General features: G+C 44.3%; 1 protein-coding gene across 1 annotated transcript; it reads right to left on the bottom strand.

Moving 5' to 3' along the window:
* Positions 1-1,264: 1,264 nt before the first annotated feature.
* Positions 1,265-371,538, bottom strand: IL1RL1 (interleukin 1 receptor like 1). The gene is made up of 10 exons (XM_086933380.1): positions 371,464-371,538; positions 282,559-282,796; positions 218,157-218,337; positions 204,916-205,078; positions 141,084-141,149; positions 104,249-104,381; positions 104,022-104,158; positions 70,093-70,236; positions 13,476-13,643; positions 1,265-3,002 (listed from the first exon to the last, which is right to left on the bottom strand). The coding sequence occupies exons 1-10, from the start codon at positions 371,528-371,530 to the stop codon at positions 2,659-2,661; spliced, it is 1,641 nt and encodes a 546-aa protein (XP_086789506.1). The 5' UTR covers positions 371,531-371,538; the 3' UTR covers positions 1,265-2,658.
* Between the last annotated feature and the right edge of the window lie 116,049 nt (positions 371,539-487,587).

The following is a 487,587-nucleotide window of genomic DNA, read 5'->3' as shown; positions in this document are numbered from 1 at the left end:
TGACTGTACGGATGGATGGGGTGAAAGGGTGGGTAGATGAATAATGGATGGATGAGTGAAAGGGTGGATGGAGGGATGGATGGGTGAAATGATGGATGGAAGGATATATGGTGGATAGGTTTGCAAATGGTTGATTATGTTTGGATATAGATGGGCACACAGATGCAATGACAGAATGAATGGTGAAAGACTGAATGATGGATGAAAGAATGATTACACCTTGTAGAACCCATTATCTTATGTAACATTTCCTATACATTGACTTTCATGTTAATATGAGTCATTGTCTCTATATAATGTGTGTGTGATGTAACAAACTCCGACACCCTGCGCTACATACTTGGGATGAGTAACACTATAAAAGAAATTAAATACACATGAGAGATGGTCTAAGTGAAGATGAGGGGCACCATTGGAGGGTGGTAGCAAGGCCGGACTGGCTGGACGAGGCATCGGATGTTTCCCTGGGAGGCTGGAAAGGGGGGGGGATTGTTACTGGGAGCTGGCACTGCACAGTTCCTTGTATAGCCAGTTGTTTTCAATCATCAATAAAAGCGGCCTCACATATATTCAGGTGCGGTTCACCATTGTCTGGTGACTAATGTACCTGCTGGAGGGAGGTGCGAATTTTGAATCGTCTAACGTAGCAAGCTGCGGCCATACTGAAAAACCATGAAGTGCATGATTGTCTCAACCTAATATAAACTTATTTAGACTTGTACTTAGGTGGTTGTTAATTTACTTACTTATATACTATTGCACAACCACCTCTGACGTGTCTGTAAAACGTATCTTTTGTCCCAAAGTTTTGTCTTGAATTTTAACCCCTTGTCCTGAATTTTTGTCCTGAATTTAGTCCCTTTGTCCTGAATTTTTACTCTCGCCGTCCTGAATTTACACCTATGCCAGTTGGTCACCCTAACTCCATCTGGTGCAGAGCACCCAAGTGTTCTTTATATACCTCCTTGGGAAGGTCGTTTGGGTGTTGACTATTGGCCAATACCCACACTTAAAAACCACGAGTAAAATTGTGATGTTAAGTAATACACTATTTCACATGTTGCATTTTAGGATAATTTAATGTTCCACCTCTATCTCTTACTTCATTTAAAAGAAATCATTTCACACTGCCATGTAGTTTATCTCATTATTTAGTCATAATTCCTGTGGCTTTATATAAACTGATGCAAGCGAGAATATTTTGGAATAGTGTACATTTTTGAGTCATTAACAGATATGCATGAAAAGTCCTACGCAGAACCAGTTTTTTAGATGTATTTATTTACTGCATTCTAAATATCCTTGACATTAAAACGTGTTTGCGCAATGTAATTTTTCTGTATATTTCTCGACATTGTATGACAGATCTTCAAATCCATTTCTTTTTTCAGTAATCCAAGGAGAAAGTTTCTATTGAGAGATTGTCAAACAAGCAGTCTTCGTTTCTGGATTGCAAATCATGAATGCCCAGGAGTCTGCAGGCATTACTTGTCAGGTTTTGATTTAATTTTGTTATGTGAGGTTTTGTAGACACAAACAATTGACAATCATCAGATCCTTGTAATCCTCCGTGCATCTATTGTAAGCATTAAACAATCTGCATACCTAATGTTAAGAAACAAATTAAATGTCAACAAAGATTTCTTTGTACATAGTCCCTCGCATAGAAAGCATTTTTGCATTGTAAAACCATTAACTTCACATCCCAAATGGTGTAAGATTAGAAGTGCAGCTAAATTTAGCTAAGGTTTTTCAAACGTGTGTAACCGCCAGGACTGCTGCCATTTTGTAGATGCTCACTTCATTTGCATGTTATTTCTCTCTTAACCACCCTGACAGCCCCATTGTCACCTTTCAGTGTAAAGTGTTAGCACAATTTAGGGATGGGGAAAGTCTCGACTAATAATTTGACGTATGCCCATGCAAATCCATACAGACCCATACTTTGTAGACCAGGAAAATGTTTTACTTGTAGAGTTTGAAACTTTTTTTTGTGTGACAGTATGACTTATTCTTGGACCAACTTTGTGACTCTTGCCCCACCATTCTGTGGGGCATCTTAGCAACTAAATGTGATAAATATCGCAATCCTTGCTTTGCGAAGTTTTTATTATCGCTGTCTATCGCTGGATTACATCGCCCTATTAGCGGCGTATTATCAACACTCCGCTAACAGGTGATGTAAAATCCAGCGATAGAGGTGAAAACCTGTGATAGCAGGAGAAATCTTACGATAAAAATTTAACAACATGAAAAAGCTTGCTCATACGCAAGTGTAGACTTAACCCATCAATGCACCTCCCATCGGAAAGATGGTTAAGTCATATTTTTTTCTGGTGTTAAATACATAAGAAAAACGGGGCTTAGCATGTCTTTTATTATCGCTCTGCAGGTCCGGGGCTGCATTGATGATAGTGCGAAGTTGTGTTAATGACCATTTACATGGAGTTCAGGTAAGGAACGCCTTCCTTGCATGTCACTAGCGATGACTATCGCTGACATGCAAGGCAATGGAGAAAATGACAACTATCGCCTGAAAGCTTGAGCTAACGCATGTTAGTGCAGGCTTGCTAATAGGCGTTAAACATATCACCGCTTTTTCAGCAAAAAGTGCTGCAAAAGCGGCGATTATTCACTTGATAATATGCCCCTGTGTTTTTAAACAACTGTGCCACGTGCAAGGCTTTTTCTTCCTGGCATCTGGTATCTCACATGCTTCCAGAATGTTGATTTGGTAGACTTCACAGTGGCTTCGTTGCCTGACTCCCATTTGATGGTGCCTCTCTTTTTTATGATGTGTTTAAGGGATTCTTGCAACTTACTATCATCCTCAATTTCCTCCATTTCAATAATAATTACTTTTAGGTTATTGCTAACTAATGCGCTGTAGAAACCAATCTGCTGTTCAATTGCAAATTCTTCACTCTCAACAAGGTCGGAAGTTAAAATAAGGATGATCCTCCTGCTCTTGCTTATGCTCCAGTCAGCTGCTGTTGATATTTCTAAAAAAACAAAATAAGTGGAACACATTTATAATTAACTGCAACTCATTTCCATCTTCACAGATTTACAATGTGTTCACTTCTTGTCAGACCTTTTGAAGTCACAATATACGCAGTATATGTGCCAATTCCTAAACAACTTTTGGAACACTTAACGAAAACATTGTGTACATTAGAAGCATTAATGATACAAAACACGGAAATGTCAACAATTAAAATGGACTATTTTGTCAAACTCTATTTTTCAAAGTTCAAATGCTTAAAAAGTTCACTGAAAGTGAAAGAATTTTTTTCCAGGTGTAATGAATGTAGGAAACCATTGCTTATCCATCTGAGATTTGAATCTGATATGCCCAGGGGTAAAAATTGCTTAAAATCATATTTTTAACGTGGCATATGATTGACTTGTTCCCTGTGATTATTCTTATGTCGTCAACCCTTTGTCCAAGTTGTCCTGCAAGATGCCTCACATCTACAATTGCCTTAAATGCCTAAAGGTATTGGCTTCCTAATCTTATTAGATGTAACACAGCACTTTGCCATTTGGTGAGAAATTGTCTCTATGCCGGTTGTTTGTCACTCTCTTGAAGATATTGACTTCTTCCACCTACAGTTCCACTAGCCAAAGTGCCCTCATGATGCCTGATGATGGTTTGCACTACTTTACAAAAAAAAAGAACATTTAAGTAAAGAGAGTGTGAAGGAGAAGAAAAGGGGAATACAGGGAAAGGGTGGCAAATTAGTTAAAGCAAGCTTGCACTTTCCTTTGCTTATGTAACACAACACAGAAAGTATTTATGTGCAGTGTGAAGTTTAATAGCTATCCATTTTATTGGAAAGAGCCAGGTTCCTTCTTCAGCCAGTTTGGTGACAATGCTCTAGCTGACAATTCAAAGATTAGGCAATATATGACAAGTTACTTAGTGTTCTTGGGCTTCCATCTGCCCATTGTTCATAATCCAATTCATTTGCTTGAGAGTACTTTGTGTCTACTTAAAAATAGTCATTGTAGCTTGGTTATTACAGTCTTAATGATAGATGGTCCTTTTTAATTTTCTTAATTTCCAAAAGAAAGGAGTCCACCTGTCACATTGGGGAATTGATCGGCCAGCAGATTTGAAATTTTGTCTTGTACATTATCATTCTTGTAAAACATTAAGGGCCTGATTGTGAGTTTGGTGATCTTACTGCGGGCCGCCATGGCAGTGAGCACAGGAAGACTGCCAAACTTGTAGTCAGACCGCCTGGCATCCACAATGTGCGACCACACTCAGAGTCTGGATCCAGATGTGAGCTCTATGAAATTCTTCATGGATGGTGGCCTCTAGAACTGACCTGTTGGCCCGACCAGACTGCTGATGACATTATATGATTCATAGATTACTGTCACCCATTCTTCTTTCTTGTTAGCTTTCTTTATTCTTGTATTGTATTGATTATAATTATGCATGTGCTAACCTCCCTAATACTAAAGCTAGAAGTAGCCCAGTCCTCAGAGGCGTCCCGACAATTTTAGCATGCAGGTAGTCCATGCACTATGATACACTGATGTTATACGTACACTCATCACTATAGTTGGCATCTATGCATCCTGTAAAATGGGGGGCTGAAACTATGGTTTTCACACTGTCCCCCTGTGCTTCCTATATCCAGTCTGTAAGGCTGGAACTTGCCGCTAATAGTTAGGCAATTTGGGCAGATAACTGTTGTTCCTCCACTCTGATGATGTTACACCCTTCTTTACCCAGTTTTGATTGATTGACTGGGAGTACCCAGCCCCCCTTTTCACCCTCATCCATCAGTACCATGCATTCTAGTTGCATGCAGAGCTTTAACACATTTCCCGCATAACCCACACTGCCATTATCACCTGGAATATGAGGGGCATGCATATGCCCATGTGCCGTTATGCTGCATATTCCTGCGTTGAACGCAGATCCATTCACATTGCGCTATTTCCAGAGACACACTTGACACTAGTTGAAGCCCCAAAACTTCAGCAGCGGTGACAAGGCCAAGTATTTACTACTAACTTTTCCTCTTACGACAGAGGAGTACTGGTCTCGGTGAAGCCAGGGATACCTTTCAATGCGTATGAGGTTGTGGAAGATGTTGATGGTCGGTATGTGTTAATACATGGTCGCCTAGATGACTGTCACCTTTTGTTGGGGGCAGTATATACCCCAACACTGACCACACCTTGTTCCTGAAAACATTGTCTAGCAAAATGCCCTGTTGGAGCTGGATGCTGTGGCTCCCAGGAGGCTACTTCAACTCTGTCCTCAATACCGCTCTAGACCATTCTTTCCCTCCCCTACCATGCAGGTTAGCCACATCCCAAGCCCAGGTGCTAGGTTACTGCCTCCTGCACTGGCATCTTGTAGACATATGGTTTACCTGCAACTCTAACATGCTCTTGTCCTCCCTTTACTTCTCATCAGATAACTTGCATGCTAGACTCAACTGAATTGTAGGGTCGGCCAGCTTCTCTAAAACTTTCTAGCAAATGAATTACTAAGGGCGCACACACTCGGAACAAACCCCTCAATTCATTCAATTTCCATCCGAAGATAGCATACCTACCATACCCACTTGGTGCCTACAACCTACAGCACTAGAGAGCCTACCCTTCTGCACATCTCTAGGCACTGACACAGTGGCCTACTTCAAATTTAACAATTCTGCCACTGATGGGTTGAGATGAGTTCTTTGCCTCGCTGAGAGCTGGCCGGTACACCCTAGGGGACTTCTATCAAGATGGTGCACCAGCACGTTCTGACACATTAGTGGAAGAGAAGGGACCACCTCCGGGCCAATTCCTTTTACACACTTCGACATGTTGAAGGAACCTCCAACACACCTTGCTGTCCAGTATCTGCAATTTGTGGACACAGGTAGGCATCTCACAAGATGGTTTGCAGCTTCATTACACCAGCACCCAGCAGCACCACTCATATCTCTGAAGCAACACTGAGAGGAAGATTTGGCCCATCCATGTACGGATGAAGAGTGGGTTGCCATATTAGAGAGCCCAGTCTGTGCCCCTTGAAATGCTCACCTTTACCTGATCCAATACTACATCATCCAAAGAGCTTACCTAACCCATACTAAGGTAAACAGATACTTTCTTCATGTTGAATCCCATTGCCCCTGATGTCACCTACTAGATGCCGACGACCTTCAAATATTATGCGCTTGTCCACTTCTCATTACTTACTGGCGACTCATTACAACCCAATTGACCTCGTGCCTAGGACATACAGTGCTATACATGTCAGAGAAGTGCATCTTGGGTCTCTTTCACAGCAGTAAGAGACAAAAGGTCGCTTCCCGCGTTCTTGATTTGGGATTATTGGCAGCTAAGCAATTAATCACAAGGTGCTGGAAATCACCTGATAATTGCTTCTGGTGTGGGCCCAGGCTGAGAGTACGACATTACACAAAGAAGAAACGTTAAGGTTACGTTAAATCCCTATAGCCGCTAACTGGGACACTATAATATGTGACTTGCAAAGCGAGCAGCCCCAGACTGAGATGACTCAGTCACTATAGTGAAAGTAGGAGAAGCAGATGTGGAGTCCCAACCTAACCCTTCACAAATGTCAAGCGAGATGATAGCACCATGCTCGCCCCTCCTACAAACTAAGATCTGATGAGTTTGTTGCTGGGAAATGTGTACACTGTTGCTTTATTAGGGGGAATGATGGATGGGGAGGCCTGGGAAGACCCAAGAAGGGCTGATTTGTCCCGTGGTTGTGTATCACCCCCTTTTTTTCTTCCCCTTGATGTCTCCGTTTGGTGAGGATCTTGTAACAGATTTACACCTATGCCAATACCACATGTTGTAGGCTCTGCATCAGTGCTCAGGAATGAACCCCGTGCATTGAGAGGTTCATGCCTTAAGCCTTTAAATGCAACTCTATTCCTGTTCATTGGTGCATGTGACTCTTTTGTGTAAGACAAGCTCTGTGCACTTGTGCTGCCACCATATGTTTTCTATGTTGTGTTGATGTAGTCTTGGTACTGTAACTGATCCTGAAATTTCAACCCCTTAACCCTGTTTATGCTTTTTTTAAATAATATAACAGATGCAAACTTAAAGTGTGCCTAGAGTGAGGAGGGCCAGAACTGGTGGGTGTTCTGCCTCCTTTGTAGGCCCCTCTGTATGGAATACACCCCCCCCCCGCATTTGAGGCACAAAATATCAATTTATCCTGCGCACATAATTGCCCGATGTCTCCCCTATCTGAACAATTATCTTCTTTAGTTCTTTATTACAATCACATCTGTGACAGTCTCCTTCATAACATGCAATACAGAACCATTTAAAATCCCGGATGGGGGGATTTCTTACAGTTTCCGAGGTTATAAGAGGGCTATATAGATTCATACAAACTATCTCAGGAATGATGTTGCTATTAGACACACTGCAATCCTTAGATCCAACATGACCTTGTTCATTATCCTGTGTTGCACTAGCAGGCTGTTATCCTCTTCTTGCCATCAATACCATCAGTATCTTGGCAACTCCCAATGTCTGATTTTTTTCAGTCGGCTTGCTTAATGGCACAGTTTTATGCCCCTTTTTAAAAATGTCTGTGATTCTTAGGCCTGAATCTTAGGCCTGAATCTGGACGTTCCATTATTTTTCCCTTGTTTAAAATTGATTTCACCTCTTCAATAGGATTGTCTATTTCATCTATTGCACAGTTCCCTGCGGTGTACCGGACCAACAATTTTATTGTTTACCATTCTTTGGGCACTTCCCTGGCCTTTTTACTATTACACATTGTATGCACATTGTATGCAACTTTACCCATCTCATCAAGATTTTTTTTAAACAATGTTACTTATTTGCAAGATAATTAGTTGCTCACTAAGGGCCCTTTTCCCAAAGATAAAGTTAAATCAAAAGGCGGTGTTCACTATGGTAAGTTACTTGCAGTATCATTACGACTGCGGAGGCTCCAAACTCGGGGCAGAGGTACTGCACTCAGGGTGTAATCTCCACACTCATGTTGAAATATGCCTTTGTGAATCAGGTCCTAAGTATTAAAAAAATAGATGATTAGAGCCGTTATCATTTTTTTGACACTGTTAAACCCTCCTACTGAGCATCATGTAGTTTCAGGTATCATAAACAATGAGCGTCAGGTGGTGGCCCTGACCTGCCTCTTACTGGCTGTGACGGGCTAAGACAGGCCTGGTCTTGGCCCAATCTTTGCCCTGGCACAAACAGGTGCATCCCGCGCTGCGGGGAATATTACCATGCTTTATATGTGCTCTGTCGTCTCCTCCTCCTGCTGGCAAGGCAGCATGGGAGTTGTGGTCCCCACTGGGCAGCAGCGCACACATTGTGGACAGTGAAGCAGGGGATATTGCCAAACTTTAAGCGATCCATTGTCTCATCCTCCTGGTGGCAAGACTGCACTGGAGTTGTAGTCCACACAGGACAGCAGCGCACAATAAGCGTCTAATCATCTTGTCTGTAGAATGCATAATGATATAAGCTGATCTTGAAGAAGTGCATCAATTCAAAATTGGCTGACTAAAAATCAACAACATTTGGTATTCTGAAGACACAACAAAAATCAAGCAAACCTAGAAACCTATATAAAAAAGTCAAGTAGCATAATGATGGAATTCGGTGAGTAAATGTAAAATACCCAAATTGATAACAAAAGGTGCAGAAACATATTTTAAAGTTGATAGTAAACACTTAGCAGTGAAGCACAACCTCTGTCTTCTGGGATCAACCACCAAAGAAAAAGGTTTATAAATCAAGTCGAACACGACAGATTTGCACTAAAAGTAGCTGCAGCAAAACAACTTGGAAAATACACTGATATGTCCAAAGGAACAAAAGCTTTAATTGTACCAATTATAGTATTCCCCACAAAACGGAATAAATGTGAACTTTGGACAGTGAAGAAGCAGGACTAGAAAAGCTTATATGCCTTTGAAAAGTGGTGCCAGAGGAGACTTATAAGAATATCATGAATAGTCAGCCAAAGCAACAGATGTATCATTGACCAAATCAAGCTATAACTCCCGCTGAAAGCTCAGATACCCAGATTGAAGCACTCATAATTGATTCAGATAAAGGGAAGGCCAAATTCCCTGGTCAAAGGAAAAGAGGAACAGGATGTTTATCAGCAAGATAGGTGGAATTAACCATGACAGCAACGCTCATGCTATTGAAAATTCTGAAGAACTAAATAGAAGAAAGTTTAATATGGAGACAGACTTTCTATATTGTCATCAGGAGTATACAACAGCGTGATGGCATATTACTTAAAAAACAAAGTAATAGAAATCCGTAAGTGACTAGTGGTATAACCTAGTATAATACAAAAACAGTATTAATTCGAAATAGGGAAAACAAAAAATACAATGTTCCTTATTTTCTGCTTTCCATGTTGTTTTATAAAGTTGGTACCATACACAAAATGTAGAACCTGATTTAGGACAACACCTTTTCCAAGTAATAAAACCTAAAGTGGACGTTTTTCCTTAATTACTGAATGAAAACAACACACTGGAAACAAATTACCAATTGAAACCACTACAAACGTGTCGAAATAATTGCCAGATTATATTTACTTCTAGAAAGAATGACCAAACCACTCTCTGGGGGGAAAAGGAATACAGAAACGACCTTGGGTGGGGTCCAAGATCCTTTATAGAACACCACATTGACTTATCATCAGAGGTAATTTTCACAGAAAAAGGTGTTCGGGGAGGTGCGGTGGGAGGAAATCACTAACCATTGTTGGGATTTGGGTTACTGGTTGATGTGGGTGGAACCATACTCAAACAGCAACCACAATCTCAGTCAAGGTGATACCCAAGCAAACCCCAAATAAACCTGTTCTTAACTCTCTGACCAGTCAGGCTTAACTTAGAGGCAATGTGTAAAGAATTTATGCAGCTTGTCAAACGAGAATAAAGTGAAAACACAACACAGCAAAAATTCCACACCAATTTAGAAAAATAAAGTAAAATGTAATAAATCAATTGACTCCAAAATGACAACAATTGGTAGAACCGGAGATATGCAATTTGAATTATTTGAGTGAATATAATGACTAGCAGCACCAAGCACCACCTGTGGTTATCTGGTTGTGCCAGACCAGGAAAAAATCACAAGTTCAGGTCGAAAGGTAAGGGGCTCAGGGGCAAAGTTAAGTCCACTGAACAAGAGTACCTTAGAACCTGGCTGCATTGCGTAGTGAGATCCCACATTGAGGATATGTCATACAGCAGGAGTTCCAAAAGAGCTGCTGTGTGGTGATGGAAAATCCTCTGATGTTATCTAGGATGCCATTGATGAGGAGCTTGAGATACAAAGTCCTGCACTGAAGATGTGTTGCGCACCGGAGGTTCAACAACACACATTCCTCGCCGGAAGAATCCAGAGAGTCCGCCTCCCCCCGTTCAGATCCGAAGCCACCAAAGTCATCTGCTGCGTACCACAAGGATCATCACTCAGCCCAACCCTCTTCAATGTCTACATGAGCCCCCTCGCAGACATCGCACGCCACCACAACCTCAACATCATCTCCTACGCCGACGATACCCGGCTGATCCTCTCCGTCACCAACGACCCCGCCACCGCCAGAGCTAGTCTACACGAGGGGATGAAAGACGTCGCCAAGTGGATGAAGAACAGCCGCCTGAAACTGAACTCCTGGGATCATCGCCCTCCGCCTGGGACGATTCCTGGTGGACCCCTGCCCTGGGCACCACTCCCAAACCAACGGACCATGCATGCAACCTCGGCTTCATCCTGGACTCCTCCCTCTCGATGACCAGACAAGTCAATGCCGTCTCCTCATCATGCTTCAACACCCTGCGCATGCTCCGCAAAATCTTCCGATGGATCCCCACCGAAACCAGGAAGACCGTCACCCAGGCACTCGTCACCAGCCGACTGGACTACGGGAACACCCTCTACACCGGAACCACAGCCAAACTTCAAAAAAGACTTCAACGCATCCAGAACGCCTCGGCACGACTCATCATGGACATCCCACGACACAGCCACATCTCCGGCCACCTGAGAGACCTGCACTGACTCCCCATCAGCAAGAGAATCACGTTCAGGCTCCTCACCCACGCACATAAGGCTCTCCACGACCTGGGCCCAAAGTACCTCAACGACCGCCTGACCTTCTACACGCCCACCCGCCAGCTACGCTCAACCAGCCACGCCCTCGCCTCCGTACCACGCATCCGCCGAGCCACCGCCGGAGGAAGATCATTCTCCTACCTTGAAGCCAAGACTTGGAACTCCCTCCCTATCCACCTTCGGCTGACCCAGGACCACCTCTCCTTCAGGAAGCAGCTCAAGACCTGGCTGTTCGAGCAGTGACGTAACCCTCTCCCCTAGCGCCTTGAGACCCTCCCGGGTGAGTAGCGCGCTATACAAATGCCGTGATTGATTGATTGAGGTTCCAAAGAAGCTGCAGGGTTCTGAAGCAGAGTCCTGCATCATCATTGAGGATGCTGTCAATGGAGGCTTGTGATATGGAGTTTTTTGTCAAGGATGTATCACACAGCAGCGATTCTGAGGATACTATGGGCTGCAATGCGCAGTCTGGCTCAGGAATGTGTCGTTCTGCTGCAGTTCTGAAGTGGCTGCCGGGAGATGCATTGCGCTGCACCACTTCTGCACACAGGACCACAGCTGGGCCAGCAGAGCACTTTCAGGTCCACTTCCGAGCTTCAAGGACGGGGGTGGTACCACTTAGGGGCCAGCTTCATAGCAGGCTGAGTCTGCTGGGTTCAAAGTGCATATAATCTGTTATGTCACTGAGGCTCCTGATTAAGGGGTCAGCCACATGGCCCTTAGAGTCACCCTGGTGTTCCTGAGACCAAGCTGCAGGACCAGTTCTTTTCCTAATGCAGCAGTAAGCAGTAGACAGCAGGGCAGCAGAGTGGCAGCCGTTCTTGAAGAGCAGCACAGAAGTCCTTCTAAGTCTTCCACAGGTCTATAGGTGTATTGAAAAGTTGAGTTTGAGGGTTCACTATTTATACCTGGTGGGCACTTTGAATTAGGAGAAGGAACCAAATGTTTTCACCTCCAGAGGTGTTTGGAGTTTCCTACTTCCCTGCCTTGTCCCCAGCTTAGCTGGGGTCACAAAAGACAAATATCAAACCCTTTGTGAGCGTGCTAAGGCAGAGCCCTTGAGATGTGCAAGTGTCATATGTGACAGCTCCCCCCTCTCATCAAGTCAGAGCTTGCCCATCCTGCCAACACCTACTGCCCTTTGTCTCACTGTCTTATAGAATGAAACTAAGAGGAACTGCTAGCTACATGTAGTCATGCGACCCAGGATACAGGTTACACACCAAATGGTTGAGACAAGAAAATGGTAACTTTATAAAAGTGGCATTTTCAGAATTGTGACTTCAAATCTGACTTCACCATTAAAAATGGCTTTAAATTACAATTCTTTAGAAACCAAGCTTAACATTCCTAACAGCTCCCATTTGAAAGTTGTCACTTATTTAATGTATTAAATTAACCCAATGTTATTCTATGCGAGACGCAGGCCTTGCAGTCATGAAATACAAATGTAAGAGGTTTTCACTACGAGGACATGTAAAAGTTAAAATTAAATTTCTAACTTTTTTGATACATTGCACCCCGACATATATGTCTTTAATAGGCCTGGCAAAAGGTTTATTTTTACAGGTCGAAATGGCAGTTTAAAACTGCACACACACCTGCAGAGCAGGACTGAAACATGTTAAAGGACTACTTAAGAGGGTGACACAATAGGTGCTGCAGGTCTGCTAGTGGCATTTAGTGTAGAGGTCCTGAGTACATGTCGTAACTCTTTACTAGAGACTTCTCAGTACATTGATTGTACCAATTGGGGGTAAGTCAATTACACTAAGGTTTGAGGACAAAGCGCACACACACTCTAGCATTGGTTAGCAGTGGTAAAGTGAACAGAGCCTACGGCCATCAAAAACGAGATCTGTAAAAATGGAGGTGTAATTCAGAAAGTTTAGGGAAAGACCACCTTAAGGCTGACAGGTCTAGCAACCATATATAGTACATTCTACAGTTCATCCAGGACACTAAGACAGCACTGTGGAATGCCACCTCAACCTCTAATCCTGACTGAGGGAAGGTAGGTGAAAACAACAAAGGAGAGTCCTGCATAAAATATAATTTTTCCACTGTTTCACACACTCTTAGAAGCATTAATTGTGAGTGTTGTTTCAAATGTGTTGCTTCCACCAAGAAAATATGGGAGGACGGCCACTATAGGTTACACCATTTGTAAAAGGTGCTGTCCTGTTTTCTGCTTTTGGTACGATATGAAATATTGAGGGTGACCCTAAATTTTCAATCTCTCTGACATATGTTTTTTAAGGATGGAAATGATACTCAAAACTCTGTGACCCTTTGAATTAGTACTCACGACAATCAATACATGGAAATCATCAATACTGTACCTTCCCCAGGCTGCGGGTTTCTCCCGTGAACATATAGTTTATATCCACATTTGTTTTCAAGGACATCTAGCAGTATGCTATACACAAAATATTCAACTGGATCCGTTTCATTTTCACCAGTTTGGCTTTTTCTTGCATAGATAACATATGCATCGTAAATCTTCCCATCTTAAAAAAAAACATAAAGATTCTTTATTACAGTCAGCATACAAAACCACTTTCCAAAACGCTATCTTAAAACATTATCCTTTTAATGACCTTTTCTACACAAACTGTGGGTAAACACATTAAATCTTGAGTTAATTCTCAAAATATTAGCAGCTTCTTTTATGAACAGTTTGTCATGGTTTTACAAAAGGCAAATTCACACTGTAGGCCCAATTGACAAATTTAAACTTAGACCTGAAGTCTAAGCTTAGACTTGAAGTCTAAATTTAAACTTCAGGTCTGAACTTAGACTTCAGGTCTAAGTTTACATTTGTGAATCGAGTCCATAGTTCATTTCTCAGTAATAGCATGTACATATTTGAAGTATGGACTATTTTCACTATGATTCGAAATGAGCTCAAAATGGTATAGTCAAAAGGAATATTATCCCGGTGCACTCTTTATTTAATCTGTTTTGACACAGTTCATGAACTTTTGAGGCGGTGCTCAAGTCGTCGCCCGTAGTCTAAACATGCCTTTCAAATATCAACAATTGTTGAGGCTAGAACCCACTATCCTCAAGGCTGAGCACTCTTTTTTACGAAGAAAACAAGTTTCTACTCCAATTTTTTCGTTTTTAAGTTCATCAGTTTTATTTGCATGATTCAGATTGTAATTGTAAGATGTTTATAAGCAAAAATTCATAGCGAACATAATTCCATTCTTATGTCGTCATAAATTGATTTTCAAGGAAATTTCCATTCACCCAATGCATTTCGGGTCCACAGCAACATGACCCTTCGTCAGGGGTCTGAAAATTAAGCTCAAACAGGACCAAATTAGTCACTCTTACAGTATACTACAGACATTAAACTGAACACTTTCTCACAACGTGATAACGAAAACTCATCAAGTGATAACAAGTGATAACTCCATCACGATTAAACAAACCTTAAGAGTTTAACTAGCGGTTACATTTAACTCTAACGAAAACTAAAAAGTTGCATTTTAAAATTCTAAATCAAATACTTTGTCACTTACGAGTAGCGAGACGCGGCAGCGTCTTCACGGTTGGGATTCAAATTCCGTGTGTATGAACGGAAGTTCTGATCACAAGATTTAAATCACCTGATCGGGCCCACGGCCAATGACGGCCCAGTGACTCCGATCATGTGAGAAACCTTTTCCGTTTTATCAGCCATGAGAAAAAAAGGTTCAGAAGTTGAATCTCAAAACTTTAACCACATTGTGTTGTACTGAATAATAACTGGAATGCTAGTTGTAATAAACAGACAATTCAATCATCAAGATACTTAGGAAAATATGCGGGAATCAGCAAATGTCACAAGTCAACGCTGAAGTTCCAAATCATAAAAAACATGCATGTTCAATCCGGTCATTTAGCCCGAAGGGCTGGGTTGAGTTCAGTTTTTTTTATCCAATAGAATTCTGCCCTTAGTCTCTGTTTCACAGGATCCATGTCTGGGCGTTGCTGGATGCTCTCGATCACCATGAATTTCAATTGAGAGATTTGGTGACCCATTTCTTTCCAATGGCTTGCCAGTGCTGATTTCACGTTGCTCAGTCTGATGTTACTTTTGTGCTCTGTGATGCAGACTTTAATCTTAAGTTCTGTCTGGCCAATGTAAATTTTTCCACAAGGACATTTGATTAGGTAAATACAGTTAGCGGTATCACATGTACTAGAGTGATGCAAATTGATTGGAAAACCTTTTGTCGGATGACTGATTGTTCTTCCCGTGATCACATTGTTGCAATGAATGCAGTTAAAGCATTTGGACATACCTTTCCAATCTGTTTTAGGTTTGGTCGGAGTGTTCAATAGTTCTTTCAGGTTTTTTGACCTTTGGAAGGCAAACGTGATTTTCTTGTCAAACAAGGTATTCAGATCCGGTTCAGTTTGAATCAAATGCCAATGTTTATTGAGAATGTTTTTAATTTTGCGAGAATTTGAAGCGTATTTTAGTACACAAATGGTTTTCCGTTGTTGTTGTTTGACCTTGGTAGCCAATAGATCACTTCTTTTCATTTTCTCAACTTTACTCGATGCTTTTTCCAAAATGTCAGCAGGATAACCTCTCAACTTGTACTTTTCTGTCTGTTTCTGTATTGCTATCTTTGATTCCTGTTCATCTGAATTGATTCTTTTCAATCTGAAATATTGAGAGGTAGGCAGATGTTTCTTTAAAGGTTCAGGATGGAAGCTCGTAAATAGCAAACTGGCGTTTCTGTCTGTAGATTTGTGAAAAACTTTAGTGCTGATAACATTGTTATTCAAAATAATTTGAACATCAAGAAATGCTATGGTTGTATTTGAAATAGTGTGGGTGAATTTAATCCTTTCATTGTGAGTGTTGAGTTTGCTGATGTTTGACTCTAGACATTCTTTGGACCCATGCCATATTAACAAAAATATCATCGATGAAGCGCTTGAATAAAATCAAGCCATCTGTCCAGGTTTGATTGCTCAGAATGTGATCTTTCTCAAATTTTTGCATAAAAATATTTGCGTAGGAGGGTGCTCCTCCAAAACCCATTGAGGTTCCGTTTGATTGATTGAAAAACTGACCATTCCACTCAAAATAGCTGTGATATAATGCGAATTGCATCAGTTGTAAGATCAGGATTTGTTGGTGCTCTTCTAGATCGCTGTTAAGCAAACTCCACTCTAAGGCTTCAATGCCATCTTTATGTGGGATGGAAGTGTATAACGCAACCACATCAATGGTGCATAGCAAATAAGTTTCCTCCTGGTTTAATTTGACTTGATTCAGCATGTTTAAGAAAGCCGTTGTGTCTTTGATGTATGTCTCGCCCTGTTGAACTTGCGGTTGCAGAAATTTATCTACGAATCTACCTAAAGGTTCCGAGATTGACCCGCAGGCCGAGACAATGGGTCTAAATGGTGGTTTAACAGGATCCTTATGTATCTTGGGCAACATATATAGTTTTGGCCTTCTGGGGTGTTGCACTTGGAAAAACGCATATGTTTTTTGAGTGATCCATTTCATGGTGAGTGCATGTTCCAAAATTTGTTGTAACACTTTTTGATACTCTTGAGTTGGATCTCCTGTTAGTGGTAAATAAATGTCTTGGTTGTGAACATGGTTGTCCAAACTCATTTGGTAAAATTCTCTGTCCATCACGATGAGGGCGCCGCCCTTATCAGCTTTTTGGAAAACGAGGCTTTTGTCTTGGGTGAGGTTTTTCAGTGTGTTCCATTCTTTGGTGGTTAAGTTGTTTTTCTTGGGTTTGGCAAAAGCAAGTTTCTGTATATCAGATGATACAGCCCTTTCGAACGCTTCAATGGTTTTGTGAGCTGTTGGCGCACAAAATACACTGGGCTGTTTAAAGTCATGATCCCATGGTTCAGGTGTTTGAATCGGTTCCATATCCTTGAAAAAATATATCGCAGTTTCAAGTTACGGCAAAATTTGAAAAGTGATATTTCTGTTTCACCTGCATTTGTTCTATATGTTGGTACAAACGTGGTTCCTTTGTTCAACACTGATACTTGCATTTTAGTTAACCGTTTAGATGATATATTGATTACTAGGTTGCTTTCTGTAATTGACTCCGTGTCCTCCTGGCCACTTCCTCCTCTGTTTCTTTTTCTTTTTGACCTTCTTGTACGTGGCTTGTTGTCGGAGGTGCGTTTGCTGCCGGACTTGTGTCTAAAAAAGACTGTTGTTGAACATTAGTTGAGCTAGTTGAAGGTTTGGCTGCTTGTTTTGCAGTCTTAGTGATTGGTGGTCGGTTTTGTGAGATATCTGAATCTGAAACAACACTTTCCTGCGACGATGCCGTGTCAGACTTTTTTTGAGGTTTTGAGGAGCACCACACAATAAAGCCAAATGGATGAAATCGCACTTTCAACCGCCAATAGAGCAGAGACCTTAGTATTCACGGAGGAAGCCGCTAAAGGAATATATGGTCTCATACAGGAGACCAGACGCATCACTCCTCAAAAAAAGACCACTGCTCAAATTCTCAGACAATTCGAATATATCAGCAAAAAGGAAATAAACCAACGGTTGCATGCAACCACATTGATACACTACCACAAAAATCAAAGGATTCCTCGGGGACTCAGAATAGCCCTCAAGCCAATGCTATGCAAAAACAGTAAAAAATTCCTTGAGAAATGGTACCAGATTTTAAACAAATGTTCTTTGGATCTCATTTTATTAATTGTGGAAGAACTCTCAAAAGTCCTAGTGGAGCTCGAGGAAGAAATAAAAACGATCAAAGACGAACTCAACAAAATTCCCGATTTAGAAAAAACTCTTGAAGAGGTCAATCAGAAACTAGACCGTTACGCAAAAGAAGTCAATGAGAGAAAAATCTGAAAGTACCGACTTGATACGTTAGATTACAAGCTCGAAGAAGTATACACGTGGGCTGAAATATATAACCAAAAGAAATGGCAGTCTCAACCTCAAAAAAAGTCTGACACGGCATCGTCGCAGGAAAGTGTTGTTTCAGATTCAGATATCTCACAAAACCGACCACCAATCACTAAGACTGCAAAACAAGCAGCCAAACCTTCAACTAGCTCAACTAATGTTCAACAACAGTCTTTTTTAGACACAAGTCCGGCAGCAAATGCACCTCCGACAACAAGCCACGTACAAGAAGGTCAAAAAGAAAAAGAAACAGAGGAGGAAGTGGCCAGGAGGACACGGAGTCAATTACAGAAAGCAACCTAGTAATCAATATATCATCTAAACAGTTAACTAAAATGCAAGTATCAGTGTTGAACAAAGGAACCACGTTTGTACCAACATATAGAACAAATGCAGGTGAAACAGAAATATCACTTTTCAAATTTTTCCGTAACTTGAAACTGCGATATTTTTTCAAGGATATGGAACCGATTCAAACACCTGAACCATGGGATCATGACTTTAAACCGCCCAGTGTATTTTGTGCGCCAACAACTCACAAAACCATTGAAGCGTTCGAAAGGGCTGTATCATCTGATATACAGAAACTTGCTTTTGCCAAACCCAAGAAAAACAACTTAACCACCAAAGAATGGAACACACTGAAAAACCTCACCCAAGACAAAAGCCTTGTTTTCCAAAAAGCTGATAAGGGCGGCGCCCTCATCGTGATGGACAGAGAATTTTACCAAATGAGTGTGGACAACCATGTTCACAACCAAGACATTTATTTACCACTAACAGGAGATCCAACTCAAGAGTATCAAAAAGTGTTACAACAAATTTTGGAACATGCACTCACCATGAAATGGATCACTCAAAAAACATATGCGTTTTTCCAAGTGCAACACCCCAGAAGGCCAAAACTATATATGTTGCCCAAGATACATAAGGATCCTGTTAAACCACCATTTAGACCCATTGTCTCGGCCTGCGGGTCAATCTCGGAACCTTTAGGTAGATTCGTAGATACATTTCTGCAACCGCAAGTTCAACAGGGCGAGACATACATCAAAGACACAACGGCTTTCTTAAACATGCTGAATCAAGTCAAATTAAACCAGGAGGAAACTTATTTGCTATGCACCATTGACGTGGTTGCGTTATACACTTCCATCCCACATAAAGATGGCATTGAAGCCTTAGAGTGGAGTTTGCTTAACAGCGATCTAGAAGAGAACCAACAAATCCTGATCTTACAACTGATGCAATTTGCATTATATCACAGCTATTTTGAGTGGAATGGTCAGTTTTTCAATCAATCAAACGGAACCTCGATGGGTTTTGGAGGAGCACCCTCCTACACAAATATTTTTATGCAAAAATTTGAGAAAGATCACATTCTGAGCAATCAAACCTGGACAGATGGCTTGATTTTATTCAAGCGCTTCATCGATGATATCTTTTTAATATGGCATGGGTCCAAAGAATGTCTAGAGTCAAACATCAGCAGACTCAACACTCACAATGAAAGGATTAAATTCATCCACACTATTTCAAATACAACCATAGCATTTCTTGATGTTCAAATTATTTTGAATAACAATGTTATCAGCACTAAAGTTTTTCACAAATCTACAGACAGAAACGCCAGTTTGCTATTTACGAGCTTCCATCCTAAACCTTTAAAGAAACATCTGCCTACCTCTCAATATATCAGATTGAAAAGAATCAATTCAGATGAACAGGAATCAAAGATAGCAATACAGAAACAGACAGAAAAGTACAAGTTGAGAGGTTATCCTGCTGACATTTTGGAAAAAGCATCGAGTAAAGTTGAGAAAATGAAAAGAAGTGATCTATTGGCTACCACGGTCAAACAACAACAACCGAAAACCATTTGTGTACTAAAATATGCTTCAGATTCTCGCAAAATTCAAAACATTCTCAATAAACATTGGCTTTTGATTCAAACTGAACCGGATCTGAATACCTTGTTTGACAAGAAAATGACGTTTGCCTTCCAAAGGTCAAAAAACCTGAAAGAACTATTGAACACTCCGACCAAACGTAAAACAGATTGGAAAGGTATGTCCAAATGCTTTAACTGCATTCATTGCAACAATGTGATCACGGGAAGAACAATCAGTCATCCGACAAAAGGTTTTCCAATCAATTTGCATCACTCTAGTACATGTGATACCGCTAACTGTATTTACCTAATCAAATGTCCTTGCGGAAAAATTTACATTGGCCAGACAGAACGTAAGATTAAAGTCCGCATCACGGAGCACAAAAGTAACATCAGACTGAGCAACGTGAAATCAGCACTGGCAAGCCATTGGAAAGAAATGGGTCACCAAATCTCTCAATTGAAATTCATGGAGATCGAGAGCATCCAGCAACGCCCAGACATGGATCCTGTGAAACAGAGACTAAGGGCAGAATTCTATTGGATAAAAAAACTGAACTCAACCCAGCCCTTCAGGCTAAATGACCGGATTGAACATGCATGTTTTTTATGATTTGGAACTTCAGCGTTGACTTGTGACATTTGCTGATCCCCGCATATTTTCCTAAGTATCTTGATGATTGAATTGTCTGTTTATTACAACTAGCATTCCAGTTATTATTCAGTACAACACAATGTGGTTAAAGTTTTAAGATTCAACTTCTGAACCTTTTTTTCTCATGGCTGATAAAACGGAAAAGGTTTCTCACATGATCGGAGTCACTGGGCCGTCATTGGCCGTGGGCCCGATCAGGTGATTTAAATCTCGTGATCAGAACTTCCGTTCATACACGCGGAATTTGAATCCCAACCGTGAAGACGCTGCCGCGTCTCGCTACTCGTAAGTGATAAAGTATTTGATTTAGAATTTTAAAATGCAACTTTTGAGTTTTCGTTAGAGTTAAATGTAACCGCTAGTTAAACTCTTAAGGTTTGTTTAATCGTGATGGAGTTATCACTTGTTATCACTTGATGAGTTTTCGTTATCACGTTGTGAGAAAGAGTTCAGTTTAATGTCTGTAGTATACTGTAAGAGTGACTAATTTGGTCCTGTTTGCGCTTAATTTTCAGACCCCTGACGAAGGGTCATGTTGTTGTGGACCCGAAATGCATTGGGTGAATGGAAATTTCCTTGAAAATCAATTTATGACGACATAAGAATGGAATTATGTTCGCTATGAATTTTTGCTTATAAAAATCTTACGATTACGATCTGAATCATGCAAATAAAACTGATGAACTTAAAAATGAAAAAATTGGAGTAGAAACTTGTTTTCTTCGTAAAAAAGAGTGCTCAGCCTTGAGGATAGTGGGTTCTAGCCTCAACAATTGTTGATACTCAAAATGGTATAGCTCTCAATCATCTCCCTTTACCCAGAATTGTGTTTTTATGGATACAAAAACAGAGTCAGAAAATAAATAGCAATTATGGTGAAAGACAAAGCACATTGTAAACTAATGGTGGGCTGAAGGTACCAGCAATTTAAAACAATATGTAGAAAATAGCAGGTGGATTGAAGACCTTAGTGGTGCGATATGTGCAGCAGCTATGCTGCCTAATTGAAGAGGATCCCGGACGTAGCTCTTGCAGTGTGCTTGCTCTCTGCCACGTCAGCTGTGTCCCTGGCTTCCATTGCAGGATGTGGCCAGAGTGGACGGCACCACCCCCTGGGTCGACCCTTCTACTGTGGAGAGGGCTGCCGAGAGACCTGCCGGTGCCCTGCCTTCACAGTCAGACTGGCGGTGATGGTTGCGCGTGTAGTGATATCTATAATAGATTGTAGAATGTATTTACAGTGTTCCATGTGTTCCACATTCTGCATACGTGTATGTCTATATTAGAATGTCATTGAGAAAGTTGCTGTATAGCCGTTTCTGTGTGAGACCTATCTATGAAGCAGTTCCAAGGTTTTCTGTCAATAAATCACTCACTTTTTAAGCATCAAATCACCCATAGTGAAAGCTCCTACTTTAAAAGGATTCAATCCTTCTGCTCCAACCTTTATAACCTCTGATGCCAGTGGAAAGGGTTTGGGGCGGTACTAACCCAGAGCAATGAGAAAGATTCTGAAGTGGTAATAGCTTTTGCTTCTAGATCCTTGTCTCCAACTGAGGAGAAATACTCTATAGAAAGGGAGACCCTGGCATGTGTTTGGACTCTAGAGCATCTTAGAAAGTTTATTTGGGGCAAGGAGTTCACAGTTAGAACAGACCATAAACCTTTGGCAAAGGTGTTAACTACTGAAGGGTTATCTGGAGCTTCAGCAAGGATTTCCAGACTTTCTTTGCGATTACAAGATTTTATTTATAAAGTGGAGTACGTTCCAGGAAGAATTAATGTTACTGCAGATTTTGTAAGTAGGTTGTCATTACCCCTTACAGAAATTGATTCCAGTCCCTGGAATGATGTTTGTGTTGCTGGCATTTTTGTGGAGGAAAATAGTCAAGGTTTACAAGAAAAAGAATGGATTGAAACACAATTGAATGATTTCAATCTAGACAAAGTGAAAGTTTGTGTTGAACAAGTTTCGGAAGGTTGTAATAAACATGATCTTTTGGGTGAACTAAAAGAATTTTGGGAGGTGAGAAATTAACTTGGCATCGAAGGAATGTTTTCAGTAAGAGGTGATAAAATTGTTCCACCTTCTATTTTGAGAAACAAGATTATTACTCTTTGTCATGAAGGTCATTAAGGTATTGCACGTACTAAAAGGAGTATCAAATCGCTTTATTTGGGTCCTACAATTGACATTGAAATGGAACGTTTTGTTAGGTCATGTGGGGATTGTATTATAGCTGATAAATCTCAGAAAACATTGAATCCTCCATTATTTCCTTTAATGTGTCCGAGTTTACCATGGGAAGATGTAGCCCTTGACATAATGGGACCAGTTTAATGGAATGATGCTACACAAACATGTATCATTGTAATAATGGATTTGATATCGAAATGGCTTGAAATGGAAATTGTTACTAAAGTAGATACTTGTTCCGTTATTCCTTTCTTGGAAAACACATTCTTAAGGGAAGGTTTTCCGAAAACTTTACTCACTGACAATGGAGTTCAGTTTAAATTTTTGGAGATGAAAAGGTTCATGGATTGTGCTGGTATCGAACAAAAGTTCACTGACTTATATCACCCTAGGGGAAATGCGGTTGTTGAGAGAATGAATAGGGTAATAGAAGGAACTATTCAGCTGGCCATGAATAATAAAAAAAGACTTGAAAACTGAATTTATCTTTACAACAAATTTGAGGTTAAAGATGCTAACATCCATGTTGGTCAATGGGGGAGAGTAAACTCCAGCAGAAAAAATTGTTAAGGGTGAAAATAGATTTAGTGAACCACAAAAAATTTGTTCAAGTGAATAGAAACACTGTTCAACTTGGGAATGGTTCTATCTATCATATGAGCAAATTAGCTTTGGCCAAAAAATATGTCCCTAAAGAAAAAAGGTTTGTACAAAATATGGTTCAAATATTGACAAGTACTGGTGAATCACCACTGACCAAAATAACGAAACTGGTGTACCTGTTCCCACTGAGGAAATACTTATTCCTACTGATGTGGAATCAAATGATATTTTGGATTCAAGGGAAGATAATGTGATTTCCAATTTACCAAATAACCAAAATAGGTTTTTCATAAGTTTAGTGGTTTTGGTAGAAAGATCACAAAACCTAAGAAGCTTGATGATTATGTCTTAACCTGGAAAATCGTAGGCCTGGCAACACCTATGAGATTATATAGAATTTAAGCTTATCTTAGATGCAGGAATATTCACATAGCATGTCATAAAGAAACACATGGGGGAACTTGAAAAGTTTGGTTGACTCTGGAGTGGACAAGTCTATGGCACTACATACCCATCATTCACCTGCAGGGTACTGATTTGGATAGCCCCTGGGGTGCCGTTTATGACACAGAAGGTATTAACTGATTTAGAAAGTAGAGACTTTCTACTGGAGGGCTCCATAGATGGACACCCCCTCTCTCTACTCTCTATATATGTACCTATGTACATCAAGGCAAATTTCTACACACACTCTGTCTCCATTCCGCCTCCTAAATTCCCAGGCCCCTGGGTTGTGGTGTGGGGATTTTTATTGAATGCATGACACTGTGCTGGACTGCTCAGTACTTTCGCTCCTTGGGACGCAGGGAGTTCAGGTGACTTAACACTTACAGCACTGGACCAAGATGTTACACTTGCATCATATTTGGGGCTTAGGCTACCTCAAAGACACTGAATATTCCTACTATGGCCCTGGTCATCAGATTCACACCACACTTGATCATATATCTTTTGTGCCTCTGATTTTTGGCCTCTGGTGCAGACCTCGGAATATCTAGGAGGGGCACCCACGCAAAGTCACGTTTCTCTAGGGAGTGGTCCGTTCTGCCATCCCAATGTAGAGTTTGAAAACAGAGGCACTAAATGATGCACCTTACAGGGAGGCCATGGGCCTTGGTGCTCCCGGCTATTGCTAAAATTGCTTTTCCTTTTCACATCCATTACATTATTTGGGCTACTATCCTGGTTTTGCCCTCTAGAGCCTTTTTCAAGGAACTAAGAGGGTTGGTGACTGACCTGATATGGGTTCCCTCCCGAAAGTGTGTCTTGATCCTGACACTGCAGTGCCCTATGTTAGAGGGTGCCTGGTCTAGAACTATATTTTGCAGTGGGTCAGTTACAGTGGCCCATGAGATGTTTAGCAAGAGGTAAAATGGGAGAGTACAAGTTTGTGATAGCTGACCTCGAAGGTAAAAGGCTGTTACAGTGGTTGTTTGAAACTGAGGGTCCAGTGATGGAGTTGAGTAGGTTACCAAATTTAGCTTAAGTGGTTTAGAATAGATATATTCACCCCAGACGGAAAGCGACCCCTGTGCACCGCAGCTTCCTCTTTGGGACATACCATCCACAAGAGCGTTATTGGATGTCCATGACCCAGCACGATGGCAAGAAGCTGGGGTCACTCTATGGCACACATGTACTATGAGGGAGTCCTGACATAATTCCAAGGTCTCTAAGACATATACAGACTTGGAGGAGGATCCTTTCTCACCTACCATGCAATTGTACAAGTTATTAGAGGCAAATGGACAGCAGGTAGTAACGAACCAAAACTGCATCAGGGGTTACAATGCTTTGTTACCCACGGAGTAGGGTGCAAAGCAGTAGCTTTTCTTTGCACAGCACTTCTAGCAATAGGTGTTGACCATACATCAGAGGGTAAACCTCATGGGGAAGAGGCCCTTGAAATCAAACTCTCAACTAAGCAATGGTTGATGGCACTGGAACATGTGAAATGGGTGTCTTGAAATGCTCACCTCAAATCCACGCAGTTCAATTTTCTCCATCAAACATACCATACTCTGCACCGGCTCCCTGTGATGTTCTACGGGATACCGCCCACATGCCATGATTTGTTAAGCTGCACAACCCCTCACATACTTAACTGGCTTCAAGTTACACATAAAAAGGCAATAGCTGAAGTGGATGCAATGGTGTCTGTTCAGCTCCGATGGGGTGGCAAAGGTGCAGCCGCTCTTTGGGATACCTATGTCCTCAGATAGTTTGACAAAATAAACTCACTGACCTTAATTCATTTCCACAAATGGGATAGCCCTGTCGATCGGCACACTACTTGGTCATGATGGGCCTGCTATGGTACAGTGGGGCCACCTAAATTGGAAATTACACTTACAGGTCCTTTACAATTTATTTTTAGAACTCCCTCCCTCCTTTGCTCCCTGTGGATCATAGATATTGCATCATATGTTCCCTTTCCATACCCACCGCCCCCTCCACACTTTATTGGGAGGTGGCCTCCAGCCTGAAATTTCCATAAATGATCACATGGTTTTTGCTTTATTAATACATTTGTATTTATTCTTTGGACAAACTATACACAAACACTATCAGACAATGTTAACTGACTTTTAAGCTGGGTTAATTTGTCCTTTATTCTTAGCCTCAAATCTCACTTCTCCATTTGCTCAGATATCACACCTGACGATGTACGTTTTACTGTTCAATTTCTCTACTATGTTTGCATCTTGAATATACCAACAAAGATATTTCTAAAAATTGGAAAATGGCAGACTTCATTATAAATGGCCCATGGTACTCCCAATATTACAGGGATATTATGGCCTAAGAGTAGTTTCATGGCCATGTAGTGGTAAATTACCAAATCAAGTTTGCTTATTATCCCTATTTTTTCCAGTGTTACCGTGGAGAAATATCATTTTTGACTTGCCTGCTGCGCTTGACACTGTCGGTTTGGCTGGTTGATATTTTCCAGTTAGTCACTTATGATAACATAGCAGCGATGTTTTCAGATTGCCTATGTGTGAAATTTTCATGGTTTCAGTGTGCCTATGAGGGACATTCGATGACCAAAGGTGTGACACTTAGAGTGACACATTCTTGAGAGTTAAACCAAGGAACGACATGCATGGAGAGAGATAAATATGAGCAAGCACACCTTTTTGAGCAATGAGAAGCTCTAAAAATATTTAAGAACTTCGACAAAACACCTGAAATAGAAGTTCATAACCTACTGCCCCTTTCTAAGAATATCATCAAATTTCAACACATGAACAACAATGACCAGTGTGCTTGCTTGGCAAATGTGTCATCCCAAATGTGGTGATGGTCTCTGATGTTGAGGTGACTTGACTCTTCCTGGTGGTGACAACAAAAATATTTTTTAGAGGTAATGTAAGGAAGTGGTACAAGCCGGGTTCTAGAGTTGCTTCTTTTCATAGACACTTATTATAAAGGTTTGTTATAGTTACTGTCTGATTTTGTATTCTGTATTACTAAATATATATATATATATATTTTCAAAGCACTTAGTTTATATTAAACTCCACCTGTGCACATTTGTTTGTCAACCTATCTTATACTGTGTGCGATACAGTTTTAAAATATTGACTTTAATATTCACAATGGTTTGGGTCAGACCTTGGGATCTCATAGCTGTGTAAATACACAATTCACTATTTTCCTTGAGTCAACCGAAATTCAGTTCATTTTGTTCCTGCTGGTTATTCACACAGACATCTGCAGTGATTGTGTCAACCAGTGAGTTTTCAGAGTTAATTTTCTCACAAACCCAATCATCATCAATGTGAGACTTGCACTAAAGCTCCTCAAACTCCAGTAGTGAAGGAAACAGCCCCCTATGATCACAAGTCCTGTGTTTGTTTAACCAGGTGTTCTTTGCACCCTGAGATTTGTATGCCTATACCGCATAACAAAAGAGAAAAATACAAGTCCCAGCATGCAAAGTGATTAGGGTAAAGTCAAGCCTCACAGTGCTGCAAATCGTGTGAAGCAGACAGTAGGTGGGGATTGCTCGCATTGCAATCTGTGGTGTCATCTGACAATAAGAGCCTCAGCCGCCCTCTGCCACAAATGTCACCTCAAGAGGAACTTGAGGCCTCCGCCCCGACATAATGATAACAACCTCCAGAACTGGACTGGCCACACTATAAACTGGGCTAGCCAAGTGCTCTGCACTTATAACAACTGCTCCTCCACACCAAAATAATAAGAAGCTCCAGATAAGGCCTGTCACTGGCCACCAACTGGATGAGCCAAATGCTGGTCAGTCTGCGCTTACAATCCTCCCTCCTCACAATAATATTAAGGAAAGGCCAGGGCTGGACTCGCCGCTTTGGATTATAGCCTTCTGCACAACAGCTAGTTCACGGACTGGCCACTTACTACTGGAAATGCTGGAGCTGCCAGAGTGGTCTCTCTAGCTGTGCGACTTACTCATCAACTGGGACTGCTCTGCTTTCTCTGCTAATTAAATTGCCTCATTGCTGCTCCTTGTTGCTGACATCACTCTGGTAGTAGGCAGGCAGAGGCTTTGTCTTCAGGGGCTCAGCCCTGACTGCTGCAAGTCAATGTGGCTGCACACACTTCATAATTGTTTTGCTGAGCCCTCTAATTGTGGTCTCAAGGCCGGTGCTCAATCATGCTGTTGGTGTCCTGTTGTAGTAGATAGCCCAAAAGCTCTCCTAGGGCTCTGTGCACTGCTGCGGAGCTGAGTCCGCATTGCCACCCGCATCGAGTCCATTCAGCTCTGGCTGGTCAGTATCTCAAGAATCTGCCTTTTAAAAACAGTGCAGCACTCTCCAGGGACACAGGTCTCTGTGGGCCTCCCACTTCCCAAATATAATGAAGAGCAGGTGACTATATATTCCTCCAAGGGGGGTACTGGGTCCAGGCCTCAGCAGGGAGAATGGCTGCCTGGGGCTGCTGAGGTAGGTAGGGTAAGTCAGAACTTTTGAAAACAGCCTGCCTCAGTGTAGTGAGCTCGACCTCCCGGATGGTCTTGTGTTGATGAGGTACCAATCTTGCAGCTTGGGCAGCGGGCGCAGCAAATACAACAAAACTACTACTCACTCATGCCTCAGTGATTTCCCTGTCATTCAATGAGATTCTGCATGGTCACAGTGTGGAAGGCACCTAGCTGGAAAATAACAACAGACAAGGCACCGCCCCCTGATCCACATGAAGGAACTGACAGTTGGTGGGTCCAGATTGAATGTATTCATGAGCACGTGGAACACTCACTCTCGCGTAGAGCCAGGCAGGGCGGGTCAGCTTCATTAACCACATTTTCTTGCTTGTGATAATGAATTCCCTGGCCCTCAACACATCACCTAACTGAGTGTTCAGTTCTGTTCATATGAATACATAAAACAAGTCAAAGACACATGCAGTGTTGGTACAACAGAGCACACAGCTTCACAGCACAGCGTACTCGCTGCTTAAATGCATTGTAGCACTACGTGCTATGCTGTGCCTAGGATGACTCCTTGGGAGCTATAAGGAGTGACTGATGCATTTTAGTGGGGTAATGCAGACACAAGCACTAAAAGGCTTTAGACTAACACCTGATGTATGCCACTTGGCAGAGCTGTGATGAGACGGCATACAGCATGGCCAAAAGATTTTTAAGCTCTATCAACATGCCAACTGCTTCTTCTATGAGTGTGTGAGAAAATGGGAGATAGAGCATTCAGGTGCCAGTGTGTGTGGCCAGCTAACTCTGATCAAAGTGAGCCAGCTGCACATGTCAGCACACACCCAACCTTCCTCCCACTGCATCTGCAAGGAGCAGGAGAGTCTTCAGATAGGCCTATGTAGCTGAAAAGAAGAGTTTTTGTTCAGACAATAATACATATGATAAATTCTATGCAAAAAGAGCAATTGATGGACAGAATGCAGAACAATGTCATACATTCACCCCAGTAAAGAGATCTGGGCCTAAATCCATAGTTTTTTTGCTCACCATGTCATTCCAGTTCGGACCCAGCCATATGCAAATCAGTCTTAACCCTGCGCCCAATGGGAACAGTCCAGCCAAACTGCCAGGCCAGGTCCTCCCTTGACTGGAAACAAGCATCCAAGGACCGGTTTCGGCTTTTCAGCCTTCATCAGCCAGGATAGCTTGACTCCAGTGGCATGGAGAGCATGGGACCCACATCTTGGCATACCTGTCCCACTCGGGGTGACAAATTGAAAAAGAACAATTGATAGACAGAATGCAGAACATTGTCATACATTAACCCCAGTACAGAGATCCGAGCCTAAATCCATAGTTTTTTTGCTCACCATGCCGTTCCATAGCTTGGCAGTTCCGGCTGGACTGTTCCCATGAGGCACAGGGTCAAGATTGCTTTGCATATAGCCAGTTTTAAACTGGGGTGGCATGGTGAACAAAATATTGATGGATTTACTCCAGATCTCTTGACAGAGGGAGAATGCTTTGAGTTGTTCTGCATTCCGTCCATCAATTGTGTGTCTTTTGCTATGATAACTTCTAGGCCTATTTACACAATTTTCTCCGGAGGGGACACGCCTTTCTAGTAGAGGGAGTGGTGAAAGGAATAAAATCACAGGTTATTATTTCAATACAGTGCAAATAATGTGGCTACACATTAATCCACTCAAATCCTTTATTTCAGTTTAGTAGGCTTAATTATGAATTCAGAAACAAATCAATATAGATTAGTCTCAGTATAATCATATAAAATTATAAGAACATCAAAGTAAGTCCAAATCTGCTTAAGAGATGCACCCTATATAGTACAAAGCAAATAGCTAACTCTAAAATAATGACACAGGTAATCAGAAAATAGAAATTAAGGTTAAATTGCATAGAGGGTGTGGCTACGCTGTGTACAGGAGGGCCACACGGAGCTGAAGCTCTCCCGGCCGTAGCACCTAATCACTACTGTCCCGGACTTCCATGAGGCCACAGAATCCAAAAAATTTAAGCGCAATCCTTCAGGCAGCACAGATGACCACAGCAGTGCACCGAAAACCCTGGCGGCGGTGAGCAAACAACGGACTGCGTCAATCATGTCCGGAGCATCTGGGCAAAATGGCAGCTGCCTGGATCCTGACGGGGGAGGCGGCTGCGGCGGAGTGAAGAAACAGCTCACCAGCGACCGGAGGATGGTGCTGTAGGTTTGGGCATCCAGCGGTGCACCCGGGGCTCAGCGACCTCCGCCGGCAGTATACACAAGGTGCAGGAGGCCCTTTTCCAACACGGGGCCTGTCAGTGCAAGAGAGGCCACCAGACCGCATTGTGACCTACTTGACCCCCTGGAACTGCAATTGAGTGGACGCTCCCTTTGCAGCCTGCACAGTCGTGAAGCATAAGACACGATCCACCTGGGGCCCAGCTGGTGGGGTGCTCTGACTGGTTGCGGCTAGAATGTGCCTCTAACGGCGGTGGAGAGATCCCAGGCTTTGCACCATTTGCAGAGGGCGCCCCCGGCATCACATCACATCACTTATCGACCTAAACGCCCACTTGCCTTCACAAGTGCACCCGCCAGAGTAGCTGCGGCATGGGCCGCAAGGACCCTAAACAATGCGTCCTTTCCTTTTAGAAACTAGCAGAACCTTCTAGAGACCAACCATGCGACATGTCGGACGGTGGGCATCCTACTTCTACCTCGACAGATGACTCAAACCAATTGCACTCATTGCTGTTGGAAATAAGAGCAGGATTCAAGGCGCTAGATGTCTGCTTTGACTCTCTAGACAAGCACATAGCAGATCTTGGTGCGAAGATCCAAGTGCACGATTGACAACTGGATGTTGTTGAGTCCCGCACATTGGACCTAGAAGATGGAATGGCAAAAGCAGTGAAGAAGATAGATCGCATGGAACGGATCCTAAAAGAAGTCACAACGAAAAATGAGGATTTGGAGGCGTGAAGTCATCATAATAACGTTTGCCTGGTGGGTGTGACAGAGTCCACTACTTCAGGACGCGTGGATAACTTAGTGGAGACGATCCTCACTGACCTGTTTGTGAAAGAAACTTTTACTCCTGGCTTTGTGGTGGAATTCGCCCACAGGTCTCTTGGCCCACGCCCCAACCAGGGCTGCGCACCCAGGCCCATTATTGCGCAAATAATTAACTTTCACGACAGGGACACTGCACTGCGACTGGCTTGTGAGCATGGCAAACTCTCTTGGCAGGGCTCCAGACTGTTGCTATATTCGTATTTCATGACCATGGTCCAACACGCAAGGAGGAAATACCTAGGGGTAAAGGCAACACTAACGAATTTAGGGTTGAAGTATGGCATGCTCTATCCAGCCAGGTTGAGGGTTGAGGTGAATGGACATGTTCGAATTTTTTGAAAATCCTACAGAAGTGCAGGAATTTTGCCGCAATTATAAACTTAACAACAAGAGCCCCACAGAAACAGACACTGCTTCACCCCCGCACAGTGGCTCTGCTGTCAATGTGGATTTGTTCTCGATCTCTGGGCATGGCTGACTGCTGGTCACTAGCTACCTGTTACTACGCCATGCATTTGAAATAATAATGATGACAGCCAGGAATTCATACATTGAGTATACTATTTGTTGAGGCTGCTACACCGAGGAAAGCGATACACCCCCCACTTTGGTAAACACCTAAGAGATCGTATTGGTGATGTTTGACAGTACCACATTTGCTTCCTTGCTGGTTATTTTTGAAATGCCATTGGTACTATTGCATGTTATTGTAACGTTGGTATTGCCTCTCCGGATGGGCAGGAAGACTGGGTGGGGGGATGGGGAAGGGGTATTGTTCATATTGCATTACACTGTTGCTATGATTCCTTTATTTGTGTCTACAATCACTGGGTACTGCGCTTGGTTTCTCTCTGCTCATACGTTTTTTTCTTTCTTGGATGGCACAATTAGGTAATAATTCAGGCCCATCGAATGTCACATTAGCGACGTGGAATGTCCGAGGCTTAATTGATACACGCAAAAAATGTCAGATTGTCCATTATTTACTCAGGCACTGGATAGATGTGGCTTTTTTGCAGGAGACACGCCTTCCCACCAGTGATCAAGCCAGGTTCGCCTCCTCCTGGGGCCCGAACAGATTTTTTGCTAACTATAACAAATATACTAGGGGCACAGCCATCCTTATTCACAAGCGACTCCCTTTTAAGTGTCACTCTGTTACTTATGACCCTGACGGCAGGTATGTGATAGTGGTGGGCACGTTGCTAAGTCACAAGATAGTGTTGGTATGTATATATGGCCCAAATAACGATTCCCCTGATTTTTATTATGCGTTACTATCTAAATTGCTGCAACTCATCCCCATGCCCCTTTTTTTGGGGGGACGATTTCAATATCGCCTGTCACCTGCCCACTGCCAGTACCTCTACTGCCCTGGACCCCAAGCCTCGAGCTCGTAAAGCTCTGCACTCTATAAATGAACACTTCTCGCTCCTAGACATCGGCCGGGCATGAGACCTGAGTCACACCACCTACACCCATTATACCAGTTCCCATGACACTCGGACCAAACTGGATTATTGGTTGGCTACACCGGACATTTCTAGATGGTTCCATAAAATTCAAACGCTATCCAGAACATATTCAGATCACTCCCCCATACTGCTCTCCCTGATGATCCCATGCCCAGAGGGCTTTGAAAGGCAGTGGAGGTTCCCCCACTGGGCTCTGGAGGATGAGGTTTTAGGCAGGAGATGAAGGACGCAATTGAAGAATATTTTACACTTAACAATGGGTCGGTAGATACAGAAGCAGTGCTATGGGAGGGCTTTAAGACTTACATTAGGGGTATGTGCATGGCCAAATGCTCCGGAGTGCTACGTGATATTCATGGTACTCTGACCCGTTTGGAGGGTGAGATTGTTGCCCTAGATGCTGCACAAACAGTGTCAACAGACCCGGCCAACAGTGCAAAGAGGGCAGCTTTACTCCTGGAATATAGGGAGACGGCGGAGAGGGAAATTCTATATATGGGGAAATACCACACTGCTAGGGTGTACGGGGAAGGGGACCGCCCTGGTAAGATTCTGGCACAAATGGTTAGACCCCCTTACACGAAAGCCTACATCACAGAGCTGCAGTCACAGGCGGGACAGCACATTACTGACCCTGCGGGCATACATCAAGAATTTCTCACCTATTTTAAAACACTATACTCCACTAGGCTGGGGCAAGACCACACTGCTCAAGAGGCCTATTTAGCAGAAGTGGAGCTTGTATATCTTGAGAAATGTATGCAGGACTTTTTAGCTACACCCATCACTGTGGAAAGCATAGACAAAGCCATCTCCTCCTTGAACTCTTCCACTGCTCCCGGGCTGGATGGGTTCACTGGGGAACTTTGCAAGGCATACAAGGAGCTCTTGATCCCCCTCTGTTGGATATGTATGCTGAAGTATTGGAGAAGCAGGTCCTCCCACCTACTCTCTGCGAGGCAGTTATTATATTACTTCCCAAACCCGGGAAGGACCCGTTACTGTGCAGCTCCTATCGTCCGCTGTCCCTCCTCAACTTAGACTATAAAATACTTGCTAAGGCATTAGCATGCCGCCTCTCGCTCCTGATGGAATCCATAATCTCTCCGTCTTAGTCGGGATTTATACCCCATCGTTCCACGGCGTTCAACCTCCGTACACTGTTTAACACCCTACATAGAATAGATCCGGACACCCCCACAGCAGCGATCCTACTAGACACCAAAAAGGCCTTCGACTCCATGGAATGGCCCTTTTTTCTCTCTATAATGCAACGAATGGGTATGCCACAGGGCTTCATAGCTACCACAGCACTATTATATAGTCAGCCCACTGCTCGACTCCGACTTAATGGCATTCTATCTACACCCTTTTCCCTATCTCACGTTACTAGGCAAGGTTGCCCGTTGTCTTCCCTGTTATTCATATTGGCGATGGGCCCACTAGTGACGAGGCACTTCCAGGAGAAACATCTGCACAGAGGCCTGCGATTCCGTACAGGTCCGCTGCTGGTCTCCCTTTATGCGGACAATACGATCCTTTACGTCCGTGACCCCCAGACTAATTTGGATCCCCTTATATGAGAAATTCTGCTTTTTGGCACATATTCCAGTCTGGGGATCAACAGGTATAAATCCGTTATCTTTCCTCTCACGAAGAGCACGACCCAATGGACATTGGAATTTCCACTGGAGTGGTGCTCGGACTCAGTAAAGTACCTGGGGGTGCACATACACCTTGATAAGAAACAAATTCTTCACCGCAATTATGGCGTGGCTATCTTTAAACTTGAGGCACAAATAGATAAATGACAATCCTCCCAAAGATCTTATATTTATTTCTTAGTATCCTGATTCCCCTTACAAATAAATGTTTTAACACACTTCGTACCCAGTTGATCAGACGGGTCTGGGGCGTTAGGACACCCAGAGTTAGGTGGCAGGTCATGATGCTTCCTTGCGCCAGGGGAGGGTACAGCGTTCCTCACCTGCAGCTGTACTGTCTGGTGGCCCAATGCAGTTTTGCGCAGGCGTGGTATCATCCGGACACCAGGATTACTTTTCTGAGACTGGAATCAGATTTTGTCCTTCCAGACACGCTGGCCGCAGTTCTGCCAGTCGGTATCCCGCGAGACCGCACTGATATTCAGCCGGTCTACACAACTAGCTGGGCATGGGCCAAGCTGGGGCATCTCACGAACACCCAGATCGTGTATTCCTCTGACATGCCACTCCCCAACACTAAACTACTGCCGATAACGGGGAAAAGCTTGTACAGAAGACCTGCATGAAGTTCAGTATTGCCAAACTGGGAGATTTTTTCCCAGTGGGCCATGTATTTGACACAGAGGACGCGTCCATTTTTCCAGACGCTACATTCATGGATAGGTTTGTGCTTGCCAGGCTTCGGTCAGCTCTACGAGCCAGGTTCCCCGACTTCCCACTGGAGCCTCCGTCATTTCTGCCGTTTACAATGGTTATAGGTAGTAACAGGGGGGTCCACTTGATTTCGCAACTTTACAAAACCTGTGCTGATCTAATCACGCTCGATGATAGTAGAGTACAGAGTGCATGGGAGGCAGATCTAGGCAATCAGATATCTGATGGACAATGGACAGCATGCTGCCTGAAGACAAAAACAGTATCCATAAACAACAGAGACAAGCTGATCCACTTCAAGTTTTTACGACAAATGTATGTCACTCCAGTCATAGAACACACAATAGACCCCAACAGACCTCACCACTGCCGGAGATGTCAATCCCCCAAGCCGATTTTGCACATCTAGCCAGGACGTGCCCACGTATACACACATATTGGGTGGAGGTTCACCACACATACAGCAAGATTATTCAGGTTCAGGTAAACCCTGTGCCCGAGATCGCACTCCTGGGATATGTTGTGCAGCTTCCTCTCAAGGTTAGACATTTGGCTGCTATCGCCTTGTTATTGGCCAAAGGAGAAGTAGTGATACACTGGGGAGGTAGGAGAGCACCCACAAGACAGGGCTGGCTCCAAAGCTTGGCATCCAGTTCTATTAGGAGCGAGCAGTACGCGGACACTGCCAAATAAAGTTTTTTGAAAAAGGTTAAAGTGCATCAGATGATTCACTTTCACAAGCATGAGTGACCTAATCTTCTCTACACTTCATTAATAAGGGCAACCCTAAACTAAAGCATGTGAGTATGGACATAATCAAATAAGGAAAGAACAAAGGTGTCAGCCATCAGAGTCTTCAAAAGAAAAACACTGACAAAGAGTCAAGTAGCTTAAAACCACTCAAGCAGTAGCATAGCTACTCACAGCGCCTGTCCCCCATGTTCCCCCCGCACCCAACCCACTAGAGTCACTTATGATGCCGCAACTCTCCTCGCCCTCAACCCCGGACGCACACCACAATGCTGTGATGCCACCCCAGGTCGTACCCACGGCCCATTCGCCTGCCTCTCCTGCAAGTTCAACTGCTTCAGGACCCTCACCAAATCCACTTCCTCCACACACAGCTCCGACTCCAACCGCCTGAAGTGCATCCTGCTCAACACCCGCTAGGTCCACAGACACGCAACTGAACTCTGGGACTTACTCGACACTGCGTCACCGGACATCGCCTTCCTCACAGAAACATGGATGAATGCATCATCAGCAACTGACATCGCCATAGCCATACCGGACGCTTACAAGATTATCCGAAAAGACCGCACCAAGCAAACAGCAGGAGGCATCGCCATCATCCATAGGAACACCATCAAAATCACAACCAGCTCTGACGATAATCTTGCAACCGCCGAACATCTCCACTTTCAGATCCACACCGACCCTAGGACCACACTCAGAGGCACCCTCATTTACAGGCCACCAGGTACCCGCACTCAATTCAGCGATGACATCACGGACTTCATCAGCCCACATGCCCTCGCCTCCGAGAACTACATTCTACTAGGAGACCTCAACTACCACCTTGAAAACAAACACGACAGCAACACCACCACCCTTCTGGACAACCTGGCCAACCTCGGTCTCAAACAACTTGTTGACACCCCCACCCATATAGCCGGACACACGCTCGACCCTATCTTCACCTCCAGCAAGCACATCTCCTTCGACCGCACCACAGCTCTCCACTGGACGGACCACAGCTGTGTTCACTTCAGCTACAAAACCACCCTGACCCACAACCGCCCACAACCTATTCCTCGGAGAAACTGGAACAAAATCACCTCCGACCAACTCCTCACTTCACTCAACCAAAACCCTCCCACCCTCTCATTGGACCCAAACCAAGCGGCCACCAATCTCAAACAATGGATCACCCACAGTGCTGACGAATTAGCACCCCTGAAAAAGCACCAGATCAAATCAACCAGCAAAAAGGCTCCCTGGTTCAATGATGACCTAAAACAATCCAAGAAGCTATGCCGCACCCTGGAGAAAACACGAAGAAAAAACCCAACCACCGACAACATGGCCACCCTCAAGGCAGCCACCCGCAAACACCACTAACTGATTCGATCCACCAAGAAATCAGCATTCAAGGATCGTCTCGACAACAACACTCACAACAGCAAGGAACTCTTCAACATCGTCAAAGAATTCACCAACCCCACGGCAGCATCTAACGACATCACTCCCTCTCAAGACCTCTACGATGCGTTATCCTCCTTCTTCTACAACAAAATTGCCAACATCCACAACAGTTTCGAGAATACTCCCAACGATCAACCCTCCCCACCCCCCTTAGATCCTACTCCGCCAACTAACATCCTTAGCGCCTGGAACCCAATCACCACTGAAGACACCATCCGCCTAATGAACTCAATTCACTCTGGCTCGCCAACCGATCCCTGCCCCCACCACATCTTCAACAAAGCCGTCTCCATCATCGCACCCCTTCTCTGTGATGTCATCAACTGCTCCTTCAACTCTGCCACCTTCCCAGAAAGCTGGAAACATGCCGAACTCAGCGCCCTTTTGAAGGAACCCACAGCAGACCCCTCTGAACCTAAAAACTACCGACCCATATCCCTCCTCCCATTCCCGGCCAAAGTCACTGAGAAAGCCGTCAACTGCCAGCTCACCGCCTTCCTTGAATCCAACAACTCCCTCGACCCCTCTCAGTCCGGATTTCGAGCCAAACACAGCACCGAAACTGCCCTCATTGCAGCAACAGACGACATCTGAACACTACTGGACAACGGAGAAACAGTGGCCCTCATTCTACTTGACCTCTCCGCCGCTTTTGACACAGTCTGCCAAAGCACCCTCATACAACGTCTCAGCAACATCGGCATACAAGGAAAAGCCTTGGACTGGATCATCTCCTTCCTAGCTGGGAGAACTCAGAGAGTCCGACTTCCCCCATTCAACTCAGAGGCCACTGAACTCATCTGTGGAGTTCCACAAGGATCATCACTCAGTCCCACCCTCTTCAACGTTTACATGAGCCCACTCGCATCCATCGCGCGCCAACACAACCTCAACATCATCTCTTACGCCGACGACACCCAATTAATCCTTTCCCTCACCAAAGACCCCAACACCGCCAAAACCAATCTGCAAGAAGGCATGAAAGAAGTAGCCGAATGGATGAAACATAGCCGCTTAAAACTCAACTCAGACAAACCGGAGGTGCTCATCCTAGGATCTTCCCCCTCTGCCTGGGACGACTCTTGGTGGCCTTCCGCTCTGGGCACAGCACCCACACCCACCGACCATGCACGTAACCTTGGCTTCATCCTAGACTCCTCTCTCTCGATGTCCAGACAAGTCAACGCAGTCTCATCCTCCTGCTTCAACGTACTTCGCATTCTCAAAAAGATCTTCCACTGGATCCCCCTCGAAACAACAAAGACTGTCACCCACGCACTGGTCACAAGTCGACTGGATTATGGTAACACACTATACACCGGAATCACAGCAAAATTACAAAAAAAACTCCAACGCATCCAAAACGCATCAGCGCGACTCATATTGGACATCCCTCGCCAAGATCACATCACCGGACACCTAAAAGACCTCCACTGGCTTCCCATCAACAAAAGAATTACATTCCGTCTTCTCACCCACGCACACAAGGCCCTCTACAATCTAGGACCCGAATGCCTCAACACTCGACTGTCCTTCTACAAACCCACCCGCCAACTAAGATCGTCCAGTCAATCCCTCGCCACAGTCCCGCGCATCCGAAAATCCACCATGGGAGGAAGATCCTTCTCCTTCCTGGCGGCCAAGACCTGGAACTCACTCCCCACTCGCCCCTCCGCCTTACTCAAAACCACATCTCCTTCAGAAAAGAACTTAAAACCTGGCTATTCGACAAATAATGAACCCCTTCCCAAGCGCCTTGAGACCCTCTGGGTGAGTAGTGTGCTATATAAATGCCAGAACTTGAACTTGAACTCCCTAAGGAAACCCAAAATGGACCCTCTCCCTAACCATACACAACACATAATATTGTTGTCATTAACGTGACACTCTCATGTGGCTGCTCCTTGTAAAATTTTCAAAGCTCTGGCACAACTGGATTCTTTTGACACCTTTCTCAGCCAGATAGCACATTATCTCTTCTCATCCTTTGCCATTCCTCTCCCATGAGAAATCCTCCCCTCGCTGGTTACCGCGATTCCCTCAGCCGATTTCTCCTTCTTATGCTTTGCTATCTCTTTGCACAAAAACTCTATTATTCTAAATAATGAGGTTTATCCACACCTGAATGAATGAATGAAGGCATTTTTATACCGCGCAAAACTTAGCCCCAAGGGGCATCAAGGCGCAATACAGACAAACATAGAAGTCCAAACTACCAAGTAGCCAGAATAAAACGCCATTGGAAAGGCATAGTCTAATATGCTTGAGAGAAAAACCAGGTCTTCAAAAGTTTTTTAAAAATTACCAGGGAAGATTGACTGGTGAGTTCGAGGGGGAGGGAGTTCCACGGTTTAGGAGCCACGACGGAAAAGGCTCTACCTCCCCATTTTACTTTTGCAAACCTGGGGGCCACAAGCCTATTCTTTGAAGATGAACGAAGAGTTCTGGCGAGAGTATAGGCACACAGAAGCGATCTAATGCCTTCAGATCCTGATCCATGGATGGCACCATGGGCCAGACATAGAATTTTAAAAGAAATTCTAGATGGGATCAGCAGCCAGTGAAGATCTCTTCTGGCCGTTGTTGCAGAAGCTCTCCTAGGAAGACTTAATACCAGCCTGGCAGCCGCATTTTGCACCATTTGGAGGCGATGGATTGCCCCTTTATTGATGCCACCATAGAGGGCATTACAATAATCCAGCCTCGATAGTACTAAGCCAGCTGTTACTTGTTTACGAGCTGCCAGAGACAGGTAAGGGGCAATTTTCTTTAAAATTCTAATAATGCCACAACAAGTTGACACTGTCCTATTTACCTTGCGATCGAAAGAGAGGGCCAAATCAATTTGTACACCCAGATTTTTGGCAGTAGCAGTAGGGGTAGGACAGTCTCCCAAGGACAAGGGCCACCAGTCCCTAGACCAGAGATCCTGACTCCCTCCAAAAACCATTACCTCGGTTTTTTCGCCATTTAGTTTTAAAAAATTACGCGCCATCCACTGCGAGACTGCCTCCATACAAGCTCTAAACTTGGATGCAATCTCGCAGGCTGGCTGGGTGATGGATACCAATATCTGTGTGTCATCTGCATACGATAGCACATCCAGGCCAAAGGATCTAACAACTTTTGCAAGTGGGGTAACATAGATGTTAAATAGTAAAGGTCTCAACGAGGAGCCCTGAGGGACCCCACATTGCACCCTTTGAGGGTCAGAAAGGAAGTTGCCCATTTTCACTCTCTGCTCCCTATGATGGAGAAAGGAGGAGAGTAAACTAAAGGCAGAGCCTCCTAATCCGATGTCCTTGAGCCTGGAGATCAGTATTGACAGGGACAAGGTGTCAAATGTTGCTGTGAGATCTAATAACACAAGCAGCGAAGGGTGTCCCTTGTCAACCTCAGATCGAATTTTATTTGTCACAACAGTGAGCGCAGACTCAGTGCTGTGGGCCGATCGAAAGCCATGTTGGGAGCTGTCAAGTATGTTGGAATTTTCGATGAAAGCAGACAGATTTTGATTTATATAAGATTCCAAGATTTTGGCTGGAGCCGGGAGCAAGGAGATGGGGCGATAGTTCTTCAGGATTGCTGGGTCCAGGGAGGATTTTTTAAGTAGGGGCCTGACAATAGAAACAACTCAGAAACATAGATTCCATAATGAAGGCTAAACATGAATGACACCCAGTTTGCTAAGTTAACATGTGCATGGGTTACAGAATATGTGCAACTTTCTACAAAAAAAGCAATGCAAATACTTAAAGCATTAATAAATCAAATGAATTTTAAACGTTTCAGTGTAAATGCATCTGTACATCATTAATTCAAACTATGCGTATAAACATTAAACATTAGTTCCACACATACTCATTTAAGTATCTCACAATGCGACATTTCATGTTATTTTCTCCTGTTGCGTTAGTACATAACTTGTCAAGTAACTTTATTAATCACATTCTAAATATATGTATTTTAAACAAAACACCTTTGGCATATAATATTCTCCTCCCTTTAGTACAATAGTTACAACAGAGTATAATTGAGCGCCAACTATAGGGTTCATTGCGATGTTGTTCAGAAAGACTCCAAACTGCATCCGATTCGTCCAAATCCGATTAGGAACCTGCTTTTCCGACCAACTCAGACACTTTTCCCAACGAGCAATTACGATGGCTGGAAAGCATTTGGACTCTCCGACTCGGTTTCGAAGTGCATTGGGAGTAACCGTGTAGGTCAGAACCGAAGTGTAGTGGTCTACAGACCGCATTTCCATCCAAGTCATTAGGATGTCAGATTCGGACACCCTTTCCGAATCGGTTGTTCCGGCATGAATCAGCTGTCGGAATCTGACTTTGGGGTCCCGTAGCAGGCCCCCTTCACCTGGGCCCCTCAAAATCGGGCCTTGGGGTTACCCATGGGGTATGCATGCACAGTGTGGCAGGCACCATGGGGTGCCAACCACTGGGTGCAAGGTTTTCCCCAACCACCCCTTTTTTCAATAGGAGCCTGTGTTCTCGTTCGGAACAGAGACACAGACGAATTCTGTCAGCATAGAAATGAGGCAAAGTTAGAAGCCAGAATGAAGAATGAAGTCAGAGAACTCAAAAGTAACTCATCATGTCTTTTGAATGTATAGTAGGGTGTATTTTATTTCTCATAAAACATGGTTAAATTGGCCCTTCCTTAAACCTTAAGCTTGTTTTTTGTTCCTTCTTATGGAAGAGACAGTATGGTTAAAGTCTGCAGAATAAATGTGGATGGCGTCCTTTAGGAATAAGTGCACCGAAGTGCAGCATGCAATTGGTTGCAAACTATATTTGAAGTTATTAAAATCTCTCTTTCGAGAATGGCTGTAATTAAATGTATGTGGAAATATGTAGCTAGGTTTCTGCTTTGTTATAAATAACTATTTATGTACTTGTTAATATTTGCATAGCGCTACGCACAACTCAAGAAGAGCAATAAATAAGCACACTACCACAAATATCTGGCTGAATGTTAAGGTAAAATACTTCTAGTCCATTGTTCTGAGTTTGTTCAGTTGCTGCTGAATCCCTATGTGTCCGGCTTTTCCACATTGTCTGCTGGCTCTGGCACTAATAACTCGCTCAATCCAATCCCCTCGTTTCACTCCTTTAAAATAAAATTCAGCTAAATTCTTCACTTCTTAGCATTCTGGGATTTCTTCAAGTTCCTAGAGGCCTGCCTGTTCTGGGTCAATTGCTGCCTTCCAATTTAGTATCCTTTAACCCCCTATAATATATTGCTTACTCCAAACTCTGTCACAATCATCTGGAAATTCTCTCTCACATGTTCTTTCTGTCCTTCCAATCGTAACTCTCACCCTACTGTCCTCCCACACCAAACTCAACTACATTATTCGAACACAAAATATACTGGGTCTGATTCACAAAGATAAGTTACAATTTTGGGTAAGTTTACATTTTTAATAAGCTTACTACTTTTAGCATCCTCAAACTCTGAGGATCTGATTCACAAATGTAAACTCACACTTTTGTGTTTTTTTATACACTCCGAAGTCGGGGTGGAGAACTCAGCACTTATAGTTCGTAAATACAATAAAAATGTAAATGTACGGCAGGGTTCATTCAGAAGAAATGAAGTTGCGACTAGGGGCAAGATGGCCGCTATGCTGATGTAGAGTGCAGTCGCACCTACTCCTTCTCCTGCCATACGGAATATGCAGCTGAGAACTGGATAAGGATATGCTGATTCTACAAGCAACATCCAAGATCAGTGATTCAAGGAATAACGGGGTGGTACAGAAGGCTCTGGCTGCTTTATTTTGCTATCTCGAAGAGTACTGGAAAAAAGCCTATATCCGAGGTATTAGTACAATCGTAGAGATGGCACATCGCACTGGAGCGATACCAAAATCGTCAAGCATCGCTATACATAAGCGAGTTACTGCGGCAAATACTGCGGCCCCAAAGAATCCGCCCAAGAAAGGCGAGAAGCCCGACAAAGTAGCCAAAGAAAAAGAAAAACTGGAAGCCAAAGCATCGATCCAAGCGGGAACCCCCGCTACGAAAGGACAGCAACAGCAGAGGCAGAAGCGCCCGCAGTCATATAGCGGGACGCCGAAACAAGCAATCACTGTACCTGTACCCGGCAAGGATTTGAGGCAATTGACGGTCAAGGAGGCCTTTGCGGGCAAAACTCAGCCGGTAATCCTGATCTCCGGGACCCCAGACACATGCACGGAGACAAACACGGCGATTAACGCGGAAGGAGCCCTCGAGGACGCAAGCACGGCGGTTGCCCAGCAACGGGAGTCTCAGCCAGGCGTGTCTCACGTTGGAGCCGCGCTGGGAGTGGAGGACTCCGAGAATGCAGGAAAGGACACAGATGCAGGTTCTGTGTCGAGCGGTATTGACATACTGGATAATGGGCAGCCGGTGGAGACAGAAGACCCGGTGAACTTCAACAACGCCCAAATGTTAGAGGCTTTGATGCAGGTAAACCTCGATCTCACCCCTGGGGACAGCAACATATTAACTCAATCTAACTGGGGGAGTATCAGAAGTATTGAGAGCTGCACATTGAGAGGGGTTAAGGGGGATAAAGGAAGGAGAGTGCGCTCCCCGGAAGCGGAAAAATTCTACTCTGTGACTGAAGGGTCTGAGTCCTCCATATTGGGCTCAGAAGAGGAGGGCATTACGACAGATCCTTCGCTAGGGTCAGGGTCAGGTTCAGGATCAGAGGGATCCCTCTCTATTGAACCCAGAGACAAAGAAACACAGAGGAAGAAAAGGAGAACTATGATAAGGCGAGACAGAGATATAGATAGATCAGCCTCAAGCACGAATAGGAAGCTGCTTTGGGATTACGGCAGCACCTCTAAAATATACCCGGAACATGGACTAGGCCTAGACAGAGCACCTGTTAATCAGCCAGACAACGCCCTCCAAGATACCACTGAGTCATCGTCTCAAGCAACTTTAGATGGAATGTTTGCTATGCTAAAGCAAATGCACTCAAAAGCTAGATTAGAAAGTAGGAGAGCCAGACAAGACACTAAAAAAATACAAGCAAGTATTAGTAAAATGAATAAAAAATACGAAGAGGTGGAAGAAAGGGTGGTACAAGTTGAAGAGAGAACTGGGAGATTGGAGGATGAAGTCACGGACTGGCAGGCTTCTAGACTGGAGCAAGGAAAGGTGATCGAGGACCTGCAGTGGAAGCTGGAGGATTTCGAGAATCGCCAGAGGCGGAACAACCTGAGATTTTTGGGTCTAGAGGAAGGAATTGAAGGGAAGGACCCTAGGGGATTTATGATTAAACTATTGAAAGGCGCCTATCCGGAGGCAGAGTGGCAGTGGGAACTAGAAATTCAGAGAGCGCATAGATTCCCATTGACGCAGAAGAAAGGAAGAGGCACTAGCCAGAATGTTCTACCTAGGGCAATGTTAGTCTTCTTTGGAAACTTTCTGGCCAGACAGGAAGTCATGGAAACTGCCAGACCAGATAAAAAAAAGTCATTTGATGGGGTCACATTCTTTACTAGGCCAGACTTCTGCCATACGACCGTAGAAAGGAGATGGAAACTCAGGCAGTTAATTACGCCATTCCAACGCCAGGGTTCTGAAGCATACCTGATGTACCCATCAAAGTTAAAAGTTGTTACAGGGGGCCGTATCAGAATGTTCTTCTCAGAAATTAAGGCAGGCGAGTACCTCGCAGAAATTACAGAGAACCAAAAAGGCAAAAAGTGTAGGGACCCTGAATAAGCATAGGTTCCATATTGCAATGCTTGAGAAAGTAATGAATATGGCAATATATGGGTGATATGGGTAGGAGAAGGAGGCAACACTACGTCAGTGAGTAGCCACACATAGGTCAGGATTGACCTATTTGCCTGTAACGGGGGGGGGGTAGCAAGGGGTGGGGGGGCAAAGGGGGGTTGGGGGAGGGGGGTGGGTGGGAAAGGGGCAGTGTAGAAGTAAGGTTATGTACAGCACAAACTAAGAAGATGTGTAGGTATAAACAGGTGACAGTAAACACTTTGAGGAGGTTGACTGCGGGCTCAACTTTGAAGTTCAGATGGCGTTAAGAGTAGCTACCATTAATATTTGCGGTTTGAATGACAGTGGGAAAAGACAGAAAGTTGCGGCTATGTGTAGACTATTAAAATTAGATGTTATTTGTTTTCAGGAGACACATGTGAGAGGAAAGGACAGATATCTGATGGACCAGCTAGGGTATGAAGTTTTAGCACATACACAGCAAGATTTAAGAACAAAAGGGGTGGCTATTCTTGCAAAAAAAGGGATTATGGTAGTAAAGAGAAAGAAGGAAGATGTTGAAGGTAGATGGGTGATGGTAGAAGGGGAGACCGCTGGAGGTCGATACACGATTGTTTTTGTATACGGCTCTAATGAAGATGAGCCTGATCTCTTTGACCTATTAGATGCCGAGTTGGCATTATGGACAGAGCCAATAATATTTTGTGGGGACTTTAACATTAACGGATTATCAGGGCTGGGTATGACGGGAGGGGGGATGAAGGGTGACCGCAAGAAGAAAACGCGAAGAGCTATTGCTAATTTAATGGGTAATAATGCACTAGTTGATGTTTGGTCAGCACACAATCCCACGGGAACAGGCAGCACCTTTTACTCTGCTCCCCATAAAGTCATTGCTAGACTGGACTACTTTTTAGTCTCTAGTCCCCTAGTTCCAGATCTAAAAATAGAAAAGTTACCCCGGGTTTTCTCAGACCATAATCCTCTGGTATTGACTATCCCTCAGTATTGTAATGTTACCCAGAAAGAATATAATTGGACCTTTGAAAGAGGGTTACTTAAAGAGGAAAATTATGTTAACAGAATGAAGGTGTGGATCAGACAATTCTGGGAGGCAAAGAGAGGTACGGCACCCACAGGAGTGGTCTGGGATATATTTAAAGCAGGGATAAGAGGGGAAACATTGGCTTATACTCTTAATAGGAGCAAAAAAGAAAAACTAGAATTAACTAATAGACTACAGGACCTAACGGAGCTAGAACAACGGCTTATCCAGACAGCTATCAACCAAGAACCTCTTGAGGAGATCCTATTAGAGATAGAGCTGAAGAGAGCAGAGACTAGCGAAAAACTGGCAAATAAAGCAGCAAGCAACTATTTAACAAAAAAAGAAAAATGTTACGAATTTAATGAGCGGGTAGGTCATATGCTAGCAATTCGTATTAGACAAGATTTGGCAGCAGGAGAAATTAAAGAAATTAAGGACAAAGGGGGAAATGTTGTGACTAAGGTAGAAGACGTGAGGGAGGTGTTTAGAGAGTTCTACTCTGATTTATATGATCAAGATTTGGGAGCCATGGAAGATGAGATAGAGGATTACTTAACGGGCATTCCCCATAAGGAATTGAGTGAGGAGGATAAGGAGACACTGGATTTACCATTAGCATTGGGAGAAATACACAAGGCAGTAACTAATCTCCCCTCAGGGAAGGCTGCGGGTCCCGACCAAATCCCGGCGGAATTTTATAGAACTTTCTGGGACATCCTGGGGATTGATATGCTGGAAATTTTAAGGCACGCACAGAGGGGGGAAAATGTACCACAATCTTGGGCTGGGGCAAATATTATTGTCATTTTGAAAAAAAACAAATCGCACTTGGATCCTGGTTCATATAGGCCGATAACGCTTATGAACGCTGATGCAAAAATTTACTCCAAAGCACTCTCACAAAGACTAAGTAGGGTAATTGAGGGGTTGGTATACACAACACAGCACGGATTTATACCTGGCAAGGGAACCACTCAGCATACAAAGCAGATGGTTACAATATTAGATGCTGCGGGCGCCACAGGAGATCCTGCCTCGGCCATCTTCTTGGATGCAGAGAAGGCCTTTGACAGGGTCTCCTGGGGGTACCTGTGGAAGGTCTTGGAGTGGTTCGGGATAGGAGCAGGTTATATAAAGGCTATAAAGGCATTATACTTAGAACCCACAGCCAAGGTAAGGATAAACAGAGGGTTCACTGAGGGTATACGTATAAGACGCTGTACAAGACAGGGCTGCCCGGCTTCACCACTGCTATTTGCCCTATAACTCGACCCTCTTCTACGTAGGTTGGAAGGGAACCCCAACATTATTCCGATCAAATTGCATTCTCACGAGCATAAAACATTGGCCTACGCAGATGACGTGGCGGTGGTCACCCCAGAACCAGGGTCGGCTATCTTAGAAATCGAGCAAGTGGCTGTACTTTTTGGCACTACTCACTGAATAAAGGAAAAACACAAATTATTCAAAACAGTTGGGTGAACTTTCAAGATATAAGAGTAGCTCCTGAAGTCACATACCTAGGTGTGAAGATTACAGCTGACTTGGACAGGTTAGTCGAAATTAATATGAGCCCGTTACTGACAAAAATAAAAACAAATACAGAAAGAATGAATAATTTACATCTGACCTTAATGGGTCGCATTAATGTAATTAAAATGGTAACATTCCCAAAAGTTTTATATTTGTTTAGATCTATTCCGTTATTTTTTGATAATATATGGTTTAACAAGCTGGAAGTTATTTTGAATAAATTTATTTGGGCCAAAGGGAAGACAAGGAGAGCCTATAGACACCTAATAGTAGATAGAGGAAAAGGCGGTTGGGGGGCGCCGGATTTCAGGCTCTATTATTGGGCCGCTGTAATGCAGTACTGTCGGGGGTTAATAGGTGGGGGTGGTACAGAATATAGGACGGAAACCGAGTTAGGGTCAACTAATGTCTATACTACACTAATGGGTGAGGAGGCTGAGAATGGGTTTTTAAACACAACCGATTTCAATTATTTTAAACATACACGGTTTAAGACTTTGAAGGCAGCATATAGGGTGTGGAAAGGAGTGGCAAAAAAATTTGGTTTGGGTAGATTTAATAACTATACGCGGCTGTACACAAACTGTTCACTACCGAGGGAGATTTTCAGGGATGGCACTATGAGAGATTGGAATAATAAGGGTATAGTGAAAATTGGGAATCTGCTGGATAGCCAGGGAAATATTCTAGAGTTTGGGGTCTTAAAATCGAAATTTGGGTTAGAACATAATAGTTTTTATAAATATCTCCAAATCAGAAGTTTTCTAATGAAAAAACAAGGTGGACCTGCAGGATTGGGAAAATGTAAAATTATGGAATATATAGAAATAGCTAATAAGTGCACAATCAGACAACTCTACGCAGAACTGAAAGACAGTAAAACAGACGAAAGGGTAAAATACTCACAAAAATGGACAGAAAAAGTGGGGTCAGGGGGAGAAACCTTTCAGCTATCTTTGGATTTGGGTAGAACAGTGTTATGCTCTGCAACTCTTCAATCACAGCATTTTAAGACAATATTTTCACTTTATCACACCCCGGCCAGAATCGCCCAGTGGGGTGGCACCTCGGGAATAACATGCCCTCGGTGCAACTCAAATGAAGCAGATATTGTACATATGTTTTCACAGTGCCCACAATTGTTTACTCTGAAAATGGCCATTGAAGAATTTTTTGTTAAATCACTTAGGATCAAGTTTAAACTCACCGATGAATTAATCATACTGGGGGCGACTGATACGGCAGAAGATATGCCAGTAGAGTTTATTTTCGTTTCACTTGCAGTGTATCGAATATGTATAGCAAGAAACTGGTTGAATAAGGCCCCCCCCCCATTCCAGGAATGGATTGCAAGCCTTCTTTCTATATACAACTTGGAAAAGGCAATTTATGAGAGGAAAGGCAGGAGGGCTAAGGTACTAGGGAATAGAATATGGCAACCTATTACAAATTGGAAAAATAATAGGCTAAACACAGGTCAGTGAAAGAAAGATCGCCATAGAATTTTTTTTGTTGTTTTTTTTTTTTTCTTTGTTTTTGTTTTTGGTATTTTGGTCAGGGTATAGGAATTGGTAGTTTATATTACACATATGTTGGTTTAATGAATTTTTTATGTCATAATGTATTGCAATGTATTTAATCACCTGTAAAATTGGGAAACTGGTATGTGCTGTAAATATATGCAGGAATATGTGGAAAAATTCTTGGAAATGTTTAATAAAAATATTTAAAAAAAAAATGTAAATGTATACAAAAGTGTAAGTTTACATTTGTAAATCATGCCCCAAGTTTATACTCACTACAAAAGTGTAAGTTGCATATGTCCATACCCAGAGTAATACAACTGACTTCCTCTTGTGTGAGTGGGCGAATTCCATCCCTAAGCCCCTCCTTGCCTCTCCCTTAACCCCTAAACCCCTCTTAGACCACACTAAACTCATCCCTTTAAGCATTAAGTCTGCCCCTTTTCCCTTCTACTCCTCTGTTTCTCTTGCATATTTACTTCTAAAATCTATACTTACACGTGCAAAGAACACATGTAAGTATAGGCAAAAACATACACTTTGTGGTACATTTTGTAGTACGACAAAACGTACTACCAGGTACAGTTTTTGAACCAGGCACTCAGTCTATTACTAGCCCCAACCATACACAATCATGCCTCAACACACTAGCCATTTAAATACCATATCCACGCAACAAACCAGTTTGATACCACCCACAGTAATGAACCCTTAACGTGTTCCATTCAATAAAATCCAGGCCCTTAAGGATAATCATCTTACTTGTGCCTTTCCACACTATCAATGTCATAAACTGTCACCAGGACTTACCAAATCCTATTTTCTCCTGAATCACTGTCATATCCTGAGACAACCTTCTTATCTGCAGCAGTCCAGTGGAATAAGCCAATTAAGCCAATTTGCTAATTCCCCTGTGAACCATCTTTACACCTGGTTCAAGCCCTGTGTCCTCTATCCCATATATTTCTGGCTGTAATTGACCTCCAACCTGCTCCTCTTTGCTGTACTAGTTTTATACCTCCTCTGATCTGGCCCATTTCTCCTACTCAAATGTGCAAAAGTGGAGTGGTGTGGCTCACTGGTTAAAGGTGGCAGACCCGGGAGCAGAGGACGGCCCGGGACAAGGGTTCAATTCCCGACGCGGCAGGGTCATTGACCAGGGTCAGCGGACTCGATAATTCTCACCTCGGTGCCTACTCTAACCAGAGATCACACTCGGCAACACTGGGCATTAGCTTGCCTCATCTCCACAACGGCCCCCCACATACGCCGGGGATGCCTGGTTTCACCTTGGAGATACCCAGTAGGGAACATCTCACAGGGAAAGCGAGGACGGGTTCCCCAGCGGTCTATTGCGCAGAGATACTCCTTTGGGAGTCAATTCAAGCGCGTTAGAAACCCGCAAATTAAAATGTAAAAGGCTGCCAGTAATAGCCTGTATATACCTCCGCTATAAGCATCCATATGCTTTATGCCCCAAAACATACATGCTCCTAATTACCTTAAAGACATAAGAAAAAACACTACCTTAAAGAACATGTAGAAACGGGTCGATGCTCACATAGATGCAGCCATTTAAACAATCTCCTTCATAATACCATTATGACATTCCTTCCAATATCTGCATACCACCCAGGGTCTTACCCTGCATCCAATACCAGTTTTCTATGTTGATGCCTTTTCAATCAATTTCCTCCTATATGGTGTCTGTAGAGCAGGTGGTTATTTTTTTGCATCGTTATGTATGGCTCTCACTGAAATCCCATAGCGTGAATGTCAGTTCTAGTCACTAAGGTGACAAAGCAATGGTAGGTTATAGATCATGTAGATCACTGTTGCTACGTGATAAAGGTATTCCAGGCTGCTATGGCCAGGCTTTGTGAGAGCTTCTCACAGCAGAGCTGGAATGCAGGGATCACACAGCTTCTGAAGGAGAGGGAAGGGAAGGCACAAAGAGTGGTGGGGGTGGGTGAAAGGAAGTCAAGCTACTTTAAAAACATTTTGGGACAGGGAAGAGAGGACATTTTATCTATGGTCTGCCCTCTTACTTCTCTGCTCCCGTGTAACAGTTGAAACCAAGGGTAGATGATTTGGGGGGCATACATAACAACATTTTGTAGATGAACATATAGCAAAATGCAGGGATTCTTCTCATCTTGGAATTCTGAGTTACATCATAGACAACTCAAGCATTGCTCTCGATGTATTTTTCATGTCACCCTTACCTATCTATAATTCTATATGTCGCACATGTCAAATTTAATCCAATAGAACCCGAAAACAGATCCTAAAGTACATGTTCCCTCAATCTGTCTTTGTAGAGAACCCCATGCAAACTCAGGCTCTGTGAACCAAACAGTATACAGACTCCTGAATCACTGTCATATCCTGAGACAACCTTCTTATCTGCACCAGTCCAATGGAATAAGCCAATTAAGCCAATTTGCTAATTCCCCAGTGAACCATCTTTACATCTGGTTCAAGCCCTGTGTCCTCTATCCCATATATTTCTGGCAGTAATTGACCTCCAACCTGCTCCTCTTTAGTGTACTAGTTTTATACCTCCTCTGATCTGGCCCATTTCTCCTACTCAAATGTGCAAAAGGCTGCCAGTAATAGCCTGCATATACCTCCGCTATAAGCATCCATATGCGTTATGCCCCAAAACATACATGCTCCTAATTACCTTAAAGACATAAGAAAAAACACTACCTTAAAGACCATGTAGAAACGGGCTGATGCTCACATAGATGCAGCCATTCACACAATCTCCTTCATAATACCATTATGACATTTGTTCCAATATCTGCATACCACCCAGGGTCTTACCCTGCATCCAATACCAGTTTTCTATGTTGATGCCTTTTCAATCAATTTCCTCCTATATGGTGTCTGTAGAATAGTTGGTTATTTTTTTGCGTCGTTATGTATGGCTCTCACTGAAAGCCCTTAGCGTGAATGTCAGTTCTAGTCACTAAGGTGACATAGCAATGGTAGGTTATAGATCATGTAAATCACTGTTGCTAAGTGATAAAGGTATTCCAGGCTGCTATGGCCAGGCTTTGTGAGAGCTTCTCACAGCGGAGCTGGTCTGGTGGCTCAGTGGACTAATGCATCCACTGCAAGGCCCTGTGTTTGACCTCATGGTCATAGATTCAAATCCCGGTGGGTCCACTCAGCCTTTCATCCATCTGAGGTCGATAAAATGAGTACCATTGAGTTGAGTAACAGTAAACATATGTTATTCAGGGCCAAGATACCCCATTTGGGGTGAACATGCACTTTACAAATACACGTTATGTTATTATGTTATGTTATATCAGTCGCCTTGCCCACCAAACCTGCTTTATTCCTTACCCGGAGCACACGTCCCTGGCAAGAATGCCAAAACACTAACTCCAGCATCAGGTTAGTAATGCTAATCACTTGCACCTACTACATATAACTATGTAAAGGGGCCTTCGGGTCACACAGATACTCACCTAGAAAACTCAATAACAGGGCAGGGTGACAGGTAAGGAATTCCAGAAATGAGATACCATGGCATTATGCGTTCGGCCATGGGCATCATTTAACTCATCAGTGACACTACAAGCTATGTAATGACCCTGTATAGACCCCTCCACTCATCCCAGCACTTCTGAAAAAAGTAAAACTATCAATAATTTGGGGAATTGTCATAACTCTAGTCTCCCACCTAAAGTCCTCCATGCACTTAAGCCCAACTCGACATGCCCTTGTGCACTTTCACCATCACTTCAGTACTATAGCAAAGCTACCCACCGTCTACCTGGCCCACCCCAATACCCACAGCCACTAGAATTAACCAGTTGCCAAATAACGTTAAAATGCCAAAATTCTTAACTCAGACTCACAGGTAGATTCACCTTTCTCCTCTTGATTGCAACCAGACTGTTAATGCCCACAAGAACCTGATTCAGTTTATATGGCCTGGCAAGCAAATACGTCTGAAATGGAAAATCAGGACACTGCCCATTAACAAGAGAGAATGAGCAGTCGTGGAACCCTAAAGTCATTCCTTTGTAGCCCAAGCTCATTTTGCAGTATACTGCCCTATCCAGCTGCTCCTTGTGCCCCACATAATTGCAGAAATTGATTTGCTAGACAAAGATTTACTCACAACTTTAGTATCCTCATGCTTAACTTATCCCAAACACAACTTTAACACAGTTTAGCTACTAACAGAGATTCATATACTATGGGTAAACAATCAGTATATCCTCCGCCTTACTCTTCTTAAAACCCATTTTTAGATAGCCCTGCATTTCTGCTTACACAGGAATGAGTGGTTGTGGAAACGCTAATATTGCAGAATGTATGCCATGATGGGTTATGCAGCGACTATCCCCATGCAAGGAAGGAGATTGGAGCTATACTGCTACTATTAGCAAAGGATACAATCCACTTGATTGACCTCTTTACTACTGAGGTTCCTAATTTGTTTTGAACCTTTTGGCTAACCAACAAAAGGATTAAACTGTTATATTGATCTGAATCTTCCAGTTGCATGGATTTATAGAGTTGATTGGATTTTCAAAAACTGTGATGCCCAGAGAGGTCGAACTAGTTGCTGCTTATAATGGTTTTTCCTTGGGTACCCACCATGCCTTAATTTATAAGAAAAAATCTTACGAATGAAAAATGTGTATGAAAGAAAGCTATGGAGTTTTGAAACGTGCCCGAGATTTTGATTTTGGAATCATAGTTATTTGTTTGACTCTGAATTTGGGGTTACCCATAATTTCATGTCATTGAGGGGGTGTTTTTCAAAATGTGCTCTTTCTTGCATACTGTCACACATTTGAAAACTCATTGGAAAGAAATTCTCCAAATAACACCAAATGTTGTACTATTCCTTGCTCCCACACTTCTCTCGCTAAAAACAATACCCATTTTTGTGGGTGGGCATGCCAAAAAAGGCATTAAAATATAACTTAGAGACATCAAGATTTTCCTTCAAATTTAGCTTTGGCATTGGACCAAGGGGCGTCCGGCACTTAAGGCGACCTACCAACCCCATACGTTTACGAAAACTAGACACCTGGGAGAGTCAAGGGTGATATGGCTTCCATGCGTTCCACTACTGTTTTCTATACAGAATGTCAAATACATATTAAACCACAGAATTGTTTTACATTTCTGTAAATGAAAGTTCTGGAATCTTTGAAGAATGACAAAAGTTCTATCACCCTGTATGCTCACACTTCTGCCTATGAAAACAGTACATAATTGTGCGACAACCACATCAGGAAAGGCCCTAAAGTTCAACATGGAAACATCAGAAATGTTCCACTGAATTTCCATGCTTCTGAAGATGTGGGTAGCTGGGTGTTTGGGCCCAAGATTGTTTAAAGTCCAAGGAAACCTAGCAATCCCAGACATTTTTAAAAACTAGACATTTAGGACAATCCAGGGTGATATGGATTGCATAGATCTGACTATTTTGTCTTACCAAGAATGCCCTGCGAGCATCAAAATGTGGCTAAAATCACAGAATGTTCTCATGATTCTGTGAGAGAAAGTTCCGGAATCTGGAAATTGACAAAAGTCCCTCTACCTCGAGTTTCCACACTTCTTCCAATAAACACAGTACCCCACTTCTGAGGGTGAACCTATTACCTGCAGCAGGAATTGGTCAAACCTTAGACAGTGTGAAGTAAACATAATTTCAATGTGGTGTTTACATGGTTACCGTTTTGGTCAATTTTTAATACATGTGATAGGTCCATCCACACATGGCGAGGGAGGGCCTTATTTATGAGGCCTTGCGTCAGTTTTGCGCCTCCGGTGCGTCACTTTTTGTGACGCACCAGCGGCGTTAAATATGCGCCTTGTTGCGCCATATTTAAAAAGTGACGCATCTAGGTAGATGCGTCACTTTTTAAACCCCTGCGCCACATTATACCTGCGTCAGGTATAATGTATGCAGAGGGGGCGTTCCCCTGCAAAAAGCCTCGTAATAGTGACGCAGTGAAATCTATGAGATTTCACAGCGTCACTTTTAGGATGCTGTTGCGTCAAAATCTTGCGCCCGCCTCACGGCAGGCGTAAGACTGATGCAAGCCCTTTCACATGGGGCTTTCCCCATGTGAAAGGACGCATTGCTGGAGTTGCGTCACTTTTGTGACACACTCCAGCAATGCGTCACTTTTGCACTTACAGATACGTCAGAAATACTGATGTATCTGTAAGTCCTTGCAACATGATGCGTCATACATTAAATATGACGCATCATTGGTGTCGCAAGGAGTGCGCAGTGAAAAGTGACGCATCGCTGTTTTCACGCAGCGATGCGTCACTTTTCATAAATGAGGCCCCGGGATTTTAAGAGGAGAAGTGTGGGAATACAGTTTAAATCAAAGTCATTTAAAAGTTGGAAAATATTATTTGCAGGGCATGTTGGGTATAACAACTTGCTGGAGCTCAAACAAACCACATTATCCTAAATTCTCTTTGGTGCCCAGGTTTCAGAAATACTTATGGTTGATATGGTTTTCTGAGTTCCAGTCTACCCCGGGCCAAAATGCTGCAGCGAGAGGACATTCAGTGTTTAAAACAAATTGTTAATATTTGCAAGGAATTCATAGTACAAAACCATGCTGGGATCCATGCAGGTCACAATGTGCTGGATTTCCCAGGGTCTGCAAATTTCAGAAATGCTCAGAAATAAATAGATTTCTCTGGGTTGCCACCTAACCCAGAGCCACATGTTTACAGCCTTCTCCCTAAAAAAGGGAGGAGCAATTGAGTAGATTAGACATATGTCCTACATTTTCAAAATATTCTGAGCAAGAAATTCAGGGACTTGTGATTCAGGCATGCCCTACCACCCTGGAGTCTGGATTCCTCTAGTCTCTAGTTTTTAGATGTAGCCAGGGTTGGTAGAGGTCTTGTTGTGCTTACTGACTCAGACCCCGAATACTGCAGCCATTCCCCATGGCAAATAAGAGGAAACTGGAATTTCTTTGGGCATATTTTGAAATTGGGTTTGCAAAGATGAACAAACCCCCCATTCTGCCACCCCATCGTTGCTGAAATACTGACTGGTGCCAAGGGGAGTGCAGTGCCAAAATAGGCGAGCTACCTACCCCATTTCTCTTATCATTTCTTTTTTTTGTAGTCTGGTGAGCTTTAAGTTTTCCTTAGTGACAGATTGGGGTGTATACCACCAATCTACCTATCTAATTGGGGCTCAGAATGCCTATGCGTAAGTGAAAAAAATTAAAAACATTATGGAATGCAAGGCTTGCCCATTGTCCCTTACCTTTGGACTGAGAAGAAATGTCAAAGAAAAATGTTCTGAGAAGGTCAACTTCAGTGGGACAAGGCTGCAGGCATGTTCTTAGGATGGAGTACTGTCATCAGGAGGCTGCTGGATGAAGTAGTCATGAAGATTTCTTAATTCGGACTTAGTCCATTTTTTGGAAGTCAAAAATCTCCAGCTGGATGAGGTGGGAGGCTGAAGCCGATGAACGTTCTGTGAGGCCGGAAGCCCCTAAGACAAAAGACAGATTAACAGGATTTCCTGCTGCCCAGAAGAACATACTGGAAGCTGCCTCCAAGTCAGGCTGACCAGCGATTCACTTTGGGTGGATAGATCAGAAGGTTGGTCCTGGTCTTACCTCAGTTCTCATAGCAGTTTTTAGACAAAACTTTTTTTAAGTCCTACGTTTTGGATTTTGGCCATCTAGGCATCTTTAGCACCACCACCAAGGGTACAGGACTGGAGAGGCACCACTTGGAGGATTAGGACTTACTCAGGCTGGGGCAAGGTGAGGGTGCAAGATTCTTGAACACTTTTCTGTCCCTGAGGCTTTGATCAGGAAGCTAACCATCTAAACCTTGCCTTGGAGACACTTTGGTAGTTCTGGGTTCAGAAGTAGAACAGGGCTCAAATAGCAGGGCAGGCCTCTATGGGTTCAAGCCGGACTTCAGGCAGAAAAGCAGTCCCTCCAGGTACAGCAAGGAAGCCTTAGGAAGTGCACAGCAAGCTGCAGCTGACAGTCCTTTAAGAGTACTTCCACAGGTCCAGAAAGTGAACTGAAGAGTAGGTCTTAGGGCTTCATTTTTATATCTGACGTTTCCTTTGAAGTAGGAGATGTTTCTAGAGAATTTCCTTAGACGTTCTTAAGGTTTCCTGGCGCCCCTGCCCTGGCTTCAAGCAGAACAATGCAGTGGTAACAAGTCCTTTGTGTGACTGCAGAGCACAACTTACTCAGTTGTGTTAGGGCTGTGCTTAGCTCTACCCCGATCCCGCTAGTTGATGGCTAATCCAGGCACTCCTAATCCCTCTATTGTGAGGATGTCAGGGAGGAATGAATAAAGTCCAACTACACCCAGTCTTGTGACCCAGTAGCAGGCTGCAGGCTCCAAGTATTTAGGGCAGGAAAATGTAAACTTTCTAAATGTGTCATTTTTTAAATTTTACTTTAAAATCCAAGTTTACCATTAAAGAGGGTTTTAAATTACAATTTCGCAGACATCAAACATGAATAGTTACCTGTTTCTAATCAAAAGTTAATGCTTATTCAATATAATAAGGCAACCCAATATCATCATGTGGGAGAGGTAGGCCTCACAGTAGTGAAAAGCTAATTCAGGAGTTTTTCACTTTCCAGACATGTAAAAGATTAAAGTACATATCCAACCTTTAAATTACAATGCACCCTGCCCTATGGGCTAGCGAGGGCCTACTTTAGGGGTGACTTCTATGAATTAAAAGAGGATTTAAAGGCTTTGAAAGGGAGTTGTATTGCCAGGTTGTATTGGCAGTTTAAACTGCATTCAGGTTGCAGTGGCAGACTTGGGACATGTTTTAAGGGGCTACTTAGGTGGGTATCACAATAAATGCTGCAAGTCCACTAGTTGCATTTAACTTACATTCCATGGGTAAATGGCATACCACTTTACTAGAGGCTTATAGGTAAATTAAGTATGCCAATCAGGTGTAAACCAATGTTACCGCATTTTAGGGAGCGAGCACAAGCATGTTAGCACTGGTTAGCAGTGGTAAAGTGTGTGTGAGAGAGAGAAAGAATGTGTTTGGGTGTGTGTTTATTATAGTGCTCTTTTTGTGACCCTTTCCATATGAACAACCTTTTCATCCCTCTATAACCTTAATGCAAAAAGACCCACATTCTGTAGTAATTGTTTGGACCAATTCCATAAATAATTGGGTGAAAGCAAATAACAGGCTGTAACATCACAAACTATTAAACAATATGACACAACCTTTCAGAATATAACCACATGATATTATGCAAGGCATAGCTCTACAAAAAACTCCTAATGCACAACATAAAGCAACAATGCTCACTGAAACACAACTCCACTCATGGCACATAGGCATCAAGTTACTGATAATGCCATTTGAGATACATATGTGATGTGATTGATAATGTGGTGAAATGATGGAAACAATATAATGAACTTGACCAGTATTGCTGAAGTAAAAATTATTAAGATGTCCAAGATTACATTCTCCTTTGAAGCAACACATCCATACATCTAGATCTAATTCCATATGCTTAGATTCAAAATCACCAAGACTTTTATGGAAGAAAAGCATGAGTATATCAAGAAGAGGAGAGGGTGACATTGCTAGTTTTCTAACTCAATTATGGAAAGGTCCCCCCGAACGTATGGCGGAGTACCACGATCCCCCCGGGAAGCCATCTTGGGCGGGAGGCGAGTCCCGGCTGGTATGCCCGAAGCGGCGTAGCCGGGGCACGCTTTTTCCCGCCCTAGAGTGGGCTGGCCTAGACACTGACGCGGACGGCCACGCCCCGCCCTGAAGACGGATAAAAGAAGCAACAAGCCAAGGAAGCATCCTCTTGTTCCTGTGCTCTGAAGCTGCACCACCTCGCTGCACGTGAGCTCGAGACGGAACGAAGAGCCAAATTTTGAGCGTTGTAATCTTTCTTGTTTGTTTTGCAGATACTCTGTTGGAGAATGCCCAAGAAAGCGGGAAAGCGAATGACTACCGACCAGATGCTGCGGGTCCTTATGAAAGAGGTGACCGACCTAAAAAAGCGAATGGCGGATAAAGATGAGGAAGGGGGACCGAAACGTCCTTTGGCTGGAGCAGCTCCAGGAGGAAAAGGCAAGAGGTCCAGAAGGGGAGCAGCGGGGGGAGACATCCCGGTTCCCTGTACCCCACTCGAAGCCGTGCCGGAGGGGGGGAATCCGATTCCCGTGGTGGTCACCCCCGTGTCCGGGGAAGATATGCCGCCCGAGCTGGCAGCACAATTAGCAGCGTGGTTGGGAAAAGGCAGCAAGGGCGCCACGGCTGACGATGCGCAAGTGTTGGTAAAGCAGCTGCGGGAAACAAGGGAAGCGTCGAAGGCTTCATCGCCGGCTGCGGCAGTAGAGAAACCGCCTGGGGCAGGTCCAGTCGCGGATACAGCTTCCGGTTCAGGTAAGCGGCCAGTGCCGATTGCGAGAGATGAGTCTGCACCCTCTCGAAGGGAAAAGTTGGGTCAACATGTCCCTCTGGCTATCAAAGAGAAGATATGGGCAGAGGAGTATATAAACATCTTCTCGTTGCTTACCGATCAGTATGAGATGGAGCATGTTAAGAGCCAGAAGGAGCTCATGCATCCGAGTGTTTGGCGCGCAAAGATGGCCGCCTTTAAGGTAAATGAAAACATTGCTAATTGGGGCAAAGCTTGGGGGATTCTTACATCCATCATGGGTGAACGTAGGCCCGAATTGCTGTCTGAATTGCCGATTTATCAGTCACGGATCATGGGGTATTCTGTGTCGCACGAGGGCAATCAATGGTTCTGTTACGATAATATTTTCAGAAAAGCGAAAGAACATGATAAAAGCTTAACTTGGGATTGTTACGATTCTGTGTCTTGGTCAAAAATGGAAGACACTGGTATGTTGAAGTTGCCATTGTTAGGGAGTAGCGTGGGTGAATCCTCCCGCCAATATGCGGGGATGCCCTTTCGATCAAGTACGGGTAACGACAACCACTCGAGGCCAATCGGCAACACAGGAAAGAGGGGGATTTGTTGGAACTTTAACAAGGGAAAATGTACCAGGCCCCAGGGGTCATGCAAATTTAGGCACGACTGTGGTGGGTGTGGGCAATCATCCCATCCTGAGTCCATGTGCAGAGCCAAAATGGGTGATAACGGGGGTAGAGGAGGCGCCAAACAGGTCTGATGTAGTCCGAGGGGCGCCTTTACCTACCCCGATTGATACCATGGCAATGATTCCCTGGCTCAGCGAATACCCGGATCACGCTTCCGCTGGGGTGTTGCGGAACGGGTTTTCATATGGTTTCCGCATCCCAGTGGGGGAGTTTCAGGGTGAAGCGAAATGTAAAAACCAGATATCGGTCTTGCAACATACGACCGTGGTACAAGAAAAGATCAGGAAAGAGGTTACTCGAGGTCGAGTCGCCGGTCCATTTAATGTGCCACCAGTTGCTAACTTTGTTTGTTCCCCTTTAGGGGTGGTCCCCAAGAAGGACCCGGGTGAGTTTCGGCTGATACATAATTTATCAGCCCCACGTGGTCTTTCCGTAAACGATGCGATAGACCCGGAAGTGTGTTCGGTGCGGTACGCATCATTCGATGAGGCCGTGGCCATATTGAATCGCCTGGGGCCCGGTGCGCTGATGGCAAAATCTGATATCGAGTCAGCGTTCCGGTTGCTCCCGGTACATCCAGACGATCAGCGTCTCCTTGGTTTCAGGTTTCAGGGTCACTATTACATGGATAGGTGTATGCCAATGGGGTGCTCTATATCTTGTGCCTATTTTGAAAAGTTCAGTTGTTTCTTGCAATGGGTCTTCACAAGGAAGACGGGGTTTCAACATGTGATGCATTACCTCGATGACTTTTTGTTTATGGGGGCAGCCGGGGACCCGGAATGTGGACAGGCTTTGACTGAATTTTGTGTCCTGATGAATCAGTTTGGCGTGCCATTGGCACCGGGTAAGACTGTGGGTCCCTCGACTTGCATCGAGTTTCTGGGGATCGAGCTCGACTCAGAAGAAGGTTGTTTTCGTTTACCAGCAGACAAAGTGTTAAGATTCAGGGCATGCCTGCAAACATGTATTAGTAAGTCTAAGGTTAAGCTACATCAGTTACAACAATTGGTGGGGCGGTTGAATTTTGCCCTACGAGTAATACCGATGGCCCGCCCCTTTTCCCGCTCGATCGCTCAAGCCATGGTCGGCCTGAAGGAGGGTCATCATCGCACAAGGCTCTCGGCAGAGGTTCGCCAGGACATGCGCATCTGGTTGGCATTTCTGGCGGATTTCAATGGTCGAATTGTCTGGAACAAACCAACGGTGTCCTCCGAGGAGCTGGGGCTGTGGACAGATTCGGCAGGGAGTATTGGTTTTGGTGCCATATTCGGCACGCAATGGTCGGCTCAAAAATGGCCGTCATGGTGGCACGAGTGCGGACTGACAAGTAACATTGCTTTTCTTGAACTTTTCCCTATTCTGGTGGCCCTGAAAACTTGGCCTGAGGGGTTCAAAGATCACTCTGTGGTGTTCTGGTCTGATAACATGACCGTGGTCGAGTGTATCAATAGTCAGGCAGCACGTTGCACATGGATTCTGAGACTACTCAAGGAAATTGTGTTATTGTGTATGCAATTGAATGTGCTATTTAGGGCGAGACATGTGCCGGGGGTGCTGAACCAAGCGGCTGATGCGCTTTCTCGTTTCCGTATGCAGGCCTTCTGGGGTTTTCTGCCCACAGCGGACCCGGTGGCGGCTCCCTTTCCCGAAGCTCTCTGGTCTCTCGGTGCCCCGAATTACGAAACCTCGTGGGAGAGAGTCTAGCACCCAGGACGAGGAAGGCATATGAAGGGGCGTTCCGTTCTTATTGGTCCTTTTTGGGTTCTGCTAGGGAGGAGCTTTGGGGACAGGAAGAGCTTGTCGTAAAATATTTGCTGTCTTTACATCAGGCAGGCAAATCTGTAGCTTCGGCCCAGAGGCATCGGGCCGCCATTTCCTTTGTGGCAAGGGCTCATGGGATCCAGGACCCGACAGCGTCTTTCGTTGTACAAAAAGCGCTACGTGGGTGGCAATGCCTTGAGGGTCGCAGAGTAGATGTAAGGCACCCGATAGGTCTGGATAGATTGGCCCTGTTATTATCCGTACTCCCTGCGACATGTTCATCCCAGTATGAAACAGTGTTATTCCGGGCCGCTTTTGTGTTAGCATTCCACGGGGCAATGCGGGTAAGCGAGCTGGTGGCAAAGAATAAGCAGGATACGGTGGGGGGGACTGTGCCGAGAGCACATCCAGGTCAAGGGGGAGACGATGTCTGTCTCGTTTGTCAGGTCCAAAACCGATCAGGGTGCGATTGGGGACTGCATAATCATACAAAGGATTCCCGGGTCCTCCATGTGCCCGGTGGTTTGTGTAGAGGAATATTTAGCACAAAGGGTGGCATCATGGGGGGGGACCTTGTTGAGACACGCTGACGCCACCCCACTGACGAGGTTTCAGTTTCAGCGGGTGCTTGCGATGTCGATTGCCGCTGCGGGCTTGAACCCCGGCGAGTTTGGGACCCATTCCTTTCGGATAGGGGCTGCTACAGAGGCTACAGCCAGGGGTCTGAATGTTGAACAAGTTAAACGTGTGGGGCGTTGGTCCTCGAATTGTTATAAAAGGTATGTGCGGTTGCACATGTTGTGAAGCGGTAATGATGTACTCACGCTTCTTGTTTTGTTTGGTTTCAGTTACGCAAGCCTACGAGGCGGGGCGGACTATGCAGTCGACTCATCACCGGGCCAGCGGTCAGACATCACCGGCTGTGAAAAAGGAGGTGTGGGTCGTGGGCCACTCATACGTGAGGCGTGCCGCGGACGTATTCAAAGCAGGTGACATGATTCACGTGGCTGGGGAATACGGGTACAGTGTCTCCTTCTACGGAAGGGGCGGACTCTGTATTGACCAGTTTCAATCATTTTTCGAGGATTTGCTAGGGCGGATGAGGTCACCGCCGTCTGTAGTCATAGTACATCTGGGAGGCAATGATTTGGTCACCACTGGTAGACGACTTCTTCTAGAGGCGATGCTTTCCACTGTAAGTTGGTTAGCGAGAAGAGTTCCAGGGTGTACGATTGCATGGTCCCATATGATCCCGCGAAAAGTATGGCGGGGGGCTATTTCTGTTTCTGCTCTGAATCATTCAGTGAGAAAAATTAATAACAAAGTGAGTAGATTGTTCCGTTCCAATACTCTGCACTCTATTCCGCATGGTTGTATTACTGGCGACAGTATGTATCTGGGGGATGGTGTTCATTTGTCCCGGGTGGGGAACGAGTTACTCATAGGAGACTTGGTAGCTTGGCTAAAGACTTTAAGCATGACCTTTAGCTAGGAGTTGTGGGGGGTCCGGATAGCCGGTCAACTATCCGGCCTGTGGCGGTAAGGTCATGATCGGTGAGCACTAATTGGAAGATCCCTAGGAGTGGGCGTCACCCATTACGGATGGGAGCGCTCGAGGGAGGTGGCCATTGGCCCCTCAACGGGGAGGCGGGCCCTTCTAAGGATGGGCCGCCGAAAGGAAAGGAAAGGCGGTCAAGGCCCCTTCCTGGGTAGGAGGGGCTACAGCCCCCTCCTGGAGAATTTCCTGGGGCCAGGACATCTGCGACGGCAGATGTGGTAAGTTGTGTGGGGTTTGGGGGGGGGTCTACGCTACCTTCTAGATACCTCACACGAGTCCTCGGACGACCTTTAAGTGGCGTCGAGTTTTATTGGGGCCCCCGTCAAGTCAAGGGAAATTGGTAGTTGCACTTGAGGTACACCTCTGTGCGGTCGCCCCTCACAAGTGAGGGGGATATTTCTGGTTTAGGGATCTTGACACCGGTTACGACCTTGCCGTTGGCCCTTAAACGTTAGGATGTACAATTTCAAAATTTCAAGTTAAATGTTTTGTAGGATGTTAGTTCGGCTAGGAGAACCTTTGTATTAGAGAATATGTTAAGGTTAGCCAAACATCGCAATATGGTAATGAAATTGTACATAATATGAAACTGTTATTTTAATGTTTTAATTTTGTTTCATATTTTAATAAATACGGCCGGGAGGGTCACTCCCTCCCGTCTTCCAAAAGTTCAGAACTGTTTCCGGTTTTCCCATCCTTGGGGATTGTGTTGAGAGGGGGTGGCGGGTATCTCAGCCATATGGAAAGGGGCGACCATTCGGTCCCCCCGAACGTATGGCGGAGTACCACGATCCCCCCGGGAAGCCATCTTGGGCGGGAGGCGAGTCCCGGCTGGTATGCCCGAAGCGGCGTAGCCGGGGCACGCTTTTTCCCGCCCTAGAGTGGGCTGGCCTAGACACTGACGCGGACGGCCACGCCCCCGGGGCAGGCAGGGGCGGGTTTACGCCCGCCCTGAAGACGGATAAAAGAAGCAACAAGCCAAGGAAGCATCCTCTTGTTCCTGTGCTCTGAAGCTGCACCACCTCGCTGCACGTGAGCTCGAGACGGAACGAAGAGCCAAATTTTGACCCACCCACCAGCCCCTGAGGACAGCAAGTGGTTTTTGAATATAGTTTGATGTGATAACTCTAACTTGGTTTGCAGGTTCGGATTATTATCGTGTGACTTTGAATATGCAATAAAGAATGGTCAATTTGTGGTAATTTTGCAGATAAAGAAATCCTGCTTTAAGTGTAGATCAGTAAGCATGCTTTTAATAAAGTGGTTGTGCTACTGTCTTTTGAGTAAATTAGTCATTTAGTTTAGAATTGTCGTATTTATTTTGGTCGGGCGGTAAGGTCATGATCGGTGAGCACTAATTGGAAGATCCCTAGGAGTGGGCGTCACCCATTACGGATGGGAGCGCTCGAGGGAGGTGGCCATTGGCCCCTCAACGGGGAGGCGGGCCCTTCTAAGGATGGGCCGCCGAAAGGAAAGGAAAGGCGGTCAAGGCCCCTTCCTTGGTAGGAGGGGCTACAGCCCCCTCCTGGAGAATTTCCTGGGGCCAGGACATCTGCGACGGCAGATGTGGTAAGTTGTGTGGGGTTTGAGGGGGGGTCTACGCTACCTTCTAGATACCTCACACGAGTCCTCGGACGACCTTTAAGTGGCGTCGAGTTTTATTGGGGCCCCCGTCAAGTCAAGGGAAATTGGTAGTTGCACTTGAGGTACACCTCTGTGCGGTCGCCCCTCACAAGTGAGGGGGATATTTCTGGTTTAGGGATCTTGACACCGGTTACGACCTTGCCGTTGGCCCTTAAACGTTAGGATGTACAATTTCAAAATTTCAAGTTAAATGTTTTGTAGGATGTTAGTTCGGCTAGGAGAACCTTTGTATTAGAGAATATGTTAAGGTTAGCCAAACATCGCAATATGGTAATGAAATTGTACATAATATGAAACTGTTATTTTAATGTTTTAATTTTGTTTCATATTTTAATAAATACGGCCGGGAGGGTCACTCCCTCCCGTCTTCCAAAAGTTCAGAACTGTTTCCGGTTTTCCCATCCTTGGGGATTGTGTTGAGAGGGGGTGGCGGGTATCTCAGCCATATGAGACACTTAACTTAAAATATGTGATAAAAGTATGAGATATAACTTTATTTATGAAATGGTAGTGGACACTGCTCATACAAGAGATTTGTAGAGATTTATTTTTAAAGTTACAAAATGAAAACAAATCTAACTTATGCAGTTGTATATAAAACATTGGTAGGGTATACAGTTCAGGGTAGAAACACGTTCTTTTTGCATGTTGCAATCAGTTTGGAAATCCCCTTTGCACACCTCCTGCTTGAAAGACACATTATATGAATCATTAATGAGTAACCGTTTAATATTTTTAATGAATATTAGGGCAAGGGCAGAAGGTCTTTTGGCCCTTAACACCCGTCATATACTAACATTTTGAACTGTTCAACTTTAAACAGTCAACAACCTGGTTGCAAACCACTAGTCCAAACATGAACATCTTTAATGGAGTGATAACTCTACAAGCTGGATGGGTTGAAGGAAGCATTACAACTATGACTAATTAGTACCAATCTCTTCACAAGACTCAATAATTGTAACAACATGGAAGACAAGCTAAAGAGGCTTGCCAGTGATGAAGTTACAAAACGTATGGTAGATATCTTAAAACCTTACTTATTCATGTTTAAATTCTATTCCTTTAAGTACAAACTATTTATTTTATAATTCCTCAACTGGATTGGTCCTTGCCCACACATTACTGACTCCTGCAGAAAAAGAAAAATCCACAACAAGAATCTAAGACGTTCCAGAGATTCCACCACCTCAACCTAAATCACCAACCTTTTCATGATGTGCCAAGAAATTATCCAAATACTAGGAATATGTTAATAATGTCCTGTGCTATGGAATGGATGCCAATTTGATGTGTACTTCATTAAAGTTTCCAATATTCTGCACAAAAATGATATGGTGCTTTGTAAGAACTGGATACTCTTTTCTACCAATAGAAGGCCTTTAGATCACTATATTTATTATATGTGTAAGACGTACAAAATTGGTCCACAAAAGTCATGACCGAAATAGAGCCGTATGTTTTTTTTCCAAACATACAATAACTAAAATGCCAAAGGACACCAATAAAAACTCGATTTCGCTTGGTCCAAAAATTATTCCACTATTAGAAATGAAAGTTAGAGAATGTTACCTAAAAACTTTTTCAATGGTCGTTATTATATAGCGTGCAACTTACCCATATATCAAAAGTGTAATTATGAGGACAAATAAAATTGATAGTCTTTCACTGAATCTCGTAGTTTGGATATATGGGTGGTGCCACACATTGTGCCCTTTGTGTACACCTCAAATGCACAGCATGTGTATGGACTCATGAGATACAGCTGCAGGTCATGAATTACTTGTATCCCTCAGAGCCACTACACATGCAACACAGCATTTGATTTTGACCTGTGCTTTGTGCAACCCTATGCAACACTATGAGTGTATAAAAAGAGTACTTCTTTGATGCTTTCACATAAGAGTGGTCCATACTTAATGCTTTCACCTAGTACATATAGTCTGCGTCCTGTGTCTACCAGTAATCTTAACCAAACCTGAGTTGAAGTTGATGCGAGAAGCTGATGTTTACTAATTGAATAGGGTACACACAGTTCCTGACCTACACCCCTGCACTGGTTTAAACTAACAGTTGAACTAGACTAGAAATACAGCTGATGCGTTGGGCATTGTTAAGACCATATAAATGGCCCACACCATGTATGATCAGTTGTATCCATTCCATTTTAAACACTGCCTCCAACCATCAGCTGAGAACTATGTGTACTACACCCAAAAGCGCCGGGACACTCCTACTGGAGTAGCCGTTGCGCTATAGAAGAACCCTAATAACATAACATAACATAACATAACAATATGTACACACAATGCTTTAAAATGCATCACCTCTGGCTGAAAACTGTGGCGACCTAACCTACCTAATACCTGGAATATAAAGGTTGGGATCCTCACTTATGGCAGGAGATATAATTATGTGAGTCATGAACACCTTTTCTGGAACGTCAGACAGACTGGCCAGTGAAGATAACTGATGTTCCATTAATAATAGTAATAGTAATAGGGGCATTTATATAGCGCTGGGTTTTTACGCGCACCGGCGTGTCCCCGCGCTTCGACCGCTGCGAAACCCTTCCTGGCTTCCCTGAGAGATGGTCCCTTAATGGGTATCTCCAGGGTGAGACCAGGCATCCCCGGCGGTCTGATGGGGCCGTTAGTGAAGATGAGGCAAGCTAGTGCCCAGAGTTGCCGAGTGTGATCGCTGATCAGAGTGGGCACCGAGGCGAGAGAATTATCAAGTCCGCAGACCCTGGTCCAGAAACCTGCCGCGTCGGGAATCGAACCCTGGTCCCGGGCCGTACTCTGCTCTCGGGTCTGCCGCCTCCAACCAGTGAGCCACACTACTTCACATTAAAGGAGTGGCAATAGTACTAGGACAATGGCTGAAGGTGACTAGGGCTCAGTTTGGGATGATCATAGAAGATGGACAATTGGCAAGGGAGAAATCATGAACAACCCTTATACTGTATGGAGGCAGCAATTGTGGTCGTATTTAACCCCATGCATGCTCATGATGGAGCGGCTCCGTCATGAGCCGCGGTTGCGCTGTGCTCATGACGGAGCGGTTCCGTTATGGGGCCTGCCGCCGCGTCTGCACGGCGCGGATTTTGCGCCTGCGCGGCGCGTTCTATTGAGCGGGCGGGGCCATGACGGAACCGCTCTGTCATGAGCACAGCGCAACCGCGGCTCGTGACGGAGCGGTTCTGTCACGAGCATGCGAGCGCCGCTCGCCCCCCCCCCCCCCTAGCGCTGAGGCGGAATTGCCGCCGCAGCGAAGGGGTTAAAGACTTTTTTCTGCTCCTCACTGTGTTTAGACTGGTATTTGAACATTTTAGAAATCGCAACATGTTAGAGGTGAAATAAAAGTGAAAAATGTGGTATGAGGGTCAAAGGAAATTATAAGCATCAGGAACACCATTGATGCACTCATGAGGATTGTGCTGAAATGTATTAATGTGGATGTTAATGGGTTAAGAAGTAGTGGGAAAAAAGAAAATATGTAACAAAGACTGTGTTTCAAGACTTAGATACCATGCTAATTCAAGAAGATACTAAAAATCAGAGTTGCAAATATGGCTTTAAGGTTTATAACATGGCCAACTGTTTACCACCATGCCACAAGTCTGTTACTAAACGATTGGTAACTGATAGGTCTGACATGGCCAAGCTCTACTTCAGAAGAATAAGTCAGTAGTAAAAAATGTTATGCAGAGCACAAGGCAGGACTTATCTTGTGCAGTGTCCCAACAATTGCTAGCAAACTCATTTTGGAATCTAAGGGGCATATTATTTCAATAAACTGGCGGAGCGCAGTGTAGCTTTAAAATTGATAACACCGCGCTCTGTAAGTTTAAAAACACATGTAGGCGCTGTATTCACCAGAATGCAGTGCACCCCTGTGTTTCTCTTAGCGCTGGCGCTAAACCTAGCCGCCTAGCGCCAACTCAGGCACTCTTTAAACCACAGTGCAAGGGGGCCCGTGTTGCAGGGAATGATTGTTCAAGTGCAGGAAGGTGTCTCTTCCTGCACATAAACAATCACTAATGGCGATTTGTAACTTCTATGTGTTAAATAATAATTTCTCCTCACATCGCCAGGTTAAGAACAGGCTTTCCCTGGTCTTATTTTTGCTGAAGCCCCATATTTACGCCACCCTTATAAATAGGGGGCAACGTCAAATTCAATAGGTGTTGCTGCGGAGCACCAACTCGAACACCTGTTGCCTGCTCCTTTCATGCTATGTGCTGCGTGAATAGGGGCCTTATTTACTAGGCAGCGTTAAGCTTAACGCCGCCTTGTAAATAAGATGAAGGGCTTACCGCCACCATAACACCATAAAAAGTTACATTCTGGTGGAGATAAGCCCTTTTATATGGGTCCCCAAGACTCTTCACTTGGACTTGTTAACAAAAATGTTGGCACTAAGGGTCAATCACCTGCGGGTGGGAGACTGTTAACTAACATGCCTCTCTCTTTGTATTTAGAGTGATTGTTTTCCAGCACCGGGGTGACCATGCTTGGAAAACTGTAACAAAGCACTTATAATCAGTGTAATGTATAGAAAAAAACGAGAACAAATATCGCAGTAGTTTGCCATAAAGTGGTGTTTTTGTAAAGGTGGTGATGACTACATGCAAATAACACACTTAATCACGAATAAAGAATTAGTTTTTTTAAAGTAAATGTTTACTCACCATCCTTAGATCTCAATGGTTGAAACATATCCCGATACACCAGGATCGCATCTACTCTATAAAACTTCCACAGTAAAATCATCAGGAATATTATTAATTTGAAAATGACAAAGCACATCCATATATATTTCTGGAAATCTTTAACTGAAGGAAGAAAAGGAGATACAGAAGAGATAATAAGACAAGATCAAAAATTGCAAAAACATGTATAAAATATTGTATTCTTGTTTTAGTGTTTAGCCTCCTTACTTTGTGTTTCTACCATCCACCTAGATTATGACTACTTGAATTAAGGGCAAAAAAACTGAAGGAGGGCCTGAAGGGATACATTTAAAGACTTCCGGACTAAATCCCCTATTTCAATTAATCAACCACAAAAAGTAGTCCGAAGTCTGACAACAAGGGCGTGTTCTATAGTGTCTGAACCACCCAAATCTCAAGAACTCATTACTAAAGTACAAAAGATAAACAAAAAGAGTTTTTCAGATTGAAAAGAGAAATATAGAAAAGGCGGCCCACTTTTGGGTCGCTACAGAGAACAAAGAAACAAGAAAAACTCTGACAGGGATCATTGGTGTCCCATCATTACACAATGTGTGTCCAGTGTCATCATCTGGGCTACCAAATAACTATACTTCACAAAATATTGTTTTGTGAGCCAGTATTAGGAAGGGGCATTCCCTTTCTAATAGCAACCGCAAAACTCTGTACCAAATTACCACCTACTTCAAGAAGGTGGTAATGCATTCGCAAATGGGAAGGGGTCCCCAGGGGACCCCTTCCCCTTTGCAATTGCATGCAAAAATATTTTTTAAGGGCAAGCAGTGGTCCCAGGTGTAGTAACGTAAGACACGGTCTAGTGTCTCAGTTCTTTCTGTAACTGCACACCTAACACCCACCCACCACCAGGCGTCACAGGTCATGTGACACTGGCCAATAAAGGGGCCGAGCGCTCGTGCTCTAGAGCCCATTCACCCATCCGTTACCACTGTGTCAGTGTCTGCCTCATTGTGTGCTCGCTGCGTCATGAGGGCCTAGCGCCCCTCACCTCAGGATCACGACAATGGCGACGAGGCGGAGCTGTGCCCAGCGTGCCACAGCTAATTGAAACCATCGTGGGGGAAGAGGAGAGAGCTGTGAGGCGACGTCGCGCCCCCCCCCCCCTTCCCCCCACAGGATCGGCGCCTGCCTTCCGTGAGGCCCGCGGGGCGTGAGCCAAGCCCCGGGCCGACAAGACCGAGGAGGTGACCGGGAGCCGACCACGCACCTCATGAGCACATCGTGATCTGCTCCCCCTGCGTGGGATAAATAGAGGGCATCCCCTGTGGTGAGGCGCGACGCGCCGTGAAGCCGGTAGGCACGTCGGCGCCCCACAGCAAGCCGACCGGAGCCTACCCGCGTCGACCGCCACCAAGTAACTGCGGACCGCCCAGAGCCCACCTGCGACGGCCGCGAGGCTGAAAACCCCCATCGGAGAGGTACACGGGCCGGGCGGAGCCCACCCGCCGCGACCGCGACGGAGCATCTGGCCCGCCGGCCGAAGGTGAGCCCCACGGGCGAAGTGCCCGCCATAAACTGTGGTGATCAATAAGCAGCGCCAGCGGAGCCTACCCGCGGCCTGCCCGAGTCGTCCCCCGCCCCCGCCGCGTGTGTGCCTAGAAGCGGCGGGGCACAGAGACTAATGGCTGCGTGAGGAAGCGCGGCCGGACCCGCAACACCCGTCAACAACGAGGGGAAGAGAGCGGAGTAGCTAACCGCCTCCCGACCCCCCCTCGCGACGTGATCAAGACCAAGCGGAGCCCACACGCGGCCTGCCGGTGACATCCCCACCGAAGAAAGACTCTGCAGCGCCAGCGGAGCTCACCCGCGGCCTGCGACGTCCGTGACAGGTCTCCGCCGCGCAGCGTGTGGAATGTGAAGCTGCTGCGGCGGGAGACCGGAGCCTAATCAGCATTGGAAAGGCAGAGCCGGCGGAGCCTACCCGCGGCCTGCCTCAAGCACTCCCCGCCCAAGGAAGTGTGACCGGAGCGACGCGCTCCCCGCCTGAGGAAGCATCAACCCCCCCCCCCCTCGCAAAGAGAGTAAAAGTTGAACTAAAAGCGGAGCCCACCCGCTGTGGGCTGAAGGGAGAGAGTAGCGGCCGCCAACCCGTGCCGCCGTGAAGGAGAGAAGTGAAGTCCTCCGGCCCGGGAGACTGCCTACGTGTGCCCTGAGAAGTTGCCATCGGCGCAGAGGTAGGAGAGAGCAGCCTCCGGCGCAAGTGTCCCGCACAACCCAGCCCGAGGAAAGGAGGTGAATTCCTCAGCGCGACCCTCCCCCACCAACAGCGTGAAAGGCACTCACCCCAGCAATCCGGGGAAGTTCTCCTGCAAGGTCCGGCTGCACACGAGTGCTCCCACGAACCTCCGGACATCTCTGCAGCTCTGGGGAGGGCCTCGAAGACGGCCTCATCCCAAACAGCTATCCATTCCGGTGACCCAGGGACGCCCAGGCAGGCAGCGCGGTCCCCAAACGAGAGGACTCGCCATAAGGAAGAGGCTGGAACTGAAAGCACAGTACGAGTGCAGGCAACACTGCCATCTAGCGGTCAAAGGAGGAAATCGCGCCCACACAATAAAAGACTATAGCTGCAACAATTACACAGTGACACGAGCTAGCAAGCAGCTGTGTGCCAGAATCAAAATAATGCAGCACCTGACTTAAGGACAAAAGCACCCAACGAACTGCAGCAAGGGACAAAAGACACACACATGCACAAATGCAACCCAGCTCCCTGCTACCAGCAGCTCTAGCCCCCCTGTGCACCGAGAGAGCACAGACAATAGAGTGCTCAATCAGCGAAGAAGGTATCAAGCAAGGCAGGCTGCTGACACAGTGAACACTGCCACCCAGTGGCCAAAGTCAAAGCGCACCTACATCCACAAGAACCAAAACAAGCATTGCACAACGCAAGCTCAGTCAACAGCATCAAGGGGCATCAGACTGAGTAGCGCCCCCAAGGAAAGCATCTAAACTCCCGCAGCAAGCAAGCATCCAACCTCACGCAACAGGTAACTGCGCAACAGCGCAAATGACACCCACCCACACCAGCAAGGAGTCGGCGGCTGCCACTTCCAACGCGACGTGGGAAAAAGGCACCAACGCCTCACAAAGCATCCAAGCCCTGACGTCTGGAGGAAACGACTGCCAAGCACCAGAAGAACGTCCGGGGAAACGACTGCCGCGATCAAAGGACGGAGAGAGCAGCGACGCCTGGTGGCCACAGGCGCTCACCGCAGCATCAACTACTCCCGCCAATGGTCCAAAGCATCAAGTACCTGACGACAGCCAAAGCAGCAAGTACCCAACGTCCTGCAACAGGCGTCCCAGAACCCTGAACAGTAAGTGCGCAAACAACGCGCCACGTGGCGACGCACAGCCACCGCAAGCAGAAAGAAGAATGCATGCAGCGCCATCGCGCAGAACAATCTTCGCGAACGATCGCCCATCAAGTGCCGACCCGCGACAGATCCATGGCGCCTCCCAGGGGCCAATCCGCAGGATGATCGCCCATCAAGTGCTGACCCACAACGGGTCCCCCAGGAACTGTTGTAGCGCAAAGTCCGAGAGGACGACCGAAAGCAACCTGCCAGCATCGGCAGAGTGGACCGGCCAGAGGTCCAAGAAGTTCAAACACCAAGACACAGTCCACGATCAGCGACTAACGAACTTCGACAACCACAATTCAACATGTAACATCTAAAGAGAGAGAGAAGATCGCAACGCCCGGTCCAGTCACAAACTGACGAGAGAAGACAGTGTCCGTGAACCAAGACAGGACCGGATGGAAGCAGGTGGAGTGCACGCTGCCTGGAGAAGTCTGGTTAGGAAGATGTAACAGCAAGGTGACCAGACCGCGTTGCGAAGAAAATGGAGAAAGGAGAAGAAGTCTGAGTGGCATGACGTCACCAAAGAAGGAGAAAGGAGAAGAGGTCTGAGTGGCACGTTTGCCACCACCGAAGAGAAGAAAAGGAAAAGAGGTCAGAAGCACGACGACAGGACGACAAAGAGAATGGACGATAACTAAGAGGAGTGTGAACCAAGACACCACGACACTCAAAAGGGGAAACACCGAGGAGGACGTGAGAGGTGCACAACAGTCCACACGCACGACCAAGTTACAAGTAACACCACTGGAAGGAAGCGTCCACATGCGAACTCGACAGTCATCCATGGAAGGACAGAAGAGAGCACGCCAGTCTGTTGGCAACACCCACCTCTGGGATGGAACGGACGAAAGGGCCGCGGAAATCCAGGGGCAGAGGCCTCAGGGACACCGGTGGCAGCGGGTCCCACACGAGAGACGGACTGTTGAAGCTCACGCTGAAGATCCTGGAAGACCGAAGGTCGCACACGACTGAACCAGTGCCAACAACACCCTTTCAGGTGGAACTCGGACACGGAGAAGATGACCCGTAGCGACGACCTTCAACATGTTTGAAGAGGCAAGGCGGCATGCACACCGGTCCAGTGGAAACCTGGCAGAAAGGCCTCCGGGTCGTCCAGTGAGAGGGGACACCCACGAGAGAGGGGTATCCGTGAGAGGGATAACCTGCAGCTGAAAGTCCAGTCAGGAACAGACACCAGTTTCAACCAAGCACTTTGAACAGGACGGTCCAGCGAAAAGTAACACACTTGGGACTCAATGTATATTTATACTTCTGCACGTTCACAGGATGTGAAACAGAGCGAGAGAGACTGTAAAGCCCACTTACAAGCTGCAAGTCTGCCAAGGCAAAAGAAAAGACATTGCCAGCAATCAACTGAATCAGCAGTAAAGACCACCACGTGGGAATCGTCGTGTAAATCATAAGTTTTGTTTGAACTGTTATGTTTTTCCCCGCAGGTTGAACTCTAGTTAGGGTAATTTGCTTAACTAAGGTTGGGAGGGATGTAGTAACGTAAGACACGGTCTAGTGTCTCAGTTCTTTCTGTAACTGCACACCTAACACCCACCCACCACCAGGCGTCACAGGTCATGTGACACTGGCCAATAAAGGGGCCGAGCGCTCGTGCTCTAGAGCCCATTCACCCATCCGTTACCACTGTGTCAGTGTCTGCCTCATTGTGTGCTCGCTGCGTCATGAGGGCCTAGCGCCCCTCACCTCAGGATCACGACACCAGGGACCACTGCCTGCCCTTAAAAAATGAATCGAAAACGTTTCATTATTTTTTCATAAATGCATCCCATTTTCCTTCAAGGGAAACGGGCAGCATTGAAAAACAAAATGCTGCTTTATTTAAAAGCAGTCCCAGACATGGTGGTCTGCTGATCAGAGCAGGCCACTATCCCTGGGAGGGCCTGTAAGTTCCAATGGGCTCGCAAATTGGAATCCCAAACATTGTTACCCACACTGTTGTACATGCCAAATAGTGCCTCGCAAATTGCGGGTTGCAAAAGCTACGCAAATTGCAAGCCGCTATTTGGCAGGTAGTACATCTGGCCCTATGCCATTTGCTATACACAAACTACACTTTTGAAGTTACTCCACACCAAAATGTAACAAAACTGCAGTACATGTGCTCCAGCACAGCCTTGAAGTAAGCCAATCACCACACATGGCCACTCACAGGTACTGCAACGTACACCCATAAAAAAGGAAACTAAAATAGCACCCCATCGGAAATATTGTTAACTTAAATTATTTTGTATTTTCAAATATTTGTATGCATTTCATTTCATGGCAAAAAATACATTTTAAAGAATTGTTTTGTTATTTTAAAAGGAATAAAATACTTAAGAAAAGTAAATCAAAGTAAAACTATAAAGAATTTATTTAAATTAGTTCAACACAAATTTCAACAAAATTTAGTATATATAAATACATTAAAAACACAAATGCTACTGTGGGGGGATTTTTTATTATTTTTTAAGATGTATTATTAATTAAATAAATGTTTTAAAATTGATCAATTGTTCAATACAGTTTCGATTTATTGTGTTAATTGGCTGTAATATGTTATTTTATTCGCTCTCTTTTGATAATAAAAATGCCCCCGAATTAAGCGCCAAGATTCTTTCCAATATTTTTAATGCCACAAGAGATTTTGTCTTTCCTAGTAGCTGGTCAAAGTCCACCATAATACCTATTTTTAAAAAGGGACAAAGAACAGACCCAGCCTGTTATAGGCCAATCTCCCTAATCGACTCAAGCGTCAAGATTCTGGGAAGAGTTCTCTTAGGCAGATTGACCTTGCTTCTAGAAGAAAAGGGCATTTTATCGAATGCACAATACGGCTTCAGAGCAAAAAGGGGAACCCTGGATCAGTGTCCGAATTTAGAATTGATTATTAGTAAGTATGTGGCAGCCAAGGGGGGCTCCTTGTACATGGCCTTTATGGACCTCTCCTCAGCTTTTGACCTGGTCAACAGGGCTAAGCTGTGGGGGGTCCTTTTGACCATGGGCTTTGATGCCCCTTTAGTGGGTTACTTGGCAGAGTTACATAGAGATCTCAAGACGTCTGTCAGAGTGACCAGAGAAGGGAGATGTACCTGTCACTTTGATTCAGGGAGAGGGGTTAGGCAGGGATGCATCCTTGCACCCCTTCTTTTTACACTCTATATAAATGGTCTAGAGGCAGTTTTGGCAGCGTCCCACATGGACATTCCGCGCGCTGGAGAAATAAAGATTCCTGTTCTCCTGTACGCGGATGACGCCGTCCTTTTAGCTCGATCAGGAGTGGCACTAAGCAAATTACTGTCAGCTTTTGGGGATTTTATGTCCTCACTGGACATGAAAACCAATGTAGAAAAATCCCACGTAATGTTAGTAGGAGCAGGAAAAAAAGGTCTAAAACTTTCTTTTGCTCAGGGAAGGAGGTCAGGAGAGTTCCATCTTTCCCCTACCTGGGTGTGATCTTTGACGAAAAAGGCAAGTGGGGCCCCCAGCTTTTGGCCAAAAGCAACGCAGTAGCAAGAGCGGCTGCTGGGCTGCTTGGATTTGCTAAAATGCTGGGTGCTCGCCCCATGGAGAGCATTATAAAGGTCTACAAATCTAAATGTATATCGGTTGCCCAATACGGCTCTGTCATCTGGGGGCACACCAATCATGAGCATGATAAAATTCAAAAAGTTGAAAATAAATTCTTGAGAACTCTGCTCTCAGTCCCCCAGTCAACTTCTACTTATATAATACATACAGAGCTCGGCCTGGGCTACATTACTGACACCCTGAAGGTAGCCCCAGTTATTGGTTGGTTGAAAGTGTGGCTCAATCAGGAGCTCACTCTAAACCATCATATTTTTAAAGATTGCTTAGCCTTGGATAATGTTCATAGCATTCCTTGGTTAAAATACGTCAAGACACAGTTAACTCTAGTTGGCCGATCTGTACTTTTTTCCTCCCCTCATCTGATAAATCTAGAAGACATAAAGACAGTCAAAAATCTTTTGACTGACCTTTATGTCTTGGAGAGGGAAGCCACAGAGTTGAACAAACATATGGTTAGGAAACACTGTATGATAACAACAGTCCCAGGTATGGAACCATATCTCTGTTTGGTACATAAACCTTACCATCGTTTCCTCCTAACAAGATTCCGCCTTGATTTAATTCCTTTTATACTGGGCAATTTTAAAAAGTGGTCTAGACCCGAATATGCCGATCCTTGTGATTGTGATCAATTTTCTATCCAAGACACAACACGCTTTATCCTGTTCTGTGGTCATTACAAAGAGTGCAGAAAAAAATTCCTGCTGCCTATATTGTGCAATATGGGTTTTACTCAAGTTAAACCTGCTATGTTGTTTCTGCAATTCTTATCCAGTTTAAAAGTGGCATTTCATGTTGCTAGTTTTTTGGTTGCTGGCGCACGCATAAATAAGCATCGCTTCAATGCCAGGCACTGTGTCCTTGATCAATGATTTCCATCTATACTTAAATGAATTTTTTAGATTATGGTACAATTTTACTCTTGTATAATGTGTTTTTAGGGTTTTTTAAAAAACTTTTTAAAAAATTTTTTTTGTAAATTTATAAATTTTTGTGTATGTATTACTATGTGTCATGATGAAATGTTACCGTGTATCGCTCGTTCTTCTTTTATGATTTTAATTAATCGAATAAAGAAATTTTGACTGACTGATAATAAATATCCAAAATTATTTTACATTATTTTCTTTATAATAAAATATGTTTTATATTTTTTTTAAGAAAAATAAAATGTAATCATTTACCCCATACTTTCCCAATAGGAGGTCTCTGCCATGGCGGCAGAGAACTCCAACTACATAGGTAAATGTTGTACTAGTAACTTAACACTTTACACTAATAAATTCAATCTTAGATGTCGCCACCCTCTGAAATGAAAGGGTGGAAACATGTAAGGCTACAATGAGGTTTAATGCAACACTTGCAAATGTTGGTGTTATTATGGTTTATAACTAACCGTTAGCACTTAACCCATTTCAACACCTAACTAGAACAACACATTAACCTTTATTTTTTTCAGTCAACATAAATATATTTACATGTAATATGAAAGGAAAAGTTTGTCCCAAGTTGAGCCGCACTCCCACAAGGTAAGTAAAGATTAGGGGAAGCCAAGTTAGGCCCATTGCGTCCAACAGTCCCGACGCGTTTCGAGCATCCGCTCTTAATCAAAGGATACCTGCAAATAACCACCAGCATATATTATTCCAATATCTTCCTTTTCTCTCAAATTACAAACACGATCAGGTGTGCATATCGCTAGGTATTTTGGGACTGGAAGTCCATTCGAGTATTGACCCCAGTGGGCTGCTGGCAGGTTGCAGTTGTGCCGAAAACAATCCGGTGCACACACAAGCACTGCCCCAGTACTAACAATAACCTTCTGCTCCGTTTAGCACTGTACACATTCACAGCACGGATCCACCTTCTCAGGAGCGGTGTCTGCTCGTGACCAGGCGGGCCGCAAATATGAAAGGAAAAGGTTGCCCCAAGTTGAGGTAAGTAAACATTAGGGGAGGTCAAGTTGTTCCCATTGCGCCTAACAGACCTGACGCGTTTCGAGCATGCGCTCTTCACCAAAGGACACCTGCAAAGAACTACCAGCATACGCTATTCCAGTATCTTCCCTTTATTTCAAATTACAAACACGCTCAGGTGTGCATATCCCTAGGTATTTTGGGACTGAAAGTCCATTCAATTATTCACCCCAGTGGGCTGCTGACAGGTTGCAGTTGTGGCGAAAACAATCCGGTGCACACACAAGCACTGCTCCCAGTGCTAACAATCACCTTCTGCTTCATTTAGCATTGTACAAAATCACAGAACAATTCTAGGTAACTGGAAAAACACGAGTAAAGCCACGTTCAAACGTTGGTTCAACGGGGTAACATTTCTACAAGGGGCCGACAACATTACCGCCAATCACCACCCAGCGAATCACCTGGCCAGAGGGGACATGTGGGCGGCCCTGGATGCCCACCTGGAACGATAACCCCCCCCCCCTTTCGCTCTCTCTATTTTCTTTCTCTCTCGTGCTCCACCACAAGCCAGACATTATATTTTGGTCTAAGCGGTCAAGAATTGTAACAAACTGTTTGTATATGTCAAATTTATTTTCAATAAAAATATTTTGAGATTAAAAAAAACAAACACACTCAGGTGTGCATATCACTAGGTATTTTGGGTTAAGCCTCCTCCCATCATGAGAAATGAAAATAATTACAAGAATGTCTTTCAGACCATTGCAAGGAGGCATCTCAATGAAATCAAGTTGCATCCTGGTAAACGGTCTTCCAGATCTTCCTACATGACTCATTGTAACTGGTGTCTTTTAACTCGCATTTTGTTGTTGACACACCATGCACCGATGACGCAATGCTTCTGTTACAGCTCTGAATTGAGGATTAAACCATGTCTGACAAAAGAGAAGCATCATGGCATCTCTCCCAACTTGTGCAGGTCCATGATATTGGCTTGCCATGGGTGACAGCAAACTATCTGGAACACTCTTCCCCCATCTGTGTATACCCAGATCTCATCTTCTTGTCTCTTGATACAACCTGCTATTACCCATCTCTGTCTTTCTACAACTGATACTTCATCATGCAATTCCTTCACTTCCTTCCAGGTCTCTATAGTTGACAACAACAGTCTACAATCAGTGATAACAGAATTCTCTTGAAGGGGATCTCCATTGAAGGTGTAAGAATTTTCGGACACATGCATCAAAGCCTTTTTCGATCGCAAACAGTGCGATTTGCAAAAATCGGCCGTTTGCGATCGCAAAATTAGCTTTTGCAATGCATCAAGGGTCAAGGCCCTTGCAATTTGAGAATTTGCAATAATTGCGAGTTCTCAAATTGCGATTGCATTTAAGGAATCACATTTTGCGATTTCTTAAATGCAATCATTAAAGTAAAAAAATCAGCGATTTCGCTACTAGGGGGCGCAAATTACCATGAAGTTGTACTTCATGGTAATTTGCAAAAACTTAAAAAAAATGCACTTTTGAGCATTTTTCAAAGTTTCATGTTGTGCACACACATGCCCTTAGTGCACGTGTGTGCGCAACATATGTGAACAGGTCAATTTCAGGGTTGCAACAGGGTGTCCTATTGACACCCTGGCACCCTTGAAATTGCATTCTCAATTTGTGATTCTCTAATTGAGATTCGCAAATTGATAATGTCTTCCCATTCATTCCTATGGGCCTTTAGGCCCATAGGAATGAATGGGGAGGTATTCCTTAGTTGCGACTCGAAATTAAGGAATGTTTTGAAATCGCTATTTTTGAAGTGATTTCTACATGCATAGGCTTTTGCAATTCCTTAATTGTGATTCCTTAAAAATTGCAATTAAGGCATTGCAAAAGCCAACATTGATGCATGTGCCTGTTAGAGCGCAATAATGAGCTGTCTCCTTTGCAAAGCAGTTGCCGGCTGTGACATAGGCATTGCCCTGCCAATGGGCAGCACATTCCACCACAGCAATTTGAGCAAGCAGCTGTAAAGACAGCAGATGGTTCCTCACCCATTACCGATTACAAATGGGTGATCCTGATGAGGTCATGAACCCACGCTGTGATCACAACTGCCCGAAGTCATGTACAACTCAATATTCGCACTGACTAGCTGTGAAGATGGTAACTCCCAATTTGTTAGATAAATTACAGACTTGTGACAAAGCTACCAACTCGGAAACCTGGGCTGAGTATACACCCTGCAACTAAGAAGCTTCAACAACACCTGCAACCGTACACACAGCATACGCAGCTTTAACATTTTCCTCTACATCACGCAACCAAGAAGCGCCCACAAACAACACATGATGAACCCCAGGCAACGTAGTATCTAAGATATCCAGCCTGGACTTGGTACACAAGCAACCATGATCTGCTTCATCAACCAGAACCTACTTTCTAGGCAAAGGCATCAAAACTGCAGGATTCAAACTCGTACATCTCATCAGAGTTACTTTCTCCACTCCCCAAATAACCTGTTCATAACTAGTGACACAGCTGCAAATGAGTTATTGCATTCAAGTACAAGTAATCAATATCTCAACTGAATGTGGCACATGCTCTTTCAATGGATGTCCCATCACAATGCTCTCTCTCTGTTTCCCAGCTCACACATGTTGAAGCAACAACTTTAAGTCACCCAGGTAAAGTGGCAGCTACAGGATCAAGAGTAGTTCAGAAGTATTATTATTATTATTATTATTATTATTATTATTATTATACAGACATTTATTGAGCGCACAGCTACCCCCAATGGGGGTGTCCCGGCGCTGAGGAATACAGGGCAAGGGGGCAGGACTTAGTGGCCTGAAAATAGGAAGGTTTTCAATTTGCCCCTGAACTGAGATTCAGTGTCAATAGTCCTAAGACTGATGGGCAGAGAGTTCCACAGCTTGGATACTGCCACTGTGAAGGCTCTGCCTCCCTTTCTCGCATAACCAAATCGGGGGGTTGACAGAAGGTGAAGGTGCTTCGATCTGAGATTGAGAGAGGAGTGGACTGGTTTTAGTCTGTGACTCAGGTATTTAGGGCCTTTTCCATTGAGAGCTCTAAAAGCTAGTACCAGGGCCTTAAATTTAAGTATGCCACAACTCTACGCGCAATACCATGCATTTGAGCTAGTACTGACAATGCAGCACCTTCTCATTGCAAATCAGATTACAACTTTTGTTGTAGTCAGGCATTCCCAGAGCTGGAGGGTTGCCAGAGAGGACAAGATAGTCGCACCTTAGGGAGGCTCTGTCAGCCCGGAGCACCATCCTTCATTATCCTGCGTGCATGGGGCCCTACTAGTTCCTCAGCAACAAAAACTTACATGTGAACCCAGCAGCGCTCGAAATACATACTTTGGAACCCCTGTGGAGTTGTCTCTGATGATCTTTCAGCCCGCTCCCTAACTCAACCGAAGCACACGAGGCGACCTGTAAAATGGCAGCGTCCGCAAACTAACGAGGTGAGGCCTGGATCCCTAAGTGGTCTTGCCCTGTGGCTGGGGGATGCGATCTGTGGCTTCATTATCGGATCACAAACCGGTGCCCATTACAGCTTGGTGTGGTGACTAGCGTGTTCGCACCAACTTGCAGGAAATGGTCGGGGGTGCTGACTGGTGAAAAGCACTACTCCCACAGATTGATCCCTGCGGCCTGGCATGCGTCTTGGGATCTGAAGCCTGCATGCCTGGCCCCTTACTCTAACAATTTGCCACGGATGTCCGCATCCCATGCCCCCATGAGGTCTCACCTGTGAAGCCGGCAACTCTGTTTCTGCTGTGAAGGGTGTGACTGCCTGTCCGGCTGGAGGCCTGCAGCAGGCTGCTTATGTGCGCATTGCTCCAACTAAAGAACGGCCCTGTGCCCCTGCTGGGAGGGCTGCGGCTGCCTGTGAATGCGGTGACCGGCGGTGAGCAATGGAAATTGCCTGTCGGGTGAAGGCTGCTATTGCCACAAGGGGAGGAGGAGGAGGCACCACATATTATTATACTGTGGGCGGTTTGGCAGATAGATCTGGGAACTGCGGACCGCGGCGGCCGGAGGCATGATTATGTGTACAGAGCATGTGTTAACCCATTCCTGCATGACTCTGCAATATTCCCCTCTCCTGCATTGTTGCCTCTGGCCTGAAACATAAGGCTGCGCTGATGCCATGCCGCGCTGGGCCCTCGGTGATGCTGCAGTGGTAACTTCCGACGAGGGTGAGGCATGGTGAGGACTGCCCCCTCTCAGGTCTAAAAAGTGACTTCCTCAGGCATGACACCCCACAGACCTGGAGTTGGAAACAGGGACGGACCCATTCAACCAACTGGGGCTTGCCACCGCTGGAGGTCATCTCTGTGTGCTAAGTAAGGACTGAAAAGACCCCAGAGGGGGAGGAGTGCACAATGGGCCACACTGAGGGAAAGCAAGTGAAACTACAGTTCACGGCGCAAGAGCAGGCACCTGATGGAGATGCAGACTCGCTCAAAGATTATGGTGACCAGCCCCCCCGCCCAAACACGGGATGCAGACTTTCATGCTATCCTCCTTCCAATTTACCAAGGCTTAATCTCCATCAAATCCAAGATGGACTCCACAAACTTGCGCATGGACCTCCTGGCGCAGAAGCTGGAGAAACACGATGGTCGAATCATTGAAGCAGAGCAACGCATTTCCACTCTTGAGGACATCACCAAAGTTAATAGCATGAAACTTTAGGGCATGGAGAAACTCTTGCAGGTTATAACGGTCAAGAATGAGCACTTGGAGGCGCGCTCGTGCAGGAAAAACTTGCAAATTGTGAAAGTGCTTGAGTCCATGGCTACTGGCCACACAGAGTACTTTGGGGAGCGCCTGCAGCTGGGCCCCTCTGGCGCTGAAGCCTTTTTTGAGGTGCTGATCATTGAAAGGGCCCATAGATTGCTTATAGCGAGGCCGCCTCCTGGTGCACCACCACACACCATCCTGGAGCGTATCCTGAATTACAGGGATCGGGATACAGCTCTCAGACTTGCACGAGAGAAACAGGACCTGACCTATGAAGGGATGAACATTGCACTGTACCAAGATTTCCCCGTTGAGGAGTAGGCAGCGTAAAAAAAGTTCCTCCCAGCAAAGAAGAGGCTCCGACAGCCGGGCATCCCCTACGCCATGCTCTACCCAGTGAGGCTAAATGGTCAGCTCCGGGGAAAAACTCACATCTTTTCCAGCCCGCAACACATCCAATACTTCCTGAAAACCTGCTCGTGGAGGTCCCCTACTCCACTGGCTGATGCCTCTGGCTCTGGCCGGACCACACCTAAACATGAGGAGCAGTAAAGTTGGCCTCGGACAGCCCAAGGGCATTGCCACAAATGGGTAAGACTGTTCCTTTGACACCCCAAAAAAAAGAAAACATTATGTGCTGTCCCAGAAACTCTGACTCTCTCGCTACGCTGCCAGAACATAATTACGTGGGGCTCAACCCTGGGGTGCCCACTAAGACACTGATCATCCGGGCTCTCTCGCATATTTGAGGTGCGCTGACGGCCTCTCTGGCATGTACCCCAAGAGGGAGATCCCCCATGAGAATGGTATGCAAGTTGGCAGTATTGTTTGGTTTGGTATTTTTGACGTAGCTAGGACAGGGACTACTAGTGTGTGCCCCCTTAATGTTTTGTTATCTCCTTAAGATAGGCATTGCATTGTGGGGGTGATACTTCTACAGGCTGTTACACCAAATGTCCTTGCCATTGGTTTTCGGGGTTGGGATGCAGTTGTGGGAGGGGAGGGTGTTACTTAATCAACATATCATACTGTTTTGCTTGCATGGTACCATTAATAATTGTCTACGGAACAGCCACATGCATTATGTTGGAGCATACCATGCATGGCGATCGCTGCTTTACCCGGGTCATCTCCATAGTTACCTCACACTGAATGGCTAGCTCACCACCACCTCGCAACCCCACCATTAATTGTTTGATGTGGAATGTGCGAGGCCTTCGTGACCTTCGCAAGTGCAGGCAGATATTCCACTACTTAGACAGACATCATGTCCAGATAGCGATGCTGCCAGAGATGCACATAGCCCCTGGGGCCCAACCCACATTTGGCAGGAAATGGGCTGCGCACAGCTGCTTCTCTACCTTCTCTACATACACCATAGGTACCACTATTTCGATCAAAAAAGGACTGGGCTACTGCCAAATATGCTCCGCACAAGATCCCCTGGGCAGATTCAGCATTATGTGGGGTAGACTAGCAGAACATACAATAACCATGGTAAGCTGTTATGCACCCAACACTGATGATGCGCACTACTTCACTCAGCTATGGGGCCACATATTGGAAGTAGGCTCTACATATATTCTGTGGGGGGGTGATTTCAATCTGGCGTTAGCGCCGGAACTTGACCGCCCCCACCCACGCACGATATCCCACCCACAGGCTACTTAAAAACACCTTTGGATCATAATGACGGATCACCGGCTTGCGACGCATGGCGCTCCATGCACCCAATGCAGAGGGAGGGTACCTATTTATCAACTGTGCACAATAGCTGGTCACACCTAGATTACTGGCTCCTATCTGCAGGATTTCATACATGGCTTAAAGAGGCCACAAAGCTTGCTCGCACCCTTTCAGACCACTCCCCTGTCCTTATAAACCTAGAATCTCTGGTCTGGGAATATCCCTATAAACCCTGGCGAATCATACCCACTACCTTACTAGACTGCGCCTTCCTGGAAGAATTGCGGCAGGAAATAGCTGATTTCTTTCCACAGAATATTGACAGCGTCCCTACTTTGGCAGGTGTCTGGGAAAGCTTTAAGGTCACTGTTAGGGGTTTATGCATCGCAAATAGCGGGGGGTCCTGGGATCAATTAAAAACATGCTACATAAATTAGAACTAGACATAAAAAAAACGAGTTGCAAATTGCGTCCTTGCCTGATTCTTCTTTATGCGCTCACCTTAAAGAGCTCCTGGTGCACTACTCAGTGGAGGTTGACCGTGAGGCCTAATTCTGGTCGAAATATCACATGGCTTGCTCTTATGGCGACTGAGAATGCCCTGGCAGAGCCCTGGTAGAGGTTAGCAGAATTCCCAGGTTCGCAAAACACATCCTAGAAATAGTGGACGAAGAGGGACACTGACACTTAGACTCCCCAAAAATACTACACACCTTCACAAACGATTTCGCCATGCTCTACCATACCGTTGGGCGTTCTCCCCACTGGGTTTACTGCTGTCCAAGCAAAAAGTGGCCTGCAGATGGGGTGGGGGGAGGGCCCTCAAGTTCAAAGACTGGCTGCACGATTTTATTTACAGTAAAGACCAATTAACAACTTATGCAGAACTGTTGCTGGTTACGTAGTGCCCCAAGGATATTTGGAAGCCACTACTGTCCTACCTTGGGGAGCACTGTGAACGTGACCAGGAACCTTCGTCGCAAGATACCCAGGAGGATACCACTTGAGTACAGCATGGCAGTTTGTAACATTAACTACCTGGAGTGCGAACTTTGTATACAGCTGAGCTGGAGGGGCGCCGTGTGGTTCACTGAACTCCCTCTGCTCCATGTCAAGGCTAGACACTGGAAGGTAGGACCGGGTTATTTCGCAACACACTAAGCAATATTATTTCCACCCTGATAGGTCCATATGTGATGATCACTATGTATGTGCAAGATTAATAATGCTGCTCTGTGTATGTACCATGCATTGACTACTTTATGTAAAACTGTATACCCATTTCAATGTTTGATGACACATGATAAATTTACAACAACAAAAAAGGTATTCCCAGACCTGGAGCGCGACAAAGACTCTCTCGCAGTTCAGTAACAGATTGCATGCAGTTCAGTAAAATAGCGCATGCATTTATCATACCAAGGCACTGGGTCTGACATGTATTTATGAGTAAGCCTTTGAAGAGCACTTGATTCTTTGATAAAGCCTGACTGTGTGAAGTCACAGTTATCCAGCGTTGAGCTAAGGTTTTACAAACGAGCCTGACTGCACAGGTTTGTGACTTTCCCCCAGATGCATCAAGGCCAGATTCTGCGAATTCTAAATTGTGAAAAATACCGAATTGCAATTTAGAATTCGCAGAATGGGATGCATCAAGAAAAGCGATTAAAAAAAGCAAATCGCATTCGGCCGCAATTGGCGATTGCGATTTTCGCTAAATCGTACCAAAAATCGCAGAATCGCCCGTTTCCCATGTTGAAATTGCGATTTCGCAATTCCTGAAATCGCAAATTGTGATCTCGCTAACTGCGAGATCGCAAAAACGGGAAGTCGCATTTCGAGCACAATGATGACAGCACAACCAGGAATTAGGCAGTTTGCTCACTCATTCTGAACACAGAGCCTGAGAGTGGAAGAAGCACAGCACAGAGCTCCACCAGACACATACTGCAGCACCACAACAGGACACACTCACCAAACCAGAATGTCCCAGGGAGCAGCAGGAAGCAGTGAACCTGGCAGAAAACGCAAAATAAAATTTCCTGAGCAGGAGTTGGATATCCTCATCGAGGGTGTAAGCAGGGACCATGACAGACTGTTTGGCAAGGAATCACGGAAGGTGCATGAAGCCGACAAGAGGCGCATTTGGCAGCGCATCCGGTCCAAGATGAACTCTGTTGGAGTGACCCAGCGCTCCATTGATGACCTGAAGAAGAGGTGGTACGACCTCAGAGGTCGTGCCAAAGAGCGCATTGCTGAGAGGCTGGGGGAGCAACATGCCACGGGAGGAGGAGACCCCACAGTTGCTCCCAACACTCTACTTGAAGACCTGGTGGAGGACAAACTCAACCCTGCAGCCCGCTTGGGGGTCACATGGCTGGACACCTCCCGGCCCACCCAACAATTGCAAGGTAAGTGCCATGCAACTGCGACCCCATCCCCTAACAATTCCCATGTCTCCAGAGATAGCCATTTGATAACCCCAGTAATGCAGGCCATGCACATCTGAAAAGCCATATTGCATTGTGGGACATGTAGTGTGACAATAGTTCCTGGATAGCCAAACACAGCCAGACCAGTCAAGTGAAACATATCCCTAAAGCCAGTCAGGGAATGCAAGCCTGCATGCATGTTGCAACGTCCCATGCGCAAGATACATATCATTAATCATGCTGTGCTGTAGAACAACCCAGCACAGACAGCGAGGCACTCCAGATTGAGGAGTACCCTGAGGACACCGAGGTAGAGGGCCATCCTGCCCAACGACCTGAACCATCACAACCACCAGCACCAGTACCACTACCTCCCCATGTGGACAGGGCTACCCCTTCAGCCACAGGAGGACAGCAACCACCCCATGTGACACCCATGGCAGTGGTACAGGCCACACCACCACCCAGGAGGCAGACACGGCGCACAGCCACTGTGCGTTCGCAGTCCTTCGGACTGTTGAGGCATCAGCGCAACATGTCAACACACGCTGGCAGGGGGGAACATGTCCAGATCCTGAGCTGGGCATAGAACGGTGTTTGCTAGCTGTCCACCAAAAGCAGGCACGGCACATGACAGCCATGCAGCTGCAGCTTTATAAGACAGCGCACAACGCACAACGTGAGCCAGCTCACAAAAAGCGTGCAGGTGCTGACGGCTGCTGTCAGGGAGAACAGCCAAATCATGGTGTCACAGCAGGACATCACCCGCCGCCGCCACCGTCATCTGCTGACCTAGCTGTCAGCATACACCAGATCAAACCATCTGATTAGTAATGCGACCTCCCAACTTTCGCGCCGGTCCCTGGCGATGCAAATTCAGATGGTGCAATGCTGCCAGCATGTCGCCAGGGCGTTGGAACAGGTCACAACAGCTGTCCAGAATCAGCAGGCATGTGGCCATGGCCATGCAAGGGGGGGGATGATGCCAGTGAGGGCACATCAAGTCTCAGCAGCCTGTCCGCGCAGTTGGAAACCGTACGCCGCCGCAGCACCAGGCCCAGTGCAGCATCACGGGCCAATACTGGCGAGGAGGATGTGGAGAGGCGACTGGGTGCGTCCAGCCGGAGGCGCCAGTGATTCAATGTACTCTAGCAGCAGTGCCATGCTGATGAGACAAGCACGCCTGCTTCGCTATCATGGGGCTGGATGAGGAAATACAGTTGTCATGTATTGTGAAAAAAAAATTTAAAGAAATATTATTGTTTAAAAAACAATAAGAATTTATTTCAAACGTAAATCCGCCTCATGTCATTATTTCATTTGGCATGCATGAGTGCAGTGTTGTGTAAGGTATCCCCAGAAAGCTTCCAGAGGCCAGGAGGTACAGGCAGCACAGGACCTGGACATGGGTGGGCACGGCATTTGTCCTCCGTGTTGGGTGCTGAATCAGGGGGTCAAGGCCATCGATGAGCTTCTTAATCATTGCCACATTCAGCCTGTATTTGGAGTAGATCTCCTCATCAGTCTGGCCCAGGAGTGTTATCCGCAGCCGGAAGATGCGCTCCTGAATCGTGCGTTGGTTCCGGGCTGCACGCTGGAGCCTCAGCCGCCTTGCCACGATGTATAGACCTGGCATTGTGAATGTCCTCATGCTCCTACTGTGTCTCCTTAAGTGTGTTTGTTTTCCCCGCCCATTTTTCCAGTTTAAATGATTTCATTTTTTTTTATTCCAATTGAACTTTATAGTTACCACCTGGTTTGACTTCTCCTTAAATAGCGCCTCGCTAATAGCGATTTTGGGGTTATTCGCTAATTGCGATTTTTTAGATGAATTGGATTTGCGAATATTTTGGGAGTTCGCCAATTATTTCGCAGAATCAGTGGAACATCGCTATTACAGAATCGCAAAGGGGGTTCCACGTTGATTCTGCGAATTTAATTGCGATCTCACAAAATATTTGTTGTGAATTCTCAATTTTGTTGGTTTTTCAATCATGAATTGCGGGAACAGAAATTGCGATTGCAATAGCTGTTTCGCAACTATGCGATCGCAATTTTGGTTGATGATTCTATCCCTATATTACATGGTGAGTTCGTACAATCACCATATAATAATAAACCACATTTACTTAAAGTCAAACAAAATATTTCTGCCTCAGATTTCTAGATGTACTATTGGGAATGTATGTGAATTCCACATGGTAGTACATCTGTATTGTTCATAGGAATATTATTAAGGTTGTATATTTAACATTCTTTGCGAACTTGCTCCTCTGTGTTTTACTGCATACGATTTGTTCGACGACTTTTTAAAAATAGAGCTCCAGTTAGTTATTGTCACTGCGGTACCTTCCTCAGTACTTTTATTAGGGGTTCGTTTTTAAGGGTCAGCTAAATGCTATGTTCAAAAACGAAACAGTCCCACATCTATTATGAAAATTGTTAGTGAGTGGAACCTTTTGGGTAAGACAGAACATACCAGCCACTAATGGTGATTGGCAAATATTTATCCCAAATATGTTTTATATGTATTTTGGTTTGTCACTATGAGGTGATTTTTTTACATTTATTTTTAAACGATTACCAAGGATACATATGTCCCCCATAAAACTACAGCAGAGTAAAGCTTGTATGCAGCACTTTATATTATGGATGAGTGTGTAAAGAGGGTGAGGAGTTCATATAGGTTAAATCTGTTTATGTCCTAGATGAGGCAATAACAGCTAAAAATTCGACTTCCTCAGCCCTTCCCAATTTCTTAGTTCATCGTCACCCATATATATTCCTGATTGTATCCTAGAATAGATTTAAACTGTAATCAGACACAGATTCACTAGTAGATCGAGTGTGGAGTGAAGCTAGGTAAGGGTGGTGTAATTGCGACATCCTTTGCATAATATCTCCACCTTGTCTCTTTTTTAATTTCATCTTATTTTGCAGGTATAAGTGAAAGCAATCAGACAGAACGAACATATTAAAGGGGCCATCCCATAACATAAGAAATACAAAGAGTATGTTCACACAAAGCACTTTGGATTTTCTATCAGATTTAGGGGCCGATTTATAACCTTGCACACTGGTATGATTCTGAATTATGCCTATTGAACCCAGTAAACCTTTACGCTCCCCCTCCCCACACTTTCCTCCAAGCAGCATCTCACCTAAATCTCTTGTAAATCTATTACATCTTGAGCCTACCTACACATGTGATTTTTTTCAGTGAACATCAGAAGTCCCACAGGTGTTCATAACCTCACTCTTGATATGATAGATATATTTTTACAAATGTTTCTTAGACGATGTAACATAACAAACTACCTGTAACATTATAAAAGAGAGAGATAACTACAAATGCAGCATTATTTATTGGTCTCGGTGTTGTTAATTAATTTAATTGTGCGTTTAGGTACTGTTATTTAATGGCTTAAATTTTGTGAGGTATTAAATATTGTATTTGGTGTTCATAGGATTGGTTTGCATAGCCATTGTGTGAATCATGAATTGTGGTCTTAACCATAACTTAATATTTTTTTTTCCATTGTAGAAATTTGACAGAAAGGAAATATCCGAACAAGGGGATCAAACAAGCTAACAAAAGAGCATGTAATAATCATCGTGCAGCTCTGCTAGATACCATACCTAAACCAGAAGGGGACATGATGACGTGTGTGACGACCTTTACTGCCCACTCCAATAAAATCAAGAACATTGTCTTGAAACACTGGAAAACCATCAATGCAGGTAACCTGGACCTTAAGCGCCCACATTTTGCATGCAAACGGACACAAAATATCTGAGATTTTGTGGTTCACACTAGACCACGACCTTGTTCAAGAACCCATCAAGCGACATTATGGAACCTGCTCGCGGTGAGAGGACACTACCCGTGTGGCTGGTGCAACATATGTACCTCAACCCACAATATGAAAACCCTAAATATAAGAAACTTCAAATGGACTCAAAAACAGCATACCAATGGCAACACAAGGAAATGCACATATCCAATTGTGTGTCCATGCAACCTCCATTATGTAGGCATGACCACTAAACCTATCAAGGTCAGGATTAGTGAATAAAAAAACACTATACGACGTGTATGTAGTGCCACTAAAATGTGCAATCATTTCTTGGAATTTAAGCACTCAGCAGATGACATAACCTGAACTGTCCTGAAAACAAACCCTTTGTGGAACACACTCACATTATTTAGAAGAGCTCAACAATAGTAAGTAAGTAAAATCTCTTTATTCGATTGTTTACATGTAACAATCATAAAAGTACATATCAAAAACATTTATCACAAAGTACAGTTTATGAGAAAAGACAAAGTATGTTACCACATAAACACGAGCACAAGCAAAAGTAACAAGTTTATAAAAGGCAGTAAAGATACAATGTTAAAAAATGAGATACATATCAGGAACAAAGCTAGTTAGCCCTCCATGCTTTTCCTGTGTTTAAGTGCAAGTTTTAAAAAGCTACATAAAAACAGAGTGCTGTCGCTATTTAGCATTTGAAGATAATAAAGTGCTGGTCTGTATTGTGCAAAGTGGAGCCGTTGTAGTAAAGGTTTTAAAAACAATTTGCGAGGGACTGTATAATATGAGCAGAAGAATAAAACGTGTGCCAGATCTTGTGGAGACTTATTGTCGCAGCCACAAGCTGGCAACACTTGACCCCTGTGTGCCCCGCTTGGTACGGCTAGCAAAAGGTGAAACATATCAAATCGGAACCTTGTAAGCAGAAATCGTTCATAACCTGACAAGGGCCAGACAAGGTAGGGTTCTATGTGGAGGGTCGTTTTGGTGAGAACATGCAATCTCACACTTTTTTTCTCGTACTCTCTCTCCTCCCTTGCTAGGTACCTAGTTGTCATGAAGGTGTTCTTTACGTAAATAACGTCAGACTTAGTTATTTTCGCAGGGTCTAGGAAAAGATCAGGCCGGCCTAATTCGGAGAGACATCTACTAATATATTTTAACCACGGGATCTTATACTTCCCTTCCCACTCTAATGCCTCTTGCAGGATGTTTCTAGTGAGGGGTATATCTGGGTTTAGCCAACTGTTTAGCCAGGATAGCAAGGGGTTAACAGCAATCCTGTCGCTTAGATGGGACATACCTAATTCTATGTGGACAGAAAAGTTTGCTGAACCCCTGGGGAGCCTTAGGACTTGCTTTAAAAAGTTGTTTTCAGTGGTCTCAAGGGTGTCTGAGGGTTCAGATCCCCATAATTCACTCCCATAGCATGCAACTGCAATGCTTTTAGCTTGATATAACTTTAGAACAGCGGCCACTGGGCTATTACCCATTTTCTTTGCAAAATCCATTATACCTGCGTTTACGCGCACTACCTCACCCTTTTTCTTTTGTATTGCAGGTGCCCAGGTTAGTTTATGGTCAAAAAGGACACCAAGATACGAAAAGGTCTTAGTTGTCGGTATTTTTTCGTTGTTTACAGAGTGGGGATATCTTTTTTTTGGACCTGAGCCAGTCATCATGATGAAAGATTTCGAATTATTAATGCTCAGTCCGCGGGAATTCATAAATACAAAAAAAGAATCAAGCAGGGTTTGAAGGCCGATCGCCGTTCTGGAGATTAGGACGGCGTCGTCCGCGTATAGCAAGACGGGCACGCCCTTCCTCCCTATGTATGGGTAATCTGCACCGGTTTTTAGTAGGTGTTCCTCCAAATCATTAATATAAAGATTAAAAAGAAACGGGGCTAGGATGCACCCTTGTCTAACCCCCCGGTTTATCCTGAAGTCCCTAGTTACTTTCATGTCCTGTGTAAAGCGAACATTTGCTCTGGTGTCCGAGTGTAGATCTGCTAAAAAGTTAATTAGATTTTGCTCCACACCCATTTTTTGCATGACCTCCCAAAGCCTACCTCTGTCAACGCAGTCGAAAGCGGATGATAAATCCATAAAGGCCATATGGATGGACCCTTTTCTGGCCATGGTGTATTTGCCATTTATTAGATACAGGTTCAGACATTGAGCTATCGTGGAATGACCTGGTCTGAACCCGTATTGGATGGGTGACAGAATGTTTTTTTCCTTGGCCCAAAGTACTAGCCTATTTAGAATAATGCCCCCCACCATCTTGGCGATTGAGTTGATCAGTGATATTGGCCTGTAACATGTTACACTTCTGCGATCCCCTTTCTTGAATACAGGCACTATGGTCGAAGACCCCCATGATTTTGGACAACCTTTAGAGATCCCGGCATTTATTACTGCGGTAAGGACTGGTGCCCATAGTTGAATGTCTGATTTAAAGAGGTCGGGGGGAAGACCATCGGGGCCCGGAGCTTTATTGCTGGTCAGGCCCTGGATCCCCTTTACTACCTCCCCCACTGTAAAGCACAACAGATCTTCATCAGGGGTGTTAAAATCATTTTCCGCTTGTGCATCGTCACTTTGAAAAATTGTTCTAAAATGAGTTAACCACTCATCCTCGGGTATATTTGACCCAATCACAGAGTTACTGGAGTCGTCGAACAGGGGCTGGTTTATAATGTTCCAGAACTTGGAGCTATTACCCAGAATTGCTGGGTCACTCAGGGATTCCCAGATGCTTGCCTTCACTTCTTTTTTCCGGGCTGCTAAGGATGTCTTATAGATGTTTCTCAGTTCTTTTACAAGGGTGGAATCTCTGGGATTAGTCTTTAGTGCTTTTTTTAAGTTACGTCCAGCCTTTGAGCAGGTTTGGTCGAACCATTTCGGGTGGGGTTCATGATGACCCTTCACTGGTATAGTTAACAGTTCGCCCACTCTATCTACCACAACTGAAAAGGCGGTTAAAATCACTTCAGGTAAGGTGGTAGGAGAGGCACAAAGTGCGAGTTCTTTGCCACAACTATTATTGATTGAATTATACAGAGTAACACTGTTGACTTTTGACCACTTCAAACGCCGGTTTCCGTTTATTGGCTTTAAGCTGCCGCAGTCTTTCCTGGGCTTTCGAAGTTCGAAGAAACCTCCTCTGATTTTAATAGAGATGGGATTGTGATCACTGAACAAACTTATTTGAATTTCAAAGTCAGTTACTAGATCGACCAGGTCTCTTGAAAGAAGAATGTGATCTATATAGGTGCCATTTCCGGGTCCTTTATACGTGGGGATGTCAAAGATGTGGGAATCCTCTGATATAGACATTGCAACTGTCAGGTTCCTGTCATCAGTTAGGTTATTTACATGGGTACCACGTGGGGAATGATCAAAGTGGAAGCCAGATCTATTATTGCAACCTAAAAGTCCAATTGGTGTATCTACAGGGTTACCGCATGGATGCGTGTTAAAATCTCCAGCAATGATGGTGCTGCGGGGCAGACTTAAAGCTTTAGTTTTAAGGAAGTCATGTAGATGGATAATGTTACACTCCCTATTTGATAATACGGCATTATAAAAGTTAATAACGGTCAATGCCCTTTTGCCCTTCCTGAGTACCAGGGTTTGAATATGTCTGTTGTTGGATTCCCTGTTTGAAACCTGGCAATTGAGTGCAAGGCTAACGTAAACTACCAAGCCCCCCTTTGATCTTCCGCTATTCGATGGAGTTGCCGGTAGGAAGAAGCTTTGGAAGCCCTCAATATGTGCGTTTACGTCTTCCATCCATGTTTCTTGGAAACACAAAATGGTATAGTCTTTTATGTAAGATACCCATGTTGGATCCTTTACCTTGGAGGCCAGGCCAGCAACGTTCCAGGACAAAAGTTTTATAGTACTTGTTGATGTGTCATTTGGGCCTACTTCCTGGGCGTTGGTTGTAGCTGGAGGTGTCGCTTGATTCCCTTGGACAGTTATTATATCCGCTTGTATTCCAGTACTGGGTAGAGAGTTTACAGCGCCGGCGGTGTCGCAAAGAACTTGATTCAGAGGATGTGGGGGACTGGGTTCATATAGGGGCAATATGCTCTCTGACTGGATTACTAGAGGAGCTGCCTCGGGGGTTACACCTAACCCTTGGGTAGGATTATTCGTACACTCTAGTGTAGTACTCACTAGATTGTTCGAAACTGCTTCCATGCAAAAAGACTCGGAGTGAGTAGGAGGGGGGGTTAACAATAGGTTTTTCACCTCCGTACAGATGTCCAGGTATTGAATGATGTTATCCCCATGGGTAGAATTGCACTGAAATCCACTCCAAAGTACTCCTGGGTTACATTAGATATCTGGATGACTGCTTGCACAAACGCTCTTTTTTTCTAAGTCACCTCTAAGTCAGTGGCGATTGGGGTATACTCCATACCTTTCACACCTTGTTGAGGATACCGTCCATTTACGGTAGCTTTTGTCATCTCAAAACTATTACCTACACAAAAGGTCAGTGTTAGAAATGGGGGTCTCTAGTTGGCAATTGCTTGCACCTTTGTCCAAGTAGGGACCCTTGCTTCTAGTCAGGGTAAGGGAGTTACATCCTTAGACAACCCCTGGTCACTCCCTTGGTAGATTGGTACGAGCAGGCAGGCTTATCTCAGAGGCAGTGTGTAAAGCATTTGTGCACAAAAACAGTAACACAGTGAAAGCACTACAAATGGACATCACACTAGTTTACAAAAATATATAATCTTTATCTAAATCAAACAAGACCAAAACAACAAAAATCCAACATACAATAATTAAAATATGAACTTTGCAAGAATAACCTTAAAAATACGACTCCTCTGTCCGGTGCTACAGCGGTGCTGAAAACAACCAAATCAAACAGTTTTAGTCGACCGAGTCGGTGTGGACCAGCATCGGTGTCAGAAACCTTTTAAAGAGTACCTTTGGTTCTGGCCAACCACATTGGTGTGGGCAGTTGTTGTAACCATTGCGGTTGTGGTGTGAACTGGAGTGGTGCAGCGTGCGGTGCCCTCAGGTCCTGGTGCAGGCAGCAGCTCGGTGAGGGCGACCAGTGGCGTCGGAAAGACCAGGACGGGGGTGAGAAGTGGGGCTTTGTTAGTGTGGTACTGGCAGGTCAAGCTGCAGGTGGCGGTGCCAGTCAATGGGAACAGGTGTCAGTGGTCCACTGCTGCAGTGAAGGACACAGTGGTGCTTTGTGTAGTTTATGCACAGTGCCCCCTGACCATGGTGCAGACCATGGTGGCAATGTCAACTGGCAACTGCATCATCAGTGAGACCAGGGCAGCAGAGTGGAGCAACGTGGTGAGGAGTGCAGTACCCACAGGACGCAGTGCAAGCAGCAGCTTGGTGACAGCAGCGGTCATTGTCGTCCATGAGACCAGGGTTGCTGTTAGTAGTGCGGTGGTGCCTTCTGCAGTGCCTTCAGGTCAGGGAACTGCTGGCAGCCTTGATGGTGGCGTCTGGTTGCAGTTTCTCTCTGTGGCAACTGAGACATGCAGTCCCAGAAGCAGTACTCAGATGAAGGTGAAGTCTTTGCTGAGACGAAGACTTCTTGGACAAGGGGGCAAGCTCTACTTCAAGCCCTTGGAGAAACTCAAACAAAGAATTTGCAGAAAGTTCAGCCCAGTCCTTTCTCTGCCCAAGACAGAAGAAGCTACTACAGGCCAACACAGCAAAACACAATGCAAAGTGGTAGTCTCTCCTCACAGCTACCCCAGCTCATCTTCTTGGCAGGTTCCTTGATCCAAGCGAGTTCTAAAGTCCTGGGGTCCGGGCCCCAATATTTATACCACATTTCTCTTTGTTCTCTTTTGGCAGAGAGTGACTGTGCTCAGTCCAAGCCAGCTCTGTCCTCTCTGGCCCAGCTTCCCAGCAGGAGGCGGATACAGCATTGTCCAAGGTAGACCAGGACTATTCAGGTGCAAGGAGATCTCCTCCCCACTACTCTCAATGCAGCGAAGGTCTATTCAGCCCAACCCCTACTCATCCAGGAAAGGCAGGACACACCTCTACCCCCCAGTTGCTGTCGGAAGAGAATGCACATCTCCAGTCCCTGGCACAACAAAGCCAGACAGTCACTCCACCAACAAGCAGAGGCACATAGGATGGCTAAGCAAGAAAATAGCCACTTTCTAAAAGTGATATTTTCAAATACACAATATAAAATTCAGCTTTACTGAAAGATGCAAGTGTATATTCTGTGTTCATACTAAACTCCATCATTCTTTCATGTCCCCATGGGAAGTTATACTTGTAAGATGTAACAAAGTATTCCCCATTCTATCCTATGGGACAGATAGCCTTTCCATACTGAAAAACGAAATACACATCTGTCAGGACATGTCACACACACCAGTACATGTCCTACCTTTCACATCCACTGCACCCTGCCCCTGGGGGTACCTTGGGCCTACCTTAGGGGTGACTCACATGTAAATAAGGGAAGGTTAGGGCCTGGCAAGTTGTTGTACTTGCCAGGTCAACATGGCAGTAAAAACTGTGTGCAGACACTTCAGTGGCAGGTCTGAAAACCCTTTAAAAGGCTTCTTGTGTGGGTGGCTCAATTAGTGCTGTAGGCCCACTAGCAGCATTTGATTTACAGGCCCCGGGCACACACAGTGCACCGTACTAGGTACTTAAGTAAATCACATAGGTCAATCATGGAAACACCAATCCATAAACACAATTCACAGGGAGAGCATATGCCGTTTAGCACTGATCAGCATTGGTAAAGTGACCAGAGTCATAAAACCAACAAACCAGACCAGGAACAGGAGACCAAAAAGCAAAACATCTGGGGATAAACTTGCTGAGAAAGCCACGTCTAAAAGTCAAGTACCACACTCTTTTTTTGAAATACTTTTATTTGGTACAAGGATTATCAACATGGTACCCCTTCCTTCTCTCCATATACTTTGATATCTTTGGATGTCATCCGGGATAGATTGTAAACATCTGACACCTAGATATAATACTTGTGTATGCTGTAGATTGACTTCATTAAGTAGCAAACCCTCGTAGGACACACTTGCAGCTCCATATGGGGGCAATCCATACACGCTGTTACGTAGTAGGCCCACATCTTTTTCAGAGTAACACCTCATACCATAAAAAGAAACCATTCACATGAGATTTCCTTAACTTATACACCTTTGACAATGGACATCCACTTCTGTAAGATATGCCGTCATGAATGTGCCATGGAACAATGAACCCTCTTGGAACATCTGTGCCGTTCCAAGATGGTGGCTGTCTATATATGCCACCACACCTTGGTACAACACATTTTATAGAGGGTACCTCTTTTTACTCTAGAGTCCATCCACATTAGAGTTCTCTTTAACTTACACACCCTCAGTAATGAATATCCTTTTCGGTTAGATATGTCCTTCGATATACACTTTCCAAGTCATAGACTTTGTATGTAGTATCTTTACCGCTCCAAGATGGCAGCCACAAGGACTAGCGAGCACACTTCCAGTACAGATCCCGGAAGCAGTGAAGCCTGCCATTACACCACCAATATAGCTACAGAGTTTCTCGAGCCCCTTCACATTCGGGCAGACAAAATGACGGGTAGGTGCCACCAAGTGACGCAACTGACTGAAACGTGAGAAACTTCATTGAGCAAAAGCAGTCTGTGACGGTACTGCACACTTTCATCATGCCCCAGGGGAAACTTACCCTATACGGAAGAGGTAAGAGGATAAGCCCATGCATCATCAGATGAACACCTTGATAGCCAGATCATGAGCACCCTGGTTTGCCATAATTTACTGGGCATGTGTAGATGCTGGCACTCTATCCCCTTTCTTCTTTCCTGTCTTCTGTTTTGTGCAGCACACAATCAATTTAATTGTACCTTACGTTTTGTTCTGATCTAACCATGCTGTTCACAAGGATGTCTTGATATTTTTACCTGAAATGTGTAAATTTGATGAGCTGTAACATTTTCATATCTATAATCACAGTGCAGAATTGTAATAAGAATTTTAGCATGTTACATCTCAATAATGGGTGAATTCAATGCATTACTCGCCATACTACACTGCAATGTCTGGTGGCCAGTTCAGTGGCAGATGTACACAGTGGTACACTTTTTGGGACATTCTTGCTGTTAAGGAGGTCTTACGCCAGAAACATTATAACAATGTTGTACCTTTTTCTCTCCCCTCTTTTTTTATATAACTTCTTTGTTCCAGGTTGGATTACTCAAGATACGATCCAATAGGTAGCACCACCCTACTATAGGGAGGTCCCCTGCACACTTCCACTCTCATATTACTCTTTTTTCTGGTCCTGAAGAAGTGCCAAGGACCTCTGTCCAAGCCAACAGGGGGGGTGAAACATGTGGACCCGATAAATATAAAACAGTTTCTACATATATCCACACCTGACTACCTAGGGCCATTATAACCCTCTAGTAGCACCAGCCATCTGTTTTTTTAATTTTGACAGAGAAATCCACCCATTATATTGACATAGCATGGAGATCCTCTAGTCGTTTTCATATTTAATCACTTCCATGTGAGCAGTTCCTCATACACATCATAAGGCAAGAACTTTTAAAAGTTCTCCGCTAAAGGGACCCTTTGGGGGACCCGTGGGGCATTGCAGCACCGGTCTGATGAGGAGCAGCCACCCTATGATGAAGCATGATTTCCCTTGGGATCTGTGAGGGAAACAAGTACAAGTCTCGCTGACTCACCTATCTACCCCTAGACCATATTCCCCTTCTGTTCTTTAGGAGCAGTGACCCCTCTTTTTGGAGAAAATGTTGTGTTGGAGGATGGACACTGGACCTTTTATTAGCTCCCAGTCCCCCCATACTCTTTTGTCATAGTTAAATTTGTCAATTAATCACCACAATAAATTATCAATAACTTTAATCCAATGTATTCCTATGTACCTGGCGACTGATAAAAATAATGACTGTCCCAAAAATATTTTTAATTAAATATGTTTATTCAAAACAACTATAAACCTATATTGCTTCTTTTTAACACTCTTCAGGCCACAAAATGAAGCCATAGGACCAACGACAAGTGGCAACAGTTCAGAATTAAAAATATGGTAAGCTGTGCTGGGGTTCATGTACACAATGACCCAGGAGGCTTACTGCAACTTTTTTAAAATGTTGCCAGGGGGCTGCTTAGTGTCCTTGCCACTTTTAGGGGCACCACAAGGATGCATCAATATGTATCCGTCCATCTGTCTCAAGGCATTATGTGGCTTTCTCCGGATGGACTGGTGAATGTGAAATGAGAAGCTATTCCTCTCATTTCATATCCGTAACAGATTTTTTCGATGTATTTTTTAGAGTGTCCTGCTCCCATCTGGGGTGCCAAAGAACTGTAGCAAACATTAGAGGGCCAGGGGGGAGGCTTGTAGCCCCAGCTGCTCCGCACACTCCCCTGCAGGCACCCATTCTGGGTGTCAGCAAGTGCCAGCAATTCATTTCCTTTTAATTTGTTTTTACATTGAGAAGTAGAGGTTCGCAGCCACCTCCCCAAGGCAGTACTGTCCTGGGGACCCTATCCCCAGGGCTGAAATGTCTTTAAAGGGGAAGGTGTGTGCTATGCCCCTCCTCTAGCTAATACTGGCCCCTGGGACCCCATTCCCCAGCACTGAAATTCATTTAAATGGGAATGGGGTGGGTGGCCCCCCCTCCCTGAGCCAACAGTGCCCCAGGGACCCCATCCACCACGGCCTAAGATGGGCCATTCCCACCTGGGGCACTCACAAAAATATTACATTGAGGACTGGTTGGGGAGACCTACAGCTCCTGCAGTGCATTCTAGGTGCGGGGAAGCCAGCTTCACTCTTGCCCGGCAGGAGGAGCTTTTTTCTCAGCTTCTGCCTGCTAGAATCAAACACTTCAGGAGTGCACGCAGGGAAGAAATGTGCGATCCCACCAGTTGGTAGCATTTCTGCAGCTCCCGCTAGGTGAGGGCATACAAGACTTCCCTGACTGTGCTCTTGCAGGCAGAGAAACAGTGTGCCGGATGGGCTCCCTGGGATGCAGCAACTGAGCCAGCCCTGGCAATGGACTTACCAGGGATCTTTTGAGGCTCGGGGAGGGGAGCCGCATGCCTCCTCTCCTTTTAAGCTAGTGGCCCTGCGGAATGGGGTCCATGGCACGTATAGAGGCTGGGGAAGTGGGGGGCCCTTAAGTAATCTACTCTTAAGTATTTTGTGTCGCAGGGGAATGGGGTCTCCAAGCCTGTTGGAGGCTCAGAGAGGTGGAGCTGCAAACCCCCCTCTTTTATTTAAAATCTGCGCCAAAGGATGTGGTCGCCAAGGAAGAGGGAGGCTCGGAGAGGGGATTGCACCATTCCATGTCCTTTGATTAATCGTTGGCCCAAAGGAAGGTGTCACCGAGGCCTCAGGGAGGCTCGTAGAAGGAGGTTGCATGCCCCGTTTCCCTAAAAATGTATTGTGCCGCCTCCTCAGACCTTGGACCACCCTGGGAGGTGTTTTGTTTTTGAAACAAGTGATAGCCCAATTGTAAACATTTTTTACAGCAGATTTGTAGATCCGCAGTGAATGAGCAATAAAATAAAAAAAATATATTTGGCCCCAGGGAGTATGGCTGTGGGATCCCGCTATCAGGCTTAGGGAAGCAGGGTACACCTAACCTGCCCCTTTTATCTTTTTTTATCATATTTTCAGGAGTCCTTGATCCCTCAGACCGCTGCTGCCACATCTGTGTTGATGTGGGAGTAGCCATGTGGTGGTATCCAATCAGATGTCATATTGAGATCTGCCAGTCCTGCGGATCCTCTGTGGGAAAAATTTACACTATTTTAGCCTTAATATATGAGAAACCACTCAACGGATTTATGCCAAATTTTAAAATGCATGCTTACCGGACCAAGATTTAGCTTTCTTCCAAATTTGGTGTAATTCCGTTCAACAGTTTTTGTTCAATTTTCCTCTAGAATAAATGGGGAAAATCCTCCGTTTTTGCCAGCTGTATTTGATGGATCACCCGGAAACTTTCCATGAATGAGTTGTGGTGAATGAGACTTTTTTGTGAAAGTTTGGTGAAGATTCGTTAAACGGGACCAAAGTTAGACTTGATTTGGGGATGCAGCCAGAAGCATGTGAGATTAGCAGAACTAAAGTTGCATTCTGATAGTAGCAGTATGGGAGCATCAGATTTCAAGTCATACTGCCTCGGAGGTCAATTGCAGTGGCTCACATACTGGTTATTCCCTAAGAAAGTCTCACGTAACTCCCGGTTCAAATTCATACAATATATGGTGCTGCACAGGGCCTATCACAGACTGCATGCCATTTTTCCAAGAATCTCCGCGGCATGCTCCATATTCCAGGATCAAGATACATGTTATGGGCCTGTCCTACTCTATCATCCTATTGGGCTCAAATCCTTACAACATTAGAGGAGATAACAGGACGGACTAACTGGTGCACAGCCGAAAGTTGTTCGATAGGGCTATTACCCCACCCAAAAAACTACAGGGTACAGGTGAAATCCGCAGACCTGGCACTTCTCCTGTCAAAGTGTCTGAAAACCAAAAGTTGGAAGTGGGCATCCCCTCCTAGCATTTTAACTTGGAGGGAAGCAATGGGGATGGCAGAAAGTGGCGCGCTCATCAGGGGCTTACGGAAAAAAAACAATAGCCATGGAATGGGGTACGTTGCTGGAATCCTTTAAAACCCTAGACATACCGAGTACCTGAACGCTGCAGACAATGACCACGTCCCAGTTGGAATTGTGCAGACATCTGTGGGGTACTGTCTGATGACTTAACGCCCAGAAATAGGAAATTGATGTAATATATGGCCTGGATATTTTCACATACCATACTGTGTTAATATTAAGGCCTATTTTTGACTCTTAGGAGAAAGAACTTGACAATGCAGCAAATCCCACTCGAGTCTTAACACCTAGGGGTCCATTAGGATGGTGGGCGGATCGCCCCCGCAGGACGGCGGTAGCCACCGCCGGCCTGGTGGGGCGATCCACCCGCCATCCTTGCAGGAATGACCCCCGCCATATTATCATGGCTGGGGTGTCCACGGTGGACGGAAAGACCGTCTGCCGTATTTCCGCCCCAGCCGCCTTGCGACCAGGGTGGAAAAGGCTGCAATATGGTGGCGGTGTCAGTTTGACACCGCCACCCATATTACAATGTGTGCTGGGGAATGCCTTTCCGTGGCGGGTACAACAACATGCTGAAAAGTAAACTATGTGAGAGCTATATTTACCTTTCATACTTAAAGTAACACTTGATTCGGTCCATCCTTTGGAGTTCATTGCTGAGCATGTAAAATTTGAAATGAAATCTTCTTTCCATATTTCCGTAATAGTTAAAACCGCAGTTGTGTAGCTCTCGTTGAGAGACCTGTGTACAAATAAACTAGTCCCGTTAACTGCTATTGAAATCACGGAAGGCCTGTATGATGACAGACGCAATCACAGTTGTGAACTGTACCTTTCAGTGTTGACAGAAAATCGTGATGAATTTAGCTGTTTCACTGTGGTTCCATTCACCTCCCACCAGACAAAGTCTGCAATTTGCTTGAAATACCCATGAAATGCTGAACATGTGATATTTATAGAAGAACCTAAAAGAGAATGGAAGTTAAAGTTGAAAATATTGTCATTTACAGTAGGAAACCAGTGGACAATGTAAATAATTGGATAGTGTCTCCCCGCTTTTTAAAGAGAGGGTGGCGGCTGTATAACAATATATCAGAGTTGGTTATATTGAACAATTAAAACATTACAGTTACTACATCACCTACTACTTCATTGTTAATCCCACATCTACTGATACTATACTTAAATTGCAATGTAGTGTTTGTGATATGTTGTCATGCAATAACATGCGGTATGGTGAAGGAGTATAGATGAAGGCTGTGCCTTCTACCCCGAGGCTGAGGGAGGTTGCCCCCAGCATGGTCAGCTGTGCACTGTTACCACATGATGCCTCCACACTAAGGATTATTACCAGGTACATCAGTTATGATTAGGTATGGCAGCAGATGCTGCTCCTGGCTTATCCTTTGATACTTATGGAGCTGCCTCTGCAACTGGGAATCAAATTGATCATTAAGCCAGTTTCCGGATAGAGAGTAAAATGGACTTGGATGGCCTGATTACAATTACCCTGAATCAGTTTGTGGCAAAATTTTATACCCTAGGGTCATAATTTATCAGGTGTATTTAATAGGACCTTTTCATAGTTGTTCTCCGGTAATGCAGAATCCTTGTGGTTTTTAGTGCTTACCACTCTTTCTCCTAATAAAATTCCATCAGGATTGACCAACCAAAATTTAACAGGGTGCACTCTTTATCTCACTTGTCAGTTGCAGTGTACAATAAAGAGTGCCAAATCAGAAACAAGAGTTTTCATAGTGGTCAGACTTTTCAGGTGAAGTTGTACCTCCACAGCCATTCTCAGCCCTGGGGGAGTTCTGTGAGTGAGGAGCAACAGGAGAGCCTATATCCTTTCCTTCTAGCTGGGGGTGGGTCTGACCCCCCGCCCAACAAACGCCCATCTGATGTACAAGGGCATGTAATGGATGGGTACAGAAGGTCCCTGCAGCCCCAGCAACTACTTACACACCCCACCACACCTATCCCTTATTTGTGTCAAAAGAGAAGTTTTCTCATTATTTTCCTATATCAATAGGAATCTCACTGGCAGATTTGTACATTGGCATAATCTTGTACCCTTATGTCGCAGATGGGTAAATGACAAAATATGTGTGATTTTAACTCAGTGGCTAGGCTCATGGGCATGCTGTTTCAGCTGTGGCATATTTTGCTGCACTGCAATCCTAAATCGTGGTCTTAGTACAACGAGAGAAACGGAATGCACTTGAACATATTGGTAGCACTTAATCTTGATGGCATGATGTTGACCGCTCCCAGAAAGATTGTGCATGCCGTAGACATTGCTGTTGTATCTTTTTCATTCCACATCACTGATGATCAGGGCTATGTAGCACTGCTGACCAATGACAACTCCTTGCTAATGGAGCTGCCTACTGCCCCTCTCTGCTGTGTCGCCCTAATCAGCAGCCTCTCATAGAAGAGCTTGATCGTATCTTGTGGCAGCTGGAAGCCCAGAGAGAACCAGCGTGAGGTTGGGTGGATTCAAGGTTCCAGCAGCTAGCAGCACGTTTGGTAGTTTCAAAATTCTTTTCTAGATTATGGCAGTGTTCTTCATATAGGAAGTTCACACCTGCTCTTGTCTTCTTTTAGGATACAGATCAGAAGCCTTTGACACTGCCATAACTTAGCATTATTTATTATTGTGTCAATTTCTGTCTTCTACTGGAAGCCCATGACGCAAAACCCATAGGTGGGGGAGAAGAAGGAGCAGGTGCGCTAACATCATATTCAGGAAATACCTCTCAAAAAAAGAGAATAGTTAATGTGATGAAGGCTGCTAATCCCTTCTTTTAGAGTACTGAAATATGATTTTCACATCAGCTATGATTCTGTTCTTCTTCATGCAGTAGTTACCTTCCACTTTGAAAAAGTATTAGGTGAAAGGTTAAACAGGAGGGTGGGAGACAGATATTGAAAATTATCTGATGCAAATGTGTAAACAATATAGGGCCTCATTATGTGTGCTTCTTTAATTCCAATGGGGTTGGAAACCAGCCGCTGCAGGTAAGAGCGAGCTGGGGGGGGGGGATTTTGAGAGACAACCATAAGGGAAACTCCTGTTACTAGCCCACTGGATTTACACAGTCCAAATATTTTTTTGGGGGGGTGAAAATCTTTTTATTAACATTGCTCATCTCATCATACAGTGCAGGACAATTATCATAATGCATGTGATAAAGTTGCAGACTACAATACAGCACCAAAGCTCCGAAGACACTGGTGAGGCAAACAACCGTCGACATCACAGCCCCAACCCTCCCCTCATTTCCCTGTACTTCCACCAAGGCTTTTATAAATAGTTTCCTAAGCCCTTTGACACCAATCCAAGTCATGCACCCACTGGTTCCACCGTGGCGGTGACCGTGAACCCCAGCCACTCGCTATGTTCCTTTTGGCCACCCCTGCCGCCAATGCCAGCCCTGATGTCCTTATGTCTAGTCCAGCCTGAATCCTGCTTGATTATTAGAAGCAACCAACTGGGATCTAGTCAGATAGGGAGCCCACCACGGCCGACATCGTGTCAACTGCCTTGGACCAAAAAGGCACTATCTCTGGGCATTCCCATAAGATATGGTAGAAGGTGCCCTCCTCCCGGCATCCCCGTGCACAAAGGGCCGACCGACTTCTCCCCCAGGCGTATAGGTGAGTGTGGGGGTAGTATATGCGATGCAGGATTTTGAGCTGCACTAAATGGAACCTACAACGGATTGCTATCTCTCGTGGGCTTTGTAGGGTTTCCTGCCAGTCATCGTCCTCTAAATCGCCAATGTCCCCCACCAACCGTGCCCGCAATGACATCAGTGAGTCCGGCATATTGTTTATGAGTTTGCGGTATATTGTGGAGGTGGGTTTCTCAGTTATCAGAACCAGGAGCAGCCTATTCTCCATAGGGGAATACTCCAGGGTTGACGTGCCACTTTTTATGTGGGCATGCAGGGCATGAGAGAGGCATATGTAGTGGTAGTGTTGTGAGTCTTGAAGGTTGTATTCTCTTTTAAGATAGGCAAAGGATCAAAGGGGATCACCCCTCCAGACATCGCCCAAGTATTCAATACCTATGAGCTTCCATCCGTGGAACCCCCTCAAACCAGTCACTTCCGTTAATTGGTCTCCATGCCATAAGGGGGTCCTACCATACAGGGAGCCCGACCATCCCAGAAATCTATTCACCTCCCTCCAGCATTGGACCACCACTCCTGTATGGAACAGCCAATCTTTTCCAGGCCTCCGAGGATAGAGCAGGGGCTTGCAAATCCCAGCAGGCATGATTAGTCTGGCCACTCTGTAGGCCGGTTCCAACTGATCCGCGTACACCCAATCGTTTACCACCTGCACCTGTGAAGCCCAATAATATAACCGGACGTCCGGGAGGGCCAGCCCCCCGTCGTACACTCCACTCGTCAGCTTATGCAATGCTATTCTAGGGTTGCCCCCATCCCAGAGGTGTATCCCCTTTTGGCAAGCGTTATCCGTGCAAATACCCCATTTGGGATTGGATTTGGCGTGTTTTGCAGAATGTGGAGCAAACACTGTAATTCAAGCATCTTGAACATTGCTGCTCTGCCCATGAGGGAGAGAGGCAGCGATCTCCAATGAACCACGTTGGTCTTGATGCGCGCTAGTTGGGGTTCTAGGTTCCTGTCTAGGAACTCCGTCCTATCTCTCGTGATGTGGACCCCCAGGTATTTAAATCTGTTTAAGGCGATGGAAGAGGGATACCCAGTTGGAATCTGTGGGGGAGGACCGGAAAGCAGGAAAATCACTAACTTCGCCCAATTAATGGTGTAGCCTGAATAGCTACCGAACAGTTCAAAAAGGTGTATAGCCTGTGCTATCGAATGGTACAGTCCGGCCATATATAGCACAATATCATCAGCGTATAGGGAAATACGATCTGTCCCTCCTTATCCAGTGAGCCAGTGGCTCCAAAACCAGTGCACGTAGGAGGGGGGACAGAGGGCACCCCTGTCTTGTGCCCCTCCGCAGAGGGAAGACCCTGGATACAGCGCTGTTAACTCTCACCCTCGCCACCGGCTGCTCGTATAAGAGCTGCACCCAACTGCAGAATTTTGGACCGAAACCCAGTCACTGGAGCACCATGAACAGAAAGGGTCATTCGATACTATCGAATGTAATTGAGGCGTCTAGCGCATCAATGCTGTCTGAGTGGTCCCCACATCCTCTGTCATGTATAACACTCCATATAGGTGGCGTAGATTATGGCAGGTGCTTCTGCGCGGCATAAACCCGGACTGGTCTATGCACCAAATCCGGAAGTACCAATAACAGTCTATCCACCAGGGCCTTAGCCAAGACCTTCCCCTCCATGTTGATTAGTGAGATTGGGCGATAGGACAAGCATTGATCAGCCGGCTTTCCTGTTTTGTGGATCACGGTGATCGTGGCCTCTCTTTCATCCAGCTTAAGACATCTCACCTCTCGTGCTTCAATATACATCTGGAGGAGGGGTTCAGTGTCAATATTGGCCTGCCACTTGTAAAGTTCCACCGGGAGCCCATTCGGCCCCTGCGCCTTCCCAGATTAGAGGGAGTTGAGGGCCCCAACTATTTCCTCCTTGGTAAGGTCTTCTTCTAGTCGATCTCTTTGCTCTTGGGATAGGGTGGGCAGCGCAAAATCGTGTAGGAACTCCGCACAATCTTGCTCAGACCGGGTGCAGACCGGGGTGTAGACCCCTTCATAATAAGATGCAAAGGCTTCTGCTATGTCTGCACTATTTGAGGTTAAAGAGCCGGTCTGCTCACATACCTCTGCCACCCATGAGCGCTCCCTGTGCCGCTGCTCAAGCCATGCCAGCAGCTTGAGGGCCTTGTCCCCGATATCATATAAATGGTGCTGGGTGGCAATAGAGTAAGCACGCGCTTCGCTCTCAGCCAGAGCCCTGAGCTGCTTCTGCTTAAGAGCCAGGGTATGACGGAGACAATCTGACGGCGCCACGCCTCCTTCTCGTTCCATCCTCTCAATCTGACCCTCTAGCTGACTGACCCATCGTGACTCCTATTTCTTTTGGGCTCCAATCAGGGCCTGGGCCTGCCCCCTCAGAACGGGTTTGAATGCCTCCCAGAGAGTGCTACTAGACTCCACTGAACCCGCTATTCTCTCCAAAATACAACTGAGAGCTCTCCCCGAGCTTAACACTTATGGTATCATCCCGAATGCACCACGGATCAATTCTCGGGAAGGAGGCTCTGTTTATCACAGGGTCCTTGAGTGTGACCCCAACCGGGGAGTGGTCTGAATTCCCCCGGGCAAGGATGTGAGGCTCCATAAAGTCGCCCAATTGATCAGCGCGCGCAAAAGAGTGATCTAGTTGGTAGAAGGACCCGCGTCTAGCCGAGTAGAATGTGTATTGTCGTTGTGCGGCGTGATTTGTGCGCCAGATGTCTCCAAGCCCCATCGCTGTAACGAAATCTTGTAGCACATTTTCCTCCCTTGATCATTGCCCTCCACCTGATCGGTCCCAGTCTGCGTCCATCACGGTATTTACGTCCCCGCTTAATAGGATGGTACCCCATGGGAGATCAGTAAGGAAGGAGCCCAGACGTGTGTATGTTGAAGAGTGGAGACCAGGCAGGATGTAGCAGGAGCTAAAGACCATGGTCCGCCCCTTCCATCTACCAGCTGCTGCAACCACAAAGCCGGTGTTGTCTGTCCAAGTGCTGCAGACTACTATTGGCAAGGTGTTAAGAATTAGAATGCCCACCCTTCTTGATCCCGACCTAAACCTGGAGTGGGCTACCATTTTGTACCTAAATCTATCGAGGGCTCTACATCTGTTTCCCCGTAAATGTGTCTCCTGGAGCAGGACAACATCTGGGGAATGTCTTTTCAGCTATTGTAACACCAGTATGTGCTTGATCTTGTTCCTCAACCCATTTACGTTCCACGTCCATATTTTAATGCATGTCTGGTCTCCAATTCTGAGCATCGGACCTCCCCCTCCTCCGGTAGTCTGTGTCCCAGTCTACCCCGTTCGAGCAAACCCCACAAGCAACAGTACTCTAGAAATAATTAGCAGAACATACCCCCTTCACAAAAACAACCCCGCTTAAACCCCTTTTCCATGACATGGGCAAATGTTCTATCCTTGATATAGTTAACCTTCGTCTCCTGCTGTTTTGGGTGCGCCTGAGGAGGACCCCAGAACTAGCAAACTATGCTCTAGTTATGGATGAACTTATTGTTTTGAATAGTGCGAATAAAATACAGTGGGTTATTAAACTGAGACAATTGGTTATAAAATTGGGACTGGCTGAATATTGGATCTCTCAGAAGCCCCCGCCTAAACAAGTAATTAAGAAGATCTATTGGGATTGGGTAGACGTGATGGAGCAGAAGATCCAGAAATGGGGATCACTGACCACCCAGTTCTTGGATCATAAACCCACTAGGAAGTTGGAACCGTTTTTGGATTTCATTAGAATACCACGAGATAGATCGGTCTTCCTAAAAATGAGGTACGGGATATTACCCCTCAACCAATTTACAGAAAGATGGAAAGGATCAAGGGCCACAAATAGAACTTGCCCCTGTTGCCCCTGCAAATCAGAATCGTTACCCCATTTCTTGTTTGGCTGTATGGCTTATAAGAGGGCTAGGATGAGATGGCTGAAACCAGTGTGTATAGAATTGGGGGTCAGAGATTTCCGGGTTGCCCTACGTATCTTTACAACTGATACAACATCCCTTCTTACTGTATGTGGAGTGGCAACATTTTTATCATGTGCCTGGCTTATCCGCACCAGGATCCTAAATACCAACAAAGCATAGATTTCACATATATTGTTATTAATTCATATCTATTTTTATACTGTTGTACTTTAGTATTGTCATCAAATTCTTTTTATAATTGTAAATAATATTTTATTCTTTTTTAATGTATGAATTACACACTCTTATTAATATGCTTTTATGATATGACAGTATCGAATAAAGTATTACAACAACAACAAAAAACAACCCCCTCTCCCAGCCAACTCCCCCCACCCTGCCTCCCTGCGCGGTGGGTCCCTAACCTCCCACCTTCCAAACATGCAGAGTGCATGTCGTCCTATCCGCCCCAGATCAAACCTGAAAAGGAAACATGAGCTTGCATTCAGCAAAAGATGCTATACATAACTGACGGAAGTCTTACCCATTATGATGGAAATAATCGAATAATCGAACAGTCTGTAAGCAATACCCCCTTTCCCACAAACTGTAACAATTCGACCATAGGAAGGCCGTGGCCGATAGTTGAAAACAGATCTGAACAGAGACCCCCGAGTCCAATGTCCTGTGACATCCGAGGGCACCCACATGTAGCCGCCAGGCTCAGGGACCCCTGCTGGTCATTCCGTCACACAGGACAAAAGTCACCACCAATCACTCTGCCGTTCCTCGTTACCTGGACCCATTCTGGACACTTTCTTGACTATCTGCAGTGTGTCTGTTCACCTCCCCCACCTCTCACCCCGGTGGGCGCTATTCGGATCTGCACGGGCCTCCAGTCCTGTCCACTGTCCACCATTCCTCCAGCCAGTCGCTGGATTCCTCCGGTGACTCAACGAAGTAAGACTTGCTGCCATCCAGGATCTTTAGACTGGCTGGAAAGAGCATCATATACTTCACTCCTTGATCTTGAAGAGCCCTCTTTACCCCTTCAAAGGACTTTCGCTGCCGTTGGATGTGAAAAGTAAAGTCCGGGAAGAATCGGATGGTAGCATTGTCGAGCTTGAGATCCCTGGCTACCCTCGACGCCTGTAGTATAGCATCACGATCTCTATAGTTCAATATCAGAGCATTGATATGTTATGTTATGTTATGTTAAAGGTATTTAGTACCGCGCAAATACACCAATTGGTTTCTTGGCGCTCAGAGACCAGTGGGGAAAAGGAAACAGGGAAATAGAAGCGGCTAGTCGTGAGCAAGACAGAACAGATACGTTTTCAAGGATTTGCGGAAGGTAAAATAGTCAGGTGTAAGCCGGATTGAGAGGGGAAAGGAGTTCCAGGTGGCCGGGGCGAGAAAGGAGAAACAGGCAACACCGTGCTTCTTACGTTTAAACCTAGGAGTGATCAAGAGGTTGTGGGCAGAAGATCTGAGGTGTCGAGGGGGGACGTGGGGGTGCAGACAGAGAGAAATAAAGGTGGGAGCAGAGGTAGATAGAGATTTGAAAATGGTGCATCCCATTTTAAAGATGCAACGTTGCGCAACTGGGAGCCAGTGTAGGGTTTTCAGCATCGGCGTAACATGTTGGGATTTGGGCTGCTGAAAAATTAGTCTGGCTGCCTGGTTTTGCACCAGTTGGAGACGGTGAAGATGATATGTGGGAATCCCCACGTATAGACAGTTGGCGTAGTCTAAACGTGAGGTGACCAGGGCCATGATGACAAGGGTAAGAGCCTCTGGTGAAATGAACCTTCGAATCTTCCCGATTCTGCGAAGATGGTAAAAGCAGGCTGAGGTGACAGCGTTGATGTGCGGCCGCATCGAAAGGTCACTAGAGATGGTGACTCCTAGGCTCTTCACAGAGTTAACTGGACAGGGAGGGGGACCAAGGGCAGGGGGCCAGAAGTTGGGAGTCCAAGGATGCGGAAGCCCACCGATCAGAACCAGCTCTGTCTTGCTAGGGTTGAGCTTCAGCTGGCTGAAGTTCATCCACTCGTAGATGGTAAGCATAGTGGTTTGGAAATTGGAGCAAGAGAGAGGGGAGGGGTCGATGGGAAAGATGAGTTACCGCCCGCCTGGCCCTGCTTCTAAATTTATAGAAGCTCTTCTTGAGACAGCTACCTTTCTAATCACAAAAAACTCAAATTTTACTATTCTAGGCGATCTCAACCTTCACTTTGACCTGCTAAACGACGTTACAATCAAAAATCTCCTCGCGGATCTCTCTGCACTGCAACTCAATTCTCTTATTCTAACTCCAACACACCTAGCTGGCCACATTCTAGATCCAGTTTTTACTAACATGGAGAAACTTACATCAGAGACACCCTTACCGATGGCATGGACTGATCATTACCTTATCAAACTGGCCATACCGATCAACAAAAGCAGGCACAAAACCGCATCGACCCGTCATCTAAAAAGACCATGGCACAAGCTGTCACGCAATGATCTCCACACCACCCTTGGGGAATTTCCCAATGACACCAATTCTGACATCAACGCCAATTACAGCGCGTTTCATGATTGGATTACGAGAGGGCTAGATGTCCTCATCCCAGCAAAATGGTCGAAAGGACGTAACTCTCCTTCCAACCCTTGGTACAATGATACCCTCAAAATCTTACGCAAAGACTGTAAAAGGGCGGAGCGCCTTTGGCGAAGGGATTATTACAGCGAAGAAAAATTCAACTATCTACTACTACAAAAAAGGGTACCATAAAGCCATCCGTGCTGCGCGAACTGCCTTTTATGCTGACAAAATCGATTCCAGTCCCACCCCTGCCAAAGAAGTCTTTAAACTCGTTCAAGAACTTCAGAGCAGCAAATCCCCCCTTCCCAGTATGTCCTCCGCGCAACAATGCGAGGATCTTGCGAAGTTCTTTGTCGACAAGGTACAGAAAATGTACACTTCCTTTCCTCAGCACTCCCCCAGCCCTTCCAACAGCCCTTCTCCTCCCTCCAACTATTCTACCTTGACCCACATTCCGGAAATTTCCGGCGATAACCTCATCAAACTATGCCAAAAAGTTAAAACTGGCTCACCGGCTGACCCCATGCGCCCGGCACAATTTCTAGAGTCACTCAACTTCTTTCTTCCTTCACTCACCTCTATTTTGAACCTCTCCTTCACCTCAGCGAGTGTGCCATCTGCCTGGAAGCAAGCATGGGTTTCACCTATCATCAAGAAGCCCACTCTAGACCCATCTAAACCGGAGAACTATCGACCTATCTCCTTGCTCCCATGGCTTTCCAAACTCGCTGAAGCACACGTGAACACTACTCTAACCCAGCACATGGTCAATATTAACATCCTGGACCCATCTCAAAATGGGTTCAGACCAGGCCATAGTACTGAGTCTGCTCTCTTGGCCACCACAGAGCATCTCAGAACGATTTTAGATGCCGGTCAAAGTGCTGCGCTGATTCTTCTTGACCTCAGCGCGGCCTTTGATACGGTATCCCATGACATCCTTCTTAATCGTTTAGAGACATTTGGAGTATCTGGTCATGCTTTGGACTGGTTCCAATTAAGCATGAGCGGATTTTGCGGATTGGCAATCCGCGAATTTGCGGATTTGCAAACTCGCAATCCGCAAAATCCGCGAATTCCCGCGAATTTGCGGATTTTTATTTTTTTTTGTGTTCGCCCGTGTTTCTGCCAGTTCGCGAGGGTTTTTACAATTTCGCAATTTGCGAACTTACCTGTCGGGTCGCAAGTTTTGCGAACTTGTTGTTTCTACATGTCCAGCCTGTTTGGGACACTCTTCTTCATCACTGCCACTCTCTGTCACCACTGCCACTCTCTGACTACTCATGCCACCCTCTGGCCCACCCATGCCACCCTCTGTTTCATCACCACACCCTCTGGTTGTCCAGTGTACATTATTTTCGGCAAAGCAAAGCACACCTTCCCTGCCTCAAGTGACCTGAATTAATTTGGGGCTGATTAATGTGTCACAGAATATTTTTTTAGCTGGCACCTGCTTCCTTAGTGCGCGCTGATTAGTGATCTTTTGCACTTGCTAAGTGCTTTCATTGTTGCAAAATTAGTTACAACACCTGCCCTGCCCCAACTGACAATAATGAATTAGGGGCTAATTAATGTGTCACTGAAAGAATTTAAAGTTCCAGCCTGGCACCTGCTTGTCTGCTCCTTTAGCTGTAAATCAGGACCTTTGTGGCATACAGTTAAGGTCAGAGCAGGGTCACACAATAGTTGCAAGCAGGCAACCGAATTCTGGAGGGCCCCCTCAGGAAGCAATACAAAGAATCGTTACAAATCATGAGGTTGACCTTTTGCACCTGCTCATTGCTTTTGCTTTTGCTGAAATCGTTTTGCGGTTTTTTTCGCGCTATTCGCGGGGCGCGGCGTCGTGCGAAACCGACCGCGGAAGCCGCCAATTCGTGCGAATGAGCATTTTATTTGTTTGCGGCTTGTTGTTTCGCGAGTTTTTTTGCAGTATTCGCGAGCCGCTTGCAGCGCAACACGCGAATTTACCCCAAGGTCGAGTACGGGCGCGGCCATTTTGTTTGCGTGACGTATTTCCGTTTCCGCCCGCTATGTATAATCTCGCGCAGTAAGCGCATTGCGAGTAGAGGTTCGCACGAGATCGCGCGGGAAATCTAGAGGTTCGCACGAGATCGCGAGGAAAATCTCGCGCGAACTGACTTTCGCGCTCGGAAACGGGCGCCGGCCATCTTGTTTTTCATTCATTTCCTGTGTCTGGGCATGGTGTTTAATCCTCTTGATATCTTTCCCATCCTTTGCTTGTTTTCAGTTTTTTTTTTACGATTTTGCTTCTTATCTATCCCTCTCTTTTCCTAGCTGTATATTTTTGTCTTTTCTGCTATTTTTCTTTACTTTTAAACTACTTTTGTAAACTCTTTTCTTTTCTTCTTCCCTATCCTATTCTTTCTTAATTTTCTACTTCTTCCTACCTTACCTGCCCAGACCATGGTCAAGCCAGGCGCCGTGAAGCTGCCCAGGCACTTGAGGGCCGCAGCGGCGGCGGGGAGTAGTGCTGGACCCAGTGGCAGGACAGCAGGCGTGAGATCGAGGGGGGAGCAGGTGACGCGCCGGGAGATATTCAGCCCGGAGGAAGTGGGCGCGCTGGTCTACTTCGTCCAGCGCCGCCTGCCCAGGACCATCGCGGGAGGCGGCAGGATCGCGGCCGGCGGCTACAACATGCGGGAGCGCCGGAAGCGGTGGGAGAAGGTGTGCTGGGCCATATCCCACCTCTACGGGGTCCAGCGCACCTACAGCCAGGTCACCCATCGCTGGACGGACCTCCTGGACCGCGAGCGCGACCTGCTGGACCAGCTCGGCTTGGAGATCCCCGGGCTTGGTGAGTAGTAGTAGCCATTGGCATTTAATCACTCACTACTATGATGTTTTCTCCTGCTCTGTGTTGTTGTATTGCAAATATTTGTTTTTTACATGGAGCAAGCCAATAATGCCGCTGATGACGATTACATTGTAGTTAAATTATATTTCAAAATCTTCTGTGCATTTCAGGTGCACTGCTCTCCTTCTCAGTGGGGTTGCTACTATGCTTATTTGTTTTCTATTTTGCGGTCTCATTGGCCTGAGTAACTATTATGTATGAGTGTACTTAACAGAACTGCGTAATGCTAGACACTAGGGGGCAGATTACATTTACAAGCCCCTTGCGCCACGTTTACGTTGCCTTGCGTGACGCAACAGCGGCGTAAACGTGCCGCATCCCTGCAAGTCATTTACAGCATGACGCATCTAGGGAGATGCGTGACGTTATAAAGCCATGGGCCTGCACCACAATGGGTGCGTTCCTAGTACGCAGGGTGGGCGGTCCAGCGGCTGTGCGCCTCGCAAAATTGCCTGCGTGAAATCTACAAGATTTAACGCAGGCACTTCTGCGACGCTGCTACGTCAATTCAATTCCTTATGTCTGCTCGAAGCAGGCGAAAGGACTGACACAGCATGTAAAGTATTGGGTGGCCCTGAGCATTACTGGAGTTGCATTGCGTTGGCGACGTGACTCCAGCGATGCGCCGCTCTTACGTGACGAGATGCGTCACGCAAGTGCCTACCCTTGCGCCAGGGCGCGCCGCATTGTAAATGAGGCACATCTGCCGTGTCGCAAGGGTAGTTTTGCGTGACGCATTTGATCTGGCGCATCTCTGGAGATGCGCCAGAACGCGTAAGTAAGTATGCCCCTAAGGGGCAGAATTGCAATTACCGTCGCATCCCTGCAAAGTAGCAGGGATGCGCCATTAATTGTGCGGCCCGCTACCACCACCAAACATGGTGCGCCGTATTTGCAATGCGGCGCCCCATGGGCCCAAAACGTCACCGAAGCTTTACTGCTGGAGTTGCGTCGCAACGATGGCGCAGCTCCATCAATGCTCTGGGGTACCCTATCTCCCCAATGCTGGGTCAAGCCGTACGTCTGCTTCAAGCAGGTGCAGGGTTTGTGTGACGCATCATTGTCCTAAAGGTGACTGATTGATATTTTGTAGATTTCCCTCAGCCACTATTAGGATGTGTTCCAGCGCAGGAATGCCCTCCCTTGCGCCGGAACGCCCCCTGATGGCGCAGGGCTTTATAACGGGATGCATCTCCCAAATGCGTCACGTTGTTATAATATTATACGCCGCACCATGGCGCCCTTTTTTGTTTAGCTGCTGCGTCACAAAAGTCACGCAAGAACGGCGCAAAAGAGCCGCAAGGGCTTAAATCTGCCCCTTCCTTTGTAACCCTGACAATAAGAAAAATAGTGGCGGTGGATTGATAGTTTGACTATTTAAATGACTGGTAATGTAGCAGGCAACTGTTAGTGTTGTCACTGATCTGACTGAAATCACAATGGAGTTTGTCTGTCACTTTGCGTCTTGCCTGCGGACTGCTGCCTGCCAGTCCTAGGTGAACGTTTCAGTACTTTGTTTAGTGAGTTACGTGACTTTCGAAGTCACAGGTCCGCAAATAAATAAAAAGTAACCATAATCAATATAATTTCGCGGAAATATTTTGTTATTGTTCTTTTGAAATGTTTGATTTGGTTGACATTGACAAGCAACAATCATCCATGTTTTCTGTTCTTTCTTTCATGTTGTACGTCAGCTCCCCCCAGGGGCGAGAGGAGGACACAGGAGCAGCAGGCGGCGGATGCTGTTCAACAGGGCCAGGATCGGGCAGGCGAGGGCTCCTCTGCTGGCCCCAGTAAGTTTTCATTTTAGACTAGTACCTATTTTTCCTAGCGTTCCTCATTTGAATTTTTTCAAAATTGTCTTTGCTCTTCTTGTAGACTGTATCTAAATTCTTATCCTGCCTCTACTATGACTCCCTGTGGTATTACTAGATTATTCTTATTAGTCTGTCTGTGTAGCTAACTAAGATTGCACGGTTGGCGAAACTCCCATGATTCTAGTCAGCAATAGCTCTATCAACTTAGTGCAGTCCTCTGGGATTGTCCATAATGTCTTTTGAAGTGTTCTATCTGGACTCATGCTTGCAAAAATTGCAAAACCTTTCGCTCAGTCACTCTAGTCTGGAGGACCAAAAAACACAGATTGTATTTAAATTTAAAAGCTTTATTAAAAGTAAACACATTTATTAAAATGAAGTCATAATAAAACTAAACGTTTAACTGATAATGGAAAAGTGGTTAGTGCTGACGATTAATTGAAGACATTTCTTGTGGTCGAGCCGAGCTCTCACCTGGTTTCAACTTGATCTTGTTGTTAGAAGTCCATCTTCTGTCTGTGTGGAGAAAAATGGTGCGTGTTAAAAAATCAGCCTTCATCAGTTGTGCCAAAAGTGCAGCAAGACAACCTTCCCTGGAAAAAGGGACATTTTTTTTAACTTTAACGTAGACAGTCACAAATTACATTGTTTTCACATGTCTTCATTCCTAGACCAAATACTAGTGACTAGTGAGTGCTTTATTCTAAGATTCTTAAATGTACTTTGTAGGTGGAACATCTGGTGGCGGGGCCAGTGTGGTGGTGGTGCTCGACACGGAGGCGGAGGGCAGTTCATCAGGGGAGGAGGCGGCGGCGGCGGCTGTGAGAGTTGAGACGGTGGTGGCGGCCAGAGGTAAGCTCTTATATATTCCTTACTTATTGAGATTGAAGACTAGCTGGGAAGGCAAGAATATGAGATGCATGGCTGGGTGAATGATGAAGCAATGATGGGTGGAAGGACAACAGCCTGGGTGGGTGACACAGAAACTGTATGTGTCCATATACCTGGATCATGCTACTATCTGACTCTTAGATAGCATATGTGTATCTAGAGCAGGGGTACTCATAGTACGGCCCGCGGGCCGGTGGTGGCCCGGCAAGCCTTCCTTGGCGGTGCGCAGACCTTGCAGACAATCACTGCTCCCCCGGCCCCCACAGAGCAGAGGCTTTTTTGTATTTCACCTGTTAGCGCCCCTGCATCTCCACTCTGACAATCACTGCTCCCCCGGCCCCCACAGAGCAGAGTGGAGATGCAAGGCCACAAAGAGGTGAAATAGAACAAAGCCTCTGCTCTGTGGGGCCGGGCAAGCAGTGATTGTCAGGGTGGAGAAGCAGGGGCGCTAAAACAAACAAAGCCTCAATAATATGTTAATGGTCTTTTAAAGACCTGTTAAGTACTTTGGTGTTGTTGTCTGTGTGTGCGCGTTGAGGAAGCGGTCTCAACCCGGGCTGAAGGCTGACACAGATAGACACACACACAGTGAGATGACAGAGGGAGAGGGAGGGCAGGAGGGAGAGAGAGATGGAGGGAGGGCAGGAGGGACAGCAGGAGGGAGAGAGATGTATGTAAATGCTGGGTCTGGTGGCTCAGTGGATGAGGGCATCTGCTGCAGGGACCTGTGTGCAACCTCATGGTCACAAGTTATCGTTTTGCTTTAGCCCCGCCCCCTCTGACTCCGCCCCCACCAGTGCGGCCCTCGGCCCCAAACTACACTGTAAATGTAGCCCCTGAGAGAAAGTTTGTGAGTACCCATGATCTAGAGAGAGTAGATGGTCAGTGGATGAACTAAGTGTAACTTTGAAGAGCATGTAACACTGCACCCGCACGTCCGTTCCAGTGTAGGAAAGGCAAGGAAAAGAACTTTTAATTTTGTCCAAATACTACCATAAATAGTAGCAGTAGTTTGTATTGCAAGCACTGCATAGATCCGGTTATTATGGTGGCCACTCCCTACCTCTCTTAATAAGTTTAGTAGTACTCAGTCATTCATGTGTGGATGTATCACTGCCTGTCACTCAATAAAAAGCAAAGCACCTAAAGTCATCCCATATATAAGCAAAAACATCCCATGTGAAGTGATAGATAATCAGATTATTTATCTTCTTCAATTTTCCATTTCTAGTACTCATTTCCACTGTAGGGTGAAAGTTAAATTAATTAAGCAGTAGCCCTTGAGTTGTAACAGAGTATTCTCAGTGCCACCCGTAATAGAAAAGTAAGAGATTCACCACCTGCATGTACTGGACGGGTACAGTAACGCAACGGCAACGCAAGTCTAGGTCACTCATCATGGCGTGCGTCTCTTTTTCTCGGGTGCAAGTTTACCGCGCTGGCATTATGCCGGCTTGCAGAAAATAACGTACCAATTTTCCAAAACAAGAGACAAGAAGAAGAATAAGACTGGTGTACTTTCATAGTCGACTCCAATGGAAGTCCACAGTGCTCATAGAATTTGTTCCTTAAACTCCCACTAATGTTAGAGCAAGGATGAAGAAGTGTGAGGTTAGATAGATACTGGCCTCAATAGTTATGTAATGCGCTTGCAAGTTGCTAGTTGTACTGCAGCACACATTTCTGCTGAATGATTGAGTTAATCTTAAAGAGCATTGGTTACAGACTATGTCTTTCTTTCTTCATATAGGTTCTCCTTCCAAACGAACAAGGAGGAAGGAGCTGGCTAGAGCGGCCCGGCAACGGAGAATCGAGGCCACTGTTGCGGAATATCGGCGGCTGGTGGCCCTGGAGGACGAGGAAAGTGTGCGGTCGACAACAACGACAACGTCGTCTGCATCGGCCTCCGTGGCCCCACCGGCTGCCACCCAGCACAGTGGTCCACCGAGACTGAGCCGGGCTGCCAAAGGCAAACGCCACCGCCGAGCAGCAAGGCCAACAGCTGCTTCTCACAGGCCTTGCACCTGCAAGGCAGTGAAGGCACGCCTGCGCCGCACTACCCTGATGGTGTCCCGCCTTCAGCAGGAGCTCGCCTTGCTCCGCGAGGAGCATGATGCCCTGGCCCAAAAAGTTAACAGCATCCACCCATAGTGTCCCTTGCCCCTTTTTTAGAGACTTTTGGGGGGTGGGAATTGGGAGTTGGGTTTTTGGGGACTTTTGAAGGACAATCGTTGGGGTTAGGGAGGGTCTTGCGGGAGATTATTTTGTTAGGGATATAAATATACTTTTTCAAACTTTATCTGAGCATACCTGTTTTTTACTGCTTGCCTGGTGGGTGGGGGTTTAACGTTGACTGTTTTCCTGAAAGTTTAGTTCCATTTTCTTCCTTTAAGTGTAAATGCCCAAATGTTTTCAACACTAAGTGCCTCTCACAGACTAAGTGAAGTGAATCCAAGAGTCCTAGGACTTTAGTAGTACTACCTTCAGTCTCTCGTCTCTCGTACTAATACTCCATTATACCCCCAAACCACCAAACGCTTATCTTACCTGTAATTTGTGTTTGAAAGTAGGGCTAGGCCCAGGGCTGGCTCCACGGGAAACACCGAATAACGTTGGCAATCTTGGTCGGATAAAATTTCCTCATAGCGGTGGTACTAGTGGTGTGACACAGTGGCAGTTGCATGCCTATGAAAAAAAAGAAAATGAAATCTGGTTTGTCCTCCTGAGCAATTCAACGGTACAACTGAGAATATAGCAGGTGACAGAAGTACAGTAGAGCAGTGCCACATTGTAGCCTAACAAATGGTAAAGTATAACTACTAATTCGGTTGAAGTTCTTTCACATTAGCAATGGTTCTTTGTCAAGCAGAGTAAGAATATATCATCGACAACTGTGGAAAGAAAGAATGCGACAGTACAGGGCCTGTGTGGAATTATTGATAACTATATTCAACATAAGGTCTCTGTAGCCAGATACCCGAGAGCCTTGCTGGTCACTATAAATCCATTCACAACAACACTCAATGGGGTTGGTCTGGAAGGTGTCACGTTTACTCCCCGTGATCCAGTCGATGCAAATATGGTTCCACCTCCAAATGTCACCAACACCCAGAAGTGTAAACACAGGGTGTTCGAGGCATTAGGCGAGGGAGAAAAATAACAAACTAAAATAAAAAATGTGGGATGGGTAAAGGTAGGGTCAGCAGGGAAAGGATACCTGTAAGAGAAGACAAGACAGGCATCAGTGAAGTGATGTCCTAACATACAAGGGTACTCTCATATAGTCTCACTAAATAGTCTGCAAGTCTCCCGCCTACTCATGGGAAATGTAGTTTCATAGTACGGTAGGCGCTTAGGGGCTGCGTAACCTGACAGAAGGTATAGTAGATAGAAAAGGAGAAATTGCTTTTTTTCTAGGTGTCCCCTCACTCACCAGGGTTGCCCCTTGGTGACATGCTTCATCATTGGGGCCATCCCAGTCCTCTACGGCCTGGGGCGTGCTGTGACTTGCGAATTACGTAGGAGCACTTACAAATGACTATGTGTGGTGCAGATAGTGGAGTGGACTAAGTGATGTGTTAAGGGATCAATGTAGAAGCCGAGAGAGAGCAAAGAAATGCAGTCACAGTCAGAGAAAAAGGCAAGGGATACTGTATCTATGTGGTTGTAGTGGTCCTGTTGGAAGTGGTAAGTAAGTTGCCCGCAGAAAAAAAATCCTCCTATTAGCGGCACTCCTCCATTGCAGCCGACGCTTCGTCCACCGATGTTGGTCACCAGAAGACACCCTGTCCACTGCCTGCCTGATGCTGAATTGTGGCTCGCTACTGTGAAGCCTGACTCCATCCTTTTTTCCCCATTGCAGAGACTGAAACCCGGCCTGTAATTATTCAATGAAAAACAGGAAGTGATATAATATTACAACACCACTGATAAATAAATATAAGGTATGTAGGCTGTGGAGTGCAAAAAGTCACAATTTGTTTTTCCTAGTAGACAGACAGTACAATGTTTTTGAAAGTGCGTACTCTGAGTCACCTTTTCAAGGATAAATAAGTATGGGCAAATTAATGTAGCGGATCTTGCCCCTCAAGCTAGGTGTACTGTAAACTGTGTTTTAGAACAAAAATAGATCTTCCTAGCAGTGCTCCCACCCAAAAAACGAGGCCTAGCAGAAAACTGGAGACAAAACTTACTTTGAAAGTAAAAGTAGGCCGAAGTACCCTAATTACCCATTACCCCCCGTGGATTGCATTCAAACCACTTGCAAGCAACCAAGCAAAAGTAGCCATAGCCAGCATCGCTCCAAGACTCGAAATCCCCCCCACTCAAACACATGCAATAGAAATACTGCTAACCCTAACGAACCCTAAGTTAAGAATAGTGGCAAAGGCTTTCTTTAACTATGCCAAATCCCCCCTTTCCCACCATGGATTTTCTTCAAATGACTTGCAACCAAAATTACACATTCTCACGAGTGCTCTAAGACCCCAGAACTCAGTTTGAAAAATCTAGAACACCCCGATACACATGCAATCCTGCTGCTAGGGCTAACCCTAACGAACCCTAAGTTACAAAAAGTGCCAAAACTAAAGGCTTTTCCGCGCGGATTTTGTCCCAACCACTTCTACCCGGTATTAGACCTTCCCAGGAATGCCCCAAGACCCGGCAACCCACCCGCCAAGAAGCATAACACCCCCAAACAGGCCAAAAGCAAAATCTCATACTTGCAATATTTCTGGTCCTTCGGTCCAAACGCGCTGCGTAGCTAGGCCATAAGTCGGGGTTGGCACGACGGATTTCCTGAAAAGCAAATGCAATCAAGATTAGAGTGTCCCAGCAGTGCTCCCAGACCACGAAACTCACCCAGAAACACCAGGAAGCCCCCCAAACAGGCCCCCGAAAACGCTACATAGAGCAAAATGTCAGAAATAGCCCAAAAAAAAATCGGCCTGGATTTAGTCCCAACCACTTCTACCCGGTATTAGACCTTCCCAGGAATGCCCCAAGACCCGGCAACCCACCCGCCAAGAAGCATAACACCCCCAAACAGGCCAAAAGCAAAATCTCATACTTGCAATATTTCTGGGCCTTCGGTCCAAACGCGCTGCGTAGCTAGGCCATAAGTCGGGGTTGGCACGACGGATTTCCTGAAAAGCAAATGCAATCAAGATTAGAGTGTCCCAGCAGTGCTCCCAGACCACGAAACTCACCCAGAAACACCAGGAAGCCCCCCAAACAGGCCCCCGAAAACGCTACATAGAGCAAAATGTCAGAAATAGCCCAAAAAAAAATCGGCCTGGATTTAGTCCCAACCACTTCTACCCGGTATTAGACCTTCCCAGGAATGCCCCAAGACCCGGCAACCCACCCGCCAAGAAGTATAACACCCCCAAACAGGCCAAAAGCAAACTCTCATACTTGCAATATTTCTGGGCCTTCGGTCCAAACGCGCTGCGTAGCTGGGCCATAAGTCGGGGTTGGCACGACGGATTTCCTGAAAAGCAAATGCAATCAAGATTAGAGTGTCCCAGCAGTGCTCCCAGACCACGAAACTCACCCAGAAACACCAGGAAGCCCCCCAAACAGGCCCCCGAAAACGCTACATAGAGCAAAATGTCAGAAATAGCCCAAAAAAAAATCGGCCTGGATTTAGTCCCAACCACTTCTACCCGGTATTAGACCTTCCCAGGAATGCCCCAAGACCCGGCAACCCACCCGCCAAGAAGTATAACACCCCCAAACAGGCCAAAAGCAAACTCTCATACTTGCAATATTTCTGGGCCTTCGGTCCAAACGCGCTGCGTAGCTGGGCCATAAGTCGGGGTTGGCACGACGGATTTCCTGAAAAGCAAATGCAATCAAGATTAGAGTGTCCCAGCAATGCTCCCAGACCACGAAACTCACCCACAAACAGACGGAACCCCCCCTAAGAGCACCTCAAAGGCAAGCAAGTCATCAAAAACACAAAAAATTTTCCGCCTGGGATTTGGTCCAAAACACTTTTATCCGGTATTAGAGCTTCCCAGCAATGGCCCCAGAGCCGTCAACCCAGGAGAAAACGAGTAGAAGACCCCCAAACAGCCAAAGAGCAAAAGTACAAAAATGGGGACTTAGTCAATTTTTCACAAATTTCCCAAATCACTCCGCGCGCTCTCTGCAGCTAGGCCCTAAGTCCCCTCTGCCACCATGGATTTGCTTCAAACCTCTTGCAAAGTAAAGTAGATATAGCCAGCAGTGCTCCCAGACCACGAAACTCACCCAGAAACACCAGGAAGCCCCCCAAACAGGCCCCCGAAAACGCTACATAGAGCAAAATGTCAGAAATAGCCCAAAAAAAAATCGGCCTGGATTTAGTCCCAACCACTTCTACCCGGTATTAGACCTTCCCAGGAATGCCCCAAGACCCGGCAACCCACCCGCCAAGAAGCATAACACCCCCAAACAGGCCAAAAGCAAAATCTCATACTTGCAATATTTCTGGGCCTTCGGTCCAAACGCGCTGCGTAGCTAGGCCATAAGTCGGGGTTGGCACGACGGATTTCCTGAAAAGCAAATGCAATCAAGATTAGAGTGTCCCAGCAGTGCTCCCAGACCACGAAACTCACCCAGAAACACCAGGAAGCCCCCCAAACAGGCCCCCGAAAACGCTACATAGAGCAAAATGTCAGAAATAGCCCAAAAAAAAATCGGCCTGGATTTAGTCCCAACCACTTCTACCCGGTATTAGACCTTCCCAGGAATGCCCCAAGACCCGGCAACCCACCCGCCAAGAAGTATAACACCCCCAAACAGGCCAAAAGCAAACTCTCATACTTGCAATATTTCTGGGCCTTCGGTCCAAACGCGCTGCGTAGCTGGGCCATAAGTCGGGGTTGGCACGACGGATTTCCTGAAAAGCAAATGCAATCAAGATTAGAGTGTCCCAGCAGTGCTCCCAGACCACGAAACTCACCCAGAAACACCAGGAAGCCCCCCAAACAGGCCCCCGAAAACGCTACATAGAGCAAAATGTCAGAAATAGCCCAAAAAAAAATCGGCCTGGATTTAGTCCCAACCACTTCTACCCGGTATTAGACCTTCCCAGGAATGCCCCAAGACCCGGCAACCCACCCGCCAAGAAGTATAACACCCCCAAACAGGCCAAAAGCAAACTCTCATACTTGCAATATTTCTGGGCCTTCGGTCCAAACGCGCTGCGTAGCTGGGCCATAAGTCGGGGTTGGCACGACGGATTTCCTGAAAAGCAAATGCAATCAAGATTAGAGTGTCCCAGCAGTGCTCCCAGACCACGAAACTCACCCAGAAACACCAGGAAGCCCCCCAAACAGGCCCCCGAAAACGCTACATAGAGCAAAATGTCAGAAATAGCCCAAAAAAAAATCGGCCTGGATTTAGTCCCAACCACTTCTACCCGGTATTAGACCTTCCCAGGAATGCCCCAAGACCCGGCAACCCACCCGCCAAGAAGTATAACACCCCCAAACAGGCCAAAAGCAAACTCTCATACTTGCAATATTTCTGGGCCTTCGGTCCAAACGCGCTGCGTAGCTGGGCCATAAGTCGGGGTTGGCACGACGGATTTCCTGAAAAGCAAATGCAATCAAGATTAGAGTGTCCCAGCAATGCTCTCAGACCATGAAACTCACCCACAAACAGACGGAAGTGGAACCCCCCCTAAGAGCACCTCAAAGGCAAGCAAGTCATCAAAAACACAAAAAAATTTCCGCCTCGGATTTGGCACAAACCACTTTTAGTGCTTCCCAGCAATGGCCCCAGACCCGTCAACTCACCTGCAAAGAGGTAGAACAACACCCCCACAAGTGCTGAGTCTTTCTTCATTGGGCGTAAACCAGCCCTCTGCTTTGATGGAAATAGGAGTCTGGAGGAGGAGGATAGAGGAGCATGTTCTTCTGAACTTGTGAACCTGAGGAATGCAGACTGCGGCACCTTCAAATAAATTAGCAAACAAGTGAAGACAGTTCTGCTGATGGGCTTGTCTTTGTGATTATCTGATTAAAGTTTGAATTATATTAACTGTGCACAACAAAGAAAGACAGACACACAGGAATAAAAGTGAATAAGGATGAAAAAGAAAGTTATTGATTCGTTGTCTCATTTTCAGGGCTCGAAGTCGGAATCACGGTCCAGGAATAAGAATAAGGCTTCGTCATCATACTCTGCGAATTCAGCCCGGGTGAGGTCAGTGCCACCTGACAGAGTAGAAATTCCCTCATCTATGGTGCTGGCCACCTCCTCTTCATCCGGCACGCTCTCTCGTACTCTTATATCTGGTGGTATGAGGTGCTGATTCATCTTGATCATTGTTAACCTCTCCACATTTTTGGGCGAGAGGCGGCTCCGTTTGGGAGTTACAATCCCACCAGCCGCACTGAAAACCCGTTCAGAAGACACACTTGCGAGTGGGCAAGACAAGTAGTTTAAAGCCAGGTTGGTGAGCTGTGGCCACAATTCTTTTTTCCCATGCCAATACGCCAATGGGTCAGAATTAACATAGACCTCTGTGAAGTCATTCAGATAGTCCTTCACCATCGACTCAAGGTCCTCCTCCAAGGTTCCTCCACTTTGCGTAGCTCTTGCTGTGCCTCTGGCCTTTTGAGAACCAAACCCACGCAGAGCTAGCCAATCCTCTTCAGCCTCCAATGTTTCTGCTGTCTTTCGTGCAGATGATGCGGTTGCCGGTGTCTTTAACGGCTGAGAGGTCACTTGTGCCACAGCCACAGGTGCAGAAGTGGATTGTTTTGACTGGGGATGGCCTGCTGATGTACTGCCATTTCCTTCAATTTCCAGCCGTTCTGTTTCAAACTTCTTGGCTGACAAGGCTAGCCAACGTTTGTACTTTGTAACATCTTCATCAGCAAAAGGAAAGAATGCTCTGCCTGCCAGCGCCTTTTTGTAGCGTGGATCCAGAATAGTAGCACAAATGTAATGCTGTTCTGAGTGGATCTTTTGAAGACGTTCATCACCTTGTAGGAGCTCTAATAATTTCTCAGCCAGAAGCAAAGAGTCTTTCTTTTTGTCATCTTTTCGAAACACAGAACACACCTCCTTCAGTTGGTCCTCCAGCATGTACAACAATGGGATAGCTTTTCCCAAATTAGAGTCCTCCTTGCTGACTGCACGTGTGAAGACCTCAAAAGGACGAAGCATGCGTGTTAGGCTTTCAACTATGTTCCATTGCGGCCCACCCATCCTCAGCTCCTCTATACCCTCTTTCAAGAAATATTGATCGAGTTGCGTATACTGCTCATACAGACGCTCAAGCATGTAGAAGGTTGAGTTCCAACGTGTTACCACCTCCTGGATGAGTGCTTTCACTGGCATTTGACTTTGATATAGCATGCTCCTCAGCTGCTTGCGGGCCTTAAAAGAATGCCTGAAATGCTTGCAAATTTTTCGGCAGTTCTCCAATACACTGTACGCTGCACTGCGTTTATTACCCAAGAATTTTTGGACAACCAGGTTTATACAGTGCGCCAAACACGGCACTCTGAAATAGTAACCGTCCCTCATGGCCTTAACTATATTGGAGCCATTGTCTGTGGAAACATAACCAACCTTGCGTTTTAGTGGGGACAGACAGTTAAGGACCTTTGTGTTAAAGACATCCAAAATGTTTTCTGCTGTGTGACGTTTCTCCAAACCAAACATGGCTAGTGTTGCATGTTTCCGAGCACCTTTAAAAACAATGTTAGTGTCAACACCTGAGTTTAGCTTTGCTTTAGCCCCTGAAAAAGAGACCCAGTGTGCAGTGATGCACATGTAATCAGCGCCTGCGCCACTGGTCCACATGTCTGTTGTCAGATGTATAGTGTGAACAGCACTCTTCTGCAAAGCTGCCCCAATCACCTTCAGAACATCTTCATGTAGTGCTGGAACCGCAACTCGGGCAAAATAGAACCGGCTAGGAACCTTCCATTTAGGGCAGAGCGCTGTCACTAATTCTAGAAAACCAACCCCTTCTACAAAAGAAAAAGGGAGAAGGTCCAGAGCTAGCATTTTAGCCAGCTTAGTGTTATACAGACGGGTCATTGGGTGGTTGCGTTCATATTGCGCTTCTGTAAACAACATCTTTTTAATGTTGCCCTGGACCAATGATTTACGGGATGATGATGATCTCTTCGACCCAGTTACGCTCGCTGATGAACTTTTCCGCATTGATGTCTCACTCTCTCCCACACTCTTAGTGTGGCTCCCATGGGGTGTGCTGCTGACATGGGAACTGGGTGTAAGTGAAGTGTTTGAATCGTCTTCTACCTCCTCGTCATCAGCAGATGACAAATCAACGTTTTCATTACGTGCAATTCCGGCTTTCTTGACCGCCTCTAGGTGCGGAAACCATTCGACAGGGTGCCTTCTCTCAAGATGACCTCTCTGGCCTCCGGTACCATAGTTAGAACCAAGCTTACCACGACTAAATCGAAGCTTACAAAGGCTACAAATGGCTACGTTTTCCTTTTTTGGGCAAACACTAAAGAAGTCCCAAACTGGAGACTTGAAATGTCTTCGGGGGCCGGAGGAGGCGGCGATACTGGTGGTGGTGGTCCTGCTGCTAATGACAGATGAAGTGGAGGATGTGGATTGCCGAACTTCAGTACGTTTTGCACTTTCACCACCACGAATTGAGGTCGAGGACGAGGTGGGTACCTTCTTGCGAGGAAGAAATATGGAAGCGGTAGGTTTTGGTGTACTACTTAACTCCAAATCTAATGATTCCATTTCCATTGCCTCCTCGCCGACATCATCATCACGCTCAGCAGCTTCTCGGGATAGGGTCAAAATGTCTCTTTGCTGCATGCCCGGTGGGGCTGCAGTGACCTTTGTGATGACTGGATCGTCGTCATCGTGAGAGGCTTCATCACCAGCAGTATCTGTCTCTTCTTGTTGAGCCTCATCACACTCCATAGGTTTGAGTTTTTGGACGACCTTCCTTTTACGCTTAGGTACCGGTGGCAGATCATGGTGTGCCTCTGCCTCACTGTCAGACCGCAGTTGTCGTGGTTCCCAAGACAGATCACTTGCACCAGAACGAGGTGGGCTTGAAGAAGATGTAGACACCCCCCTTGATCTTTTCCTTGCTAGGGATGTGGAAGACAATGAATGATCATCAGGAGGAGTGGCTTCCAATGATACCTCAGCTTCATTGTCGATTTCCAAATGTGCCCCTACTTCGGGAGGAACAACTATTGTGGGCACTTGTGAACGTCCATGCACCTTTGCTTGCGCATCTCCTTTTGCTGCCTCTCCTTCCACATGTACTTGGGCGTGTACTTGCACATGGTGTTGTTGTTGCGGCTGTGGTTGTTCAACACTTGTCAGATGAGTTACAACAACCTGTGTTGATTCAGGGACATTGCTGCTACTTTCTTGCGATGAGCCAACATCACTGGTCGATGGTGATTGGAGAAGTACACTGACTGCCTCTGAAGCACTCAAGGGCTTTGACTTAAGTTGGCGTGGTGGTGGAGGCACTGAACCCAATGGAGCAGGGGTGCTGCTCTCAGGTTGGTCCCCAGCAGATCCTGCTGCTGCAGGCGTACTTTTTTTTTTGCTCCCAAAAAAAGTGGCGGGTGGCACACCAGCCTCCTTGGTAACTTGCTTCTTCTGCTCCTTACTAGCAACTTTCTTGCTAGAGGAGCTACGGAGAACTTTCTTTGGGGCCATCTTCTTCAGAGCAGGTCAGACAGCAGGCCGCAGTTGCACGAATTGTAGAGTTGTCTGAGGCCAGACGTGACGTCGCGTGACGTTATGCTGCACACACACACCGCTGCAGGACTTCTTCCTGGCACTGGTGGTTCTCTTGAGTCTTGTGCACCTAAAAAAAATGGAAGACAGAGGAACATCAGTTCAGTTATAGAGCACAAAAAAATCGAAAAACACTGCAAAATCAGCACAATCCCAATTCATCTATGGCCTCCATGATGTTTAAATTCAAGACAACCCACAGAAATACTAGGCCCATGCAAGACTCACTACCCCTGGCATAAATAAAGGTTGAAAAGTAGGCAAAATGGTTGGAGGCCTAACAACAAAGCCTGCATTCAAAATGGCCACTTGCCTGCCAGCACATGGCCAGTGCCTGTAGCTGCACTCAAAATGGCCACCAGCCACATGGCATGTCCCTCCCCATGAACACCCCCAAAAATCGAAAAACACTGCAAAATCAGCACAATCCTATTCCATCCATGGCCTCCATGATGTTTAAATTCAAGACAGCCCACAGAAAGACTAGGCCCATGCTAGACTCAAATACCCCTGGTGAAAAGGCCCCAACAACAGGTCAAAAATCGAAAAACACAAAATTTTACAAAAAAAAAAAATCGAAAAACACAGAAAAATCAGCACAATCCCAATTCATCTATGGCCTCCATGATGTTTAAATTCAAGACAACCCACAGAAATACTAGGCCCATGCAAGACTCACTACCCCTGGCATAAATAAAGGTTGAAAAGTAGGCAAAATGGTTGGAGGCCTAACAACAAAGCCTGCATTCAAAATGGCCACTTGCCTGCCAGCACATGGCAAGTGCCTGTAGCTGCACTCAAAATGGCCACCAGCCACATGGCATGTCCCTCCCCATGAACACCCCCAAAAATCGAAAAACACTGCAAAATCAGCACAATCCCATTCCATCCATGGCCTCCATGATGTTTAAATTCAAGACAACCCACAGAAATACTAGGCCCATGCAAGACTCACTACCCCTGGCATAAATAAAGGTTGAAAAGTAGGCAAAATGGTTGGAGGCCTAACAACAAAGCCTGCATTCAAAATGGCCACTTGCCTGCCAGCACATGGCCAGTGCCTGTAGCTGCACTCAAAATGGCCACCAGCCACATGGCATGTCCCTCCCCATGAACACCCCCAAAAATCGAAAAACACTGCAAAATCAGCACAATCCCATTCCATCCATGATGTTTAAATTCAAGACAGCCCACAGAAAGACTAGGCCCCATGCACCACTCACTACCCCTGGTCAAGGCCCCAACAACAGGTCAAAAATCGAAAAACACAAAATTTTACAAAAAAAAAAAATCGAAAAACACAGAAAAATCAGCACAATCCCAATTCATCTATGGCCTCCATGATGTTTAAATTCAAGACAACCCACAGAAATACTAGGCCCATGCAAGACTCACTACCCCTGGCATAAATAAAGGTTGAAAAGTAGGCAAAATGGTTGGAGGCCTAACAACAAAGCCTGCATTCAAAATGGCCACTTGCCTGCCAGCACATGGCCAGTGCCTGTAGCTGCACTCAAAATGGCCACCAGCCACATGGCATGTCCCTCCCCATGAACACCCCCAAAAATCGAAAAACACTGCAAAATCAGCACAATCCTATTCCATCCATGGCCTCCATGATGTTTAAATTCAAGACAGCCCACAGAAAGACTAGGCCCATGCTAGACTCAAATACCCCTGGTGAAAAGGCCCCAACAACAGGTCAAAAATCGAAAAACACAAAATTTTACAAAAAAAAAAAATCGAAAAACACAGAAAAATCAGCACAATCCCAATTCATCTATGGCCTCCATGATGTTTAAATTCAAGACAACCCACAGAAATACTAGGCCCATGCAAGACTCACTACCCCTGGCATAAATAAAGGTTGAAAAGTAGGCAAAATGGTTGGAGGCCTAACAACAAAGCCTGCATTCAAAATGGCCACTTGCCTGCCAGCACATGGCCAGTGCCTGTAGCTGCACTCAAAATGGCCACCAGCCACATGGCATGTCCCTCCCCATGAACACCCCCAAAAATCGAAAAACACTGCAAAATCAGCACAATCCCATTCCATCCATGATGTTTAAATTCAAGACAGCCCACAGAAAGACTAGGCCCCATGCACCACTCACTACCCCTGGTCAAGGCCCCAACAACAGGTCAAAAATCGAAAAACACAAAATTTTACAAAAAAAAAAAATCGAAAAACACAGAAAAATCAGCACAATCCCAATTCATCTATGGCCTCCATGATGTTTAAATTCAAGACAACCCACAGAAAGAATCAGTCCACCCACCACTGAGTACCCCTGGGAAAAGGCCCCAAAACAGCCCAAAAATCGAAAATCCCAAAATTTTAGTTGCAGCAACTGTAATGCCCCAAACAAACTTACTTGTAAAATTTCTAATCCAACAGTGATCCAAAGAAAGTCAAAAAGGCCTCAAATCCAAAGATCCAGCAGCATCCACAAAAGGTAATCCTTCCAGGTCCACATCCGAATGAAAAGTGACCAGGAGATGGACAAAGCACTGGGAGGAGCCTGCTGAACAGGAACAGGAAGTTGAAGACTATGGGGCACTTCCTTCCTCCCACCCCCCTGCCCCCCTCCCCAAAATGGACTCCTCGCTAAAAAAGTGCAGGCAAATGTCAAACTAAGGAGTTATTCACATAAAAATCATCATTTCTAGAAGGTTTATGCTGCTTGCTGGTGGATTTCTTGTGCAGAATTGCAAATTTATATTTTCGCGCGCCGCATCTCAAATCTCGCAATTGCGAAGTACCGCGAGACGTGATCTCGTCGTACTCGCGTTGACAAACTATCGCTGGCAAGCCGCGATGACGTAATCGCGCTCGCCAATTCCCGCGGGATCACACAGCAAGATCCAAAATGGCGCAGCACTCGCAAACTATCGAAAAAAACAACTCGGCAAACGATGATAAACGCCGCGCGCCGCAAAAATTGTATCACCAACGCCGCGCGCCGCCCAAAAAATCCGCTGCGTGCGAATTTGCGGATTTTGCGGGAAATCCGCAAATCTCGCGGATTGCGGATTTCCCGAAAATCCGCAAAATCCGCGAGCGGAACGGATTTTCCGCCCACGCTTAGTTCCAATCCTTTCTCAAAGAAAGATCCTTTCGGGTCTCTGCCCCCCCTTTTCTATCCAAATCCCACCCCATTGCACAGGGAGTTCCGCAGGGCTCTGCGTTGAGCCCATCCCTTTTTAATCTTTACGTTCAGCCCCTGGCGGCGTTGGCCAAAGAGTGGGGCCTGACATTAGTATCGTACGCCGACGATACACAGCTGGCCATCGCTCTTACAGACGGTCCTTCCATTGCATCCTCCAGTTTTAAAAACGGTCTATCCGCGCTTGCCCAATGGATGACAACAAACTGTCTACAGCTCAATGCTGGTAAAACAGAGGTGCTACTTCTTGGCAAAAACACCTGCCTATGGAATGAGCATTGGTGGCCGGCCTCCCTAGGCACCACCCCATCTCCCAAATCCCTAGTGAAAAATCTAGGAGTTTGGATGGATGCCTCACTTAACTTTCAGGCCCACACTAAAAAAGTGGCTGGCACTTGCATCGGCCTGCTGAGGAGTCTTAGCCACATACTAGGCTTCTTCAATGCCAAAACTCGCCAACTTATTATTCAAGCCACCATTCTCTCGCGTCTTGACTACGCCAATGTACTCCTTCTTGGCGCTAACAAAAGTGAGGTGTCACGACTCCAACGTGTGCAAAATTCCGCGGCTAGAACTCTAGTCGGCCTCCCCCGCAGATGTTCAGCTAGAGCGACCATCCAAAAACTACACTGGCTACCCGTCGACTCCAGAATCAAATTTAAGACCCTCATCATGACCTTCAAAATATGAAACTCGATACCCCTCCACTGCTTCGACCTCTTCTTACCCCCTATGTGCCGTTACGTAACCTGCGATCTTCCAACCAAAACCTACTATGCGTCCCACGCATAAAACTTTGCCGCATGGGCGGCCGCTCCTTTAGGTTTCTTGGAGCCAAACTTTGGAACGATCTGCCGCAACATATTCGCACCATAGAAAGCCTATCAGCGTTCCGGAAGGCAATAAAAACGTACCTATTCCCATAACTCCCTTCCCTTCCGCCCAGGCCTAGGTCTTGGTTCTTAGCGCCGGGACGCCTCATTGCTGAGGCAGCTGTTTGCGCTCTACCAAAACTATAGAATAGAATAGAATAGATCATCTGCGTAGTTAAAGATGGTAACAGAGGAGTGACGAAAAGAAGCTAGGAGGGGCTGCATATAAAGATTAAACAAAAGAGGGGACAGAGCGGAACCCTGGGGAACACCACAGGAAAGTGAGATTTGAGGAGCAGAGAAGGTGGACAGTTGTACCGATTGGGAGCGGCGTTGGAGGAAGGATACAATCCAAGACAGGGCCGGGCCCGAGATGCCCGCTTTTCTGACACGGCCGACCAAAATGTCATGGTCGACCGTGTCAAAAGCAGCCGAGAGATCTAATAGCACCAGGGCCTGGGCCAAGTTCTTGTCAGCCCCCCACCTCAGGGCATCCATAACCGCCACCACCACTGCCTCCGTAGAGTGGGCCGGTCTAAAACCTGCCTGTTGATCGTCAAGGAAGTGAGTTTCCTCGATGAAGGTACTCAGGCAGCGAGTGACATAAGTCTCCAAGACCTTCCCCAGATAGGGGAGGAGGGAGATGGGTCGGTAGTTACCTAGGACCGCAGGATCAGAACCGGGTTTTTTTAAAATTGGTACTACCACAGCTCTTTTGAAAGCATCGGGGACAGAGCCTGTAGAGAGTGAACGATTTAGAAGGTCAAGAGGAGGGCCGGGACAGGCCATAAAAGCATCTCTTAGGATTTGGTGAGGGCAGCAGTCGTTGGGGGAGCCTAAGCTGACAGCCTGAAGTAACGAAAGAAAAATATCCAGGGATATAGGGGGAAATTCAAGCAGGGAATGAGGATTCGGAGAAGGGAGGACACTAACCTGGGACAAGGTGGTGGGGGGGATGTTATTTTTAATCGTGGAGATTTTGTCGATAAAGAATGAGTTTAGGGAATCGCACAAAGCCTGCGAGGGTTGAGGCTGAGGCGTAACACGATCAGGTAGGGAAAGTTCAGCCACGATGGAGAAGATTTCCTCTGTTTTAGATGCAGAGCTAATGACTTTCTGGGAATAATGGGAGGATTTGGCGACAATAATAGAATTTTTGTAGGATTTTAACAGATCAGTGTAAATGGATTTTAATAAGGGATCATAATTTCGCCTCCAACGGCGCTCAGCCTGTCTGAGAAGAAGTTTATCAGCCTTCAGTTGGTCAGTAAACCAACGCTGGGCATCGTGTAGGCGTTTAGATTTAATGGTTTTAACAGGGGCGACCAAGTCGCTGGCTTGGGACAGCCATTGGTCCAATGTGGCTGTTTGAGAATTCAGATCAGAGTGGTCAGGGGGGAGTGTGGAGGCAAGGGTCGAATGAAAGAGGGAGATGTCAGCATGCTTCCAATTACGTACCGAAAAATTGGAAGCTAAAGGGGGGCGGGTAGGTACTGAAAGTTTTAGAGAGAAAGAAATAAAGAAATGATCGGACCAGGAACAGGGATAAACCAAGGGGGGGGAAATATCAAGGTTGGTAGTCCATATTTGGTCCAAGATATGGCCCTTATTATGGGTTGCAACAGAGATATGTTGTGAGAAATTAAGACCGAGTAACAGGCCGGTGAATTCAAGTGAAGAAGTGGATTCATGGGGGTCTAGTGGCCAGTAGTTGAAATCGCCAATGATCTAGACCCTGGCGGAATTAATGGCCATCTGAGAGATGAAATCACCAAACAGGGATGGGAAGGAGGGCATATTAACGGGGGGGCGGTACACTAAAATACAAATGAAAGAGTGTTTAGGAGAAGTGAGTTTCAGCGTAAGAATGTCAGAGTTTAATAAAGGAGTGGTAGTTAGGGAAGTGAATTGGAGATTGGAACGGATGATGGCAGCAACTCCACCGCCAGGTCTACCCAAAATCCTGTTAGAATGAAGGATATAGTAACCCGAAAGGATAGCGGCCAGAATATCGGGACAAGAGTCCGCATGGAGCCAGGTTTCTGCGAGGAGCAAGATGTCAATATTGCCACCATCCAGGAGTTGAAATACATCAAGTTGGTGTTTCGGGAGGGAGCGGGTGTTAAGATAAACTATTGAAATAGGACGAGTACCAGAGGAGCTGGTCCTGGTAGATGTGGGAGCGGCATAGTTAAGGGAGGAGGTAACAGGGAAGGGAGCCTGGGGGATGTTAGAAGGAAGGGAAGACAGTATGCCATATTTCTGGGCGATAGCAACTATGTGAGGAGCAAGGGGGGCGCAGGGATGTAAGGAACGGAGTTCATGTGAGGAATAAGTTATGCGACGGGCAGCATGCATGGCCCCAGGCCTCGGTCGGCCGCGGACGGGCGCAGATGGGCTTGACTTATGCGCGAAGTCGGCGCTCCCGCTGCGCTCGTCCGCTGCGCTTCCTCCAGGTCGCCATTTATACTGAGAGACGTGAACCACTAGACCGCTCACCTGCACGGTGGAGAGGCAGGGCGGAAGTGGTGCAGAAACGGAAGTGGCGCTCGTGCAGGGACCCTCCGTGCAAACGGCACACTGCCGGGGCGGACCGGGGTCGAGAGCGAAGAGGATGAGGTAAGTAAGTTGCCTAGTCAATGAGTGGAGCGGGCGCAGAATAACACAACACAAAGTAAAACAAAAATAAATTGTTTAAAAACAATCAGCTAGTAGTCAGCTGAAATGAAGATTAAAACCTCATCGACAGCGCTGGTGCACGCCCGCGACCTTAAGCCACGTAAGTACGTGGAGGGGCCCCTGGCTTGGGTTTCCCCCCCCAATGCGTGATGGGCTCTTTCGACCAAGAAGAAATTGGACAGATGCTTCGGCTTCAGATGGTTGAGAATCAAGTCCTCTACAAACCAGTCCGTGGACAGCCCCTCCAGACCTTCTGGGACCCCCACTATGCGAATGTTGTTCCACCTAGGCCGTCTATCCTGGTCCTCCAGCCGGGCATAGATATCCATTTGGTTCTTCGTTAGGGCGGCTACTTGCTCTTCCAGTCCCTTCATTTTGGATTGGAGACTACCAATCCCTGTCTCCGCCACAGCCACCTTCTCGGACGTCTTCCGTACGTCGGCACGTAGAAGGTTGGCCTCTTCAGTCACTGAGTCCAGTTTGGGTTCCAGGTTGCATCGTAACTCCCTGAAGGCCCCATGATGTCCCTGAGCGACGGGTCTGGGTCATTGTTGACCAGCTATCCCTGTTGGCTACCACCCGGATGTTCATCATCCCTCCCCATGGCCACTGTGTACTTGTCAATGTGGTTCGACTGACCTTGTCCCAGCGGCCTGGTGTACCCCATATCTGGAAGGGCAGGCCTCTCTCTTCTGGTGTGAGGAGTGCCTGTGACTCTGTCTCCGGGCCCCTTTCTCCAGTGGGTCGTGTCCACCACTGGCAGGAGAAAGGTTGAGTGTCTGTTTTAGCCGCTCGGTTCTGACCTTTTTGGCTCCTTTGTTGGTCAGCACTGCCTCTCCAAGCACTTTGCGCCCCTGTCACTGCACAGACACGATGAAATGCCCTTGTCGGGGTTCTCCCAAGGGGCACACTTTGGCCACCGGACTGGGACTACGCTGTCTCACTCTCGGACCCCTGCCCCTACACTTAGCCTCACAGGGTACAGGCTATGCGTGGTCCCGTGAGGCGAGATGCAGTGCTTCCACGGTTTGCCCCGCCTTCCTTGCCAATCTGCAGAGCACCCGCTACCGGGTGCACGGCAGACACCAGCGGCCCACTTCAGTCTTGGCCCATTGTGCATCAGATTCAGACCTTTCCGGTCCCGCCTGCCGGCCGCCAAAGAAAACACCTGTTCACCTCCACTCCCGACTTGAAATCCTTACCGGGGGGGAGCCCGCCACCCGGAAGCCACACAGGCGAGGACAATCCTCGGAACACACCTCTCCGGCCGCCTTTTGTCTTCGGCCTGGTGTATAGATGATCGCGGAGCTACAGGAAGCACTCGATCCGCGGCTCCCCTCTCCACCTGTACTTCCACCATCAGCACACGTGGGGGCCGACTGGAGATGCAAAACACACAAGAGCAGACCAGGTCAAGAAATGGTGTGTAACTACCACAGCCACTGTGAAACAAAATAGGTGGATGCGTCAAACAAGTGGTTGAAAACAGCGACTGTTAATAACAGAAGGCTAAAGCGATTTCCATCAGACCCCCCTCAGGTGGAGTATTACATCACGTGGAAATTGCTGATCATACCATACCGAATCCGACCGTAAAGTGCCGGTCCGGGGAAGACGTCAAAAGTGTGCTGATAATGTACATCCTAGAGTGGTATGAATTCAAAAGGTGCAGTGCTTGGATAGTGATAGTGAATTAAAAAATGGCTACTCCAGATAGCGTTTGGACAAGAGTCTAAGTGTCAATGATTAAAAACACGCCAAGTAGTAGAGTTATCTTATGGCGCTGTGCAGTACGGTCGACATGTTTCAGCCTGATGGACATTTAGCCCGGCTTTCTTCAGGACCTTAAATTAAAATAGCTACTGCAACCCCATATAGTATATTGCATAACAAGTAACAAGAGTGTGCTACTAGAGAGATACATCTATATCATAAACGTAGATACTTAGATACTTAAGTGTCCACTGAGAGGGAAGATATGCGTCTTCTTCCCAGCTTTATGTGGGTGATGTCCTCACCTCACCCGGCGACCGCTCGGGAGTATGAGGCCCCGCTCTGTCCGTCGGTGCCCTAAATCCGGAAACTAGCGGAAGTGGAGGCCGACTGGAGATGCCTCCTGCACACCTCGCAGCCTCCTTGGGTCTCAGGCCCTGCTCCTGCCAACCTCTCAGTTGGCGGGTTCCATTTTGCCGAGTTCGGCTTAACGAATCAGACCTCCAGAGACAAGCGTTGGGGAGCTCCGGGGGGGTCGCCTCAGGGCTCTGACAAGTCCCACCGTCACCCTACGTCTTCAGACGGCGTTGGCTGTCTTGGATGCTCAGGATTCTGCTGGATTTGGGTGAGTAGAAGCCGACTGCTAGCGCAGCTCACCTAACGTGCGGCCATCTTCTGTGGCTGCAAGCCACGCCCCCCCACAGTCCAAATATTTAATGTAAACCTTGGGCCTGATGCACTGCACTTTTGAGTAAGTTTACACTTTTTTCTACTTTTCAGTATTCACAAACTGCAATTTTGTAATAAGGTACACTTTTGTAGTAAGCCCAACACTACACATGGCCAACCACTGATACATCAACACCCTCTCATAGAAATTAATAAAGTAGTCACTTGAAATAAAACCCCAAAGGAAATATTGTAAAATTAAATTAAATTATTTAAAATAGTTAAATATATAAATAAATACACATTCATGCTAAACTATATTTCTATATATAAATAGTACATATGTTTGATTTAGTATAAACCTGTAAGATACTACAAAAGTGCAGTTTGTGAATACTGTAAAGTAGTAAACCTATGCACAAGTGTAAACATACACAAAAGTGTAAGTTACCTTTGTGAATCCTACCTCTTGTGTTTTTCTGCCATAGATTTCATCTGCTTCTAACAGGCATCCCAACTGAAAAAAGATTTTTAGAAAATGATTTACCCTGAGAATTAGATGTGGAATTACCAATTACCCTGGACCATTTTCATTTTTTAGGGGAACATAAGGGTCCCATTCGTACTTTGTGTTAACTTTGGAAGCTACTGATGAAACTGATATCAATTCGTCCAGGAGGCATGAACTTAACATGGGATTTAACAGAGCATCGATAATTAGACCACTGAGGAGTATGTAGAGGACACCAAAGAGGCAACCAAAAATGTTAGGCACAACCATCCCCTACCAAAACATGAGTGTAATATGTAGGCGTGTAAAAACTACAATACATCGTAATGTTCATTTAAATGCACACAAAAAACAAATCAAGTTTATTTTAATTTCAACTATTAAAATATATCAATAAAAAAGATTACCCGTTATGGAAGCAATGATTTGTTGAAGGCATAGTGTAAAATCAGATATGTTTTTTTGATTCTATGAATATATGTACTTACCAAGCTCCACTTCAATAGTACGATTTCTAGGGGTGGCAAAGACTGGAAATGTTGTCGTAGAAGGTGCTAAGAAATGAAGAATGAAAAAAGAGAAATATGTCAAGAAAGTGTCAATGTTGTGGATCAACCTCTAAAGTGCTAAAAAGTAAATTTAAGTGTGAAGATGGTTTATTTTGAACATTCAAAACGAACTTTTAAAATAATGTTGATGAATGAAACATATGCAGGGACTCAAAGGAACTTATGACATAGACCCACTCAATTAATATTAGAAATGTAGTCTGAAGATAAAATGCCTCAAATTCATTTTAATCAAATTTAATTTCTTTAAATAAAAAAAGAGAACAACGTCAAAATTACTGTCAATAAACGGTACAGCAATTCATGCTTCAGTAAGTTCATCTTTTCAAGACTGATCCAAAACTATCCTGCACAGAAGAAATGTCTTAAGCACACAGTAAAAGGACTGCTCAAAGGACAATTGATATATGGAAGGGAAATTATTAGTTGGATTTTTTCTTTCTATCTGAACATTGTTTTTATATTACATCTGTAAAGAAAAAATCTGATAATGTGGGATTCTCAATGGATGATGGCTGGTGCGAACGGAACACGTTGGTGGTAGTGGCCATGTTTATTGCTAGAGAAATACTGTTCCAAAAGGTAATATGTGTTGCCTAAAAGATTGGCCCAAGGTAATTCAATGGAACCTAAAGAAGAAAGACAAGCCCTCAATACAATGGAACACATTCGTGGTAAGAATTGGGTCCATTCAAAGTTGTTATAATGCAAGAAAAATCTCAAAGAGCTCACATTTATTTGCATACTCTTTGTTAATAGAATTTGCTATTTTCCCCACATGTTTGTTCTCACATAGAGCCTTATTACGATATCAGGCGGAAGTCCATCCAGCAGCTCGTCGGTGACGGTCCGCCCGACATCTGTAGCATCAGACCGACCACCTTATTATAATACAGGAGGCCCGAAAGATGCCTGCTGGGGGAATCCGCTCTCTCTCTGACAGGTTCAAGGAGCCGATCGAGACGGTATGTGTATGGTCATCCCCAAAATGGAGGCTGTACCTGTTTTGGCACAGTCATGGGGATTACGATACGCCTTTCTGACGGCCTTTTCATGTCTGTTCTTCCACCATGAAAAGGCTGTTGGAAAGGGTATTTTGGGGCCCTTAAGAACGCCCCTGTCCACCGTGGCTCTCTGCCAAGGGCCCTGGGGGCACGACACCCATGTATAGCGTGACAGGCACCGTATGGTGCCTGTCACATGGTGCAGGTGCCTGTCACGCGGTGCATGGATGTATAAAAAGTGTCTTATTCCTATTGCGGCTTTTGTTGGTAGCACAAGTCACAACAGGAGAAATACAATTTCCGACAGCAGTGAAAGCAGTTGCATCGTAATTTGGGAAGCTGGACTGCCAACTCCTTGTCAGGCGGTTCAGTTTCCGACAAAATGATCGTTTTGTTCATAATAAACTATCAATATGGTCCCTGCTTGCAAGGAAGAGCTGAAAATTAATGCCACCTCTTCTTGCTAGTAACCTCTTAAGCCATTTTCCTTACAATACCTGGATGGATGTTGCCAATAGTTTTCTCTTCAGCAACTAAAAAGAGGAGCAAATGTTTGGGATATAGTGTGAAATCCATAGCCAGAATATCTCATGAACGGAGTAGTAAACATAGTTTTCATGTGAATTATGGGAAATTTGCAACAAAAAAACCTTTGTAACTTCACAGATTCTTATACAAAAACACCCCTTCCCCACACTAAGGAATGAAACATATCTTCAAGGCAAAAAACTGTAAACATCATAAAAAAGCTGCTTAAAAACAGTGAAACAAGTGTTTGATCTACAAATATTATTTTCAACAGTCCCAATGCAAGTTGTGAGAACCTTTCCCACATTTCTGAGGAAAAGGTGAAAAAGATGGCTCTCTTTCTCCGTGTGTGACAAAATGCCCCTTTTGGCCTGGCCACCGTCATTATTTACTGAATTGTATTGCTTGTTTTTACATGTGCACACTAGGGTATAGCTGTCCAGTGTCCAGCTTATGTACTCTAACCCCTAAAACATGTCAAAATTGACTAGTCCCTCATTGGCATATTTAAATATCCCCTAAGGCCATAGCATATGGTAGCGTCACTATGACTTTGTGGCAAAGGTGCCTGATTTAAATACTATGATGGATATATCATCGTGCTTTCCCTGCTGAAGGATGTGGAGCTTTAAAACAAGCTAAGAGGTCAATTTATTTATGGACAGATGGGCCGTCCTCCACTAGGTCGATAGAGGTTATTACTCCATCTCCCTGGTGGAGGTCCCGACTGCCAAAGCTATAAGTGTCCAGTGGCGTACGGACAGTTAAAGTATTCAGAGGAACTGCTGTCAAGGAGGTTCCTATCAATACATTGTAATCTTCAAACATGACGGCAAAGTAAAAAAAAAAAAAAAATCAAAATCAAAATCCGAAAACAGGATTTAAAAAAAAAAAGAAGAAAACAATGCCCCACTTGCAATGAGAGGTATCCCTCATGACAAAACCATGGGAGTTATCTCCCATAACATGTAGGAATTTTGCAGTTTTTCCTGCTCCTTACTGCCTGCGTTTTCCTGGAGGTGATGGGTAGTGAAAACTGGCCAGTGTGTCCACCCATCTAAATTGGTTGGGTAGACATACAGGTCTTACTTTGCCCAGCCGTCAGTGGGGTCTAACCATGGCAGAGACAGAATAGTTTGTCTTTGTTACACCAAAGGTCTGCCTACTTTTAAATCTGCTGGGCAGACCATTAATTTGAAGGGAAGGATACTACATCACCATTGAGGTGGAGTAATCTTTTCAGCCAACTTATAAATCAGGCCTTTGCTGTGAAGGTTGAAAATTTGGCCAGGCATAGGTACAAAAGGTATCTTGACCATACAAGGACTTTGCTAACTGTGTAATTTAAATGTATGCACTTGGAGCTTTTCTTGCTAAATCCACCAGCATCAGTGAGACCTTATAGAGTGGCTTTCCAGCTTCAAGAGGACTTCAGAAAAAACAGCCTGTAGCCTCCCCTGGATAAGTTTTCCTGGAGGTGATGGGTAGTGAAAACTGGCCAGTGTGCCCACCCATCTAAATTGGTTGGGTAGACATACAGGTCTTACTTTGCCCAGCCGTCGGTGGGGTCTAACCATGGCAGAGACAAAATAGTTTGTCTTTATTACACCAAAGGTCTGCCTACTTTTAAATCTGCTGGGCAGACCATTAATTTGAAGAGAAGGATACTACATTACCATTGAGGTGGAGTAATCTTTTCAGCCAACTTATAAATCAGGCCTTTGGTGTGAAGGTTGAAAATTTGGCCAGGCATAGGTACAAAAAGTATCTTGTCCATACAAGGACTTTAATTGCTGTGTAATTTAAATGTATGCACTTGGAGCTTTTCTTGCTAAATCCACCAGCATCAGTGAGACCTTATAGAGTGGCTATCCAGCTTCAAGAGGACTTCAGCAGAAACAGCCTGTAGCCTCCCCCTGGATAAATTTGGACTTCCATTTTAGAAACAAAATCCCAAGGTAAAATCTCAGACCAGTAAGAACCTGCTGGGTGTATCTAACTCTCCTCCTTTGTGGTCAGCGGAAACCACACCTAGGTCCCTTTCACTGGCGAGCAGCACTCCTCATTGCTGTTTCACTTCTTTTTAATGAATCACTGACAGAATATCGAGGAGCTAAATATCGACGTACAAAAATATTGATGACAAAATATTGACTACCAGAATATCGAAATCCTATCTACAAACAGGTACGTGCAAAAATAGCGAATCCAAAATATCGTTGTAAATACTATAGTTTGTTAAAATATTAAATGTTTTAAATGTCTTAAAAGTATTGTAAAATTAATTAAATAATAAATATAATTAAGTAAATATACTTAAAAATACTTAATAATTAATGTACTTAAAAAAAAATAAACATGCATTTTTATTTTTGAATACATATATATATATATATATATATATATTAACTTGATAATATTAAAATATTCAATATTTTTGGTGTAGAATAGCGGAAGGGTAAAATTTACTTTTCCCACTAGAGTGAGTGCAACAGTAGGGAAAGTGTTGGATAGTGTAGGGGTAAGTATAACTATTCCCACTCCAGTGATTGTAACAGTAGGGAAAGCGTTGGATCGCGTAGGTGTAAAAATTACTATTCCCACTCCAGTGAGTGCAACAGTACGGAAAGCGTTGGATAGCGGGAGGGTAAAAATTAGTATTCCCACTCCAGTGAGTGCAACAGTAGGGTAAGCGTTGGATAGCATAGGGGTAAACATTACTATTCCCACTCCAGTGAGTGCAACAGTAGGGAAAGCATTGGATAGCGTGAGGGTACAAATTGAGGGTAAAAATTACTATTCCCACTCCAGTGAGTGCAACAGTAGGGAAAGTGTTGGATAGTGTGAGGGTAAAAATTACTATTCCCACTCCAGTAAGTGCAACAGCAGGGAAAGTGTTGGATAGCGTAGGGGTATAAATTACTATTTCTACTCTGGTGAGTGCAACAGTAGAGAAAGTGTTGGATAGCATAGGGGTAAAAATTACTATTCCCACTCTAGAGAGTGCAACAGTAGGGAAAGTGTTGGATAGCATAGGGGTAACAATTACTATTCTCACTCCAGTGAGTACAACAGTGGGGAAAGTAATGATTTAATATTTAAAAAAAAAGAAATTATCAATACCAATAAAAAAATAATCACACTTAATTACCAATGACAAAATATTTAATAATTCATTAATTATGAATACCAATAAATATTATGTATACAAAAAGAATTACTTATTAATAAATAATTAACAAATTAATTTTCAATACAAAAAAGGAATAAGTAATATTTTTTACCAATTAATATTTAATTAACAGTAAATTAATTATCAATACACAAATATAATTTCAGTAATAATACATTACAATTAAAATACTTCCCACCCTATTCCCCTATAAATTCACAACCCGCTCCGAATTATAAATCAGTACAATTAATATAATTATCAATTAATATAAAATAATTACCAACAATACAAATTAATTACCAATTAATAATTAATTAAACAATCAATAAAAATGAATCACCAATTAATAATAAATGTATTACCAATTAATAATTAATTAGCAATACATTAATTATCAATATCAATGAATATAAATACATATTTACTTCATTACAATTAAATTACTTCCCACCCTATTCCCGATAAACCCACAACCTGCTACAGAACTAAAACACAACATTAAATTCAAAATAATTATTAGTTCCTAAAAATTTATATTTCATTTACTAAAATAAATTACTTTCCATCCTATCCCCCTCTAAACCCACAACCCGATACGGAATTAAATGAAGCAAAAATTAAATAACATAAAATGAATTACTTAAAAAAAATTCAAACAGACATTACACAAATATTACATACTTTTAACACATACACTAACACTTAAAACACTATCAAAAAATCGATATTTTTAACAACTTTATTAAGACTGTCGATATTACTAACTTCTATATTATAAACATTGATATTTCCCAAATGAATTTCAATATTCTGCACCACTATATTTATGCAATTTGATATTCTGTCCATTCTATACATAAAAAAATTTATATTCTGTCCTGTCGATACTTTTTTTTCAATATTGTGACTTGTCACCCTTTTTAAAGTACCTCACTCATAACTTAAACACAATCATATCTCTGATTCCGATTATTGGGTTTAAACTTTTTTTTACCATTTCGTTCATGGCCTTTTTCTCACTTTTTATAAGTTAGAGTGAGATTTTTATTATGTTGTGTTTTTGACTTTGTAACTGTTTTGGTAGTTCTTTTTTTTTGATAAGCCAATAGATAACATACTTATACAAAATAGAATATTTGAGATAAAAGCATATAAATAGTGCAGAGAAAATACATTAGGATAGTTTACAACCATTTATGCCAACAAATCGTGCATCACATTATTCATACAAGCAAGCTAAATAAAAACGTAGATATCTATATATTCAATAATACCAAAGGGAGTTTCATATTATGGTAAGTGCCAAATGATCTACCATGCCCCCCAAATCTTTATACCAAGTCTACGCTTTTAGGGCCCTTTAAGTGCATACAGACTATGCTCAAAATGATATATGGCATATAGCTTTTCTCTCCTCATTTCAAATGACTGAGGTTCTTTCTACCGCCAGAATGAGGTTATGTTTAGCCCAGCCACAGCTACTGCTATAAAAATGGAACACCTAGATTGATATATCTTGCGGTTAATCGTGGACTCATCCAGAACTCCCAAGAGCATGACTGTTAGATTTATAGAGGTTTGTGCCCCAATTATTTCAGTCAAAAGGGCCTTTATCCCACCAATGAACTGTCACAGCTCTGGGCATGTATGGAACATGTGAAGACTGTCTGCCTGATCAGCCCCACAGCGTGTACATTTACCATCATTTGACCCGCCCTATTGAGAAATTTTAGCATGTGTGTAGTATAAAATGAAGATAGTCTTATAATGCTGTGCTTTGAGATTGGAGGATATCAGAATCTTCTCACCTAAAGCAATGGAGTCTCATAGAATGTCACCTCCCTGAAACAATTTAGTGTTCCACTTTTGATCTTGTACCTCCAAATCATCAGGTTGTTTCAAGACGGGATTGATACAAAATACCAACCCTCCTGTGCCCCCTAACTGCCTTGATGAGATTATTATTTGGCTAACAATTCTTCTGTTCTCTAACAATTGGCTAAAACAGTTTTAGACAGAGTATATTCCGTCGCCATGTGCGAGTAGAGCAGAACATCACTGCTATGAAAAAGTTCTCCCAAAGTGATTATACCCTGTCGTCTCCACCTAACCATAGTGTAATCCTAGAAAATAGATGATAATAATAGTGTTGCTGATGTAGGTGTATAGTGGCAGATCCTATTGATCTGCAAGCATCTCTGAACCTGCTGCCATACCTTACAAGCAGCTTGAATTACCTTAAATCGAGTTTGCTTGTAGTAGCTAGGTTCTAGAAGTTGGAAAAAGCCTTTCTCAGCCTCCGGACCCAGTAACATTTTGAAAATCGGCAGTGCCTCAGAGACATTCTTTGAGTAGAATGCGCATATGTTGGAGAAGACAGGCCCAATAGTAGAACGTAAAATTTTGTACCGCCCAGCCCCCACGAAATCGGGGTAGATTCATGAACTGCATTGCCAGGCGTGGTTTGCCCTGTGCCCACATAAAGCTGCTGCAGGTGGACTGTAATTTGTGGACTTTGCTTCTACTGAGCTCCAAGGGCACAGATCTAAAATACTAAAGTATCATTGGCAGAAAATTCATTTTTAAGACATTGCATCTTCCCACTATTGAAAGGTGCAAGCATTCCATCCTATCTAACTCACTTTTCATTTTACGAAGCATAGGATCCCAGCTGGCTAGTACCATTTTATCCAAACATCCATTAATTCGAACACCAAGATACATTGCCTCCGCTGTAACCCTAGGATCCTTCAAAGAAGCATTTTTGTACATATAATTTGCGTCTTTCCTATATTTAATTTATAGCCGGACTCTTGCCCAAAGTGCTAGCTGTTCAATCTCAAATAATGCTGAGGCTGGTTAAGGGGAGACAATGGTTATGTCATTGGCGGATCACTGAAATAATATCGAGGGACAAAATATCGACTTGCCAAAATATCGTGGTCAAAATATCGACAGTCAAAATATCGAGTTTGTATCTACAAACAGGTAAGTACAAAATATCGTTTACAATAATATAGATGTAAAATATCGACTTTATTAAAAACAGTGTTAAATTAAATTAATATTACATTTTAATTACTAAAATATACTTAAAAATACTTAAATTAAATTATAATAATTAAATAATAAATGAAAATAATAAAAATAATTTTTTACAATCTTATTTGTTAAAACATATATATATAGTAACATAATATAATTAAATAAGATACTATTATATTACCGTACAATACCAGAAGTGTAAAAAATACTATTCCCACTCCAAAGAGTATCGACGGTCACATTATCGATTAGCAAAAATATCGTTTAAAAACTGAAAACTGACCCTGAACCCTAAAATATACCCCTTTACCCAAAAACCCAAAACTGACCCTGAACCCTAAAAATACCCCTTTACCCAAAAACTAAAAACTGACCCTGAACCCTAAAAATACACCTTTACCCAAAAACCCAAAACTGACCCTGAACCCTAAAAATACCCCTTTACCCTAAAACTGAAAACTGACCCTGAACCCTAAAAATGCCCCTTTACCCAGAAACTGAAAACTGACCCAGAACCCTAAAAATGCCCCTTTACCCAAAAACTGAAAACTGACCCTGAACCCTAAAAATACCCCTTTACCCAAAAACTGAAAACTGACCCTGAACCCTAAAAATGCCCCTTTACCCAAAAACTAAAAACTGACCCTGAACCCTAAAAATACCCCTTTACCCTAAAACTGAAAACTGACCCAAAACCCTAAAAATGCCCCTTTACCCAAAAACTGAAAACTGACCCTGAACCCTAAAAATACTCCTTTACCCAAAATTTATCAATATTATTTAATTACCAAATAATTATTAATTAACAATAACAATAAAGTAAATATATTAGCACATTAGCTGTAATTATTTTAATAATTAATATTATTTTTTCCCAATTAATTACTTAACAATAACACAAAATTATATATATTAAAATGTACTCTAATTAATGTAATTAACTAATTACAATTAATTAATTACCAATTAATTACTAATACAAAAGATGTACAAAATTATATTAATTATTTAACTAATTATTATTAATTAATTATCAATTAATTATTAATTACAAATATTTACAAACATATATTAATTAATTAATTATTATTAAATTACTTCCCACCCTATTCCCCTATAAACCCACAACCCGCTACAGAATTACATTACGCAATTATTATAAAAACAAAATTCATTTAATAAAATATTTTATAACATTAATACACACTTTTCACACATATTATTACATAAAAATACACTATAAAATATTATATATTATTAAAAATTCGATATTTTTGCTACCTATATTTTATACAGTCGATATTACTTCACTTACCTGAAAAACGATATTTTTGTAGTCGATATTATGTCCAGTCGATATTTTGTCCAGTCTATATTTAAAACTCGATATTATGTCCAGTCGATATTTTGGAGTCGATATTTTGTCTGTGCACCGTCATGGGCGTAAGCTAGGACTTTAAACTGTTCCAGTCCAAGTTGCAGCGGCTTAATATTTTGGCTGTTATCCAGCAGGTTCATAAATGGATTAATATATAAGGAAAATAGCAAAGGAGAGCATGGACAGCCTAGTCTGGTCCCTCTAGATATTACAACTTGATAAGATTCTCGATCAAGCGAACTCAGACAAGACGGAAGTCCTCATCCTTGGACCATCACCCTCCGCCTGGGACGACTCCTGGTGGCCCCCAGCCCTGGGCACCGCCCCAAAGCCGACAGACCATGCGCGCAACCTGGGCTTCCTCCTGGACTCCTCCCTCTCGATGACCAGACAAGTCAACGCCGTCTCCTCTTCATGCTTTCACACCCTCCGTATGCTCCGCAAGATCTTCCGATGGATCCTGATCAAAACCAGGAAGACGGTCACCCAGGCCCTCGTCACCAGCCGGCTGGACTATGGAAACACCATCTACGCCGGAACCACAGCCAAGCTACAGAAAAGACTTCAACGCATCCAGAACGCCTCCGCCCGACTCATCCTGGACATCCCTCGATGCAGCCACATCTCCGGCCACCTGAGGAACCTGCACTGGCTCCCCGTCAACAAGAGAATCACGTTCAGGCTCCTCACCCACGCACACAAGTCTCTCCACAACTTGGGCCCCTAGTACCTCAACGACCGCCTGACCTTCCACACGCCCACCCGCCAGCTACGGTACGCCAGCCTCACCCTCGCCCTCGCCGCCGTACCACGCATCCGAAGAGCCACCGCCGGAGGCAGATCCTTCTCCTACCTGGCGGCCAAGACATGGAACTCCCTCCCCATCCACCTTCGACTGACCCAGGATCACCTCGCCTTCAGGAGACAACTCAAGACCTGGCTGTTCGAGCAGTAGCGGCCCCCCCTCCCCCAAGCGCCTTGAGACCCTTCCGGGTGAGTAGCGCGCTATACAAGTGTTATGATTGATTGATTGATTGAAGCCACAGGAGATCTATACATGGGTCTGATTGCACTAATGAAGCCGGGTCCAAAACCTTGCCAGCGCATGGTTGCCCATAAAAATTCCCAGGAGACATGCTCAAACACCTTTTCGGCATCTAGGAACTTGATGAACATTAGCCAAATCCAGCAGGCTGACCACCCTGTTGATGTGAATGACCGTGCCTTTTCCTTGTATAAAACCATGCTGATCGACAGAAACTAAGAAGCTAATCGCGTGGCCAAGATCTTTGCATACATTTTCCTGTCGCAGTTTAATTGCGAGATCGGTCTATATGACCCGGGTAATATAGGAGATTTGTCCTTTTTAAAAATTATTATATTGGCAGAATCCCAGGATGCTTGGGCTTGCACTTTTTGTGCATCCAGAAAGGTTGTGATCATGTCTGATTTTAGCTCTGGTAAAAAAAGTTTTATAAAATTCTAGAGCTTTTTCTGCTGTTAAAGACCTAACAGCCTCCACAAGCTCTTCTAATGTAAAGGGCTCCTCCAGTTGTTCCCTGTCTTCTAGGCTGAGAATCCTTTTATGATGCAGTCCGAACAGGAATTCAGAAAGGCCTTGAAGACTTGGCTCTTCAGTCGTAAAGACTAGATATGTACTCTCCTCTACCTAGGGTACTCCCTGCATAAGCACCGGGACACCCCATTTGGGGTAGCTGCGTGCTTTATAAATGTCTTTTATCAATATTATTATTAAGTCGTTAAAGTAAGACTCATGCCTCAGATTCCCATTCTGTGTCCCAGTATACAGATCTTCATAGAATGCCCTGAATACTTTAAGAACCTAAGCCGGAGTTTCAACCAGCCTCCAAGCAGAGTTTTCAATAGCAGTAAAGATCACTTGGCCTCCATACTCCTAATATTTTTTGCCAAACATTTACCAGATGCTTCCCCAAATTCATAACATTGCGTTTTAAAGAGATAATATTTATTAGCATTATCCTTAGACCAGTGCACGTTTATCCTGGCCTTACAGTGAGCAACATCAGTTTGCGCCTGAGTAATGTCTTGATTCCCTTGAAGAGATTGTATGAGATTCTGCTCTGCCTTCTGGAGATCCGCGTACAGACTTTGAATTAACTCCCTTTGCTGTTTCTGAATATATAAATCAAAACTGAGGATTTACCCCTGGAGCCCTGCTTTCAAGGCATTCAAGACTACTGTAAGGGCGGCAGAGTTCCGATTAATAGCAAAAAATTGATTCAGCCAGTGTCGTATATGGCTAACAAAAGACTTGTTGAGTAATAGTTTCCTGTCCAATGAAAAAGACTGACAGGGCTGTCCCTTGCCAAGTATTGCAAGATTCAGTAACAGAGGATTATGATCTGATGTAGAATTCTGGTAGTAAGGCCCTGGAAGTTGTCCGACAAAAAAATTAAATATCAGGAAATTTTCATAACAAAAAAAGATTGCTTATTGTATGAGGCTAACTACCCGTGCCCGTTCAAAGCTATCACCACTGACCTTCACAAGTGGTGCAATCTGTTCCTCTCACTACTAGGAAGAATGGCAGTAATCAAACAGAATATTGCCTAGACTGGTCTAACTTTCTCAAGCACTTTCTTTGGTTCTCCCTGAATCTGACATTACAACTTCGCAAAAAGCGCTTGATGCCTTCATATGGGTGGCCAGAAAAGTAAGGATCTCAAGGATAACATTGAAAGCACACAAAAGTTCAATGGGCTGGGGCTGCTGGAAATTAGGAAATACTATCAGGTTGCCCAGCTCCACATCTTTTTTGTGTTTTCTCTGTATGAAACTAAATGCCATTGGATCCATATGGATGCTGCAGAAATTAACCACATCGCTGCTGTGGTTATTTTTCCCCTGTGCTGGAACTTGCCATTTTGCTGGTGTCATGACGAGCCCAGCTCGTCATCAGCACAGCTCAACTGTGCCTCATGACGAGCTGAGCTCGTCATGAGCATGGAAGGGGTTAATCTCGTTCCATTGGCTACTCTATGGCTGTCCAAAAAAGCAAGGCCCCCAGTGTGTTATTACTCTGATCCCTTAACACCAGCAATGGCAGTGTGGGACGCCCTCACGAGAAAGGTGGTGCTGATCTCCTTTCTCTCCCCATATTCCACTTTGGTGAGTAACATAGAATTTATTCCAGGTCGCACTAGGGAGGAATTTCAGCACTGATCGGAGGGGAGGCGTATTATGCCATGTGACTTGTTTCAAGTAGATTGCATTAAGCTGTTTCATCAATACAAACATTATTTCAGCCTGAAGAGGTGGATCGCATAAGCTATTTTCAGTTGAGATATTGGGCCCTACGCCCTCATAATTGACTCACAACAGTTAGATCTCTGACACCATGAGAAAAACTGTTTACCTCAATCATGGGACCTAAAGGTCTTATTTCTAACATGTACGCTGACCTAATAGATAGGAGTATCTCACCGGAATGGCCATACACAAAGTACTAGCAAAAGGCCCCTGGCACACAAATCTCACCAGCGCAATGGCAAAAACTGTGGCCAGCTGTCCCTTCGCTATGTATTTATTTATTTTATTTATTTATTTAAAGAGTTTTATATAGCGTTGGCTAGACCCGGAGGTATCAGAGCGCTTTACATGAGAATCAATCAAACACAGTGGTATTGTAGAAACCTATGCTGTGCTAGCATGTTAAAAACACAGTTGATGGACAGAATGTAGAGCAAGGTCATACATTCACCCCAGTACAAGGATCTGGGCCTAAATCCATCGTTTTTTTGCACTCCACACCACCCTGGGTTAGACACTGGCTATATGCAAATCAGCCTCGACCCTGTGCCTCATGGGAACAGTCCAGTTCGAACTACCAAGCCATGTCTTTCCCAGACCGGAATAAAGCATCCAAGGACCGGTTTCTGGCTATCAGCCTTCATTCAGCCTGGATAACTTGACTCCTGTGGTGTGGAGAGCCTGGGACTCACGTCTGAGTATACCCAGCACACTCGGGGTGAAAATTGCAAAAAACACAGTTGATGGACAGAATGTAGAGCAAGGTCATACATTCACCCCAGTACAAGGATCTGGGCCTAAATCCATCGTTTTTTTGCACTCCACACCACCCTGGGTTAGACACTGGCTATATGCAAATCAGCTCTGACCCTGTGCCTCATGGGAACAGTCGAGTCCGAACTACCAAGCCATGTCTTTCCCAGACCGGAATAAAGCATCCAAGGACCGGTTTCTGGCTATCAGCCTTCATTCAGCCTGGATAACTTGACTCCAGTGGTGTGGAGAGCCTGGGACTCACGTCTGAGTATACCCAGCACACTCGGGGTGAAAATTGCAAAAAACACAGTTGATGGACAGAATGTAGAGCAAGGTCATACATACACCCCAGTACAAGGATCTGGGCCTAAATCCATCGTTTTTTTGCACTCCACACCACCCTGGGTTAGACACTGGCTATATGCAAATCAGCTCTGACCCTGTGCCTCATGGGAACAGTCCAGTCCGAACTACCAAGCCATGTCTTTCCCAGACCGGAATCAAGCATCCAAGGACCGGTTTCTGGCTATCAGCCTTCATTCAGCCTGGATAGCTTGACTCCAGTGGTGTGGAGAGCCTGGGACTCACGTCTGAGTATACCCAGCACACTCGGGGTGAAAATTGCAAAAAACACAGTTGATGGACAGAATGTAGAGCAAGGTCATACATTCACCCCAGTACAAGGATCTGGGCCTAAATCCATCTTTTTTTTGCACTCCACACCACCCTGGGTTAGACACTGGCTATATGCAAATCAGCTCTGACCCTGTGCCTCATGGGAACAGTCCAGTCCGAACTACCAAGCCATGTCTTTCCCAGACCGGAATCAAGCATCCAAGGACCGGTTTCTGGCTATCAGCCTTCATTCAGCCTGGATAGCTTGACTCCAGTGGTGTGGAGAGCCTGGGACTCACGTCTGAGTATACCCAGCACACTCGGGGTGAAAATTGCAAAAAACACAGTTGATGGACAGAATGTAGAGCAAGGTCATACATTCACCCCAGTACAAGGATCTGGGCCTAAATCCATCGTTTTTTTGCACTCCACACCACCCTGGGTTAGACACTGGCTATATGCAAATCAGCCTCGACCCTGTGCCTCATGGGAACAGTCCAGTCCGAACTACCAAGCCATGTCTTTCCCAGACCGGAATAAAGCATCCAAGGACCGGTTTCTGGCTATCAGCCTTCATTCAGCCTGGATAACTTGACTCCTGTGGTGTGGAGAGCCTGGGACTCACGTCTGAGTATACCCAGCACACTCGGGGTGAAAATTGCAAAAAACACAGTTGATGGACAGAATGTAGAGCAAGGTCATACATTCACCCCAGTACAAGGATCTGGGCCTAAATCCATCGTTTTTTTGCACTCCACACCACCCTGGGTTAGACACTGGCTATATGCAAATCAGCTCTGACCCTGTGCCTCATGGGAACAGTCGAGTCCGAACTACCAAGCCATGTCTTTCCCAGACCGGAATAAAGCATCCAAGGACCGGTTTCTGGCTATCAGCCTTCATTCAGCCTGGATAACTTGACTCCAGTGGTGTGGAGAGCCTGGGACTCACGTCTGAGTATACCCAGCACACTCGGGGTGAAAATTGCAAAAAACACAGTTGATGGACAGAATGTAGAGCAAGGTCATACATACACCCCAGTACAAGGATCTGGGCCTAAATCCATCGTTTTTTTGCACTCCACACCACCCTGGGTTAGACACTGGCTATATGCAAATCAGCTCTGACCCTGTGCCTCATGGGAACAGTCCAGTCCGAACTACCAAGCCATGTCTTTCCCAGACCGGAATCAAGCATCCAAGGACCGGTTTCTGGCTATCAGCCTTCATTCAGCCTGGATAGCTTGACTCCAGTGGTGTGGAGAGCCTGGGACTCACGTCTGAGTATACCCAGCACACTCGGGGTGAAAATTGCAAAAAACACAGTTGATGGACAGAATGTAGAGCAAGGTCATACATTCACCCCAGTACAAGGATCTGGGCCTAAATCCATCGTTTTTTTGCACTCCACACCACCCTGGGTTAGACACTGGCTATATGCAAATCAGCTCTGACCCTGTGCCTCATGGGAACAGTCCAGTCCGAACTACCAAGCCATGTCTTTCCCAGACCGGAATCAAGCATCCAAGGACCGGTTTCTGGCTATCAGCCTTCATTCAGCCTGGATAGCTTGACTCCAGTGGTGTGGAGAGCCTGGGACTCACGTCTGAGTATACCCAGCACACTCGGGGTGAAAATTGCAAAAAACACAGTTGATGGACAGAATGTAGAGCAAGGTCATACATTCACCCCAGTACAAGGATCTGGGCCTAAATCCATCGTTTTTTTGCACTCCACACCACCCTGGGTTAGACACTGGCTATATGCAAATCAGCTCTGACCCTGTGCCTCATGGGAACAGTCCAGTCCGAACTACCAAGCCATGTCTTTCCCAGACCGGAATCAAGCATCCAAGGACCGGTTTCTGGCTATCAACCTTCATTCAGCCTGGATAGCTTGACTCCAGTGGTGTGGAGAGCCTGGGACTCACGTCTGAGTATACCCAGCACACTCGGGGTGAAAATTGCAAAAAACACAGTTGATGGACAGAATGTAGAGCAAGGTCATACATTCACCCCAGTACAAGGATCTGGGCCTAAATCCATCGTTTTTTTGCACTCCACACCACCCTGGGTTAGACACTGGCTATATGCAAATCAGCTCTGACCCTGTGCCTCATGGGAACAGTCCAGTCCGAACTACCAAGCCATGTCTTTCCCAGACCGCAATCAAGCATCCAAGGACCGGTTTCTGGCTATCAGCCTTCATTCAGCCTGGATAGCTTGACTCCAGTGGTGTGGAGAGCCTGGGACTCACGTCTGAGTATACCCAGCACACTCGGGGTTAAAATTGCAAAAAACACAGTTGATGGACAGAATGTAGAGCAAGGTCATACATTCACCCCAGTACAAGGATCTGGGCCTAAATCCATCGTTTTTTTGCACTCCACACCACCCTGGGTTAGACACTGGCTATATGCAAATCAGCTCTGACCCTGTGCCTCATGGGAACAGTCCAGTCCGAACTACCAAGCCATGTCTTTCCCAGACCGGAATCAAGGGTGGTGTGGAGTGCAAAAGAATGATGGATTTGGGCCCAGATCTTTGGACTCGGGTGAGTGTGTGACATTGATCCACATTCGATCCATCACCTGTTGTTTTTGCATATTCCGCCCTAAGTGCGCTGGGGATGCCCAGACGTGGGTCCCAGGCACTCCACACCACTGGAGTCAAGCTAGCCGGGCTGATGAGAGGTGTTACCTCGAAACCGGTCCGGTCCTCGGATGCTTGATTCCATTCTGGGAAGGACATGGCTTTTGTAGTTCGGACTGGACTGTTCGCATGGGGCACAGGGTCAGAGCTGATTTGCATATCGCCATTGTCTAACCCAGGGTGGTGTGGAGTGCAAAAGAACGATGGATTTGGGCCCAGATCTTTGGACTCGGGTGAGTGTGTGACATTGATCCACATTCGATCCATCACCTGTTGTTTGTGCTAGCATGTTAAGCCAGTGAATTGAAAAGTTTGTATGATAATGCCAATGGTCTATGCTGGTAGGGACATGGACAGATGAGGATATACGACACATATGGTAGCCATGACCCAGATCGGCGTATTGAAGGGAAACCCCCAACCACATTAAGGGCTTGATAGGATACCCCCAGCAGTCCAGTCCAGCAATAACGTTACTCAACCTGAATGAATGAATGAATGAATGTTGGATTTATAGAGCGCATGGTTACCCTGGAGCGTCCCAGCGCTTACCACTGGGGAACCCGTCCTGGCTTTCCCTGTGGGATGGTCCCTTTACTGGGCATCCCCAAGGTGCAGCCAGGCATCCCCGGTGGTGATGGGGCCAGAGTGAAGATTAAGTAAGCTATTGCCCAGAGTTGCAGCGTGGGACCCCATGGTTAGAGTGGCACCGAGGCGAGATTTATAGGGCCCGCTGACATTGGTCCTGCACCCGGCCGCGTCAGGAATTGAACCCTGGTCCCGGGCCGACCTCTGCCTCTGGGTCTGCCACCTCTAACTGTTGAGCAACACTTCTCCACAGAGACCGCCACAAATTAAATGAACAGGATTGGGAACTGATTTCAAACATGATTTTGCAAGTGAAGCAAATATAGTGCAAGTGGAAGTCCCCTTCTATTACTACAATGCAAGAATGGGCGGAGAAATTGTGGATGTTGCGAACAATGGAGAAACTGACTAGGGTCCTCCTTGAAATTAGCACAACTATGATGAGGTATGCCCCCCTTGGTGCACTACCTCCAAGAAATGAAATTTGTGTATGGCTGTTTTAAGTCACTGAAACCTTTCCGTCCCACCAATTGAATCAGTAAACAATGCATTGCAAGTGATTTAAGTTACTAAGTGCAAAATGAAGTGGAAAACATTTGGGGGCATTTGTACAAAAAGTGGCAAGTGAGGCACTAACCGTCACGGCTTAACGCCTCACTCCGCCACTTCAGAAACGCAAGGCTGCACCATATTTACAAGAATATGCACGGGCGCTACGCTTAGCAGCCTAGTGCCAAAGCAGCTTGCAGGGGAAGAATGTTTATGTTCAGGAAGGTGTCCCTTCCCGCAAAGAGACAATCTTTAAATGCTGTTTGGTCATGTCTATGTGTGCTGCTTAATGCAGCACACATGGAAGTTACAAAAAGTATTTCTTTTGTTGAAGATTGTTTATGTGCAGGAAGGATCACCTTCATAAACATAACAATTTAAGGCGTTTTGCTTTATCCATGTGTACTGTACAAGGCAGCACACATGGGAAAAGCAAAAATGAGGAGAAATAAAGCATTTCTCCTTGTTTCACCAAGTTAAGATCAGGTTTTCCCTGGTCTTAATTTTGGCGCCGCCTCCTATTTTCACCACCCTTGTAAATAGAGGGCAGCATCAAAATCAAATGGTGTTGTGGTGGAATGCCCACTGCAACACCTATTGCCCATCCCCTTTCACGGTAAGCATAGCATGAAAGGGGGTCTTATTTACAAGGTAGCTTAAGCCATGTTAAGTGGCTTAAAGCTGCCTTGTAAATAAGGCAAGGCCCTATCGCCACTGCAACGTCAGAAAAAGTGACGTTTCGGTAGCAATAGGGGCGTGTACATATGCCCCTTAGTTTTGTAAAATGTGAGATGCCATGGCCATATATGTTTTGAGCTAACTGGAGAAGGGAGGAAAGAGTTGGGGGATATGGAGGCATTGTGACCTTAATTAGAAATGGAAGTGAGTTATATGTGCCACATGGGGGAATGCACTATTTCCCATATTTGGGAAAACAATACATTTAATTGGCAAAAAAGCTCTGGCCTCTTGCTAATCTGTGAAGGAAATGATATGTATAAATGGTGATGGTAATGGACTTATTCAGTTCCTCCTAGCTTAAATACAGAGTTCACTGAATAAAGAAGGTAAAGTCTATTTCTAACAGGGCTCTACTACTTCAAGGTGTCCTAAGATTCCATCCTCTCTCACACACTTTTCAACCTGCACACCAAACCTCTTTTTTCCATTCTCAAAAAATATTACCATTCTAGACCTGGAGCCATTCTTATGAGAAAATATTGTCACACCTTTTATGATCCCACCAAAATGGCTCCATATAGGAGCAAGAAGGAGGTTAACACATCTGCATCACCTCCGTGTCCCATGCTCGAATTCTGAATGATTTAGCCAGCAAACAAACAATATCTGATGGTCAGTAATTTCTGCAGGGTAAGGCACACTTACAGTAGGATCTCCAGCATGAATATGTGATGTAACAACGCGATCAAATGATTGCGGTATGTTACATCGCAGTTTTTACACCGCAAGTCGTTACGACGACTTGCGCTGGACTTAGGAATAGTAAGAATTACTATTTCAACACCAGTCTACGTAAGTAGGGAAGGTGTTGGATAGTAAATCTTCCTATTTCTTAGGTTATAGCCCATCCAGCGCAAGTCGATGTAACGACTTGCGTTGTAATGGCTGTGTTGCAACTGCATCGCGGTGTACTCACCGCGATGTAAAGGATGTTTCCCCCCAGCATTAAAGAAAGAAAAAACACTGAAACAATCTTTCTTAGGAAGTGCACCCAAGGTCCAGAGCTTTTCTATCTGTCATCAGGACAACTCATGCTACAAATCCTTTAAAAAGAATTAAGGGGCTTACAGATACACAAGTTTAAATTGCTGAATATTTGTGAGCAGTAGCTGGTAGCCATATTTAAACTGAAAACTACAGCCATTATTTTAAGTGGGAGAAATTTAAAGTGCATAAAAATGTTCCATATTATGAACTTTTTTGCAGAATATTTCTCTAAAGTTTAAATTTCTTCCATTAAAAAAATTGTTGTATGTTTGTATCATACATGTAACTGTGCCACATGTGGCAAATAGTATGTCCTGTGCCTCAAGTAAATATAGCAAAGGCTCTCAGTTACCCTTTGACATATATCCCATTACTAAGCACAAGTTTTTCTATATCCCCAAAGACCTAGCTCTCACTAACACATATGTGCTATATAATGTCATAATGTCCTTTCAGGAAGTATCACCTGTAGTCTTCATCCCCCTTTCCAAAGTTACTGCAGTAGTTTTGCGTATTTGTTGTACTGTTCTCAATACATGTTCAACCAGTAACAGTGTCACAGTATCACTCCTGAGAGGTGCTTTTTAATGCCTTGATGTATTCAAGCACATGTGTAAACATTTATGCAAGCACCTGTGTAAATTATTTCTCATCGAAATGTGCTGTTAAGGCTTTAATAGAACTGTTCTCACTTCATGCTCATCAAACAGCAGCACAGCCATAAGAAAATAGCAATTTAACAGAAATGTAATAGCAGCACTGCTCAAGAAAACAGTACCTGTTTTACCCTAATGGCCAGGGCATCACATGCAAAGAGAGGGCCTGATTTAGGTTTTGGCAGAATGTACCGTTTTATAGTGGCGGTGGACACTACAGAATGTGAGAGGCAGTGAGGACGCGGTCACAGTGGGAGTTGATTTAGTAGGCTAGATAGATGCATGTAAAACAGAGAGAAACTCTTCTCAGAACTGCCGACCCGAAATCCATTGCACACAGTATGCGGTGCATATTCTACAGTTTTCTTATTTACATAAAATGCGTATGTCATACATATGCTACAATAAAAGCAACAGGTTTTCTACTGAAAAGAACATATTTTTCCAGAGGTGGCCAGTGACTTTTGAAAGTGTTGGGGCAGGGCGTAAAAGCCATATTCAACTGTTGCTGAGTGAGTAAAGCCAACGACAGCCATTGATCCAAAGGGATATCAGCCTCAACGACTTGTCTCCACATTCACTAGACAGGCAATTGTATGCAGACGGGCTTTTCCATAGCGTAATCCCAAAATTTAACTCTGAAGTAGTAGTAGGACAAATTGCAATCACTATAATGAATAACTTAAGTAATTGATGAATAACATAGAGGCTTTTGTCATAATTTACCCAGTTACTACATGCATAGAGTACTGATTTTTCACTTGTTATTAATTGCATAAAAGGGATGGCTGCTGTAAATATGTTCAGCGGAGGCTCTCCCACTGAGGCGGAGGAGCGTCTCCCCGCAGGAAAAATAAAATGACATTAACTCCACAATATTATCATTTTATTATTCAGAAGTCTCTGAAGGTGTGGGGGGCGGGGGCTGCCCATAGAGCAGGCTGAGGAGTGGTGAGCACTTTCCAAGTGTGCATGACGGATTGGCTGGCCATCTTGGATAGGCCAAAAAGTCATGCGCACTTGGCATATTCTCCACCAGGCTGTAATGCACAGCCTGGATGAAGAAAATGCACATGCTCCCACTGCCTGTCTGAGCACCGAACCACGGCACTCAGACCAATCACGAAGGTGCTGTCATGGTGACAGATGCAACCTTATTGACTAGGTAGTCTGCTTCCTGCTGGATCGAAGAGGACAAACGAGAAGCTGCGGCCGGGAGCGCTGGTAAGTCAAGTTTTTCCTTTTTTTCCGAACACCCCTCTCCGCGTGTATCCCCCCTGCCCCAACACTACTGCCCCGTAACAGCCGCTACTGAATATGCTGCACATTTCTAGAGACAGTACAAGCGTCTTTCAGTCGTGGCTTCAGAAGCCTGCAGGTGCCTACTGACAACTGTGGCAAAAGGCCTATGATTTATCAATAGAAAAATAACAGTGTATTGCTTCTGGACAAAAGTGCTTCAGAAAATCTAAAAAAAGAAAAGAGCATGGTCTTGGCATTAATCAAACTGGCAAATGTATGCAGTGGGGCTTTACACGCCAATACCAAGGCAATATTGTGATGTTTATTTTCATTTTGCTATTTGGCTACAACCAGTGCTTTAAATGGGCCGGTACTCGCTGGTACTGAGTACCGGCACTTCCGAATTTTCTTGCCGTCAGTACCGGCACTTCTCTTTAGCCAGAGATCAACGCCACGGCAGGCTCGGGTTAGGCATCTCCTCCATGGCAGGGCAGGGCTCCTGTGGAGCTTGTAAGTCGCTGAGCCCCTCAGTGGCCTTTTGCAGAGTCGCTGCTAAAGATTCCAGAGGCGCCCACCTGAATGTCCCAGACTGCAGGGGTTGAGAGGGTTCACAGCACGCTGTTATTAACAGGACAGGGTCTAGACAGACCTTGCACTGCGGATCAGATGTGCAAAAAGTGTTCGGCTGCAAGTGATTTCGCCCCCACCCCTCCCCTTCTACATTAGGTGACTGAAATGGGCTGGGACTGCCAGACAGTCATTCAGTCCCATTTACTGTATTGCACTGGCCCTACTAAAGTGTGTGGCAGGGCAATACAATATTCGACCTTCATAAAAGGTGCTTTATGTTTAGCACAGGAGCTGCTTCCCTTTGTGTGCCCTGCAAACACTAATTGCTGCATTTACAAGATAACAGGGACTGACCAGGGTACTGGTACAAAGGGTGTGAATTTAGCCCTGCCCATAGGGCAATGCAAAGCAGGAAACGTTGGAACACTCCAGGAATTAGCTCTCATGACAACTGGTCATGCATTTGGTTGGGAGAAAGATGACACGAGCATCGAAGGTCAAGGGCGGGAGGAATGTAAAGTGAGGTGACAGGTGAAGTGGGGAGGTCATTTGGATGCAAAGGCACGGAACCAGAAAGAGACATGATGAGCCTCGTGGTAGAGAAAAGGGCAGTAGCAGTGCTTTAAATGGATCAGTACTCACAGGTACATAAACGCATTTCATGTTTTTGATTTGTGCTGCAACTGGTACAGAAGCCAATATGTACCATCATATCTTGCCCTTAGCCCCGCCCCTAGCTCCGCCTACTTGCCACACCACTACCTTATGTTAACGAGCACCTGCACTTATTTTTTTCATTTTAAAGCACTTGCTATAACACTACAGTATTGCTTCAAAAAAAATCTTTTTGAGTATAAAATAATGGCTTTAAGAATGATATTGGACTGTGGTGCTGTGTCCCTGGCCATAGAGACCAGTGACACGGACTTTCAAATGAAATGATTGTGTGTGCGCTGTTATGATGCAATCGCTTTACAAGCATTGTGGGAGCAGTTTGTCCCATCTGTTATATCCCAAATGCTGCTGTACTGATAAAAAGCAGTGCATTTCAAATCACCTGGATTAATTCCATCTGTAATCAGAAAATATTGCTGCGTGTTTATGATTCAAGATGCACACGACCCCCGATTGAAATGAAGAGGCCTCTAAACTAAATTAAGAAATCCTAAATTTAAGTCAGCCAAAAATGTGGTTCTGAAAGTTACTCGTTATTATTGCTTCATTTGTTTCGCCCAATCCATAACATTCCCAATTCTAAACCTGATTGGGCTTTGATTTATTAATTGGTGAGGAAGCCACTGGTTAAAAAATATGAACATGCTGTTGATTTAAAATGCGTTTCCTAAGATGTCTGTTTCGCACGTGTTTTTTAAATGAAATTAGGGCAGTCCGACTCAGCTCATGTCTTATTAATAACTGCCCACAGTCTACCAATCTCACAATGCCGGGCCCCGGGGAAAGCAGAGTCGCAGACTAGTCTTTCCCCGAGGTCTTTTGCGCAGGGGAGAGGCCAGGTAGGGGAAGGGGAGGAGTTAGGGGGTGGGTACTTAAGCGCGGGGGAGGAAGGGATCTTCCTCTTTTCTGCGCCTGGCACCATCGGGAGGGAGCTCGAAAGGAGTTAGTTAGCGGTTAGTTTGAGGCCTAGTGCTACTTTTGGGGGATCCTTGGCGCGGAGCTGTTCCACTGCAGCTGGGGTTTCTAGTTTTCCCTGTTTATTCTCTTGCTTGGGTAGGATGTCTGGTGTGCCTGCGGAACAGGTCCGTGAGGCCTTGTTGCTGCTAGCTAGGGCCGGCCGCGGGGACCTGATTAGGCCTGGGGTCATGGATCAAGCCTGGGTGGGGGCCACCAGGGGCACGAGGGCTGCCTCGGCCGGGGTCCGGGCGGCGGTTTTCGCCTGTTTGGAGGATGAGTCGGACCAAGAGGGGGGCCAGGGGTGGGGAGGGGGGAGGTGTGCCCAAGGACGCGGCGCGGGCGGGAAGCGCAGGACAACCTCCGCGCGGCCCTTCCCCCAGCTGGAATTTTTGCCTGGGGCCTCGGGTGCTGCCGTGATGGCCGCGCCTTCCACGCTTCCGCCCCGCGGGCCCCTGTCGGTGCCGGCCGGCGCCGTGCAGGGGGAGGGGCAGGCGGGCGATCCGGCCGGGCCTGCCATGGTCATGGTGGGGTCGCCGGGTGGCGGTAGGGCCTCTGGGCCTTTGGTCCGCCTGGAAGATGGCTCTGTGCAGGTGGGTGGGCCTGGGCTTGTGCTTCGGGGGCCGGGCGAGGTGTCGGGGGAGGCCCCTATTGATTTGTCCCGGGGTTCCAGGGCGGCCACCCCGGCCGCTGTGAGGCCGTTGGCGCCTGGATTTTCGGCGGGCCGGAGCGCTTCGCCCGCTCTGGTCCCCATAGGCGGCCCGGGTTGGGTGCAGGGTTTCCAGCAGGTGGGGTTTTTTCCCCGGGGGAGTGATTTCTTTGGCTACTGCCCGCCCCCCCAACCGCCGATCTGGGGTTCCGTTTCCTGGGAGGAGAGGTCGCGTGGAGAGCGGATCCTGGAGCAAATTCAGCAGGTTAGATGGGCTGAGGAGACGAGGGCAAGAGTGGGTGCAGTTTGGGGCCCTGAGATTGAGGGTCCTCCCACCCCCACCTCTGAGGAGGAGAGGGAAGCAGAGAGGCAGGAGGAGGAGGCCAGGAGAGCCAGATCGCGGAAGTCAGGTCCGGCCGCCCACTCTACAGGGGGCGCGGCCGGGGCAGGGACGGCCAGCACGGCTTTGAGGCCCGATGGTGCCGGGGCCCCACCAGGTTCGAGCGACCTGGGGGGCGGGAGGGGTTCCAAGTCGGCGGCTGTCGACAGAACAAAGGGGGGCCTAGCGGGGCGCACCACGGCTCCGAGACGCAGGCCGGAAGTAGTAGGGCAGTCCGCGGCGGCTGTCCCTCCTCCGCGGGATCGGGCAACTTCAACACGTGGCGCCACCGGAATGGGTGGCCGCGGATGTGTGCAGAAAGGTGTGAAGCGTGCTGTGAAAGATGTGGCCTGCGATGACATGAATCTGGAACCGGTGCATGAGCTGGACTACAGTGCTGAGAGTGAAGAATTGGAAGAGGGGGAGGTGCGGGATGACCTGGAAGGCGTAGGCCGCGCAGCGGGCGACAACGACCTTGGTGTGTTGCAGGTCGAGCCCAGGACGAGGAGGAAGACGGGTTCCATGGCGGTCCGTGGCAAGGAGTCTAGAGGAAGGCCCCGGGAGAGGACGGAGGCACTGACAGGTGAGGGTGCTTGGTGTGCGGTTTGGGATGACGCTCCTCGGGGTGGGGAGGGCCGTAAGCGCTCATGCAGGTCTGTGGGTGTGGGGGACGGGTCTGTGAGGGAGGGGGGGGCGCCTTCGGGCGGTCCACCTGAGGATGGTAAGAAGGTGGATGGTAAGTCGGTGACTTTGGAGGTACAGACGGATAAAGGTGATGGCAAAGAGGAGAAAGGGGTGAAGGTCCCTAAGAAGCTGCCTTACATGGGGTTGGCGATGCCTTTGGGGTCGCATTTGTCGGAAAAGATGAGGGATAAGATATGGAAACACGAATTTGTGGATGTTTTTAAATTGCTGCATTGGGAGGTGCAGGCGAAGGAGGGCTCCAAGGAGGAGGAGTGGGAGTTGACGAGGCGGCCTAGGGTGCCTATAACTATGGAGAACTGGACGTCGGCCTTTTTGATTTTTGCCAGTGTGTATTGCCAGAAGTATCTGGACCGGGCGATTGCGCTGTTCAAGTATATGGATATCATTCGCAAGGCCCAGATGCAGTTTGGCGGGTTTGCATGGTTGAGTTACGACGAGGAGTTCCGCGCCCGGGTTAGCGCCGATCCGGAGAAGAGTTGGGGGGAGGTGGACCAGGAGCTTTGGATGCAGTGGATGGCGTCATCGCACTCGTCGGCCTCTACTCACACGGCCAGTGGTTTGCCGGTTTTATATCGGTCTTTTCCGACGCGTCCCGCCCAGGGCGGGGCGGGGGGCGGAACAGTGCCCAACACCATTGTGTCCGGTCAGCCGGCCAAACCCGGAGGACCCGCTACGGGGGTGTGTTGGAGCTACAGTCGGGGTTTCTGCTCTCGGTACCCATGTAAATTCAAGCACGAGTGCTCGAAGTGCGGCGGGAAACACCCCCTTCCGCAGTGCCTCTCTCTCACCACCCCCTCCGAGCAGTGGCGGAACGCGAGAAGTCGGGGCCAGCCTGGCCCGAAGGGCGCCTACTCCGGTTAGGGTGGAGGCGATGGCCCCGTGGCTCGCGCGCTATCCGGATCGCGAGGCCGCGGCGCGGCTCTTCTGGGGTTTCACTGAGGGCTTTAGGGTTGGCTACCAGGGTCCCAGGGAGCGTCGTTGGGCAGAGAACTTGAGGTCGGCTAAGGAGTTGCCGGGGGTGGTGGCTGCTAAGTTGGACAAGGAAGTGGCGGAGGGGAGAGTGGCGGGCCCGTTTACTGACTGGCCTTTGCCGGATCTGATCGTTTCTCCTTTGGGGGTGGTGCCCAAGAAAGAGGAAGGGGAGTTCAGGATGATTCACCACTTGTCGTGGCCGGAGGGGCGGTCTGTGAATGACTTCATTGCGGAAGAAGATTCGAGGGTGCTGTATGCGTCGGTGGACGATGCGGTTCGGATGGTACGGTTGTGTGGTCCCGGTACGGAGTTGGCGAAGTGTGATATCAAGTCGGCTTTCCGGCTCCTGCCGATTCACCCGGCTGATTTTGCGCTCTTGGGAATGCAGTTCGGGGGTGCCATCTATGTGGATAAGGTCCTGCCCATGGGGTGTGCCATCTCCTGTGCGTTGTTTGAGCTTTTCAGTACTTTTCTGCAGTGGGTCATGGTGCGGGTGAGTGGGTGCCGTGACGATTTCCTCTTCTTGGGCAGGGCGGGGTCGGGGGACTGCGGCAGGGCCCTGTCGCGTTTCCAGGCCTTGGCAGTCCAGTTTGGGGTCCCTTTAGCGCCCGAGAAGACGGCTGGTCCCAGCTGTTGCCTCACGTTTCTGGGGATCGAACTAGACTCGGTGAAATGGTTGGCGCGCCTGCCTGCGTCCAAGGTGAAGGAAATTCTTGCATGTCTGGAGTGGGCTGTGGGGGAACGGCAGATCCCTTCGCGGGCGGTGCAGAAGCTCCTGGGTTTCCTTAACTTTGCGTGCAGGGTGGTGCGGGCGGGGCGGACGTTCTGCAGACGGCTCGGCATGGCCATGTCGGGGGCAGTGCTTCCGCATCACAGAGTGAGGGTTTCCCTGGGGGTGAGGGCAGATTTGAGGACGTGGATTACGTTCCTGCAGGGTTTCAACGGGGTGCCTTTGGATTTTGATGAGGAGAGGACGGTCTGGCAATGCCAAATTTTCTCTGACGCGGCTGGGTCAGCGGGGTTTGGTGTTTTCTGGGATGGTCGGTGGTGTGCGGAGAGCTGGCCGGCCTCCTGGATCAAGCGGGGCAGGAGCATTGCCTTTTTGGAGTTCTTCCCGTTGCTGGTGGCCCTGGAGGTGTGGGGGGAGGACTTTCGGAACAGGGCTGTGCTCTTTCACGTTGACAACATGACGGTGGTGGACCTTGTTAATAACCAGAGGGCGAGGGACCTGCGAGTGCTGCGGCTGTTGCACAGATTCATGTTGGCGTGCCTGCAGTTGAATGTGGTGTTTCGGGCCAAGCATGTCCCTGGGGCGAATAATGACATTGCGGATGCTTTGTCTCGTTCGCAGTGGCAGCGGTTTCGACACCTGGCGCCGGGAGCGGACGCCTGCAAGACCGAGCTGCCGGCCGGCATCTGGGCCTTGGGGGAGTGAGGATGATTGGTCTGGTGGAGGGTTCGTTGGCTCCGTCCACGAGGAAGACTTATCGGCTGGCATGGTCTGACTTTAGTACTTTTATGGGCTGGACGGTGGATGGTGTCGTGAGTGAGGAGTCGGCTGTGCTGGAGGGTTTGAGGGGCTATGTGTTGTCCTGTATGGACCAGGGGCTGACTGCTGCTACGATCTCTGGGAAGTTGGCTGGAATGTCTTTCTACTGTGTTTTGTTTTTGGGTTTTGACCCCACCAGGGATGTGGTGCTGGCTCGCATGTTGTGAGGGTGGGGCCGGGAGAAGGGGGCCGGGGGGGGTCATCTGCGGGAGGCGGTGACGTTTGATTTGTTGGTTCGGCTGGTTGGGGTGTTGCCGGAGTGCTGTTATGACCGTTTTGAGGTGGGCCTTTTTAGGTTGTGCATGGTGTGGATGTTCTTTGGGGCGTTTCCGGTGTCTGAACTGTTGGGCACGAGACGGGGGGCGGGAAGGTTGTTAGAGGATGTGCGTTTGGATGCGGGGCGTCTGGGTATTTGGCTGGGTCACTCGAAGACGGATCAGGTCGGCAGGGGCAAGTGGGTGTGGTTGAATGAGTCCGGTGGGGCGGTTTGCCCGGTTCTGGAGTGGAGATCTTTCTGTGGGTCGACTGGGGCCCGGGACGGTGAGATTTTCTGTCATGCCTCGGGTGCGAGAGTTTCGGCTGGCCAGTTGTTGGCGGTGTTGCGTATGGCGTTGGGACGATTGGGGATTGATGGAGCTGGTTTTGGTACCCATTCCTTTCGCATTGGGGCTGCGACGGCGGCGGCTCGCCTGGGTTGGTCCTGGGACAGGATCAAGGGGATTGGGCGTTGGAAGTCACGCTGTTGTGAGAGGTATGTGAGGAAGTAGTAGGGTCCCAGGCAGGTTGTTGGTTGCACTGTTTTGTTTGCCTGTTCTAACTTCTTTTTCTTCGTAGGTTGCGTGGGTGGCCCGGGCGGTAGGACGGTGACTTGGATCTTTGGGCACTCATTCGTGCACTGGGCTTCCAAATATGCTGACCAGCAGGTTTACGGCCGTAACCTGGGACTGAAAGGACAATTGCACGAGGTGAAATGGTGGGGAAAGAGCGGAATGCGATGGGGGGCACTACTGCCCTGGCTCGCGAAGATGGTCCCACAAAGGGGATGCCCGGATTTGTTGATCATTCATTTGGGAGAGAACGACCTGGTGCAACTGTCTGGATTGGCATTGTTACAACTTATGCAAAGGGACTTGGGAGTGTTGAAATCGAGGATGGCGGGGGCCTGCATTGCCTGGACGGAGCTGGTCCCCAGGAAAGTATGGAGGGGTGCTATGAAACATGGGGCCATTGAGAAGGCCCGGAGGAAACTGAACCGGGCGATGAGACTGTACTGTGCGGATAGGGACGTAAAGGTCATTTCACATCCTGGGATTCGTCTGGAGGATCCTTTAGCTTTTAGGGAGGACGGTGTGCACCTGTCTCGGCTGGGTAATGCGTGGTACATGATGGAGTTGCGGGATGTGGTGAGCAAGTTGTGGAACGAGTCTATATGGTGTCGGCGGGAGTGACTGTGCAGTGACGGACGGACAGCCCTGGGGGGGTGGGGCAGTGAACCGCCCTACAGGGGGTCCACTGGTTGGCAGGATTCGAAGGGACAGGGGGTCAAGAGCGGGCATACCCATCCCTTGGGGGGGGAGTTAGCACAGGACGGACCGAAGTTTGACTGGAAGTTTGCAATATCTGGGGGCCGGAAGACGGTGATTGACGGCCGAGAGAAGGGTGTTTGGTGCCACTAGGGCTTAGTGATGACGTGGGTGAATGGAACGAATGGGGGGGGGAGTGTGATTGGGGGTTTGCTGTTTACTGTTATTGTTGATTTATTGTTATGTACAGATTCGCAGTTCTGGTCTAATAAATGGCCTTTTACGCTTACACTGCGTGGTCTGTTTATTGCGCGATGCCGGGCCCCGGGGAAAGCAGAGTCGCAGACTAGTCTTTCCCCGGGGTCTTTCGCGCAGGGGAGAGGCCAGGTAGGGGAAGGGGAGGAGTTAGGGGGTGGGTACTTAAGCGCGGGGGAGGAAGGGATCTTCCTCTTTTCTGCGCCTGGCACCATCGGGTGGGAGCTCGAAAGGCCGCCCACCCACCCGGCAGCTAGAGGTGGTTTCTGGGTTGGTCGATAGCGTTGCCAGTTTAGGCCAGAGCTGCGGTAGGCAGGATTCGAAGGGACAGGGGGTCAAGAGCGGGCATACCCATCCCTTGGGGGGGGAGTTAGCACAGGACGGACCGAAGTTTGACTGGAAGTTTGCAATATCTGGGGGCCGGAAGACGGTGATTGACGGCCGAGAGAAGGGTGTTTGGTGCCACTAGGGCTTAGTGATGATGTGGGTGAATGGAACGAATGGGGGGGGGAAGTGTGAGTGGGGGTTTGCTGTTTACTGTTATTGTTGATTTATTGTTATGTACAGATTCGCAGTTCTGGTCTAATAAATGGCCTTTTTTACGCTTACACTGCGTGGTCTGTTTATTGCGCGACAGCTGTTTCTGTCTGACATAATAACACATCTAAGCCCTGATAAGTAACAATACCACCAGAGCAGGACTGGGATCGGCAGGCAGCCCTGTCAGATTGCTTCTCGCCCAGCCCTGGAAGGGGGCGGGGGGAGGTGCTTGTAAGAAGCACAGCTCCCGCTTTTGTAATAGGGGGGCCGGCTGGCCCCCAGTGACAAAACCGGCCCACCGCTATAGTATCGTTATTTATTGGGTGCGATAAATAACACCTATTATGAGTTTCTTGGGAATAACATGCAGCTTTTGATGTTTTGTGTAACACACAAAATCCGCATGATACAGTGAATACTGTATGATTTTTTCCTGTTAAATTTCTGCAGGTTGGAAGCTGGAGGCATCTAATGTAAGGATAGTTATCAATGCGTTAATAACAATGGACTTGTAATTTGGACCTGTGCGAAAACAGGTCAGGAAAACATGACATTCTAATCAGACCCCTATGCGCTTGTTTGGTATGAGCAGGTGCCTTGTTTTTTTCTTCAGTGTGTGTCACCTTGAATAAGCATTCAGGGGAAGGCAATCAAAGGCTGGACACGTTCTTGAGATGAATGGCAGGTCACAGTGGTGGGAAACTGGGTTTTTGATGCAGTACCCCCCACTTTTTTCCTGGTTTGTGATGCAACTTTGACTGCAGAGTACTGCGTCCCTGCTAACCAGGTTCCCACCACTAGCGTTCCTTCCCTATAACTGTACCATGATTGACACAACTTCTGCAACTCCTGTAAGTCCCTAGTAAATGGAACACCTGGTATCTAGGGCTTTGGGGCTGAAGAGGGTTCACTAGGGCTGCTGCACAAATTGTGCCTCCCTGTGGACCCCTCACCATGACCATGCAAACTGTAATTGCAGGCTGTGTGTCTTGGTGCAGATAAAACTGAGGAGTCAACATGGCACACATCCCTGCCATAGAGGAGGAAAGGTGGGAAAATTAGCTAGATTAGGAAGTGTGTGCCCTCAAACAGCCAGCACCACTCCTAAGGTGCGACAGGTGATGTGGACTCCACTTTTCCAATTCCTCCATCTTGTATTGGAGAGAAGTAGCCAACCAGGATCAGGGTTATGCCCACTTCCTAAAGGAAATGGTCATATGGGGGTATAGTCACCCTAAAGATAGGTAGCCAATTGGCAACAACCTGGTACTCCCGTTAACCAGTCCCCTGCACGTCGCAGCCGAAGTCCAAAGCAGCATCAAAGAACTCGCCGCTGGGTCCCATAGTGAAGTGACAAAAGGACTCAAAGAATGGTAGCTGACTCTCACTGATGTTCTGAACCCCTACCACACTCCCAACAACCTCCAGCCTGTGAGTTCCCTTTCAATTTCACTTGCCACAGCCAAAGTTTGTTGGTAGCCAATCAAGTCACCGACCCCTTTAGTCTTTACTCCAACAAAATATCAATCCACTAAAACCTGCGACCAACATCGGAAACTACCCTGCTCCTGGGATTTTGCATCTCCTGTTTGGTGGCATTGACTCTGTGACAGAAACCGTCTTGGTACCAGCGCCGTTCACAGATGGACTGACAGAGGCACATCTTTGGCGCACCCGCCCAAGGTGACAGACATTTCCAAGTGTCCCTGAATCCAGCATCCTTGAGCAAGGTATTCGAGAACTGCCTGTTGCACTTGGGTCCTAGGACCACAAAGACCTTATTGCAGGAATTCTGTAAAGTCACAAAACTATGCTTGGGATCATAGAACATTAGTAGGCAGGGACTGAGTCATCCTGCCACCTGAGTATCCATCAGTCATGAACCGACTAGCTATAGTGTCTTAATTGCCGTTCTATTCATTCACAGAGGAACAAGTGATTAGACACCACAGAATACAACACTCCCAATCCTCTCAGGAATCCCGGTTGCAGGACACACCCTTTCGCTCCCTCACTAGTACTAGTCCAAAATAAGATCTGACAGAGATGCAAGAAAAGTTTAAAATGTTTATTTTAACTATTCTGCTCTAGTATGCAGCATACATGCCACACTAAGAAACAACAATGCATAACAAAAATACGGTCAGCATAATAAGAAGTCCATGAATCATAAAAGGAGCTGTTATTATAGGAGACAGAGTAACCTAACCACACTCTCCTTTTACAGAAGCTAAATGATTATATATCAGAAGATATCCGGGTGTTGGCAGCAGACCCCGTACCTTAGCATGCACAGATGACAGTTCTACATCTCAGGTGCTGTCACGATCTCTTGTCTGGAAAGATCCCTCACCAAGTGTGGGTTACCTATCTGTGCATACCTATATGACAAAAGTAAGTGTTCCCAAACAACAGCTGCATTTGCGTGTTTTGTCTAGGTACTAGGGCCTGATCAGAACAAAATAACAAGGGAAATTGTTGTTCGATGTTGTCCACGGTGTTCAGTCTAAATCACAGAAAAGAACAGAACACGAAAACAACAGCAGGTTCAGTGTGGCAGAAAGCAAAATACATTTGTATAGTAACATGCGCAAAACAGAGGGTAGTCTGCAATGTGCTCATGCACACATAGGGAAAACAACAATGGGCCTGCACAGGACGAATATCTTTCCATTCCGCAAAAAAAAATCCCGCATACCATCACTCCGCATTTTTAAGTCCGCAAAAACCATTACTCCTCAAGCCATAATTCTGCAAATTTTCACAACGCATATGACTTCACTCCGCATGCAATTATAAAGCAAATGCATGTGTGGTGAAGTCATATACATTGTAAAAGTACTTTATCTTTAAAGATATATATATAAATATTTATATATATATATATAAATAAATATATATATATATATATATATACATATATATATATATACACACATATATATATATATTTAAATAAAATGAAGAATTATGTCTTTAAAATTACATTATATTTAGAACTATATTAATAATACACACACACACACATATATATATATATATATATATATATATAAAAAACCCTAAAAACTAATTCCACCCTAGTCCCTAAAAATACCCCTGTACCCCAAAACCCAAAACAACCCCTGAACCCTAAAAATACCCCTGTACCCCAAAACCCAAAACAACCCCTGAACCCTAAAAATACCCCTGTACCCCAAAACCCAAAACAACCCCTTAACCCCAAAAATACCCCTGTACCCCAAAACCCAAAACAATCCCTGAACCCTAAAAATACCCCTGTACCCCAAAACCCAAACCTACCCCTGAACCCTAAAAATACCCCTGTACCCCAAAACCCAAAACAACCCCTGAACCCTAAAAATACCCCTGTACCCCAAAACCCAAAACAACCCCTGAACCCTAAAAATACCCCTGTACCCCAAAACCCAAACCTACCCCTGAACCCTAAAAATACCCCTGTATCCCAAAACCCAAAACAACCCCTGAACTCTAAAAATACCCCTGTACCCCAAAACCCAAACCTACCCCTGAACCCTAAAAATACCCCTGTACCCCAAAACCCAAAACAACCCCTGAACCCTAAAAATACCCCTGTACCGCAAAACCCAAAACAACCCCTGAACCCTAAAAATACCCCTGTACCCCAAAACCCAAAACAACCTCTGAACCCTAAAAATACCCCTGTACCCCAAAACCCAAAACAACCCCTGAACCCTAAAAATACCCCTGTACCCCAAAACCCAAAACAACCTCTGAACCCTAAAAATACCCCTGTACCCCAAAACCCAAAACAACCGCTGAACCCTAAAAATAACCCTGTACCCCAAAACCCAAAACAACCCCTGAACCCTAAAAATACCCCTGTACCCCAAAACCCAAAAAAACCCTGAACCCTAAAAATACCCCTGTACCCCAAAACGCAAACCTACCCCTGAACCCTAAAAATACCCCTGTACCCCAAAACGCAAACCTACCCCTGAACCCTAAAAATACCCCTGTACCCCTTAACCCTTAAATACCCCTGCACCCCATAACCCAAACCCACCCTTAAAATACCCCTGAACCCAAAAAAAAACCATATACCTACCTTACAACTTACCTTAAAACATATACTTTTACCAATCATGCTTTTACAATGATTTTCGTCATAAAAGCATGCGAGATAAAAGCATATAATATATAAAGGCATGCGGAATGAAAAAATGCGGAGTAAAGGTACCTGCGTACTAATGGTATGAGGAGTGAAAGTATGCGGAGTAAAAAATGCGGAGTGATGGTATTTTACCGCACAGGACATATGACAACCTCTGCTCTGAAAGACTAGAAACCAAATCCAACCCCAAGGGCCAATTGGCACAAGACTTGCAAAAGCCTTATGCTTTTACCCCCAACCACAATGGTCTTTGATTGACGGTCCTGCCCGTCACCCGATTTCCCCCATTGCTTACAAAACTAAAACGTTTGACAGTGATGCGAGTTACTGCCGTGTATTCTACATCGACCATCACGATATATACTTGATGGCGTTTAAGCATTTTCTACTGCAACTGTTTTCTACTGCATTGTCGAAATACACTTGTCTTATCATACTGATTTTGGTTTCTAAAACACATATAAAGATACTTGTTATTTTTGCAAATTATTCTCAGATTTATTCTTGAGATGTGTCTTATTTATTGCCTCTGTGGGTACAACAAATGCTTAACTCTACCCACTGATAAGCCTAACTGCTCGCCCACACTACCACAAATACAGTGTTAGTATTACCTACTTTTACCTCTGTATACAAATCTGTGTTTCACCGGACTCTCTGCACAGTGTAGTTCATTTTAGGATGCTATATAGAGAGCCAGCTTCCTACACCAGCTTAGCTTCAGCATGGACTTCTTCAGTTCGTATCTTCACGTACATTGTCTGATGGAAGGGAGCCCAGCAGAGGACAATACACACAAGCTTAAGCTAAGCCAATAGGTCTACCCTAAACATGAAAGTCCTTCTTTGTTGATTGGGCAGTTTTTGTGTCTAATGAGTGGGCTAGATTCTGTGCGCAAAGATTTGTTTTAAGTTGCATGAGCATACGTTGCATTCTACAACAGTTTAGTGTTCAAGCCATCCGCAGCAGAGATCTAATGAACATGAAACACTTTTTCTGGAAAGTTACCTCAGATGGATAATGTACTTTTTGGAGAAATCGTTGAGCAATCTGCGGCCACTGAGTTGAAAAATGAAATATAGCTTAGAGGGTTAATATGCCTCTTATAAAGCATAGCATATAGTGTTTAGGTCACAGGTTTGTACTTAATGTAGAGTGAATAAATGCTGTCATTGCTGACATCCTTGCTTTAAATGCAGGTGTTAAGAAACAAGCTTATAATCACTGCAGTTATTTGCATTCATCCAAAGCTCAGAATTTCTTCGTAAATGAAAAAAGCATGAAGCAAGAACAGTGGCACCTGGCGGTTTTTCCACAGTGGTGGGGCACATAAACCTGTTCTATGAATGACAGATATGCCTAAATTTGTATTGCAGAGGTGATCAGGGCACCTTCTAATTATAGGCACTTTCGATTTAAATAGAATGTGCCCTGATCACCTCTACAAACAAATTAATTTAATAATGCAACATATTGGGAGCACTGGTATAAAATTAATAAACATAACAGTAGAATCCTTACCTTGATAATATCTGTTCCTCCTGCCTCATGCAGCCTGGCAAAGAGGTGCATTCTGGGCAATAGCATTCCAGCCAATCCAAGCATTGCTGTCATGTCACTTTTCATACCAAACAGCATAAAAGTAGTGCCAGGATTTGCTGTGTCAGGAAAGCTCAACGCTCACACAGAGACCAATGGAGCTGTGTCTCTGCTCCTCTAGCTCCCAAGTAGTTTCCATTATGTCAGGCTGGTCACAGCGAAAACACCTGCCAATCTGACATGGAGAGTTCACTAAACACAGCCTGCCATGCAATCGTCGCCAGAAGAGAGAGACCCTCAGCCACACCCTACTCCAAAGGAACTGAAGGGTTGGGTATGAGGAGTCTCTCTGGGGTGTAGCGGCTTGAAGTAGGGGGCCACTGCCCTCAGGCTGCTAGGAATGAGCGCCCCTGAGAAAGGTTACTTTATTGAAAAAGGGAGAAAGTGGGGCAAGAATCATAAGCCACTGTAGAGAATCATGTCACTAAGGCTGAACAGTGTGACCCACAAGAGAACAACATTATTGGAAAGAAGAATTTGTGGAAGCAATGGCTGGGGGTTGCACTGGGTGAAAGGTGTGCAGTATGGGGGAGGCTTTAGAAGAAAGGGGGTAGGAGCCTTCAATTCCCAGTGTGATAGTTCCCCTAAGCATGTGTGAGAAATACATGTATTTGCTTCGCTTGTACTGTTTTCAGATATGCACTACAGAGAACAAGAATCGGGCATGCTAACATTTATATTGCATTACTTTTACAAGAGTTAGGATTCTACTTGGGACTGGATCACAGGCAAAGGTGGACGCTCACACTTGAGAACACACACTGAAGGATGTACTCTACAGGAGAGTGATGCACAAGCTAAACAGAAGAATGCACTCTACAGGTTGAGAATAAAACTGAGCAAAACTGCATAAATGAGAGAACTTTCCCTACAGGAAAGTGGGGTTCATGTACCCTGCTGGGCAGATACATCCCAAAGATGGAGAATGTGTGAAACTAGAGAATGCTTACATAAGCAGGATAAGAAATGTATGCTACATGTCACTGCAGAATGTACACTTTATGAGACCAGGAAGATGAGATGAGGTACATGCAGCAGTGATAAAAGCACGCAAATAATAAAGCATGCAATTTGAGAATCCACTTTCACTGATGGTACTCTAAATAAGGAACACATGCAACAGGACACTGAGTACACTAGAAGATAAAGAACACACATCACCTTTGCAGTACAGAGTAAGAGGTACACGCACAACAAGATCAACGAGGAAGCGTGCACTATTAGTGGGATTTAAAATGCTTATCACTGAGCTGTGCACAGGTTTAGGATGATAGGTATATTTTATTGGCAGTTGTGAGAAATTGTGTTGTAAGTTGACTGGGGTGTGAACCCTGGTCACACAACAGCCACATTCCCTTGCAGGGTGAACCACAAAAAGCAACTAAATTAACCTGTGCTTAACCTTGGGTACCTTGGCACAAAAAAACAGCTGGGCTATATTTAGAGGCAATATGTATAGTAGTTATACAGTACACTAACAGTAATAAAGTAAAAACAAAACATAAGAAAAATCTCACGCCAATTAAAAATAATTGTTGGCATTTAAGGAAATTGACACCAAAATGTAAAGAACTAATCAGTATACCCAAAGTTATGAATGTGCACAGTTGCACAGTTTTTAGTAAAAACTAATGCCTAAAAGATCAGAGTGCCAACCGTGGGCATCTAGTCACACAGACCAGGTCAAAGTAGAAAAATGTGGCTGACCTCGATGGAGTGCGGTTAGGATACAAGAAGTAGATTAGGCTCGGTCGGATGTTTGGCCTGATAAGGTAAGATTCAGCTAGGCAGGAGGTGTTCGAGGATGGCGCGTTGTCGTCCGATTGCCTTGTGTCGGAGCCACAGTGAAGGTTTCCACGTTGTAACTTAGCCTCTGAAATGTAAGTCAAGAATTTCCAGCAGGACGAGGCATAGGTATCTAGCCAAAGATAGTTCCATGCAGCCAGATAACCCTTTGGCGAAGAACAGCTGAAAAGGATTTGATGCTGTGAAGAAGAGCGCAATGGGAGAAGCTGCAATGTAGATCCGACCATGATGCACCTTGGGGGGATAGGCAAGCAGGTTGGTCCCCGTCTCCTCCTGGTTCTCAGAACAGTTTTTAGCCAAAAGTGTTTGAAATGTCCGCTTTTCGATTTTGGAATTTGGCTATCTGATCACCCTCAGCACCCCTTCCAAGGGTCCAGGAAAGGTGGGGCTCCTCAAGGAGGGTCAGGAATCACTATGGATGGGTTCAGGTATGGGTCCAAGGTGAAGGGTACCTTTTGTGTCCCTGAGGCCCAGATCAGGAGGCCAGCAAACTACCCCTTTGGAGTCACTCTGGTGGTCCTGGGTTCAAGTTCCAAGTCCAGTCCTTCTTTCCCAGGCAAGAGTGCAGCACGTCAGAAAGGTAGCAATTCAGTAAGACAGCAGCAGGTCAGCAGTGCAGCAGAGAGGCAGTTCTTTCAGTAGTACAGCAGTACATCTTCCTGGCAGAGTATTCACAGGTCCAGAAGTGCACAGAAGAGTTGGTATCTGGGGTCCTGTTTTTGATATCCCGGTGCTCTGCTACTTGAAGTTGGGAGAATTTTCTAGTCAGTGGCTTTAAGTGCATGGAATTTCCTGACTCCCCTGCTCTGGCTCCAAGCTGGATGCAGTGTCATTTTGGAGTTTTTAGATCCTTTGTGTGAAGGCAGAAAACACTCTATTCAGTTGCAAGTGGGCCTGTGCTCAAAACCATCCCTAATCCTGTCAGCAAATGGGCTATTGAGGCACACCTAATCGCCCTTGTGTCTGACTATCTGGAGGAATTCACAAACATTAATTGTCAGTTCCACCCAGTCATTGACCTAAGACAGACTGCAGGCACAAAATAGCAGAAAAAGGTGACTTTTTAAAAGCACTTTAATAGTTATAATCAAAATCCTGATTTTACCATCAAATAGTGTTTTACAATTTCAAAGATACCAAACATGACATAGCTGCCTATTCCCAAGTGAGAATAATGGTTATTTAAATCTAATAATGAATCCTATGGGAGGGCTAGGCTTCACAATTGTGAAAAACACAGTTTTTCACTACCAGGACAAGTATAACTAAAAAGTACATGTCCAACTTTGCAATTACAAGGCAACTTGCCCCGTGGGCTACTGCCTTAGGGTGTGACTTGTTTGTAATAAAAGGGGAGTTTAAGGCAGGCCTTGGACATGTTTAAAGTTCCTACTTAGGAGGGTGGCATAATAAGTGCTGCAGGTTCACTGGCATAAAGAACAGCAGAAATGCCAGAACTGATGCCTCTTCACTCATACTTATTAACAGGGACCCATATTGAAATCAAACAACATGTTCCACAGACCTCTTTTCCCGTCTGAATAATTCCAATGTTTCTTTTATTTATTTATAAAATCTCATTTTTCACATTACATGATACAAATACTCAAAAAATCTTTTAAAAAGTACACATCACGCCACTCTCATCATCCAATTCAAATAAACATCTTACTACCATTCATCGTCATTTAAAACCCATTGCACACTCTTCATACACATCCATATATTCTCATTCTCCCCCGTTTTCAGTCACCACAACATCCAGCCACCAAACTCCCAACACCACTAAATACAAAAGGACAATTTTTTAGGATCTTAGATTATTTCAATGCAGGCCATAGAAAACGGTTTAAACAATATGTACATCAAATCAAACATTTGAATAGGTTCACAATTCTTATGGCCCGAGGCCAGCCGGACAGGAATCTCTTTAATATAGCAAGTTTGAGAACAAACAATAAAGTGGGAATGAAATCTTGCATCAAGAAAACCAAAGGCTGAGGCCAAATGTGGTGCTTAAATTTACCAAAATTGGAAAAGTACAAATGAACATGGACACCTTTACACAGTGAAATAATGATTATAGTTGTGTTAGGGTGTTGGACAGTCGACGACATTTGGATCCATACAAGGATAGAGGATCATAATCAGGACATTAGGTTACATGCCTGAGGATTTGCCTAATGCATAAACCAATGGCCTAATTAGGCTTGTTGGATAGTGTGTCCAATCAAGCTGGAACACCATGAATTCCAATGATGATGGGTGATCCACAATGAAGAAAAAAGTATCAATATCCAAACAGAAGCGTAGGGTGGTAATAAGGTGGCATCCAATTAATGGTGGACCCATGAACAGTAAAGAAGCAAGTTCACTTGTCCCCGCAATCGCGTGGGTGATGCATGTCCATGTCTGGATGGAAGCCGTGTGGTGGCGGGCGATTAGAACTGGCATTTCATTTATATTTTCATTCACAATTACATTCATTCCATTTTTTTGGGTTAGAACATTTATTATAATATTTAAAACATAAATCATACATTATGATGGTATTCGTATTTTATTATAAAATATAACATATTTGTAAGATTCATTTTTCATGTATAAATGTTAAAGAAATAATACATTTTTATATATACATTTTTTTACAGTTTTGAAAAGTAGTACTTTTTTTGTAGCATAGTCATGTAATGGTAAAGCCAAATATTTTTTCATTTTTTATTTACAAACGGTTTCATGTTTATGGTTTATTATTTTTTAGTATCAAAAAGAAAACTTTTGTATACTTTAAAAAAAAAAAAATATAATACATTTGATATAATTGTATTATTCTTGAAAAATTGTATATTATGAACTTGACAAAGTTATATTTTATTCATTAGTATATTCAATATTATTTTTAATAAAATAATATATAATACGGTAAACAGAAATATTTTGTGCAACGTACATTTTTAATCATATTTTTATATTTTTTGTACATTTGCAGCATATGTAATAAACATATATTTTAATATACATTAAACATTAAGCTTTTGGGGGATAATATAACAGATAATGTATATTTTAAATATTTTTTAATTTATTTTCAGCATTTGGAAAACACATTGCAAAACATAAAGTTATACATATTATTTTAAAGATTTTTTCCTATATTTTCCATTGTTTTCTATAGGGAGTTAGTCTTTTTTCATTTTGATTATGCAGCCATTTATTTTCTTTTTTTTCAAACTTTTCTTTTTATTGGTTTAGTTTTTAGGTCTTTTTGGAAAACGGAACCTCACAGTTGGGAGCTGCTTTTTGTCTGTTCAGGTAAGTTTAATTTTATATACTTTTAAATTAGTTTTAGGGTAGAGGTAAGGTAGCAGTAGTTTAAATAGAATTGTTAGGGGGTTATTTCATCATTTTTGGTGTTGTTAGGAGTTGTTTTGGAAAATTAGTGTTTTATCTGTTTGCCGTAGTGTTGGGTATAATTAGAATTTTATGTATTGTTAGTTATGTATCATTGTATATTTAATGTTAATTTTAGTGCTTGTGAGTTTGTATTTGTGTTGTGGGCGGGTATTTTTTTTTATAGGGTGTGTCTTTGGTGAACAGATGGATTTGACAACACTTTTTTTTTCAGTGAAGGAAAATGTTATTTCTTGTGTGATAACAAATTACTTTACATTTCCTTTTTTTCCCAGTTTGTTGGAGAGTTTTTTAAAAACTATTTTCGGATTTTTGTGGGGTTTTGTCATTAAGAGGATTGCATTGCTGGATTTCTTTTTTGTACAGTTGTATTTTTGCATTTTTTGGGGGGGCTTTGTTGTCCAATGGATTTGTATTAAATTGGCTTGCTTTGGATTTTATCGTTTTCGAGGATATTCTACTGTTATATAACTGTATTATTAAGTAATGTAAGTATGTAAGTATTATTGTTTTTTTTACAATGGGTGGGAAATGTATTTTCTTTTTTTGTTCTTTTATTAATATTTATATTATGTCATTCAATGTTGTGCTAAATTAAAAATTTTATGACATAATTATATTTATTAATGTGTTGTTTATATGCTTTATAGATGTAAGATTTAAATGATTTTTACTATTTTGTTTAGTTTAAAGAATTGATTAGCAATTATGTCTAGGTATTCTAGACCTTGGGTATTTGGATACTACCCAGTTTTATGTTGCAGGTATTCGTACATAGTTATAGTTTGTTTACTTAGTTTAGGGCCTATTTTTCTTAGTGATTGTTCTAGTCTGAGTTCTCGGTAGCTCCGTTTATTTTTAATTGCTTCAATGAGTTTGTGAAGTGGTGGTTGTCCCCTTTCTATTGTGGCTTGGAAGGCATTATGCCATCCTTCCACTGCGTTGTTTGTTTTGGCTTTGTTTTCTTTATGCATATTTTATTTGTCAAAAAGCATATAGAGCGGAGCTCTGTAACCCAGAGACTTCCATAGCATCAATATACATTATCATGACTTTGACACTTTCATCATATATAAAAGAGAATATTGAAAGGACTTGCAATTAAATCAAAACAGAAGTAAACAAAGGAATACATTGTTTTGGCTTTTTGAGCCACATTACTGACGTATACATTCCACCAGGGGATCTGAAATTTAGGTTGTCTACAGTGCCCTGACCTACGTAACCTTACCACCCAGGTGTCTTCGAAGTAGTCTAGGAAGTGACTTAATTTTGATTTATTAGCTTGATAGAAAAGGACTTTGTAGTGATTTGCTACTTCAATAGTTAGAACAAAGGCCAGGGTAATTACGTTTGTAATTTGATAGGCAAAGTTGCTATTTATGTGTAGGAATAGTTTGAGGATGGATTGAATCATTGACTGCTCAAAGTCTATTATGAATCTTTGGGGACAGTCATTTTCTGTGAATTGTTTGACTATAGTTAGTAGTTCTACATAAGTGGTGTTCTGTTTATTAGGCAGTAATGCATAAATAAATGGGATATTTGTCTCTTCATATTCTCCATGGATGGTATTCAGCTGATAGAATGGTGTGGGGCAAACTTTAAACGTGCCACCCATCATCCACATTTAAAGGTTTTAACGTTTTTGTAAATCTTATTAAAAGCAAGCATAATAATTATTTTTTCATTACTTTAGTTGTCATAAACAAGGAATTTTTCCTCTTTGGTGGTGATGGTATACTCACATATTATTTGAACTTCTCCAAAAGTTTGGGGGATAGGTGTTTGCTATTAGTCTTTTCTGGGGATAGAATGTAGTTGTCCTGTGACATGTTTTGGCACTCTTGTCAAAACATTCTTTAGAATTTGGGTGTTTGTTTGTTGGGAACTAGTGCTTGCTTCCCTTATTGTGTCTAGGGCATCTCTTACTTCAACTTCAGTTACATTGGTGGGATGGTTGTGTTCTGTAACTTTTACTACATTGGTATCTATTGTAGTGGCTCTCCCATAACAGGCATTGGAATAATATGTGCTTCATTTCTAAAAGGTTTTATTTTCTATAACATTTTCCTAGGTATAGGTGTAACCCATGTAGCAAAGCAGTAGTTTCCCCTTTTGTGATGAGATGAACTTTTCTCCTTCTGCCATTTTTGGGGTATATCTGTGCATTTTTTCTTTTCCCAATACCTTTGGTGCCGGTTGACAAATCTTCGTGAAATTTTCAAAACTCGTGGGGAGCTCCGGTCAGCTCCTATCTTGCAAGTTTCGGGGTGATTCGGAAAGTGGGGGCCGAGAAAAAAGGGGTTCCCAAAACATTTTTTCTCCATGATAATTCCCATAGGAAACTTTAGACACGGCTGCAGCCGGAACTGCTGAACGGAATAACCCCGAATTTGGCAAAAAGGTAGCCCTTGGTTCAAAAAGAGACCTCTTTTTAAATGGTGTAAAACCGTTCAGTAGTTGCTGAGAAAATTAAAAAATAAAAGTTTTAATATTTAGAAGTACAGAGGATACCTGGGCCCTCCTGACAACGACCTTTATGCTAATTGGCTGGCAACACTCCAAACCAGGAAGTGTTGGTAGCCATCTTGTGCCTCAGTAACCGAGGCACAAGAAAATAGGGAAACAAACGCAAAAAACAAGGAAAGGGGGCAGGGTAGAAATACCCTGACCCCCTATGCCTGCTCAGTGTGACCCACAAGGACCCAAAAAAGCGATATCTTTTTTTAATCGGCCAAATTCACGCTGGTTGCGCGAATCCGGCTGAAAATTTTAAAAAACGAAGCGTGGGCTCCCACGCTTTGTTTAATTAAGCCCCCGGGTGGGCGAGGTCCCGGGGGCATACAGAAATAAAAATGCGGGGGCCCAGGGGGACCCCCACAGCCCCGGGGACAGCCACACACGGGGCTTTGATAAAATATTTGAGGGGGCTCACGGCCCCCCTGCAGCCCCGGGGACCACCACCCCAGGGCTTTCATTAATTATTTGCGGGGGCACACTTCTTTATTTTTAAATAAATATACCTGTGTGGCTAGAGACCCCACATGCCCCGGGGACCGCCACCTCCCCTAGGCACTATTAAGCAAATATGGGGGTCCGTTATGGACCCCGAGCCCAGGGGACCACCACCTCCCTGGGGCTGTGCATTGGTTGGGAGGGGGGCAACACGGCCCCCCTCCTGGAGCCCTTCATGGCCCTGGGGACCACCTCCCCCCAGGGCCAGCTACAGAAGTGTGTTGGGGGGACACCCCCAGTACACTGCAGTTTGCTATGGCAGGGCGGGAGCCTCGCGGCTCCTGCCTTGCGTTAGCAAGCTGTGGTTTGGATTTTGGAAGAGAGAGCAGGAAACCTGCTCTCTCTTCCAAAATCCAAACCAGATTGCTTTTCCACACGGGGAGCTGCATGTTAGCAGCTCCTCATGTAGTAGATCAATGCAAGCTCCCACAGGAAGTGGGGTCCCGGAAGGGACTGTGGGGGCATTGGGGCGCCCTCACAGTCCCCAACAAAGTGGCCAGGCCCCGGGGGTTGGGTTCCCCGGGGCCAGAAGTTGCCCAGGGGGGCCACGTGGCACCCTCCCCCATAATAACATTATTTAAAAAAAAAATTTTTTAAAGCAAAGCCTGGCCCCTGGGGATGGGGCCCCAGGGCCACAAATGGCCTGAGGAGGGGAGCCACGCATCCCCCTCCAAATAAATAATTAAAAAGAAAAACACTGGCAATGCCACAGGGGATGGGGTACCCGGGGCCGAATATGGCCTCAGGAGGAGGCCACATGGCCCCCTTCCATTAAAAAAAAAAAGGGGTCAAGTCCTGGGGGATGGGTTCCCAGGGGCCATAAAATAAGTAAGGAAGGGGGCCACACAGCCCCCTTCTTAAAAAAAAATAAAACGTTATCGCCCCCTCCTTGCAACACTTCAATTTCCAACGCGTTTTAAGTTGGGAGTTGAATTAATTCCCCTTCAATACTGGGGATCCCTGGGGGCCAACTAGGCCGCCAGGTACCTCCAGGAAGCACCACAGGGCTGCGTTGCAGAGAGGTGGTCCAGGCCACACCACATTTTACACCTTTCTGCAACGCAGCTCTGTGGTGCTTACTGGAGGTACTTGGTAGGATATTTGGACCCCAGGGACCCTCAGGATTCAAGGGGACATTTTCCCCCAACTTAAAACATGCCACGGGGCACATTTGCGCAGTGGTGAAAGGAGGGGGTCGGGCCTGAGGTGACATGTGCGCAAACACGCCCTGTGGTACGTTTTAAGTTGGGGAATTAATTCCCCTTCTATACTGAGGGCACCTGGGGTCAAACTAGCCCACCAGGTACCTCCAGTAAGTGCCACAGGCCTGCGTTGCAGAGAGGTGGTCCAGGCCATGCCCCTTTTTACACCTCTCTGCAAATCGGCTTTGTGTCGCTTACTGGAGGTACCTAGTGGGCTAGTTGGACCCTAGGGACCAACAGGATTCAAGGGCACGTAATCTTACAACATGCCAGGAGGGCGCATTTGCAGAGTGGTAGAGAAAGGGGGCATGGCCCTTGTCTACCTCTAACAAATACCACTGCGTGGGGCTTACTGGAGGTAAAAGGTAGGCTAGTTGGCCCTTAAAGGACCCCCAACAGTGAAGGGGACTTCAATCTCCATCGAAGAGTGTGCCAGGGAGCGCATTTGTAGAGTGGTGGGCAAAGTGGGCATGGCCTGGTGCGAGTACTTACCAGTACTGCTGTGTGGGACTGACTGGAGGTAATAGTTTGGGAAGTTGGACCCTAAGGATGTCCTTGGGGGCCAACCACCCCTCTTGTTTCCTCCAGTAAGTCCCACAAAGTAGGATTGCTAAGACGTCTTCGGAGTCCATGGCCCCCTTTCTCTGCCACTCTGAAAACGTGCCTCGTGGCAGACTACGGGATGGGGGATGAAGTCCAATTTATTCCTGAGGGGACCAAGAATCCCTGCTGGTACCTCCTGTAAGTCTTACACAGTGGAATTCCTGAGCATTGCTTGGACGTCCAGCATCCTTTCTCCACCACTCTGCAAACACGACTACTAGTTAAAGTAGCATATTTCTGCGCCTCTGACTTAGAGGTAGTTTTAATACCCCTACCCTTTTGTGTACTAAGGCCTTACAGAGGAGGTCATGCTAATCACAGGGGTGCCCCAACACATAGTTTTCCCTAGTGTATGTAGGTGTTTTCACTGTATTTTATGGGGCAGATTTATGAGTTCTGGTGCATCTCTGCAAATCAGCAGGGATGCGCCAGAACTGATGTATCACCCAATTCCCTCCTTGCGGCACCACAGATGCACCGCATTTACAATGCGGCGCACCATAGTGCAAGGAAGGGCAAATGCGTGACGCATCTTGTGGTGTACGGGCTGCGCATTTCTGGAGGAGCGTCGCAAGTGTGACGCAACTCCTGCAATGTACAGAGGCCACCCGTACATAATGTGGTGCGTCACTCCTTACGCCTGCTTTAAGCAGGCGTAAGGATTTGACCCAGCAGCATCGTAAAACTGACTCAGTGAAATCTTGTAGATTTCACTGCGTCAGTTTTACAGGGCTTTCCTACGATGGACGCCCACCCTGCGACAGAACGCCCACATGAAACCTGACGCAGGTTTCATGTGGCGCAGGGCTTTACAACGTGACGCATCTGCCTAGATGCCTCACGTTGTAAATAGGTTGCAGGGATGCGCCAAGTTTCCGTGCCGTTGCGTGACGCAACGGCGGCGTAAACGTGGCACAAGTCCGACAAATCTGCCCCTAAGTGTCTTTTAGCAAAGCACTGGCTCTAGGCCTGGTTAGTCAGAGTCAGTTACCACCAGTACCCGTCTGAAAAAGTTGTGGGCACAGGATTGATTTTCCAACAAGGCCTCTTTCTGCTCCTCTGTTGGTTCTTTCTGCACGTCTTGCTTCTTCCTGGAATTGTCTTCGTCTTTGTGGACTTCTGTTGCCTCCTTGTGCATTTCATTTACTTCTTTCTATGCGTTTTTTCTTCTTTCTTCACATGTCCTACCTCTGTAGGCATAGTTAGAAACTAGCATTTAAAAAACCTTTGAAATTCACTTAAAAAAACCATATGTTTCAGGCACGTTATAGTTAGAAATCAGCATTTAAAAAAACTTTGAAATTCACTGAAAAAACCATAGGTTTCAGGCACGTTATAGTTAGAAATTAGCATTTAAAAAAACTTAGAAACTCACTGAAAAAAACATAGGTCTTAGGGAAAGTTATAGTTAGTTGGACATTTCACTCAAAACCAGAGAAATTCCCCCATTATAGTTAGTTCAGCTAACTATAACTCGCGCCCCCGTAAGCACTGCTGATGACGTCACATATTACATTACTCATGACATGGTCAGTGGCATTACTGATGACAACACTGATGACAACTCAAATGACATCACTGTAAAAAAAAAAAAATTTAAAAAAACAGCAGCAAATCTGATCCATGAATATGCATTATTTGCAGGATATATGAACCTACAGACTACATGTAGAGTTTAGACAAGCGTGTATTGGACAGCCCTTGTATGACTGGATGATAGTACCAGTTTATTAAAATATCCGATTTATTTTTGTACTTTTTCTTTTGATATATACTTTTCTAATTCACCACTACTTCTCTTTCTCCTTCTTACCTTCTTGGCAACCATTTTACATGCTCTAAAATGTGTATAAATTTGTGTAAATAAACTAAGTAAAAGTATTGCAATCAATTGCCTTGGCGCTTTTTCTATTGTGGTCACTTTCTATGTTTGTACTCCGTAAATTGTGAATTGAGTACAGAAGCTCTTTAAGAACTGTTACTGAATTATCAGTATTGTAGTGTATTCACAATACCGAATCTTTGCCCTTATAATTAATGTATTTCTTTAAACTATTGGTTACGGACCGTCTTTTAACCTGTTCTCCATTATCAGTTTACCCCATGATTAATTTTGTAATTCCTTATTCCTATTCCCTAGGACTGCCATATATATTGCATATTGCCACTTTGAGTTTTAAGTATATCCCTGGGTGACTCTTTTAAGTAGACCTGGGCAGAGTTTGTGGACAAGTGACCAAAAAACTCCACTGAGTCATGCGGAGGTCCGCAAACGGCGGAGTGCATTACATCACAGCATTCACTCAGATTTTGTAGCGCTGGGTGTTTGTCCCACACTGTAAAATCAGTGCGAACAGCACCATGCTCTGCGCAAGAAGGTGCTGCTTCTTTCTGCTGCTCGAGTAAATATTCTACTCAAGCAGCAGCTTCCTCAATGTGAATGGAATGTTTCTCAATTCGAGCGGTAGTGACCATCCGCGATCACCCGCATTGAGAAATCCTGCCTGGAGGTGGTCTGGAGTAAGATTTTCCCCACTTGTGCTTGGCAGCTTAAGGATGGCGAGCGAAGGAAAAACTCCACAGAGTTTTTCAGAACTCCGAGTGCTACACAGAGCGCAGAATGGGAAAAACTCTGCAAGCTCTGTGAGCTGTATGGAATTTCATGCCCAGGCCTACTTTTAAGGCCTTGTGAAGTAATTTAGAGGCCTTTCTACAGGACAGGTCAAACCACTTAGTTACCGAAGACCACAGTTTGCTGAACTTCAGTAACAGCCTGTTGACCTGTAAGCTCAACTGAACAAAAGAACTAGCACTCTAGCTATATGTGCTTGCTGGAATAAGGCAGTTAAACACCATGGGCAGATGCAATGAACATAAGTTACCCAAAGGGGTATTCATATCCGTAATTCACCAGGCCAGGCACAGACCCTGGGACTTAACTGTTTATGATTCTGAGGCCCGCTCCTGACTCCCCCTACTTTGGTAAACAAAAGTGTAGGCAGAAGGGATTATGATCGCTATAAATACTGGGAACAATTGATGCCCCGTCTACCTTGCCCAGCCATTTGCTTGTTACAAAAACATAATCTTTGATGGAGGAATAATTGCCCCTCTCAAAGATGGCACAGTTAGCCTTGCAGAATATGCCATTTGGATCCCTACGACTAACTGCTGGTAGTAGCATTAACCCATCTATGTCGTCCTCAAAAGTGTCTAAGCAAATTTCCTTATTTAAAGGCCCCCAATGCAAGAAAACCTCCAAAACTTCGAAAGAGCCTAATGCCTGAGAATATGCTGTAAACCAAAATGAAAGAGATCTCACCATAGGACTGAAAATAGGCATGCAGAATTCAAAGGCATGGTAATGGAAGTCAAATCCATGACATCTCACTTTGAGACCATGCAACACCAACTACATTCAATGGAGCAGCACACAGCAGAAGTGGGAAAGCCACGTTGACTTCCAACACAACTACAGAACAGTGGATTCTAAGGTGTAAAGTAACAGACCTAAAAGACTATACAGAGAGAGGCAATATCTGCATCTATGGCATTCCTGAATCCTTAGGAAAATGTATGATTAATTTCCTGAAAGACTGCATTCCAAAACTAATCGGGACACCATTCAACAAGCCCTTGGAATTCCAGAGACTATGCACAAGAAACCCATGAGGGCCAAAAAACAAAGGCCAGTGATAGCATGTCTACTTCGGCTTCAGCAGGCTGTGAGACAAATGAAAGGCCAATTCAACTACCGAGAACACCAAACACGTTGCACAGCTATTGATATGAGACTTCAAATGAGGGGAAAGGATTCCTTGCCCTACACCCTAAAGTGAAACTCAAAACATTAAATAGGGCATGCTTGACCTTGCTCTAAAGATAAGTACTGTAGACTGCAGCGCTTCAGAATTCTCCGACCTCAGTTCTGGACCTGGGTGCGGTCGAGGCGTGGGCGGGCACTGATGGGCTTGCCTCTGGCGCACCTCCGGCGTGCCAGGGTGCGGCCACGCAGCGGCCTTTATTTAAGGTGGGGAGGGAGGGAGGAGCAGCTGGGAGGCGGGATAGGGGCGACGAATGGACGGTGAGAGGGCGGGCCGCAGGGGAGCAGAAGCTAGAAAAGGGGGATCTGAAGAGAGAAAGTGGGGAAGGGGATACGGGACAGAAGAAAAAACGAGGGAAGAGCGAGTCAGAAACAGAACAGTAAACCACAGAAACACAGAACAAAGGCACAAAAAAACGAAGACACTATATCACTGGGGCAACAGAAGGGATCAAACTCATGGCGGAGCGGCAGATCCGGGGGGAGAGTCACAGGCAGACAGGTGGAGCTGTGCGGTAGGTGGGGAGCGACCTGGCACGCAAGCCACCAAGAGAGAAAGAGAGAATGCCACCTTGTAGTAGTGTCATTTAACGTTTTGATAATGTGGTCAAAATTTTATTTTAAAGTTTCAGAGTCGAGGAGAACCATAGACCTAATTATTTTTACTTGGAAGGTTGCCAAGAAAATCCAGTATGGATGAAATTGTGCTTAGAGCATAAAACATTGAGAGGCAAGACTTCACAATTATCCAGATTAAGGCAGTAACCTGATAACAGAGAAAAAATGTCAACCTGGTGGAGAAAAGGAGGAAGAGAAGTAGCCGGGTTAGACCAATATAAAAGGATATCATCCGCGTTTACAGACATTTTAACTTGATGTGGACCTAGTTGGAAACCAGTAATCTGAGCATCTAGTTAAAAATGGCTCTAATGACACTACAAATAATAAAGGTGATAGGGGACATCCCTGTCTTACCCCTCTAGGGAGAGAAAAGTAATGTGAAATGTTACCAATAGCAAAAATAGAAGCTTTAGGGCCTGAATATAGTAAGGAAATGAAAGAGATCAATTTGGGAGGAAAACCTATCCATTTTAAAGCATAAAACATGAAAACCCAGCCAATCCTATCAAATGCTTTTTCAGCATCTAAAGCTATAGCTGCAATAGGATACTCTAAAGATGAGGCCTTGCTAAGGACGTTAAAAAAGATTCTAGAATTATCAGAGGATAGCTGGCCCTTTACGAAGCCGGATTGCTCTGGTCCAATGAGATCAGGTAGGATAGGGTCAATGCATAGTGCCAAGTAATCCAGTGTTTTATATGGGGCAGGTAATCTTGCCACAGTGAAAAGGTCTTTTGTAGCCTTTTGACTGACATTTGCAACATTACTTTCTGCAGATCCTGCTTTTAAATGCTCTGCACTCTTCCTTATTGAGCATTGTAACCTATCTTGGGGTGACATAATTGTTTTAAAAGGAAGGATTAGGGCGATTTGGGAAGGCCTAATTTGCAGTTTATAAACTGCACAATTAATCTGCACTGTGAGGCCAGGAGAGAGATCTATAGTGCTACTGTAGTGGGTGGCAAAATGGGTGCTACAGCCCACTAGTAGCATTTAATTTACAAGCCCTCAGTACATATAGAAGCATATAGTACGGACTTATAATTAAATGAAATGTGCTGCTCAGGTGTATGACAGCTCATTTTAATGCAGAGCACAGTATTTTACTTTACTTTATTCCTAAAGCTAATAAAAACAGCTAAGGCAAAAATATGGGGAATACCACACAAAAGATGGTAGTTTCCAACAGTTGCTGAAAGGAACACTGTACAGAAAAAAAAATATTTATTAAGACATTTGTCCATAAAACAATCGAACCACACTACTAAAACTAATTTTACCTCAATCCATTACATACACTTTAATAACTTTCTATGTTTTTCAGACCTCTTAAAAATCGGTCTAGACTGATAGTAATATCAAAGAAATGCATAGTAGATAAAAGCTCTGCACCACTGTGTCTTGAAAGTATTCTATTTTTTCAAAATCCCATACGCGAAAATGTAAGACCAGTGGGAAGTCAATTAAAACATGAGAAATAGCCATTAAAAGGATATATACAACCCCCCCCTCTATCCTTAAATCTGAGAAATATGCCAGGGATCCCTATAATCAGGTTACAACCTAACGGTGATTTCAAAATGTCTTGATGAAAAGATGGATCCAGTAAATAGTGGATGTATGGGAAAAAACTGGGTTACCCAAGGTTTGTCCAGTTAATCTGATGGGAGGTTTGTGAGACAAAATATCTTTATCATGAAAAATAGACACAGGTAACATTTCATTGCACAGTAATCTGTACAAGAGAAAAGGGTCCCTGCATACAATAGCCCGGGAAAAATAAATAATACTAATTAACTGTATTGCTATATTTCAAGAGAGCCTTGCCCTACATGCGTTCACTATGTTGCACTTCAAGCCAGAAGACTTCAGATATTTTGCACAGGTTGTCAAGTGAGAAGAGCTTATGTAGACATTTTAAAAAGCAAATCCCTGACAAATGCCACCATGACAGCAAATTTAATTTGAAAAAGATACTTTGGCCCTCATTACAATGAAAGTCGGAATGCCTCAGACCACAGGTCAGAGGCTTTCCAAGTCTCATCGTGGTTTCAGTTTCGACAGTCGCATTCGGACGCAGGCAGTCAAAAGTGAAACTGGACGGTCAGTCCATCTGGATTCCGACTGGCTCAAGGAGCTCATCGGCCAGTCAGAGACCAGCACGTAATCCCTATGGACGGTGTTTCTGATATAGGGATTACGATGTTGGTTTCCAATAGGCTTTCCTTTTTGGGCTTTCCGATATATAAAGCCTGTCAGAAAGCGACATTGGGAGACCCTAGCAGAGCCCCCTTCACCCTGCAGCCTCTAGTTGGAGTGGATGGGTCACCTATGGTGCGCCCCTGTTAATCCATGCACCGGTTTGCAGGCACACCATTCTCCCATTTGTCTATAGGAACTTGTGCTACTGCCGGTTTATGGCCAAAGCGCAAGTTCCCATAGATAAATGGGAGTAAGTGACAGCACCATGTGCGGTCACATTATAATTGTGGTGTCGGGCCCGCCGACTGGAGGTCAGTTGGTCCCAAGACTGCAACGGTTTCGTCCGCCCAACATCGTAATTAGGCTCTTTGTGTCATTGACCCTCTTGGGAGGTGAAGTATTCACTTTAAGTACTGAATGTTAAATATTATTATTTCCCCAACAAAATATTTCTGATTTGTAATTTGTCATCACTATAATCCTACATAAAAGGGCCTTTAGAAACAGGGCAAGTGACAACTCACATAAATGTGATTACATTTTACCAAGGAACTTGTTTGTAAAAGTGCTTTAGATTTTATGGTGTGTACATGATATGCCAATGCAAATTTGAGGAAAAATGCAACCCCAGATATTTATAAGATTTAACATCCTCCATCCTGATCAAAGAACCAAAAATAATTCTACTTTCAATAGCCAGACACTGCATTAAGCTTCTCCTGAACCCTACTTGCAGTGTATTCTAACATTACAATGTGGTCTGCATAAATGATACAAGCAATATTTTTTGATCCAATATTAGGAGGAAAAGGGTTTAAATTGTTCATGGCCTGCATATCCTACACGTATAGACCAAAAAGGGGAGGTTCAAAAGCACACCCTTGATGTAAACCATTATGTATATTAGTATTTTGTTTTAAAAAGACAGCCAGGGGAATGTAATTCACTCAAACTAAATAGGTTGTATGTAAAGCTTGAATTAACTTAAAAAAAGACCCACTGTGCACTTCATATTGACCATTTATTCCATAGCAGCCCCTTGTTAACATGATAAAAGGGCATGCAAAAGTCAGCCTTACAACAGCACAGCATCTGATTTGTATCTAAAGACTTCTTGTGAGTCCATACGAGCAAAGCACTGGCTAGTTATAGAATGGCCTGCCTGAAAGCCCTCCTGCTCTGATGGTAATACCTTATTATAAACAATCCATTCCTCTAGGGAAATTAACAAAATGTCAGAAATATATTAAAGACTAAACCTGTAATGTGCGGGGATGCTCCCAGGAATGGTTACATTATAGAGTCCCTCCATGATTTGGAGATAATGCAAGTCTTGGCTCTCTATTAAAAAAGATAGCTGGAAATTTCCTGCCCACCAATCAATATTTGATTTCTTGAATATTATCTGGGTCGACAGTGCTACTTAATTTAAATGATGTTATGGTATCCTTTATCCCTTTTGCTAAATATAAATCTATTTTTTTACTGTCTGCAATGTGCTGGTTTTCGATCGCTTTTCGGAAGAGGAGGCGGGATAAATAAATAGTTTACACGAGGGACTCATTCTTCTTCATCAATCACATATGGTAGAGTTAAAGCATTTGTATGAAACATTTTATTCACCAAAACGCACAATTGTTTTGATTTTCCAGCTGAATTACTTACACCATTTTATTTCAGCATTTATTACAAAAAGTATCTTTTTTTAATATTAATGACACTATTATACTTCCTTTAGCATATTTGTACTTTTTTAAGTTAACATCTCTAGCACCTCTTCTACATAAATATTGCACTTTAAAAATGTACTTTTTTGTTCTCGACATTCATAATCAAACCAGTGCTGGGACTTGGCACGCCGTTGATAATTGTCTGGCTCAGTGGTCGCATTTGTTGTTCTTTGTAACCATGTATCTGTTAAAGAGGCCAAGCATAATAATGTATCTAAAAATACAGATACATCTGAGCATAAATTGGTTGTCGATTGAAACTCAGCAAGTAATTGTAATTGCCTTGGGTTCAGGCAAATTTTTTGTCTTCTGGGATGATCCATATTGAACAGCAATAACTTATCTTTTGACAATGCTCCCTTTGGTAATACCCAATGATTACTTTGCTTGTATCTCAAAACAATGAAATCACAAATATAACTGAAATCACCAAAAGGAACAAAAACATAATCAATTGTGCAGTGATGGGAGCCAAAACGAAATGTTTGTAGTACTGGGAAATTCAAAGGAAAATGACAATTTAAGCTAACAAGACAGTTCCTTGCTAGCCAGTTACACATATAGGCTGATTTCGTAGAAGAGTGCACAGCCGGAAACGTTGCAGGGGATATTGTGACAGTTAAGGTGATCATTTAAGAGGTCTTTTGATTTTGTAGGAATAATTTCTATATTGAACTCTTCAGTTGTAATCAAGGAAGAGTCAGAACATTCTAATCATAGATTAGTAATTATAACTTCAAAATTGTCCAAAAAAGTCAATGAAGTTGGATTTCATCTCCTTATTTAAATAGTTATTCACTAAAATGTAAGTTGCAGTTCGCTCTGTATCTGCAACTTTAATTTTAGCAGTTACTTGAATTCAATCGGCCGCCCTATATGGGGGAGAACTATGGCGACACGTAGTCAGAGACTCCTTTTCAATTCAGGACAATAGCTTTGTTAGGCAACTCCTAGCAGTTCCAGGCTGTACTCCCCTTATTCCTCTTTTTTGGGACCTAAATCTACGACGCTCCGATGACCATGCTTACCTACGCCCGCTACTTTTTTGGGTCCGTCTTTGGTCCACTGAGGAACTAGTGGACCACAGATTAGCTCTCAAAGAAATTTTACAAATAAAAAATACTGTGAGAATAAGTTGGTTATTGCACATTGAAAAATGGCTCCTAAAACAAGGTTTAAACAGCTTTTGGACAGACCCCGATTCTTTGAACTCTAGTTCAAAAAAGCTACTAAAGGCACGATATTGGGAACATATTCTCAGTTACCCACTCCATAACTCTAAAATTGGGAAACTGACCCTCAAATTCTTTGATGTCAAAAGCGAATGTAAATTTGAATGTTTTATGGATGAAATTTTACCTTCAATGGCAAAATCAGTGTATTTAAAGTACCGCTACGGGATTTTACAATTAAAATCCAGAACTTCTAAATGGGCGAGTAGATCAGAGTCAACGAACAATAATAATTCTGACCACTTTGAACTTTGTGATATGAGCATTAGAGAAGACGAGGCTCACGTGATATTTATATGCCCGGCGTACCTGGAAGCTAGGAAAAAGTGGATCAAACCCATCTGCCTTCTCCTAGGCTTTAGGAAAATTACAGATGGCGAAAGAGTATTTTAAGGTGATACTTCTCAGACTATAGTATTTAGTTTGAGTAGGTTCCTTCTTGCAGTTGCGATAGTGAGGAAGAAAAACGGACTCAAAATGTAATAACATTTAGTTTTGTGACAACTGTGAGCTCAATGAAATAAAATGCATGTGTATTATAGTACCCCACCTAATCTAGCCTGAACCCTCCTTTGTAACATGTTCCCTGATGCTTCCATAACTATTTTTAGTGTTTTTACATATACAATGTATTAACCTTTACTTTCATGTAAATATAAATTCTTCTTTTTGATGTCTTGAATTTTAATCGAGTGCAAACCTGGTCCCCTGGGCTATCCCTTTGTTTTGGCATATTCTAACGGCCCAGTAATACTGTGTATTTCAATTATCCTTGCTCAGATTTCTAGCACCTGATGTACTAGCACTTGATGTATATATTAATACTTTTAATGAATTGTATTCTTTTATGGTTATTTTAACCGAAATAAAGATTTAATGAAAGAATTCACTCTGTGGCCAGATCTACTTTCTTAAGTAACCAAATATATTTTTGTATAGCAGATTAAGCAAACCTCCAGATAGTCTCCTCCTCTAGTCTGCCCTTGCTTGCACAAGAACACAAAGCCATCCATATTCGGTTTCTGTCGCAACCTAGTCATTTGCAAGAATATGATGTGTTGGTCCATAAGTAGACCACTAATTCAGGGGTTTGTTTAAACAAACAGAGAAGGCTTGATCTATTTAGTCTTCAACGTTTATTCCTTTGTTTTGCCTTTGCAATTAATATCAAAATAAAGTGTATTTTTTAAAATATTGAGGCTTTATCTCTTTGTCCAATATGGATTTAGTAGGCTATTTGCTTTAGCAGAGGGCATCAACTTTGTGACTGACGTACTTTGCACAGCAAGGACCTTTCAGACTTTTTTTAACTGAGTTTTTTATATAGCGCAAACTTGACCCAGTATCGGGTATCAGAGAGCTTTACATAGCACCAGTTGAGTTACATGAGGACACATTAATTTTTGTTAGGCACGTGGAGATTAAGTAATTTGCCCAGAATCACAGGATGTTCAGTGTCATTGTCGTGATTCAAACCCGGTTCCCCCGATTCGAGGTCACCCGCCCTAGTCGTTAGGCCAACTCCTCTCCCTTTTCAGATTCTATAAGAATTATTAGATTATCTTCCATCGTTCTTTACCCCACTTGGAGATGTTTGATTGTGCCTATTGACATATATATTTTTTGTACAAATAATTCACATTTTTCACTCTTTTCCAGTGCACATTTAATTTATTCTTCTTGTCTTAAGTGCTAACAAAAGCTGCTTCCTATTCTCTCTTTAAATTGATTGCACTGCGAAAACAGTTTTATACAGCCAATATTTTGGCGTGTTGGGACAAAATATTGAATAAAGAATAAGAATATCGGAATGCCAAAAATATCGTGGACAGGATTATTGAAGAAAAGAATATTGTTTTAAGAATTGTTTTGAATATTTTTGTAAAAAAATATTGTTTTAGAAAATATCATTGTACATAATATCATTTGTAAGAATTATTTCATGTGATTTATTTTTTTGTCATTTGTTTGATTTTTCGGACCTAATTACAATAGTGGTCTGACCGCACCAATCTGCTGGATTCGACTCAGCATGGTTTTCAATCATACCACTCTACAGAATCTGCATTGATTGTAGTGGCTGGGGAGATCCGAGGAATAGTGGACAGAGGGGCAAAGCAGTCCTCATACTATTAGGCCTGGCAGCAGCTTTTGACACCTTGAACCACATGGTGTTAGTGCAGCGGCTGCAGGAGGTAGGGATCCAGAGTTCAGCTTTATCCTTCCTCTCATCGGGGGTTCCTCAGGGATCTGCTCTATCACCAACGATGTTCAACATCTATGTTATTCCCCTGGCCAGACTTATTAGGAAGCATGGTTTTGCCCTTGTGTCTTATGCAGATGATTCCCAATGTATAATCTTGATAGCTAAACAGCCTGAAGACACAGCTATCATGTTTCATGCGTGCCTTGCTGAGTTTATGACCTGGATGCACCATAGCTTCCTAAAATTAAATACTGACAAGACGGAGGTCATTGAATTTGGTCAGGGGTGATCCCTGTGGAATGACTCCTGGTGGCCAGTGGGAGCAGGAGAGTGCCCCAGCCATGTATCCAAGGTCAGAAACCTTGGGAGATGTTGGAAAAAAGGCAGATTGATGAGGGGAGAGGGACACTGCTTGCTGTCTATCCAATAGAAAGGACTGGAGCCACCTCAAAGCACAACCCGCCACCCCTACCTCTCTCAGCCTTCTCAACAGGGTTCCATGGTTGACGGTATCAAAGGCAGCAGACAGGTCAAGCAGAATAAGCACAGCTGCCTGACCCCTGTCTGCCCACATCGGAAGCTTGTCCATCATGGTCACCAAGGCCGTCTCGGTGCCAAAGGCAGGCCGAAAGCCAAACTGAACCTCCTCCAGTACTTTATGCTGTTCCAAATGCTTAAAAAAAAGAGTGCTGCTACCCACTCGTTCCACAATTTTGGCCGGGAAAGGCGGAAGAGAGATGGGCCTATAGTTCTTAGGGCACGCAGGGTCAGGAGAGGGCATCTTAGCAGAGGTGTCACCAGTGCTTGTTTCCATTGGGACGGAACCATCACGTTAGAAAGAGATTGATTACAGGCCAAGTGGAGTGTGGAAAACAACTCAGCCTCAAACCAGCCGCGGCCCGTGGAGGGAGTTGCGGTGGGGCGAAAGGTGGGGTGGGGTAGGGGTAGAGTCGGGGATGCTAAAAACCGGAGTATGGATAATTGGAGGTAAGTAAACAATTCAATTAATAAAATGAATTTCGTAGCGCGGGCTGCATCGCATTTGGCGATGCAGGGCACGCTACGAAATTGGTTTTATTAATTAAATTCCGCCTTTCGACCCAGCGCAACTCCCTCCACGGGCAGCAGCTGCCTCAAACTCTATGTATTGTATGTATGTATGTGTATATATCTATACTACTATTATAAAGGAATAACTTTGAACCTTTGAGGCGGGTAAACTCGGGAACCACAGCGCCAATCCACACACCCGATACATCGTTGTAATCGTCAGGGTGTGCAGATGGACATAGGCTATATAAAGTTACAAAATATACGTTATATAAAAAATTTAGTGAAAAAAAGTAGTCCCATGGAAGAAGCGCCGTCCGCGACCTGCGTGCTGACTTCAGGAGCGCGGGGAGGAGCGGCGTCCAGGAGCGCGAGGAGGAGCGGCAGACATGGCGCAGGAAGGAGCAGCGGACAAGCGGTGAGGAGCGGTGAGGAGCGGCGGACAGGCGGTGAGGAGCGGCGTACAGGCGGGGAGGAGCGGTGACGAGCGACGAGGAGGGGCGGAGCGGTGAACTGAGGAGCGTGGTGAACTGAGGAGCATGGGGGAGGAGCGGCGGCTGAGGTAAGGCTCCGGGGGACCCACGGACAATGTCGGGGCTGGCGGGTGTCGGGGCAGGCGGGGGACGGGGCAGGCTGGGGACGGGGCGGGCGGGGGCCCTAAACACTCATGGCGGGGGACGGGGCAGGTGGGGGCCGGGGCGGGCGCGGGCCCTGAACACTCATTTGGGGACGTCTGCTATGTCAGGGCAGACGGGGGTCGGGGAAGCCTGATTGCTCCCGGACAAGGCTGCTAATATATATATATATGTATGTATGTCTGTATATATATTTTTTTTTTCCATATGTGTCATTCCCACTTGCAGACCATGGATGCCCAATTTGCACACTGTGGTACAAAAGTTGGTGGTAATGGACGGAGCACCTGAACCAATCAATCACTCACACCCAGTCAAAAGATCTGGGTTTAATCCATCACCGTTCTTTAGCCCACTCTGCCACCCAGTTCAGACATGGCTATATGCAAATCAGTCTGATCCTGTGCCTCATGGGAACAGTCCAGCCCGAACTGCCAAGCCATGCCTTCCCTGGACCGGAAACAAGCTTCCGAGGACCGGTTTCTGGCATTCCAGCTGCCTTCAGCCCGGCTTGCTTGAATCCAGTGGCAAAGTGAGCAAGGGGCTCACGTCTGAGCATACCCTGCCACACTTATGGCGGCCAAAAGCGGTACAAAAGGAGGTGGTAATGGACAGAGCATTTGAACCAATCAAACACTCACACCCAGTCAAAAGATGTGGGTTTAATCCATCACCGTTCTCTAGCCCAGTCTGCCACCCCAGTTCAGACATGGCTATATGCAAATCAGTCTGACCCTGTACCTCATGGGAACAGTCCAGCCCGAACTGCCAAGCCATGCCTTCCCTGGACCGGAAACAAGCTTCCGAGGACCGGTTTCTGGCATTCCAGCTGTCTTCAGCCCGCCTTACTTGAATCCAGTGGCAAAGTGAGCAAGGGACTCACTTCTGAGCATACCCTGCCACACTTATGGCGGCCAAAAGTGGTAGAAAAGGGGGTGGTAATGGACGGAGCATCTGAACCAATCAAACACTCACACCCAGTCAAAAGATCTGGGTTTAATCCATCACCGTTCTTTAGCCCACTCTGCCACCCCAGTTCAGACATGGCTATATGCAAATCAGTCTGACCATGTGCCTCATGGGAACAGTCCAGCCCGAACTGCCAAGCCATGCCTTCCCTGGACCGGAAACAAGCTTCCGCGGACCGGTTTCAGGCATTCCAGCTGTCTTCAGCCCAGCTTGCTTGAATCCAGTGGCAAAGTGAGCAAGGGACTCAAGTCTGAGCATACCCTGCCACACTTATGGCGGCCAAAAGCGGTACAAAAGGGGGTGGTAATGGACGGAGCATCTGAACCAATCAAACACTCACACCCAGTCAAAAGATCTGGGTTTAATCCATCACCGTTCTTTAGCCCACTCTGCCACCCCAGTTCAGACATGGCTATATGCAAATCAGTCTGACCCTGTACCTCATGGGAACAGTCCAGCCCGAACTGCCAAGCCATGCCTTCCCGGACCGGAAACAAGCTTACGAGGACCGGTTTCTGGCATTCCAGCCGTCTTCAGCCCGGCTTACTTGATTCCAGTGGCAAAGTGAGCAAGGGACTCACTTCTGAGCATACCCTGCCACACTTATGGCGGCCAAAAGCGGTAGAAAAGGGGGTAGTAATGGACGGAGCATCTGAACCAATCAAACACTCACACCCAGTCAAAAGATCTGGGTTTAATCCATCACCGTTCTTTAGCCCACTCTGCCACCCCAGTTCAGACATGGCTATATGCAAATCAGTCTGACCATGTGCCTCATGGGAACAGTCCAGCCCCAACTGCCAAGCCATGCCTTCCCTGGACCGGAAACAAGCTTCCGAGGACCGATTTCTGGCATTCCAGCTGTCTTCAGCCCGGCTTGCTTGAATCCAGTGGCAAAGTGAGCAAGGGACTCACGTCTGAGCATACCCTGCCACACTTATGGCGGCCAAAAGCGGTACAAAAGGGGGTGGTAATGGATGGAGCATCTGAACCAATCAAACACTCACACCCTGTCAAAAGATCTGGGTTTAATTCATCACCGTTCTTTAGCCCACTCTGCCACCCCAGTTCAGACATGGCTATATGCAAATCAGTCTGACCCTGTGCCTCATGGGAACAGTCCAGCCTGAACTGCCAAGCCATGCCTTCCCTGGACCGGAAACAAGCTTCCGAGGACCAGTTTCTGGCATTCCAGCCGTCTTCAGCCCGGCTTGCTTGAATCCAGTGGCAAAGTGAGCAAGGGACTCACGTCTGAGCATACCCTGCCACACTTGTCAATTTGCACACTGACACCCCGCCCCAACTAGGACACTAACATAAATCCCAAAGGGGAAGATGTCCCATGGAATCAGCTTATCCTTTGGAAATCAAGACCTATTCTTTGGGATCACAATTAGGTCACAAACCATTGATACATACATTTCAGACTTTTGAAGAGGAAAGGGATGCCTATTTCACACCAACTCATATTTACTATACAGAATGGGTTGCACGTGCCCTTTTATGAGCCTGAAAGACTTTTCTGAGTCTTACAAAAGGAGGTTGTACATTGTTCAAAGCGCTTCTGTGGGTGTAAAACCCTATGGTTTTTTCAAAAGGGCTCCAAAATGGTTTTGTACAACTGGTCTGGGTGCTTTGTTAAATTAGTAACACTTTTGTAGGTTGACTTATTCCCCCTCCCATGATTGGTGTATCGCTAGTGTTAGTTTAATCACTTCTTACACTTCCACAAAAGAAATGTCGGTCTGGTATTTATTTTAATTATTTTTTGGAATAATCTTTACATTCATGTGTAAAAACTGTCCTTGCTGATCCCTCATTTTTTTTTACATATTTCACACCTTGACTAGCTTTGGTTTTATAGGCCACAAACATGCTTGCTGTGTCTCCAAGCTCATATTATACATGTTATTCATGCTGCACCCCACCTAATGGCTGTTTAGTTAGTATAGCTTTTCACCTGCTTTTGCATTTCTCAAGGGCTCAGTTGGAGGACTTCAAAGTGTTTTTCAGTGTCTCTTGACTAACCTTATTCTACTTTGTATTTCATTCAAGCACTTTAGCAATCCTACGCACGGTGTGTAGCGAAATTCTGTCATGAGTTTTTTAAACAATAGTACTCTATTAATTTGCTAAACTTATTTCTTATAATGTATCCCTAAATGCTAGTTCATCTTATTTCCATAGTCTATAAGGTCTATCCATCTAAGTAATAGCTGTGTTGATAAAATTGATGTGGCATAATCCAATTAAATTTGGAATACATTGCCATGCTGTCAGTAGTTATGGGCACACTTAATGTTGTCTGAACTAGAATAGTCTATGAACACAATAGCGTAAAAAGTTAAAATATATTTCCCTTGAGAGACTGCCTTCCAGATATTGTCAACATCAAGATCTGATATTGCCTTGTGAAACAATTATTTAGATGGGTGAGCTATTGTAGGGAGCATAGTACTTCTGTTTGACTTGTCAACCTTTGAGCTCCTTTGTTACATTGAGGTCCCTGCACTTTCCACCTGCCACCAAAACAGTATTCATCTTAGAAAAGCTGGCTTGAAGGAAGCAAGAATTCTCAAATAATTGTATATATTGCATAAGGCACAACCTGAAATATATAGTTAGTTCTGTCCCATTTATAGTCTCCCTGATCCCATGCACCAGGTCTTGTTTAAATCTAATGATCTAGATCAAAGCAAAACCTACTCAGGGGCTCAGAAAGATCAAGACCCATATCAATATGGGTATGAAGAGCTGAAACAGTAAGATTTTGAACTGAAGAGGATTCATCCCCTTGTGAAAAGATGGGTCTTTTGTAGCAGGGGACGTCTACTAACGCTGACCTGGCCATGAAAGCCTGACACCAAATACCAACAGTGATGTCCTGCTCCTTTCCAGGGATCTGAGAATGACATGTGTCACTATAGCATAATTTGTCAAATCATTTATATAAGGCCTTTATAATCTTTTCCAGGGTTCAAATCAAGGGTATTAAAACCTTAATTATTTAGCAACGGAGCACACACACTGTTGCAGGAAGTAGCTAAGAGTGCTAACGCTCTTGACAAGCACTTACAACACATTGTTGACAATCCCAATGCCAATGAAAATACATCAAGGGTAAAATACAAATGTTTTCTTGTTATTAACCCTAGTATGCCATACAAGCATGCCAATTAGGGATAAGCCAATGTTACCATATTTTAAGGAGTGAGCCCTCACACTTCAGCACTGTTTAAAAGCTGTGAAGTACACAGATTCCTAAGACCAACAAAAACAGGATTAGAAAAATTTAAGAGGAGTAAGGCAAAACATTCGGGGGGAAACCACCCTAAGGCTGAGAGGTCTAACAAGAGTTTATTTTAGTTGCATGATCCCTCACACTGATGAGCAGCTACTCAGATTTTCAAAAAATATAAGTATGTACATAATGTTTCAAGGAAAAGGAATGGCTGAGTGAGAAGGAGACATAAAAGTAAAGACCTGGGCAGTTTTTGATCTACAATATTTACCTTCAACCTGTAGACGTCTGGACTGTGTTACATTGAATTCTCTTCCGTCATGGTCATGAGTAAATTGACAAGTATAGATGCCTTTGTCCTGCTTGGTGAGGTCTTTTACAACAAGGTCTGTCCTTTTCATGAAATATTTGTGCCCTTGGATAGGATGGCAGTCCTGGAAGACAAAGGAGGAATTGTTGTCTGCTTACAGGATTTTGTGTTGCTTCCTTTGGATGACATCAATGCCTAATTAGAAAATGTGGAAACATACAAATAAAGACAAGAGACTAAAGTTTTTCTTTGGCGCCTCCGGGTCGTACTGCCAAATCCCATGGACGCCTTATAGCAAATTTGTCTACTTTATTCAAACTCATGCCTCTTTCTCCCACCCTACAATTCCTGTCTTTTTATCTCAATTTTGAAGGTTGTTTGTCTTCCCTGCTCTTCTCCATTTGCCACTATTTTCCTGCCTTTCTCTTTCGTCCTTCTCTGTCTTTCTCACTTTTGCTCTATGTGGTAAAAGAGAAATGATGAGAAATGAGTCCTGATCTTAACAAATTAATACTGGCACTACCTCCAACCATGGGTTCAAATTGAGCACAGCACATCTTTCGGTCTATGCAGATGATCTACATAAGCTCTCACATACATATCAGCTCTCTATAGCTGTCATATGACATGGAGTGGTGTTCATGAAGGGATACCGTCACTCTGGGACCAAAATAATGGGGTCTGCAAACTCCAGCCCTGATAACTTCAAGATCAGAGACATCAGGCCTGAAGCCTTGTATGGAGCTGAGGATGGTGTAGTGATATCGACTAGAATAAAAGATTCTGGCACTGCAGAATGTGGAACTCATAATGAGGCCCTTTTTACTGTAGTGAAGCTTTTATCCACGTTGGTCTCACTGCCTAACTGTGGAGAAGAAACTGTTTTTGCTGCCCTGGTTATTTATGTGAAAAATAGGCAGATGTTTTACACTTGTGGTAATGTAAGCGTGTATCATATCTCAAATAGTGCTGCATTTTGAATATTGCATCACAAATTACAATCTCCATTGGTTTAAGGAGTGATTTGACTGAAGGATAGCAGTAAGAATAAAACAAGTAAATTCAAAAGCCAAAACAGATATATATTCTTGCACGTATGCCGGCTGCACACAGAGATAGGGATTGAGTAAGTCAAGTACTGAATAAGATGTCACTGCCTGTGCTATCAAGTGAAGAGACCTACTGTGTTGGTGCCACGACAGCAGGTAATTTCGTCCCTTCATACTTTTGTTCAAGATTCCTGGCGTCCAGTAAACTTAATATTGCACATTATGATGTCAGTCAGTCAGTCATAATAACTTTATTTCGGCACTACATGTGGCATAAAAAGTATTTTAAAACCATCAATCAATTACATTTCTAAATCATTTAAAAATACTAAGACACTTACAAAGATATTAAAATCGTACAAAAATTAAATCTCTCCAATAAGATATTAATTCATTTACATTACTCCTCTCTCTGTATGCGCATGCTCTCCTCCATATAAAAATAATGTCCACCTTCTGAAGGCAGGCAGAAAAAGAGGATGCACAGTGGCAGACAAAAGGGTATGACAATAGTTGAAGATAATACAGCACTGAATGACATTGACTAAGATGTAATTGTATCTTAAATCAGGCAATAAATCATCCGGTAACCGCACGCTATTGCTACTTTGTCAGTCATTGATTCCTGGTGCTTGCTGTCTCCCATTGTCAATTTAACCTTTAGAAAAGCGTACATCTTTTTACAGTACCAGTAGTAGATAGATAACATGTATTGTAAAATATTGACAATTATTGATTCATTCAATAATAAAACACAAATAAGATAATAAAATCAGCGTGCTTAAAATCGTAAAAATGTTGATTCATCCAGTGAAAAAGTAATAATTTAAAATAAGCAAATAAGCCACGCTTGGGAACAATTCATCATTGCGCAGCTTCCAATTTTCAGAACGTTTTGCATTGTTGGTCAAGAGGAACAGCCTACTATGTTTGGATCAGTTATAACTATTAGAGGGTCGTTGGCAAGATAAATACGACAAGCTATTGAAAGGGCCTCAGTATTACTGACGTATCTGTCGGAAGCGTGACGCAACTCCAGCAATGTTCTTATCCATGTGAAAGGGCCTGTGTCACCCTTATTCCTGCCTTGAGGCAGGCATAAGGTTTGACACATTGGTGTCTTAGAAGTGGCGCAACGGAAACTCATAGATTTCACTGCGCCACTCCGACAACCCTTTCTTGCAGGGGAGCAAATAAGAACTTAACGATATGTACCAACTTTTAGCTGATTGAGTGAGTATCCAATCAACTTTTTCTTTTCATCATACAGGAGAAATGCAGAATATGTGCCACTTGGACTCAATTATAGTTGTGAAGTCTCCATTTGATGTTATGAAACGGATCAATTCATGGCGGTATGGCAGTAAAAGGGATCCTTCTAGTGACTTTTTGTGGTTCATGATGATATTTTGTTTTCATTTAGTTTTGTCTCACCTGATATAGTCCGTCATCTGGCATTCGGAGAATGCAATTTGAAATACAGTCACACCATCGAAAACTCGTTTATTAAAAGTTAATTTACATAGCTGTGCATTCCAGATGAAGACCAGCCATCTAAAACACGTGCAACACGTTTCAAACTATTGTTCTGCCAGGTAAGTGGTACACATTTTTCTGGTAGTTGTTTAAAGAGTGTAGGTTAGTTATCTTCATCATTCCACTGCCTCTGTTTTTGTCTGGTTATATTTGTGAATAATACCAGTTTTTCAGTTGTGATACAATCTTCAACAGACCAACTGTCATTGTATGTCTGGTTGTGATAAAATGGCAGCAGGTTGTGTGTGTAGTAGTTATTGCTTTGTAGCGCCTTGAGACCCTCACGGGTGAGTAGCACGCTACATAAATCCCCAATTGATTTGATTGATTGCTGTGAAAGGCATAACGTTTATGCTAGTGGGATATAGTGATAGCCCTCTACTAGGTATACAAATTCTCACACAGTAATTCATACCTTAGGAAAACAAGGGTGGAAAGACCTGTGAATTCGAGAATATCAGATGTGTAGGCCTATGTGGGTTTACTGTATATTTTGTGGGGGGGAAGTGGGAATAGAATGGCTTAAGGATGTGGCATTTCTTATTACGCAAAGAGCCTCATTTAGTTATTTGAAATGAAACGATAATCCTCAATTTATTTATGCAAACTCCAAATACACTAGTTATTTTTTTTCTCACAATACTGCCAATATGGTGAAGAAATGTTGCTCCCTCCAGAAGCTGGACGGTTTGAGTTCCCTTCAAAAGGCAAATGAGATTCTAAGCCTTCTCTTTCTCATTCTAGAGCTTAACATTGATGTCTGTCATTCTTAACACAGAACAGTTGGTTCATTCGGTTGTGCATGGGGTATTAATATCTACTATTTCTGCTCTCTACTGATGAAGTAATTAACCAAGAAACACATGTCTAGAGAGAACAACACTGTCTGCACCACTTTTGGTGAAAAAATCAAAGCAATTTTGAAGTAAGCGGACTGCATGTACCGGAATGCTATGAGGCGAACTGTGCATGGGATGAGAGGCAGTGTGCTCCCTCCCCCCTTGTGTTTAAAAGGCTCCCTTGAGCCAAGAAGCTAACTAGTTCACCTGGGATGCACCTGTGTGCCTGTGGAGTGGTGCTGTGACCTGTGAAGACTTGGGCAGTTTTTCAGCAATCCCCGGTAACTTTCTCTGCTCTCAACTACTTCTGCTCTCTACTGGTGAAGGGTGAAACCCAGAAACACATGTCTAGAGGTAACAGCACTAACTGCACCAACTTTGGTGAAAAACTACAGCATTTTTTAAGTAAGCGTACTGCATTCACCAGAATGCAATGGGGTGAATGTTGATGAGACAAGAGGCAGTGTGCTCCCTCTTCCCTTGTGATGCGGTTGCCAGTAGGTACTTATAGTTATGGCTTAGTTTTTGTAGGAAGCACATTTTTTGTTTTGCAAATAACTTTGGCACCCTGTGACAAATCTTCACAAATTCTTCAAAATTAGTACAATGCTCAGTTCAGCCATTGTTTTCAAAGTTTTCAGGTGAATAATTAAGAGGGGGCCAAGAAAAAGTGGTGGTCCCCAAACACGTTTTTCCCTTGCAATTTCCCATAGGTGTTTTGAATACAGCTACAACCCGAGCCGCTGGACGGAATTACACCACGTTTGGTAGAAAATAAGCTTTTAGTCCAGAAAGAGCCAGGTCCCAGGGGCTTATTAATATATAATATGGGGAGGTGGCACGTGTGCCCCCCCCCCTTCCTGTGGCCAATCTTGGGCGCAGGGACTGCCACATCCCCAGGGCAGGCAAATTGTTATGTTTAGTGGAGGGGCTGTGCGATCCCCATCTGAAGGCTCTTAAGAGCCTTAAGCACCAACAACTTCTCAGGGACTTGTTAAGAAACTGAAGGGTGTCTGTGCGGAACCCTGTCAATTGCCCTTGTAGACCCCGGGGACCATCACCTCTCTGGCGCCACACATGCAATTTAAAGGGAAGGAGGTCGCACACCCCTCTCCTGGGCCATTTTTGCCTCAGGGGACAACCACCTCCCTGGGTCTGGCCCGAATATGACAAATGAGTGGGGCACTCAGCCCCCTCCTGGAGCCATTAATGGCCCTAGGAACCGCCACACTCCAGGGCTGGCCCCTGTGTCTTGGGTTGCCTACAGAAACTCACTCTACAATACAGCCACTCACAAACCAACTCAGTTAACCAAGCACCCACTCAAACAGCCACTCACTCACCCATACAGCGACTGATACACCCAGTTACTCAAGCATACAGCCACTCACTCACCCATACATCTACTCACAAGCCCACTTATTCACCCAAACAACTACTCACACACCCACTCACAGGACCTTTATAGCCGCCCAAATCAGACTGCCACTAACACACAGAGACGCACAGTCACACAACCACTCACATAAATTATGTTAGAAATGGTATCACTCATTAACAGTACACAAGGGATAGCAATTTAGCTTATGCAGTAGCTTAATATATATCTTTAACTCTAGGAAACGTTTACAGAACACTGACACTCACTGGATGATGTCATCACAAACCATGCCATGAATGAGGTAGCATGTGAGGTCATAAGCAGTGTATTGTGGGGCGTAAGTTATAGTTATCTCAGGTAGCTTTAACTGCTATATTTCACTGGTTTTGTTCGAGTGAAATGTGAGCCTAACTGTAGCATCCCTATATGTGTGTGTGTGTGTTTGTGTGTGTGTATATAAATAAGTCTTGTTGAGGTATGTAGATGTGGAGGAAAGAACAGTCATTTGTCATGGTAAGTATATAGAGGTAACAATAGATGTATTATTCTAAAGTACCATATATATCATCATGGTATAGAGAAGGTATATCAATGGATAGAGGTAGCCAATATTCTGCTGTTTATAGTTTTGTAGATGAATATTTGTCACCTCAATAGTCTAACATCCAACCCTCATGATAGGGGACGCCTGGAGTAGTAGGGCTGGATTGGAAGAAAGAAGCTAGAAATATGGGAATAGAAATGTCTTTTAGGTTTAACAGACTTCGGAGGTAAGCTTCATAATGAGAAATAGACAAGGCAGTAATTTACTATTGTTGTAATAGATCTATTTTATAGCAGACAATAAAAAATGTTTGCATCTTAAAGTTCTATACTATTTATATTCATCCATGTATGAGTGGTTGTTCTTGTTCACCTGATAAGTTTTTGACATTACTATGATCTGTGTGTCTAGCACTTATTTATAGATGAAGTTGCTCCCAATTAACAGATATTAATTTAGTGTCCTCCCTATCTTAAACCAATCCTCTTGGAAAATAATGCAAAAGTTCACCATCTGTTGGACCTGGCGTCCTCTGCAATGTCTCCCCTAAACTTTAGCTTTCCTCCTCCTATTTTTGCTGAATTATTTTTTTGCTGACCTTAGCACTCTGTGCACTTTACCACTCCTAAACTGGGCTAAAGTGCGTGTGCTCTCTCCTCTAAACATGGTAACATTGGCTTGTACCCAATTGTCTTATTTAAAGTGGCACTGCACATGCCCATGGCCTGGAAATTAAATGCCACTAGTTGGTCTGCAGCACTGATGGGGCCACCCACTTAAATAGTTGTTTTAAATATGTTTCAGACCTGCAAATGCATCCTGTGTGTGCAGTTTCTAACTGCCATATCAGCCTGGCAAAATAAACCTTTTGCCAGGATCACAAATTCCCTTTTTATACATATAAGTCACCCCTAGGGTAGGCTCTGGACAGCCCAGAGGGCAGGGTTCAGTGTATTTAAAAGGTAACTTTACGTTTTACAAAACTCCAGGTAGTGAAAAACTCTTTAATTCATTTTTCACTACTGCATGGCCTACCTCTCCCATAGGATAACATTGGAGTTACCTAATTACATTTTATAAGTGTAAACACCAAATGGGAACAGCTGACCCTTCATGTTTGATATGTCTGGAATCAATTCAAAATCCGAACCTATCGAGAAGTTGGGTTATAAATTGCTATTCTGAAAATGGCACTTTTAGAAAGTTGACATTTTCTTGCCTTAGCCATTTAGAGCCTGAAGCCTGTCGCTGGTCACATGACTGGTGTAGCTGACAATTGAGCTTCATGTATTTCTCCTAGACAGCCACACACAATAGGGAGCTTAGGTGTGCCTCACTGGGCAATCACTGGCAAGATGGGAGTGAAGAGATGGGCACAGTCCCCCATTCACCTGAATAGTCTGTGTACCGCCTCCACACAATGGGCTGCATACTCTCCGGTAGTTAGTCTGGAACCAGGGCAGTGGATGCAGGATGCCTTGGAACTGCAAATTGAAATCTCTAAAAGCTTCTCCCCCAGTTCAAAGGCACAACTGGGTATAAATACTGTACCTCAGAGACCACCACTTCAGTACACTTCTAGACCTCTGGATACTCTGCCAGGAATAAGGACTGATGTGCTGCTGAAGGACTGCTACTCTGCTGGATTCTCGCTTTGCTGTGCTGGTCTGCTGCCGCTTGCATAGGTGAGAAGGATAGGGCCTGCATCTCTTGAACCCAGAACCCAGAATGACTCTAAGGGCTAGTAGAAACCTCAGGGAAATTAACAGGCTTCCAACAATCTTGCATCTGCACCTAGACTTTGACATCTGAGTGTCTACTCTGCCAAGTAATCCACCCCACTCCTGGACCTTTGGAAATGAGTTTCACCAGCCTCTGTTGATGCAGTGGAACCGATGCTTCTACTTTGCTGAGCAGCGCAACCTCGAGCAGAACCGACACATCTCAGCTGCTGGGTGGATTAGACCCTTTGCAAATATCTGCATCACAAATGCAACCTGTGATGCCTTCAAAACCACTACTGTGCAATGCACCCTCGGTACAGGCCCTCGAATCTTTTATCGACAGCAGGTTCGACGATGATGCCAGACTGTGCAACGCAGCCTCGCAGCTCATCGGATGAGATGCATTGCCCCAATTGAGCTCCGCATCCTCAATGTCTGACTTCACATTGCAAACCTTATCAACGGGACCCTCAACAACAATGCAGGCCCTCACATGCGGCCTCACCACATCTGAAACACACATTGCTTGGGCTATGCAAACACATCTTTGATGCAGATTCACTCAATGCTTTGCAAACTAGGATTAATTGATGCCTTCAAAACCACCACTGTGCGATGCATCCTCGGTACAGACCCTCGAATCTCCAATCGACAGCACTCGACGATGATGCCAGACTGTGCTTTGCAGCCTAGAAGCTCATTGGATCAGATGCATCGCCCCAATTGCGCTTCACATCCTCAATGTGTGACATCACATTGCAAAGCTCATTAACAGGACCCTCAACAACAATACAGGCCCTCACACTGCAGCCTCACCGCAGCTTGAAACACACACCGCTTGGGATACGCAAACACATCTTTAACGCAGATTCACTCAATGCTCTGGAAACCAGGATTGAATGTATTTTTGTTCAGCAGGCCTCATTGAATCCTTGTGGTCGGCCCGCACTCCATCGTGGTTAGACTGAACATGTTCTTTTACAACAACAAGGGACCCCAATAGTATCAGCGAAGGACCCTGGGGAGCTTATTATACAAAAACAACAACGGTCCCAAGCAAGGAGACAGAAAATAGTAGGAAATAAATATAGACCCAGTCAGTTCTATATTGGTGAAGACATGCCCAGCCGGACCGAGGTCTTCAAAGTTTATACTAAATTAGGAGTTATAACACAAAGTAATACCTTCAACATTTCACTGGTGTGGGGCACAAGCCTGTACCCAACCACATCAATACATAGACACAGACACAACATGAAAAGGGCTTGCAAGGTAAGAGCAGCAGTTTCTGTAGAAATCCAGTCATACAGAAAAAAATTTGTAGGTACCATTACATAGCATTGCATAGAAATTCATTACACAAGTATATGGTACTTTAGGTCGACGGCGTTTCTGACCCACTACTAAATAATGGGGTCCATCATCAGGACAAAATAATAATTGCCTTTAAATATAAGCCTCTTTTGCCTATGGAAGGAAGGAAAGGGGGAACAGAAGTACATTTAGTTTTAACAGAAATACATATTATTATCCAATCATTTGGTGACAGTTGTGTAGTGATTATAACCACTGATTTACTGATAACCCTGATTTACGAAGTGGTCTGCTAATCAACATTAGCCTATATATTGAGGTGAAGGTTCACAAAAACGCGAGTGATATTCATAGTGAAGGGTTCACATGCGTGTGGCCAAGTGACAAGAACCACAGTTTCTAGTGATACTTGGTAGCAGGCATACAACTATAATGCCCGATTTGTGAAGTGAGTTGGTGGATTGTTTACATTGCACAGCATTTAGTTCGAGAGAGCAGTGAGCAATTGTACCAGTGCCACACTTTAGCCGGCGCAGTGAGAAAGGTGAAATTCAGAATTATCTATTTCAAGAAATTGCGCAAGCTCACCGCAGGGCGTATTGGTGAGAAGCTCACAGTGGAGCATGAAGCAATTTGGGGCCAGCGGAGCCAGGGTCTGGAAGGAATTGCCAGGGACTTGGGTAACTAGACAAAGGAAAAAATATAGCATGGTTCAGCCTGGGCTGAGAAGGACAGATGGCTGCTGTGACCGGAACCCAAATAATTTCGGGGGGTGGATACGTCATGATGCTTAGAGAAGGGCTCAGGGGGGGAGAAGAGCATGGTGGGCTCGCTTACCGAGATAGAATTGGATTTTCTTATGGTCTCGGGACCATGGGGCGGAGCAACCGTGGTGCCTTAGTTCCGCTTGGTACCTGTATTAATCAAGGTACAGTGTTAGAATCCATGAAGTTTTGCAATTGGAAAGTTCAGCCCGAAGTCAGGAGTTATGCTTACCGCAATCTGGATGGTGCCGGTAAGCGCCGAGTCGCGCTGGGATCATGGAGCCAGGAGTGGCCTGTGAAAAATTAAGTCCGTTAGAACAACCGGGCTTATGCTGGGGAATCAAGGCGGCGCGGGCATAGAGCAAGGTGCGGTCTTACCGGGTCAGTCGGCTGGAATCGAGTTCCTGGCTGGAGGTGTCATGTGACCGACACCATTATAACGAGATTGGCCATTGGAGCTGGATGGAGGCATAAAAATAGAAGAGGGACTACGGGACAATATCCATATTAGGAGTAATCCGAGTTGGTGGTTTTCATGAGACCGGCAACTCGTTTATGGAAATAAACGAGGGGCTGAGTTAAAATAGCCATATTAGGAGGCTAAGGAAATTGAATAGTGGCCATGGACATGGAATCAGAAATAAAGGACAAACATAGAGTGCAGGAAGTGCAACCATGTGACAATTGTGACAGTTAAAACAATTTGCAGAGTACATAAAATCAGGAAGGGGCATTTTAGTATCATTTTAAGTAGACAGATATTTATCCAGGTGAGTTTCTTCGAGAGGATTCATAAGGGTACAGAGCAAAGTTCAAATTAAAGTGGCCCAGTCCTCTTGCTGGTTAAGTCCAGAGTTGAGACTGTCAGTCCTTATTATCCATTTTAGCTCTTCCTTGTTGAGCATTAGATTAAGGTCACCTCCTCGGGATGGTATTGTCACTTGGTTTATCACTGTCCACCGGATATCATTTTCTGTGTGTTGTTTGGTGATGAAATGCTCGACCAAGGGAGCATTAAGAGTCCCGCAGCGTATTCTGCTTCTGTGTTGAGATATTCGGAGCTTGATTTTTTGTTTGGTCTGTCCCACGTAAATGAGATTGCAGGGGCATAGGATAGCATATATAACATTGCAGCTGTTACAGTTGGTGAATGTTTTCAATAAATTTTTAATCTCATTAAATACAAATTCTTTACCCTCAATAGTAAAGTCACACACCACACATGTACCACACTTAGAATGGCCCCTAAGAGGTGTTGTGGCCCAGTGGTCATCAATCGTTCTTTTTAGGGGGGTAGTGGATGGGAGAGCAGCTCATTCACCAACTGTAACAGCTGCAATGTTATATATGCTATCCTGTGCCCCTGCAATCTCATTTACGTGGGATAGACCAAACAAAAAATCAAGCTCTGAATATCTCAACACAGAAGCAGAATACGCTGCAGGACTCTTAATGCTCCCTTGGTCGAGCATTTCATCACCAAACAACACACAGAAAATGATATCCGGTGGACAGTGATAAACCAAGTGACAATACCACCCCGAGGAGGTGACCTTAATCTAATGCTCAACAAGGAAGAGCTAAAATGGATAATAAGGATTGACAGTCTCAACTCTGGACTTAACCAGCAAGAGGACTGGACCACTTTAATTTGAACTTTGCTTTGTACCCTTATGAACTCCTCTCTAAGAAACTCAACTGGATAAATATCTGTCTACTTAAAATGATACTAAAATGCCCCTTCCTGATTTTATGTACTCTGCAAATTGTTTTAATTGTCACAATTGTCACATGGTTGCACTTCCTGCACTCTATGTTTGTCCTTTATTTCTGATTCCATGTCCATGGCCACTATTCAATTTCCTTAGCCTCCTAATATGGATATTTTAACTCAGCCCCTCGTTTATTTCCATAAACGAGTTGCCGGTCTCATGACCACCACCAACTCGGATTACTCCTAATATGGATATTGTCCCGTAGTCCCTCTTCTATTTTTATGCCCCCATCCAGCTCCAATGGCCAATCTCGTTATAATGGTGTCGGTCACATGACACCTCCAGCCAGGAACTCGATTCCAGCCGACTGACCCGGTAAGACCGCACCTTGCTCTATGCCCGCGCCGCCTTGATTCCCCAGCATAAGCCCGGTTGTTCTAACGGACTTAATTTTTCACAGGCCACTCCTGGCTCCATGATCCCAGCGCGACTCGGCGCTTACCGGCACCATCCAGATTGCGGTAAGCATAACTCCTGACTTCGGGCTGAACTTTCCAATTGCAAAACTTCATGGATTCTAAAACTGTACCTTGATTAATACAGGTACCAAGCAGAACTAAGGCACCACGGTTGCTCTGCCCCATGGTCCCGAGACCATAAGGAAATCCAATTCTATCTCGGTAAGCGAGCCCACCATGCTCTTCTCCCCCCCGAGCCCTTCTCTAAGCATCATGACGTGTCCACCCCCCGAAATTATTTGGGTTCCGGTCACAGCAGCCATCTGTCCTTCTCAGCCCAGGCTGAACCATGCTATATTTTTTCCTTTGTCTAGTTACCCAAGTCCCTGGCAATTCATTCCAGACCCTGGCTCCGCTGGCCCCAAATTGCTTCATGCTCCACTGTGAGCTTCTCACCAATACGCCCTGCGGTGCGCTTGCGCAATTTCTTGAAATAGATAATTCTGAATTTCACCTTTCTCACTGCGCCGGCTAAAGTGTGGCACTGGTACAATTGCTCACTGCTCTCTCGAACTAAATGCTGTGCAATGTAAACAATCCACCAACTCACTTCACAAATCGGGCATTATAGTTGTATGCCTGCTACCAAGTATCACTAGAAACTGTGGTTCTTGTCACTTGGCCACACGCATGTGAACCCTTCACTATGAATATCACTCGCGTTTTTGTGAACCTTCACCTCAATATATAGGCTAATGTTGATTAGCAGACCACTTCGTAAATCACGGTTATCAGTAAATCAGTGGTTATAATCACTACACAACTGTCACCAAATGATTGGATAATAATATGTATTTCTGTTAAAACTAAATGTACTTCTGTTCCCCCTTTCCTTCCTTCCATAGGCAAAAGAGGCTTATATTTAAAGGCAATTATTATTTTGTCCTGATGATGGACCCCATTATTTAGTAGTGGGTCAGAAACGCCGTCGACCTAAAGTACCATATACTTGTGTATGGAATTTCTATGCAATGCTATGTAATGGTACCTACAAAATTTTTTCTGTATGACTGGATTTCTACAGAAACTGCTGCTCTTGCCTTGCAAGCCCTTTTCATGTTGTGTCTGTGTCTATGTATTGATGTGGTTGGGTACAGGCTTGTGCCCCACACCAGTGAAATGTTGAAGGTATTACGTTGTGTTATAACTCCTAATTTAGTATAAACTTGGAAGACCTCGGTCCGGCTGGGCATGTCTTCACCAATATAGAACTGACTGGGTCTATATTTATTTCCTACTATTTTCTGTCTCCTTGCTTGGGACTGTTGTTGTTTTTGTATAATATAGACTGAACATGTGACTTTGTCCCAGTTCGATGCACCCAGTTATCCATAGTTGCTGCTTACGCCCTTTGGTAATATTTTCTAAACACTTTAAAATGTAATTTCTCTGGTTCTTTAAATTTGACTTTTGTTATTTTGGCATTGTTCTATTCATTAAGAATTATTCTTTTGCTCTAACTCTGCAGAGGGCCCCTTTTGTGGTGTGTTTTCACTGTGTTGCACAAATACTTTAACCAATGCCTCTGAGTTAAGCCTGGCTGCTCTGTGCCAAACTACCTGAGGGTTGAGCACAGGGTAATTTAGGGTTTGCTTATGAATTCACCCTGAGAAGAATTGTGGGTGCTGCTTGAGAAGGGTTTCATCCCAGAGATCATCCCTTGGTTAGATCTTTACTTAATCATTACTAGAAATATTTACTTTCAGTGGCTTATCACATTTATTTGACCGTATTTGTTGGATGTACAAAAGGTAAACAATGTGGCTGTAATGCTAAAGGTACAAGCAAATGAATATATATTGGTTTCCTTTTGCTTACTTTGTACCACTTGACAGGTCCTTTAACTCTGTAGTTTTCGGCGATGGTGCAGGGAATTTCAGCAGTAGCTTTGTTCTCTTCTTTATGCTTGTAAAGCGTCTTTTGGTTGTAACAAAGACCCGTAGAGAGCTCATGGACATACAAGTGATATCCCTGCCGCCATAGCTCAGAAGTGTTGTCCCTAATAAAGAATAGGAAAAATACAAGTCAGTTACATTAGTGCTAATGGATATTGTTATGTAGATTTGTGAAGCAGGAGCTTTACGAAAAAGGCACCTGTTCCAGTCAAGTAAAAACGATTCCATTGGCTGATAATACAGTTTCCACTCTGGTCCTACAGCTATGGAGCATCCCCATTGGTCCATGTAACACATATCAACTTCCTCCCTGTTCTAGACAAGTAAAAACGTTTCCATTGGCTGATAATGCAGTTTCCATTTCCTGTTTTAGTAAAAACGATTCCATTGGCTGATACTGCAGTTTCCACTCTGGTCCTACAGCTATGGAGCATCCTCATTGGCCCATGTAACACTTATTAACTTCCTCCCTGTTCCAGTCAAGTAAAAACAATTCTATTGGCTGACAATACAGTTTCCACTCTGGTCCTACAGCTATGGAGCATCCCCATTGGCCAATGTAACATATATTAACTTCCTCCCCGATTCAGTCGGTACCTCCCCCTCGGCTCAGGATCAGTCCAGGGGCACCAACGGACAGGTGAGGAAGCGACGCCAGCCAAGCTCATGCAGCTCTCTAAAGCGAAGTGGTTTCCTACTTGTAAATGTGGCGTATTTGTATAGCGCGAACAGTGACCCGGAGGCATCCCGGCGCTTGTACTCCTACCACAAGGGAACCCCTCCTGGCTTTTCCTTGTGGGATGTCCACTCCTGGGCATCCCATGGTGAAACCAGGCATCCCTTGTGTATCAGGGGGTCTTTGTGGAGACTAAGCAAGCTATTGCCCAGAGTTGCAGCGTGGGACCCATGCTTAGAATCGGCACTGAGGCGAGAATATCCGGTCAGAGGAATTTAAGCCCGATACCTGCCGAGGCGGGAATCGAACCCTGGTCCCTGTCCAGCGTTCTGCATCAAGGTCTGCCGCTCTAAGCATTGAGCCACACTCCTCCACATACTTAGGAGAGCGTTCATTTTCCAGCTTTACACAGCGAAGCGTTTCTCTATTTCCATTCTTAGGAGAGTGCTCTGGATATCAGCACATAGGCTGTTGGATTACAATTACAAAGCGGAGTTTGATGAGCTCCTTATGTATTATTGATACTAAATGAACTAGGTTCGCTATCAGCCAGCCTTAAAGAGCTTTTTTCACTGCTCTTACATTGATATATTGTTAGAATCAGAGATTTGTTACTAACTGTGTCTCACTCACACCGCAGCCCTTGCAGTTGCAGTCTGTCATGTACTCAGAAACAATGCCTAGGTTTTTAGCACTTTTTGCCAGTGAATCATTAGTATGGATGTGATCTAACCAGACACCCACTATTCTATTTCACGAATTAGAGCGGGCCTCCAACCCTGAGCAGTGGCCAGGAAGAGGTGAGGCTTTCTCCCAAGCATTTTTGGGTGAGTAAAAATAAATAAAAAAACATATTTCTATCGTTTTGGAGAATGACCTATTGGCATAAAGAAACATATGACGCAAAAATAATAGAAATGTGTGTCTGTGTTCTACCTATTTGTTGTCCCTTGTTGTGTATCTTCCTTTCTAGGAAAGAATCCTAAATACCTTATGAAACAGACATCCCCCCATCTGGAAAATCCAATGTACGGTAGGATGTTTTGTATCATTAATTTGTGTTATTTTTGCTTTTCTCACTAAGCTTAGGTCAAGCTTAATTGCAGTAGTGTTCAAGAGGTCCTGACGAAAGCTGGGTACACTTTCCTACAATGGCTGAAACATGTTGACCAAATACCATCCTTAATAGACAGTTATTGTGTCAAACTGTCTCACACTCATTTTAATCTTGACACCATGATTTTTCCTAATGAGGTTTTCCTTAAATCATGGTAGCCAATTTTACATCTCACTTTTTGATTCTTTTTGCACACTTTTTTCTCACTGCAATTTAACATCCCACACCATTCCAAACAGATTTGACTTTTGGTACGATCCATCACTGGTGGTTCCTTGGGTTTGGAGAAGCACATAATTCCAACAGGTGTGTGGCTCCTTAACCGGACCATCTTTGGTTCTATCCCAGATGATGAAGCTCTGCCATATGGGTGGGCTGATGGGATTCATTTCCTTTTTGTTGTACACACCTTATAGGTAGACACAGAGTCCGTCACATTTTTCTTTGCCCCCATTAGTTGTACAGACCATTGACAGTCCTTTTGTATTGTTACCACAAACGACTAGCCAAAAATGGTAATTCTAGAATATAGACACTTGCCTTGGTATTTTTTAGTGCAAAAGGTGCAGTGGTACCCAGCCCTGGGTACTGAGTGATCAACTGCACCTCAATTATAGCTGTCCTTTATCACCAAATTAATGGGAAAAAAAGGGTCCATTCTTGATTTGCTACTGTATGTAGAAGCCTCCTACATTACTGTCTTTTTTGTGAGAACAGTGGCACAAAACTAACAACAGAATAACCAACACCTTCGAAGCACACGAATCAAATGCTCTTATCTGAGGTAAATTATTGTTGACTGACCAGTGTAGTTGACGTGAGCCTTCACAAAGTTCCTTCAAGTTGATCACCGCAGCCCACCGCACCCCACCCCCTCCCTGCCAGAGTGAGATATATATTTTACATATTGAGAGCAAACAAAAGCAAAAAGGCTAAAAACAGGAATGCAAGTTTGGCGCTACAATGTTACCTTGCGAGTGAGATGGTATAAAAAAACAGAAAAGTGTATAAATGCGTAAATCAGTGTGTCATAGCAAGCTCTAAATTCTTTTTCTAGTTGCTTAAACTAAAGCTTTGGGGCCTGAAAACGAGGCTCTGTCCTGCAATGATTAATACTGGACACACAACAAGGGATTTTCAAGAGAACAGTTGTTGAATTGGAAGTCACGTAGGGTAACAGTGAGTACCACAGGGCTCTCTGTGCCCTCAAAAGCATTGTTGATTCTTTCAAAGATGTAGATTCAGAATTGGATGAGGTGACCCAATGCACTCTGAATAACATGAAGAAGACACATATGTGCTCCCATATCAATTTACCCTGCATTCGCAAAGGCATCAATGAGCAATAAGCCTGTATTTGTGAATGTAAAGACCCAATCTTTACTGCATAAAAGTACATTGTGTTTCACAGTTGTCCATGAGAGTCACAATATACACCCTGCAAATCCTTCTGAGTGGCTATTTTTCGAAGCACATATTCCATTCACTTTGAGTGCTCAGTTTACGAGCTCTATGAGGAGGAGGGAAAGGTCCCATAGTTTGCAATTTACAACCCCAACTCCCTGTTTACAGTGTGTGCCTTTGCTGCGTCTGTGACGGAACAGATATCCCAATTAATAGCAACTCATCTGATATCGAATGATGAGATGGAGGTCTTTTGTCCTTGCGGGCCTCCATCCATCCATTGACCACCGGGTGCTCTCATGGGCACTATTAATTCCTACCACATTAGTATTTATGAAGCAGGCTGCATGTGCTTATTTGACCGCAGCCACGTTGTTAGTGCATGGCTCCAAAGGCTAACAACTTACCTGCTTGCGCTGCTGCAAAATGTAGGAAAGTTCTACGAGAAGACAAACTGATACATATGGTCCGTGGCTGTGAAAGTGCATGAGGTGCCAGATAACGCATTACTGAATCTGAGAGACAGTTGATGCTGATGTCTGCTGTGGATGGGATCTTGTATTACCCTCATCTCATTAAAGAAGTTAACCTAATGTGTATGAGCACCTTCTTCTTCACAAGAGGACCACCAGCAAGTATTAGGATTCTAGCTGCAGATACATGACATGATACAGAATTGGTATGAGGCTTTCAACAGGGCATGTTACTGTGTTGAGCACCCGAGCAGACCGGGGTACAAGACGAGGACACTAGGACAACACAACAAATTAGACTGGTCAGGCGCTTAAACGGATCACTGAAAAAATATAGAATACAAAAATATAGACAAAAAAATATCGAAGTAAAAATATAGCAAGACAAAATATCGAAATCCTATCTACAAACAGGTAAGTACAAAAATATTGAATCAAAAATATCGAAAAAATACATGTACTTAGTAAAAATATCGAATTTATTAAAATATCTTTAAAATAATTTAAAATTAATGAAATAATACCTATAATTAATGAAAACATACTTAAACATACTTAAATAACTTAAAAATGGATGTATGACCTTACAACGCATGCTTTTACCACGCATGCCGTTACAACACAGTTTTTACAATGCATACCATTACAACGCATAGCGTTTTGGGGTGCTGGATAGTGAATAGTTTAATTTACTATTCCAACTCCAGTCCCCGTGAATAGTAGGGAAGGTGTTGGATAGTAAATTAAATCTATTCCCTATCCTAGAGCCTCCCCCAGCGCAATGCATTGTAATGGTTTGCGTTGTAATAGTTGCGTCGTAATGGTAGTGCGTTGTAAAAGTTTCGTTGTAAAGGTTGTTTACCCTTAAAAATTATTAAATAATTAATTTAAGTTAAATAAAATAAAAATACAACTTGATTTTTTAACACATATATATATATATAATAACATAATATTAATTAAAAATATACAATATTTTTACTGTAGCATAGCAAGAGGTTAAAATTTACTATTACCACTCCAGCAACTGCAACAGTAGGGTAACATTGGATAGCGTAGGGGTAAAAATTACTATTCCCACTCCAGAGAGTGCAACAATAGGGAAAGCGTTGGATAGCGTAGGGGTAAAAATTACTATTCCCACTCCAGATAGTGCAACAGTAGGGAAAGCGTTGGATAGCGTAGGGGTAAAAATTACTATTCCCACTCCAGAGGGTGCAACAGTAGGGAAAGCATTGGATAGCGTAGGGGTAAAAAATACTATTCCCACTCCAGAGGGTGCAACAGTAGGGAAAGCGTTGGATAGCGTAGGGGTAAAAATTACTATTCCCACTCCAGAGAGTGCAACAGTAGGGAAAGCGTTGGATAGCCTAGGGGTACAAATTACTATTCCCACTCCAGAGGGTGCAACAGTAGGGAAAGCATTGGATAGCGTAGGGGTAAAAATTACTATTCCCACTCCAGAGGGTGCAACTTTAGGGAAAGCGTTGGATAGCATAGGGGTAAAAATTACTATTCCCACTCCAGAGGGTGCAACAGTAGGGAAAGCGTTGGATAGCGTAGGGGTAAAAATTACTATTTCCACTCCTGAGAGTGCAACAGTAGGGAAAGTGTTGGATAGCGTAGGGCTAAAAATTACTATTCCTACTCCAGAGGGTGCAACAGTAGGGAAAGCGTTGGATAGCATAGGGGTAAAAATTACTATTCCCACTCCAGAGAATGCAATAGTAGGGAAAGCGTTGGATAGCGTAGGGGTAAAAATACAAATTATTTACCAATAAACAATTAATTAAAAATAAATTAAAAATCGATACCAATAAATAAATAAAAATGATTAATTTAATAACAATTAAATTACTTCCCATCCTATTCCCCAATAAACACACAACCCACTACAGATTTTTTTAAAATCAAAATTAACATAATTATCAATTAACCAATTAATACAAATTCATTACCATTAAAAATTAATTAATTACCATTTAAAAATTAATTAACAATTAATTCTAAAAGAATACCAATAAATAAATTAACATATTTAATTAATTACAATTACATTACTTCCCACCCTATTCCCCTATTATCCCACAACCCGCTACGGAAAATAAATTAATAAAATTAACATAATTATCAATTAATCAATTAAGGAAAATTAATTAACAATTAAAAATTAATTACCAATTAATAATTAATTAATCACAAATGAATAATTAACAATTAAATTGAAATAAATACCAATAATTAAATTAACATATTTAATTAATTACAATTAAATTACTTCCCACCCTATTCCCCTCTAAACCCACAACCCGCTACAGAATTAATTTACACAAAAATTAAATAACATAAAGAAATACACTTTAAAAAAACGTTATTAAAAATTCAATATATCTTAATTACTATATTATATACTTCGATATTTTAACTTTCTCTATGTTAAAAATCGATATTAAATTACTTACCTTCAAAACGATATTTTTCACCACTATATTCTGTCCATTCGATATTTTGTCCATTCTATATTTTTACTTCGATATTTGTGCCATTCTATATTTTTGAGTCGATATTATGTCTGTATACCGCTTAGACAGTAAGCAAGAAATGGCTACCCAAAGTCATTGAGCACAACCAAGCAGGATATTGGAAATGAAACATAAAAGGCAAACTAAGGCAAAGGCCCAAGAAGAAGAAAAACAAGCATTGGAAATGCAATACGTCTCGCCTTTGATTAAGTTAAACCCATTTGCTTTGCTAATGGTATTGTATAGCAAAGAAAATGGCTTTAACTTACTGAAAGGCGAGACGTATTGCATTTTTAATGCCAACCTTTTGTCCTGAATTTTGACCTCTTGTCCTGAATTTTTGTCCTGAATTTTAACCCTTTGTCCTGAATTTTACACTCACCGTCCTGAATCTGCACCCATGCCAGTTGGTCACCCTACAGGGGGAATGGCTGCTTTAAGAATTGCTGCTCCTCTTCTACAATGGCACAGATGAGCAAAAGAATGATGGAGTGAAATGCTACGCTGAAGCAACCAGTGATTCAATATAATTCGAGCATTCTCTCCCTCTCAGTGAGCCAGCCTGAACCATATGCCAGGAAGTGGACACCGTAGCTTGCTGTGCTATGAGAACTCAAGCTGTCTTCATTGGTGATGTCCAAGAAAGCCAAAACACGTCCAGGGACTTGTTCCCCCTGTAGAAAGAGGTTCAATCCAGGCTGCTCCTCTCGGAGGCAGGCCATGATGGTTCATTGGTATACGGTTGGTCAGTGCTTTAAATGGGCCAGTACTCACTGGTACTGAGTACCAGCACTTCTGAAATTTCTGGCCCTCAGTACTGGCTTTTTTTTTAGGTCAGGGAAAGTACCGGTACCCTGATTGAGAGCAGAGCAGGCTCAGGTTACTTATCTCCTCCAGCTCGGGGCAGATGCCGCTCTGCTTCCGACTGAGCCCTTCAGTGGCTTTTTGCACAATCACTGCTGGCGATTACAGCAGCTCTCACTTGAATGGGCCCTGACTGCAGGGGTCTGAGAGGTCTTGCTTTGCGTCATGCTGTGATCAACAGTACAGGGTCTAGACAGACCCTGCATTGTCGATCGGGTGCACAATGGCTATTATGCTTAAAGTGTTAAGGCCGGTGGGAGGGGAGGGGGGGCAGGAGCGCCCTTCCTTTATCAAGTGTGTGAAATGGGCTGGGGCTGCTAGTCTGTAATCCTGTACCATTTAGGGAAATGCACTGGCCAAACTAAAGTGTGGGGCAGTGTCACAGAATCCTCTACCTTCGCCAAAGCTGGGTTTTTCATCACTAATTGCTGTCCCCTATAACTGCCAAACTGAAGAAGATCGATACATTTATCAAAATAGCTCCAAACAGTGCTCTAGCAAGGCTTTGATGCCTACAAATTCAGCAGCCACGTCTCAGGGACCCATGGCTGATTGGACGTCCTTGCAGGTTGGGCAGAAGGAGCAAGGGAACCGTACAACCAATAAAAACTTCGGTCCATATTACAATTTCCCAATTGAAAATTAATGGTCAGGAGACTAAAGTTCTGCCAAGTACGAATCTAATCTCATCACAGGGAATCTCAGCCGCCATAGGAGTCCAAGAAAACGGGGAGGGAGGCACCACAAAAAAGAAGCTAAAACCCTTCTCATAATTCATTCACCACCAGTAGCCTGCCCACATGTGGCGATGGCAGGAGTTCCACCATTGAGAGATGGACAGATAGGGTCTCATGGGGATCTGAAGAATGCGTGTCTAAATATGGGTGGGAAAGTTCTGGGGCTATCAAATATCAAAAGCCCACGACATTCTTCTTACCTGTCGAGTAAGGAGGATTGGTAGGGGAACGAAAGACCGCCCAGGTGGCTGCGTAATCATCAACTTCAGGAACCCTGCTGTGGCCCACAAATTGTCATTCAGTTTTCATTTTCATCAGGCAAGGGAGCACTGACTTAGTACTCCATTAGCTGGGGTAGTTTTATAACCCCCTATCGGCCTTAGAGAGAGCAAAGGTTCAATCCTGAATGACAATTATTCACTCCCCACTGCACTTTGCACCTTCAGCCTTCATTGGGTGGTCTACAGTTTAATGTGCCAGTAAACAACAGGTTTGGACCATTGGACCATGTCGACTGAATTAATGATGTAGAGTACACTGCAGTGGTGAGGAATGCTCTGTCTTTGCTGGATCAGATGGCAGCCCCAGCAGGAGCAGAAGGGTCCCACCCCCAGTGTTGGTGTCTGAAAAGGATACTCTGTGTACAGCTATCTCTTAACCATCACCAGGGGCCGACACCACCAAGTCTACAACCTGAGAATCAGGAATTGTCCTGTGGCATAAATGGGGAGGGGGCAGAGGGTGATCCCAAGACACCCCTAGAGGCGTCATATCATCATGTAACCTTTCCAAGGAACTGTGCCCGGACACCTTTCTCCCCCCTGCTACTGATTGTGTCCAAGCGAGTGAAATGAGGCGTGTGAGATGGGCTGGGGCTGCCAGTCAGTAATCCTGTCCCATTTAGGGAAATGCACTGGCTGTACTAAAGTGTGTGGCAGCGTCACACAATCCTCTACCTTCCCCGAAGCCGATTTCTTTTATCACTAATCTCTGCCTTTGTATGATAACATGACTGACCTGAATACTGGCTCCATGGGTGTAAAGTTAACCCTTCCCATAGAGAAATGAACAGCAGGGAACGCTGCAGCACTCCAGGAATAAGCTCTTGGACAACTGGCAAATGGATTTGGTTGAGGGTAAGTTAAGATGAATACAGAAGGAAGGGGGAGGGATGACTGTATAGAAGTTAGGTGACATGTGAAGTTAGTATTGCAACTTTTTTCACATAAAAATACCAGATATTTGTTGAGTTCTGAAATCATGAATGGGGTTTGAAATTGCATTTTAATACAAATTTGTGTACAGTAAAAAATCCTGTGCATTTCTTGGTAACTTTAATAATCGTTTATAAATACATATATATATGTCTGTGTGCTTGCCGACCTGTGAGTGCCTATTTGTCTGTGAGAGAAAGAGGGAGAGAATCAGGCCACTCTCAGGAGATATTTTAAAGGGAATGGGTGGAATACTTTTGTGTTCATCTCAGCTTGTTTCGCTCTCAGTGTGTGTGCCCGATCGAGTATATATAGTATGGTGCCAAACAACAACAAATAACATATGGCATTAAGAAGCGGCAAATATGTCAAAACAAGGAGACAGGTTGGCAATAAGCAGCAATTGACATGCCTTGCATGCAATCACTGCACTGCTTTCAGCATAATTTGTGACGCCAAACGACGCGTACGAATCAAAGCTGAAGATCGAGCTAGGACAAGGCTTCTGGAATCATATAGATTCCAAGAAGCCTCATTAAACTAGAGCAGCGTATGCGCTGCTTACATCACAAGACCTGACAATTAACATGATGAACGGATAATAGCTGTGAACTGGTACGAAGCAACTTACTACAACACCTCAGAACATGTTGCCCGGTAAAGGTTGCTTATCAGAAATGGTCTTAAACATTGTCTCTACATACATTGCCCCAGAACTTTACTGAAACTCTGTTATGAAACAGTCTCTGTTAAAAAAAAACAGTACTCATATTTTCTTCACATTGCATTGGACTAACAATACTGTTAATATCTATAGGTACACCCTCAAATATTACTTCTAGGTCTGGGAGAAAGGGGAAAAACCAAAGCACATCAAAAGTACGAAACACTCCCCAACGACCTATTTTGCTTTACAAAGGCTAATTAGAGTTCTTTGGGGCTATCCTTTCTATCCATTCAACATTCTGAAACCTTTGTTCATTATGTCATTTATCTTTTTATTATTTTAATACATTATTATTAGCTTTTTTTCTCCTTTTTCCAATTCAGCCTTTTCCAAATGTACTTTGTTGCTTGACATATTGCATCAGGGGACTTGCAACTGATGTGGCCAAAGCTTTTTCCTACTCCATTAAAGCAACTAACAAGGTGCGAGACACAGTCAGCATTCTCATCTGTGGACATCAGGCAGGGAAATTTTAGAAACCACTACGGAAATGTAACACAAAATGAATTCTATGTTGGATATTGTGCATTACATAAAGAAGATATAATACAAGGTTGTAAAAGACATGATGGGGATACTCTCAAGGACCGGCGATACCTCCCACAAATGCTAGTTAGCTGCAGTTTTTGTATCGCCGCCTAACCCTGAAAACTATTGCCATGTTAGCGATGTATTACCAAGCCTTCGCAACATGGCAATAGTATCAGGGAAGGGCAGTGAAAACTGCTGCTACCAGCCACTCACTGCCGGATACTCACGGGACCTTTGTGCAGTCTGCTGTTACTGCTGCTGGGGCATTACACGGAGTTCACTAAGTGCGGCCCCCGCTCCACGGGCGTGCCGCTGATTCCACCAGCACCGCTGCGGGACTGCAAGGCATTGGACACACCTGCAGCCTCTTCCCGCAGCGGCCACGCCCTCTTGCCTGACTCGAGGATAACCTTTCGCGGCACCCGCTTCGAGGGTGCCACTCACTGCCGGATACTCACGGGACCTTTGTGCAGTCTGCTGTTACTGCTGCTGGGGCATTACACGGAGTTCACTAAGCGCAGCCCCCGCTCCACGGGCGTGCCGCTGATTCCACCAGCACCACTGCGGGACTGCGAGGCATTGGACACATCTGCAGCCTCTTCCCGCAGCGGCCACCCCTCTTGCCTGACTCGAGGATAACCTTTCGCGGCACCCGCTTCGCGGGTGCCACTCACTGCCGGATACTCACGGGACCTTTGTGCAGTCTGCTGTTACTACCACTGGGGCATTACACTGAGTTCACTAAGCGCAGGCCCCCACTCCGCGGGCGTGCCTCTGATTCCACCAGCACCGCTGCGGGACTGCGAGGGATTGGACACACATGCAGCCACTTCCCGCAGTGGCCACACCAAGTTGCCTTGGGGGCTACAAAAGTAGCCTACGCACTCCGCGACGCGGGACGTGCGCGGGACGGAGCACGGGGCGAAGCCCGGGCAAAGGGTGGGCCGTTTGAGGCCGTTAGAGGACGGGAGAGACTGGGACTGGGCCACCCCCTTGCTTTGGCTCTATTGTGCAACTGGCTCACCTTCCTGCAAAGATTGGACCAAACTCCGCATCAAGATGACCACAAGACAAACACGGAGTAAAAGCAGCTTGGCAGCAGCGGGTGCTGCTAAAGGTACGCTGGAAAACTATTTTGCTACGGCTGGCTCACAATTGATCGATGAAATCACGGTCCTAGAGAGGCGTATTTCACAAGAATTGGATTGGGCAAGGAGATCTTCCATGGGCCCTCTGGCACATGCCAAGTCCCCTGCCAACAGAGCCGATCATACACCAAACATTGAAAACATTGAGCATAACAATGAGACATCAGGTGTTGTCAATTCTCCTGTGAACCCAGACACATTAACCTCGACCTCATTTAGTATTGCAAAGGACCTCAGTGAATATGTTGACATGAGCATGTTAAACTTGCCACTGATTCAACCACACTCCATCCCACCTACCACTGTAGCCCTCGTTCCAGATGTAATGATTGACAAAGGCACAGTTAACAACCCATTGCAGGGGGCAAGGGAAGGAGCTATTCCTAAAAGGAAAACAGAAGTCCAAAATAAAGGGAAAAGGAAGACAAAAACTACCAAGCTAAATTCTATCCCTGAGGCTAATAGACCTGGCTCAATCAGTACAAATAAGAGACCCACTGATGCAACCGAGATAATATCTCCTGAGGTAATGCTTGAGGAGGCAATAGAACACAACAACACGCACCTCCTCGATACCTCTAGTGAGGATATTACACTAGCAGACATAGGTGCTCTCATGAGATCCCTACTAAGCCCTCTAGAAGCCCAGTTAATCAAGATGGAAGCTAGGCTAGTATCCATAAAAAAATTGACTGTCCAGTTAGCTGACTGTCTAAAAGCAGACAGTGGGGGTGGCAGAGGGGGCACAGAGACAAAGAATAAAAGGGATCTCCTAACAAACTCAAAAAAAGACAATAAGGTAGTCCCTCTGGTGCAAAAGGCCAAATCATTCCCCCCCCAAGCACGACCAATCAACCCAAGGCCAAGGCAGACAATCCGAATCCACCAATAATTACTGCATCCCCCCCCAGACTAACCCTAACTATACCCAGGATAATACCCAAGCTCAAAATGAGTCGCACAAATCACACAAATCAACACCACCAACAGTTGAGGCACCCGGGAACACCAAGAAGTTTAGAGCTGTGTACTTACCTCCGGAGACGAGCCCCTATACAGTGATTTTAGCAGGGGTTCCTGAGCTGAAAACCACCTTCAAGGAATCAACAGCTTCCCTGAAAAATAAGGTGGTTAGTTGGCTATCCATGTATAGACCTTTACCGTAAGGTATAACTAGTGAAGTCCTAATGGTCAGAAGGGTTCCATGAGTAGGCAGCTCAAAGAAAACCATCCATGGAGATTGTGTCCTGATTAATTTTAGAGATCCCAGGACCGCCTCCTATATCTGTGGATGGCACCCGGACGACCAAGGGAGCAACATCAAGTCACTACCCCTCTCCTTCTTCTATCCCCCATCGAACTACGAAAGGGATGCGGAGAGATGGGGTAGTTTCCCAGAGAGGGGGGGCGGGTGGGACTGCAGTAGGAGAGCAAATTTCAACTACCCCAGAATTCAACAGCAAGCGATCTTCACACCGATCTTGGAGGAGGAGGGTTGAGAAACTTATCATGGCAGGGGAGGTGGCTGGGGTGGAAGAAACAGAGGAGAATATTGTCCTAGAGTCCACCACCCGACATATTTTCCCACATTCAATAGATAAAGCGAACTAGAAATGGTGGATTGACAGGTAAGGCCCCATGGCAAGGAGTACCACCATTGCCATAGAGAGGGTCTCGAGGGAACCACCACACCCTGTAGTTCTATAAATGAAGTAATGACAGAGACCAAGCAGAATGAAGAAATGAACTATAGCAGGGAGGCAAATAAAACCACTATTAAGCACCCCAATAGTAACAGGGATCCAGGAGAAGCACGAGGACTTTTGACCACAGCAACAACGCTCACGGGTAATTTAAACGACCACGCTCCCTCTCCAACATCATCCGCAAACCCTAGGCCGCCCTTCCTGGAAATTATTTCATGGAATGTGGCACGCCTGGGAAATAAATGGGATCAACTGGAATGGATATCCTTCATTGACTCTAAAGACATATGTCTTTTCCAAGAAACCTGGGAGAGGAAAGAGTACTCTCACCTTGGTTTTGCAACATTTTATATTTCTGCGAAATGGGGGGGTAGGGGACGTCCTTCTGGTGGTCTTGCAGTATGGGTGGCAACTCACTTGGGATGCCAGGCCACACAACTCCCGCTGAACACACAAGACATATTAGCTGTGCAGCTCGATTGGACAAATTCCCGTAGACTCGTCTTGATAAATGTTTACTCTAGACCAGTAAACATAGCACGAGAATTGACTACCTTTGAGGAACTCTCAGCTTTCCTTAAAGAACTACCACGGGGATCCCAATCGTGGTGGGAGGGGATTTCAACTCACACTTCGAGCCCCTTGCTGGCCTCCTGGATGGGTCCTCACTAGAAGAGGATGCTAGATGGTTAGTTCCCCCAACGGTAGCTCCTCCCCCTAGAGCATGGACCCCACTTGCTCTACAGATTACCGCCCTAACCCTCAAACATGGACTCAGGGCATGCAACGGCCGCACTAAATCTGACAACCCCAGCAAATATACTTTTAACAGAGCGGGCAGGGAGTCAAGAATAGACTACGTCCTAGTCCAACTGTCCTCGTGGCAGGATATCATTGATTTTAGGGTGCTAGTCAGAACAGACAGTGACCATAACGCCCTAGAATTGGACTACGCCGTCCCTGGCAAGGAGGGTAGGGACCATGCTATGGTGGCGGTAAATCCAAATCCAGGTCTCCTTCTCGAGAACAATAGAAAGAGAGTAAGGTGGGAAAAATTGGCTACCAGTAGGGAAAAACTATCCAACCTTTACACAAGAATAATTCCAATACTAGAAAAAGTCGGTCTCCTCAGTGTGGAACCAAGCTCCCGGGAAACCCACAAACTACTGTGGCTGGTAAATGAGGAACTTGTTAGGACCTTGGCGATAGATCTCTTTTCCAAGGTTCATAGCAGAGGTGCTGGCTACCACCGCTCCACATGGTACAATGCCACATGTCACAAGGCAAAGGGGGATCTTCTCTCTTCTATTAAAGAGGGCAAAAGTAGATTAGAGATACAGACTAGAAGACGGGCATATAAGAAAATGGTCAATAGTGCTAAGATGGAGTGGGACCAGAACAAATGGGAGGAACTTTCTAGTTCCTTAACCGCTAGGGACTCCCGGAAGTTCTGGCGTATCGTTAACACGGGGTCTGAAGACCTAGCACCAGCAAAAGAACCCAATATCGCACCAAGCGTATGGCAGGAACACTTTCAGTCCCTCTACACAGAGGAAAATGGGGCCAAATCTTATCCATCCCCATCTGTCACAAATCAGTTAGAGGGGGACCTCTTCACAGAAAAGGAGGTCAGATCAGCGATTGCGGGCCTACCACTGGGCAAAGCCCCAGGGTTGGATGGTCTTCCAGGCGACCTATTTAAACAGGAGCCTGATGTATGGGCCCCCTACCTATTGGTAATATTCAATGCAGTTCTGAGGGGCATGGATGTGCCTTGCACTTGGCTGGGAGCAGAGGTTGTTCCGATATTTAAGAAGGGCTCGCCTCTGCTCCCAGCCAATTACAGGCCCATCAGCCTCATAGACGTGTCCCAGAAGCTCTTTGGGAGGCTTATATTAGATCGGCTCCAGAGCTGGCTGGAGGAATGCGATATTCTGAGCCCATACCAGGCAGGTTTTAGAAGGGGGCTATCTGCAACTGACCAGATATTCCGTCTGAACCTCATTTATTGGAGGACTGCACTAATCGAGGGCGGCAGCCTGTACACTGTGTTTGTGGACTTGCGAGCCGCCTTCGACTTGGTGCCAAGATCAAAATTATGGGGCGTCTTGGCAGATATGGGTGTTCCAGCAGAAATCCTATCCATCCTAATTAAATTGCATCAGAACAACTTTGCACGCGTGAGGTGTGGCAGGAATGGGGACCTTACAGACAGATTCGGCAAATATGTCAAAACAAGGAGACAGGTTGGCAATAAGCAGCAATTGACATGCCTTGCATGCAATCACTGCACTGCTTTCGGCATAATTTGTGACGCCAAACGACGCGTACGAATCAAAGCTGAAGATCGAGCTAGGACAAGGCTTCTGGAATCATATAGATTCCAAGAAGCCTCATTAAACGAGAGCAGCGTATGCGCTGCTTACATCACAAGACCTGACAATTAACATGATGAACGGATAATAGCTGTGAACTGGTACGAAGCAACTTACTACAACACCTCAGAACATGTTGCCCGGTAAAGGTTGCTTATCAGAAATGGTCTTAAACATTGTCTCTACATACATTGCCCCAGAACTTTACTGAATCTCTGTTATGAAACAGTCTCTGTTAAAAAAAAACAGTACTCATATTTTCTTCACATTGCATTGGACTAACAATACTGTTAATATCAATAGGTACACCCTCAAATATTACTTCTAGGTCTGGGAGAAAGGGGAAAAACCAAAGCACATCAAAAGTACGAAACACTCCCCAACAACCTATTTCGCTTTACAAAGGCTAATTAGAGTTCTTTGGGGCTATCCTTTCTATCCATTCAACATTCTGAAACCTTTGTTCATTATGTCATTTATCTTTTTATTATTTTAATACATTATTATTAGCTTTTTTTCTCCTTTTTCCAATTCAGCCTTTTCCAAATGTACTTTGTTGCTTGACATATTGCATCAGGGGACTTGCAACTGATGTGGCCAAAGCTTTTTCCTACTCCATTAAAGCAACTAACAAGGTGCGAGCGAGACACAGTCAGCATTCTCATCTGTGGACATCAGGCAGGGAAATTTTAGAAACCACTACGGAAATGTAACACAAAATGAATTCTATGTTGGATATTGTGCATTACATAAAGAAGATATAATACAAGGTTGTAAAAGACATGATGGGGATACTCTCAAGGACCGGCGATACCTCCCACAAATGCTAATTAGCTGCAGTTTTTGTATCGCCGCCTAACCCTGAAAACTATTGCCATGTTAGCAATGTATTACCAAGCCTTCGCAACATGGCAATAGTATCAGGGAAGGGCAGTGAAAACTGCTGCTACCAGCCACTCACTGCCGGATACTCACGGGACCTTTGTGCAGTCTGCTGTTACTGCTGCTGGGGCATTACACGGAGTTCACTAAGTGCGGCCCCCGCTCCACGGGCGTGCCGCTGATTCCACCAGCACCGCTGCGGGACTGCAAGGCATTGGACACACCTGCAGCCTCTTCCCGCAGCGGCCACGCCCTCTTGCCTGACTCGAGGATAACCTTTCGCGGCACCCGCTTCGAGGGTGCCACTCACTGCCGGATACTCATGGGACCTTTGTGCAGTCTGCTGTTACTGCTGCTGGGGCATTACACGGAGTTCACTAAGCGCAGCCCCCGCTCCACGGGCGTGCCGCTGATTCCACCAGCACCACTGCGGGACTGCGAGGCATTGGACACACCTGCAGCCTCTTCCCGCAGCGGCCACCCCTCTTGCCTGACTCGAGGATAACCTTTCGCGGCACCCGCTTCGCGGGTGCCACTCACTGCCGGATACTCACGGGACCTTTGTGCAGTCTGCTGTTACTACTACTGGGGCATTACACTGAGTTCACTAAGCGCAGGCCCCCACTCCGCGGGCGTGCCTCTGATTCCACCAGCAACGCTGCGGGACTGCGAGGGATTGGACACACATGCAGCCACTTCCCGTAGTGGCCACGCCAAGTTGCCTTGGGGGCTACAAAAGTAGCCTACGCACTCCGCAACGCGGGACGTGCGCGGGACGGAGCGCGGGGCGAAGCCCGGGCAAAGGGTGGGCCGTTTGAGGCCGTTAGAGGACGGGAGAGACTGGGACTGGGCCACCCCCCTTGCTTTGGCTCTATTGTGCAACTGGCTCACCTTCCTGCAAAGATTGGACCAAACTCCGCATCAAGATGACCACAAGACAAACACGGAGTAAAAGCAGCTTGGCAGCAGCGGGTGCTGCTAAAGGTACGCTGGAAAACTATTTTGCTAAGGCTGGCTCACAATTGATCGATGAAATCACGGTCCTAGAGAGGCGTATTTCACAAGAATTGGATTGGGCAAGGAGATCTTCCATGGGCCCTCTGGCACATGCCAAGTCCCCTGCCAACAGAGCCGATCATACACCAAACATTGAAAACATTGAGCATAACAATGAGACATCAAGTGTTGTCAATTCTCCTGTGAACCCAGACACATTAAACTCGACCTCATTTAGTATTGCAAAGGACCTCAGTGAATATGTTGACATGAGCATGTTAAACTTGCCACTGATTCAACCACACTCCATCCCACCTACCACTGTAGCCCTCGTTCCAGATGTAATCATTGACAAAGGCACAGTTAACAACCCATTGCAGGGGGCAAGGGAAGGAGCTATTCCTAAAAGGAAAACAGAAGTCCAAAATAAAGGGAAAAGGAAGACAAAAACTACCAAGCTAAATTCTATCCCTGAGGCTAATAGACCTGGCTCAATCAGTACAAATAAGAGACCCACTGATGCAACCGAGATAATATCTCCTGAGGTAATGCTTGAGGAGGCAATAGAACACAACAACACGCACCTCCTCGATACCTCTAGTGAGGATATTACACTAGCAGACATAGGTGCTCTCATGAGATCCCTACTAAGCCCTCTAGAAGCACAGTTAATCAAGATGGAAGCTAGGCTGGTATCCATAAAAAAATTGACTGTCCAGTTAGCTGACTGTCTAAAAGCAGACAGTGGGGGTGGCAGAGGGGGCACAGAGACAAAGAATAAAAGGGATCTCCTAACAAACTCAAAAAAAGACAATAAGGTAGTCCCTCTGGTGCAAAAGGCCAAATCATTCCCCCCCCCCAAGCACGACCAATCAACCCAAGGCCAAGGCAGACAATCCGAATCCACCAACAATTACTGCATCCCCCCCCCCAGACTAACCCTAACTATACCCAGGATAATACCCAAGCTCAAAATGAGTCGCACAAATCACACAAATCAACACCACCAACAGTTGAGGCACCCGGGAACACCAAGAAGTTTAGAGCTGTGTACTTACCTCCGGAGGCGAGCCCCTATACAGTGATTTTAGCAGGGGTTCCTGAGCTGAAAACCACCTTCAAGGAATCAACAGCTTCCCTGAAGAATAAGGTGGTTAGTTGGCTATCCATGTATAGACCTTTACCGTAAGGTATAACTAGTGAAGTCCTAATGGTCAGAAGGGTTCCATGAGTAGGCAGCTCAAAGAAAACCATCCATGGAGATTGTGTCCTGATTAATTTTAGAGATCCCAGGACCGCCTCCTATATCTGTGGATGGCACCCGGACGACCAAGGGAGCAACATCAAGTCACTACCCCTCTCCTTCTTCTATCCCCCATCGAACTACGAAAGGGATGCAGAGAGATGGGGTAGTTTCCCAGAGAAGGGGGGCGGGTGGGACTGCAGTAGGAGAGCAAATTTCAACTACCCCAGAATTCAACAGCAAGCGATCTTCACACCGATCTTGGAGGAGGAGGGTTGAGAAACTTATCATGGCAGGGGAGGTGGCTGGGGTGGAAGAAACAGAGGAGAATATTGTCCTAGAGTCCACCACCCGACATATTTTCCCACATTCAATAGATAAAGCGAACTAGAAATGGTGGATTGACAGGTAAGGCCCCATGGCAAGGAGTACCACCATTGCCATAGAGAGGGTCTCGAGGGAACCACCACACCCTGTAGTTCTATAAATGAAGTAATGACAGAGACCAGGCAGAATGAAGAAATGAACTATAGCAGGGAGGCAAATAAAACCACTGTTAAGCACCCCAATAGTAACAGGGAACCAGGAGAAGCACGAGGACTTTTGACCACAGCAACAACGCTCACGGGTAATTTAAACGACCACGCTCCCTCTCCAACATCATCCGCAAACCCTAGGCCGCCCTTCCTGGAAATTATTTCATGGAATGTGGCACGCCTGGGAAATAAATGGGATCAACTGGAATGGATATCCTTCATTGACTCTAAAGACATATGTCTTTTCCAAGAAACCTGGGAGAGGAAAGAGTACTCTCACCTTGGTTTTGGAACATTTTATATTTCTGCGAAATGGGAAATGGGGGGGTAGGGGACGTCCTTCTGGTGGCCTTGCAGTATGGGTGGCAACTCACTTGGGATGCCAGGCCACACAACTCCCGCTGAACACACAAGACATATTAGCTGTGCAGCTCGATTGGACAAATTCCCGTAGACTCGTCTTGATAAATGTTTACTCTAGACCAGTAAACATAGCACGAGAATTGACTACCTTTGAGGAACTCTCAGCTTTCCTTAAAGAACTACCACGGGGATCCCAATCGTGGTGGGAGGGGATTTCAACTCACACTTCGAGCCCCTTGCTGGCCTCCTGGATGGGTCCTCACTAGAAGAGGATGCTAGATGGTTAGTTCCCCCAACAGTAGCTTCTCCCCCTAGAGCATGGACCCCACTTGCTCTACAGATTACCGCCCTAACCCTCAAACATGGACTCAGGGCATGCAACGGCCGCACTAAATCTGACAACCCCAGCAAATATACTTTTAACAGAGCGGGCAGGGAGTCAAGAATAGACTACGTCCTAGTCCAACTGTCCTCGTGGCAGGATATCATTGATTTTAGGGTGCTAGTCAGAACAGACAGTGACCATAACGCCCTAGAATTGGACTACGCCGTCCCTGGCAAGGAGGGTAGGGAGCATGTTATGGTGGCGGTAAATCCAAATCCAGGTCTCCTTCTCGAGAACAATAGAAAGAGAGTAAGGTGGGAAAAATTGGCTACCAGTAGGGAAAAACTATCCAGCCTTTACACAAGAATAATTCCAATACTAGAAAAAGTCGGTCTCCTCAGTGTGGAACCAAGCTCCCGGGAAACCCACAAACTACTGTGGCTGCTAAATGAGGAACTTGTTAGGACCTTGGCGATAGATCTCTTTTCCAAGGTTCATAGCAGAGGTGCTGGCTACCACCGCTCCACATGGTACAATGCCACATGTCGCAAGGCAAAGAGGGATCTTCTCTCTTCTATTAAAGAGGGCAAAAGTAGATTAGAGATACAGACTAGAAGACGGGCATATAAGAAAATGGTCAATAGTGCGAAGATGGAGTGGGACCAGAACAAATGGGAGGAACTTTCTAGTTCCTTAGCCGCTAGGGACTACCGGAAGTTCTGGCGTATCGTTAACACGGGGTCTGAAGACCTAGCACCAGCAAAAGAACCCAATATCGCACCAAGCGTATGGCAGGAACACTTTCAGTCCCTCTACACAGAGGAAAATGGGGCCAAATCGTATCCATCCCCATCTGTCACAAATCAGTTAGAGGGGGACCTCTTCACAGAAAAGGAGGTCAGATCAGCGATTGCGGGCCTACCACTGGGCAAAGCCCCAGGGTTGGATGGTCTTCCAGGCGACCTGTTTAAACAGGAGCCTGATGTATGGGCCCCCTACCTATTGGTAATATTCAATGCAGTTCTGAGGGGCATGGATGTGCCTTGCACTTGGCTGGGAGCAGAGGTTGTTCCGATATTTAAGAAGGGCTCGCCTCTGCTCCCAGCCAATTACAGGCCCATCAGCCTCATAGACGTGTCCCAGAAGCTCTTTGGGAGGCTTATATTAGATCGGCTCCAGAGCTGGCTGGAGGAATGCGATATTCTGAGCCCATACCAGGCAGGTTTTAGAAGGGGGCTATCTGCAACTGACCAGATATTCCGTCTGAACCTCATTTATTGGAGGACTGCACTAATCGAGGGCGGCAGCCTGTACACTGTGTTTGTGGACTTGCGAGCCGCCTTCGACTTGGTGCCAAGATCAAAATTATGGAGCGTCTTGGCAGATATGGGTGTTCCAGCAGAAATCCTATCCATCCTAATTAAATTGCATCAGAACAACTTTGCACGCGTGAGGTGTGGCAGGAATGGGGACCTTACAGACAGATTCCCCGTTGACAGAGGGGTGAGACAGGGCTGCGTGCTTGCACCGACCCTGTTCTGCCTCTTTGTGAACGGGGTAATCGCCCACCTGTCCAGGATTGGTGACATTGACGCCCCTAAACTGGATGGCAACAGGGTGCCCGCCATTATGTTTGCGGATGACACCCTGCTGCTGTCGAAATCCCCCATGGGAATCCAAAGGGTACTGGATGGTTTTCTCGAATTCTGTACGGAAAGGGGACTCGAGATCAACGCCTTAAAAACAAAATATATGATCTTAAACCCTACTCCGTCAACACGCCCTACCCCCATGCTTGGCACAGTCCGCTTAGAGAGGGTCTTCGCGTTTGAGTACCTGGGGGTACCTCTAAACGAGAAAATGACCTGGGAAACACATAAAACTAAAGCCAACATGAAACTTATGCAGCTAGTGGGTGGTATTTCAAGGATGGTGAAGAACTCTACATACCGCCCAGTGGGTCCAGTTATTCAAATTTATAAATCACAGGCCCGGGGGGCAGTCACATACGGGGACGAACTGTGGGGTCACACCACTGCTCAAAAACTGATGTGTACAGAAAACAAATTTATCAGGCAGATGGTAGCTCTCCCCTCAAGTACGCTGCTGCTTCCTTTGAGACTCGATCTGGATATCAGGCCAATCGCAGACGAATTGGGACTCAAGCCTTTAACCTTCTGACGACGACTCTGGAGCAGCAATGAACTCATTAAATACAGGACTGAGCTTCAGGAGTTCTTAAATGTACCAAATGCAAGTCTTATCCCATGGCTAACCTATATAAAAAGGTCACTTGAGACCCTTGGCTTATCAGAACTTTGGACTGATCCGATATATGCAAGTACCAGGAACTCACGGAAAGAACTATCAAAAGCTTATTACGACCTAAAGCTTACTGCTGCCGTGAATGAGATGCAGGTGGGCTCTTTGACAAACTTATTCATCCAAAACAAAGTCTGCTATTCTTTCGAATCTGTTTTGGATGGTATGACTCCCGCCTTAACCAGGAAGCTCTTCCTGCAGTGGCGGTATGGTACTCTACCTCTAAGGTCATTTACAAGTTCTTGATCTTCGCCCGACCACTGAGCGCTGCCCGGCATGCGCGCATCCCCAAGAAAATGACTCACATGTGGTATTTTTTTGCGAACCCTACCAAAAAATCAGGAAATACTGGCTTATCCCCCTCCTTAAAAACATGGGTTTTAGAAATGTTCTACCTGCGTACAGAATCCTAACAACTGATCTTTCCCCACAGATAGTGTTTGCAATGGCGAAGTATCTAACGGCAATGTGGCACGCACGTTCACGCTTCCTCAAGCTGGACGCGGACTTTTAATTCCGTTTCAAATAATTTTAGTTGGTAATTGGTTTTAGCTGTCATTTAGGAAAAATCTGGTTTATATCGTAAAGACCAATTTTGATAAATTATTATTGATGTATTGTATAAATTTCATTTGATTGTGATGTGTGTATATCTTTTATGATCTTATTGGTCAAAATAAAGATTTCAAACAGAAACTTTGTTGCTTGACTTATTGCATCAGGGGACTTGCAACTGATGTGCCCAAAGCTTTTTCTTACTCCATTAAAGCAACTAACAAGGTGCGAAACACAGTCAGCATTCTCGTCTGTGGACATCAGGCAGGGAACTTTTAGAAACCACTACGGAAAAGTAACACAAAATGAATTCTATGTTGGATATTGTGCATTACATAAAGAAGACATAATACAAGGTTGTAAAAGACATGATGGGGATACTCTCAAGGACTGGCGATACCTCCCACAAATGCTAGTTAGCTGCAGGTTTTGTATCGCCGCCTAACCCTGAAAACTATTGCCATGTTAGCGATGTATTACCAAGCCTTCGCAACATGGCAATAGTATCAGGGAAGGGCAGTGAAAACTGCTGCTAACATCAGCATGAAGGCGATAGGAAATCCGGTCTCTAATGCAAAAAGTAGCCTATCCCTCTACCTTCAGTGTAAAATATGCATAAAAACCCATAAACTGCAGAATGGAGAAACCAGGGCCAAGTGCAGCACACACCAACAACCCTCTCAAGCCACCCAACATCCAGGATGACCAGGATGAGAGCCAAGATGCCTCGCTGGACCTGCGTCTGGAGCCTGAATGCCCCACTGGACATTCACCTGGAGCCTGGATGCCTCACTGGACCTGCGTTTGGAGACTGGATACCTCGCTGGACCTGTGTCTGGAGCCTGGATGCCTTGCTGGACCTGCATCTGGAGGCTGGATTGGTATATGGAGGAGCAGTGGAGTTGAGGAACCGTGGCAGTGGACATTGATGCAAGACGATCGCCCGTACCTGGTGGTGAAGTTTGGCAGGTCGCATGGAGACACGTTGCTGACCTGTCTGAGAAGACGGCCTTGCGCACTTGGAGCTGTCAATAGTAGAGGCGCACCTGTGCCCCAACATAGGAAGGTCTGCACCACATACTACAATCCACCACTACACAGGGGTGCACGGAGGGGATTACCAATGGTGGGTGCCACCCCTCTGCATCACAGGCCGGATGATGTTGGGCTGGCCGGATGCTGTGGAAGGTGAGGCCCCTGAGCTGTCCTGTGTGGCGAGAGAGCGGCAACTTCAGGCCTAAAAGGGGCCTTGCTGCATCAACTGCTTTGGGAGGTTCACCAGCGGAATTTGGGGCGACTACTGTACCCAGGCTTGTGAAATACCTCCTGGCTGAGGCTCCTGCTAGGTGAGTCACAGATTTGGAGAGAGGGCAGCAGATTGTGTCACTGTATCAATCTCCAGGTAAGGAGAAGGGGGGGACGAGTAGCGGAGGAGGCCTGGGGGTCGAGTGCCCCAGACCTAGCACACATAGATGACACACCCCCAGTGTCGGCTCATCTGCCATGGTGGAAGAGCGTCACCCCACTGCTTCCAAGCAGTGCAGAGGAGGAACAATCATAACATGATGATAACTTACTGATGTAACTGTGCTATGTTTCTCTTGGGGGTGGGAGGGCGGGTAGGACTGCTCCAAGCACGGGTCAAGGCATGGACAGATTGGCATGTCCACTCAAGCGCGCAAATAATGTTTGCTCAGCCCACTCAGGCCACCCAAACCAATCATGCACACTTCCCTGGTTGTATTGAAGGCAACATTACAGCCTTCATGGAGAACATGCCCACCCCTCCAGCCCCTGACTGCATGTCTTGTCCCGTTGCCAAATACCAATCCCACCGCTGCATCGCGGTTGCGACGCATGCCATAACATTGCATTCCATTCTCATGCATGCTAATACTAGGCACATTGCAACAGTAGAGAAGGTGGTGCATAGTGGAGACATCAATATCTCTAGTCCCACATCAGCTAGTGCAACCCAAAAGTAACCTTTGCACCCCAAACCCAACCATGAACCCTGGAATTCCTTTTAGAGCCCCCTTGACACACCTAAAATCAAATTTGACCCACATGCACACCCCAAATTCCATATTTTACCCCAAAACACACCCCAAATTCCATATTTTACCCCAAATTACATATTGTACACCAAAACACACCCCTAATTCCACATTTTACCCCCAACACACACCCCAATTTTCATATTTTACATCCAAAAACCATACTCACCCGAAAAACTTTAAATTACCCCATTAATGACCTGGGTTTTTCAGAGTAGCATTGTTGACGATGTACTGCCTGTGTTGTAATGGTCTTCTTCCATGCCAAAGGCAACCCATAGACTACGCCCTTTGCGTCTGTCTACTCCTAGATGGCGCTCTGCACCAAGGAGCCTTCCTCTTGGACACTCCACCGCTTTGACGCCAGCACCCTCCTCGCCATCCAGCCTGGACACCACCTTGCCCGCCAGGACCAACCTCTGTTCTGGCCCGGACATCGTCACCGCCATCACTGACGGCTGCAGTATCGTCCGCAAAGAGCACCCCGACCACCAAGGAGGAGGCATTGGCATCACCTACAGAAGCACACTCCGACTGACCACACTCTCTAATGACCCAAGGGTGATCATGGACCACCTCAACTCTTTGTTCCGGACCAAGCCCAAGCACGTCCACTGCAGCACCCTCATGTGCAGGCTCCCAGACCTTGGACACCCATTCTCAAATACCATTGTTCACCTCATTGCACCCCAGGGTCTACCATCCACTGACAACATCCTACTAGGTGATCTCAAGTGCCACCTGGACACCCCCAGTGACCAGGACACCACCGTTTTCTGGGAAAGGTCCCCAACATCATATTTCAATATTTGCATTTACTTTTCCAGTCAAACATAGAAGTACCATTACACTCCAGTGAAAAAAACATTTACCAGGGGGAAATGTAGCTATGTACCATGACACCAGCACCTTAACCTTTCAGGAAACCAATCAGTCCAAACCATGACAAGGACAATGCCTTAAACTGGCACTTCCCACAATTATTTTATGAGATCTGGGCCAGCCTAACTGTGATAATTGCTAACATATCTGAAAGTCTATATGATCATTTATATATTCACTGGGTGACCTGTATTGCAGGTACAGACACAGAAAACATCAAGTCACTAGGACACAAGCAAAGGGAAAAAAGTAGTAGGTGGGGTTAAACATTTAAGTCTACAGATATACGCAAAACGTGAGGAGTTTCACGATTGATCAATGTTTTCTGTTAGAGAAATGCAGAGGCAAGTTGCAGGGTCCAAGTTTCATTGGCTCCCAGGTGAATGCAGTGTAAACTCAAACGTCTGGTAAAGATGTGGCATAATGATTTAGAATGCAGTTGATAGGTTAATAGGCCATTTTGGCTTCATGTGTGCTGGTCCATAGCCACAGATCAGTTTGCATATTAGATTGTCTATATTTATTTTATTAAGAGTTAATAGATTTACTGTCAGGCTATGTATGGTCATGCATGGGCTAGTTTAGTCTGATAGTGGATGAATAGGTGTGAATAACATGGATGTGATTGATGACATAATTGTGGAGACTTGGATGCAATGCACTACAGTAGTCTACAGCACGATGTAACCTAGATAGTGTCAAAGATTATCCTTAATATATTAATTTTAAATACTTGCAATGGATATTACCTAAGAGAGCCTTCCTTGGCTGACCGGGATAACTTGACAATTGACTTTGGATATTTTCTTATTTCCTTTCAAAACTCTTGTTTTTCTTATCCACCTTTCCTTTTCCTCTCATTGATTTACTTCTTACTACACTTACCGACGTTACTAGGGTCTTTGGTGTTTGAGAATAGTCCTTTGATCTATTGACACCACTGTTTAGTCAATTTTTAAACTACCACACCTCTGTAATTTACGAACTAAGGCCCAGATGTAGGTAAATCACATTTACCGATTTTGAAATACCGAATTTTACCGATTCGGTATTTCAAAATCGGTAAATGGGATGTAGGTACCAACATCTGGATATGTTACCGATTCCTTAAAAATTCGGTCTTTACCGATTCGGTAAATACCGAATCGGTATTTGCTATTGAATCCTATGGGCCTTGAAGCCCATAGGATTCAATTCAAATACCGATTCGGTATTTACTGAATCGGTGAATACCGAATTTGTCAAGGGTGCAGGGGGTGTCACTTTGACACCCTCTAGCACCCCCAAAACGGGCATGTGTGCAATGTGGCACACAGACATGCCCTAAGGGCACGTCTGTCTGTCACATGGCACATGTGTACATGCACAGATGTGCATGTACACAGGAATCGGTATTTTACCATGGATTTGTATTCCATGGTAAAATACCGATTCTGAAAGCCATGTGCCAATGGAAAATTGGCTACCCACATATCATTTTCGGTAATTTTACCGAATCGGTAAATATTACCGATTCGGTAAAATTACCGATTCGGTAATAATACCGAATTGGTAAAATTACCGAATATGTGCACCTACATCTCCATAGCCCTTTACCGATCGAAAACGGCCGAAAATCGGTATTTTCGGCCGATTCCGATCGGTAAAGGGCTACCTACATCTGGCCCCTAAGACTACAATGTAATCCATAACATATGTATGAATTTATGTAGTATCAATGTAATATGCATCATACGTCTACTACTGTAATCAAGTGAAACATGTTCTATAGAATATAGCTGCTCTGATTGTATTGTATCTCAAATGTGACATTCTTTGCACGTAAAATAATTAGACCTTAACCGAGGATGTAATATAATGCATTTATAAAACTGTATAATAATACAATATTACAGTTTATGACATGTTTTCCTTTATATGTTTTTCAGTTTTATGTATTTCTTTGTCCTATTGCAAATGACGGACTCCTGAAGAAGGCAACAGCCGAAACGCGCGTAGAATCTCCATCCACCGCTTTGCTTACTCCACTAGCCCCATTTATAACTTAGTCATTTGTGACCCCCCCTTTTTCGTTTCTCTATGTTGTTCTTTACTTGTCTTTACATTGTCTTAGTTGAAACATAAATTATACGGCACTGTACTTTACATTGTTTATATGTATTTTTATAAAAGAAATTCCAAACAAAAATCAAGAAAATAATATAAATAAACTATAAATACTATTTTGTATACAAACAACATGTTTGGTTTTCATTAATACTGTCTACATGTCATGACATTTAATGTATTAGTTTGTGTATGTTTCCTGGGTTTTAGGCTTTGCAATTGCGTTCACTACTGTGTTTTTTCTAAAATTAGTTTACCTCAGTCCCTACTAGTAGTGAATTCATTAGGAGTAGGGGTCCCCGATTTTTCCAAAATGGGATCACATGGCACACACACAGCCCATTCTGTCACCAGGCCAAAACCATTGTGCTGCTCTCCGAGCAGATTTCACACCTCGTTAGGGTCAAGCTCTGGCTAAGCAGCTGTCAGCAGGCTAATGCAAATTAGCTTTCAGGAACTTCAAGAAGGGAAAAGGTAACTGTCTAAAAGCTATGTTTCCTAAATATTTCTTAAAAATTTAGATTCACGAATTAATTGGATTTTATAAAATAAAAAATAGAAAATAGACTTTGGATGACTATTCTAGTCATTTCCCGTTAAAATGTATTGATTACATTTATCCAGCTACTGCCCTGCCACCGAAAATAGCTTTACCGACCTAATCTCTGAAAAAAATATGCCAAACTCATGTTGCTCAAGTTCCACTCCTAAATATCAGGCTGCCTACTTTGTGGGCGGTACAAAAGGGGGTGGTGATGGACGGAGCATCTGAATCAATCAAACACTCACACCCAGTCAAAAGATCTGGGTTTAATCCATCACCGTTCTTTAGCCCACTCTGCCACCCCAGTTCAGACATGGCTATATGCAAATCAGTCTGACCCTGTGCCTCATGGGAACAGTCCAGCCCGAACTGCCAAGCCATGTCTTCCCTGGACCGGAAACAAGCATCCGAGGACTGGTTTCTGGCATTCCAGCCGTATTCAGCCCGGCTTGCTTGAATCCAGTGGCAAAGTGAGCAAGGGACTCACCATAAGTGTGGCAGGGTATGCTCAGACGTGAGTCCCTTGCTCACTTTGCCACTGGATTCAAGCAAGCCGGGCTGAAGACGGGTGGAATGCCAGAAACCGGTCCTCGGAAGCTTGTTTCCGGTCCAGGGAAGACATGGCTTGGCAGTTCGGGCTGGACTGTTCCCATGAGGCACAGGGTCAGTCTGATTTGCTTATAGCCATGTCTGAACTGGGGTGGCAGAGTGGGCTAAAGAACGGTGATGGATTAAACCCAGATCTTTTGACTGGGTGTGAGTGTTTGATTGGTTCGGATGCTCCGTCCATCACCACCCCCTTCTGTACCGCCTACTTTGTGGGTAGCAAGGTTTATTTAGGAGTGACTTATTACTTTTTAAAAACAGGGCCTCCCATTTGTCAGATAAGATTATTTTGACACGTTTGACAGCAGATGATTTTCAGATTTTCAGGCTGCTACAGTCAGGCTACACATGATAGGCCCACTCTATGGATGGTGCAATAGGTGCTACAGTTCACAGGTGGTATTTAACTTCCAGGCCTTGGGTGCATTTTTTACACCAGTAACTAGAGAGTTGTTGGCAAGTTAAATATATGTGTCAGGGTTACGCCAATATAACCACGTTTGAAGGGGGAGCCCAGGCGCATTATCTCTATTTAGTAGGGGTAAAGTGCACAGAATTCTAATACTAGCAAAAATAAGTTATAGAAAAAGGGGAAAAATGAGCAAAATCAGAGGTGCCCATGTAGAAAAGGGGATTTGTCATATAGATATTTTATTGCTCCTTACATATGTTAAAACTAAATTGGCAGACTTTGCTTTTACTGCAGGTATAAAAAGCTAGGCCTCGACAGAATTTCGATTATGCCAGAGTAATCATAGTAATTTTGGCAATTCTGGCTTATAGTATTACCAGAAATTACACTCTTAATCCTGCCTGCTTAATTAGGAGTATTTTGGGGGAATAATCCTACCACAAGAGAATATTTGGTGAGCATGAGTGCCCGTTTGCACTCTCCATTCATGTTCTGTTTCATTTAGCTCTTTTTCTTTGTGCAAAATGCACCCCTGTGTCCATTTTGGATGCTAGGGGGCATTTATATGCTAAGAAACAGGGCTAAATGCAGAATTACTCTTCTAACGTAATTCAAGCATAATCTTGCTGAATTCTTAGATGATTATTGTACACAGAAGTACAAGAGTTATGCCCACCTCTAATTGAAGCCCACCCCCCAATTTTGATAGCTATTTTTTTCTTGGAAAAATGGCTTCTCAGGATTAAATCACACACTGATTTTTTAAAATGAATTAATGCATGAGTACCTATACACTCATTTTTTTAAATATATATTTTTATTGAGATCCAGAAATTGCGAAAAAATGCATCAATTTATGAGATTCATACTGAAATAAATGTGTAAAACACATTTCATCACAAAGTTAATCCAGGATCCAAAAAAGAAAAAAGAAGCAACAATGAAACACTCCATATGGCATAAATACAAAGAGCGATTCTAGACAGCTTTCTTTCAACTTTAGGCCGCCAAAAATGAATAAAGTACTGAATATGCAAAGAAGAAATAAGGTGCTATCCAGACGTTTAAACCTACCCCTGGGCTTCGTCCATAAAACGCCCCCAAAGTTTGTTGCATTTCTTTATTCCCCTGTTATGCATTGCCTTTTTTAAAGTAATAAGTATCTGGCCACTGCCATTGCCACATATACAGTTTCACAAATGTAACGGTTAACCCAGAAGCAGGATCATACCCCAGAACTTTCCACCAGTTTGTGGGAGTTAGTTTAACCCGTGAATCTCTCTCCAAATACTGAAATATTCCATTCCAAAATTCCTGATAGGGGTACGCAAACCTATTACATGTGCCCAATTTGCAGCAGCACATCGAAAGCAATGACTCGACCAACTGGAGTTGATGTGTGAAAGAAATTGCGGAGAACTATATAACGGTCATTTACTAAAATATAGCATTCTGCACCAATTGTCTCCTCTTAGAACACTAAAATTGTTTGACAAAGTTCGGGGCCCTTCATGGAGACAAACAGTCTTTTCCATTCCCCGGGGCGTTTATGGTCAGAAGCTTCAACTAACGCGGTTACAACTTTTAATTCACTGCAAATCTGGCTTGCATCTAAATTGATAAATACTTTTTTCAACTTTCTGAAAGAGCTGAGCAAGAGAAATTCACCTTAAGCTAATTCACGGACTTCAAACATGTATAACAACCTCACACTAGATAAAAAGTCTTCTAACATTTTGAACCCCACTTTTGCACTATATCGGGTTCAAAATTAGCACCTGAGTTCATAACTAATTTTGGCAAAGGTGTAACTGCATCAATATAGGGAATGGCACATCTCCCATAGAGATCCATGTGCTTCCAAAGGAACCACCTAAGACTTTTGTAGCTGACTTTTTTGGCTGACTTTTATCATTTTAACACATCATGTGTATCATATTCTTTAAAGATCAGCTACATTTAATCAAGGCGAACCTCCCTAAGATAGTTAAAGGAAGCGAGTTACATCTTGCAAATAAATATTGTATTTGTATTTTTAAAAGCAGAGGGGGAAATTAAGATTGTGTAAATCCTCTATCCGTGAAGAGTACCTAATGCCCAAATATCTTTTCGGCTGCACATTGACACAGGAGACATGTCTGGATGTTTTATATTAGGATTACACCTGCATAATATGATTTATCTTTTCTTCCCATTGATTTTATAGCCTACCAATTTCTCGTACTGTGCAAACATCTCAAATGCTTTCTCCTGTGAGCCTGTATTAATATCAAGAATTCACATAATATCATCAGCATATAGTTTTATTTTCCCCATCTGTGCCAGAGGAGGACGGATGTCGGCTTTCTCCCTAATTACAATTACCAATGGCTCAATAAAGAAAGCAAAAAGAATCGGCAATAGGGGACATCTCTGCTGGGTCCCCCGGAAAACATGTAATTTCCCCAACTCTAATTACTTTTTTCCTGGAAAAATGGCTTCTCATGGCTAAATCACACTCTGATTAAGATTTATTTAAATACATTAATGCATGATTACCTATACACTCATGTAGATGGGTATCTAATTAAATACCTTTCCAATATTTTGGTAGCAAGGTGACCCTAAGCCTTTGCGTAGCACTGAGTATCCCTTTAATATACATCCAGGTGTGCATGTCTATTGTGTTTTTCTACTCTAGTTCAAGCTCTAGAGTTTATGGGGCATATTACCAAGCAATAGCGATAATTATCGCTATTGCTTGGTTAGAGACAAAAATTTACCGCAGCGCTGCGGCGATTTTTACCGCAAATAAACCTTGGTATTACCAAGGTTTAACGCAAATGCGGTAAAAATCGCCGCAAAGCATGAATATCGCTGAAAAGTCAGCGATATTCATGCATTAGCGAGCTAAGGCTCTTAGCCATGTTATCCACCTCCCATTGGATAACATGGCTAAGAACTGCTCAGGGCAGGTGTTAGCTTTTGGAGATATTCCCGCTTAGCGCGAATATCTCCAAAAGTTGGTAATAGGAGATAGCGATGTTAGCGACTGTTTTCAGTCGCTAACATCTTGGCACGCCCACTTTGCATCTCATTAGTGATAAATATCACTGACATGCAAAGTGGGGCCCAAGATGGTCGCTATCTCCTACTAGCTGTCGCTAACTGGTGTTAGCGGCAGCTAGGTAATAGGGAGATAATTTTATCTCCGCTTTCTTTGCTTTTAAAGCCAAAAAAGCGGAGATAAACCCCCTTGATAATATGCCCCTATGTTCTTGAGAATAATCTCTCTCCTTGAAAATCTTGCATTGAAACTGCTTTAGCATTACATGTCTCTTTCTTCCTACCCTTAGATGGTGTGGTTCATAAGGTGGAAGGTCATTGACTGTTGACTTGCAAGTGTTTCTTATCAAAAGTCCAGCAATATCACTGGAAGGAGCCTTCTTTTGAGGGTGGATAAATTGGTACGTCCTTGTATTATCAGATGTAAATTGCTTAATCTAGGCCACATGGGTCATTTGGGCATGAAGGGCAAGATCTATGAAGGCCCTGTTTTTGATTTCCTAATTGCGAATCTTTGCGATTCGTAATTAGGAAATCGCAAAATGGAATTCATGGAAGGGTGTTTAACACTTTCTGTGATTCCTAGGGGATTACAAATGACCTACTTCATGAATATTAATGCCTAGGAATCGAAAAAAACAGAGTGATGGTGGCCTGCTGGGCTCAGCAGACCACTATGACTGTGATTGCTTTTAAATAAAGCAATTCTTTTTTTTTTTAATGCAGCTCATTTTCCTTAAAGGGAAATGGAATGATTTTCCCAAAAATAAATGACAAATTTCCTTTTCATTTTTTAAGAGCAGGCAGTGGTCCAAGATTTTGTATTTGTGCACCATTTCTACATATTAATATAGCAAAGTCAATTATGTTGGCTCTTTTCAGTGTTCTGTATGTTTACTTGGCTGGATGGTCAAACCTAAACCTTGCATTACTCTCCTAAATACCACCTTCAACCGTCATTTTGAATTACTGGCAGCTAATATCCAAGAGTTTTTGTAAGAATATGCTGTAATACCTTCCGTAAGATCCCAAAGTTCATATTTTTTATCAGTTTCCATATAATGATGGCACAGATTATGCAGGTGGTGGTGAAGTCCCAAACCAGGAAAACATTAGATCAAGCTTCCTTATTCATCTACCATTAAAAAGATCCAGCAATTTAGCTTGATGGCTCTAGACCTTTCCTACTTGCTGAACCATATACATTAAATATAATTAAAAAATTATGGAGAGTAAAATCATCCCCATTGCTTTCAATGATTGACACTTTTACCCTTAATTTTTTTAACTCCAGTGTACTAATTTCTGTGGCCGCCAAGGGGGATTTTTGTTACCTCAGCTCGGAATGTGGCATACTATATCAAAACTACTGTGTTTAGGTATCATGTCTCTTGGATACAACAATTGGATGGGGCCATCATATTGTTTAACCAGTTTAGATTTTCCCTTTTGGAAGGTACACATGCCACAATCAAGGAAAAAACAGTTAGATGTTCTAAAGCATCATCTCCACAGGCAGGAATTTCCTTAGAAATGACCGGAATTAATTCCAAAGCATCAAGACCTATGGTCATGTTAGTACCATTGTCGGGCTTTATTTGGAAAAAGAAGAATTGTTCTCAGAGTTCTCATGAGATTTACAGCTCCTTGTTTAGTATAAAAAGAAACAGTTTGATTGCTGAGTAAATCTGTTGACATACAGATTGCATGTGCTTTTGGTTCTTACCAGGTTTTGAAATACAAATTAGTATTGCTTTTGATCCGATTTCAATTAAATTTTGTTTGCCTATAGAGTAAAAGAATTAAGGTCAACTGCAATGAGGCAAGGTGTCATTTCATCTGGTACATGGATAAGCTTCAAAATGTCAATTGTTTCTTTGGATGATTAGAGATATATAATCTATACTATATAATCCCTTATTATACAGTATCATACCATAACTCTTACCCTTTCCAAACATTCTAATCAAATGACTCACTTGAAGCTCTGCGAGTCGCGTTACTGCCGGCTGCGCCCTGCGTTGTGTGTTGCTCTTTTCACTTTTAAAATCTTTAGTTTCATTTTGAATATTGTTTTAAAAACTACCTGACACTCGTGTTAGAAGCTGCCTCAGCTCACTTCTTCGCCGCACGCCTCCCGCTCCGACCCCTGTCCACCGCAGCTGATTGCTGTTTGTGTGGAGGGCAGACCGGTAGAGCGAGACACGCCCCCTCCGGCCATGCCTCCCTCAGCCACGCCCCCTTCTGCCTGACTGGGGTAAACATTCAGCTCATACCCAGAACGTGCAGCGGACGTACGCAGCGGGTGCACCGGCGGCGGGCCGAAGGCAAGCCCGTCTGCGCCCGTCCGCGCCGGGCCGTGCCAGGCCCAGGGGCCACGGATTATGGCCAAATTGTTAGCTACACCTCTGAAACGCTAAAATCACCTACCCCCCTACCACCCACGGCCAAATCACAATGAACGGCATCTCAACACCCTACACAGACTGCAATATTGCCACCGTGCCTACCTTACCCCCCTGCAGCTACGAATATCACTGATATCAAGCAAACCACCCTCCGTTTTATTTATCTCACCACACGTTCCCTGGAAAGACATCAACTAGACATCTTTCTGCTGCTCACGTCGGACAAACCAGATGTCCTACTCCTTACCGAAACCTGGCTCACCCAGGACTCTCTGCCCAACATCTTAGCAGCTCTCCCGTCCGACTATTACATCTTGTCGGCAAACCTGATACCAGGGAAGGCGGAGGAGGAAGCGCTGCCATAATCAACAAAAACTTTAAATTCACTGCCTTAACCCCACTTGTACTCCCAGAAGCAGAGGATTTGGTCATAAAATTAAACACGGATACTGGCTTCTTGGTGTTAATCCTTGTCTACTGCCACCCCCCCCAGGCAATACCTACCTTTCCCATGACCTTAAGTGAATAAATGGCCACACTAGTGATAAACCACGCTAAGGTGCTCCAGGTTGGGGACCTGAACTACTGGTTCAACGACGCCTCCGGGGGACAACATGCTGCCGAATTATCCGAACTTCTATCTAATCTAAACTTAGTCCAACATGTACACAATCCCACTCACGAAAAGGGACACTTTTTGGACCACATTTGGACCCATAATATCTCACTTTCTACCCTACATATTTCCCCGTGCATTTGGTCAGATCATCATCTGATACAATTCACTATTTCATCCAGCGTCCACAAAAAGCCCACCCCCTTAGCGGGAGGTGAAACCAGGAAGTGGAACTCTTTAAACAAATCTGACTTTATCAACACTCTGGAGAACTCGGCACCAACCTTCTGCAGCAACGTCAATTCCATGGAGGGACAAGTCACAGAATGGCTATTATCAACAAGCAACATTCACGCCCTTATCGTTAAATTCTCTTGTGCCCGCCATTCTGAGGCACACAAATGGTTTTCCACTGACCTTAAACAACAAAGACTTGAGCTACGCCAAACCGATAGGAAATGGAGATTAAGATACTCAGTCAAAGACAGAGAACCTTTTGTCACCGCCCGCAGAGAATACAAAATAGCTATCTCGACCACTAAATCAGCCTACTTCTCCACAACACTACTTAACGCCCACAATAAATCCAAAGAAATTGTAATGATTTATGTAAAGACACTAGAACCTCGCCGATGTAGATCCCCACTCAAGAACTCTGTAACTCTTTAAATCACTTCTTCCTTGATAAAATCTCCTCCATTAAAGCTAGCCTTCCCAATACTACCAACTGGGAACCACTGGAAGATATCTCTAAAAACCAAAGCATTCTAGACACCCTCCAACCTATATGTCATAAAACCCTAACAGCACTTATGACCCGTGTCAAATCTGGATCTCCCGATGACTGCTGTCCCCCGCATGTTTCTAAAGAGATATTTACCACCCTGCCTCAGAGCATGCTTCCTTTTCTCAATGAGTTACTGGCCCAAGGCAAGGTCTCCAGCGCTTTCAAGCATGCCACGGTAGTTCCCCTCATAAAAAAAAACAGGGGCGGATTCCAGCAACCCTGCTAACTACCGCCCTATTTCCCTCCTCCCCTTTCTGGCAAAAATCTTGGAGGCCCACGCAGCCAGCTGCGTGTCTAACTTCATTGAATGCTCGGACTACTTAGAGCCAAACCAAGCCGGTTTCCACCTGGCACATTCTACGGAGGCTGTGATCTTGGCAGTTCTGGACACTCTCAAAGCTAACGCAGACAGGGGCGGCCATAAAGCTCTGGTGCTCCTGGATTTGTCAGCTGCATTCGACACTGTCCACCATACCATCTTACTGAACCGTGTCGAGCAAGCAGGCCTGCGAGGCCCCGCACTGGAATGGATCAAATCCTTCCTCACCAACCGCACTCAGGCAGTCAGGCTTGGAAACTTTACTGCCCCCAAACTCACCTCAACTTGTGGGGTCCCACAGGGCTCCTCTTTCTCCCGTTGCTCTTCAATCTCTACATGAGACCACTGATTCGCTCACTAAAAAATAGAAACATCACTGTCTTCAATTATGCTGATGATCTTCAGATCATTTTCCCTCTCGGCTCCTCCAACGCCGTGAGTACGTTTCAATCCACCATGCTTCACATCCAGCGTTGGATGGACGTTAACCATCTGAAACTCAACCCAGGCAAGACAGAGATGGTCCTGCCTGGGAACAGCAAGAATAGTTGGGCACGCAATTCTGGCTGCCAACTGGGGCCCCCTCCCACCCTCTCTCCCTCTGTGAAAAGCCTAGGGGTCACCATCAATGCCGACCTCTCGCTTCGCGGGCAGGTGGGCGCTGTGATCTCTTCTAGTGTCTACCAACTACGGAAAATCAGGAAAATCGCACACTTGCTGACCCATTCTGCTTTAATTCAGGTGGTGATAGCACTAATACTCTCACGGCTCGATTTCTCAAATTCTATCTATCTCGGCCTACCTGTCGGTCTGCAAAAAAGGATTCAAATGGTCGAGAAGAAGGCAGCCAGACTGATTCATAAACAACCTAAGGGGTTGTCAGCCAGACCTTGCTTAGCACAACATCACTGGCTCCCGATAGCTCATCGAGTATTCTTCAAGACTGGCTGCTTAGCCTTTAAGGCTCTGCACGGCAAAAGCTGCAGATTCATCAGCTGCATGATCACCAAATATACCCTGCAGCGCAGTCTCCATTCAGCCCACCACTTCCTGCTCACCACCTCGTCTTTTAGACGGAAACGTCAGGGAGGCTGACGCTTCTCCCACCTGGCCCCCAGATTCTGGAACTCCCTCCCTCTGGCACTCAGAAGCTGTAACAACCTTCTCAGCTTCAGAAAGTCACTGAAAACATGGCTGTTTGAGCAAGCCTATGCCTAGTAACTCGGCTGCAATAGCCTTCAGTATTCAGCGCCATGAAACCTAAGGGTGTGCGTGCGCTTTATAAGTGCTTACTAACATAACATAACATATTTTAGGGAGAGTGAAATTTCCACCACTTATCTTTATAGCTGACCAAATTCTCTCATAACTATAACCTCGTCCCTGGTACTGAGAGAAGCAATAGGTAAAATTGTCATAGCACATTTGTCTTCCCCACTTATCGGTAGCAACTGACTGAGGGTTAGGGATTTCGCATAAAAGCCTTTGTTACTTTGATTGTTGCTTCATCAAGTTTGGCAGATAATTACCTGCCATATTCAGAGATCTCTGTGCCTTCAGAGGAGTGACCACCACAGAAGCTCCGCCAAAGGCACTCTAAGTTTGCTGACCATCCGCCATGTTTCATTTGGACTCCCAGTAACTATTTCAGTTTTTTTAAAACAAATTCTTATAACTGGGATTTTTTTTTTCAAACAAAAGATGATTTTCATGTTCTTTGTTGTCAGAGCCACAAGGATTTTCATTGTGGCCTCAAGCAGGAAAAGAAAGTATAGCACAATGTGCGCCCTAAATGTCACCAATGGTATGAGGTACTTAGACTGATGACCCGCTGTTACTGGGCCACCGGTCTAAGCTTTCTGCTGGCAGAGCCAATGTTTATCCACTGATACAAACATGATGGTTTGCTGGCTGTAAATAGAACAGGCAATTGTAATTGAGCACTCGGATTGCAAAACGCTAAATATACCCCATATTTTGTTTTTTAACATGATAAGATACTATTCAGCTTTATTATTGTGCTTTTATAAGTCTCATGTTCAGCACACCAAAAATGAAGATGTGCAACTTACTCAGATAGCAAGTTGAGATTAGTCCACCAGCATGGGGGGCAGGTTTACTAACACTTGGGACTAGCTTGCATCACAAAAGAGACACAAACAAGTGCAAGGTGATGTATTAGAATTTAAGTTCTAGCTCAAATCCTGTTGTGTGCTTGAAAGTATCCCAAAAGTAAGGCAAAGTAGTGCTATGTGTGACTTTTCACTACTTGGAATAAAGGAGGTGTACCATGGAGAGGTGCATTGGAATTCCCATGCAATCACACTTGGTATTGACCCTAATATCTATTTCAGAGCTTTATAGAGCACAAACTTATCAGAGCACCTTATATGAGCACCAGTTGCATTACACAAGGACACATTCATTTTTGTTAGGCACAGGGAAGTTGAGTGATTGGCCCAGAATCACTGGATGTTGAGCTTCACTGCAGAGACGCGAACCCAGTTCCACAGATTTGAGATTGACCGCCGTAATCGTTAGGCCACATTATCTCCCCTAACTCCACTTTACTAACATTGGTAGACAGGGATTTGTGTTAAGAAATTATGCCTCCTTGAGCCAGGCATAACGCTGTAGAAAAGTTGTCTTCTTGCCAAACGTTTCTATTTATTTTATGTCTGGAGTACTGTTTAGCACACAAACAAAGTAGGAACAGTGATGCATTTTGTCAATGCATGGTATTTGGTGCTGGAATGGTATCCTTACAGTACAAAACCTATACTTGGCATCACACACACCCATGCACTATGACGCAAGAGGCTGTGCATTGGTGGAAGGCGTCCTAAAGTGTGCCAGTGCTAAGAAAGTGAGCAAGATCACCCAATTGTACTAGTTTGGCAGTTTCTCTCCTTTTCAAGAAATGCAGCACAGAAGCTTTGTTTGCTGCATTGCATTGTGTGCAAACTTAGTAAATCTGTCCAAAAGTACATGAGCTGAACCTATAGGAGGCCAATGGAGAGTATTGTTCCTAGGCAGTGGCTGTATCTCTTTATGCACCAGACATATGAGAGGGTATGAAACCCAGGAGTGAAACATTTGATGAGAATTGTTTTTTAGGAAACGTTTTTTAGGGAGAGCTCCACCCTCGTCAACACCTACATCTACATAGCCCCGCTGGCAGTCATCTTCAGAAGCCACAGACTAAACATCATCTCCTGAGCCTATGACACCAAGCTGATCCTCTCCCTCACAAACGAACCTTCAGCTGCCAAGAGCAACTTCCACAATGTAATGAAGGGAGTGACCACCTGGATGAAAGGACAGCTGCCTCAAGCTCAACTCAGACAATTCTGAAGTCTGCATCCTGGGCTCCACCCCGTTTACCTGGGATGACTCCTGGTGGCCTGCAGTGCTCAAAACCACCACAACACACCCACAGACCATGCACGAAACCGTGGCTTCATCCTGGACTATTCGCTCTCAAAGAACCACCAAATCAATGTCATTTCCTCATCCTGCTTCCACACACTCTGTCTGCTTTTAACCCATTGAGTCCAAGCAAAGGTCATCAATGTGCTCATCAGCAGCAAACTTGACTACGGCAATGCATTCTATGCTGGCACCACCCAGAAGATCCAAAGGAAACTGCAGAACATCCAGAACACCTCTATCAGACTCAACCTGAACATCCCACCCCAAAGCTATATCACCAGCCACGTGAGAGACCTTCACTGGCTACCCATCAACCAAAGAATTACCTTCAATCTCCTCACACATGCCCACAGTTCCCTCCACAGCACCAGAATTGCATATGTCAACCACCGCCTCTCATTCTACACTCCCTCCTGACATCTCTGTTTCACCCAACTGGCACTGACCACCATCCCACGGATCCGCAAGACCACTGCTGGAGGAAGATCCTTCTCCTGTCTTGCTGCAAAGATCTGGAATGATCCCTGGTGGCCTGCTGATGCTGGTTTGTGGCCCGATCCTATAATTAAACCAATAATCCTGGAGTACTGTTTGATGATCAATTCTGTTTTTCTGAACAGATCAACCATAAAACATCCTCTTGCTTTTTCCTTCTAAAATTTCTCAGAAAGATCTCCCATTTATTTCACAATAACTGCAAACAAAATGTGATAGTCACCCTGATTTTATCCAGGATAGACTTTTGAAATGGTCTTCATTTGGGAATTGATAAACATTTCCAGTCAAAACTACAGTCTCTGTAGAACACTGCATCACGGATGCTGCTGAAAATTCCCAAATTCAGCCACATATCCAAAAGTATTAAGGACCTCCACTGGCTACCTGTCCAAGAGAGGATTACATGTAAAGCTTTTTGTTTGGTGCACAAGGGTCTGTGGGCTTCATGTCCTTTGGAAATATTTTGTCTGGTATGTCACCCAACGGGAATTAAGGTCCGCTAATGTCCCCATCCACAGGATCAGAAATGCAAATTGGGGTGGTAAAAGTTTAGCTTATCGGGCTGGTGAACTCTGGAATGCACTGCCCGCTCCTATGAGATCTCATCTAATAGATGCTCTTTTTGGAAGATGATCAAAACTTGATCTTCTCCCCTATGCCTAAGTGATTCTCCTCCAAGCCCAGATGAAGCATTTTGCTTTTCAGCCCCAAGACGCCTCGGCATACGTTGCTCTTTAGACGTTTTTTTACTTAGTTATGTTGGGCAAGGACAGACAACATGGCTGCACCCAAGGAAGTGACACTGGCAGTGATGGTGGCCATAGATCTTTCAAATTTCTCTCACAACATGAACCTCATCACAGAGCTGCAGCATGATGCAAGAGGACATGTCTGCCTAACCCTCACATTTCCTCATTACTTCCTGAGATGCAGTCACCGGAGTAACATTGCAGGGAGGGGTTTGGGGATAAACATGAGGGATGTGGTGTTTCAGGGTGAGAGCCTATCTTAGCGTCTTTCTGGCCACCACTTGGAGGGGGACTAGTGGCATGGGATGCAGCTAGAGACCCCAATGGAATGGGGGCCTCTAGAGTCAGGGAGGGACAGATGGCAGGCCCAGGTTGTGGTGTGACATGTACCTCCTGGCCAGATATGTCCGACTCTTCACTCCCCCACCAATGTCCTTGGCCTCCATCGGGTCTGTAGCACTTGAGGTGTTGTCTTGCTCTGTCCGTGTGGGGGTATTTCCCCTGCCTTCTGATGTTGAAGGTCCTGCTTCCTCTTCAGTTGTGGAGTGAAGTCATAGCTGTAGGTGCCCCAACAGTCTCCTGCAGAATTTGTTCTCCTCTGATCCCACTATACAAATATAGGTGACTTGGAGCCTAAAGTATGTGTACGTTCCCTCTGATGTCCTGATTTGAGTCACACATTGACACATTTCATGAATTTTGATGGCTTACACTTTTGTACTGCCCAACCCTCACCTTCTGCATTCTTTAAATCTGTGATTCCTGTCATTGTTACATAGGTATCTTCCAATGGCAGTCTTACAAAAGGTGATTGGATACAGGCCGGATAGCTTGAAATGATCCTGCGATATGGAGTCTCTGCACTCTTACACTTTCTAACAAATGTCATCTGCTGTGGAGCATTGTATGAGACAACACAAATGCAGATTTGGGTGAAAATATCCAAATAGGGGCAGGAATATTAGCTTTGGGTACAATCAATTGTACCCAGCACACGCGGGAAGTAGGACATTAGGTAGCTACCTTTTGTCTCCTGTCTGTGTATGGGGCATCAGTATGTGGAAGTGGGCTCTCGTATTGATGCAGGTCAATACCTGATGAAAGCACTGGGACTGGCTTGCCTGAGAGAAGTCAAACAATAAAGAGAAGTACTATTAACAAGTGAAAGAAAGGTTTTTCCTTCTGCTCCTGTTATCTTATAGTGGCAACTCCTCTACTCATTCCTAAAACTCATCATTTTTACCCTCAAACACTTACATGTGACTATGAACAAAGGCCCAGACAGTAAATCCATAATATGTCAGAAGTAGAAATTAGTGTAATTGTTTATTTAAAAGCTTTTACTCTCTAGGTATGTTTGTTATTCTAGTACAATAAAAAGCAAGAAGTAATAATTACACAATGCAACCTTGTCAGAACAATTAATACAATTGAATACAATAAAACATTTCAAGCACAATATGCCTGTTATGTTGATAAAAACATCATAGCAAAAGCAAAGGCATACTCATATTACCAATTCCGCAACTATTAAAAGAGAGATAGACAAGACAGTACACTTTGTCATTCAAAGTTACACATTCGTAGAAGAAAAGCCACCTGAGACCCGGTACATCAGCTTCCATTTAGTATCAACTGATCCAGCCAGCAATACAAATTGTGCAGGTGGTGCGTTGCCACGTTTCGATGGTGCTAATTCACTTTATACCACCTTTCTCGAGACAAACATATTTCTCTCTTTGTTATTAAGAAACATATACATGTGTGTTCCAGGGTACAATCCTATTGATTCTTCCCAATTGTTATTTTAATTTATGCCGAACGTTTTACTTAGTCACTGGCATTTATTGATGGCTAAAAGACTCCCAAATGTGATATCTGCAAATTAGTATGTGTACACCTTTTGAGCTGTGAACGTTGAGAGCTTCACATGTCACATCCTGGCTGAAGACGGCTGATAGCCAGAAACCGGTCCTAGGATGCTTGATTCCGGTCCAGGGAAGACATGGCTTGGCAGTTCGGGCTGAACTGTTCCCATGAGGCACAGGGTCAAGACTGATTTGCAGATAGCCATGTCTGAACTGAGGTGGCTTGGTGAGCAAAATAACAATGGATGAAACCCAGATCTGTGACTGGGGGTGAATGTTTTGCCATTGTGCAACATTCCATCCATCATCTTGTCTGTTTTGCTAAGTAAAACTCATGGCATGAATTTAACTAACTCTCCTTATTGCTCATCCTAGGTAGGATAGAGAAAGGAGCCTAAACAGCTGAAAGATAGTGCTGTGTCCCCACACAAAGGATTGGTTTTTCCCCCTGTAGGGAGTCTGGAGCCAGGGCTAGCAAAAAAAGACCTTTGTGCACTTCAAAGACCCTTCTTTGAAGTCACCCCACTTCAAAGGCACAACTGTATATACGTATTGGGTCTCTGATCCCACTAAATCAGACTTTTCTATGCCTGTAAAGAAACTCTGTTAGGAAGAAGGAATGCTGTGCTGCTACAAGGACTGTCACTCTATTGGACTGCTGCTCTGGAAGAAGAACTGCTTGTCTGCTGAGTAGCCCTTCTGCCCTCTATTCTCTGCTGAAGAAGAACTGAATCCTGCTTGAACCTAGATTGATCTCTAAGGGCTTGCCTCCTGTTTCTGAGACTCAGGGATATCAAACTCTTTTCACCTGTTCCTATGCCTGTTCCATTGGAAGTGAACCCAGGTGCTCGCACCAGTCCTGTTTGTGTGTTGCTGACCAAAGGCATCATTGCTGTTGCGGGAGTAGAATTGCCGCATCGCACTCAGAACCGGATCATATTTTTAAAGAACTGACACATCAGTACTGCTGCATCGCTGGCACGGTAGTGTGGAAAGATTGACACATCCCCTCAACTATGTGGAGAAACCTGGTGCATAATCTATGGAACCAATGCCACTTGGCTTGGTGCATCATCTTTGGAACCGGCCCACCACCAGCACTGGATGAAGGAATTTGACACATCACCTCAACTGCGGGATCGACACCGATGTATCACTCAAATGCACCCCACATCTAGTTGTTGCGACCAGGATCAAGGTAGTTTATTCTGAAATCCTTGTGTAGCTCCTGTATCTGGACTGCACTCCATCTCAGTCAGCATAAACTCTTGACTTTGCCCCGAACAGATCACCCCCATAGGCGATTATTGCTTCTAAGTGCTATCTTTACATTTAATCTTTCAAAATTAATATCTCGACTTCTACTTATCGGATTTTTATCATGTTCTTTTTTTAGAAAAATCAATATCTGTTTTTCGAACCTGCAGTGGCGTCATTTTGTGGTGTTTTCATTGCATTCCACAAATACTTTACACATTGCTTCATAGGTTAAGCCTGCCTGCTCTGTGCCAAGCTACCACAGGGTGCACACTGATTAGGTTATGGTGTGTATCTGACTTACCCTGACAAGGATTGTTGTTTCTTCTTGGACAGGGTATATACCTCTGCCAACCAGAAATCCAATTTCTAACAAGTTTACTCTATATATAGATTATATATATACACATTGTTCAGCTCCAATAGATGGCACCCTTCAGTGTCTCCCCATCAGTCAACAATCCAGTTCAATTCCTGTTTTCTAAATTATAAAGCTATTCATAACAACAGCTCACTGATAGATGGCGGGTCTGCTCGTAATCTCAGATGGAGCGCAAGGTTTCAGAAACCAGGAAACCCTATTTCGTGATGTCACAAAATTTAGAACCAGTTATCAGCAACAGCAATCCTTTCCACAACCATACCATGACCCCCTACCTACAAAATTAGGGAAATCAACCTCTCTCACCACATTTTTAATGTATCTCACACCTTTTGAGTATTTCTAAACTAAATATTAGAAGGCAGATTTACAAGCCCCTTGCACCACTTTTGTGTCACTTTTCCCATGTTAAAAGTGATGCAAAAGTAGCGCAAGGGGCTTTTTAAATCTCCCCCTTGATTGTTTATGACGTTGCACAACTCAACCTTAATTAGACCTGCTTTTTACCATTTTGTGTGTCTATAATGTTTCTTTTGAACTACCAGGGTTGGACTGCTCAGAAGGAAAATCTGGTAGTGCCATATGGCCACTCTGACAGGTCAGCATGAGGGTCGGTTTGGTGACTGAGTGTGGACCTGTTTCCTATTGTGCGATGGGGCAGTTTTGAGGCTGTTTGTTGGTTGGAATTGTGAACACCTGTATATTTTGACTAGGAGGCAGTAGCAGGCAGCACGGTGCAGGCAATTGTACGGTGCTCGGGGTGCATAAAACAATATAGGGTGGGTGTTTCAAACCGTATGAAAGTTGTTGCAACATGTCACATGTAGTGTCCTGTGGCAAGTGGTGCAGTTCAAGAATGAAAATAAATCCACTGGCATCAAGTCCATTATGACTACTGCACAAATAGCCTTCCCAAGTTCCCATAGGTGTGTGGTTGCTGATTGTTAAAACCCTTCTGAAGCTCCAGCAGCATGTAAGTGGCTGGGTGTGAATGGGTGCAGCAAATGAGAAAGTGAGTTGTAGTCAATTTCATGCAAGGCGGAAACTCTGAAATTGTGTGACAGGAGAGATGTGAACTGCATGCAGGTTCTTTCATTTCAGTACTGTTTGAGGGAGCGTGACATATTGATGGAGGAGGTACTGAGCTAGACATACAAGCAATTTATTGTTTAATGTGCACTTTCTTTCTTTCATTTTTTTGTTTAAATTTGTTTTATTGAGTTTTAGGTTACATGTACATGAAAGGCAACATACTCCTATGTATATTCATGAATTGGATCACTTATCAATAGTGGAAACATGGTATTGATACATTAGGTTGCAGCACAACAGTTATACCGAGGGTACCTGTTCCACCTGAATGAGAGTGAGTCCAGTATTCAGCTCACTTCATGAATGTTAAAGTTGCAGTTCAGTGTCGGCATGTTCCATTAGTCCAGCACATAAAGTCCTTCAGATGAATCAATTTGTGCTGCTGAACAGATGTCTTATAAGTAAAAACAGTCAAAACCACAACATAGACCGGTGCTAGTGCAAGTGTCCACACCCACCCTCATCCCTCCGTTTCCCCACAGCACATCACAACATGCCAGTCTGGCTGTTGCCCCCCACATTGGCACCAGCTACATTCACCTTTGGTGTCTATTCAACTAGTCATATACATGAAGCATTGAGACTCCACATGTACATGGCCCACGGCAGTCACTCTGTGCCCCCCTCCCTCTCCTCAAGTTTTCCCCTTGAGCGTACTTCTACATCTTGCTGAATGGCCTGGAGTAGTCCCTCCCACTGAGTAGTTATGGGCTCCTTCCTCAATTCTAGTGTCTCCTCACGTCAGATGGCAGTTCCCTCTGCTCTAGCCCATGCGGAAAATGAGTGCCTCCATGCTTGTACATGAGGCGAGTCCTGTGACTTCCACCTCTTAGTGAGAAGTCTCTTGGTGACAACTAGCCCCAGGTTGAGGAACCAAGATGTTACTTTTGTGGCAGGTGTTCGGTGGAAATGGTGCAGCAGGTAAGCAGTCCGATCAAAGGGTATGTCGCGGCCTGTGCTTACGTGTAGTAACTCGCTGATGGTGTGCCAGTATACATGTAAACGGTGGCAACTCCATAACATGTGAATTAGCCCAGCTCCGGGTTCGGCACATCTGGGGAATGCTGCATACCTATTGATCGTCTCAGGTGAAAGGTATGCCCTGTGCACAGTGAACAATTGTATTTGTCGGAACCGCATATTTCTGGGTATGCGCACTGGACTCTTCAGTACCCGCTCCCACTCTCTGTCCTCTAGTTGGCTCCTATATCTAGTTCCCATTTACGTCAAACATAAATGTTTTGGAAACAATACGTATGTTTATCGGAAGGAAAACATTCCCCCAGCTATTTATCAACCATTTTCTTACAGTCACTATTGAAGTGGCCACTACACCAGATTCTCTTGCAAATCAACATTGAACCTTCAAAGAACCAAGAGCAATTCTGCTCATCTTGTTCAGCCTTAAACACCGTGGGGCATATTTTCAACAACTAGCGATATTTATCGCTAAATAAGCTTACCGACATTTTTTTATGGCAGCGCATCGCCGGATTTCATTGCAGAGATAACGTGCTATTAGTAACGTTTATCTCCAAAGCAATAAAATATCCGGCGATAGCGGTGAAATGCTTGAATATCGCTGGAAATCCAGCGATATTCAGGCATTATCGCTAATAGGGACTCAGCCTGAACATCCACCTCCCATTGGTCTGAGCAGGCGTTAGTTTTCAGCGATATTCGCGCTTAGCACAATTTTTTTTTGTCCGTTCACCTGCGTTGATGATAGGAGATAGCGTTGCTAGCGACTGCATGCCCACTTTGCATGTAATTAGCGATAAAAATCGCTGACATGAAAAGCGGGCCCCAAACCGATCGCTATAACCTAAAAGCTGTCGCTACCTGATGTTAGCCACAGCTTGCTAACAGGGCGATGAAATTATCTCAGCTTTGCGGCCGCAAAAATGGCGTAATATACCCCCATGTTCTCATCACACCTGCACTGAAAGACTGTGGCAAAGCTCTGGATTATATGCCAAAGTTTTCCCTCTTCTTCCCATCAGATGTTTAATCTCTTCCAATCGTAACATGCTGCCATTCCCTCAGCCGTATTACAAGAAATTTGGATGAATGATGTTTCATGTTAAGGCTTACCCATGTGGAGGTCCCTACCTTTGTCTGTACCCATGCATACCACAGTTGCAAAATTCAGGAAACAGCTAAAAACTAATTTCTTCAAGTAAATTTCTGTCTAGTCCTCCTTCTACCTGCTTCTGTACTCCTTTCCTCAGACCTGTTCGTCATCTGCCTAAAATAGGTTTTTGCGCCACACTCTTTACCAATGCTTTATCACCTTTGTTTCAGCATACATGCCTGATGGGTTCCTTCATTTGATAACACCACTCTGAGAGATGTTCAGCTATTAACCAGAACAAAATCCATTTTCAATCTTCTTTATCATTGTTTCAAGGTATTCTGTGGCTTCTGCAAGGTGTTCTGCAGTGCTTAACAAACAAACCCCAAAATAAATAGAAAGGAGGTAAACAAACATTTGACTATATTGAACTATAATATTGATACCAACCAAATGAGACAGGGAGCTTGATTTACAAAAGGCTTCCACACTCATGGAGGAGGCCTTGCAGTCAACGAGTCTCTGCACTCAGGGTGGAATCTTCACAATGAGATTTCTCATTGCAGGGTTTCTGCCCCACGTGCAAAGACGTCCCCACAAATGTGGGGCCTCCTCCACCATGAGTGAGGAGGCCCTTTCCGAATCAGGCCTAGGCTATCAAGGAGAACCTTGTAGTTGCAATGTAGGTGGGAAATTTAATAAAGGTAAGTAGCAGAGTGTGCCTTGGTCCCTGTTGTTAAATAGTTCATCCGTAAAATTTAGAAGAGTTCACTCCATGCCCATTCTGAATGTCACTGAGAAGGCTATTTTGATTCCAGGTGTGGTGAAAGTTGATGGATCACTAGTTTCAGATCACTGACATAATATCAATATATACAATTTCAAAACACAAAACTATGGGAAATTAAATACTGATAATAAAAATGCTGACTTGCTATACCTAAATAGTACAACCATAATTATCGAGAACACAAATAGTACTGTTAGAAATATTGATTTTTATTTATATTGAAAACACAGATATCATAAACAAAAATATTATTACCTTTAAATAAACATATAATATGTCACAATTATCGATTCACATAATGTTGATTACAATAGCACCAACATAATTTAATTATCATTAATAAATAAAAAAATACTTTTAAAGTTAAAATGAACAATTATTTGAATTAAACCTATTTTATACACATGTTTTAATGTAAATATGAATATATGGCATCATCAAACTATCTACCATTCCTCCAATAAATTGTTTAACCAAAATCATAACAAACCAACCCAAAAATATAACCATTAACGAAAACATTTAGATACCAACCTAAATAATAAAAAATACATATATATACATAAATTTATATTGAAAATATGAAACTATATTTCATGCTCTGTCCGTGTGGGGGTATTTCCCCTGCCTTCTGATGTTGAAGGTCCTGCTTCCTCTTCAGTTGTGGAGTGAAGTCATAGCTGTAGGTGCCCCAACAGTCTCCTGCAGAATTTGTTCTCCTCTGATCCCACTATACAAATATAGGTGACTTGGAGCCTAAAGTATGTGTACGTTCCCTCTGATGTCCTGATTTGAGTCACACATTGACACATTTCATGAATTTTGATGGCTTACACTTTTGTACTGCCCAACCCTCACCTTCTGCATTCTTTAAATCTGTGATTCCTGTCATTGTTACATAGGTATCTTCCAATGGCAGTCTTACAAAAGGTGATTGGATACAGGCCGGATAGCTTGAAATGATCCTGCGATATGGAGTCTCTGCACTCTTACACTTTCTAACAAATGTCATCTGCTGTGGAGCATTGTATGAGACAACACAAATGCAGATTTGGGTGAAAATATCCAAATAGGGGCAGGAATATTAGCTTTGGGTACAATCAATTGTACCCAGCACACGCGGGAAGTAGGACATTAGGTAGCTACCTTTTGTCTCCTGTCTGTGTATGGGGCATCAGTATGTGGAAGTGGGCTCTCGTATTGATGCAGATCAATACCTGATGAAAGCACTGGGACTGGCTTGCCTGAGAGAAGTCAAACAATAAAGAGAAGTACTATTAACAAGTGAAAGAAAGGTTTTTCCTTCTGCTCCTGTTATCTTATAGTGGCAACTCCTCTACTCATTCCTAAAACTCATCATTTTTACCCTCAAACACTTACATGTGACTATGAACAAAGGCCCAGACAGTAAATCCATAATATGTCAGAAGTAGAAATTAGTGTAATTGTTTATTTAAAAGCTTTTACTCTCTAGGTATGTTTGTTATTCTAGTACAATAAAAAGCAAGAAGTAATAATTACACAATGCAACCTTGTCAGAACAATTAATACAATTGAATACAATAAAACATTTCAAGCACAATATGCCTGTTATGTTGATAAAAACATCATAGCAAAAGCAAAGGCATACTCATATTACCAATTCCGCAACTATTAAAAGAGAGATAGACAAGACAGTACACTTTGTCATTCAAAGTTACACATTCGTAGAAGAAAAGCCACCTGAGACCCGGTACATCAGCTTCCATTTAGTATCAACTGATCCAGCCAGCAATACAAATTGTGTAGGTGGTGCGTTGCCACGTTTCGATGGTGCTAATTCACTTTATACCACCTTTCTCGAGACAAACATATTTCTCTCTTTGTTATTAAGAAACATATACATGTGTGTTCCAGGGTACAATCCTATTGATTCTTCCCAAGTGTTATTTTAATTTATGCCGAACGTTTTACTTAGTCACTGGCATTTATTGATGGCTAAAAGACTCCCAAATGTGATATCTGCAAATTAGTATGTGTACACCTTTTGAGCTGTGAACGTTGAGAGCTTCACATGTCACATCCTGGCTGAAGACGGCTGATAGCCAGAAACCGGTCCTAGGATGCTTGATTCCGGTCCAGGGAAGACATGGCTTGGCAGTTCGGGCTGAACTGTTCCCATGAGGCACAGGGTCAAGACTGATTTGCAGATAGCCATGTCTGAACTGAGGTGGCTTGGTGAGCAAAATAACAATGGATGAAACTCAGATCTGTGACTGGGGGTGAATGTTTTGCCATTGTGCAACATTCCATCCATCATCTTGTCTGTTTTGCTAAGTAAAACTCATGGCATGAATTTAACTAACTCTCCTTATTGCTCATCCTAGGTAGGATAGAGAAAGGAGCCTAAACAGCTGAAAGATAGTGCTGTGTCCCCACACAAAGGATTGGTTTTTCCCCCTGTAGGGAGTCTGGAGCCAGGGCTAGCAAAAAAAGACCTTTGTGCACTTCAAAGACCCTTCTTTGAAGTCACCCCACTTCAAAGGCACAACTGTATATACGTATTGGGTCTCTGATCCCACTAAATCAGACTTTTCTATGCCTGTAAAGAAACTCTGTTAGGAAGAAGGAATGCTGTGCTGCTACAAGGACTGTCACTCTATTGGACTGCTGCTCTGGAAGAAGAACTGCTTGTCTGCTGAGTAGCCCTTCTGCCCTCTATTCTCTGCTGAAGAAGAACTGAATCCTGCTTGAACCTAGATTGATCTCTAAGGGCTTGCCTCCTGTTTCTGAGACTCAGGGATATCAAACTCTCTTCACCTGTTCCTATGCCTGTTCCATTGGAAGTGAACCCAGGTGCTCGCACCAGTCCTGTTTGTGTGTTGCTGACCAAAGGCATCATTGCTGTTGCGGGAGTAGAATTGCCGCATCGCACTCAGAACCGGATCATATTTTTAAAGAACTGACACATCAGTACTGCTGCATCGCTGGCACGGTAGTGTGGAAAGATTGACACATCCCCTCAACTATGTGGAGAAACCTGGTGCATAATCTATGGAACCAATGCCACTTGGCTTGGTGCATCATCTTTGGAACCGGCCCACCACCAGCACTGGATGAAGGAATTTGACACATCACCTCAACTGCGGGATCGACACCGATGTATCACTCAAATGCACCCCACATCTAGTTGTTGCGACCAGGATCAAGGTAGTTTATTCTGAAATCCTTGTGTAGCTCCTGTATCTGGACTGCACTCCATCTCAGTCAGCATAAACTCTTGACTTTGCCCCGAACAGATCACCCCCATAGGCGATTATTGCTTCTAAGTGCTATCTTTACATTTAATCTTTCAAAATTAATATCTCGACTTCTACTTATCGGATTTTTATCATGTTCTTTTTTTAGAAAAATCAATATCTGTTTTTCGAACCTGCAGTGGCGTCATTTTGTGGTGTTTTCATTGCATTCCACAAATACTTTACACATTGCTTCATAGGTTAAGCCTGCCTGCTCTGTGCCAAGCTACCACAGGGTGCACACTGATTAGGTTATGGTGTGTATCTGACTTACCCTGACAAGGATTGTTGTTCCTTCTTGGACAGGGTATATACCTCTGCCAACCAGAAATCCAATTTCTAACAAGTTTACTCTATATATAGATTATATATATACACATTGTTCAGCTCCAATAGATGGCACCCTTCAGTGTCTCCCCATCAGTCAACAATCCAGTTCAATTCCTGTTTTCTAAATTATAAAGCTATTCATAACAACAGCTCACTGATAGATGGCGGGTCTGCTCGTAATCTCAGATGGAGCGCAAGGTTTCAGAAACCAGGAAACCCTATTTCGTGATGTCACAAAATTTAGAACCAGTTATCAGCAACAGCAATCCTTTCCACAACCATACCATGACCCCCTACCTACAAAATTAAGGAAATCAACCTCTCTCACCACATTTTTAATGTATCTCACACCTTTTGAGTATTTCTAAACTAAATATTAGAAGGCAGATTTACAAGCCCCTTGCACCACTTTTGTGTCACTTTTCCCATGTTAAAAGTGATGCAAAAGTAGCGCAAGGGGCTTTTTAAATCTCCCCCTTGATTGTTTATGACGTTGCACAACTCAACCTTAATTAGACCTGCATTTTACCATTTTGTGTGTCTATAATGTTTCTTTTGAACTACCAGGGTTGGACTGCTCAGAAGGAAAATCTGGTAGTGCCATATGGCCACTCTGACAGGTCAGCATGAGGGTCGGTTTGGTGACTGAGTGTGGACCTGTTTCATAGTGTGCGATGGGGCAGTTTTGAGGCTGTTTGTTGGTTGGAATTGTGAACACCTGTATATTTTGACTAGGAGGCAGTAGCAGGCAGCACGGTGGAGGCAATTGTACGGTGCTCGGGGTGCACAAAACAATATAGGGTGGGTGTTTCAAACCGTATGAAAGTTGTTGCAACATGTCACATGTAGTGTCCTGTGGCAAGTGGTGCAGTTCAAGAATGAAAATAAATCCACTGGCATCAAGTCCATTATGACTACTGCACAAATAGCCTTCCCAAGTTCCCATAGGTGTGTGGTTGCTGATTGTTAAAACCCTTCTGAAGCTCCAGCAGCATGTAAGTGGCTGGGTGTGAATGGGTGCAGCAAATGAGAAAGTGAGTTGTAGTCAATTTCATGCAAGGCGGAAACTCTGAAATTGTGTGACAGGAGAGATGTGAACTGCATGCAGGTTCTTTCATTTCAGTACTGTTTGAGGGAGCGTGACATATTGATGGAGGAGGTACTGAGCTAGACATACAAGCAATTTATTGTTTAATGTGCACTTTCTTTCTTTCATTTTTTTGTTTAAATTTGTTTTATTGAGTTTTAGGTTACATGTACATGAAAGGTAACATACTCCTATGTATATTCATGAATTGGATCACTTATCAATAGTGGAAACATGGTATTGATACATTAGGTTGCAGCACAACAGTTATACCGAGGGTACCTGTTCCACCTGAATGAGAGTGAGTCCAGTATTCAGCTCACTTCATGAATGTTAAAGTTGCAGTTCAGTGTCGGCATGTTCCATTAGTCCAGCACATAAAGTCCTTCAGATGAATCAATTTGTGCTGCTGAACAGATGTCTTATAAGTAAAAACAGTCAAAACCACAACATAGACCGGTGCTAGTGCAAGTGTCCACACCCACCCTCATCCCTCCGTTTCCCCACAGCACATCACAACATGCAAGTCTGGCTGTTGCCCCCCACATTGGCACCAGCTACATTCACCTTTGGTGTCTATTCAACTAGTCATATACATGAAGCATTGAGACTCCACATGTACATGGCCCACGGCAGTCACTCTGTGCCCCCCTCCCTCTCCTCAAGTTTTCCCCTTGAGCGTACTTCTACATCTTGCTGAATGGCCTGGAGTAGTCCCTCCCACTGAGTAGTTATGGGCTCCTTCCTCAATTCTAGTGTCTCCTCACGTCAGATGGCAGTTCCCTCTGCTCTAGCCCATGCGGAAAATGAGTGCCTCCATGCTTGTACATGAGGCGAGTCCTGTGACTTCCACCTCTTAGTGAGAAGTCTCTTGGTGACAACTAGCCCCAGGTTGAGGAACCAAGATGTTACTTTTGTGGCAGGTGTTCGGTGGAAATGGTGCAGCAGGTAAGCAGTCCGATCAAAGGGTATGTCGCGGCCTGTGCTTACGTGTAGTAACTCGCTGATGGTGTGCCAGTATACATGTAAACGGTGGCAACTCCATAACATGTGAATTAGCCCAGCTCCGGGTTCGGCACATCTGGGGAATGCTGCATACCTATTGATCGTCTCAGGTGAAAGGTATGCCCTGTGCACAGTGAACAATTGTATTTGTCGGAACCGCATATTTCTGGGTATGCGCACTGGACTCTTCAGTACCCGCTCCCACTCTCTGTCCTCTAGTTGGCTCCTATATCTAGTTCCCATTTACGTCAAACATAAATGTTTTGGAAACAATACGTATGTTTATCGGAAGGAAAACATTCCCCCAGCTATTTATCAACCATTTTCTTACAGTCACTATTGAAGTGGCCACTACACCAGATTCTCTTGCAAATCAACATTGAACCTTCAAAGAACCAAGAGCAATTCTGCTCATCTTGTTCAGCCTTAAACACCGTGGGGCATATTTTCAACAACTAGCGATATTTATCGCTAAATAAGCTTACCGACATTTTTTTATGGCAGCGCATCGCCGGATTTCATTGCAGAGATAACGTGCTATTAGTAACGTTTATCTCCAAAGCAATAAAATATCCGGCGATAGCGGTGAAATGCTTGAATATCGCTGGAAATCCAGCGATATTCAGGCATTATCGCTAATAGGGACTCAGCCTGAACATCCACCTCCCATTGGTCTGAGCAGGCATTAGTTTTCAGCGATATTCGCGCTTAGCACAATTTTTTTGTCCGTACACCTGCGTTGATGATAGGAGATAGCGTTGCTAGCGACTGCATGCCCACTTTGCATGTAATTAGCGATAAAAATCGCTGACATGAAAAGCGGGCCCCAAACCGATCGCTATAACCTAAAAGCTGTCGCTACCTGATGTTAGCCACAGCTTGCTAACAGGGCGATGAAATTATCTCAGCTTTGCGGCCGCAAAAATGGCGTAATATACCCCCATGTTCTCATCACACCTGCACTGAAAGACTGTGGCAAAGCTCTGGATTATATGCCAAAGTTTTCCCTCTTCTTCCCATCAGATGTTTAATCTCTTCCAATCGTAACATGCTGCCATTCCCTCAGCCGTATTACAAGAAATTTGGATGAATGATGTTTCATGTTAAGGCTTACCCATGTGGAGGTCCCTACCTTTGTCTGTACCCATGCATACCACAGTTGCAAAATTCAGGAAACAGCTAAAAACTAATTTCTTCAAGTAAATTTCTGTCTAGTCCTCCTTCTACCTGCTTCTGTACTCCTTTCCTCAGACCTGTTCGTCATCTGCCTAAAATAGGTTTTTGCGCCACACTCTTTACCAATGCTTTATCACCTTTGTTTCAGCATACATGCCTGATGGGTTCCTTCATTTGATAACACCACTCTGAGAGATGTTCAGCTATTAACCAGAACAAAATCCATTTTCAATCTTCTTTATCATTGTTTCAAGGTATTCTGTGGCTTCTGCAAGGTGTTCTGCAGTGCTTAACAAACAAACCCCAAAATAAATAGAAAGGAGGTAAACAAACATTTGACTATATTGAACTATAATATTGATACCAACCAAATGAGACAGGGAGCTTGATTTACAAAAGGCTTCCACACTCATGGAGGAGGCCTTGCAGTCAACGAGTCTCTGCACTCAGGGTGGAATCTTCACAATGAGATTTCTCATTGCAGGGTTTCTGCCCCACGTGCAAAGACGTCCCCACAAATGTGGGGCCTCCTCCACCATGAGTGAGGAGGCCCTTTCCGAATCAGGCCTAGGCTGTCAAGGAGAACCTTGTAGTTGCAATGTAGGTGGGAAATTTAATAAAGGTAAGTAGCAGAGTGTGCCTTGGTCCCTGTTGTTAAATAGTTCATCCGTAAAATTTAGAAGAGTTCACTCCATGCCCATTCTGAATGTCACTGAGAAGGCTATTTTGATTCCAGGTGTGGTGAAAGTTGATGGATCACTAGTTTCAGATCACTGACATAATATCAATATATACAATTTCAAAACACAAAACTATGGGAAATTAAATACTGATAATAAAAATGTTGACTTGCTATACCTAAATAGTACAACCATAATTATCGAGAACACAAATAGTACTGTTAGAAATATTGATTTTTATTTATATTGAAAACACAGATATCATAAACAAAAATATTATTACCTTTAAATAAACATATAATATGTCACAATTATCGATTCACATAATGTTGATTACAATAGCACCAACATAATTTAATTATCATTAATAAATAAAAAAATACTTTTAAAGTTAAAATGAACAATTATTTGAATTAAACCTATTTTATACACATGTTTTAATGTAAATATGAATATATGGCATCATCAAACTATCTACCATTCCTCCAATAAATTGTTTAACCAAAATCATAACAAACCAACCCAAAAATATAACCATTAACGAAAACATTTAGATACCAACCTAAATAATAACAAATACATATATATACATAAATTTATATTGAAAATATGAAACTATATTTCATGCATTATAAATAAGACCTGAATTATCGTTTACCATAGAAGGATACATTTATGAAAAAAATTAAAACTAAAACTAGGGATGGGTAGAATGTTCCTTTCCGCCTGCAGAATTGTCTGAATTTTGGCCACTTCATGTTACTCTTTAATCTGTAGTTCTGACAAAATTTTTCTCCAGCAAGGCTCCAGAATATGCAAGCTTGCGAGAACATGCGCGTTTTGGTATAACCTAGAGTCAGTCAGAGGGCGGCCATTCCAGCTGATTTGCTGCCGCTCAACTACATTTTCTACTTGAGCAGCAGCAAAATCTACTCGAATGTCACTGCGCTATTGCACATTGCATGGCGCCGTTTATGCTGATTTTTAGTGCTGCTCATGCTACTGGCACTGAATTGCAGTGCAAGTTGCATATTTTCTGTCCGTTGGCAGAATTCCACAGAATCTCACTGCACTCAATTGTAAGACAGGACCACCCTACCGACACTGGGCAAAAGATCTATCAGGGGTAATCAATGAACAAATATAGTGAGCGTCTTTGTTTTTGCTCTATTGTATGAGCAAGGCCACACTACTAAAAAGAAACCATTTGTTTACCACTCACAGCACCTACTGGTCACCGGCTAAGATCACTAAAATTGCCCCCAGCCAGCAGACATAGAAGAAGTGTGGTGAGGAGGAGGGGGACGAAAGACATAGATTTGTAAACTGCCCAGAGTTAACTTTCTCCTGGAAGAAAGTAATCAGGTCACAACTGAAATTTTTGGTCAGAAAATCAAAGTAAGCTGCTCCTTGATATTTTTTGGATTGGATAATGATTTATATGCAAAATGAACAATTGAAGGACAGAATGCAGAACAATGTCATACATTCACACCAATACAGAGATCTGGGCTTAAATCCATTGTGTTTTTTGCTCACCATGCCTTTCCTATTTGGACCCAGCCATATGCAAATCAGTCTTGACCCTGCACCCAATGCGAACAGTCCAGCCCGAACTGCCAGGCCTGGAACTCCCTGGACTGGAAACAAGCATCCTAGGACCGGTCCCGGGGTTTCACCCTTCATCAGCCAGGATAACTTGACTCCAGTTCCATGGAGAGCACAGTTCCCACGTCTGGGCATATCCGTTCCACGTGGGGTGACAAATGCAAAAAGAACAATTGGTGGACAGAATGCAGAACAATGTCATACATTCACCACAGTACTGAGATCTGAGCCTCAATCCATTGTTTTTTTGCTCACCATGCCTTTCCAGCTTGGACCCAGCCGTATGCAAATCAATCTTGACCCTGTGCCCAATGGGAACAGTCCAGCTCGAACTGCCAGGGAATCCACATCTGGGCATTCCCTTCCCACTCAGGTTGACAAATGCAAAAAGAACAATTGAGGGACATAATGCAGAACAATGACATACATTTTCCCTCAGTAGAGAGATCTGGGCCTAAATCCATAGTTTTTTTGCTCACCATTCCTTTCCAGTTTGGACCCAGCCATATGCAAATCAGTGTTGATCCTATGCCCAATGGGAACGGACCTGCCCAAACTGCCAGGCCAGGTCCTCCCTGGACTGGAAATAAGCATCCTAGAACCGTTTTTGGTGGTTTCACCCCTCATCAGCCAGGATAGCTTGTCTCCAGTGGCACAGAGAGCATGTGACCCACGTCTCGGCATACCCATCCCACACGGGAGAGAAATGCAAAAAGAACAGTTGATGGACAGAATGCAGAACAATGGCATATATTCACCCCAGTATGGAGATCTGGGCCTTAATCCATCTTTTTTTGCTCACCATGCCTTTCCAGTTTCAACCCAGCCATATGCAAATCAGTCTTCACCCTGCACCCAATGGAAACAGTCCATCCCAAACTGCCAGGCCAGGTCCTCCCTGGTCTGGAAACGAGCATCCTAGGACCGGTTTCTGGGTTTCACCCCTCATCAGCCAGGATTACTTGACTCCAGTGCCATGGAGAGCACATGACCCACGTCTGGGCATACCTTCCCACTCGGGGTGACAAATACAAAAAGAACAATTGATCAACAGAATTCAGAACAATATCATACATTCACCCCAGTACAGAAATCTGTGCCTAAATCCATTGTTGTTTTGCTCACCATGCCTTTTCAATTTGGACTAAGCCACATGCAAATCAGTCTTGACCCTGCGCCCAATGGGAACGGTTCAGCCTGAACTGCCAGGCCAGGTCCTCCCTGAACTGGAAACAAGCATCTTAGGACCCGTTTCAGGGTTTTACCCCCCAGAAGCCAGGATAGCGTGACTCCAGTGGCATGGAGATCACGGGACCCACGTCTCGGCATACCCGCCCCACTCGGGGTGACAAATGAAAAAATAACAATTGGTGGACAGAATGCAGAACAATATCATATATTCACCCCAGTACAGAGATCTGGGCCTAAATCCATCTTTTTTTGCTCACCATGCCTTTCCCATTTGGACCCAACCATATGCAAATCAGTTTTAACCCTGCACCCAATGGGAACAGTCCAACCCGAACTGCCAGGTCAGGTCCTCCCTGGACTGGAAACAAGCATCCTAGGACCGGTTTCAGGGTTTCAACCCTCAGCAGCCAGGATAGCTTGACTCCAGCGGCATGGAGAGCACGGGACCCACCTCTGGGCATACCTGTCCCACTCGAAGTGACAAATGCAAAAAAAAGAATTGGTAGACAGACTGCAGAACAATGTCATACATTCACCCCAGTACAGAGATCTGGGCCTAAGTCCATCATTTTTTGCTCGCCATGCCTTTCCACTTTGGACCCAGCCATATGCAAATCAGTAAGTAAGTAAGTAAGTAACTGAGCTTATAAAGCGCCTGGTTACACTAGCCAGTGTGTCCCCGCGCTGTACCACTGAGGAACCCATCCTGGCCTGTTCCTGTGAGGCGCCCACTCCTGGGCACCCCAAGGTGAAGCCAGGCATCCTTAGCGATTAGGGACGGTGTGGAGATTAAGCAAGCTATTGCCCCGAGTTGCAGAGTGGGACCTATGATTAGAGTAGGCACCGTGGCGAGATTTATCGGGTCCGCGGACTTTGAGCCCAAGACCCTACCGCAACGGGAATTGAACCCTGGTCCCGGGTCAGATCTCTGCATCAGGGTCTGCCGCTCTAACCAGTGAGCCACACTTCTCCAGTCTTGACCTTGCACCCAATGGGAACAGTTCAGCCCGAACCGCCATTCCAGGTCCTCTCTGGACTAGAAACATGTCTGATTCTTATGCTCAGATGCAGAAGGAACATGCCTCACTGATTTTATTCCTGATTCTATTTGCAGGAAGGGAAATTTGCAAAATGTGGGTAGTTATTTTTCCCCCCAACAGTAGATGAATGAATTAGCTTGTGTTATTAGTACTGTGGCTTAGAGCTATCCCGAAAAAAAGAAACAAAGCATTAGTTGACAGAAGATGGAGAAATTAACTCTCTCATGCTTTCCCCATGTTTATAGTCTGAGCTTTGAGATATTTCTTTTTCGATTCAAGTTGAGAGTATCTGAAAGTATCTAGAGTATTCTGCAAGGTTAAGCTTGGTCTCAGCTTTATACCTTAAAAGTATTTTCCAATTTATTTACTAAGCTTCTGAAAGGTCGTTAAGCCTAGATTAAATACTCATTAGATTATTTCACAACCCAAACTGTGGCTGACCTCAGAACCACTTGAATGGAGCTATTTACTTCAGTCGAAGAAGCACAATCTTTGGTTCCTGGGTTGTTAGTGAAAAATGGGCGCATGAGATCATAGGCAGCATTGGCATGTGCAATACTGGCGTAATAATGAGCTAAGATACTAAAACCAGCTCAATGAACATAAACGTTGATTTGTGGGAGACGCAAATATGATTTTCCTGCATGATTTAGTCATCTAAAACATCAAAGGAAGTGTTGAAATATTTTAGGATCTGAGCCAAGAGCTTTGTGCAAATTCAAATAGTTTTTTTGTTGAAGAAAACACTGAGGTTAGAAAAGGAATGGTTTCTGAGCTGACTGCATCGTCTTTTCCTGACTATGGTTCCAATTACTTGTTGCATGCTACAGGGGTGATTTATCGCACATAAAATTTGCATTTAAACTTACAGGGGCATATTATCAAGGGGGTTTATCTCCGCTTTTTTGGCTTTAAAAGCCAATAAAGTGGAGATAAAATTATCTCCCTATTACCTAGCTGTCGCTAACACCAGTTAGCGACAGCTAGTAGGAGATAGCGACCATATTGGGCCCCACTTTGCATGTCAGTGATATTTATCACTAATGACATGCAAAGTGGGCTTGCAAGATGTTAGCGACTGAAAACAGTCGCTAACATCGCTATCTCCTATTACCAACTTTTGGAGATATTCGCACTAAGCGCGAATATCTCCAAAAGCTATCACCTGCCTGTGAGCAGTTCTTAGCCATGTTATCCAATGGTAGGTGGATAACATGGCTAAGAGCATTTGCTCGGTAATGCATGAATATCGTTGACTTTACAGCGATATTCATGCATTTCGGCCGATTTTTATCGCTTAGGAGATAAACCTTGATAATAGCAAGGCTCCTAAGCGAATAAAATCGCCGTAGCTCGGCGATAAAAATATTGCCGCTAAACCAACATAGCGATACTTATCGCTAGTTGTTGGTAATATGCCCCTAAGTTACTGTGGGGTAAGTCCCCCCAATACCGTGAAATTTCGAGTTCAACATCATGGAATAAGAAATTGATGTGTGGGGTTGTGAAACCACAAGAAAGTCCCAATTCCACGTGGTTTGAGAGCTGATGGTAAATGTATGGTGTAAACTCTGTGTAGGGTTACTGTGAATTCAAAGTATTTAATTATTTTATTCATGTTGTTATTTAACTCTTGTGAAAAGCTTTCGCTGTAGTGGGTAGTAGGAAATAAATAATCTGGGCCAACACAGCATTCATAATCTAAGAGAGTGAGATCCCAAAACTTTTTAAAACATACATGCAGCTCTATGTACTCCACATATATGCACTCTCTCCATAGGTGTGTTGTTGGAAAATGGCCCTCTCTAAAGGGTCAACCCAAACCTTTTGCCTTTTCTGCTAACCAGTGCTAAAGTGCACATGCCCTCTACTCTAAACATGGTTTCATTGACTTATCCACAATTGGAATATTTAATTTATCTGCAAGTCCCTAACAGAGTGAACTGCATGTGCCCAGGGCCTCTAAATTAAATTCTACTGATGGGCCTGCAGCACTGATTGTGCCACCCACGCAAGTAGCCCTTTGAATATGCCTCAGGCTTGCCACAGTAGAGTCTGTGTGTGCAGTTTACACTGCCATGTTGACATGGCATTTAAAACCCTTGCCAAACCTTTTTTTCTTTTTTTTTACGATTTTTGAAAAACCTTTATTTTTAATTGGTACGGTACATCAGTGTCATGTTAATCGCACAGTCAATGGCATAGCAAATACATATATTCGTATAATAACACCTTCCCGCATCGTCCTTACAGAATGTCAGTCCTCCCGCCCTAATAACTGTAATAAAACCCCTTGCCAAGCCTTAAACTCCTGTTTGTTATACACAAGTCACCTCTAAGGTTGGCGCTAAGTAGGCCATAGGGCAGGGTGCTGTGTAAGTAATAGATAGAACATGTAATTTTAGGTTTTGCATGTCCTGGTTGTGAAAAACACCTATTATTCATAATAACAGCTCACTGATAGATGGCGGGTCTGTTTGTCATCTCTGATGGCTCTCAAGGTTTCAGAAACCAGGACACCCTATTTCTTGATGTCACCAAATTTTAACAAGCGCTCAGCTACAGCAATCCTTCCCACAACCATGCCTTGGCTGCAAATTTAAGGAAACCAACCTCTCCTACCACGTTCTGAAAGTATCCCATCTCTTTTGAGAATTTCTGAACTAAACAATAGATAGTTTATGAAGTGGGGCAACTCCCCCTTACTTAGACCTGCTGTTTCCCATTTTGTGTGCCTATGATGTTTCTTGTGAAGCACCAGTGTTGGACCTGTTTTGTAGAGTGCAATTGGGCCATTTTGAGGCTGTATGTGGGTTGGAGTTGTGAACACCCTTTTAAATTGACTGGAAGGCCGTAGCAGGCAGCACGGTGCAGCCAATGGTAGTGTGCTTTGGGTACACAAAACAGAATAGGGTGGGTGTTTCACATAGTATGAAAGCAGCCGCATCATGTCACATGTATTGTGCTGCCAACGTTTTCCCTCTTCTTCCCAGCACATGTTTAGGGACATATGTACTCTGAAGTGGATGACCGTGTCGTTAGCCTCCTAGGCTTAACTACACACTCCGCCTCTTCGGAAACGCAAGGCTGCACCATATTTACAAGGATTTGGTGAGCCTTGCTTTTCCCCCTGTGATGGCGCTAAGTTTCCCAACTTAGCACCAACACAGGCACCCTTGCACCAGACTGCAAACGTGTCTGTGTGCAGGGAAGGATTGGTTATGTATAGGAAGGTGTCCCTTCCTGCACATAACCAATCCTAAATTGCCATTTTGTAACTTTCATGCTTTCATGCTTCAATGCTTCATGCAGCACACATGGAAGTTTCAAAATGGCATTCTTAAAAAGGTTTGTTTATGTACAGGAAGGTGTCCCTTTCTGTACATAAACAAACCTTTTTACAAGAATGGCATTTTGCATTTTCCATGTCTACTGCACAAGGTAGCACACATGGGAAAAGCAAAAACTAGGGGAAATAATGCATTTCCCCTTGGTTCGCCACCTTAAGAGCAGGGTTATCCTGGTCTTAAATTTGGCACTGCCTCCTATGTACGACACCCGTGTACATAGGGGCAAGCGTCAAATACAGTGGGTGTTGTGGTGGAACTCCCAGCACAACACCCACTGACCGCCCCTTTCACGCTAAACATTGCGTGAAAGGGTGCCTTAGGTACAAGGCAGCGTTAATCCACATTAAGTGTCTTAACGCTGCCTTTTACATAAGGCAAGGCCCCTATCGCCATGGGAATGACACAAAAAGTGATGTTCCCATGGCGATAGGGGCTTGTTATTTATGCCGCTTAATGTCTTCCAATCTTAACATGCTGCCATTCCCTCAAACGTATTACAAGAAAGTTGGATGAATGATGTTTCATGTTAAGAATTACCCATGTGGAGGTCCCTATCTTTGTCTGTACCCATGCATACTGCGGTTCAAAAATTCAAGAAACTGCTAAAAACTAATTACTTCAAGCACATTTCTGTCTAGTCCTCCTTCTACCTGCTTCTGTACTCGTTTCCTCAGACCTGTGGGTAAACTTCCTTAAATGTTTTTTTTGCTCCATCGTCTATACCAATGCTTTATGTCCTTTGTGTTAGCATAGTTGATGAGTTCCTTTAGTTGATAGCATCACGAAGACAACATGTCACTATTTATAAATAAATATTTGGGGTGCGAAGTGCATAAACATACTTCATTAATACACCCTCTTTTAATTTTATAACTGTTCCTACTCGAAAATTGTGCAATTTATAGCACATGCAAAAATGGTATACGTGTATCTTACATACCAGACAATAAAGGTGTAGCTTCCGGTGTCATTTATTGTAGTCGGTAGAAACCAAAGCTTTTCAACAGACGAGTGCACTCTCTCTCCTTCTTCAGTTGTAATTTTCTGCTTAGTATGTTCATTGTACCAGCTGACATTGTCGCCGTCCATTTCTCGGTCGAAATCATCCTGAATTATCACAAAAGCCTCATTTTCCATGACTTGAAATGTTTGAACGCTTTGCCATGTGGTTGAATTAACTGTAAATAAATAATATATGTTTAATAATATGTAGCTTTCCATGCAAAAAGCCCTAGGCAAGTGTTTTTTTTATATTGTCTCCACACTGTGCTCAGTTGATGGATGCTTTGTTCAAATGTGGTAAAGGCAATCAAATGCAGAGATCCAGAAATGCAAGGATATTCAGAAATTAGACTATTTACCCTCCCTTTTTCCCTCACGCCAATACACATACAGCGGAGAAAACTTGTAAATACATGTAACTCAACCCTAACGCCCGCTATCGCAGGTTTTTATTGCAAAGATATCGCGTTATTAGCAACGTGTATCTCCAAGGTGAAAAAAATTCCTCCGATAGGGGAAATCGCTGTTTTGCAGGGAACATCAATGGTTTTCCAGCAATGTTCCCTGCAAAACAGCGATAACCTTGCTGATACAACCCTGTGGTCATATCAGCAGAATCCACCCCCTATGTTAGGGGTGGACAAGTCAAGAATTTAGCAGACCTTAGTTCTCCAAAAACTAATGTCTGCTAAAATGCTAGGGCATCCTTGCTGATAGCGCAAAGCCGCGCTATTGATGGCCTGACATGTAGTGTATGTCAGGAACGCCCACTTTGCATCTCATTAGAGATGCAAAGGTAGGCGTAGTGCAAAAGGGTGGTAACATGCAAATATGCATGTTAGCACCCTCTTGTTGATAGGGAGATGGTTTTATCTCAGCTTTTCCGGCTTTTAAAGCCAAAAAAGCAGAGATAAAGCCCTTGCTGATATGCCCCTAACTTGTTTTATGTAGACCTTCTCACAGCACTTCTGTTGTTTCTAAGTGCTGTTAGCGGCAGGCGCTACTTTTAATCAAGGTAATGGTTCTCAATTCACTGATTTAGGAAGGATGAGTCTGCCTTCACATGAAGGTTACTGTATTTTTCAGTTGCTAATGCCCAACTGACTGAGCTATCCTGCCATATCTGCCACTCTCTAAAAATACACCAGATGCAGCACAGCGTAGATCAAGAATTTCTTTGAGAAAAAATATCTCTCAATGATCTTCAGCCTGATTTCAGGCCAGGATGAAGAATGTGGACTGTGGACCAGGTTTATTAAGGCTTTTTGAAGTCACAAGGGGTCCGATTGGCAAAATCAGATGTGTCTGCAATCGCAAAATGGCCTTTTGGTATAAAACAGAGACAAATTGTGAATCGGTAATATGTTAACAAATCACAATTTGGGTTTGTGACTACACATCGACTCGGCATTTCAAATAGGTGTGTTTAAGACATCCCTTCCAAAAACCAATTTGGAATGGGATGTAATAATGTTTTGTGACCAAAATACAGTTGCAAAACATTATTAATTTATAGACCACACAAAAGTAGTGGCAACCTATTCGCAAAGAGAACGGGAGTCTAATGTCAATGTTGGAAATAGCCCTTTTTGAAGGGTTATCCCCAACATTTTTGCTTATTCCTCCTCGGTTTTTCCTGAACTGTGGTTGTTGGCTATAAGACTCTGGGAACTTTACCACTGCTGATCAGTGCTAAAGCGCATATGCTCTCTGTGTAAATTTGATTTGTGAGTGGTTATACATGAGTGGCATATTTGTTACATCAGTAGGTCCCTAGTAAAGTTCACTGAGTGTGCCAGGGCTGGTGATTCAAATGCTACCAGTGGGCCTGCAGCACCGATTGTGCCACCCACAGGAGTAGTCCTAAGAGGGTGTCTCAGGCCTGCCACTGCAGTGCCTGTGTGCAGCTTGTTAACTGCCATGTTGACCTGGCCAGTGTACCCACTTTCCAGGCCAGACCCTTCCCTTTATCTTACACATAGGCCACCTCTCTGGTAGGCCCAAGGTACCCCCCTGGGCAGGGTGCAGTGTATGTGAAAGGTAGGACATGTACTAGTGTGGGTAACATGTCCTGATAATGAAATACTGCCAATTTCGTTTTTCACTATTGAAAGGCTATGTTGCCCGTAGGACAGAATGGGGAATGTTGTGTAACATGTTTACCTGCATATCTTCCCATAGCAGCAAGATAGAAACTTGAAATCTGGTATCCCTGAACTCAGAATTTAATACACATCTTTTAAGGAGCATGGTTTGAAAATAGCACTTTTAGAAAGTGGCTATTTTCGTGTTCAACCTTTCTGTGTGCCTCTGCCTGTTTATGAATTGACTGTCCAGTTTGTGAGTGATTGGGACTGGGGTGGCTCCAGGAGGCTGGGTGAGACAGCACTAGGTTGCATAGCCCTATCTGCATTTGGAGTATTGGGAGGAGTAGCACCTGGGCCTTAATAGAGCTCTGCCTGCCTTCCACAATGCTGGATCCACTCCCTGCAGTGTGTCTGATGCCCCAGGCCCACACCCACAAAGAAAGATGTGCCCTGGCAGAGTGTGCCCAGAACTGGGTTGGGCTGATTCCAGGACCCCTCACACATGAAGAACAAAGACCTTTGGGGTATAAAAATCAGAGCTGAAACCCCTAAACTGTAGCCTAGGAAACTATGTGATCAAGAAGGGATCCTTGCCAAAGGGAACAGCTGAAGAAGACTGAGGAAAAGCGCTGCCATTGCTGTGTGTCTAGGAGTTGATCTGCAGTTTCTGCTAAGGAAGATGACTAAGGGACTTTCTGCTGTGTGCTGTGTTCCCCTACGTGAAGAGGAACTGTGCTGTGTGCTTTGTTCTTCTGACGACAAGAGTCTCCAAGGGCCAGAGGCGAGCCAGCCTCCTGTTTCAGGAAAACTCAGGGCTACAAAAGTTTTCCAGAAGAACCTCTGCTCCTCACTGTAGGTGTGTGTTTTTCAACCAGTGTGTGTTCTGCAAGGAACATTTTGTTGGTTGGAGCCGTCTGCCTGGTCTCCCCCGCTCGTGGCCGTGAGGAGGCCAGGGAGTATTGCGTCAATTTCACAGCCGCCGTCCTGTGAGCCTGCAAGTGCTGTGTGTCAATTTCCCCGCCACCGGCCCATGAGCCTGCAAATGCTGCATGTCAATTTCACGACCGCGGGCCCGGTAGCTTGAGCGCGCTGAGTGTGCTGTCGGCCTGTGAGCCTGGAAGCCCTGTATCAATTTCACCGCGTAGCCCGAGTCGGGAGGAAGAGCCGCGCTGAGAGAGAAGAAGCTCTGAGGCATCACATAGCAACAAGGGGGCTCGTCTCCAAGAAGCCACGCTGGAATCCCAGAGTCAAAAGCATCGCCCGGCAACCTATGTTCCTGTGACGACGCCTCACCACTAACAAAGGAATCACCAGCAGGCAGCCAACAATGCAGGAAAGGAAACAAACCCCCAGGTAACACTCAGGCTGCTGTCCCAAGCCACAGCGGTGGGTTGTATGCCTGCAAGGAGATGGCGGCTCCGTATTTCCAAGGCAGGTTGACATAGCCCTTCATGGCAGAGTCCATTTGAGAGATGGCAGTGAGGTTTTTCTTCCTCTTACGACCAAGAAGGGCATAGCGCCCCAGTGTTAAGTGAGCTGGAAAAATAATATTACGTTTACCACAGGAAGCACGGTCTTGGCAACTTTGACCCATTCTGGGACTGTTCTGTTGGTCTCTCCTAATTTCTAAAAGAAGTGCAAAAATTACAGAGGACAGTATTAGCGATATCTTATTTATTTACTTGAAGAAACACTACAGTGTCTACAAGTTCATTCTTGCAAACAACATTTCAAACAACATTTCTAAGGAAATAGCAATTATGTATGTTGGATTATGTCTAATCAGATAAAGATATTTATATTATTATAAAGAACCTTTGTGGTGTCCATTTATGGTGTTTCACTGTGTTACTGTGGGTGTTGGTGCAAATACTCTATACATTGCCTTGGGGATAAGCCAGTCTGCTCATGCCAAGCTACCAAGGGGGTGAGCAGGGGTTATCAGCAGTGTTTTTTTCCCTTACCCTGACTAGAACCAAGGGTCCCTATTTGGTCAAAGGTACCTACCTCTGCCAACTAGAGACCCCCATTTCTAACTTTGGTTGTTAGATATTGGGGTCTCTAGTTGGCAGAGGTAGGTACCTTTGACCAATTAGGGACCCTTGCGTCAATTCAGGGTAAGGGGCTATACTTCTAAAATAAGCCCTGCTCACCTCCTTGGTAGCTTGGCACGAGCAGACAGGTTTATCTCTGAGGCAGTGTGTAAAGCATTTGTGAACACATACAGTAATACAGTGACAAAACTATAGATGGACACCACACAGGTTGTACATCAAAAATAAGTATTTTTACATAGACTTAACAATACCACAAATGACAAAAATCCACAAAACGGCACTTTAGAATGGTAGAAATAGCTTAGTTCACTTTAGATGATAAATACGACACTTTACTTTCAATGTACCTTTGGATGCGTAACGCTATACAAACAAAAGAGTTGCAGGGAAGGTGATGCATCGGGTTCCTTACACACAAAAATGGTGATGCGTCAGTTCCCTGCTGCTGCATAGGGGACGTTGATGCGTTGGTTCCTTAACGGAGGGGAGGTGATGCGTCGGTTCTTCTCCACATGGGGAGGTGATGCATCGGTTTCTTACGGCACTTGTGTTGCAATGCGACTACCAGTGCCGCGATGCGATGACAATCCGGTAAAATGCAACAAAAATGGAGTCTTCTTCTTGATGAGACAACGAAGGGGCGATGCGTGCACACCCGACGGACATGCAGAGACTCTGTGAATCTTCTGAGCCATGACAGGCCCTGCAAAATGCTTCTTTGGCAATGCAAAAAACACAGTTGATGGACAGAATGTAGAACAATGTCTTACATTCATCCCAGTACAAAGATCTGGGCCTAAATCCATAGTTTTTTGCACTCCACACCACCCTAGGTCAGACACTGGTTATATGCAAATCAGCCTTGACGCTGTGCCTCATGGGAACAGTCCAGCCCGAACTACCAAGCCATGTCTTTCCTAGACCAGAATCAAGCATCCAAGGACTGGTTTCTGGCTATCAGCCTTCTTCAGCCTGGATAGCTTGACTCCAGTGATGTGGAGAGCCTGGGACTCACGTCTGAGCATACCCAGCCCACTCGGGGTGAAAATTTCGAAAAACACAGTTGATGAACAGAATGTAGAACAATGTCTTACATTCACCCCAGTACAAAGATCTGGGCCTAAATCCATCGTTTGTTTGCACTCCACAGCACCCTAGGTCAGACACTGGCTATATGCAAATCAGCCTTGACGCTGTGCCTCATGGGAACAGTCCAGCCCGAACTACCAAGCCATGTCTTTCCTAGACCAGAATCAAGCATCCAAGGACCGGTTTCTGGCTATCAGCCTTCTTCAGCCTGGATAGCTTGACTCCAGTGATGTGGAGAGCCTGGGACTCACGTCTGAGCATACCCAGCCCACTTGGGGTGAAAATTGCAAAAAACACAGTTGATGGACAGAATGTAGAACAATGTCTTACATTCACCCCAGTACAAAGATCTGGGCCTAAATCCCTCGTTTTTTTGCACACCACACCACCCTAGGTCAGACACTGGCTATATGCAAATCAGGTCTGACCCTGTGCCTCATGTGAACAGTCCAGTCCGAACTACCAAGCCATGTCTTTCCCAGACCGGAATCAAGCATCCAAGGACCGGTTTCTGGCTATCAGCCTTCATCAGCCTGGATAGCTTGACTCCAGTGGTGTGGAGAGCCTGGGACTCACGTCTGAGCATACCCAGCCCACTCGGGTTGAAAATTGCAAAAAACACAGTTGATGGACAGAATGTAGAACAATGTGATACATTCACCCCAGTACAAGGATCTGGGCCTAAATCCATCATTTTTTTGCACTCCACACCACCCTGGGTTAGACACTGGCTATATGCAAATCAGCTCTGACCCTGTGCCTCATGGGAACAGTCCAGTCCGAACTACCAAGCCATGTCCCAAACCCTTCACCCAACCATCCAATGGCCTGCAAAAAGAAGTTACATACTCTACCCATGTGCTTGACTCCAACTTTTTGCAATTCCTAAACCTTTGCCTATACAATTCAGGAGTCAACCCATACCCGGACATCAATGCTTCTTTCATATGGCTATAACAATTGTGGACTTCAGAAGACAAGTCTAACAAGGTATCCCGCCCCTCACTAAGGAACTGCCACCACAACCCCGCTCCCCAATTTCTCTTAGGGACCCGGTGGGAGGACATTGCTACCTCATAGGCCTTGAACCACTTCCTAATGTCATCAGTTTTATAAAAAAATGTAACCAATCCTTAGCTATATACATTCTTACTTCAACAGGCATGGGCAGTGTGCTGTTACCAGAGGGAGTAACTTCTAAGCTCATAGCTTTTACCTCCAACTCCCTCAAACTTCTCAAATTCTCCAATTTCATTCTCTTTTCCTCTAGAGCCAATTTCCTATTCTCTAACTCCAATTGCCCACCCATCTTGAGCTTGGTCAGCTCCAATTAGTGCATTTCTCCCTGTCCTCCAGCTCTTCTAGGGACAGGACCTTGGCAGAAATACTGCTACCTGCTGGAGAGGTTGCTTTCCTCCCCCCTGCATCCAACAGCACTTCCAACTACTCATCTGCCTCTTCAGCCCCCTCCACAATGTCAGGGGTGCTCCATGCTCCCACCCAGGCCCTCAGCGCCTTTTGGAACTCATCCTTCTTGGTGAGACCAGTCATAGGAACTTTAAATTTCCTGCAGAAGTGCTTTAGCTGTCTCAAATTGTAGATTTCTAGTTTCTCCTCTTCAAAATCAAAATCAACTGATGCTGGTTTACTCACGGTGGCTAACAATGGCAGTTCTTGTCAAAAATAGAAAATCCCAGGAAAACAATCTACCACATTGTATGTGGTTGTGTTCGGTTTGCACTCACTAGTAGTGTTTACCAAGTACTGTATGTGAGTCACAAATGCAAGTCCAGAATCCTCACTGCTGACCACCAATGTTAGATATGGGGTCTCTAGTTGACATAAGTAGGTACCTTTGACTAAATAGGGACCCTTGCGTCTAGTCAGGGTAAGGAGCTACACTTCTAAAATAACCCCTGCTCGCCCCCTTGTAGCTTGGCACGAGCAGACAGGCTTATCTCAGAGGCAGTGTGTAAAGCATTTGTGAACACATACAGTAATACAGTGTCAACACTACGGATTGCCACCACACAGGAGGATGTACATTTTTACCACGCAATGTATTATATCGCGGTACGTTACAACGCGTCTTTTACAACGCAAGTCAGTCAGTCAGTCAATTTCAATTTATTCGGTTTATGTGCAAACCATAAAAGCATACTATAAAACAAATTTCCACAGTGAATATAAGACCGTAATAAAAACAATTAATACACTAACATATACATGTTGAAATTACAGGTAAGATCATTTGTACTTATTTCATCTTAAAACGACATTGCTAAAACATCAATCATTTTATAATATTAGTTCAATCTCTTTAGGGTTCTTACAGCTACAATAAGAAAGTTGGCAATGTTAAAAATTTCCCATACATTTGTCAGCATTTGAAGATAGAGGAAAGCTGGCCTAGCTTGCAATTCATTAGCTAAGATTGGGATAATGAAACGCTTCCTGATATCGGTAAGGTGCTCACAGAAAAACGTAAAGTGCAGGGTATCCTGCTCAGTAAAGTTGTCACAAGAGCAGGCTCCGAGGTCTTCAACCCTCTTCCAGCCTGGTTTTTAACCAAACAAATAATGAAGTTGGTCCAATCTAAATCTTGTCAATAGAAATCGGTGATTAGGATTTGTGACGATATCCAAGTATGGTTCCATGTGCGGTGTAGTTTTCCGCAACTGGTGAGCCCTTACTGTTGCCTTTCCCAGCTCTCTCTCTTCTCTGTCTGAAGTGCCAATGCGGTGGTATGCTTCCTTGGCCCATTTTATATCCGCCTTTAGTAATTTTTCTGGGTGGTTATACAGTTCTGGTCTGCCCAGCTTGTGTGACAGCTTATGAACATAGTTGAGCCAGGGAATACAATGCCAATATTCAAGTGCCATGAAGTCTTTCAGGATCTCATGATTTAGTATTAAATCAGGGTTTAGCAAGGTCATTATCCATTTCAGGAGCGGTGCTACTGCAATTGCGTCTTCAACATAGCCAATTCCACATTCCTGATGGACGATGTAATTGGCTGTTGATTGCGGGACAGATAAGATATTTTTTAGGAACTTGTCCTCAACTGTCTGAATTGCCTTGGCATTTTTAATGCCCCTCAAATCTGCCCCGTACATTGCAAGTGAGAGATACTTTGCTCTATACATTTGAAAGAGTGCCTTCATTGTTCTTGCTCCTATTTTCCTGGTAAATCCTAGGACGGCCAATGTGGTCTGATCAGGACATTTTTTTGGCTGGGATTTAGGTTCCCCATGTGACCTGGTCGTCGAATAAGACTCCTAAATATGGGAACGTGGAGACCTTAGTATATTCCCTTCACAGTACATAGTTCTCACCTTTAAATTTCTCTGTCCGATGGCCATTACATTGGATTTGGCAAAATTCTCACCCAAATCCAATGATCTCATGAACACTGCGAAGAAGTTTAAAAGTAACTAGAGTCCTACCACCGTTCTAGCTAAAAGTGCGACATCATCCGCGTATAACAAAGCGGGAATCATGCGTTTCCCAGCACGGGGGATGTCCTTGCTGGAGGCAGTTAAGGTGTGATCTAGGCTGGTAATATATAATGTGAAGAGCAATGGTGCCAGAATACAGCCCTGTCTAACGCCCAAGGCAATCGGTATCCCTTCAGTGAAGTTACCCTGTTGGTCGTACCTCACAGTGGCTGATAGATCCCTGTGCAAATCAGCTAAAAAGTGGACAATGTTTCTATCAACTCCCAGGGTTAGGAGGATGGTCCACAGCTTTGACCTGTTCACTCAGTCGAAGGACGAGGATAGGTCTATAAAGCCCAGAAAGAGTGTTCCCTTTTTTGCCACTGTATATTTCCCTATTAATAACTGCAGGTTTAGGCATTGGTCTATAGTGTCCATCCCTTTTCTGAAGTCATACTCCGCTACAGATAATGAACCCATCTCCTCCAACCATCCAGTTAGTTGGCTAAGCACCAGCCTTCCTAATACCTTTACAGAGGAGTGATAGCATCTTGGGTGACCTCTATTGCCTTTCTTGAATATTGGTACTATTACTGATTTTGCCCATGTGGTTGGCAGGCCCAATTGACAAGCATTTACAAACACGCTATACAGTATTTTTGACCATGTCTTGATGTCTGATTTAAAGAGGTCTGCCGGAACCCCATCTGGGCCCGGGGCCTTGTTGCTTGTCATTTGAGTTATCGCTTTTGATACGTCTGACTCTGTAAAGGACAGGGTGTATTTTTCAATATTAAAATCAAAGGCTACATGGATTCTTTCCCCCTCATATACCTGCTTAAAATGGCTATGCCAGCCTTCTTCCTGTATCCCACAATCAAGCTCACTGTTTTTTGTATCTTGAAAGAAGGGCCTGTTGACCACCGCACAGAATTTGGCACTATTGTTGACCACGGCGACAGATAGGAGCTCAGTCCAGGCATCCTCCCTGATTTCTTTTTTCCGTTTCCCTAATATCTCTTTATATAGTTTCCTAAGGGTAGCAATCTCTGATTTGTCGGGGGTACAGATTTCAGTGCTGCCAGCAGCTTCCGATGGGCTGCTGAGCAGTTGTGGTCAAACCAGTTTTCCCCTAAACTTTCCTGGCGCTTGCCTAAGATTTTTAGGTCACTACTAATCTGAGTACAGATTTTAGTGTATGCTTCCAGGACCTCGTTATCTAGTTTGCCATCTGTTAGGCAAAGGGAGATTTGATGGCCAACCTTTACCCGTAGGTTTTCATGGAACTCCTCGGGCACCACCCGGCACCACTTTAGTCGTCGGGCCTGGTCAGTGGATCTGATGTCTAGCTTGCCCACTGTAGTGTAGGTTTTACCCTCTTTCTTTAAATCATCTCCCAATATCAGTGTTACCGGGTTGTGGTCACTATAATTTGACCAGGAGACACTGTATTGGCTTACCCTTCTCGCCACAGCAGAGCTTGCAAAAATATAGTCGATGGTTGAACCCTGACCATTTCCTCTAAAAGTTGGGATTTCCCCCCTCAACTGTCTTAGGGAAGTCAAATCATTTCCTACCACCAATTCTTCCAAATAAGACCCCGATGGGGTGTGCTCGAAATATGTGTTCTCTTGCTCGGCTGGTCCCAAACTGTCCCAAATATAACAGTTTTTTTGTACAAGAATGAACATTAAAATCACCCATCACTACAACCGAATAACAGCTTACAAAGTTTTTACTATATGAATCCAAAAAGTTATCTAGACTGACTAAGTGCTCGTTAAAATAAGCCTTGTCAAAGGAATTATAAAAATTGACTATAAGCCAAATGCCAGCGGCTTTACTTGAGATTTGGACAGCCAAACAGTAGGGTGTTCCTGTTTCTACCATAGTATAGGTTCCCTGTATTTTCAAGGAGATTAGAGTTAAAAACCCTCCCTTCGCCCTGCCCATAGGTGATGCTACTGCTGGTGACCAGAATGCAGCGTATCCATTCATGCAAAAAATGTTTTTGGTATCCCAGGTTTCCTGTAGCCCAATGATGTCACACTCTGTAAGGCAGGTGCTCCACTTTGGGTCATTTAATTTAGAGTTTAATCCTGCAATGTTCAAACTGAGAATCCTGGTCCCTGCCTGGGTAGCCCTGACTGGCATACTCGATAAAGGGGGCCCATCAGTGGCTGATATCCCATTAAATGGCATGAGCTCATCTGCTGCTTGGTAGTCCAGTCAGTCGTTTTCCTCAAGGTTGCTAAGAGACTCATATCTATTCTGTGTGGGAATAAAGAAGTCATTTATAGCCTGTGCATTAAACTCGCTTCTGGCCAGCCCATTTTGTATTGGAGTGATAGGGTCATTTATGGCCTGCACGTGAAGCTCTCTTCTGACCAGCCCCGGAGCAGGGGTAGGGGGATAGAAATAACTTAATGGAAGGATGTTAATGAAATCATTGTGTATCCTACATGATCCTGCCTGTCTCAATATGTGGTCCACCAATGAGGACAGATTTTTCCTGGTTTTCTCCACCCAGGCCACCCTTCTTGCCATCTTAAAGTTCCTAAAAAGGTGTTGTCCTACACCTGTTTTGGTGTTCAGGTGGTGGAGAGCTTTGTTTTTAAGAGACGTCCAGTGTTCTGCTCTACCATTAGATATTTTTAGAACGTTAGCCAATATGATGGTGTAGGGGCAGGCCTCAGGGGGGAGATGGAGGGGTCGTTAATTTGTTGAGCCATTATTTATAGGGTCAGGTCTCCCCACTGAGCCCCTGGACCTAGGGATTGCTCCTGTTTGGTTATTTAGAGGCGGAGCAATATTATTAGTGGATAAAACGGCCTGGCCCACAGGGGCTTTACTGGGGCCTGGTCTTGTTGGAATTGAATCGTGACTTTGACCAGCATTACTTCTGCCTATGACAGATGGAGCAGGTTTGTCTATGAGTAACCGCTCCTCAAGAACCTCAAGTCTGTGGTCTATCAAAACTAGCTTTTCCATGACAGGGGCGATTAAGGCTTGCAACCTGTCCTCCAGTTGGTTCAGTAGCTCTAAGTTAAGACCCCCCTGGTATCATTAGTGACATGGGTGATGGAATCAAACCCCCCCTGAATAACAGGCGTGGTCACTTGACTAACTACTGTCTCCTGTTGGGACCCCAGCCCGAGTTCCCTGTTCTGGCCTGTTTTGCGCCATATCTGCTACCTTTGGGGGTTCTATATACCTTTCTTTTCCCTGGTGGGTCCCGATTGGAGGAGTGTGTAGTAGCCATTAACTGCCTGGTGCGGGTATTAGGGGGAGAGGGTAGGGTGCTCGCTGTGGGTGAACTCGAGCTAGTGTTCAATACTGTGGCCATATCAGGGTTGACCGTGTGTGCCTGTGTGGGACCCTGCAATTCATTTCCACCACTCATGGCAGAGGTATCAACCAGGTTCGGGAGTGAGGACAGGGGATCAATTTAAAGTCTCCTTTCTACAAGTTCAATCTCTTTTCCCACTTCGATTGCTGCCCGTTTCAGATAGGCATCAAGTGTCCCAATACCCTCTGCCCCTCTCTTTGCGATTAGCTTTACTCATGTTACTAGGTGCAATTTATAAGCAAATAACACTCGTGGATTACTTCCAGCACTGGGATCTATACAAGAGTAAACCTTACTATTGAGTCAAATGGGGAACAGGTCACTTAGCTTTTGTAACGTCCTAGTCCTTAGTTGCGATTTCAGAGGGGAGGCCTAGCGAGCTAGTCTGGCCCCGGACGGCCATAGACAGTCCCGCCCTTGTCCCGGGCTTCTCCCGGCACACACCCACGTGTGTCCCGCGGGGCGGGAGAAGTTCTGCGATGTTATAGCGCCAGAAGGCGCAGCAGGAGCATCACGGGAGCGCCGGGGGGCCGGGGCTGCTGGGGGATGTAGTCCCTGGCCCAGGAATGCCTTTGTGTGCTTGCTGTTTCCCTCACAGCAGGAGTGTCTCCATGTGCTGGCCGTTTCCCTCACGGCAGGATATAGCGGTAAGTATCAGGAGCAAGCAAGTTTAGGCGTCCCCTCGGTCCCGCTCGAAGCTCCGCGATGTTATAGCGCCAGCAGGCGCAGCAGGAGCATCACGGAGGTGCCCGGGGACCGGGGCTGCTGGGGGATGTAGTCCCTGGCCCAGGAATGCCTTGGTGTGCTGGCCGTTTCCCTCACCGCAGGAGTGTCTCTGGGTGCTGGCCATTTCCCTCACTGCAGGATATAGTGGTAAGTATCAGGAGCAAGCAAGTTTAGGCGTTACTACAACTTGCGCTGTAGGGGTGCTGGACTTAGGAATAGTTAAATTTACTATTCCAACACCAGCCTAAGTACAGTAGGGAAGGTGTTGGAATAGTAAATCTATTATTCCTTAGCCTAGAGTGCCCTCCAGCGCAAGTCGTGGTTACGACTTGCGTTGTAAAAGACGCATCGTAACTGCACTGCGGGGTAACATCCGTGTTGTAAAGGATGTTCCCCAGACAAGTTGTATATCAAAAATAAGGATTTTTATATAGACTCAACACAAGACCACAAGCGACATAAATCCATAATACTGTACTTTAGAATGGTAGAAACTTTACGTTCAATGTACCTTTGGATGCATAATGCTATACAAACAAATTGCAGGCAGGGTGATGCATTGGTTCCTTGCTCCGGAGTAGGTGATGAGTCGGTTCCCTCCTGCTGTGTAGGGGACGTTGATGCATCCGTTCCTTACCGGAGGGGAGGTGATGCGTCGTTTCTTCTCTGCGTGAGGGGTGATGCGTCGGTTTCTTACTGCGCTTCTCTGGTGATGCGACTACCAGTTCTGCAATGCGATGACGATCCGGTGTAATGCAACAAAAATGGTGTCTTCTTCTTGATGCGACAATGAAGGGATGATGCGTGCACGCCGGACGGCTGTGCAGTGACTCTGTGAATCTTCTGAGCCGCAACAGGCCCTGCGACACGCTTCTCCGGCAATGCGACAGCGTCTGCTGCGATGGCGACACTCTTTTCCGGTGATGAGTGGTGCTCTCGAAGATGCAATGGTGACAGCGGCACCGGCGACATCCTTACTTAGTGATGCGACAACAGAGGCTGCGGCGGGGACACTCTTCCCCATTGATGTGTGGCGCTGTCGGTGATGGGTTGGTGACAGCTGTGACACCCTTACTCAGTGCTGCAACAATAGCGACTGCGGTGGCGACACGCTTCTTCTCCGTGCCTCAAGCTTTCGGTTCCCAGCGACACGCTTCTTCTCCGTGAGTCGCGCTTCAAGCTCCCCAGTGACACGCAGTTTCTCAGAAGGCCCAGCACAACAGCAGTCACTTCAAATTCCCAGCAGGGGAATTCAGGGGAGCTGGTTGGTGAAGTCTGCTATACCTGAGACTTCAGCAGGAGGCATTCTCAATTTCCAAGCCCTTGGAGATCTTCTACAAGATGATGAAAAGTGCACAAAGTCCTTTCTCTTTTCTTTGGCAGTCAGGCAACCACTGCAGGCCAATCCCCGAAATAGCACTCTGCTTAGGGATAGTCTCCTCCTTCAGTTTCTTTCATGTTCCTCTCCTCAGCAAAGGTTCTTCTTGTTTCCCAGAAGTGATCTAAAGTTCTGGGGTCTGGGTCCCCTCTTTTATACACCAAAATCCTTTGTCTCTGAAGGCAGAGAGTGTCTGTGCCTAGTCCAAACCAGTTCTGTGCAGTCCTGGAGCACTTTGTTTACAGGACTCCTTCTCTCCTTTGACAGTGTAGGCCAGGGACATTAAACGCACAACAGGAGGTGGAGCCAGCATTGTAGAAGGCAGGAACAGCTCTATTCAGGTCCTAGGTGCTCTCCTCCCACCACTCTACATGCAGATTGGTCTATTCAGCCCTGTGCTGACTCACCCTGTCTCATGGAATCCCCCAGCCCCTGTCACTCAAACTCCAGACAAGAAATACACAACCTAGAAGAGGCAGGCTTGGATAGTTATGCAAGAAAATACCTATTCTTTAAAAGTGGTATTTTCAAACTAAGACTGTTGAAACCAACTTAACTAAAAGATGCATTTTATCATTCTGAGTTCAGGCATACTGAACTCAAATTTGAATCTAGTTCCCTGAGTCAGTTAGGATTATAAAATGTTATAATCAAGCTACCCATTCTGGCCTATGGGGTACAGGTAGCCATGCAATTGTGAAAAATGAAAAATGGCTTTAATTCATCATTTAGACATGGCACACACACTGCAGAGTAGGAATATCACCGCAAAAATATCATGGGCCAGAAATATTGCCGCAAAAATATCATGGGGAACAAATAACCACAACAAAAGTATAGTTGACATGAATACCGACTGACAAGTAAGTAATATCGATTACATAAATATCTGTGTAATAGATATCTTTGTAATAAATATCGTTTACAAAAATATAGTGGACTCCAAACAAACTACCCGTCAATTCACATTTCCCAGATATTTATTTACTGACCCTAAATTCACCCTTGGTATCAAGAATCACATACAGGAATATACATCATTGAATATCAACTCTACCACTCCTAACCACTAATGGGATGCATGTAAATGTAGCATTAGAGGTTACGCACAATATATCCTTCGGGATAATGCTGAAAAACGAGGGGTAGTAAAATCCGCCACCTCTAATATCCTAATAGCTGAACAACAACTCTCAGATGCCATTATTCAAGGCAAAACAGACACCAAAGAACTAAATCTAATATTAGTTTCATTAAGAGCAGCACTAAAGAAGACTCTTAGGGAAAAATATAGTTGTAAAATGCAGAAATATAAGCTCTCACAGTATGAAGGGGGAGACAGGATTGGAAAAATTTTAGCTTACAAAGTAGCCGACAAGAAGGCCAAAACTACTATAAAGACAATAAAAGGATTAGATCCTAAAAACTACAATGAACCACAGCAGATTATGGAACAATTTGCCAAATATTATTGCCATCTATATACCCCAGAGAATACACCTACTCTAGAAGCAATAGAACTATATTTAACAACACACAAATCCGAAATAATGGATCAAGAAATAACTAATCAACTCGGTACTAAAATCTCCACTGAGGAAATAAGCAAAGCTATACAATCGCTTCCCCTGGGTAAGGCCGCAGGCGAAGATTGCTTACCCCTGGAGATCTATAAGATCTGTGAACAAGAATTACTCCCTCTATTCCAGCAGGTGATAGACTATATTGGGGAATCAGGAAGTGCTCCTATTTCATGTCGCACTGCTAAATTAATTTTCTTTTAAAAAAAAAAAAAAAACACCGGAAGAACAGGGATCATACCGACCAATTTCATTCATTAATACTGATGCAAAATTTTTTGCCAAAATACTTGCCAACCGTCTCGCCCCTATAATGCCGACCTGGTTAATTGCCAACAACATGGATTCATGGTAGGGAGAGACACCACTGCTCACATTAACACCGCAGTAACTGCTTTTGATGTCGCATCTACTACTTTTGTCCCACTCGGAATGGTCATGCTAGATGCGGAGAAAGCATTTGACTGAGTGGGGTGGGAGTATCTATGGGCAACATTAAAATCAACGGGTATACAGGGTCAATATCTGGGATGGATCCAATCTCTATATGAGACACCAACAGCCATAGTTAGCTATCTTGGAAATAACTCGGATAGCTTCCTAATAAAAAGGGGCACTAGACAAGGGTGCCCTCTATCACCACTGCTATTCGCTCTAGCCTTAGAACCTTTCCTAAATGCACTAACAGTTCAGGAGCACATTACCCCAATAGAATATGAAGGCAAATGCTTAAAAATCACCGCCTTCGCTGATGACATCGCCATATACATCACTGACCTGGTACAAGCTATACCCAACATAATCAAGGAAGCCAGCTATTTTGGCGATGTCTCAGGCTATCGGCTAAATAATAATAAAACTCAAGTGATAGCAAACTACCAACCTTCGCATCCAATAACAGGGCTATGCTCAAATGCTACCTACTTAGGGGTAAAACTTACCTCTAATATCGACAAAATTATCCCAATAAACTATGATCCTCTACTTAAAGAAATTACATCTACACTCAAAAATTGGCATAAAATCCCACTTAGCCTGATCGGACGCATTAACATAATCAAAATGAAGATAATACCTAAAATACTTTACCTTTTCAGATCTATCCCGCTACAACTAAACAAATCATACATCAAGAAAATTGAAAGCATCTGTAGCAACTACATCTGGGGATACAAAAAAGCCCGTAGGTCAATGACAGCACTTAAACTATCAATCGAAAAAGGGGGACTAAACTTTTCAGATCTTAAAATCTACTTCTTTGCCACCTTTATTCACGCATACGTAGCCTCTTATCCAAAGAAGCTCCTCTATTTTACCACCAATTCATGCTAGGGCCACAAAGTAGTTTTTATTCCCGATACATGATCCAAATTACTACAAGAGAGTTAAATTCAAGACCGCTAGAGCAATCAAAAGAATTTGGGAACAAATTATGGTCATCGATAAAATATCTTTCTTTAATGCCGAATTGCCAATATGGGGGAACCCAGGGTTGCCAAACATTTTCTCCGACGGTGCTTGTACCCAATGGATAGATCAGGGTATTAACACCTTAGGAGATCTCTACAGCCCGGAAGGTTTCCTAAGCTTTCATACACTAAAATTACTTTATAAAATCAAAGATACTTCATATTTCAAATACATGCAGATTCAAGACTTCTTGATTAATAAAATGAAAATTGAAACTGTTGAGCGATCAGATATTCTCCAATGTATCTATTCGAATTACACTAAATATCTCATTAGCAAAAGCTACATTCTCTCAAATAAAGGACAAGTGGGTGACTGCAGGAAAATGGTGGACAAATGGACTAACAGGCTGGGTATTAAAATTAACCCTAGCCAGATTGCGAACTCACTTAAACAACTAAATCGAGTGGTGCATTCTTTAAATCTAAGGCTACAATTCTATAGGACAATCACCCAAATATATTACACACCGCAATGAATCTCTAGCTGGACTTCTGGCAATATTTCTATTGAACGGACCAAATGTTTAAAATGTAATAAGGAAGCGGCTGGCATAGAACATATGCTCTATCAGTGCCCGAAACTCTCGATTTTTTGGTTAGGAATAACCGATGTTCTTAACAAAAAACACATAATATCACCCACTCTCTCTGCCCACTTAGTCCTGTTAGATATACAAGATACCAGTAATAATCTTAACGACTTACTAACAATAATATTTGCTTGTGCCAGATAGGTTATTGCGTGAACTTGAATATCAACAGAACCCCCAAGTGTTACGAAATGGTGGTATCTAATGCATGAAATACATACCATGGAGCTCTCACTGGAAAAACTAAGAGGCCCAAAAGCACTGAAAGGAAGGGAAAAAATATGGGGAACATTTATGGACTAAACAGAGGATTCTATTGTATGACCGGCATGCCAACCTTTCTTTTAGTTTATTCTTTTGTTATGTTTTAGAATTTTGTGAATATTTACTTTGCAATCTCTTGTCTCTTCCTTTTTTTTTAAACATAAAGACTTAAACTGTATAGATAATTATATATTTATGTACAACTAATATGATCATAATATTGTGCTTATTTTTCCTCTTGCAATAAATAAAAACAATTAAAAAGAAATATATATATATAGTTTACAAAATATCCCTTCATTAACAATTTAATGTATTTTAGTGTTTGTAATGAGAATTGTTTGTCATTTTATTATGTGTTTTAGTAGTTATTAATGTATTTTAAGTTTAATTTTGTGTTTAAGTTCCGTTGTGGGTTGTGGGTTTATAGGGGAATAGGGTGTAAAGTAATTTAATTTTATAAAATTGATTGAATAATTAATGTGTTAATTGATTCATTAATAATAGTTTAATATTTTGTTGTTAATTAATTTCAATTAGTCAATTAATGCATAATTATATTAATTGTTTAATTAATTTTAGGTGTGTGTTGTGGTGTTTATATGTGTAAATTGTGTGAAGGGTGGTAATTATTAATTTTCTATTGATTAATTATTAAATACTGTTAAATTAATTATCATTAATTAATTAGTAATTAATAATTGTAGTTGTGTAATTATTTTAGGTGTGTTTTATTGTGTATATGTGTAAATGGTGTGAAAGGTGGTAAGTAATTAATTTTTTTATTGATTAATTAATACATAATATTACATTCCTTTTCATTAATTTATTAGGAATTATTAAGTTTAATTGTGTAATTAACTGTAGGTGTGTGTTGTAGATTTTGTAGTGTTAAATAATGTGTAATTAAATGTTTTTATTCTCTTTGTTAATAATATCTTTAAATTTGTTAATATTGGAAGTTAAATCTAATTAAAATGTAGATGGTTTTGTTTTTTATTGTTTTGGGATCCAGTGCTTTCCCTACTGTTGCACTCACTGGAGTGGGAATAGTACATTTTACCCCTACGCTAACCAAATCTTTCCCTACTGTTGCACTCACTGGAGTGGGAATAGTAATTTTTACCCCTCTGCTATCCAATGCTTTCCCTACTGTTGCACTCACTGGAGTGGGAATAGTAATTTTTACCCCTATGCTATCCAGCGCTTTCCCTACTGTTGCACTCATTGGAGTTGGAATAGTAATTTTTACCCCTACACTATCCAGCGCTTTCTCTACTGTTGCATCACTGGAGTAGGATTAGTAACTTTTACCTCTCTGCCATCCAGCGCTTTCCTGACTGTTGCACTCATTGTAGTGTGAATACTAATTTTTACCCCTACGCTATCCTGTGTTTTCCCTACGGTTGCACTCACTGGAGTGGGAATAGTACATTTTACCCCTCTGCTATGCAGTGCTTTCCCTACTGTTGCACTCATTGGAGTGCAAATAGTAATTTTTACCGCTACGCTATCCAGCGCTTTCCCTACTGTTGCACTCATTGGAGTGGGAATAGTACATTTTACCCTTGAGCTATCCAATGTTTCAAATACTAAAGTTTTATTTTGTTAATAAATGTATTTAAATAGTTTAATGTGTTAATTAAATATAGAATATTTTATTTAAAATTACATATATATCCGTTTATTTTATTTTTATATAATTTAAAAAGTTTATCAATTAAATAAAGATAATAGTTATTAAAATGTATTCAAGTAAATATATGTATATGTACACTTTTTTGTGTTTATATTTATTACATTTCGTTTATTTGCTATAATTAGTTTAAATATATATTACATTTTATTTATTTTATTACTATTAATAATATTTAATTAATTTATTTTAAGTTATGTTATTTTTTAAACTCAAAATTTTTTACATCTATATTTTTTACATCAATGTTTTTGAGTCAATATTACTGTACTTACCTGCTTAAGTATAGGGATTCGATATTTTTGTGATCAATGTTTTTACATCGATATTTTTTTCAGCTATATTTTTGTAATTGATATTTAAACATGGAACCGCCACACACATCAGGGCATGTCCTACCTTTTTATCTACAATGCACCCTGTCCTTGGTCCTATCATAGGGGTGACAAATATGCAGAAAGGGGAAGTTTTAGGGGCTGGCAAGTGGGTGCACTTGCCAGTCAACATGGCAGTACCAGACTGCACATCGGCTCTGCAATGATACATGCTTTACAGGCTGCTTCTGTGGGTGGCATAACCAGTGCTGCATGCGCAGCAGCAGCATTTTATTTACACGCCCTGGGCACACTCAGTGTACTGTACTAGGGTCTGACAAGTAAACCAAACCAGCCAATCATGGAGTCACTAATCCATACATCAATTTACCATAAGGAATACTTGCACTATGGCACTGAATGAATAGCTGTGGCACAGTGCCCAAAGCATCTATAATTAGCAAAAATATATGAGGCAACAGCAGAAAATGGAAGGGAGACCCATGCCAATAGTGCCAGGTCTAACAGTGGTGAGCAGTGAGAATTTGAACTTGTATTTGTACTTGACACACAGTGGTTGGTGTACATGACTAGATTTGCGCAGACCACCACGCAACCACATACTGTGTTTTTCTTTTTGGTTCTAGTTTTAAGTAACCCTGAAAGTATCCACCCATGATGTCTCAGAGGGGTAAACCAGCAAGTGAGTTTGCGGAACTGGAGTTTGATATTGAAATATTAAGTGATTACAAAGTAGGTCAACTCAAGCAGTTCAGTAGGAATTTTGGATGTCCCAGGAGGAGCAGCTCTAAGAAGGAGGAGATGCAGAAGGCTTAAGGGCCTGGTGGGAAGCCAAAGAGGCTGAGGAGACAGAGCATGCAGAAGTGGATGAGGGTGCACAAGGAGATGGTTTTAGTTCACAGGATCTGCCTGTGTCAAGCGCAGCCTCTAGGGCTGGCAGCAACCATTCCGCTAGAAGTTTTTACTCAGAGGAGTTGGAGAAAAACCATGAGTTGGAAGTCCTGAGGCTCGAAGGCAAAGCTGGAAGAAATTAAATTGACCTTGGCACCTGAATTAATAATGAGGGAGCTTTATTTGGAGCTTGAGAGGCTTGAGACCACGAGTCTCTCAGCCCAGCAGAAAGAGTTTTGTGGAGTTAGAGGGGGAGTCCAGCTCAGATGGTGGCAGCAAGATTATGGTATGCTGAGGGACAAGTACACACACCCAGAGATGTGGCGCCTGACTTGAGGGAGGGGATTAACATACACCAGAAGGTTCAGGTTTATGAGGTAGCTCCAGTGGTGTGCAATGTCCCTGAAGTAGATTGGGGAACTGACAGAGGGGATCATATTCCTAGTGGTGGGAGGGACACTCTACTGACTCTAGATGAGAGGTGCAATGAGAGGGGTTTCCACATGGTAGAAGTCCTGGTGTGTGAGTGTGGAGACCTCCCAGAAGAGTGTAGGTTGAGTGACAGAGACAGTCAGACACTGTCTTGACAATCTCAGGAGAGTGGTGTGGTGTACTTGTGTGAGGCACTGCAGGTTGAGGCAAAGGGTAGCTCTGTTAACAACTGTGGGGGGCTGTGAAATTCATTTTTTGGAGTGCATAATTTAAGTCCCTGTTTTCCAGAGCTATGCCAACACCCGGAGGAGTGTGAGTTCTCTGATTACAGGGAGCTTGGGTTGGAGGCAGACCTCTTGGGTCACTACAGAGGGTCTGAAGAGGCATTTGGCAGTGATCCTAAATGGAGTGGCTCAGGTATTTTCCAGACCTATGTGGTGGTAGAGGTTCAGAGTTGCCCAGCTAGGTCTCAGTGTAGTGGGAGGGTTGTAGGGTATTACGTCCTGTCCTGGAGAAGGAGTGAGTGTGGGACTGTGTGTCCCAAGGTGCCCGAAACTCAGTCTCAGGTCCTGGGGGGTTCCATAATGGAACACCAGGTTTGGGACCTAGGCTGTACCAGTAGGCCCTTTGAGGGAGATTTCCTAGTGTTAGGAGGACCTCGAGTGTCTGTAAACAGAGCTGCAGTGGTTTTGGTGTCTGGCAGTGCAGCTCTAGTTGGGAGTGTGCAGAAGTCCAGATTGAGGGGTGAGAGGTGGATGTGTTCCCCAGTAGGAGACCCAGTGGTTCAGGGACCAGCCAGAAGGGCTGAGTCTCCTAGCACTGACCATGGTGACACCACTTCCGTCCTGGGGATCTTCGCACACTGTCAGATGGACAGAGGTCGGGAGATCTGCACTAGGCAGACTGTCACACAACTCATGAGTCATGTGTTACACTCGGGGGATACTGTGTGAGTCCCCAGAAGTCCCGGTGTGCCAGGCAAGCGTTCAACCACGGAATTTAGCCTCAAGGTTTTGAGGCCAGGTTCAGGATCTGCCTGACCTGGGGGGAAGGACATCTGCAACCAGTGTCCTGCCCGGTTTGACTTCCAGGGGTACCACTCCAGTTGGGAGGGGGAAGCACACTGTAAAGGGGTGCAGAGGGAGGGAGTCCTCACCTCTGACCCCAGTGCAACCTGAGGGTTTTGACCCTAGGGTGGGAGACCAGTTGCAAGAGAGAGGTCCTGAACTGGTGGGAGAGTTCTGTTGTGAGGGTGCCGACCCTGGGCTGGTGGGCCAGTGTCAAGATGCCATACCTGACTTGGCAGGATGGAAAGTGGAGAAAAGGTGACAGACACCTGGGGCTACTGCCTCCTACTTTCTGATGCCACGGAGGGTAGGGAGGCCTGAAAGGAATGAGGCCTGGCTCTCATCACTGACAGCTGTCAGTAGACACTGTGGCTGGTTATCTCGGTGGACAGAGTTGCCCCAGGGAGGGGGGCTGGAGTTACCCCCTGGGATAGACTGTGCCACACCGTTGTGTTGGCCAGGTGGGTACTGTCTACTAGTGTGGATACATCTGTGAGCAAATTAAGGTTACTCTCTGCACAGATGAGGTCCACAGGTGAGGAGAACGGTCCCCTGAGAGTTTAGATAAAGGGATTCAACTGGGTTCAGGAAGGCGTAGAACAGGACTAGACCCCTGCTGTTCAGGCCAGGTTCTGAGTTTTATTGCTCCAAGCAGGGAATTCCATCAAGGCATTGATTGGTCTACCATGGCTTTAGGCTGGAAGGGGGTTGTGTTGGAAATGGCCCTTTTTGCAGGGTTATCCCCAAACTTTTTGTTTATTCCTCCTCGGATTTTCCTGAACTGTGGTTGTTGCCAAAGGACTCTGGGCACTTTACGAGTGCTGATCAGTGCTAAAGTGCATATGCTCTCTGTGTAAATGTGTATTGTGAATGGTTATCCATGATTGGCATATGTGTTACATCAGTAGGTCCCTAGTAAAGTGCACTGAGTGTGCCAGGGCTGGTGTTTCAATTATACCAGTGGGCCTGCAGCACTGATTGTGCCACCCACAGGGGTAGCCCTAATATGGTGTCTCAGGCCTGCCACTGCAGAGCCAGTGTGCAGTTTGTTAACTGCCATGTTGACCTGGCCAGTAAACCCACTTTCCAGGCCTGAACCTTCCCTTTCTCTTACACATAGGACACCTCTACGGTAGGCCCATAGGAGTACGTGAAAGGTAGTACATGTACTAGTTTGGGTAACATGTCCTGATAGTAAAATACTGCCAATTTCATTTTTTCACTATTGAAAGGCTATCTTGCCCGTAGGACATAATGGGGAATTCTATGTAACATGTTTACCTTCACATCTTCCCATAGCAACAAGATAGAAATTTGGAATCTGGTATCCCTGAACTCAGAATTTAATAACCCATCTTTTAGAGAGGATGGTTTTTAAATTCAGTGGTTGAAAATAGCACTTTTAGAAAGTGACTATTTTTGTGTTCAACCTATCTGTGTGCCACTGCCTGTTTTGAATGGACTGTCCGGTTTGTGAGTGACAGGGGCTGCGGTGGCTCCAGGAGGCTGGGTGAGTCAGCACTGGGCTGAATAGACCTTCCTGCATTTGGAGAGGTGTGATTAGTAGCACCTGGGCCTGAAAAGGGCTGTGCCTGCCTTCCACAATGCTGGCTCCACCCCCTGAGGTGTGCCTGATGGCCCTGGCCCACACCCACAAAGGAAGAAGATGTGCCCTGGCAGAGTGTGCTCAGAACTGGTTTGGACTGGTTCCAGGGCCCCTCACAGTATGAAGAACATAGACTTTTGGGGTATAAATATCAGAGCTGAAACCCCTATACTTTAGACTAGGACACTTCGTGATCAAGAAGGAATCCCTGCCAAAGGGAACAGCTGAAGAAGACTGAGGAAAAGTGCTGCCATTGCTGTGTGTCTGGGGGTTGACCTGCAGGTGCTGTTTCTGCTGAGGGAGAGGACCAAGGGACTTTCTGCTGTGTGTTGTGTCCCCCTACTTGAAGAGGAACTGTGCTGTGTGCTTTGTTCTTCTGAAGACAAGAGTCTCCAAGGGCCATAGGATAGCTGACCTCCTGTTTCTGGAAAACTCAGGGATACAAACGATTTCCAGAACAACCTCCTTGCTGTGGGCATGTGTTTTACACCCGCGTGTGTTCTGCAAGGATCGTGTTGTTGGTTGGGGCTGTCTGCCTGGTGTCCCCAGCTCGTGGCCGTGAGGAGGCTGGGGAGTATTATGCCAATTTTACCACCACCGACCCGTGAGACTGCAAGTGCTGCATGTCAATTTCCCCACCGCCAGCCTGTGAGCCTGCAAATACTGCATGTCAATGTCACCATCCCCAGCCCGGGAGCTTGAGCGCACTGAGTTTGCTGCCTGCCCATGAGACTGGAAGCCCTGTGTCAATTTCACTGCATGGCCTGAGTCGAGAGGAAGAGCCGGTGATGGAGCGAGATGTTGTTCAAAACTCGCAAAGTTAAACTTCCATAATGTAACCGTATTAATAGAATGTGTTTAAAAAATTAATCAATCTAGATTAAAATTGCACACATTATACGCGGGACTAATATGCTTTTATGTTGCATTTGCAAGTTTGTGAAAAATAATAAACTAACCTTGTCTATCATTATTGTCAGTATTAAGTGCGGCTGTTTAATTATTAGCATGTGCTATATTTATGTGCATATGTTTTGTTGTGTCTTTTCTGTGGCAAAAGCTCATGGAGAATCCTGGAGGCCTAAAAGAAGAAGGTTTTTATTATGCTGCTTTTTGTGCTTTGGCTAGATAACATAATTAACTTGGTTAATATTTAGCAAAGGGGGAGGGAAACAGAATGGGTTTCAATTCTTTAATTAATTACTGTCTTGTGTTTCTTTAAATACTAGTTCTTGTGTGGGCCCAAGAAAATGGGTGACTGGCAGTGCTGGAAAATGCAAAACTTGACCAGAGTGAAGCCTTCACTCATATGCAGAAAAAGAGTTTTCTTTCCAAACAATGGAATAATAAACGGAACTGTTTTGGTTGATTTACACGTGTTCTTAGAGAAGAGCACCAAGGACAAAAAGCCTGAATCGCCTGCCAAGATTAGGAAGTGTTTGGTTTCGTGTTCGGTGAAATGCTTCTTTTCCGAGGAAGCTAGAAGGATGAAATCTAAGAACAATAGGGGCTTACGATGTGCCCCGGACTTGGTCAGAAAAAATGTCATGAAAAATGGTCTGACATCTGTCAACCAATGGGAGCCCTGATGGCAAGGAAAAGTGTACTTTTTGAGAAGATTAGCTAGTAAGAAAGGTATAAAAACTGACCCTACAGACAGGAGGGGGCTCTTGCTTCCCGATTCCTGAATAACGTGCTAACGGACTCTTGGTGCATGTAAGGATAGCAGCCTTTATCATTTTATTAGGAGAAGAGAGTTTTAGACAGGGAAATAGAATTTAGGGAATGGAAACTTTATTTTGCTTTAATCCATGCTAAATGATTTACTATGAAATGTCAGACTAATAAGCCCATCCTTGAATGCTTTGAAATTGCTAATAAAATAATGATTTCTGAATAAAGAATACTCTTTCCTTGAATTAAAATAAAGTTAATAAAATAGATTTTGAAATGACAAGCTGGTCTTGTTTATTCATGGTCTAGTTATCATTATTAGATCCATTCGCCTATGTGACTTAATTAATGTGTGTGATCAAAACCATGGTTAAATTCATTAAACTGCAGATGTATATAATTTTGTAAATAGTTTTTGAACAGAGTGTTTTAATTAGGTCACAAGATTCAGTCGCTCAAAAATTGTCTCCTTAGTTTATGGGCCTAGGTAGTGATTTATGATTAATGGTGAGTATTCTGGAGATAAGTACCGTTTGCGAGACAGTTTTTCATTAGGAGCGCTGGATCAATTATCTGGTAGCAGAGTTACGGTTACTATGATAACTGACATGCTACATGTAGTTACATAGGATACATGTCTAAAACATGTTAAGTTTGTTTAGTTGTTATATGTAGTCGAAAGGTCTTTTCCAGCAGTGAGAAAATTCCTAGAGTGCCGGCAAGAGTAGTGTGACAAGTGAGGTTACACAGTTCATTTGTTCTGCTTCAAAATAGTGGTACTGACATATATCACTAGTGTTGTGGACGTACAGCACAAGTTTAGGGACCTTAGGTATGATACGTAGTTGAATGTATAGTGAGGATTGTCTATGAAATTGTAGCTTTCGAGTATAGGGACAACTGTCCTGTTTTAAAACTCACTGTGAAAAGAGTAGTAGGATTTATCCAAGCTTGAGTGAAGGGTAAGGAAGCATTGTTTCTTACTGGCTAGTGAGGATTTTTATTGGCGGGTGAAAGTCCTACCATAAATTCCATGTATGTATGGACAGGGATTCTTTCCGTATGATCCCGCATATGTTGCTTCCGTCAAGACTTACCATCGGGCTATTTGTCGAGCTCGTGCGGCATTCTATGCCTTGGAGTTCCGCAACAGCTCTAACCCGTCCAAGACAATATTCAAGGCTGTTAAAGATCTTTAGGTGAAAAGGACTGCCTCTGTGGCTGTGGGATCCATTTCCCACTGTGAGTCCTTGGCCTCTTTTTTCTTGGAGAAGGTCCAGGCTATTTACCGGGCCTTCCCCAGTACGGGGACTGTCTTGGGAGACCTAGATGGGGTTCAAGGCAATGCTACCCTGCACTCTTTTCCCCCACTACTTTTGGAGGGGTTTAATAAACTTGCCTCGCAGATCAAATCTGGCTCTCCGTCGGATCCAGTAAGACCCGCTCTTTTCAGAGAACAGTCCTTTCTGGGGCGCTCGGCAGTGTGTTCCCTAGTCAATCTTTCACTGGACTCAGGAGTGGCTCCAACTAAATGGAAGCAGGCCGTGGTCTCTCCAATCATCAAGAAGCCTTCGTTGGACCCCTCGAAACCCGAAAGCTACCGCCCCATTTCATTGTTACCCTGGCCGGCAAAAATTGCGGAGGCTCACGTCAACCTGGCCTTGTCAGAACATCTTGCCCGGACCAATGCCTTGGACCCTACGCAGAATGGCTTTCGTGCTGGGAACAGCACGGAAACAGCCCTTCTTGCCATGGTAGAGCATCTATGTGCAGTGTTGGATGCTGGTCAGGCGGCGGCGCTGGTATTATTAGACCTCAGCGCCGCCTTTGACACTGTTTCCCACAGCATTCTGTTGCACCGGCTAGAGGAGATTGGCGTAGGGGGACAGGCCCTGCAATGGTTCCGCTCCTTCCTCGACAATCGTTCTTTCTGTGAGGCTATCCCTCCCTTCAAGTCCAAATTCCAGCCTCTGGCCATGGGGGTTCCGCAGGGATCCTCGCTAAGCCCCACGTTATTCAATCTGTACGTGAGACCGCTGGCTGAGGTCGCTAGGCAGTGGGGCCTAACTTTAGTCTCATATGCCGATGACACTCAGCTGGCTGTTACTCTCAGCGGGGATGCGGAACAAGGCGCCCCAAGGTTTCAGAATGGACTGAAGGTGGTGGCCAGCTGGTTGACGGCGAACTGTCTCCAGCTTAATGCCACCAAGACAGAGATTATGATTGTCAGCAAGAGAGTAGAGCTCTGGGGTGACAGATGGTGGCTCTCAGAACTGGGACCGACTCCGACTCCGGTCTCGGAACTAAGAAACCTGGGAGTCTGGCTTGATACTGGTCTCACCTTTGTTGGCCATACCAAGAAAACAGCAGCTTGCTGTTTTGGCGTTCTTCGGGGTTTAAGACCCGTTCTTAAATTTTTTGATGCCCCAACCAGGCAGCTGGTGATTCAGGCCACAGTCATGTCTCGCCTGGATTACGCCAGCTCCCTCCTGGTGGGTGCCATTCAGGCAGAAATTACCCGCCTACAGCGGGTACAAAATGCCACTGCCAGAGCGATAGTCGGCCTGCCCAGATACTGTCCTGTGTCCAATGTTCTTCGTTCCTTGCATTGGTTACCAGTGAGGAAGAGAATCCATTTTAAGGTCCTTTGTTTGACTTTTAAAATTTTGAAGGGCATAGGCCCCCAGATTTTGTCTAATCTCCTGTCTTTCTATGTTCCAACACGCGCTCTGCGTTCATTGGGCCAGGCTCTCGCCGTGGTCCCTCGATTCAGGCTTTGTCGTGCCGGTGGACGCTCTTTCGGGGTTAAAGCAGCAACCATCTGGAACTCCCTCCCGGTGGAAATTCGTCTGCTGGAAGATCTCATGCTTTTTCGGAAAGCCATTAAAACTTTCTTGTTTTAGTCTCTCCTTTTGGCTGTTTCGACCTTCTGCTGTGTTATGTTCTACCTTGTAGGTGGCGCCTGGATGCTCCTTTGCTGGAGCAGCTGTGCGCACAATAAATACCAATAACATAACATTGCGTATGCTAGAAGAATATTTTGTGAAAATAGCGTCGTCTATTTCACGCGATAGGATACTTGAATGATTGTAAAAGCTATTTCTTTATTTTAGCGAAACAGACAAATAGTTTGTCTATGTGAAGTTACTAATCAAATTGCATTGAAAAATTTGTAAAATATGGCGCTGTGAAAATATTTTGTAAAGGAGGGGTTAATTCAAGGAGTAAATCGGAGACAGTGAAGCTGCAGCGGCAGCATACGTCACTAGGTTCGCGCTGTGATTGGCTAGCATACGTCACAGTATTCACGCACTGATTGGCTCATGTGATTTTGCAGCCTTGTACCTGATTGGTTCATTCTGAATTCAGCAAATCTATTAGCTCAACAGAGTAGTGACGTAGCTTAACCTGATTGGCTTGTTGGTGAGTTTCGTGCACGGATTAGCTGGAGTAGCGGAACCACAAGAAAATATTTACGATCTTTTTGAACTAAGCGGATTTGATTAAAACATGAGTTATTACTACATGTATGATGAAAAGAAGCCTTCATGGTTTCAGAAATTAAAAAATGTTTTCAAAAGTGACAAGAAAATTGAAACGCGAGGTGGAAAATTACTTCATAAGTACAAAACACCTGCAGCCTATATGGAAGGTGAATTTCGTTATCATACTGTTGTTTGGATGGAGAATTGGATGGAATATACCAAAGATGATGGTGTATTGGCATGGCCAGAAGATAGGTCATTTAATATGAAAGTCATGAAAAACTTGAGAGAAAAAATGATGATTCTTGTACCAAAACCTAGACCTACACAATTTGAGGCTTTAGCTGAATGGGAAGATGAGATGTTTGATTTAGAACTGGAGAATAGAGGTGTAACAAGAGGCACTAGAATTAATATTAACAGAGAAACTCATGAAGATAGAATGCGTCGTTTGAGACAGGCAGACATGTGTAATGGTTTATATCCAGCAAGATTTAGTGAAGAAACAGGTCAAAAGAGTTCTGCAAAAAAGAATAATATTGGTGAAGACAGTTAATTAGAAGATCCAGTTTTAGAAGAGATTTACAGTACGAAATCAAAACAACCGCCACCTTATCAACCAGTTTGTTCATGGTCTACCCCGAGAATTCCTCAAGGAACTTCTCCAAGTGCTCCTCCTAGAGAAATATCTGGTGAAACTCCATTTAGATTAAATCAGAATAATGCAAAATTTCCTGAGAGAGTAGAAACAAGAGCTAATTCTAGTACATCTGGAGAAAGTAGAAATTATCCTGAAACTCAAGATCAGAGAAATGAGATCCCAAGAAACGTAATAAGAACAGAAAGACTTGAGGACACTCAAAATATTTCAGAATATCTCCGATCAAAAGAAGAATTAATACAGCAGTCAACTAAAGGCATGGAAGCAGTAACAGTACCAGTAACAATTGGACCCGTTGTTCCAGTTTTTGATCAAAAAGAAATTAGACATTCAGCTTTAACTGTCCCTTTAAATGCAGAAATTCAGAAAATGGCTGAAAATTTTTATTCAGATTTATCAGAAATTCACAGAGAGAAAAAGATGCCAGACTTAACTTTTAATCAAAGTTTTTTAAATGGTCAATCTCCAATTGTTGCAGAATCTGATTCTGGAACTCAAGAAAGAGAAAGAAGTATGAATAGGTCCTCTGAATCTAAATTACTTGATGTTGCAAAATTGAAAGCAGATTTGGAAGAATTAATTATTGGTACAATTGGTCCTGACAGTTTAAAGTTATATCAAGATGGTGAATTGTTGTTCATTTGTAAAAGCATACAATGGAAAACGAAAAATAAGTATGATTTGTTAGAAGAAATAGCTTCTGAATTAGATGTAAATTTGATGAGACAGAAAAATTTGCAGAAACATTATAGAGTAGATTTCTCTGAAAAAGATATTGAAAGTATGAACACTACAGGAAGGATAACTCACATTAAAGAATTGATAGTGTTTCTAAAAAGAATAGGTGAATTAAGCAAATGGAGAGTGAAATGGACAAAGAAAAGAGAGGAAGAAAAAATAGAAAGAGGGGAAGTTGCAGCTGAGTTTCCTATGAGAGAAATAGCTGGTGGAGGTTATGTTCATGTTCCTTGGTCAAGACAGGACATTTTACTGTTTACAAATGATTTTCCCAAATTGAGAGAAAAAAACCTGTGGAATGGTATTGTCAGGTAGAAAGATTTGTTAAGGTCTCAAAAGTTCTGTGGATTGATCTTGATGGATTATTTGACATCGTTGTTCCGTCAGATCTTTGGACAGAATGTAAAATTTCTATAGATTGGCCCAAAGAAGAACCTACCCGAGATAAAGTAACAGTAACCTTCAGCTGCAGTTATAACTCTATATGATAAAGTAATTGTGTGGTTGAAAAACAAGATTCCCCCAAAAGAAGTAGATTGGGTTACAATCGACAGAACAAATCAAGAGCCAAAAGAGTCAGTACATTCCTTCTATGAAAGATTACTCCTGGTATTTAAACAATACAGTGGTTATGAGAAGCTGAGTGAGAAGGATATGAGCCATTTTATTTATAGATTTGTATATGGCTTGAGACCTCAAATTGGGGAGATGATTAGATCAGGAATAGTTGGTTGGCAATCACTTTCAGTTGATGACCTCCTGAGAAAAGCAAAATACTGCAGTGATGAGATAGATGCTAGGCAGAAAAAGCTGAAAGAAAAAGCAATGTGGGCACAGGTGAAAGTAGCTGAACAACAAATTGCAGCTTTAGAAAACAAAAATGTTCAACAGAATCAAGGGAAATTTAAGGGAAATTATAATAAGCCAAAATTAATGGGAAATATTAACGAATTAAAGCAGAAACTCCCATGTTTTAATTTCGGCAAAATTGGACACTGGAAGCGAGAATTTAAAAATCTGCCCAGAAATTTCAAAAATACATCATTAAATCCACAGATGCAGAATTAGATAAATCAGCAGCAACAGCTACAGCGACATCTAGTGAATCAGCAGAGTCAGATTCCACAACCGCCACTGACTAATTGCGTTATTGTACAAAGGTATAATTCTGAAACAGGATTCTGCGGAGGTGAACAGGTAAACAGATCACCAAGAGTGAATGTGACGAATGTTTCTCAACAATACTGGTTGAAAGAAAATAATGGAAGCGAGTCTGATGATTACTTATGACGGTGCCTGAGAGAGGAGGAAGAGTGTGTGCTTGGAGCCACTCTTGAGGTAGATCAGCCAGGTCCATTTATTAATGGTAAAGTGAATGATGTAGAAATCAATTTTCTTGTGGATACTGGTGCTACCCGTTCTACTGTTAGATCAGTGGAAATAGAAAACCTGCCTCTCTCTGGTGACACTATCCAAGTAGTTGTCGTAGCTAATCAACAAACTAAAACAGATTTAACAGATCCAGTTAAAGTTGAAATTGGTAAATTTAAAGACAAACATAGATTTGTAGTCTGCGATAGCAGTCCTGTAAACTTGTTAGGGAGAGACATCCTTTGCAAGATGAATTGCAAAATATATTGCTCACCGGATGGTACTGAGCTTCAAACTCCAGATGAAGAAAATGGCCTTTATAAATTAACAATGTTATTGGTTGAAGCAGAAGAAAGTAAATTATTTCCTGCTTTTGACAAAAATGATTTACCTGAAGAATTAAAAGAAACAGTCAATATTAAAGTTTGGGATTTGACTGGTGATGAAATGGGTTTAATGAAACATGTAGACCCAGTACAAATTACAGTAAAACAAGGAGCAGATTATCCAAATATTCCTCAGTATAAAATGAAAGCTGAGACAATTGAAAGAGTAATTCCTGTAATTGAAAAATTTATAAAACAAGGTGTTTTAAAAGAAATTGAGAGCAGTCCATGTAATTCACTGATTATGGGGATCAAAAAGCCAAACGGAACTTACAGAATAGTTCAGAATCTGAGAAAGGTTAATCAAATAGTTGTTCCATGTTGCCCAGTTGTACCAAACCCAGCGGTAATTCTTTATCAGATTCCGCATGATGCAGAATGGTATACAGTTATAGACCTTTGCAACACGTTCTTTACTGTTCCATTGCATCCAGAGAGCCAACAAATGTTTGCGTTCAGATTCCAAGAGCGCATATTAGCATGGTGTTGTATCCCACAAGGGTATACAGAAAGTCCATCTATTTTTAATCAGTTGCTAAAGAAATCCCTGGAAAATCTAGATTTGCCTGGTAAATCGACATCAGTCCAGTACATTGATGATCTTCTTGTTGCTGCAAAAACGCAAGACAACTGTGTGACAGATACAATTACTCTGTTAAATCATTTGGCAGATGTGGGACATAGAGTGTCTCCTGCAAAATTACAGTTTTGCAAACAAGAAGTAAAATATCTTGGTCACAGGATTGCAAAAGGAATTAGACAGGTAACGATTGAAAGAATAAAAATGATCCAAGCAATGCAACCTCCAAAAACACAGAGACAGGTCAGAATGTTTCTTGGAATGGTAGGTGATTGTCGTCAATGGATTAGCGGATTTTCGGTAATTGCGAAACCATTACAGAGACTGACAAAAGCAGACATAAAAGACCCGATTGTCCTAACAAAAACTGAATTAGAGGCTTTTGAACAATTAAAAAGAAGCTTGTGTGAAGCACCAGCATTGGGTATGCCTGATTACGAAACAGAATTTGACTTGAACTGCAGTGATAGGGAAGGATGTGCATTATCAGTTTTGTTTCAGAGACATGGAAAACTGAGAAAGCCAATTGCTTATTTCTCAGCAGTTCTTGACCCTGTTGCAAAAGCATTACCAGGTTGCTTAAAAGCAGTGGCTGCAACAAGTGTGAGTCTGGAACAAAGTGAAGGAATAATTATGGGGTTTCCTGTAAAAGTATATGTTCCACATTCAGTTGAGATTCTTCTTACCAGAAGTAAAACTCAGCACTTGACGAGTAACAGATTGACAAAATATGAAAAAGTTATTCTGGGATCAGATAAAGTTTCGATTGCAAGATGTGTGAATTTAAATACATCTACATTATTGCCTGATGGTGTTGTGACAGAAATCAGAAATGAGAATGACATTGATCATGAATGCCTGGATGTTTTAGAATATTGTACCAAACCAAGGCAGGACGTTAAAGATATACCATTGCCTGAGTCAGATTTTGTCTATTTTGTTGATGGGTCATGTTTGAGGACGGATCAAGGTGTTCTGAGTGCAGCATTCTCAGTTTGTACGGTTGCAGATGTGGTTGAAGCTTCTTGTCTCAAAGGAATTCGTTCAGCTCAAATAGCGGAATTGGTTGCTTTGATTCGTGCATGTGAAAAAGCAAAAGGATTGAAAATTACCATAGTGACTGATAGTCAGTATGGATATGACGTAGTCCATGACTATGGCCAGCTTTGGTCTCAAAGAGGTTATTTAACTTCTGCTGGAACTCCAATCAGGAACGCAAAATTGATTAAAAGATTAATTGATGACATTCAATTACCAGAGAAAATTGCTGTGGTAAAATGCACAGCTCATAAAAAAGGCAATGATTACATGACAAAAGGTAATGCATACGCGGATGAAGTCGCAAAGTTTTGCTCGAAAAACAATATGCCAGTTAATCGGGATAAAAACAATGATCATGTTTTGAACTCACTCATGCTAATATCTGTAGTTGAGACATGGCAAGGAGTAAAAGATTTACAAGATGAGGCAGATGATGAGGAGAAAGACACATGGCTAAAAGCAGGTTGCAGGCAGCGAGATGAAGATGGAATTTGGGTTTACAAAGATGACAGACCAGTAATGCCGAACTGCATGGTTGCTGACATGGCATGAATGTATCGTGGTCCAGGTCACTTAGGCAGAGATTCAATGATTAGGTTGTTTAGACAGACATGGTACAATCCAAAATTCAGGATTATTGCAGAATCTTTTTGCCAAAGATGCCCGATCTGTCAACAGATCAATCCGAACAGAAAAACTGTTGTGAGCTTGGGAACCATAGGACGGGAGGGTGGTCCTTTTACCAGGTTACAGATGGATTTCATTGATATGCCTCCAAACAACAGGTTAAGATATGTCCTTGTGATAATCTGTCTGTTTTCAAGATGGGTGGAACCTTTCCCGACTCGTCATAATGATTCAGTTACTGTGGCAAAATTGCTTTTGAGAGAACTCATACCTAGGTATGGATTTCCAGTGACGATTGAAACTGATCGCGGAACACATTTTGAAAACAGATTGTTACAGATGATTTGTGAAGCACTTAGTATAAAACAAAAGCTGCACTGTGCTTACAGACCAGAAGCATCAGGTGTTGTTGAGCAAGTCAATGTTACTATCAAAAATAGGCTTGCTAAAATGTGCTTGGCTACAGGAATGAAGTGCACTTCCACTTGTCTTAATGTCTTTGAGAAGTACTCCTGACAGAAAAACTGGTTTAAGTCCTCATGACATTGACATGGGCAGAGTAATGAGACAAGCATTTGTTCCAGTTGGAAGGGTTCTTAGCATTCATGATAGTGCAGTTATGGAGTACTGTAAAACTCTGTCTGATGTAGTGACTTCTGTGTTCCATCAGGTGGGAACTAAAGTGCTCACAAGAGAAAAGGAGCAGGCTCATGATATTTTGCCAGGAGATTGGGTACCCAGGTGGCAGAAAGCGAGACAAGTGATACTTGTTACAACAAATGCAGTTAAGTGTAAAGGCCTAAAGAGGTGGATACACGCCAGCCATACTATTCGAGTGCCACCACCTGAGAATTCTGACGAAGAAGGTGATACAACAACTGATTCAGATTCTGAAGGAGAACCTGAGAATCCAGATACTGAAGATCGACAAGAAAGTCGAGATCTGGAAAATGCAGTTGTGAATCAGGCATCGAATGAAAAAGATTTCGAAATTGTGATACTAGACTCCGAAAATGATGAAGATCTGCTAGAAAAAGAAGCAGAAAAGGAGTCTGATCAAGAAGTAACTCAAGATCAGGAAAGTATTTTTTTTTTGTCCTCATTCAAGCCCTTGGTATCTGAGTAGTAGTGCGTAGAGATAAGTGTACTGTCACAGATAAACTGGTATAGGCATTGGATGTTACGAGGTTGTTCGCCCATCAGTACTTCAATATGCTCCCATAGCACCACATCAAGATAACCATTAGGGTAGTATGCTGCAGTCAAATACCCAATCCTGTATCGAATCGCCCTATTGGGTATACAAACGTAAAAGAAAATGATTTCCAAACAGCGAAATCATTGGACTTCGGGGAAAAAAAAAAAAAACAGATTACATACTCAACTATGGCCAGTGTAGTAAAGACCAAAAGTTTCTCTTATCTGGATTGCCCGATCTTTGTAGGTCCATTTTTGATGTTTGTAGCACTGAAATGCGCCAGTCCTGCAGGGAGGGGGGTAACGGGTCTTTCCACTTCTTGCAGATTTCCCGTCTGGCTAACAAGATTCCAAAAAAGAGTAAGTTCTTTGCTGAACCCTGGAATTCTGGTGCAACCCCAAAGATTATAAGAGCGGGACATGGCCGGACTTGGGAACCTAAGGCGGTAGTGAGTGTAAGACAGACCGCATTCCAAAAAGAAAGTAACAAAGGGCAATCATAAAACATGTGTAGATCAGAAGCCGCCACCAGACCACATTTAGGGCATGCCACTGCTGAATTGTTTGGGAACTTTGAGAGCCTCTCGGGCGAGTAATACGCCCTATGTAGGGTAAAAAGGTGGTTTCGGCGTAACCAAGATGGTTTCACTATATTCCACAAGATCTTAAGGGACTCAAACCATAGGTTCTCCACATTTTGATTTGTGATGTGTGCGGCCCACAATGTGTCGGGCAAATGAAACTCACCATCAACCTACTTCAGTAGTAGGTTGTACCAGAATGACACCTCTTTCTTTGTTGTAGGCTTGCCGATTAAGAGGGATACCATGTTGCTATTACCCCCTAACTGAAATCTACCCTTAGCAGAAACCTGTGAGTGTGCCCAGCTTCGTATTTGCAGGTATTTAAACCTGAAGAGCCCTGGCCCTATCCTAGAGAATAACACCTCCCATGGGAGTAATCTACCCTCCACAATGAGGTCCCCCCACTCCTGCAATCCTGCCTCTCTTAGAGGTGCTGCGAGACCATCCAGAAGCTAACTCGGGGACCCGGGTGAGTTCCAGAGTGGAGATCTACCAGAGAAATAATCAAGTTTTATGGAGCGCCTAAGTTTCGACCATGTTTTAGATATATCTCGCAAAACCTTCAATTTTATTTTCTTAAAAAACTTGGGGTCTCCAAACTTAAACAAAAATGCATGCTCAGCTATTTTTTCCCCTCTAAGCAATGCTGCAAACATATACCCACAGGCAGAGTTAATGGGTGATTTTAACCACATCCTGGCGTGCGAGAATTGAAAAGCCCACGCATATAGCTGGATATCAGGGGCCGCCAAACCACCCTTTTCCCTACGGCGCCTTAGTTTCTTCCAAGCTATTCTAGGGATGTGATCATTCCAAATAAAATAACTTATATCGCTTTGAAGTTTGGCTATCATAGAGGGTTCGAAAAAAAGAAGGATGGTATTAAACAAAAAAGTAACTTTAGGGAGAATAGAAGCGAAGACCTGCCACAGGCTCAGGGTCGTTCCAGACCATGATGTCAGTCTTCGAGGCATTGATTTCATACCCAGACACGTTACCATAATCCTGGGCCAAAGCAATTATAGCTGATGTAGTGACTTCTGTGTTCCATCAGGTGGGAACTGAAGTGCTCACAAGAGAATAAGGAGCAGGCTCATGATATTTTGCCAGGAGATTGGGTGAGGACAAAAGTTCATCGAAGGAGAAATTGTTTGGTACCCAGGTGGCAGAAAGCGAGACAAGTGATACTTGTTACAACAAATGCAGTTAAGTGTAAAGGCCTAAAGAGGTGGATACACGCCAGCCATACTATTCGAGTGCCACCACCTGAGAATTCTGACGAAGAAGGTGATGCAACAACTGATTCAGATTCTGAAGGAAAACCTGAGAATCCAGATACTGAAGATCGACAAGAAAGTCGAGATCTGGAAAATGCAGTTGTGAATCAGGCATGGAATGAAAAAGATTTAGAAATTGTGATACTAGACTCCGAAAATGATGAAGATCTGCTAGAAAAAGAAGCAGAAAAGGAGTCTGATCAAGAAGTAACTCAAGATCAGGAAAGTATTGAAAAGCAGACTGAAATCTCTGAAAGAAGGAACGAAAATTCTGAAACTGGTGTATTGGAAGTAATTCAAGAAGAAGAAGAGGACAAATTACCAAGTACCAGCTATAAGGATTATGGGGCATATTATCAAGGGGGTTTATCTCCACTTTTTTGGCTTTAAAAGCCAAGAAAGCGGAGATAAAATTATCTCCCTATTACCTAGCTGTCGCTAACACCAGTTAGCGACAGCTAGTAGGAGATAGCGACCGTCTTGGGCCCCACTTTGCATGTCAGTGATATTTATCACTAATGACATGCAAAGTGGCCGTGCCAAGATGTTAGCGACTGGAAACAGTCGCTAACATCGCTATCTCCTATTACCAACTTTTGGAGATATTCGCGCTAAGCGCGAATATCTCCAAAAGCTAACACCTGCCCTGAGTAGTTCTTAGCCATGTTATCTAATGGGAGGTGGATAACATGGCTAATGCATGAATATCGCTGACTTTTCAGCGATATTCATGCATTGCGGCCGATTTTTATCGCATTTGCGATAAACTTTGGTAATACCAAGGTTTATTTGCGATAAAAATCGCCGCAGCTCAGCGGTAATTTTTTGTCTCTAACCAAGCAATAGCCATAATTATCGCTATTGCTTGGTAATATGCCCCTATGTTCCTAATGGAGTGAAGCTGCCGAGTAAAGAAGCACCTGAAACTAAATTTCAAATCTCAGAAACAGAAGATGAAACTGATGAATGTGATGAAGAATCTAAAGTGAGAGAATTAGGAAAAAGAGCTTGGAGAACTGAATGTAATCAATCTGAGCCAAAGAAGAAACTATTCAGAAAAGGAGATAATTGGCCAAATGAGAATGACGGCCTGAAATTCAAATTAGTGAACAAGTCAAAAGAACAAATAAATGAGATTTCAAGTCAGAAAAGTGATTTAGATAAGAAAAATCAAGCAGGAAAGAAAATAGGAGTGATTAGCAGTAGGGGAAAAAGACCATTAAAGCCAAACCAGAAGTATAAGTCACCTGAATGGACCTATATTATTATCCCACCAGTAGTGGAAGTTAGTAGTAGTAGTCATAGTCAGGAAGAAATAGATGACACGAGTGATATTGATTGAATTTAGAATTTCAGGTTGGAATTGTGATTGACATAAGGTCGAAGAAAATGTGTTAGGTGAGACAAGGTCGAAGAAATTGTGTTAGCTGGAAAATTACATTGTAAGACGTAAGGTCGAAGAAAAGCTGTTAGTGGATTCTTAAAAAAAACTTAAAAAGGGGGTGTAATTTTTAATTTTAGTGATTTTTAAGAATTTAAATTTTTAATTTTTTTTTTTTCTGAAAGGCTCTTGTCTCAAGTAAAGATGCCTAATTATGATAATAATTTGAGATGTTCAATCCTAAGAAGGTGTTGCAAAATGTCTTCTATTTGTGCGATTTAATTAATTTTGGTCTGGTTAATTCTAGCTGTCATTTTCCCTTTTGGAATTGACAAAGAGATATACAAAGCTAACATGACTAGTAAAGCTGAGACTAAACAAGCTGTTCATGATGTAGCAGGCAAAACTAATAGAGTTATTGTGCATAAACCAGAGATCCACCAAGATAGATCTGTTGGTGATTTTTCTAGTAATACTTTCTCCAGACTCTTGTCAGAATATGTCAAGGTGATGAATGTCAAGGATTGCTACGTTTGTGTGAAATTACCTGCTTCAGTTTCGCAAGGGGTTACTTATAATATGCTTCCCCTTACCTATGGCATAACTTGTAGTGTAATAACAAGTTTGTTTTATGAAACAGGTCGGTTAGAATACTGTTATTCTGACTTTGATGAAATCTTTGCAAATCTAAAAGTTGTAAATTGCTTAAACAAAGTAAGGCCTGCGAAACAGATGAGGGAATTTTTCTTAGTGACTGGTGAACTCAATTATGAGTATGCGTATAAAAGTAATCTAACATGTAAGCTGAGAACAGAAGAACAAACTTTGCTAAATATGGTGGAAGAGAGAAGAGCAATCTATAAGAGAAACATGATGACAAAACATACTAAATCTAAGTTTTGGTAAAAGGAGGACAAGAAACTTAATGGAAGAAATGAAAATGTTGCAATTAACATAGATAAACCTGATAGAGGAAAGCTTTGCATCAGAAGAGATAACATACTTTATGATAATTATTTTGTGGGAGCAAGTCAATGTGAAAATACCTATCGTATTATAGGGGGTTGGGGATTTAAAGGGGGCAAAGATCCGATCTTTCCTGGAATTTATTTCATTTGTGGGAATAAAGCCTATTGCAGTCTTCCCGACCATTGGTATGGGACCTGTTTTGTTGGTTTAGTTTTCCCAAAGATATTCCATGTAGGTAGAAATTCAAAGGGCTAATTTGAAATTGGTGATCACCTGAGCAGATTTAAAAGAGAAAGTTTTTCAGAAATTATGGGAGATATATTTGGTGCAATAATACCTATGGTGGGAATTACCATGAATGCAAACAAAATCAGAAAAGTTTCTACAATTGTTGACAGATTGTCAACAGACACAGCAAGTGTATTTAAATTAGTTGATACTGAACTTGTTGCCATGAGATCCATGGTAATGCAGAATCGTCTTGCTTTAGACATTCTGCTAGCAAAAGAGGGAGGAGTCTGTGGGACATTGCATGTCCAACATTGCTGTACATATATCCCAGATAAAAGTAGAGATATAGAAATGTATATAAAGAATTTAACAGAAATACATACTGAAATTTAACCTGTTGAAGATGAAAGTTTTACAGAGAGCTTGGCTAAAAGATTGGCAACAATTAAAAATCGGTTCCAAGAGATTGGTAGCTCAATCATTGGGAAAATACTTTATCCTGTAATAGTAATAGCTATAGTAATACTTTTGTTAAAGATTAGTTGCATGTTACACAAGAGAAAGAAATTTGTGAGGGAAAAGAAGAGAATTTATAAGCTCAGAAAGGAACAGGAGAAGGAAATAGAACTGGAAGAGTTTCGTAGAGCTCAATATGAGAGTAGTAGACAAATTGCTGAATCTAACCTTTAGAAAAACTAACACGGAGGATGTTCTAAACATGATCAATGTAGATAAAAAAAATTCCAGATAATTTTTGGGTGTGTTTTGGTGATTATGAAATCACCAGATGAGGGAGTTGATGGAGCGAGATGTTGTTCAAAACTCGCAAAGTTAAACTTCCATAATGTAACCGTATTAATAGCATGTGTTGAAAAAATTAATCAATCTAGATTATAATTGCACACATTATACGCGGGAATAATATGCTTGTCAGAATTAAATGCGGCTGTTTAATTAATAACATGTGCTATATTTATGTGCATATGTTTTGTCGTGTCTTTTCTGTGGCAAAAGCTTGTGGATATTCCTGGAGGCCTATAAGAAGAAGAAAGTTTTTATTATGCAGCTTTTTGTGCTTTGGCCCGATAACATGAATAACTTGGTTAATATTTAGAAAAGGGGGAGGGAAACAGAATCGGTTTCAATTCTTAATTAATTACTGTCTTGTGTTTAGTTCTCGTGTGGACCCAAGAAAATGGTTGACTGGCAGTGCTGGAAAATGCAAAACTTGACCAGAGTGAAGCCTTCACTCATATGCAGAAAAAGAGTTTTCTTTCCAAACAATGGAATAACAAACGGAACTGTTTTGGTTGAGTTGTACGTGTTCTTAGAGAAGAGCACCAAGGACAAAAAGCCTAAATCGCCTGCCAAGATTAGGAAGTGTGAGGTTTCGTGTTCGGTGAAATGTTTCTTTTCCGAGGAAGCTAGAAGGATGGAATCTAAGAACAATAGGGGCTTACGATGTGCCCCGGACTTGGTCAGAAAAAATGTCATGAAAAATGGTCTGACATCTGTCAACCAATGGGAGCCCTGATGGCAAGGAAAAGTGTACTTTTTGAGAAGATTAGCTAGTAAGAAAGGTATAAAAACTGACCCTACAGACAGGAGGGGGCTCTTGCTTCCCGATTCCTGAATGACGTGCTGACGGACTCTTGGCGCATGTAAGGATAGCAGCCTTTATCATTTTATTAGGAGAAGAGAGTTTTAGACAGGGAAATAGAATTTAGGGAATGGAAACTTTATTTTGCTTTAATTCATGCTAAATGATTTACTATGAAATGTCAGACTAATAAGCCCATCCTTGAATGCTTTCAAATTGCTAATAAAATAATGATTTCTGAATGAAGAATACTCTTTCCTTGAATTAAAATAAAGTTAATAAAATAGATTTTGAAATGACAAGCTGGTCTTGTTTATTCATGGTCTAGTTATCAATATTAGATCCATTCGCCTATGTGACTTAATTAATGTTGTGTGATCAAAACCATTGTTAAATTCATTAAACTGCAGATGTATATAATTTTGTAAATAGTTTTTGAACAGAGTGTTTTAATTAGGTCACATGATTCAGTCACTCAAAAATTGTCTCCTTAGTTTATGGGCCTAGGTAGTGATTTACGATTAATGGTGAGTATTGTGGAGATAAGTACCGTTTGCGAGACAGTTTTTCATTAGGAGCGCTGGATCACCGGGTTGGGAGAGAAGAAGCTCCGAGGTGTTGCTTAACAACATGGGGGCTCGTCTCCAAGGAGCCGCAATGGAATACCCGAGTCAGAAGCAGCGCCCGGCAACCGAAGTTCCCATGACGATGCTTCGTCACTAACAAAGGGATCGCCAGCAGGCAGCCAAGAATACAGGATGGGAAGCAACCCCTCAGGTAATGCTTGGGCTGCTGTCCCGAGCCACAGCATGTGTCTCAGCATGGGGTGGGTTGTATGCCTGCAAGGAGCTGGCGGCTCTGTATTACCGAGGCAGGTTGACATAGCCCATTCACTGTGGAGTCCGTTTGAGAGTTGGAAGCGAGGTTTTTCTTCCCCTTATGAGCAGGAAGGGCATAACGCCCTGGTGTTAAGGGAGCTGGGAAAAGAACGTTATGTTCACCACAGGAAGTACTGTCTTTGCAATTTTGACAATTCTCAGACTGTTCTGTTGATCTCCCCTATCTTCTAAAAGAAGTGCAGAAATTACAGAGGACAGTATTAGCGATATCTTGTGTAATTATTTGAAGAAAAATACTGAGTCTACAATTTCATTTTTACAAAGAACATTTCAAAGAACATTTCTAAGGAAAGAGTAATATGTATTTGGATTTATGTCATTTTGGTCTTGCCTAATCTGATAAAGATATTTTAATTTTTATAAATAACCTGTGTGGTGTCCATTTGTGGTCTTTCACTGTGTCACTGTGGGTGTTGGTGCAAATACTTTACACATTGCCTTGGGGATAAGCCTGTCTGCTTGTGCCAAGCTACCAAGGGGGTGAGCAGGGGTTATCAACAGTGTGTTTCCCTCTTACCCTGACTAGAAGCAAGGGTCCCTATTTGGTCAAAGGTACCTACCTCTGCCAACTAGAGGCCCCCATTTGTAGCAGTCAACATTAACAAAGGTGGAAGAGGCAATTGGAGACTGATTCTAAAAAAGGTTGATTTTTTTCCTCCCCCTCCCTCCTTATACATAGCCAGCTTAGGTTACATCGCAGACACAAATGCTTTGCTGGAGAATGGACAATTGTTTTTTATTCTCTGCATTTTCAAGTTTGGTGTTCCAATATGAAAAAAGTAGACCTTATTGTAAAACAAATAATGAAAACATCCAGGAATAGAATTTCAGGGTAAAATAAAAAGTTGCAAGGGAAGGGACAATGGATCATTTACAAGGGTTCCATATTGAAAGCACAAATGTAAATATGCTTTAATTTTAGTAAAGTAGGATCTGATTTAGCAAAAGCCCAACAAGAGACAAGGGGAGTACAAAAAAATATATGAGGAAGGAGGAGCTGTTTATACAGTAATTGCCAAATGAACATCGGATTTTTTCGAGTAAATATTGACACATTTCCTTATTGACCTTTCCCATTTCTAAAGATGAAAATTGCTAGGATACTGAATAAAAATCACATGAAGAAACAAACCGTCGCAAACTTGGAAAAGCTATAACATACTTATCAGGATAAAGCCTTTTTATTCATACACCAGCACTGAAATAAGTTTCCTCCACAAATACAACATTTAACGAAACAAACAAGACAGAAGACAGCGGTAAATATCTGTGAACGTGTATGTTCATGCGCTTAAATTGTTTTTACATCATCGAAATTCTGTTGCAAAACATGGTCTCTTTGTCTTTGTACAAATGTAACTTATCTCAAGCTTCCATGCTGAAAGGATTTGTGCTGGCAAATTTGCAAGGTTTTGCATGATTTCTTCTTTGCAACAAAGTATGTCCCTGGCAGCCAATGTGCAAGTACCTGTTATTTTGAAATGAACAAATGATTGGTTTGTTGCTTAAGTAAAATGTTAGTGCTGTCCATTTGCGTTAAACCATGCTATGAATTTGTGCACCTTCATTTAACAGATTATTGTAAAATGTGGTATTTGTGGCATTTGTGAAAGAACAAACTCTCTAATTAATTTTGATTGAAGCTTTTGATTACTTTGCTTGCTGATTAGAGGAATCTGATATTCCTGGCCTTTTATGTAATTAGGGTCAATTTAATATTATTGGTTTGCTAAATTGCTACAGCTTACTTCAGTTCTTAAAAAGCAAGCATAATTATTGCATTTATTAAGATCTTGGTTTATGCTAGTTCCCATGATTAACTCATGTTTGCTTTCTGTAATGATATCTTCATTTGAACAAATCTGCAAATGCTCAGAGCTAGAAAAACATTATTGCATAGGTTTATGAATGGTCTTGATCAAGAATTAATGGTCAGAATTCTTCGTTTCCTGCCCATCGACCGTGCAGCATCCACACAGGGATCTGACTAAACCTAAGGCTGATCTGTGGATCTTTATTAAGAAAACACCGCATTTCAAGATCTGTGCTTTCATTTACAAATCCGATATTCCAGGAATGTTCCCGTTTTTTTTGCCTTGATGGAAGCTTCTACCATAATGTTGCCTGCCCATATCAATTTCTTTTTAGAAGTGAACGAAGAATTTAAAAAATTGTGTTCACAAGGCATGAAGTGATATGGAAAACTTAATGAACCCATGAAAACACAGATGGCATGGGCAGCAAAATCACCTGGTATGGTACCTGAACATGGAGTCCTATGCAAGGTTTTATAAGAATATTGTGTTAAAATATTATGACTGCAATAATATTGTTGGGCATAATAGCATCAGAAAATATATGGTTTTTCCCATTTCTCAATAATTCTGTTAAAAATAAATAGCATAAACAAAAATTGCAGTATTTTATACAGCTTGCATTAATATTCTAATGTATTTGTTTGATTTGTTTGTGCTGTAGAGCTGTTTTATGAGATGATAATTTTTTCTTGTACATTTATTCAATGATTTGCATATATATATATACACTAGTCTGCAGCACACTAATATATGTACTGTGTTATATTCCTGTTACCGTAGATCATAAGTAATGTAGCTCTCATGTTCATTTGCCATGTTTTCTGCTTGTTGTGTATTTATCCTTTTTCTCATTACAGGAACCAAGCTGTAACAGCCAATGTTACTTGAATGTATCTCATGTTTTAGTTTTCATGTGAATATTTTCTTTTTACGTTCCTCAGAGAGGAAAATAATGAGTGAGCACCTGGGAATTAAATTATTCTGACCGAACTGTATCATCTCATTACAGATATCAAGCGGAAGGTCATGCAGGGGAGGCTACAGTGTGTTAGCCATGGAAAAGTAATGGAGTTTCTCTATCATAACATCTGCCTTCATGATTGGTTCCCTTCATGGGAATGGTGCAGAGATGTAACAGTCTCATAGTCCTAGTCATAGTTAAAAAACTTTATTCGATCAAATGCAAAATGATCATAAAAGTACAAGGTAAAACTAAGAGATAATATAAAGCCTTTTTACAATATTCATGTTCCTTTCAAGGCAATAATATATATATTTTTTTAAACAATCAGACTTTTCATAATATAAAATCCATTATTGCACTGTCAGACCCAAAAAAGCTTCACACAATTTTTCAAGTTGCAAACCCATTGATTGTTAACATCTCCCTCTCTTTTCTTGTTGTCATGCAAGCCCATAAAATTGAAGCTAATGAACAACATGTCAAAGGATCAAACAGGCCTTTTAACTCCATGGCTGCTAAGGCAATTTCCCTCCTGTGCTGGAAATTGCAATTTGCATTGTTTTATGACGAGCTGGGCTCGTCATCAGCGTGCGAGGAGGCTACACCATGACGAGCCCAGCTCGTCATGAGCGTGAAAGGGGTTAAGAAATATAGTGCCACCGTACATTTATTGAAATTTATTTTCTTTAGTAGCATGTTTAGTTAGTCATTCCTTTCTTTCTTTTAAAGGCTGTAGAATAAAACTAAGTGCAAATCTGTTTGTCTAGATAGTTTGTCACATGGGCACAAATGTAAATCTTCGTGATTATAACATTTTTCAGGGTAACTTAACATGAGCGCAATCATGTTCAATCGGAACCTCAACAATATAAACCTATGTTGTGGGTTGGTGACGTCTGCCAAATAAAATACTCTCTCAGTCATTGGGGGGTTTAAACCAAAGGTTTCGACTGCCTGATTCTTTCTGTGGTACTCCATTCTCTCAAGCTACATCATTTCCTGAAACAGGCTTTTAATCTTTTGCTTTGAGACTTTCTTACATGAAGATGGATCCTTAAACAGTTGGTAAAGGCCAATTCTGTTCAGAAGTGTTTCCACATAACCCAGCCATCTCGACCTCCTAGAGTTATCCATGTTTAAACAGTTCTTTATTATAGTATGTGTCAGTGGCACTGTATCCCTCCTCCATATTGACTGCCACAAAAGAATGGGGGCCAGTTGTAATGTATCTGTAATGTATCTGAAATGTGAGGGAAGCCCATTTCTATGTGTAAAATAATAGTTAGAAGTGGAGACAGGGAGGCCCACTAAAGATTTAAAAAACGGATATTCAATAGTATGGAGTGCACTCGTGTTTACAATACCCCACACCCCAGCCCCATATGTTACTGCTGCCTTAACTTTAGCCTGATAAATATTGTTTAGCAGCAAGAGTGGTCTAGCCCCTAGTTTTTTGGCAAACGATTTAATAGCAGAAAGGCTTCTTTCTATTACCCCCTTTCTTCCTTCCACTAACCTTGACCACGATAAGTCCTTATCAAAGAGTACCCCCAAAAAGGAATCTACCACCTCTATTCTCTCCTTCTCCACATGTAAATAGGAAGATATATCTCTTTTTCTTGCTCCTACTATTACTGCAAAGGACTTACTGTGATTTACTCTGTGATCTATTGAATCTATGAATGATACATATGAAGATATCAGATGTTGAAAGATGCAGCCTGTCCTAGCAATCAGCACTGCATCGTCTACATATGCCAGAATTAGTAAGAGTTGTGAATCAAACATGGGAACATCTCTTGTAGCCTTGATGAGAGCGTTTTCTACTTCGTTTGTATAAATGGAACAGAGGAATGGAGAAAGGACGCAACCCTGCCTTACTCCTCTAGCAATTTTGAAAAAGCGTTTGCAGTCCCCATTTTTGTTGTATCGACCGAGGCCATCACATTGGAGTACAATTGTCTGATAAAATTAAATATGGCTGGGTCAATCCCCATTTCCCCCATTATAGTCCATAGCTTTTCATGGACCACGCAGTTGAACGCTGCCGACAGGTCCATGAAGGCCATATATATTTTCCCCTCCTTCATCCTCGTATATTTTTCTGTTATAAGTGTCAGGTTTAAGCACTGGTCTATGGTGCCCTGCTGGAATCTGTATTGGGCCTGGATTAAGATGTTATTTTCCTTGGCCCAGCCGTCTAACTTAGGGGCCGATTAGGATGACGGACGGATTGCCCCCGCTGGGCTTCCGGTAGGCAATTCGTCCGCCATCCTCACTGAAATGACCCCCGGCCACATTAGGATTGCTCGGGGGTCCACGGCGGATGGGAAGACCGTCCGCTGCTTTTCCGCTGGTCGCCTTTGCGACCAGCGGAAAAAGTGCGTACATATGGTGGCAGTGTCTGCGAGACACCGCCAACCATATTACGATGCCTGCGGTCCTATGCCTTTCCATGGCGCCATTGCCGCCGTGGAAAGGCATATGGTCTTTGCTTTGGGGGCCCGTTGCGGGCCCCCAGGGTGAAGGGGTGGGGGGGTGCACATGGTATGGTACCCCCCTGCATTTCAAAGGACAACATGGCAGGCAACACGCGATGCCTGTCATGTTGTGCTTTGAAACGCACAACATGCATTTTTGGCATTGCAGCGGGCGACGCCCGCCGCAATGTTAAAAATGCGGGATGCACGCCACACTGTGGCGGGTGCATCCTAATTCAACGCATGGGATCTCAGCCCTTATGGCGGACAAAGTCAGTCCGTCCGCCATTCTAATCGGCCCCTAAGAAAGAAGAAGTCGGCCCATAAGTTTTGCTGTCGTGTCCAGCAGGGAGATTAGCCTATAATTTTTTGGATCAACCCTGTCTCATTTTTTATATATTGGAACGATGACACCTGCTGACCAGGACTGTGGGGGACCTACTCGGACTGTGCCATAACATTAGTTAATAGGGGTGCCCCATAGCTCTGGTACGCCTTGAAAGAAATCTATTGGGACACCATTCGGTCCTGGGGCCTTACCTGCACTGCATGACATTAAGCTTTTTTTTACTTCCGTGAGTGAAAATGAAGGGGGAGCTTGATTGCTTGTTTCTGTATTGTACTGTATTGTACTGATCTATGGTTACAGCAAAAATTTTCTCAAAGTGGGCAACCCATGGTTTTTCATCTATGTTGTTATCTAATGTGGGATCTACAGGATTTTTAAAATTCGGTGCATTTACAATCTTCCAGAAATCACAGCTGTTGCCCGTTTTTGCTGTTTCAGTAAGATTCTCCCACATTTCTTTTTTTATGGCCTTTTCTCTCTTTTTCCTACTAAGTTTGTATGTCATCCGCAATTCCCTGATTTCGTCCAGAACCCTGGGTTTTCTTTTCAGGGCATTCAGTAGGGCTCTCCTTGCTTTTATACAGGGGGAGTCAAACCAGCCCGATCAGGTCTCTTATTCATTATTTTTGTACATGTAAGCGCCCTTTTTATGTTCTCTAGGAGATCACTGAAAGCCTTCGCAGTTTCTCCTGCTTCCGCCTCTAAGTCTAGGCAAATTGCTGTCTTGCTCAGTGTAGTTGATACGATTTCTGCAGTTAGTTTTGGTTGGTCAACACGAGCCCATTTTAAACGTATGCCATTCCTCTTTGCCACTACTGGGGTATCAATATTTAGAATTTGTGCAGATTGGCCCATGGATACTTTTATCCGTAGTGATAAAATAGCATGGTTGCTAAAAGTTGTGAATTGATTTGGCACTCTACTGGCTCTAGAGCTAATAGGGGTAGTAACCAACATATAATCAATGAATGACTCTAGACCATTTCTTTGGAAGGTTCCTGCCTTATTACCTGATGCTAACTCTAAATCACCATTCATTACCATATTTTGCGCTGTTAGCATCTTATTCAGGCAGTTACCATATTCATTGTGTGCAAAGTAGTTTATATTGTTGTCCCCCAAATCCTCTAAGCCACATATCGGGGCTACATTGTGTTTACACAGATATATATTACAGTCTCCCAACCAAACGACATTAAAGCCATAATTCCTCTTAATACCTGCAGAATGATCTAAAGCCTTGTCAACTTCACCAACTATAGCATGTCTATTTGGACCAAACTCGTTGTTATAGGTATTAATTAGAAGATATCGGCCCTCTTGGTGTATTTTCAGCGTAAGAATGTGGAAGTTTGCGTTTGAGGATTCAAATTTTATTACCTTCCATGGAAAGTTATTCGAAATCAGGGTCAAAATGCCTCCCTTGGCCCTTCCTGAAGATAAGGGTTTCGCTGGATTTTGGTACGTACAGTACCCATTTACAAAAAATTGGGTCGATAGACCATGTCTCCTGAAAACATGCAATGCCATGGCCTTGCCATGTTTTCAGCCAATTTTCATCATTTTATTTTTGGGAAATACCAGCCAAATTCCATGAGGCTATCGTAAGGACCATTTTGTTGGCCCACCTTTGTACATCAAGTGAGTAAGAAGTCACTTTGGTTCGACAGCCCAAATTAGTCTGATTTTCACAGTTACCATGAGAATTTTGAGGGGATGGGTGCAGTCAATCACATGCTTCCAGGTCAGTCAGTTTGGCAAAACGATTCTCAAGAGTTAAGCTTTGCATCCTGGAGTAACCCCATGGGGTCTTCCAAGCCTCATGCCCCTTCTGAGAGAAGTATTTCTTTTGGGGTATCCAGGAATATGGTTTGTTAAAATAGCCTAACAGTAATACCCAATTTCAGAATTGTTTAAAGAAATATTACCTAAATTATTCAAAATACATCTGACTATGAATTCATTATTAAAATGTAATACCACACAGTCTCCCACCATTCCTTTCCTTGTTGGGGCCACCCATGCTGCCCTTCTAGCCATAATCAACTTGTTTGAGAGATTTCTTGCTCTCCTCCCCCCACTCAGTTTGTCTGTCAACCAGTGTAATGCTTTAAACATCAATTGTCTTGTGGATTCTGATTGGCCCTCCGACATCAAAGGTTTTTTTTCTCCACTTTTTTTATTTTTTATTATTTGTATTGAGAGTTCATAAAAAGAAGATCAGCAGTACAGAATACATTTGTAAAAAGCTTTAGTACGATACATGGCATATGGTTATACATAAATAATCAGCGATCAAGTGTCCATGACATGATTATAAAGTGCAAAAAGTAATTGTAAAGTGTAGAAGTGCTTAAAAGTGCATATAGGCAGACTAGTGATTATGAAGGTATCTTTTACAGTTCAAAAAAACTCCAGAACTTTTCATATTTTTTGAGCGCCCCTGATACAAGCGCATATTTTCTTTCCCTGCCCTGTGTTCATATTAATTTAGCCTTCCATGCCTGAAAGGTCGGTACTTGGTTGGTTTTCCAGAACTGCAGTATGAGTGATTTAGCTATTAGAGAAGCTATGAAAAGAAATTCGTCATGTTTGGTGTTGATCGCTGAGCAGCCTAGAACAGGGACTAGATCATCGAATATTATAGGAGCTTTAAGCTCAGAGGAGAGGTATTTTTCATTTTCCCTCCATAGCGGTTGGATTTTAGGACATTCCCAGACAATGTGTTCACAAGTCCCTTTTTCCTCACATCGGAACCATTTGTCAGCAACTAAGGGAAAGATATTGTGGAGATAAGAGGGAGTTCTGTAAATCAACCATTTATTATAAAATTGCATGCGTTTAAAATTAGCGCAGCGGAAAATTATTTTATTACATTTGTTTATTTTATCCCAAATTTGTTGATTGATTTCAATATCCTCCCTTTTTTTCCACCTCTGGATAATCTTACTCGAGAATTCCTGCTTCTTGTCCTCTTTTAATATTTTCTCCGACATCAAAGGTGTATTCCCTAATATCAGTACCAATAGTGCGGCTGCCGGAGGGAGATGTGTTGTCTGTGTTACATTCAATAATGGACGAAGATTTGCCCTTTTCTCCATTATAGGATTTAATTGATTATCAGGCATCATTCCTCTTTGAGCGTTTGTAACTATATTCAAGGGTGGGTTTGGAAGGTTTGTTGCAGCGTCCATGTGATTTAACTGATGCCAATAAGATTGGGTATTGCAAGGTTTGCTCAGGTCAGCTCTCCCATACTGCTTTGAACTCCCTGATGGGCCATTACTGGGGTTGTTTACTGGGGCTTGATGTTTTGAATAATCCCCCTCTCCTCTGTGCTATTAAGCAAGCTTTGGGGTTGGGCCTCTTGTTCTGACCTTTCCCTTCTACTTGATTCAGTCCGCAGTAGCCTCGAAATCAGTGCCAGGATTAATGTCCCTAGTGCCTGTTCGTTTCTTTCCATTTGTGATTCCAGGACCACTAGCTTCCCTTTCATCCGAGTCAATGTAGGAATAATTTGGTTCAACATTGTGGCAACTAAAGTCTCCAGTCTCTAGAATATATCCTCAATGGTCAGGGGGCTTACAGTTACTTTAGGGTTTGCCAAAATACTCTCTTTTTCTTGTATATGTTGTACCGGCTCCCCCTCCTCACAATTTCTGCCTACTTTCACTTGCTTGGGTGCCTTTGCTGGTTTTTGGTTCTGTGGGCCACCCCCTCTTTTTCTTTTCCCTACTTTTTCCAGGTTGGTTCCAGTGGCCCTTTTACCACCTACACCTCTGGCAGATATCCCAGGCTTTATTGTTAATGCAGTTTGACTAGGCGATGCACCCCTTTCTGTCCCCTCGCTCTGAGTTTGAAGTGAGGGTTGATTTATAGTAGGGAGAAGTGTCTCAGCCATCAAAGCAGAAGTGGTTTGAAGGACCGGTTCCAGGGATAGTCGACTCTCTGTAATTTAAATTTCATGGGCTAAAAGCGATGTTGCTCTGGTTAGGAACGAATCGAGTGTTCCCACGATCCCCTCCCCCAGATGGTCATTGTGGCCCATACGCATATTCATCATAACACTAGCAAGTATTATCTGGTAATTAACTTTAGTCTTTTTAAACACCAATGATATGGCAGTAGCAATTGTACTAAAGGAAAACGATGAATATCACTGGTACCTGATTTGTATTTGCTGCTTCTCAGAGGGTGGGAACAATAACAGAAACCCCTGTACCCAGGACGTAGGATAACACTCTATTACTTAGCGTCAAATTTTATTCACCTGGAAAAGCCCACTGTCAAAATCGAGTCTCTCACCCCCTCTTTATGTAGCTGGGTATGCTTAATGTGTATCGTCCAAAAAAACCTCTTTATATAAATAAGGGAAATTCCCGGTGGAGTTCAACAAGACAGTCACACAGAGAATTATACGATGTCTGCTCCACTGATACAGTACATCCACCCACACTTACTATCTGCGAAAAAAAGTGTGATGAAGAGAATGACACCTCACGGGAGCACCACCCTCGGGGCGAATGGCAGATGTTACCAACTTAGGACCCCTTTCTCATCATTGCTAGTCATTCAAATTCAGAAAAGGAAAAGAGAAATGTGTCCAAAATCAACCAACTATACATGTGAAAAGTATAAAGTGCAAACAAGGAGCACTCACATTTGCTCCTTTATGTGACACAACAAGTGTTAAAATCAACAGGCACACCTGTAACACAATTGTATTCTTAAATTAGGTGTGTTCTGATGAACTACAAAGGCTGGTAGCTTAGTTTTGCATACCAATACCTGCAGCCAACATGTTTTACTGCCTTCACAACTTCTGCCAGATTCGTCAGGGCTCACCACTCAGTCACTGCACCAATGTTGGACACCATAACTCTGGGACCTCATCCAGCCACGTCATCTCATACCGGCTGGTGGGGCAAAAAGGCTCTAAATGCAAGCCTATTTCAATAGTTGAAACGCACCTCCTGGCGGTTGTTACATCAATCGTACAGGGGTTCAAAAGGCTCTGTAACTCATCCCAGGAACGAGTTACAGAGCCTTCCGAACCCCTGTACGATTGATGCAACAACCGCCAGGAGGTGCGTTTCAACTGGAGACTGGAGACTGGATTTTGACAGCGGGCTTTTCCAGGTGAATAAAATTTGACGCTAAGTAATAGAGTGTTATCCTACGTCCAGGGTACAGGGTTTTCTGTTATTGTTATTGGTTGAGTGGGGGGATACCCTGTTATTACCCTTCCCTCTTGGCTTGTGAATTACATCTCAGAGGGTGGGCCCAACCCAGCCTCCTCCAGGCTCCAATGGGCAAGGACAGGCCCTCCCTTGGCCCGGGCTTTGCCCGGCCACGTCCCCGAGCCGCGGGACTGGTCTGTGGCTTTTGTGCGCTTAGAAAGACCCAGGGGCTGCCGTTAATTGGAGTCCCCTCTCCTGCTGTGTCTGACCTGTTAACTGCTCCTCCGAATGGGGTAATGTGCGGCTACACCCGCTATGGGACTGCGCTGGCGCTTTATGTGCATAGAAAGATCCAGGGGCTGCTAGAAATTGGAGTCCTCTCTCCTGCTGTGTCGGACCTGTTAACTGATCCTCCAAGGGGTGTCATGTGCGGCTACACCGGCCACGGGACTGCGCTGGCGCTTTATGCGTGTAGAAAGACCCAGGGGCTGCTGGCAATTGGAGTCCTCTCTCCTGCTCAGTTGGACCTGTTAACTGCTCCACCAAGTGGGCTCATGTGCGGCTACACCTGCCGCGGGACTGCGCTGGCGCTTTATGCACGTAGAAAGACCCATGGGCTGCTGGTAATTGGAGTCCTCTCTCCTGCTGTGTCGGACCTGTTAACTGCTCCTCCGAGTGGGGTCATGTGCGGCTACAGTAACAGTCTCCATTAGGAGTCAATTTAAACTAATGAACTGTGGAGTTAATTAGGAGATGCTTTTCCTTGCTCTCTTTAGAGATCATGTCCTTTCCTCTTGCCCGAAACAGGTAGACGTCTGGGCAAATCCTCTTCTTACCTACTTGACTGAATCTTTATTTGATTCACTTGGTTTGTGATTTTAGAGGCTTTTCATGTTGACATATTCTGCCTAACGTGTCCCAACCTTCCCTACCTTCTACTTTACCTAAATGTGTATCTTTCCTTCATGGGAAAGCGACGCTGCTTTAATTTACTTTATGGCACCTTTATAAGTGTCTATATTTGTAATTGCGATTTTGAACTGATTTGAATCACGCTGCTTTACATTAATTGATTGATTGATACTTCATGACTAATTTGAATAATTTAAGTTTATGACTTTACTAATCTCTGAAAAAACTTTCATAGTTGGCAAATTTATCACTCTCTGTCATTTTTGTGGGGCCAAATATGTTTCACTGTATTTAAATGTGTTGATCTGCTGTGTAAAGCCTCTGCCTATGACTAAAGGTCCATCTGCTTGAGTGTACCTGAATTTGCCCCAGAAACTTGCATGGTGCAAAACGCTGTAACAGTAGATCTAATGTTAGATTATTTTGGATGATTAATTATATTTGGGCATAAAGTGCATCTAAAGTGCTTATTGATTATATATGTTTTTTGTATTTAATAATTTATTGTGGTATGTTTATCACATATTTTGGTGTTGATCTTGTTTTAAGATTTACTTTTTTATTATTTATTAATAAATGTAAACCACCCTCATTGTTTGTGGGATTATACTTTTTTAAATTACTTCTTGATTAAACTTAAATTAGTAATGTAGCAAATTAATATGAATTAAAATTAAAAAGAGTATTAATTGGAACACTTTAAAAGTAATTTTATTCACTTAACAACCAGGTTATGTTATTTTATTTGTAGTTTATTGAAAACATTAAAAAAAGGTAAATATTTATATCTAATTTAACATAGTAATAATATTATTTTGAAAATAAAAATATATTGACTAGCACTAAATAAATATTTAATTTTGCTCATACATTTGCAGAGTATTTCAGGCATATTTTTACAGTGCTGTTTTTGTTTTCTACTTTAGAGTATTGTTTGGGGTTTACAAAAAATAGCATGTTTTTTACATCCTATTAATTAACAGTATTACATACACTTTTTTTTTAATCAGTGTTTTGTATACTATTTCCTTCATGTCATTGTCAAGGGATGAGGCTGTAGGTTGCAATTTCATTGTATGATGTAAGATATGTATAACATGCATCAGAACTAACTAGGATGGCTAAGTTTTATTTTTTGTATTTTAAGGATCTTTTTTGCATTTGCAGATCAATCATTAGGGTTTTTGGTAGTAAATTAGTGCATGTTTCGTATATTAACATTGGACATATTGTAGGTGACTATATGGTCATTGTTGTGTATTTTGTTATGAACTCAGAGTTTGTAGTGATAGTATATTTGTACATGTTTTAGTGTGTGTTTTATTGTTTTGGAGTCAGAGGAATATGTACTGTATGGAATGGAAGATTTCCCTTTTGGAATTTTTTTTTAACTTAGTGCATCATTTCGATGCTGGTCAGTCGAACTGCCGGCCAATATTGCGGCAAGTAAAAATTGCCAACAAGCATGTGGGCAGTCCGACCTCTATATCCTCATACAACTGTAAGGGTGATGGTCAGGGAGACATCGGAACCACGGCGGTGGCATGCTGCGGCTCAGGGACAGGGCCACAGCACATGCTGATTTTTTTTTAAGACAAATTTTATTGAGTTTTATCATGAGAATCATCACTACAATGTACTGTATTTGAAGCAGATCGAAGAGGAAACAACATGAGTAAGTAACACATTTCAATGTAAAACAGCAATCCCTGCATAGTGCCCCCACGTCTAATCAGTACTTCTTGTCCCTGAGGTGTCCCTCAGCTCAAACAATATATATTATCTATAATACAGTCACTAATTATGCAATTCCCCACGAGTGAGGGTCTGCCTCCCTCCGATCGCCTCAGAAGCTATTATCTACCTCAGGTCATGGTGTAAGGATAAACATTATACTTGCTAGCACCCTCCCCGCCCAACATGGGCACAAACTGTCCCTCAACTACCCCCGTCCCTCTGGCATGTCACAATGTGAGTAAAATCATAGTAAAACATCTTCCCCCATAGGCCTAATATTGTAAGGTGTCTTCTCCTCCCTCGTCCTGCCTGTGGCATTATGTGTTGTGGTGGCGGTCGGAGTTTATCATTAGCTAGAGGCCTTATTAGCTTGTTCCCTATGAAGCCGCTATGGTCCCCTCTGCCTCCTCCATCTCCTCTTCTATGTCCTCCCCCAAACGGTGGAATTCTTCCAATAGTGCTATCCATTCTCTGGCGTTCTACGAGGATTTCTCGTTGCCTGTGCGCCTTGCCATCCCCAGCCTGCAACTGCCAGCGCTCTATCGCAGGACCCCTCGCTGCCTTCCAATTGGTGGTAAGCTCGTGATTCACGAGAATCAATCCTAAGTCTATGAATTTGCTGGAGACTTTGGTCTTGGCCGTGTGTAGGAAGAGTTGTAGCAGGCCTACCCCCCGTGTCCGATCTATCTCTCTATCCGCTTCTTGCGCTAGTGAATCCAGTACCTCCTGCCAGAAGTTCTCCATGTTTGGATAGGTCCAGAAAATGTGGAGAAAACCCGCTCTCTCCTGTCGGCACCTCGGGCAAACCGCCTCCCCCCCAAAATATTCGTTCAGCTTGGCAGGCGTGAGATACGCCCTGTGAAGTATGTAGGACTGTATCAATTGAAAACGAGCATTACGGCAGTATTTCCAGGGTCTCTCGAGCGCATTTTCCCATAATTTATCAACTATCGGGTCCTCAAGATCATCCTCCCAATTCTGGCGAAATGCTGTCAGAGGTGGGCGTATGTCCTTAGTTATTCTCCTGTAAAGGCAGGACACTGCTTTGCTGGTACCCACCGCCAACACCACATACTGGCAAGCCAGTGATGTGGTAGGTTCTGTCAACCCTGACCCCCAATGTTTTCTGATGGCTGCTGTGAGAGCTGCATGTAATAAGAAGTCCCCTTGCGGGAGATCATGTCGTGCGCGGAGTTCCTCATATGGGAGGAGGTTACTATCGTCATAGAGGTCCCCCATTGTCATGAGTTCCAGCTCCTCCCAATTCCATAGTCCTCCCCAATCCCCCCATGTGGGAGTGCCATGCATATAGTTAGAGGGATATCAGGTGCATAAAGCCTCTGTTTCCCCATTTTCCTATTCAGGCGAAGCCAACACTGCCTGAGCACCCATATGTCAGTCTCCCTGCGTAGTGGTAAGTTGAGCAATACCTGGGACAGCCAGTCTAAATCTGGGTCCAGTAGCTGCACTCCATCCGGATACTGGAGCCGCCCGCCACCCATTTGGTGAACCATTGAAATTGTGCCGCCTGGTAGTAAGCCTCTAGGTTAAGCAGCGTGAATCCGCCCTCCGCTCTGGGTCGTTGCATAGTAGCCAACGCAACCCTTCGCCTGCCTGAGCCCCACAGGAATCCTGTGATCATGGTGTTTAATTGGGCAAAAAGGCCGCTCGGGATCCAGACTGGCAGGGTGCCAAAGTAGTAAAGGAACCGCAGTAGTATGACCATCTTTATCAGGGCTATCCTGCCTGCCACCGAGAGCGGCAATGTTTTCCAGAATTCAAAGCTAGTCTTGGCAGCTCGTGTTGCCCTTCCTATGTTCCCTTTGAGTAAGTCCTCCTGAATATGGTAGATTCTAGTTTCTAGGTACGTAATGCACCTCGCCTCCCCCGAGATCCCATCTATGGGGGGGCATCTCCGCTTCCGTGGCCCTAGTAGGGAATAAGTATGATTTTGTTGAGTTCACTCTGAGTCCCGCCTCAGTTGCCAGGAGACCCAGCAGCGCTCTGGCCCCCCGTAGTGCCTCCCCAGAGTTCTCCAGAGACAGTAACATATTGTCTGCGTAGAGTGCTATCTGCTGTACATGATCACCTACCAATAATCCTCTGTAGTACTGCCCCATCCGGGCTTGAGCTGCCAATGGCTCTACTGCCAAAGCGAAGAGCAGAGGGGAGAGCGGACACCCCTGACGCGTTCCCCTGGCCACTCTGCAGGTTGCCGAAATGAGCCCTCCAGTTCGGACTCGTGCTGTGGAGGCACTGTATAAAAGCCCGGTCCATCGTACAAAGCCTTCTCCCAATCCAAACCGTCTCAAAACTGCGAAGATATAGGGCCATTCTAAACTATCGAACGCTTTCTTGAGGTCTACTGCAAAGATGCACGCCTCGCTGGTGTCATATGTGTCGGCTTCAAGGATCCGGAGGAGTCTTCGCACATTCATTGCCTTATTTCTGGCAGGTATAAACCCAGCTTGATCCACATGGACCAATGTCGCCATGTGAGGCAGTAATCAGGAAGCAAGTACTCGACTGTGAATTTTATAATCCGAATTTAACATTGCCAGTGGCCGGTACAATCCCCTGGCCCAGGCCTGCTTATCAGGTTTGAGGAGAGGGACTATTATCGCCTCCCGTGTGGTAGCAGAAAGAGTGCCCTCCTCTCATGCCCGATTATAAAGCGCCACGAGGCGTGGGGTCAAGATAGCGATATATATCGCATAGAAATCGATTGGCAATCCATCCCTGCCTGGTGCCTTGTTGCGTGCCATATGTTTGATGGCGCAGCGGATTTCACCTGGCATAATATCCCCTCCGAGTTTCTCGGCGCCCTCCGGATCAAGACGGGGAGGGCGATGCCGGAGAGAATTCCCTCAGATTCCGAGGGCTCAGAGTCCAGTCTGCTTTCGTAGAGTCTGGAATATTATTGCAAAAACTGGTTGTTGATGTCTCGCTGGGTGTATAATGGCACCCCTGCGTCATTTTGTATCTCCAGAATGCCCATGCCACGTCTTGAGGGTTGAGCCAGCCATGCTAGAAGTGCCCCTGATTTATCTCTTTCAGCGTGTGCCTTTTCCAGAAACGCCTTGTGGTCAAAACAGCAGAGTCGTTCTAATTCCACTGCTAAGGCCTCCCTAGCCTCAAGTACCCTATCCTGCTGATCAGGTTGCTCTGGTCGCTCCCGCTCTTCTGCCCGAAGGCGCTCCTCGGCCATTGACACATCTCCAGGATGGCTCTCCAGACCCCTACCACCTCACCAATGCACCTCCCCTGTATCACTGCCTTGAACGTGTCCCATTCTACGAGGAGAGAGGATGCCGTACGGGCATTATTGAGGAAATAGTCTTCAATAGCCGATTTTATATTATTTTGAAAGACAGGGTCATCCAACGTATCCGGATGTAATCGCCAGGCGGGGATGGCCGGTCGGTCACGCATCCATTGCACAGAGACCAGTAGTGGGTTGTGATCTGAAATCTTACGGGCCAGGTACTCACTGTGGACCACCCCTCCGTGTACATCAGCTGTGCTAAAGATCGAATCCAATCTAACATGTAGGTTGTGTAAGCTAGAGAAGTAGGAATAGTCCCTCTCCGCGGGGTGATATGCCCTCCAAGTATCTATTAATCCCCAATGTCGCTGCCAATCCCTACGCGCCGCTGCCTGTCTATGTGTGGGGGCCTCCACTAATGGAGGGTGAGAGCAGTCCAGTAACATGTCGGCAACAAAATTGGTGTCCCCCCCAATCAGTACAGAGCCCGTTAGGAATGGAGCCAGTTGGGTAGAGAGATGGTTGAGGAAAGCTACCTGCTCGGTATTTGGTGCGTATATACTCCCCAAAACTATATCACACCCGTCTAATTGGTCCCTTACCACTACGTAGCGACCATCAGGATCTATCAGCGGACCAGTACATTGAAAGGGGACCCCTGCTCGGACCCACACCAGTACCCCCCTAGCGAATGCTGAGTATGTGGTACAGAATACTTGTCCCCGCCATCTACGCTGCAACGCCACCCCTTCCTGCTTGTTGAGATGCGTTTCCTGTAGTAGGGCGACCTGGATCCCTCGCCTCTTAAGATAGTTCGGTACCTTATAGCGACGCGACATTGAGTGCATCCCCCTGATGTTCCAGGTGATACACTTAAGGCCTACGGAGGTTCCCATGGATTCGTAACATAGAAAAGAGCTTGAGGCTTCTTAATCGTGGCATGCCAGTCCCCTTCATTCCCCCATCTTTGCACACTCCTTGCCCTCCCCCCAACACGTGAACCCCAACGCCCCTCCCCCAGGACAGGTTCCTCAAAACTAGTTCCCATCCAAACAACGATAATACAATACTTCTCAAGGACTGAGGGGGTGATCCCAATTGCCGTGAACCCCCGGCCCCACCCCGCTCCTCCCGTCAGGCATAGCTTGGAGCAATTTTATAATATAAACCTCCTGGTGCCCCTAATGCAGCGCAACTTAAATTCAGTCCTGACCTGCTCACAGAGTTCAGCAGATCATACGCGTTTTACCAATGGCAACATTTTCTCACCAGTTCTCAGCTATATTATGTGTTCCGCCGTCTGTGGAGTGATGTCAGGAAGGTCCGTGTCCAATTCTTCAGGGGAGCTGCTAGACCTGGAGAGCTCTGACTCGCCCCCAATGCTCCCAGCCATCGGTGATGTTTACAAAGGTGTCCCGCCGCCGATCTCGGCCACTGTTTGCACCACTCTCTGCCGTTCTTGTTGCGTCTTTGAAAAGCGCTGGGATTGGGGAGATCCCCCCAACACTGGGGAACCTCCAGCTCTCGAGAAGCCGGTGGATAATCTTTGTGGACTTGTCGGACGCGCCTCCAGCCACCTCAAGGCCTCTTGTGGCGTGGTAAAAAAGTGCGTCACGTTGCCATCGATGACTCTCAGTCTCACCGGGAATATCATGGCGTAGGAGATGTTGTGTTGCCTCAACTTCCGTTTGACTGCCAGGAATGAGACCCTCTGTCTCTGGACTTCTCGGGTAAAATCGGGAAAGATCATGATTTTGGCATTCTCAATTTGAAAGACCGGCCCCTCTCTGGCCCGGCGGAGTATGAAGTCTCTGTCGCGGTAATACAGTAGTTGCATCGCTATGGGCCTTGGAGGCTAACCTGGTTTGGGCGGTTTAGCAGGGACCAGGTGCGCCCGCTCGATGGCAAAAAATGGGGATAGTCCCTCCTGCGCAACTTCGGTCTTCAACCACCCTTCAAAGAACGCTACAGCATCCTTTCCTTCTGCCCGTTCCTGGACCCCCACCAGGCAAAGGTTATTGCGGCGGGACCTCCCTTCACTTTCCTCCGCCCACAGTTCTAGGATCTGCACCTTTTCTTCCACTTGTTTTAAGGATGTCTGGAGGGTTGTAATGGTAGCTGGCAGTCCCTCGAGGGCGTGCTCCGTTTCCTTGACTCGATCTTTGAGTTTTTTGTGGTCGTCTTTCAGGAGATTCAAATCAATGCCTATAGCGTCTATTTTAGTCTCCAGTGCTTCCTTAGAGGTGGTTATGGCTTGTGTGACATCTGCCAGTGTAGATTCTCTAGAGGGTGTAATGGCTTGAATAATATTCTGCAAAGTAGGCCCTTCTGTACGCCTCGTGGTATGTTGTTTGTGTAGATCCTCTTCATCGTCCGTGTGGAAGGAAGGGGGGCCCTTCTTCTTTCCTCCCGTTCGCCCCATGGTCGGGCATCAACAGACCTCTCCAAGAGTCCAGAGGCGCTGCCTCTTAGTTGAGCGCTGGTATTACAGCAAGTACGGGATCTTTCACAGCCCTCGGCTCCCGAAGCAGGCCAGATCGCTCCGCCCAAAGGACTCTACCATTCAGTGCTCCGACCCGCCCGCGAGCATCGAGCACCGGGCTTGGATTACCAGTATGTTGCCCCTTTAGCAGTGCTCAATGGCGGGGAGCACCAGGCAGCTTATGCGGGGTCAGGGGCCTCTTCTCAGCGGTCAGCGCTCAAGGGAGGAGAAGGCTCAGTGCCTAGGCCCCGGACCAGGTGGGGCGGGTCTGCCCTCCAAGGCCTCCCTTCTCTCCAGGAGTGTTAGTGCCCCCGGTGGTTGTTCTGGACCCAGATCTGCAACAACAGTAGAAAAATTTGCCAGCCCTGGCCCACCGGCTCCTCTATTACCAGGTCGCTTGGGCGAATTCTGTATGCTTGGTGTCAGGGAGCACCCTCAGTCCGCGAGAGTCGGGGGCTCTTCACTGCGGTCCCACCAGGCAGTTGTAAGGTGGTTAGGGAACCCAGTCCGACCACCGCCGTCTAGGCCCATGTGATCTGCCGCTCACTCTCCCGCCCCGGGCCGTTTCTTCAGGTCACAGGCCTTGCAACTTCAACCCACTCGCCTGGACCCAAGTCCATCCCCCTCAAGCCCCGTCCTCCCAGTTTGTTTTCACAGTCCCCACCACGAGCAGGGCCAGGAAAGTCTATCCCGCTCTCCACCCAGGAGCACTACAGGATCTCCGCCATAGGCGCCATCCACCGCCGTTATCTCCTAGGGCGGCACTGGTATGCTCATCTACAGCCCCCGGTATCCCTGTGTCTATATGGGGCCCAGGGGACTCACCCGCACGTCCGCAGGGTCCAGCTCCGATCGCCGACTCTTAGGTGCGCTCTCTCTGGCTGCCGCCGCCAGGGCCAAGATATGTAGGTGAGCAACCCAATATACCCTTGCGGGCTCGGGCAATACTTGTTATAAGAAAAAAGGCCAGCAAGGGATTTTGTTCAATTACTATTTGACAGCGTTATTAGGGCCTGTTATAAAAATCAAGGTTCCTAGGACTGTTCTTAGTCATTAGCTGTAGTAAATCATTAACTTCAGGCAAAAAGTCATAAAAGATCAATAAGTACAGTGTTGACACAATAACACAGTAAATAAATGCAAAGACCAGGATTTTATATTGTCTGAAGATTATTATTTGTTTTCAAGACAAAGAATATTTATAAAAAAGAAGAAAACATTTTTATAAAATAGGGTACATATACAGATATTAGTTAGATATTCAAGGTATAGGTTGTTTCCTCCTTTGAAATATCTAAACAAAAAATCCAGACTGCTAATACAAAATAACACAATGATTTCAACTAAAATCAGAAGAAAATCAGAGATGATACAATGGATCACGTGCAGAGTTGGACTGAATAGTCGACGTTTCGGTCTTTTAAGGAATTTTTCATAAGACCATCATCAGGACAAAGAAATTCTACATACAGTAGATGACCCTTTTTACTCAAGTAGAGATAAATCCTCTCTCTATTGAAAAAGACAACAGCAATTCCAATAATTTTGGTGATGAGAGGCAAAGAAATTAATCCTTTTATGCCAGAGTTACTCGTATCTTAGGCTGAAGTGATTTCAAATGTTCAACAAAGTATCCAATATTTGCTGATCAGTGAGAGGACAACCGTTAGATTTTAGCGACGATGAGAGAAGGAATCTTAGACAAAGACGCGCCGGACCACAAACAAATTGGGTTAAGGCACCCGACTCCGCTCGTCCTCCGCTGTACTGGTGTCCGGTCGCGGCCGGTAGTGGTCTGCTAGGGACTTGGAGAGTCAGGCGGTGATGCAGGCAGACGCCGGCCAGGCTCCCCCTAGCCCCAAATTGCCGAGTACCACTGGCATCAAGCCGGCAGACCACTGGGTTGTTACAGACAGCGCAAGGTGGGCAGGCCGCCCGGTTGCGCCAGCCCCTGCTCCACTCCCCAGGGGCCGCGCAGTTGCTCTCGCGGATGCTGTCCCCAGGCGGCTGCTGCAGGTCTCCACGAGTGGCTAATCTTCGGATCTCCTACTATGGAGCACCGCGGGTCCCCTCGTGGCAGAGTCCTCAGCGCCAGGATCCAGGTAGTCACCGTTCCTCAATCGCGGGTCTCAGGCAGCCGTTTGTGTTTCAGCGGAGTTCCCAGGCACAGGCCGCCATTTTGGGCAGATCGAGGTCAGCCGTTATTTTATGTTTACCCCTCAAATCGTCGTCGCTGGTGGTCACGGTATGTGACCCAGTGGGGCACCAGGGCTTCTGCCACTTAGTGCTGTACCAGGAATCTCTGTTTCTGGTCAGGATATGTGTAATCACGGGGAGGTCGTGGACGGAGCTCACAGGTCCGCTGCCTCCAGCATCGGCATCAAGCCATGCTCCAGCCGCAGCACATGCTGATGCCGTGCATTCACCTCCTGCACGTCCGTGCAACATATCCTGCATGGAACATAGTGCACAGAGGCGAGTGGGGGCATTACATGTGCCCCCAGGGCCACTTACTGTGGCCCTTGATGGACGAGGGCCCTCTTTGGGGATTTCAACCATGAAAAGCCTGGCAGAAAGGGATATTGTAATCCCCACTGTGGTGCCTGCCTCAGGCCCGCTGGCATGATTGGACGCTGCTCTGACCGCCACCAACAGATTCACGCCAGAGGGGCCCTGGCATGAGCTCAAGTCTGGTGACTTCGTGTTGGTGAAAAAATGTCAACGGAAAAACTGCCTGTAGCCGAGGTAGATGGGGCCCCTGCGAGTCCTTCTCACCAGTCGCACAGCAGTCAAGCTTGAAGGCCGGAAGCATTGGGTGCATGGCCCTCACATCAAAAGGATCTCTCTTCCACTTCCGTATGATCGGTGGGTCCTCAACGGCATTGCTAACCAGGAAGGAGAGCGGGTGCCCTGCTTCGTTACCTTCTCTGACGCCCGACTGAGGTGGGTGCAGAAGTATGAAGAAAGTGATGCAGCCTTGTTGGAGGCGGTCCCACCAGAGACAAGGGCTGCTCCAGATAACCCTGTTTTTAATACACCAGAATCTGAGTCTCAATGCCCACCTGAGCCTGAGTTTTTATCCCTTTTTGTTGAAGAGACAGTGCCTGGAGCCACCAGGTATAACCTGAGGACAATGCATCAATAGGACAGTTCAGGAGTTAGGGAAGGACTCAAGCTTAGGGCGTAGGTGCTAGCCTAAGGAGCCTGCATTAGATTAGAATGAGCTACACTGGGGCAGGGCCCTGGACACTGGACAAGATCATTGAGGGTACTTCCCTAGGAGGGAGGGTGCCCTTTCATGAAAGAAGAGGATTTGTTTTCCAGCAAGGGCTGTGATTGCGCAGCTCCTCCATGGGAGTTCTTCATAGCACCATCGTTGATGAATAATAGGAGCCTACCAGCGAGGCTCAAGACGGACTCTGGGTGACCTGTGCCCATCGGGTCAGTTGTATTTTTGTGACTCCAATTCCTACGGTTTCTTTCTATGTACCCATTTGGCCATGCAGTCATGAATGAGGAACAGTTCCTGGTGACCCTCCTTTACAGCAGAAAGGTCCTGTGTGGTCTCGTTGGTCTACAGGGAGTAGGGTAGTAGAGGTCCTTCTCATAGTAAGGATAAAAGTATTCGGGTGGTGTGGTATTTAGAAGAATAGAATCCTTTACACATTTTGATAGGGACTACCCCGGCTCCATCCGAGCATTTGTGAGTTTCACTGGCCCCGCATAAGGAGAGACATAGACAGACTTATATTGAGTACTATTTCCTGCAGATGCTTCATCAGGTACACTGTACTACTAACACATTGTTGGGTGTGTGGGATACTCCACTCCATTATGCACAAGAATGATTTGCTGGTGTCATCGCCCCTGTCATATTTAGGTAGCTGTGAGGCATGGTTCCAGTTGCTTTCTATGGTGTACATGCACTATCATGCTGATGCTATGAATATGGTACAGTCTAATTACGAGGCAGTGTTGGAATATATAGTGGTGCACCAAGTATATACACCTGGGGTGGATGGCAAGGAGGGTACCCTGCATCCAGTAGCTTGTATGAATGTTTTCGAAGCTAATGAGAATGTCACTCAGGTACAAAATGAAATGCTGCATTTCCAAGGTTTTTATGTTACTGAATACTTTATATGTTTCCAGGAACTAAAGATCACTGATATCAAAGCCATGCCAGTCCCTGTGATCAATGCAACAGCAAGTTTATGTGTGGAAGTCTCAGGGAACATTCTAGTAGGACAGAGCAGTTGTAACTGTACATACCAAATGTATACTTCATTTGTGGGGAACAGGCTTATACATGGCTTCCCAGGGGATGAACTGGCCAGTGTTATGTCTCTTTCCTTTTACCTCCCGTTTACATTTCACCGTCTAATTATCACAAGGATCATAGGCTACAGCATAGAGATCTCCATTCACATCGAGTTAAAAGAGTTGTCAATGCAGAAGATATAGATCAGACAGATACTTCCCTGCAGCAATTTACTGACATAATGAAGGGCATTCTGCCATTCTGGGTCCCCATGTTCAATAGTCCTAATATTTGTTACCGTGCCAGAGTAGTTGAGGGAGTTATTAATACTGCTGCAGGTATACTGACTAATCTTACAGTCCAGCTTCAGGCTACGAGGCTTGTTGCTCTTCAAAACCGGATGGTTTTAGACGTCATCCTTGCTGATAGGGGTGGAGCCTGCAGCGTCATCGGCAGCAGCTGTTGTGTTTACATTCCTGATAATGTCCCTAACGTATACTCTGCAATACAGAAATTATATAGACTTGCTTCAGATATCCATCAGGATAATGGTTCATGGTCCCTCACAGGATGGCTCTGGGGTGTGCAGACATCATGGGGTTGGGAAGATACTACTTGTCCTAACAGCTATTGCATGTGTCATGTTCATATGTTGCCTATGTATTAATGGCCTTCCAGCATAATGCACCTATTGTGTGAGCAAGCTCACCCCTACCCCTAAATTGTCAGGGCATGATCACAAGGTCTCTACTATGATGATGCAGGATATCCAGGATATGATGCTCATCGATGAGGGCATTTTTTAATACTAAGTGGATTTTGATACTCATGTGTTGCTTTATTCCCCCTTGTAACTTGAGTGACTATGCATTTTCTTTCTCACCACTTAGAATTGTAAATACCCTACCCAATGCCTCAATAGAGCATTTAGCCACCAATGCTAAGAGGAGGGTTTGTTAGGTTTGAAAATCCCATTTCTGCAATGCACTTGTTTCATGCTATATTAGGTTAGCAGTGTGTGGCTAAATAGATGCCATTTGTATTCATGTTATGCAACCCAGTGAGCTATTCCCGTAATGTTGATGCGGAGATACTCCTTCAGGAGTCGATTCCATCGCGGTACAAACCCATAAATAATGTGCAAGCTGCAGTTAGCAAGTGTGACTCCATTTTGTATTTCATAATCCCTATTAGACTTCTTAGGCTGTGCCCGAAATAGGCCTCATTATTTAGTATTGCTTGCCTCAGCTTAACACTGTACTTCAGAATTATTTTCTCTTCTGTTCAAGGCTGCTTCCCGACTTACTAATGAATAGGCCATTCAGCCCTTGCATACCAATCCAATGTGTAGTTCTGCACCCATGTTAGGAGACGTTGAGGCTCAGCACTGTAACCTTGAGTTGCAGATAGCATGTACCCATCTGGCGGCCAGTAGGGCATGCCTCTGTGCCTTCTTTGTTCATGCTCAGCCCAGGCCGGTAACTTTCCATTGTGGGCGTGGTGGAGGCTCTTGGGAAGAATCATTACATGTTGCAGACTGTTGGGGGGGTCAGTCCCTCAGCAGACATCCTAGGGTGCAGGTCAGATTGGACTCCTCTGCGGAGTATTGCTAATAAATGCCTGTTTGTATTCTCTACTGTCTGACCGACTCTTTATTACTTGGAAATGCATAGCAGGTGGTTGTAAGTAACCCGGGTGGCCTCTAAGGGCCACTTCCTTTACATTTCCAGACCAATTCAAAGCTCACCTGTATTTCTTTCTCCTATCTACCATTAGCTTCCCCAATATTTCCTTTATGGGATTCCATGTTAGTGTTTGCCCACTGACAGGATACTCATTGGGGGAAGACCAGGGATTCATTCCTGGCATCCAAATCATGCATCATTTTCTGGTTACTGACAGAAACAGGCGAAGCATAAAAGTGTTAATTCAAACTTTACACTAGATAAAATCACATTGTGCTAAGCAAGTTATTCGAGCAATTACTTTGAAATTCTATGTGTCTGCCCTCCTAAGTCATACATCTTTTCTCCGATGTTCTTGCAGTGGCGTAGCCAAGTAGCCCACTGGGATGTTAGAGATGAGGAAATAGGAACCACAACAATGGTTACCCAGTTCATGATGGTTTGGCAAGCACAGCTTTAATTAGTGCAAAAGAGAGATTGTATGTCTGAAACATGCTTGTAACAAGTTGACGTTATTTGCATCACTAGCAACCTCCACAACAAGATAGACCCGAACCCTGGAGTCTCCTATTCAATGGAGCATTGCAGCACTGCAGAAATATTGTGGGAAACACAATGCATTTCTCCCCACTGGGTCAGGTGTTTTACTATAATCATTTCATTGTAGCCAAATGTGAATGAACAATATAATGTATTTGTATCCAACAAGGAGCTGTAGGCCTCACATAGAATGTTAGGATGAATGAATTCTAGAGCAAGCTGATGCTGTTCCTTATAAGGGGTTTTGGAGTGGCATGGTTAATTTTAGGGTTTAGCGTGGGTATGGGTTTAGGGGTGTCATGGGTAATTTTTAGGGTTTATTGGGCTATAGGTGTTGGGGTGGCACAGTAATTTTAGAGTTTAGGGTGGTTATGGGTTTTGGGGTGGCATGGGTAATTTTATGGTTCAGGGTGGGTATGGGTTTGGGGTGGCATGGGTAATTTTAAGGTTTAGGTTAAGCATGGGCTTTGGGGTGGCAAGGGTAGTTTTAGGGTTTAGAGTGGGAAGGGGTTTTAGGTGGCTAGGCAGTTTTAGGGTTCAGGGTGGGTATGGGTTTTGGGCGGGAAGGGTAATTTTCAGTTTTAGGGTGGGTATGGGTTTTGGGGTGGCAAGGGTAATTTTAGGGATTAGGGTGGGTATGGGTTTTGGGCGGCAAGGGTAATTTTAGCGTTTAGGGTGGGTATGGGTTTTGGGGTGGCATGGGTAATTTTAGGCTTTAGGGTGGGTATGGTTTTAGGGGTACATGGGTCATTTTAACTTTTAGGACAGTATGGGTTTTGGAGTGGCATGGTTAATTTTAGGGTTTAGCGTGGGTATCGGTTTAGGGGTGGCATGGGTAATTTTAGGATTCACTGTGCATATGGGTTTTGGGGTGGCATCGGTAATTTTAGGGTTTAGGGTGGCTATGATTTTTGGGGTGGCAAGGGTAATTTTAGGGATTAGAATGGCTATGGATTTTGGCGTGACAAGTGTAATTTTAGGGTGGGTAGGGGTTTTGGGGTGGCAAGGGACATTTTAGGGTTTAGGGTGGCTGTGGGTTTTGGAGTGGCAAGAGCAATTTTTCGGTTTAGGGTGGCTATGGTTTTTGGGGTGGCATGAGTAATTTTAGGTTTAGGGTGGCTACGGATTTTGGGGTGGCATAGTAATTTTAGAGTTTATGGTGGCTATGGGTTTTGGGGTGGCATGGGTAATTTTAGGGTTTAGGGTGGCTATTGGTTTTGGCCTGGCATGGGTAATTTATGGGTTTAAGGTGGTTATGGGTTTTGGGGTTGCAAGGGCAATTCTTGGGTTTAGGATGGCCATGGGTTTTTAGAGTGACAAGGGAAATTTTAGGGTTTAGGTTGGGTATTGGCTTTGTTTTGACAAGGGACAATTTAGGGTGGCTGTGGGTTTTGAGGTAGCAAGGGTAATTCTAGGGTTTACGGTGGATACGGGTTTTGGGGTGGCATGGGTCATTTTAGGGTTAAGGATGGGTATAGGTTTTGGGGTGGCATGACTAATTTTTGGGTTTATGGTGGGTATGAGTTTTGGGTTGGCAATGGTAGTTTTAGTGTTTAGGGTGGTGAGAGAGGCTGGCCTGGTATATGTTGTCCACTAATGTAATTGTGCAACCTGTACTTTTGAAGGTGCCACTGCCTGCGTCCAAGCATTAAGCGCTACTATCGTCCTTTATTTTAAAAAATTGTGTTGATACTAAATTTGAAGTCACGAAATCTCACTTTTGGCACTGTACTTATAAAATAGAAATTCACTGCGCTGAAACCCGCCGTCCCACCGGCTCAAACTCGCTTCCTGGTAGAAACGCCACGAGCACCAATCAGTGAAGAGTGGGAGGGGCTAAGGCTGACAAGGGGTACATATGCCGCCAGCAGCGCGGGAGCAACCACTTTGAAGGTACCACTGCCTGCATCCAAGAATTAAGCGCTACTATCGTCCTGCTTTTTAAAAAAATTGTGCTGATAATAAATTTGAAGTCACAAACTTACTTGTTGCACTGTACTGTTAAAATTGCAATTCACCGCGCTGAAACCTGCTGTCACAGTGGCTCAAACTCCCTTCCTGGTAGAAACGCCACGAGCGCCAATCAGTGAAGAGTAGGAGGGTCTAAGGCTGGCAAGGGGTACATATGCCGCCACCAGCGAGGGAACGCAGCAAACGTGTGCAGGGGGCGCGCCTGTGACACGTCAAAGGCAAGCCAGTCTCCACCCGTCCGCGGCCGACCGAGGCAAGGGCCAAGCCATTATGCTCAAAGCACTATCCACTCCACGGCCAAACTAAAATCACTCAATTCCAACGAACTAGCAATCGACCAGTGCTGTCTGGCTAACATGGTCATGAACGGGATAATGGCAAAAAGATCCTCATTCCCGAACTCTGTGATCGCACACACCCAAGTAAGAGACCGAATCTCAAGGCCGCAACCATGAACAAGCCCTAACAGTTATCTATCTAAATACCCATTCCATGGTCAAACACCAACTTCAAATACACAACCTACTGACGAATGAAAAACCAGATATCCTACTATTGACAGAAACTTGGTTAACACAGGATTCCTCCCCAGATATCCTAGCAGCCCTCACTAACGATTATTACATCCTGCAAGCCAACCGCCCTCAAGGAAAAACAGGAGGGGGTGTGGCAGCTATAATTTATCAAGACCTAAAATTTTCAGCACGTACCTCCTCGACCTCCCACAAGTAGAGAACCTAGTAAATAAACTAGAGTCTGATTCCGCCCGTTAGTCTGTGTCATACTCTACAAACCACCACAGAGCATGCCACAGTTCCCACAATTTCTGAGTGAACAGATGACAAAGATTATAATAAAACCACGTGAAAATACTACTGATTGGTGACCTTAACTACTGGGCTAACGACCCAGCAGGTGGACCACACTTAGCCAAACTAACTGATCTACTCACAGGGCTAATCCTCCATCAGCACATCACCTCCGCTACTCACACTAAAGGGCAAACACTAGACCAATTTTGGTCCACCAACCTAGCCATGACGAACCCAGATGTAACTCTCTGTGTCTTGTCAGATCACTTTCTCATCAAATTCTCCATAAACAACCTTACTAAACCCAAAATACCCTCACCCAAACCTGGATACTTTAGGAGCTGGAACACTATTGACAAAACACAATTCCTCGAAACCTTGGCAAACCCAATTCCCATCAGCCAAACCACTATAGAGGAGAGCGAGGAAAACCTGTCGAAATGGCTCTTGATAGCCAGCAATAAACATGCCCCTCTTAGAAAAATACAACAAGCACGCCGTCACGAAGCCCAGGAATGGTTTTCCGATGACTTAAAAGAGTTAAAACTCGCTCTACGACAAGCAGAAAGGAAATGGAGGAGCAAATACTAACCTGATGATAAAAGTACCTATCTAACAGCCCTTAGAAATTATAAAAAGGCGATTCTGACCACAAAGGCCGAATACTTCTCACGTAAAATTATCACCTCTAAAAACCGCTCAAAAGACATATTTTCAATAATTAACGGCCTATCAAACCCTGACAGAGTGACCTAAAAAATCACATCCTCACAATCTCCATGCACCTCCCTGAACAAATGCTTCATAGATAAAATCAAAACTATCAAAGCAATCCTCCCCATAGACACTAACCCCATTTCTCAAATTACACCAAACAATACACAAAGGCTAGAACAAATCTGAATGATAAGAAAAGAAGCTTTCACAGACCTACTTACCAAAGTAAAATCTGGCTCTCCTAGGGACTGCTGCACCCCTGGATCCTAAAGGAAGCCTTCATGGCCTGCCCAGGTCCAGCCATGGCCCTCTTAAACAAATCACTATCCCAGTGACATGTACCAAATGCCTTCAAAGAGGCGCACGTCATCCCCCTCCTGAAGAAACCAGGAGCAGATCGGGGAACCCTCACAAATACCGGCCAATCTCACTGCTTCCATATATGGCCAAACTACTTGAAGCCCACGTAGCTGAAAGTCTATCCACATTTCTGGAACAGTCAGATTATCTAGACCCTCATCAAGCAGGGTTCCGCCCAGCTCATTCCACAGAATCAGTGGTACTATCAGTCCTGGATTCCCTGCGAGAGAAAGCAGACAAAAGACTCCCTCATGCCCTGGTGCTACTGGATCTTTCGGCCGCTTTTGACACGGTCGACCACAGCATCCTGGTCGCCCGTGTCATGGATGCAGGAATCCAGGGATAGGCCCTTTAATGGACAAAATCCTTTCTAACAGACCTTTATCAACAGGTGCACCTGGGAAACTTCACAACCCCCAAGATTAAGAACACGTGCGGTGTTCCCCAGGGCTCCTCTCTCTCCCCACACTTATTTAATGTATACCTCCTCCGCCTGATCCATGCATTAAAAGAAAGGAAAGTCCAAATGTTTAATTATGCAGATGATTTTCAATTAATATTTTCGATTGATGATTCCGCCACCACCATTTCCGATTTCCAGACAACTATGCTGTTCATCCGTGACTGGATGAACAGCAACCACCTTAAGCTTAATCCGGACAAAACGGAAGTACTCCTCACAGGAGGCTCATCGAATCCCTGGAGCTCCTACTTTTGAACTAAAGAACTGGGGCAGTCCCCTGCTCCCTCTACATCTGCAAAAACCTTGTGTCGTAATTTGACAATGGCCGGGTTAGCACTTAGCTTTGCTACACGCTGTTTCCCTTAACTTGGCCTTACTCGAAAACGCAATTTTGTATGTTACGGCGGCCATTTTAGGAATGAGCGTCCTCGTGGTCAGCATGCCCTTTAGTCCTTTGTCCGTGCCGCTGACCACTCGAGTTTGCCCAGCAACAGGCTATTTTTAGTAACGGTCAAGCCTGTGCATGCGCAGTTCCAACTGACCAGTCACCTCTCAGGAATGTTCCGCCAAACTGACCAGTAGAGTTGTAACCCCTCCCATGAGTTGGCTGTGCTCCAAAAAATGACCATATATGTACATAAACTCTGTAACCTTGTACCGCCTATCTTTTTATTACCTGTAAATTGTATAAAAGAAGGACTCACACCAACGTTTGGTGTGATACTTCTTGCATTACCGAAGGGTGCTGTAGGAATGTACCACCACCCCATGGGGTCTTAATAAACTTGTCTTTTGTACTTTTCAGTTTCCGTGCCAACAGTTCTTTTGGTGTAAGTGGGTATTTCTGCGGAGCATGTAGGCCTTGGGAACCCAATACCACAAATTGGCGACCACGAAGGGACTCATCGGCGACTCGGATGCCCGAAGGAGAGGTCGTGACGAAGGATTGGAAACTCGCCATGGACGCGTACGCTGCCACTGAGTGACCCGAGTCTTGGCACCCACGGTGTTTTCTTCCTTTCCTTCTGATCTGACCTTCCAGGTGGCGCCGGTCTCCGACTGAGATCCTGATCGTCTGCGTTGCTGTACAGTGCCCGTTTGGCTGATTCGGTTAAAGACCTTGGCAGTTGGAATCTGGATATTTGAGATTGGGTAAGATTTGTGATCGGTAAGGTAGTCTACGGACGCTTACTGAAGTTCTATGATTGTGACTATGATTTGAGTTAGCTAACATTTTGTCTTTGTGAACTATGAATATATATGTGTAGTGCACTCCACATAGGCAGGCATGTAGAGATGTTTCTCTAAATTTGTTTGTACTCTGAACGGCACATTTGTGTGAAGTACTGTAAGTGCCATTTTTATGGTATCACGCTTTCGTGGTACTTTTTGAACATGCCTGTTTTAAGCACACTCCGAGGGATGTGCTGTCTTGGAAATGGTACCACAATTAGGTTAACGGAATCTCAGCCGGCTCCTCCAGAAGGAACTCCCAATCGTGAGATGTATGTGAAATTCGGCCTTCCCCCTATACTGTACAGTACAATATGGCATAAATACACTAGAACTGATCCCGAGTTGCAATGGCCACTACATGGGTCGTTTGATTTGCGAAAGGTTCAGTTTGTGGAGCAATGTTTGTTTCAGCGCAGGTCTAGACAGGATATGTTTGATTGTGTGCGAATGTGGGAGAAAGCGGTGCGTGAACGTATGAAGCGTGAAGTTGCCTTGGCGGACAAAGAGCAGCGCAAGGCTGCTCGAGATAAGGCTTTACAGCTTGAGGAAAAGGAGGCCCAGGAAAAGAAACAGAGGGAGGCACGGGAACGTAATTTGCAAACGACCAGTCAATTTCCTATTCGACGACCACTTTATCCTGTCCTTAATAATGAAATTGATGATTTTTCGTTATTAGATCGATCTCCGCCTCAGTACGTTCCTCCTACAGCTCCGACTGAAGATTCTGGTGATGAAGAACAGGATAAGTCAGATAAGACGGATAAGTCAAGTGTCAGGTTATCTGCGGAGAGAGCCGCGGACTTGCGTAGTTATGCTAGAAAATTAAATTTAAATCATATAACTGTGTCAGACGCTGTTGCCGAAAGGAGTAAATGGACCGAACGAGAATTGATGTGTTTTTTGAATACTCTTGCAGATGAAGTTGTTACTCGATTTCGTAAATACTCAGAGACTTTAGAACCTAAGGCTGTGTCGGTTCACCGTGAGAATTTGGATAAAGGTTTATTTGTTCTTGCAGATGTCGATGCTCTTTTTAAACAACTGCTCCAGCTACGGGATGAGGCGTCCAGGTTGCGGGAAGAAGGGAAAAAGGATAAGGAGTCCGTGCCGGGGTCGACTGAGCAGTCCAAACAGTGTTCCATCCTGGGTTCAGATAAGAATTCTAAAGTGCATGTTATGCCTATGCGTGAAGCTGCACCTTTGTATGTCCCGCCTAAAGGGGCCGGTACGGATGATGATAAAACATCGGCAAATGCAAAGGGGTATTTTATATATAATTGGGTGTATACGCCTTGGAATAGAGCAGATGTTATGGCACTAAAAAACGCTTTACCTGATCTTCGTAAAAATCCAGCCGCCTTTTATGAAGGGGTGGAAGGGGCCATTTCCTCTTGTGTTATGACTCTTGTTGATATAGATCTCTTTTTTGGGTTAATTCTTCCGCCTGATATGTGGAGGTCAATTCGTAAAACTAATGATCAAACAACGTTTGGGGCAACTTGGAAGGAGATAAGCCAGGCTGACTTAGACAGGGAACCTGCATGCAAACCGTGTGATCTAATTTTAGACCTCCCAGCGGCTATTTTGAACAAACTAAAAACGCTTGTTCCTCCTAAAAAGATCGATTGGACTATGCTAGCTTCGTGCAAACAAAAGCCAGATGAATCGGTATCAGATTTCTTTACACGTTTCGAAGAAGCGTTTCATGATTACAGTGGTCAATCGTTAACAGACGATACGGGTAGGCATCTGTTTGTTGATAAGTATGTGGCTAATCTCCTACCGGAGATTGCAAAGCGGCTAAAAACGAGTGAAAGTTCCTGGACCACGGTGACCCCTGCGTCTTTGTTAACAATGGCTCAATATTACGAGCGGCAGGAATTGGAGGCTAAAGAAAGTGTAGATAAGAAAATGAAGGAATTGAAAACGAAGGTGATGTTGGCGCAGGTTCGCGGGGCGCAATCTAGAGGGAATGATAGAGGTAGGCGAGGAGGGAGCAATGCGTTGTACGGTCGTACTGACATTGCGGAGGACCAATGTGCATATTGTAAAGAGTTTGGGCATTGGGCTGAAGATTGTCCGGTACTTCGTGAGCAGCGTAGTCAGCGTGGTCGAGGAGGTGGAAGGTCGAGGAATAATTATTCAGGAGCGAGAGGTGGCGGAAGTGATCGTGGTAGGTTTGAAACGAGGGGCCGTGGTCAGGGTGAACGAAATACTTTTGATAGACGAAATCAATATCAGATCTCGGAGGGTGAGAATGTGGAGCATCAGGATTATGTGCATGCATAGGATTGCGTAGGATGGGGTACGGAATCAGTTGAAGTGCCAGTAGATCAAAGAGGTCCATATGTATCAGCGGGCATTTTGGGTTCTACTGATCAGTTTTTAGTTGACACAGGAGCTACTCGTACTGCTTTGTCCAAAAACTTGGTTCCAAGGGCTCCCCTGTCTGGCGAAACGATAACATGTATAGGGTTTGATGGCACACCCTCTCCCAGCCCATTATCACAACCTCTTGCACTTTGCATTGACAAATTTTTCAGCTTTTGTCCGTTTTTGTTGTAACCTGACACTCCAGATAACATTATGGGCATTGATTTGCTCAAATATTTTCGAGCAACGATACGCTGCGCTCCCGAAGGAGTGCGGGTTATTTTGAATGGCAATTACCCAGATTCAGACAGATTTTGTACCATACAGGAAATTGAAGCATTAGCCTCTCTCCCTCACACGTTGTGGGCGACCTCAGATACGGATGTGGGACAGATGCTTATTCCACCTATTAGAATTACTGTCAAGGAGGGAGCACTTTTGCCACGTGTACCACAGTATAAGATTTCCAGGGAAGGTGAAATTGCCCTGACGGACATCGTTCAGGATTTGATCGTTGCAGGAGTAGTGGAGGAAGTTCCTTATAATGTCTGTACTAGTCCTATTCTCCCGATTCTTAAAAAAGACACTGACAACAAAGTCTATCGATTTATTATTGATTTGAGAGAAATTAATAAAATTGTCATCCCTCAATACCCGGTGGTGTCTGACATCACGACATTGCTTACATTGGTCCCTCCAACAGCGACGACCTTTTCTGTCATTGATCTTAAGAATGCATTCTTTTCCATTCCCATCCATCCTGACAGCAGATATTTATTTGGCTTCACGTTAAATAACAAATCGTATAGATTTTGCCGTGTTCCCCAAGGTTACACTGAAAGTCCTAGCATCTATAGCCAGGCTTTGAAAAGGCAGCTTGACTCTTTTAAATTGCAAACAGGAGTAGCCCTTATACAGTATGTTGATGACCTCCTGTTGGCTGCAGACACTTATGCACAATGTGAGGAGAGTACACTTGCCTTGCTTTCCTTTTTAGCTCAGAATAATCATAAAGTCTCTAAGAAAAAGCTACAATACTGTAGACCCAAGGTGACCTACCCCGGTCATCTTTTGTCTAAGGAGGGGCGTGCATTAACATCAGATCGAATTCAGGCAATTTTAGACACACCAATCCCCCGCACTCAGAGAGATGTACGCGCCTTCATAGGATTAACGTCCTTTTGTAGACAGTGGATTATGGGGTTTTCGCACATTATCAAACCTTTGTTAGCGTTACTGTCCAAAACTACACCAATGCCCCTTGAGTGGACAGATGAATGTCAAAATGCTTCTGAACAGTTGAGACAGGCCCTTTGCTCTGCACCCGTGTTAGGTACACCGGATTACACAAAGATTTTCACATTGTACGTGCACGAGAAAGATGGGTGCGCGTTATCAGTGTTAGTGCAAGCGCACGGGGACAAGCAGAGGCCATGCGCGTACTTCTCAGCTATTCTTGATCCTGTAGCACGAGGGTTACCTGGGTGCTTCCGAGCAGTGGCAGCAACAGCAGTAGCTATACGGCAGAGTGAGGGAATAGTGTTATCGCACAAACTGTTGGTGCTAGTTCCCCATGCAGTAGATGCCCTGTTGAATCAAACAAAGACTCAATATCTTACGAGTGCACGTTTAACAGGATATGAGCTTACACTCTTGGCGCCACACATCACACTGAAAAGATGTGCTACCCTGAACCCTGCTACTTTATTGCCTTATCCGGTCGAAGAGGGTCAGGAGGAAAAACATCACGATTGTGTTTTCCTGACTGAGGAACAAACAAAGGGTCGTGTCGACTTATAGGATATGCCACTTCCAGATGTGGATGGGGAACTGTGGGTTGATGGATCGTGTTTGAGGCTGCCAGATGGCACGACTTCTGCAGCGTATGCGATCACGACACTTAAGACAGTGGTAGAAACAGCACGAATACCACAGAAATCGGCTCAAGCAGCGGAGCTGATAGCCTTGACAAGAGCCTGTGAACTGAGTGCTGGCTTATGTGTGAACATCTACACAGACAGCCGGTATGCCTTCGGAGTAGCGCATGACTTCGGTTTACTCTGGAGAGAGCGTGGGTTTTTGACCTCTCATGGAGTACACATTATGCATGGAGAACTAGTACGTGATCTCCTAAACGTGTTGCTTTGCCCAAAGAAAGTGCGATAATTAAGTGCAGTGCACATAAAAAGGTCACTGATAAAGTAGGACAAGGCAATGCCTTTGCAGACTGTATAGCAAAACAAACAGCTATGTCTCGAAATGACTCCCCCATGTATGCAGCGAAGTCGCAGGCCGAGCGATGGCATGATGCTAGAGCAGAGATACTAGACATCCAAAAATCAGCGACTGAAGCGGAACTTGCAGCATGGGCAGCAGAAGGGGTACTGGATGACGAGGGTTGTTGGAGGAGTAAGGACATGGAGAGATGGAAATTGCCTGCAGCTTACTTGCAAGTGATGGTCCAGATGACACATGGATTGGCACATGTTGGAGCTCTTGCAATTACTCGATTGTTAGCACGAGTTTGGGAGCATCCTGAGATTGCCAATACTGCTAAGAGAGTAGTGCAGACCTGTTTGATATGTTTACAACACAATCCTGCAAAAGGGACGCATACTCCGAAAGGAGGGTTCGTTCCACCTTCTGCACCATTCGAGGTACTTCAAATGAATTACATCCAGCTTGAGCATTGCAATAACCTTAAGTACGTCTTAGTGGTGGTGTGTGCTTTTAGCAAATGGGTCGAGGCCTTCCCCACAAAAGATAATACAGCTTTGACAACAGCTAAGGTTTTGCTCAAAGAGTACTTCCCTCGATTTGGAGTTTGCAAATTTTTGTGGAGCGATAATGGTCCTCATTTTGTTGGGAAAATTGTGGAGTATGTGCTAAAGGGACTGGGGATCCAGCAGAAGTTTCATGCTGTGTTTCACCCTCAGTCAGCAGGTCTTGTCGAGCGGTACAATGCTACGTTGAAATTGAAGTTGGCTAAGATTGTGGCGTCCACGTCATTGAAGTGGCCGGATGCCCTACCGCTAGCATTACTCTCTCTTAGATCAGTGCCCCACTCTCGAACTGGCCTCACACCGTATGAAGTGGTGTTTGGAAGGCCTATGAACATATGGGGAGTTCCTAAGCCGCTATTGTTACATGATGTGCCTTGCATAATGATGAACGACTATTTGGCACGATTAACAAATGATTTGCTTTCTATTCATCAACAGGTTCGAGAAGCGCTCCCTGACAATTTCATTGGAGAGGCCCATAGTCTCCGTCCTGGAGACTATGTTATGGTGAAGTCGTTTGAGAGGGCGAACAGCTTGGAACCGAGGTGGCGTGGCCCCGAGCAGGTCCTCTTGGCGACTCGAACGGCTGTGCGAGTGACCAACAGAAAGCGGTGGGTGCATTCAACTCACTGCCGTCGCGTCTCTCCGGACCTGGTGAATCCTACTGTGTTGTCCGAATACAAAGAGATCTTGGACAAAGAAAAGAGCCCAGCTGTGACGTCGGCCGAATCTGAGGGCGCCTTCCCGGACCACACCGTTTCTGGACGACAGCGCTACGATCTGCGGCCAAGATAGGAAGAAGATTTTTTTTTTTTGTGCGAGACTGGTTGGTTACCGCTCTGGGGTTTGTGAAACGGAAGCCGGGAATCTCAAGGGGGGGGGGATCAGTTCTGCCAAGAGTAGCGACACCCGTCTTGACCCCGGAGAAGAAAACAACGGCTACCTCGGAGCTCAGCACCAACGTTTTTTTTTTTTGTAGTTGTGAATTTGAGACATTGTGAACTCTTGAACTATGGCGTCTTCTGCATCACGAGACAAGAGAATTCTTGGTGCCATTTTGTTTGTACTGACAATTGTGGTGATAGCAGTGATAGCCTGGGTAGTAGAACTTGTGGTGCCTGTACGAGAACATTTGCTGCCGACTACCCCGGCTCCATCTGAACATTTTCATTTCACCTTACCCTACCATGAAGAACGGCATCGACAGACTTACTTAAACAATAGTTTCATTCAAATTTTGCATCATACGCATAATATGACGAACACTTCTAATTGTTGTGTGTGTGGGATGTTGCCTGGGCATCAGAAGAAAGGGGGCACCCCGCTCATCCCACTCCCGTTTTCTCACAATGGTTCCTGCAACGCTTGGTATACTCTTCTATTCACTCTACGATGGCCAACAAAAGGGGGGGTGCTTTTCCGTTTAAACAAGATTTGTTATCATGATAGGGATGGCTATCCACGAGCTGAAGGTACTCGATTTGAATGGGAAGAGTACCGCCCCGACAATGCATCTGCACCCCGAATTTACAGCAACCAAAGGAGCATTAACATGTCCAGTTCACATGTCATTAATGTTATAAATACCAAGGCTGATCTCTGTATACGTAATAAAGGTACAATCCCGGTTGGAAAAAGTGAATGTAACACCACACTTACATTTGACAGTCCGAATGGCATATAATTTGTGGCATCCCGAAATACATACGTCATTTGTGGTAATAAAGGCTATCATCAGCTCCCGTTAGGATGGCTAGGTACATGCTATATCTCTTTCGTATTGCCCCCTGTATTCATTGCCCCACCAATGTACCACAATGATTATGTGCTCTACCACGACTTAGTGTTAAATCGAGTTAGACGTGCTGTGGTTTTGGATGATATTAACCAAACTGATACTGCCTTACAGCAATATGTAGACTTTAATTTGGGATTGTTTTCCTTTGTGGGGGCTGCTTTAAACAGTCGGAAAATTCGACGACTGACCCGTGTTGTGGAGGCTGTAGCTAATGACACTGCTATTGCATTAGGGAATATAACGGAAGAACTTCAAATATCCAGAATTGTTACGCTTCAGAACCGAATGGTTCTTGATGTGGTTCTAGCAGATCGAGGGGGGGCATGTAGAATTATCGGAAGTAGCTGTTGCGTTTACGTGCCTGATAACTCGCCATCTGTATATGATGCAATTTCCAAACTCCACAAAATCGCTGCTGAAATACACCCGGACAATGGTACATGGACCCTTTCAGGGTGGTTCTGGTCTATGCTTAGTACTTGGGGCTGGAAGCTACTGACGATATTATGTATCATAGTTGGGATATTATTCTTCGTATGTTTATGTATACAATGTGGCCCTGCATTATGTTCTATGTGTTTTATCAGCTTGTATTCCATCTAGACGAGCTCTGGCCCAAAAAGAATTGATGCTTCATAAAGAAGTAGCTCAAATAATGTCAATTGATATCGAAGATGGGTATCCCGACTACGTCCACTATGAGGTAGCTTCAGCTAAACGCTAAAAGGGTCGTCTGTCATAATTTTACAATGGCCGGGTTAGCGCTTAGCTTTGCTACATGCTGTTTCCCTTAACTTGGCCTTACTCGAAAACGCCATTTTGTATGTTATGGCGGCCATTTTAGGAATGAGCGTCCTCGTGGTCAGCATGCCCTTTAGTCCTTTGTCCGTGCCGCTGACCACTCGAGTTTGTTCAGCAACAGGCTATTTTTAGTAACGGTCAAGCCTGTGCATGCGCAGTTCCAACTGACCAGTCACCTCTCAGGAATGTTCCGCCAAACTGACCAGTAGAGTTGTAACCCCTCCCATGAGTTGGCTGTGCTCCAAAAAATGACCATATATGTACATAAACTCTGTAACCTTGTACCGCCTATCTTTTTATTACCTGTAAATTGTATAAAAGAAGGACTCACACCAACGTTCGGTGTGATACTTCTTGCATTACCGAAGGGTGCTGTAGGAATGTACCACCACCCCATGGGGTCTTAATAAACTTGTCTTTTGTACTTTTCAGTTTCCGTGCCAACAGTTCTTTTGGTGTAAGTGGGTATTTCTGCGGAGCATGTAGGCCTTGGGAACCCAATACCACACTTGGGAGTGATAATTAACAATGACCTGACCATGAAAAATCAAATCGGAGCTATGACCTCTACCAGCTGCTTTCAACTAAGGAAAATAAGGAAAATCAGCAACAACACAGGCTGTACTCGCCATGGTAATATCCCACATCGACTATGCCAACTCCCTTTACCTGGGCATTTCAGCCTACCTCACCCACCGCCTTCAAATGATTCAAAGCCAGGCGGCCAGGCTGATCCTCCAAGAAAACAGGCACCAACATTCCATCCCCCTTCTGAAGAAACTACATTGGCTTCCAATAAACCAGAGATGCGCCTTTAAGGAAGGATGCATCATCTTTAAAGCCCTGAATAACAAAAGCCCTAAATTCATCAACAATCTGATCAATAGATATATTCCTACCCGCAACCTGCGATCTGTTCATATGCAGCTCCTAACCATACCATCTTTCAGGCTAAAACGCGCTGGAGGGACAAGGTTCGCCACCCTAGCCCCAAAATTCTGGAACTCTCTGCCTTTTCAGATCAGATCCTGCTCAAACATCATGAGCTTCTGCAAACTCCTAAAAACTTGGCTATTTAAACAGGCATACTAGTAACACCTTAGTCTAACATCTTCAGAGCAGCGCCAAGTAACCAACCTGGTGTACGTGCGCTATACAAATAAAGTTTAACATAACATTGCCTCCAGCTGATATTTCATGAGGGTCTGTACAGGATTGATATAACAGTTCATTAACAACAGGAGTGTTGAATGTTTGTTAAAATTCAGACCTCTGATCTGTAGGGCTTGTAGTCCAGAAGAGTTTGAGTAGATAGCTGTGGCTGCAAGGGCACAGTCATATTTTATGAAAACTGATAAAAAACCACCAGCTGGACGGCCAAAGAGGTTCCGTTTTATGGCTGGGACCTGGTGTTCGTAGTACCCTGCCAGAGGAGTGCTGGACAAGGCCCATGTTTCTTGGAAACAGATTATGTTCTCCCTTTCCAGGAACTGCATCAGATTTTCGTTTTCGTAGATTTTGCTGTTTCCTGCTACGCTCCAGGAATTTATAGTTGCCTTAGATATAGTAACTTACACAGGCTGCAATGGCAGATTTATAGTTCCATTTTGAATGGTCTCTCATAGGTGGCGTAATACATGCTGCAGACCATGGAAGACCTCTGGGGAACCTATGCCCTGGGTACAGGGGTAACATATACTCGGGACTGACAAGGGTACCACAGTATCCAATCTGGGGTGTACCTAAGTACCTAACATTACAGTTTAGGGAGATAGCAGATAGACTGGGGTCTTGAATAGCAGGATCCTAGTCAGACTAGTCAAAAACAGCATTACAGCAAGCAAAAAGTGAGGTTAACCATAAGAAGCAGAAACTACTTTCCTACAGGTGGGTAGGTGCTTTGTGGTAGCAAGGGTAATTTTAGGGTAGGTAAAGGTTAAGGGGTTGTTGGATGAATATATATGGTTTTATATATTTCAACAGACATCATTGTATGTGTAATATATAAAAACATATAAAGTATGAGTACAATATTTTTGCATTAAATGTATTTTCATGCATTACCTTCCTTCCCAAATTCTAATAAATTATAAGTATTTTACAGGGAAATATATAGCTATAATGTATACATAAATAGCATTACTGTTTACCTCTAAAATACTTCTATTTTTGATCACATCTTTAACCACACTTATTTTTTTACAAAACATGCTTTTTCAAAATAATTTGTGGAAAAGTCATGCATTGTAAAGGTATATATATATGCATGGTTGAAGTATGCGTTGTAATGGTAACGCGTTGTAAAACTTGCCTTGTTACAACCACGTTGTAAAGGCATGCGATGTAATGGCATGCGTAGTGGAGACATACAACCTCTCTAGTGATTACTAAGTGATGCTGCAAATCGGTACATGCATTTCTGAATAAAGAGTAGTGCTGCAAATCTGAAGGGGACATATACTGACGATCAGTGAGAGATAGGTTCAATCTCCTCATAGTCTCATCTATTTGATATGCCTCTTGGGTGACTTCAACATGTCGGACAACGCAACCTAAAAAAAATCAAGAACACCTTCAACGTCAGTGATACACTGAATGTCACACTGAACGTCACACAACCAACACACTCAAAAGGCCACACTTCAAACTCTTCTCCTCACCATCACCAACAATCCAATGCACACCACTCATACCCCTGAACAGGGCCAACAACTTTGCCATCCCTAAATCCATGCTTAGCGTCCTACCAACAAAAAGAGAAGATCACATCTTCAGATCCTCTAAACACTTCTCCATAAACACTTTAATGCTTGGACTCATCTTGCACCCTATAACCTCCACATTCAATGCCATAATCCTTCTAAATAACTTCAACAATTTTTGGAAAATCTATATGAACATCCGAACCTCACTTACAACATGAAAGTGCAAACCAAAGTCTTCAACACCATGGTCTTTTAAAGACTTGCTGACAATAAGCAATCCATCCACAGACAGAAAAAAAACAGTACTCCTGAGGACCTCTTGATGCTGAAGTCTCTCCACTCAACACACTCCTGAACGTCATTCAAACTAGAACACTAGAGTAACACCATCAGTAAAGCCACTAACAGAAGCAGAATGCTGTTCAAGACAATGAGGTACAAAAGGGGGTGTGATGGACGGAGCATCTGAACCAATCAAACACTCACGCCCAGTCAACAGATCTGGGTTTAATCCATCACCGTTCTTTAGCCCACTCTGCCACCCCAGTTCAGACATGGCCATATGCATCCGGCCCTGGGAAGAGATGGCTTGGCAGTTCGGGCTGGACTGTTCCCATGAGGCACAGGGTCAGACAGATTTGCATATGGTCATGTCTAAACTGGGGTGGCTGAGTGAGCTAAAGAATGGTGATGGATTAAAAATGATCAGTTGACTGGGGGTGAGTGTTTGATTTGCTCAAACGCTCCGTCCATCATCCCCTTTTGTATCGCTTTGTTCGCCCTAAGTTGACAGGATATGCTCAGACGTGAGTCCCTTGCTCACTTGGCCACTGGATTCAAGATAGCCTGGATGATGAGGATTATGAATTCGAAACCGGTCCCAGGATGCTTGTTTCTAGTCCAGGGAAGACATGGCTTGGCAGTTCGGGCTGGACTGTTCCCATGAGGCATAGGGTCAGACTGATTTGCATATGGCCATGTCTGAACTGGGGTGGCTGAGTGAGCTAAAGCATGGTGATGGATTAAACCCAGATCAGTTGACTGGGGGTGAGTGTTTGATTTGCTCAAACGCTCCATCCATCATCCCCTTTTGTATCGCTTTGTTCGCCCTAAGTTGGCATGGTATGCTCAGACGTGAGTCCCTTATTCACTTGGCCACTGGATTGAAGATAGCCTGGCTGATGAGGATTTTGTATCCGAAACCGGTCCCTGAACTGGGGTGGCAGAGTGGGCTAAAAAACAGTGATGGATCAAACCCAGATCTTTTGACTGGGTGTGAGTGTTTGATTGGTTCAGATGCTCCGTCCATCACCACCCCCTTTTGTACCGCTTGTGGCCGCCATAAGTGTGGCAGGGTATGCTCAGACGTGAGTCCCTTGCTGACTTTGCCACTGGATTCAAGCAAGCCTGTCTGAAGACGGCTGGAATGCCAGAAACCGGGCCACGGAGGCTTGTTTCCGGTCCAGGGAAGGCATGGCTTGGCAGTTCGCCCTGGACTGTTCCCATGAGGCATAGGGTCAGACTGATTTGCATATGGCCATGTCTGAACTGGGGTGGCTGAGTGAGCTAAAGCATGGTGATGGATTAAACCCAGATTAGTTGACTGGGGGTGAGTGTTTTTAATTTGCTCAAATGCTCCGTCCATCATCCCCTTTTGTATCGCTTAGTTTGAGACAATGAAGCATTGCATCAACCTTCTGCCAGACTCCTCCTTCCTCATTGCACAGGAAAGTACATTGCCATCAACCTCTTTTTAGCGAAAAATACTGAAGATCCAATAGCACATCAACAATAGAAAATATGCTTTAATTCTTACTCCCACCCCTTCCCATAAACGTCTGCAGTGGTCAGCCTCCAAAGCACCATCTCTCCCAGATCCTTGTTACTTAAGCAACTCCCTCAAAGCCACTCCTTATGAAGACAATGCCTTACGATTGTCCTTCATTAAAGCTCCCTAACTCACACAAGACATCTTCCCAGAAGCTCTCAATACAGGCCAGTTCCCTCCACTCCCAAAGAAACTACGCTAGACCTTGATGACCTAGCAATCTACTGGCCCATCACTCATCGATTAATCATTGGAAAGATCACTGAAAAGCTGTTTATGTTCAACTGTAAGACCACATCAATGCTAGCCATCTCCTGCATGACTACTAATCTGGCTTTAGATCACACTGCAGCACGGAAACTGCTACCATACTCAATATAGACAATGCAATCTTGACCACAGATGACAATGACCCCTGCTTCTTGATATTGCTGGACATTTCAGCTGTCTCAGACGCAATCGGCCATCCCAGACTCCTATGCCCCCTGGAGTCGCAAATGAGATTCACCAGTAATTTCCTTCACTGCTTCTTCTACCTTTCTAACGACAACAATTTCCACATCCAAGTCACAAAAGATTCCCATCACCTGTGAAGTCCCCCAGGGCTCCATACTGTCTCCTGTCACCTTCAAACCATACATGTAACACCCTAATGCTCTACTCATCGATAACAGCTTAAATATTCACCACAATACACAATTATATTGATGATACACAATTATACTTAAAATTCTTCTCCACTTCAGAAATCCAATGCTTCAAACACTGCTTGCACATCACCCAGACCTGGATGTCAAGTATCTACCTGAAAATCAATCCAACCAAGACAGAATTCTTGTCGATTGCCAAGAACAATAAACAAAATACAGACGTACCTGACTCAATGACATGAACCCTAATGTCTTTGATTCTCAACTTTATCTGTCTGCCAAGTCATTTGGATTACCCTCGACACCAACCTCAGCGTAAAGGAACACAATTTGCCAAAAATACTAAGATAGCCTGATTCCAGCTTAATTTCTAAAGAAAGTCAAACCATTTGTTACAGAAACTAATTTCTCAACTGCTGCAAAAGCTCTTGTACTCTTCCATATGGATGGTGGTAATGCCCTACTCCATGGCCTCACATATGCCACACTGGTGCCCCTGAGGGACATCATCCTACTTGCTGCATCCTGTCTCACCCAGAGACTGAAGAAATATGATCACATCACCCCTATCTTGATGGAACTTTATTGGATGTCCTAGTCAGCTCACACCATCTTCAAATGACCTACATCATTAACAAAGCACACCTGCCTATCTTGCAGACAAGTTCACCATCTTTGTTGGATATCTGCACACCCACAGATAGGACACCATCAGACTGTAGACAAGGTGGTCCAAAAAGGAAAAAATCAAGACAGCAGGTCATTTCCATCTATAAACTCAGGGCCTGTAAGAATATACCCAAATCATCACAACCGCCACAACACTACTCCAATCTAGGAAAAAGTTGAAGTCTCACCTCTTTAAAGAAAATGACATCACAATACATTAACCATCTTTAATCCATGACCACCTTCTCTTACTCCTTTATTTTATGCTTGTCGCTGAACATGTACAGCTCTCCGCTGCAGTTAGGCTATATAAATACCACCTACATATATACATACAAATATAAATGTAGAAACGTTTTATTTTGTTCTGTTTTTAGATGAGGCAATGAGGTCTTTCATTATTCTTTAATTAGACCCATAATTACAACAAGGATTGGCAAACAAATAGGTCCCCACCATGAAACCTATTGTCTTTGCCAATCATTTTTCGTCTTAGATAGCCAAATACGAATGTCAGTGCGCCTATAAGTGCACCTGCAATGGTTGTCTTTAACGAGTTTACCAGGACACAATGCATTCAAAGATGACAGCTGTAGATACATTTGCATTCACAGCAGCTATCTTTGAATGCATTGTGTTATGTCTTCACAAATGACATTCAAAGATGGTCACCACGGATGCTCTTGCATCTGTGTCAGTCATCTTTATATGAGATTTGTTAAAGAAAAACATTCTAGATGTCCATAGCGCATGTGTACACAAATGTGCATGCAGGCGACAATCTTGAAATGATGAAACATCGTTTTGACATGTCCTACTGTTGAGGATGCAACTGCAGATGAGATTAAAAGAGAAGGATGTGGTATGAGGATTCTGTGTGGTGGTGAGAAAGGGGGAGATAGAAAGGGATAGAAGGCTGAATGAGGTGTAAGGAGGGAGGAAGAGTTGTAGTTCATCCAATGCATTTCAAGCAAGGTCAGACGTTAGTAGTGGAAGGATATGCAGTTCAATAACAATTATGTGAGGCTGAAATGCTCCTAGGCAGTAAGCTGAGGCAGCCACAAAAATCTATTCATGTACATAGGGGTTGACCCATAGCCCACCCCAAACATATATTATGTTTTGGAAACAAAAGATCTGGCTAAAGCTGTCTGTAGCCCAGACCTAAAAAAACACAAGAACACAATTTATACTTTACAAAAGCACATTATATTAACCAAATACAACTCTACATAGAAGGACACTTACATGATAGCAGCTGTGCTGTTGCAATTGCTAAAAAAGTAGATGAAAGGAGCCGTATCAATTGGGTCATTTTATAGGAGAATCTGGTAAGAAAGGATCAGTGCATTATAATCTCTATCTCCAACAATATAAAATAAACTTACATATTTATTACCAAATAAGCTAAAGCTATGCACATTTAGTCCTGAAGCCGAATTAACAAAATGATGGTCCCTTTGTAAATAACACTACATGCCATTTATCCTGCAAGGACAACACAAATTTTGTTTTTAAGTCCCTTGTGTAATATTCAATACATGACCACTAATAAGGTGGCAAACAGTTCATACACACGAGGGATGGTGTGCTTTAGCAGCTGTGTTGGTATCATCTGTACAGTTTGATATGCTAACAATACATTCACATGAACCCTGCACTCCCAGTTTGTTTAAACAAGGGTATGACTTCCGATTGCCGGTTGCTGTGCAGAACCAGATATTCAGGTGCTCTTTTCAAGGATAGGTGAGGCCTGCAGCACAGAGTGATGAAGCAGCGGACCCACCCTCCCAGGGCTGGCTCTATAGTGGTGCGGCCAGTGCTACCACACAGGGTGCTGACCAGGTGGGAGCCATTGACCCCAGAGGTACTGAGTGTATCGAGAACATATGATTTAAAAGTACCTTCTGCAGAGTTACTTGTGTGTCCAGCTTTCAGGAAGCAATACAAATGTCATGATAACTCTTGTGATTAATGTTCCTGCTAAAGAGAGAGCTCAGTGTTTTGTCTAGGGGCAGTTTTAACTGGCAATAAAGCAGTGCAGAGGGTTACTATGCCTGCTGCAAAGAACAGATCTTTATTTTTTTGTCGAAGGCTGAGTGAATTAGTCAAGCCAGCCTTTACCAGCACTTTTAAACAAATAAAATGTTTTTGAGAGAGGGGCTATGGAGAGATGAGGGGGGCTTTTGCTAGGTGGTAGTGAAGGAATACAAAGCTGTCATATTGGGAGGGCGCCAAAAAAAGAATGTTGCAGTAGGCGCCACCAGTGCTAAAGCCAGCCTTGCACCCTCCTCTCCATAAGATCATGCAGCACTTTCACAGTTTCTGTGAAGACCTATGAAGCTGATCGCATGGAAATCTCACAGTAAACTCTCATTGGAAAATGTTGTAAATGTGGAACAACTAACCTTTAATTACCATTACCCTTTTTCCATGCCATTATCTATTCCAAAGGTGATGAATCTTTGCAACCGTATTTTGACCAAAAGAGATGCTTCATTAACATAGGCAATTAATCACATGCAAATAAATATTTTAGTCAATAATGAGAGTTGTGAGTAGTTTCAAAGGGATTTATTTTCTAACTATAGTTTAAAAGTCTCTGACTCTTCATTCATTAGTCAGGTATCAATAAGGTTACAGAATTGATCATAGAAAATAAAGTTAGTGCAGAGCATAATATAATTTGCATACAGCTCATTCCATAAATGAAAGAATTCCAATTCTAAGAAAATGTGGCGCAAATGATGTCAGTCAAAACTCATGAGGAATTCAAAATAAAGCAAGAGTGAGAGTATCATTAAACTAAATCAATTATTAATCATTGCAGATTCTCCCATAAAGAGAGAAAAAGCATACAGCAAAAAAAGCCTTGGCATAACCAGTTTGTCAAAGAATAAATCTTGGGGTTTGAAAAAAAAAGTCAGAATGGAACAGAACTTGCATCTAATCTGCCTTCATCTGCATCTGTTCTGCTCTCCATCAAAGTCTGCCCTCTCCTCCACTACAGGTCTTTAAATCTGTGTCTGAAAAAGTCTGTAAAGGTCTCCGTCCCTAAATCTGTCTGAGTCTGCAACTCCTAAACTACGAACGCGTTTATAAAACTAAAAATGTTGCAAAGTATGTGGCATGATCTTGATTCTTCATCCAATTGGAATAAAGCATTCTCCAAAACTATATCTTCACCTTTCGTCTGTCTGCACACGTAATCCACCAGGCAGGTGAAATATCCCACACCACATTCTGAATCCTATTTAATATAGGTTCATCTCCTAACTGACTAAACACATAACTTTAGCTGCAAAAATAATCTATTATTTAAGCAAGAATCATTCAATCATAACATGGTAATACATTCAAAAAGTGTGTGATTTTCAATTCTCTTTAAAGCACAGAAATAATATATTTCCAGCCACTAAATATGATAACGTGTAAATTATTCGAGGCATCCTTCTTTCACTCCAGAACAAACATTCCTCTCATTATCACAAAGGTCAAGCTGGGGCCCTCAGAACAAGCTAAATCATAAGCTGTTTCGGTGTTTCTTCATTTGAAAAATGTTGCATTACTTCAGTGCAACTATATGAATTTAAAACCACATTCTATGAATTAACTGTGCATGTTTACATGATTTATTAGATGGAAGTAATTTGTTCAAATGCCTCATGTTTTCATTTGCCCTCACCAAATGTCTGCGTGTCATGTTCTACAATGCATTTTTTATCTTGAAACCCCAAGGCAGGTTTGTCATTTGCAGTTCTTAATTCTGTAGGAAATGTTCACACTCTTTCAAAGCCTACAGCAGCTTCTTTGCTGAAATTGGGAGATCATCGCCTATATTAATAGTGTGCTTCAGGTGACCTTGTATGTCTCTTAAGAGAAAGACTTTGCACCTTTCAGATCACATATTGATGAACTCTCCTAACCACCTATCAATATTCTCCCTGAAAGCCCAGAGAAGAATTTGAAAGGAAACTTGGAAAGTAGGCTACTTTCCAGCCCAAATGAATGACCCATGAAGCTAGCGTGTTTTAGTTGTCTTACCTCTTTTGACTATCAATTTTAGTATTTTTTTTAATTTGACACTGGTAGTCATCAATTGAATAATGACCTCATGATGATAGTGCCATAAAAGACCCACTTACATGCATCCCAGGATACACTGTTACTGGAGTTCTAGTATTTCCCACAGGGGTTAGGTATGAGGTGTTGGGAATATTGGGGATTCTGAGTATTTGTGGAATACCATGCTGAAACTGGATTTACGGTGCACGTTTCGGCATGTTATTTGCTGATATTCCATGCAGAGACTTAATCTGCTTCCAACAGGGGAAACGTGCAGATGTAATAAAGATGACAAGCAGTGATTCTGCTAAATTCAATATTTTGATAGCCCTGTAAGTCTCATTACCGGATCCATCAAAATGAGTGTGCCTTTTATGATGAGAGCTCAAGTGCTCATTTTATGAGAGCTCTAAGTGCTCATTTTTGCCGAGAATTTTCATGACCAAAGATTTTAAAGGCAGTGAAAAGAAGGCAGAGGTAATTATGCTCTTTTGTAGAGCTTGTTGGGTTTGAACTCCACCTCTCTCATATATGAGTTCTTCCAATTTCAACATCATACCCGCAGAGACAAGATACTTGTTTCAATCCAGACTGATTGAGTAAACTAGGGGACTTTCCAGTTACTACTAAATTTCATATTAATTATGATGAAGAGGAGGATGCTTTTAATTGGTATGCTTTGAGGATCAGAGATGTTGCTTGTTTTAGCATGCCAAAAGTTTAAACAAAAATTGTTTTAAGAAGCAATGACGCTTAACTTATAACAAATAGTTTGATAGGGAATGCTTCTTATTCCATGTCTTTATGTAAAAGAGGTGTGAATGGTCTTTAAAAGAGCACAAACACTCAAGGTTTAAATACTTAAGTTATTAATGACAAACAAAGCACGATATATGAGTAAAAAATGGAAAAAAATAATGAGGGAATCCTGATTGGGGATTCAAATCATATTTTGGTGAATACTGAGCTAACATTCCACACTGGTCCCCGAACGCCTGGGTTATGTTGTTCCTGAGAACTCCAGGATTACATTCTCCTCCATAAGATTCAAGAGTTACAGTAGATAAAGAATTGCTTGCTTGCTGTATTCCTTCAAATATAAAGAGGGCAATAATATCCATAAAGCTGAGTAGAACGGAAGTATCTGATCATCTGAAAGAAACAGTGGTATTTCATAACTGTGGAGTGGTGTGGTTCACTGGTTAGAGGCGGCAGACCCGGGAGCAGAGGATGGCCCGGGACCAGGGTTCAATTCCCAACGCAGCAGGGTCGTGGACCAGGGTCAGCGGACTCAATAATTCTCACCTCGGCGCCTACTCTAACCAGGGATCACACTCGGCAACTCTGGGCATTAGCTTGCCTCATCTCCACAATGGCCCTCCACATACGCCGGGGATGCCTGGTTTCACCTTGGAGATACCCAGTAGGGACCATCTCACAGGGAAAGCCAGGACGGGTTCCCCAGCGGTCTTTTCGAGCCAGGATACTCCGGTAGTAATTGAGCGTGGTATAAAATAGCATATAATAACTCCCTTAGCCCCTTGCCTGCTGATGACGAGCCCAACTCGTCATGAGGCACAGTGGAGCTGTGCTCATGACGAGCTGGGCTCGTCATGACGGCTGCGCCACTCCCCCGCACGCGAATTCCACACCTGTGCAGACGTTCTACAGGAGTGGTTGGAGTCATGACGAGCCCAGCTTGGCATGAGCACAGCTGCACTGTGCCTCATGACGAACTGGGCTCGTCATGAGCACCGCGGCGCCCGCACAGGAGGGGAAATATCCCCCGCGGTTAAGGGGTTAAATGGACGGCCCAAAGTACACCATTTTATTTCATGGGTGTAACTAACAAATAAGCTCTCTAATTTATTAAAAATTTGCGCAAATCAAGGGATGCAACAAAATATTGTTTACTTTGCTAATTTATTTCTGTTCCAAAATTTTGAAAATGTTCCTGGTTCAGCCAAATTAATGGATAGAGATTAATATTATAGTGGCTCATGAAAAGAGAGGTTTTTGCTCCGGCCATTCAACATTGGACCACTCTTATTTCCTTTGGGGCATCGCTTAAATATCATGGAAATTTTTGCTCCGGCCATTCAACATTGGACCACTCTTATTTCCTTTGGGGCATCGCTTAAATATCATGGAAATGTAATGACAACTGCTTGATTAAGTTCCATGCAGCCTTTCTTCTGGGGTAAGGTATGATTCTTCTGAGTAAATTTGGTGCAATGAAAATACTATCAGGTCTTTTATCAATTCTTAAGTGTGTGCATAGAAATGATTAGGCTTACCTCAGAGAATGACTTAAAACTGAGCTGAGTGATTTTACAAGCTCTGTTTAGAATGTGTTAAAATTTCTGCTGAGTAATCACTCTTTTTTTCCTAAAGTCAGTGAACTTGTTTACTGCTGGCAGGTGCTTTAAACCATTGGCTGCTTCGAACGTTCCACGCCAGTGCTGAACTTTTGAAGAAACGGGTGGGGCCGCGTCGGCCAACGGACGTGCGCAGTACTACCGAGGTAGTGCTCGCGACGACCGTTGCCCGACGGCAGCAGCCAGCGGGTTAAGAATAACTGATTACTCTATTGCAAGTTGGAGGGCCTCTGTGATTGAAATATTCCTAATAAGAAGATGTTTATAAGGAGAAAAACTAAATATTTAACTTGTCAAAAGAGTCTAATTTGAGTAGGAGGCTGTTGGACTCTAAAATTGAAATGTAAACTACATAAATATTTTGGAGTTTTGTCTGTGAGACCATTGACCTTAACAGAACACTTCAGTAGCATCAAAGGCTGAGCATTATCCATATCAAGTGACATAGTTAAGTCTGATACTCAGTATGGGGATCTGTCAGTGTGCCCTGCTTTGAAAGCCTACCTCTGTATGTCAATGCTAATAGCCCTTTATTAGGGCTGAGTTACTTGACATGTACAATTGAATCACTCTAAGCTCTTTATAAGGAAAATGTCTGAAATGTTTACAATATCTTCTTGAAAATTGAATTCCATTCTGTAATCTGTACAGATTTATCTGGGGCTTGTTTGATAGTTGGTGGTGGCCCATAGTTGCCTTTTAAGATAATTAAAGTAATACATGATAGGATCGGCTGATTGATTGGACTTGGTGTTTTTGTTTGGATTTTTTGGGACTGGCAACTTCATTGGCAATAACAAAAAGAGGTCCTGATTTAAGGTATGACAGTCAATCTGACAAGACTCCAACCCGGCATATTTAGGGGTCACCACCTGCTCTTCGTTCTGACTGTGGCACACCAAAATGGGAGTAGGTGTCTGAAAAACATAATCCTAATGGCTCGTGCCTTGGGAGTTTTCTCCCAGTGTATGAGGTCATTTTATTTTCTTTTGTTAAACCTTACAGCGATGAGCTGAATAAATGACAAACGACCATTCACTATAAATAGACCAGGCAGTCTGATGCCCTTACTCCAATGGCCTCCATCAGGAAATCTGAGTAAGTTTCCTGTATTAAAGTCTGCGTAGAGATTCCCACAAGAAAACTGACAATCCTCCTGACTCATAACTGAGCCAGCCGACCAAGTGTTTGGCAGAATAGGCACTCTGTCACATTTGAGTGCGCAACCTTGGCCCTGACCGAGAACTTTTTTGAGTTTCAAGGACAGCTTTACCACCAGACGCAAGGGACTTCAATGGGGAGTACCTTCGCTCCAAGCTTAGCCTGTCTGTACATGGCGGCTTTCGAGGGGGTACTAATCCTCCATGATTCAAATCCTTTTTGGCCAAACATACGCCTATGGAAGGCTTTTATAGACGACATCCTCATCTTCTGGTCAGGTGAGTTGAAATTATGCGAACAGTTCTGTGTCTAGATGAACACACTGAACCCATATCTGAGATTCACCAGTACCATTTCCCAGAACCAGATACCATTCTTAGATCTCACTCTCAAACTTGAACAGGGTATTCTGACAACTACTATGTACAGGAAAGCAACAGATCACAACCGTCTGCTGCTCTTCAGTAGTCATCACCCTGTGCCCTAAAAGAAAACCTCCACTGTGGGCAATTTCTACGGGTGAGGAGACATTGCAATAAAATTGAGGCTTCTAAAATTGAATCTGGAATACTGGCAAAAAACTGGCATCAGGTAATTATCCTCCATGAAGTATTGCCCTCAGCAGAAAGAGAGCTAGGAACAATAATCGCGAAGCACTCCTAGAACAGAGAGATAAGACCCCCGGTGACACACTCACGAGCATCACCACTATTTCTCCTGGATCCCACAGACTGAGCAAAGTGATCAGGAAACACTGGGGGATACTCAACACAGGAGCCATGACACTGGACCTACCACGCTTTGCTTTTTAAGCGCTCGCGCAATTTGAAAGACATGTTAATTCACACGTGACCCAAGAAAGTGACACCGGCTGTCCAAAGAACCTTATGAGATCTACCACCATTTAAGGGACATTATCCCTGCAGGCTTTGCATGGCGTGTGCCTTTACTTCAATATGTAAATTGATTACTTTTGCCAAGAATTTCACTTGGGAGTTGCAGGCCCATACCAACTGCAATACATCTAACTGCATATACCTGATCACCTGTCCCTGTAATCTGCAATATGTAGGGATGACCACCCGCCCCTTCAAGATACGCATTGTTGAACACCGGAGCAACATTTGGTGTCTGAGAACCAATACAAAAATGTGCTCCCATTTTCTAGAACTACACCATTCACCAGACTCATTAAAATGGGTGGCCCTAGAGACATTCCCCAAGATCACCAAACATGCCCTCTTTCTGAAAGAACAGAGATGGATACATCAATGATCTTCAGACACCCAAGGATTGAATGACGATATACCTTGGAGTGCGCTGAGGGTATAACTTAATACTGCAAATATCTATACCACCACTCATTTACGAAATAGTATGAATACTAATTACACACATGCCTCTACCTAATTACGGGATAGTGTGACTACTCATCACTCACTTACATAGATGAGAGCACATCATGGTATTCGAACCAGGCTGTTATGCCTTATCTTCCAGTATGACACTTCCCCTGACAGAATATACCAAGTGGGCAGCATGTCAACACTTAGTGAATCTACTGTTATCTTCCAATGATGAATGCTGAAATCACGCATAATTAGACCCCTAATGATGTGAACACCATTACTTCCTTTAATGGGGACCACTAGTTATGATCCCTGGAACAAACCTCTGAGGTTATACTCCAGGGTAATTATGTCACACATACCAGGAGCTTATCTCTTGACACCAACTCCCAGTACTGGTAGCGGTGGCATGAAACACCACTCCATCATGGCCGCTGAATCTCAGACAAGTCGAACAACCTTCTTCCAGTATGGCCGCCAAACATGAGTCGCACTGATATCCCTTCTTCCAAGATGGCCGAATGGTGGGTTAGCACCGCATGCACTCACCTTCCACGCACATACACCCCGCCCCGGGTAGCACTCTTTAGGCCTAACTACATGGCACAGTCAAACCACTCTGCCACCTGGGCCTGGTGGGATTAGGTAGGTTTACAGACTACGTACAACTAGCACTAAAGAGAGTACTCTGATCTGAATTAATGCTTTTTGAGTGCCTTAGAGCCCGTAAGGATGCGAATACCCACCGCCCCTCATTGGTGTTATGTAGATATATCTGGGATGTGATATTAGCGATACGTAGGGCCGACTCCCGCAACAACTAATCCTAATACTCTGCCTTATTACACATATTTGCGAGACGTAAGTGCTGTGTGCCACAGCATTGTGGTCGACATATTAGATATGCTAACGCCTACTCCTAAACGAACCATCCATTGCTAAATACCTGTTGTGGTATAACACATAGATCGATCATAAACCACGCAGAGATGGGATATTAGCGCCATTTATGCCGTACTATATCTGCCTCCAACCCAGATAATATGCATTTATGATGCATGCTCTACACACAGGAATCGTTGTGGGCAACGCTGCTACGGTTGACACTTACAGTATGCAGCCGCTAAAATTCCTAACACAAGCCATTGTATTCCCTGATAAACGTCCTTTGGTGTATGGCACATATCTTGAGCACAGCCACACAGGACTACTCCATTAGTGCTATAACAAGCCAGCATGCTTCACTTCACTAAGCAGGTGCATTCGTAACCGCACCGCTCATTTAATCAGCGCACACCGTCAAAATCCGTTTGTGGTCAACTTTTGTTAGCACTTTTTGCCTCCAACATTACACACACCTGATCTCCCACAGCTCTGTAAACAGCGCTCTAACGGTAACGTGACCCACTTTTTGATCGAGTTTGTGGCAGGCGAATGAATAAGTAGCCATCTACAGTATAATCTAATTGACCGTACTGGGCATGCAATTGGGAGGTGTCGACCATATATGTGAGAACTGACCCTAATACATTTAATGCTACTTTTCCATTGGCTTTTCCCTTCCCTTGTTTATCCCAGTACATGAGGAACCCCTCATGTTTTTGACCTACAGGGTACTGTGAAGCCTGTTTAGTCCACAGCTCTAGATAAGTCCCTCTGCTCTCTGCTACATATTTGTGTGTACCACAAGGGCTGAGTTCATGCTAGTTTACCCTGTGCACTCACCGTGTGGCACCTTGTTTTTAACTGCTTTTAATTGTTTGATGCTCACCACGATTTTGAGAGTCAGCTCTTCACAGGAATATGAGAGAACTCACCCACAATTATCAAACTACGCTTACCCATGTGTTCTATTCTCTCTCCGCAGGTAGTTCCAGCACTACCAGGTATTCAACGAGTTAGTCATATGGTTGATGTGAGTGTGCAGCCACAACACCATTTTAGTTTTAGTTGTAGATAGTATATCCCTTGTTTGGTCCTGACAAATCACCCGCAGACTATTCAATTGGCGAGAAACATGTTGACCTTCCACTTATAAGAGCGCCACAACTTGAGACAAACTCAGCTTAGCGCATTCTAACCTTGTTTTTATTTAGGGTAGGAGATCCTTTGATTAAAGTTGTTGTTGCAGGTACTTCCAAACCTATTTTACCTTTACTCCAAATACACTTTCATCTACACACAATAGGCCCCTCACCCCCACTTTACCTAACAGCTGTTGGAAAAAGATATCCATTAAACTGCCCCTACTATAGGGAGCCCGTTGGGTATTGCACCACCGACCCAACGAGGAGCAGCCCGATGATGAAGCATGATATCCAACAAGGTGTGTGAGGCATTATGATCCAGTAAAATGGATTCCCAACCTTGAACTACTCTGGTCAGGTTGGTTCATATTCCCTATATGTGACTCTCACTACAGAGGGACTGCATAACTCTTTTTGTTGAAGACTCTCCTTGGGCCTTTGAGCTGGACCTGTCTAAAAGCCCTTGGTCCCCCTTTGAGAACAGAATAGGCACTCTGTCACATTTGTGATGGAGTACCTTGTCAGATAAACTCAGATTGAATCCCTTATTATTCAAATCGGTACGGTTCATGAGTAATGTGCACAATTAAGTTATAAATGGGGGAAATGGGAGCGACTTTGACTTAATGAACACAATCTGCTTAGGTAAAACACAATCCCAAGAGAACTCCTAGTAGCAATGGAGCGAATACGAGGCAGTTACCCAGAGAATTGTGAATTAAGTTTGAGCAATATGAAACAATTTTAAAGTAAAGAAAACAGCACAATTAAATCCTCTCATTAAGTACAATCTAATTATAAGAAGTGTAGAGGGAACGAGAGATATCAGTTTTGGGCATAAAGCACCAAGAAACAACTTAGCACCAAAGGAAAGCTACATTTTAGGTTGACTGGGATCTAGGATTGATTTTAGGCCAACTGTGGTGGAGCAGAGGTCAGAAAGGACAAGAGGGAGACTCTGGTGGATGTTTTTCCCTACTGAGGAAGAGATTTGGCTAAGTAGCTTGATCTGCCAACCGTGTAACTCAGGAACCAGGTTTGAGCTATGGCCTTGTCTCAACATCCTGTGATTCTGGGAAAATCTACTTATCTCCTTGTACCTAAAAATCTAAAATGTCAGGGGCTCTTGTAAAGCAGTCTGAAGCTTTCAGTCCAAGTTTGTACAATAAAAAAAGAAATAAAAATGATTTATAGCCATATGTGGAGTTTTGCGGATATGCTTGAATGGCAGATGTCCTCTACAGCATATTAAGAGTTCCATAGACTTCTATGCACTTATAATATGGTGTGCAGTGTGTCTACTATGACCTGACAGTTTGTCATATCCAATTGTAATTGTTTTGGTGTCATTTTGCTCTTTAGATGTTGCTCTACCTATCTAAAGGGGATTGTGGATATTGTTGTGTATTGCCTTGAATTTAAAATGGTTGGTACTGTTTGAATTTAACACACATTTCTTTGGGGATTTGCCTGCAGCTTGTGACATAGTTATCAGAAATTGAGCAGTAAATTATTCTTTTAGTGTAACTAGATTGTGTTTAATAATTTTGTTAGGGTAGCCCATATGAAGTGATGAATTCTTTGTAAAAAGCTAAACAAAAGATTGAAGACGCTAAAGCACAGCCCCATCAGGGGAACTTCTTGTGGACAATCTATAGTTTATTATTAGTTTTATTATCCAAGATATAAGTCTAAAACAGCTCACAGGCGACACAGCATCAGACAGAACCATATATAAGTCACAAAAAGTGGTTACAGATTTCATATGAGATTTACATAATCATAAACTTGGAATATAAATCTCAATATACATCTAATAAAAAACCTAAAAAATGTAAACATATCATTCCACTTTGAGGAGAAGTAGGAGATTAATGTATATCATTGGGTATAACTTTATCAAACTCATGAAAGAGGAGATACAAATAAATACATTTTTTTTTTGCAGAGTTTTATGTAGCGCAAACTTGACCCGAATCAGAATTGGGTATCAAGCGCCTTACATAGAACCAGTTACTTTACATGAGGACACACATTCATGTTTATGTTAGGCACGGGGAGATTAAGTGATTTGCACAGATACACAGGTTTTCTTTAGCGTCATTACAGAGACTCAGACCCAGTTCCCCAGGTCGAGTGCCCTAGGCGTTAGGCCAACTCCTCTCCCCAACTTTGTACAATTAGCACTGCTGGGCAAATGTTGATAGATTTACACAGTCATACCGTTAAAATACAAATCTTAATATATATCTAAAAAGCTTTAAAAAAATGTATAAGACACATCATTGGAGTTTTGAGGATACATAAGAAAGCAGCATACATCATCAGACGAAACCTTTTCAAACTCTTGAAAAAAGGAATACAAATATTATCATTCTGCAATTAGCAGAAAAGGACATGGTTTAGATCTTGAATGCCTCCTCTTCACAACTCACATATGTAATGTTCCTACATTTGTCATTCTTAAATGCAACACTTATAACTCTTCAGTGGAGCAGATTCAGTCTTGTTAAAAAAATACTCTTCACACCACATGATCATTCCAAATATTTTTCTATTCTAAATATGGTTGTGCTGATTTTCCCTTGCAGGTAGGGCTAATGTAGACAAACACATGTTTACTGTTGCAAATATCTACATCAATTTTTCAAACAAAAAGCTGGGCAAGAGGTCTTAAGGACAAGCTTAAACTCAGATTTTGTCATGTTCATAAATACTATTCTCCCCAGTTTAAACCAATTCAGGGTAAATAATAGACTTTTACTGTATGTAAGATAAGGCAATTTACTTTACAATTTTGATAGCTGATAATTCCCTCAAAGTATTCATTTCAGAGTTCACTACGTTCTCAAGGTAAAATTGCAGCCATGCTCAGCATATAGGCATTGGTGAAACCAAGTTCTAACCTGATTACACATACTGGTGTGGAAGTATTTAAAGAGCAAAATTTACAAAGGATTTTCCTCTCAACCAAATCCATAAAATCTCAGTTCCTAATTCCAATTGTCTCAGCCACATGTTATAAAGAAGGGGGATCTTTTATTAAATTTAACATTATCATTATGAATAAAAAGGTAAATATTTGTTTGTTCAAAATCTTAAATCTCAGAAAGTACTTCACCGATTGCCTTGAAATTTTGACAAATGTTGGATTCGAAGACGCGCGTGTTTTTTTATACACTACGTTGGATTCGAATACGCTTGTGTCGAATACGTGCTTGTTTTTAATCGAAAGCCCAAACAGACAAATAAAAATGAAATTGTTCGTTTGTTCAAAATCTTAAATCTCCGAAAGTTCTTAACCGATTTCTTTAAAATTTGGATACAACATTGGATTTGAATACGCGCATGTTTTTATATACACAAAACGTTTGGATTCGAATACGCGTGTGTCGAATACGTGCAAGTTTTTAATCGAGAGCCCGAACAGACCCTTTCGATTTAGTTGCTGCGCACAGCTACAAGGGACACATAGAGACAATAGTCTACATATACTAGGATGGACAGTTGGTGTCAGGATGGCAGACCAGAAAGTGGGTGAAGGGAAGGGGGAGGAGTTGGTTCAGTTTGCAACATAATTTAAAAGAACACGATGCAACCGCGGCCTGCGGTTCTACTACATGTAATATATTACGGATGAGTCCAATATCTACCATCTGTACTGATTGCTTCTGTTATATTAACTAATGTGATGTGATTTAAATATGTATCAAATATCTATCAAATTGATATCAGTAAAAACTGGATATAAAGCAGCAAAAACAAAAATACCTTGAGTACTTGCTATGATACATGTACTACAAACTTGCATTGTGAAATTAAACATATTAGAATGTGCGCTTACTCTTTTCTTTCTGTTCCATTTAACCAGACTGAGCCACAGCAACGCGTGGCCAGGAACAGCTAGTGAGCTATAAAAAATGTCTATGACAAAGTACATTATAAAATCTTTGCAGTCGATTTGCCTGGTTCATTATATTCTGAGTAATACAGGCTATATGTGCCTTATCATCTAGTTAGAAGCTAATGGTTTACCCCATATAAGTGCACTATTTTACTACTTCCCCCACAAACCAATGAAAACAATGTTTTGATGTTTTATGTCCCAAATGATTTCAATTGTTGTCATATGAATTTGCAAAAAATGACTGGCAGGTCAAGTTCTCAAATTATTAAGTTTTCTTTGTAGCCCTATAGGTATCACATTAAGCAATACAATGTTGTTGGTGTAGAGCAAACAAGGTAGCTTTTGCCCGTCGACCAGAGGAGGGTTGTGTGAAGAATTGGATAGTACAACCAGTAAATCACAGATATACAGCAAAAGCATTATTGGGGCCAAGGGACACCCCAGTTTTAGACCATTATTTGTATTTAAGTTTGGTGTAAATTCTTGAGATCTCCCCCCATAAGGATTCAACACCAGGTCGAAGAACATAGGGCAATTATTAAATGCAAAAGGGCTGATGGAATTCCTAATACAATACATTTCTGCCATAACGTCAAATAGGTCAGCACGATCAAAGACAGTGGCAAAATCAATGAATGCTGCATACACGAACTGACTTCCAGTTACCACATACTATTGCAAAATGATCTAACATTTAACAGTGTTTTTTTAAAACAGTTTGATGTAAAGGCAGTATCTCCCGCCCCATTAACCATCCTTGGAGATATCCAAGTATTCTCCTTGTGAAGATTTTCCCTTCCTCATCAAGTAGATCTATTTGTCTATACTTCAATTGAGAGGACTTGTCTCTCTTTTTATAGACAGGTATTATTAAACTGCCCCTCTTAGATGATATAATTGTTCCACTAGTATAACAGAATGTACAAACTTGGACCAAAGTTGCAGACCAATGCAGGGCTTCTTTCTTTGTTAAGGTGGTTGGTATTTTATTGGGGCTCATGACAGCCGAAGATCTTGCTTTTGATATATAGTTTTTTTCTCGTTGTTGCTGATGGTGAGCCATAATCCTTAGTTGACCCTGCAGTGACAGCTGATTTAACATGTGGGTCGTGGCCAGAATTTCCATCTGTGCTGTACAACCCAGAAATATATCTATCCATACATCTCCACTAATAGTAACTGGAGAGGTTGCTTGTCTAATTCCTACTTCTTCTGCAATTCATTTCCAAAAACATCTACTAATATTTAAGTTTGAGGCCTCTCTTAGCAACATCAATTTATGATAGGCAATTAACTTCCTAAACAGTACCTTTTGTCTGCTTCTTTTTTTCTTCAAGAAGTTAATGATCCTTTCCCTAGGGATGTATGATGTTACAACGCATACTTTTACAACGCCTACCTTTACAACGCAATTTTTACACCGCAACATCTATTGCAACGCATACCATTACAACACATGCCATTACAACAAATTCTTTGAAACTACCTTTACAACGCATTCCACTACAATGCATATTACATTTACAACGCATACCATTACAACGCATAACATTACATTGCATGTAAGGTAAGTATTGGATAGTGTAGGGGTAAAAATTACTATTCTAATTCCAGGGGGTGCAACAGTAGGGTAGTGTGTTGGATAGTGTAGGGGTTAAAATTACTATTCTAACTCCAGGAGGGCAACACTAGGGTAAGTGTTGGATAGTGTAGGGGTAAAAATTACTATTCTAACACCAGGGGGTGCAACAGTAGGGTAAGTGTTGGATAGTGTAAGGGTACTATGTGTTGTAATGCTATGCGTTGTAATGGTATGCGTTGTAATGACTGCGTTGTAATGGCATGCGTTGTAGTGGTGTGCGTTGTAGTGTCATGTGTTGTAATGGTTGCGTTGTAAATGCATGCGTTGTAATGGATGTTGCGTTGTAAAAGTTTTGTTGTAATGGTAGTGCGGTGTAAAAGTTGCGTTGTAAAGGTTGTTTCCCGGAGTAGGGCAGATTTGAAGGCAAGATGGCGGCGGTGTTCTAGACCGCTGCGAGACGCTCTCTGACCAGTTCTCACCCTTCAATGAATTGAGAGAGAAATGCTTCTCTGCGAAGGAGGGGGAAAAATGAAAATTACCGTACCTGAATGGAGCTGATGGATGATAGGGAGACCCTGACTCGGCGAAAAGAACAATAATAAGAAAGATATGCGACCGTATGGAGGGGCTCAGACGATATACTGAAGACCCAGCTGATGCACCGGAGATCTTGGCTCTACGCTCCCGCTTAATCTGTTTTTCCTCGGTCATAGGGCTTGCAGTATTGAGACTTGTTAAAGACACCCAAATCGGCAAAATCATCTTTAAAATCATCTTTAAAAACACTTCTGACAATCTGCAAACTAACTTTCCGGCAGTGACAGTGGATAATTTTACTCTCCCATTTAGCGCTGACTCTGTGTCTCAAGGCAACTGTGAAGGGATGGCCCCTAAGAACGCTGCTGCAGCGGCCGCTGCTGCCTCAAAAACCCGAGCGGCAAAGCAGGCTCTTCGTGATCGTGAGCTAGCACAAAAACGAGGAGGTGTGCCGAGCTCCGATGAAATTCACAGTCCTGACAGAGCCCCGGCTCCAGCTCCGACGAGGCAAAGTAAGCTCTCTAAGCAAACACAGGCTACACCCGGACCGGGTCCCTCGGTTGTCGAGCTTTTGCGGAGAACGCCCGCTGCTCTTCCCTCTCCCTCTCCCGCTCTCACTCACCTGTTGCCAGATCAGCCCTTAGCGGTGAGCCCCTCCTCTGCATTGGAGGCTCTGGGAGAGGTCGAGGGAGGGCGGGCAGGAGGGCTGTCAGAAGGTGGTGCTCACTGCAGAGAGAGGGAGCCGACTAGAGAGCTTGGAGATTCACCGCCAAGAGGGAGTTCTTCGGAAGTAAACAAGATTAGTCATCTGAAGACTATGATAGAGACGGCAGCAGACTGTGAAGGTATTGATTCTCAGTCTTCAGTTCATGTTTTGCCCTCTTCTGTCCTTACTACTGCAGACACTGTGTCTTTTCCTGCACCTGTGCCTTTAACAAACTCGGATGTGCAAAATCTTAACGCATCATCCAAAGTTTCATCACTTCAGATAGATACATTGATAGCGCCTAATGAATCTGAAGTTGAAGCTGCGCAATCATTGATGGTTCCCTCTCTCGAAGTGGGGGTGAGCTCTGACATTACTGTTACAGCTTTGACTAGTGTATTAAATCTACCTCAGAATACGGCACAAAGCACGGTGCAGTCTGTCCCTAGGGGGAAATCTCGCAGCGATTGTGCTGCATCTGATTCGTTAGACACTGATAAAGACCCTTCTGATTTTTACTCAATATCTGAGGGCCCTGAAGATCTTAGGTGGTCACAAGAATCAGATCTAGAATCAGAGATCAACACTGGCTCTGATATTAGTGCAACAGAAAGTGATAATGATCCAGCCCAGGGTGAGTCCAGGAGAACCGTGCTGAGGAAGAAAAGGAGTCACCATGGTGCATCAGAATTAACCTGGGATTACTCTCCAACACCAGCTCTTAACCCTCAGGGGCATGCTTCCGCTGCTCATCCTGATCTATCTGCCTCTGTAGACCAGCAAACCGCTACATTGACTACTGTAATGGACGCAGTTCTTCAGGCTATCGCCTCTCATCGGGAGCAGACTTCAAGGGATGGTCGTAGGGCACAAGCAGCTCTGCATAAAGTACAGGGGGTAGTCCGAAAACTTTCGAAAACTGTAGCAGCCTCTAATATGAGAATGACTGAGATGGAAGACCGTATAGTGGTTAATGAAGCAGAAACCACAGTTATCCAGGAGCAAGTGGAAACCCATGAGGAGCAGCTAAAGGATGTTAGATGGAAGCTGGAGGAGATGGAGAATCGCCTACGACGCAATAATCTCCGCGTCCTTGGAATTCCTGAAAAAAGTGAGGGCGAGGATATACGCTCGTTCATTATCCAGTTATTCAAAGACACACTCCCGGAGCTTGCCTCTTGGAATTGGGAAATGGAAGTCCAACGAGTCCATAGAGTTCCATTTACCCTGAAGGCCTCTTCATCGCAGGGAAAATTCCCTCGTGCAGTGTTGGTGTACTTCGGAAATTTTCTTCTCCGTCAGGCAATTGCTGATAAGGCGAAACCTGAAGCTCGGCGCACCAGAGACTCTATTTCTTACTTTGTTAGACCGGATTTTTGCCACTCTACAGTGGAGAGAAGATGGCGTCTTCGCCAGCTGATCAAACCCTTTATGGATAAAAAGGCTCAGGTTTATCTTAATAACCCTGCTAAGTTGAAGGTTATTTACAATGGCCAGGTGAAATTTTTTACCTCAGAGATAAAAGCTAAGGAATTTTTAGACAGTCTGACCTGATTTTCTGCCATTTTTATAATAGCCAATTAACTGATTGTATAAAACATGCGGAGATTCTTTAGTGATGGAGTTTCTACAATGAATCGGGGATGGCTATATGGTAGTAGTAGAGGGTCGATTTGTCCTTATTCCTTATGTTAACATTGCCTTTTTTCAATTTTTGACTAGCTATTTTATAGTCGGTCATATGGTAATATGGCATTATTGCATTTGACAGCTCTACATTTTTTCCTGTGGTTTTTCTTCTTTCTTTTTTGTATTGCTTTTTCCCCCCTTCTAACTTCTTCTAACTTCTTCTAATTATCTCTAAATTCCCCTTCGACCTCCTTCTTTTTTTTTTTTTTCTTTTTTTTTCTTTTCTCTTTTCTTTTCTCTCTCTTTATTCTTCTTTTTATTTTTGATTTATTACTAGTGCATTTCTGTCATCTTTACCGGTTTTTGAATATATAAGGTTATTGTTAGAGGTACTGGTCAGGGAACGTCTCACCATCACCACAGACTCTATTAGAGTCTAAATGCCTCAGTGGTTGGCGTGTGGGGGGAGGAGGGTTGTGGGTAGGGGGAGGGTTAGACTTATAAAAATGAGCAACTACAATCAAATAAGACAATGTCAAGCATTTTTTTGTGTGCGGGATCATATGATTGGAATGATGAGAAATCAGATTATGATCTGCTGGTTTGGTAGCTGTGGTATCTGTGGTAATATGTTGTACTTTGTTTGGAAGGCCAGGTCCGGAATTTACCACCCTATATGGGGAGATTAAAACTCTGCAGCTGGAATATCGCAGGACTTAACGATAGGAATAAAAGAGTACAATTATTTCAACTTCTACGGCAAGATCCTGCTGATATTCTCTGTCTACAAGAGACCCATATTACAGAATCTGATAAAGAATTGCTAAAGATACCGGGGTATAATATGATCGTAGCTACTTCTCAAACATCTAAAATTAGGGGGGTTGCTATCCTAGCAAAATCTGCACTTGGTGTTCCTAGACGTAAACTGGCTGACAAACATGGCAGATGGGCTATAGCTCACTTAGAATCAGGTCCCACTATTTGTACAATATACGGATCAAATTTAGATGATCCTTTATTGCTTAGAGATTTAAACATAGAGTTGGCATCTTGGCCTGGTCCTCTTATTTTATGCGGAGATTTCAATATTTCTTTAGGGACCCTGGTAAATAATCGACTACCTCTAAAATATACTGGACGTAAACCTAAGGTATATAGGGCTGTACGCCAATTGATGGATAGTCATAACTTACAGGACGTTTGGGGCTTGATGAAAAATAATGATTCTGGATTCACTTTTTTTTCATATCCACATAACAAATATGTCCGAATTGATTATATTATGACATCTTTGGCGGACGTGGATTTACTGGATATAATTAAATCCCCAAAAACAATCTCTGATCACAATGCACTTACTCTTATTTTTGACTTGCCCAGTTTTACTAGACCTAAGCCACAATGGTCTTTCGATAGAAAGCTTCTTGTCAATTTAGAATATATAACGCATATAACATCTTGGGCCCAGGGGTTCTTTGACTGTAATCAATATAGTGCGCCCAGATTGATTGTCTGGGACTGTTTTAAAGCAGCATTAAGGGGCGAAACTATATCTTTTGTTGCTAAGAATAAAAAGATAGAGGATAATATTAACCTTGGGCTTAAGCGAGAATTGTCTAATCTTGAGGCTTATCATGCCACCCAGATTCACCGTGGAGACTTAGCCCCTGACACTCTTCATAAAATATTAGTGTTGAAGACTGAAATTAATAGCTCCCTAATTCGGAAAGCCGCAGAAACCTATCAAGCAAACAAAAGCAGCTTATATGAATCTGGAGAAAATGTAGGTAAGCAGTTAGCCCTCCGAACACGCCAAAAACAATCTTATAATAATATAAAGATGATTGAATACGAGGGCCAGCAATACACCTCATCACATGATATTGCAGAGGCTTTCCGAAAGTACTATCAAAAGCTATACCAAAATGAGGATCTATACCCCGATAGCGATTTAAAAACTTTCATTATTAATTGGATGGCGGAGACGGAACCTAATTTTCTGATTGAGGAGTCAGTTAAAGAAGAACTTGAAAGAGAAATATCAATTACAGAGTTGGAGCTTGCATTAGCCGAGCTCGCAAACGGTAAAGCCGCAGGCCCTGACAAAATTCCCTTGGATTTATATAAGATACTGGGTAAACAAATACTTCCTTATCTATTGGATCTCTTTTTAGGGGTTCAATATCATGCAACACCGCCTGAGTCCTGGAAATATACTAATATTGCGATTTTTTCTAAAAAAGGCAAACCCCCCCACCTTCCATCCTCATACAGGCCCATATCTCTTATAAACTCCGACTCAAAACTCTATGCCAAGGTCTTAGCTAATCGGTTGAGTCGGGTCGTCGAGCATCTTGTCTCCCCGTGGCAGCATGGCTTTATTCCCGGAAAGGGCACTATAGATCATACCCGGAGAGCCATTACCCTCTTTGACATCATGGGAGCCACGGGGGGCGAGATGTCGATGATCCTTCTCGATGCCGAGAAGGCATTTGACCGTGTCTCTTGGCAATTTTTGTGGAACATCTTGCAACTTAATAATTTTGGGCCTAGACTAATTAAAGCCATAAAGGCTTTGTACATAGATCCAAAGGCAAAACTTTCCATCTGTGGTTCTGAGTCGGAGTTTATTGAAATACAGAGAGGTACTAGGCAGGGTTGCCCCTGCTCCCCGATTTTATTTGCCCTTTATATTAACCCTCTAATTCTAAAATTACTTTCATCACCTATTATTCAACCTGTCACCGTGGGCCTGTTTTCAACGAAACTTCTGGCTTACGCTGATGACGTGGCTATCCTAACTACAAATCCAACGGAGGCAATTCAGGAAATTGAACATGTTACCCATACTTTCGGCTCTTACTCAGGATACTCTCTTAACAGAGATAAAACAATGGTCCTGTGTACAAATAATACTATATTTGAGAGCCCTTATAAAGTAAGACAGGCAACTTATTTAGGTATTTGTATGTCTTCTGATGTGAATGAAATCAATCATCTTAATTACACTCCTCTGATTAATAAAATAAAAGATGATCTCAGGAGAGTTGATAACTTACACCTCTCTATAATTGGTAGGGCTAATTACGTAAAAATGAATGTCTTTCCAAGGATACTCTACCTGTTTCGAGCAATTCCACTATTGGCTGAAGGTAGTTTCATTAAGAAGCTTGACTCCTCCATATCTAAATTCATTTGGAGTTTTGGGAAGATTAGAAGAGCTTTACCATTTCTGACTTTACCTCTAGATAGGGGGGGGCTAGCTGTTCCTAGCCTAGCTTTATATCTTTGGGCATCACTTATTCAACATATGGGTCCTCTGTTAACTAGTAAAATGCCCAATATAACCTCCAGGGTATGCTATATCCCCTCCATTTATGAGTTGAGTATGGGGACTAAATGTCAAGGGCTACTTCTAAGGCAGGTTGAACCATCGTATTATAAAAAAATCAAAATAAAAGTAGTTATTGATGCATGGAAGGTTTGGAAATTTGTATCTAAACAACTAAATATTCCGAAATTTACAAAATACTCCCCCCTATGGAATAGCTCCATCCTCCCGGCTAGCCTTAACGATAGTACCTCTTGGAGGTAGGAAAATCTAGGCATTAACACTGTAGCAGATTTTATTGGCCAAGAGACTTCTACCTCCTTTGAGTGGTTGCAGCAGAAATATAAAATTCCAGCTACTGATTTTTTAAAATATTTTCAGGTGCTTGCAAGTATTCGTAATTGTATTCCCAGAATAGAATTGGATAATATACATATTTTTTCAATCATTGGGAAACGATCCACTAGTATAGGTAACCTATATCGGATATTGATTGAAAATGTTAAGGATGATTTGGAACGGGTTGAGCAAGCTTGGGCTTTAAGGCTGGGTAATCCAAATATCGATATTAATTTTTTCCTTGGCCCTCTCATCAAAATTGTTTATTGCTTCCAATCTTAAAGCCCAATACTATAGAGTTATCTACAATCTCTACTATACACCAGCAAAATTGTACTCCTGGGGTTTACGGGCTGATGACAAATGCCCAAGATGTGGACAATTCCAAGCAAATTTAATTCATATGTTCGCTGAATGCCCCAAATTGGACCAACTAAAGTCTTTGATCATGGGATTTTGGGCCCAGGTATTTGGACGGAATATACGAGACTCAATAACCCTCTATCTGATGGGTCATGATGACTCTCTCGGTCACAGTATTGAGGAACAAAGGTCCATTTTTCTAGCTACTGCAATTCTTCGTATTATTCTTGCTACCCGTTGGAAGGATACAGAGCCACCTACATTTCAGATGTGGCTTAGTCGATTTCTGGCCACCTATAAACAGGAGACTTCAATCTATGCTACTAGAGGTAAAAAAATTAGACTTTTTGGAGCTCAGATATGGGCCCCAATCTCTAATTGGTATTCTAATATGAGGCCCTCTTCTTTTCTTGGCTCGGTCTGACCTGAGCGGATTACTGTTATTTAAAGTATTCAATATACAATATAAGTAATTCTGTTTTCTTTTTCCTTCCTTTTTTTAAATTTTTTTTAATATATATATATATTTTTTTCTTCCCTTGTACAATAATTATGGATATGCTTGTCTATTTACATTTGATAATTTGTATTATTGTATATTGTGAATGTATGTTGCTCAATAAAAAAAAATAAAAAATAAAAAAAAAAAAAGTAAAGGTTGTTTCCCTTTCCCTGGAATGTACATTTACCCCTAATTAAACCATTCATTTTCTTTGACATTTACCATCCATAATGAAGACATTTTACTTCTTCGACCCCGTTTTATCTAATTTAATCTATATTGATTTCTAATCAGCCAATTTATTCAATAGAGTTTCAAGTTACTCTTGAATATTAGTATTAATATTATTATTAGTGGCAGTTATCTCAGCTATTGTTTGTTCTAGGGCTGTACTTAAATCAGTAACTTTCTTCTCATCCCAAAAGGTGCGACCATTACTTTTATTTAGGGATAGAACACCCTCATTTTGATTCCAGACATTGGAACTGATTAAGGATGCCTACACGTGGAATGATAAAATCTTCTAATCTCACATCGGGGTAATCATACAATTTAAACTTGACAGCGAGCTGAACATATCACAGGAGCAAAATATACAATCAAGAATGGATATGCTGAAAATGGCACTATGTGTAAATTGGGCAGGACTAGCTTCTTTTATTCTGCCAGTTACTATTATACAGCCTATTTTTCCCCCAAATTCTACCAACAATATCCTCAGGAATCAACTTTAGAAATATTCAGGAAAGCGAGTCCTGGAATATTGTATGCCTCTTATTTTACTGAATTAGTATATATTCTAGTTCCACGGTCTGGAATCTGTGCATTTAAATCCTGTAACATATTAACTGAGTAACAATATTCTGTTTCAGTAGTTTGCGCTATGAAGCTAAAAGGTTTCTTGCTACGGTGTTATTCTCAATACATGGAGACATGCATGAGTTAAATATCAGAAATGCCCCACAGGCTGGATTTACTGTTTCATTTTGAGTTTAATTAAAATTCAATATGATAGAAGTACCACCATTCGAATGGCCTCTTTAGGTAACACTTTCAGGACAATTAAACGCATAATAATTATCAAGAGACTTACGCCTGGGCGGAGTTGCGAAGTGATTAAGGAACTGCAAGCGGTGCAGGATGTTACATTGCTCCATTTGCGCAGAGTTTTAGCCCCGGTGTTTGTCCTGCGCTGCAAAATCTATATGGACTGCACCTTGCGCTTCTTTCTGCCCGACAAGTAGGTGTTCTACTCGAGTGGCTGGTTCCTCAACGTGACCAGAAGGTTTCTCAATGCTAACAGTAGAGACCATCCTTGACTACCTGCGCTGAGTAATCTCACCGGAAGGTAGTCTGGAATAACCTCCCCCCCCCCCCCCCGCTCATCAACCTAAGGTTGTAGAGCACAAGCGAGGAAAAAGCTTTGCTCTGCCCTGCACGCTACAAGGAGCGCAGAGTGAAAAATATGCCAAAAACTCCATGAGCAGAATGGAATTTCATGAACCTGGCCTAGAGTTATATCAGTTAAACCCCAGATTTTCTGTATATAGATTATATCAGCTCACACTTTTGAAAGAAAAGTCAACTATTTATTAATCTTCGTATTTTTCTCCATATTCCAAGATTTACATTTTACTGATTTGTTAAAGATGGTGCTTCATTGTTTAATAAGAAGAATGACTACCATTTAATGCACGCGCCTTCCAGGACCTCTTACTCAGGTCATTGTCCCTTACTGTAACAGAAGACCCATTTTCCTGAGGTAATGTCGAAACTGATATACCAGATAGACCAAATATTACTATAGGGATTGAGCCTTCTGAAATAACTTGTGGTTCAAATGGATTGCAGAGGTACTAGACCACTTGGCAATTGTATTCTTTGAATTTCTTGTCAGTGTAGATGAAAGGGAAGTACATCAATACCTGTACGGAGGAATAAACACAATTTGCTAAAATACTATTTGCAACAATTAGGGATTGGAAAGATACTCTAGAGCTTCCACCTCCAACTTCATTCAAAATCATAACTGAGAGAATTACTTTTAGACATATGGGTTTAAATTTCTACAAAACAATTAATTAAACATGATTGATTAATCGGTTCTGATTGATTCTCAAATATAGTGATACATTCTAGTGTACTAGATCTATTATCATTCTTAATATTTTGTCATTCATCACTTCCTATGTCGCTACTAGAATCTATATTTTCTGCCCTCAATAAAAGATGACTGTTACAAGTAGGCTCACACTTTACTTGAATATTATCTAAACCAGTTGCTATAAAAGGGGTGCATAGGGGTTCAGAACAGGTGCAACTCTACTGCTCACCTCATCTGAACTGAGTGCTGTAGGGATAGTTGTCTTCACTGCTTGTGGGTTCAATGCCACTATTTCTCTTGCAATTTCAGAAGTAGAAGTCTGAACCAGTAATGATACAGGCAGGGTAGAGGTTAAAGGGAAACTGTTTCCATGCATATGGAGAATGTCTGGCTCAGTCCACACCACAAAATCAAAATGGATCTTTCTTGTGCATTTTCTTGTTATCATACATTTTTTCTTTTTTTGCCCTCTGCACTTTTACAGATGTATTTGTAGATATATTTGAAAGCTCTTTCTTGCCTAATGGATCGGAGGAGGATTGAGATGCAGGAGAAATTACATTTTCCCTTTTATTACATTCCAGAGATGATCTTATTTTCCTTATCCATGATTGAATTCTAGCCTCCACCTTATTATTTAAGACTGAATGGGCTTGGGTTTCAGAGGCACTTGTCTTCCTCAAGCAAAAGATAGGAAATATGCAAATATCTGTCTCTTCTGTATTTTCTTCCTCTGAGTACTTAACTAAGTTTTTCATCAAATATACTTGCTGATCTTTCTCCATATTTTGTCACTTCTTATTTTTATCGCCTAATTTGCCCTGGCAACCCCCAGTTTGAGTACCCTTTCAAACATCCCTAGCAACTCCAGAATTTTCCATCACCTTCTTGTTAGTAACGATCAGGGAATTGGATAAATATACTACTATCCTATCAGAGTAGCTTAATTCATTACCATTGCTGGCCTTTGGTGTTTTTTCCTGTGGTGCTCGATCTGCGATGGGCCATGCAGCCTTCGGTAGTCTTCACCAGTATAGTTTCTCTCAGTAGGCTGGTTTGACCCAATAAATGATAAGGGCACCTAGGTCCTCAAATTCAGATTCTAGGCATAATCAGGCACCTCTCTGGGCCCCCATGCTGCTTCAATGCCTGCTGACTGCTCTGCCTGCAGCTCGCTCCATTGCTCCTACTTATGCCTCCTCTTTTCTGTCTCCTAGTGTCCTAACACATCCTAATGTCTCAACATTAGACTTTGCTATTTGACGTTCCACTTATGTCTAAGGTGCAGCTCTACTCCCATGATCATGCCCCTCATTGTCTTGTTCAATCACTCAACAGACAATGTGTAATAAGGGGTGGGTATCTTGTAAACCACTGCACTCTCATCCCACCAAGAATGTTTGTGTGCTCATATAAATTTTGTTGCTCTGTCAGATAGAACCTCTTTGGGGAACCCTTTTTGGTTAATCATACCCAAGAGGGCCATAGCTACCACCGAGGCAGTCACCACCATCTGGGGTAAAGTCTCACATGTGGCACGGTCTATCACCTCTAGGAGAAACCTGTTATGGAACATTTCTTAGGGCTGAAGGGTCAAGCAATTTTCACCACTATATGCTCAAGGAGTATTCCTACTGTGAGAAAGGTCTGGAGGTTTGCTTTACAATTTCCTCCTAATTTACCACTGTCTTGGTAGGTCATACAGGAGCTATAGAACTCATCCACTTGTATTATGTCATCTGGACAATCTAAAAGTGCAGACCAATGTATCTAAGGTTTTAGACTGCCCGAGATGTCCAGCCAAAGGAACTTCATAAATGAGGTCCAATAGGAAAGACTTGTATCACTGGAGCTGTAGCAGCACTTGGGCTACCCCTTGTACACAATCTATATCCAGGAACCTTAAGCTCATGATAGAGCACACCATTCTCTCAGTAAAGGAAATGATCCCCACCACTATACTCATTGTTCTGTATCTCAGAATGTTGCTGAAGGCGTTCTAAATTTGGGTATTCCTTCTGCGCGTTGAAGAACTCAGTACTGGCTGGCTTGCTCATGCAGATCTACCAAGGTGGACACCCTTTTACAATAAACACCTGTTTCCTGCCCTCAGAATGACACTCATTTCGGAATATGAAAGCACCTTGCCCATATTCTTTCTTGTGGAAACTTTATTCATTTCAGGATCAAGATCTCCCTAAACGCCCCTAACATGAGGCTCTGGCCACTGAGGCAGTCTGAATATGTCAGTGTTGATTTTCAACTCTGTCTGTTTCTAGGCAGGGTGTCCCACATCATTTCCTAGCAGACAGACTGTAGATATTTCTAGGATAAATCCTCCTTTCCAAGGACCAGTGTACCTCAGAGTTTCAACCCTCTGGCTAGTAATGAGTTGCATCTACATTGACTACTTATTGTTGGCAGGCATTTAGGCACCTTGCATTCCCAACTCTACACTAGCAATCCGTATGGACAGCCGAAAGAAGTGGTGTTGTTGGAACCGGTTAGGTCACTTCTCTTTAACCTTATCTGCGAATAATGAAAGCACTGACCTTTCAAGACTTAGGGACATATGTACAAGGAAGTGGTGGAGTGAGGCATTAGCAGTCATGGCTTAACGCCTCACTCAGCCACTTCAGAAACGGAAGGCTGAACCATGTTTACAAGGATATGATGAAGCCTTGCGTTTCCCCCTGAGCTGGCTCTACACTTATCAGTGTAGTGCCAACTCAGGCAAACTTGCACCATAGTGCAAGGGTGTCTGCATGCAGGAGAAGATTGTTTATGTGTAGGAAGGTGTCCCTTCCTGCACATAAATAATCTTTAAATGCTGTATTGTCACTTCTATGTGTGCTGCTTAATGCAGCACACATGGACGTTACGAAAAGTTATTATTTTTTAGGATTGTTCATCTGCAGTACGGGTCACCTTCCTACATATAAACAATTCAGAGCATTTTGCTTTTTCCATGTGTGCTGCACAAGGCAGCACACATGGAAAAAGCAAAACGAGGAGAAATAAAGCATTTCTCCCAATTTCGCCTAGTTAAGACCAGGGTTTCCCTGGTCTTCACTTTGGCACTGCCTCCTGTTTATGCTGTCCTTGTAAATAGAGGGAAGCCTCAAAGTCAATGGATGTTGCAGTGGAACGTCCACCGCAACACCAACTGCCCACCCTTTTCACGCTAAGCATAGCCTGAAAGGGGGCCTTATTTACAAGGCAGTTTTAAGCCAGGTTAAGTGGCTTAACACAGCCTTGTCAATAAGGCAAATCCCCTATCACCATGGAAAAGTCACAAAAAGTGACGTTCCTATGGCAATAGGAGCTTGTACATATGCCCCTTAGTCCAGGGACTTCTCCTAATACTGCCTCCTTCAGCACAGAAATGGATTGGGACTGTCCCCCTTTCTCATTGCATTTGTGGGTCTTATGAGGTCGTTTTAGACAACTCTTCTCAATTTTCCTCTTGACCATTTCTTCTGCTGTTGGTGGTCCAAACTACCTCTTTTGTGGCCCCCATCATATGTCTTTTTAGACACCCTGCTGCTGACCGAGAGATCAGACTCTTTCCCCAGCTCTCTTGGATCAGCAAGCTTTAAGTTCAGTAGATGCAGGTGCAACTCTGTAAAACATTTATTCTAGATATGTTATCTTATAACTATGTTAAAAAGCCCAATGCAGTAGTTTACTTTGCTGCCTTCTTCTCAGTCCTCTAATTCCTTCAATCACACAACTAGAAAATGAACCCAAGGTGACTGTGATCGGAATGCCAACATGTTGGCAGACCTACAAGATAGAGCTTGGGCAGCACCAGCTCCTTGGAGCAGATCTTCACACACTGGGCCAATCACTCGGACCTTAACCACCTCCTTGGAGATGTACTGACGCTACACACAGAAAGAATGTGGTAGAAGAGCAAAGGATACAACACTCCGTCTATGCTTGTGGAACATTAAATGTCTTTCTGCAGAAATTGAGGATCCGGACTTCCTGCAATACGTCAAGTCCTTCGATATAAACATGCTGCAGGAAACTTGGCTCACTGACCCGCACCACATCCAGGGTTTCATGTGCTTCGCCATATCGGCCACAAAGGGTGGCAAATTTGGACACCATTCTGGTTGTCTGGCCACTTATGTATCTACAACAAGCATAACATTGGCAGTGCTTGTGGGCTCTTTTTCAACAGCTACCACAGCCTTCAAGCTCACCATCTCCCTCCAGGGCGAACAAACAGAGGTGATCTTAATCAACACATACAGTCACCCAAATCAAAAAGCGGAAGAATCAACCAACCAAGTAACAAAGTACGCAACTGAGATGGAAACCTCAAACTTTATCCAGTCTGGGTACCTAAACCAATACCTCTTTGGTACATCAGAGGGTGAGGTGGTTGGCACACAATCCACAATCTACAATATTCTGACCCAATGCGCACCAACATATGGAAGCAAGAGTCATAGGAAAAGCTGTTGCCTAGAAGATTTAGAACACTTAAACCTCAGAGCTATTAATAGCAGATTCCCTAAAGACACACCTCCTGCTCCGTCATACTAGTCCCCCACAACAAGCTCCATATTAGATTACACGTTTGCAAGCCTTTCACTATTTCTAAACATCCTGGGGTTCAGAATAGGGGACAAGGGGGAGAGCGACCACCGCCCACAACAAATGCTGCTAATAGCCAGTGCAACCACCCTTATCCCGCAAGGACTAGCCCTGGGGCCCATCTGTACCTCAAACCTAAGGACGATCAAATTCACAGAATCCTACATAGAATCTCTGTCAGAAGCTGCAATTCAACTCTTCAAATCACAAGCGACAAGCTTAAAAGATCAAATATCCCAATGGAAACATTTTACAGCCACATTACTAGAACGTCAGGCTGCTCCCTCAAACAAAAAAGAGCACTCCCAGGTCTCCAGCCGGAGAAATAAGATCCCGAAAGCACAAAGAGATCGCCTCAAGCTCCTCAAAAAATCAATAAACAGCACCTTAAGTATGCTGAGAAGCCACCCAGGGGCCTCAAGCACCCGCTCACTTTCGAGGAATCAAAGGACCTCACTCAAAAAACTGAAATGGGAAATTAACAAAGAGCAAGAAAATGCAAATTGGGCAAAACTTCTTCACAACCTAAACCGTAATGGCAGCGCCCGCTTCTGGAAAATGGTGAATGACATGATCCACCCTCATCATGAGTGGATTTCGTCATACAACTCAGAAGAAATCTGGGTTTAATTTCTAACTAAGCATTTTAACAACCAAATGGGAAGCGCAGGCTTACAGGACATTAATAGATGGCCGTAAGAAGATCACTTGGGGGTGGGTCACAATGAGACTCCAATACCAAACACGCCAGACATAGACATCACACTGGTCTGGGAGGCCAGCAACTCACAGTCACTTACAATAAAAAAGCAGATCACAAAGGGGAGAAAAGAAGGGGCTCCGGGACCAAATGGCATTCCACTGGCACCGTTCAAAGCCAAGGCGGTTGACTGGGCAGACATCCTGCAACCTGTTCTCCTGAAGGTTAGGCTACAAAGCAGACTGCCAGAATCATGGAAGGGCTTGACAATTGTTCCGGTACACAAAAAAGGCGACTGGGCACTGCCGAGCAACTACCAGCTGGTAGCACTGATCGACAATGAAGCAAAATACTGTCTTAGAGGATCTCACAACCTGGGCAGAGGAAAATGAGATAATACAGCAAAACCAGAAAGGCTTTCGCAAAATGGCTGGCACAACAGCAATCCTCGCAATCTCCCTGCTCATCGACGCAGCTAAGACAGCCAACCTTCCACTATATTTATGCTTCATCGACTTTAGCACTGCATTTGACAACATTGAGAGAGGCAGACTGTGGGAGAAGTTGGCGAGCTGGGGAATCCCACAGGCCATTTTAAACATATTGACGCATCTTCATACTGACACCTGGGTTCAGTAGAAACTGGACAGCGGGACTCACCTCTCCTCAAAGGTCCCTACAACCAAAGGCCTTAAGCAGGGTTGCATGCTTGCACCCTCCCTGTTCAACCTATTCATGGCCGACCTTCCACAAGATCTTAACTCCCGTAACTCACACACACCTAGGCTAAGTGACAAAATATTGACCTATCTTATGTATGCAGACGATGTACTGCTGCTCAGCCCTACCGATGTCAGACTCCACCATCTACTCATGGAAATGCAGAACTATGCCACAGAGAACAACTTAAAAATTAACCTTAGCAAGACACGGGCAATAACGATAAATAACAAAATAAATTGGCAGAGATGGCACTTGGGAGATACACAGCTTGAATCAACACCGGAATACAAGTACCTAATAGTTATCAGTGATAAAGAAGGAACCTTCGCTCACCAAAAAGAAGAAATAAGAAGGAGAGGGCTGGTCATAGCAACAACGATTAAATATTTTGCAAATCAATTGACGGGCCTCTACTGAACCTGCTCCTGAAGGTAGCTCAAGCCAAACTACTTCCTATGATAACCTATGGCAGTGAAGTAATACGGGGGAGAAATGACAACTTACTGGACAGCATGCTGGTTAAAGCATACAGAACTATGTTTTGCCTTCACCTCACCAGCTCAAATAAGGCTAGAATTCACCTTAATACAACAATCCCCGGCCAGGCATGGAACTTACATCATTTGCTGGAACAAGACCAGAACTGCCACCTCAAACACCCTAAAGCAACTGCTATGGCAAGAACTTCAGCATAGGGAAACTTCAAACGCAAGAAGTTACCTACAGGAATCTCTGGACACCACCATGCTTTCTGAACTCTGGAACACACAACTTCATCGTTTAACTTTCAAAAAACTGGTTTAGAAATGCGTAAAACAACTCTCACTGGCAGATGAAAAGGCATCATTCTCATCCAGATCTCACGCCTGGATGACCCTAAATTCCTACAAAACACTTGCACTTCAAAAATACTTTAATCAGGGTTATCCTAAACAAATAAAAATAACATTTCTAAGGCATAGATTGGGCATTCTTCAATGCACTTAGCACCTTCCACCTTGGCTGAGGGCAACAACCCAAAGCACCTGCAGGCTGTTTGTCAAGGAACAAGGAGAAATTCTGCTCTTAATCTGCACATGCAAGGAGCTGCAGCAAGAGAGGTCCTAGCTGTTAAAGGCCCCCTTCAAGCAGAAAGGAATTTTCACCAGGAGGCAAGCGGTACTGGCATGCTTTGACCGCGGGGCCACCCAACTTAACTGCAGTATGGTAACATTTCTCACGCTGGGCGAACAAAAAAATCCTAAAATGACAACCCAACTTCAGCAACATTAGTAATAAGTTGCCTGTGGATCCACCAGCCCGCAAGCTGGTCACCCCATCTCTTTGTCGTAGTAAGGAAAGAGCACGTTTTTAATCTATAAAATCTCAGCAGGTGCAAAACTCATTAGTCGTCATTGCCAAACATGTTTCCCTATATAGCACTGTCATTTACTCTGTAAATCACTGATTTATTTTAACGATCGTATTGATTATTTTAACGACTGTACATCATTTTTAGTATGTGTTTTTATGGTTTTACTGGGGTACAACATCAGCTCTATTGGCTAATTTAAAATGTTGCAATGGTTTTTCTTAATTATGCAAATAAAAATACACTTGAAACTTGAAACTTTTGGTGATTCCTGAAACTCATGAGCTATATCTCTGGAACAAGAACAAAAATGCACAGAACCACTGGCTTCATGAGCGTGCTGTCTTGCATTTCTTTGGTCCAAGTTCAGGACTGCAGCCCTATCTTGGATATCCAATTTATTCCACAGATTACCTCCCAGCCCTTCCAATATATTTCCTAAGTATTTTCGGTGCATTTGTAGGTATTCCAAATATTGTGACTACAAAATATCAAAGGCAAGTATTTTACAATTACAAGTTTCAAATATTGTTTTATATACTATTGTTTTTATTAGGTACATTTTTTCTATTCTATGTTATTATTTAAGTATTTATGCTAGTGTGAAATTTACTTTTAGGTATTTTTATAAATTATGGCAATGCATGATGTGTTTTGGGTTGTTGGATTTGTTTGGGGATTGGGTGGTCAATGTTTTAAATTGTATATTAATTAATGGAAAATCGTTATTATGTTTATTATTTGGTTCCACTAGAGACATGTGGGTTTCTTGTATGAGTGCAATGTAAATTCTAGAGATTCCAGGAATGAAATAATCCCTTACCGTTGTACCTAACCAGAGGGGCCATGCACATTAAAGGACAGAACTGGCAATGGTACCACATGCAGTCAGGAGCAAGAAGGAGGGAGAAGGGGCATCCAGTATATGCCAGCCAGTGGGAATGAATGAAAAAGGATGTTGGCACTGTATGGTGGTGTTCCCAAGCCCCAATGGCAAATATAACGGTGTAATGAAGCTAATTAATGAGCAATTCAACAGAATGGCAAAGAACCAGAGGTGGAATTGTTGTCATGGAGTACAACTGAAAAAAACGTTATACGGGTGAGCAATCCCTGTTAATTCCTTGACTACATCCCTATGTGAGCAAATACAAAGTGGGGGGAGTATAACCTTTACGTCAATGTTCATTATGAATATATCATACACCAAAAGATTGGGGGTTATGTGTAAAGTCTATTAGAAAGAGTAAGGAGACCTTGAGGGCGTAAAAGCGGATCTTAGCTTATCCTGCTTCCTGGTTGTCCATTCTTTTGATTGATGACGAAGGCAGTTTGGTGCATATCCAAGTCCGGTGTAGCATCATCCCGGGTTGGACAGTCTGATACCGGATGACCTGTGATCCCTCCGAGTTGTGCGCATGGGGTTGGTGCAGTTTCCATAGGTGCTTGTCCAATATGTTAAAAAAATATTCCAATTGTTGCAGATCTGTGAATTCATGGGCAAGACTATTCATGGTCAGAATCATTGTTGCTGGTTCTAAAAGGCTGTGGGGTATCCCAGTTTGTTTCTGAAGTGAAAGGAACTTTTTACGTAGAGTGTGAGAGTCATAAGAAAAGTCAGCAAAAAAAGCCAGAGAATTCTCCTTATAGGCAAAGGATGCATGTTGCTTAGCCAGCTGTAGGATCTGCCTAGCCCGAGCATGGCTAAGGAGACACTTGATGAATGGCTTGGGGACATTTTATGTACCTGATTGGTGATGTGGACCCTTTCAAACTCAAAGGGCATCGAAAATCAGTACCCAGAAAATGTGGGATGAAGTTGCACAAAAAGCACTGTATATTGTTGCTTTGCATGACTTTAGGTTGTAGCGTCCATAGCGTTGGCCCCCAATTTGGGATGATCAAGCCAAGGTCAATGTGAGCCCTTATGTCGGCCTGTTATTGACCTTGGTTTGAACCATTCCTGTAGCGGACACTAGTCCCAATCACTCAAGTGGCATAGCGTTTTTATCGGCACAAGTGGGGCATTGCAGGGTGTTAGGAATTTTGTGTATTCTTGTGGATTCCTGAAGTTTCCATCACAGAAATGTAAGGTAAATGTGTGAATTCAGGCAAAGTTTGAGGTTTTCAGGGCATTGTGGGTAAGAAAACCTTTCAGGATTCACACAGGGCACTGCCAGGACATGTACAACTAAAAAGTGCCAGTCCTACCTTTCCATTACATACCACCCTACCCATGGGCTACCTAGAGCCTGCCTTTGGGGTGACTTATATGTATAGAAGGGGAGTTTCAGGCTTGGCAAGGTGTTTTAAATGCCAAATCGACATGACAGTATAAACTGCACACACAGGATCGGCAGTGCCAGGCCAAAGACATGTTTAAAGGGCTACTTAAGTAGGTGGCACAAACAGTGCTGCAGGCCCTCTAGTAGCATTTAATTTACAGGATGTGGGCACACATAGTGCACTGTACTAGGGGCTTATAGGTAAATTAAATATGCACATTTTGGATAATCCAATCAAACCATGTTTTAAGCAGAGATCACATGCACTTTAGCACTGATTAGCAGTGGTAAAGTGCCAAGTGGCCCAAAGCCAACACAAACTAATTCAGGAAAAAGGAGAGGAGGAAGGCAAAATGCTTGGGGTGACCCTGCAGAAAGGGCCATTTCCAACTGAAAACCTAGCAAACCTGTATGTTATTTACAACTAGATACCTGTGGAAATCCAGGAATGGGTGGTTTGCGTGGTTCTCCCCAGGTTCTTTAACTCAGAATCCATTGCAAAACCTCAAACTATGACTTAAGAAGCACATTTTCCTCACATTCCTTTTGATGGAAAGTTCTGGAATCTGAGGGACCCCTAAACTTCCTTCCACCCAGTATTCCCCTTAGTGTTCCAATAAAAATGGTACCTCACTTGTGTGTGTAAACCTAGTGCTCACAACAGGAAACAGCCCAAAATGCATCATGGATACATCACAGTTTTCCACCAAAAGCTGACTTGCTTTTTACTAGGTGGATAGTTGGTTGGTTTTATAGTCCTCACTCAGGTGGCTCCTAGGGAAACCTAGCAAACCTGCACATTTTTAAAACTAGGACATTAGCGGAGTCCAGGGTGGTGTGCCTTGTGTGGATTGCATGAGTTTTGTTTACCCACAATGCCATTCAAACCTCAAATTTGCGTGACATTTTCCTTACATTTCTTGAATGGAAACATCCAGAAGTTTCATGGGATTCATACAAGGCACACCACCCTGGAATCCTCAATTTTCTACTTTTCAAAAATGTCTGTGGTTTAGTAGGTTTCCATGGGTGACGGCCAAGCATGGCTCCAAATCCTGCAGCTACCCCTTCTCAGATTTCTCCACATAGCACTTTAAGGCCTCCCCACACAAGTGAGGTACCATTTTTATCAGGAGATTTGGGAGAATGCAGTGTGGTAGGGAATGTGGGGTTACCCGCAGATTACAGACGTTTTCTGAACACAAATGTGAGGAAAATGTGTGCTTTTAGTCAATGCTTGGGGTTTGCAGGGCATCATTGGAAACAAAATGATGTAAGATGCATGCAAAGCATGCCACCCTGAACTCCCCCAGATATCTAGTATTCATAACTGTCTGAGTCTGGTAGGTTTTTCCAGGTGGCAGCCTTCCCAAGTCCAAAATGAGAACCGTTCACCATTGCAAGTGGCACAATACTGGGAGTTAGCCACACTCTCCTGGCCCATATGTAGAAACAGCACCCAAAAAAATCAAATGTCCTTTTGCTTGCCACTGCGATTGGATCCTTTAGTCCATCAGGGAACAGAGAGACTGTTGAGGTTTTAGGGGTGAGAGCGGGGTGAAAGTGGGGCGTGATATTAGGATGGGAAAGACCCACCCTATTATTTTATTAAAAATATATATTGCGCCATACAATTTGATTTCTGCTCCCTTGGGGGACAGAACAAGGGCAATTACCCCTGTCTTCCTTAAGGACAGAAAGCTTGTTGCCCCATTTACTTGTGGGGCATGAACATGGCCATGCTGGGCAGCACCCGACCCAATATTTAAAAAAAAAACTCAGCATCTAGTGGGCTTTCTGCCCCCTGGGTCACAGATTGGTGGTAATTACCCCAATATGCCCTCCAAGTAAGGGCAAATTAGGCAACAGTATGTTGCCTAATTTAGTTGGGGGGGGGATAGCCATGCTCATGGTGGCCAGACTCCACAAGTATATTGTTTTCAAAAAACTTTCCCTGTCTTTTCTGGGGGAGAAAGACTTGACCCTTTTACTTGAGTGGGGGCATGGCCATGTTCAGACCCCATCCCTATATTTAAAATCTGTGGCATCTAGCGGGCTTTCTGCCCCCCTGAGGGAAAGATTGAGAGTAATTACCCGACTCTGTTCCAGGTTAGACAGAAAGACTGTTGCCCCCTTAAGTTGGTGTGGGAGCATAACCATGTCAACGTTGGTCGGCTCCCAGCCTTATATTTAAAAAGAAAAAAAACTTTCTCTGGAGTCTAGCTGACTTGCTGCTTCCCATGGGCCAGATCAGGGGTAATTGTCCCCATCAGCCCCTGGGGCAGAAAGACTGTTGCCCATTTTACTTAGGATGGGCACATAGCAATACCCATTCCGGCAACCTCCACCCCTATATTTAAATAAAAAAAAAAACATTCCCTGGCTTCTAGTAGGCTTTTGACCCCTCTGGGGGGTCTGATAAGGGTAATTACCCCAAACTGCCTCCAAAGGGGTGCAAATAGTAACCTCGGTGGGAAACTCCACTCCGGGGATGGAGTTTCCAGAGTTTTACCTACGCTGCGTTCTGTTGTGAACGTGGAGCTTGAGAAAAACTCAGAGTCCGTGGTGAAGCAGAGTTAGCCACCCCCTCCACCCTCCCAAAGTAATTATAATGTTTAAAAAAAGGCACTTTACTACTGTGGCTGCCTCCTCCTCACCATGGCCACTCTGCTTCCTCGTCCTTGCCATCCTTCTTCTTAGATAACCCCTACCTTGTAACTCCTGCGAGTGCGCACACGTGAGATGCCATCATTATTTAATATAGATTGTGGATTGTGGTTAGATTGCAGTAACTACCAGTAAATAAAGACTGATCAGGTATGAAATGTGGAGAGCACAAGCACATGCCCAAGGAGCCACTCCCACAAAATCCCTGGTGTCTAGTGAGTGAAACCCTGCTTTGGTATCGCTCTCCTATGGCGATCCTCAAGCAGGAATCCACTGGAGAGCTATCATTAGAAGGGGGAAGAGTCTACCCTTTCCAGCTATACCTCTCTAATCCCAATCAGATGTCAGGGGGCCTGAGGTATGAACCCAAGCACCAACGCAGTGAAAGTAAAACTAGCAAGGATATGGAATTCATTTATGGATTCCATTTAATTGAAGTATATTATACAAACATTGCTATTATACTTAATGCACTTTCCTAAAATATGCTGCTATTTGTAAACTCTCTCGTTAGTCCAAAAGAACTTTGTTGAAATAGTATGTAAATTGGTTCTCCTGTATACTTTTTTGCTATTTGAAATGTCTGTCCATTTTGTTGTATTTATTATACACTATGGACATCAATGTATATGTTGAGCAATGTTTTTGAAATGTTTTAACTGTATATTTTATCTGTTAACTCTGTGCTTTTATGGATATTTTATATTCGAATAAAGTTTTATCAAAGTCAAAGTCATTCATGGATTGGCTGGGTAGCATTTCAAATTAAATAAATATGAAATATTATTTATTGATTTATGTATCAATTATGCAATTTTTGTAAATGAAAATTCGTTTTCATATTTAAATTGAAATTATACATTTATTTGTGTGCAGTTTTTTATTTAATTATTTATTTAGGTGTTCATGAGTTGTGTGACGTGTTTTGAGTGGGTAATGCTATTTTTGAGTTCTACATTCATTATTGCTGATTGTTTAATATTTAAATTTTGTAAAGTTTGACACTGCTGTGGCCTTGACCACATAACGCTCAAGTAACGTCTTAAATAGCCAAGTACGTTTTATTCAATTTTTTCACCACAGAGTGCATTTCAACCAGGCCCCAGGTGGTCACATGTTGATGACACATAAAGCGATAGATGGGCATTGGAAAACAGACTCACTTCAAAGTATTTGGACATTGGAATCCGCTAAAAAACGTAAGTAGTTATGTTCAAGTTGCCAGAAATGCTCCAGCATATCTAGCTGCATAATGCGTTTGCTAGGGTAATTAATTAGTAAATTAAACTAACCATCTATGGAAGAAGAGAAAAGACAGCAGCAGTTAGAAAACTAGCTATGTCAGTAGTTTACAGACCACAAAGCGCATGCCACAATACAACGAACTGGCCATAGTCAAAGGAGTAAATAAATGTCTCTGACCAAAAGTGATCAGAATAGCTCACATACTTGTGGAGTATGCACTAGAATACATGCCACCTTTAGAAGACGGGCTGAGGTCGAAGAGTAGTGCATGGGATTGTTATATGACACCAATGACATACAAGTGGAGAAGTATTAGGAAGAGGAGTGCTCTAGTGTGACTAGATCTGCAAATGAATGCTAAAAATAAGTACCTAGAGGGAACTTACAGTATACGGTACAAAATACAAGCAAGGTGTTACTAGAGCAGCACAATAGATGCTAATAGAAATGCAAACAACATCAAATGGAAATCTGTGCACATTTGGCTGCTTAAATGCAGAGATATAGATAACAGAACACAGGAATATCAATGCACGAATGTACATTACAATGTTACACAAGGCAGATCAGTGCACATATAGCTGCACAAATGTAGAGATTCGGATGACAGAACAACGGAATACTCAGCGTAGAAATGTACATTACAGCTGACACACAAAGGAAAACAGGAACAAAAATTGCTATTGTGTGATGGTACTTACACATAGTTGTATAAATCCTCACTGATATTAAAGCCCGATGGTGACTTAGTGTTCAGCTCCAATATATAACGTGTTTCCAATTGTCTTAGCCGTTTCTCAAGGTTACCCCTGCGTTTGAGTAGAGGTACACTATCAATGACAAAATAGCTGAGGTGTTCGAGGTTGTTGTTATGAAATTCCTTGAAATGCCTGGCTACTGGATATGTAGGGTCATTGTTAATGATAGCCCTCAAGTGCTGTAAGATTCTCATGTGGACTTGAAGTTTGGTGCTGCCCACATATCTGAGACCACAAATGGGCTGTAGTACATATGATGCAAACTCCATTCTGCAAGTGTATCTGCTTTTGATAGTAATGGGTTCAGTGCGAAGAGTGGCAGTAACTTGAGAGGCGTTGTTGTGAACCATTTTAGGACACTATTGTTAATTTCCTGATTCATGCCCTTATATAGGTATAAATCACTATGTCCTTGTATAGGCATAAGAATCATAACCATATTTAGACATAGCTCATGCAGTCCAAATACGGTAGGGCTACTTCCACTAGTTCTGAAAATCTACAACAATTTCTTGGAAAAGTTGGCTTCAGCAGCTTGGGACTTTCCCTTGCTCGAGAACTGACTTGTCCAAGAACTTATGGAGTTTTCAGAGAACTGAGACTCTTTTATGACGTTATTATGTCCTCCTTTACGTCAAACTCGGCAACTTCAAGGTATAAATATGCCCAAACTTGCCATAGCAAACACACGGTTGTTAGGAGTAGTTCGACCCTCTACTTGCCCGACGCGCTTTGCTACTGCAAGTGCCGAAGGAAGCCGACCCTCCAGCAGACACACTGAGAGAGACGCTGTCTTTTCTCCTGCCGAAAAATCCAGCTCCAGTGTTTCCAAGCTACCCTTCCGGGTTGTTGGGAAATCGAGTCCTGAGCCTGACCTTATGCATTCCAAATTAAGACACAGAGCTGATTAGACCCTAAGAGAAATCTTGGCCAGATTCTTGGCAAAAGAATACTACATTTATGCTACACCTCACTTACTTCTTCCCTCCTTCTAAGCTTAGGTTAGGTACATCGGGGTAGGCATATTTTAGAAGCACCAGTTGAGTACTTTTAGCCTCTGTCATTTATGTATGTATTTATTTATGGTTTAGGAACCATACAATGCTCTTACAGTATTATTTTATTCTACTCTTTCTGCTGTATGCATTATACTTTACAATCAGTTTTACGATTGTAGCAGCTCATTTCTTATGCTTGAGAAAGAAGACTGTTCAATAAATCCTTTTATTGAAAACGCCCGTCTTTCTATTTTCTCTGCACCTCTGGTGAAACGAAGCATGCATGATTGACTGAGTGAATTATCTATCTATTGTTTCCACGACTCTGAAGATAGGTTTTATCTTGGGGAAACAAAGTTGTCATGTTTATGCGGTTGTCAGAGACTTATCCCTTCTTGTAAATTCGAGAAAGTTTCTAGTGACCTCTGAGCTAGCTGGCACTCACAATTAAGTCTAATATATTCGATAGGGACCTAGTAGACATAAGTCCTACGTCACATCTAAAGGATATATTATTTCAAAGCGCAGAGCCTATTGGGAATATAAGAACGACACTACAGTGTTAATACCAAACCTAAAAGCTCTACAGGTGCTACATTTGAATAAACTTTTAATGTCAGTGAGCCAATTAGATTTGACAGTGACTTCAGGGCTACACTTGACCAACGCATCCCTCATGGAGAATGCACAACAGTACATCATTGTACGCCGTTTGGCAACTATGGGGCTTAGGACAGTGTCAGTCAAAATGATGCGCTATTGTTTGTTGATAATGGATTGAATGTCACGTTCTTCTTTGCTGTAGGTAATAATTAAACGGGTGTCAACCAACCCATCCTTATTGGCATCAGGAATAGTACCAGTGTCACTCTGTTCATTGCCCAGCCTGCCTGCCAAGAGTTGTTTCCTAGGTATGGTGTTTGCTAGGGTCCTGGCTGTAGTAATAATTTGTTCAGTATACCCATGTGCTGCAAATCTAAGGTAGGCGTCTTTTTGGCGCTGTTCGAGGTCACTGTTAGAACTGCAAATCATCTGGAGCTGGAGCATTTCACCATAGGCGATGCTAGCTATGAGGTGCCTTGGATAGAAACTAAATGCATGCAGTGTGGAATTACCAGCAGTGGATTTGCGGTATAGCTTGGGATGGAGTGAATTATTCTCTATATAGATAGTGACATCTAGAAATTCAATGGAGGCGGTGCTGATGTTAGAGTTGAATTAAAGATTGAAATCATTAACATTTAAAGCAGAAATAAACAACAGTGCACTCTTCCTGGTGCCATACCAAATAACAAAAACATCATTGGTGTACCGGAGCCAAGAGACTATATGTGCACTCCAGGCTGCATGACGCACCACCTTGAAAACCTGCTCCTCCCATCAGCCCACATGGAGGGATGCGTAGCACATTCCCAAATGTTTCTAAAGCTGGTGAGATAGAATGATAAATGTTACCTCCCTCCTCTAATGTTCACGCTTTCTCTATTTTTCATTGGCCTTAAGCAGGATTAATAAATGTCCCTCCTTAAATATACTCTTGCAGCAATTTTTGTTGGACTGAAGTTGTAATTGTGAATCTGATCCATTCCTCCTGACATAGTATGTCCTTTTCACAATGCATTTAGGCTGGAGCTAAAAAATTGCATTGGACGGCCCGCCAAGAGAATGTATGCACTTTTCTTTTCCCTCTGTTTTTTAGACTGCAGTCAGAATAGTAACTCTGACCTCCCCAATGTATGCACTTTCCAAATATTTATTGGTATTTTGAAATTTGTAAGTTTTAATGAGTTTTACATGTTGAACTTTATCTTGCATTTGAAATTGAGGAGGAAGTCAATGTGATCTTCTCACACCATATGCTCATCCAACCCCTGAACTATCTGCTGAGCACACAGAGCGATAGTCACACATGTATCAATTTAATTTGCCATTTTATGTGAAAATGTGAACAAGGTATACACAGCCGCTTACAGAGGCTAAGGAAAATAAAATCCTGTGTTTACATGTGAGGAGTGTGTGGTAGAGTGCACACAAGTGAGTGACCGGGAAGTAACTGCAGTGAGAATAAGTGAGACTAAGTAAGAATGATAGAGTGGGTGTGAAAATGTTGAGATTGAGTAACAGCAAGACTGAGTGACTGAGGAGTGTGTGTTAGAGTGCACACAAGTGAGTGACCGGGAAGTAACTGCAGTGAGAATAAGTGAGACTAAGCAAGAATGATAGTGTGGGTGTGAAAATGTTGAGATTGAGTAACAACAAGAGTGAGTGACTGAGAACAAGTGTACAGCAGTATGCAGTATTGAGAGTAAGGGAGTATGAGTGAGTGAGAATGAATGAGTGTGAGTGAGAAAAGTAATGAGTGAGTGTAAGTGAGTATGATTGACTGATAGTGTGCATAGAATTGTTTTTTTTTTTGCTTGGGAGTTTGCTGCTGGTCCTGGTACATTGAAGTTCATTCTTGGTGCACAGAGGCACTCATGGCAAAATGTTTGCATACCTGAGATAATTTTTCGCATAACGGGCCCCCATGGCAAAATGCTGGAGATGGCAGACTGATGAAAATTCTAAGCATATGGCACAACCATGGCATAAAGGGGGCTGCCATTAAATGATGCTGGCCCTGATATACCCGATGTATTTTTAACAGATGGATCACCCATGATATATGGATCCTGTCATGGTATGTGATTCTCCGCATTAGGAGGCAACTGCACAATAGGGTGGTCAACAGATACAAATGCTGGCCCTTGCATACTAGAGGTTTAGAGGTAATTATTGACATATGTGATATCTACAACACATTTTGGAAAAAATAAATTGGGTCAGCAAATGAGTGTCCAGCTTTGTTGGATTGGCAACGTATGAACGTGCTTCAATATTTAATGAGAGTATTTCCAGAGCTTATAGATTTTGAGAAAACGTATGCAACTACTGTGCTTTAAAATATAGTATTTGACCCCATATTTCAAACATTTCCTTGGTGGGAGAATCCCCCTGACATGAAGCCTCCTGGAGAAAAAAAAAAGCTTGCTCGCTGGAGCTCCTGGCAAGTATTATGTGTGCACCGGTGTCAAAGATCACCACCAACCCTTGAACTGTAGCCTTTTTTTCATACATAAATGGACTGTCTTTTTTCAATAGCAGCCAGCAAAACCTATATGCCTTTTCTTTTTTTATTTAAGGGCACAGACTGCCTACTTCTCATGTAGTGCCTGGGTAGCCATCTTTTATTTTAAGACTATTACAGGCTTCTTGTCCTCAAGCTTCAGCTTGCTGGCGTCCAGCTCAGATGAGGATGAACTGCAAGTGGAAAATATGCTCCCATCCCTCGACAAGACAGATAAGGATGTTAGTTGGGCCATCCATTCCCTCTTTTTTGAACTGGTATCTCTTGAACATCCAGATACAAATTTTCCTGAAAAGTAATCTGATCTGGCGGGTCTCCTCCCAGTCCCTAAAAGACATCTCAATCCTCCTTCTTGTCTCTTTCACGCCACTTCAGTCCCCTCTCCAATGGATGGATGTCACTACAACGCATACTTTTACAACGCATGCCATTACATCAAAACTTTTACAACGCAACGTCCATTACAGCGCATTCCATTACAACGCATGCCATTACAATGCATTTCACAAAACTACCATTACAACGCATTCTATTACAACGCATACGACCTTTACAACGCATACCATTACAACGCACACCATTACATAGCATATATGGTAAGTATTGGATAGTATAGGACTTAAATTTACTATTCTAACTCCAGGTGGTGCAACAGTAGGGTAAAAGTTGGATAGTGTAGGGGTAAAAATTACTATTCTAACTCCAGGGGGTGCAACAGTAGGCTAAGTATTGGATAGTGTAGGGGTAAAAATTACTATTCTAACTCCAAGGGGTGCAACAGTAGGGTAAGTGTTGGATAGTGTAAGGGTACTATGTGTTGTAATGGTATGCGTTTTAATGGTATGCGTTGTAATGACTGCGTTGTAATGACATGCGTTGTAGTGGTATGCGTTTTAGTGTCATGCGTTGTAATGGTTGTGTTGTAATGGCATTTGGTTTTTAATTGATGTTGCGTTATAAAAGTATCGTTGTAATGGTAGTGCGTTGTAAAAGTTGCGTTGTAAAGGTTGTTTCCCCTCTCCACCACATAGCCTTAGTATTCACCACAATAAGTCCAGCCAGGTTGGACAGACCCCTGTCCAGGTTTAAAAAAAATCACAATGCAAACATGTCATAAGAATAAACACAATCAAAATATGATTTAAAAACCACTACATCAAAAATACTTCTTGAGAGGGGGCGTAGCCAAGCAGAGCATGGAGTCAGATGCGTCTCGTCTTAGATCTGCACCCCGCCAGCATTCCAGCACCACCAAGGCAGTGGGACCGCACTCAAGCAGTGGAAATCCAGTGAGGGCACTTGTTCTGACCTCCCTGCAAGTGGGGGGTGGCTATTGTGCCCTGTAGAAGCGATCCCAGCAACAGCGATCCAGACCCTGCCCACAGCATTCTCTGACCGGTATGATTTGTCATCTTGTCTGGAGAGGACCGTGACCGGTCAAACTGTCAGTGGTGAAGTGAAGTAGGCCGGTCGGGTACCTACACACACTGAAGAGCGGTGGTCTGACCCGCTGCAACTGGCCTGTCTTGGTATCCTGGGCCAGAGAGGGACTCATCAACACTGCCAGGTGCATTTTTTGGCACAGCGACTGGAGCGTCGCACAACCCAGAGGCTTTGCCTGGTCAATAAATGTTGCCTGTTTTGGAGGAGAAAGGCTGAGTGGAGGCACCCACACCCCCTCTCATCCTGCCTTTTCTGGATCTGCTGACAAGCGCGTGAAGAAACTGGGCCCAGAACTTGAGAGCAGAGTGGGACGTGATTCAGCGGCAGGCCTCAACATCCCTCCCTCTCTGCTTAATCCCTGGGGCTCCGGAAGCCCCAGCAGTGCCCACAGTTGCCTGCATCACAGCCAGGTGTCGATGATGGCCCGATCCACAGGCCTATACTAATTGCTCACATGACCCACCAGACTGCATTTCGTTTGGGCCAGGAACTCATTCAAGGCTGCCTGCACACGCCTCTGCTTTGCGTTCCCTTCATGTCCTTCCCATGACCAGCAATTGGAGTGGGGCACTCTAGGCAGTTCCAATGTCCATCCTGTGCCTTGTCGGATAATTTGAGGTCTCTAGTGAGAGTACATTTACACTCTGAGGGAAAGTGCTATGGGCCCTCTGTGACCTACCCCATGGCCCTACATCGCGGGCAACTGTGGCTGCGCTTAGGGGCCCTCTGGGCTGGACATGACTCTGATCTAGAAGCTGTGGAGCAGACTGACATGAGGAGCGTGCTGCGGGGGAAGTGGTGACCTCAACCCCCTTGATCTGCTCCATTTGTGCAAGCGTTGCCCATGTGATTGCACCAGGACCCTCCTCACCTCTATTGTGCTCCACCACCGGAGAGAGGGCTTGCTTTGGGCCATCAGTGGAGTAGGAACCCTGCATACACTAAGCTAGTGGTGGAAGTGTTGAGGCCCCAAGGGCCTGTCCACGCCTGAGAGCTTCGACTGCCCTCAGACCGAACACAAGCGCTGCCGCTGACTCACCAGGCACGAGGGGGCTCCCAGAAAAAACTCTCTTGGACTGGCCCGGTTTCCATATGGTCCAGACGTGCCTCACAGAGTGAGCACCGGGTGCTACTGCATTCCTTAGGTGGCAGCTGGGCTACATACTGTATATAAATACTCTCCCTAACACCCCCAAGGCATGATTAACTGTTGAGGGCCACATCCAGAGATGCCACTAAACTGTTGCTCTGCTCCTTTAGCTGATTCCTGGGCTCAACCTGCAGACCTGTGCCCTTGACATGACCTTCATCTTGGCTGACTGGGATTGCCCCCTCTGCCTCCCTTGGTACCCACTGGCCCACTTCCACCCACAGCCCTCTTAGGTGGTTTGTACCACACCAACAACATTTTCCACCAACACTGTGACATCACTATCACGCCTCATTACAAATCTGCAAAAGACACCCCAATTGGGTCTACTAAGAACCTAACTTTGGAATAAAGCACCCACCATGCATATGGAATCGTAAGACCCCCCGTTCGCCAACGTGGCTGGGGAAACAGCGCAAGTACCCATATCTCTAACCTACATGGACCAATTCCTGCAGGAAATCTGCACCTGCATCTGCGATATACAGGGATCATAATCTGGCATCTACACCGGGGAGTCCAGACTTCGTCCCAGACATCCTGACGCAGGTCCATTTCTTTATTGAAAAAGAAGCTGTCTTGCAAGCATTATGGAGCAAAGTTGATCTGATCTTTTGTGGCCACACTATCCGGCTTTTCCAAGATATCTCTCCCTTCATCATATGCTGCTGCGGGGACTTGAGGCCCATCACTGACATACTGCTAGAACTCAATATTCGCTACCAGTAGGTCTATCCATTTGCCATCATGTTCACGTGGGAGTGAAAACACCATGCTCTCGACTCCCTGACCAAAACAGTTCCTGAAGCTCCCGGCTGGTCCTCAGAATGGTGACCCAATGCCGGCCCGCTTACCCTCTTGTGAGATACTGCGCCCTTTCTGGACCACGGTGCAGCCTTACCACTTTAACAAACATTGTAAGGAAAGCGCCTCCAAGGAAACTAAAAGAGGCATCATCCAGCACCTTTGCAACATGGAAAGGGGCTCTCTCCAGCCCCCGTGGCCACCGGCTCGTTGTAACCTTGACCCTTTCTTACACTTTAGCCTCTCTTTAGACAGACAGCGAAGGCTATTTGGAGTTTGCGACTTATGTCCTCCATGCTCGGCATTGGGCCCATCGAGATGCTCACCTCTCCGGAAGACACGAACATCTGTCCCTGTATTCCTCCCCATCTGCCAAACAATGAGCTCTCTAAGTCGCAGTTCTCCAGACATGAGGGGTCTTGGACACCTACCTGATTTATCTCTACCTTACCATAGGCTCCAACCCTAATCTCTGCTGGCCATGGGCGTCTGAATTGCTTAGAGGACTTTAACAGCACGCAGACTGTCCTATCCTGTAGGGCGACCTGTGGGCCAGGCAAACACTCTCTACAGACAATCCCTCTCAATTCATACCTCAGGAGAGTGACTCCTCCTTTGTGACCTGAGTGACTCTGTGCCGGACATCTCAGGACTTGAATGTAGCTATTAGACCTTGTTTGGCTCTCGATGTTTGTGTTTTTTAAATGCTTAAAAACATTTCTAGGTGAGATGCCCCTCTGGGGAGCCCTCTTAGCTGCCCCCTGGCATATGCGGCACACTACCAGTCACTTACAACTTAGATGCTACCACTCAAGCCTCTCCATTTGTTCAATCTTTTAGCTCTGCCCCACCCACACTCCCATCCTGACCAACAACCCTCACTCGAGATAGATGTACCTCCCTGCCTTGCACCTGTGTACTGCTGCCAGGAACATCTCCACGTGCCCACCCAGCAACACAGCTATTATGCCTACTCCCTTTCACCATGACCAATATGCAACACACTAAACTACTCTTTCTGACTGCTCGGGCCTGAACTTGCCCAATGAATGACGGCAAGTTTGGTGCTATCTTCCCTTGCAGGACTTCAATGTCCTCTTCCTTCAAGCGACTCACCTCCTATGGGTTGACTCCCACTGCATGTTGCATCCAAAATACCCAACATGCTTCTGCGCTCATGCCTCTACTAAGATGATGGGGTGGCTAATATGCGCTGCGAAAGGCAGATTTTTGCACCACGGTACTGAAGATGGGAACGGACGTACATGGCCATTAATTGAAACTAACCCTTCAAACGATTTGCCCACCCACTCATTTTCCCTAATGTCTACACCCAAAACCAGGCACAAGATAGCTACCTTAGAGACCTTTTGCGAGAGCAGTTGGCATATGAGATGGGTGACCTTGTGGTGGGGGACAATCTAAATTTGGCGAGCTGGATCATAGTGCTGCTTCCTTTCAGGTCACTGGGACGATGACTGCCGCACTTAAGCATGACCATACTGATCTGGGGTTAGTGGACACATGGTGCTATGGACACCCTTATATACAGGGCTATTCCTTTTCCTCACATGTCCACACGCCATACTCCTGAATAAACTATCTTTTTCTCACTCATTTTCTGCTTCAGGATCTGGGGACCGTCACTGACTCAGACATTTTCATCTCAGACCATGGCCATGTAGAACTTGTATGGACCTGGAGGGGATGCTTGCAACAGTCCCCGCCACGCTGAGCTTCCCCCCCCCACACTTACTTAGAGACCCAGTCGACGTTGCTGAGAACCCACTCGACTACTTCAACCTAAATGATCTTCTGGGGATTTCGGAGCATACACTCCTGGACTTTTCAAAGCCTCCATTAGGGGAGTTATCTTCTCTGTTGCCATTGCCCGTGTACGGGAATCCGAGTTAGTGGAGATACATCTGACACGTCTGACTGCCGAGATCAATACTCTTGACCTCCTCCCAGTCTGCCCCCTCCAGATGCAACAAGAGACAGCTGGACTTGCTGCTGGCTCATAGGGCTAATTAGGCAGAACGATTGATATTCGCCCTGAAACAATGGCTTTACGAGGTGGGCTATAAGGTGGGTACCTGCCTTGCTCGCAAACTACAACAGCAACAAGCTAGGGCTCACATAGCCAAGTTTAGGACAGGACACTTGACATGGGCCACCCCCATGAGGCAAAACAACAGGAATTCCACTGCTTCCACGAAGCTCCATATAACTCTCATAGGGCCAGATGTAGGTATCCAAATACCAGTCGGTAATGGAAGAAAATACAGATTTTTGGCCGTTACTGACCGGTATTTGGATACTGAGATGTAGGGCATCTTAAAATACAGATTCGGTAATTTTACCGAATCGGTAATTTTACAGATTCAGTAAAATTACCAAATCTGTATTTTGAGATGTAGGTGGCACTGTAAACAGTGCCACAGGGCTTTAAGGATTTGTTATTTACCACCAACTATTAGTCGGTGGTAAATAACGAATACCTGTGTATATGCAAATCTGTGCATGTACACCAGTGCCATGTGGCACACATACATGCCCTAAGGGCATGTATGCCCTAAGGGCATGTATGTGTGCCATGTGTGCGATTGATATTCGCCCTGAAGCAATAGCTTTACGAGGTGGGCTATAAGGTGGGTGCCCACCTTGCTCGCAAACTACAACAGCAACAAGCTTGTGCTCACATAGCCAAGTTTAGGACAGGACACTTGACATGGGCCACCCCCATGAGGCAAAACAACAGGAATTCCACTGCTTCCACGAAGCTCCATATAACTCTCATAGAACCAGATATAGGTATCCAATTACCGGTCGGTAATGGACAAAAATACTGATTTTCGGCCGTTACCGACCGGTATTTTGATACTGAGATGTAGGGCATCTTAAAATACAGATTCTGTAATTTTACTGAATCGGTAATTTTACCGAATCGGTAATTTTACCGATTCGGTAAAATTACTGAATCTGTATTTTGAGATGTAGGTGGCACTGTAAACTGTAAACAGTGCCACAGGGCTTGACGGCAGCACTACCTCCTCAGTGCTGCCGTCGGCCAATGGCCGATGCAGCCCCGCCCATTTTGCGGAAGTGCCACACTGCGGGAAAATCGGGGCCGCAGTAAAAGGGTTAAGGATTTGGTATTTACCACCATCTATTAGTTGGTGGTAAATAACAAATGCCTGTATATATGCAAATCTCTGCATGTACACCTGTGCCATGTGGCACACATACGTGCCCTAAGGGCATGTATGCCCTAAGGGCATGTATGTATGTCACATGGCACACAAGCCCCAATCAGGGATGCAACAGGGTGTCAAAGTGACACCCTGCCACCCTTGAATTATTCGGTATTTACCAAATCGGTAATTACCGATTCAGTAATTGAAATTCATTCCTACGGGACTCCAGGCCCATGGGAATGAATGGCAATTACTGAATCGGTAAATACCGATTTGGTAATTATCGAATCTTACTGATTCGGTAAAAAATACCGAATATTTACCTACATCAGATTTACCGATTCTAAAATACCTAATCGGTAAAATTCAGTATTTTAGAATTATTTACCTACATCTAGCCCATAGACTCTTAACACAGCACCTGTTTCTGGAACCCTCTCCACCCTCAACATACTGAACTCTTGAAAGTCCCTATTAACCTAATAACCTTGCTGAGCTGCAAAGCACTCTGATGGAGCTTCGTATCGGCAAGACGCCTGACCTGCATAGGCTTTCGGTCGCTTTTTACCAAGCAATCCTTCCCCTCCTCCAGGACCGCATGCTGACACTATTTAATGCGTTCACGTCAGATATGGACCTCACCCGTATGATGGCGGCAGCAGAAATCACCCTTATTCTTAAGCCTGACAAAGAACCAGGTATGATCTCTAGGATTATGGTCTTTTATGTCCCCCAAAGGCCACAATTCTAGTCACTGGTCAGCATATAAGGCCGATCCACGCGACAAGGGGTACTTGGCAGGGGGTCCTCTTTCACCCCTGCTGTTTGCCTTGGTAGTGCAACCTCTGGCCATCACCATCCAACAGATGGAGTCCACTTTGGGCATTCCTTTCAGTGGATGCCCCCACAAACTCAGTCTTTTTGTGGATAACCTCTTGCTCACTCTCACCCAACCTTCTATCTGACTCCTTGCGGTGGTGTATGCCCTTACAGATTTCAAGTAGGTCTCCAGTTTCAGGGTTAACATGTCCAAATCCCACTCCCTGAACCTCACAATACCCAAGCCAGACATCCCTGTCCTGCAATCTCTTGCCCCTTTATAATTGGCCCCATGAGCCATACAAAACCTAGGTCTTAATCTGACCCCCATCTGACGACATGGACGCAAGCTAACTGGTTGGGATTCCAAAAATCCATCCTCAAGAACGTCCGTCGGTGGAGACCACTGCAAATGTCATGGTTGGGTCAGCATAAAGACTTCAAAATAACTATCCTCTCAAAGGCCCTTTACCTATTCAGACCTTGCACACCCCCATTCCAGACAATGACAGAGTACGTCTCCAGTGAGATATACGCACCTTCATCTGTAGGGGAAAATGGACCAGGTTCTCTACCCTTGTGTTGATGCTCCGAATGGACATGGAGGGATTAGCCTGCTCTAACTTCCTTGAATGCTATTGGGCAGCACACCTCCACTAAATCTCCAAATGGGCAGCACATGAGAGCGCAAAGCGTTGATTCCACATGGATCAGGCTGTGGCCTGTCACCCACTCTGGGATCTTGCTTGGCTCCCTAAATATTAAGCATGGGCTGAAATTTTGCTCGCGGAATTTGCGGATTTTCCGCGATTTCGCGATCTGCGAATCTCGCGAAATCGCGGTAAAATCTGCGAATCAGCGGGGACGAATTTTCAGCCAAGCACTTACAGGGTTGCAGCAGCGGGTGCAAAAGTTGAAGCTAATTTTTTGTCACCTTTTACAAAAGGGTTACAAAGAAATTAATCTCCACTTGGGCACCTGCTGCTGTAAGCCTGTAAGTGCTTCCTGGTGCTTCGTTGACTACTTGCAACTATTCTCTGACCCTGCTCTGACCCTTGAAGCAGGGTCAGAGAATAGTTACAAGTAGGCAATGAGGTGCCTGTCACGAAAATTAAACCTCAACAGGAAGCACTGACAGATATGAAAACAAGCATTTGCCATGCAATAGGTCTTGCATTAGGAAAGTTTAAGCTATTGGTCTTGTAAATGACAATTTTTTTATTTATGTGTTGGTTTTGAAAATAGCTTAATTAATAGCTTTGTCATTTACAATGCCAATAGTATATAACTTTCGCAAATGTGACACCTATAGCATTTGTAATGGAAAATGTTTTGTATTTACGTGACTTAGCTGTATTGATATTACAAATTACAATGGCTTTTATTTTTTTTAAATAATTAATACTTAACTAAAATTTATTTTAATTTATAATGGCAATAGCTTAAACTTTTGTAAATACCTTTTGTGAAGATTATGTTCAGTGTATTTTATTGTGACGAAAATCCAAGAACAGAAGTGAAATATTAACATCTTTTTGTGACATTTGCAATAAAGTTTGAAACATTGAGAGGACGTATTTGAACCAGTTGTTGTTGAATGGTTGCGTAGATTGATGCTGGGGTGGCGCTGAGTGGTGCTGTGGTGGTGCTGAGGGGTGCTGTGGTGATACTTAGTGGTGCTGTGGTGGTGCTGAGTGATACTGTGGTGGTGCTGAGTGATGCTGTGGTGGTGCTGAGTGGTGCTGTGGTGGTGCTGAGTGATAATGTGGTGGTGCTGAGTGATGATGTGGTGGCACTGAGTGGTGCTGTGGTGGTGCTGAATGGTGCTGTGGTGGTTCTGAGTGATGCTGTGGTGGTGCTGAGTGATGCTGTGGTGGTGCTGAGTGGTGCTGTGGTGGTGTTAAGTGATAATGTGGTGGCACTGAGTGATGCTGTGGTGGCGCTGAGTGATGCTGTGGTGGCACTGAGTGGTGCAGTGGTGGTGCTGAGTGATAATGTGGTGGTGCTGAGTGATAATGTGGTGGTGCTGAGTGATGCTGGGGTAGCGTTGAGTGATGATGTGGTGATGTAGAGGGCAGAAAGGCACGAAAAGCAGTCTATCAAAGGGCAGAAGGGCAGAAAAACTAGGGAAAAACGAGTCTAACAGAGGGCAGAAGGGCACAAAAAACCAGTCTAACGGGTCAGAAAGGCCCAAAAACTAGTATAACATAGGGCAGAAGTGCACAAAAAATGAGTCTAACAGAGGGCAGAAGGGCACAAAAACAAGGGAATAACAGAGGGCAGAAGGGCACAAAAAGCGAGTCTAACAGAGGGCAGAAAAACAAGGGAAAAATGAGTCTAATAGAGGGCAGAAGGGCACAAAAAACGAGTCTAACAGGGGGCAGAATGAATCCCGCCCCTCTGGTTTGTCCACGAAGATGCCACCTTTTTGTGCAATACCTCTACTCAACTAGAGTACTTTCTACTGTCTAATCAGTAAGTGCTCCCTCGTTGGCTAAATGTATAGGGGCAGATTTACAACAACTTGCGCATTCCCAGGGATTCACCAGTTATTGTGGGCTGCAGCTCCGCTACCCATGGTGCGCCGCATTTACAATGCGGCGCACCATGTGGCAAAAACGTCACAGATGCGTCACGCATCTGTGTTGTAAAAGCAGCGCATTGCTGGAGCTGTGTCGTGCTTGCGACGCAGCTCCAGCAATGCCATGGGGGGCCCTATCTTCCCAATGCTGCATCAAGCCTTGCGCCTTCAAGCAGGCGCAGGGTTTTGATGCAGCATTGGCCTAAAAGTGACTGAGTGAATTCTTGTAGATTTCACTCAGCCACTTTTAGGAGGCGTTCCTGCGCAGGAACGCCCTCTCCTGTGCCTGAACGCCTCCTGATGGCGCAGGGCTTTACAAAGTGACGCATCTCTCTGATGCATCACATTGTTAATATCCAGCACCATGGCGCATCTTTTGTGCTGCCGCTGCGTCACAAAAGGTCTTGGTAGAGGGTGGGAGTGGTGAACCAGAGGGTGACAGTGATGAACCAGAGGGTGACAGTGATGAACCAGAGGGTGGCAGGGGTGAACCAGAGGGTGACAGTGCTGAACCAGAGGGTGGCAGTGCTGAACCAGAGGGTGGCAGGGGTGAACCAGAGGGTGGCTGTGATGAACCAGATGCTGGCAGGGGTGAACCAGAGGGTGGCATAGGTGAACCAGAGGGTGGCAGTGGTGAACCAGAGGGTGGCAGTGGTGAACCAGAGGTGCTGTGATGAACCAGAGGGTGGCAGTCGTGAACCAGAGGGTGGCAGTGGTGAACCAGAGGGTGACAGTGCTGTACCAGAGGGTGGCAGGGGTGAACCAGAGGGTGCTGTGATGAGCTAGAGGGTGGCAGTGGTGAACCAGAAGGTGGCAGTGCTGAACCAGAGGGTGACAGTGGTGAACCAGAGGGTGGCAGTGGTGAACCAGAGGATGGCAGTGGTGAACCAGAGGGTGACAGTGCTGTACCAGAGAGTGGCAGGGGTGAACCAGAGGTGCTGTGATGAACCAGAGGGTGGCAGTCGTGAACCAGAGGGTGGCAGTGGCGAACCAGAGGGTAACAGTGCTGTACCAGAGGGTGGCAGGGGTGAACCAGAGGGTGCTGTGATGAACCAGAAGGTGGCAGTGGTGAACCAGAGGGTGGCAGGGGTGAACCAGAGGGTGGCAGTGGTGAACCAGAGGGTGGCAGTGCTGAACCAGAGGATGATAGTGGTTAACCAGAGGGTGGCAGTGGTGAGCCATAGGTGCTGTGATGAACCAGAGGGTGGCAGTCGTGAACCAGAGGGCGGCAGTGGTGAACCAGAGGGTGACTGTGCTGTACCAGAGGGTGGCAGGGGTGAACCAGAGGGTGCTGTGATGAACTAGAGGGTGGCAGTGGTGAACCAGAAGGTGGCAGTGCTGAACCAGAGGGTGACAGTGGTGAACCAGAGGGTGGTAGTGGTGAACCAGAGGTGCTGTGATGAACCAGAGGCTGGCAGTCGTGAACCAGAGGACGGCAGTGGTGAACCAGAGGGTGACAGTGCTGTACCAGAGGGTGGCAGGGGTGAACCAGAGGTGCTGTGATGAACCAGAGGGTGGCAGTCGTGAACCAGAGGGTGGCAGTGGCGAACCAGAGGGTAACAGTGCTGTACCAGAGGGTGGCAGGGGTGAACCAGAGGGTGCTGTGATGAACCAGAAGGGGGCAGTGGTGAACCAGAGGGTGGCAGGGGTGAACCAGAGGGTGGCAGTGGTGAACCAGAGGGTGGCAGTGGTGAGCCAGAGGGTGACAGTGGTTAACCAGAGGGTGGCAGTGGTGAACCAGAGGTGCTGTGATGAACCAGAGGGTGGCAGTCATGAACCAGAGGGTGGCAGTGGTGAACCAGAGGGTGACAGTGCTGAACCAGAAGGTGGCAGAGGTGAACCAGAGAGTGGCAGTGCTGAACCAGAGGGTGGCAGTGGTGAACCAGAGGGTGGCAGGGGCGAACCAGAGGGTGGCAGGGGTGAACCAGAGGGTGGCAGGGGTGAACCAGAGGGTGGCAGTGATGAACCAGAGGGTGGCAGTGGTGAACCAGAGGGTGCTGTGCCCATACACGACCGCATGGGTAACTTCGCCATGCAAGCAGCCAGCAAACACGCAAAAAGCCCAGCGAACACGCGAAAAACACAGCGAACACGCAAAAACCCCGCGAACACGCAAAAAATCAAAAACCCGCAAATTTGCACAAATTCGCGGATTTTGCGGATTGCGAATTCGATTTCACGCGAATTTACGGAATGCAAATTCTCAAATTTCTCCCATACTTACTAAATATTTGAGTTCACGAATCACCAGCATAGCAAACCCTACCAAGACTGTCTTTGAAATCTGCTGTAGGATTGACCTTGTAAGGAACCTCACTACATCGCCCTCGTTAAATATTGCCCTGGCTCGCAACCCAGACTTTACACCCACCTTTGAGGCTCACTTATTTCCCAGCTGGGGGGTGGGAGACTGTCGTCCCTTACACAACGTTTTTGGGGCCACAACAATTAAGACATTTGAGCAACGCAAAACAAAATTTAAGGTAGCCAAAACGGCCCAACTGCAATATTTTCTGCTACGCCATGAGTACTTCTAACTTCCAGGGAGCAACATGGTAATACACCCCCTTTGAGAGACTGGTCAGGGCATACAACGGCACAAGGGGCTTGATATCATGCACCTATCTGACCCTCCAACACTTTTTGGAAGCACTGCCTCATGCATACCAATCGCAATGGCATGATGATGCTACTGAAGGCATCCCCAAAAGCAATGGGAAACAATCTGGTGAGCCATTTTAAAGTCTTATAGAAGCATGTCCCAGTGCGAGACAGCATACAAACTGATGACATGGTGGTACTATATGCTGACTCACTCTCATACCGTTTGCCGAACCACCTCTGTCCTATGTTGGTGGTGTAGCACAGCCCCTGGGGACTTTCATCATATATGGTAGTCACGCTCTCTTTTCACTACTTACTGGAAGGAAGTCCTTGGCCACATCAAAGGCATGGTGGTTTCCCCATTCCCAGCTCCTATCAGATGGTTCTCCTGGGCATCTGCCCTATAGAACTGTAAGTGATGACTCACACTGATGGGTGCCTTATAAGTCACATGCTGGGTGCTGCCAAACACGTTATTGGGCTTCATTGGAAGAAACATTCTGCTCCTGCCATTGCTAAAAGATTTACATGCCTCTATCATGTCATGGCCATGAAAATCCTGTCCCATTATACATTTTGAAATATAAGGTGCAGTGTCGATCAAATGCACTGTGCAATGGCAATGACTGCAGTTCAAACAGGGTTTAGTTCCTGTGTATCTCAAAACAGTATATTTGGGTGTTGCTTCTAATAGATCATTGAGATTTTTGGATCTTTGGTAAGCGAATAGTGGCATGTGGTTGAAGATCCCATTAAAATCTGGTTCGTTTTGAATCATTTGCCAATTTTTCAGAATTATCTTCTTGATCTGTGAGCTCTTTGATGAAAATTTAGAAACAAAGACAGGTCTGTCAGTTGGGTGTTGGCCTTTGTGAGTAGATAAAAGTGCTTGGAAATTGATATGGTCACCCGGTTCCTTTGCCGAACTCAACATTTTTTTAGGATAATTCCTGCCTTGAAACTTGGCGATCAATTTTTGCTCATTGTCTAAGTATGTTTCTGGTTGCGAACAGATTCTTTTGATCCTGAGTAGGCGCGAATATGGTAGGTGTTTTTTCAGTGGAAAAGGGTGACAGCTGTCATAATGTAATAAGTTGTTTCTGTCAGTCGGTTTGGTGTACAGTTCTGTCTCTATTTTATTGTTGTGACACTTCACCAATAAATCCAGAAAGGGTAAACTGTGCGTGCTCACGGAGTGCGTTAATATGATGTGATCATCGTTGTTGTTAATGTAAGAGATAAATTCAGTGATCTCATCTGGTATTCCATGCCAAATCAAAAAAATGTCATCTATGTATCTCCAAAATGTAATTCTGTGCATAAAGAGATTCGCATAGCTGGGGGCTGCGCAATTCCCCATTGAGGTTCCAACTAGTTGTAAATAAAATTCATCATTCCATGAGAAATAACTGTGATATAAGGTGTATTGTATCAGTTCCAGCAATAAGATCTTCAATTCCTGTTTGATGGGATGTTGTATGAGAAATGACTTGATAGCTTCCAAACCTCTGTTGTGTGGAATAGATGTGTATAGGGCACTCAAGTCAATGGTGCATAAGGTAATGTCAGATTCTGGGCCAAGTGTCATTTGTTCAAGTTTGTTCAGGAAATCAGTGGTAACACGTAGGTATGTTGTTATCTCCTTTACTAATGGTTGCAAATGAATGTCTATGTATTTTCCTGTTGGCTCGTCAATGGAGCCTCTGGTGGACACAATTGGGTGAAAAGGTGGCCTGGTAGGATCCTTGTGAATCTTTGGGAGCATGTGCAAGCTCGGGATCTTTGGGTTCAGTTGTGTGAAAAATCTCTTATCCTTTTCGGTGATTGTTCTCATCTTACACGTTTTTTCTAAGATGGTTTTGAGAACATTCACAAATGCGCCTGTAGGGTCGTGTGTCAACTTCATGTAAAGATCTGGATTTGATACATGTTCTCTCACACTCGCTTGATAATACTGGGAATCCATAATTACAAGCGCTCCTCCTTTGTCAGCTCTATAACATTTTATGTTTTTGTTGTTGACAATCTGATTGATGGCCTGTAGTTGTTTGGAATTGAAATTACTCCTTTTGGGATTGGTGGTTTTGAATAACGTTTTAACTTTGTTGGTGATGATAGTTTCATAAGAGTCTAGAATCTTGTGGCTTATGGGTGCCGTAAAAACACTTTTGGTTGTCAAACCCATACATGTATCCTCTGTGCTGTGTTGGATTGGTAGGACAATGTTCGGAAAGTAATGCCTCAATCTTAAACTTCTCATGAATTTGTATATGCTTAATTTTGTTTCTGTTTCATTGGTATGATAGCTGGGCACAAATGATGTTCCTGTGGATATTTGTGAGTGGATATTTGTGAGTTGGATAGAGATACTTTAGAAATGTTGATCACTAGATTCTTTTGCTCCTCGTGGATTGGGCTATTGATGTTGAAGGTACTCTGGTGTCGGTTACTCCTCCTGGTTCGACGGCTGGGCATTTCTCTAAAAAAAAACTCCCTGTAAGGTCTTGGTCTATATGTCTAGATGTTCTGTTGTTCTTTGAGTGGGAATGCTCCTTGGTGGTCTGCCTGCATGTGGTCCACCTCTTTGGGAGGACCCATCAGATGTAGAGGTTCCTGTATCCGATGATTGATTGTTAAACGGTGTTCGTTGTCTGCGCTGGGCTTACACCTCCGCCCAGCTACAAACCTCGCCAAGTTTGTAGTCCATGGTGTCACATTTGTATTTCCTTATTTTTCTGTCACTAATTTCCTTTGTGTATTTGTCTAGCTGGACATTGATGTCATTTAAAGCTTTATCCAATTCATCTTTGGTTAAATTACTGTCCAAATTCTGATGTAATTGTTTGAGCTATTTTTCCAAACCTTTTATTACTTTAGCCAGTTCTTCAACTATCAAAAGAATCAAGTCAAGAGAACATCGGTTCAAGATCGCATACAAACGTTCAGTGAACTTGGGGTTGTTCCTGCACAGTGAGTTTTTCAGTGCAATTCGTAATCCTCTGGGAATTCGTTGGTCCTTGTGATATCTTATTAAAGTGCCAGCATGCAGGCGTTGGTTGATCACACGTTTAGATGTATATAGCAACTGTTGCAACATACTGGGTGTAGAAAAGGTGCTAGTTGTCGAGGGGTCCACTTCCTGAATCAAAGAGTATCCGGCTTGTCTCTTCAGTTGAGAACCTGAAAGTATCTGCTCTGTTAGTAGTGATGCTTGCTATCTCCTCGTAGGACATGTTGATGGGTGGGTGCTTGCGCTGGTTGGTCAGTAGAAATTCAATGAGAAAAAGTGGATTTTGTGCGGCACACCGTTCACTGTGGACTAATTGTCATCAATGTGTGCAATGGATAACTTTTCTGGGTGCCTTTGGGTAAAATCCCCTCTGACCCTTGGGGATTTGAAACTTGAGAAATATAAGGTGCAGTCTCGATCAAATGGCACTGTGCCCATTAGGCACTCCTAACGACATGCTATGTCTCATTGTAACTGGATTGTGATCTTCTCAAGTGGAGAAATTGTAATCAACATCCAAAAGTTTAGTACTCAAAATGGTAGCAGATTTATTGCAAATGTTCATATATATCATTTCATTGTGATTTTCAAAACTTTTCTTTGAATAATCATTCGTTATATGAAAATAATTGTCGCATCCTCATTTGATACAGACTCAAATTGCGATGTATATATTCCTATGCATTTCGGGACTTCAGCCCTTCATTGGGGGTAAACGTACCATCTGTAAGTGAAGAGAGACATATGGTGGTGTAACAATTCAGGTGTGGCACCTCATCCATATCATTATAATGAAAAACTCAAGTGAGTGATAGTGAACGCAGTTAATGACTCGAAAGTGTTGAGATTGTATGGCATGCATACATGACTGGTCATGTGAGTTACAAGTTTGTATCAACAAAATGTGATTAGTCAGATAATGTAAAAAATGTGAAAAAAGTGCATCTGTGAAGAGTACTCTTAGTGATATGGAACCAAAAGGCTTCGTAAAATCAAGATAACGAAAGGGAACGTACGGGTTAGAAGTGAGTAAATGTACTGCTTTGCCAGAGTGGTAACAAGTTGACACTGATGAAGTTATTTGAAATACTCTATGGTAATCGTAGAACCGGATGATTTACAGCATGTGTTTGGGCTGTTAAGTGCAATGTGGGTAAAAACCGGGTTATTTAAATATTTGACAATGCATGCTTGGGCTGAAGTGCTCGGTGATGCGTGTAGAACGGGGCGGTTTAAATTGTTGAAAACACATGCTTGGGCTATTTGAATAAGTGACCGAGATGGTAACGTTGTGTAAAGTGCTCGGCAATAAGAGTGAAAATCGAGTGGTTTAAGTCATTGACAACGAGTGTTAAATGAATGGGTGTGACGACGAAAGTGAAGATCTTACCGCATTGTGGTTGGTATCAAGATAGTGGTTCTGATAATCGACGTCCATCCAAATACTCGGGTTGGTGAATAGTACGCTAGCTTCTGTCTCGTGTGAATTAGTAGCGTCTTAAGAGCGCGAAAACAGACTAGCGAGAGTGTCAGACATTTTGTAGTGTGGTATAGTAGCGAGAAACGCGAAAACAAACTGGCAAGAGTAGCGGCCATCTTCTAGTGATGATGTTGTGGAATACGATCAATGCCGGTGAATTGCTGATGTAGAACTAGGTGATGTCTGTGATAAAAAAGCTAAAATGAGTTATGTATAGGTGTGCACATAGACTGGAAAAAGGAAAAATATTATGATGTAGGAATGATTAATCTGAGTGAAGGACCTCACATATGTGGATCAAGAAATCAATATGACGATGGGGTTGTTGCATAATTACTGTGTGACAGACAATCAATTAGATGTGATACACAATCTGCTCAAAACAATTCATGAACAAGGAGAATATGGAAAACAGAATTATGGATTAGTAAGAATGTTAAAACATATTGTAACAAGAACATATGATGAAAACATGTTATAGGAAACAGCTGTATTCCATCCTGTCATTAAGGCCTTTGGGCTGGCAAGCGTTTAGTTTTTTTATCCAAAAAGATCTGCACTTTCGTCGTCAGACCCATTCATTTAACACGCGTTGTCAATGACTTAAACCACTCGATTTTCACTCGTATTGCCGAGCACTTTACACAAGGTTACCATCTCGGTCACTTATTCAAATAGCCCAAGCATGTGTTTTCAACAATTTAAACCGCCCGGTTCTACACGCATCACCCAAGCATGCGTTATCAAATATTTAAATCACCCGTTTTTTACCCACATTGCCGTGCACTATTCCAGTCACTTGCTTAGCAGCCCAAACACACACTGTAAATCATCCGGTTCTACGAGTACCATAGAGTACTTCAATTAACTTCATCAGTGTCAACTTGTTACCACTGTGGTGAAACGGTACATTTACTCACTTCTAACCCGTACGTTCACTTTGGTTATCTTGATTTTACGGAGCCTTTTGGTTCCATATCACTGAGAATGATCTTCACGGATGCACTTTTTTCAAATTTTTTACATTATCTGACTAATCACATTTTGTTGATACAAACTTGTAACTCACATGACCAGTCATGTATGCATGCCATACCATCTCAACACATTCGAGTTATTAACTGCGTTCACTATCACTCACTTGAGTTTTTTATTATAACGATATGGATGAGGTGCCACACCTGAATTGTTACACCACCATATGTCTCTCTTCACTTACAGATGGTACGTTTATCCCCTGACGAAGGGCTGAAGTCCCGAAATGCATAGGGATATATACATCGCAATTTGATTCTGTATCAAATGAGGATGTGGCAATTATTTTCATATAACGAATGATTATTCAAAGAAAAGTTTTGAAAATCACAATGAAATTATATATATGAACATTTGCAATAAATCTACTACCATTTTGAGTACTCAACTTTTGGATGTTGATTACAGTTTCTCCACTTGAAAAGATCACAATCCACTTACAGTGAGACATAGCATCTCATAAGGAGTGCCGAATGGGCACAGTGCCGTTTGATCAACACTGCACCTTATATTTCTCAAGTTTCAAATCCCCAGGGGTCAGAGGGGGTTTTACCCTAAGTCACCCAGAAAAGTTATCCATTGCACACATTGATGACAATTATTCCACATTGAACGGTGTGCCGCACAAAATCCACTTTTCCCATTATACGTTTTCCCACATCTTCAACCCTTGATTGAGTACTTCACTTTCCTGGAATACTCCTGCTCTCCACCACTCAGGCTCAGAGAGTTCAAACTCTTTGATTTGGCATTCTCCAGCTATAGCAAAGCAGCCATAGTGGTGTTTGCTCCCTACACTCTTCCCATTTCTCCTTCCTCTCTTCTTATTTTATTTCTCCTTCCCACAAGGTCTCAAGGCCTCCTAAGGATATTTGCTAATCATGAAATGTATTCTTATGACCTTTAATGTATAATTGTTCACTTGCATTGTTTATTTTCTTACCGGAAGGCACTTGCACAGTTATCACACCTTACATGCTCCCTCTATGAGCACTCCATGCTTGCGCAGTTCTGACTGCCATATACTCACTACATACAGTTGTACTTACAACCGTGATACTGCAATGTATGGCAATGTGGTGGATGCCTGTATATGCTATCAGTGTCCTGTGTTGTATGTTACTATGATTTGTGGGAATCTAGAATGAAAAGATTTATAGTAAAAATAAAGTCTTCTTGACCTCTAAACTGGAATGGGATTTTTGGTTCTTGGCTGAAAAAGCAGAATGGTAACATTGGACAAAGTTTTATATTCCACTGCTAAACAGCTTCTGCCAACATAAAAAATTACAATTAGCTTAAAACACAATTTAGGGGCATACGTACAAGGAGTTAACACCACTGTAACATACATTTTTTCATGTTATGGCAGCTTTTGTTTACCGCCATATTTACAAGTTGCTGCTACCCGCAGTTAACTGCAGTTTTCCTTCGTAAACGTGAATTTTTTAGGAATGCCACTTCTGTTAGCGGGACTTAATGAAAATGAGATGCAAGGTAGACATTCCTGTGCAAAAACTGCCTCTAACCCCACTTTGCGATATTTACAAGTAATTCCTTCTATGGTGTAAAACCCCAAAAAACTGCCTATAACTCCACTTAGAGGCAGTTTTTTAAGACCAGAAAATAGCTGGTCTTAAAAATGGTGCAAACATTTGAGGCCTCATTTCAGAAGGTTTTGGTGCTGGACAGCGCTGCAAGGAATGTTGCTGCACTGCTCTGCGACTAAACTACAGATCAGGAATGAGCACCATCAATGAAATAGGGCGATTTCCTGGACCTTATTCATGAAAAGGGTTGCATCACTACGACAATACAGAGGGGCTCGAGGGTGAGCAAGTTCTTTATGTAGGCTGTCATGCTGCCTGCATTGCAAACAGGGATTCGCGCATGACTGCTTTGGGGGGCCTGAGAGGCCTGACCAAACAGTCATTGTGCACTTGAGTGGGCATACCACTCCGCACCTGCCATGGTCCATGAGTAAAGTAGCACCACCCACCCTCCCGCCCGCAAAGGAAATATAACATAGGTACATCAGAAAGTTATCATCATGTTATGTTTCCACTTCTTGCACTGCTTGAAAGCAGTGGGGCTACACTCTTCCGCCATAGCGAATGAGCTGCCACTCGGGGGGCGTCACCCACAGGTGCTAGGCCCGGGCCCAGCCCAACCCCTGGGCCTCCTCTGCTACACGTCCCACATTCCCCTCACCTGGACATTGACACTGTGGCGTAATCTGCTGCACTCTCTCAAAATCTGTGACTCAGACCAGCAGGATTTCACAAGCCTCTGTACAGCAGTCGCCGTCAAGTCGGCTGGTGAACTTCCCAATGCACGTTATGCAACAGGGCGCACTTAGGTTTGAAGTTCAGCCCTCCCATCACACAAGTTCAGCACAGCTCAAATGTCTCACCCTCCACAGCACCGAGCCAGCACAACATCCTCCAGCCTGTGATGCAGGGAGGTCTGGCCCACCATTGGAAATCCCCTCCTTACACCTTGGTGTAGTGGTGGCGAGTGTTATGTGATGCAGACCTCCCTAAGTTTGTGAGCAGGAGCGCCTCTACCGTTCACTGCTCCAAGGGGCATCAGGCGGTCTTCTCACCCAGGTCAGCAACGTTTCTCCACGAGACCTGGCAGACTTCACCAAGAGGTAAGGGAGATCGCCGATGCCTCAAACTCCACAGCACCTCTACATCCCACTCCAGGTCCCAGACGCTGGCCCAGTGATGCCTCCTGGCCCCCGGGACTGTCCGCTCTTTCAAGGTTTCTGATGCCATGGTGTTGCATAGAGTGCGCAATGATAAGTGATGCATTACAGGTTTTACCCAGCGATTCGCCTCTTTTCAGAGTTGTAGCCCTGAATTTTCTCTTCCTCTGGGACTCTGGCTGGTCAACCTGGCTATTGGGGGGCTTTGATCTGTACTGCACTTGGCCATGGCTGCTCCATTCTGTAATTCATTGGTTTTGTTTCCTATTTTTCATTGGAGGTGGACTTATTGGCTATTTTTGCCTCTATAGGCAGAAAAAGTCATGTTGGGTTGACTAACGTGAGTTTTTGCTGCTAATGGGCTTTTCGTGAGTTTTGGCCTGCTAAATTCAGAATTTGTATCGCCTTCATGCTGATGTTAACGCCAGTTTTCACTGCGGCTACCTGAAACTATCACCATGTAGCGACGTGTTGTAAATACATCGCTAACAGAACGATAGTTTTCGGCGATAGGCCGCTTTAAGAAAACTGCCTCTAACTAGCGTTAGCATTAGCAGCAGATCTTGTACATATGGCCCTTAGTTTTAAGAGATTCACAGCACAAACCCTACTAGCAATGGCAGGCAGTTACCCATATAAATGTACTGTAAGAAATCATCCCCAAACCAACCCCTCCTTGAAGACGCAGAAGCACCTACAAGAGACTAAGAATAGAGAGGACAATAAAGAAACCACTGTCTCCTATACAAACCCCTACAGCAATAACATTGGACTTTGATATTGGGACAATCCCTTTCCCTCCCACTTGACAACTAATAAGTATACAATCAAAATAAAGAGATCTACTATTAATCCTATACGACCTCCTCGCTTCTGTTTCCACCCGTCCCTCCAACATGTACATTAAGTGCAAGCAATTTCAAACCATTTTAAAGTAAATAAACAGCATAATAAAGTTCCCAAAACAATTTAGAAAACCCAAGAACAATGTAATATGCAAAAAGACACTTAGCCAATCAAAATCACTTTAAGATAATTAGAGGTATGAATCTTTAAGTATTTGACACAAAAGTCACGGTTCATGGTTGACTAGGATCTTGGTATGATTTAAGAATGATAAACATTGGAAGACAGTATGAGAAGGCCACATGGTTAAGATTGAATAAAATGTATACCTTCTCATTTAAACTATTTTCTGGAGCTCCTTGTCTTCCAAGGAGCTAGGCAAGAACAAGAAAATGACGGGATCCTTCCTACTCAGCTAAGCTGTTGTCAGGCTCCTTCTGAAGTCTTCCCTTCTGTGCCCAAATCGCCAAGTGAGGCAAATCAGGATTTCATAGTTATGTTCCTCAGGGAAGGATTTGAGGCACCAGGCCTCTTTCTAGCAAGGCTTCCTGCTAAGTCCAGTTACCATTGATGAGCTTGTCCAGTTTAGAGTCAGGCGTTCCTCTGCATTTTATGTCCTTGTAGAAGGTAAAAAGGAGAGTTCTTTGAATCATTCGGAGTCAGCAGGAGTCAGAGGTTCTTATGCTTTCTTTCTTCGAACTTCCAGACAGAGTCATGTTTCGTCAGGTATTTCTTCCCAGGAATGTCCTGAGGAGGTTGTGGTGAAATGCCTGTCTAAGCCTGCACACCAGACAGATATTTAAGAATTCTGGGGCATATTACCAAGGGCTAGTATCGCCGCTTTCTCAGCGAATTGTGCCGAGAAAGCGGCGATACAGCTAGAGCCCTATTACCAAGGGCACTTTAAAGCCCGGGCCAAGCCCACTTTGCATGTCGGCGATAAACATCGCTAATGACATGCAAAGTGGGCGTCCCCACGTCCAACCACATGTAAAATGTGGTTGGAGGTGGGAACACCCTATTACCAACGCAGGCGTTGGGAGACAAAAACCTGCAATAAACTCATTTATCTCAGATCTCCCAACGCCTGCTCCGACCAGTCGTTAGGCATTGTTAACATGAGGGTGTGGATCATAAAGCTGAATCCACCCCCCATATTATCAAGGCCCACATTAGCGCATGAAAACAACGTTTGTTTTCATGTGCTAATGTGCCATATCGCCGACTATCGCCTGCCTGATGCGCATTGATAATTGTGCGCTAATTAGGCGATGAAATACGGCGATGGCCGGCGATACGGAGATGTGCGTTGTGCGTTTTGCAACGCACACCTCGATAATATGCCCCCCATCCACCCACTCGAGGCAACCTTCTTGCAGAATTATCACATCCTTTTCAAGGATTAAGGGACAGAAATACAAAGCAGGATAGAGAGGTGATTGTTTATTGCATAATTTATATTAGAAATTCAATATAATACAATAAAGAGATGCTGTATTTTGCCTAAAATTGAGTTGTATTCATATTTCAGTTTCTTAAGGTTCTTGAGTTTCAAAGTGGTTTATGAATTACTAAAATGGAAATCCTGATTTTGTATTTCTTTAGAGAGAGACTCAACAGAGTGGGAGATTTCTTTATTTTTCCAAGTCATCGACTTAATATTATTTCCACATATAATACATTTCAAAGCAACCCACAGAATGATTGGAGAGGAGACAAAGCCATCATTTTCTCATAAGAACAGGCATATTACACAAGCTAAGTTCTGGCGCTCAATCGAGTCATTAATTATGCGTTTTTCAATCACCAGGATTAATTTTTGGGCTGAGGTGAGGCAAGAGAGAGAGAGAGTAATGGCAGCATGGTCCGAAGTAAAAAAAGGTTCAAACAATTAATATTTTAGGTGCTGTAAGAAGGAGGAGTCAGCTAAGAAGTAATCAATTTGTGGAAAGGTCTTGTACGGATGTTCGAAAAAAGTGTATTGTCTATGAGGTATTGTGAAGCCTTCAGACATCTTCCAGACATAGGGCAGAGCAGGACTCTGGCACGTCTTTATGTCCTTACAAGGCTCGAAACTTAAAGATAATACGCTATTGATTATTGGATTCATTGGCAAATTGAAATCGCCACGGCAGATGTTAAGAGTTGAAGTTGTAAGTGCTGCCAATTTAGAAGTAAGTGATGACCAGAATAACAAGAAATGTCACCATTAGGAAGATATACATTGACAGCATAAATCTCAGAATTTCCACTTTGTAGTCTAGTATATAGCTTTGTTATCATGTTTTGTACATGAGGCCCTGAATCCTTACGGTGTACAGTGATGGAACACTGTTGGACCTGGCCCTTTTTGCAGGGTTATCCCAAAACTTTCTGCCTTCTTCCTCCTATGTTTCTGACCTTCTTTTAGTTGGTTTTAGGACTCTGGGCACTTTACCACTGCTAATAAGTGCTAAAGTGCATGTGCTCTCTCCTTTAAACATGATATGATTGTTTACATCTGTTTGGCATATTTAATTTACTTGTATGTCCCTTGTACAGTGGTTTCCCATTGATCCAGGTCCTGTAAATTTAATGCTCTTTCTGGGCCTGCAAAGCTGCATTCGCCACCTACAGAAGGAACCTTACAAACCTGTCTCAGACCCGCCACTGAAGAGCCTGCATGCACAGTTTACTGCCACATTGACTTGGCATTTAAAATTACTTTCCAAGCTTTAAACTCCTCCTTTACTACATATAGGCCACTCGTATGGTGGGCCCTAGGTAGCCCTATGGGCAGGGTGCTGTATAAGGAAAAGGTAGGACATGCGCTTTTATTGTGTGGCATGTCCTGGTAGCAAGAAAATAACCTATTTAGTCTCTCACTACTTTGAGTTCTAATCGTGTCATAGGCTTGCTTTGGCAATTCCCACATATATATTTAAGTGGTAATGTCTGATCTGAAAGGAATAGTGTTGCCATGTTTGGTATGTTTGGAATAGTGGTGATAAATCCTGCTTACTGGGTAGTTGGATTTTACATTACTATTTTAGAAACACCACTATTAGGAAGTGGGCATTTCTCTGTGCGTATAACTAGTGTTTTGCAGCTTGACTCAAATCCACGATTAGGACAAAGTGACAGCTACACTTTGTGCATACTTTCCAGAAAGCCACCACACTGGAAGGACTGGGTGTGACAAGAGAGGCATCTGTATCCATCTGCATACTAATAGTCTCCTGGGCTGGGAGAGAGGGAGGCAGAAAGCAATTACATTTGTACAGGCTGTGTCCTGCCCTGACACCAGGGGTTGATTTACCCCCTACTGATGTCTGGAGCCAGGGCTGGGTTTGAAAGGGGGTGTTGTGTGTGAAAGACATTTGGTGTATAAGTACAGGGGCTCTAACTCCATTATTTAGACACTGTGTGGGAATTGTAACCAGACGCAGCTGACGCTACACACTGCACCAGAAAGGACTGCTGTACTGCCAGGAAGTAACTGCCTTTGCTTTGTTGCGCTAACCTGCTAGGTTGCTGAAGAGACTGCCAATCTACCAAGTACCTCCGTGTGCTGGCCTGACTGCCTACAGCCTCATGAATGCTACCCATTTGTACTCCAGGGACGGGGTGACTCCCTCCGTGTTTCTGCCATAATTTCATGCCCAAGACACACAGATGATGGACGGAATGCAGAGCAAATCTAACATTCATGCTCAGTCAATAAATCGGGGTGGAATCCTTCGTTCTTTTGCTCACCATGCCACCCCGGTTTAGACCCAGCCATAAGCATATCAGTCTTGACCCTATAGTGCATGGGAAAAGTCCATCCCAAACTGCCAAGCCATATCTTCCCTGCACTGGAAACAAGCATCCTGGGACCAGTTTGGGGCATCACCCCTCATCAGCCAGTCTAGCTAGAATCCAGTGACACAGTGAGCCCGGAACCAACGTCTGGGATTATCTGGCGCAATTAGGGCGAGAAAGCAAGAGACACTCAGATGATCGACGGAATGCAGAGCAAATCAAACATCCACTCCTAGTCAATAGATCTGGGTTAAATCCATTTTTTTTGCACATCATGCCACCTCAGGTTAGACCCAGCCATAGGCAAATCAGTCTTGACCCTGTGCCTATGGGAACAGTTCAGCCTGAACTACTAAGCCAGGTCCTCCCTAGACTAGAAACAAGCATCCTAGGACCGGTTTCAGGGCATCACCCTTCTTCAGCCATGCTAGCTTGAATCCAGTGACACAGTGAGCCCTGAACCCATTTCCGGGCATACCCTGCGTACTTAGGGCACGAAAGCAAAAGACACACAGATGATGGATGAAATGCTAAGCAAATGAAACATTCACCCCCAGTCACTGGAACTTGGTTAAATCCATTGTTCTGAAGTTGCATCATGCTTGCAACATGACTCCAGCAATGAGTGACTTTTGGGTCAACAGACGCATCAGTCAATCCTTGTGCCATGGTGCACCGTATTGTAAATACCGTGCATTCATGGTGGTGCAAGGGTAAGCAGGCTGGCGCAAGGAAACTGACGCATCTCTACAGATGAGTCAGTTTCTTGTACATCTGCCCCAGGTCCTCCCTGGAATGGAAACAAGCATCCAAGGACCGGTTACGGGGTATCACCCTTCATCAGCTAGCTTGAATCTAGTGACATAGTGAGCCCGGGACACACGTCTGGGCATACCCGGCGCACTTAGGGCAGAAGACACACAGATGATGGACGGAATACAGAGCAAATTAAACAGTCATCCCTAATCAACAGACTGGTCAAGACCTCTGTACTGGGGTGAATTTATGACATTGTTCTGCATTCTGTCCATCAATTGTTCTTTATACATTTGTCCCCCTGAGTGGGTTGGGTATGCCCAGACATGGGTTTCGTGCTCTGCATGCCACTGGAGGAAAGCTATCCTGGATGATGAGGAGTGAAACCCTGAAACAGGTCCCGGGATGCTTGTATCCAGTCCAGGGAGGACATGGCTTGGCAGTTCGGGCTGGACTGTTCATATTGGGTGCAGGGTCAAGACTGATTTGCATATGGCTGGGTTCAAACTGGAATGGCATGGGGAGCAAAAAATTATGGATTTAGTCCCAGATCTCTGTACTGGAGCGAATGTATGATATTTTTCTGCATTCTGTTCATCAATTGTTATTTTTTAATTTGTCACCCAGAGTGAAACGGGTATGCCCGGACGTGGGTTCTGTGCTCTCCTTCCACTAGAGTCAAGCTATCCTGGCTGATGAGGGGTGAAAGCCTGAAACAGGTCCTAGGTTACTTGTTTCCAGTCCAGGGAATACCCAGCTTGGCCGTTCGGGCTGGACTGTTCCCATTGGGTGCAGTGTCAAGACTGATTTGCATTTGGCAGGTTTCAAACTGGTATGTCATGGGGAGGAACAAAATATGGATTTAGTCCCAGATCTCTGTACTGGGGTGAATGTATGATATTGTTTTGCATTCTTTCCATCAATTGTTCTTTTTTGCATTTGTCACCCCGAGTGGGATGGGCATGCCCAGATGTGAGTCCCGTGCTCTCCATGCCTCTGGAGGTAAGCTACCTTGGCTGATGAGGGGTGAAACCCCGAAACCGGTCCTAGGATGTATCCAGTCCAGGGAGAAACTGGCTTGGCAGTTCAGGCTGGACTGTTCATATTGAGTGCAGGGTCAAGACAGATTTGCGTATGGCTGGGTTCAAACTGGAATGGCATGGGGAGCAAGAAAACATTGATTTAGTCCCTGATCTCTGTACTGGGGTGAATGTATAACATTGTTCAGCATTCTCTCCATCAATTCTTACTTTTGAATTTGTCACTCAGAGTGGGACGGGTATGCCCGGATGTGGGTCCTGTGCTCTCCATGCCACTGGAGTCTAGCTATCCTGGCTGAGCAGGGGTGAAAGCCCAAAACAGGATCTAGGATACTTGTTTCCAGTCCGGGGAGTACCTGGCTTGGCAGTTCAGGCTGGACTGTTCCCATTGGGCGCAGGGTCAAGACTGATGTGCATTTGGCTGGGTTCAAACTGGAAGGCCATGGGGAGAAAAAATTATGGGTTTAGTCCAAGATTTCTGTACCGGGGTGAATGTATGACATTGTTCTGCATTCTGTTCATCAATTGTTCTTTATGCATTTGTTACCCTGAGTGGGATGGATATGCCTAGACATGGGCTGAGTGCTCTCCATGCCACTAGAGGTAAGCTATTCTGGATGATGAGGGGTGAAACCCTGAAACCGTTCCTAGGATGCTTGTATCCAGTCCAGGGAGGACCTGGCTTGGCAGTTCGGGCTGGACTGTTCATATTGGGCACAGGATCAAGACTGATTTGCATTTGGCTGGGTTCAAAGTGGAATGGCATGGGGAGGCAATAAACAATGGATTTAGTCCTAGATCTCGGTACTAGGGTGAATGTATGACATTGTTCTGCATTCTGTCCACCAATTGTTATTTTTGAATTTATCACCCCGAGTGGGATGGGTTTGTCTGGATGTGGGTCCTGTGCTCTTCTTCAAAAGGGGGAGGATGGCTCAAACTGAAATGGCAAGGGTGGAAAAATAACAGTGGATTTAGGCCCAGCACTCTGCTTTGGGGTTAACATATGACATTGTCCGCATTTTTTCCATCAATCGTTGTTTTTGCCTAATTTCATGCCCAGTGGGTGTGTGGAAACCTCCTGCTGCTGGACTCCATTGATGACAGCCTGAAACCTACCATGGAAATCTGTTTACTTAGGGCATGGTGATCGCTTCCTTTTTCTTTAGATAAGTGGCCAAAGACTTGCGCAGGGCACGCGCTACAGCATTCCTGTTTTTCAGATTAGCCAGTGCATGGAGAGCGCTTCCTTCTTTTCCAGATCACCATCTGTATTCTCTCAAAGCAATCCACTCCCTAGGAAGGGAGACCAGGCCATGCAATTGTTCAAAGGCACGTGCCGTGCCGAGGTACCCACCTCCTGTGTATCCCAACATTTTTGAACCACAGGAACACCCTTGAAAGGCCCCCTCCCAGAGGGAGAGGCACAACATAGAAGAGAGGTACGATGGAGTAGGCCGGTCGCACTGGTACTTTCCTGAGGAGTTCCCTGTCAAGGTGAGCTCTCCCTACATGAACGTCACTGCACCGCTTCCTCCACTGAAGCCCCCTGGAGAAGCCTGGGCCATGACACCCCAGTCCCCAGGGATGAAGGTGCTGTGAGGCTTGTGGGGCCCAGGGCATGTGTGAGGCCATCTCGTGCCCCTTCACTGGCAGTCCCGTTACATAAGTGGCAACCAAGCAGCTCCATGGTTGTGGGAGCTTGGGGTATTTTGTTGGCCTACATCATCACCTCACTAGGAGCTGAGCTTCCCTAAGTCGTAGGGGCTAGACCATTCATTTGCGACAGCTACCTTTACGCTCTGCAAGCGGGAGACCAAGTGAGGTCTCCAGCTGAAATCTTCAAGATGTGCCCCCCTTTTTTTTACATATTGTGGGAGACTTTGTCCTGAATAGCTGCCTTACAGGGGAGCCCTTTACAGAGCCCTCCCATCAGAAAACCAGTTGCACTCAGGAAAACAACAAAAATCACATCTTGCAGGGGCACAGGTGCTCCTGTGCCCTACATGTATTCTAATGCACTTGTTTCAATTGAACCCTGTTAGACCTAGCATCATTGGCGTGAGTCTACCTTCCATTTTTGATGGATAGATTGGGTAGAATATGTGTCTTTCTTTTGCAGAGCTATGGATGGTTGGGTGAGGGGTAGCAATGTTGATAATTTTCAAGCACTCTATGATTTGATTGCTAGGGAGCACTTGTCTGCTAATTTTTTTCCAGAGCTACACCAGCACCTTAATGACAGAAAGTTGACTAACCCTAGAAAGCTTGCTGAAGAGGCGGACCGCTGGGTCACTACCAGGGTCCACAAGGGTCTTGTGGGAGACTCCGCCAAAGGTGGGCAGGGTCCCCAGCAGAAGAGTTGGGATGACAAGGGTAAACAGAGGGAGTTCCAACAAGGTCCCCAAAGTAATTCCCAAGGGAACCAGGATAAGGGTTGCCAGCCTCCCCCTGAGAAGAAGTCAGGACCCCCGACAGGTAAACCTATTCGTTGGGGGCCTGTTACCTGCTTATTAGTGTAAGCAGGTGGGACACCGTTGGTATGATCCCCAGTGTCCTCAAAAGGGTCAGTATTTGCCACCCCGTGCACCAACGGTCAGATGGCCAGTGTAGCCCTGGGAGGGGAGGAGATGGGTGCCCAAGGTGGGTGGGGTCCCGCAGAAATGTCCCTTGTCTCATTAGGATACTTTGAGATGGTCCCTAAAACTCAGCTGTCTGATAAGACTAAGAAATACAGGCAGTGGGTGACCATCAATTGCCATAGAGTGGAGGCTCTGAGAGACACAGGAGCAGGTGTGACAGCTGTCAAGTGTAACTTGGTGTCTGAAGTGCAGGTAGTCCATCATGCATTCTTCCCAGTTGTTGCCCCTGACAACACGGAGAGCCATTGCAAGGTGGCTCAAGTTCTCTTTGACGGTGGGGGGGGGGTCTCTGGTACTCTTCATGTAGCTGTGAGGCCATCCATGCCTGTTGATTGTTTGTTAGGCAATGATTTGGAAAGCTCCCATTGGGCTAAGCTGGAGAAGAAGGCACATTTGGAGATGTTGGGTCTGCCTGAATGGGCGTGTGTGACCATTCGGTCTAGGGCAGCTGAGGGTGTTCAAGAGACCCTGGAGCCTGAGAGTATGGCCCAGGGACCGGCCTTAAAGAGAAGAAGTAGGGGGTGCGGGAAACTAGCCCCTATTGTTCCCATGGTCCAGGAGGAGGCAGACCTTGAGGGGGATGCCCTGGAACCTACAGGGAAACAAGTTTCTGAACTGGGGAACCTACCTGAGCTGACCCATTGGCAGCAAGAAGGGGGTTCCTCCAGCGAGGAATTTTGTGAAGAGCAGCAGAAGTGCCCTTCTCTTGTGGGTTTGAGGCAACAGGCCACAAACCAGGCAGCAGGTGATCAGTCTGGATCGCATTGGATCTACTGGGAGAATGGTCTCCTGTATAGCGAGCCTAAGGTTGCTAAGCCTGGATCAGCCCGTGTGCTGGTGGTACCCCAGCGCTTCAGAGCCTTCCTACCGAGTTTGGCTCATGATGTTTCTTTAGCCGGTCATCTTGGGCAGAACAAGACCTTAGAAAGGCTTATCTCCCACTTTTAATGGCCCCAGATGCGGAAGAGTTCAGATACTTATTGTAGGACCTGTCAAACTTGCCAGGCAAGTGTGAAAAGTGGACGGAGGCACAAGGTACCTCTCCAACCTTTCCCTGTAGTCAGCACCCACTTTGAACGGGTGGGCATTGACATTGTGGGGCCACTGGACACAAAGCCAGCCATGGGCAACAGGTTTATCCTGGTCTTGGTGGACCATGCTACCCGGTACCTGGAAGCCATTCCGCTCAGGACAGTGATGGCCCCCGTGGTGGTATGTGCACTGATGGGGATCTTCTCCCGTGTGGGGTTCCCCAGAGAGGTGGTGTCTGACCATGGTACAAACTTCATTTCTAATTATATGAAGTCTCTGTGGTTATGTTACCTACAAGTTCACTACTCCTTACCACGGTAATGGGCTGGGTGAAAGATTCAACCCGACCCTTAAAGGCATGATCATGGCTATTGAGGAACCAATGAGGCGTAAGTGGGACGTCCTCTTGCCATGCCTTCTGTTTGCCTACCGTGAGGTGCCACAAAAGTCTCTAGGGTTCAGCTTTTGTATGGGCACCCGGTAAGAGGACCTTTGAGTTTGGTCAAGGAAGTCTGGGAGCAATCTCCAAGGAAACCTCCCCAGGATGTATATAGCTACATGCTGGCCTTCAGGAATCAGACTCGGCGTTTCAGAGATCTCGCTCAGGCGAATCTGAAAGCCAGCCAGGAGGAAATGAAGAGGTGGTATGATTAGAATGCCACTCTGATTGAGCTTCAACCTGGACAGCAAGTGTGGGTCATGGCTCCTGTGGAGCCTTGTGCACTCCCGGACAGGTGTACCGGTCCATATGAGGTAGTGGAGCGCAAGAGTGATGTCACCTATCTGGTGAATTTGCGGCATCCCAGGAATCCCTTGCTGGTCCTGCATGTTAGCAGGAGGAGACCGAGCCTCTTACTGGCCTCCTGTCTGCAACAGAGCAAGATGGGTCAGTGGATGGTGTCAGCCTCTCTGCCCCACTGACCCCTGATCAGCAGCAAGAATGTGGCCAGCTGTTGGGGCAATTCTCTGATCTATTTTCCTTGGTTCCTGGTGTCACAGAGTGGTGCATCCATGATGTGGACACTGGAGGCAGTCCTCCTGTGAAGCACAAGGCTTACAGAGTGACAAGGTTAGGGCTTACATAAAGGAGGAAATCTCCAAGATGTTTGCTTTAGGGGTCATTGAGTCCTCAAACAGTGCTTGGGCCAGCCCAGTGGTCTTGGTCCCGAAGGCTGCCTCGCCGGGTGCCACACTCAAACTCCAGTTCTGTTTGGACTACAGAGGGCTCAATTCAGTCACCAGGACTGATGCACACCCCATTCCCAGAGCTGATGAGCTCATTGATCGGTTAGGGGATGCACGGTACCTCAGCACGTTTGATTTGACATCTGGGTACTGGCAGATCGCCTTGAATGATGGGGCTAAGGAGAGGTCGGCCTTCTCCACACCAGATGGGCACTACCAATTCCGGGTTATGCCCTTTGGGATGAAAAATGCCCCTGCCACCTTTCAGAGGTTGGTAAACCAGGTGTTGGCTGGGCTGGAGGATTTCGGTGCCGCCTACCTGGATGACATTGCAGTGTTCATCGCCAGATGGGAAGAACATCTGCACCAACTCTGGGAAGTGTTGATGGCACTGCACAAGGCAGGCCTCACGATCAAGGCGGTTAAGTGCTAGATCAGGCAGGATTCCGTTGTGTACTTTGGTCACCTGGTAGGAAGCGCCCAGGTGGCGCCCCTACAACCCAAGATTGATACCATCCTGGCATGGGAACCCCCAAAGACTCAGACACAGGTGAGAGCCTTTTTAGGACTCACAGGGTACTACAGGAGGTTTGTCAAGGGGTGGCAACATTGTTGCTCCCTTGACTGAGCTGACTTCCAGGAAGCAGCCCAAGAAAGTGAACTGGACTGACACCTGTCAGAAGTCTTTTGACGCCCTGAAGACTGCCATGTGCACAACACCCGTGCTTCAGGTGCCCAACTACTCAAAAGCATTCATTGTACAGACAGACGCTTCAGATTGTGTGAGGGCTGTTCTATCACAGATTAATGAAGAGGGCCTAGACCAACCTGTAGCCTTCATCAGTAGGAGGTTACTTCCACAGGAACAGAGGTGGAGTGCAATTGAGCGTGAGGCATTTGCTGTGGTCTGGGCACTGAAAAAGTTGAGACCATACTTGTTTGGGACTCACTTCCTGGTTCAGACCAACCACAGGCCCCTCAGATGGCTAATACAGATGAGGGTAAACATCCTTTACGACGCGGTGTTTACACCGCGTGTCCTTTACTACGCGGCCATTACAACGCAAATCGTTACTACGACTTGCGCGGGAGGGCGCTCTTGGTAAAGGAATAGTTTGATTTTCTATTCCAACACCTTCCCTACTGTTACGTGGGATGGAGTTGGAATAGAAAATTAAACTAATCCACAGTCCAGCGCCCTCCAACGCAAGTCGTTGTAACGACTTTCGTTGTAATGGCTGCGTAAAGTACCGCAATCCTTTTGATCATGTTGTACTGACGTACATCCCAGATGAGGGTTGAGAACTCAAAGTTGTTGAAGTGGTCCATTTTCCTACAGGGTATGGACTTTCTGGTTGAACACCGCCCTGGTACAGAACACGCCAACGCTGATGGTCTGTCCAGATTTTTCTGCCTGAAAGAAGAGTACTCCCAAGGGGAAGGGTAGTTCTCCCCACATTTCAGCTGGAGGGGACAGGTGTTAGACCTGGCATCATTGGCATGAGTCTCCCTACCATTTTTGACGGATTGCCATTCTCTTTTTGATGTTTTTGCTGGTTTTATGCTTTGAGCACTGTGCCACTGCTATTCAGTGCCACAGTTCAAGTGCTCCCTATGTTAAATTAATGTATTCATTGGTTATTCCATGATAGGGTTATTTGATTTACCTGTCAGCCCCTAGTACTGCGCACCATGTGTGCCCAGGGCTTGTAAATCAAATGCTACTAGTGGGCTTGCAGCAATGATTGTGCCACCCACAGAAGCAGCTTGTAAAGTGTGTCTCAGGCCTGCCATTGCAAGGCCTGTGTGCAGTCTAGCACTGCCATGTCGACTTGGCCAAGTGCACCCACTTGCCAGTTTCTAAACCTTCCCTTTGCTTAATATTAGGCACCCCTATGGTAGGCCCAAGGGCAGGGTGCATTGTAAATATCAGGTAGGACACGCACTGATGTGTGTAGCATGTTCTAATAGTGAATTACAGCCATTTTCATTTTTCACTATTGAAGGCAACCTGTTCTCCATAGGCTGGAATGGGCAGTTAGATTATTAAATTCTTATATTCCTACCTGAAACAGGGAACATGGTAGAAAATCGAATTTAGTATGCCTGAACTCAGAATAATAAAATACATATTTTAGTAAAGATGGTTTTAATATTCTGTGTTTGAAAATACCACTTTTAGAAAGTAGGTATTTTCTTGCCTATCTGTCCAGGCCTGCCTCTGCTAGGTTGTGTATTTCTTGTCTGGGTGTGCGAGTGACAGGGCTGGGGGATTACAGGACACAGGCTGGGGCAGCCCGGTGGTGAATAGAGAAATCTGCATTTAGATGGGAGGATGGAGTTGCACCTGGGACCTGAATAGGGCTGGGCCTTCCCTCTACAATGCTTGCTCCACCACTTGTGGCTTGTCTGATGTCTCTGCCCTGCACAGTGAAAGTAAGAAGAGAGCCATGTAAACAAAGTGCTCAGGAACTGGTTTGGACAAGGCAGAGGCCTCTCTGCCTTCAGAGAACAAAGGATTTGGGGGTATAAATATTGGGACCATAATCCCAAGAAATTAGATCACTTCTGGAACAAGAAACCTTTTGCCAAGGAGAAGAACCAAGGAAGCTTCAGGAGTTTTACTGCCCCTCTGCCAGTGTGCTGTTTGCTGGGTTGGCCTGCAGTGGTTGCTTCATTGCCAAGGAAAGTAGAAGGAACTTTTTAAGGACTTTCATAATTTACAGAACATTTTCCAAGGGCTTGAACTGTGCTTGCCTCCTGCTGAAGTATCAGGGACAAAATACTTCATCTCCATCTCCCCTCTGAATTTCCTTGCTGGGAATTCTGACTCCTGACACTTGCATGCCGCTGGGAGCTGGAAACGCGACGCATCAAGAAGAAGCGTGTTGCTGCCATAGCTGAAATCGTCGCATCTTTGGAGAAGCACACCTTCATTGAAGCTGCCTGCTGTCGCATCACCGGAGAAGCGTGACGCCATTGTGAGAGTCGCCATCGCTTCACCGGAGAAGCGTGTCGCAGGGCCTGTCGCGGCTCCAAAGTGCAGAGTCGTCGCAAGGCTGCCAGGGCGTAATCTCATCGTCATCGCATCGCCGCATCAAGGGTGCCATCTTCTCGGTTCTCACCAGGATCATCGCATCGCATCAATGTGCCATCTTGCGCACCGCAAGGGGCCCGCAGGCTGAGAATCTACGCATCACCTCCGCACCGGTAAGGATCACGACGCATCCCCTACTCTGCCCAAGCATTGAGTCACGACGCATCACCTCCCCCGGATATCGGAACCGACGCATCTCCCCTTTTGCGAGCCTATTGTTTACTTTGCGTTTCACGTCCAGGAACTTTGTTGAGAACTTTTTCACATTTACTATAAACTTGAACTAAGCAACTTTAATTATCTTTAAGCAAAATTAAGGGTAGTATTGTGGATTTTTGTCGTTTGTGGTCTTGTGTTACGTCTATCTAAAGAATACTTATTTTGATAAAACCTGTGTTGTATCCTTCTGTATGGTTTTCACTGTATTACTGTGTATATTCACAAATGCCTAACACACTGCCTCTGAGATAAGCCTGTCTGCTCGTGCCAAGCTACCAAGAGGGTGAGCAGGGGTTATTAAGGAGTGTAATCCCCTTATTTTGACTTAGAAGTAAGGGTTCCTATTTGGACAAAGGTAAATACCATTGCAAACTAGAGACCCCCAGATCTAACAGGCCCATATAAATCTACTATAACCCTACTAATAGGAGTACAGGTGTGCTGGGCCTATATCTTTGTGGTTATTAGGGGATCTAATGTGGTGGTCTCTAAATAAGATTGCATCACCATCAAGATGGTATGCTTATGTTGATACATCAGTGATTTATGTATTATGCCTCTAACCTAACTACTGCATTTCATGCCCTGATGTTCTAATGTATGATTCTGGCATTGTCCGTAGAATACGTACTATTCAGGGTTGGCATAATGTGCACAGTATTTATAATTCATGCCATTTTGATCTATGTCTTATGTGCAATATATTATAAATTTTTATATAATCACATGTAGAGTCTCTTTTGTGTTGTATTTTTTGTGCTACTGGTGGGAGTGTGCTTTGAAAATGCTTTACATATTGCCTCTGCTTATAAGCCTGCCTGCTCTGCACTAATCTACCAAAGGGAGAGCACAGCTTATCTTTGATGTGTATCTTACCACAAATAATCAAGAGAGAAGGATCACTTGTCCTGCATAACCAGGGTATGCAGGTTTCGTTCCAGTTAGTCCCAATTAAAAAACCCTCATGAACGTGTAGAGTTGGTAATTTAGCGTTATATCTTGATTCTCCGCTGTTCTTAACACGTGTGTGCATATTCATAGGGTTTAGTGGTTATGCATCCTCCACCTGGATGTTTTTCCCTTGGTTAAAAACAGTAGTGATCAGTGATGTGAAAGTGTGAACTGAAAAAGTAAAATATCTCTTCCTGACAGAGTAGTAATTTTATTTGTTCTGGATTTGAGATGTTAAAATAAAGTTGTGTGAATGAGAGTGATTAGGGCTCTCACACACTCAGTTTAGTGAATGTTGTAGGTCGACATGTTTCAGCCCTCAGCTGCCGGTTAGGTCAAGTGGGCTTTCTTCAGGACCAAAGTGCAGGGTGTGTAGAGACCTAGGGCGTCTCTATTAGTGTTGGGCAGATAAGAATTTCTTTGATTGCCTATTTACTGATGATAATGGAGACGATATGTTAATCATACTCCTTGAAGGTCGCCAGGTACCTGTAATGAGAAAGCATAGACTAGACAAGGTATGTGGGGGGGGAATTGGGTATTACACTGGACTAGTGTACTGGTAATGCTTACCAGGAACTTCAAAATGCTCTTAAAGTGAAGCAACTAAAAAATGGCAATACTTTTCTCAAACACACACAAACCAATGGTCAAGGTCAACTCTCCCAAATCTGGGACATAAATTTGTATGGCAAGATTCCTCTACTCATTCTATAGTATCGACATGCCAGCCCATTAGGATATGATGTCACATAAGTTGTGAAGCAATGTGTGCAACACAGTATCTAGTATATGCCCCTGATTTTATGAATTATGCGCTGTCATAGCCTCAAGGTGCCGGGATTTAGATAGTCAATATTCTTATGCGCTTTTTTGCCAAATACGCTATAAACACGTACCTGCGCCGGGTGCTATTGTGCCTCATCGAGGTCCCAGTGGGTCAGGGAGGCCTACTAGAAAATACAATACAGTTTCTTAACCTCATAGGTTTTTAAAGATACGTTACGATTTTGTAGCGGCGTCCATGTTATCCTCGTGCTACCTAGGGTCTCCGTCGGCACCACTTGTGCTGACTCTACCACTCTGGGCCCGGGATCGCGCAAGCTGTTCCGGGTAGCTAGATAAGAGAGACGACAGCGTGGCCATCAAAGCCAGACTCCTCACAGTAGTAGCACAAGTGGCGCCGACGGAGACCGCAGGTAGCACGAGGATAACACGGACGCTGCTACAAAATCGTAATGTATCTTTAAAAACTTATTAAGATTCAGAAACTGTATTGTATTTTCTAGTAGGCCTCCCTGACCCACTGGGACCTCGATGAGGCAAAATAACACCCGATGCAGGTACGTGTTTATCGCGTATTCGGCAAAGAAGCGCATAAGAATATTCAATATCTAAATCCCGGCACCTTGAGGCTATGACAGAGCATCATTTTTAAAATCAGGGGCATATACTAGATACTGTGTTGCAAACATTGCTTCACAACTTATGGGACATCATATCTCAATGGGCTGACAAGTTTTGAATGCATGTCGATACTATAGATGAGTAGAGGAATCTTGCCATGCTAATTTATGTCCCAGATTTGGGAGAGTTGACCTTGATCAATGGTTTTTGTGTGTTTGAGAAATGTAGTGCCATTTTTAGTTGCTTCACTTTATGAGCATTTTGATGTTCCTGTTAAGCATTACCAGTACACTAGTCCAGTGTAAAACCCAATCCCCCCCCACATACCTTTTCTAGTCTATGCTTTCTGAAACAGGTACCTGGCGACCTTCAAGGAGTATGATTAACATATCATCTCCATTATCATCAGTAAATAGGCAATCAAAGAAATTCTTATCTGCCCAACACTAATAGAGACGTCCTAGGTCTCTACACACCCTGCACTTTGGTCCTGAAGAAAGCCCACTTGACCTAACCGGCAACTAAGTGCTGAAACATGTCGACCTACAACATTCACTAAACTGAGTGTGTGAGAGCCCTAATCACTCTCATTCACACAACTTTATTTTAACATCTCAAATCATGAACTAATAAAATTACTACTCTGGCAGGAAGAGATATTTTACCTTTTCAGTTCACATTTTCACGTCACTGATCCCTACTGTTTTTAACCAAGGGTAAAACCTCCGGATGGAGGATGCATAACAACTAAACCCTATGATTAATCACACACGTGTTAAGAACAGCGGAGAATCAAGATATTCCCCTAAATTTACCAACTTCACACGTTCATGAGGGTTTTTTAATTGGGACTAGCTGGAACGAAACCTGCATACCCTGGTTATGCAGGACAAGTGATCCTTCTCAGTTGATTATTTGATATTGAAACTAAAGAAGCTGAACGTATCACGTCTTCCTTCTCCCCCTACTTTGATTTTCTGTGTATCTTACCTGCCCTGTGTAGAGTGGTGGTTTCTTCCTGGCTTAGTTGCCTGCCCTAGCAAACCAGAAACCCTATTTCTAACAAACCCCTTCAGAGTTGAAAATGTAAAGTAAAATGGAGTATGAAGAAAAGGAAAGATCTTCATCTATGCGCATCTCAGCTTTGTTATCAAGGAAGGTTTCCAAATCAGAGAGGTCCATGAAGATCATTGTTTTCCCCTTAAATGTGACCTTACATTTGGACAGGTCAATAAAGAAGTAATGGATCAAATTCTCAAGAAGTCTCTTCCACAACATTAGAAAACACTTCCTTCAAATTACAGTATCTCTTGCATAGCCTTGAGGAATGGAAATCTTGGCTACCCTCCATGATACAAATTTGATCTTATGCATGTGGGCTTTGATCTGTTCAGAGTGTTGATGTCTCTGAGGTTTGAATATTAAGGATCTTGGAGAGGTAGCATTTTTTGGTATAAAGGGTGGAAGCTTGTGTGCACGCTCTATTTTAAAATTTTTGGTGAAGGAGATGCTCAAAATGGAGGGAATCCATGTGGAAACAAAGTCAATCGTAGAAGGTGACACATTTTCAACATCCTCTAGGTGACCGAGGATCCTGCGATATCTCTCTCTATTTCTGTTCTCTTAGTCAGTTATGTCCCTCCTGCAAGGAGTCAAATTTGTGTAGTCATTTTGATTGCAAGTTATTAGAGTCTTATAAGGAAATGATTCTACTCTCAGCTTTGGAGACCTGTACCTTGAGGTCCTTCAAATCCTTCTGTATTGCCGCAACCATGACTTGAAGCAAGTCTGTGTTGGTTTTTGTACTTTGGGTGATGTCATGAACCAAGTTCAATTTATTCAGAATGGTGTCTAAATTAATTGAGTTGTCTGAATTATTGTTCAACTGACAATCCGAAATAGGAGGGATTTATTTTGTTCTTTTGGGATTGCCTTTCATTGTCTCCTCTTTGTGTTCTTTCTGGTCCTTCATATCTTTGTGCTATCCAACTTCTGCCATTACACCTCTATCAGGCCACAGTCATCACTCTATGAATAAGGTAGAGGATCTTAAAATCGAGGGTGGTCGAAGGCAAGTTGGATATGGTGAAAATAATGGAGAAGTGGATGTGGGTTGGATCCCCGATAGAGCACAAAGGTTGTGGCTCTACATCACTGATTAGGGAAGGTTACCATAAGCATATGCTGCCAAGGGATTCAAAGAGGACTGTTCACTTGTTAGTGATTGGTAAGTATGAGATCATGCACCTCACTGCATGTGTTCAGAAAAAAACAATAAAGAGTGTGTGTGTGTGGTTAGAGAGCCTCAAAATCATCTTGGAGTAGAGGTCAATGTGTAACTCAACAGTCTTCCCATGGGTTGTCTCATTTGCATCTCATTCTTACCAAATAGCAGCATGATTGCATCAGTATTAATAGGGTCACTCCCATTGCAGCCCAAATACTTAGCAGAGGGTTCAACTTTACTATGCTTCTGGGTACAAAACAATATACTTCAACTAGCGCTCCAAAAGATGGTTAGGGAATTAGAGTCAGCTTATTGTTGGGCCAGTGCTTAGGTAGGTGTTGTAGGCTGTAAGTCCTCTGTCTCGAGTGTCTAATAAAGTGGGGCTACCATAGATAAAGTGATCTGGTTTAGAGTTCAAACAGGTCTGCACTCTTCTGCAATGCAAAGCAGGGTGCTAAGGGAGTGAACCTCTCGCAGGGTGCTGTGACCATTGTGGAGACCGGTGTCAAAGTCAGGCAGGGCGTTACATCCTCTTGCTGCATGTGATCTCATGTGATCCCATATTTCAGGTGATATTGTCGGGTTACCTCATCACCATCATGGTCGTGGTGAGTGTTGCATCCAATGTGAAGCACTAGCTTGCATTAGTGTGGACTGATTGAAACTAGGGAGCAGTGCCACCATGATGGAGTCAGACAGACTGCCACGCTCGTCCATCTCATGTGCTCCCTACTCTCAGAGGGACGGTAACCGGCCTATCGAAGGATTGAAACCCAGTCATCCCTCTTGCCAGTATGCAATCCAATTTAAGATCCTAGGAAGAGGCTCCTAATGTGAGAAGGAGCTGTGGGTTAGGTGGAGCTAAGAGAGGAGCTGCCATTACATTCAGGCTCCAAGCCAGGCTCCTTGTTTGTTGTACAGTTTTAATAGAAAATGGTGTTTAAAGCCTCCATTATTTGTTTACTGTTTTGTTTTGTCCCATATTAAAGAACTGAATACATTTTCATTGTTAGAAACGATTCAATTGGGGCTCATAGCTACTCCCCCATGTATGTGCAAAGCATGCAATAGCTTGAGCTGTTGATGTCAGTCTGTTCCTAATCCATTCCAAATATGACAAACACATTTTAAGTTAAAAGTAACTCCGAAATAACTGTATTCCATGACTTGCTCTCTTTCCCTATCCAGTTGCCAAGAAAATCTAGACTTTGATTGACCAAATTCCATTATTTTTGCTTTATTGTAATTGATAAAATAGACCATTCTTGGCGATGCACTCTCCCAGGCATTTTAACTGTCTTTGAAGGCCAATCTGGGTTCTCAAGATGAAGACAAGATCATCAGTGTATATTAAATGCAAAATTTTCTTATTACCAAATTTTGATGAATAACCACCATCCTGATTAAGTATTTGGGTTAAATCTGTAATGTAAAGCACAAACAGTAGAGGTATCAAAATACAACCTTGTTTGTGAACATTATAGGTGTTGGTTTTTTATGTTAATGCTTGGGCCTTATTTAACTTGACTTGTATCTAAGTATCCGTATGAAGTTCTATTGGTAAATGTAAAAGTGCAGGGTTGATGCCTAATTGAGATAACTTTTGCCAGATCTTGTGTCTTAAAACCTTATCAAAAGTGGTAGAAAATTCTGCAAAACAGATTAGTTATTTTTTAATTTTAATGTACAGTAGACTAAAGTAGTTAAAACAAGTATGTCATCCATGGTAGAACAGTCAGGCCTAAAGTCAGATTGATTCGCCGGAATACGTTTCCCTCCCTCAGTCCAGGCTATTAGTAGTGACTGAGGATGTTTAGAAAATACCTTGCTGTTTGGCATCTAACAAGGCAAAAATCTAACAGCAATGGGGCTCTGATCTTAGTCCTCTTTTATATATTGGTTGAATCTAGGAGCTTATAGCCTTTGGTTTTACCATTGCAAACCCTGCATGATCAAGAAGGTAGCTGCTTTGCAAGAACTTTGCGAGAAGATTGCTGCTCATTTCAAAGATAAAATTGCCAAAATTGTTGGAGATCTTCATCCCAATGATACTAGCGACCTGAACAATTCTATCCAGAGGCCGGATGAAGTGGCCCGGCTGAACACCTCCCTCAACAAATTTCTAGTTCTCATAGATGACTCCTTTAACAATTTGGCTAACTGTGTGTCCTCTGGCTCCCAAAAGTCAAAAAAAGTCAAAGTCAAAGTCAAAGTCAATTTTTTTTATTTGTTTCTGTACTCAACTGAGGACCACAAATATTATATAAAAAGAAAAACAGGTTACAGGGAAAGGAATTCATTACAAATTAATATAGTGTTAAAAAAGATTTTAAAAATGTATAGAAATTGTAACATACAAATTCATTAGGTGGTTGTTTGCACACAAATAACAATTCTTTTACTGATGAAATTCTACATTTACGGTATATAGGATCAAGATATCTTGACCGTGCTGTTACTACATTTGAGTTTGGGCATACAAATAAAACGTGCTCGATGTTCTGATCTCCCCCTTGACAAAGAGTACATAATGGGGATCCACCTGATGTCCATCTTGGTGTGAAAGTTAACACTGGTAAAATACCTAATCGCAGCATTGTAATTGCCCTCCTTGCACCATGTGTGAGGGAAAACCCTATGTATGTCTGTACATGCTTGTACTCCAATGACTCAACGTAAAGTTTATACAAAGATAATTTGCTACAGTGTGCAAAGTCGAGTTCAAAACTCAATTTAGGAGTAAAACATTTTAAAAAAAGTTTCAATTGCAAGGTGGACCAGGTAAGCAAAATATCCGTACTGATCTTAGCAATTTGGAATACTACGGTCATATTCCTGAAGAATATTTGCTTTGAAGCATCTAATTCAAAAGTCTCGATCTTTAGCAGGGATCGTAGTGATCCTTCTTTTGCATGAAGGAGATTGTAAGCCCACCTGATAACATTAGCAACAGCTGTAGCATAGGAACTTGTAATTGAGAATTCAAGTCTTAGAGCTTGCACCGGTGTAGATTCTGAGACCTTCAAGACTTTCCTCAAAATATTCCCTTCTTTTTGGTCCATATAAGACCACTGTACATTGGGATATATTCCGTAGCATAGGATAAAACAGGGGGCATCTTTACTCTGTATACTTTTAGCAGTGAAGAGAAATGCCTGTTCCCTGTGGCAGAGTACAGTCTGGAAAGGGTCCCGGCATGTAATTCTGATTTCCTCTTTAAATTGTTTATCTGCTTTGTATTTTTCAGAGTCTTTGTAAAGATCCTGCCGAGATAAGTATATTCGTCGACCTCTTCTACTTTTTCTCCGCCAAGCCTCCAGCAGTACTTAACACTTTGTTTCCTACCAGAAAAGGAAGCAACTTTTGTTTTCGTTAAGTTTGGAATTAAGAAGTTGTCCTTAGAATATTTATGTAAAATATCTAGGAGCTTTTGCAAACCAAAGGGCGTAAGGTCCAACATCACAATGTCATCTGCATATAGTAGGGCGTGTATGCTTTGTTCAGCAATCTTTGGAGGCAAACTTGAACCTTGCTGCAGATGGTATGGCAGGTCACTGAGGTATAATGAAAATAATATCGGTGCTAAAAGGCACCCTTGTTTGAGCCCGTTAGCCGTTTGGATTGTTTTAGTCAAACCTTTTTCACACCTCATTTGGACTTGACACCAAGTTTTGGTATGGAGTTTAACAATAATCTGCAGCAGTTGTTCAGGAATACCTAGCCTCCTTAACTTATTCCATAAAGTCGGTCTGTCGACACGATCAAAAGCAGTAGAATAATCAATAAATGCTGCGTGTACTGACTGAGATTTCCGTACTGTGTATTTGTCAAGAATGGTCTGGAGTATTGAAATATATTCGGTGACAGAATGGTTGGGTCTAAAACCTGCTTGAAACATGGGTATTAAACCCTGCGAAAATGCCCAGTCTTTTAGTCGATCCAATACTTCTGCGGCAAAGATTTTCCCTGTAGCATCCATCAACGCTATTTGGCGATAGTTACCAGCTGTGTTTTTGTTCCCCTTTTTATAGATGGGAATAATAATACTCCCCTTCCATGACTTTGGTATTTTCCTAGAATTGAAGATGTAATTAAAGAGGGGTGATAGCATCTGACTCCACTCCTTGGGGTCAGCTTGAAGGACCTTGATGGGTATTTGGTCAGGGCCTGAAGCGCCAGTGCTTCTTGCTTTTCGAATATGCGTTGCAATGGAAAATGCTGAGGTATTAGTAATCGGGGTAATATTCCTTTCCATAGTAGTATCGGCATCCTTTCCATCTAATTTGATTGGGTTTGCCTTATATAAATCACTCAGATAAATTTCCCAGTCCTGAGGTGGGACTGGAATGGCTTGAAGTTTCTTTTTTTTCCGGTTATTTTAGCAATTAGGGACCAATATTTTCGCTGATTATATTTTTTAGCAGCTATTTAAATATATCGACCCAGTTATCGTCCTGCAACATTCTTTTATGACTGTGCTTCTCTCTTCTTAATTGGTTTTTTAGTTTATTGATTTCTGCCTGAGTTGATGATGAAAAATTCAGGTATTGTGCTCTAATGAGTTTATTGAGCCTTTTTGCAGTAGGTGAGTTCCAGGTTTTATTTTTGTTGTTGTTCTTATTATTTCCAGATGTGACCTGTCGTAACTTATTTAAGAGAGCACACTTAAGTTTATTAACTATACATTCAAAATTTGATATTGGATCATCTGAGTGTATATTAGTTAGAAGTTGAGTATGTGCAATCAGTGCGATTATATTGTCCAAGGTTGATGAGTTCCAGAAAATCCACCTCTGATTAGTGTTGACTTCAATTGTGCTATTGTAAAATATTATCTGGCTTGTAGGAGAAGGGATGGCCATCCAATGGGTAGTTAGGTGTAAAAATGCATGATCACTCTCATCTATAAAGTTGGTATGCAAATGCGTAACTGTCTCCAATAGATCCATACCACAGATTATATAATCGATGATTGAGAGAGTTCCATTTCCCCGTCTAGTATAAGATGCCGGTATATCTCCTTCCACATTGCCATTCAAGATTGTCCCATTTAAACTTGGCAATAATGCTAATAATAATTTGCCTCTTTTATCCGAATTTTTACCTTTAGGAAATTTTGGGATGGACATTTCTAATGTTTCTTCTTTATATAGGTTTACCCATTTTCAAATTTCAATGTTTGAGATTTTTCCATTCAGATCTCCCATGATTAGATATGGCATGTATGATCGATTTTCTATTATCTGAAAGATTGCTTCCATGATATCCTCGAATAGGGCATCTTGGTTAGTGCCAGGTGGGGCATATATATTAAAGAGCAGAATTGCCTTTTGGGGAGCTGTGATGTGTGTTTTCAGCGACACCTTAATACACTGAAAGTTTTCTGAATTGGTCTCAATGATCTCTTGAGCCCATAAGTATTCCTCACTTAGCAGGATTGCCAATCCACCCTTTGCATGGCCTCGGTTAGTTTCTTTTGCAGGAATATCATAAACATAGTAGCCTTTCTGACAGAAAGTTTTTGTTGCCCAAGTTTCCTGTAAAACCAGGATATCAGGTTGATTTTTGGTTGCTTCGATCATTTTATTAGTTGTTTTTCCAGCCATATTCCATGAAGTGATCTCCAAGCCATTGTTAAACAGTATGCTGTTGATGGTTAATAATTTTTTTACTGTTTAACGTCTCCGAGAACTAAGTCTTGGCTCCAGACTACCCTTTCACCATTATTCACAAGAATTTTTAGGGTGTCATTTCCTAAACTGTTTAATCCCGAGTCTTCTGAAATGATAGTGTTTTTGTACTGATTTTTGTTTTGCATATCAGAATTTAGCCCTGAAGGGCCATTGTACCTTTTATTAGATTTATTTTCCTTTAGTTCAGGTCTTTCAATTACATCATAGCCACATTTATGTATTATCTCCTTTTCTCTAAGAATAATCCCAGGAAGTACTGGTGACCAGAATGTTACCATCGCTATTTTGCTGTTTTCTTTTTTGGGGAAGATCACCAGGTCTATCTCTTTACTAGTCAGAGATTGTAGAGGCAATATTTGTTGGAGAAGATTGATTATTCTTCCTCGATTGAGTGGCACGTTATCGATAGGGAAGAGTTCTTCAAATAGTAGGTATTTTGACGATGTTCGTCCCCGCATAAAGATATCTTATCATCATCTTCTGCTGCTCCTTTAATTCTCTGCCCTATTTTTGAGAATAGCGTGGCCGGGAGATATTCATCAGCTCTTGGATTCAATGATTTTACATTCTGTATGATTTTTCTGTCACTGGTTGCCTCTATTGTGGTAGTATTAGGGATTGTAGTGTCATATTGTCCCTCTCGGATTTTGAGAGGAGTGATTAGTTTTTGAAATTTGAGCTTACAAGCTTTTTTTTTATTAATTCTTCTTTGCGGCTTTCTTCTCCTTTCCCCCCCCCCCCTTCTTCCTGGGTTTCTTTTATTTTAGAAATCTTCTCTCCTTGATCTACATCAGATATATGTTTAGTGATGTTTCCCTGATCATCCTTGTCGCACCCAGTTTTATATGAGTCTATTTTTTTGTTAGGATTCGAAAAAATGGAGTACTGTTTGAGAGTATTTGAAGGTTCTTCTCTGAAGAGTTTCTTCAGGGAATATATGGTGGAGTCCTTGTGATTTTTCCGAGTTTCCTTTATTTGTTTTTCTAGTGTTACTATTTCTGATGTTTGTGTACTAATATCACATTTTGTTTGAATCTGTATACTTTTAGTGATATTTGTTGTGTGACTATTTTGGACTTGCATCGCATCAGATGTTTGTTGTTTTTTCGTTCGGTCAGCAGATTCTTTTTTTCTTTTTTCCTCTACTAGAAATTTTAGTATACCGATTTGGACATCTAGGGTTTGATCCGAATTTTTCAGAATATGTCCTAAAAAAGTAAGGACCGATTCCAAAATTTCCTGCAGAGAGAAAAGTGCCTTTGATATTGGTGTTACGGAATTTGTAGAATTAGTATTTTTTAGAATGAAAGGGTCCGGAGAGGATTCAAGTGCTGGATCGTGTTCTAATGATTTTTTCAGAGAACTGGTGAGTAACTTATCTGGGCTTGACTGTAATTCTGATTTATTTTCCACTGACTTCATGCTGTTTCCATAGGAATCCTCAATGCGGTCTGGGCTACCTTAACGCTTTATTGGAGTTAAAGATGTTGAGTGTACTACCTCATGGTCCAGGGATTGTAGTTCCTGTGATGATAAGATTATCTTTTGATTAAGTTCAAGATCTAGTTCGCTTAAGTTTTGAGTAGATTGATGGTTCAAAGAAGAGAGCTGTTTTTCCTCCATATTTTCCAAAGGATCAAGGTTTTTTCCTACTTCCAGAACATGAGTGAGTGATTGTCTTTTTGGTGTTAAGGCAGAAAAATAATTGCTTATTGCCGGGGTCCTAGTTATCCGGCCATGTTTTACTGCTTTGTCAGAGGATTTCCTGACCGCTTCCTCGGTGCCCATTTGCTTCATAAATATTGTGCGAGATCTTAACTTTTTTAATGCCATTATACTTTCCTGAGATTGACCTGGTAGGTGTGAGTGATAGCTCCTTCTCCGATGATATATGTGAGAATTTTATAGACTTTTCTAGAGGTATAGGTACGGATTTCTCAAGTTGCGATGTCTGCTCAAATCACCGTCGCCTCTGCCTCAGTCTCAATATCTCAGGTGTTACACTCACCACCCTACCATGCAAATGTATTACTTGACACCAGATTGCCAAGTATCAAAGGATCGGAGATAGGGATGTAAATAGGGTGGCCCGTCCCGTCCTTGTATGTCCCCGGACGGCCACAGACGGCCCGCCCTTTGCCCGGGCTTCGCCCGGCGTCCCGCGAGACGGCCCTTCTGCTGCAATTATACGTAGGAGGGCGGCCAGGGGCGGGGCACACAGGGGGCGCTGACCGGATGTTGTGAGGTCTCGCAGGGACTCCTGGAACAGTGAGTCCCTGCAGCGCAACACCCCTGCAGCATCTCGGTGCCGCGGCAGCTGGGCTGATGGTAGTATCCAGGCGGAGGTGCAGAGCAGCACGCAGCGGCTCCTGCGCAGCGGGAGCGCCAAGTTGTTGCGTAATCACCGGCAGAGGCACCGGCAAAGCGAGCAGGTAGGCAGTATATGTATCAGCAGGCTCCAAATGCTTACAAAGGTTCTCACCGGGTGTAGCAGCTATGGCCCCTTTTCTTCTGTCAGCCGGCCGGGGGCGGGGCACGCAGGGGGCGCTGACCGGATGTTGTGAGGTCTCGCAGGGACTCCTGAAACAGTGAGTCCCTGCAGCGCAACACCCCTGCAGCCTCTCGGCGCCGCGGCAGCTGGGCTAATGGTAGTATCCAGGCGGAGATGCAGAGCAGCACGCAGCGGCTCCCGCGCAGCGGGAGCGGCAAGTTGTTGCGTAATCACCGGCAGAGGCACCGGCAAAGCGAGCAGGTAGGCAGTATATTTATCAGCAGGCTCCAAATGCTTACAAAGGTTCTCGCCGGGTGTAGCAGCTATGGCCCCTTTTCTTCTGTCAGCCGGCCGGGGGCGGGGCACGCAGGGGGCGCTGACCGGATGTAGTGAGGTCTCGCAGGGACTCCTGGAACAGTGAGTCCCTGCAGCGCAACACCCCTGCAGCCTCTCGGCGCCGCGGCAGCTGGGCTGATGGTAGTATCCAGGCGGAGGTGCAGAGCAGCACGCAGCGGCTCCCACGCAGCGGGAGCGGCAAGTTGTTGCGTAATCACCGGCAGAGGCACCGGCAAAGCGAGCAGGTAGGCAGTATATTTATCAGCAGGCTCCAAATGCTTACAAAGGTTCTCGCCGGGTGTAGCAGCTATGGCCCCTTTTCTTCTGTCAGCCAGCCGGGGGCAGGGCACGCAGAGGGCGCTGACCGGATGTAGTGAGGTCTCGCATGGACTCCTGGAACAGTGAGTCCCTGCAGCGCAACACCCCTGCAGCCTCTCGGCGCCGCGGCAGCTGGGCTGATGGAAGTATCCAGGCGGAGGTGCAGAGCAGCACGCAGCGGCTCCCGCGCAGCGGGAGCGGCAAGTTGTTGCGTAATCACTGGCAGAGGCACCGGCAAAGCGAGCAGGTAGGCAGTATATTTATCAGCAGGCTCCAAATGCTTACAAAGGTTCTCGCCGGGTGTAGCAGCTATGGCCCCTTTTCTTCTGTCAGCCGGCCGGGGGTGGGGCACGCAGGGGGCGCTGACCGGATGTTGTGAGGTCTCGCAGGGACTCCTGGAACAGTGAGTCCCTGCAGCGCAACACCCCTGCAGCCTCTCGGCGCCGCGGCAGCTGGGCTGATGGTAGTATGCAGGCGGAGGTGCAGAGCAGCACGCAGCGGCTCACGCGCAGCGGGAGCGGCAAGTTGTTGCATAATCACCGGCAGAGGCACCGGCAAAGCTAGCAGGTAGGCAGTATATTTATCAGCAGGCTCCAAATGCTTACAAAGGTTCTCGCCGGGTGTAGCAGCTATGGCCCCTTTTCTTCTGTCAGCCGGCCGGGGGCGGGGCACGCAGGGGGCGCTGACCGGATGTTGTGAGGTCTCGCAGGGACTCCTGAAACAGTGAGTCCCTGCAGCGCAACACCCCTGCAGCCTCTCAGCGCCGCGGCAGCTGGGCTAATGGTAGTATCCAGGCGGAGATGCAGAGCAGCACGCAGCGGCTCCCGCGCAGCGGGAGCGGCAAGTTGTTGCGTAATCACCGGCAGAGGCACCGGCAAAGCGAGCAGGTAGGCAGTATATTTATCAGCAGGCTCCAAATGCTTACAAAGGTTCTCACCGGGTGTAGCAGCTATGGCCCCTTTTCTTCTGTCAGCCGGCCGGGGGCGGGGCACGCAGGGGGCGCTGACCGGATGTTGTGAGGTCTCGCAGGGACTCCTGAAACAGTGAGTCCCTGCAGCGCAACACCCCTGCAGCCTCTCGGCGCCGCGGCAGCTGGGCTAATGGTAGTATCCAGGCGGAGATGCAGAGCAGCACGCAGCGGCTCCCGCGCAGCGGGAGCGGCAAGTTGTTGCGTAATCACCGGCAGAGGCACCGGCAAAGCGAGCAGGTAGGCAGTATATTTATCAGCAGGCTCCAAATGCTTACAAAGGTTCTCGCCGGGTGTAGCAGCTATGGCCCCTTTTCTTCTGTCAGCCGGCCGGGGGCGGGGCACGCAGGGGGCGCTGACCGGATGTAGTGAGGTCTCGCAGGGACTCCTGGAACAGTGAGTCCCTGCAGCGCAACACCCCTGCAGCCTCTCGGCGCCGCGGCAGCTGGGCTGATGGTAGTATCCAGGCGGAGGTGCAGAGCAGCACGCAGCGGCTCCCACGCAGCGGGAGCGGCAAGTTGTTGCGTAATCACCGGCAGAGGCACCGGCAAAGCGAGCAGGTAGGCAGTATATTTATCAGCAGGCTCCAAATGCTTACAAAGGTTCTCGCCGGGTGTAGCAGCTATGGCCCCTTTTCTTCTGTCAGCCAGCCGGGGGCAGGGCACGCAGAGGGCGCTGACCGGATGTAGTGAGGTCTCGCATGGACTCCTGGAACAGTGAGTCCCTGCAGCGCAACACCCCTGCAGCCTCTCGGCGCCGCGGCAGCTGGGCTGATGGAAGTATCCAGGCGGAGGTGCAGAGCAGCACGCAGCGGCTCCCGCGCAGCGGGAGCGGCAAGTTGTTGCGTAATCACTGGCAGAGGCACCGGCAAAGCGAGCAGGTAGGCAGTATATTTATCAGCAGGCTCCAAATGCTTACAAAGGTTCTCGCCGGGTGTAGCAGCTATGGCCCCTTTTCTTCTGTCAGCCGGCCGGGGGTGGGGCACGCAGGGGGCGCTGACCGGATGTTGTGAGGTCTCGCAGGGACTCCTGGAACAGTGAGTCCCTGCAGCGCAACACCCCTGCAGCCTCTCGGCGCCGCGGCAGCTGGGCTGATGGTAGTATGCAGGCGGAGGTGCAGAGCAGCACGCAGCGGCTCACGCGCAGCGGGAGCGGCAAGTTGTTGCATAATCACCGGCAGAGGCACCGGCAAAGCTAGCAGGTAGGCAGTATATTTATCAGCAGGCTCCAAATGCTTACAAAGGTTCTCGCCGGGTGTAGCAGCTATGGCCCCTTTTCTTCTGTCAGCCGGCCGGGGGCGGGGCACGCAGGGGGCGCTGACCGGATGTTGTGAGGTCTCGCAGGGACTCCTGGAACAGTGAGTCCCTGCAGCGCAACAGCCCTGCAGCCTCTCGGCACCGCGGCAGCTGGGCTGATGGTAGTATCCAGGCGGAGGTGCAGAGCAGCACGCAGCGGCTCCCGCACAGCGGGAGCGGCAAGTTGTTGCGTAATCACCGGCAGAGGCACCGGCAAAGCGAGCAGGTAGGCAGTATATTTATCAGCAGGCTCCAAATGCTTACAAAGGTTCTCGCCGGGTGTAGCAGCTATGGCCCCTTTTCTTCTGTCAGCCAGCCGGGGGGGGGGGGGCACGCAAGGGGCGCTGACCGGATGTTGTGAGGTCTCGCAGGGACTCCTGGAACAATGAGTCCCTGCAGCGCAACACCCCTGCAGCCTCTCGGCGCCGCGGCAGCTGGGCTGATGGTAGTATCCAGGCGGAGGTGCAGAGCAGCACGCAGTGGCTCCCGCGCAGCGGGAGCGGAAAGTTGTTGCGTAATCACCGGCAGAGGCACCGGCAAAGCGAGCAGGTTGGCAGTATATTTATCAGCAGGCTCCAAATGCTTACAAAGGTTCTCGCCGGGTGTAGCAGCTATGGCCCCTTTTCTTCTGTCAGCCGGCCGGGGCGGGGCACGCAGGGGGCGCTGACCGGATGTTGTGAGGTCTCGCAGGGACTCCTGGAACAGTGAGTCCCTGCAGCACAACACCCCTGCAGCCTCTCGGCGCTGCGGCAGCTGGGCTGATGGTAGTATCCAGGCGGAGGTGCAGAGCAGCACGCAGAGGCTCCCCCGCAGCAGGAGCGGCAAGTTGTTGCGTAATCACCGGCAGAGGCACCGGCAAAGCGAGCAGGTAGGCAGTATATTTATCAGCAGGCTCCAAATGCCCACAAAGGTTCTCGCCGGGTGTAGCAGCTATGGCCCCTTTTCTTCTGTCAGCCGGCCGGGGGCGGGGCACGCAGGGGGCGCTGACCGGATGTTGTGAGGTCTCGCAGGGACTCCTGGAACAGTGAGTCCCTGCAGCGCAACACCCCTGCAGCCTCTCGGCGCCACGGCAGCTGGGCTGATGGTAGTATCCAGGCGGAGGTGCAGAGCAGCACGCAGCAGGTCCCGCGCAGCGGGAGCGGCAAGTTGTTGCGTAATCACCGGCAGAGGCACCGGCAAAGCGAGCAGGTAGGCAGTATATTTATCAGCAGGCTCCAAATGCTTACAAAGGTTCTCGCCGGGTGTAGCAGCTATGGCCCCTTTTCTTCTGTCAGCCGGCCGGGGGCGGGGCACGCAGGGGGCGCTGACCGGATGTTGTGAGGTCTCGCAGGGACTCCTGGAACAGTGAGTCGCTGCAGCGCAACACCCCTGCAGCCTCTCGGCACCACGGCAGCTGGGCTGATGGTAGTATCCAGGCGGAGGTGCAGAGCAGCACGCAGCGGCTCCCGCGCAGCGGGAGCGGCAAGTTGTTGCGTAATCACCGGCAGAGGCACCGGCAAAGCGAGCAGGTAGACAGTATATTTATCAGCAGGCTCCAAATGCTTACAAAGGTTCTCGCCGGGTGTAGCAGCTATGGCCCCTTTTCTTCTGTCAGCCGGCCGGGGGCGGGGCACGCAGGGAGCGCTGACCGGATGTTGTGAGGTCTCGCAGGGACTCCTGGAACAGTGAGTCCCTGCAGCGCAACACCCCTGCAGCCTCTCGGTGCCGCGGCAGCAGGGCTGATGGTAGTATCCAGGCGGAGGTGCAGAGCAGCACGCAGCGGCTCCCGCGCAGCGGGAGCGGCAAGTTGTTGCGTAATCACCGGCAGAGGTACCGGCAAAGTGAGCAGGTAGGCAGTATATTTATCAGCAGGCTCCAAATGCTTACAAAGGTTCTCGCCGGGTGTAGCAGCTATGGCCCCTTTTCTTCTGTCAGCCGGCCGGGGGCGGGGCACGCAGGGGGCGCTGACCGGATGTTGTGAGGTCTCGCAGGGACTCCTGGAACAGTGAGTCCCTGCAGCGCAACACCCCTGCAGCCTCTCGGCGCCGCGGCAGCTGGGCTGATGGTAGTATCCAGGCGGAGGTGCAGAGCAGCACGCAGCGGCTCCCGCGCAGCGGGAGCGGCAAGTTGTTGCGTAATCACCGGCAGAGGCACCGGCAAAGCGAGCAGGTAGGCAGTATATTTATCAGCAGGCTCCAAATGCTTACAAAGGTTCTCCTCTGGCTCCCCACTTGACCCCCTTCCACACAAAATCTCGAAAACTATTGGCCAAGAAGCCTTCCCTTGGCTGCAACAGATCTGCAGCCAATCCCTGGAAGCAGGAACTGTTCCAGAGGTGTGGAAGCTGGCAGTAGTGACACCTCTGTTGAAAAAACCCTCGCTAGACCCTAAGACACCAGCAAACTTCAGACCCATCTCCCTTTTGCCTTATCCAATTAAAATCCTGGAAAAAGTACTTAGCAAAAGTCTCTCATACTATTTGGAAGACAACCATCTGCTGGACAGGGACCAATTTGGGTTTCGCCCAGGTTACAGCACCGAGACTGCTCTGGCTACCGTACTAGATAACCTACGAATGCGTGCTGACAATGGGAGTGACACCATTCTAGTGTTACTCGATATGTCAGCCGCATTCGATACGGTGAGCCACGAAATACTGGTGGAAAGGCTGGAGAGTATAGGGGTGTCAGGGCGGGCCTTACAATGGTTACGGTCCTACCTATCAGGAAGACAACAGATGGTGACTTTGACACCTTTTACCTCCAGTAAGTCGCTAGTGCACTATGGGGTACCGCAGGGCTCTGCGATTAGTCCCATCCTTTTTAACATCTATTTACTGCCCCTGTTCCCGATTATCAAATCTTTTGGTATTGACCTGGTTAATTATGCCGACAACACTCAACTGATGTTCTCCCTTGAGGGGAAGCAAGCAGTATCAATGGATACGTTCCAGGAGTGTATGCATCAGACTTCTGGATGGCTTGGGAGTAACTCTTTACAATTCAATGGAGGGAAGACAGAGGTGGTATACTGACCCATGGCCAGACTGCCCCAGCATTTACCTCTGGAGTTCAGGCTTACTCCGAAGGAGGAGCCCCTGGCTCCATGCAAAACGGTGCGCAATCTGGGAGTCTTGGTGGACAGTAGCCTTCAAATGGAGTCGCAGGCTAACAAAACTGTTGGTGTATGCCTTTCTTTAATGCACATGCTACGACAGATCCTTCCACTACTCCCTAAAGACTCGCGCTCCCTTGTAGTGAGGAATATAGTGCTAAGTAGGCTGGACTACTGCAATTCCCTGTATTTGGGAGCGCCGCAATACATCTTCCTGGGGTTGCAGAGAGTCCAGTCTATGGCGGCAAAGATGGTGTTAAATAGGCAACGGAGGTCTTCTACAATGCTGGCTTTGAGAGACCTTCATTGGTTGCCTAATAAAGAAAGGGTACACTTTAAATCACTCTGCATTGTCTACAGAGCTATGCACAACTCGGGTCCTGTCCCACTGCAAGCGAAGTTTACCTGGTATAATCCCAAATGGCAGCTCCACACCTCTAGCGCAAATCTGCTGATGACCACCAGATTCAGGTGCTCTAGGATGGGGGGAGGACCTTTAGTGTGGCAGCCACCCACTTATGGAATGAGCTGCCCCAGACAATCAGACAAGCCAATTCTTTGGCCGAGTTTAGAAAGAGCCTGAAAACCTGGCTCTTTCCCAGGATTTATCCTTAAGCCTTCCCCCACTGTTGACCCGGTCTGTGTCTAGGTTTATCTATTTAAGTCTGAGCGCCAGGATACCCGAAGGGTGGCAGTTGCGCTATACAAAAAGCTAATTCAATTCAATTCAATTCAATTCAATTCACATGTTCGCAGGGTTTCATTGTTACACATCACCTGAGGTGCATAAATGATTTGTCACATTCCAAAGTTAACCTGGTGTGGGATACAAGACATGCCCCATGAACCATGAGAGTTGCGCCCAGACACCTCAGGATAGCCATGTAAGCACTCCCTTGCACACAGTGATGCAGTGACAATGCATGTTGGGCTGTATTGCATTGCTCTGTACCTTTATGCCATTCAAAGGCACAGAAAGTGGCTTTGCTTGCCTTAACCTGTGTGCCTTGTGTGTTTGCATTACATGAGTACCATCCTGCATGGTGCATGTATGAGGCACACCCATCAGACATATGTCCCCATGTTTGTGAACAGACACAGAGACAGCTATTATGCCATTTATGTATTACCGTTAGTTGATCTGTGATGTACTTCAGTTTTGCTTTTCATCAAGTAGGCCATTCACATACTGCACAATCTGGAACCAGTCATGTATGCTGGAGTACCTGAAGATCTTGCCAGGACATTTGAGAAGACCCCCGTTGGGCTACGATGGCCAGCACATTGATTGAGTATGTGTGCTTCTGGCTCCTGCACAGATGTGGAGTTTCAGCACTGTGAACCAGATGAACAAGTGTGCAATCCAGAGCCCCCATGACAAGTGGAAATCCCAGCAAGGGCATAAAAGCCTTGCTTAGTGTTTAGCTGTTGTTGCTGTGTCTTGGGGAACAGGAGGTACTGTGGTGTGAGGTTGACAATTGCATCCAGGAAAGTGGGTAGGAATACAGAGACATATGGCTGTGATATGCCAGTCATTCTGGCTGTTCTGGTCTGGAATGAAAGAGGTGCCAGCATGTGGAGAACTGCAATCAGCTTGACCTGCGGAGGGATGTTGGCTGCAGCCTTGGTGCACTCAAGTTCAGCGGGCATATAATGGACTTCCTCCTGAGTCAATAATAGGTGATAGCCTCATCCCCCTTGAGGTCAATGAGAGTAATCCTACGGGGGCTGACATGCTCACTTCTCCTGCATGCATACTTGGTGGGTGCAGGGTGTTGGGAATATGTTGGTGCTGGTGGTCTCCTCACTACTCCAAGATGAAGAATTAGCACCTCCATGGCGTAGGTGAGCTTTCCAAAGAGTGTTGTATGTTCTGTTTATGTACCAGAGTCAATGCATTGTTTCTAATGCCTGGGTTGCCGATGGGCAGACATTTTGTTGCATTTCATGGTCTGCGCGCCGCTTGCCGACGATGGGTCAATTTTTCAAAAACTCTTAAATATAACTGCATCAGTTTTACGTTAGTATTCACTTGGGAGCGCCTACCTTGCATATTTAAAAATGTGCCTGGTGCAGCCAGTTGAGGCGCAAGTCTTCTCGGGTGTACACCTAGAAAAATGACATATTGGCCTAAATATGTTGCATTGTAAATATGGAGTACTTACTGAAGCACAGGCACCTTGTAAATATACCCCAATGTTTCAATGGTTTGCTCATGTAGTTCTAGTCAAAAACCATAGAACAGTTTCTGACACCTCAATGGAGGTCGTAACTGATTCACAAAGGAGAAGGGGTCCCAATGGTTCCATTGGGTTCCACTTACCCTATGGGAATCCTGTTGGCAGCCACTGTGGGGCAGGCATGGGATCACATAATCACTGCATGCTCCCCTTATATTTTAGCAAATAGAAAGCTTTTTTGTTTCAAGCACCACTGGTTATTTTAAGGAACATGGTCTATTTTATTTAAAGTTTTTTTGTTGAGGAGGTAAACACAGGGATGATGGTCTGGTCTGTTGCCTCTTGCAGAGCACCATCCTTGTGTTTGTAGCCTACCACAGGGGTTACAATATGCAATCTGCCTAATTAATATGCATTAAGCAAGTATTTTAATAGTATATAGTTAATTTCACAAAATCAAATACTGGTCACCATAGTCAGTGCGTAATTTGCAACAACTTTCGGAGATTAGTATGATAGTACATCTGACCCTATCTTTCTCAGTTTACTGCAAACCTTCCCAAAAAGAGAACCACAGTTTCTACCAGTTGCAGGACACTTGTCCCTCCTCTTACCAACAACCGTACAGAAATGGAGTGTCCTCCTCTTTTAGATTGCTAGAAATGGTTTTCCTGCCTGCTGTGGACACAGGAAGAAAGTGTAGGGTGGCTCTGGGGGACACTGTTTGACGTTCCTGACAGCCCCATTTGGGATCTCTAATCTAATTCAAGTGAAGAGCTCTGAAAGCTGCCCTATGTGTAAGACCAGTCCTCATATCCTCCCGGGTAGCCAATCCATTGTAAGAGGCCACTAATAACAACATACTGTCTTGCTGTAGCTAGAAGCCAAACCATTGTCTTCCTTGAGGAGAGTCATAACCAGGGATATATATTCACTCTGGAGTATGATTGTGATGTAGACCAGTTTACCTACAAAGTCTTTAACTTTTCGTGACTGGTCACTGGCATAATTTTCCTATTTTCTAACATGTCATACTTTTATATATTACACACCCAACCATGGGGGCTAACTAAGCACAGTTTATGTGTAAATTAGCTAATATTTAAAAGTCACTGCAATGCATCTAAACTGCAAGAAATTCAGAACACAATGGTAATTGCTGTCATATGTGCGGGTGGTGAATATTCACCCTGTAGCCTGCATATAATATTTATCTTCCACTGTGTGAATGGTGCCTTTGTTTGTGCCAAGAACTTTAGCATTACTGGAAAGTGAAATAAACCAGTTAGGTGAAACCAAAGCACTTGCACTATGACAATGTCTAGCAGTGGCTTAATGCACAGTCCTAAAGAATGCAAACCCAGACAGAAATTGTGGGCAACAACAAAAACAATGCATGTTCTTATAGCCATGATGCAGTATAAAGATTATTTACATCACTAGGAGACTCTTTACTCTTTCCTAATGTACAGTGGTTATCAGAAATGAGGGGGGGGGGGTGGTGGATGAAGCCAAGCTGAGGCAAGGCAGAGTCAGTATATAGCCATGCCAATGAAAACCAAATGCTCTCCCGGTTTACCTTGAATCTCCTGAACTACCCCAAGGTAAATCAGGGAGGAACAAAGAAGAACACCCCTCTCTGACACTTCTTCAAAAAAGTTCGCAATCTCAAGTTTTAATTTGCTTAATATGTCACAAGAGGAAAACATGTGATTGAGATCCACCTGGTACAAAGAGCATCGGGTGTAAAAAGTCCCTCTCCCGTCCCCCCTTTCACGATCTTTTTCAGAGTATAGTACAGCGAACAGCAGGATTTATAATACTTGGCTTGAAGCTGCGCTGGAATTAACAATCTTTGTGCTAGCTCGGTTGAGTGGAAGAATAGGTCTTCAGAGATATCAATTTCCTCTTTCCACTTCCTGGCATTGCCAAATCATCCGGCATTAATGAGTTAAAAGAGTTATACATGGTTCCAATAGATGGATGGTTCTTTCTCAAATTGTCTATAATAGAGTTATTAATAAATCCTAATGGCCGCCGCATTTTCGCCTTAAGAAATCACGTACTTGCAGGTATTTCTAAAAAAAAATCCAATCAAATTTGTATCTTTTTCTAAGATTTTCAAAAGAAGCTATATCAGAGTATGGATCACCAAGTTTGGACAGGCTCTTGTTTTGACACTTTTTAATTAATGAGTCTTTAAAGATGTCGGGAATGTTTGGGTTGTTATAAATCAGTGTATAATGATTCAAGCGATCCAAACTTAACATTTTGCGGACCGATTTCATAATTTTAAACCAGGCAGCCTGCGTCTTAAAGCATACCTTCTTATAATGGGAATCATTTAGAAGCCTCCAGATCCATCCCCATGCATCGTTAGCCATTATGACTTCTATAGGTGTGGGTATTTCTTCCAAAAGATTATCTATTGGCTTGTCTGATAAAAGGGTGCAGTTGTGCAAAAGAGTGATTGCCCAATAATAAAGTCTTATGTTTGGAAGAGCCAGCCCGCCCCTTTCCTTTGGTAGAGAAAGATACTTATAAGCTTTTCTAGGTTTTTCATTAGCCCATATATATCGTGAGAACAGGACTTTGATCCTTTTTAGACACATAGTACTAAACTATAATGGGAGAGCTAAAAAAAATTGGAAAAAAAGCATTTTATTTATATTGCATCTACCTATTATCGAAAGATGCAAATTATGTAATTGGGTTAATTCGGGTTTGGTTTTATCAATCAAGGGGGCAATACTACACTCAACTATCTTTTGAATGCTGGCCATAACTTCCACACCAAGGTACATAGCCTTTTCTACCTGTCTAATGTTGTCATTCATATTAACATTCTTGCAAATTATCTGGGTTTGGATCTATTAAGGGAGTATCCAGATAAACATCCAAACCTAGCAGCCTCTGCTTCAACCTCAGCCATAGATATTCCAGGATTAGCAGTCACCAAGGCAATATTGTCGGCATCGGCCAGTACTTTTGTTTTCCAGCCATGTGAAATAATAGGACACATTTTTCGATTATTTTCCAAAGTACGTAAAAAGGGTCAATATACAGTGCAAATAAGAGAGGTGAGCTCGGGCGTCCCTGGCGGGTACCTCTAGTTATTTTAAAAGTATAGGTTAATGCGCCATTTAAAAATAATGTTGCGGTGGGTTGATAATATAGCTTCTTGAATGCCTGTATAAATCCTTGACCTATCCCAACCCTAGACAAGGTCTCCCATAAAAAAGGCCAGGAAACCCTGTCAAAAGCCTTCTCGGCATCAAATAGAATAAGTGACATTGGATCTCTAGAAATGTGGGCGGCATCGAACAAAGAAATAGTCCGCCTAATATGATCTACGGTACCACGTCCATGTATAAATCTGTGCTGCCTAGGAGACATTACTTTATGCATTACCCATGCTAATCGAACCGCTAATATTTTAGAATAGATTTTGCTGTCCCTTTTTTCAGGGTTATAGGGCGATAAGAGGCGGGTCTAGCGCAGATTTCTGCTTTTTCAAGAAAATGATTTTAGCTTGCAACCATGACTCAGGTGGTCTCCCCCCTTGAACACATGAGCGAATAGCTGGAGCATGACCTATTTTACTTCTGTGGAAAAGCTTTCATAAAATTCAGCTGGAATATTGTCTAACCCGGTGGCTTTACCATTAGGAAGACTATTAATGCAAAGCAGGGTGTCTATCCATTGGAGGGCTCATCAAGTTGAGCCTGGTCCTCTTGAGATAGTTGCACTGCTGCAATTTGGTTAAGTTGAGTAGCAATAAAATCTAAATGAGCCATGGTCGTTTCATGATATAGGTCTTGATAATAGGCAAGAAACTCTTTACGAATGCCCTCCGGATCTGAGATTATTTCTTGTGCAGAGTTTTTTACTGCAGTTATAACGTTGCTTGTAGCTCTTTGTCTTGACCTAATCGCGAGGTGATGTACGACCTGCTCACTACATTCATATGCTTCCCTCTTCCAGATTGCTAATCTATCTGCTGCTCTTTTAGCGATTAACTCCATGACTGCGGATTTTGCTGATATGATTTTTACTTGTGCGTTCGCTGGGTCCTTGCCATCCCTATGAACAGTGATTAGGTTTTCTTCTGCATCAGCCAACCGGGTTTGCAATTTATCCAGCGATTGACGCTTTTCTCTATTTAAGGAAAGTTAAAAACTCAGTGTCTCTCCTCTAATTGTAGCTTTTAGTGCATCCCAAACCACATCAATCCCTGTGCTACCTAGATTATCCTTAAGTAATTGTGGGATCCAGTGCCTCATGTGCTTAGAATACTCATTGTTTAAAAGCAGGGATCGTTCAAAGGTCCAGTTAGCCAAATCTCTACTAACCGCTGTTACTACCCTTATTTCCACCACTAAAGGGTTATGGTTTGCCATGATAGGTGGAGTATTTTCTTTTGAGCACTCGTGAAAAGCTGTTTTATAAATTGAATGGAAAGTACTGTGCTCATCACATGCTCATAAACTGTGCTAGGTCCAATTTGGAGTTTGGATGATGTTTTAAATGTGCTCCATTGGAAGGAGCAACTCTCCACCTAACTTCAGGAAGTACATTGAGTTCCTTAGCCTTGAGGCCAACCCTCCACTGCCAATGGACATATGCAGCTGGGTTTGGCCACCTGAAGAGGGTTGGGTGTGGGAAAGTTTTAATGAGGTATATGATCAAAAACCTTACTCAAAAAAACAAAGATTAAAATTAAGACATGGTTAGATTTAGTTATAACACCTGAAAGTATGTTTTCAAAAACAAATAAATCCACCCATGTGCATCACATTTGGGGTCAGATGTAGGTGGCCGTTTGAGGCCATTTACTGATCGGTAACGGCCGATTTTGGCGTTACCGATCGGTAAATGGGTGACAGGTATGTAGGGGGCATTTTTTTATTGAATCAGTAATTTTACCGATTCGGTAAATTAAAAATTCGGTAAATTTACCGATTCCGAGGCACCCAGATGTAGGTGGGACTCTTCAGAGTCCCAGAGGCCTTACCGAATCGGTATTTTACCATCAAATCCAATTTGATGGTAAAATACCAATTCCGGTGTGCATGCACATGTGTGCATGCACACCTATGCCATGTGACAGGCAGACCTGCCCTTAGGGCATGTATGCCTGCCACATGGCACCCGAGCCTGTTTTGGGGGTGCCAGAGGGTGTCAAAGTGACACCCCAGCACCCTTGTGAAAATCGGTATTTACCGATTCGGTAAATACCGAATCGGTAATGCCCATTCATTCCTATGGGCTTCAAAGCCCATAGGAATGAATGGGCATTACCGATTCGGTATATACCGAATCGGTAAATACCGAATTATTCCGAATTGTTATTCCAGCACATCTGGAATACCTACATATCCACCCCTCATATTTACCGATTTTTAATTACCGAATCGGTAAAATTTGGTAATTAAAAATCGGTAAATCTATTTTACCTACATCTGGCCCTTGGGTTTTAAGTTATTGTTTGCATGAATGTTAGGAGTTATGGATTGTGCTGCACTGCTAAGCATAACTTGGGAATTTCAGTGTGTTTTCGGTTTTCATTTATAATGTAAATTAGCCTAACTAGTTTTAGGTGAATTTGATCCTTTTCTTTTAAACCATACCTTGCCATGTTATAACCAAAGCTAAGGGAAGTTATAGAGTTTCTGTTAAACCTGGATCCCATGGATATAGGCACAGGAGATATGTGAACTGTCCAGGAAATCAAACGTAGAGTTGCAAAGTTAAAGATCGAAAGAGAGGAAATAGTCCAGAAGGCTATTAAACAATGAAGCGTTGAAGTCTGGGGGAGAGAAGGCCAGATTTAGAAAAAGTTTACTTTAACTGACTCTTGTAGAACTCTTTGCTTATTTATGAATTCTATGAGTACGCAAGAAAGTCTATTGCAGTAAGACACATGCTCATAGCAACAGTCTTTGTGAATGAGGCCCAGTGGCTTTGGGAAATGGTTACAGTTTTATTACTGTGAACTGGAACACTGAGAAGATGATTCACATTAAAAGGGTAGTGAACAGACAAAATATCGACTCCAAAATATCGACTGGACATAATATCGAGTTTTAAATATAGACTGGACAAAATATCGACTGGACATAATATCGACTACAAAAATATCGTTTTTCAGGTAAGTGAAGTAATATCGACTGTTTAAAATATAGATAGCAAAAATATCGAATTTTTAATAATATATAATATTTTATAGTGTATTTTTATGTAATAATATGTGTGAAAAGTGTGTATTAATGTTATAAAATATTTTATTAAATGGAATTTGTTTTTTTAATAATTGCGTTATGTAATTCTGTAGCGGGTTGTGGGTTTATAGGGGAATAGGGTGGGAAGTAATTTAATAATAATTAATTAATTAATATATGTTTGTAAATATTTATAATTAATAATTAATTGATAATTAATAATAATTAGTTAATTAATTAATATAATTTTGTACATATTTTGAATTAGTAATTAATTGGTAATTGATTAATTGTAATTAGTTAATTACATTAATTAGAGTACATTTTAATATATATAATTTTGTGTTATTTTTAAGTAATTAATTGGGAAAAATAATATTAATTATTAAAATAATTACAGCTAATGTGCTAATATATTTACTTTATTGTTATTGTTAATTAATAATTAATTGGTAATTAAATAATATTGATACATTTTGGGTAAAGGAGTATTTTTAGGGTTCAGGGTCAGTTTTTAGTTTTTGGGTAAAGGGGCATTTTTAGGGTTCAGGGTCAGTTTTCAGTTTTTGGGTAAAGGGGCATTTTTAGGGTTCAGGGTCAGTTTTCAGTTTTTGGGTAAAGGGGCATTTTTAGGGTTCAGGGTCAGTTTTCAGTTTTTGGGTAAAGGGGCATTTTTAGGGTTCAGGGTCAGTTTTCAGTTTTTGGGTAAAGGGGCATTTTTAGGGTTCAGGGTCAGTTTTCAGTTTTTTGGGTAAAGGGGCATTTTTTGGGTTCAAGGTCAGTTTTCAGTTTTTGGGTAAAGGGGCATTTTTAGTGTTCAGGGTCAGTTTTAAGTTTTTGGGTAAAGGGGCATTTTTAGGGTTCAGGGTCAGTTTTCAGTTTTTGGGTAAAGGGGCATTTTTAGGGTTCAGGGTCAGTTTTTAGTTTTTGGGTAAAGGGGTATTTTTAGGGTTCAGGGTCAGTTTTGGGTTTTTGGGTAAAGGGGTATATTTTAGGGTTCAGGGTCAACAAATAAGATTGTAATTTTTTTTTTATTATTTTCATTTATTATTTAATTATTATAATTTAGTTTAAGTATTTTTAAGTATATTTTAGTCATTAAAATTTAATATTAATTTAATTTAACACTGTTTTTAATAAAGTCGATATTTTTTACATCTATATTATTGTTAACGATATTTTGTACTCGATATTTTTGTACTTACCTGTTTGTAGATAGAAAGTCGATATTTTGTCTGTCGATATTTTGGCAACGATATTTTTGCAGGTCGATATTTTGGCAGTCTATATTATTTCAGTGATCCTAAAAGGGTGTATATTTAAACCATATGCATACTACTAGGCATCCGTAAAAATGTATGACTTTCCTGGCGTGTTACTAACAGTATTGTTTGACATTTGTTACTTCCACTGTATGGAGCTGGAAGAACATTACCATTGGCGAGACATGCTTATAGGCATTGGGGCTCTGAACTCCTTGTTTTCTGCCCCTTTTGTATTGTACAAATTGAGACTAATAGGCTGGAATTCGTTATTAGTAGAGTAACAAGTGCAAATCTTCTTTTACGTACATCAACCATCAGACAGATTGTCCAGGGATGGAGAAGTCCCAGTGCTGGCCTGTGGGACATGCCACATCTCAATGTCTCCCCATTTTCAACACACATTTATACAGTGTCATGTATAAATTTAGCTCTATTCACGATGGACTTAAACACTACAATTCCCAGAGCTAAAGGCCAAATCAACCTGTCCTCACACCCTTTCGAACCTCATCACAGAGTTAGGAAAGGGTCAGGTGAAGGCGGGAGGGATCTGTGTCTTTGTCCTAATAGTAAGTATAACACCAGGAGCTGAAAAAGGCAGCTGAGGAATAAAAGAAAAATCTCTAAGTATGTATTTCTATGAACATGAGTGAGAGTGTGTGATAGAGGGAATGAGTGATAAGTAGTTATTTTGTGTGACAATAAATCAGTATGAGTGAGCTAGAGTGAGACTGAGTAAGAATACGTGAGTGAGAGTGAATGGGAGTAAGACTAAGTGCAAATTAGTGTGTGACAGTGAGAGAGAGTGAATGGGAATACATGAGGTTTACTGTAAGGGAGTGAGAAAGAGGGAATGTGAATGAGAATAAGTGTGAGTGAGAATAAGTGACTGAGATTATTTGAGAGTAAGAATATGTGTCAGTGAGAAAAAGGCAGTGTGATTGAATTAAAGTGAGCATTAGAATGAATGTAATTGAGTGTGGGTGACAGTGATAACAAATAAATGAGTGAAAGTAAGAGTGAGTGTAAGGGTGCATGAGTGAATTAGAATGCATTAGTAAGAGTAAGTATAAGTAAGGCGTGAGAGTGAGTAAGTGAGTGAGTGATTGAGGGAGTGAATGAGTGAAAATAAATGAGTCACAATCACTGAGAGTGAGTGAATTTAAGTAAACATGTGAGATAAAGAATGTGTATTTGTGTTATGCTAGCAAGTTTTTTATTTGTCCTTTTATATTGTAGGTAATACTTGGCTTATGTGATACACATGACACAATGGCGGTACTGTCACATTGAGATAATTCTTGGCATATGGAGTACCTTTGCAAAATGCTGGTTCTGGCATATTGGAAATAAATCTTGGCATAAGGAAGGACAACAATGGTGTATGGCGAGTCAACCATAACAAAATATTGATCTTGGCGTACTGAAAGTAATTGTTGACATAACAGTCATCCAAGACATATAGATGGCATCAATAGGAAAATTGGGGTACTGATTTATTTTAGATAATTGCCACTGGGGGCATCCATGGCATATGGGGGCATCAATGACAAAAGGATGGTCCTGGGACAAAGGAGGTGATCATTGAGAAATGTGGGCAACTACAGTACAATTTGCAAAAACAAAGTCGACTCAAATGTGCATCAAGTTTCATTAGCTTGCCACACCTGGAAAATACTTGAATATATCATGACTGCACTTCCAAAGCCTACACTTTTTAAGCAAGTTTGTGTGAAGTCTGTGTTTTAAAATGCACTTTTTAATCTCATATTTATTCTAAATTTTCCCTGGGGAAAAACACTCCTTCACACCAGATTCTTAGTGAAAAAAATCTGTCTCACTTGCTCCTCGCAATGGATTTCAGCGCAAGGATTCCGCTTCTGCATTGAGGAAAGCCAGTCCGCTGAGCAAATGCATATTTTTTTCTTTTTCTTTTTTTTGTTCTCCAGGAGGACACATTTTTTCCTCTTGGAGAAACCCTTCCTCCTGCTTTCCAGTTAAAGTTGGAGTGCTATGTTCTTCTTCCGCCCTAGGACTAAATTTGCTGTAGACCTCTGAGGCAGTAAATTGATGAATATTTCTAAGTTGGCAAATGACCAGAGAAGAGTTTGTGAAAACCAACAAAAACACGAATTTGGACATTAAAATTGTTAAAGCTACTTTGCCTTGATCTGCCCACTAAGCACCCCTTGCTTGAGGTTTAATACTGCATAGTTGTAGTCATAGAGTACAATTACACAGTGGTAACACTCAAACGACAAATCAATATTCCTTTTCAAATTCTTGTCAGGCACAATTAGAGCCATATTTAACAGTAACAGTAAGCTTTGTTGCTGTAAATGGCTAAATAAATCGGAACCCTAATGACTGAAAGCAGCAAAATTGGGCAACAAGAAATCTGCTCAGAGAAAGAGAGCGAAGGATTGACATCAGCTACATTACAAGCCGAATAAGAAAGTGAGATTTAAGGTATTACAGGCAATGGCGGAAAATTGGTACCAAATCAGGAAAGCAACTAAGGGCTAGATGTAATTTTTAATTACCGAATTTTACCGATTCTGTAATTAAAAATCGGTAAATCTAAGGGGTAGGTATGTAGGTATTCCAGATGTGCTGGAATACCGAATCAGAAGAATTCGGTATTTACCAATTTGGTAAATACCGAATCAGTAATGCCCATTCATTCCTATGGGCTTTGAAGCCCATAGGAATGAATGGGCATTGCCGATTCGGTATTTACCGAATCGGTAAATACCGAATTTCACAAGGGTGCAGGGGGTGTCACTTTGACACCCTCTGGCACCCCAAAAATAGGCATGTGCGCAATGTGGCACACAGACATGCCCTAAGGGCATGTCTGTCTGTCACATGGCTAGGTGTGCATGCACACATGTGCATGCACGCCTGAATTCGGTATTTTAACACCTAATTGGATTGGGTGGTAAAATACCGAATTTGTAGGGCCTTTGGGACTCAGAAGAGTCCCACCTACATCTGGGAATTACCGAATCGGTAAAAATACCGATTCGGTATTTTACAGATTCTGGGCCTGATGTAGGTGGCAAATACCAGTCGGAAACGGCCGAATTCGGCCGTTTCCGACCGGTATTTGCCATCTTGAGATGTAGGGGGCCAGATTTCACAGATTCTGTAAATTTACCGAATCGGTAAATGTACAGAATCTGTAAAATACCGAATCGGTATTTTTACCGATTCGGTAATTCCCAGATGTAGGTGGGACTCTTCTGAGTCCCAAAGGCCCTACAAATTCGGTATTTTACCACCCAATTCAATTGGGTGTTAAAATACCGAATTCAGGTGTGCATGCACATGTGTGCATGCCCACCTAGCCATGTGACAGACAGACATGCCCTTAGGGCATGTCTGTGTGCCACATTGGGCACATGCCTTTTTTTGGGGTGCCAGAGGGTGTCAAAGTGACACCCCCTGCACCCTTGTGAAATTCAGTATTTACCGATTCGGTAAATACCGAATCGGTAATGCCCATTCATTCCTATGGGCTTCAAAGCCCATAGGAATGAATGGGCATTACCGATTCGGTATTTACCGAATCGGTAAATACCGAATTCTTCCGATTCGGTATTCCAGCACATCTGGAATACCTACATACCTACCCCTTAGATTTACCCATTTTTAATTACCGAATCGGTAAAATTCGGTAATTAAAAATCGGTAAATCTATTCTACCTACATCTAGCCCTTAGTACATTTACCGATTCGGTAAATTTACAGAATCTGTCAAATCTGGCCCCCTACATCTCAAGATGCCAAATACCGGTCAGAAACGGCCGAATTCGGCCGTTTCCGACCGGTATTTGCCACCTACATCGGGCCCTAAATTTACATACTTTAGTAATTTTGCACCCATTTGGGACTCACCGGGTTCACCATAATGTGTCAATGACAAGCTGCCACTTCCTATTAAAATGGTGGGTATCCAGAGATGGGGCCAACTCACATAAGATGGCAATTTTTTATCATGAGATTAACTTTTTTGTGATTGCGGAAGGGAACACATCAAAATTTAAATATTTACAATGAAAGAGCTGGCCGCAAAGCTTGATGCAGGAGATAGTGGAAACAAGTGAGTTGGAGGAAAGACTAAAGTAAGGAACAGTAAGAAGGAAGGAAGTTTCAAGTTGGTATTGGCTACTGAAGTATACAACTAATGGGGAATTTACACTACCAGATTAGCTGTGGAGAGGACACTTGCCGAAGATGCAGTTAAAAAAACTATGGCAAGTATCAATGAGCACTTTATACTGTACTGTTAAACCTGCTGATTCGAGGAGGAATCATCTCTTTTCCCCTCACAGAGCATATTGGACGCCCTACAGGATATCGAACATGGAAAAAGGGACAGAAGCTAAATGCATGAAAAGCGGAACTAGAGAAGACCAATTATATCATTTATGGGAAGTCCTGGGATTTTCCGCTTCTGGGGAAATGTGGGTAAGGCTTTGAAGAACATTATTGAAATAAATTAAGGAGCATCTCCCCCTCGTTGTATTTGGGATTTCAAAGGACCCAGTAAATTTGAGTAAAGATTGAACAAAGCTGTTATTTTATTTAATACTTTTGACACGTACTGAAATCTGTAAGAAATGGATAATGGGCTTTTCACCAAGGTATACTGAATGGCTCATTTCGCTTAAGTGTATACTGAAAATGGACGCCATAGAGATGACGGCTAAAAGATATGGGTTTGGCTACCACTAATGAATTGGCTGAAGCAAGGTGATGCTACGGTGTGGTTAGCACGAAGTTTGGTCATGTTTTCCTTTTATTTTTCTATCTCTTTTTTGAAATACAAACTTTTCCCTATGATTCCACCCGTCTTTGTCTCTGTACTTCGATACTTGGTTACAGGCCGATGTATGCTGAAAGAGAAAGCAAACTACCCCTCAGGTATGGCTACCCTGAAAGACAAGGGTGCAATTTCGAGGTATGGGCGTGAGGTAAATGAGTACCAAAAAAAGAAAGCGAGAGCATTGAAGAGTGAAAGGAGAACATAAGATACGGAAGGAGATAAGTGTGTGGGCAGAAGGCGCAGAAAAGGGGAGTATTTGAGATTTGTTAGGTTGTTTTTTTTTTATTATATTGCGTATCAGGCAATAAATGAAAGGAAGTCTATTTAAATGAAACGCTATCAAGCTCACCACAGAGCAATATCCGTTTTCCCTACGAACTGAAACATATATATTTTGCAAGCAAAGGATGTGATAGTCAATTTTACAATGCAAAAACGTAAAAATATTCTTAAAGTAAATATGCTAAATAACGAACTTTGAAACATACTTGGAGAACAACAACTGCGATATTGTCAGAATATTCTAATTCTTCTCAGCAACTAGTAATTTTGAGCACTCCGAACAGAGCTCAGTTGTAAACTGTGGAGGCAAGCGGCAAATATTGATAGATTCCGATGTACGTTTGAATACATGTTTTACAAATAGTAACATTGATATACACATGAAAAATAATAATAATACACTACACAGACACCTTTCATTTCTGAACAGTTTGCAAGAGCGAAAATATATACATACCGATGAAAAGTACTCATGGGTTTGAAATTTCCTTGAGATGCGCGTGTCTCCAGAGTTCAGTAATAATCGTCCTTCCCCGAAATGGTCAGATCTAGATATGCAAACGTTTAGCCATATCTTAACTCACTATTGGGCTATTTCCGAATAAAAACCTGTCAGAGACAGATCCAGGAAATTGTGTCAGCTAAAAAGTGGAATGGAGATAAGGACACCATTTCACAATGTTGTTAACATTGATGGAATTTATTTTAAGCCAGAACTCGAATGCAAATATCCGAAACAGCGCTACCTGAGTGTCAAGCTCTCTACATTTTTGAAATACATTAGTTAATCAATGCCTTGCTAAGAAATTAGAGAAATGTTAATGACAATAAGCAGTTGATCATCGAAAATATAAACTGTTTATATATTACACTTTTGGTGGATTTGCCTTAGTTTTTCCCGCTTAAAGCTGTACTATAAAGCAAACGATGCTAAAAGCATTTTTTTACGTTATTTGTCTCTTATCAACAATATGATGTCGAAAGTATAACATAAAGGTAGAATTACTTTTTTGCAGGTAGCCAGAAGGAGAAATGAATACTGATTTTTGAGAGTTTAAAAATGCGTGACAGATTGTGCAATTGTAAACACTGAGGGGCAGATTTACAAGCCCCTTCGCTCCACTTTTGCTTCACTTTTCCTATGTTAAAAGTGAGGTGAAAGTGGCGCAAGGGGCTTGTAAATCTGCCCCTGAATTGGTGTTTGGGTATTTTGTAAAAGTTAGATGTGTGTGTGGAAGTGTGTGGTAGACACAAGAATGTGGTTTGTAGTTAATGCTATATAGATGTTTTCAAAAATACAGTGAATATCTCAAAGTTTCTTGTTGAAGTAAGACATCTAGCACCGGAGTTACCCATACATGTTGTGTATCCCACTACACAAAAACTTACTATAGCAAAGCATGATAGCACTTCAAACAGAACAGATGACCCAGGTATTATTGCAGCCTACTGGAAAACGTATATCTTCCAACCCACAAGGTGGCAGCGTGTGTCACACGGTTTTCACATGGTCACCCGGAGAGCAGGGCTGGACTGGCCGTAGCGGGCACCTTGCATTTCCTGGGTGGGCCGGAGATGTGGGGTCGGTTTTTTGTCTGTGAGGGCCGACTTTGTCACTGGGGCTGGTTTTGCAGCCATACTGCAATATTTGCCCTAATAACAAAGGGCCATCTGTATGAAAGAAAATTTTACTCGCAAACGCTGCGAATCGCAAAAACAGCGTTTGCAAATAAAATTTCGCAAAATGCGATGTATAAGACAATCTCGCAACGCAAACATAAGGAATCGCAAAAATAGCGAATCCTAAAGTTGCGAACCAATGACTCTGCGAATATACTTGCAAATTCCTAAATTGCAATTTTCAATTTGAGAAAATCGCTAATTGTAAAATTGCAATCTAAGAAATCGCAATCAAATGTATGAAAAATTAGCAAATAGGGATTTTCACGAAATTCGCAATTTTGAGAATCACAATTAACACCAAGTATGAGCAGGTGGTAACCAGGTGCAAAGTCTTTAAGAAGTCCCACAATGCAACAGATTTTTCCACAATGGCTTGGCTGTATGTGAAAGCCAGGATTCAGAGGCTGCCTCACCACATCCACTTCCCCTGCACCCAACAGGCACTAGACCAGACCAATCAGGAGTTCTATCAAATAGCACAATTTCCCCACGTCATTGGATGCATAGATGGGACACATGTTGCCATACCCCCCCCTCCCAGAATGAGTAGGTGTTCAGGAATCATAAGTCATCCATTCCCTGAATATACAAGTGGTGTGCAATGCCAAGCACATTATCACTGACATTGTAACTAAATACCCAGGCAGCACCCATGACTCATTCATCCACCGTCGACTCACGAATGGGGAGTTTGGAGAGGGCTACCTGCTGGGTAATTGCATAGGAAACAGTGACACAATGGTAAAGTACAGCAGTGGCAGGACAGGGTGTAACCTATTTCCTCTTGCCTCACAGGTGAAAGTGCGTATGCAGTCCGGGACTTCATGTTGACCCCATACCTAAATCCTGCAGACACTAGGAAGCGGAGGTACAACAATGCTCACACTGCCACCCGCAGTACCATTGAGCGGACCTTCGGTATACTCAAGAGCCGTTTCAGATGCCTGCATAAGAGTGGAGGAGCACTGCAATACAGCCCTGAGACCTGCTGCAAGATGGTGGTTGCGTGTGCCATGCTGCATAACATCGCCACCAGGAAAGGCACCCCAGTGGAGCTCAGCGGTTCAGACACATCAGATGAGGAGGGACCAGCTCCAGGATGCAGGCCAGCCGGTGTGATTGGAGCGGCAGCCGGGTGACCGAGGCGAGATGACATAACACAGAACTATTTCTAGGTGAGAAATGATGACACAATGCTATGTATACATGATAAACTGTGTTTAATATCCTTGATGTCAGGATTTATAACATCACACAGACTGTGTAGCACACAATGTGGTTAGTATTGTCATGCACATATTGGATGCACAGTGCAAAAACAATAAATTGTTCACTGTTGTCTTTGTGCAATGGATTAATCCACCCATTGCCATTAGTCACCTCAACTGCGGCGCTGACGTCCCATAGCTCCGCGCCCCGAGTGCACATTGCCCTCTTCAGTGGCATCTGCAGCCCTGCCATGATGCACACTACGGTGCCTGTCCTGTGGGAGGGGTGGGGTGATGCTGCTACGGCTTGATTGTGTGTCTTCCTCCAGTGAACTGAGGACTCCTGTCCCACCAGTAGCAACTGTCTGCAGCTGATCCACAGCACATGTGACCTGGACTAATCCCCTGGCCACGTCCTGACTGCAGTGCGCAACCTCACGCTGTATGCTGATGCTGATCCGTGACTGGACAGAGGTGGCTGAGGCCAGACGGTTTACAGCCCTTGTGAAAAGGTCAAGGCATGTGTTGAGGTGCTGCCTCTCCCGGCGCCTAGCAGCCCAGTACGCCCATATCTCCGCACAGAGTGCCTCCAGGGCACCCGTCATGCTCCTGAAGCCCACCCTAAGCTGTCTTTGAATTGCCCGCATGCTTCTCCCCTGCAGGCGCTGCACCTCAAGCATGTTCCCTTTGAGGCAGCTGAACAGTGTCTCCTCTCCTGCCGCAGATGTATTTGGTGATGGACGGGCCCTGCGCCTGAATTGAATGGCTAGTATGGGACTTGGAAGCGCTCGTGGTCTGGGTTGTGGCACAGACTGTCCCTGGACTTGGTTGTTTTCTTCTCTGTGTCACAGATTTCATCCTCCAGCGGTGGCAAAGGAGCCACTGCAGTGCGCTGGGGGCGAATGGGTGTGATGACTGAGCTGCCCTCCTCCTCCTCCTGCACTTGCCCTGGCACTGCTGTGCTGTGGGACTCATCCTCCCCTCCAGGCCTCTGGCCCTGTGTTTCTTGTGGTGCTGTGGACGTAAATGCACACATTAATTTGCTGT

Source organism: Lissotriton vulgaris, chromosome 8, assembly GCF_964263255.1.
Source record: "Lissotriton vulgaris chromosome 8, aLisVul1.2, whole genome shotgun sequence".
NCBI classification, from domain to species: Eukaryota; Metazoa; Chordata; class Amphibia; order Caudata; family Salamandridae; genus Lissotriton; species Lissotriton vulgaris.
This window is presented reverse-complemented; position numbering and strand designations above follow the sequence as displayed.

Excerpts from the sequence above, each read along its gene's own strand:
- IL1RL1 (XM_086933380.1), bottom strand. The coding sequence starts at position 371,530 with ATGACCCAATTGATACGGCTCCTTTCATCTACTTTTTTAGCAATTGCA. Across the intron at positions 70,237-104,021 it reads TGTTACTTTAAGTATGAAAG|TTAAAGATTTCCAGAAATAT; the intron begins GTAAATATAGCT and ends TTCTTCCTTCAG. Across the intron at positions 3,003-13,475 it reads AAACCCGCAGCCTGGGGAAG|AAATATCAACAGCAGCTGAC; the intron begins GTACAGTATTGA and ends TTGTTTTTTTAG.